This window comes from Copadichromis virginalis, linkage group LG4, assembly GCF_057382275.1.
Source record: "Copadichromis virginalis isolate Kocher_CV1m ecotype Utaka linkage group LG4, C_Virginalis_male_GT1.1, whole genome shotgun sequence".
In the NCBI taxonomy this organism is placed as follows: Eukaryota; Metazoa; Chordata; class Actinopteri; order Cichliformes; family Cichlidae; genus Copadichromis; species Copadichromis virginalis.
This window is the reverse complement of record NC_140621.1, coordinates 34,118,774-34,616,194: the sequence shown is the minus strand read 5'-3', so window position 1 is coordinate 34,616,194 and position 497,421 is coordinate 34,118,774. Positions and strand designations below refer to the sequence as shown.

Genomic DNA, 497,421 nt, shown 5'->3' with positions numbered 1-497,421 from the left:
CTAACAGAGACTTGGAGGAGAGAGACCTAATATTTAATAATCCACATTTCACTGTTTTACTCTTTGGTTCAGATGTGGATACTGTATTGTTCTTTCTTTGTAATTGTTTATGTTTAAGTTGTTTGTTGCTGGTTTTTAGTTTGTTTTTTGTCTTTTTGGAAGCTGACACAGTCTCTATGGAGATGGTTTTTGGGGGGGTAGCAGGAGGAGAGAAGCTGCAGAGAGGCGTGTAAGACTGCAACTCTGCTTCCTGGTCCCAACTCTGGATAGTCATATTTTGGGGGGTTTAATAAATTTGTCCATATTTCTAGAAATGAGAGCTGCTCCATCCAAAGTGGGATGGATGCCGTCTCTCCTAACAAGACCAGGTTTCCTCCAGAAGGTTTGCCAATTATCTATGAAGCCCACATCGTTTCTGGGACACCACTCAGACAGCCAGCAATTTAAGGAGAACATGCGGCTAAACATGTCACTCCTGGTCTGATTGGGGAGGGGACCAGAGAAAACTACAGAGTCCGACATTGTTTTGGCAAAGTTGCACACCGATTCAATATTGATTTTAGTGACCTCCGATTGGCGTAACCGGGTGTCATTACTGCCGACGTGAATTATGATTTTACTGAATTTACGTTTACCCTTAGCCAGCAGTTTTAAATTTCCTTCAATGTCGCCTGCTCTGGCCCCTGGAAGACAATTGACTATGGTTGCCGGTGTCTCTAGCTTCACATGTCTGAGAACAGAATCACCAATTACCAGAGTTTGACCCCCGGCGGGTGTGTCGCCGAGTGGGGAAAAACGGTTAGACACATGAACGGGTTGGTGGTGTACCTGGGGCTTCTGTTTAGGACTATGCTTCCTCCTCACCGTGACCCAGCCACCCTCTTTCCCCAGCTGCTTGGGGTCTGCCGGGGAACAGCTAGCGGGGCCTACGCTATCTTCGGCTGCACCAGCTACAGGGGCCTGGCTAGCTACAGGTGAATGAAGGGTGCGAAGCCGAGTCTACAATTCAGTAATCCTGGCCTCCAGAGCTGCAAATATCAGTCGGCTACGAGCTAAGCTAAGCTAGCGAAACAGTACAGAGACAGTGAGTGAATACTTTGGCTATAAATTAGGTAGTGAGTACACAGAAAGTGTGCTTCGGATGAAGCACGTGAAAATTATACTATGAAAGAAGAATGTATTTAAAAGTTGTTAATTAAATTGCTAAGCAAATAAGCTACTCAGAAACACCACTGTGTTTGAGCAGGAACAGGAAGTGATACTCTACCGCAGAGCCAGCGAACACCAAGTGACAGCGCCACGTCATGATTCTCAGCTGGAGACAGAATTGGATTTCATGGATCCATCCATCCGTCCATCCATCCATCCATCCATCCATCTATCCGTCCATCCATCCGTCCATCCGTCCGTCCATCCATCCATCCATCCATCCATCCATCCATTGGTAATTGGTCTTGTGTCTGCCTCTTTGCATAAATGTCATCATTAGGTTTACTGGTCTTAATAATCTTGCTTTGCCAAACATTGGATACCATCCTGTCAGGTTGTGATGATCGTGATTTTATTGGTCGTACTTGTGAACATGCAGCTGACAAATCTGTACCATCTGAGTGATGCTGTGATGTCAATATGGACGAAATCTCTGAGGAACATTTCCAGCACCTTATTGAATCTGAGCCACGGATAATTAAGGCGACTCAAAAGAGGGTCTGACTTGGGACTTCCAAGGTGTGCCTAATAAAGGGAATAATTAAAACACAATATCCAAACTTTCTGGTTTGTGAACACTTTCCAACAGCTGTCAGGAGATTCAGAGACTGTGCTGTTTCCCTGGCTGATCGTATACACTTCTGCCTTTTTTTGCTTGTCTTCTTCTAATAGCAGAGCAGCCACTCAGACCAGCACTCTCAGACTCATTACATCTTTTTTCTTCTTCTTCTTCACGCTAACGCAAACAAACTGAGGCAGGAAAGCTGAAATGAGGCAGGCAGCGTAATCCCTCCTCCATCTCCCTGTCATGGCTTCTAATCCAAGTCCCAGATGCCCCGGGCTCCTCAGCCAACTAGTGTGTGTGTGTGTGTGGTTGTGTGTGTGTGTGTGTGTGTGTGTGTGTGCGTGCGTGCGTGCGTGCGTGCGTGCATGCGTGCGTGCGTGCGTTAGGTCGCTGCACTCAGTTCACACAAACACAAAGACGGATTTTGTTTGGAAACAAAGCAGGAAACAGCTGGAATCAGGCAGCATCTTGTTAATTTGTTTGGAGACTCTGCAGACTTTTCTGATGTGAGTCACAAACAGCAGAAGGTGTTGCAGCACATCAGACTTCCTAATGGCTCACTTTCAATTTTAAACTGGTAAAGGAGCTGGCTCACCACCAGGCCAAATAAATCGTAGTGGTGGAAAACAAGCAGACAAACCAGAGTGTGAGAGATGCTGTACACGTCGGCTCGGTTCATCCTTAGTCAACCTTTTCCACCTGATTAAATGACTCCAACTGGGTAATATGGAAGGAGCCAGTCATGTTTTCCTGTCTGTGTTCAATATTTATAGTTTATTTCATGTAGCAATCTGTGTTTTTTACCTTACCTGGGTCCTGTTGGCCACATTACTGCTTTACTGCAACTTTGTGTTCCCCCTCAGTCTTTTTGTTTTGATCACCCTTCAGCTCTCCCATGTCATGACTGACTTCACCTACCTTATTATTCCTCATGTGCATTCAGTCTATATATAAGAAAACTAACGTAAATAAAAGAGGAAGTAAACTAAAAGGGATCGCCGAGGACATCAATGGGCTTACTGAGTGTATCACAGACTACATAACTTTCTGCACCGACTCCATTGTTCCAGCTCAGACTGTTCATTGTTACCCAAATAACAAGCCGTGGGTGACTAAGGACATCAAAGCCCTCCTCAACAACAAGAAGAGGGCTTTCAGAGGGGGCAACAAAGAGGAGGTGAGGAAGGTCCAGGTGTTACTAAAGGACAAGATCAGAGAGGCTAAGGACAATTACAGGAGGAAGCTGGAGTGGAAACTCCAGCAGAACAGCATGAGAGAGGTGTGGAGGGGCATGAAGACCATCACTGGATTCAGGCCAACCAACAGCAGGGGAGCTGAGGGAGGTGAGAATAGAGCCGACGAGTTGAATCTGTTTTTCAATAGATTCGACACCACAGTGTCTGCTCCCACCCCCACAACCTCACCTGCAGTCAGCCTGGAATCCAGAGCCACACCACTGTGCCAGCCTCTCTCTTCACATGTTGCCTCCTGTGAGATTCCTGACACCCCTCCCCCACCCATCACCTTCACTCAATACCAGGTTGAGATGCAAATGAGGAGACTTCACTCAGGCAAGTCTGCTGGACCAGACGGAGTGAGTCCCCTTGTCCTCAAGGCCTGTGCCCCCCAGCTGTGTGGAGTCTTTCATAAACTGTTTATGCTGAGTCTGAGTCTGCAGAGGGTCCCGGTGATGTGGAAGACATCATGCCTCGTCCCTGTACCAAAGACGCCTCGTCCCAGTGGCCCCCAGGATTACAGGCCCGTAGCACTGACCTCCCACATCATGAAGACCCTGGAAAGGCTCATCCTGGACCAGCTGCGACCCATAGTAAGACCACATCTGGATCCCCTTCAGTTCGCTTATCAGCCTCGTCTCGGAACAGAGGACGCCATCATCTACCTGCTCAATCGTGTCTACACCCATCTGGACCAGCCGGCGAGCACTGTGAGGGTCATGTTTTTTGACTTTTCCAGTGCTTTCAACACCATCAGGCCGACCCTCCTGGGTGATAAGTTAGCAGCGATGCAGGTGGATGCTTCTCTGGTGTCCTGGATTGTTGATTACCTGACAGGAAGACCACAATATGTACGTCTCCCACAGTGTGTGTCTGACAAGGTGATCAGCAACACAGGGGCACCACAGGGGACTGTCCTCTCCCCCTTCCTCTTCACCCTCTACACCACAGACTTCAGCCACTGCACAGAGGCCTCCATCTTCAGAAGTTTTCTGATGACTCTGCGGTGGTTGGATGCATCAGCAGGGATGATGAGACAGAGTACCGGGCTGTGGTCGACTCCTTTGTCACGTGGTGTGAGCAGAATCATCTGCAGCTCAACGTGGCAAAGACCAAGGAACTGATCGTGGACTTCAGGAAGACCAGGAAACACTTGACCCCTGTTTCAATCCAGGGGGTCAGTGTTGACATTGTGGAGGACTATAAATACCTTGGAGTACACATTGACAATAAACTGGACTGGGCTAAAAACACCACAGCACTTTACAGGAAGGGCCAGAGTCGTCTCTATTTTTTGAGGCGACTGAGGTCCTTCAACATCTGCCAGAAAATGCTGAGGATTTTCTATGAGTCTGTGGTGGCCAGTGCGATCCTCTATGCTGTTGCATGCTGGGGGAGCAGGCTGAGGGTCGCAGATGCCAACAGACTTAATAAACTGATCCGTAAGGCCAGCAATGTTGTGGGGATGGAGCTGGACTCCCTCAAGGTGGTGTCGGAGAGGCGGATGCTGTCCAAGATAAAGACAATGTTGGATAACACCTCCCACCCACTCCATGACATGTTGGTCAGTCACAGGAGCTCGTTCAGTGAGAGACTGAGATTACCGAAAAGCACCACTGAACGACACAGGAAATCATTCCTGCCTGTGGCCATCTCCCTGTACAACGCATCCACTTAACACACTGTTTGCTGCTACAACTACACATGTTTCTTTTCCAAATATTTATTTATAAGTGACTTATGTATGTATGTATGTATATATATGTATATATTGTACTATTCTTAGTTAGTGTATTGTCTGTCTTGTCTTAATGTTGGTTTAAAATGGAGCACTGTAACAAAAAATAATTTCCCCCAGGGATCAATAAAGTATTCTGATTCTGATTCTGATTCTGATTCTGATCAAAACAAACAGGTTAGGTCCTGATGTAGCATTCGGTCCTCACTTTCATCCCAGTTTCCTTTTCAGACACTTCGTTTTTGTCTTGATTGAGTTTACTTGTGCCTTATTATCCATATTCAGATGTTTTTGTTTATCTTACAGTTTTAAGTATCTTTGCTGGAAAACTGTTGCTGTTGTCCTCCAACTAAACAGTCGTATTGTTTGTGTTCCTCAAGCTGCTGACAAACAAAGCCAGTGCCAAAAATGACCAAAAGCTTTGTTCCACGTCCACTCGATGCTGGCTCCTAAAGTGAGCTTCACTTTAACTTGGGAGTCTTCATAGACTCTCAAGTTAAAATGTCAAACTTTACAGCAGAAATAAACATTTTACATCCTGATGCAAAACCAGTTTGGTCTCCATGGAACATTCTTCTTCAGTCCTTAAATCATTATGTCTTTACAACCAATAGATAGCTGATCCTAAGAAGGTGGAGCGTATAAACACTTTTTTAAAAAGAAATGCTCATTAAAAGATTAATTTTTATTGGAAATTGAAGCTGAAAAAACTAAAAGGTCAGATTATTGAAGCTACAGGTTTGAAAGAAGCAAAGTTGAGCATCCACAGGTTGATAACAGGTTTAATTTTGGTGGGAATCAGGTCACGGTGACACTAAAGGTCACACTATTACCGGCAATATTTTATTGATTTTCTTCTTAAAACCTCACAACAACATGCCAGGCCTTCAGGGACATGAGTGCTAGGTTGGCTAAGCGTTTGACCTTTACTGTCATTTTTAGCGCCCAAGGTCAAAGTTGACCTAGAAAAAAGAAACCACATCAACAAACTTATCATGGAGGGAGCTGTACAACACACTTTATCTTTTCAATACGTCGTCACAAAATTACACAACATTCATGAACACCATTCATCTACATCTTAAAATGTAAAGTTTTGCAGCTTATAGAAGCCAAAGATTTCAGCCAGTTGTGCTCCAATCACACAGGCAAAGATATAACACACCATTTCACTATGTAATGCTTTAAGGTTAGTATGGCCTTTGCCTTCTGGGGCTCTCTGAGTGCTCTGAGAAAAATTTACCCTGGATGAATCTGGGATTGTAAACATAGATTTCAGAGTTGAAACAACACTTCACACAGTTTTAATTTCCCCTCAAAGCGTTTTATGAATTGACAGGCCGGTCTCTAAATGCTAAACACACAGGACGCCTTTCACAGGACACTCAGGAGAAATGTCAGATGAGAGCGGTAAAGGCCAAGAGCACCGAGGACGCTCTTTTCAACGGCAGACACCTTAAAATGCTAGCCAAAAAAATACAAGAGAGAGGAGGGGGGATAGAAAAGGCGTATGTCATGTGTTTCCCACTGGGATCTTTGGCCCTTGACGGCTGTGCTGACATTTACAGTGGCCTCGGTGACAGCAGGTCGCAGGCTGTCTTTCAGCAGGGTGTCGTATCTGTCGCAGGAAATCTGGAGGACAACAATGCGCAGGATGCGGAGACCCTTCAGAAGCCAAATTGGCCACAGAGACAGGCTGGTTAGGTTGATTAGGAGCCAGAGACGGTGGCGGCTCCATTTTCTCGAGGAGGCAGTTTGATTACAGACACTTTGATAAACAAGTAGGAGACACCTGAAGCGGAAAATTTCCCTTGTCAATTTGATTCTCTCATCTAAAGCAGCCTCACACACACACGCAGGCTTGTCATCTCCTTCTAATAATGCCTTAACTGTGCTCCTGATAGAAGGCACTGTGCCGTGACCGCACCATAATAACCTCATCCACCTTTACCTGCCTGCCACAGACCATCTGTGGTGAGGCTGGAGATAAACTCCATGAAATCTCTCTTCAAACCCCTTTTTAATCCAGAAAATATGACCTGATAGAAATCTTCAAAGCTTATTTTTTATATGTTTTATTGTTTAGGAATAGAAAACATAAAAAGACACAATATATCTGACTGTATCAGAGAACCGGGGTCGTTGCAGTGAAACTCGTAACATTTTAACCCAAAAATCTGCTCTTTAAAGTTTGATAAACTCGACCCATCCTCTCCAACATTTATCAAATACGTTAGTCTTTAGTCTCAAAGCAAATGTCAAATTTTCCATTACAAAAATGTCACGCATCACATTAAACCAGCCCGTGCAGCCTCTGTTTTGTCCTGTTTGTATTCACTCCCCCTGCCATCTTTATGAGCCAACCACCAGCAGCAGATGTCTGTGCAGGTTCTCAGTTAATCAGGTCATCGTAGTCTTTGAAGGCGACTCGACTTCTTTAAGTTTTTCTGAATACCTGAATCCAGGAAGCTTCCTTCAGCTGATGGGAGACACCTATGGTATCATTTTCAAACCTCTACATCCTCTTGTTCGAGTCATTCACACTGCCTGCCTTTTATGGCTAAGGAGTCGCCTTCTTTTCAAGCTAATGAGACCACCAGCAGCAGATTGCTTCCCTGCTGGTGCATCACTAGCCATCTTCCTGCTGAAAAAAGGGAGTTTTTCTGTCCCACAGTTGCCAAATGCTTGCACACGGGGATCATCATTTGCTGGGATTCTCTCTGGAATGCCACAGTCAAAGGTTTAGTGTTTAATGTACCCGAAGAGCCTGTAAAGACAAACTGCTGTCATATTGTTATTTTAATATAAGTGTACATTCTGTCTGTGTTTAGTCCTGCCTCTCCATGCTCTCTTTCTCCTTACCCACCAACTGGTCAGAGAGACCACTGCCCCTCCCTGATCCTGTTCTGCTGGAGGTTCTTTCCTGTTAAAAGGGCGTTCTTCCTTCCCAGTGTCACCAGATCTTGTTCATAGGGGATTGTGTGATTGTTGGGGTGCTTTCTCTTAAAAACCATCCTACACATAAAGAACAGATGATATGTCCAAGGAGAGCACTGAAATGTGAGGAAGCTCCAGAGCAGGGAAGTCATACAGCCCATTTTAATCTCATGCTGGCTGAATGAGTGAAACTCTCCTCTCTGTCAGTGCACAGAAGCTTTAATCCCAGAGATATCTTAAGAAGAGCAGTCATAACTTAAATGAGAAAGTGTGTTGGTTTTATATTCAATACAGAAAAGCTGCTAAGAAATAATCAGCAATAAGAAATGACAAAATTCTGGTAGCTCGTTGTCCAGACTGTCCTGTAACCATAGAACCCAAAGTTTTTGTTACTTTGTAAAAGAATCCTTTTGTGAACTGCAGTCCTGTTGTAACAAAAAGAATCCAGGAATACTCACAGTAAGTGGTGTAAAAACAGCAACGTGTCATTCCAGTATTTATCTATCAATTACTTTGTAGTATGAATGGTGTGTGGGAGGTCTTTATCAGCAGGCAAATCTGTAAAATACAGGGAAAAGTCCAAAATTGGTTTTTGATATCCGAGTACAGGGATATGTGCTGCTGTTTGGGCCTTCAGGTGAACCAAAATGCGTCTCTACAAACCATGTGAGAACATTTAGTCTGTTTATTGGTCAGATGCAAAAATAAATATAGGAAGCTGTGTTGTGGGTACCAAGGAGACTTTACGTTCATTTTACGGCTAGTTGCTGCCTTGCACTGCGTATCGGCTACAGGAAGGCGCTTAGCTTAAACTCACATACTCCTGATAGTTGGTTTGGTTCTCGTTCACAACATTAACAAATGGCTCTGTGTTTGAAACCGGACCAAGACCAAACGGTGTTGGTACCATTTTTTGAGTCTGCACCTGAGTACGATTAGTGCTCCCATCTAAGTGCCTTGAGGCGACTGTTGATATGATTTCACATTATATAAATAAAACTGAAGTGAACTGCACCAAGGGCAAAAATGAATCAGAGTTCGACTTAAGATTTTTAAGGATTTAAGGTGTGAAAACATCCTAAATGGAACTGAGCTGAATGCCAACGTTGTGCAGTCAGTTTGAGATTAAATCAGGAGACAGAAGGCTCTTTGGCAGCCTAAAAACAGCCCCAAACCAGATCTGATGCTGACAAATCGAAATTAAGTTTAAGAAGCTTTGAAGTTCAAGCGAGCAAATGGAGTCAATTATGCCCATGGCTCTGTTTTTACATGTGTTGTCATTATAGTTTTAATCATGAATTTGTCAGTGTACTTCTGCAACTTTTCATGAAAGAGATAACAGCACAGAAACCGTTAAACAAATAGTTTTTATTGAAATGATAACGGAAGTCTGAACAAACAAGGGAAGCCTGGCATCTCTCGGCCACTGACAGACAGCAGAACGGAGGCAGTAAAATAATCTTTAGTTTCTCAGCGGCTGACAGAAGCAAGCCACAAACACTCTGTGTCTAATGAAAGTCTCATTTTTAAATGTCATTTAGCTGAACCTTTGAATCGAGAGCTTAAACAGTGGAAAATACACTGCACAGGCTAAATGTATTTGAATGGTGCTGCTGGGGCCACAGCATAATGTCAGGCTTAATAAATTAAAGCAGTGGCAGTGAGCCCATAGTGTCAGCTGTGAGCGCAGACTTTGTGTTGTGATTCACTCTGTGTTAAATTTGAACTCACAAGGTCAGACAGTAATTGACCTGCCAGGGATTCGCTGTCTTTGATTTAAGACAGTCCTGATATGCAGCACGTATCCCTGCGCCGGGATACAGAGGAGAAAGTAAATAACACTGCTGCTGCTGCGGGGATGAAACCCCCGACGATGGAAACATAAAACATCGACGACAACAACGAGGACCCAAATTCCCCAATAAAGGCAAACAAAGATCTGCAAAAATACCTCACATCATTTATCATTTTAAACACAGCACAGTAACATGGATGCAAACATCTTAAATATTAGATTTGTAGGATTGTAGAGAGTGTTCAGGCTAGTGTTAGCTTAGCAACATGACGGCTTTGACCTCAGAAGGTTACGCTGCATATATTCCAGTTTATCTTTCTTATTACTGATAAAATTGATTTAGTATTCCAATATTTGTCATTTATTTAATTTTGGTTGAATCATATTTAAGAAAGGTACCACCAATAGTTACATATACTTCTTGCTACGTATTTATCATTTCTATGTTTATTTTGAGTACAAATACACTTTTACACTGTTGTTGCCGTTTCCTTTAAAGTGGGCTCAATATTGACTAAAAGTGTGATCTCATTTCTTCTGCAGCTGTCTGCACGTCTCTCGTATGGATGCAGCCTGTGACGGCTGCAGTTGCAGCCACACAGTGGTAACATCCACCTAATATTAGTTTAGAGGCCGACACATAACACTACACTCACAATTTTCTTTCTTTAAATATAGGATTTAATTTACAGGATAATAAATAACTGGTTTTGGGTTAGAATTAATTTACATACTGCATTTTAAAACAAGTGTGCACATTTTGGTTGTCACTGTTAGGTATGATTTAATCTCTTTGTTTCCTGAGTTACCGCAGTTGCAGCTGCTCCGGTCCCTGGTTGATGGGCTAAGAGGTGGGGAAAGGGGCGGAGCAAGCCTAGATGGAGAACTGCAAATTGGCTCACACCATAACTCTGGATCTCATCCTTCATCTCCTCTGTATCTTCTTTTTGGAATTTATTATGTTAGCTTCACCCCCTCTTTGTGGGGGTGATGTAGGAGGAGCGACATGTAAAGTTTCCTCTCTTTGTCTCGTTTGGATAGGTCAGTTTGTTGAGTTACCAGTATTGCTTGCTGGTAACTTTTGAGTAGAGTTCTTTTACTTTGACGTCTTTCATGGGCCCAAGATTTTTTTTGTATAATTTAACCAAATTTGTTTTGGGGTTAAATAAAAAACCCTTCTTTTGGACTTTAACCTGTGCCTGAGTTTCCTTCACTGCTTGGTCCATCACACAGCCCATCAAGTACCAGCTCAGTAAAAACAAACTTAATGAACTTCAATCTTTAAAGAAAAGTATAAATGTGTAGCCACACTGGAGATTATCAATCGTGAAGCAGTCACCTGCAGCTGGACCGGACTGGGCTTATACCTCCGACATCATGTATTTCGATGAGTCCCCTAGAAAAGGTTAATATGGTTATATGGTATGTGCTGGTGTGTCATGTGCAATTTAGAAAATCGACATCAAATCTTATGACGTAACCGGAAACTCCTCCGTGGACCTCCTGAGAGACACAACTACACGTCGGGTCGGTGCAGCCCGCAGTGGAAGGTTGTGGTGTGGGATTAAGAGGGATTTCCGGTTACATCGTAAATCAGGACGTAGATTTCCCTCACAGGTCTTACATCAAGCTTTATTCTCTCTCCAGAGGCTCTTTTCCCTCTGAGTGGCAGATTTACTGCCATCATGTCCTCCTACCACTTCCTGCTGGATCACCTGTGTTGAAGTGCCAGCTCAGTCATCACACTGATGCAGACCCAGTGGCAGTGACCAGTCAGGCGTCTCATCCTTCATCTCAGCTCCTCTGCATCTTCTTTAAATGCAAAAATCTTTGCAAATCATTTCTGGAAAGAAGGAGGAGGACTCGCCAGCGTGCACACTCACTGTCACCCCTCTCACCACCAAAACTCGCCTCTGGGAAGCACTCACCTGCTTCTCTTCACCTCATCGTGAATTCTCCCCCAGCTGTGGGTCCGGTCACTCTCCGGCTTCTTTCCAGTCTTTATAAAAAATACCTGAAAGCATGTTTCCAGTGTCTGTGTGGGTCCACAGGCTCAGACGCCACAACTCCAGCAGCTACAGGATGATTTGTTAATAAGAAAATGCTGTAGTTGATATAGAGAGGCCGCCATGAGGATGATTGACTGTGACTCGTGTGCCATTGTGACTGATTCTGCAGCCCTCCACTCAGAGCCGTCTGACTCTGCCAGTGAAGTCTGAGTGTGGGAGAGTTTAAAGAGCGCGGCATCTCCAGGGACATGTGTCTGCCTGTGATCCTGTTAGCTTTGTTTGGAGCTTTTCTGCAGAGTCGGGTTTATCCCAGTCCAATCAGTCCAAACGGAAGCAGCTGAGCCCTTCCAGCGTCAAATTGGGTGGACTGGGAACAGTCGAAATCCCAGTCTGAGGTCCATAAAGCTCCTTTCAGTAAATCAAGGACACAAATTTGAATAAAGTCTCAGTGGGTGATGGCTGTTTCATTTTAAAAGATTCTTACAAACTGTGTTTTCTTTGAGCTGGAAGGAGGAGGCACTAATTTCCAGTAAAAAGTGATTTTTGTGCAAAAATGGATCCAATTGAAAATATTTCACGCTAACCTGAGTGATGGAAACATGCTAACACCGCGGTAAGGACTTACGCCCGTCACGGTCTTTGTTCTAAATACCGACTCTTGCATTTTCTTAATCTTTGGTGACCCCATGTGACGTTCCATTTGTCCATTTTCACCCTTCGTCCCGTTGGCTCAGTTTTGTCTCTTTGTCATCGTCTTAAGGTGTCATGTTGTTTTCGGGTTCTTTGCTTTATAGGATTTTCTGCTGGTCTGATTTCTTTGCTAATCTAGTAGATTTTATTTTATTTGTGGTCATAATTCCTGTTTTTATTTTATCAATTTTTCTTCAACTCTTGATTTTATTATTTTATTATAAAAAGCTATAGATAAGTTCCCTCAGTGTTTCTCTCTCATCTTTCTATAGTATCCCTCTTCTATTTTATTATTTGTCTTTCAGGCACTTCCTGTTTTACTTTGAAGGTTCAGTTTCCGTCTATAGCCTGTGCTAGCTAAATGATTACCTGATTGCTCTCACCTCTGGTAATTTCTTCCACCTGTGCCTCCTTTGCTTCCTGCAGTCCTTAGATAGTCTGGCCTTCCTCTTTATCACGTTGCGATGCTCCTGTGGACGTTCCCTTGTGTCCTGCCCTGAGTTACTCTTGGTTGTTTTCTCCTGATTTGGGACTTTATCAGCTAATAAAGATGGCTCCCCCCCCCAATTATCTTGGTAATATCCCGACACTGTAAAATTTAAACAATGATTCAAGGCCACTCGCGTCAGGTTTAGTTCAGTGCATGCTGATTTGTCTTTTTGTTCTATTTGAATTGTTCAAGTAACTCCTCTCAGTTAAAAAGAGGTTTCTTCTGGTACAAAGGTTTAATAAGGAAAAAAGCCGGGTTCATTAAATAATTATCACCTCAGTGCTGACCAAAGTATTTGTAGCTGAGCATCCTCACCACTGTGCAGGAACGGCTTCAGAAAATCAGAAACTAAATCGATTCATTTCAAACGAATGTGTCCAAAGATTTTGTTAAAGTTAGATTTTCCTCAGACATCAATGTGTTTGGTTTTATTTGAGACTTCAGAGATGAACTCTTCCCTCCCCACGAGACACAGAGGAGCCTCCACTGTCAATGATGCCAACCATACACACACACACACACACACACACACATTCATAAGCTGGTCACGGACACGTAGCAGACGGTGGAGGTTGGCAGTGTTGTTGAGTTTTGTGTTTGGCCCTGGCCTGAAGGCCATGTGGGACCCACAGACGGTGGGACTGCAGCCCATCCACAGGCCTGTCTTCATGTCTGGATCTGTAAGATTTTGTAAATGTGTTTCACCAACATCACACAATGAACCGAAACAACACACACACACACACACACACCTCAGCCTAAATGACTGTACTGGTTTACAGCAGCTCAGGATCCTCTGTTTCATGGTCCTGAACACTTTTTTCCATCAGACCGGTCTCACATGTGCCGATTGGTGTCTTTGTGCACAAAATGAACATTTGGATGTTGGAGGGTTAGCATTAGTTACATTTTTATATTAATTATCATTAAGAAATGCTCAAGTTTAGAAAAGTTTTGTGGTTTGGGTAAAAGACAAATTTTCCATCGTTCCCATGGAGACACATCCTTACTAAAGACTCTTGACTCCTATTGAAACATATTTTATCAATAAAAGTAACCATTTGTATGGCCAGCCTGTGTTCAATGAAAAAAAAAACGACCTCATAACACATTTTGCTTCCTATGTGTGCAACTTCCTGCTAAACTGATAAATATTTACCTTTTAACTGGGAGTTCATTAAATCTGATTGGCCGTGTTGGGCTGTTTACTCGTGCAGGTGTTCGTCTTTGGTCCACAGCCCTCATCATCATCACAACCAAAACTTTGTGGCTTCTCTCCACATTTCTGAGCTCCATCTGGACCCTCCAGCTCTCCAAAAAAACAACCCATTTATCCTGTTGACGAGCAGCACCCCTGGGTGCCCCGTGAGCCACAGCACGCTGACACAGAGCCCCACCAGAGCCGAGACATATGGTTTAAAAATGCACACGATGCATGAGTGACAGTCGTGGCAGCAGTCCAGCAGTTTGCAACTGTCTCCATCAGTGCTTCAGCAGACACTCACAGAGGGAAGTGTTAGCAGTAATAGCTCCTGTTCAGCTTCGACTCTTCTCCTCACACTGATTTCTACTCTTAGCTCTGTGTGATGTCACAGATAAATGTTATCGCTAAAACGGTCGGCCATGCTGATCCTGCTATTCAAATCTGTGTGAAGCAGCCAATCTGAGCATCTGTGAGAGGTGTTCAGCATCTTGGTGCAGATACCACAGTGCAGCTTTGGGTGGAGTCCACACCGCGACGGGTCAGGGCTGTTTTATCATCAACGTGGGACCAACACAACATCACACAGCTGGTCATACTTTTAAAAATGGACAGGCCAGCAAAGCCAAGGCTTAGCTAACTGACTTTCATTTGAACATTAGCTTATGGAAATAATAAAAAATATGTTGGTTTAACTGGGAATAAACACCAGCAGCAGCTTTGTTTGTCTTTTTCTTGGCCGGTACAGCCAAAGAGGATGCTCCAGCATTCATTATGTATCAGCTTCTTATTGTTCATATACTCTATGCAGTATATTTTCAGTTCCTGTTGCTATATTGCTGTCATGTTGCTAGCTCACATATTTATTTGACCTTTTCCTTTCTTGGTCGAGTGTAAAACAGCGACCCACAATGACCAGGGTGAAAAATGCCTCAGTGAACACAGCATGATGTTTATTTGGGAATGTATTAAAGTTTAAATCGGGTATGCTTCAGGCCAGGGCTTCCTGATGACTAATGCTAAATCACAAAGTTTAGAATAATGCACTGTCCCTCAGTGTCTTCATCTGATCCAATTTGCAAAATCTGGACATGCTCTCTGCCTCCGGGCCGATTTCCAGTTTTTAAATAAAACAACATCATAGTGTAACTAGAGTAACTAGAGTAACTAGAGTAACTTTTGATGTTTTTCAATTGTGTTCTGTTGTTTTTGTCCATTTTATGCATAAATTTCAAACCACAAAGAGATTTACTGAACAAACTGAGGAAATGATGGGTTCCATAAGGTGGTGATCACTAAATGCACATATACTGCTTATCGCTCAATACATAGTGCTCATAAAAAGTAACATAAATGCAGTTTTAGTACACATGCGCACGCACACCAGATCCATGAGGAATCCACAGTTGCAGCCGGGCAGCTTTGATCAGTGTCTTCACTGATGGACAAGCGTGATCCTCCTTACAAAACCACACAGGTGTTTTAATAAAGAAGCTCCACAGGATGAGACTTTGATGAAATCACACCAACACACCAACACATACACACGGAGACATAATGTCATTCATTTCACCTGTAAAAGGATACTTAAAGAGAGACAGGTGGCCAGTGACACACTCCACCACCTGTATCATCACTGAGACCAGATGCTTCCCTGCTGCAAGTGTGTGTGTGTGTGTGTGTGTGTGTGTGTGTGTGTGTGTGTGTGTGTGTGTGTGTGTGTGGGACAGCCTGAGCTCTACTCACCTAGAAATCATCTCCTTTTATTACCCTCCCCGTGAGGTCTGGAAGTATGTGTGTGCCCGTCATCTCCAGACAGTAGGAGGTGTTTCATTACAGAGGATCAGCTGAAACGCCGCGCCGAGCCACAGAAACCCGACAACTGTAACGAGAATGTCGCCGGTCTCCTTTCAGTGTCTGAATTTCTTACCGAACAGCTCAAGGACGTGCAGGTCAGCAGAAATTCAAACAAGAAGTAAAATTAATGGTGTGTTCAGGAAGTCCCTGTTGTGTCATAAAACATTTAAAACGGCGCTGCATTATCGGTGATGCAGATCACAGCAATCCTCCTGCTGGTAAAATAAAGCATGCAGCACAAATAAGTCCTTAAAAACAGAAGTTAGTTTTACGCCTTTTCTCTCATCTCAAAGTCACCCCCTAAAAAAGTTGTTAGACGAATGATTCTGTGAGGAGTGACGGTGGGGAATCACCAACACTTTGTGGCAGAGGTCAACAAGGTCCTGGGTGAGAGGTCAGATGAAGAGCCATGACTGTAAAACCAAAGGACCAGTTTATCCTGTGTAGGAGATCGATGCCGTGTTCTGGAGTGTAACAGGTAGGACACAAATGCAGGCGAGCTTCACTGAGCAGTTTATTTTGCTGTAGGTCCCAAAAAAAGTACCAAAATTTCAAAAAGGCGTTGCATAGCAACATAACACAACAATGAAAACATGGCTGTTTATACACGGACACACTGAGGGCTGATGAGGGGAGTGGAAACAGCTGGGTAACAAATAACAGGTGAAATAATCCAGGATAATGGGAGTAAAACTAAAATCAAACACAGCAGATAAGGACCACCAAATTAAAGTAGGAAATACAGGAAACACAGAGCCAAAGGTCAAGATACAAAATAAGAAAATGAAAATGAAACTAAACAAACCATAAATCAAAGAAAACATGTAATAAGAAACGAGAAGTGCAAAAAAGTTAAGACTCTGGATCCCAGATCAGCACTGAAAGCAGATCACATGCTGGGCACTTCTGATAAAACGGGCTACTGCAGCCACTTTTATGCCATCTGATTATAATTCTGTGGTTGTTGATTTTTATTTCTATTTATTTATTTTGTTATTTCTTTGGTACGACAAAGTGTCCGTCTGCTCTGTTGGAGCTGTGCCTCCAGTCAAAGGTCACTCATGTCAAACACCAAATCCAACATGCGGAGCCACCCACTGATTTCTTTAAATGAACCAACGTCTTCTGTTTTTTGAACCATTGTTTTTTCTACTTTATTTATAACTTGTTGGATGGATGTTGTGTAGTTGTGGTGAATTGTGCAGACGATCTAGCAGAAGAAAGCAAATAAACTTTTATTTGTCCAGTTGGGTTTTTGTTGAGGTAAACAGGGTGATGCCACACACACACACACACACACACACACACACACACACACACACACACACACACACACACACACACACACACACAAATCAAATCATCCATGCGGCAAGCCAGTGGGCTGTGCACACTGGCTTGCTGTGGCACAACATGGAGCTGAGCCATGGTGAACGTGGTGCAGCTGGGATGTGAAGAATACATTTTCTGGTTGCCTCTAAAAAGCAGAACAAGAGCATAAACTGTACACAGAACACTTCCAATGCAAAAGCCAGGTTCTTTGAATCTTTATAGGCAGACCCGCTTAATCTGCCCTTCTCTTTACTTTGCGGTGAAGAATTCAGCTTAAAGCTTCCACTATCACATGTATTCAGAGGACAACAATGAAAAAATGTTGATTTCATGCTATAGCTCTCAGGTTCTTGAAGTGAAGGCCAAGTAGAAACCTCCATGGGTAAAAAATGAAGCCAAGGTGAATGAACCTGCAGTTCCTCTAAAATCCACTTGAGGCTCCAGCTGTGTCTTGTTATTTGTCATCAATCATCTGATGTGATATTATATATCTGTGTAGGCGTGGCCTCTTTGACTGACAGGTGGATGGTGACCAGAGATGGGCAGTAACGCGTTACTGTAATCCGATTACTTTTTTCAAGTAACGAGTAAAGTAAGGGATTACTATTGCAAAAACGGTAATTGGATTACCGTTACTTTCCCGTAGGAACGCTGCGTTACTGCGTTACTAAATCCGTGATTTTTTGCGAGAATGTCTCACGACAGTGACGTAAGCGAGTGCGCCGTTCGTGACAACAGCTGTGTGCAGATCAACAATGGATCACATATCGAGTGCAGGAGAAAGTATGAGCGTGCAGCGTTTAAAGCGTGGAAGTACTGACCTTACTTTGAGTTTGATTCCATAAAAAGTGACAAAAACATTAGTGTCCGCTGTGCGTGGGAAGAAAACTTCTTTTTACAGCGAAAAAAACCCTAAACTTCCAACAAGCACCGAGTAGCTACGACGTAATGGGAAACTCACAGAGAAACTCGCGGATTCTTCCACTGACCGCGGCACACCTGCACCAGGGTAAACCTCCGCCTGCCCCACTCCTGCTTTACAGGTGAAAATAGAGCAACAGGACCGCTGAGTCTTTGACTTTATTTATTTTCTGCTGTGTTTTACTTGCATCTATTTGAAAGACTGAGTGTAAACACACAAAATATTTTATTTTATGTGCTGGAATGTGCAGAAAATAGGTTTAAATGTTAAACTCATTTCTTCCAGTCAGAGAATGTCGCATATAATTAAATGTTTTGCTTGATGCATAAAGTTAAAAGATTAAAACTAATAAAACAAGTTAAAAAAAGAGACTTTTCCATTTGATTACATTTTGTATGATGGATTATGTAGAAAAAGTAGAATTGGGCTGAAAGATCTATCACTTTATCACCTCTTCAGGTTGTAAATCGTGTTTTTAAAAAGTAAGTAAGTAACTAAGTAATTAATTACTTTTGAAAATAAGTAATCAGTAAAGTAACGGGATTACTTTTTTGGGGAAGTAATCAGTAATTAGTTACTGATTACTTTTTTCAAGTAACTTGACCAACACTGATGGTGACACAGGCGGCTAAAGCTGCTAGCTGTCTGCTCGGCTTCACCTCAGCTAGTTGGAGTCCCTGACTCTGTACAGGTCCATTTCAAAAGCAAAATCCTTTTTTCAAGGATTCACATATGGAGGCACGTAAGCAGGCCTTCAAGGATTCACTACAGAAGTCTAAATCACTCATGAGTCTGAGCTGTCACAACAATATATTATCTCTCGTTAGAGGTTGATACTATTTTAGCTACTTAATTAATGACAGCAGCTTGTAAAGTCGGATATTATGAGGGTTGCAGCATGAAAACACAGATACCGAAGATCGTTCCTCCTCGTCATGGTGCATAAAGAAGTCAACTGTAAAACGTGACTGCTGCAGCATCACATATTTCACATCCTTGTTACACACTGTAAGATAAACTTCTTAAAAATGAGAATATTTGTCATGGTTACACACACTTCTTTAATCTCCTCAGGTGTCACAGGAGCAGCGTGTGGACTGTCACCTTATGGAAATCAGACACCCAGCAGGTGGTTACGGTGTCTGTTTGAGTCACACCGTGGTGAGGGGTTCCCACGTGGACGTCAGAGATGCTGGGATTCGTGTCAGTCATGAAGGCTTTGATGGAGGTTGTCGACCTTTCCCTGCTGTGACCCCTCGCTGGGTCACGACACCCTCCTGTTCTGCTCCAGTGAAATCTCATCTCCTGCTGCTTCATTCCCCACAGATCACTTTTACTGTTCTGTGAATCTGAATCAGGTCAGGAAAGTACATTTATGTACATGAACATATGTTCAGCATTTCTGATTCCCTAAAATATGCCGATGATACACAAATTTATATTAGTACGTCTCATACAAGCTCCAGGATAATGCATTTATCAAATCAACACTTAGATGTGCCAGAAAAATAAAACAGGAGTAACTGTTCATCTTCAATCTGTGAAGTTAACCAAAAAATAAGCTGGAAATGTTGGTAGAGAGTTAGATTATAACAGTCAAATGCCGTTCGGGGCGATCGTGGTTCAAGAGTTGGAAGTTCGCCTTGTAATCGGAAGGTTGCTGGTTCGAGCCCCGGCTTGGACAGTCTCGGTCGTTGTGTCCTTGGGCAAAGACACTTCACCCGTTGCCTGGTGGTGGTCAGAGGGCCCGGTGGCGCCAGTGTCCGGCAGCCTCGCCTCTGTCAGTGCGCCCCAGGGTGGCTGTGGCTACAATGTAGCTGCCATCACCAGTGTGTGAATGACTGGATGTGTAAAGCGCTTTGGGGTCCTTAGGGACTAGAAAAGCGTTATATAAATACAGGCCATTTACCATTTTTGAGGGTTGATGGGCTTATTTTTTAGCTGGATTTGAAAAAACATGAACATTATCTATATTAAACTAGACTAAAGTGATCGTACAGTAATGGGAGACACCTCACCTAGGAGCCATCCACGAGGCATTTTGGTCAGATGCTGAACCAGCTCATTTGAATCCGTTTGATGTGGACGGTCAGCTGCTTTCCTCTGAGATCCCCCCAGATGACTGAGTCCCCCCATCTCTAAAGCTCTAAATTCACACAGGGTCATGTAGGTTTGGATTTTTCCCTCTTAATAATAAACACCTTCATTTAGAAATGGTATTTACTTGTCTTATTTTTTGTCTAATATTTAAATTTGTTTGATGATTTGAAATGTTTAAGTGTGACAAACATAGAAAATTACATAAAATAAGGAAGAGGGAAGCACTTTTTCACACCACTGTACACTGACACCTGAGGTTGAGGACTCTAAACAACAGGTGTCATAGCTAACTAGAAAAAATGACTTCATCAGTTTTGGAATGTGAAGTCTGTTGTAGAGAGTGCTGGTGTTCATGTGTGTTTGGGGGTGTTATGTGGAAAACAGGCTCCTGTACATGTTGTGGTTAACTGTTGACGTCTCATGAAGTAGTCATTAAACGTCCTGATTAAGGCTCTTAGTTTCTGAGCATCGTTATCCTGAGGTTATAACAAAGTCAAATCAGGAAGCAAAGAAACAGAAAGTTTTCTTTTTATTTGTTCAAAGTTTTCTACTCTTGTATGTCTGTATCTTTGTATGATATATCATTGAAATGACAGCAAAGCCCCGAGTCAGGTTATGAAAACAGAAAAGTGCATGATGAGCTGAAAAACTCTGAAGTGCAGAGAAAGGTGAGCGTAAATAATGCTGAGCCCGGAAACCCTGCAGAGGAAGATCATTTCCACAACCTGCATTAATGGTTTTATTCCTTTGGTCTCTGTCCACAGCTTGTGGCCTTAGTGCAGGGCAGGAACATAGACTGATCACCTTCATCTTTTTTTGCTGTAGGCATTTGTCAATCTTCCCTTGGTAGGGTCTCCAAAGGCATGTTAGTGAGGACCAATCAAAAGACCTATACCCAGGTTAATGTGGCCCCACCCGGGGACAGTCCTGGGAGTGGGCACCTGATGGCCAGATCATAAGGGTTTCTGTGGGGATACTAACAGGAGGCGGGGCTGTAGATGTTCAGTGAGAGGTTGACTGGATGGCAGTCGGACTGTCTGATCTCACATTACCATTTTAATATTTTCTGTTATAAACGGTCTGGTAGATATTTAATGTAGTTACAGACTTTAATGATATATAATGACATGATTGTTTTAATTTCCTTTGTAAAATAGTGTGCATGTGTTAGAAATTCAGTTTAATTCTCTCGTTTCTTCTTCTACCAGCTTTTAAGGGACAGGTGAATCTCCTGATCACCTTCCTGCTCCTGAGAGGATGAACCTGTGATGATGGTCTCACATTTACAGCCTTCGCCCGTCTTCTTCTGTTTCTTTTAAAGCGCTAAGAAGTGTTAAACTGTCAGCATTTATGCTCTTTTGTGTGTTTATTTAATTGTAGTGACTGGTGTAAAAGCAGCATCTCTGGGACACTTTCACTGCTGTCAGCTGTAATCTTTTGTTTTTCAGATACTCCAGTAATGTGTGTTGGAGGTTGTAAAGCTTACAGCTCAACAGCTTACGGTGCACAAATGTTTGGATGTAAGAAAAGGCACAAACACACAATCACTACCTCAGATCCTTTTGAATGACTTTCCTTCTTTACTCTCTGAATCCTGTCGGCCTCTCCTTGGTTCCTCTATGTGCAAATCTGTCTTTGTTCATCACTTGTTGACTTGCTGAAATCAGCTTGGTTCTCCTGTTAGCAGCCCTGCTCGTAATTCAGTCGTGATTTCCAGGAAAGTTTCTGATTCTGATCGTTTCCAGCTCCATAATTTTATTCTTGGACTCCATTAAAGTAGCTTTGCATGCTTTACAGCTCAACATAATCCATCTTTGTCTTGTACAGGGCATTGGTAGAACCCCTCAATTCATACTGTCTGCCTTTTAGCTCCTCCCACTTTAGCCAACTAAGCATAAGGTGGGAGGGGCTTCTGTGCCTAAAATAACCATTATAGGGAAATTCTATTCTAATCGTAAGCAACCCATAGTAGAAATAACTTAGTGAAACTGAGTCTTCAGAGCAGTCTGAAGAGTGAGCTTTACACTGACCTCAATATTTGAATCGATGGTCATGTTTATTACGACCATCCACCACAGAAACAGGAGAAACATGACAGGAAGTAAGGAAGCATTAGAATAATGTGTGAGCTTTAAATCACTAGATATGATTCCTTAACGTGCTAACTTACAATAAATGTTCCTCTGTTGTTACATCAGTTACTTTACACCAAAAGTCTTTTATCCATATAGAGCCCAAGGTTATCAAATTCAGCCCAACAGCCACGGAGGTGTTTCTGACCAGAGTTAAGGATGTTTTTCAGGTGGAAACTCAAAAGAAAAGAAAAGAAAAGGCCTTATGGGGTTAATTTAAAAGTCTCACTCTGGCAGTTTTCAAAGAAAAGCTTCTAAAGGGCTGCTGTTCACTCCCTGCTTAGCAGCAAACTGAAGACAGAGAAATGAGCAGGTGAACATGGGAGATCATTTAACAGCTAAAGAGCTGAATATTTCCCTCAGGAGTTTGGGCAGAATCCAAAAACAGAGAAAGGGTGAAAATGACACTAATTCTTTACGTGGAACCAAACAAGCCTGCAAATTAATGATGTTTCTGCAGGACGAGGAAATGAGCTGCGTTTATTGCATTGGACCCAAATCAACACAGAAGTTATTGCAGAGTTATTTACAGAGTTTGGATGGTGATATATATATTTTTCTAACTTTGTCTCTGTACACCACCACAGGAGACTTTAGATCAAAGACTCAAGATGTGACTGAAGTGCAGATTTTCAGCTTCAATTTAAGAGATTTAACAAAAGCATTAGACTGTCTGTTTAGGATGTACAGCCATTTTCATGCACGGTGGTTCTGTTCACAGACAGCAGACTGTCTAATGGTCGGGTGAGGCCTGTTCCCTCATTATTCTCTGACAGATTAAGCACATTAAAGATGAGGAGTTGAGGCTTATTTGCATCTTTCCTGGAGCTCTGAGTCCAAGGTCCAAATAGATTTCGATGTAAGCAGGACGTCATTAGACTGAAACACCAAAATATCGACACAAATTGTTATTGTATCTTTATTTTTATGTGCTTTTACAAATGTTTAACTTTTCTGTTATGCTTCTTGAGCCGTTTAGAGGCCTAAACTTTAAATTCATCACGCACTCCTCTCGATGTAGGACGCCGGTTATTGCAGCATCCTTTTTCATGTTCCACGACTTTTGATCAAAAGTCACGGCGTGATGGAAAGATTGTTTCCCCCCCCCCGTCTCATTTTCCTGCCAGCAGCAGCAGACCTCACACAGCTCAGAGTAAATACAGCTGAAGGCTAACAAGCAGCTAGCGAGTTCGACAGTTCGTGAAAGACAGCCTGTTGCTATTCCCTTCACTCCCGTTTCAGCTGGTTAGGCTAATGATCAGAGTGGAGCTTGATTTAATTTCCAGAGAGGGTGTGTATGTTTGTAATGAATGTGAGGAGTGTATATATATTTATGTGTGCACAAAGACAAAGTGGAGGTCGCTGATCCATCAGGACATCTCAGGCTTAATTGAATTAATTTTGCCTTTGTGGTGTTGCAGGATCAAATGGAAACAAGGTGAAGTGGCACGTGGAGGACGCCTGAAGTGTGAATGCGCTTCCACCCTGAAAGCAATCACTTGTCTCTGGTTCTAATTTCTGGGTCATGTGATGCAAGTCAAATGATGACAGCCTCCATTGATTTGTCTTTGTTCACCCACCCACTGAGGTTGATGAAGCCTCAGGAGCTCAGAGATGACATGCAAACAAGCTTCCAGGTGATCCTGCATGTTTAAAAGACACTGCAGGACGGAGGCAGGACTGTGTTCAGATCATTTCTGTGCTTCATTAGCTTCACACCGCAGTGTCGCTCTGCCTCCTCTGTGTCTGCCTGTTGTTGAAGAAGTCCATCTCTCTGTGGCCGGCTGTGTAATCGATAGGCAGCCCGATATTACCGTGGGCCGGCGGGCAGTGAGTTATTCCTCGGAGCTGAAGCTGGAGGCTGATGGAGGAGGGAGAGGATGAGTCTGAGCACTGAAGCGTTGGCTCGGAATCGAATCTGAGGCGAGATAGCCTCGTAGATATTATAAAAGCAAGAGCGAGGGATACATGTGTGGGAGAATTTATGAGTGCCTCTGCGTGGACTCGTGTGCAGAACTGCGCCGAAGTTTTAGGCACTTGTTTGGATTGTTATTCACCGTACGAAGCCAATAATAATCACGGCTTCTGTCTGAGAATGCAAATGTCAGGCGCAGTCAGATCGAAGCTTAGAGACTCTTTCACCTGCCAGCTGTCCAGTACAAGTCAGTTTGATGTTGGATCTCACCAGTGTGGGGAAAAGAGCAGCTAATTTTACTAATCAGCATTCTCAGAACATCATCTTACAAACTCCTGCACACAAATGTTTGAGCCTTTTTTCCTTCAGTAGCATCCAATGTGCCGCTGTGCCTCGCTGAAGTTAAATAGTTGGTATTAAATGGAAAACTTTCACAAATATAAATCCACTGCGATTGGCATGCATGCCATCTTGCAGAACATTTTAGTGGAGAACAAATTTTTTCCCCTTAATTTTATTCGACAACAACTGTCAGCTGAAGATTTCATAATAGTGAAGGGTCCGGGTTGCTTCCCGTACCTTCTTCTCATTTTCTGCTTCATCTTGGAAATTACTGCAGCTTCAAACCCGGCTGGTGGTGATACTCACCTCAGCTGTGGTGAGGTGTGGGTGTAATTTTACTGTATTCTTGCATCGTCCAAACACAACACGCCTCCACTCCTCCCAGCTGGTGTAGCTCTTGAATGTTGCTCTGTCAGCTCCTGCATTGACTTCACATGCACATCAGACGATCGGTGAAAAATAACAGGGGAGACGGGATTAAGTTCATCTGGGTGGGAATTCAAGACAATCAGACAGACAGAAACCACCAGAGAAAAGATGCATCAAAGTAAAGCAACAAACTCAGAAGACACAAACAGTAAAATGAAACAGAAATCTAAAGTTAATAATAAACATGAAGCTGAGGGTCTAAAACAGGGACTGACACCTGTCAGTCAAAGAGGCCATTTTTATCTAAATGTCAGTGGATTGCAGATTGCAGACAACTGACTGTAATCCTATTTTTCTTACCCCTCCCAATCCAAGTGCATAATCCAAGCTACAGTACGGCTTCTCTTCTCCTGCAAACCTGCTTCTATGCATTTTCAATAGTCTGTGGAATGCAGTCTGTTGGAAGATGTAATTACATATTATTATTCTATGTATATTAATGACTACAGTATCCTTTTTTTTATTAAATAAACTCAAAAAATGACAGGCTGCAACTTTAAGCAGGTGACTAATAACAAAATACTTAAAAGTTGTTATGAAAGGAGAAATTATCCATAGAGACCAAATCAGCATCAGGCTGTAAACATCTTTATTTCTGCTGGACACATGTGAGTCTATGGGGACTCACTGCTGGAGCCTCTGGTGGACATCAGGGGAACTGCAGCGTTTGGCACCAGGTTGTGAGCAGGCTGACGGGGAAGCTTTCTTACAGAGTGACTGTATGTGGGAAACTTTTAAAACCTGTGTCTATATCTCTCTCTCCCTCCGTTGTTCATTTTTTAAGGCTGAGATAAGCCGTCCCTCTGTCTTCCTCTCGGTGTGCAGACACTGCTCCGGTGGAGGCATTAGCTCCTAAATCACTGCAGCTTTTTGTCAGACACAAACGATCTTGTTTTCCTCATAAGGAAGCAGCTGGCAGCAGAGAGGCAGGACAGATACCCCGTAAACCAAAGGCACCAGATTAAGCTGAGGATTAGCTATTGATCCTTCATGCAAACACTCTTCTCTTCTCTTCTCTTCTCTTCTCTTCTCTTCTCTTCTCTTCTCTTCTCTTCTCTTCTCTTCTCTTCTCTTCTCTTCTCTTCTCTTCTCTTCTCTTCTCTTCTCAAACTCATATTATTCATTGATGCCAGCCTGGTTTTACATCGGCATGATGCAACGACACAAACAATTAAAAGTGAACACTGACTGTTGCCCATCAGGTAATGAAGCTGTCCAATCTGCAGGAGAAAGATAGGGGCAGAGGGGCCTGTAATTAAAATTGACCAATCGCCTGCCTGCCTGGTTGAAACACTCCTGACAGCTCAGGTGTCATTTAGAGTTTGTTTGTTAAAAGTTCACAGTCGACCGGTATAGAGCCATACACAATGGAAGGACACAGTTGTACATATAGCACAATCATTTACAGCAGGGTTGTGAAACATAAGGCCCTGGGCCAAAATCGGCCCGGTAAAGACTCCAATCGGGCCCACTGGACAACTTGCGAGACAAAATGTGAGAGGGGGCTTTTAATGCATTTTAATAAGTTTTACAGATGATAAAGACTTCACCAAAGTAATTCAGTAAGTTTTCATTTTTATTTACTAAAAAAATCAGTTTTTTACAATGAGCCCACAGTATTATTATTATTGTTATTATTAATGATAACAATAATAATCTTTCTATTTCTATTTCACCTTTTTCTGTAATGTTGCACATTTATTTATTACAATTTTAAACTTCTTGAACTTCTTGTAGAAAAACGTAGCTATAGTTTTAAAATTGCACTTTATTTACACAAGGATCCAATGTGTAAATAAACGGTGTAAGTAAATACATGTTTGCTGTACAGTTAGCTATAAACTAGTGTTTCATTGCTTCGTTAAAAACTGTAAAGATGTTTTTTGTTTTGTTTTTTCTGTCCAGTAATCAACAAACTAAATATGCTGAGTGCACAGCTGGAGAAGCTGCTATCAAATTAATTGAAAAATAACTCATCAGCTGCCGTTTCATGTTCTGTCAGTTGATGAATTAATGAATTAGCAGCCGGCTTCTTCAGCTCTGGTCTGTAGGTTGTTACTGGGGTGAGAGAGGAGCCCAGGGACGAATCGGTGCCCCAGGGCCTCTCTGGGCCTCTCTCGGGGTTTCTCTGGTTTCACTTTTTTGTCCATTACATGTTCTTGAGTTGTTTTTGTTTTTTTAAATGAGATATGGGGATAAAGTTTGTTTGTGTGCACATATATAAACACAAACTCCACAGATCAGGTTCTGCAATCACGAATTTCATGAAGAACCCACTTTTTTTATTCTTAATGCCCAATAAAACTGCTCCTCGACTCTCTTCTTTCTGAAAGTGTCAGGGGTAGACATTTGTTCAAACACAAGTAAGAGAAATGAGACAACTGCAGACCGACTCAGAGTGTAATTAGAAAACGTGTGCACGGGTGAATGCCTCTGAGAAGACACACACACCGAGCACAGGCTCGCTTGCTTTATTTATAAGGCAAAAATGGGTTACATAGTACTTCCTCTTTTAACTGTCAGGGAAGAGGTTAAACATTAAATCAACTTATCTGATCTTTCACACACTGGGATAAGAATACAGAAGTATATCATGCTTTATCTGACATCACAGACACTGAAGGAAAAGAATGCATCATTATATCATGCTGTCAAACATCTCAGACACTGAGGTAAGGAATGCATCAGTTTTCCTTTAACAATAGACTTGGTTAGGTGATTCTTCAACAATAGGCTTGGTTATGTGAAAATATATGAACACACAAAATATAAGGCATACTTGGTTAGAATATAAGGCTTACTTGATTATATTGTTTTATAGAGATTTGGTTATAATGTATAATGTAGAAAATCTCTAACAGAAAGCAATGGATGTAATAAAGTACAGTTTGAAGGAGTAAAAAACTCCCACATACAGTCTGAACGTCCTTCTTTACCTGCCAGCTGAAGGCCCGTCCTCATCGACGTCAAAACCCAGAGAAGTGAACATGAACTGTGAATAAAACATGGACTCACCGAGCAGCCGGACCAGCACAGACATGGTTACACTCCACCCTGTTCTCCAAAGGTGGGGATTTATGGTGCATCTCCTCCTTCTCACATCCCCTCTGACACTTTCATTACAAAGTAAAATATCACAGAAATTGGACATTTCCTTCTCCTGGAGATCAGGTAGTCGGGCGGAGGCAGAGCAAGCGAGACAGGCGTGCTTTTCAATAACAAGGTCCACCTCTCCGGCTGACTAATCCTGACACATGACAGACGGGCCCTCAGAAAAGAAGGATGGCGCCGACTCAGGGCGGGGTCTCCGGTGGTGGTGGTGGGGGGAGCTCTCATTCTGAATTGGAAGAGACCCTCAGGCGGTAATGGTCCCTGTGAATTTCAATCAAGGCTCAAAGGATTTAAGGAATGAGACTTTCTCGAGTGAGTTTTCTCACAGGAACTGGCAGTTTAGCTGACGCACAGCTTTCAGCACCAATGTCCAAATCTGCATTTATACAAATACAGCTTTCTGTGGTGGAGCAAGAAAAGAGACTGAAGGAAGGAACGTTTAAATAGTTAAACTGAGAATAAAGCTACATGATTAAAAGGAAAGCATTACTCACACAGTCATGCATCACACGTGACTTTGTACTTGGACGGAGGTTTTGTTGAACTTTGGGGGCAGTCTGAGGTCTTCCACATTTAGAGCATCAGAAGCTTCATTTCCTGCATTTTGTCTGTTTTTCATGCAGGAAGTTGTACCTTTTTCTGCAGTTTAAGGTGGAAATGTGTTCCTGTATGTAACAGAAAGAATTGCAACAATTCAGCAGTGACTGAATCTCTCAGGCGTTCTGTCAAATAATATTAAAACACATACAGGCACGAGATGACAGCACAGTTTATCCAACTCATTTCACAGAAAAGCTTCACTGCATTCGCTCAGAGCCCGAGAGGCCAGGTCAATATGTTGTGTTTAGGATGGATGTTATAACACGGAGAAACGCCAGTTTCATCAGTTACCTGGAATATTATGATGTGTTGGTTTCATCACTTTGTGGAAATCTCCACATCTGCACTCCAGAGGAACACAGAGGATGAGCTGCGTTTCACTGAGTCACCGCACGTTCACCAGCATACAAAACTAAACATACCCCCATTTAACCCTTTCACTCAGTGGTCACTGCGGTGCAGCTATTCAAAGGCTGTTTTCTTGTGTTTGTGTCAGTGTTGATGGGATCCTTGCACATAAACCACTACATTGGGCACTGATGTCACTCCATACCTGCCACCCACTGGTTGTTTAATGTTACTATATGACACGTTTCATTGTAATTATTGTTATTTAACCCTGACATGCATGAATTGTGACAACTTCAATCAGGATTTTCTTCTTAAGTACTTTATTCATTTTTCGTGCCTAAAAATCCTGATTGAGGTTGTCACAATTCATGCATGAAAAGCTTAATATTCTCTTAGAGAACATTTAAATTCACTTTGCAGCACAGAAAGGTCAAATCCAAGGTCGGAGTAGAGGTCAAAAGGTCAGATAATATTGTAGGATTTGAAACTTTTAACCGACCTGTATTTTAGTCGTTTCTGTTTTTAGTTAAGAACTCTTCTTCTTCTTCGACCTGACCTCTGAGCGTGTCGCAAAAACTGCTGTAAGCTTCAGCTGGAGGTTCAGTTTCAGCTTTGATTGCTGGTGTCAGTGTCACTGGGTCTTAAACCCAGGGGCTTTTCATTTCTCTGTGCCTGTTGTGAGGATAATTTGATAATTTAATATTTCTATTTTCTTTGATCTGTTCTGCTTTCTTGTGGTCTCAGCTGTTTTTCACCTGTTTCCTCTCCCGTCGTTACCTGATGTGTATTTATTGTCTGAGTACAGCGACTAGTTCGTTTCCTCTCACAGACAGTACAACAGACGGCGTTTTACAGCTCTGATCAGCCTTCTTACCATCGCTGTCATGGTTACAAAAAGCTGGACGTGCAGAAGACTGTTAGCAGTGACTGACAGCTTGTGATTGACATGTTGGTAGACGATGAGAGGCTTTCATACACGGATCATCCTCCACTTTGAAACATGGTTTCAAACTGACCTAAATTTTTACTCATTGTGACCCAAAGTGACGGAGCTTCTACGAAGGCAACAGTAAAGTCGTTGAGAACCAGCCTGGTGTCGAGAACCGAAATGCAGGACATGAATGAACAAGAAGCTCAAAGTTTTATTAAGAGGGCTGAAGACGAGCCAGGGAGTACGTTAGGAATCCACTCATGATTAACAAAGAGTGAAGTGCACACACAGGAGGGTAACGAGACTCAGCTGAACTTAATCTAGACAAAAGGAAGTAAAACCCTAAATGAAAGAAGGAAACACAAAAACATGAGTGGGCTCAACTAAAGAGCTCACACAGACAGAAACAGTAGCAATTTATAACAGTATTATTCCTGAATGACGATGTAATCATAGTGACTTACCAGTGGATACAGCAGGATACGAGGATAACGATCCAAGTTTTCCCAGTGAAGAAGAAATATTCATACTGGAAGTAATTTTAAGCAGTGAACAACCAGAATAAGAGTAATTACTCAACTTACACCACACAGCAATTTAGGGCCAATGGCCATATTATACAGTAGCCCTACATTTTAAAAAGGTGTTTTGGTGATAAGCTGTATTCTGATAATAAAAAAGTTAAATCAAAATGTGGTAAAGACTGTTGTTGGTTTCCTGGTCAACATATTGATCGAGTCTATATAAGAGTATGAGAGAAGCGGTAAAGTACCTCAGATGGGGTTTTTATAGTCCATGAACTGGACAGAGGATCAAAATTCGAGCCTTTAATAGCTGCTAAATAAATAAATAAAACCCAGAGAAACCCAGTCCACAAAAACAAAACAGGAATCCAAAAGTGAAGAGGACAAGCACGAAGGACAGCAGGCAGACACGTGCAACAGCAAACGGACGAGCTCACAATCCACAGTCTGATCTGTGTGACTGGCTGTAATGTTAGTGACTGAAAATATGCACTCATGTTTTTCAGTCCAGTAACAAATGATAAAACGTTAGCCTGCAGAGAAGAAACATAATCCCGTTTAAGGCTAGAGAAACACTGCAGTGCGCCAATAAGAAGAAAACCTCCAACCAGGAGGCATAAATAAGTGAAGAGTCTCAGGTTTCAAAGAGCTCAAGGATGTGTTTATTTGTAAGAAGTACTGTCTTTAGATTTAACTTCTGTTTTCAGGCTGCCAGCTGCTCCTGTTTGACTTCAGCAGCATTCAGACACTCAAAGAAAAGCGCTTTTGATGCTGAAGGTGAAGACGTCTTTTGTCTTATCCGCCCGCAGAGCTCTGCAGAGACTGAAAGTGAGAACAGAAGGACGATCTATCTGCCTCCTCGCTCCTGCCGTCTGTCCCTCGTCTGTCACTTTCCCTCGCTCGCTCTCCTCCAGACCTGCGACCATCAATTACGTCTGCCTCCACTATAATGGCCGACTTTCCGTGCGCACCAAGAGGCGTCTGCAGATTTACGGCTTTAGCCTTCATGCTCGGGTGTCACACTCTGTCTCCTTTTATCTCGCACGCTCATGTAAGTTTTGCCAATCGATGATACAAAACAAAAGCTGCGTGAAGAAAAGCTTCTTAAAATCTCCATTGATTGCGTGGAAGGCCGCCGCGCCGTGGGGACATTATGACCTCGCTCTGATGATGGATGAAAAGCTCACTGCCGTCTGTTCAAAGTTCTGCTGGTTTAAAATCTTTTGGACGGCTGTCGAGCTGAGAGATGCTCTGAGCTTATCAGTCACACATCTGGACAACTCTGGGCAAAGATGGGCTCGATGGAATCGAAGTTATTGGATAATGCAGCTTTGAGATTGTGTGTGTGAATGGGTGGATGACTGGATATGTAAAGCGCTTTGGGGTCCTTAGGGACTAGTAAAGCGCTATTTACCATTTACCATTTACTAGGTACACCGCTTCATCTTCTCATCAATCTAATCAGCCAATCGCATGGCAGCAATGCATAGTCAGGATGCGCTGATGAACTTCAAAGTGCATCAGAGTGGGGAAGTAAGGTCACTCAGCGTCTGGGTGTCTCAGCCATCTCCAGGGCTTGTGGAAGACCACACTTAGTGGCAAGAACAGGAAACTGAGGCTATAGTTCACACGGACTCAGCAAAAGTGGACAACAGAAGATGGACAAATGCTTCCTGGTCTGATGAGTCTCAGGTGGTGGGGTCAGAGTGTAGTGTAAAAATCACCACAGCATCCACCCTGCCTGTATCAGCAGCTCAGGCTGCTGCTGGAGGTGCTGGTATCAGATGAGCTTTGTTTAAGCACCACAGCCCACCTGAGTACTGTTGCTGACAACGTCCATCTGTCACAGTGCCTCTGTCCCTCTGTCCTCGCTGGCTGAATCACCACTTTCTATCTGTCCTGTGTGTGTGTGTGGGTGTGGTTTGGTTATGGCACAGAAACAGGACTCTGCCTGAGTTCCCACCTGCTGCCTCCACACACCTGAAGCAATCACGTTGCTCGTGATGTGTCTCACAATCTCAGAGTATCGTTTTCAGCAGCTTGTCGGGCCAACTAGCAAGGTGTACCTAATAAAGTGACCATGAGCATTCATACTGTAGTGTTACATGCAAGTTAATGACTGCAGTGTATCTGAAACAAAGAGCCCCATCACAGCAACATTACAACATAAACATAAAATCATATTTCCTGACTTTAATATATCATTAAACTTCTGTTAGTCTTACAAAATATAGATAGACAGTTATAAACGAGTTATCCTCGTCCTTTATGCTGCAGAAGCTTCACCCTCCTTCAGATTAAAAGAACACAGTAAGCTGTACAGTGTGAAAGAGCAGCCGAGCTCTACTTCAGGTCCTTTTACAGGAAAAATAAGAAGGTTTCAAACAGATGATGGTCAGGTCATCGTGCTCCAAACGGCTCCACTGAGCGTGACCCTTTTAAGCACCCCCCAAAAATACAGAGAAATCCTCAAAGAGACAGTGAACGGATTAATTCCCTTGTGTCCCTTGCAGTGTTTGATACTAAGACAGGGACTGATCTGTCAGTAAAAAAGAAGTTTAATTACACATTGAATCCTTCAGATATCTTAATATAAGGAAAAGAAGTGCAATTTCAACAGCAGATCTCATGCTGATTTATTTAATTAAAGAAATCTGTAAGCACGACTCTCTGGGTTTAAATCGTAAGAAAGCAATGTGTAAAAATACAGAAAAAGTTCTGGTAGCTCATTGGCCAGACTGCTTTACTTTATTGTAGAAAACAGAATTTCTATAGTAGATAAAAATGAAAAATAGAAACTTTTTTGTCTTTTAATTATTGTGATATAGGATGAAAGAACCCTCGTAGGTGAAACTATGCATTTCATAGGTCCTCCTTCACATTATTCAAAGCTGTCCAAGGGGCTTGGTTGGAGGATTTCTCTGGCCGATTCTGGCCCCCGAGCCTTTCACACCTGTGCATTAAGGTTAATGTTGTTTGTCTTTTGACTCACATCATATCAGGAGATTGCAGAAACAGCAGGCAGTTTAAGATAGATTTCTCTTCTCTATGTATTTTAAACTCAAAGCCATGAAATTTGACTCCAACTCAGCGTCTCCTCTATGCAGATATGAATTTATGGCCATCTTTAGATATGCGTTATAATATAAATAGAAAGACTTTCCAAACAAATGCAAAGGTGACAAAATATGTTGTTGCAGGTTCTAGAGCATAAATGAAAAACACCCAGAGGCCAAAACAAAAGAGAAAGAAGAAGATATCTGATAGTTCTGATTAAGTGCTTTAAGGCTCTCAATATCTCTCCTCCACAGGCTGCACTCACTGAGTTCTCAGCCCTGCTCCGGTCTTTCAGGGATGCTCGCCACTCCAGCACCATTTTTCAGATGATTCGGTCGGAGCGAGCTGAGCCGAGACGTCGTGGCAGGTGCTGACACCATTCGCGTCTCATTCCAGCTGAGAGACAGCTCGCCCGGGTCCCACGAAGGCAGGAGCAGGTGTGAAATTAAATTATGACTTGAGTGGTTTGAAATACAAGCGCAGGCCTGCTGAGCTCTCTGAAGTCGGGCTACGTGGACGGACTGATTGCCGGAGTTACACTGACACCACAGTGTTTGCGTCACTATACGAGCACGTTAACCTTTCTTTTGTCTACATGGACCCTGAAGCAGGAACAATTGAGGGACACCGTCTGTTTTCTAACCCACTCCTCCTGCTGAGCCGCCCACAGAGCCAGCAGAGACATTTAAAAAATGTCTTTAGTTTTTCGTATTTCTCCACATACCTGACACAATATGAACCATAATATTACAAGTATTTTCCTCACACGAAAGAGGTAAGCTTCTCCATCCTCCCTGTGATTTCTGTGGGATGTGAGCGATTGCTTTCCAGCAGCTCCCATAGCAATCCCAGGATGTGAGGAGTTTTGATGGTAAGGCAGGATTTAGTAGAATAATCAGTATTAAAATAATCTAAATGCCATGTTCTTTGTAGTCTGTATGTAGTTTTTGTCATGAACCCTGGGCTGCCTGAGGTTTGTATATTAGTACATATTTTAGTCTATTTTAACTTTTTGTGTTTCTTGTGTCCTGTAGTCAAATGTTAGACTCTTTCTTCTCTCTTTCTTCATCTCTGGTGCTTTGCATTTAGCTTTACTTCAGCTGTGTCTCCTCTGCCCAGTCATCCCTTAGTGTATTTATAGCAGCCTCAGTAGTCTTCCTCTTCGTTTCATGTTTTCCCGGCCATGGACAGCATCAACAGCTCCTTTTGTTGAATCCTTCCTGCCTAAATGATGCCTTTCTAGGTCCTCACACATCACTGTAAACACAGTCGGTATAATCCACGTACGGTTTTAAGTTATTGCAAGTGCTGTTTTATTTTGAAGTGTTACTTACTTTGTGTGTTCTCACGTTACTTCCTGTCTTTGTCTCCTTCATCCTAATCACACCAGCCATTAGGCTGGTGCTCTGTGTTGATGCGAGGAGCAGAAGACAACAGAAATGTAGCAGAGATCCTCTGTTGGAGCTCCTCACACATAAATCAGACAGACGTTGCCAATGGCGATTTTAAGCTCACATGATATTCATTCTGGTTTGAGTCTTCCTCCTGCTCGTATAGCTGACACGGACGTGTCTGGGCGTGCCCACATGGGGGCGCACAACTTCATCAGACGTTGTAACAAATTAACAACTGTAATAAACTCCCTGTGTGAGTCCTTCTCTCTCTCACACAGTCGAGTGAGTTGTTGCCTTTGGGCCGCACGTTGTTCTGCCATCACAGGTGCACGTTAACCTCCTCTGCTGCCCAATCCAATCAGTTACTGGCGATCCCACGGGGGGACAAGAGGACGATTAGACTACACAGCAGGTCACACAGGCCTATCCTGCTCAGACATTGGCTGATTTAACACATGACAAAAAGGTTACATAAGACACATTTAGTCAATAAAACTGACGTGGAACCAACTCAAAGCATCCACGTCATCTGTTGTTCAGGCAGTTTTAAATCGACCACAGCAGCTCACATTTAGCTTGTCCTTGCACAGCCCCTTAGTTATACTGATACGTGCATTAATATATTATGTTTTCTTTTCAGATTTAGAGGCTTTTTCCCCTCTGGCAAGAATAAAAACTTCTGCTAGAAACAGATTTGTAATTTTTAGAAAACTTTTGGCTTAGAATCTGTCCGAGATAATGTCTTAAGATAATGAAAATGCTGGCAGTGGACTTCAGGAAGTCATTTAGGTGGAACCCTGATGCGGACGGCTGCCAGAGACTGATAGACAGAGAGTCCCATTAGATTAGGAAGGAGAGAAGCATGGAGAGCAGGTTCAGCTGAGGGTATAATGAGCTGCAGGTCAGCCACAACTCTTTACCAAGGGGAAATCAGGAAAAACTGGGAATGAGCAGTCGACTGCAAACTCACACAGAGTGAATATAGCTGCATTCACACAACTGCTCTGCAGTTTAAGAAGTTAGCATCTGGTCACACTGATTTCCTAACCTCAAAATGTGAAACCAGTCTTCAACAGGTCAGACTAAGCCTCACATCATGTGTCTGCCAGGTTTCTGCTCCAAATGAAAAGAGCACAAACGTGACCGTGTACTCATCGAGCATAGCATTAGTTCGGGAAGGACATGGAGTCAAACTTGCAAAAGCAATGAGGTGACCTGAAGCTTTACACGGGTACAAGATTTATGCTATACGTTAGTTTACTGCAGCTGCTCAGGGTCCAGTCCATCAAGGCTGCAGATGTCCAGACCGTCCTCTCCACGGTCCCCTCCTTCAGACAGGCAGCAGAGAGACGAAATCTCTCAAGCATATCCTCGGTCTGAAGCTCTACTTTGACCCCCACCCAGATGACTGAGTTTCTCACCCTCTCTCAAAGGCTGAGCTTGAACATCCTCCCAGACGCTCATTTCCACCACTTAGTGAAGGTAGTTCTGTTCTGCTGATGCCGGGCCCCGCGTCGGCCTTTGACGCTGTTCACCATCACATTCTGCTTGGAAGGCAGAAAATACCAGGTCGGTGATAAAATACATATCAATCACCTGGATCACCTGTTGAGAAAAAAGAAAAAACAAGCAAAAAAAGAGAGCAATATAATAAACAACATAATCACAATAATCTATGTGTATATGACAGTAAATACTAAATATTGAATATTATGAAGCAGATATGGAGGAGATCCAGGCTCCAGACATCCAGAGGCCCCCAGAGCGCAAGAGTCCAAGGAAAACCAATCACATCCGGTTTTTAAATATCAAGATGATAAAGGTGGAAATGCTCATCGTGAGGCTTCATAATGAGACTTTAGGCATCACAGTGGTTACCTCCACCTTTTATTCTGTCTTTGTACACTTTGAAAGAATATCGTACTACTACTACTCTTTGGAGACACTCATAAAATTGACATGTGATTCTTCACTCTGTATTACACGGAGGAAAGCTCCGGCCTGCAGCTGATTAGTGGTAGGAAAGCGGCTCCAGTGTCATGCAGAATTCAGACTCTGCTGCTCTGTCACTTAATCCCACCACAACACCGAGAGGCAGCATGATTGGTAATGCACCTGTATTCACACACACACACACACACACACACACACACACACACACACACACACACACACACACACACACACACACACACACACACACCTGCGTCAGCAATCCGTCCTGAGGCCATTTGCATAAATGTCATTTACTGGTCAGAATAAACATCTCCTCACACTCTCCCATCCAGACACATAATTGGAAAAACAGAACCAGGTGAAATCTGCTGAGCGTGGAATTGATTCGCAGGTTATTTTCACTGCAAACTGCTGCTCTGTCTCCTTCCCTCCTTTCTTTTTTTTTTCCTTGGACAAGCGTGTCCCACAAGATGATTGACTGAGGTAAATACAGGTGTGAGGAGGAGCTGCAGCGGGGAGTAAACCCACCGCCAGCCCCGTATCGCTTTATGGCCAGTCTGTTCACATTAACTCGCTGCAATGCAGTCTCACAGCAGTCTGTGAAATATTCATGACTTTCAGTCTATAGATTCGTGTTCAGGTACATGAAAAACAACATGGCAGTCCACCTTAAGAGACTATAGTGGGGGAGAAAGTGTCCCAGTTTTAACCCAAGAAACCAGAGCTGTGTTCATACATTACGCTCAGATAATTTTGGGGTAATTAGGCAAAGATACTCTGCTCAGCCCACTCCAGATGTGTTCACACTGTCTTTTAAAAAATAAATAAATTTCATTTTCACTACCTTCAGTGGGTTTTATTGATTTTTATTTATTACAGTTACTCGGGGCTGAAACATGGGAACAACCAACTTAAACGATTATGGAAGGAGGATCGCCGTAAGTGGCAGCAGCCACATAAGTTTATTACGGTTCAGTAGTTGTGAAAAGTGAAACCTGTTCAGATTGACTATGTTTCTGGTCAGAACATCGTGCGACGCTTAAACACCTCACTGGGGATCGTCCCAGCTGTCCAAATTGGCCTCTAGAGATCGTGCACGAGCCAGACCATAGCAGCACAAAGCGTGAAACTCGATCTTTGGCCTCCAGTTTAAGCCTCGAATAAAGAATTCGGGCCTCTACCAAGTCAACATTCCCACATATCTACATGGATAGGACACCGGTCAGAGAAAAAGTCAAGAAAAAGATCAATTTGGAGCTCAAAAAGGCCAATGGCATCAGGTTTAGCAAACGCTTTGGTTCAGAACTCTAAACACGGTTCATTTCTGCTCCGACGCAAACTGAATATAAAACAAACGTCTAATGAGAAGTAAATCCGTACTCGAGTCCCAAAGATCGCAGCTCTAAATCTCGGCTCTCCGCTGACCTCAGCGCTGCACCTGCATTTAGATGATCTTACCAGCTTGTCAGTCACTTGTAAAGTTGACACAAAAATAAAGTTTTATTGATCCGAGTCTCTGACCTGAACCACCGACTGTGATTAACTACAACATCCACTTTACTTCACAGAGCCGAGTTTCATCCAAGGTCACTTTGAGCTGGCGACGGCACTCAGCCACGAGCCGAACGTCCGACCGGGTGTTTACCGCATCGCATCTCTGAGCGGCAGATAGAAATGAGCAGAGGTGCTGAGTGCATTTTTCCACCTCTGACATCTCCTACAGGGATCCAGATGTTGACCAGAATATTTCCCATGAGGTCTATTTACCTGCAGTCAGACCTCAGATGAGTTCTGTGGATAAGAATACATCACTTTTGTCTGTTAACTTGTGGCGTATATTTTAATCAGTCATTACTTTTCTCTTCACTTCCTCTTTTTTTTTGTTTGTTTGTTAAGTTCCTCTGGTGCCTTTGTGGGTTTTCACCTCCCCAAATGTTAGACAACGTGCTCATGCGTATAAAAAAGCTCTTGTACGAATGTGTGTGTGATTGTGTGAACGAGATTAAAGACATGCTCTATGTTGATGCCTTTACGTTCATGTTTTGGTGATGTTCTAAACGTCTTCTAGAGATTCCAAAATGGGAATTCGGGATGCAGTCTGTGATGTCTTGGTACCTTTATTACCATTTTATCACTGCTGCTCGCATCTCATTATCCACAAGGTGTCTTTGGACACTGGTGCTTTGACGTAAGAGCATCCTTGGCCCTGCTTAATAGACCCAAGAAGAAAAGTTGGAGATGTACGGAGGCACAAGGTGAAAGTTTCAAGCAGAGAGACTCTCTCATTGGTGCTGATGTCAGCCCTAACCCTAACCTGAACACTCACCCTCGGCAATAAGAATATGTCATGTTTTATTAAGTTGTCCTCCAGAGTCTTTTCAGCCAAGGCGTAAAGACGTATCATTTTAAATGTCTAATTTCTTTTCAGTCTTTTCTGTTTGGACTCCAGTTAATAAACTCAGAGCGAGGGCAGGGTTCGTGTTAGCACCTGTGATGACTTGGCCCTCACAGGGTTGAGTGCCCTTCATCCCCGAGACCACAGAAAGTCAATAACATTCAGCAACATTCAGAAAACATGTCTGATGACTCGGATTTGTCCGGTCCTGAATCAAACTTCTCCTCAGCTGTGAGGGAAGTGATTGATCCGACAAACCAATGAGAGCAAAGAGGAGCTGATTGACACGCGGGAGAATTACCTGCACAGCTGGAGCCTGTAATGCCCACAAGTGACGCACAACGAGTGGATTGCTTTACACGTGCTTTAGTTTTTTGTTTTCCATCTCGTTCTTCTTCTCTGCGCAGTTTCTGCCGGATCAGGGTTGAGATTAAAATCAGGACTCCTTGTGTGTAACTAAGACACTGAGCACTGACGTTTCAGAAATGACCAGTCCAATTGTTTAAGCAGAAACTTGCACTTGTTTGCCCTTCATGTTGCTAAATTACAAATGATTTGTTGTGTTAGGGTTAGCTACTTCAGAGTTTCCACTATACCTGCTTTCCAAAAATCAGTAGCCTTGCTGACTGCATCAGGCCTCGTTATCAGCAGTCAGGTAAACGGCAAAAGTTGATCCAAGAAAACTGGAACGAGGCATAAAAGATTCCTGAATTTAAGATTCTGGGTGCACACTTGAAGATAACTTTGGGTGGTGTGTGGATATCAGGGGTGTATCGTTGTTGTTGTTGTTGTTGTTGTTGTTGCCACCTGGGGTATATCGTGTTACACGCCGCCGCTGGAGGGAGTTGTGTTAACTCGGCCATCGTGATCAACTCGCTGGTGCCAGGATTCATTTCAGACGGCAAACAAAGCCTGGGCGAACCCACAGATGGTCCCATACATCCAATGGGAAATCTAGTCAGAGGCATCAATCCAGCAGCACTGCATTTATATGTGACTCTGTGTGTGTGTGTGTGTGTGTGTGTGTGTGTGTGTGTGTGTGTGTGTGTGTGTGTGTGTGTGTGTGTGTGTGTAAGAGAGTGCAGGTGTGTGTTTTCAGGCCAGGGAGGGGATTTGGTCCTTGCACAGATGAAATGATTCAAAGATTGATTCAAACCGAATCATGTGCTGACGTAAAAGCAGAAACTAAAATATATTTCATCCTCTCAGTGTGTGTTTAAAGCACTGAGGTCACAGTCACCATGTTTTCTACTCTTACTGTGATGTAAACATTTAACAGGACTTGCAGGGATGATGTTAGATTACCCGGTTTGTGTCCTGTGGGGCTTTCCTGCTTTCTACCAACTCTTCAGTCTCATTCTCGGCTCTTCGGCTCGCACTGCTCATGTGAAGCTCATCTTTGAGTAAAGTAACTGCTGCCCAAGGGTTCACAGTGTCCCAGACACTAAATATTTAAACACTTTAGAAAAGCATTCAAATATTTGGTGCCAGGCTGACTGATTGTTCGGTGTGGACATGAAGCTGAGGATCAGCAGAGTGATGCAAACCATTAATGACTAACCTCATGTTGTGACCTCAGACTCTCTGCTGGCTGAAGTTTGAACGTTTCTCAGGATCTTATTTCTGCCACGTGATGGCGTTTGTGCGTTTAAACCAGAAACATGAACTTAATTATAATAATAACTCTGCAGCTTGGCTAAGGCGGCTCTCTCTCTGGGGAGTGTTTGCTTTAACTTTCAGTATATTCATTTTGTTTTCTTTTGTCCTTTTGTACTTTAAAAAGTTGACAGTGCAGTAAAAACCAGATAACGGCAGCATGACTGACTTTGATTACATAAACATGACGCAGGAGCAGAGAACAGTTATTAACTGTACCTGAACAACTTGAGCTTATTATATGACTTTTTATAACTTTTTAAATGTCGAGTTTACAGACATAATGACACACAGACACCAAACACCATTATGAGTGTTTAGTTGTGTAATTAGCCCAACTTCACTAACCCTCCAAACATTGCTGATGTTTAGTGTTTGTCTTTTTGTCTTAGTTTTAGCAGGTGTATCATCAGATACAGATAAAGCTGAATTCCTGCTTCTAACCTCTAACTCAACCCCCAAATGCAAAATGACCCGAGACTGGAAGCATCTGAAAAATAAAACAGGGGATTATGGGAGACTAAAGACAAATAAAAACACAAACAAACACAAACAAAAGGCACAATGACACCATGAAAGCTCGTTTCTTGGTTTCCTCTGCTCTGATATCAGGACTTCTCCAGTTTGGACTTTTTCCAGTTTGTACTGGAGTTAAAAGTGAGCTGGTTGGTCTCGATGAACCAAGCGTTAATATTTTAAGTGTTCAGATCTGACTGCGGATAAATCCAACAGCATTATAACACATTTATCAGTGCACCCTGTTCTGCTCTGTTTATTGACTCTCCTGAGGTTCTCTGTCAGTCTGAATCGGCCTCAGCTTCCACACATCACATATATAACACACACACATACTCACACACTTGCCGGCTGTATTGATCCGGAGGTGGGAGCCATAAAATGAGCGGTGATGGATCGGAGCGGTGGGCGGCTCGGCCTTGTCGCTGGTGATTTTCGCAGCCGGAGACGTGAGCGCTCTGCTCGGCTGATCGATAAGGAGGGACGCTCGGTTTCTACATATTCATCGAGCAGGTCACACCTGCACAAACAAACAGCAGAGAGGCAATTTCCCTTCTTTCACGTACTGTATACAGCCTGAAATACTCATCGTCTCCTTGGCACCATAACCTCAGCGTTGCCATAACCTGACAGGTTGATTTTGAGTTCAAAGCTTGCACTGTCTTCTCTGTAGGGTGAGACTGATAAATCTTCTTAGACTTGCATAAAGTAAAAACCACGAAGCCCTGGTAGGCTGCAGGACACTTCAATCTTTATCAAGCCTTATAGAAAAGTCACGAATGCTGTGCAGATGAAAAACAATATCTAATGCCACAAGCCTTCACATAACTGCCCTCCCGTAAAAAACGACCCTGCAGGCTGTTTGTGCACGCGGCGTTTTACGAGCCCCAGTGATGTTTTTATCGTGACAGCGTGATTAACGACGCATGTTATATAGAAGACGTCAGGTGACGTAGAGACGAGGCTCAGCTCCACCCCCTTCTGTTTTTAAACATGACCAGCGCCGTTTTCTATAAAATGATGCATTTAAAGAAGCAGTCACCAGGTAAAACCACGATAAAATATAAAATCTGAAATGGGTGGAGCTTCAGTTTAGTTAACACATCTGTATCTACTGTTTTCACCAGTAGCAGGCAGCTAGTAACCACCAGGATGCCACCCTGGACTCTGCAAGTCTCACACTGTGTTGGCTTATGGACTCATTAAGGAAGTGACTGAAGTAGCTTCTGGGTTTGCTTGGAAGTGGCTTAAACCCGCCTCCTTTTTAATGGCCACATGGGGGGTGATATCTACAGAAGTGTATGGGAAAACAGGCTTCAGCCCAGAATCCTGCTGAGGTTATGGGCTGACACTTACTGGTCATACTGAAGACCCAGAGAACTGCCAGTTAATCCAGTTAGAACCAAAACTGGGGCTCAGATCTGTTTGGATGGCCTGTTACTATGGTAACTGCACAGCAACCATATTATTGGTCAGATAATTGGTCGGCACACAGCAAATGAGTTGAATGTGTTCTTCAACAGTCTGCACTGCAGTGAATGCTCCCCCCCCCACTGAGTTACTCACCACCTCACCAAGTCCTGACACCCCTCCCCCACCTGTCACTTTCACTCATGACCAGGTTCAGAGATAAATGAGAAGAATCCACTCAGACAAGTCTGCTGGACCGGACGGGGTGAGTCCCAGTGTCCTCAAGGTCTGTGCCTCCAGCTTTGTGGAGTCTGCAGAGGGTCCCATTGCTGAGGATGACATCATGGCTTGTTCTTGTAACAAAGACGTCACGTCCCAGTGGCCCCCAGGATTACAGACCTGTGGCACTGACCTACCACGTCATGAAGACCCCCTTTAGTTTGCTTACCAGCACGCCTTGAAGCTCGGACACCATCATCTACCTGCTCAATCGTGTCTACACCCATCTGGACCAGCTGGCAAGCACTGGGAGAGTCATGTTTTTTCACTTCAACATTGTGTATCTGAGAAGGTGATCAGCAACACAAGGGCACCACAAGTTACCGTCCTCCCCCCCTGGACTGGGTTAAACTTCTTTAGGGTGGTGTCAGAGAGGCAGATGTTGTCCAAGATAAGAACAATGCTGAACAATACACTGAAAATTATCCCTGCCTGTGGCTATCTCTGTACAACTCCTCCATCTGATGCACAGCACACACTGCAGTTGTAACACCCCTTTGCACATCCTCTACAGTAAAATAACAAATAACAACGCTTTACAGTTTAGAGTATAATGTCAATCCTTGCAGGCAGCTTGCAGCTACAGCCACCATCCACCCGTCAGTAAAAGATGCCACACCCCTAATAACGCAAGCTTTAAGCAGGTGAATTATAAGAAAAGCCCTCCCCCTGTACAACTGTTATAATGGGGGAAATTATCTATAGAGACCAAAACATTTCTGTCTATAGCAGGGGTCTGCAGCCTTTAAAGAAATATAACAAAAGGAAAGCTGAACTTAAAATGATCCAGTAAACAAAAACTGCTGTGAGCCGCCATCCTTATATTGCCTTTGGGCTTTTGGAGCCTTCACATGACTTTTAAAAAATAATTGAAGAAAAAAACATTCAGCCTAAATATGTATTTTACCTGGTTAACGTGTGTGTCGGGGCGTGGTCTGCAGCGGTGCTGCAGGGGAGGCGGACGCACCTGAGCGGCACCCGCAATCACGCCTCGCCGCCTTAACGTCTGTGCCATCTCGGGTACACCGGCGAGTGTGACGCTTATTTTGATCGATGAAAAAATAATAGAATATAATTTTATTTTTATATTTCAATATTACAATAATCTTCCAATTTAGAACTATTAAAAAAAGAACTAACATAAATAAAATACACTTCAGCTAAATACTTAATTTATTTTCCCAAACCACGCGGAGCCGCAGTATAAGGACTAAAGAGCCGCAGGTTGCCGACCCCTGGTCTATAGGGACTGACTTACTGCTGGAACCCCTAGTGGACATGCAAGGAACTGCAGGGTTTTTTGGCACTTCTGTGTTGGTTTAAGTTTTTTGCTGCTTGGATAAAAGTAAAATTTCCAGTCCTTGTTGCAGTTTCAAATCCCTCTGTGGTCTGGTGATGAAGTGAAGGGACAGCCCATTTTCATTCCCAAAGTGTTAAACTCTGCTGTACCATCGAAACTGTTGGTGTCTCAAAGTGTCCTTCTGTGTCCATGTGTCATGGCACCAACACTGAAAGCTTCTCATGCTCAGCTTGTCATGAGCATACTTAAAAGGGTATCACAGTACCCCAGGATCACATTTAGAAGCAACTGGTAAGCTTATTTTCTTGTTTAGTGCCTTTGAAGCCAAGCCAACATCTTTTTCTGAACATAACCAAGTAGTCTTTGGTGCCCAAACCTTACCAAGTTCATAAAGAACACACAGACTTACTCGACTGTCAGAACCAGAAAACCAAACACCTCCAAATTTATAATTAATCAATCCTTAAGAGGATTGTTCATTCTAATATTGCTTTAACCCAGTTCACTAACATCACAAAGCATCTTATACATGTCTCTCTGATGTCAGCAGCATCTTTCTCATTTCTGGCAGCCTGTGACTGATAAGGTGTGACGAGCAGTCCCAGCCAAAATACCCAAGTGTGCGCTATCTGCAGAGGGCATGGATGTGCATGTGGCCTCACGGCTTCACAGCTGTTACTGACTGGATTTAGGGATGTTTTTCTCAGATGGACAATTAAAGAAAAAGCACAAAAACCTGAGGTTTTTATTGCTGTTACCATGACGATGATGGTCCTGTAACCTTAGAAGGTAGTTATTTTAACCCTGGCTGTGATCGTTCTCTCAGTCTAATCAAGTTGTTTTTGTGTTTAAACCAAGTCTTCACCACTGCTCGGTCACATGGTGGCTGTTTATCTCCTGTAGCTGGTGTTTTTCCCCTCCAGCCTCTCTCTTCACGCCCTGCTGAATCAGAGCATCACTTTGAACTTTTTACTGCAAACATGGTCATTGTCCTCTCTTTCTCCTGTCTCAACTCAGAGAATCAAAGGGTTTTGTTTTACTTGAGCTGCTGCCAACAGTTTTTGTTTAACTGTGGAGATCAATCTGCATATAATGAGACACTGTGAGGAATTTCTAAAGCAACTAGTAGATGGATATGTAGATGTGGACACAAACTATCGTGCAAAAGGAGTAACTTTAAAGAACTTAGAAATAAAGAAAAACAGCAAAAACAAAATGAGAAACTAACAAATGGAAACAAAACCTTCTTAATTCAAGCAATTAACACACAATTAACACACAATGACTAAAGTAGGAGTGTCGTCACATGGACTTACCGGAGGTGCACACAATCATCAGCAGTAGGACTGAAACCAAGACAAATAATTTTACAAGTGAAACTGTCAAAAGAAATCATGAAGAATAATCAAAACTGAAGAAAGACTGAACTAAATGCTGGAATCACAAGAAGATCAATATCAATCAATATCAGTTTTCTTTATCACATTTAAAAGCAACAAAGTTGACCAAAGTGCTCACAATTAGTTAAGAACAAGAGGATCAATAGAAGTTAGATGAATCGAACTCTGTGATGTGTTTTTACTGTTTCTGGGTTTTTGATGTCTGACTGCGGCTCCTTGTGTTCTTGAACTGTTTGTCATCCTGTCTCTTTGGTGGATACATTTTTATTTGCAACAAACTCAAATGAAACTTTGCTGGTATTTGGTCATAAACTGGAACAATACAACCCGATGATGGTCCCAGTTATTAGAATTCATCCTGAGTGAAACGAGTCAGGCTCGTCACTCTGGAGAAAAAGTCTGATCACCAAAGTCGCTGAGATTCTTCTTCCAGGGAAGGTTGTGACTGACGCTGTAAGGACTCAGTTAAACAGAAAGTAAGGTTAGAAGTTGAGTCTGGTATCCAAATGTAGGCAAAAAGCAGAGCTTTAATGTGCTCTAGAGCACATTAAAGCTCTGCTTTTTGCCGGGTGTCTGCTCAGAACATGTTAGACTAACATGTTCTGAGCAGACATCCGCCCCACGAGGGAATCTTTAAGGTTTACCCAGAATACTCTTCTTGTTTTCTACAGTAAATGATCAGAAAACAGAGCAAATATCCAGGGTACCAATGCTTCCGCTTAGTGAAATTATAATATTTAATCTGATGCTGAAACTGATGTTCAGAGAAATGAGATTTTGCCTTTGCATTGTGACACGTGGAGAAAAACTGATTTGATGACATTCACAGTTTGTAACAGAGCCTAAAAGTGTTTTTCAGTCCTGGAAATTTCACGTGGGCATCTACTGTACTTAAAAAGCATCAAATTTTAACCTTGCAGATGTTTTTATGGGGGCTCTTACACTCATCATTTATATGCAGGTAAAACTTAACTTGGCTTCATTTGATATGCAAAAGTTTTTATAATAAAAAATCAGCTCATCTTTGGGTTTTTTCCATTTATGATGGATTTTGTTTTGGATTGACCCAGTAGCACTGTGTTTACATACACTCACTGCCTGACTGGGTCATTGTGTTAGTGGCTGTCACAGTTGGGTTCTCACTTCTATAACGTTACAGTAATACTAACTGTGAGTTGGTTGTCGAGGTGTTCCTGCGGCTGAGGTGGGAATCGGTGCCCTTTTGCCAAAACTTTTTTTAACCTCAAACCAAAGGCGCTTGTTAGAGCTTAAACCAAATGTTTACGCAGTTTTTACCTTCTAGTGTCAACCAGGAAGGTCAAGTCAAAGCAAAATGAATGAATAAATAAAATAATTTAAATAAATAAACAAAACAGATTAGATTAAACTAGGAGAGTAAATTAACAAAATAAGCCAAAGGAAAAAATTCACAAAAGTGCGAAACACAGTGGTCCCAAACTGGAGCCTCACCTCTCCAAGCTCCTAATGCACGTTGTCATTAAAAGTTTATCAGTTTATTGAGTCTGTTGGGATCTGTGACCCTTTGTCTCTGAAATGAGACTAAAATTAGATTTTTGACTTTCGCAGGACACCTTGAAGGTGGAGAGGAGATGCAGGTAGCATCAAACAAAATGATATCGTATTACCTGCTGTCATATTTGAGCTGGGTTTCTTTGTGATGGATTCAACACCCCCATAAAGAGTCACAGATTTAATACCAAAAGATCCAAAATGACTGATTTCTAAAAGGGAAAACAGGAGTAGGTGTGGCTGAGGTGTGAGCTGTCTGGGTGACCGGTCACTGTGATGACGCACACGCAGGGAGGGAGAGCAGGAGAGAGAGAGGTGCTCCGCTCTCAGCATCACGTCTCCTCAGTGAGCCTCCTGCTCTGTGACGGAGGAGCAGCTCCCCGTCTCCTCTCCGACGCCGGAAGCTCTGATGGAAGATTTAAATTCTGGGTCCGGAGCTCCTCACTGAGGACACGCGCGTAATTCTCTGTGCGTCCTCGCAGCGCCATGCCGCTCTTCCTCGTCTGACCTCCTCGCTCTCCTTCTTGGATGAACTTTCTCGCTGCCTGCGGGGACGCGGCCGCTCGCTCCGAGATCATGAAGACGACGCGGAAATGCCGCGCGCTGCTGTCGGTGGGTCTGAACCTGGTGGCCCTGTTCTTCTCCACCACCGCCTTCATCACCACGTACTGGTGCGAGGGCACCCAGCGCGTCCCCAAGCCCAACTGCAGCAAGCAGCGGCACCACAACTGCATCGACTACGGCGTGAACGAGACGGACCAGAACAAAGTGCACTACAGCTGGGAGACCGGGGACGACCGCTTCCTCTTCCGCCGCTTCCATACGGGCATCTGGTACTCCTGCGAGGAGAACATCCACGAGTCAGGTGGGTCCATCAGTCCGAGAGGCTGGGGAGATTCTGGGGTCGCGTAAAGTTGTTAAGAGAAAATAAAACTAGAGCAGTGTCGGCTTTAAGATGAGTGTGAAGTATGTGGAATACTTTTCCCTCTTCACTTCAGTTTTTATTTATTTTATTTTTTAGCTCACCTGCAGTAACAGGTCAGACAATGTCCCCCTGAAATGAAAGCTAACACGCCAGCCACGTCATTTTTACGCACAACCAAAGGAAAATGTTTGTGCGTAAAACCTGTTTTCACTTCGAGTTTGAGCCGCACTGATGTTTGTTTAGTCTTTGGACAGAATTTTAAAATGATAGGATGTGGTGCGTTCAGAGGACACTGCTCTCACTCATTGCACGCTGATCGATGTGGACAATTTAAGTCAATGCGCTCTCATTTTTCAAGCAGAAATTGAGCTTCTAAATCTCCGTTTCCCTCAATAACAGGACAACAAATGAAACATTTTTAGATTTACATTGAAAATAAATATTTTTATGCTTTTTCTTCGGTCTGTGCTTCTTGTCATAAAGATAAAAGTTGACAGAATTCAGGGAATTTGTTAGTGCCAGAAAGGAGCACAAAATCTTCACTCCAAACCACGTCTGAAGTCAAGCAATCCTAGATGGAAATTCATCAGTTAGGACCAGAGAGTGTGGCTGCACTGAGACTTTAACCTTTCATGTGATGGTGGATGATGCTGGTGTGGGTCTGCTCTGTGCAAACATGATGTATTCACACTGTTTTGGATAAATGTGGAGAGCTGGGTGATGAATATGACTGAAGCTGGAACTCTGAAAAGAACGGCCCCGTTTACCTCCATACTCTTCTCTGCTCTGGTTAGTTCCTCAGAAAAGCAGAAAGATCTCAGCTTAAACACATTCAGCATACCTGCTGCTGAATTGAAAAGCATCATAAGGAGTGCAGTGAAGGAGATGTGAATGTTTTCTTGTGAGGTCTCTGGTGGGTTTTGTTGTGGGTGTTTGTATTTTGTATAAATTGTTATAAATCTTGAATTTTCTGTTGTAATTGGTGCATTTTTAGCATGTTTGCATCATGGCTGCTGTCTTGGCTGGGTTTCTTTGTGAACCTCCTGGTTAAATAAAGGTAAAAATAAATAAATAAATAACACATGAGGCTCTCTGCTCACATTTTCTCTTCCTGCTGATGAGACGTTTAATGGAAAACTCAAAAATTAAAAGTTCAGGTCTTCAAATCACTTATTTTCCCTCAGTCCACAGTGAGGAGGCGCTCAGGTGATGTGCTGGACGCCCTCACATAGAAGCTCATACCAGTGGGACTTTTTGCTGTAACCGTGTTATCCAAACGGTGTGTTGAGGAGGTGCTGCCCTCTCCAATCTCCTGGATTTCCTCTCCTGTGTTTTTGGATTTATAGTTCCAGCAGTTTGTTTCCTGAACTTTGTTATCAGCTGCTGAAGCTGGCTTCCTGTTGAATGGTAAATGGCCTGTATTTGTATAGCGCTTTACTTGGTCCAGTTCTGGTTAGTTCTAAAGCTGCCAAACAAAGTGCTTCACAGGGGAAACAAACTTCATAACAAGCAGGTTTTAATAACTCAAAGTTAACTTCTGGTCTTTTGAATGAAAGATGGCAGAGGATGAAAAACAGAGATCACTGATCAGATTGTTTTTGTGAATGCTCTGATGGTGGACGGCTTTGAACTGTGGGGTGGTGTCACCTCCTTACCTTTCAATAAAGGATGGTCTAATGTATCCTCTGCCAAAAGAGGCAATAACTCTGAAGCATTGTTCTTAGTATTTATATAATCCGGTGAGACTTATTGTGGCTCCCTCACAGACATTTCCACATCTGTCAGGACTCTTATTAAGAAAACTGTTTCTACCTCAGCCAGTGTCCCTTTACTTTCTGACTTTCCTTCTCTGTTTCCATCTTTGTGATGAACTTCCTAAAACTGCTCCACGGTGCAGTTTTTGACCAAACAGGAGAAACCTCTGCTTGTCAGGGACTACTTTCAGCTGCGGATTGATCCCTATTACTTGGAGCTTTAGCTGTGAAGTCTACAGTGAGCTTTGCCTCTGTGGGTCCTGTAAGTGTTTCTGATATTTTGTCCCATGTGAGAAGCTGTAGACAAACAAACAAACAGGATCTGTTCTGTGCAGAGACGAGTGGGAGTGAAGAGGACAAAACAGTCTGTGTGTGGATCTGTGCGCTGTAACTCTGTGAGAGTAAATAAACATCCCAGGGACACAGAGGTAGGTGTGCGTGTGTGTGTGTGTGTGTGTGTGTGTCCGTGCGTGTGTGTGTGTGTGTGTGTGTCCGTGCGTGTGTGTGTGTGTGTGTGTGTGTGTGTGTGTGTGTGTGTGTGTGTCTAACTGATATTATGAGCTTTCCTTCTTCTCCACATTTAAAGTCCACACCATGCAGGAGCAGCAGCATCTGTGAAGTTAAAGTGTAAAAAAACAGCAGATTTTCTAAAATCCTGTAAAGAATCATTATTTGCATCAGTGGCACGCGCCATTGTTCAGAATGTGAATGCATTTTTAACCTTATTTCTCTGTGAGAATTTTCACATCAGCGGCAAATAGGAAATAAAATGCTCAGCCTGAGGCCTTAAGTCCTGACTGATGACCACCAGTAACCCACATGGGAGGGATCCTTTAATTCTGCAGAAGCAAAAACGAGAAACTCGTATTTAAGCTCTTGCTGTAGCGCCCACTTGTGTTTTTATTGTGGTCTTTTAGCTTTTATAGCGATAGGAAGGTGGAGGACAGGAAAGCTGAGACCAGGGGAGCATTTCTAAACATCACAGCACCTAAAAACTATTATTCATGTTTAATACATTAAACCATATTCATATATATTATGTAACTGAGACTTAAACGCTCATATCTCCTCAAGCATGACTTAAAATAAGTTATTTATGAGTTTATTTAGACACAAGCTTTTTTTTTAGTTAGTTTTAATTTTGAGCTCTTTCTTTGCATTATTTGATGTCAGAGGTCTCTCCTCTGTGACAGACTGGATATCTGGGGGCTGTGCTACAAACTTCAACATACCCAGGATAACTTTCTTATCTGGCTTCACTTATCCTAACATCTGCAGTCAGTTTGAGCTCCATCTAGTGGCTGTTTAGCGGCCTTGCACGGTGTGACCAGGAGTGTTGCAGATTCGGCCTCAGGAAGGTTGAATCTGTTGATCTGCTCTAAAGTTTCTGTTAATACATCGACTCAAACTGAGCTCTGACAGCTCAGATCTCAGTAAGTACAAAACTAAGAAAGTCTCCCGTCCAGCACATCAAGTATTGAACAAACACACATCCCGTCACGCCCCGAAGCTTAAGCTTGTTAAATTCCCCCCTCACATTCTGAAAGGATCGGTTTGTTCCAGCTCATTAAATCTACAGGATGTTTACACTGAGACCAACACTGGAACAGAAGCTGCTGATGGAGCAGCACAGGGTGTTTATATTTTTGCTCTCGGCCCTGCTCTCACCAACAGGAATGCATATTTTATTAGACTTAAACCCAAAGCTGCATTTTCATCAAAGATTTTATGCATTCATCTGTTTGTATTTTAGATCAATCCCAACATCCAGTCTAAATTATTTGTTGTCTTTGAAAACTTTGGGATTTGCACTAAGATTTCTCTTTGCTCTGCTTTGTTTTTCACTTTCTTTTTGCCTGATTAAATTTTGTTGCTATTGATACATGTGTATTTGCCAACTGCTCTGTTGCTGCTGGGTGAAACTGGTTGCAAAGAGTGTGGTGCACCAACCTCAGCAGGAGCTTGCAAGGAAACACTCCCCAGCGGACTCTCAATGAATAAGTTTCGAAAAACGAAGCTTTTATTTTGAAGGCGACAGTTTCCATTTCCAGCTTGCATCAGGTTTTTTTAGTCTCATTAACATTGTGCATGTAGTTGGTGTCACTGGAATCAGTTTGTAGTGTTTGGGTCTTGGGGTAAAGTCTGATTCCCACTTTGGTCTTGAAACTTACCTGAACTTGCTCACCTGTCTTCTCCGAGTCAATACTTCCCTGTTAAGGATTCTTTCAAGGAGTCTTACCTTCTTGCCTCACCTGCCTGCAGACCCTCCTTACAAACCTCAAACAGTTCCTGGAGAACAAACCAGCACCATTCTCTGAGATTACATTCACGATTCTTTTAAACTGTCTTCGAAGCAACTCTCTGTGAACCATCCAAACACCATCTGAACTGGGTCCTGCTTAAGTGTCCAGCTGCCTGGCCTGGCCTCCACGGCTTTCCAGGAAAGCTGGTGTCTTCCATGAAAACTGTGGGTAACCATGGCAACCTACAAGCAACCGAAACAATCGTGAGGACGTTTTTTTTGTCCAACACCGTGCACCGACCGGTCTGTAGGCTGGTGTGACTGAGGCGCTGGGCGCTAAAACTTCTTGGTTAGGTTGAGGAATGCCAGTTGAGGTGATTGGATTCAAACTGAGTTGAAGACCGCTGATAATTTGTATTTGCACTTTTTAAAAATGTTTACAGCGCCTGTCACTCTTACTAGTCCTGATGGCTGAACTGAACGTGTGCCGACTTTAATCAAACCATGTAAACAATCCACATTAATATGCAGATATTATACATGTGCTGCAGAGGCTGAATAATGATGAAAGCCACTCCAAACACCAGCTGTTTAATTATCAGCTGATAAAGATTCAACATCATACCCGCCTCCTCATTTAACCTGATGCGTAACAGACCAAAGAGAGTGTTACCTGAGATCAGGTACGCAAACACCTGTGACAGCGCGGAGCTTTGGGAAGAGCCGGAGAGTGAGTGAGTGAGTGAGTGAGTGTGTGTGTGTGTGTGTTCTTCTGTCCCAGTGATGATGAACTCTACAGAAAAGCCCAGCAGCAAAAATATGGTGGATTTCCTGCCAAGCCCAATGTTTTATTCAGCTGTTTCCTCAGTTCTGGAACAAATTCAGAATACTGGAGATGCTGGCTGTCTCGACTGTGATAAAACAAGTATACGTATAGTTTATTTGTCTGGATGACTTCTTTGGCGTGACGCAGCACTTGCTGATTTGCAGCTTGGCCTGGATGATAAAGTTGATGTTTGGACCAAAGGGTTGTGGATTTTTGCCTTTTTTCCTCACAGATTCGAGCTGCTGATTGGTGATGCATATAAAACTAATCTTGGCTCATTCTTTGGCTCTCCCTGTGTTGTTAATGATAAAGAGGACTTAAACCTGTTAATGTGTGGTAGTACTGGGGGGCTGTGGATCATAATTCCTAAACCTAACATGTTTTCCCACCATGAAGGCTGCTGCAGTGATTCCAGACAGTTTAATGAAAAGGCTGGGATGAAGCTTTGCTGTGTGGCTGAGATGTGCTGCAGAACCTTTAGACTAAGTGCAATAACATCAGTGTCACTGGGTCATTATAACAAGCCTGCTCCGGTCCCTGAGAGGGAAAAGATTGCTGTACTTTATCCAAGTGTTTCCTGTTGTCTGCACGTGTAGCGCATTAGCTGTTGCTAACATCAGGTTAATGCTAACCAAAGCAGGAGTAAAAATCATTTCTTCTGTGTGGGTTCAAGGTGCATTGTTTTGGTATGAGGTGTTTGCACTTCTACAATTTCAATTGCACTTTGTGTATGTTAACATGAGTCCAGTGGGAACCTCCAGGCGGATGAATGGGGTTAAATGTAGAACTGTCACACGAGACTGAGGTTAGAGTCTAGTATGAAGTCAAACATCAGTAATGGCTCATTGTTTTTAGTACATCACAGCCGTACGGGGGAAATGTTTTTATAATGCATCTATTTGGATTTTGTTAAGGCATAAATTTAGGAGCATGGCAGCTCTGGTTAGTGGGTGGCGACACAGGCGGCTGTAGCTGCTAGCTGTCTGCTCGGCTTCACCTCAGCTAACTGGAGTCCCTGAACTGGACCTCTGGACTGTGTTTGTGCTGTCGGAGCACCGTCCAAGAAAATTAAAAGAGGACAAAAACTGTCTTTAAAAACACAAATCATCTGTAAAGTAGGGGTGGGCGATATAAACGATATACGATAGAAACGATATAAATTTGGCCAACGACAGAGATTTTGACTATACCGCTCTATCGCGATAGCGCATGTTGATGATGTCATCAAGCTGCACCTGTTTTGGTCAAAAGCATCGCAGCGGCTACAACCATTATCATCTGCAAATTATGGCGGGCGACAGTCATAACAAAGAGATGAAGCACTTTTGAAATATGGGGAAAGCCAAAAACTGCGCTTCCTCCACTTCGGTAACATTGATTCATTAATGTGGAATTCTCTCGCAGCTGCTCTGTTCCCATGTTGTTGCAGTATATTAATAACTAACCTCGTATTGTGGATGAATGATCTCAGTTGTTCTCCTGACTGAAGTTTGGCCCGTGTATAGCATCCTGCTATGCGATTGCATTTGTCCCTGACCACCAGAATCCCTCATGTTAACTTTTATCGAGTGGAAAAAAAGTTGGCGTTCATCCTCCAGCTTCACTGTGCTAATGTTATGCTAACATAGCTGTGTCGCTAGCAATCACGTAGCACAACATTATATACCAGGTAGTCCAACTTCAGTAACCCTACAAACGCCACTGCTGTTTAGTTTTCTGTCTTCATTTATGTTGGAAGTGGCAGCAGAGCTGTACGTTTGAATTAGTTTCAAAAATCTCAGTCAGAACATGATATGAAATGTTTAGGTGGAAGCTAGCGAGCTAACTTCCTGCTAACTTCTAACTCCGTTAAATTTAATAAATTCTGTTTTCATGGATGCCTGGATGTTAAACTTAATTGTTACACCTGGTAAAGCGTTGCTGCTTTACCAGGTGGAATTTAGACCGTTTTTAACTCTTAGTGTTCGTTTGACTTTGGGACCTGAAGCAGACGGAGTTTTGGACCCAGATTACTCCGCGAAGCTCCTCACTACGGCAGCCGTAATGCTCTGACAATCCATCAAGCAGTGCAGCTTACCAAAGTTGTACTAAAACATTTTTTAACAGATTTCTGCAGCCAAAATCGGTTCGAGGTCAGTAAGCACAACCAGAATTCATACATAAGGCACACTCTCGATTTTTGAGAAAATTAAAGGATTTTAAGTCCTTATAGTGTGGAAAACACGCTATACAGAAGAAAAGAATATATCGCGATATATATCGTTACCGCACATGCTTCAAATTATATCGCAATATGAATTTTAGGCCATATCGCCCAGCCCTATCGATTATTTCCCGGTCTGCACACAGACTGTGTTCACTGTGCTGTTGATGGGATATAACTCACTATGAATTGCCTGTTAGTAACTGGTAATTTCTCCTTTCAGTGTGATTGGTCTGCGAGCTAAAGGCCTGTATCTTTATTACAGTGTGGTTCGCCCAACAGTGCTGGATAAAAAGGCATTCTGGCATCGCTGAGCGGAGAGTTATGATAATAAAATTTTACAGTGTGACTCCCTCTCTCAGCCATCGATTCCTTTTTCTTCTCTGACTTCGCTCTGCTTGTTTGTTTTTACAGAAATAATTATTAGCATCACCTTTGAGGATTACGAATGAGATCATCCTGGGGAGGTGATGGAGACACCGAGAGCATCACTAATTAACATTGATTAACCTCCAAAGATGTTAGGACTTAAAATTACATGTACGTTATACATAATTACTGTATGAATATGACACTGTCTGTCACAGATTTAAGCAGACTCTCGGTTACCTTTGTTTGCAGTAATATTCTCTATAATATTTTGACACCACTTTTATCAGTTTTGGGCTCTGTGTTGCTACTCGTGTTGTTCACTGAAAGCTCAAGAAGTCAACAGAGAAGCGCCAAAAGCTGCAGTACCTCTAGTGTCCAGCAGAGGTCAGTCCCCATAGACTCCCATGTTCAAATGTCCAACTTCACAGCAGAAATAAACACGTTTACAGCCTGATACAGAAACAGTTTTGGTCTCTACAGATAATTTCTCCATTTATAACAGCTGTACGAGGGTGAATTCCTCTGTATAAAGTTTGCATTATTATGGGCGTGGGCTTTTGGACTGACAGGTTAATGGTGACACAGGCAGCTGGAGCTGCTAGCTGTCTGATAGGCTTCACCTCAGCCAACTCAAGTGTTTGTTTTTGTTCTGTTGGAGCTTCCTGTTTGGGATTGAAGTTCTGCTTGCCTGTCTACAGCTTATGGATCCTGCTTTTAAGCTACTAGAGTCCACGATATAATATAATTCTACAAATGTATGTGAGTTATGCAACTTCCTGATGAAGCTGCACACAAAACACAAAAACAGCAGTATTTTATTTATTCATCGCAATGTCATGAATTTCTTAGAAGAAGTGTTTCAACATCTTTATCTGTTTTTTGCATTCAGCACACCTTGGACTTGAAAATAGGATCCACTTTTAAAATGATCACGCCGATCCTTATCTCTGATGATACTTTAACAGACATATGGGCCTTAAGTTCACCAGTACTGAATATGCTGTTGTGTGTTATTAGTATTACTTAGTAAAATAAAATTTTCTTTTAATATTTTCTTTTGTTCAAAAAAATATTTGTAATTGTTGTAAAGCGGACCCGCTGAGCTCAGTGTAGCTCTATTAGAAAGTGGGCCAATTCATCCTCTACCTGAAACAAGCCATTTCGGTGTGTTTGATGGCTGCACATACGCTGAGCCCATTATTGGAATACGTGGCCATCAGCCATTGGAGCTGGAGCTATATGTGACCTGTTGCACAGCTGGTCCGTATATTACAGCAGCTTATTATTAAAAATAGATTAATAATTGAATTAATGATTCAAGCTTTTCTGCTTGTGTGAAACTTATCCAAGCACTTCACAGTAATTATTTATCAGTCTGCTTTCCTATGAAAGGTCCGTACTTTGGAGCCACTGTGAAAAATGACACATGGAGGGAAATAAATGATTCAGTGGGATTTTTTCCTTTAAAAACAGCCATCGTCTCAGAGCTTTGGACTGCTTCAGAAGGGGCCAATCTCAGAGTTACTGAAGCCCGCTCGGGCTGATCGATGCGTACGACTTTACTGCTTCTCTTCATCAGTCTCACTGTGCTGCTCCTCACTGTCCCTGTTCTCTCCTCAAACACCCTGCTGGGAGACTCATGTTGGAGTCTCGCCGTCAATCCAGACTTCACTGAACTTTTAAACCTTCTTTGACTATGATTTGATATCGCATCTGAATCCAGACATGCTGTATTCCACCCAGGCAATAAGAGGTTAAGTGAAAGCATGCAGCCATGGCGTCATGAAAGCTTCAGCGAGGCTTATTCACTTCATTACATCACTTCAATCTGGCACGACTGGCAAACAGACTCCTAAGGAGCTCATCTCGCAGTGACAGCAGTAATGAGAACAGAGTCGGTCGCTCCAAAAAGAGGCTTTAATTTGCAAAAAAGTTAAATTTACATCGACGTGACCTTTCTGTGAAATCCTCACTGTCACTGTTTGAGCCTTTTAACAGCCTGTTTCATGTCTTTTCTCTTTTTATTATATTGTAGAAGGAAGAACCTGTTTCACCCCAAGACCAGAGTGCGTAATACTCAGAGAAACTGCAAACAAACCCAAGAGCTCCATCAAAGACTCTTCAGGCTAGGTTAATGGTTCAGGACAGCACAGTTAGAAAAAGACTGAACCCACATAGCAAAATTGGTATGGCCCGGATCTGGCCCACATAATGTGCTTACACATGGTCCACATACCGCAAAGAATGACGGCCCATGTGTGGCCCAGATCAGGTTTGCCAGATCTGGGCCACACGTGGGTCAGCACAAGGCCAGTTGAAGACACACTGGTGGTCCTGTGCTGGCCCATGTGTGGACTACCTCTGGCAAACCTGATCTGGGCCACCAAAGGGCCGTCATTCTTTGCAGTATGTGGACCATGTGTAAGTTGTGTGCTGGCCCAGAACAGTTTCAGCTCTGGCCCCAGATGTCAGCCTAATGTGTATCTTAATCAAGCCATGTAATAACAACATGTGCCAGAACATGCAAAACAGTGCAAAAGTAACATGATGAGACTCTGTTCAGACTGACTTTTATATAGCGCTTTTCTAGTCTCCCGGATTACTCAAAGTACTCTATACAACATACCACATTCACACACTTTCCCTACACGGAGTGCTTCCTAACTACATTCATACACATTCACACTCTTAACATGCAGACTGGAGGAGCCAGTGATCGAACCACTAACCTTCCGATCAGTAGGTGACCTGCTTTACCTCCTGAGCTACCGCCACCCACTGGCAAAGATGAGTAAACCGTCACTAGGTTTTGGATAAAGTGTACACAAACCTGTCAAACCTGCATTTGAAACGTTGGCTACCATAGCAGTATAGTATTGCAACATGGCATTTGGGTCTTTTAACAAAAATAGGAACATAAACAATGGCATCATTGCGGTTAGAAGTGCCAGCTTGATGCCGGATCTGGGGAAGACCTGTTTTCTATGGGCCTGGGCCACATACACTAAACCACAATCGGGCCAGATATGGCATGCCATCACATAAGCAGTGGCATCATTGCCAGACCTGGCCCATATCTGGTCGACATACACTCTGCCATGACAGTGGTCAATCAGAAGTGCCAGCTTGATGCCAGGCCTGGCCCATATCTGGATGACATATGTCTTTACATGCCAGAATTCAGCCAGCAGTGCCGGCTTGATTCCAGATCCGGGCTAGACCTGCTTGCTATGTGGGAACAAGTATGGCTGTGTGGAAGGGATGCAGGAGAAAACCTCTTCTCTCTATAAACAGCATGGCAGCATCTGAACTACCAACAAGACATCAGGACCAATGAAGTTCAAACCCAGCCTTCACCACAGCGGTGGACCGATCATGATTTGGGCACCTTGCAGTCACTGAGTGTACTGTGACCTCACCAAAGTGTTCTAGAGCCAAATGTGAGGCTGTGTCCCACAGCTAAAGCAAACTGGGTCATCAACAGGACGACGATCCCGAGCACAGCAGCACATTTCCAACTTAAAAAAAGGAGGAGCTGCAGTGATCCAGACCTCAGCCTGACTGAGATCTTTTCAGTCTTTTCTGTGCATAAATGAATGTTGCAAACCTCAATGATCTGATCGACGCTATAAAGAAGAGTGGGCCAAAACTCCTCCACAGTGATGTGACAGACTGATGAAGTCACACAGGAAACCATCACTGCTGAAGGAGGTTGCATTTGAAAATGATTAGGCACATTATCAAAGATGCACAGCAGAGGTTTGTGCAGACATATTTACTCATTATTGTAGTGACGATGAAGGTAAAAGTACCGTTCTTCCTTCCCGGACCCATAACGTGAATCAGACTATTAGTTGTGCTCTGGTGGGCGGAGCTGGAGATGCTGATTGTGTTGTTGCCGTGGATGGAGCCTTCAGTGAAGCTGTGTGACTGTGACGTAGAAGTATAACCTGTAGAACAAAAAAGTCTTTAAAATGTTGCTTTGAGGCAAATCCACCAAACCTTTGGAGCTGATGTGACTGATGATGTTTTCATATCTGTGAGCACAAAAGTTATTCAGTTACAAGCGAGATGGCTCAGGATGGCTGCTGAGGACTCTGGCATGGAGCAATGTGTGAAATACTGATGTTCTGTCAGATGCTGCAGGCGTCTCACCATTGCAGACAAAGTGTCCTGACTCTTGGGTTTATTTGTGTAACCTTGTGTTTTCCTTTTGCTCCTGATTTCGGTGCTCACAGTTAGTTAATTAGGTTTAGGTAGAAGTTGTAGTTTCAGTTCAAAGCACCGTCCTTCACAACATTAAGCTTGCACACTGCCACTCACCAGTCAACACAGACAGCCAGTCAGTCACACCCTATGGGTACTTTAGAGTCACCAGTTAACCTAAACCCACTAAATGTATGTCTTTGGACTGGGAGGACGTCGGAGTACCCGCAGAGCAAACACTGGAAAAAGTGAACACAGCCACATGGTTGATGTTCTTGCTGTGAGGCAACGGAGTTAACCACCATGCTGCAACTCCTCGGGCTTCCACTGGTCCGTTGCCTCGCTCTGTGGGCCCAGTAAACACTTTCCTGATGGGTTTATGGTCTCAGTCGCTGGTTTGAAGTCTTGTTGAATAAAACGTGGTGTTAATTTAGAAATTTATGATCCAATTAGAGATAGAGGAGGACGTGCTTTAACGCAAGTCATAATTGTGTGACTGTGCAGCGTTCCTCAGTTTCTCAATCACGTCCATCGATCACTCTGCACGTCCAGTTTTGAACTGCGGTGTTGGATCAGCACAAATGAGACTGGAGCCTTTATGTTCTTCAAGTTCATTCTCAATCTGACGTTTTATACGGTCTGTTTTAAATGTAGAAGTAATGGCACATTAGGTGTTGTTTCACAAAAGCATTCATACTCATTACAGCTGCAATTAACCCCCAAATGACATCGGATCATTGATTAAACAGTCTGCAGAGCTGCAGGAAGGGAGAATAATGAAAGAGTGGTGCAAAAGTGAGAGCCGGGACTGTGAACCAAAATTACAAGAGAAGACACCTGAAGCTTCTTTAAATGGATCTGTTTCATTACAGCCTGATAGACTGCGAGCGTGATTTTCTCTCTTTTTTTTTTTTGATAATTGACATTTTAGAGCAGCGCGGGCTTCTGTGTGCAGCAGGAAGGCGTAGGAATACTGATTGTGCTGTTAGTCCTGTCATCAGGTCACAGACGAGCCCGCTCACTCTTTAATTACATTTTAGATTCATGTCCTAATCAGACGCTGAGACGCTCACCTTTTGGCTGCATCACAGCTTCACTTCAGTTCACCAAGGTGTGAGCAAATTCACATTTAACCTTGAAAAGATGAAATATGACCATCCTCTTCAGATTCTGTCAAACAGGCGCTTAGAGGAAACAATCAAAGAGCTGATTTTAGCTACAGTCATACATTTATTCTTATTTCAGTTTAGTTCCCAACAGGAAGCCAGGGGAGAACAGAGGAAGGAAGGATACAAGCACCAGGTGGAGAACAGGTAACAGGAAGGAGTGGGTTAAGGGTCATTCGGCTCATTTCCAGCAGCGTTTTCACTCTGTTATAGGAGAAGTGGAAATGGCCCATCAGTCATGAGATGGGCTTGACAGGGTTAAGTGTTTCATGGTTAAGAGGTGACCCAGTTGCCAAAGAACACCTGAAATTTGGTCCATGTGAGCTGAAGCTATGGATAAATTTAGTCAGCCAGACCGACCCTGAATCATAGCTGTCAGCCAAGTCTGAATGCAGCCCACATTTAGGCCAAACACCGATTGCTCTCTAGGTTAGAATAACTGCCCATAGGTGATGCAACAGTAGATTAACAGGAATCATGTGAGCTGAAACTGTAGAATAAAAGTACCAATTAGACATAAAAGCTATTCTTCTGAATGCACTGTTGAGCTAACGGGACTTCCAGAATCTCAGAGAGTTTCTGCAGGACTGACGTTGAGTTTCTGTTCTTTTTCTTTCACCACAGGAAACCTAAATCGTCCTCAGCATCAGTGTGATCAGAGTGTGTCTTCATCTGCTGTTCAGCGAGTATGGCTCTGTGCGTGTGTGGGCGTCGGTGTTTGGGCTGGTTATAGATGGGCCCGCCTGCTGCCCGTGACACTGCACGGGCTGAATTATAGCTCGTGTTGTGGCTGCTGATCTGTGACCTGCAGGGTCCCGTGAGCTCTGATGAACTCACCGAGGCCCGAGTGTGCCAGGAAGAAATATAATGAAGCCAAGAGGACACTCGAAACTGAAACTAGAACAATCTGAGAAAGAGTCACACTTTTTCTTTTTTTACACATTCAGTATCGCTCCACATCACAAAGTTATGAAGGTTAGCAACCACGAGCAAGAGAAGTTTAATCACATGACAAACTTGTAATTGACAATTAGTCAGCCAATGACCGTTCCCACTTCTTTCTGACTCTCAATAATCCCAGAACATCCCATGGAGCCCAACCTGTCCAAAATCCTCACTCTGATCTAAATACAGTGGGGCAAAAAAGTATTTAGTCAGCCACCGATTGTGCAAGTTCCCCCACTTAAAATGATGACAGAGGTCAGTAATTTGCACCAGAGGTACACTTCAACTGTGAGAGACAGAATGTGAAAAAAAAATCCATGAATTCACATGGTAGGATTTGTAAAGAATTTATTCGTAAATTAGGGTGGAAAATAAGTATTTGGTCACCTCAAACAAGGAAAATCTCTGGCTCTCACAGACCTGTAACGTCTTCTGTAAGAAGCTTTTCTGTCCCCCACTCGTTACCTGTATGAATGGCACCTGTTTGAACTCATCATCTGTATAAAAGACACCTGTCCACAGCCTCAAACAGTCAGACTCCAAACTCCGCCATGGCCAAGACCAAAGAGCTTTCGAAGGACACCAGGAAAAGTATTGTAGACCTGCACCAGACTGGGAAGAGTGAATCTACAATAGGCAAGCAGCTTGGTGTGAAAAAATCAACTGTGGGAGCAATCATCAGAAAATGGAAGACATACAAGACCACTGATAATCTCCCTCGATCTGGGGCTCCACGCAAGATCTCATCCCGTGGGGTCAAAATGATCATGAGAACGGTGAGCAAAGATCCCAGAACCACACGGGGGGACCTGGTGAATGACCTGCAGAGAGCTGGGACCAAAGTAACAAAGGTCACCATCAGTAACACACTACAACGGCAGGGAATCAAATCCCGCAGTGCCAGACGTGTTCTGCTGCTGAAGCCAGTGCATGTCCAGGCCCGTCTGAAGTTTGCCAGAGAGCACATGGATGATACAGCAGAGGATTGGGAGAATGTCATGTGGTCAGATGAAACCAAAGTAGAACTTTTTGGTATAAACTCAACTCGTCGTGTTTGGAGGAAGAAGAATACTGAGTTGCATCCCAAGAACACCATACCTACTGTGAAGCATGGGGGTGGAAACATCATGCTATGGGGCTGTTTTTCTGCCAAGGGGACAGGACGACTGATCCGTGTTAAGGACAGAATGAATGGGGCCATGTATCGTGAGATTTTGAGCCAAAACCTCCTTCCATCAGTGAGAACTTTGAAGATGAAACGAGGCTGGGTCTTCCAACATGACAATGATCCAAAACACACCGCCCGGGCAACAAAGGAGTGGCTCCGTAAGAAGCATTTGAAAGTCCTGGAGTGGCCTAGCCAGTCTCCAGACCTCAACCCCATAGAAAATCTGTGGCGGGAGTTGAAAGTCCGTGTTGCTCGGCGACAGCCCCAAAACATCACTGCTCTCGAGAAGATCTGCATGGAGGAATGGGCCAAAATACCAGCTACTGTGTGTGCAAACCTGGTAAAGACCTATAGTAAACGTTTGACCTCTGTTATTGCCAACAAAGGTTATGTTACAAAGTATTGAGTTGTATTTTTGTTATTGACCAAATACTTATTTTCCACCCTGATTTACGAATAAATTCTTTACAAATCCTACCATGTGGATTCATGGATTTTTTTTTCACATTCTGTCTCTCACAGTTGAAGTGTACCTCTGGTGCAAATTACTGACCTCTGTCATCATTTTAGGTGGGGGAACTTGCACAATCGGTGGCTGACTAAATACTTTTTTGCCCCACTGTACAAGAGAAAGCGAAGCACTTCCTTAAAAACTGTACTCAAAAACACATAAACTAAAAATGCTGTTGGATATAAATTGCTAATGCTACCCAGTCATATGCAAAGTGTTAAGGCTAATATGTGACCCACCTGCCACTGAGACAAACCTTAATACAAGAGCAGTAAATCTAGGTCAGAGCAATGAGTAATATCACAAACTAACCACCTGCTGTTACCAGTTTTAAGTCATGATAAGAGGCAACGAGTCTTTTACAGCTGTGGAGGAATTTTGGCCCATTCAGCTTTGCAGAATTGTTATAGTTCAGCCACACATGAGCCGCCTTCAAAGGTCATGTCACAGCATCTCAATCGGATTCGGGTCAGGACTTTGAGTGGCTTAAGAAAAGCAAAATGAAGACTCTGGATCGGCCTAGTCAGAGGTGGACTTGCTGGTGTATTATGGTTTGGTGTAATGGGACACACACCTTCCAAAAACTTCAGCTTTTGTCTCGTCAGTCTACAGAATATTTTCCCAAAAGTTTTGGGGATCATCCAGATATTTTTCTTTATGTTCCTTTTGCTCAGCATTGGTTTTCTGCCATGCAGGCCATTTTTGCCAGGTCTCTTTCTTACGGTGGAGTCATGAACTCTGGCCTGCAGTTCTTTTGTCACCTCTTGGATGAGTCGTCGCTGCGCTCTTAGGGTAATTCTCTTCAGCTGGCCAATCCTGGGAAGGTTCACCACTGTTCCATGTTCTTGCCATTTGTGGAAATTGGCTCTCACTGCGGTTTGCTGGAGTCCCTCTGCTTTAGAAATGGCTTTATAACCTTTTCCAGTCTGAGAAATCTCAGTTACTTTGTTTCTCATTTGTACCTGAATTTCCTTGGATCCCGGCGTGATGTCTGGCTTTTGAGGATCTTTTGGTCTGCTCCACCTCGTCAGGCAGGTCCTATTTAAGTGATTTCTTGATTGTGAACAGGTATGACAGTGATCAGGCCTGGGTGTGGCTAGAAACTGAATTCAGCTTTCCAAAGATGTGATACATCACAGCTAATTTATGTAATGATGGGTCGGTGACAATCGGTTTTTCACACAGGGACACGTAGGTTTGGATTATTTTCCTTTTAATAACAAACACCATAATTTAGAAACTGCATTTTGTGTTTACATTTGTTATCTTTGTCTAATATTTGAATTTGTTTGATGATCTGAAACTGTGACAAACATACATTCGAAAAACCCCATGACATAACACAACAATGGAGGACATCTAGGCGATGTTTTGTCAGACTGCCGGAGAGATCGGGTGTCTTGGCGACACCTTGGTGTCCCCTTAGAAATGGTGGAGGAGGTGACTGTGGAGATGGGTGGATGTCTCTGCCCTCGTGACCATGACTCAGATTTTTGTCAGAGAATGGATCAACAGATCGTTCTAATCATTTAACTGAGTTCTCTGCTTTGGGATTTTCATCCTGACTCCAGCTCTGTGCTGTAAACATCTTTTGTTTAATGCGATGGAACAAAAGCAAATGAATGTGACTAATACAGCTTTTAAAACAACTTAATAATGCCTGGCAGTGCGCAGCAGTGTGCAGAGGATCATCTTGAGTCACTGTGTCTTTATTTGTGAGCCTGACGTGGTTTCAGTTCGTATCAGTCCGCCACACTAACGTTCATTTTATCCTTTTCTCTCCCCCCTATGCATTCATTTCCATCCTTGTCTCCTGCCCACTAATCGCCTCATCCTCTGCACCTGCTCCCCCCCCCCCCCCGTATTCCCAACTCGATTCACCTTGTTTCCTCCACCTCTTCTTCCCTCTTTACATCTACACCTCCCTCTCTCCTTCCTCTCCCTTTCTCTCTCCTCTCAGGTGAGAAGTGTCGGAGCTTCATTGATTTGGCCCCGGCATCGGAGAGAGGTGAGTGATGATGGTCATTAGGCAGCTTCGCCACTCCCTGCCGCTCCCCACCTGTTCACTGGGCCAAGGGAAAAAAACCAAACACACACACACACACACACACACACACACACACACACACACACACACACACACTCACTTTTGTTTTTGGACTCTTTCACTGTTTCAGAGGGTTTTCACCTGTGGTGCACTAAGAAAAATGTGAATTCTGGGCTCTCAGAGTTTTTTATTACCTCTCACCTCCTGGACGACTGTAGTGCTGTGCCCTTGTGTGTTATGAGTTCACATCTAAAATGACAATAACAAGCGTGTTTGTGTGGGACACGTCACCAACGCTGCATGGTCATTTTGACATATCAAACTTGAAATAAACTCACAGTGGAGGTTACAGGTTTGGTGTTTACCTTGTGATTTTAATCTGAAGGAGACTTTTCCAACTCTTTCTGGAGATAAAAGCTGAAGTTTCTTTCTTCTTCCTGCATATACTCTTTATTCCCTTTTTATATCACTGAAACTGTTAAACTTCTTTTAACTACTAAGTAGTAAGTAAGTAAAATTTATTTAGTAGTTAGTTAGTATTTATTTATTGTCATTGTCAAGAACAATGAAATTGCGTTTGGGGCTTCAATACAACCCCAAAAAAAAAAAAAAAAAAAAAAAAAAAAAAGAAGAAAATAATAAATACCCCTTAAAACCCAAGTGTACATATTTAACCCAGTGTGACTCCAATGCAATAAGACAATCCTTAACAATAACATGAGAACATGACAAGTAGTGTTCGTAGAAATTCAGACAAAGACCTGAGAAACATGACAAAGTACAACAATGCAACCCATTCAATATTATTGTACTGTGAGATATGATATCAGATATGATAGTTATCTATTTAAGAAAGGGGGGGCAGGAGGGGGAAGAGAATAAAGATATGATGCACCAATGCAGACCAGTTCATTGCTATTAAGAAGTTGGATATGGTTATTGTCCGTGAGAGGGGGGCAGAGAGTTCAGGAGCCTCACAGCCTGTGGATACAGGCTGTTGGCCAGTCTGGATGTTCTGGCCTGTATAGACCTGTACCTTCTCCCTGAGGGCAGCAGATGGAAAAGGTGGCGCGCAGGGTGATGTTGGTCCCGCAGGATACTGTGCACCCTCCTCAGACAGCGAGTGGGGAAGATATTACTGATCTCTGGCAGACTTGTTCCAATAATTCTGCCAGCTTCTTTCACCACCCGCTGGAGTGCTTGCTGGTCGGCCTTGGTGCAGCTGGGGAACCACACTAGAAATCCATACGTCAGAACGCTGCTGATGGCACAGTTGTAGAAGTTCAACATCAGAGATCTGGGAATGTGTGCGCTCCGCAGTCTCCTCAGGTAGTAGAGGCGCTGTTGGGCCTTCCGTGCAACTGAGGTGATATGGTTGCCCCAGGACAGGTCCTCGGTCACAGTTACCCCCAAGAATTTAAAACTGCTCACCCTCTCCACCGCCTCACTGCCAATGAAGAGAGGCAGATGGTTATTATGACCCTTCTTCCGGAAATCTACAATGATCTCCTTGGTCTTTTTGGTGTTTAAGACCAAGTTATTGTCGTGGCACCATGACTCTAGTTGTTGCACCTCTGTCCTATAGTTTGTCTCATCATTGTTGGATATAAGTCCGAGCACTGTAGTGTCATCGGCAAACTTAACAATGAGATTGGACGCGCAGGAGGAAATACAGTCATGGGTGAAGAGAGTGTATAGCAGAGGGCTCAGGACACACCCCTGAGGGGCACCGGTGTTGACCACAAGGGTGGAAGAGGTGTTCTTACCCACTCTGACACTCTGTCTACGGTTAGTGAGGAAGTCCACAGTCCAGTTGCACAGAGAGGAGTTAAGTCCCAGTTGGTGGAGTTTGGGACGGAGTTTGTATGGCCGGATGGTATTAAAAGCCGAGCTGTAGTCTACAAAGAGGAGCCGTGCATAGGTGTTCCTGTGTTCCAAGTGCTTCAGTAATGTGTGCAGCACTGTGGCGATCGCATCCTCGGTTGACCGGTTCTCCCTGTATGCAAACTGGTGCGAGTCCAGGGATGGTGGAAAAGCAGCTCTGATGTGTTTAATGACCAGTCTCTCCAGGCATTTGGCGGGAATGGGGGTGAGTGCCACAGGTCTGAAATCGTTCAGACATGTGACATTTGACTGTTTTGGGATGGGAACGATGGTTGCTGCTTTGAAACAGGATGGTACCAGTGAACAGGACAACGAGGTGTTATATATAGAGGTGAAGACGTCCGCCAGGTCCGCAGCACAGTCTTTTAGCACCCGGCCCAGCACTCCATCCGGCCCGGCCGCCTTCCTGGTGTTAATGCTCCGGAACACACGCCTCAGCTCATGAGTGCTCAGGACTGGAGCAGGATCGGTTGAGGGGAGAGGGGACAGGACAGGGTCGGTGTTCTCCCTATCAAAACGGGCATAAAAGAGATTTAGATCCTCAGCCAGAGTAGAACTGTCGGCTGAGGGTGATGGTGTTCTCCTTTTGTAGTCCGTGATAGCCCTGATGCCCTCCCAGACCTGCCTTGGGTTTGTGTTGTTCTCAAACCTGGCCTCGATACGCCTCCTGTGCTGCTGCTTGGCAGTCTTGATGCCTCTTCTCAGGTTGGCCCTGGCAGCACTGTATGCCTCCTGGTCCCCGGATTTGAAAGCGTTGTTCCTTGTTCGAATAAGTTGTTGAACTCCGTGTGTCATCCAGGGTGGATTATTAGGGAACACACGGAATCGTTTCCAAGTTGTTACATTGTCCACACAGAAACAGATGTAGTCCAAGACAGTGGAGGTGTAACTATCCAATGCGACACGATTGTCAGTGTCCTGCACCTTGAATACATCCCAGTCTGTGCAGTGGAAACAGTCCTGAAGCATCGGAATAGCATCCTGCGGCCATGTTCTCACGGTTTTGGTTGTAATCCCAGTGCTCTTGATCTTTTGTGTGTATATTGGGTGTAGCAGAAGGGAGAGATGGTCTGACAGACCCAGGTGGGGATAAGCCTGGGCTCTGTACGCATTCGCCATGTTGGTGTACACCTGGTCCAACGTTCTATCTCCTCTGGTAGCACACTTCACATTACGGTGGAAATTGTGAAGTACAGATTTCAGGTCCGCGTGGTTAAAATCCCCAGCCGCAATAAAGACACTGTCCGGGTGTGCTACCAGGCTGTTATTGATGCTGCTGCTCAATTGTGCTAACGCTAGCTTAGCATTAGCATCTGGTGGAATGTAAACAGCGCAGATGTAAACGGCAGAAAATTCCAGAGGGAGATAGAATGGACGGCACTTTAACACCAACAGTTCTACCTCTGTACTGCACAGTTTTTCCGTTACCGTGACGTTCGTGCACCAAAGGTTGTTAATATAGATGCACAGCCCCCCGCCAGTCTTCTTACCCGAGTCCGCAGACCTGTCGGCTCGATAGGCGGTGCGGCCTGCTAGATCGATAGCCGCATCGGGAATGGCGCTGTCCAGCCAGGTTTCAGTGAAAATCATGCACGAACAGTTATTAAAAGTCCGTCGAGTGGCGATCTGCAGTCGTATTTCATCCAGTTTGTAACGGATTGAACGGGCGTTGGAGAGGAATATGATCGGGAGTGGTGGTTTAAACGGACCAGTCTTTAGCCGTGCCCACAGGCCTCCCCGCCTGCCTCTCTTCTGCCTCCGCTCGCAACGTCTCCTCCTGCGGCTTGCTGTTGCGGGTAGCCCCGGGGGTTGCTTAACGATCTCCGGGGGGATGAGATACTCGGATGTTAGTTGAAGATCTCCACGGCTTAGTTGTAGTAGATCATCTCTGTTGTATTGAAGTAACCCCAGACTGTGTGAAATAATACACAGTACCACCAAAAGTACAAAAGTGTAGGAGCTCCGGGCCGCTGCGTCTGTGCGCGCCGCCATCTTGCCAATAGAATTATATAGCATATTTCACAGATAAAAATCACAAAGTGCTTCAGAATAAATTCAGAAATACAAATAAAATAATATAAAACAGTGAAAAAAAATGTTTGCATAAAAATGTCTTCAGCTGCTTTTTAAAGGAGTCGATGGAGTCTAGACCGCGTAACGACAACAGCAGGGAGTCCCACAGCCTGAAAAGCCCGATCCCCACGTGTTTTAAACCTAGTACCAGTAGCCTCTGACCTGACGACCTAAGTGCTCGGGATGAAGCATGAGGTTTCAGCAGGTCAGAGATATACTGGGGAGCTTCACCGTGCAGAGCTCTAAAAGTTACAACTAAAATTTTAAAATGACCCCTAAAATTTACAGGCAACCAATGAAGAGAAGCCAAAACTGGAGTAATGTGTGACCTCTTGTTTGTGCCAGTTAAAAGTCTTGCCGCTGCATTCTGTACAGACTGAAGGCGATCCAGAGCTGATTTGTTGAGACAAGTAAAAAGACCGTTACAATAATCCAAACGAGAAGAGATAAAAGCATGAATCATCTCAAGTTCTGCCTTTGACACACGTCTGAGTTTAGAAATGTTTCTTAGATGATAAAAACAGTTCCGGACAAGTTGTTTAGTGTTTCTCAAGAGACATTGAACTGTCAAATATACGTTTCTGAGACGCGACTGAAATGAAGGGTCTAAAAAAACTGAAGTGCTGCTTATTTTCTGAGAGCATGTGATCAGGTGCAATAATCAAGGTTTCTGTTTTATCTGCATTTAACTGGAGGAAACTGTCATTTAACCACTGTTTGATCTCAGACAGACAATTATTTAAAGACGACAATTTATAAAACTCAGAAGCTTTGAAAGAACAGTATAACTGAATGTCATCAGCATAGAGATGATAAGAAATATGTAACGTCTGATAATTTGGCCTAGAGGGAGGATATACAGCAAAAAGAGAATCGGACCTAAAACGGATCCTTGAGGTGCCCCAGAAGGCAGACAACACATTATTCATACAGACAGTAAAGGATCTCTCAGATAGATACGACATAAACCATTTAAAACAACACCAGTGATCCCAAACGAGTCCTTCAGCCTATTTATCAGGATGCTGTGATCAACAGTATCAAAAGCAGAGCTGAGATCCAACAGAACCAGAACGCTGTACTCTCCTGACTCTGCTGCCATCAGAGACACTTTAAGCAAAGCGGTTTCAGTGGAGTGTAATTTGCAGAACCCGGACTGGAAAATACCTGTAACTGCTTGGAAGAGATGGGTCCAAATTAGGTTTCTTTAACATTAGTTCAACAATAGCTTGTTTAAAATAGCTGGAAACTGAGCCAGTATAAAGAGAAGTATTAATTATTTCCAGAATGCAGGAGCCAATAGAGTTAAACACACTAACGAAGAAGTACATCAAGGTGGCTTGAAGTCAGTTTCATCTGACCAAGCAGACACTGATGTCCTGTAAGGTAACAGGAGTAAAAGAGGAGCAGGTATCAGAGGTAAGCACGTGTGATACTGAGAGGATGATGGAGAAATATTCGACCTGACGGCAGCGACCTTATTAACAAAATAGTTTAAAAAGTCATTACAATCAGATTTAGTATAGACTGGTACATGAGGAATATCAGGAGAGACAATGTTCTTAATCGTATCAAACAATACTCTGGGATTTTTCTTTTTTTAAGCTATTAGATTAGCAGAATATTCATTTCTGCCATTTTTTTATCCTGTCGTTAAGTGAGAAAATTGATTCCTTGAGATGTACCCTATGGACCTCAAGCTTGGAAGCCTTCCATAAATGTTCTAACGGCCATCTCCTGCTTCCAATTATCTCTGTCAGGTCAGCGGACAAAACTCAGTGTCTCAGTATTCCTGCTCACTTGACTGTCTTTGTGGTATCTTCCATCGTATCCATCTGGAATCATGGTGATCTGCAACTTTCACTGTTAAGCTGCAAAACCCAGGTTAACTTCTACTTTACTGCTTCCTTCACATCCATCAGGAAATAAAACTCACTGCAGGAAAGTGAAATTCCTTTGAAGCCGATCAAAATGTGGGACATCGGCTGAATACATCAGACAAGGAGGCTGAATAAAAATGTCCCACATAAACTGTGACATCTGCTCGGCCAGACTGTAGAGCTGCAACTGCCTTTCCAAAGCTCGTTCTACAGGAAGTATGCGGAGAGTTGGGACATGCTACCTTAAATAAGGTCACGTGGACTAACCTTTGACCCCTTTCTGTAATTACAACTGGTGCTGAAGTTTGTGGTACCATGCAGGTAAGATTGATGCAATCTTCCAAAAGTAACATAGCTGCATTTTTGTTTTGCTTTTTAAACTGCATTTACCACAAACCCCTCTGTCTAATTATAAAAACAACTCAAAGCACTTTAAAACTTGTGATTAGAAGATTCCAGTCATTACCGCCGTCATTGCAGAGGAAAGAGTGTGTATTTATTTATATGTTCAGTTTACCAAACGTAGCAGGAGATGACAGTTAAATATATAGACTGTATATAAAGGTTGGACTTTAGTCCTTGGATACTTTTAAACTTCATCTTTCACGTTTTCCCCGAACAATTTAATATTTTTCTGTTTTTAAAATACCGAAGTTCTGTATTTGGACCAGAGGGTGGCTAATGTTAGCTGTCGTGAGTAGCGTGTCAGATCCTTGGACGTATGGGTGCAGCAAATAGACACAGATACCTGCTACCTGGTGCTAATCAACATCCAGTCAAATTCATGAAATTTTACTCACTATAACTGGAGCTCAGACTCCTTGGACAGCCTGTTAGTCACCTCACAGCGGCCATATTATTGGACAGATGATGTCATTAAAAATGCTCCAAAAGGCTCCAACAGCACAAACACGGTCCAGAGGTCCAGTTCAGGGTCTCGCCAAGAGGCCGCACCCCTAAAAAAGGAAAGAAATTTAAGAAATGAACTAAAGTGACTAAAACAGTTTTTGCAGATTTACTGCTGGAGCCTCTAGTGGACATTAAAGGAACTGCAGTATTTGGTAGATCAAAATAAAAGTTATGTCTCTTTTCTCCAAATATTTAGACAAGAGCTTCTAAATAACTGTCAAACTGCAGCCATGATGCGATACCAAGAGGCTTCTAGAGGCACTTTAGTTAAACCAGCAATACCAGCACCATTACAGCACTGATTAGTTAGAAACTGGGACCAGTGTAAGACCAGTTCCCACCACCGAAAAATGCAATGAGAAGTTTGCTGTCACAGCTGGAATTGAAATATAATGGAGCACATCTGTAGATAGTGTATATATCTAAGGAAAGTCATAGTTGATCTATGAGTTGAAGAAAGAAATGGGAAAATGAGGAAAATAGTGGAATACATCTCTAAACTGGGTCTTCGGATTTTAAGATTCTGAGATTCATTCGAAGCATCCTGAGGCCGTCATCGTTATTATATTGACAAAGGAGGGGGAAGAGGCAAAGTGACACTTATTAATTGATATGAAACAGGCTGAGTCTTTTCCTGTGTGGTGTCACTGGTGATTTATGGAAGTTATTGGAGCCTGTCGCCTAACAAAGGTGAGGATGTGGCCGTATGTTCACATCAAAATTTTAGACAGATTTTAAGCAACGTTTCCAAAGTTTGCTTTTGCCGACTGTAACCTGACCAGAACATGAAAGGCTTACCTCATGAGAAGGTCCTCTTGTATAACGTTAAACTCTTTTAAAACCCAAATGAAGTGCAGAATATATTAAGAAGAGGATGCTGAATAATGAGGGAATATTGCAGCTCATCAAGATTCATCCTAACTGCAGATAAGAGCAGATTATTTCATGTTGTTTATATCCTGCAGCGAATGAAAGGAATATTTGAGCATCCAGAAGAAAGGGAATATTTTGGTGCATGTGGGGCGTTGCCTCTAATTCTCTGCTTCATGCAGAGCAGGTAGTTAATAATGAAAGTTCTGCGATGGTTTCATCTGTTAATGCCATCTGGAAGAGCAGGAGTGATGCATGGAGCAGAGGTGGATGATATGATGTATTGAGCGGGGTGACCTTGCTTCCCACACAAGGATACGATATGTTAATCTGCCTTCCTTTGGGCCCGACATGCCTGCTGCTGGGTTTTATAACACGCAGCTGCTCCTCAGTCAGATCCAAGTCTGCTCTTAATGAAAAGTGAAACAAAAAAAACAACTCTTAATTTGATTAGACGGAAAGAGTCAGCGAGAGCGAATCGAAGCCAGGATTCAAGTCCCGCCCACTCCAGCAGAACCAGACCCACTTGAGAGATGACATGACAAACGCCATTTATTTTTCTTTACATCTGTGTGTGTCATTAAGATCAAACATACAGATGATGCGCGAACATGTAGCTGGCTATCAGTGGTGACTGCATGGGTGCTGTAAACTAATATAAACTCTTTGGAACAGGGAATTATGAAAACTGGGACTGGGACTCAGACGTGCGTACCATAGGAAAAGATTACAGCAGGGGTGTCAAACATGAGGCTCGGGGTCCAGAATCAACCCAGCAAAGACTCCAGTTCAGCCTCACTGGACATCGAAAGGAATAAGCTTTGGACTCTAACTGTATTTTTATGCTACACAAAAGTTATTCGATTATAGATTAAAATGTTTTTTTTCTATCTGCTATAGAAATGTTTTATATTAAAATATCTGAAGGATCAAATGTGTAGCTAAACTTCTTTAAACTGACTTAACATCAAAGTGTGCTGCATCTGATCCACGATGTAAGATGAGTCTGACATCCTGGAGTTTAAAGAGGTTCAGCTGTTGGGCCACTTCTGTTTATTTTCATATGCAAACAGACTTTTAACTTTTCATGAGACCCTTCGTTGTCTGCTCTCATCTTATTTGCCAAGTTACATTTGTCAGAAAGGTGTGGGTAGTTATCGTCTTTGGTCCCAAGACTTATTTTGTGCGAACGTTTGCACTAAATTCCAAAAAAAAATGTAAATTTGCAGCCTTAGCTGCTGCATCTTTTTGCGTCTCTCAGCTTTCAGTTTTGTAACTAATAACTGAAAAGCTGGTGGGTTGAGATCAGGAAGCTAACTGGGCCATCAAATCTCATTTCGTTTCCTTGGGAAAGTCTTGAGTTGCTTTTGCTTTGGGTAATTATCTGCACTGTGAGGCTCTGCCTGATCAGCTTTGGCTGAATCTGAACAGGAAGTTGAGCTCTGCTGCTTCTATCAGCAGTCGGTGATCAATAGGCACCAGTGACCCGGTGCCATTGGCAGCCACACAGTCCAGTGCCATAACACTACCTCCGCCATATGATGTGCTCTGCTTCAGATGATGTTCTCCGTTCTCTTCTTGTTCCATCATTCTGCTATAATTTCATCATAATTTCTTCATCTTTCCAAAGATTTCTTTCATTTTTCCAGAACTCTGCCGACTCTTTAGATGTTTTCTGACTTGCCTGATCTTGAGTCTAATCCATGGTTTGCATGTTGTTGTAAAAGTTTTTTCTTTTCAGTATGAGCTGACTAATGCATTTTATTTTTATTTTTAAGAATTAACCAGTTTGTTGAGTGTGTCAAATCTAAAGGTTTTCCTGCATCTTTGAGAGACTTAGTTTTGTTCTTTCAGCTTACTAATGGCCTTGTTTTCTTCCACTGATATCTCTTTGGACGTTGGATTCAGAGTTCCGGTGAACACTTGAAGCCAGCTCCAGATCTTTAATCTGCTTAATTTGTCATGGAATAATGAGGGACTTGGTCTCGCTTGGCAGTGAAACTGCTTGGCTATTGTCCAATTACTTTTGGTCCTCTAAAAATGGGGACTTGTTTATAAAAACGGCTACAATGCCCGAACAGGTAGTGGAGCACTTTGGGTAAATGTCTTGAATGAAAGCTGAAAGAGGCAAAATAGGGAAAAAATGTCATTTTCCAAAACCTGGATACATTTAATAAATGAACCTGATTTTTCAACTGTCTTAAATATTAGCCAAATTAGAGGTAATATGATTAGATAACTGGTCAGAAACTCAGTCACTGGTCAGTCTCCACCAATGGCAGAAACAGATATTTTTACACCCTTGTACAAAAGGTCATTAAATGTTTACATTAAATGTTTGGTCATTACTGATAATTTTACCGTTCGTGGAAACTCGATGCTTGAAATAAAGGGCATGGCCTTAATGGCTGACAGCTGGATGGTGAAGCGGGTGGTTATAGTTGTAGCTGGTCCTGGTACTGTGCTCACAGGCCATCCAAAAGTCTCCAGTTTCTAGGAATTTCAGGAATTAATTTGGAAGTTACTGAGCAGGCCTGTCTGTCTGTGTCCTGCTCCCATACAGTCTATGGATAACTAAGCTAGTTAGTGTTGGCCGAACACTTAGCACTCCACCCTCTCATCCAAATTTGGACACTTTCAACTCCTAAAATGTGATAAAACTGAAACCCAGTTTGATCCCAGGAGAAGACACAAATCCCTTTGGAACACTCAAACCTACCTGCTGGGGTGACAGCAGGTAAAACCAAGTATCGAGTATCAGGTTAAACTGTTACAGCAGCATTAATTCACCAGAATTTGCATTTGATGACATGAAAATGTTTTTTAAAACTCTAAAACCCAAAAAATGAAATGTATTAACCCAAGAAACTGTTGACTTCACACACCACTGACAAGCTCAGGAAAACACACACACTCGCACGCACAGAGTAATTAAAGGTGTAATTATATCATTTACATGAGACTTGGTCTGATGAGCTGCTTCCTTCCTGTTATCAGGAAGTGTTGGTTTAGTCCTTCACAGCACATTTTATTTTCTGCCTTCAGTCTAATGAAGTCTGCTCAGTCTACTGGTGCATATTCAATAAGACAGAAACAGGGGAGAAAATTGTTTTTGGTCAATATTGTTGCACTCTGAATTCCCCCGCAGGCGGTTATACCTCTGGAATTTGTTTGTATCGACTGTGTGGAAATTACAGCGGCGGCTAATAAGAAATCAGAGAGCGTGGAGTCAAATTCGTGCGACCTGCGGGGTCACGCCGGTTACAGGGTTTCGAGTCAGAGCAGCGTCTCTTGTCATCTTTCATCTCTCGCTGGGAGTTTGATGTGATTAAATAAGCGGATTGATGCAGGACGAGCTCGGAAGCATCTGAATAAAATCTGCTCGTGTGGCTGATGAGAGAGAAAGTTCCCGAGCTGCTTCTTTGTGTCAGCGTTGGGCTGTCGCTGCACATGTGCTTCATTTTCCTCCTCTCAGCACTTACACTTCACATTGGGAGAAACTCACATGAGTAGAAGACACTTTGTGCGCTGAACTGATAACTGACACAGGGCACGCTGGCCTTGCTCGTACTGGGAGATATTCATCCTGTTCGCATTTCCGGGGTGTCAGATTCTGCTGAGCCGTCAAACCTGCTCGTATCTCCACAAGCACAAGGCGTCCTTCGGCATCTGTGCCCAACGAGTCTCGCAGCACCAGCTCGTGACATATAAAGCACCGGTGCATTTAGGTTCAATTTATTCTTTATATATTTTATTATCTTTTCAGGTAATAACATCTTTAGATGCTTAATAAAGCTGGCTAGATTCTGGTTTCCGCTTCAATAGCAGATGTCATATGAGTCAGTCAGGTGCTCTTTTAGTTTGACCATCAGGTATTTTTATTCATGCGTTCATGCATCCCTCCACCTTTTCCACCTGTCTGTCTACCCTAGCCATCCATCCATCCTTTACCAATTATCAGGTCCCCATTGCAGCAGAGACGTCCTGGGTCTGTCCCAGGACCTCCTCCCAGGAACACTTGACCTAGGAGGCATCCAGGAGGCACTTTAGTCAGTTGCCCACGCCACCTCCTTCCTTTTGATGTGGATTGATTTAGTCTGAGATCATTCCACATGACTGAGCTCCACCTTATCTGTGTCACTGCTCGTGTGAACTGTGATGTCAGTGCACCCGATAACTGTTGTTTACTTCTAAACAACAAAACAAACAAACTAAATTTGTTGTGCTGGAATGCGAACAGGTTTCTCCTGCTTATCTGACAGCAGTCTAAGCAGAGACACACAGACTCTTCCTCTTTATCTCCATGGTGCCAATATTCAAATGATCTGTATTGGCTAAAGTGGATGGAAGTGTCGTTCCCTGACTTTAAAGCAGTGCTACCACATGAAATACACAGTCTGGCTTCTCCTTTGCAGTTGTTTGAAGTTAAAGATGCTCGTTAAGATTCATTAAGGAGTCAGAAATGATTTTTAGACCGTTTGGAAGAAATATGTCCACGTGGAGACGATGACATGGATGAAAGGTTAGCATCCTGATGCAGAGGAAACAGTAGTTGGTTGCCACCTTGCCTAGAGAAAAGAGCAAAGACAAAATTAGTGATCAATATTCCCAGTTTGGGGGTTTTGAAGCGCCGCACCAAAACTCACTGACATTCAAATTGAAAATTCAGCCTGGAGGTTGTAATTTTACCTCCTCTTCATCCTCAGCAGAGCAGAGCGGAGAGGAGCAGATAATCCTGTTTAATTCTGTGTCGTGAGGAGCTTTTTGCCTTTTTAGAAATAATACGTGTGGAGAAAAGAAGCGTGGTAGTGAGAGCGGACCCCAAGGGCAGCTTCTGCTACAGGATGACATCTCTTCTGTGCTTTAAAAATGTCATACGGTACAGCGGGGTTGTAACAGCTGTTCATCATCCTTTATAATGTCTCTCTGAGCTCTGCAGGGTTTTTTTCCCTGTCTATGACCAGAGGGCTCAAACACCTTCCTGTCCTCCTCTGGGATGATGAGAAACAAATAACCTCACCTTGTTTTGAGCTCTAAGTGCATTGTCCTCACTACAGAGGAGAGATGTGTCATTATCCGAGAATTCATCAAAGTTTCATCACAGGTTTGTGGCTTATTGGACAGCAGATGAATGAATGGCTGAAGTTGGAACAAATGGGAGACAAAGTTTCTCTCCAGCGTTTTGAGCCCTCGTAGCTTCAGAAGTCCGGGACGCATCTATGTGAGGTCTGTCTGACTGAGCGGTCTGTTGGTGTCTGTAGGCGTGCTGTGGTTGTCCGTGGTGTCCGAGGTGCTCTACATCCTGCTGCTGGTGGTCGGCTTCAGCCTCATGTGTCTCGAGCTTTTCCACTCCAGCAACGTCATCGACGGACTCAAACTCAACGCCTTCGCCGCCGTTTTCACCGTGCTGTCCGGTAAGATGCAAGTTTCCTTTCCTATTCTTCTTCTTGCGTTTCTTCTTCTTCTTCTGCTTCTTCTTCTGCTTCTTCTTCTGCTTCTTCCTCCTCCGTTCTAATTCTTCTTCTGCTTCCTCTTCCTGCTTTTTCTCTTTTCCCTCATCTAACTCTTTAGTTTTTTGTCTCTTAGTCCCTCTCCTCATTTTTTCTCTTTTTTTATTCTTCACTTCTTCTTCTCTGTTGATTTTCCTGGCAAAAGATAATTCGTGTCCAGTGAAATTTGGCATCAGGAACATCCTTTAAACACCACTGGGCATCATTTACATATATTCTGAGTATTGCTGTGAGAATCAGCAGCAGAGCGGACAGAGCCTGAGGCAGATTTGTGAGGTCGTCCAGGGTCAGAGGTTATCCCATGGCAGCCTCGGATGTGGCGGTGCCAGGGATTTTTTCCCCAATTTACGTTAAACCTCTTACACAAGAAGCTGGCGATGCGTCCGTCACTCTGCTCCTCTCAGAGGACAGCGGCACATTTTACAGCATTTATGCAGCAAACCTCTGAAGCACGCTCCCTTAATCACTTCATATCACAAGTGACACTTCTGCTCTGAATTATGTAAAAACCTCATGCTCATTCTCCACCAGGGAAAGGTAATTGACATTTTGAAAACTATTACACAGCAGAGATAAAAATCCAGGCCTTCCCTCTGCTCACGTACTCCAAAAACCAGGCGTAGCCAGCGAGGGCCGGATCTGTCTGTGGAGCTGTCAATCACACATCATTAGCTCTGATCATTTACAAAAGACACTTGATGATTTGTTCAGTTTGACCTAAAATAAGCAACAGAGGTCACAGAGAAAAGAAGCCAGGGTCATTTTGCCTCAGACTTTTTACAGCCACAGAGGTCGCCCCCTGGTGGGCACTAAATGGAATGCAGGTTTAAAGCACTTTTACATCGGCTTCACTTTTCAGACCTGCAGCTACATCTAAGGAGACCAACGTGTATACTCCACACCTGAGCCCTGCATTCTCAGGAGCCCAAAACAAACTTCTGCAAAGAGCCCCCACCCCACTGTGAGCCACATAAACTATTTATCACTGCCACAAATTAAGTTTCCCTAAAAAGTTTTCCACTTCTTCGTGCTAAATGCAATACATAATCTCACCAGCAAGTTGTGGCTCTACCCAAAGGCCTACTCGCTGTCTGAGAGCACCCAGGTGGCGTCCTGACTGGATGCCACCTATAGCGGTTGGCCTGAACCCAGCCACCTGATGAGGGCTCCCGCCTGTTTTACCAGGCTCCGCCTTTCCCCTCCCACCCAGCCAACCTTCTTCTTCAACCTTCTTCGTATACAAGGGCCAGCCAATCAGAGGAAGCTGAAAATTTAAACTGTGACTCGTGCAAATCTGCTCCAGTGGAGTTCAGGAATACAAATATGGAGTATTAAAAGTGAAGACATCAACAAACAGCTTTGATTTACTAATAAATAAATAAAAAGTAATGGTGGGTGTCTTAAAGCTGATGAATATGGAGCATAACCCCCCCCCCCCCCCCCCCCCCCCCACACACACACACACACACACACACACACGTGATTGTGATGTATAACGCCTTTGTTAATGTCACATCGACTCGTTTGCGCCGCGGCGTTTTGACTTTGTTGTAATTCTGCTGACTGATTGTGTCGCTCTCTGTAATTGATTGGATGTTTCCGAGCGCGCCCATTGATTCAATTGATTCTGTATAATGACTAATTATGATCATTACATGTGTTCTGATTCATTACTGTTGGGCTGCAGTGATTTACTGTTGTTTTTGCTTTGTGGTAATTATGGTGGCAGACTGTCTCGTGCTGAGGGTTTCTGTTGTTATGTAAGAGCAAGAAAACACACTAATGTGTCTCCAAGCCGTCCTCACAGGGTTTGAACTGACCTGGGACTAAAGAGGACTCATTAAAACAGGAATATTTAATGTGTTAAAGACATTTTGTCTAATGGTGATGCTTAAATGTGTTTATGCGTCCAGAAAAGTTTTTAAAAACTCAATTAGCCCCCCCAGAAAAAGCCTTAGAATAAATCATGCTGTTACTTGATTTACTGATGGATAAATGTGAAGCGCCTGTCTGACCCTCATTTCGTCATTTATAAAGTTCCTGAACATTAAAGTCAAACACTGGACATTAGATTGTTATTTTCTGTCCTTAACAAGAGCACTTTTATGATCATTTAGTCCCCAGTATGGAAGGACGGAGACGGCACTTATGTCACAGGTTTATTATCAGCTTAGAATAAAGTCTGTAGTGTTCATTTGTCTGACTCTGTGGGCAGTGATGCAGCTGACACACAGTCGTTCTCCTGCTCCTGATCCTGTAAAGCTTTAGACACATAACACACTGATCAGTGATCAATCATTGGTCGTGTTGTAATCAATCACAGGGATGGAAAAATGTCTGTCACAGCTGAACCTCAGAGATGAGTATCTGAGTGAAGATGAGGCTGAAATGACTTTGAGACTCTAAAACTGAACTAAAATGTACCTACTGATTGTAATCAGATTACATTTAATGTTGAAATGTGTTTACAGACTGAGATTCAGTCATTAAAAATTAAGGTCTCCACATTTCACCGAAATCAGTCTCAGCGGCTTCACAGAACCAGATCCGCCTGAACGCATTCTTCCTGCTCAAAGGGAGTTTTTCCTCCCCACTGTCACCAAGAGCCTGCTCAGAGGGGGTTGTTACAGCACATGCAGATCAGTTTCATATTATATTTAAGCAACAGTATCAGGCTGCTACCATGGCTGCACAGGGGCACTGACTGTGCTGTACGGTGTGTAAATTTGGCTCCAATATTATGTTTTGATCGGTAAAAAGCCCTTTTTAATGGTTTCCATAATGAATTTGTTCGTGTGTGTGTGTGTGTGTGTGTGTGTGTGTGTGTGTGTGTGTGTGTGTGCGTGCGCGTGCGCTGCAGGTCTTCTGGGTATGGTGGCCCACATGATGTACACCCAGGTGTTCCAGATCACAGTCAGTCTGGGTCCTGAAGACTGGAGGCCTCACAGCTGGGACTATGGATGGTCCTTCTGGTCAGTCCACAGCCCCCCACACACATTAACCCCTAACTAGCGTCACCCCAACATTAAACCTGTGTCCATAATAACGTTTAATGACTGTCTGTCAAAGATGTTAAAGTTCTTCATGTTATGGCTGCCAAATATTTGATATGAAGAATGGAATGTGTCTGACAGGCCACAGAGTCCATATTTATGTAAGAATTCAACAAAATGACACATAGATGTTCACAGACAGACGCATCACGTCTCCAAATACCTCGTTGTAATGACTGTTGGTGGAGGTGTGCAGCAGCCTGTCAGCAGGTGGTCTGCAGGTACGCAGGGAGCTGCTGTTAATAATTGTCTTTGCTCTCTGCTGAAAGCTGAGCTGCAGCTGCTGAGTTCCAACAAAGTCCTTTTTTGAACAGAGAGAAGAAGCGACTGTGCCTTTATAAAGAGGTGCATAAGTGATACAGATGAGCAGAAATAAAGAAGCACAAACATGGATTTCATCCAAACACGAGTAAAGCAGGACAGAAGGAGGGAAACACCTGGAACGAGAACACCTGCTCCTGTTAATAGAAAGATTTTCAGTGTTAGTCATTTAAGCGAAAGCCTCCATTTACCACCACGAGGGAGCCATTCAGGATCGTTAAAGTGGAAAGGAGGATTAACCTCTGCTGGAACAGAAGGCCAAAACGCTCCTTCAGGATGAATGAAACGATGATGGACGCTTGATGTGCACTCAAACTTTCTGCTTAAAGCTCCACTGAAAGCAATAACCTTAATTTGATTTTAGCACGAGCAGTGTTATAGAAATAAGAGAAAACGCTTAATATGAAGACGGGAAAAAAACACAAACAAAGCAGCTCTTCATCTGCTGGCAGGAGGTCGCTGGCAGGTTTTCTAGCTCTGTGCTTTTAGAACAGTTTGTGCTGAAGACACAGAAAAGGCCGAGTGTTTTTTCACGGGGAAACAACCTCTGTGTCACGTTCAGACAAACTCATCAGGACTGAGCGTAACCCCTGTTACGCCTCTACTGTGAGGATCTTCTTTATGCTTTGCAGTAAGAGGAGTCTGTTTCATTTATGTTGTTAAAGACATTATAGTCCAAATTATTTTGGATATTTTTTAATAACCCCACCACATCTACCTCTGGTTCTTTGGTTTTCATTTGAATCATATTTAAAGACAAAGAAAAATCCCCTGAGAAAAGGCAGCGGAGCTTGTGGAGGTACGGTGTGTGGCTGACGGAGCAGACATGCTCAGGAGGGATTTGGTGAGAAACAAAACTCAGGGAGGCAGTAAAAACTGCAGTTCCTCTAGTGCCCAGCAGGGGCTTTAGGAGCAAGTCCCCATAGACTCCCATGTTAAAATGTCCAACTACAGCGAAACAAACATGTTTACAGTCTGATTTAAAACAAAAAAACAAACACAGACACACACACAAAACAAAAACAAAATTGTTGAGGCTTAAAGTTGGGGGCGTGGCCTTTTTGACTGACAGGTGCTAGCTGGATGTAAAGCGATGTCCTTTTAAAACGCTTAAAAATAAACGTCTGGTGCTTGGTGTGAAAATTCAATTTAGTTTCAGTTAGTTTCTACAGAGGTTTCAAATTCATTTTTATTAGTTCAGTGTTAGTTTTAGTCTTTTTAATGATTACTGTGTTTGGAGGACATATGCCAAATATTCATTTTATACTTAATAAACATATCAAAGATTTGTCAGACTGTAATATTAAATGTTAACGAACTAAAACGTTGACTATAATAAGCTTGTAGCTCCAACAGTAATCGGGTGTAAAACTGAAATGTAATCAGTAAACAAAAGAAATAAAGAAGCGGTGTCATCGACTGAGGGTAATTTATATGTTTTACGTTGCGGTGACTTGTTATATGCTTCACTGCGGTGCTATACGTGAAGATTTATTGCTGTAATTTCATATTGTTTATTTGGTTTTGCCTTTAAACAGTTTCTCTGCTTCCTCTGAGGAACAGTAATGGTTCAGTTATAAACATAATCCTACAAAAGAGAAGGAAAAGTGATTGAGTTTATAGTGTATTATCCAAATTACATCACACTATGGATTCCTGTTGTCCCAAGATAAAAAGTGATGGATTTTATGCGTCATTTTGTTTTATCTCGTGGTTTTCTTGCTCAGCGTGTTTAAAGACCTCTGCCTGTTTTTTTTGTGCTGTAGAGCATTTATTTCCCACACTGTTTGCTCAACATTAGGCTCTCCAGAGTCACCACACACTCTGAGGTAGCTGAGCATCGATCATCGTCCTGCTAACATTTGAAGGAATGAAGATGAAAAACTCAGAATTACATTTCGCGGTCGATTTGGGAACACATCGGTGTTCCCCAGCAGACCTGGAGGCTGGGGGACTGAGCTTTGATGAACAAACGATGCCCTTATTTGTTTGTGCTGAATCGAAAGATTATTTTATTTTAAATAGGAGCAAAAAAATCTATAAGTGTGCAAGTTCCCAGTCATTCGGTTCATGGTAGTTTGTGTTGGTAGAAGGTGAAGATGTTTCACCTCTCATCCAAGACGGTTCTTTAGACACAAAAGGTCAAGGGTTCCTATCGACTCCTAGTGGGCGTTGTTTCTGTCTATGTGGTCCAGATGATGGTTGGCCCACTCCTGACTATGCGAGTCGTCACATAACCCACGGTTTGAAAAGGGGTGTGGGTAGTTACCGTCACTGGAGGTTAAGGGTAAAACCACAGGCCCCAATCTATGTGACCTACATAAGTCCCGTTGCCTTCTTCTTTCAAGCTTTCAAAATTCTAATTACATTGTTCCAAAGATATATTTCATACTTATTGATTTCTTCTCTCTTATTCCACTCAGCATGGCGTGGGGATCCTTCACCTGCTGCATGGCCGCCTCCGTCACCACCCTCAACTCCTACACCAAGACTGTGATCGAGTTCAGACACAAGCGGAAGCTCTTCGAGCAGGGCCTGCGTGAGGAGCAGAACTACCTGGACCAGGAAGCTTTCCACTACTTCCGGGACCGTTCACTCCAGTCCATCTCCAGCACCGTGGAGGTCTACCCCGGCCACAGCGGCACCAGAGCCGGGCTTGTTGTCGGGGGGCCCGGTGCGGGCCCCGGTCCAGGTCCCGGACCGGGACGCGGGAAGATGAGAGCGGGGTCTGCCTCAATAGACTTGGGGGAGAACACGGACTCACTGGGGGAGGAGCAGTGCTGAGTCACACATTGGAATGAGGGGATTGACTGGGTTGTGGGCGTGGCTACACGATGAGGTGAACTGCACCTTCACATGTGGACCCGGCCGCTAGTTTGTCCACTGTAACTGAAAGCAGAGGCAGAACTTATTTTCTGTTTTAAGAGGACAACTAAAAGGCAGATTAAACATGGATTACAAAAAGAAAATACAAATGTTCTCGCTGTGTGTGAAGTGAAAGTCAGTGTAAAGTGTGAGAAATAGACTGTGGGTGAAAGTAGGCGTTCTCCTGCTTATTTTGAGGTGCTGTGTGTAGTATTTTAACATCAATACATCGTCACAGTTTTGAAAAATGGTGAAAGCCTTTGCTGAATAGCGACCCCCTTGTAGCAAGAAGCGGAAATTACTGTGGCCCTGAAGTCCAAAACACAGAAGTATTTCAGAAAATACAAGAATGTTTTCATTAAGGTTTCTTCTTTGTTACCAGCAAACACCCTTGAACATCCTTCTTGGACTTTCTGGCAAACACAATTATGTGTCCGCCAACTGTTTAATATTATCCATGTAAAATAAAATAAAATAAAAAATATATATTTATTTATTTATTTATTAAATAAAAGATTCTTGGGAGGAATTAAAGAATTACATTAAAATTATAATAATTAAAAAAACATCATGAATAATTTATTAATCATTTATATCAAATTAATTAAGAATCAAATGTAATTGTGTTTAAAACTAGATTTCTGATTACGCCGCATCCCTCCTGAAGGAGATGGTCAAACATGACTGTTCGTGGAACTTTTTTTTTTTAAAAATCCAAGAAAAATGAATATTATCAAACTGTTGCTATGAAATGTATGAACAGCTGCATACCCTGTTATTGGACTATACACAGTATAAACGTTATTTGTGGTTTGTTCAGCAGTAACGATAATTTATTCACAGTTAATTTTTGTGTGTGTATGTGTGTGTTTTGCACCTCAGGGCCACCGTAGAGGAACATCAATATCTAATTTAGCTAACATTAGCCACATATGCTACTTGTCATATCAGACCGAGTTGTACTGCTGACGTGCTCGAGCATGTTTGTCCCCCGAGTCCACTTCGATGGAGTGCGATCGCTTTGCAGTTGGGATGGTCGTGATTTTTAAATATTCAAATAGTCATTAAAATATTTTAAAAAACGCAAATATGTTACACAACTTTCTTGTCTTAAAATTGTTTTCAACAGACACAACTGATGCAGTTTTAGAATAATTACTACTCATTATTTGTTACATTTTTTTAAAAATGTAACAAATATGTTACTTAATTACTGATTTCTTATCACTTTCTTTGTTGTGGGTGCTGGGCTGTGAACACACTTTACACCACAGGCAGTATAAAGATGAACGTAGTTACTGTGACACCACCTGTTTGTTTTTGAAGACAGAGAGGAGGTATTCCTAATACCGAAGCCCCGCCCACCTGTTGTTCAAATCTTCTTTTTTTGGTTTAAAAGTTTGTTTCAGATCTATGATGGGCGGGGCTGAGTCATGCAAAGCTGCTGTAGTAGGGTCCAATGAGCAGAAACAGCCACGCTAAATATGCAAAACATAATATTTTGAGTTCACTCCTTCCTGCGTTAACAGATGATAAATCATTAAACTACATCATCCCAGCCACATTTATTTGGCCCAGTAGTGAACAAGCCTGCAGTAGACATGCTATTAGATTAACACACTGGCTTTGTAGCTCATGTGAACTCTCGATTTTCCAGGTCAAATCAGTCCCTGGAGAATCTCCCGGGCAAGCAAGACTGCCAACCGATCAAGCATGCTCCAAGACATGCTTCTTTGTGAGCCTCGGTATCTCTTATCTGATGTAGTCTGCAGAAAGATGAGGCGAAGTTTGGCGAGAGAGAAACACAGAAACTGTGGGAAATCAAGAAAAGCTGGCCTCAGGACAGGAAGCAACAGAGATTATGATTATTTTTGGCCTGAGTCAGATTAAAATGAAATACCACACGTTGCACTTTTACAGGTCGTGTTCAGGCCACATCCTGTTGCTGATGCTGAATGTGGGGCTGGTGTTTAAACTAAAATCTTGAGCGCTGAGGGTTCAGTCCAGTCTTCTCTTTCATTTCTTTGCCTCCATCAACCACCAGCTTCCAGGACTGACAAAAGAAGCCACTGAAGAAGACCTGCAGTTTCTTGAGTCAGTGTTTGCAGATACATATGTTAAAATCTCCAACTTTACTGCAGTAATGCACATGTAACCCAGGCTTTAGGCTGATAAATTAGTCCTCCACCATCTGATCCAAATGCGGCAACTTCTGGTCCCCAAAACAGTCCACGAGTTGCCGACATTCACCTTTTTTCGATACACATGATTTAAAAAAAAAAAGGTGCTTTATTTTACTTGTGTGAATGAATGCACTCTATTATTTTTTACTAATTACATTTATTTTTCCAAAGAAATTCTCAGTTGAATGTTAACATGTTAAATTTCACTAGGAAACACTTTATGGATAAAGATCTACTGGGTAAAAGAAGCAAGGAAACACGATGAAAACACCTCGGTACACATAAAACTGTAATATTGGAAAATTGTGCATAAAATATCAAAGGTAACAATGTTTCTTCTGCAGAATAATGTCCATAAATTAAAGGTAGAGTGTTGATAAAACAGCTGGATAAACATTTTAGATTCAGTCATTTGCACGGATGCTAATCCGAGACTGCATCCGCTCAACTTGCCTGTTTTATAGACATGGTGAGCGCTACCGTCCTTCATCATCATCACAGCTTTCCTAACTAATGAATGTATCAAAGGAGTTATTAACAACTTTTAAAACTCCATCTTCCCTACATCACAAAAGTTAGCCAAGGTGGTTAGCAAGAAGCTCGTTTACCTGCTAATGCTAGCTGTGTGTCCATACAGCACGATCTGATATCGTCGTGTTGGTGTTGTTCCCAGATCAACATAGTAAATGTTGTTCCAGGATCAACATTGCAAGTGACCAATCAGAATGTTGTGATGTCATACTTTTGCGACTTCGGGAAAAACCGCCGTAAAACAAAAAACTGTAGTTAAGCTGCGAGAAAGCTCCTCTGTCCGCCGATCAATGGACCCTCACCCTAACCCTAACCGTAACCCTTTAATAAACGGTAAGCAGAACTGATATTGTCCTTGCAACATTGGAATTTCATAAATGCACACATGGCTTGGCGCGCCAAATAATAACGTCACAACAATGTGATTGGTCACTTGCAATGTTGAACCTGGAACAACATTTTCATGATGATCTGGGAACAACACCAACACGACGATATCAGATCATCCATACATACAAAGTGCAGGTGGTTACTGATCTCAGAGCAGTAACAGCTGAGCCAGAGGCAGTTTGCTCTCCCATCAGTTTACAGTAAAAACCAGCAATGTGCAAACCACAAAAAGCTGCTGGAGACCAGTCCAATCACCACTGAGACAGATCAGTTGGTGGAACTACTCAGTGCAATCACCAAGCAGCCGTGATTTTTCAGAGTTCAAAGTAAGTTAGCGTCCTATTTTTAATAAGTGTAACTGACCCATAATACACATACCATACATAAAAAGTGCTGATAAAGGCTGTGGAGACCTTACCTGTTTCCTTCAACGTGTGTCTGACTGGGAGGTTAATAATCTCTCTCTCTCTGGGACTCCATTTATCCTGATTTAACCCGCTCAGCTAATCCTCCCTCTCTGCATGTCTGCCGGCCATCACGCTCCACAGAGTCCATTCATCACATCAGATGTTATGGATCAAAGCGAGTCTAATCAACACGTCTGTAAGATGTGGGCAGGAGAGAAATCCATAAATGCAGGTCGGCGTGGCGGAACAAATCAAAACAGTTCAGGTAATAATGCTAATTAGTTTTTAAAATTGGAACTCGGGATTTCATGCACTCGGATTAGTAAATTTGCCCTCATATTATTTAATTTTCTCCCTTGAATGAATCATTAGAGTGCACATGAACAGTCTGTGTAAAGAGATATTAAAAGACTTATAACAGCTGAAGGTCTAAAAAACAGATTTTAATGTCAGTCAGTGAATTAAACAATGGAGATAAAATTCATTGATTTAAAACAAATTCAATATAAATGATACATTGTACTTAATATTTAATTAAAAGATGATATAAATATTTAAGTAAATACATTCAATGCTAATGTTTTTTTTTAACAGACACCGGTGTACAGAGAACTCACGACCTTCCACAAACCGACCGTTTTCAGTCAGGCAGCTTTAGACGTTCTGTTTGGATTACGTTGGCCCCAAAATCTCAGCCAAAACAATCCTCGCTGTTTCCAATCCATGCGCTTACATAAAACACACACTGGGCATCTTCATGCAGCGCTACACTGTTAGTGACTGTTCTCGTCTGTTCAGGTGACTAACAGATTATTTGTTTTTTTCTCAGTTTTCTTATCTTGGTTGAGTCATTTCATCAGATTTTTACATTACACATATACCAATAAAATCCAGAGACTGTATAAAGAAGATGGACAGAGCCACCGTGATGTCATGATGTCTGTGGGGAAATTCCTGAAGGCCAGAAAGAGATTTATGGTCCTACGGAAGTCTGCGGTTAGAGGGCAGCTCTGGTTCTCTGTGACATGACTTTATGGGCTGAATCCCAGGTCTCAGAACAAACTGAATAAAACATGAACTAATATCAGAAAATCATCACGGAATATGGAGCTGCCAGACAGGAGGAAAAGAGTGAAGATTCATAGATGTAGTCAAGGAGGACATGGAGAAGATTGGTGTGGCAGAGGAGGATGCTGGGATACTTCTTCACTTCTCAGTAGTACATGGGGGGTGTGATAGGCTCGGGAGCCGCCACCAGTACCCTCCTAGGCTTTCCTCAATTTATGTTCAAGCCATTCACCTTTATCTACTAAAAAAACACTGTCAACCCTAAACCCTGTTGGTAATTGACGTCATCATGCGACGATCAGTTGACCCAGCTGACATCGGTGTGCCCTGGCACGAAGCGCGGAATCTCACTGACTTGGACTTCGCAGATGACGTCGCCCTGCCGGGCTCGACTCAGGAAGATCTCCAAAGGTTGACCACGGCCCTGCAGAGGGAGGCGGCGAAAGTTGGATTAAGAATCAGCGCCAAAAAAACCAAGGTACTCCGAGTTGGCTCTGCACATGCCCGCATTCCTGTCATGATCAACCAACAACGTGCTGAAGAGGTGGAGAATTTTACATATCTTGGCAGCATCATCTCGAATGACGGGGTCTCTGATCGGGACGCCAGAGTAGGGAAGGCAGTTGGTGTCCTGCGACGTCTCCAACCTATTTGGAACTCGACCTCCCTGAATGTCAGGGTCAAGATCAGACTACTGAACTCTATCGTCTTCCCTACTGCACTTTACGCTAGTGAAACCTGGCGCTCAACAAGTGCAATTATTCAACACCTGAACGTGCTTCAACAACGTGGCCTGCGGCGAATCCTGAGAATTTCCTACCGGGACCGAATAACAAATGAGGAGGTCCTACGAAGAGCAGGCACCCGCCCATTAGTTGCAGAAAGGCGCTTCCGCTTTGCGGGCCATATTTTACGCCTACCCCCTCATCGCCCAGCTAAGATTGCCATGACATGGCGTCCACGCACTGGCAAGCGAAAGCAAGGCCGACCAAAGACCACATGGCGTCGAACATTCATGGACGATCTGAGAACTGTCGACATTGCCTGGGACGAAGCTGAAGCAGTCGCTGCTGACCGACATCGATGGAGATCACTAGCTGCCCGATGCGCCGCCCGGCGTAGGAGGAACTAAGTCTAAGACTAACCCTAAAATGAAGACGTGGGCACAGCTAGTGAATCACAAGTTGTGGGGAAAAATGTGGCTGGTGAGTGGTTTCTGGCTGTCATGGGTGAAAACATTGGGTGGTTATAAAGAGTGTGCTGCACCAATCCGGTCTTCAAGTCTGACGTCATTAGCCGTGCCTGGGCCCAAACACTGCTGCAGGTCCCTGAGTCAAATAATCACTGCAGCATTACCGAGAGTTGAAAAACTGTCTGAATTCTTTCATCTGTAATCATGGGTATCCTTCACTCTCATTGGTAGCTGCTTCAGTCCTCACCTAAAGTTTACAAAAGTTTATTTCACCCATAGTCGCTTATCAGGCTTTATGATTGGATGATGTATTTTGAGATATAGGCCATTTCAAACAGCAGCATCATCTAAAAAAAATTAGATTTAATAAACTGCTGACAACTCGGCTGCCCAGCGACCATTACTGAGAGGAAAACATCCAGTGATATATAATCTCACCGACACACTGATAGAATCATGGAGCTACCCACACAGTCCAAATATTTAAACATTTACTCACTTTTTTATTAAAAATGTCTAAAACCTTGGAAGCATTTTATTTGCTGGAGTCTTACGGATGCTTAGTATCTGCCTCCTGGATAAAAGGAAAGTTATTAAACTTCTGTTCTGCTGTGTGTCTCCTCTTCTTCCTCAGTGGGAATCTGCTGCTGCTGAGCTGTTTTCTTAAAATGGTTGTTTGGTTCAGCTAATTAACTAAATTGGCTAATTAAGATTTTTAAACTCTGCACAGCTTTACTCTCAGAAAAACATCCAGTCTCATTCACCCAAACATTGCATGAATGCAGCAAACATAGCTGTTAATAAAAGGTGTGCCTGCTGGAACAGGCGGTCTGTGAAACCAGCAGGTACTTCTATAATCAATAGTGTGGCGTAATCAATACTGCTCAGTGCAATCACCTGTTTCTGACATCTTCACCACTCAGAGACATGCAGAAAATAATAAGGAGGAGACAAGCGCTTCATTTCCAAACCGTCACTTCAACAATGGAGCTGTGATTAAAATGAATGGCTGGTGCTGTTTTTGTGTTTGTGTGCAGCAATCAGTCTCTTTGGTGTGTTCAGCAGATTAATCTAGCGCTGAAAGAAGGTGATTTATTCACTAATGTCACAGCAAGAATTCCTTTCTGCTTTGTCCACTCAGATATAATGGCGCATGGGAAATTCATCTAAATATTAAAGTGTTTCTGCACCGCGGACGCAGTCTAAATATACTCCAGGAAAGGTGAACTCAAGCAGATAATAATTACAGCAGACAGTAAAGAACAAGGGAAGGAAGTAAAAAAAAATGGAAAGCAGCATGAGGACACAACCTTCAAAATTAAACCTGAAATAACTGAAAGAGGCCAAATATGTCCACACAAGCATTTTAGCAGCAACTGGGGCAACACAGAAAGCAAACAAAAGAAGGAAACACACAAGTCCCAAAGTGCTGCAAGATGCAACAATAAATAAATCTAAATTGAAGGGTCTTAATGTAACAGAGTGTAAAGGTTTCACTCGTAGATGCCAGTAGATTTCATGTAAACAGTTTTGTACAGACTATATTTTTAATAAAATTAGCATTTAGCAATGAATTAGATCAACTTAAAACGAGATACTCTCGCCATTCACCTGTAGTGAGTGTACGCAGATAGCAAAGTGACTCCGGACTATGTCGGCCCCAGAGGTTTGTCACTATCTGTGGAAGGCTGTCAGTCCACTGTTTACTGTGAAACGAGTCTGATATGTGTCGATGAGTCAGTGAAGCCTCTTACTTTTGTCCAATGACGGCAACACTGAGGTGAGTTGTTGAGCTCATGCTAAACTTTTATGTCGGTAAGTGCTACTGTTTTGCCTCTGTTAGCCGCTGTTAGCCAAAGTTAGTTGCTATGAGCCCTTTTAGCTGTTGTTAGCTGACACTGGTGGCTGTCAGCCAGTGTTAGTGAAACTATCTTTGAAGTGGATGTAACTTGTTGGACTCTGACACCTAGTGAATAAACTCTCACACAGAAACAGGACGGTTATGTGTCTAATCTGCTGCATCTTAGTAATTAATATCATATCTTGAGTCTGCAGGTCTGAATACTACAAAAGTGTTTTTTTCTATCAAATAACCTAAAAAATTAGACAGCTGTACCTTTAAGCTTTTTTTAAAGGTATCAAAGTCCACAGATCTTAAATCCAGTCAGAGTGAGTTCCTCAAAAGCCTCATTTGTCTTAGTCCTTAACCTGGACCGAGGTGCTGCTAACGAGCAGTGATCAGCTGACCACAGAGACCCCACTGTTTTGTATCACTGTAGAAATTTAGAAAAAAACCTGACCATGAAAGCAATCACCAAAATCTTAAACTGAACCCGAAACTTAAGGCGTTTAAGACAGCGTCAGTGTCACCTGGGACCTTACAACAGCACTGCAGACCGTTTGAAAGTGATCCAGGGAGGATTTATCAGTGAAAAATGAAAATAATCAAGGCATGACAAAAATAAGCATGTATGACAATTTCCATTTCAAATTGAGACTCAGCATATTTAAGACAGGTGATACTGAACAGGTGATAAAAACAGTTTTTTTCAAGATGGCTGACGTGCCTCATCAGAATTACCACCAGATGTCTCACAGCTGGGAGAACCGAAGGTGAAACGGTCCGAGATTCAGAGAAGAACTTTAGTGTTTTGTGCTTTTCAACACAGACAATTGGCTGCCACCCAGTTCTTTAAAACATCCTGAAAGATAATTTGACACATACAGCTGGATATACTGACCTAACAGATGTATGAGAGATCTTCAAAATCATTCCTGTATGCAGCACGTCACATCTGCAAAATGATGCAAGGTGTAGTCATTTCAGAGGTGTATACAACAACAACAAACTTTATTTATAGAGCACATTTAAAAACCAGCGGTATACCAAAGTGCTTAACATAAGAGAAGTAACACGAGTATTATAAGGCTTTAGCAAAGTATCAAATATACTCACAGGTCAATGCCACTAATACACAGGGGTAATATAAAATGCATATCAAAATAAAAACATAATAAAAGCAGAAGCCATTTAAAAAAAAATGTGTAAGAAAAAATAGAGTAAGTCTAAAAGTCAGGTGCGAGCATTAACAAGCAGGAAAGGCGAGATTAAACAAATAGGTTTTTAACCGTGATTTAAAAGATTGGATGGAATCAGACGCCCGGATCACAATCGGAAGGTTATTCCACAACTCTGGTGCAGCCAGGGCAAACGCCCGGTCACCTCTAGACTTCAGCCAGGAGTAACTGAGTAGATGATCTGAGTAGAGCTCTGGCAGGAACATACGATTTAAGGAGTTCCTCAAGGTAGCTCGGTGCTGTGTTGTTGGTAATTTTAAACGTGAGCAGCAGTATTTTAAATTGGATACGGTATTTTATGGATAGCCAATGCAGGTCAGCTAGAACAGGAGTGATACAGGCAAACTTCCCAGTTCTGGTCAGAATGCGTGCTGCAGCATTTTGGACAGTCTGTAGTCTATGAAGGAGGGCAGAATGAAGTCCAAAATAAAGTGAGTTGCAGTAATCCAGCCTTGAGGTCACAAAGGCGTGGATGAGCTTTTCCAGGTCCTTATGCAGAACATATGCCTAGCCTTAGAGATGAGACGGAGTTGGTAGAAACTAGATCTAACTACAGCAGACACTTGTTTATCGAGTTTGAACGAGCTGTCAAGCAACATGCCCAGATTGCTAACAGTATAAACCTATCCGCGATTATAAGATCAAACCAGATTACTTTGGTTTGATGTTATAACCTGCCATGTGTGCCTGGAAAACAATATTTACTGCCAAGAAAGGTCAATATTGGACTTACAGTGTTCTTCTGTATCTACTGGATGTTGTAATAAAATGTTTAAATGTCACCATCTGCTGGCTGTAAAAAGTGGCATTTCTGCCCCCTAATGGTCAAAAATTGCTACTTTTATCTTTAGGAATTAATTTTCTGTTGTTTTTATCTGCATAAAAATTAAAGTAAGTACACTTTGCCTATTGTTGTGAGGTTTTTGTAAGCCTGCACGCCTACCTTTTGTTACCTCTTGATTTGTAGAGTCCTGTTTTTAGTTTTGTTGTTGTTGCTGCTGCTGCTGCTGTGGTTTGATGAGCAGGTGTGGACAGAGGAGAATATTTTTCTAAATAATAAGTATAATTATTATAAGCTGATGTTCTGAATAGCCACAAAGCTTCTGTTGTGTGATCAGACCTGCATATGCTGACACTGAAGTGCTTCATTTGCTCTGTTAGAGAAGAGCATTGATGACGTTCATGTTTGTGTAATACAAGACCAGAGCACGCATAAAAAATACATAAATAAACCTCACGGTCAGTAAACTGTAGAGCCACACAAATCACAGCGACACAGCGCTGGCTTTCCAAAGCCACGTCCCTGAGTTTGAGCTGGAAATGAAGTGACACACAGCTGCCTCCTCTCCAATAAAGGTTACACAGCCGGTGGGATGTTTTACAGTTGATAAGTAGCAGGCTTGTAAACTAGTCCCACTTTTAAAGAACATAACACGCGGCTGTTCTCTGACTTTCAGATGTCTTTTGGGATTCACCTGATTCGTCTCAGAGCTGCACTAAACTGCTTCGCTGCTCAGGGATGTTTGATCGGCTGTAGTTTCAGATGGATGAGACAAACTGTAAAACACTGCTGATGTGGCTCAAACGTTACTAAAGCTCTTCAGCTAAATGTGTTTTACATCAGCCCGGTCAACATTTAATCCAGTTAAATAACTTTAACCAACCACTTAAACATAAAGTGGCCACAACTGACAGTGAACGCAACAGCGTCAGATCTCAGGGCAGCTAATCACAGTGATGCTCCAAAGAATTATCGCCTGGGTTTTTCACTGTTCGTGTCTTTGTTTTCAGCTGCAGTGGGCAGCGGTTTACACAGAAAGCTGCTGTAAACGACCTGCTCAACATAGCTAAATGTAAGGTAATGAACAGCTGGAGGAGTTAGCAGCTAAATAGTCGCAGATAGAAGATGGTGGAGACCAAAACTGAGCTAAAAAAAAGGCTGAATATTGGACTTTAGTTCATTACACACTTAAATGTGCCACCTTGCTCTCTGGATTTCAAGTATTAAAGCACCTACACGCTTTTATGTAACAGTGTATTACAACAGCACTGAATGAAAACTTTGAAAGCCAGTTTCCTCCTTTGTCTCTGTTTGATCTCATCTCAAAAGGAGGAAGCTGTCTGAAGAAGGTAGTTGTTCACAGTGTTTATTGCCACAGTGAGAACACTTCAGTCTCCTGACTCATGCCACAGGAAGGGATGAGCAATTGGACTGAACTGAACTCTGAAATCCAAGAAGACATGCAGTCTAATCCGTTTTCTGTGAAAGCTCGAGGTCCAAACACAGATCCACTGGGTGACCTCACAGACAAGGTCACTGTCAATAGGAAGGATATTGATCACTCCCTGGAAATCCCAGAGTGAGACTGAGTCCAGGCCAAGATGAATTCATGAGAATACAGGGCATCAATCACCGGGGTAGACCTCGCTGAAAATAAATTGTCTCATTATGAGTCCTCCTTGTTTCTAATGGAAACAAATAACCTACTTCCAGCTCATCTGCAGCTAATTTATTTGTATTACTTATGTCCACAACACAACACCCACTGATGTATATCCAACCTCGCTGCAGTGTTTAAAAGCTCTTATGCAATGCTGCGCTGTCATTAACAGAGAAGGTCACGCAGTCAGCTTGTTTGTACGCACTTAAAAATGCAGGTCCTCCTTGAGATGAAGCATTACTATCATCAAGCCCCATTAGGCCCAGGGGCAGCACAGAAATATGCATCTAATGTACGATATCCTCCAAGGACTGACACTGTGCTGTACCTCACTTAGTGCCAAACAAGAGGTTTATGTCACCATTTGGAGGCTGCATGAGCACAGCATGCATCACCGACAGTGGAGGAGGTCTGAGGAGAACTCAAAGTTCTTTTTCTTCTTCCCAAATATGCAAATATGTCACATTTTAAGATGCATAGATCAATAATTTCATATTTGCAGTGGCTCAAATGACTAAATGTCAAGTGAGAGGGCTCAGTGAAGACATAAGCCAAAGAACTTGATGAAGATTTTTAGCATCTTTCAGCTTTGTTTTGGTTTAACAGCTTGTAATTTTGCTGTTTCTGAATCCCTGCCTCTCCTGCCGTGTCGATCAGGTAGACTTTGCTTAAAGCCGCACACAGTGACCGACTAAAGGAGGACAGGGTGATGGCTCACGAGCTGGATGAGCTACTACATCACCAGGATGAATGTATGTAAACTTTACATGCAATGGTTTTTTCATCACAAGAATTTATCTGCCAATAAAAACAGACCACAATATAACAGTAAGAATATATAATACTTTCTTTTAGCAGTTTTAACAACTGTAATCTTCAGTAGGAACACCAGACTCATATAAAAGGTGAGATAGTCAGAAAGTTGTTGAACTACCTCAGTGATGGGTGACATCACAGAGGGTGGGTTCGCCCTGAGTTCCTAAAGGTTCTGGTTGTTGTAGGGCCGTCCTGGTTGACGCGCCTCTACAACACGGAGATCTGGGGCGGTGCCTCTGGATTGGCAGACTAGGGTAGTGTTCCCATCCCACTACAGGAGGGGGTTACATTCCTCAGGCTCCTCTCTACGCCAGGGTACTGGAGAGGAGAGAGAGTTGAGCATAAAAGCTAAGCTGTCAAATTATCGGTCGATCTACGTCCCTGCCCTCACCCATGGTCACGAGCTCTGGGTAGACACCGAAAAAACAAGAGCATGAGCAGTGGAAATAGAGCTGCTATTCCTCCACCTCAAAAGGAGCCAGTTGAGGTGTTTCGGGCATCTGAAAATGATGCGTTTTGGGCATGTCCCACAGGGAGGAGGCCCCGAGGCACACCCAGGACATGCTAAAGAGATTACAACTCTCAGCTGGCCTGGGAACGCTTCGGTGTTCCCTTGGATAAGCTGGAGAAGGTGGCTGAGAAAAGGGAGGTCTGGGAATTCTTGCTCAGGTGACCAGGTCAGGATAAGAGAAAATAAGAGAAAGTGGATGGATGGATAAAGGACTGAGATGGAGTAACAAATGTTTATTTCCATCATTTAATGGGGTTTATTATAGTAGTATTAAGTATTTATGGGAAATATGTTTAAAGAAAGGAAATGACATCAGGGAATAAAACATCATTGATTCAGATCATCAGAAAATATTTACAAAGAAGGTTTAACATTTGATTCGCCCACAGATCCTGTTTACAGCATTTAAGAATTTATGAAAGCTTCATGTATTTTTAAAGAAGTTTCTCCTGACAGAGAAGAAGTTGGATTTTCAGCAACATGTTTCCCACACCGGGCTTCAGCAGATCAGCTCCCAGAGTCTCCTGGCTCTGTGTGAAATGTCAGGTAAATATCAGGAACATCAGTTTCCACTGACCGTAATACTCCCTCAGAGAGCTGCGTCTCATAAGAGCGGTGATGAAGCGCATGCAGCAAACAGAGCGGGCAACAGCTGGCGGGCAGATATTACAGCGATCTGTTTTCCAGCCCTGAGAGAGGAGAGACTGCTGAGCCGAGATGTCACCCACCGGGCAGCCTCGGAGCTGCAGGGTGCCGTGATAAATTATTTGGGTGAAAGTAGTCTGAGCAAACAAATAACCATCGGAGGGATTGCAGTGCGGAAAATAAACAGCTTCATCTCAGGAGATTTCCCACAAATGAACTTTTACTGACATCTTATGGTGAATTGTCGTCACTGCAACCACCTCTAAAATCATCTTTAAATCGTCAGCTGCTGAAATCTTTTCAAGTTAAAGATCACATTTGAAACCATTGCCTAAATCAAGTTTCCAAGTATTAAACTTTAAAGAAGAATCTCTGAAAAAACAATTATTTGAGCTGTAGGAAAGAAAAACAAGAAAAGATAAGTGCAAGTCCCACACAGATGCACTTACTTTCACAGTTTATGATTCTCGTTCACAGATTTATTTAATTTTCATTCAATGTTTGGCACCAACACTGTTCAACTGCAACTATAGTGGCTATTGCTCACATTCAAACTGAAAAACCACCATTTAAAAGGACACTGATGCATGATGAGCAAATAATGTATGCAGGAAAAAGAACTCAAATAAAATCAGGGGAATTTATGGTTTATTTCATCCTTTGCACTGCTAAAAAAAAATGGATTCTTTAGTGCATGCTGGTCCTGTACCTCTCTACCTTCTCAAAAACAACTAAACAACCAAAAGAAAAATAAGACTAAATAACAAGCTAAATAAAAATAACCTAATCAAAACGCATAAACGTGTATAAATACTTAAACCTTTAACATATTCTAATCATTCAGCTACAAACTCCTACAGCAGCAGCTGCCTTGTTTTTTAAAGCTCTGAGGTGGTTTGAAAACAGACGTGCTGCAGACTCGTGGCGTACTGAAGGTTAAAAACCAAAGTAAAACATGTCAGTTTATGCACACATTACTTTTACGCGACTGTTTCATGCTTTGTCAGGAGACAGAGATCCACCGAGATAACCACTTCTAGCATGAGCTGATAACTCGACAGCTCTAAGCTTTTATTCAAATACCAAGATGACGATGACAAAGGCTTCAAAAAGGTAGTCTTATAGACCAGGGGTGGGGAACTGTCCTGCTGGTTTTAGATCTCACCCTGGGTCAACACACCTGAATCAAATGATTAGTTCATTAGCAGGCCTCTGGAGAACCTCAGGACATGTTGACGAGGTCATTTAGCCATTTCAACTAGCTGTGTTGGATCAAGGACACATCTAAAACCTGCAGAACACCGGCCCTCAAGCCCAAGAGTTCCTCCACCCATGTTATAGACTGTACATAAAAGATGGACACAGCCACTATGACATCAAGCACGGGTTTGGAGAAGTTCTATTTTGAACCTCCAGGTGAGTATCACAGTGTTTTCAGACCACGATGATGACAGGAGACAGATCTGAGTGCAATTACCGACGTAACTGCGCTCTCAGACAGGCCGCGGCTGAACGGGACAAACTGGCAGGTGTTCCAAATTAAGGCTGTCCAAATCTCAAGGAGGAAGATGTCGGACCGTTCACAGAGTCGCAGCCCAAAGTAGGTCTGATTGGATGGTCACGGCATTATCACTCATAATCCAAATGGGATTGGTTCTCTCAATTTACAGCACACTATAAGGCTACGTTCACTCTGCAGGTCTTAATGCTCAATTCCGATTTTTTGATCAAATCCGATTTTTTTGTCTGCTCGTTCACACTACAGATAAAATGCGAACGCGCTCTAGTGTGAACGCTCAAAGCGGCCGCATGCGCAAAAGAAGACGTCACACACAACGCGCTCTGTTTAGACCCAGAGCAAACAGTATTGTTTGACTGATGGCCCTTAATATAAAGACTTCGGACTTTACGTTTCCCAATTTTTGCTTTAAGTTATTTTGTTATCTACATAATAATGTAAATAACCTAATAATGATCCTTATTGCTGTTTTAGAGGAGCGCTGCTTCAAAGGATAGTTGTAGATTTCTGTCAGAATCTGCAGATTATACAGTACAAATAAAATGTTCACGTTGTCTTCCCAACAGTTTCACTGGATGGCCAGAAAGCGTTCACGATGTCTTCTCCAGTGCTGATAATTAGCGTCTGTCTTGTGTCAGTGACGTAAAAGACGGATTTAATGCGACTTGACCATCAAACAGCAGTCGCTTTCTGAAACATCGGATATGTACCGGATTCAGTGCCACATATGAAAGTGAACCAGATCGGATTTGAAAATATCGGATTTGTGCCGTTCACACTGTCATACCATGATCGGATATGGGTCGCATAGGGTCAAAAAAATCGGATTTGATGCGCTTTCACCTGCAGTGTGAACGTAGCCTAAGAGGAGAAGTGTTTTTGAAACCTCACATATCTAATATAAACTCTGTGTGAGCTATTATACAGAGCCTGTTGATGTTCATAATGGTCTCTTTGATAAATAATGAATCATACTTGTAAGCACCTTTCAAGCAGGTTGGTGAACTTCAAAGTACTTCACAGATGACTGACAATCCAATAATAGGACATAAGAAGAAGTAATAAAGCAATAAAGCCCTTACCGAACTTCTGTCAAAGGTTATGGTAAGATTGGGTCACATTAGGATCTCCACAGCATCCAATATTAAAGTTTCAACAATGCCATAAAAGAAATGATCATTAGGAGAGGTACTAGTGACGTTCTTATTATAGCCAGCGCTGAAGGGCATTATTGATACTCGGATACTTGGATTTTGAGTGGAGGATCACTTTAGAGTCACTTAAGAGTGACTTACTCTCACAATCTGGGTTTGAGAGGTTAAAGAGTGTTTGTAGGCGATGGGCTTCTGTGCGCTTTGAAAACTTTAACCAAATTAGCTCAAGTCAACAGTCAGCAGGACTCTTCTTATCCTATTATGGTCGGCCCTTCTCCACTGGACATTTGGAATTTGAATATCCACACAGGCTTCACATCACATTATGTAATGCTGTTTGAAGCAAACTGCTGTGTACGCTGTGTCTGACACCAGTATCAGTCTAACACTCCAAACACAATCAGATTATTCTTATTTACATAAAAAATCAGATTAAAACTACAAAACACGCCTCATCTGTTCTCTGTGTGAAGCTAATTAGCAGATATAGTTTCTTATGACCCAGCAGCTCATCAGCAGAATAAATGGGTTTTATTTTTGTCCGTGACATTTAGGAATATTTTTAGAAAGCAGAGGTTGTTACCTTTCCAATAAAGAGTGTGTTTTAAATTTTAAATAAAACCTGGTAAGACTTAGATCATACAAGCTTATAAAACTTGTAAAAGTGTGTGGTATGGCATGTCTCTTCAATGAAAGTGATGCTGTTGGGTGGAAATATCTATATTCTTCAAAATTCTTCAAACAGCAGTGGATGTTAATCGAACACTCACCCCCTAAACTTAGATGGGCTGCTGGTGACTACTCAAAAATATTGTGGCCTATAAAGCATCGTCTTTGCATATAAATGTAATGTGGTTCATTTTTTTAGTTAAACAAAAAAGAAACATTTTAATGGCCAGATATACTTTAAAATGTTATCAGCCCAGTGAATTAACGAGGTCCCAGAATGGATCCCTGAGGAACACCTGTAATAGAACAGAAGACATGACCTGAACCATTTAATTAGGATAGCAGCTTTTATTGCATAATGTAATGTTATTTAATATTATATAACTATATTTACAGAAGTGCATTCTTTAGAAAAAGAAACAGGAAACTGGTCTCCCTCATTTAATTTTTAACCACTTTAGTCCCATTTTTTGTGACTTCCGGTTGTTCTACAGGATCATCAGCAGATCAGTATTTAAAATATTATTTAGTCGCCACCAGAGCTGTTTGGCTCCCCTTTATAATACTTTTTTTTTACACTGCTTTACATATCTGTTTTTCCCACAGTGTGCCCATACTGAAGCAGTCATATGGATAAACTGGTTTTGATATATTAAGGCAGTGTGTGTGAGAGACGTTTTGTTGTCTGAACACTTTAAACTAATCCTGCAGTTTATCTCAAACACACCTGCTCCTCTCTACACTCCCAGTTCCCTCCTACTGAAGCTGCCTGACCAGCTCCCTGTCCTCCTCAGAGTTCTCCTCAGGCTTTTCTTTTCCTATGTTTTCTCTGCCGACTTTCCCTTTGGGCTTGAAGGCCACAGAGAGCAGCTCCTTCTGGATCCTCCGCTCCCTCTGCCTCCTCAGCAGAGCCAGGATCTCCTTCCTCTGGTCCCCCATGGCCGCGTACCGCTGCCTCTCCTCCTGCCTCTGCCGGGGATCGGGGACTCTTTGCGGCTCCGGAGCGGGACCGGCGGCGGTGCTGCCGCTGCGCTGCGGCCGAGACACCGGCAGCCTCTGGCGGATATCCGCCGACACCAGCCGCGACTCCAGCGGCGGCAGCAGGGACAGGGAGCTCCACAGCTGCCTGGCGTGGGACACATCCTCCGGGGAGGATCCTTCAAACACGATGAAGAGCAGATCAGTCTCCTCCTGCTCCGGAGGATCCGCCTGAACGGACATTTGAGCCTTCGGGCCAGAAACAGAGAAACAGAGAAACTTTTAATTTAAACAGATAACGGCGCTCTTGTTTACTGTTGTCACCATGGAAATAGACTACGGCAAGCCAGCAGGAGTCAAGATTTTCTTGACGCGCGTAAGCCTTCAAAATAAATTCAAAAGCAGGATTAATGTAATCATTTCAGTCGCTTTTGTCTGTCAGTGCCAATTTTTAGAAGAGGAAAAAACACAGTGACAGCCCATCACTTAATCTCATGGATTTAAGCTTTTATCGAGTAAAATTCACAAAACTGTTTCAGTTGCTGCAGACTAGAGTTGACTGTGCACATAAACCTTCCTGATCACATACAGTAGCCTAATTATTATTATGTTTTGGCGCTCTCTTTTGAGCCATTCTTAATGTTTCTGACCATCTGACAAACAAAAATGTCAATTAAGCTTAATTAAATGAAACCCCAGTTAATAAAACTGGTTAAAAATAGGGCTTGCCAAAGGATGGATATCCAGGAAAAATCCAGGAATTTGTCTTTTTCATAAAGTGGATTTCCTTAAACTATAATCATAATGAAAATAAATGATCTAAATAAATGAATAAGAACTGAAATAGTCTGGCAAGGATTGAATTTGGACTTTCATGAAGCAAAGAAAAAGCAAAGAAAAGTAAAATGATGGCATTATTGAGAAACAGATTCGGACACAATAATCATTTTATTTTAGTTGTTTTGTTTTAAGAACAAAGATGGAGACTTGTTTTTTATGTCTGCACGTCCGGGTCACACTACGATTGCTGTAACCCGTAGTTATTCTCTCCTCGTGACCTTTGACACTTGTCTGGACTACATGACATGTAACTGAGCCATCAGTGCTAAAACTAGCCCAGATGTGTCTGCTATTTAAATTTGAGACACTGTTTAAAACGTCAATAAAACTTAATGATTTGCATGATTTTAAACTGTGTGAATGACCTAAGTTTACACAGAGAAGGGTTTCAGGTGTGGAGCCAGTTTAAAATATTTTATGGACTTTTATTCAGTTTGATCTAATAAGGTGTTTTTAAATTTGTGATTCTCATAAAAGCTTAATCTCGGAGTTTCTGACAAAAAGAGTGGGATGAAAACATTGTTTTTTTTAAGAAGACGAAACCTGCAGTTCCTCTAATGTCCACTGGAGACTCCTGAGTTCCTGCAGACTCATGTGTTGAAACTTTACAGCAGAAATAAAAATGTTTACTGCCTGAAATAAAACAATTTTGGTCTCTATCTTAACCGATATACAAGGAAGAATGTTTGTATAACTCACCTGCTTAAATTGCATGAAGGTTTAAAGTTTGCATTATTGGGGGCGTGGCCTATCTGTGACATGAAGGAGTTCCAAACCAATGGGTGAAGCAGAGGCGGAGGCAGACATTTGACACACCCGGGCTTCTGAAAAAACAACCCAGGCGTCATAGAGACCATGTCCATCTTTTATGTACAGTCAGTGTAAAAGAAGCCTGTCACGTACAAGAAAATGCAGGTAGAGGAGCAGAGTTTGAGGATCATTTAATAACACTGGTTATTGGTCATGTGTGCAACATACTAATGTGAAGCCAAGTTTCTATACTTTCTATATTGTTAGTTTTAACAGCTTAATTTATGGATTCCCAGTGTGTTGTCGGCACAAAACAAGGAAGTGCTGAAAAATCCTGAAATGTAGGCACTTTCCAGCACCTCTGTGTAATAACCAACTCAATTTTGTTATCACTTTAGCAGATACATGTCATCAAGCTGAGCCAGAACAACCGTGGGCTCTTAATTTGAAGGCAGACTGACTGAACCTCGTTTGATTGGCTGAATGAAGACCTGCTGCTAACTTTGGATAGGAGGTAGGCAGGAGCCCAAGGGCTCCACCCCCAGGTATCGCGGCTGATTTAAATGCCAGGGGAGGAGGAAGGACATCATCTTCATCTTCATCCTCATCATCACCATCACTTCATTTACCTGACATGAGAGTCTCATTTCCCTGGAGCTCAGCCTGCATCCTGCACTGAGGACTGAAGCCCTGAACGGTGAGTACAGCGCTTTAATTTTAATTTTAATACTCCCACAGTTTTGATGCCAACCTACAGCTGCTGCCTTGCTCAGTGAGTTAGAGCCTGTGTGGATGCATCTAAACTTGCAGAAATGTGTAATGTTCAGTAGATGAATCTCCAACAGGTGGCTATTTTGTGTCAAGACAAAAGAAATGTTCTATTTTATGAGGTGTAATTAGGAACTAATGGCCTTCTGCATGACCCTGAATCCGTTATTCGTCATTAACAATAATTCCAGGCTGACCTGTTCTCAGTTTAAACTGTGAAAAGTGTCAGAAATGATGCAGGATGCTGATTTCACCTGCTCTGCATAGCCCGTGTGCCAGTAGCCACACATGGATGCTCCCCCCTGACATGTCACCATTTTGGTGTAAACGGTAAGCTTGGCTGGACACATGAGCTGCACCTTATAAGGTAGTATGCCTGCTAAGTCCCTAGCATCCCTCTTTGGGCTACCAAGCTACCAGGAGCAAATGGTTAGCCAAACATGGGCATTCCAGCATGGCAGCTCACTTGTTTGATACTCGGGGTTATCTGTGTGCTGCTTTTCATATTTTATTGCCTGCTGTTCAATGGGAGGTCAAAGCAGCCTTGTGACCTGCACGCAGAGGCACAGACGAGGATAAGTGAGTAAGTAGCTGTATGCAAACTTTAGGGAAATATGGCATTTATTTATCAGATGTAATCTGTGAGACAGTTCACTGAAAGTGGATGTAAATGAGCTGTGAGATGCAAAGGCAGCAGTTGGAGGCACAGATGGAGGAAGTGTGAGGCAGAAAAATGAGCTAATGAGTCAGTTTTATTGATGCTGGCGCGTCTTCATCACTTCTTAGCCTTTATGTGCCCCTGAAAGGTTTCAGAAGTCTGTGAGAAAGATGCTTTTATTTCTCCTCCTCTGCTTGATGCTGTGTGAGACTGTGCTACAAAATAGTTTGGTCTTTAAATCAAGTTGCGCTGAAGGCGTAGGCGTAGTTTTTTCCTTCAGAAAACTGAACAAGTTATGCATTTGTCCTGTTCAGTAAAGGCATGAAAAAAACAAAAACACATCAACAGTAGTCCGTATGGGAAAAAATGCCTCCAACAAGGTCTTTTTCTTTAAAAATTGGTCTTTTTTACTCCCAAAATATAAAATATGAATCTTGTGTTGGAAACATAATTATCTGCAACGCACACACTGCTGTGAGTCCTGGTGCTGGCAGGTGGAAAACTATGGAGAAACCAGGAGATGGATTTATAAAAAATTTTTTTAAGTTGTGAGCTGCTGTTTTTGAATTTGGGAGTTTGAAACTCATTTTTCTTTTATAGAGCACCAGTTCTTTATGCTATGACTCTGGGCTGTTAGTGGGATGCACTGGGCTCAACAAAACCACCAGATTAGCCTCTATATGCAAAATAATTCACTCTAATTACAGTTTTATAAGATTCCACACAAGCCTGTATATGACAGCTACTCATCATCTGATGTAATAAAACCAAGAGCATCCTGATATAAAAACAAAAATAATGAGCTCAGGGGGTGTGTAGGAAGTTTCAGGGAAACAAAATAAATGTTGTAATTTACATGTACTAAACTGTCCAACCTTCTGGGATGAAACTGGATGCCGATAAAAGCTTTCCTTTAGAGTGTCGTAACACTGACTTTGGGCTCGATTGAAGACAATCTCAGTTATGGGTGAGTGGATACACAGAACTCTACTGAAACTGTTTTCAGCATCAGCTTTTCCTTTTTTTCTGTAATGCATTAGATAGCTTGTTGGCATGCAGGTGAGCACAGGTACGATCCTGTAAGCAAAGTGCAGAATGGAATAAAATTTGCAAAAGGCCAATGATATGAAGCATGTGCTGTAAGGTAAGTACCATGTAATATTACAGAGAAAACTCCAGCAATTAGATCAACCCCTTATGAGCAGCACTTGGCAACTGCGGGAAAGAAGAACTTCTTTTTAACAGGAAGACACTTCCAGCAGAACCAGGCTCAGGGAGGGGTCTGAGAAGAGGAACAGAGAGACACAGAAACAATTATGGGAGCAAAGACATAAGCTAATAGATATAAAAATGTGAACACGTGGGGAGTGAAAAGAGGTCTTCAGTGCATCATGGGAAATCATCCTGCAGCCTGAACCTGTAGCAGCATAAAAATAGATAAATGGCAGGTTTATGAGTACAATAAGGCAAAATTAAAACTGCAGTGAATATAAAAAAGCAGAGAAAGAAAAAGTGTCTTTTTTAATTCACATTTTTGATTTGTCAGCAGGTCAGAGGTCAAATCAACTCACATATCAGAGGCTGAGCCGGTCCCAATCGACGATTCAAACGTCAGCGTCACTGCCTCCGAACCACCAGCGTTAGACTCCGATCCCGCCGCTGCTGACCCGCAGGTCGATCCGACCGCCAACATGGCCGACACCGACGACAAGTACCTCTTCCTGGAAAACGACTTCCGCAACAGCGGCGTGGCCCAGGCCGACTGGGCAGCTAAAAAGATGGTGTGGGTGCCATCAGAGAGGGAGGGCTTCGAGCCGGCGAGCATCAAGGAGGAGAAGGGTGACCAGGTATGCATGGAAACAAGAATGATTGACAGGAGCCATCAGGAAACACAAATATGATGTTGATTAAGTCAGAAACAGCGTGAAAAGAAGGAGCTGAAGCAGAGTGGGGTTGCAAAGCAGCTTGCAGACAAACATTTACACCAACTGTTTGTCTTTGTTACTTTGTTACTTTATGAAGAGAGTAACAGTGATTCTGGTCTTTTAACAGAGTTTTACCCTTAAACTCTTTAATTAAATTTAACCTGGCACTTCAGTACGGGACCGCTTTCTGCAAACTGAGTAAACACAAGAACAAATGGAAAAGCTTCCATATATTCCAGAATACTCTATGGGAATTGTTTTGTTATGGACGAACATGAGACGCAGCGGTTACAGACATTACTTCCTCGCGTGTAAAACTTCAGAAATTACTTTTCAAAGATTAAAAAATAAACTTGAGATAAATTAAATGTAGAATTTCAACATTTTTAATTTTCTTGTGAGATTTTCTTCTCTTCGTTGTCTTTTTTAGTTTTCTCTCACCTGTTCTCAAACCTTTTTCCTCTGAATGACACAGATGTGCAGGACACCAACACGGTTGTTTGGTTTGTCAGGCGATGTGATATTTGAATTTTTGTGCTGAATACCTGCCGCTGCTCTGCAGGTGCTGGTGGAGCTCTCCAACGGTCAGAAGGTGACGGTGAACAAAGACGACATCCAGAAGATGAACCCGCCCAAATTCAGCAAGGTGGAGGACATGGCTGCCCTCACCTTCCTCAACGAAGCCTCCGTCCTGCACAACCTGCGCGAGAGATACTTCTCCAGCCTGATCTATGTGAGGAAAACACTCAATGATCACCTGGCGCCTGATTTATCTGGTGCTCAAGTCAAACTTACACCCATGATTTTAAGTCTCTTTGTTAGAAACTGTGTTTAAATTACATTAAAAAGGAAGCTTGTTCTATAAAAACCACACAGGTCTGTGTTTATAGAACTAAAGTGAAAACTTTGCCCCCCTATGTTGAAGACAAATTGAAAGAATCAGGTGTTAACCTGAATGTGCTGTAAGGTTTTACGTAAAGAAAACTGCAGTAAAGACAAAGTCAGCGGGAGACAGGAGAGCTGAGGGCCCCTCATAAATTCAGAGGCTGAAGAGACTTAACGTTCAGGTGGAAAGTCCTCGTTTAAGGACTGATGTACTGGAAAGATCAGCAGCTTATGTTTGTATTATTTTAGTCAGTCTTTCAAAGACTAATAAGGTACTGCATGTAAAAATTTGAATCCGAGCTCATGCATCTCATACAGACCACTGTGCAGATCCCCGAGAGTTAGGAGGTCCAGTTCCTCCAGTCCTTATATGAGCAGAGGACTTCAGAGCAGCTAAAACCATCTCTGACGTTAACTCGAGCCACCGCTATTGTTCAACCTAAAGTTGGATTATTAAGAGAACGAGCTGCAGGGCCTGTGCAGTTTGAATTAATGCAGCAATGTGAAGTTTTCTCTATAATGTTGTGGTTAGAAAGGAAGCGTGTGATTAGGTTTAAATATATTCAGAAGCAAAATAATCTTGTTTTAATCATTAAAGCCATCAGATTAGACAAAACAGGGCATTGATTCACACAGATTACATTCATTCTTACCATGTATCAATATAATTAATCCCATCATTTGACTCTAAGGCTGCTTTATTATTTTGTCTCTATTTGCTGTAAAACAAACTGAATGAAACTTTATTGTTATAAAAGACGAAGCAGCAACAAGAAGCAGTCAGGAAACAGTTTATAACGAAAATTAATTTATAGTCTTGACTTTTAAACATGTCAACGAGGTGGAAGTTCTTATAGTCACAGGTTAATAAAGCACATGAACCTGCTCGTGCATGAAAAGAGCGAGGCGCCAGTTCAACAGTTCACACTGTTTTGATCTTGAATGCACCCAGTCGAGGTGTGGCCAGTCCCTTAAGAAGGTGGGAGGAGTCAAACAATCAGACAGGAGCTGGAAGAAGGAAGCAGAACACACCTGAAACTGAGCCACAGCTGAAACAACACTTTTACTTTGGAAGTGTGACCTGTCAAACACGATGACTCCCATTATTAGGAGCACACACCTGTTCATGAACTATTACAGGAGTACTAAAATCTGCATGTACAGCATAAGATAACCTTCCTTATTCCTGCTGTGCGTGAGTAATCAGATATCAAAGCACCAGTTTACTGGGCGATGTCTTAACATTTTAAAAACTCGAGTAGAAAACAGACGTCAGAATGAGCTGGCAGCTCCGGCGTGGTGATAAAGTGATGTTTCGTCCCTCCACAGACGTACTCGGGCCTCTTCTGCGTGGTGGTGAACCCCTACAAGATGCTGCCCATCTACTCTGAGAAGATCATCGAGATGTACAAGGGCAAGAAACGCCACGAGGTTCCACCGCACATCTACTCCATCACGGACAACGCCTACAGGAACATGATGCAGGGTAACTGTCTGCATGCACAGACAACAGATCACACGGTAAAACGCACACGACTGTTGTTCTTATCAAGAGTCCAAGAAAAGCAGCTACAAACTTTGTGTTTGATACAGAAAGTATTTAAATACTTTTTTTTTTTTTATCTCAAACCAACAAACATGTCCATCAGCATCACTGGAAATATCAAAGATGTTCCCAGATGACTGAAAATCAAAGAATTTAGTCAAGTTTATATGTACAGACGGATTAAAGTTAGACCATCGAGAAGTAAACGACAGGTGGGAAATGCACTCAGGTAAATAAATGACAATATTTCACATCGTAGAAAACTTTTTTTTAACCAAAATTACCTTTAAAATTTGTAAATAAGATGCTGAATTATGAATATTTCAATATTTTAGCACATAAGTGACCAGTTTTATAGTAAATATAAAGATACAGATCTCCTTAGAGGCTCCGTGACGATAACAAAAACATTTTTATCCATCCAACTGTTCTTCACCTGTCCCAACAACCGTTAACCTGAGCCACTTCAAACCTGGAAGGTGTTTCACTGCTGGTGACCTGAACAGGTGCACCAGTGAGTCCAAAGCACATATTTTGAGCCAAGTCCAGGTGTGCCACGGGACTTTAGGAGGCATGGAAACTGTAAGCAAAGAGAGAGATGAGGGTGAAAGTAAAGCTGAGGATCCATCTTCTTGCCTTCACCTGTGAGCAGGACCTCTGTGTCGTGACTAAAAGAATGAGATCACAGATATAAGATGTAAGCAGCACTTGCAAAGGAATCAGATGAGGTGGTTTGGGCGTGTGACCAGAAGAGTGTGAGGAAGTTGGGGACCTGCAGACAATGTGTGGATGGCACTCCCCCTGTTTACCTGTGCATCGCACTGATAAACGGTGTGTTATAGAGCTCTGTCCATGCTCTCTCATATGATATATTACTTGATAAGATTTCTTGAAATTTTTTACAAGGTCAACTTTGACCTTGGGAGCTAACAGTGAAAGTCAAGGTCAAACGCTCAGCCACCCTAGGTACTCATGTCCCCCAAGCTCCAGTATGTTGTACAGTTGGAAGATGTTTGGTGTGACTTCGACCAGATTTTCACCTAAATTAAATCCACTCCAGCTGTTATTGGTCTCTACCATCACATGGAATATGACAGTTACATCTAGACTGCTAACAACCAGACAAATGGAGCGGTGACATACTCCCTCCCTTTGGGGAGAAACAACGTGTCTCTGTTTTCCCACCTTCATTGAACCTACCGTTCCCGTACAGTTTACAGCATCTATGAAGGCACAAAACCTTCATGTGCAAAGAACTTTTCACTTTCTTTGTGTTTTCATTCCTGTGTAGAAACGTTACCCTCAGAATAATGACTGTCGTAAAATTTCCACACTTTCAACCCTCCAGTGTGGGTTGGATTGGACTCTGTGGTTCTGCATGTTTGGCACCCCCAGTCTGAAGCACTGGGAGTCAGCAGCACTGAGAAAGCCCACCTGGCTTCACCTGGCTTCACCTGGCTTCACCTGGACCGGGGAAGTCAGAGGAGCTGGATCATGCTAACATGCTTTCTTTGAAACACTTGTCAGATTCAGAAGCGTGCTGGTTTGAGCCTGTGGGCCTCTCTGTGTCCAGAGACGTGACTTTTGATTGGGTGTAAATGTGAGAGTGTGTGGTTGGTTTCACATCTGGGATGTACAACACCTTTTACCCTGTGGCACCTGGGATAGGCACCATCCCACCCCCATGACCCCGAGTTGGATAAGCGGATAAGTCCTGCTCATCCACTCTGCATCATCAGCCAACACACAAACTGACTTTTAAATCGCAGCACGCTGGTCAGACGTTTGACTCCCGGGCAGACCTCTCACAGGATTTTGCACGGCCACCCTTTTCTCTAATGACATACTCTCTCCACTAAATGCTGCATTTATCATGTGTTTTATGACTTTTGATGTAAGAGTGTTTATGTTTTCAAGACACATGAGGCTGGTGTGTATCAGATGAATACACAAACACTCATCCTGTCCCCTCAGATCGACCATCACTATCCCCAGATGCCCCCATCTCCCCCCACAAATATGAAAACACATTCAGTCCCATAAGTCCTGCTGCTTCTGACGCTGCTGTACAAAACATGAAGCAGCCACAAACAGTCACATCACAGCTCTTTCTCAGAGGTGAGCGATGGCGTTGAGCAACCTCGACTGAAGCCTCGGAGCGTGCCGTCTGGCCTCCGTTTGGTCAGCCGGTGACCTCAGAGCAGCTCCATACTTTCCACTGAGCTCCAGGATGGCCATACATGGAGCAGTGAGACGAGATTACAGTGACGGAGTCCTGCATCCACCTGCTATTTTTAGAGGATATGAGTGATGGAGGCTAATCTCCCAGTGAGCGAGATCTCTTTCGCTCTCGTCTCCAAGTGTTTGGAGTTTGACGAGTTCAGTGTCACATTATGTCTCTCTCTCTCTCTCTCTCTCTCTCTCTCTCTCTCTCTCTCTCTCTCTCTCTCTCTCTCTCTCTCTCTCCACAGACCGCGAGGATCAGTCTATTCTCTGCACGTGAGTCAAAACAGACAGCACTTGACCTTTTCACAGACACATACCACCAGTTTGTTACCCAAACCTTTAACTGGACCAGTTCACCTCATTTCCAGCTCCATCTATTTAGACCAGAGCAGCTTTGCATGACTCAGAGTTCAAAATAAGCTTAATTATTCTTACACTGGGCCTCAGTGATGCTGTCAGATCAGATATTCTGTCTGAAACAAGCTGTTTAAGCTTCTTATCTTTTCTCCTGATTGGCTGCCCCTCGCAAGCAAAGTTTAAACGGCAGGTGGGCGGGGCCTCTGTGCCAGAGATGGCCGTTTTAGGGATGTCATAAAGGTCCACTTTACACTAAGAAAAACAAATCAAACGACGATGCCCTGTTTAATATTCTCACTATTTTCTTGTTTACCGTTTTAATTTTGGGGGCCCATAAAACATTATCAGAATAGGAGTTTCAAAATGTCATTTATTTACACAAAGACAAAGAAAACAACAGGTATTTACATCTGAGAGGGTGGTTCTGGTCAAAAATGGGATCTTTTGCTGTAAAACAATGTAAAAACATAAAAATGGGGAGTCTAAGGAGCTTGGAAAGAAAAGCATCTGGATGTCTTTAGACATGCTCTGAGAGCACTCCCGTCGGGCTTAAAGTCTGTGACTCTCCACCAATCGCTCTTAGAACTGAAAAAGCTTCTTGGACGAAAGGTGAAACATCTTCAAGTAACCTAAAGACATCCAGATGCTTTTCTTTCCAAGCTCCTTAGACTACGATGACCTGGATATCTAAGAACCTTCACAGAACTTTTATTTTACGATCCCTGCTTTTAATCGACTTAGTTTCATTTACTCCAAAACATGTGTCCACTTTGGTGCCTGCTTTTAAAAGAGAAGCACTTTTTTATTTTACATGTAAATAATAACACGACCGATGGGAATATTCATCATAAATCTTTTATAATCTTTAATTGATTATCGCTAGTGTTCAAATATTGTGTTACTTAATCCAAGTTTATCATTTTAAAAGAGCTGCAGCTGAAAACTCTCTTTAAAGAAGCGTTACAGCTGACTAGCAGGCTAATGCTAAAACTAGCAGCTGGGTGTTAGGAGGTTAATCAGTCTCTGCTGCGTCACCCAGAGGTGAGTCTGGAGCCGGGAAGACAGAAAACACCAAGAAGGTGATTCAGTACCTCGCCGTCATCGCCTCCTCGCACAAGGGCAAGAACCCCGTCAACCCTGTGAGTACCAGCGCCTCAAGCTTTCTGACTCTTAAAGAAAATAAAGCCCAAAGCAGCCAAATAATCAGACAAAAGCTAAAAGTTTTATAAGGTTTCAGGATCCAGACTGAAAGTTCAGACATTATGAAATCAGAATGAGCTTTAAGTTTGAAAAAACTGCTATAAAAAAGTGCAAACTCTGCTGTGTACGACAGGATTCAGTCGCTGGCGCCGTGGCCAAGGTGAGGACAGATTACTGCTGTTTGCTGCTGGGGGCGGGGCTTTTAATTCTTTATCTTTGATGATTTAAAAGAAAAATCAAAGAAAAGTCTCCATGATTCTCACGATCCTCCATAACTAACCTGAACGTTACATCTGCTCTTCGCTCCGCTGCATTTAATCCAGTCATGAACCATCTTTGGTTTGTTTAGTCAGGATTTATCAGTGCTTGACCTCTGACCCCTGCTGCTCCGCTGCTGCGTTTCAGGCCAATTTTGGGGAAAATGCAAATATTTTATGATTTCTAACCGGCGTGTTTCTCTTGCAGCAGCAGCAGGCGGGATCTTTGGCCTACGTGAGTATAAAATCTCATAAAGACTCGTTTTTACTTCAGTATCAATGTAACAGGAAAGCTTTGTGAGCCTTACATCATGACCTGTTCTGTTTAAAAGCAGAGATGTTTTTAGCTGTTTAACCTCATTTTTGCTGCAGGGGGAGCTGGAAAAGCAGCTGCTGCAGGCGAACCCGATCCTGGAGGCCTTTGGAAACGCCAAAACCATCAAGAACGACAACTCTTCGCGATTTGTAAGAACTTCATTCAGTCTGTCAACGCAGAGATGGAAAAATACCTGTGATATAAAGTTAAAGCTGCTGTCGTCCTCTCTGCTCGCAGGGAAAGTTCATCAAACTCAACTTTGATGTGACCGGCTACATCGTCGGGGCGAATATCGACACCTGTATCCTACTTTGAGTTAAATTTTTCCTTTTTTAATGTAAGCATTAAATAAGTGGGTCATTCTTCTTAATCCTGGTCAGACCTGCTGGAGAAGTCTCGCTGTATTCGACAGGCACACACCGAGAGAGCCTTTCACATCTTCTACTACATGGTGGCTGGAGCCAAAGACAAGATGAGAGGTGAGCAGCTCAAACCACAGGAAAAAATCCTTCATTTAAAGGGACAAGCTGACATTTTTAAACCATCCTGGGGTCAGATGGGAGCTGTCATAACATAGTAATAACTATAATTTATTGGTAAATATGAATTTTAAGCTCATGCTGCAAAACAGATGCTGCAGATCAGAGCCTGACTGAGAAAGTCATAACAGATGTTTTTGTTAAATTGCGAGTCATGTCTCAGTCAAATGAGACTGTGTATAAATGATGGCCACCGTGACATTATCCATCAGCTTTTGGTGTTTTGAAGGGTGAAGTTCGGTGCTGCTTTTGAGGAGCTACAAGCAGCAAGAGTGCAGAGTAGATCTACAGACTGTATGATTCAGATACTTGATCATCTCTGAAAGACTGTGAAAACATCCTATTACGTTTCAAGTTTACTATCCAACGACTGAGACAGAGTTTGCATGCAGATGAACATAAATGAATCTGTGTAGGTGGACAGTGTGTTCAAGTTAGCTGTTAGTCAAAAAGAAAGATGCCTTCATTCATTTCCTTCAGTCAATAATATCATCAGCAATCAAATGTTGTAGCTGGACCATCTTTGTCCACTCTGCAGTTTTTACCCATCGTAGCACGACGACAGGCAGATGTGATGTCACCGTTGTAACCATGTTTGGACTCTGTGTCTGCACAGTTGGCCATCAAAGCAGCCACACCCCAAACTTTAGGCCTCAGTAAAATCCAGATGGATCAGTTATTTAAAAATATATACTCCTGGAGATGTTATAAAAGAGGAAACTATCCATAGAGGCCAAAACTGTTTTTATATTAGGATGTAAACGTGTTTATTTCTGCTGTAAAGATGAACATTTTAACATGGAACAGCAGTTTTTGCTTCATTTTCAGCCCTATTGATGTCAGCGTAGATATGAAATTATGTGAATGATGCTGGAAACCAGCTGCTTCCTCTGTAGCGACTGCACGGATTACACTCAGTCAGCGTAACGTCTTCTCTCTCTGTTTGTAGAGGAGCTGCTGCTGGAGGACTTCAGCAGCTATCGTTTCCTGATAGAGGGTCACGTGGAGATCCCCGGGCAGGAGGACAACGAGATGTTTGATGAAACGCTGGAGGCCATGGACATCATGGGTTTCACTGAGGAGGAGCGATTAGGTACAGAGACCACGTAATGACAAGATTCCCAACGATTTATGCAAGACTTCCTATTCAAGCCTACAAAATAAAAGGACTGAAATTATACTTTAGGATATTTTTAAATGAGGAAAAGTTGGGGTTTGGGGGTATTTTTATAAGAAAGTAGACAGAAATCACCTCCAAATTTAATTCTGAGGTGTTGGGGCAACCCAGGTTCATGCTTCTGATGCCCCTTTTTAGTTAAAGAAGTACCCTACTTATCAAAGAATAAGTGGAACATAAGAAGTTATATTTGATCTGAATCAGTTTGATGCTCCTGCTCTTCCTTTTCCTGTCTGCAGGCATGTTGAAGGTGGTGTCCAGTGTGCTCCAGCTGGGTAACATCAAGTTTGAGAAGGAGAGGAACAACGAGCAGGCGACGATGCCCGACAACACCGGTAACTTTAAAACAAAAAAGCACCATCACCAGTTCTGTAAATGAGCATCTTCACCTGTCTGACCTCCTCTCTGCCTCGACTCACAGCTGCGCAGAAGGTGTGTCACCTGCAGGGCATCAATGTGACCGACTTCACCCGCGCCATCCTCACGCCCAGGATCAAAGTGGGCAGGGAGGTGGTGCAGAAGGCTCAGACCAAGCAGCAGGTACCCGAGAAGCAAACCAAACCTCGTTAATTAAACACAGAAGACGGCAGCCTTCAATCTCATGTCCTTTCGATCTCCCTTCCTAGGCTGATTTCGCCATCGAGGCTCTGGCTAAAGCCATGTACGAGCGTCTGTTTCGCTGGATCCTCGCCAGAGTCAACAAGACTCTGGACAAGAGTAAGAGGCAGTCGTCATCCTTCCTCGGCATCCTGGACATCGCTGGCTTTGAGATTTTTGAGGTAACTGATTCCTAAAAACTAACTTTTAGTGTGTGTCATAGGAATGACATGAAACATTTCACTGTTTCATGTCATTCCTATGAGTCAGTCGAACTAATCATTCAAGAAGAACAGCCAGGTTTGCAGTTGCGTAAAAGTGGACCGGCTCTTTATCCTGTTGAGGATATTTGAGGGTATGCATCCCTCGAGGTCCATTGCTGAGAGCACCTCAGGCCCTGTTGATACGTTTTTCGGAGTAATGTAAGCTGGAAGTCACTGTTTCATTTAGCTGGTTTTCAGTCAACTGAGAAGTGGTGGAAATGAGAATTAAGACCTCTGTCTGTGGGTCTTAGCCAGATAAGGGTGGAGAGCCCACTCCTGGTGGAGGACTAAGGAGAAACAATGAGATTTTCGTTCTGTGGAACGCCGGTCCAGCTCTCTATCTTCTCGAGGAAATTCAGTCGTGTTTTATAGACTTGGAGAAGTCCCGTGTCCCCTTCTATGGGTGTTTTAGTGTGTGCACAACCATAATGAGGCCCCACCCTGTCACGTGTCCTCTTCATAATGAAAGACGAAGAGAAGAGGGTTGGTTGGCCTCTGGTTCTTCTGGCTTCAAGCTCCAAGCAGCCTCCTTTGTAGTGGCCAAAATGAGATATAGCATTTCTATCGCTGGTTCTTAACTGGAAAATGGTGGATTGACCACACTGGTTGGGAATGAGCTTCAGTGTCTTGGGGTCTTTTTTCCCCAGTTACCTGGATCGTTGTGCAGACTCACTGGTCTGTTCTACAAAATCGAGGGCTGAGGGTGACAAGTTTTTCTGATAGAACTTTCTGGAGTCAACAGAGCGTTTGCAAAAAAAAAAAAAAGAATCATTGTGTCATCATCATCGTTCTCAAAAATCATCCTCCGTATTGAAAGAAGACAGTTGAGATGGTTCAGGCATCTGACATTATGCCGGTTTAGTTGGGACTGCCCCCAGAAGCACCTGAGGGAGTCTCTCCTTAGACTGAAGCACTTGTGACCTGGATAAGTTGGGAAAATGGATGTATGAAAGTTTAATTGTGTTTTTTGTCAGTTTTTAATCATGAATTTCGATCCCACAGGACAACTCATTCGAGCAGCTCTGCATCAACTACACCAACGAACGTTTGCAGCAGCTCTTCAACCACACCATGTTCATCCTGGAGCAGGAGGAGTATAAGAGGGAGGGCATCGAGTGGAACTTCATCGACTTCGGCCTCGACCTGCAGCCCTGCATCGAGCTCATCGAGAGGCCGGTCAGACAGCTACACACACAAGCAACTTAACATGTATAACAATAAAGTCTACGCCGGTGTTGCACAACTGATAAATGCAAAAGAAGAAAATATGGCATCTAAGTTAACGAAGGATTAATTGAAAGATAACTCAAAGTTTGCCTTTATTTTATGAACAGGACAAAAGCAATTTGATGAATTAAGATAACATTCATGGTCTTTAACAAATGAAGAGTGAGCAAAGAGATCTTTCTGTAAGATTGTTAACAGATCAATTTCAAGAAGGTTTAAATTTAACAAGATTATCTAATTAAGATTATTCTGGACAGATAAAACAAAATGATAAGAGAAGATTTGGACCAAGAAAGTATGTGTTTTAAATGCCCTTAAAATATTTTTCCATCATGTTATTCCCAAACATCCAACAATAACCCATATGGAAAAGATATAAATCTTATAAAGTTTGTATCTGTCTTGTGTGAAACTTGTATGAAAAGCATATAAGTGTGAAAACAGATATAAGATCCCTTGAAAAATTATATAATGAAACTTGTATGTTTTGGATACTTACTAAAACAATATATGAAAGTAATGAGAAAGTGGCCACTTTCACGAGTAATCACATATAAGTTTTTACTATTTCTTTTCCATATGGGGATAATTTTAGGTTAATTTTTCGAGGTCTTTGAGGAAGGGACTGCGTTCTCTTTGCTCCTATCAGGACTGCTATAAAGGATGTTTGCCTGTATAGGAATGACTTTTAAACATCCCTGTACTCGACACTGATCAAAAAGTAACTGTTTGTAAAAATGTTCTCCTAAACTGAGCCGTGGATCCGACACTCTCTTCCAGAACAACCCTCCGGGTATCCTGGCCCTGCTGGACGAGGAGTGCTGGTTCCCCAAAGCCACTGATATTTCTTTCGTGGACAAGCTGCTGAACACCCACACTGGTCACGTTAAATTCTCCAAACCCAAACAGCACAAAGACAAACTGATGTTCTCTGTCCTGCACTACGCTGGAAAGGTGAGGACAGCTTCCCGAGATGGACAGTCATCTGTAAAACTTTGCATTTGTGAAAAATATTTAAACACTTAAGAAAAAATGACTCACAGTGAAACAGAGGGTCTGTTTGGTTCTGTTGCTCTTGATTGATGTGATTTTAATTTCTCTCATGCAATTTTTCTGAAAACAACAACCAATTCAATGGTCTAGATCAGCGGTCCCCAACCCCCGGGCCTCGGACCAGTACTGGTCCGTGAGTCGTTTGGTACCGGGCCGCGAGAGTTGAGGCTCAGGTGTGAAATGTCTGGTTTTCAGGGTTTTTATCGGTTTTCAGCGTTATTTTGTTATCGTTTTTATCGTTTACTCTGTTTTCCTGGGTCTTTTCACGTGTGTTATGAATAAATTTTCTTTTTTTCGGTACAGTACTAGTTTTATTTTGTTGTATTTATCCGCGACACCTTAAAGGCCGGTCCATGAAAATATTGTCGGGCATAAACCGGTCCGTGGCGCAAAAAAGGTTGGGGACCGCTGGTCTAGATCCAGGGAAGTACTGTGTATATTTGTGAGGTGTATGATAAATGCTGAGTGGAAACCAATGGACTCTATGATTTTGGGCACGGTGATTTAAATATTTTGAGATTTCTTTTAAAAATTGTGACTCCAGGTTGACTATAATGCCGCCAACTGGTTGACAAAGAACATGGACCCTCTGAATGACAACGTAACAGCTCTGCTCAACAACTCCTCCAGTGCCTTCATTCAGGATCTGTGGAAAGACGGTGAGTCGTCATCACAGTAGAGCAATAACATAAAGCAGGGCATTAAAAGTCGTCATAAATCTTTCCTGTTTTATTCTCCATGTCAGTGGATCGAGTTGTAGGTCTGGAGACCATGACCAAGATGTCTGAGAGCTCAGCGCCCAGTTCCACCAAATCCAAGAAGGGCATGTTTCGCACTGTGGGTCAGCTGTACAAAGAGTCTTTGGGCAAACTGATGACCACGTTACACAACACCCAGCCCAACTTCGTCCGCTGCATCATTCCAAACCACGAGAAGCGGGTAGGTTATTATAGCTGACTCTAGGGCTGCCACGATTAGTCGACTAGTCACGATTACGTCGACTATCAAAATCGTCGACGACGAATTTAATAATCGACGCGTCGTTTGAAGCTTTGTAAGATCCCAAAGACGCAGGAATAAGTAGTAGGATTTAAGAGTGTAATAACGGACTGAAACAGAAGATGGCAGCACTGCATGTACAAGGATACCAGCTGCCGTTAAACCCCGAAGAAGAAGAAGCTGTATCCCAGAATTCATAGCGCAGCCCAGCTCAGTTTCCAACAATGGCGGCAGCTAGTTAGTTTTAATGTTACTCTTATTATTCTTTCTGGGTCACAAAATAAACGTTTAACATATTTTCAGGCGAGAATGTAGCTGTGTAAACCTCAAATATCTGCTCAGTTTATCAAGACACCGCATATTTTCAAAAGCGCTCCGACGTTTTCGGAGACGTCTGTTACCCACTAGCTCGATAGCTAGCCGGGGGCTAGGTCACTAGAGCCGTGAGAACACCGGACTCCCGGCAGATCGTTTTCAAACCCACCACCGTCTTTCGCTACTCAGGTTAAACATGATATATGAGTCACTTAGATAACTTGAAATGTTATTGTTTGGCTTTTTTCAGTATTTTATTTGTTCCTGAGTAAATCGGTTTGTCTGAGATTAAAGTTATAGTTTTTACACAGCTGAATAAACGTCAAGCAGACAGCTGATTATCAGAAGTGAGAGATGCTCCAGAATTTACTCCGGTGTCCTGTTATATTTTAGATAGCAAGGAGTTTATTAAACTTCACCAAAACAATCTGCAAATTTCATTAAAATTTAATAAACTATCATCTTGTCTTTATATTTAGTTAGCACAGACCTTAAACACTTAAAGCTGTAAGCTAATGATAGTTATATAAGAGCAGATGCTGCTGGTGCAATAAGCTGTAGTTTTACGTCCAATGGATGATGATCTGATTAGTCAACTAATCGCAAAAATAATTGGTGACTAGTCAACTATCAAAATAATCGTTTGTGGCAGCCCTAGCTGACTCTAACCCCGAGATAAAAGACAGAGTCTGTTAATTCATTGAGGAGTTGTTGGCTTTTTGCTGTGGTGCAGGCTGGAAAGATGGATTCCAACCTGGTGCTGGAGCAGCTGAGGTGTAACGGAGTGTTGGAGGGGATTCGAATCTGCAGGCAGGGATTTCCAAACCGGATTGTGTTCCAGGAGTTCAGGCAGAGGTGAGGGAGATGTCTGAGATCATTTATACTGATAACAGTATCATAGTTCCTTTATAATAATACTAAGTTTGAATGCTAACGACTTTAAAGATTTTTGCTTCCACTGTATGCAGATGATGTTCAATTCTGTATCTCACTTGAGACTAAAACATTGTTTCTTCAGAATGTTTTTATTTCTGTAAAAGTTTGATGGGAGATGCTACCAACTGTGAGCCTTAAGTGTCATGTAAATGCTTTTGTTTAAAAATACTTGTCAGCTGTGGAATATTATTAGCTGCTGTGTAAAGTTGGCATGTCAAAAGAATTCCTGCATAAAAAAGTTACTCATGCAGCTGCAGTGAGAGCCCACAGCAGACACACATCTCACAAACCCACAGCTACCTGCATGTACCTATGGCTATTACTAAATATTCAAATAAGTCCATGGACACCTGCCCACAGTCTGAGGCCCTGTGATCAGGTTTCGTTGGTTGTTCCTCACTCTGGACTGAAGGCAGATGCTTCTTCCTCTTTTAGAAAAGTTCCTTCAGATCAAAAATTGGATGAGTTTAAAACACAAGAGTTTTTTCTATTTCTTTATCTTATTTTGTTTTTCTTCATTGCTAGCTTATTGCTATATTTTGCAGTTACGTGAAGGTGATCTGCATCTAAACTAAATTTTAATGGGCTTGCCCCTTACCCACGAGAAAGGAAATGAATAAGCTTGGTACGGGAATAAAGTGTCAAGCAGATTGTGTTTGAGATTAGAGTGAATTGGGACCTCATATCTTCCAATTTAGAATATTCTTTGACCGCTTTGCAATTATACTTCGATCGATAACCCATTTAAGGAACGAGTACTTCATGTAGTAGTAGGTTTGGTCTCACCGGTAATGTGCTGTTTGCAGGTACGAGATCCTGGCTGCCAATGCCATCCCTAAAGGCTTCATGGATGGAAAACAGGCCTGCAGTTTAATGGTGAGCTCGATGGAGTAAAACGTTTAATGCTTACAAATTTATGCTATTTGAATATTAATTTACTGTGAAAAGGAAGAAGCAGGGTTCATTCCTCTGCTCGTCTCCAGGTAAAGCACCTGGATCTGGACCCTAACTTGTATCGCATCGGTCAAAGCAAAATGTTCTTCAGGACAGGAGTTTTGGCTCAGCTGGAAGAGGAGCGAGACCTCAAACTGACTGTCGTCATCATCGCCTTCCAGGCGCAAGCAAGAGGCTTCCTGGGCCGCAAGTAGGTGGAGCATTAAGACCCAGAAGTCATTTCCTCTACTTTTCGGGGCCCATGATAGACGCAGTCATCAGGAAATAACAGAGAAGTCCTGTTGGAAGCTTCAAGTTTGATGTTTTGCCACAATCTTTGTTTGGTTTAAACAACAGAAGGCTCCGTGCCCTAAAGCATGACCAGTTTTATTATTTGACTCTAAATGGGACCAGAATTTTTTTAAGAAACCTTATGTCATATTAAAGAAGACTCTAAACTAGTGATTAAGATCATAAACTCATCAGGAAAATGTTTTTCAAAGTCATAAATCCAGTGAGCAGTAGGGTCATTATCCCATAGACTTTGAAAGGCAGTTCCCCCTGCTGGCCATTAGAAAGAATACGTGTGTAGGCTGCTTCCACGTTGTCTTCTGTTATGCATCATTTCTTTACAGTCTGTGATCTCTGCAGGTCTGATTCTTCTTCATGTGTTTTCAGGGCTTTCAGCAAACGTCAGCAGCAGCTCACCGCCATGAAGGTCATCCAGAGGAACTGCGCCTGCTACCTCAAGCTCAAGAACTGGCAGTGGTGGAGGCTTTTCACTAAGGTGATTCAAACAGTTCACACCACCATCCAACCAGAGGACATATTTGTTCTTAAATGTCTCTCAAATACATTTTTATTTAGGTCAGATGAACAAACTTTGCTTCATCTGTCTGTGGTTCAGGTCAAGCCGCTGCTGCAGGTGACCAGACAAGAGGAGGAGATGGGTCAGAAAGAGGAGGAGCTGAAGGCCGCCAAAGAGGTGGCGGCCAAAACTGAGGCTGAACTGAAGGACATTACCCAGAAGCACACCCAGGTGACACAAACTCGGGTTTTTATCTGGGTTTTATCTGAGCGTTAAGTCATTTTGAGTAAATGTTCTCGCTGTGGTGTTTATAGCTGATGGAGGAGCGGGCGCAGCTGGAGTTGAAGCTTCAGGCGGAGACGGAGCTGTGCGCTGAGGCAGAGGAGATAAGGGTGCGACTGGAGGCCAAGAAGCAGGAGCTGGAGGAGGTGCTGCACGAGATGGAGGCCCGGCTGGAGGAAGAGGAGGACCGCAGTAACGCCCTGCAGCAGGAGAAGAAGGAGATGGAGCAGCAGCTACAGGTTTGTCTCGTTATCATTACAAAAGCAAGACATGCAACGCTTTTTGTATCGCCAATGTAAGGCACAGACACGTATGGTTAGTTTATCTTGTTGTTAATTAAAATACTATCTTTCAAGTCCAGCAAATAAGAAGAGATTACAGGTATAAACTTACTCAATGATGGATAATAACTCTGGTCTTACACTGAAAGCTTGTCCTCCTACTGCATCCTTATATTTTCTGTCCGTTAACTTTGCGTCGTCTTTTCCTGCAGCTGATGGAGGCCCACATAGCACAGGAAGAAGACGCCAAGCAGACGCTGCAGCTGGAGAAAGCGGCTGTGGAGGGAAAGGTGAAGAAGCTGGAGGAGGACATTCTGCTGATGGAGGACCAGAACAACAAGCTGCAGAAGGTATGAAGAGGCAGCTTCACGCTCTGCTCTAAGAGAGCGCTTCATTCAGCGTGAACGCTGCACTGCACGCGCTCACATGCGTCTGTTTTTAGGAGCGAAAGCTGCTGGAGGAGAGGATGGCTGACATGAGCTCCAACCTGGCCGAGGAGGAGGAGAAGTCTAAGAATCTAACCAAACTCAAGGCCAAGCACGAGTCCATGATCTCTGACCTCGAAGGTCAGTCACCACTTTGTCTTTGTTTGTTTGGCTCATGAGCTGAATACAAATCTGTGGTGCATGTTCAGTTTACAGCACGGTGCAGACGTTGCAGCAATCACATGTTGGACCGAGGAAATGTTTAAAGCTTTAAACCTGGGGGAAGATTTCAGCTGTTACAGTAAATTTCAACTCACAGTGTGAAGTTGGAGTTAAAGGAGTTATTTCAGGAGTGATAACTGACCTTGCAGTCAGTACAGAGAGCAAATGTCTCTTTATTGCATTATATCATATTTCATCTCAAGATTAAAATAATATGACAACCCGAATATCAACTATTTCATTCTGCTGCTTTAGTATGGAGTAACTCGTGTCTGTAACATCTAAAGAAATTTGGTTTTTTTGTGTCCAGTGCGTCTGAAGAAGGAAGAGAAGAGTCGCCAAGATGTGGAAAAGGCGAAGAGGAAGGTGGAGGCGGAGCTTGCTGAACTGCACGAGCAGCACGCCGACCTGCAGGCGCAGTTAGCTGAGCTGCGGGCCCAGCTTGCTGCCAAGGAGGAGGAGCTGCAGGCCACACAGGAGCGGTGAGGACTAACATGAACAGACGATGCATTATGAATGCTGAAGATGTCCTGACAGGTCGAAGCTTGAAGCGAGGCCATCAAACATGGCTTGATATGATCCAGGAGGGAACCAGTGCATCCAGTTTTGAACTTTATGAATGTAGCTGTTTAGAGAACTTAATCGTACCAGGTCAGATGATCTAAAGGGGAAGGGTTTGTGTTTTATTAGCATAAACTTGAAAAGAGACATCATGAATTATGTGGCTAAGCACATATAAAGGAAATCAAATGGGTCTCAAAAATGATCCCTGTGGGACACCATACCCAAGAGATGCAGATACAGAGTTGTTTAAATTCTCTCCTAATTGAACAGTGTGAATGAAACCATAGAAAAACTGTAACATTTCTCCAACCTTCATGATTTCCTTTCCAACAAATTTGTGTCCACAGCCTGGAGGAGGAGAGCAGTCAGCGTGGGGCGGCGGTGAAACGCATTCGGGAGTTGGAGGCTTTGCTCTCAGAGCTGCAGGAGGACTTAGAGGCTGAAAGGGCGGCGAGAGGGAAGGCTGAGGCAGCACGACGGGACCTCGGGGAGGAGCTTAATGCTCTACGTACCGAGCTGGAGGACAGTCTGGACACGACTGCTGCCCAGCAGGAATTACGGTCCGTGTCGTCCATATACATCCTCGAAATGAACCACATAATTTGATAAGCAAGCTCATTTTTCCGTTATTCATATTCTGTAGGACAAAATTAATGAATCACAAATTGAATGTTTTTCATTTAATTTTACTTTTAGCATGAGACTAGCCCTAATCTGTGTCTGGGAAAATATATATACAGCAATTCTTCATCCCTGGAATTAGATAATCCAAAGAAAGATACCCAAAAGATGAGAAAAGAAATTGGTCCGGCGTTTAAAAAAATGCTTAAATCTTTTCCAGTTACATAAGAATGAGCTTCAGGTATCGGTTAAACATCCATAACAGTTAATGCGACACAAATCTGAAACGTTGCAGTAAATAAGAGTATCATCTGCATAGAAGAGCAGCTTTTAAGTTGTTTTAATCTGCACCATCTTACCGGATGTTTTGTGTTTATGGTTGGCAGGGCGAAACGTGAGCAGGAAGTGGCCATGTTGAAGAGAGCCATGGAGGAAGAGGGGCGGAGCCATGAGGCCCAAATCCAGGAACTGAGACAGAAACACAGTCAGGCTGTGGAGGAGCTGAATGAGCACCTGGAGCAGGCCAAGCGGGTCAGTTCACCAAAGTCAGACACTTTCATTCATACGAGGTGCAGATATACTTTTGTTTAATATTAGGTACATGGATATTGCTACTGGCACGTCCTTATAAGAACAGTGAGACAGAGGTGGATATTTTCACTCATTCAGCATCTGTTCCTTCTGTCCAGGTAAGAGCTGGTCTTGAGAAAGCCAAGCAAGGTCTGGAGAAGGAGTCAGCAGACCTGAGTGCTGACCTGCGTTCCCTCACCAGCGCCAAACAGGACGTTGAGCACAAAAAGAAGAAGTTGGAGGGTCAGCTGAATGATCTAAATTCTCGCTTCAATGAGAGCGAGCGGCAGAAGAACGAGCTGTCGGAGCGAGTCTCAAAGATGACGGTGAGCCATACAAACAATGACAGAAGTGAGTCAGATAGGAAGATATCAGTCGGCTATTTATAATTACAAGTTGGCTTTTTTCTACTCTTTTCCATCTTCATGTTTTAATTCTGAGATTTCTCCAAATTAGCTTTGAATGCCTGAGAGTACAAGTCCCCGAGTCTGTCCTCTGAAACAAGCTCGTCATCTTCCTTTAAAGGCCACTGTCCTCTGATTAGCTACCAGATTGCTTTACTTACACAAACACAGTCAATAAATGGGAAGCTCCGCCTCCTATGAGGAGTGACTGTGGGTGTTTCTTATGACCATATAAGGAAATCAGTGACAAACTGAAATAAAAGTGCCTGAAACATAATTCAAATATTGACCTAAATCATAATAGTTCCTCTTTAAATGTGATTAAGTAACTAATTGGAAATGTTTTAGATCCTAATTACAGATAAATGAGAAACTAGTACATCTAAAATGCACAAAACAGATATTGATTTATAAACTGGTTATTAAAGCAAAGATAAAGCATTGTAAACGAACATATTTAGAAGTCAAAGAATATTTTGAGGTAAAAATAAATTATAATCTGAGTTACCACCATGTCTCTGGGTTTAAAGGATAAAGGCTCATCAGGAGCACAGTATGTGAACAGAGTCTTAAATATCCAGGCTGTGTTTGTGTTAGCTGGTTCAACAAGACCTAAACTCCAATCAGAGATAAAGAGGTTGGCAGCAGTAGCTGTAAGCTTTCTCAGTTAACTTTAAACTTTCTGCTTCTTCTACTTAAAGAGAACAAATGGATCTTCATGAAAAGTCACACTCAGATTTAAAGAGACACGTATCTGCGCTTGACTTTAGCCTTTGTGTTTACAGTTCTCGTCTCTTCTTCTCTGTTAGTTGGAGCTGGACAGCGTGACGGGTCTGCTGAACGAGGCCGAGGGAAAGAACATCAAGCTGGGTAAAGACGTCTCCAGCCTGTCCTCTCAGCTGCACGACACACAGGTGAGGAGCACCCTGACTGCTAAATGCTGTGATGCATGAAGCCAGGTTTCTAAACAGCGTCCTCCTCCCCCCAACTCTTTCAGGAGCTGCTGTCAGAGGAGACGCGTCAGAAGCTGAATCTGTCTGGGCGTCTGCGTCAGATGGAGGACGACAGGAACAGCCTCATGGAGCAGCTGGAGGAGGAGACTGAGGTCAAACGGGCCGTGGAGAGGCAGGTGTCCAGCCTCAACATGCAGGTCAGCTCTGCTCCGGGTCTCCGAAGCAATCGTTTCAAAGGCCGACTGGGATTTTTCCTAATGCTTAAGCTCATCCTCTCTCACACTGAAGTTCTCATTCTTCTGACTTTTCTCAGCTGTCCGACTACAAGAAGAAGCTGGACGAGATGTCGGGGACGGTGGAGCTGCTGGAGGAAGGGAAGAAGCGTCTGCAGCGTGAGCTGGAGGCGACCAACACAGAGTACGAGGAGAAGGCCTCCGCTTACGACAAGCTGGAGAAGAGCCGGAGCCGGCTGCAGCAGGAGCTGGAGGACGTCCTCATGGACCTGGACAGCCAGCGGCAGCTCGTCTCCAACCTGGAGAAGAAGCAGAAGAAGTTCGATCAGGTCTGGCAGCTCCACAATGACTGCTTCAGTTACCTACCCACTGATCAGTTTTTCAGATTTTCCAGTTTTGTTTCCACACGTATTAAAGACGGGAGAGTTTGTCCCAGGAACCAGATGTTCCACAAAAGCTTCTCTCAGTGCTTTTTTTTGAGCCTGCAATGATCTGTGATCTCTAATGTCCTCCATGTCCATCAGATGCTGGCCGAGGAGCGCACTGTGTCCTGTAAGTATGCGGAGGAGCGGGATCGAGCGGAGGCAGAGGTGCGGGACAAGGAGACAAAGGTGCTGGCTCTTACCCGAGGGCTGGAAGAAAGCCACGAGGCTCTGGAGGAGGCGGAGAAGACGGTGAAGGCGCTCCGAGCCGAGATGGAAGATCTCATCAGCTCCAAGGACGACGTGGGAAAGAATGTAAAACACTGAACCTGGACACGAGCGACTCCTACTATCCGTGGTCAGTATTTCCGATGAAGGTGGATGTGTTTCTGGTTATATTTCAGGTGCATGACCTGGAGAAGGCGAAGCGCGGCCTGGAGGCCATCGTGGAGGAGATGAGGACGCAGATGGAGGAGCTGGAGGACGAGCTGCAGGTGGCCGAGGATGCCAAGCTGCGTCTGGAGGTCAACAGTCAGGCTCTGAAAGCTCAGCACGAGAGGGAGCTGCAGGCCCGCGACGAGCTGGGAGAGGAGAAGAGGAAGCAGCTCCTGAAACAGGTCGGGAAACCTCGCCACCGCTGGTTTTTACTTCATCTCATTTTGTAAACACTCGCACCTCGTCACAGTTTTAGAATTTATCATCATAATTTAGGTCCTTTAAGAGTTGAGAAGGAGAAGAAGTTTGAATTCTCTGAACTGGCTTCCTCCTTAAACTTGATGATGTTTCTCCACTTTGAGGTCTTCCTGCTTTTTGCTTTAGTGGTGCAGACTTCTCTCTCCCGAATACTGTGAGGTTTATCTGTTTCCTTATCTGGAGAAATAGACCTGGTGGGATGGAGACTGCAGGTAGTGGTTTAGAAAGATTCTGATTTGCTATCATTGATGTAACAGTAAGAACAAAACTGGCCAGTGCACTTACTGAGAACATTTCTAAGCACATGTTAGGAAAAAAGCGCAAGTTTTCAGACAGCTAATGTTTTCCTCTTGGCGTCCGTCAGGTCCGAGAGCTGGAGTCAGAGCTGGAGGAGGAGAAGAAGCAGCGAAGTCAGGCTTCAGCCGGGAAGAAGAAGCTGGAGGGGGAGCTGAAGGACGCGGAGGATCAGCTGGAGGCCAGCAGCAGGGGGCGTGACGAGGCGCTCAAACAGCTCCGCAAAATCCAGGTCAGCAAACTCTTTTATTGACTTCTTATTTCTCTGAACTCGTCGTTTCTGAAGCTGAGTTGTCCTAACAAAGTCCTAAACATAACCACGTTTGATGTATTTTCACATTTTGCCTGAGCAGGTTTGGGTAACTATAAGAGCTGAAGTATTTAGAAACCAGTTCAAAACCCCACATGAGCCTCCTTGCTCTCCTCACAGGGCCAGATGAAAGATCTCCAGAGGGAGCTGGAGGACTCCCGTGCAGCCCAGAAGGAGGTCCTTGCCTCAGCCAGAGAGTCTGAGCGCAGGTCCAAGGCCATGGAGGCCGACATCATGCATCTGAATGAGGTAAGGCCGTAGGAGCTGCCTGCTCTAAACGTTGAATTTTTAGTCTTTAGTTTGTATGAAATCACAGAGAGGTGGATCGACCCAATATGGCCACCTGAGGAGGGGCGGTCAGAAGAAATGTGGTTTAAAGGGCGTGCCTGGAGAGCTAAAGCTGATTTTATACAGCGAGTTCAATCAGTCAGACGCAGATACTCATTATCGTTATGCGATTAATCCACAGAATCAGTTTCTTCCAAGTGTTTTTTAGCACTTTTTGGAACGATAAAGGTTTCAGGCTTCACCAGCATTGCACAGGTTGTCCTCTGGAAATCGTTTCTTACACTGCTGTCTCCATCTGTCCAGGCGTTGGCAGCTGCCGAGAGAGCTCGTAAGCAGGCGGAGACGGAGAGAGACGAGCTGTCCGAGGAACTGGCCAGTAACTCATCTGGAAAGTAGGTGTCCTACATTATTGATGCATTTAAAATGAGGAGCATGAGTCTCATCAAGCTTCAACTTCACTTCCTGGAATTTTAGTCTTTACTTTGGGAGGGGAAAACCCAAGAGATCAATAAATTCACTGGAATTTGTCATCTAGGGATCATTAACATCCACTAAAGGTCGTCCCAGCTGGCTGTCACTGAGATTTTAAGGTTAAATGAAAACATTTCTGAATGTAAATGAATTAATCAGGAATCGGCAAGAACACTGATCATGTTTTCAGATTTAGTTAAATATCTGAGTCATTTATATCTCTAGTCTTCTGATGGCGAAATCTAACTCTGACTTGAATGTCCTCGCTCAGGTCACTGCTGTCCGATGAAAAACGTCGTCTGGAGACTAAGATCAGCCAGTTGGAGGAGGAGCTGGAGGAGGAGCAGGCCAACATGGAGGGCCTCAACGACCGGCTGAGGAAGAGCCAGCAGCTGGTAGGTTCATGATCGTCTCTAATCTCATTTCATTACAGCAGGCCTGACCAGTGAAGCTGATGCTCAAGTTCAGTTCCTCTAACAGCCACTGAAACTGATTTTCCTACAGGTGGATCAGCTCGGAGCAGAGCTGGCCACGGAGAGGTCTTCTGCTCAGAGCAGGGAGGGATCCAGGCAGCAGCTGGAGAGGCAGAACCGAGAGCTGAAGGCCAAGCTGCAGGAGCTGGAGGACCAGGGCCGCTCCAAACTCAAGTCCTCCATCACTGCTCTGGAGGCCAAACTCCGAGAGGCCGAGGAGCAGCTGGAGGTGGAGAGCAGGTGAGGGCGCACGGTGGGACGAGGAGTGTTGATCCCAACTCAACGTGTGCCGAGCACTGAGGAGATGACTTTGTGCCACTTTGTTGTGCAGAGAGCGGCAGGCCAACGCTAAGAATCTGCGCCAGAAAGAGAAGAAACTGAAAGATTTAACGATCCAGATGGAGGATGAGAGGAAGCAGGCGCAGCAGTACAAAGATCAGGTGACGCAAGATCAAAGGATGAATGACAGTTCAGAGTTTTGGTCATTTACAAACTGTAAATAAAACCATGTCTGCCCCCTGCAGGTGGAGAAGAGCAACGTGCGGGTGAAGCAGCTGAAGCATCAGCTGGAGGAAGCGGAGGAGGAGGCGCAGCGCGTGGTGGCAGCCCGCAGGAAGCTGCAGAGGGAGCTGGAAGAGGCGACAGAGTCCAACGACGCCCTGAACAGAGAGGTTGCTTCGCTCAGGAGCAAACTCAGGTAACGAAGGTCTCGAGCACAGAGACATTCAATAAATACGTCACACCCACCGCGAAGCAAAACTAGAACAATGTGAGCAAAGGTCACCTCAGCGCCTCTTCTGCTCTGGAGTTTGAAACAAGACAAATGACAATTGTTTCCTCTCGTATCTGCTGTTCCACAGTGGGCGGGCATAATAAGCATTGCTGCATTTTCTTATGGTGCGATGAGTACACACCAATCAGGCGTGACATCATAAACACCTGTTTGATATTGCGTTGGTCGCCTTTTCCTGCCAGAACAGCCCTGAGGCTGTGCTGTGGTAGCTGCACCATCAACACAGTCCTGTAAGCTCTGAGGCGGGGCCTTCATGGAGCAGACGTCTTTGTCCAGCACATCCCACAAACCCTCGATTGGATTGAGATCTGGGGAATTCGATGGCCAGGTCAACACCTCAAACCATTCCTGAACCATTTCTGCAGCTTTAGCCTGCTGAGAGAGACCACAGCCCTCAGGGAGTATCGCCTCCATGAAAGGCTGTACATGGTCTGCAACGATGCTTTAGTAGGTGTAACATCCACGCGGATGGTAGGGCTCCATGTTCTGGTCTGCAGCTCTGCAAAAAGGACAAAATGTTCACCTGCTCTCTGATATATCCCGCCCACTAACAGCTGGCGCCATGAAGAGAATCAGTGTTACTCCTCTCACCTGTGTGTGGTCATAACCTTGTGCCTGATCAGTGTATGAACAGCAATCCCTCAGTTACTGTTTTGTCCTCTCTTGAATCTGAATGTCGTCACAGAGAGAGGATCTCGCTAATATGGTCACACGGCACAGAAGCCCCGCCCACCTTCTGGTTAAACCTCGTCTTTAAGATAGACAGCCAATCAGAAGAAAGGTGGAGGAGAGTTCATAACAGACAAATTTGGACGCATTAGCTACTCTAGCAGAAAAACTACCTGTCGAGGTGTAGTCATTAAAATCTTCCTGCTTAGGTGGAGATGCCAAAAGTTACTTGACCAAATTAAATGCTGGAAACTAGTTGGTTATATTTGGTAAGTTAATAACTCTGCTTTAAAACACTGATGGAGTCACCACAGCAGGTACGCCAACTAGTTTTTTCACTGGATGCCCCAAACAGATGTGTGTCCTCCGGGTGTTAAGGTGGGGCTCTTTGGTTAATCCTGCGCTCTGACAGGCTGGAAGCATTGGCTCCCTCTCAGTAACCAATCAGAGCTCAGCTTTAACAGGACACTTCCCTCATAAATGAGCCTCAGTGACAGTCTCCACAAATCAAAGTGTTTTGTTGTTGAATGTATCGAACGCTCGTGTTTGTAGCGGCTGAGTGTCGAAGACGAGCTCACTTGTGATTTTAAATTTCCTTTTGCTCCTTTCATGTCTCGCTGCTCTTGTTTCACGCTCGTCTTCAGGCGCCTCTGATCTGCAAACTCAAAGCCTTCTGGGAATGTTCTCCTCTTCCTCAGCGGGCTTCCCCCCCCCCTCACTGCTCTGCCTCCAGTTTACTCCTGCTTCAGGATTTCAGGCCCTACCTCTTAATTATTTTGCTTTGCAGAAAGCCATTTCCTCTTCCTCTGCCGCCTTTCCTCTCTTTCTGACCCTCCTCTTCCTCCCGATGTGTCGGGTGTTCCCAGGCGTGGCGGCAGCGGTGCTGGTGGGGAGATGTTGTACAGCAGCTCCACTCCTCGCAGCAGTGGTGGCGGCAGCATGAGGAGTTTGGGGCTCGGAGGGAGCATCAACCGGAGGAGCAACATCAAAGAGAACTCGGTGGAGCTGCACGAGGAAGAGCCTCCCTCACCTTCCTCACCCGCCCGCACCCCACCTCTGGAGCCCCGTGCCGAGGTCTACACCTGCTCCCCCAATGAGTAGACGACCAGGAGCAGATAAAGAAGTGTTTTAGGAAACAACCAAGCGTAGAGTCACAGGAGGAGCTGGATATTTAATCAATACTATGGATTTATGTTTGAAGCAAATAGTTTTGTTTTTAAGTTATTCCAAACACACTGAGGGACAAACTGTGGACGGACCAAATTTATCCCCAACAAAACAAGAAAAAAAGTCATTTAATAGCCTGAAGCTACAATTTAATGTCCCAAATATTAGAAATATTAGCGCAAGTATTTCATACTTCATCCATACAATGCTACCAACCTGTTAGTCTGATCATTTATTTATTTTTAATTATTTCTGACACTAAAAGTCAGTAAAATGTTATTTTACGAGCAAAAACTCTCCAAATGTTCCACTTTCACTTCCTCAGTGTGAGAATTTGTTTTACCGTCACATCTGAGAGCATTTTAAAGCCTCTGTGCCTACGCTTTTACATTTTATACATAATCTGTTTCTATAGGAAATAATCTGTGAGATTTGAGACCAATTTAATTAATGATTCTTTGTGGATGAATTTCCCTTCTTTTGTTGTTCCATAAATATGCACATATCTCCAATTATTTTAAAAAACATTTTATCCCTGCAAATACATGTAAAACACCACAGTAAGGTTCCTAAATTCACCCAAGAACTCTTAAAGCTGATTTTAATGAGTTTCAGATTTTGGGTCTCATTAGTCCCGCCAAAGTCTGCCGCTCTAGTTTATAGAAATATAGAAATTAATTTCATTGAATTGGTAAAATTTAATTGGCATCTCCTGTCCAAATAACCTCCCACCACATGCTGGAGTTAAAAACAAACATGAACTTCAGTTCCAGAGCTCCACAAATATCTGCAGCTTTGCATCTGAGCCTGTTCATCCCTGTCCTGACAGCAGCTCCACAGGAGAAGAATTATTAATTATTAACTGGTGGAAAACATTTAACTGTTCCAGCAGTCTACGCTCATATAGGGTTTCTAATAATGAGATGATTATGTACAAGAGTCCCTGTGAGCCCAGAGCTCCGGCTGCTCTAAACGCTGTTTATCACAGTTTGCTCATCTCGGGCACACAAGCCACACACACCTGAAGATAGGTGGACAAATGGGACATGAATCATGCAAAGCTCCTCAGGTGGAGTCTAAGAATCATAACGTGGAGACAAACATGAGCAGGATGTGTCTACAGTGCAACACTGCAGCAGTTTTTAGACCAACAAAGAAGCTTTAAGATGAATAAATTAGCTCAATAGTTCTCCTTTAAAGTGCTGTTAGGAGCATTCCTAACCAGCAGATGGCAGCATCACCCTTTATTAAAGGTCTACTCAGCCAATCAGATGCAGTGAAACTGCACAAACCCAAAAACCAAACCTAGCAGTTTTGGAATATCTTCATTTACAGTAAACTGTGTTCTAAACTGTACAACAGGTGGATAAAAGCAGTTTTTAAAACCATCCGTGTACCTGTGGGGAGGATCCTGGCTTCACAATGTCAAACTGAATAAAACGAGGTTCAGACAACAGCTGAAGAGCTGCCAGCTCCAGCCCTGCCGTCACACTTTAACAATCTGTGCTGCTTTAACACAGGAGGAATTTAGGCTGCACACTTTAGATGAACGTTTGCCGTTTCAGCTTTTGTTACGTGGAGTGTTATTAAGCTAAATAACTCTTATATAAGAAGTCGGCCTTGCTCGCCTCGGTTTGTGTCATCAGTGTGATTTTCCTGTCAAAATATTACCTGTAGATCTTTTGTTTTGTCTAAACAACCTTCTGGCTTTGCCAGGATTCGGGAGATCATATGCAACTCTTCAGCGCACAAACTGAGGCGATCCTTTCTGGACTTTCTTTGAGGGTTTCAGGAATATTTAGAGAAAATCTGTATGTTTGGAAACTGAATGTATCCAACCGGGTCCACATTAATTCCTGACACACTTGGTTTTAAATCTCACAGATACTCACAGAAGGCTCAAAGTCCCCCACACTTGGCGAAGGGTGAAGCAGGAGTCTGTGCTCTGTAAACCACAGAAATGATATCAGACTGAAACCAAACTCTTACAAATGTTTTCTGTTTCCACTTCCTGTGATAAATAAAAATGAAAAAGGACAATCCTTCTGTGCGTTTCAAGTTTTATTGCTTTTTCAGAAGCAGCGCTGAAGGTAAAAAACAACAAAGGCCAGAACAGGTCTTCAGCACTTCATGTGAGCATGCAAGCACTTCATTTTACAGAGTCACATAAGGCAAAAGAAAAACACCAGAGCCTGTTGCTTTACTCCCACCCTGAGCGGCTACTTATAACAGGTCCTGACTCAAGGCTTGAGCAACCCAACCTACACATCCTCATCCTACATTTTAGTGACCCTACAGTGAGTAGACAACACTACAACATACTTTTTTTAACATAAAACACGAGTAGCCTTCACTGAAGTAATCGAATCTCCTCAGAAACAGAAGATGTTTCAGATTTCACTCCTGGAAAGACAGAAGTAGCCCTGCAGAGGGATCTAACAAACGTCTCCACAGACTAAAAAGTGCCTAAACTACCCGTCTGCCACACAGATCTCACAAATCTCCATCATTAGAATCATCTAACATCTACACGTTAGCTATAACATCAAACTTTTGGACGGAACAAATATTTTTATAAGCATAAAAGCTCATCTGAAATATCCTGAGGGTCGCCAGAGGTACTTTTTGTAACTACCGTTTGCAATCTTTAACCAGCAGGGGGCAGTGTTTCACCAGATGTTGCGGCTGCTTTCCCAGACCTGCTGCACTGTATCCTGGTACAATTTGGGCACAAATTTATAGCAGTTATTTACATTCTGTTGGTAGCTTTGGTTCGTTTTGGAAGGTTAAAAAGTTTTGTTTCTTGTTTGTTTAAATGCAGGAATTTACAATAAGTTATAAAGTTTCACCCTGTTAGAGGCATTAATGTTACCTGTAAATTTCACGTCAAGCTGGTGATTTAAGTGAAACATTTTAAGTATAAAACTGAACTTTGGTCTGAAGGGAAGTCTCCAGAATCATTAGTAATCATCATCCAGGAACGATGAATATCCACGGCTAATCTTTCCTAATGTTTCCACCACACAGAGAAATAAAACCGGTTTTATCGGGTTCATCTTCTTCACCTGAGCGTTATGGTGCGTTCACAGAAAAAAGAATCAAAGTTTATGCAAAGAAGGAGACTAAATTTTGAGCTGGTGACATGAATGGAGGTAAAAATATTTCAGGCGATCAGCTGAGATTCTCCTGACACCCGTCGCTGTTTGAATCTCGAGGCATTACTCAAGTTAACTTGGAGAACGTGGAGAAAAGGAAGACTTCCTGCGAAACTCTGAAAATATGCTACTGAAACGTTATTCCAGCTGTGGGCTGGACTCTTCCTCGTCTCGTTGGCTGTCACGATTGAATAATTGTGGATTTTCATATGACGATTCTTCGATTCTTTAGTGTGAACGCACCAAACGAGGTGGACAATGCTTTCGCTCTGATTTTGAAAGAAATCATTCAGCTGCTTCTTCAGAAAGTTTCATCCTGCAGTCGGACTGCGAGTTAAAAACAGCAAAGTGGTGAAGAGCTGGTTTACGCTGCACTACACTGAGAACAAAGACTACCAGTTACAATCCAGGAGGGCGGAGTCAGACCAGCTCATTATGTCCATCGGTTAGTCTTCGTGAAATAATTGTAGATGACAGAATTATGAACGCCACGTGTGGACGGACAGCCACAAACTTAAACTGTGAGAAAGCCTCCTTCCTCTACAATCAGGTTATTGATGACAAACTGAGCTGAACTCCATAATTAAGACAATAACACTAATAAACCCAAACAAAACCGTTTACTGTGTTCGGCCCACCTCAATCTAGGTTTTAGCCTGACTTTGACAAACTAAAATGAAATTCATGGAGAACTGCCCGAGAACCAGAAGGCAAAGAGTGAACCACAGAACGAGGCCAAAGGGCCACATGGAGCTGCAGAGGAGCCAACTTCTCACATTCAATTAATCATTATAAACACATTTAGACACCTTTGACAGATACATCCCAAAATGGTCACCTGGTGTCGCAGGATCCTTCAAAAATAGTCACAGACAGCGCGTCACCTTTCCGTGACCGTGCTGTCTGTGACTTCCTTATAAAAGGTCAAAGGTAACAACACTATTTCTTCTGAGCTTTGCTGCCTCAGCAGTAAAATCTTCGGTCATGTTAGAGCTGGGCGATATAGACAAAAACATTAATACACATTACATCCTGAGCGGTCACGTGACCGCTCACCAACAGTCTGCGTCCACCTTTCGTTCTGCTGTTGAACATAAACGCTGCTTGTTTGAGGTTCAGTCACTGCGGGTTTAAGTGGAAGCTCTGTTTCAAAGACTTTTCACAGTTGCTCTTTGTGGTAAAACAAGAAGCTGCAACGCTCCACCAGACTCCATTCACAAAAACAGGAAGTTTACCTGCCAGAGCAGAAGCTGCTCATCATTAGTTCGTGTTACTGCACGGCGGTGGTTACTGGCAGAGTTAGTCGTTCAATAGTTTCGGTTGGTTCTAATAAACGTGGTGGCGTGGAAGTTTGGGAAACACCTCTGGGGTATTTCCTGGCTCAAGATGGGCCTTTAGTAGTTGACTTGCCACGCCGCCCTTTTAGTTTAGCTTTAGTTACTATGATAAAGGTGGTTACAGAGGTTTTGCTAGGAAAAGCCATTAATCCCAGCAGCTTGGGGCAGGGTTGTAGCACAGCGGCAGAAACCCTGCAGTCAGTTTGGATCTGAAGTGACGGGTAAATCCGGCTTCCTGCGAGGTAAAAATGTGTTTTTGTTAACGAAGTCCGATTCCCTCTCCTCAAGTTTTCTGCTACCACAGACATTAAGTTAACATGTACCGTTACATTTCAAGTCATTATTCACGCTACACGTAGAAGTAAACCATGTGGATTTTTTGAAAATATATCGACGTATTTACCAAATCGACACATTGCCCAGCCCTAAGTAACGTAGTCAAAGTCTCTGCTCAGTCTGTAAGAATGTGTAAACATATCGTCTTTCTAGGCCACCACGTGTGCTTATCATCTCCTCTCTGTGTGAACTCAGAGACACTCCTGACAGTGGAAGCTTCTTGACTGTCAGGAGGTTTAAAGGCAGTTTTACCCCCCAGTGTGTGCATAAAGGTGCCCGTCCAGTGCTCAGCCATCAGACGTCTCTCAAGCTCACTTTGTGTTTAATCTGAACAAAACTTTTAGAGGGAGAGGGGAAAACAAGAAGATCCAAACAAAAGGAGCTGAGAGGGTCCAGTAGATCAGTTCAAAGCCAAGTGCGAGTGCTGAAAAGAGTCCTGTTAACGAACAAACAAAAACATCCCGACGTGTCTGGAGTAACGTGTCCTCAGAGCTTCGGTAGTCTGTGTCCTGAAGAGGCGACAAGGGCGATACCTGTGTCACGTTCGGGAGACCCGGGGTGGACGGAGACGACGGGCCCAGCAGCACTTTTACTTTCACAGCAGCAGCTTGGATCCAGCTCCTAAATCCAACCTCTTAACGAGCCTGGAAACAACAAGTAAACAGTCACAACCTCCGAACGTCTTTCAGTGCCATCTCTGATCAGACAACAGAGTGAGTATTTCCACTTCACAGGACGGACTTTAATAAAGATCAGTAAATCTGCAGAACAACCCGGGGCTGCAGCATCGTACGTTACAGCAAGAAAATCAGTCGTTCATCTCACTAATGCGCTCGATGCTGACCGGCGAGGAAAGCAACAGTGGAAAGTTTAGATGACCAAACACATGCATCCAAATTTTTAGGCCTCTCTCAGTAATATGAAGGTTCCCCTGATAAGCAGGAGACTTACAGTGAGTCTTACGCTGCCTTTCATGGCTGCACAGAAGCTCACCCCTTGTTGTAGAGGCCGTTGGTTGGATGGTTCTCTGAGGAGCTGCTCTGACCCGCTGCTGCCCCCTGTCCACCAGCGTGGGCTCTGCGATTCACCGCCTGCTCTTGGACATATTCCCGACACGATGCCAGCCTGGACTCCAGACTCTGAACGGAGAAGAAAAAACGAAAGGTTCAAATCTCTGATTTAATGAGTGTCACAAACCACCGGCCATAACGGACCACATGTTCCTGTCATGTGACACCAAGTACCTTTTGTATAATTTTTAAGGCTTTTCTTGCTTTGCTCCCATCTTACTATTGTTTATCTAAAAATATGCCAAGTTACTGTCTTCACTCTGTACCGGTGATTTAAAAACAGAAAGAAAGAAAAATCACTGGCTGTGTTATTCTTCCCAAAAGTCAAAGATAAGTCTGTGTAATGTTTAATGGACTCTGAGAAACTGCCTGCAGCATCACATGACGGTAAGTCAGATGATGAAAAACACGAGCTGAGCTTCTTACCCCGACTTTCCTCAGCAGCTCTCCGACAATGTTCAAAGCAGAGATCCTCGCCGACGTGGTGAGCGGGGTCCCAGACAGGCTTTCACCTGAGAAACAGACACGCAGCTCACAGTGATAACGAAAACAGACGAGCAGGATGACCGATTTACACTCGATAAAGCAGTTAGTTAAAGAAAACATTCACAAATAATCAGATTCATGAATATGATCATCATCTGTAGCCAATTCAAACTTATCAACAATCATCACACTCTTATTGTGAAAGTTCACTGTTGGCGAGTCCGCGCCGTCCTTTCCTGCCTCGTGTTTCTCTGGTGGAAGGGTCGCCCGTCGACAGAGTCGGACTCCACCGGTGATGTCAGGCTAACCAGAACCTGCAGCAGGATGAGACCCGACTCACGGACCCACACGGACCTAAACTGAAGCTGCAGAACTGAGACTACTGCTGCAAAACCCACTCCACAGGATCAGGGTAACCCATGCAGGACAGCTGACACATACAAATAAAGTAAAATAAAAGCTGAACACTGAGCTCGACCCGTTTCTCCTTCAGGATCCACAGAAAATAAACACCAAAGGGGATTTTCTATATTAAAAGTGCTGCTGCAGCCTTTCCACTGGCGGTTTTGTTCAGAAAAGACAAACAAAAAACATCATATTTTTTCTTTCTTCCTGGATACTGTTGCCAACTACAAAATGAGCCCCCAGTATTTTCGGTGTAGTTTCCACCACGGGGCAGCTCAGCAACCAATCAGGATCGGCGCTGATCCTTTCCCAGCAGCAGTAAACACGGGCAGTTTGGTTGGATTTCAGCTGAGCAGTTTGAGCGCTTATCGCGGGCAAATCCATAATTAGCAGCAAGAAAAGAACAGCATTGTTTTTTATGATGCCAGAAGCTTTTATAGTTGTTTTAGTGTCACTAAAGAGAGTTTATCTGTAGGGATCTGAAACTTTTTGGAGCTTTTTCTTGAATCAGGCATAAAGCATGTTCTTGGAATCGCTGTGGCTCAGATACGACTGATTATAGAAGAGCTCAGGTTGTGTTTCAAGCACATTTTGAGAAAGTCACACTTCATAAACAGAGCTGGATGGTAAAAAGGTTAACACCACCACAGAACATAGACTGACCTCTGCTGACGGGGGGCTGCGGGGTGCTGAAGGGCTCTGCGGAGGCGGGGGGTCTGGGCGGCGTGGCGGCGGAGGGAAGGGGCTGGTTAGAGGACGAAGACGCGGGTTTGTCTTCTGTTCTTTTGTCTAACGGGGTGAGAGGAGGGGTGGGCAGCCCAGCCGAGGACGACGACGCTGATGAAGAAGGCTCTTTGGCTGCACTGCTGAAGGACGGTTTCCTCTCCTGTACCTGCTGTTTTTGCTGCACGGCGAGCTCCTGCCTCAGGTCTGTGCAGACACACAAAGAAGTGATGAAGACGAGCAAAAGCAAACACGAACGAAACTGCCGAAGAAAAAGATCTCGCTGCACCTCTGGCTTCGTCCTTCAGTCTCTGGACGGACTCTAACAGGTTCTCCTTCTCGTCCAGCTCGCTCTCGAGGAAGGCGTTCCTCTCTATGACCTGATTCATCCTCTGCTCGAAGTCCTCCAGTGACATGATCGTCGCCCTGAAAGGCACCGAACCAGAAACGTCACAAAACAGACCGTTTACAGGGTCACTGCATTAAAATCAGCGAGTCTGTCCTGTAACAAGAGAGACCAGGAAAGAGGACAGCAAAGCAGACATGGAGATGAGCAGACACCAGAGCCGCTGCAGTTTTGCTGTTGAAACTATGAAAGGTGTTTTTCATGTTTCTCCTGAACTTCTGGAGTTATGAAGGATCAAAACTGAAAAACTGAATAAAATCTGAATCCACCTGTTACTCAGAAAAGATTCATTTATGAAGGTAAAATTGTACTAAAAGTGTCTTTAAGTCAAAAAAATGTCCGGATGTCTGACCGGCCTGGATGTGACAACCAAGGCTTTTTGCCTCCCTATCTGGAACCAGTACCACCGTACTGGCGTTCCCTACCACTGTCACTGGATTTGCGGAAGCGACGCAGGAGACGGGGTCACCGTGGAGGTCGTCTTGTCAAGCTGAAATCCTGGATTTCTCATTTTCCCTATGAGCTCCGCTCCATCCGTGACTTTTGGTTGCATTGCGTGCCGTGGACTCCTGGTTGGTTCCCGTTGCATCTCTCGAAAATGGTCCTGCAACTCTGTCCTCTACGACATTTGTGCTGGCGTGGAGTTGGCAAAAAAAACAAACAAAACAAAAAAACAACCTTCGACCGGTGGATCTGCTTGCTAATGCCTCGGAAGTTTTGGGCCCAGTTCCTCTCAGGCTGGGTCTAATAAATACCAGGTCGGTGGCAAACAAGACCTTCATACTGAAGGAATTCTTTGGCTGTATCCCAATTCAGGGTCTGCAGCCTTAAAGTACGCATTTCAAGGCCGATTACGTCACAGCGGCGCGCCGAAGGCTGTCCCAATTCAAAGGCTGCTCGAAATGCGGCCCTGAAATGCGTCCTTCATTTCCCTGAATTTTAAGGCTGTGGCGGTGTAGACTTCGTGGCCCAACATATCCCAGAATGCATAGCGCGGCGGTGGGTGTGGATAAAATTGCCGAAAAAAAAAACTGCGGATGAGGGGCTCCCGAAGAGTAAACTTTAAGTACTGAATATTACGTCACTTATGTGCAAATGTTTAATAACGAAGAACATTAAACATTGCTGTTGGCCACATGTCGGCAAAGTCATGTGACATTAGTGACGTTTGTACTAACTTGGTTTTAAAGCCTTTACTTTAAAATATACACCGATCAATAGCTGAGCTTAATCCTACAGAGAATGATCAAAGCTCATGTAGAAACAAACAAATGAACAAAAGATTGTCTCCTTCATTTCTGTCAAACACAGCTGTATGACACGTTTCCAGCTGTTAGTATCATGGTTGCTAGGCAACCTGGGCATCGCAACGGAGGCTAGGCCGTCCCATTTCACAAGCCTCGCACTTCCGGCATTAGCGGTCTTTGAGTACGCGGCCCTTGAGGATCGTTGAGGCTGCGTACTTTAAGGCTGCAGACCCTGAATTGGGAGACAGCCCTTGTATCTCGTGTTCTGGATTTGCTCTTCCTGACTGAAACCTGGATTTCTCCCGCTGAGTTAAGCACCTTCATTGAGCTAGTGCCGGCTGAACCTTTTTTAATGTTCTGAGAGCTTCTGGTCGTGGAGGAGGGCTTGCTGCTGTTTTTAAGGCTCATTTCATTTTTACCAGCTGGTTAGTGCATGTTTAAAAAAAAAAAAAAAAAAAGGATTTATTTTACTAATTCATTTATGAATGTTTGGAGTTTTTCCTTATTACATTTACCGATATCTATCTATATATATATATATCTATCTATATCTATATATATATATATCTATCTATATCTATATATATCTATATATATATCTATATATATATATCTATATATATATATATATATATATATCTATATTTTTTTTTTTTTTTATTCTCCCCCAATTATTTTCACTGTTTCTTCTTCTAATTTATTTAATAGGTTATAAAAACATACATTGTTCATATTTTATCAATGTTTTATTTCTGTATATTTAATATTTTGTTTTTGAAAAATATCTTAAGGCTCATTTTTATATTTTAACTGGACAATATCAAAGAACTGATTGGGCGCTGTGATTTAAGGTGGTACCACAATCATCTGATTTAAGAGCATGCATGTTCAAAATGTCATTTATTTAATAAATCAGTAAACCTGGAGCCCTGCAGCTTTTTGTTGTCGTTTCTCTACATTTGTCTTCTGCTGGTTTCGAGCCCGTTTTGGTGGACAGATGTACAATTTTCCAGTTTCTTTTACCTCCACTTAACTTAAATTTCTTCATTTATTTCTGGAAATTCAATAAAACCATGCTCATGCTCCTCCTGACCTCTTGGCCCTCTCCAGGTCGTCGTTGGCCTGCTCCAGCTCTCTGATGTATTTGTGAAGCTGGTCTCGGACGGCAGTGGTTTCAGCCAGGTCTCCCTCCAGGCTGGAGATCTGCCGACAGGCCTCAGAGTGCTGCGTCTCATACTTATCCTGGCAGGAGGGACGAAAATACAAGAAAAATACAGTCAGAGAGAGAATGAGAAGCAAAATAAAGACAGACCTCGGCGGCTGGAGTGGAGCAGATCTTCAGGAACTCTGCTTAAACCTCAACAAATATTCAAGAGGATTGATTTCAGCTTTAAAGGCAGAAATAAATGAATAAACTTTTAGTAAAAACAAACCGTTTCAAGAATCAAATTCACCAGAGAACCTTTCAAATGCCTCACAAATGAAGAAACCACGACTGAAGGCATAATATTCAACCTTTATAAACAAATGTCAGACTTGAAGAGCTTTTTTCGCTCGTTTTCAATCCAGCCTTTAGACCCGAGCTCTGTCAGAACCTTTTGTTTGTCAAGCTGCTTCACACCGACCTACGAATCATTCAAGCATAAAAGGCTCCAAAGCTAAAGCGACGAGTCAGTCAGACAATTTAGCAAAGAACCAAATTTCATTTGTATCTTCGGGCACTTGGTTGCACCCAGTCTGTCACAAAAACACTTCACATGTTCACATTTCTTTAGTCGAATCTTTTATGCCAGGTTGAAAGTTTGGGCTCAAATGTTTGATTCAGCAAAGTGTCGCCATGTTTCAGTTCTTCAAAGTCTGGTCCTTCGCTTACTTTACTGGAGTTATTTTGGCCTTGTCAGAAAATAAATAAATAAATAAATTCTCATCCAGCACAGCAAAAATCCTTCCAAGATGAAGCCTTTTCTGTGCCGCGAGACCATCTGAACTCTGTCTCTTATTTCGTACACCTGGAAGGTTTTTTTGTGGCAGGGTTCGCCTCCAGGACGTCAACATTTTCTCATATTTCTTGTGAACGACAGAGCAGCCAGTGTTCAGCATTTATTTCAAAACCTTAGTCATGAATCGTGCTGCATATTTAGATATTAATATAAAAAACAACATCTAAAAGTAAATTATTCTGCATTTCTCTCTCCAACGTTTTGGTGACACCACCGTCCCCATCGATGCTGCTCACACAGGCAGCAACGCCGGAGCCGTCTGCACAGACGCTCCACAGAAGTCTGGGTCCAGCGTCAGGCTGCTGCGTTCTGTATGACGAGGAGAAAACGGCACCCTCATCATTACAAGCAAGCGTCAGGGTTGATGTTGGCTCTGAGCAGTGAGCGCAACAGCAGATACAGCTGTTAACCGTCTTATCACTGCAGCGTGTGGGGACAGTTCACCATCAAACACAATGGCATGACGTCATTTTCACTGTGCCTGGCACCGGGGGCGCGGCGCCCACCATGAACAAACTCTGCGCCATTGTCCCCTTTTTGCTTTTTAACCGAGCTCCTCAAAATGCCGGCGCACACCCGGCTCTGTGCACAGCAGCGGGACAAACTAATGAGATTTGTACCAAGGATCTTCTGGAGGTACTGCCATCCCCTCCAGACACAGATGGAGCGCAGGAGGCGTCAGCTGCCTCTCTCTGGCCTGAATCGATCCTCTGTGAGAGCGAAGAGCGCGCTGCTTACGCTGAGCAGCGGCTCCTCTTCACTGCAGGCAAACCAGAGCCAGAAAACCCGACTCGCAATCAGCTGAGCGATATGAAAATCCTCATCAAAGCCGCTTCAACGGTCAGTCGGCTGAATGCAAATTCAAAGACGGCTGAACACTTTAGTTCAAGTTTAGATACGGACTTGCGTCACAGAAGCTCCTTTCAGAGTTTCTGCAGGATCTTAAAAGACAACATTTATGCTTTTTAAACATCAAACACTGTGAAAAATTAGCCATATATCCGAGCCTAATACAGGTTCGGTCACCAGTGCAATAACCCTTTCAACATTTACTTTGTGTGAATAAAGTAAACAGAAAACTGAGGAAAGAGTGAATTGAACAGAACTGTCTCATTTGTGGTTTTCACTACTTTTTCTTTATAAATTATGAAACTGACTCCTATAGCATGGCAGCTCAGAGTAAAGCTACTGCTATTCCACATCAAGATGAGCCAGGTGAGGTGGTGCAGGTATTTGATTAGGTGGAGATTCTCTTCATTTTGCTTCGTCAAAGATTCTCATATTTGAAATCTGCCCATTATTTTCTGTGTTTGAAGCGCTGCATTTCCTCAGCACATTAACATATTCACTTTGACTAAAAAATGATGTGCATGTCTGGAAAATAAGCAAATGATCCTGCAGCAACTACGTCACTATTTGTGGAGGAATTTTGAATCGAAAGGACTCTGAAAGCTAGTTGTTAATGTGAATCTCGGTGTACACGGCTCCAGATTTGCACTTTTTGCTGATTTTCCATCTCGTTCAGCTGCACGCTGGTAGCAGACTGAACGGTCTTGTTGCTACAGTTACGCACCAAAGTCACTTTGAAGATCGTAAATGTCTGCAGCTGGTCGCAGACCTGCTTCCTGTGCTGAAGTTCATTGCACACAGTTGCAATAATTTTGGTCATGCTGTGGTCTCCCACCACCGTTTCCCCCACTGTGACTGTAGCTTCAGAGAATCAAAGGGAGTATCTTGAAAATCAGGGCTCTGTTGGAGGTCTTCTCTGCTGCTGAATGCTGGAAAGTTTCATTTCTTCATTGGTGGAGTCTCAGTTTTCAGTCTTGAGTTAGCTTGGAGAGCTGAGATGCAGAATACTGAGAACTCCTTGCGTCTCCCGTACCTTATAGTTTTCCAGTTCCATGCGCAGCCGGTTGTTGGCAGTCAGAAGCTCGCGGTTTCGCGTCTCATACTGCTTCAGCTCCGTCTCCAGCTCCACCTCGTAGTCCCGACTCATCTGCTGGAACTCCTGCAATTCCTCCTGAGCTTCCTCTGCACTGAAAACACAGAACATGCCCCGCATGTTTGTTACCGTTGGATATTTTCACTGCAAATCAATCCCAACTCATAAATGAATACAGCTCGGGTTGTGAGTTTGGTTCTTCCAGTGAAAACAATCAGACCAAGACGATGTTTAAGACAAAGATCTGGATCAATTTAAACCAGATGCAGCTGGACCCAACTTGACCAACATAACCACAGTCAGCATTATGGGAAGCTGTTTAACTGGGGGAGGGGGTACAAGCATGTTGGGATGCTGTGTAAAATAAAAATAAAAAGAAGGCGGCCTTCATTTGCAGACCTCCCTAATTACAAATAAATGTTTAGTCTTTGACAAATCTATTTTCACTTTTCATTTGATTACAGCAACATGTGTCATGTATCAGTAAACTGCAAGAAGACCTGCATCAGCGATGGTCTGGCGGAGCATCAGTGCATGTTAGATTGGTAATATGAACATCTGTGAAGGCCCCACTAATGCTGAACGACATATGCCCCGAACCCTAACTCAGGCTGCAGAGAAACATACAACCTGTTATTATTTGCGTGTTGCTCAGACTCCAACACACAGCTCCAGATTAAACCATCCCGCCTGCAGTCTGAAAGCTCGTACTAGCAGGCAGCTTTAGGACCCAGGGACGCAGTATTACACATGCGGTTCACCACCATGGTAACTTACGCTCCAGACCTAACCTGCTCAGAAGCGAGAACACAAATCAACAGGTATTAAATCACTTTCTACTGGCCAATCAGCTCTCTGGAAATGTGCATCAACATTGCTTGAAGACAAACAAGGCCTCAGCACCCAGATAGTAAGAGCGTCTGAAGTTTATAAGAGCACCAGTAACAAACAAAGATCCACTGAAGCAACGTCACTGCTGCTTTTTGTTCCGTTATGTACGATTTAAAAACCATTTTATTGTTCTATGAGCCTAAACATGTAAACTTCAAACGGCGTTCTTACTTATTGATAACCCAAATTTGAATTTTTCTTTTGTGTTCTTTGCTTTCAGAGCGTTAAAAACTCCTAACGATGGAGCAGAAATGATACAAAATAAAAATACAGTGAGATTAACAGAAGACTTAACTTATACAGTCATGCTTTTAGTCAGCTTTCCTTCTGGGCTTCAAATAAACTTTATGAACATAGCAACAGTTTTCCAGCCCGACTGAATAAACCTCGTAAAGCCAACTCTCATTCACACGTGTCCACATGCCCTAAAAATCAGCTGCTGCCAGCAGACCTCTCAGTGTTTCTGCTTGGTCAGATGCTGCAAACCCTGCCTCGGCTACGCTGTTAGACCCCAGGTTGATTTATTTGTGGATGTTCGAGTGAAGCCAGATAAGGAAAAAATATCCGGGGTATGTTAAACGTGCTTTAGCGGCCCCTGACCGATCACCTGTCGAAAACATTTGGCACATTATGAAACAAAAACCTACGACAGCTGGGAGTGCTGAAATCCAATATCCACTGAGAACGGAGAAACATTTGGTTTTCTAAACACTCTGAGCGCTGATAAAAGAAGAACGTGATGCAACACAGTGATAAACATGTCTCACTCCCAACTGTTTTTAAACACGCCACCAGCGGTGAATTTAACGTGAGATTAAGATACACATCCACTTCATTCTATATACAGCTTAGGGTTTATAAATTAATAAAATTATAAGAAGATCACCAGGGGCCATACCTCTGTTGGTGCTTGGCAGCCTGTTCCTTCCAGTACTCCAGCTCTTCCTCCAGGGACCCAAACACTGGAGGCTCCCGGTCCCCCATCTCTAGGGCAGGCTCTTCTCTCACACACCAACACTAGTCTGTGGGCAATTTCAATAAAGAGCTGAACTACTGTTTGAAAGCGGCCAGTTTATCTTCATTGTTACACAGGCTTGTGAAAAAACAGGACCTGAAGCAGGAAATAAGTTGAGATGATTCTTGTGAGTTTTCGCAATAATCCGGCACGAAAAGAAGCAGAATTTATACAAAATAAATCTGAACTTTCAGAGTTCGCTCGTCGCAGCTATCCGTGGTGTAAGGGCGTGCTTGGAGAACATCGTTCAGTTTTAAGTGCAGTTTATCGAACACCTGAGTGTATGCCGAATTAAGGAGCATACCGCGTTGCGTCCAAGAACGTAATAATATTTCCAACTTCCACAAATAGTGTAAGCAATTGAACTAATGTAAACGATTTTAAATGAAAAACTTACATGGAGTCTGGTCACACTGTGAGCGAGACCAAAAAAGGGAACTTAATGAGCAGTAAGACTTGCATCAAAACCTAGAACTTAGTTTATCTTTTTTTTCATACTAGTAACACATTCCTTTAGAGTCGTATTGGTTTTTAACTCGTATACAACAAAGTTAGATGACTGCAAACAAGCCACCGCTAGCCACCTAGTTGGGCTAACGGAGTTTAACCATTTAAATCCCCGCTGAGACTAACATATGACTTCAGCTACTTACACTCAACAGTTGTCTCCGTTCGACGACAAATTAACCAGATTGAACACTTCTCTAAATCTTCTCCATGTCTTCTTTAACTTGTGGCGCTTTGACGATGAAATTTCAAGCAGAATCGTTCAAACAAACCAATTTAACGGACTCGCCTTAAGTTGGAGAACCGCAAAGTTGCTGCTCTTTGGGAAGACGTCGAACAATACACTTTGCCATTCATATTGTCCAGACCAATCCACCAATCAGAGGTTACAAGGGAGCCTCGTTGCCTCTCGCTATTGGTGAACTGTCTGTCAATCAAGGACTGGCAGGCGGGGTTTATAATTATTGTCCAATCACAGTAATGATATCAATGTAGAATGGGGGAATCTACCAAAAGGGATCTTAACAGTCCCAAGAGTCTAGACGTTTTTGATGGATTACCAGAGGATGCTGCCTTTAAGTGCTGTTGGAAATGTGTCGAAAAAACAAATATTAAAAAGTTCTAGAATATAGGCATGTAAAAGTTATTAACAAGACCATTATTATTTTTAATTGCAAAATAAAAACATATATAAATATATTTATGTTTATATTTATTTAACAATTTTTTTTGTTTCATAAATAGCTGCCAGCCATAAAGAAAAGTGATAAATTCAGATAGAGTTTGTTTGTTTTTTGAAAGGGTGGTAAATTATTTTTGCAAAAAAGTTCAGGAAAGCTTTTATTTTATTTACTTGTTGTTTATTTTGTGTGTGCGTTCTACTTTAAAGAGCCCCTGCTCACGACAGTCCTGTGTTTGTATTGCATATTGTTAAAAGATGGCATTTAAATTATTTTTGTATTCTCTTGGAGTGCACCTTAAGTTTTCTTATTGTTAAAGAAAAAAGTACATTCATAAGAAATAATATTGTTTGGAGAAGATAATAATGTACCATCCATCCGGCATTTGTCCAAGGCATCCTGGTCAGATGTTGAGCCAATACTGAAGGATGCAGCTGTCACTTTTAGAAGATGCTTATTTCTGCTACTGGTATCTTGGTTCTTATTCTTTCAGTCACTACCAATAATGACGAGGATACTGGTGAGGTCACAAATGTAGCTCAGCTCAGAATCTGTAAAACAAAGGGCTGGTGTGACAGGACAGGATGGTAGTAACAGGGTGAGACAGAAGCCAGACGGCTAAAGGAAGATTCGTTCATGCTTATACTTTTTTGCAAATGTATATGTGCATGTTTTTTTGTTTTGTTTTTTAGTAGAGCTATTCATTTATTTATGACCTCATTATTTTGGCAGTGCTGGTCCCCCCTAGTTGCCTTTGCAGCTTCGGTCTCCCTTCATCTGTCTGCAGGCATCCCTGGCTCTGTGGCCAATAAGACCACAGGACGAGTGTTGTCACCAAGTACTTGCTCAAAAGAAACCTCAGGGTTTCTCAGTGGAAAAAAACCACTTGTTGTTTTCACATAACCAGACAAGGAGCTGTGTGATAAAGCTGAAACTGTGTGGATGTGTGATTTAAAAAGAGATCAAGAAGCATGTTAAATATTCAACTTCTTTGTCTGCTTACTTCAAGTTACTTTTATTTCTGCCAACCCAAATGTGAGTTTCAGCTTTTTAAAACAATTTTATAAAAACCAAAATCACTTTCCAACACTGGGTGGCAACAGAAGCTTCATCATGTGATCACTTTTTTACTGAGATGACGTCATTAATGGTTATTTATATTAACCATTGTGTTTTTTTTTTTTGTATCAGTTACTAAACCTGTGCTTAAATTTAAGTCCTCTGCAGCCGCCCCCTCACAGTCTGTCGCTTATGTTTCCCAGGGTTAGAAAAGAAGGGCACTTGGCAGCGTCCTTCACTCTGATTGGGTAAAAATTTCACTTCCTGTTGATGGGGTCAGAGGTCGGAATGACTGGGTCAACTCTGTCCTTTTGCAAAGGGATTAAGGAGGCCTATCTGATCCTGGTTAATCCACCCGCACATCACTGGAGCATAAAGCTTTTATACACACACACACACACACACACACACACACACACACACACACACACACACACACACTGTACCCTTGCTTCATATCTGTGCTGCATGTTTTGAGTCCACACACTGACAGCAGATTATAAACATGAACATGTGACCGTCACTGACATTAGCGGCAGTCTGGTTAAAGTGATACATCTCTGTTTTAAGAAATACTTTTATTTGCTTTTAGAATGAAATCTATTAAAAGACTGATGTCAGTACTGTGTGTTGGTAAAATCTAACTTTAATTTTATTCACACTTGTTTTTGGAGTTTACTTACTTATATTAGTATTAGTTGTCTGTGCTGAGCAGTAGAGTTGACTAAACTCATTTAAAGGTAATAATTTGTATTAAGAATACTTCCTCTGTGGTGAGAACAAAGACTCACTGGGCTGTTGATGTTTCACCTCAGATCTTTGATTTAGTCTTCACTTCACTATGATGTGTTTAGACGACCACGTTTGAGACTTCTGCAGTGATCAGTAACTTTAATAAATCCAGCTTTCCTGTTGTCTCTGCAGCGTATGGGTCACAGAAAACAGAGAACCCTGTCTCTGAATCGTAAATATTGTGTACATGCTATAAAGTAAATATCCAGCCCATTTATAATGACGCTTTCTTACGTCAGCATGAATTTCTTCACTATAATTTAGCTAAAAAATATATTTATCTGCCCTGCGACAGACTGGCGACCTGTCCAGGGTGTACCCCGCCTCTCGCCCTATGACAGCTGGGAAAGGATAAGCGGAAGCGAATGGATGGATGGATGGATAATATTTAGCTCTTCCACTCTTGTTTACCGGTACATTAAGTGACTTATCCTGTTATGCACACTAAAAACAAAACAATGCATCAATCCTAATTTAAGGTTAGCTAATGTTTTAAGACTCTTTTTAAGAGTTTGTATTAAAGGTTTTAATTAAAGCCAGTCTGTCGATTTTTACAGGATAGCTCGATCTGGTTAGACAAACAAGTTGCCAGAAATTGGAAAACAAAACAAAAACATAAACTTAGAGTGATGTACTTAAGAGTCAAATCTTAGAGAATACTTAGACTAAGTTAAAGTGTTTATTTAATCATTTTAGTTTTCATTTTTGAGCACTGCTGGGAAAAGACTTTGAGCATCAGATTCCAGAAACTGGCCTGAAACACCTCCTCGTGGTGCTGCAGTATAAATAGACAGCGACTCTTTAAGATTCCTATATTTAACTGTTAACTGTGGGATGATTCTGAGACTAACACAGAAAAATTCATCAGAATGTATTAACTGTTTTTCATTTAACTTATATAAAAAGTAAAACCTCTTATTGGACGATAAATTCTAGAAGAATTGGTGCGTATCCTCGTGAGAACCTCGTGAGATTCTAGTCGCTGAGGAAAAAAGTATCTTCCAGATTAACTTTTTTGTGATTTCCTGCCCTTTTGGAGCTAAACAAGATCACCAAAACACATGAAATATCACTGGAAAGGCCACAATGTCCTCTTTTTAGCACATCAGTACTTAGTGGGGTTGCTCAAATAACTCAAAAGATAGAGACCTAAAAGAAATGTCCATTACAGAGGACATAAGTGAACAGGCTGGGTCTCAGGAGGGTGGAAACAACATTTACTCCACCCCTGTGACCGTGCCGCTAACTGTGGTCTTTATCTGCTCCGGGAACCTGTTTAATGCTCAACAGTCCAACAGCCTCACTGTTCATGGCTTAACTGGGACACAATTTTCCCATCGCATCTCATTCGAATCAGGACAATAACCCCGTCCACTGGAGACAACAGGAGAGAGCTGTTTGACCGGTTTATTGGTGTCAGGTTTACTCTGTGAACACGTGTCAAAAGGACGCACAAAGACGTGGCCTCGTTGTGAAAATATTAAAGTGATGGAACAACAGAACAGCTGAGGTCATCACAGCTGCTGTAAACTAGTCGCTGTAAGATCCTAGTGATAACTTTTATAAACCACTTTGCAAAATAAATGAACATTTGTTGAGGTTTAATGTTCTAAACATGGAAAACAGGATTTCTAGGTTTATCCACTGAAGGGCTGTTTTTCATTTGATACATGATCTCATCTGATAACACCAAAACCAAAAGTCTTACAGAATCAGTAAATCTAAACTCGTGTAACTCAGGTAAGTGATGTGAACACAGTAAGGTTTCTGGGCTGATGGCAAAATACAGAACAGTGACAAATTAAATAAAAACCAGTGAAACCTGCGAGGGAAGGCTCGCTGCCTCCTGCTTCATCCTGTGAAGGAACGCTTCCCTCTGCTGTTTCGGGGCCTAGCAGGGCGTTGGGATGAAGATGACATTCATCACTAGCTCTGGCCTTCACAGTCACATGATCTCAACCCAGCTGACCACAGGTGGGAGATTTTGGTTCAGCACTTTACTTTTCCTTTAATTTGTCACTCACCTGTATTGGATGGTTCAAGTAACAGAACAGGATTCAAATGTTGTAACTTCACATTTCAAACTACCAAACACAGCAGAAGTGGGATGCACTGATACGTATCCTGCTCTAATAACTTATAATGAGCCCTCTGGGTTCCCTCCAGGCCTTCAGTGAAGTAAAGTAACCTTCTAGTAATGGTCTAACTCTTCTTCTTGTGTATCTGTATTGATACAGATGTTTTCTGGTAACACCGCATCTCAGGAAACAGGACATCAGGTCAGTCGCTTCTTCTCCACATAAACGTGAGGTTTAGGTTACGTTTGCACGCTTGTAGGGGCAGGAAGGGAGGAGGTAAGGAGGAAACATCTGTAATTCTACTTGTGCATCAATCCATTTATGATCTCCCACCAATCCAAAGTTGTGTCCAACTAGCAGCAGGCTGCCCAGGCCAGGTGTTCTTAGACCAAATGAGCTATATAATCTCTCCAAGAAGGTCTAGGTCTAGGCCAGGGTCTCATCCCAGTTGGGTGTGTCCTGAAATCGGCCAAAAGGAGGTGCCCAGGACACATTCTAGCTGGATGCCCAAACCATCTCAACTGCCTCCTTTAAAAAGGTCCCCACCACATTTCTAAGCCACCTGATGCAAGTAACTGACAGTCATCTATCTTTACTGTCTAACTGCTCACCTGCCTGCTCGATCCTTCATGTATATTTATTTTTAATATTACTTATCTAGTGGCATTAGCGGGTATTCTTTTAAATTCTCAAGTTTGATTACTTTGACATTTACTGAGCACAATCACACAGAGTGAACCTTTCTGAGTTTTTATCCTGCAGATACGTCAGTGCATCCCAGCGCAACTACGTTTTTAATTGTACATACACACATAAATATACAGCAACACACATCTTTCGTAGCATTGATTGTAACTGATGGCAGTCACCAGTCAGCCAAACACATCTGCAGACTTGTTGTCAACAGAAAAAGGCACGACTGGTATAAAGCAGAAATATCAGCCCTTGAAACTGGTCTCAGGAGCTCCGCTGAGCTGCAGGCTCAGATCAGATCAGGAACCAGTAGCTGTGGCTCGATATGTCAGATAAAACGTCCCCGTTTATTTCAAGTGAAACCTGCGATGTTTGAAGTCGAGACGTCACCACAGCTGCAAACATCTGCTGTTCAGCTTTAGCCCTGCAGCTGCTTTAGTGCTGATTCATCGCTGTTTGCTTCACTTTGGTCCAGAGCAAAAATAGACTATATTGCCAAAAGTGTTCACTCACCCATCCAGATCATTGAATTCAGGCGTTGCATCACTTCCATGAGCACAGGCGTGTACAGCCAAGCACCTAGACATGCAGACTGCTTCTACAAGCATTAGTGAGAGGATGAGTCGCTCTCAGGAGCTCGGTGAATTTCACCGTGGTACCGTGATAGGATGCCACCTGTGCAACAAGACCAGGCATGAAATATCTTCGCTACTAAATATTCCACAGTCAGCTGTTAGTGGTTTTATAAAAAAGAAACGTGGAAGTGAGTGAGAAAGAGAGCAACTCAGCTACAAAGAGGTAGACCGACCTGAAATCACAGGTCAGCGGATGCAGAGGTGCATAGTGAGCAGAGGTTGATCGCTGGTTTCCATGGCAACCAAGCCTTGCATCACCAAGTGCAATGCAAAGGGTCAGATGCAGTGTGTAAAGCATCTAGAGCAGCAGAGATGTGTTCTCTGAAGTGATGAATCAAACTTCTCCATCTGGCAATCTGATGGACGAGTCTGGGTTTGGTGGTTGCCAGGACAACAGTACTTCTCTCACTGTATTGCGCCAAGTGTAAAGTTTGGTGGAGCGGGGATTATGGTGTGGGGTTGTTTTCAGGAGCTGAGCTTGGCCCTCAGTTCCAATGGAAGGAATTCTTCATGCTTCAGCATACCAAGACATTTTGGACATTTTCATGTTCCCAATGTTGTGGGAACAGTTTGGGGATGGCTCCTTCCTGTTCCAACATGACTGCACACCAGTGCACAAAGCAGGGTCCATAAAGACGTGAATGAGTCAGTTTGGTGTGGAAGAACTTGACTGGCCTGCAGAGTCCTGACCTCAACCTGATAAGAGACATTTGGGGTGAATTAGAGCCGAGTCTGTGAGGCAGGCCTTCTCATCCAACATCAGTGTCTGACCTCACAAAGGTGCTTGTGGATGAATGGTCAAAGGAAGGAAGAAGAGCAAATACTTTTGGCAGTATAGTGCATCTCAGCAGCTTCTTGGTGTGTTTCTAAGCTCCCTGAGGTTGAATGGTGACGACCAGCAGCCTCATTTGACCCAAAAAAAGTCTCAGCTACACATTAAATAACCTGATCTAATGAGTTTAAATGAGCCTTCATGCTTGCCTGAGCAGGAACCAGTTTAATGACCTTGACCTTGACTCACAGTGTACTCGAAGTAAATATAATAACAAGTTTTCACACCGAATGAACCTTTGCAACGAGAAATGAAGGACAAGCTTCATGTTGTCGCTTGTGCACAGCTAAATCGTATGATTTACCATTGCTTTATATAAAGATGCAAAATAAGGGAGAGGGTTTGAAGAAAAGTGAGCAGAGCTGCGGGACTTTTACCTATGGTTGCTCCAAAAAGATTAAAAATGCATGAAAAAGGACGGACGCTTACTGAACCCTGAGGCTGACCCTTGTGGATGTTACCAGACTGATCTAACCAAAACTGACTAAAGAGTTCTGGGTACCAGCTGGAGTACTGCATTAATGTGTAGCTTTAGAAGATTCTCCTGTAGCTGTGAGAGCCTTTAAATTGGTACGCAAACAACATCATATTTTCATAAATCCTAAAAACGTTCATCGCCATAAAAAGAATCAATAAAACACGCTGGACTCATAAACTTCCTTGACAGACTCCTGCCTGTCAATCAATGCCCTTAATTTAAAAACTCGCCTTCAAAATCTACATCAGTCAAACCTTGTGACAGACAGTGAGAGTATTCAGTGATTTTGCTTTCATTCGCTCCTCAGCTCTCATCGTGCTGGTTTAAGTGGAGGTAACGAACTCTCGGTCTTTCCTCCACGGCTCAACAACCTGAATGACTGAAGCGGCTTCCTCTTCCATTCCTTCCTCCTCGCTTTAGTTTTCCCGTTGGGTCTTTTGCTTCTTCCGGGCCAGCCGGGCCTCACGCATCTCCTCCAGAGTTTTACGTGGGTCCATGATGAACGCAAAAGCCACTCCGGCCGTGCCATCGCCGTTCTGCCGAGAGAAGCACAGGAAGGTGGCCCAGAGGAAGGCGCAGCAGCCCATGAAGGCAGTCCGCATGTACAACGGCATCAGGACGAAGTTGAGGAACTAGAAAAGTAGAAGCAGAGAAGAGGACCATCATGGAAAAGGGTCTTCTGAGAGGTTTTCCTGTCAGTGGGGTGCACACTGTGATTCTGAATCTACACACTTCATGTGAAAAAACAACAACATTTACCAGTAAATAATATCAGACAGCACAGCAGCAAAATCTCTGATTTTTAGTTCCACTCCTCTGAGATTTTTATTTTTTCTGACTTTAAACAAATAAAAATGAAAACAGGCTCACCTGCATGAATGGCCAGTACATGAGTCCAGTCTGAAAGAGAAAACAAGACACGATCAGAGTTTCCATCTCCATGCACACCTGAGAGGATCCCAGGGAGAGGCCAGGGATGAGTGTAGAACTGAGGCGAAGGTGCTGTGATTGGGATGCTTCCGTTCATTAAAACATCGCACACAGAGCTGCCAAACTGCACGCAGCAACATCTGTTGCTTTACTATTTAAAACATTGGTCACTGTGGATCCTTCCAAGGTTAGAAAAGAGGACATATCTCACTCGCAGTTTCAATCCACTCACTTAACGCAGCTTGAAATGGAGAGTCAGCAGCAACGCCTGCACAACTGCACTTCAATTAGTGTGTGCAAATTATTATACTCCTTAGAGTATAATTTACACAAAGGTGATAAAGCAGAAAAGATCTGAATAAGACAGAGATAGAAGGGAGACACGCCAATCTCAGAAAAACAGTGAAGCATGGCCACCAAACATGGTTAGAGCTCAGCACTGAAGCTAAAAGACTGGGGTTAGAAAACGTTACATGAAAGAGAAGTTAGGTTTAGGTGTGGGTTACAAGTTAACAGAGGGGGAAGTGCAGCAGCAGCATCCTCCTCTGTCACACTGATCCTCTGCATCTCCTCCTTCACTACATCCATGAACCTCCTCTGAGGTCTTCCTCTTCTCCTCCTGCCTGGCAGCTCCATCATACTTTGTCCAGTAGATCCTCCCTCCCACCTCTGCACATACTCAGACCACCTCAGCCTCTCGAACTCTGAGCTGTCCCTCTGATGGACTGATTTCTAATGGTGCTCACTTTTGTTGTTTAGTGTGTGTGTGTGTGTGTGTTTAGTCACTGTTTTTCAAGATATTGTATTATGCATAACTGTTGTCTGCGTGTGAGGATGGATGACTCACGACTGCAAGTACAAATAAAGCAACCCGAAGCTGTTTTACTGTAATCACAGCAACATGACACTATGAGTCACACTTGGCAGGACGTCAGCTCCTGAACGTCCTGAAACCCACTGACATTTTTATCCTCTGGCTGAATTACCCCGCGTGCTCTCCTCCGGGCGCCGAGCCCACTGCGCAAAAGCAGAAGTGCCGGTGGCGTAATCTACATTAATCCGGTTGTGAGCTGGCAGCGGCAGAAGCTACCGTGTGTGAAAGAAAGGCGACTTTCCTTCGTTTCGCGCCGCTGCTGAAGCGCTTCTCACCTTCCAGGTGTTGAAGAACTTCTCCCTCCAGTCCTCAAAGACGTCCTCCTTTCCCTCCAAGAAGCTCACCCCTGCGAAACAGAGAGCAGGTTTAAGGCACGGCTTGGGACGTGCGTCTTTACGCACAAATGTAAAAACTATGGAACAAGACCTCACCTTGAACACTTTAGTATTTGACTGAGAGACAACCTTGACCGGAAACCACTTCACCTTCACACTCATTTAAGATGTTAGAGTTTCATTCACAAACTGACACTCTTTAGATTTTATAGTAATGGTTTGTCCCGATTGTCCAATTATCACTCATTATCAGCGTCATTCTGCGTCTGCGCTCTGGCTCCGATGGCTGGTTGACATTTATAGTTGGAAAAATAATCAATAACTCTCATATTTGATGTTCCGACTAAAGATAATATTTGCTGGCTTCAAACAAAAGCGCACTGAAGGGGGGGTGTACTCACGCGCTTTGCTTTAACACGAAGCAAACTCTCAGTTCTGTAACCCTTAACGTGGATAAAATGAAAGCTGCCCATCTTACCGGTGTAGAAGACACTGGTGGCCAAAGGCGACGCGAAGCTTTGGTCCAGCAGCAGTTTGCGGAAAACCATCCCGGCGGACTTTCCAGGGAAGCGCCTCTCCAGGGCGCGTAGCCAGAAGTAGTTAAAGTTTCCCTGGAAGCTGATTGCCACGATGGCGACATTGCGAGTGTGTTTCCAGTCCATGTGCTCCTTCTGAGCGATGAGCTGGTGGACTAGGTCACCGCCGGCGAATAAGCATCCGTACAAGGTGACATTAGCCAGCCAGGGGAATCGCTTGGCGGCTTCTTTGAGTACAGCTCTCCTCATCGTCTTTGGCACCGACGGGGACGCAGGTGCCTACAGAATGACCTGCCCTGAGTGGTTTCACCTCAGCAGTCAGGATGCAGGCATACCGGTTGGATTCGTTTGGCTAGGGCCTAGTGCCAGCCTACTGGACGACAGGACGCAATCCATCAGTGCGCCGTAATCTGGGAGGGATTACACGTTTCCGCTGGCAGCAGGAATATCGCACATCATCAGATCTCAGATGAGAAATGCCCAAAAAACTCCCCGAAAAATGCAATGCATAAAACCTGCCATGGCTTCGCTTTGGTCACGGTAAATTTAAATCCAGATCATTCTTTCTACTTCCCGTGAATCAGGTGCGTCTCCAGCAACAAATCCTGCAGGTCAAGCGCTAATCTGCTCAGGCGTACATCCCGTCCAACTGCGTCACCAACACAGCAGCACAATTAATTTAATTTGACCAGATTCCATTAAATGTAACATTTTACACGCCAAATATTTAACAAAATTACTCGGGAAATTTACATGTAATTAAATTATGTAAAAGTTAAGAGTTTGGGCAGAATCTTTCTGAGTGTACAGCCAGGTAAAGACTTCAAATACTATGGAGAAAAATGTAGATCTCTCATTCTGAGGATCCTTAAATAGATTATCCTCTGTCTTTTCTTAAAGGCCTGTACAGCCAAAGGTTTTCCCTAATACTGCAACTAAATCGAATAAAACCAGGAGTTGTCTGGAAAGACATCACGAAAACTTGAATGATGGAAGGTTGTGATCCAAATGCCATATCCATTACAGAGCACTAGAGGGCGACATCTCTCCACACTGGGGCTGTTTTCCTTTTCTCGCTTGTGAAGTACAAAATTAGAAAATATATACGATAATATATATATGACATTTTAATGTAGGAAAAGGCTAAATTGTATACATAACTATTTATAAAATATACAGTTTATTTATTGATGTATTTAGTCAGTTTAGTTTTGGCCTAAGGGGCATTCCATACACAGTCGGTCGCTTAACTTCCATCAGTTCCACTTCGATTAGAAGGTTAGTCTGATTAGGGTGGGGAAAAGAGAGAATATCTTACTCCTATTGGTTGATTGTCTTGTCGTTCGAAGCGACTTCCTCTGTGATTGGCTGCTGCCCTTAAAGCCTCGGAAGTGTCGTTTTTGGACTTGAGTGAAAACTTGGGCATATCGGTGTGGCGGCGGCTTCGAGCTGATTCATAACTCTCGGGAAGAAATGGCCACCAGAAAGCACTAAAACAGGTACGGCTGGGGTTTTTACCGCCGCATGTTAAGAAGGGCTGTTGATTTAGTCGATGTGTCGGTTGTCTTGTTGTCGTGATTAATGTGTGTGTTGTGTTTGTTCTCTCAAGCGTGCTCCGATTTCATTGTCTTTTTTCCACAACAAGCAAGCTTCAACTTTTTCTCAGGTTTCCGACCTTATTCTGAGAAGCTGACGACAAACTAGTCTCAACACCAACTCGTGTATATCTACTCTTTGTCGTCCCTCTTCATCACCTCTTTATTACCAGTTTACGCCTCATACTTTACAACTTTCTCGGCAGTTGGTCGAACGCTCTCCTCATCCTCTTAAATTCAGCCTGACAAGCAGCACGAAGCATCCATTAAGTTTGGGTTTTCATGGAAAAAGTTGCTACCTGCTAAAAATATTCCATGCCGATTTTTTTTTAACACGTTGTAAATCTTTTGAAAGTAAATAATATTTTACTATGATTGATCGTTTTTGCTGCCACTCGCGTAAACTTGGAAAACTGGTGATTTTCTAACGGAGTTCGGCTCAACCCGACTTTAAAAGACATTCCAGGACCAAAAATGTGAGAAATTATGCGGCGTGACTTACCTTATTAAACATTTTATGTATTCTTGATTTTTTAAAGACGACAAGAGCAGCTCTATATTTTAAATTCTTCTGTCATTATCGTATTATCGCCGTCCTCTTTCACTTACACGAACAGCACGTACTGTCCTTTAGGTTAGACTTTCAGTCAAGAGTGTTATTACTTTTAAATAGTTTTCATGCCGAATTATTTTAAACAACTTATTTATAATAAAAAACAATGTACTGTTTTGTTATGACTTATTATTGTTTGCCGACACCAGCACAAACTTAAAAATGGGAGTTTTTCCAGCAGAGTTCGGCTCAACTCAACTGTTGGAGCTCCAGAGCATGAGAAACCACGCAGAGTGAGCTATGCAGTCACACATTTTATGCATTCTCGAGCACTTTTAAAAAGACTGGAGAAGCCCCTGCAGTTGGTGGTGGGCGGGAGTTTATCTAGAAAATAACTGCAAAATACGGAAGTAACAGAAGCGAGCCACGACATGTCTGATGCCTCCTGCGCTGTTAATAATAATAATAGCGTGGGTTTGCACTTGAGTGCCTGTCATAGCTTTCCTGTTGCATGTGCAGCTTGCTCAGAGGAGCTGCCTCAGGCCTCTTTAGGGACCTTCTAGCTGGGCTTTATCAACTTTACATTCAAATCCACACATTTTGGGGCATTTAAATGCAACACTGAGGTTGATTTTAATATATATTCAGAACACTTTTGATGTAGAGGATATGTTTGTGCCTTCTGACATGCAATGTGTCATCTTTATTGTTTTTATTGTTGGCATACCGTATTTTAACCTCTTAGCATCCAAACATTTTATTGACTCTTCACCCAAATGAGACTTCATTTGAAAGGTTGCATCTTCTAGTTTCTTCTTGGAAACTTGTGCTTGTTTAGCATGAAGCTAAAATCCGAACTAAGGTCATGAAAAATGACCTATTTACAGCCTCAACAGCTTAATTTCCCGTTCACGAAACAGTATGTAGTACACAGTACACACTATAACCATCGTGATGCAAATTCAGTGTTTTCTTTCTCCGTCTAGGGCAGCATTAGATAAGTGTTTACAGCCCTGCTCCCTGATGTGTATTGAAGCAAAGACTGTTGCACAAGTAGAGCATGAGTGGAGATGCACATTTTAGGATGTCTCAACAATGCACAAAAAGTTGTTGTGGGTAAGGCGGAAGTATTCCCTGTGGAGGAAATCTTGTATAATAATGAGAAAAAGTGAGAAACACCCTGCGTCTGTGGCTAAAATACTTGTGCTTAGACAGTAAAACAGCTTAATAGTCCAAAAATTCACAAGAGATTGACTCAACTGTCATGTGTGGCAAAGAGAAGCATGCCTTTGTTGATTGGATAATTGCATACCCAACTTGTAGTTAGAGCTTGTTTATAAAAGCTGAACTATAAGGCCTATTTTTGACACACTGTAGGCTTCATTTAATTACACACAGATCTTAAAAAGCATTGATTTTTGACTGCTAAAGTGTCACAGGAGCCCCGCTGCAGCACACATATATTTGTGAGACTGTAAACGGTGTGGGGGAGCTTGAAAGCAGGACAGCGGGTCATGGGTCCATGCAGGTTGACCTAAATATCCCAGAGACACAGACGGCTGAACTCTTTAGAGAATAAATAAAAAGTAGGAGGAGAAATTCCTGTTCATTTGTTTCTAGCCACACCCGTGTCATCTAAACAGAGAGGGAAACCAAGTCGACCTGGCTGAGCGCTCAGAGAGAGGGATTATAAGCCACAGGATTACAGAGACAGAGGGAGAGAGGGCCTGCACCCCTCTCTTTGAAGGATGTAAAACAATGTCTGGGCTGTTAAAGGAGCGTGAGAGTCGAGGAGCAGTGTTAGCAGTGGGCGCTGTTTAAGTCAAAGTGACTGCATGCCTGCATACTTATTTGCATTCATGTGTATAAATATATATATACTGGGGTTTTGTTTGGAGGCATGACACTGGATCTCTGGTCGGTTGTCTGTCTGTGCATCAACAGAAAACGTCCTGTTTAGTTTGATTCAGGTGATTGGTATGGCAGGACTGTGCGAAAATCTTGAGCCACCCCTAATTTCTTTGTTTTATTTCAAATGAGCCAGATTTTAGTGTAATAGTTTTTTGAAGTGCTCGTCAAAAGTTCTCCAGCTCTCTGAAGGTCTTTCAAAGTTCTTCACTGGCTGTGTTTTCACTCATTTTCAGTCCAGTCCTTGTACCTGACCATTTTCACAGGTTTACTGGTTTTAAACACTGACCTATTAACCATTCGGATATAAAAAGTACGCAGCTGAAGGGAGAACCAGTGTTGTGTCTACACAGCAAAGATCCATCTTCAAATTGTGTGAATGTGAGAGTGAATGAATAGTGGCATTGTAAAGCGCTTTGGGTGCCTTGAAAAGCGCTATATAAATCCAATCCATTATTATTATTATTAATTGTATCTTTGCATTTTGTTACTAGCAGCCTGTCACAAAAGCACAGCCTGTTCTCATTTCTTTAGATGAATGTATTAAAAATGCTAAAGGTAAAAGTTTGACAGGAATAACAGCAGCAAAGTGATTCCCAAAGAGAGCTATTAGCCAAAAACTTGGCATATTTTGGCATGTTGTGCAGTGTATCCTTAAAACTGAACAAGTGGAGGACAAAAAATATCTACAGCAGATGAACAGCATGTGAAAGTCATTAAGAAACGAGAAAAAGGAAAAGAGCAAAGAGAGATGCATCTGTACCGTCAGCTGATCCATCTACTGCTCACTGAAGCCTCATCAGAGATGGTCTCAGTGGAAGGGCGGCTGTTGAGACGCCATTCTTACGAAGGGAAACAGAAAGAAAAGGCTGACGTATAAAAATTACACAAGAACTGGACTGAAAATCAGCAAAACAGGTGTTACAGACGAATCTGGATTTGAAATGTCTCGTTCTAATCATGTCCAGTGTTTATGGACGAAGTCAGCAGAGAGCTACAGCAGTGAGTCTGCAGCCGTCTGGAAAACATGGCGGAGGCTCTGCCATTGTTGGGAGCTGCATTTCAGCACGTGCTGTTGGACATCCCGTTTTGTTCCACCATGCTGTACCATCTGGAAATCCTCTGAATGCAATGATCTCAAACACACTGCCAATGCAGTAAAAACGTACCTGGATAGAAAAACACACAAACAGCATCAGTCATGGATCAGACCGGACCTCAACGTGACTGAAGCAGCGTGGGATCGTCCTGACAGAGAGCAGAAACATCCAGAGAGCAGAAACATCCAGAGAGCTTTGAATGTCCTTCAAGAATCTGGAGAACAGATACTTAAATCACAGAAAGCTGCCTGAGAGTTCAGGCTGTGCTGAAAAATACCAAATGCATTTATTTGGTAAATGTTTTCTCTTACACACTGTGTTTCTATGCATGATTGCACGTTTCGATACATCGCTGCACCTTTTTCTTATTTTCCTCGGAGCACTAAGTGGTGGCTCAAGACTTTTGCACAGTAGCAAAACTCCACTGAAGTAATTTTAACTTTAGTTTTTGAGGGTTTTTTTTAAATCACACTGGAGTTTACAGTATAAATTATTCGACTTATCTCCAAGTTTCACTTTAATCACCAGGACTCATTAGCAGGGGTTAAAGGTTAAAAAAGCATTTGCTGTGCTGGATTTCTTGTATAGATTATGCCTTTCCTCCATAACCTGCAGCAGCGGACCACATGTGACACTTTGCATACTGTATGTGGCGGGAGCGTGATGCATTTTAGTAACTTCCTCTTTAGATGCTTTAAAGGAAGCGTGGCCGACCGCAGCAGGTAGCGGCATTACTTTCAGCTTTGAGAAGGACTTGGCTCAGACTTAACGCACCTGCTTCACATAGAGACAAAACTCGCGATCCAGCGCGTCACTGAATGTTGCCGAAGCATCGGAAGGTACATGAAGGTCCAAGCCAGATATTCTGTAGCATGAAGATCATTTAATCCAGCGTTTTTGTGATATATTTCATTGTTCTATGTCAACAAAAAGATATTTTTTCCAACACTGCCTTCACCAAAATAGATTCAGAACTGGAGTATTTATACTCCTCCGAGACCTCCTTCCAGGGTCCTAAATTCACTCAACAAGCACCAAATGTAGGTGAATATTAGCCCCAAAGCAGTGGTGTAAAAGCTGTGCTCAGAGGAGTTATTATCATGCAAAAAAGACTCTAAATATATAATTTCTTACTATATATAATGAGTCATTTTTAATGTTTTTTTTTATTTTGTTATCTCACATTCACCCCAAAAATAAAGAAGAATACAAAAAAACCTTTAAATGTGGTTTTAAATACAAGCACAGGAACTATCAGATCACATGAGTTTAAAGGATTAGGTATGAATGTTTGTCGGGTAAACATTGAGAAAAAATAAACACCACAATTTCTGGGAAACCTGTGAAATAAACAGATTAATCGATGAGATAAAGGATCGGTTTTAAACGTGTAACCTGTCAGCGGACACCTCTGACAGGAAGACGTTGAAGGCTGGTGGTAATTCACCTCACCTTCACTTTCATTCTGTCTACAGAGATTTCCGTGCTGCTTTTATCCCCTTTGTGAGGACACAAAGTTGCTGCTTCTCTCAGAGGTTTGTGGCTGAATTTGGTATTTGTTTTATGGTATTAATTTTCAAACTTACATTAAAATAATTATTAAAGTGGAGGCTGTTACAGTACTTTGACATTACACTGCTCATGTTCACTTATCTCAGAGTACTTTGAATAATTGAACTCAGGTGATACTTTCCATCATGCAGGTAAGATTAGATATGTTCCTGTGACTAATGTCTTGTCTGTTCGTGGGCTTTGAGTGTCCAGATCCATCCAATAAGAGTCCAGCTACGCTCCTGCAGCTGATTGGTGCTCCTAGGAAAAATCCAGGAAAAAAAACCACATTACATAAAAGTTAAAAAAGGATTTGCATGCTACTGGGAGAAAGAAGTATTTGATCCCCTACAACCCAGCAGGAATAACTGCTTCTCCTGTTCGCAACTCGGTGTGTGTTCAAAGCTTACCTGTCCACAGAAAATGTTCCAGCCTCTCCAGCAAGGTTGGGAAAGACCAACATGCAAAGGCTGTCAGGGGAAAATGGACGGCCCATCAGGAAGACGCTGATAAAAAGACTATCAGTCACCATCGGTCTGGAGCTCCGTGCAAGATCTTTGCTTGTGGGGTGAGGATGATCATGAGAAAGGTGGAAGATCAGCCCAAAATCACACGGGAGGAGCTCATTATCAAACTGAAGGCAGTCGGGACCACGGTCACCAAGAACACCGCTGATAGCACACTGCAGTGCACTGAAATCTTGCAGGTCCCCCTGCTCAAGAGTGCGCATATACAGGCACGTCTTAAGTTTGCCACTGAACGTCTAAAGCATCAACTCGACCCGCCATGTTTGGCGTAATAGATATGATGAGCATGACCAAAAGAACACCATCCTCAGTCGAGCACAGAGGTGGAGACGTTATGCTTTGGGGCTGTTTTTTAGGGCTACTGGATGACTTCATCGCATTGAGGGGCCAGTGCATGGGGCCGTTTCCATAATATCTTTGTACTGGTCTTCAAGCATGACAGTAACCCAAAACATAGACAAGTGGCCTAGCCAGACCTCAGTCCAGTCTGAAAATTTGCGGAGTGAGCTGAAGCTTTGAGAAGAAGAAACCCAAAAGATTACAGAGTTTCTGCAAAGAGGAGTGGGTGTAAATGTGTGCAAACGTCTTACACTAATCAGGGTTTCTTCACCAAGCACTAAGTCATGTTTGTCTTATTTTACTCAGTGACATGCAAATCAAGTGAGGTGGAAGTGATGAAACGATTATTTCCAACGCTGTATCCTGAACATAAAACGAAGCAGCACAGAGCTGAGAGCACAGCTAAATAAAGAAGTAGGGCTGCTCGATTATGGCAAAAATGATAATCACGATTATTTTCACTGAAATTGAGATCACGATTATCTGACGATATTTATTTAACCCTTTAAGACCTACTATAGAACCAAGTCCACCAGAGCTTATATTATTTTTTTTACATGCTGTAGTGCCATTTGTGGGAGCATTTCAAGTTGCTACACATCAATACAACTGTTATAGCCCATATTTTAATAATATGTATGCATTAAGTCCATAGTAATTACATAAATTGCAAAAAAGTGCAATAAACTACAAAAAAAATTGAAAATCGCTTTTGTTTTGTTTACATATATTTCTACTTGGAGAAATTTAAGAGGCTTATCCCTCAAAACTTTAAATACAATAAAGTTGCAAAAAATAGTTTCCCACCACAGGAAATTTATTTTGAGTGTCTTCATAGTTTTATTTTGGAGATACAGCAATTTTTATATACTGCAGGAAAAACAAAAAACAATCCTATGATGCAAATTTGCAAAGAAAACAGCAGGTGCATCATTTCACTGTGGGAAGTGTTACGAACAGCTGATAGGAACGGCAAAGCCTGTTGCTGGAATATTATGTTTTTGTTCCTGCAAGCGCTTTTTATGCAATTTTTGCAAAGCTATATGTGGAACGAAACCGTGACCGAGGACAAGCTGATGGCATCAGATGTAAGTACAACTCCTCCGGTTTCATATGCAAAACAAATTATTGCGCTAGCTTACACGGTTCAGGTTCTACAGGGATTTAAAAATAGTTACGCAAAACGGAGCGTGCTGCTCTGACCGGCTTTAAAGGGTTAACAATGACTTTAAAAAATAATATAAAATGGTGTGCAACACCACTGAAGTTTTTTTTTTAAACTCTCTTTTCAACCAACGGCAGTCACTCTCCAAATAACTTCTGCTTAGCTTTCCGAGCTTCCCTCGGGTCCTCTTAATCAGCGGTCTCCACCCTTTTTTGCGCCACGGACGGTTTATGCCCGACAATATTTTCACAGACCGGCCTTTAAGGTGTCGCGGATAAATGAGGGAGGGGCTAATAATCGGCTCAGTCATTTTTAATGATCGTTGAAAGCCCAGATCGTAATCGTGATTAAAATTCGATTAATTGAGCAGCCCTATAAAGAAGCTCAAATATGCAGACTTCTTGTAAAGCTTTGTGCCAAAGCCTTTACTCTACTACATTTTGAAGCCTTGGTTACTTGTGAGAGCTTGATCCACATTGTGTCAGTAAATCAGGAATATTTCCAGTGCATGTTGGCCAGACCTGCTGTGTGATCTCCTCTTTTGGTGGAAGAAGAGGCTCTGCTGGCCTCGTTACGAGGTAACTTCCAACTTCTGCTGGGATGCTTTGCAGCTGGGATGAGAATTGGCACCTCAAGGTCCGAGGCCAGATTAGGGTGGATTTAAAACTAGTTGCTGCCTCATGTGGAGAATTTCAAGTATCTCTGGGTTTTTGTCATGGTGAGAGGGAGGCTGGAGCAGGTTGATTAGTGATGTAGACCCTTTAACAGCCTGTTGTGCTAAAGAAAGAACTGAGAGTGAAGCTGTTGGTTTAACTGTCAATCTACATTCCTCATCTGTGGCCACGAGCTATGGGTCTGAAGGAATAAGATCATAGATGAAAGAGGCAGAAATGAGACATCTGGGTTCTGCTTTAGACAGAGAGTGAAGACATCAGAGTAGAGCTTAGAAAGAAAGTGACTGGATTTCTTTAATTCCCGTGAATTTCACCTCTGATCCGAGAAGCTTCTCCAGTTCTGAAACCAAATCCAGGTGGAGAGTCCCAGGAATTTAAACCTTAGTGGGGGTTTTCCTTTATCTTGTCATTTGATGAGAGGTGAAACATCCTCACAAAACTTAAAGGAGTCCAGTCAGTTTCTTTCCAAGCTCCTAAGACTACCATGACCCGGATGACTGAGACCCTACACTGACATATCAGAGTGGAGCTGCTCCTCCAAACTGAAAGGAGCCAGCTGAGATGCCTCCTGGGCCCCTCCTAGCTGAGGTGTTTCAGGAATGTCCAGCTGGGAGAAGGCTCTGGAGTGGACCCAGGACACTCTGGAGTGATCTCTGCTGGTTTGGGAACGCTTCGAGGAAAGCATCGATTCACACGATTCCTCTCGGATTCGAGTCCAATGAATAAACTAAATGACTCAAAGTGAAGTGAACGGTTTAGCCGTGAGGGAACTGGATTTTTAGGGAGGATAAAGTTAAAATAAATAAAATCCAGAATACCATAATAATGTTTTTATTTGGATGTTCTAGGTTTAATAGTCTGTGGATGCTAAAACTGTAGCTTCCTTTAAACGATCGACAAAAACGAGGTCCACAAAAATCATTTGAGGGCTAAAACTTGCTGCTTTAAAACACTAAAGAGCTCAGGGACCCTCCAGCCTTGATTACTCTGATAAACCTGAGTGTCTGCTGTTGTAAAAGTGGTCTTAGAGGTCATTTGGCTCCCGGTGCAGAGACGTGAAGACGGACAGAGCTGCAGTTTTAAAACTAGACGAACTCCATGCTATCAGTTTTCCAGTCGTTGCTTTTGACATTAAAATGAAGCCAAAATCAGTAACAAAGCATTATTTTACTGATGTTTGATAATCATATTAAGGTCACAGGAAGAGGCTCATTAAAGCGTGTTTATGATCATTGTGGGGTTTTATTTTCGTAGTTATGTGAGGCCGGTGGACCACACTGAGCATTGTACGTAAAGGTCGTGAAGAATGTGGTCCCACACCGCTGCAATGAAACCAGAAGTCCTGTGTTTTCGCCGTGTCGTAAAGCGGCTGGTACTGCGGCTGGCTGGCAGCAGAGGAAGTGGTTTACTTGTTTTCTCATTTCCTCTGTCACTGAAAATGCTCAACGCACTTGGTTGACTTGTAGTTTTTCTAGCAGAAGATCGAGTCTTACTCCGTTATTGGTTATTAGCCACAGCAGCGCCTCTGCAGAGGTGAATTATGAAGAACGCTGTGGGCCGTTTGTCCAATGAGACGTCTGCATCGATGAGTCACGACCAGCTACAGGACACGCTGGTGTCCGCTCAGTCACTCTGAGTCACTCGCTTTGTGCCGTAAACAGTTAATTCAATGCAAAGGTGCCTTAAGCCTGTGTCCTTTCTAATGGCCAGCAGGGGGCGACTCCTGTGGTCTGAATGTAGAGAAACCTGAAACACTTTACAGCCAGGTTATGGTCCCAGTCTTTAGTTTGCAGGCTTTGTGATACAACTCGATGTTCATGTTGTAAATTATGGTCACACTCGAGGTAAAACAGAGGATGAAGCAGGGCATTCGGGACACCGTGTGCCTCTCAGGGACAACACGTTTCTGTTTTGTCTGTGATTTAAAAACAACATGATTACTGAGGCCTGATTCTGTTTGCTGGAGTCATTTTTCAGCCTCTGTCATCTGTGCAAATACATCTTCTAAGTGCTTAGTTTCAGGTTACGCTGCGTTCTGGGTGTGTTTAGTAAGTATCCCTCCCTCGTGTGTGTGACAGCAGGCCGGGAGGATGTCTGTGGAGGTGGACGTGTTGCTGCAGGAGGCGAAGGAAAGCATCGAGGCGGCGCAGAACTACCGCAGCGAACTCCAGCAGCGCCTGCATGGCCTCAACCAGGCCCGTAAACAGGTACTGCATCCTGATTTGTGATCTGTTGTGAAGCTCAGGCCTCGTGTTTCCCTCCTCCTGTGATGCGCTTCACTCCCTCAGTGCTTTCTTTGTCGGTTTCACTGCACCCGCTCACTCTGAAAGACTCGTGCAGGCCCAGGCGGTGTGATTTGTCTTCGCTCCTGACTCAGAAGAATCCTGGGAGAGTAAATTCTCCCCCCTCCCTCCCTCTCTGCTATCTCTTCCTTCCCCCTGCTGTCTAGTTTTACCCCTCCAGCTGCTCGCAGTAAACAATGCTGCTGTTTCCTGTCGCTGTGGACGGACAGCGAGCCTTAGAGGAGAGATTAAAAAAGGAGAGCGGGAGAGAAACGAGGCAGATTTTGGTCCAAGAACATAAAATATGGGATTGTTGTTTTTTCATTCAGAATAAGCAGCAACTGCAGTTCCTCTAATCTCCACAGGGGGCTCCAACAGTGAGTTGGTCTGGTTAAAATGACGGACATAGACGTGTGCACATGGTGGTATAAAAATGGGTATCTATAGATTATTGAGGGGAAGGCATAGAGTTGGCGGGGGAGGTTATTTTACCATAAAGACCATCTTCCAATGAAAATGGAGCGACAGAAAAGCTGAGGGACGAGAGCGCCGACTAACCAGGACAGGATGGCAGCCATTAAATTCAAAATATACCTAAAAATGCCGCCACCAGGGGGCAGTAGTGGATGATTCTGGGTTCAAACATCTCTTCTTTTAGTGATTCTTAATTGGCTGTAGGTGTGGGTGTGAGAGTGTGTCGCGTCTCTCTGATTGGATGTGTTTAGCTGTACCCCGCCTCTCTGGCAGCGAGGACAGGCTCCAGCCCTGTGCAGCTGATAATCACCTACACTGTTCAGGGTTATATTTGAAGTTGACCCCACCCCCCTTTCAGCCTAAGCTTGTTAGGTTACTTACACATAAAGTGGCTAAAAACACTAATAAAGAAGTTAAAAAGGAGATTTCCTGGTAAGCAGATAAGGATAAGCAGAAGGGGATGGATGGAAGGAACTGTAAGTGCTTTTATTGCAAACTAAATGTTCAGAAGTCGCTGACGCTCTGATGACTTGATGGCATGGCTGAGCTGCTCCCGTAGGTGTAATATGTAGGTGACCTGGGGCATAATCATGTATTCCTTTGCTCCACGAGCGACTTCCAGTTGGTAAATCTGCCTTTTTTTTCCAGTTTTTATCTTTCTCTGACATGATCTCTATCAGAGGGTTGCTGCTGGTGCTGCTGTCTGTGATCCGGTTACTTTGAATTCCTGTCTGCCTTTCCATCAGTATTTTGTCTCCTGCAAGAGTCGCCACGCTAACTGAATCAGTGCGGTCCAGAGCACATAATGTATCACAAAGCAAACCTGAGCCCCTCCAGCTGATCCACACACACGTACAGTTTGCCTCATCCAGAGAAACAATCTGCAGACTTATTAGACTTGTTAGTAAAATTCGATGTGGGATGTGTTTCATTTGTTTTGTTAGTGCAGCTGAGACTCCCTCCACCTCCCTCAGCTGTTCCATCGCACGTTATCCTGGATCGAGATGTGCTTTCTTTTCTTTCCCATGACCCCCTGATTTCCCACAGAGGGAGACGGCTCCCCACCAGATTATAGTCCAGGAAACAACACACACACACACACACACACACACACACACACACACACACACACACACACAGAGCGAATAAGGGATACCAAAGTGTGTGTTTGAGATCTGAGACAATGCTATCACTGCAGCATCTCTCTTCTTGTAAGAGGAAAACTATTTCTGTCCTGCCTCGTGTTTGGATCATATCTTTAGTCTTATTTTACTTTTCAAATCCCAAAATATTGATAATTGCTCATCTGTGTCCAGCTGATAATCCTCAGGATATGATGCCTCTGCTGGAGAACTGCTCACACACACAAAAAGATCCGAGTGTACTCTGGCAGAGCGGCTTTCCGTCGTCATACAGTCCCTGCTTTATCAGTGCAGCAGTTGTCAATCAGCCTTCCGTTTCCTGCCGTCGCTCTCCGTGTACTCATTGTGAAATCTCACTCTGTGTGTTCTGCAAAGAGGAACTGAAACATGACCTCCGCCGCTGCAGATGACGAGTAAGTCAGCTTCCTGATGAGCTGCTGGTGTGTGCAGACGGTCCGCACCGCCTCTGTGTGAGGTGTAACCTGTCATAGCGCTAACTGCGGCGTAACTGTGGCTGGTCATTCAATGAAACTCTATCGGTTCCTCCCAAACGAAACCCCAGAATCAACCGACTGTGTTTTTAATGTATAATAACTTCAGTACGTGTGATGAAGCCCTGCAGAACTTTACCTTTATACTCTGAATGTTTCCTGATTTATAAGCGCTTAAAGTACAACCCCACAACAGCTGGGACGCTGTGTGCACCGTAAATAAATACAGAAGGTGATGATTTGTGCATCTCAGCACAGACTGTGGGTCTCTGTGGCTGCTGGAGACGGGCAAAGTAAACGTTTCTACAACCAACTCAATATAATCTCATCAAAAGGCTCTGAGATGAGGCAGGTACCCGTGATCTTCAGGCACTCAGGCAGCGCTGCATTAAAAACAGGCACGATTCTGGGATGGAAACGAGTGCACGGGCTCAAAAACACTTCCAGAAATCACCGTCTGTGCGACCTTTCACCGGATGAGCTCATCTGGAGCTTCACGAACCCACAACAGGACAAAGAAGAGCCAGGACTGCTGAGCAGCGACAATCCTCCATCAGGCATTTGTCTCCCAACAGTGCAGCAGCTGCTCAGCTCACAGATGTTTACAGATGTTGAAGGAGAGAAGATGCTCCTCAGTGGGAAACACGACCCCGACCCGACTTTTAGAAACGTGTTTTCACATCAGATTCCAGATGAACTCATTTTTTCCTTGATGGTCTTGAGACTGAGCGCTCAGACGACACTGGCAGGTCGAAATTTGGTACTTTTGAATTTGCATTATTATTGTTGTTATTTTTCAGCTTATGTTACAATTAGTGTGCTGACGATCTGCCACACTGCCTTTAAATGTTATATTTTCCCTTCACGCAGCCCCTTTATGTTTATTTCAGAGCTCACTCTTTGGCTAAAATCTGTTCAGGAGCTGAAACGAGCAAAGACAAAAGAAAACACAAAACAGCAACAATTAGCACCAATAAAGCTAACGAGGAGACGTCTGATGACAGAAACACTCGGTTATGTCGTTCTCTCTCGGAGTCGCGTCCTCACCTGTTTTTACCTTCTTCCTCTTTGATTGGTGGCTCAGATTCGAGGCAGCTCGGGTCAGGCCCGCGAGACCCTCCGGAAGCACTTTGCCGAGCTGCAGGCGGCGGCTACTCGACTGCTGGCGGAGCGGCTGGCTAACCTCCTGACCGAGGTCGACACCATCGAGGCCGACAGCATCAAGCCGTTGGACGACTGTCAGAGCCTGATCGAGCACGGCGTGGGCCAGGCCGACGAGCTGCTGAGAGAGGGTGGGTCGCACAAACGCTGCCACGAACACAGCTGCAAACTATTATTTTCAAGAAGGAGAGACGATGATTTACAGCCACCACAGTTTTCACAATTATTCAGAGCAAAAGCAAGCCCAGAAAGATGATCCATGCTTATTCTCTGCAGGAGAAGCAGCTCTGCGATGTGGTCTTGGAGAAAAGGAGGACAAACTGGGCAGCTTCACGAAGAAGGCCATGCACATCCAGCTGGACAGGTGATACGGGCGAAGGTGTTTCGCTGCAGGTGTTTAAAGGAAAAAGTTAATCAGCTGCTGTTTAGAACTGTGTGCGTGTTTTCCAGCCTGCCAGAGGTTCCAGCGTTGGTGGACGTGCCGTGTGTCTCAGCCCAGTTTGATGACTCCCTGCTGAGCCTGCTGAGGGACCGGGTGGCTCGCCACGGCGCCGTCTCCTCCCACCCGCCCGTCCAGATAGAGGAGCTGCAGGAGAGACCAGGCAGCATCCTGGTTCGCTGGTGTAAGGTCAGCAGGGGTAAACGGGACACACACGGTGCTTTTCCAGGTGAAGAGACTGAGCAGGAAGCTTGTTGGAGTTTGCAGAGCATAACAAAAGACCTTATCAAGCCCACGATCTGAGATAATGCTGAGCCTATTGTTTAAAGTCCCATCGCACCACACAGAGGTGGGTAGGAAGATCCAGTCAGCTTTCAAAATAAAAGTTCCCAGGCAGGCTGCTCACTCGCTCTGTAAAACGCTCGTAGTGGTGTGACTTTTAATGTTGTGGACGAAAACCAGACTACTCGACTCAAACAGTGAAAGTTAAGGTCGGTGTAATGAGGAGGTTAAACTGCCAGTGTAATTAAGGGCTCTTTGAACTTACTACTGACATTTCTTGATCATAAATGGACTTCAGAAGTTCAGAGAAGTCCTTTAAGTTTGAGTTTTCACAGCATTTAAACTTCACCTGAGTGTCAGCCTCTGCAGTGAAGTCTTCTCTGCACCAAAATCCTTCGAGCACGTCTGTTTGTATGGATAAAATCATGAAGTTAATTTAGTCTCTGGTGGAAACACACGTGTTCCTTTAAGTTTGTGCCGAGGAATCGCAGCTCAAATATGGACATTTGTTGTTACAATGTAAAACTTGGTGAAATGAGGAAGTACATTATTCTGCATCTTAATTAAAACTGGACATTATCGTTGGTGCTTCAGGTGGACGAGGACTTCGCGGCTGCAGATTATCGGCTGCAGTACCGGCGCTCCGGCAGTGGGGGAAGCCAGTATGAGGACGCCTACATCGGGCGGGAATCGGAGTTCCTGGTTCTCCACTTGGACCCTCACACGGATTATTTGTTCAGGGTCTGCGCCCGCGGGGAGGGTCGCACCGAGTGGAGCCCCTGGAGCATCCCGCAGACGGGCTACACCACGCTGGCACCGCACGGTAGGTGGAGACATCCGAGAGAGGGAAACCCTGTAGCAGCAAACGGTGAAGTTCACTCGTGTCTGAGTTACTAAAGCAAATCAAAGACCTGCATCTCTTCCCAAAAGCCTTCCAGGCTTTTAAGCCACTAAAATCAGATGCTCCAGTAAGAAACAGAGATTTCACCTCCTGTTGGCTACAGATAACTTTAAAGCAATAATATTATTACTCTATCGTCCTTCAAGGACCTCTGTCTCGTGTTTGTGACCTTTCTCTAAAATATTTGCCAGTTTTCATTCTGTTTTTAACTCTCAGACCCTTTAACGCCTCCCGGGTTGCAGCTGAAATAACAGAGCTGTGAATGCAGTCGCGTTGGTAATTGTTTGCAGGAACCGTGACATCATCACAGGCCTGTAAGCATTTATGTGCGCAGGACTCGCTGCAGCCTTCTCATGCAGTCACTAGCCAATCAGTGCACCTCTAACAGGAAGGCAGCATCTAATGGAAACATCAGCATGACCTCTGTGTTTCTGTACTATCAGCAGAGACCGTCTCTGTCTCCACTGCAGTATGGAGCCGTGTTAATATATAGAAACCTGAAAGTTTAAACTGAAGCAGATCAGGTCCGCTAACGAACGCTGTGTGTTTGTTTTATCTTCCAGAGTGGCGTTCAGGGACCGAGGGCTACATCCTGAGCAGCAGGAAGAACATCGCTTTGCGCAATGACTCCTCCCAATCGCGCTGCCCTGTCCTCTACTCCAAAGCGCCCACCTACTTCTGCGGCCAGACGCTCACGTTCAAGTACGCCCACAACAAAGCTTTAAAGATGGAGAGCTTTCCATTTCTCTCCTGGACGTCACGTAAAGATCATATGTAAATCCACAGTTAGATGCTAACGGCGTGTTTTTGTGTGTCTGTGCAGGATCTCTGCAGCGGGTCAGATGGATCGGAGGGACAGTCTGGGCGTGTGCATAGACAGCGAGAGTGAGGAGGAGTCACTACAGCGGGACCAGGCTGTCTGCATTTCCACCAATGGTATGCCGCCTCAGATAGACTTGAAAAACTCAGCTTGTACAGGGCGAGTCTGCGTGGCTCACAGCTGAGGATTCGAGCCTGAAAGTCGTTAGTCTCCTTGAAAATGTTTGTTTTTTGGCAGATAAGAAAGGCTCTCACCCCCAGCCGGTTTCTTCCTGTTAAAGGGGAGTTTTTCCTTCCCACAGTCGCCAAGTGCTTTCTCAAAGGGGGTCGTTTGATTGTTGGGATTTCTCTGTATTAATCCAAGCACCTTGAGGCGACTGCAGTTGTGAATCGGTGAAATACAAACAAAACTGAATTACACCAGAGACAATAGTGCACTTGTCAGGGACTATTTTCAGTGGCGGATTCATTTCTAATGGGTCCTTTTCAAAGACTGTAAATAAATGATGAGGCCAGTGCAAATTGTTCTTGTTTAGACACATTTAAACACAATGTTTAAAGTCGAGGCTTTAAAATGGGAGGAGTCACTATCAGATGGCGGATCCACAGGGTCTAACCACCACGCTACTGTTTTCCTACAGCGGCACTTTAAGCTTCATTGAAGTATAAAAACAGGCTGCAGACTGTTTAGATTCCATTATTCCAAAAACTGCTCTTGAAGTCTCTAATTTCTGTTGATCAGATCTGAAAAGTCATTTCCTTCAAGTTCTGATGCTCTGATACTTTGAAAGGTTGCTCTTGATGAGGCTTTCTGTGTGGACGCCATGTTTTAGATCAATGGTTTCCCTCCTGGTGGGAGATGGAGCCATTATAGGGATTAGATTTCCGGGCAGGATTGTGAGTATGGACCATAATTTAATTTATTCCCAGTTATGGGATGTATAATGTTTGAAGCCACTCACTGAAAGGTGGAGCCAAAATTAAATTAAAAAGAACCCCACCAGATGTCGAAGAAGAAGAACTGGTGATGCTGCAAAGATGAAGAAACAGTCTGGAGACGAGTTTCAGGCAAATCAACTCAGACTGTTTCTGTGGTGCTGACGTGTTGATGCAGAAGCAAAGAGCAGAGCATCGTCGGAGACGAGGAGACAAAGAGACTTAAAGCAAAATCACCGAAGCTGAAAACAGGAGAGTGGAAAAACCTCCTGAAGTGTAGAATTCCTCTGTGGGAAGCATTTAAACGAGATGCTTGAAAATTAAACTTCAAACTTCAATTTAACTAAAGTTCAGCTTCGATTCTTTTTTATGATAAATAACTAATGTTGAATTCTCTCAAACTTCTTCTCCTCAGGTGCCGTTTTCGTCAACGGGAAAGAGATGACCAACCAGCTGCCCGCTGTCACCGTTGGCTCCGCCGTCACCTTTGACATGGAGGTGGTGAGCCTGTTCCCCATCAGCAACAACAACACGAGCGAGGGCGGCAACTTCAAGCTGAGGGTGACGATCGGCTCGGGGAACCGCGAGGTGGTGTTCGATTGGCTGGTGGACCAGCCGGTGGACTGCCTCTTCTTCGGCTGCTCCTTCGTCCACTCCGGCTGGAAGGTGCTCGTGTTTTAAGACGCCAGCTCCTCCGGCGTCCCAGTCCAAACATTTCTGCTCCTCTTTTTTTCACCTCACACACACAAAAAAGCCGCTCGCACGTCTGTTGGGTTGAAGCTCAAACAGGAGCCTTTCTCTTCTGGAGTTTCCTCGCTGGAGCGAGTTTTCAACCGGCGGCGTCTGCCGACGTTTCCTTCTGCTTGTCACAAACTGCAGCTCCTGTCTTCGGCTCGGTTCTGCAGTGACGGTTTCTGCTGTTTGTAATCGAGGCCGTGGACAGAGTTTCAGTCTGAGGACTAACTGTCCCCTCTCCTGCAGTCCTCTCACTTTCTGAGTAACACTGATTGAGCTCAGCCGTCCTCCATCTGCACATTTACCCAGTGAGGTCTCATGTGTTCACACCAAATGGAGGGTGAACCACTTTGCAGCCGCTCAGAACCCCACAGCATTCACCCTGATATCACGTTACATGGTTTACCCTTCACTTTTAGAAACCTCGTCTTGCATTTCTGAGTGGCAGCCATGACCTCTGCAAAGCCTTTGTTTGATGTGGACGCACTATTAAGTCATCAGAGATAATGAGAAGTAGCTCGAGCCCCTAACCCTGAGGTTTGGACATGATTAAAAGGACTGTGTCGTTTTTGGCGTTTGACTTCTGAGAAAATCGCATAATTTCATAGCACAGGGTTACTATGGTTACTACAGGTTAGGGTTACTTGGACTTCACGGGTTATAGAGGAGGATAAAACCAAAACCAGTAAAAGTCCTGAGGAATCAGATTTTATCCATAAACCTCCACGTGGCGTTTGGGAACAGCAACCCACACACATGTCGGCATCATATAAAAATGGCTCGTTCAGAATGCTCTGACCAATCGGATCCTTCAGGGCTGCAGCACAGAAATATCTGAGGTGAAGCGCTCCATTTCAGGACCTTTACATGTTAGCCTGCGGTTAGAGTCCTGCATGAAATCAGACGTCTACAGTGGCTGAAAGTGATGATTATCAGGGCTAAAAAAGTGCCACGAGCTGCAGTTCCTCCAACGTCCACTAGTTGTCTCCAAAAGTCCCCATAGACTCCCATGTTAAAAATGTGCAACTTTAAAGCGGAAATAAACATGTTTACAGCCTGATACAGACGCTGTTTTGGTCTCAGTGCACAATTTTTCCTTCATAACATTTTTTTGAACTCATTTAGATTTTGTTGAGGCTTAAAAACTGACACACAGCAGGCTGTAAACACGTCTTTCTGCTGTACAGATGGGAGTCTATGGGGACTTTTGATTTGATCTTGACTCTAACCTCGGTCACCTATGTGACCTGGATCAACATGTAGAAATCCAAAATGTGACGCTGAGGCTTTAAAATGAAATCTGAATCATGCGTCCCAATTTCACAGCTGATGACTGATTTCTGGCTGACAGGTGGCGCTCTGAGCGTTTCATTCTGTTTTTGCTTTTTTATTTTTTTAGTTACATGGTTACTTTTAAGCTTGCTGACAGTATTTAAAGCAGGAGGAGGGCGTCAAACGGCAAATGATCCGTTATCATTTCTTTCAGTAGCGAACCGGCAGCCATTTTAACAAAACAGTCAACTAAACGGAGTAAAGTCTGTGGTAATGTACAGGAAGTTTCCCCATGGTTTTTCCTGCCCTGCCAATTTTTTTCATGCTCATGTTTGCACTCTGGTGGAGCAGAGGGCCTGATGTGGTTTAAAAATGTCTTCAGATGTCTTAACATTGCGAGTTTTCCTGCGTAGCTTTTTGTTTTTACATACGTGTTCTGCACACACACTGTCATAGGATTTATCTGCTGCAACTGCTCACTTGTCTTGCTTTTATTACACGTCTGGACACATTTCAGCCGCCTGGCGTAATCTGTTATCAGCTGATACAAAGACAGGCCGGGACAGCTTGTTGCTCACAGATGTTCTCCTGTTTTTCTGAAGAACTGAGCACAGTGTTTCGTGTTTTTAGAGAACTGTGGGACTCTGGATTTGGTCCAGTTGATGGTACAAAAGTCCGGAAACCAGCAACCTCAAAAAACCCTTTTATTTTATTTTTCGTCTGAAGGTGGAGGAAACAAACCTGTTTGTGTCAAAGTCACATCAGTGACACCTGCTGGTCAAACCTTTGTATTGCATGTGTGTTCACTGCTGGTCTCTTCACATTGTGTTCAATAAAGATCATCATGTGATTCTCAGTTTTAAAAATATGATGTATTGGCTTATTAATGACATCAATGCAAGTTTAATTTGCCTGTTTAAGGGGCAAATGTATTCTAATCTGTGCTGCCCCCAGTGGTCACGACAGGAACCACAACATCAGTTTGTTAAACCTCTATAAAGACGTCTGTGCATCTTCACCGTCTTGAGTGGATGACAGCTGTTCATGAAGATGTTTCACCTCATGTGGGGAGTCACTAAGGTCACATGTGGGACAGCATCTGGATTATAGTTGGCAGATATCAATGATCAAGATCATCAGTTTGCGTTTTAGTGTTGATCAGTGTTTGAAGTCTTCACTATGGCAACGAGATCAGCTTATTTCACTTCTATAGGTCGCTGTATTTTAGAAATGCTGCTGCCTGCATTTGTGTTGTAGTTCCTCACTGCAGACACGAGGGCAGTAAAAGTAGTTACCAACTGTTGTGTGAGCAGTTAACGTTCATACTTGGAAGATTTGAAAACCCAGCATGCAGATTGCTTTGATTTTTTTGTCTTTGCAAAAAGTTGTACAATATTATATTGGAACAATCATGCGGGGAATGCTCCAGCCATAATATAATTTATAGAAAATATAAATCAACATTTGTCTATAAATGAAAAGTACCAGATCAGACACAACAGCCTTTATCAAAAAAACCAAACAACAGCTTTAAAGTCAGAGCTCTCAATCCAGCAACATGAGAGGGAAGAGCCACGTGCAATCAACCTGTGCAATCTCTTTGTGATCAAAAGTCACCCAGAGGTTTGGGATGTTGCAGCTCTGAGCGATCAGCTGGTCGCAGCAAGTACTTGCAATCAGTCTCAGACAGCAAATGAAATCAGTGCAATCCTGAAACGACGACACTTAGTCACTGTTGTCCTATTTTGAACCTAGTGTGACCGAGCTGTGAGTGACGTGTACTTTGGTGAAAGAAATGGAGCATGATGCCAATATTATTACAAAATTGTCCTTTTTAATAGAAAACCATTGTGACTCGAACTAGTTTTACATTATTGTTAAAGAAAAGTCTCGTTTGGCCGACACGGCTCCTCCCGTATTGTGCAAAACGCTGCTGGGTCTCGTGAACAAAGACAAGGTTTCAGATCTGCAGATTTCAGCAGGCTGGATCAGTCACCAGCAGGCATAAAGCTTTTTAAAACAACACAAAAAAGATCGATAAGCTCTAAATACATCCAAATGATCATGTCTGACGTTATGCTCCCATGGCCTCACAGCTGCCCACATCTGGAGGCTCGTACTGCATTTAGGCTAAAATGGCACGGGTAAAACATCAGCACCTGGACTGCCTGACTCTGTTACTAGTGGGTGGGGTGATGAAATATTTTCATTTACAAATCTGTGGCAGCGCCCTCGAGTGTTTTGGGGACCCTCTTGCAGGAGAATGGAAGAACTCCAGGAGTTACTACTCCTGTTGTTTCGCGAAAAACCTACACAGAGGGTCCACAATAGATGCATCCAACATTCATATACAGTCTATACAGGAGCACGGTTTTAATTTTCAAAATAAAATTGCCCGTGGAGACTGAAATGCTCCCGGTGCGATTCGTCTGTCATGTCTAATCTTTACCCGGCGTGTTCTCGAGGTTAAATGTCAAAGTAATGACGGCAGCAGGGATCCAGGAGTCACATGACGCAGGACACATAAGAGCAAAGAAATCTGCAGGAAATGAATCCCAATTTGGTCCTTTAACTAAAAAACACCTACTAAAATGTCACTGATGGTGTTTGAGTTTCAAAAACATACATATCACAAAGCTATCGGTTTCTTTTTTTACAGTCATATTTACATTTATATATAACAGGTGTAGTGGGCGTGTTCAGTAACTACATGTGCCGCCATGGTGTCCCCTCATCATTTTAATGTTGCTCCAGGACCAGTCACACTGTTGTGATGTCACAATTTTGCAGATTCGTGGGGGTAAAGAAAGCTAAAAGATGGACGAAGTTACTGTGCCTTCACCTGCTGGATTCTGGACTTCACAGTTTGGCCTCCAACAATGTTGATTTTTGGAGCCAGAAGTGAAAAGACTGGATGAAAACTGGTGTACCAAGTTATCAGCTAATGCTAGCTAGTTTGGTTAGCAAGAATACAGTGCACCCTAGGAGCTAACATCTACAGCTGCCTGTCTCAACATGGACCTGTCCAATTCTAATAAACAAAAATCCAAAAGGAAAAGCATCCAGTTTTAGAGTTTCTTAGTACCAATTAACAGACATGCATGTCTGTGTGCTGTATCAACTTTATGGATATGAAATGTGCTAACCAAGCTGCGTAGCATTAGCCTAAATGTGAAAGCGAGATGACATCATCTACATGAAGTAGATGGTTTGACCCACGTGTCAGAGTGGCCACTTTAAGCTGTGCAGTTTTTCTGAAGGAAGAAACCATCCAGAAATGTATTTCTTTTTTTATATCTGGCTGAAAACATGTTTATTTAAACAAATTAAAGTTGGACATTTTAACATAGACTGATCCACTGCAGGAGCCTCTGGTGGTCGCTACAGGAACTGCACATTTTCATACTTATTTCAGTCTCCGAGTGTGTCGCTTGGTCTAAAAGTGATAAATCAGTACTAACTTTTCACATCATGGTGGACTCAAACCCCAAACGTCCTGTGTGAAAGGCCTGGATTTGATCCATCCACCATCACCTCCTCCAGCCAACTTTAGACTTCCAGGTGTTTTTTCCCCCCCCCCTAATCAAAACATGTTTTTTTTTGGTTGGAGCAACATTATTTATATTGCATTAACGCCACACCATAAAGCGACATCACAACCCTGTGGAACCATTCGTTTTATAAGTGGCTTTTCTTGTTTCTTTTCCCTTTTTTTTTTCTTTTTTTAAACAATTTCATTGATCAAATAAAAGAAAACAAACAAACAAACAAACACAAAACAGACCAGCCAAACTTGTATCAGTCCAAAACTTAAACTATTCAGTTTATAATAATTTCAAAATAAAGCAGCAATTTCTTATTTTAAAGAAACTGGAACCAGCACCTGCATAAACAGTTTAACCCTATAGTTATCAATTTTTTTTAGATTACAACAGTAGGAACGTGGCCTTTCCAAGCCTCTCTGAGCTCTGAGGAGCTTTTTTGTCCAGTTTTGCTGCACAGCGAGTGTTTTTTGTTGTCCTGGGCTCAGAGCACGGTAAAAACAGCACTGTAGGAAAAAGAGAGTCGCTTTAAAAAAACGAAACAGACAACTAAACATGCTTCTCGTTGTTGGAGAGCTGGCAGTGGAGATCTGTTGTAAGAAAGGAGATGCACTGAGGAGTAAAAACATTTAGCACCAGTAGTTTAAAGAAAAACATAACTGTAGGGGAGGTGTGCCCACGAGTACAGCAGAGTCACAGGTTCAATAAACCCTCAGATCCGACACAGACGAAGCTGGAACCTTTAACGATCCAGCGAAAACCCTTTACTTCCAGATAAAACTTGTTGTTAGGAGTCAGTTTTCATTGTCTCGGCTCGAGCTGAACTAAAGCAGCAAAAGAGAGAAAAACGCCTGCAAAGGAAAAGTCTTCACAGAGCATTGCAGCAAAAACGAACCATTTGTTTAATATTATCTTGTTTTCATGATCACTGGATGCCAAAAATTAACCCAACCTGAGGATTAACTTCCTGATTAACCCGATCAAAGAAAGCTCGGAGACTTTTGTCTCGTTGTGTTTGAGCTAACAAGCAGCTGAATCACACGGAAAACATCCTTGATCTTACGAGATCCCTCGAGCTCGCTGCACGGATAGTGAAAGGTAATGCTCCACAGTATGAGCAAAAATATATTTTCTTCATATTCTGACTCGCAGAATTATTATGAACATGATTTTCACATGAGCGGGGCTCAACAACAATACATATGGGGGAGAGAAAAAAGACTAACACAAGTGCAGAGAGTCTCTTAGCTTTGAGCATCGGTCTCATTAACAGTTAATACGAACTTTGTGGCGTCTCCAGGTAAAATCACCTGATAGCAACGGCTCTAACAGGCGTCTCGAGTTGTGATCAGCCACCTCCCGACCATCAGCGGTTCAACCCTGACCTTTCTTGATAATAACTGGTCAAACTTCCTTTTGCAGCAACACTCTTGACACCCAATCAGACGCCGTAACCGTGACACTACTGAGCATGTGCACACACTCCCTGCTAAAAGAAAACCTTTGGTGGAGCTGAGGGTGCCCGGAAGGTCACTGATTGATGCTTCACTCTGAGGAAGACTGACATGAGGTTTGAACGATGGAGTGAACACAAAATGACTCAGAGCACCAACGAAGAGTCTCGAGAGGCAAAGTAGCACCAAAGAGAGCACCAAATACGGATCACTCCGCTGCTGAAAACAGTCCCGAGCAGACGGCCCATCTCCTCCTGTTTGAATTCGCAGCTGCTGCATGAAATGTTGACGCCTCTTTTGAAGGCAACTCGTCATCTGCAGAAGGCGTACGACCGTCTTCTGCACCTCCAGCCCTAAGACCGAACCTGCTTTGTGCTCACTCCACAGCTGTGTCAGGCTGGAAATAAAACTGGAGCAGCTCAGAGTTAAACACTCAAACATTTACAGAAACAGGACAAACAACATGGAAAAAACATGAAAATAATTAAAAAATAATTCAAAGATCTCAGCGTTGATGAACTGTGAAACCATAAAGCGTCTCTTCGATTTGAATGTGTAACTTCCAGGATGTGAAGTTCATTTTGATCCTGGTGTAACCTGCCTTTGAGAATCCCTGCAGTAACCCGTGTGTGTCTAACACCTGTTTGCTGATTCAGGCCTCAGTCTTCCCGCTCTGTCCGGGAATCTTTGTGGCGCTCCAGCCGAGCAGTCACTTTAAAACCGAGCCGAAGCCGGACAATTTCTGCTTGGCGTGCGGCTTCTCGCCGCCGTCCTCCACCAGTTGATTTCCAGTCTCCAGGGAGCTGTTGGCGGTCTCGGTACTGCAGGTTTTAAACTCCGTCAGATCGGGATCAGGGTCAGGATCCGGCTCCGGCTGGGACTCCGCGGCCGTCTCCCAGTCCTCCTCCTCCTCTTCGTCGTCCTCCTCTTTGTCTCTGTGGGTGGCCTGGCTCTGGACGAGGCAGAGCCGGGCCATGGCCTGGTTGATGGTCAGCGTGCTGATCAGGTTGAAGTCATGCATGCTGATCAGATGGAGCAGGAAATTGCGGCACAGGTTGCGTTTGACGATGAAGGCGGCGTGGTGTTCAGCAAACAGCAGACACGCTTCGTTCATCTGGTTATCTGCGATGAAGCTGGGAGGAAGACGCCAGTGGATAAGGTGAGGTTTAAAAAACAAAAACCCTGAAATAAACCAAAAAACTTCTGCAGTTTGATAAAAGCTTTGCCGAGTACATACCCACGCTTCATGACGTGCAGATTCCACAGCTTCATGATCTCCTTCTCCCCCTCGTTCACGTCCATGAAGTCCTCGATTTGCTGCAATCAGAGCACACTAGTTAGCGTTTAGCATGGACTGTATATAAAAGATGGAGGTCGATTTTGAAGCCTCAAATTTATGATTTAGGCGAGTGTCGCATCCTCTGGTATTTTTTAAAAAAAAGACTTTAAATGAGACCACAAACTCTTCAGCAAAGCATTTACTGAAGTCAGAACTCGAGTTAAAAATAGGGTCGTTTTCCTCATAGAGTTCTATACAAATCAGATTTAAGAGGAGCCGCTCCCTGCAGATTTAAGACACCTCTGCACTGGCTTCATTCTTCAAACCACGGGGTTACATCCATCTTTTACATACAGTCTATAGTGTTTATGCAGGTTGGAGTCCAACATCACAGAGAAAACTTGAAAAAGAAAACCTCCCCAAAACAACCAAAGAAACGCAAGAACACAACAACCATTTGTAAACGGTGTGTGTGTGTTGAAATCTTTTTTATCGTTCATTATAAAACCTGCTTTAAGTCACAGGTTGTTAAGTCATGGGGAGCTTTAATGTTGACATCAATAGGCCAGCGGCAGAAACGTCCACGCTGACTTCTGTTACCCTCACACCAATCTGGAAAAGTTAGCATAGTTAACACAGTCACGAGAAGCAGAAGCCGTTCACAGGAGGAGAGAAGCCCGAGCGTCTGCTGAATCGTCTGAATCCTTCAGAGGTTTTTAACGATCAGAGAAAACAGTCGAGATCAAAGTGACATCTTCAACAAAAACTGGCTGTTTCGTCTGAACAACAACCCGAAATGTTTTACTCTCCAAATGTTCTCCTTTTAGAAGCAGGAGAAACCAAATGTTTCAATATCGCTGTTTGATTATTGGAAGCGTATTTGTTTCTCTGAATTTGGTGAAGATGGAAACAGGGTTATCCTGGATTTTTCCCTTTCATGACTATTAAATTTCCTATCCCAGACTGAGAGAGCCGGGACACACCAATCAAACTTTTTACAGTTCAAACTGTGTTGATATCGAATACCGATCCAATGAAGCTTTCTACTGTTTTTATACCCGGCTTCTTCCTCCTCAGGAACATTCCTGTGTTCGCTCGTCTGGCTCAAGCTCACCTTTACAGTCTTCTCTTTGAGCCAGTCGGGGTCCCTCTCGTCCTCGCTGTCCACTTCCATCTCCTGGGGCCTCAGCGGCAGGCAGCTGTCGCTGTGGAAGTACAGGCGATTGTGTCCACTGATGTACGTCCTCTGCGCCTCCCGATCGCCATCCTCAGACTCCAGAAACTCAGACAGGCTCGGCTTTGTCCTCTTGGGTCTGAGAGGACAGGAAGAGGATGATCAGGAGTTCCTGTCGCCCTCGGCAGCATGTAAATAAATATAAAGGTAGAGGGGAAGTTGGAGGGGTACCTGCAGACCAGAAAGTGGGTGACGGCGGTTCTCTTCACGGGGCCGTTCCTGCTGAAGGCGAAGCCCGGCTGGCTGTGGATGTCCTGAGGATTTCCTGCATACGACCCATCGTAAGACTCGTTGATAGAGACCTCAATCTTTGCTCCTTTGGGATGGGGCTGCCAAAGATCAGAGATGCATATTTAAAGGACACGCTCGACAATATGTTAAAAGATCTCAGTGCTGAATTTAAATAAGAAATACTGATGATACCCCCAAGTTTTACATTGTACGATGTTTTTAAAGTACTGGTATCTTTGATTTTATTTGTTCTTAGCTTTGATTCTAAGCCTTGTGTAGCACGCTCATCAGGTTGTAATAGAACTTAAAAATGAAACGCTCCTCGATGCTCGTGTTGACTCCAACAGCGTGTCGACTGTTTGAATCCAAAGGATTTATGCTCCTGGGGATATCTGTGCTTCTCTTCCTTTCCTAGAGCCAACATTAGCTCTGACTGACGCAGATGTGGCTACTGCACTAGATATCAAGTAATCTACCCAAGTTAGCAGGTAAGCTGATGTTGGGCAACATCTGCACGAAGACATTTTTACCTAAGAAACATGTCTGACAGAACAGGAATTTGGTTGGTAGGAAAGCTTTGGTCAAACTGGCAGTGCAAAACATGAGCGCAACAGCTGGTGTACATCTCTCACCACGTAGTTGAAGATGAAGCGAGAGTGGGACAGTTTGAGGTGTTTGACGAGACTGTACAGCTTCCTGCAGTTCAGTGTGCACCACGGACAGTGGAGGTCATCCCTGGCCTCGGTCTGCTGCCGTGTGTTGTTGTTGTATTGAAACTAGGAAAGAAAGAAACAGAGTGTGATCTCAGCTGCTGAGAAGCGACAGACTCGCTGATCTTTGACGAGGAATTCACATCCCGTTGCCACTTCTCCGGAGGTCTGAATCGACATGCAGCGGCCTTCATAAATCCCACCGTGTCTCACACTTTGATCTCGGCACTCCTTTGTTTCGCTGTCACACCTCATCGGTGGTTTTTGGGTCATTTTATCTCACCTAAACTCACCACAGGGATTCCCGACGCCCAAGAAAAGGGATTACCAATTCTAATGCTAATGCAACAACACAAAAATACCACATCTTTTACCCCATCTGTGCTCAGGTGTAGACTGACATTAACTGGTAGGATATACATGTGCCCCAGACAGAAAATATACTTCCCGTTGACGCGCATTAGAAAGTCGTGCTGGCCAAAATAAAAATTGCGTTTTGTGTCAACGAACATGGACAATTTGCCTTTTCGTGATAACTTCATGTTTTCCTCCGAGGCCAGGCTGAAAATTTGTTTTGTAAATTGAAGTGAGCTCCGTTCATACAGTTCACTCACGCTTGAATCTGTGAGTGTCCAACTTTTCTAACCATCTGTAACACACAGTCTCTCTTTCACTGGATTCTTCACGGGGGGAGAGCCGAAGCAGTGGAGAAACTACAGACAGCAGATGTCCATCAGGTGTCCATCATCCATCAGCACAGACAGCAGCTGTGCAAAGCCTTTGAATGAGGCTGTGGGTTGCCTCGAGTAACGCTCATGAAATCATTCCTACTGTTCTCTATAAAACTCTGTCACAGGTGAACACACCTGTCAGGTATAAGATTTCACACACACTTCTGTATTATTCCTTCTTGTACAGTGTACATATTATCTATTAATGGGATTTGCACTCTCAGTCTTACTTTTTACTCTTCCTAAAATCAGTTTTATTATTTATTTTCTTTGTTTTCTTATCACATGTGTACGTTTTTGCACTGTCACAGTATAAAGCCCTCACCACTTGCTCCTGCTGTAACAACAGGCATAAGGATCCTTTGTGGGATCAACAAAGTATCCATCCATCATAGAAAAATTACAGATGTGTGTAAAAAAAGATCCACAATGACATTTAAGGGTCACAGAAATGACTGAAGTCTGTGGGAGAAACGGCAGCGTTAGCAGGTACGGACTGACCTGGTAGAAGATTCGTAGTTTCTGTCGAGGCTCAGATAAGACTTGTTCTCTTCTGGTTTGAACATCTGTATTTACCGACTCTTTCACAGCTGCAGAAGAAAAACAGCAACACTTTCACTGCTGATGTTATAGGTCAGTTTACTGAGGGCCACACTGGGAAAAGGGCCAAACATATGCAGGTTACTAGCACGTCATAATTTAATCTAAATATTAGATCATCCTGGATATAATCAACATGAAACACGAGTTTGACGCGTGTGCTGAAACACAGCACACATTATCTGTGCTACACTCACTTGGTGCGTGCGTGGCTCTCAGGGTGCTGGGTCGGGTGTCCTGGTTGGTTTCGGAGTTGCGGGTGGCGAGCGGTTTGGCCACGGGTGCGGTGGAATGATCGGCGGAGTCGCTGGTCCAGCGCAGTGTGAACTGCAGAGTCGGACCCTGAGAGAAACTCTCAAACGGAGGCAAACGCTGCAAAAACAGCAAACACGGGGTTTCACTACACAGATCAGCTGTGTGAACTGAGGGTTACTTGGTTCACGCACACAAACACACACCTTTCCATCTAGGATGGTCTCCCAGGTCGCCCTCTTCTTACCGACGGGACACTCCTCCATCTCTTGCATGGACACCTCGTACTCGCCGTCCAATAACTGCAGACGCCTGCACGCAAGTACACGACAACGTCTTCTCACTTCTGCTGCACAAACGCTGCAATGACACCTTTTCTTTCCTGTGCCAAAAGGTGCTACTGTGTGTGCGCGTCAGTGTATGTGTGTGTCTTTCACCTGTTTTTATCAAAGACTGTCATCTGAGCTACAAATGTGGTTTCTCCCTCCTCCCTGAGAGCAGAGCTCCTCCTTTTCCTGTTCACAGCTTCTTCTGAAAAGTCTGAAAAAGACACACGGTGACATGAACCTCTGCTCCGCCAAACCGTCCCTCGTTTTCTGCACGGATGTGGAGCTACGAGGGTGACTGTGTTTAATTTTTAAGTTCAAACAGCTGAAGAAATATAGATATAGATAGAGCAGCCATAATAATCTTCTGCAAGTTAAACTGGGTCAACTAAAAACTTTGAGTGAATCAAGTCTGAAGGACCCGCTATAAACGAACTCGAAACATCACTGAACTACATCAAGACTCGCCGTACAACAGTCTCACCTCCCAACATCTGATAATTTCCACTGCAGACCAATAAGAAATCTGAAGTCGTTAAGCAAAGGGAGGACTCTTTGGCATCTAAGAAGTTGGTTTAAACTCGTAATTCTACTCGCTGCTATTCTGATTGGATCCAACCAAAGTTGTCTCAATGTGTGTTACCAAAACATATGACACATTTCCTGTCCCCTGATGATTTAAGCCCTACTGACACTAGTAACTGGTTAACAACTTCCTGTGACAGTTTCCCACCAGTACTGGCAAAACTGTCATGGACTCACGTGAGGGGTTCTTTAACTTCATTGGTGTTTGAAACCAAAGTCAAATCCTGCTTCCTTTCACTATCCCAGTTTACGGCCTAAATCAGGATTTTCTCCAATAGTTTAGTTCATGTTTTCTTTTTCATTGCAGGGGATGATCGGATGACAAACAAAGCAAGTTGGCTTTTTGCTACAATCCCATTTTCTTGTCCTTGGTTTGTCTTGCTCTGTCAAGCTTTTGCAAAGCTGCAGAGATGAGACCCACCCAATAACCCACTCTGCCCACCTCTGCTGTGGTGAATCTCGCCATTAGCAAGCCCGTTGATCTGTGTTCGTGGATGCCCGGGTCGTGACACTCTGAAGAGCAGCGAATAAGATTTGACCATGTGAGAGTTGCTGGGTTCAAACTCGCTGCTGGGAACCAGCAGGGAGGGGTAGGAGCTCAGCTTGGCCTGGACCCCGGCGCTCGTGTCTGGGTTCAGAGGGACTTGCTTCTTTCCCGTGGGGACCTGCTTCACCGGACAGCTCACGTCCTACACAGGAAGCAAGAAAAGGAAACTTCGTGTGTTTCATTTAGACGTGCAAGCTGTAGAAAACCAGCAGAGGAAATTCATGACACACACCTTCCTCTTCTTGTGGCAGACTTTGACCAGGAGCACCTCCAGAGACACCGAGTTCTGCTCGTTCTCGCTGTCCTGAGAGAGTTTTCCTGTAAACAAACAACACAAAAGATTTCCTGTTAGTCACAGTGGGATCAGTGGAAACGATAAAACAAAGTGCCGATATGGAAAAACGTACCAGCTTTATGGAAGAAGCCAGTAAAGGTGAGCTGAAGATTGGAGGCCAAGCTGTAGAAGAGGGGAAAACGTTCTGAGATATTTTTAAAACCAAACATTGTGAAGTTTGCAGCTATAAAAGGAGGCGTTCTGGTGCCAGAGAAAGCAGCATCAAATAAATAAAAATGTGAAACTTGAGAATCTCTTTTTGCTACAGCACTGTTTTCCTGCTAAAAATGGGCTTTTAGGTGTGGATGTACCTCAGCGGGATCGCTCCACATGTAGCTGGTGAACTTTTTATTGATATTTTGTCACCTGATAAACAAAAACGAGCTAAATGTTTTCTAGAAGCTTGGAATGGAAAGCAGAGAGTCCTGCAGGACTGAGCGCTTACCTGTGAGTCTCCTGTTCCCCTCTCATCTTCTCCACTTTGAACAGAAGATTGTCAACCTTGTAATTTTTCCTGCACATGGAGACAAACGGCAGCAGTTAGCAATCGTACAACCAGCCCACTGAAAGTCCAAACATGCAGAAACTCAGTGGCAAACGTCTTGTTTCTGGAGGAAGATCAGGTTCTTGTCCTCGGGACAAGGACGTAATCTGGATTACGGCACACTACACCCGGGGTTATACAGCTGCAGGCAGATTGAATGACTCGTTTTTCTTATAAGGGCTAACGACACCTCTCAATATTAGCTTCTGTCATTTAAAATCTTCCTCCTCACACTCAGAGTCCTGAACGATCACATCTCAAAGTAGGGGTGGGCGATATATCGAATTCACTGTGTTTTTCTGCGTACGATGGTTAAAATGGCTTTATCGTAACCATCAAGTATAAACAATATTAAGCTGTCTGTATGTAATTCACTGTGACTTTCTGTCCAGCACACTGCGCTGAGCAGGCGCTTATATACTACCAGATTCAGACGAGAGGGAATGAAACTCGCTGTCATTTGGATTCCACGAGGATGACGCCGAACAAAATCCGGTAATTTGCAAAACATGCTGCAAAAAGTAGAAGTACCACAAAATATCCCACCAGCTGAAAAGTCATCCAATGCAAAGGTAAGGCCGTTTTAACCGCTGCCTGTCAACGTCAATGTTAAATAAATGAGCTGTGATACCGGTGACTGTTCTAGGTCAGTCGTTTTTATAGTCACTGTCTAGACTTTTGTTTTTGTAATTTGAGGTGATCATATTTTTTAATTTTACAATTTGTACATGTTATAAGCACAAAAAAGCACCTTTTTAAATTCAGTCGTTTTATTTTCTCTCATCAAATCTTGCTTGATGTACTTTTGTTGCTTTGATCTTCTGTTTGTTAAAGGTCTGGTGTTGACCACAGAACGAGGTTCACTGTGACAGTGTCGTCATTAGAGAAAACCTCTGTGGGCAACTGATGGTTAAAGATAATGGTTAAAATAAGGCATTTCTATTCATGTAGTAAAATATATGTTTGAAAGTAACTTTTGTTTTTTGAGTTTAGTTAAACAGGGTTAGGGTTGGTTACACATAAATCGTGTATCGCGATATAGCCAAAAAGCATTGTGATTTTATGTTTTCCTCATATCGCCCAGCCCTGTCTCAAAGACCACACAGTACCAGCACTTACCTCTGTGCAGGCTTATACGCGTTTCCTGGAGTTTCTAAAAGTAGGACGCGAGGCAGAGTCTCGTTCTTGTCAAAATGGAGTTCTTTCTCACCACCTTCTCCAAGTCTTGCTCACAGGAGATCATCTGATTGTTGAGGTTTCTGCCGTTAATTTTCTGTTCATACGAACCAGCGTTTTGTGACATAAACAAAAAGGAGTTGTTCTAAAACGGTGCTGCAGCCCACACTGACGGGTCACGGACAGCCAGAGGAAAAAATAAGAGGTGAAACTTAGTTGAATAATTGCATTTCCTTTGGTAAATAACAACTGTCAAACGGAAATATGCTTCATTTAAAACTGAACTGTTTTGTTGATAATATCTTATAATATTTATATATTTAAAAAAAAAAAAAAAACTGTTGGAAGTGGGAAGCAAGCTTTTTATCAGACAGAGGATTCACTGAAGACTGCACCAGGCTCAGTGTAAGATAAAGGAGGATTATTTTGAACTGTGAATCATGCAAAGCTGTTTTAACAGTCCAAGAATGAAAACAAATTAGCAGAGTAGGTGCCCTTTAAAAAGGAGGAGGAAGAGGAGAAAGAAGAAGGAAGAAGAAGAAGGAGGAGGAGGAGGAGAAGAAGAAGAAGAAGGGTAAAGGCCGTCAGTGATCTTTAAAAGCTGAAATAAACTTTTCGTCTTTGAGCTTTTAGACTCGAGTGAAGTGAGGGAAAAGGCACTTTAAACGACGTGGCTGACAAAACTCTTAAATGGTGTGAACGCACAATAAGAGGTATTAGGTATTGAATTAATATCAGCAGAAGGATGACGACGTTTCTGACGTTTTGGTTTGTGTGTCTGCTTGAAAGTATTTTATTCAACTGCCAGTTTAAGTCAGCATCGCTGGCAAGTCCTGATGTGTTCTTAAATAAAATTAAATAGAGAAGCACGTCCCCCCAGCTCATAATGGCTGCACACCGTTTGAGTTTTGTAGTGCATGTACTCTGGAGAGCTAACATAAATAAAGTCCTGTCCAGCTTTAACCTGAGCTGTACTCTAATGAGCCAAAGTAACTGAGAACAGCTGTGAGGTAACCTTCACATCTGTAGGCTGTCTTCAGGCCCAAGCAGTCTCATTTTAATGACCGCTGCAGAGGGAACTACAAAAACCATTAACATCTATACGCCGCCAAGCATCCAGCACCACACTGCTGCTACAGGACTGTAACATTCAAGCTATTATTTTAATGGAAATGCTCCTGCTTACAGGAAATTTCAACTTCATTTACGAGCTCAGTCATTTATATGGCTTGCTATGGATTTTTAAATTTACTTTAGAACTTTTCAGTGACTGATGCACTAAATGTTTTCTGAAACTTTATAGGCTTTCAACTTGTTGGTAATTCTTCCATTATTTGGCATCTTAACTGTATACAGGACATAAACATTGAAACTTTGGGCTTTCCTTTCCTGATTGATGTTGATCCATTTGTTCCTTATCAGAGCTCCAAGTTTATCAGACTGTGGCCTCCTGCTTGTCCAATCACTTTTAAAGTCTGCCCATAGATTTTCGATTGGATTAAGATCTGTTGAAATGTTAATTTGATGTGTAGCTTCTTACCAAACTCCTCCTGGATCGCTGGAAGAAGCTGGTGATTGTTTGAGTTTTTAGCAATAATCAGTTACAAACCTGTGATCAACTTGGAGCTCTGGAGGAAGGAACGGATCACCAATAATAAGACTTGCCCCAGAAGCTGATCTTGAGCATGCTACCAACGATTTTAGAAGTCATGAAGAAGAAGGGTCTAAACTATAAATACTGACTTTTTGTAGAGATGTGATTAGTTCGGTAGTAAGTCTTCGAATCTTATTTTTCTCTATAATCATGGAAATATGTAACAATAATATAACTATAACCTAAACAGGAACGTGTATAATTTTGTACATCCTTATTACGATAATGATTTAAATCATCATTAATGACCAGAGAAAATGACAGAAGGGCTCCATTAATGCTCATCTTAAAAATTCCAGTAGATACTATACCCCATGTTTTAGTAGCTACAACAGCCTGGTTGGTATCTTTAGGGTTAAACACACAAAATGAGCCAAATTACCTGAGACCCTGTACATTTAAGGCAGGCTGTGTACCCCCTTCTTTTCCAAGAAGCCATACAAGAGAAACCGTGTCCTGCTCAAACATTTTATTGCAGTCTCTCTCTCTGCAGCAAACTCAGCTGGGCGCAGACCCAAAGATCACCTCTGTGTAGAAGGAGTTACATGAACTTCAGTTTCTGATAATCCAACCATTTAACAACCCTGCTGGTTTCCTGCTTCCTTATCTTCTGGTTATTAATGCTTTAAATAAAACAGTCAATAACTGTGGTGTGGCCCTGAGTCTCTTCATCTCAAATCACAAGTTGCGTTTCATGTGACTGAAGCATGCACCACTGCAGCGCAAAGTGAAACTGAGCTGAGCAGCAGCCACCTGGTTCAAAACCTCCAATTCAAATCAAGAAAACACACACACACACACACACTCTAACAGCCAACAAGTCCACAGCAACAAGAGAAAACTACTGTCATGCAAAGAGAGAAGAAAAATCCAAAAACCAGCAGAAAACAATCTGTTTAACCTCATAGTAGAGCTTAAAACACAAATAACAAGTGACAGCATCTTTTTAACAATTAAATTGGGTTAAAAACCTCAAACACATTAAACAAAAAACCCCAAAACATTCAACAATAACAGCTTAATCATAACTTAACTTGATATAACTTTTAAAGTTAGATTATAGTAAATGGACTGGTTCTCACATATGACTTTTCTACTCTACCTGAGCACTCAGTGCTTTATACAACATTACCTGTCACGTGTCTCAGTTAAATGCTGAATAACTTCATCTCTATGCTCCTTTCTTTAACACTAAATCCATGATTAATCTGCCCTCTAACAAAAAGCTAAATAAAGTACCACAAACTAAACCAGAGAGACGTTTGGAGGCAGCTCAGCTGCAGCTATCACTTGCACCATTTTAAACACTTATTGAGGTCTGCAAAATAAAATGCATGTCCTGCAACATAACAGAAGTTGTGACATGCCCTTTGTAATCCAATACAATCCTTCGGTGTGTCGTCTGAACCACAGACAGCCTCATGTGTATCAGCGTGATCTTTTTTTTCCTTCCCCTGTAGAGTCTGTATGCAAAGCAGCTCAACTGAAAAAACCTTCTATCTCAGCTTTAACTGATCGAGGCGGCCTCCACGTGTCAGTTAGCTCTCACTCATGATAACAACTGACCTTCTTTCTAAGAGTCAAACTTTTTCAATAAACTTTAAAACCCGAGAAAGTGACAAGTACAATTTTTGCTGAAAAAACACGAGATCTACACATGAATCACATTGAGGTGCATTAAAGGAAAAGAAAAATTATAGCTAAAATTGTAAAACAAAACAAAAAAAAAAAAAAAACAAAACAAAAAAGCTTGTTAACAGTCTGAGTTTTTACCTTTTGATGTTATTCCTTGAGTTTCTGTGGGACATGTAAGTGAGTGTCCTGTGCAAAAAGATGGGCTGAAATGCAGAAAAACAATGTTTTTTTTTAAATACACATCAGTAATTTATGAAACGTAGAGACTATCTGAACTGTTAAGTTTAACGAAGTTAAAAACTTACAGCTATCAAGTTTCTTGTGCGGAGAAACCTGTAGATTTGGGTTGGTTCTGCAAATAAACAGTCCAAATGTCAGAACATTAATTCATGTATTATTCACTAGAACTGCACCAACATACCCAGTGATATTTTTTTTTCGACTACCTCAGTTTATCTACCCTGCCACATCAGTTCAGAGTTGACTGAATATCCAAATATGGTGTAACTAGAAGCTAAAAACCTTTAAAACATTCTTACTTGCTATGACATAAAAGGGGAAATATGACCATTTTCAAAACACATGCTATGGATCCATTTTAAATATCAGTATCAGTGCATCGTCACGTAGTTTCGTTTCAAGTAAAGTACCACACATTTGCCACTTGAACCTTCAAGAATAGGAATTTTTCTCCATTTCACAGCTACTCTGACTGTTCAAAGTTTAAAAAAAAGAAAAAGACATCTGGAAGCACAGTTTTTGACATTTACTGAATTATGAAAACTTAGAACTATGAATTATAAATAAATTAACAACAATCCTGCAGAAAGAGAAAGTTAAAAAGCAACAGCAGAGACTATATTAATTACTAGGTTTGTCTGGGTCTCTCTGACACAAGTTTCAGGATGTAACATTGAGTGTGATGACCCTCCAGGACATGCAGTTAAGAGTAAATGGACACATTTACTCTTAGAATTACTGTGTACAGTACCGGTTTGTAGATAATAATAAAAGTACGGCATTAAGTCAGCTCTCTTCCTCCTGCTACCGCTGCATGCACATGGCCGCGGGAAAGCTTCCTATAAGCTTAAATTAACACTTTATACATGCAACCCGATGACAGCAGTAACTTACTCTCGAAGGCCTGCAGGAACAACTCGTGGTCGGCTTGAATAAGTTGCATGTTGGGCTTCTTGGCTGCAGCCATCGAGGCGGAGGACGGCTGGTGGTGGTACAACCCATTGGGTTTACCTCCAGAGCCCAAGCCCACCGGATGGCTCTGCTTGTGAGGAGCCATTACAACAGTGAAAAAAAATAAGAGAAAGATCAAAGAAACTCTCCCACCACCAAATGCGAGGTGGTGTAAAATGATAAAGAAATGCGGCTCCTCTTCCTTTGTGAAAACAAAAGAGCAGCAGTGGCAGAAAATCAGCCGCTCAGGAGAAACACCGCCTACTCCCCATTTTACACAACGATTTGTAAAGTTTCTCCTCTTTTATATCCGTCATTGGCGAAACTCCGACTTAACGCTCTCGACGAGGAACAGGTTAAGCAGTTGGTGAGGGCGGTTAACAGACTTGAAATGCGCGAAACAAGAGAACAGCCTCCGGCAGGCGGATTGCTAGCTAACTGGCTAACTTCCTTAGCCAGCTAGCAACCACCTTGCGCTAACCGGTTAGCATTGTCCAGCGCTCTGACTTTACCGACGACGACCACGCGCGTTTCTGTCACGCGACATCTCATAAATCACATAAACGATAGTCTTTCTGAGGCTTTGGTGCCACAACAACATCAAATTCACAGTAGCTCTCGCCGAGCGCCTGTTTCCAAGTTGGGATATAGACCCCGGAACACAGCAACAAAGCACTCATACATCCGGTTGGAATTTCCTAAATAAAGTTTTACTTTATTTATGACATTGGCAAATGCATATTTTACCCGTTTATACGCGGTAATTGTGCATAAATTGCAATCAGAAAAAAATTAAATAGAAAATCTTACAATACAAAGTAGATTTAAAAAAAAAACAAACCCTCACGCAATTGTTCAGCTTTTATTAGGAAGGCAAACTTCCTTTATGTGGCCTCAATTCAGCGACTTCACAGATATACGTTGCGTCTTCGTGTCCACCTTCTAAATACCTCTGTCCAATCATCGCGCTCGTCAGCGAGACTCTGAAGAAGGCACGTTTTGCCGCCCGTTGCGTTGGGTAGCGAGCCAGAAGGTCTGAATATGCATACATTATTCACGCAAGTCACTAACTGTGAAAATAAATAAATAAATAAATAATAACAATAATATTATTTATCTAATTTGGGGCATCTATAGCCAATAAATCATCACATTTGACTACAGACAAAATAGATTAAAATACTATTCATGTTTTTACATATAAATGGTATCATTGTTATTTTTAAGAGATTTACGTTTTTGTTTTAAAAATTCTAAATTACATAAATGTAGAAAATTAAAAAATATTCTTTGTATAATTATCGCTTCGCTTTGAATCAGCACCCTTCAATATCCACATGTAGAAATGTTGGAATTTTATCCTGAATGGAAAATAAATTGCTTTACTAAAGGTTAATTAAAATTTTTTTTTTTGATTGATTGATGAGAAATTACACTGGAAATCAGGGCTATGAGTACAGTTTGGAGAGACTTTTTATGGTAAACATTTCAGTTGCAAGCAGTGCTGTATTGCCTGCAGACGACTGAACCACTGACCCAAAAATGTAACGAGGCCTAAAATAGCTTGTGAACACTCAGTACTTAGAAGACATGACGTGGAATTCAGTGCAGCTCTTGTACTTTTTATTTTTACTTGCACAATATTATAAATTAAATGCTGCTGTATTTTTCCAAATGGGTTTTCTGTGTCATGATGTTCTATAAGGTAATTATAAGACTTTGGATCCTCTTAGAGATGTATTAGATTACTGCTTCTGTGCTTCCCATAAGAAAATTAAAATTATAAAAATATCATCAATTTAATTAACTTTATTTTGACTTCTATGACAAAAACTCAGATCAGCAGTTGTCTTAGGAGCTTTATAATCTATGTACAGATCCTACAAAATCCATCCTCCCATCTTCTACCCCTCATCCAGGTTGGAGGGACATCAGTCCAAGCAGAGATGATTCTCAGACCTCCCTCTGAGCCTTCTCCTCTTTGGGGAAGACACTAAGTTGTTGATCTTATTCTGTAGGTCACTAGCCACAGCTCGAGGCCATAGATAAAACCATGAAACAACAAATTTGCCCTTTCTTCACCACAACAGACCAGTCGCAGTGTGCAGCTATAACAGCTTCAACCCTTCTGGCAAGGCTTCCCACAGTGTTTAGGAGTGTTTCTGGGAATTTGTGACCATTTTTCCAGAAGCACATTTGTGAAGTCAGACACTGATGTTGGACGAGAAGACCTGGCTCACAGTCTCTGCTCCAATTCATCTCAAAGGTCCTCCATCGGGTTGAGGTCAGGAGTCTGTGCAGGCCAGTCACGTTCTTCCACACCAAACACTCATTCAAGTCTTTATGGATCTTGCTTTCTACACTGGTGTGCAGTAATGTTGGGACAGAAAGGGGCCATGTCCAAACTGTTCCCACAGAGGTGGGAGCATGAAATTGTCCAAAATGCCTTGGTATGTTGAAGCATTAAGAGTTCCTTTCATTGGAACTAAGGAGCCATGCTCAGCTTCTGAAAACAACCCCACACCATAATCCCCCCTCCACCAAACTTTACACTTTGTACAATGCAGTCAGACATGTACTGTTGTCCTGGCAACCACCAAACTCAGACTCGTCCATCAGATTGCTAGATGGAGAAGTGATTCATCACTCCCATCACTCTACTGCTCAAGAGTCTAGTGGCGGGGTGCTTTGCGCCACTGCATCTGACACTTTGCGTTGCGCTTGGTGATGTAAGGCTTGGATGCAGATGCTCGGAAATGGAAACATGAAGCACTCTACACACTGTTTATGGAGCTAATCTGAAGGACACATCAAGTTTGGAGGTCTGTAGCAACCGTCTGCAGAAAGTAGGTGACCTACTTACAATTTCACGATTGGACTTCCTGCCCAGGTGGCATCCTATCACGGTTCACGAGCTCCTGAGAGTGACCCATTATTTCACAAATGTTTGTAGAAACAGTCTGCGTGTGTAGGTGCTTCATTTTATACACCTGTGGTCATGGAAGTGACTGGAACACCTGAATTCAATTATCTGGATGGTTGAGTGAATACCTTTGGCAGTATAGTGAGCGTTTGTTGACCACGCCATTCACAAAAACGCAAAGATGCGATCTCCAACTTCATCTCCTTGACTTTGCCTACAAATGTTTGTCCATAAAAGTTCCAGTCACACTGGCCTAATTTGACTTATTGCTGGAAATGAGAACTGTGCTTGCACTGTGGTCGTACAAGGACGGAAGAACACGTGACAACAGGGCTAATACCCCATACTACCAAAGCAGTCTTCACAGGAAAAATCCTTTACAATAGTAGAAAAAGATTCCCAACCATGAGATGATCCTCTATGTCAAAACAATTGGCAATGGCGGGGAGGAAGAGCTCCCTTTCAACAGGAAAAGAACTCTTACAGAGCCAGGCTGAAGGAGCAGGGAGGTGAGAGGACAAAAGAAAAGAGGAACAGCAACAAAAAACTGTAAATCAGCAAACACAAATTATGAATAAAAGACAACAAAGTCTGGACTTAAATTCTGATCAATATTCAAACATATTCCCTTTTAATAGCAGTCGCGGCAGAGGTTCGGCTGGGTAGAGCACACAGTAGTGTTTACAGTACACTGACAATGAAGCCCAGTGTGAGCAGGAACAGCAGTGAGTGAGCCACCAAGAATCGGTTAAATCCTAACACACACATTAGTAAAAATGTAAACAAACAGATTAAACGCCCAATCTCCCTTTTCCACATTAAATGCAGACTTTAACCTCCATCCTACATGATCATTTCCCTTTGGTGTTTAAAAATAAATAAACCACGTACAGGACAAATTCATTTCCCAGCATTTGAAGCGTTTTTTGAGTTTATCCTCCAAGTCCAGGTGTGTCGGTGGAATCAGGGTAATTACAAACCACAGTTGCCACAGAGCATGTTTTAAAATCTCTGATTATAATCTTTTACAGCAAATACCATGACGGGACTGTGCATGTTGGAACCAGTCTCAGAGATGGGGTAGATTCTAGTATGACCATATTCCCATCAAGCTTAGCAGACCCAGACATCACATTTTTGGCATTTCTGTCCCACTGAATCAATTTAAAAATTAAACACTGCATAAAGTCAATGAAAGTCAAAACCCAGGCTGATGTTACTGTTCCTCCGTCCACATTTACTTTGGTTAGTGAAACAATGAAACAGAGACCGATGCCTCCAAACTAAAAGTTGTGCTTTTAGTCTGCAGCTAGTGACCAAAGCATCTCGACAGGGTTTCTTTGCAACTGATTTCAACTGACAACAGCCATCAACCTAAGGCAACCCAATGAATTCAGGAAATAGACATTTTTCCCCAGCGTCTGGAGGTTGCCAGGTGGTTGGTGGCTGGTTTGTGTGACTGAGACCAAAAAGAAAGTTGGGTTAAATAAAGTTGTATTGGATTAAAGGGGGAGGGGCTAAAACATCTCATTTTAGACAGAAGATGAACTTCAGGGTTGGATCAAAGCGTATGTTGAGCTGTGAATCATGCAAAGCTATTCAATTAGAGTAACTTTGCATAAGCAGAATAAGTCCACTTCACTGTCACAACCTTATTAGCGATGGGTAATCCCCTCACTGTTGACATTTTAGCGAAAGACTTGGTTTCCTTCTCTTCCTGTGTGCTTTCCGTAGCTGATTTTAACCATAGACTCCCTGTAACGGTCCGAGGGTTCAAATCATCTACAAAAAAGTATTCTGACACGAGAAACTGAACAAACCACTGACACCATCTCCTAAACTGAGTGGTGCACCTGAGGTCTCACACGTGTAATTCTGGCTCGGATCAGTGAGAACGGGCCCCTAATTAGTCCACAATATCACGTGTCTCATTCAGACATTGCCACCATTTATAAGTCATGAAGATGGAGCTAGAAGATGTAAAGATTAATGGGCAATTTGGATGCATCTCAGATTATTTGTCTTAACAAATAACATGATTCATTTGGAAGAACAAAAGAAGAACTGATCGAGTTAATTATGGTGTGATTTTTCAACAACAGTGTTAAAAATGTAGCAGTGATCACAGTCATTCTGGGCTTCTTCCCTTTTAAAACCGACAATAACTTCATTTTAACTCCTTCGTTACACTCTGAGGAGGTGTTTGAGCTCTTGACGCCATCTCAGGTGGTTTTTCCTAAACAATGAAGTCCTTCATGTTCAGGTAAACAGAGTGCAAATTCGCCTTGAGAAGCTGTTATGTTTCTTTTAGCAGAATAATTTAACATTTAAACAAAGCAGCAAACAGACAAACCAACCAAGCAGCCACTACCCAAAGTGCACCAGGTTTTAGAAAGCATGTCCCGGTGGAGCTTTGTTGGTCAGACTTAGGAGCCCATCAGTCCTCCTGACTTCATCTGGGACATCCTGACTGTCACCAAACATGCCATCCTTCAGGCAAACGACCTCTAGCGGGCGCTTGTCCTTCAGGTGAGGACGGTTTTAGTGTTTTCTCAACAGTATGTAGGTCATGAGCAGAATGAGGCCTGCTGACAGGCCTGCAATCACAAACTGGTGGATGGAGAGGACGTTCTCCAGTGTGTGGATCCTCTCCTCCATGGCACTGGTGTGGAAGTAGTCGTAGACGCCGGCTGTGATGCTCCACAGCGCCCACACAGCATCCACCACCAACGGCATGGCCAAGCAGGAGGATGGAGGCTCAGCTGTAGATCAGACTCTGTTACAGACTGGAACATGGGAACAACACGTAAATAATTCAGATACAAGATGAAATCCTTAAAAAAAACCAAAAACACCAAATCAGTTTGTTCTGATCAGCATATCACACGTGTTAGTGCAGGAAGCCCTGGTTTCATATCATTGACGGTATAAAAGATGCAGCACTGCTGAAACACGATGCACACTATGTTATCAATATGGACTCATGGAGAAATAAAATAATAATATTATAATAAGATTTAACATTATAAAACATTTCTGCATTCAATAAATAATAGATAATAATAATAATTATTATTATTATAATACAGGTTCATGTTTCAGACAGTTTTAACTTGATGATTTAAATGTAAGTGGGTCAATGCAAAGCACTGAAGCACACGACTTCTTCTATGCTGAATTTTGATGCATAACTCATTCTGCAGCTTTGAGAGCCTCTACGAAATGATTTCAAAACATGCAGCTCGACTGGGAATAACGGGCCACGATTCCCAGTAGTGACTGGTCCCATGTTTTTTATGTAATTCATAAAAAAAAAGGTCAAAGAACGGCATTCAAATAAAAATCGTCTCAAAGGTCTCTATTGTAAAAACGTTGATTAACGTTTAAACAAGTCACAAAACTTTGAACTTCTGATGACCGAACCTGCGTTCTGAAATCTTCTGATGGCACCGTTTTATGACAAAGCTTTCTCCTGTAGTTACACTGTGTCCAAATTTTCCTTTATTCTGATTTTGAAAAACTACATTTCAATCGTTTTATTGCAACACTTTTCCCTCTACATGCACAGATTATACGTCATAGCGTATATCGGAGGCCTTTTTGTGCTCTTTCACCTGATGCGATGGGATATATGGTGAAACCAGTTTCAGCTGAACATCAAAACAGGCTGTCCACGAACTCTTCTCTCATGGGGTCACACCACCATCCAGTAATATGGATTATATAAGGTTATAATGCATCAAATGCAGTAAGTATGCAAATGTTTCATATAAATATAGTTTATAACTTAATAATTTTCTTTAGCCAAGATAATTAAACATTTTGATTTTATGTAATGTATAGATTTATACTATTACTAAGTATCACACCCTTTTTTTATTATTTCTATATTATTTTTATATTTTATATATTTTTTTATATATTATTTTTTTTATTAGAAATAATCAAATTGTTACATGCTTAAATTTACACAAAAAGACTGAAATCTGCACTGTCATGAACACGTTTTTCACCAAAAATTGAAACCTAACCTTTCATTATTTATTGGGTTAAGCCTCTGGGCTCCAGGGTATAACTTTGGTTTGTTTGGTATCATTATTTTGAGCACAATCTCACGTGTCTGAATTTACAGTTATTTTTTCATTAACACAACTGATCTGAAATCACACAAAAACATAAAAATCGAGGAGAAAAAAGTTACAGTTTTTACTGTAACAGCCACAAACATGTTTTGTGAAAGATTTTCATAACTTGAAATGAAAATATAAATTGTAAATTTTAAAAACTTAGGCACAGAGGAGAGGACAACACCACCGGCCTAAACCCTGCAGGTCTGACAGCAGGAGGTGTATCACTCTTCAGATCTGACGTGCCTGATGTATGGCGTCATTTTTGTGCCACTATTCTGAACGCATGTAAAAAAAAATTTTTTAAAAATATAGCGCACGTAAAAACAATTTGCCAGTACAAGTGTTGCATTTTGAGGAGAACAAATTCTTTGCTGCGTGCAAAAAAATGTACTTCAGTGTTTGCTATTATCCATATACACACACAATAGCAGCCCCAGTTTAGCTACAGTAGCTAGCGAGCTGATTGGACACCAAAACAGCTAATCAGATTTTTTTTGCATTCAAGTCTGTGATTGGTTGGTTTTGTGGCACAAATAGAACGGTGTACAGAAAGAGTGTGTGTGTGTGTGTGTGTGTGTGTGTGTGTGTGTGTGTGTGTGTGTGTGTGTGTGTGTGTGTATGGATAATAGCAAACACTGAAATACATTTTTTGCACGCAGCAATGAATTTTGTTCGCTCAAATTGAGCTTTTCTTCACTCAAAATAAAATTCTCCTCAAAATCCAACACTTGTACTTGCAATTTTTTTTACGTGCACTCAAATTTTTACTACGTGCGCTCAGAATAGTGGCACAAAAAAACGTCGTAGTGATGTTGATTGTGCTCTGGCACAATCATAGGCATCGGTTGCTACTGACAACAAGAAATGAAGCTGGTCCGAGCTATGGGCACAACCATTTTTTAATAGTGGAGGGGGAATAACACTATGTAATACATTCAGTTTTAGAAATTATATTCAATGTTAACTGTGGCTATGTTCAAACTGTTAATACTATCTTATTTTAATAAGCAACATTTTCATATGCAAAACTAGAGGCAAGAGATTATTTTAGGGGTCACCCCGTGCCACCCCTGTAGATCCGCTCCTGCACACCAACCATGACAACCATTAACATGTTGATATTCTGACCTGTGAGCCACTATTGTTACATGATTATATCAGTACCACACCCGCCTTTGACTGATTTCGACAGGTGTGTTCAACAACACACCTGCAAAATAAAGGCTACTGTCTTTTGCACAGTTGTGTTGACCAGATCTGTCAACAGTCAAACCGACATTTAGCAATTCATGCCAAAGGTCTGAAAACCTCCTGCAGCCCCATAATTTGCCATAAGACACAGAGACAGACTATCCAGGTGAAAACAAAACCATGTCCTATATCATTACTGCTTATAATACCTCTGCAGTGAAGGCTTGTATTCATGACACAGCACCCAAAGAAGTTCCAGGCTGTTGATGAAAAAAAACTTACCTTAAAAGGTTTTTTTTTTTTTAAACTGAGTGAAATGACCAACAGGAATTTGGCTAGAGCCACAATAATTCCCTAAATGCTAAGAAAAGAGGCTCTGATGTTTTACACACGGTCTAGAAGCAGGTTTACATGATTATTTAAAACATTCGGTGATTCAGTGCTCCTGGAGCTCAGGTCAGATATTACATCACAGAGAGAGTAGGAGATGGTTGTCGCTTCCAGGTTTGAAAAGTGAAGCCAGTGGAAGTGCATTAAACCTGTTAAACCTTCTTTTTAAACGACACCAGGGGGCGACACCTTTGGTTGCCCAAAGAGTCCCAGTCCTATGCAAGTCTATGGGAAAACTCTGTAAACACTTTCTAGGCTCGGTCACAGGTCACCTCACACTGAATCAAAGAGTAAGACGATTTAGTGAATTTTGCTCATTTGAAGCATCGGTGCTCATTAGATAATGCCTTAAACACATTTGGGATCTGGTGATCTAACAAATATAAATCTCCCTCTGTCCATTTTATTTAGATAACTAACTATAATACAAAGTAAATTTCCTTGTTTTAATATTCTTTTCGAAACATTAATCATGTAATCCAATGGCTTTTCCAGGTTTTCCAGGTTGTTCCATGCCCCATTGAACACATAATTCGTTGATGTATTACACAAAACATAAATAATACTACAAAGACGTGATAATGGCCCTGTCAGTAAAATCTCACAAGGAGCGCACATGCAGCAGACTGAAAATAATGCACCTTGCACACAAACTTCTCCCCTGCTAGCTACCAAGCTATCGCTTTACCAGCAAGCTAAAGCTAGCTTTGATTCTTTTAAAGAGGCGCCATTACTCACAGCATTACTCGAGGATCAGACAGCCCTTCCTCCATGCCATACATGTACAGGAGTCTTTCACATCATCATGCTGACTCTACAGTTAGCGGTTAAAAAGGAAAGTGTGAAATCCCATCTGTCGTGAGCCACTTCATCTGCTTCCGGGTGCGTTTCCCTTGAAGACACCCTTTCATCGCGTATGTGAGGTCGTGAAGAAACGCCAAACTCCATTCAGAAACATAACGAATTTTCTTACTTCGCACAGACCCAAAAACGTAGCCTATAAACCATAACCTGAGGCAGTCTTTATCAGCAATGCCTTCGACTGGGACACTCGGCTTCATACATGATGTTGTCAGGATATTTTATCTCAGTTTTAAAGAATTTCCGTCCTTGGCTTTTATAATATGACGTGCATTTGCGTGTTGATGATGAGAAAGCCAAAACTGAACAGATTTTGGATGGAGTTCGGGATCGTGATTCTTCTCCGTCAGTGAAACGGTCAAATGAAATCTCAGCACTTACGTCACACGTTGACGCTGTACCTTGAAATTGACAGATACTGCAGGTTTTATATTACCAGGCGCGGTGGCCAAGTGGTAAGGCGTCGGTCTCGTAAACCGAAGATCGCGGGTTCGAACCCCGTCCGTGCCTGTTAAACTGGAATGTACCAACTGTGTTTTTTGGGGTGGGGAAACAAAATGCTATCCTTGAAGTTGTCGAACAGTATTACAAAAGAAAATCAGACCAAAAAAAAAAACCCCAACACGAAATTGAAATTATAAAGAAATAAACTATAAACATAGCCCGAAAGTGGACAAAACTTTTCATGTTTTATAAAACTTCAGAAGACCACAAGAGGGAGCAATACGAACAGTATATTACAGAGGGTTTGTTTAAGTTAAAACTGATAATGACTCAAACTGTATGAAAAAGCAATTCAATGCAAAGCAATAAGATATTTTTTAATGTCTAACTTGATTGCAACCCAACAGAGTCTTCCCATTCTTCTTTTTTGCCTATCCGACTTTAAAAAATTCCTGGAAATATGCATGTAAGCAATTATATATAATATATGAATTCATTATGAATACTGGCTTGGTAAGGATTGTATGTTCTTACTGGATGGGATGTCCAACATACAGCTCGGGGGCCAGAATCAGGCCTTACAAAGACTCTGTTTTATACTCTGTCATCCCTTCGTGAAGCACTTTGTGATCTTTTTATCTAGAAAGATGCTATATAAATAAAATTTTATTTTTTACTTTTTAGATTTTTACTTGTATTCTGGTTTCCAGCTTCTCCTGTTGATAAAGACTCCTCCCTGCCACTGAAATTCAGAAAGTAATTAAGCAATAAATAAACAATGACAACAATTTTCTGTGAATTAATATTTTATGATTACACATTACACAGTCTTGGAATGAAACAGCTGCACTTTTTTGTAATTTTACCCATTTATTATGTGGTTTCACTGGTCTGGACACTTAAGTTCAAAGTGGGCTCTGTGTGTCCCACAACGTAAAATGAAAATGAGCTCTCTGATTGATGTTAATTGGCCATCAGGGAAACATATCAATCAGTAAATAAATGAACAGAATCTTTAATTAAAACATAAGTAACAAGTGTCAATACACGTAAAAAATAAATAAATACAGAGTTATTTAAGGCCATGCTATTCAAAAAGAAAAAACAAACAAACCGTGAACGCTACTGTGGTCCAGCCCGTGTGAAAAACATCATAAACACTGTGAGTCCTCACACGTCAGCTTCAGGAGTGTACAGCTCACGAATGGCGACCTCTACGTCCCCGTTAATTCTCAGCTCTGTGCTTTCCCAGTCAAAAACATTTCCTCTTGGTTCTCTCTCCCCTGCAAACATGCCTTGGATCACGCTATCTGCCAGAACAACGTCCCACATGTTCACATCACAGATTTCACCAACAAAATTCTGATGTTTATCAAAATCACCCAGATAAAAATCCGGATCTTGTCCCAGGATAACCCTGCCTCCTGCCCTGACAGTGTGACCCTTCCTGTAGATTTTGGATAAGCTCCTCTTGCCATCCAGGAAGAGGGCAGCTAAACCTGAAGTGGAATCCCAGGTGATACACAGGTGGGTCTGCAGGGCTCCGAGCTCAGGGACTTTAAATAAAACAGGATCTCCAGCTAGATAAAAGGACAGTCTGCACACACAAACAATCATTATAAGTCTGCACACAGCCAGCTTAATGTAAAACCCTACAGTGGCCCTCAGAGGCCAAACGGACTGCAACTTAAGAAAACACCAGCAATAAGAAAAATGCTGCAAAAGCACACAAAACACAACAGAAATAGGAAAAAACAAATCTCCAAAAGCACAAGGGAAGTGTTTCTGGGGAGACAATAACCTGACGGACCAGTTGTAGAAACCAAAACATGCTGGGTAAGTGTGTTTTAATCTCATGATTCAAATAACTAATAGTTAGGCTAACACACTTACCTCTCATCGTTTCTTTCCTCACAAAACTGATAGATCCTCCACTTCTTCTAAGTGTCTCCCAGTACAATGCTTAGCATATTTTGGTTGCTGCAACTGGTCCCTCTGGTTATTGTCTCCCCAGAAACACTTCCCTTGTGCTTTTGGAGATTTGTTTTTTCCTATTTCTGTTGTGTTTTGTGTGCTTTTGCAGCATTTTTCTTATTGCTGGTGTTTTCTGAAGTTGCTGTCCATTTGGCCTCTCAGGGCCACTGTAAAAACCACCTGACCCCCGACTGTGCTCCACATTAACTTCAGCATGTTTAATAAACCACATAATGGGAGGTCATACTGTGGGCTGTTTTTCCTTCATAGATTTGTAAGTACAGGAGAAATCCATCTGTAATTTTCATTTTGACACATTCTGTTGAAACCAATCCATTCTCTTATGCTGAACATTATCAGGGTCGTGAAAGCCTGGAGTCTATCCCAGCATGCCTCCATTAACAGAATAAAGTTAGTGTACATGAAATACGTGAGTGGGAACTTTTCAGATTTGGTTGATATTATTTTTGGGGGAAGCTCACAGTATAGATGTTGACTTTAAGATGTCCTACCTTCCATCCAGTTCACGCCACACATTCAGCTCATCGTAGTTTCCAGTCCGGTATGCAAAGAGGATGATCGCTCGCTGGCCGCTGAGCTCCGTGGCCACTCGCATGCACAGAGTGAACGCAGTCAGGTTCATCGGCCTTTGAGGGATCATCTCAGCAAAACTGGTGCATGACTCAATGGGGAAAACCAAGGTCTTGATGGGAATACTCCCTGAGAGGCAGGAAAATAAATAAAAACATTACTAAAACTTTGAAATGGTTTAAAAAAGAAACTGTGATAAAACTGTGTTTTTCTGTATAAAAATAATTAGATGGTATAACTAAGTTGACAGGCAGGGGAAAAACAGAGGTGTCACGCAAATTTAAAGAATTCTTAAAATGAAGGTCACTGAAATCACTGTTTAAAAGCTGTGTCTTCTCCCACTGAAAGCCTGAATACCAGATAAATGCATTTTAAGTTTACAAAGAAAACCAGAAAATAAATAATAAAATAACTCAAAATGTGCACAAGAGGACGACATGGAGAGGTATACAGTTACCGGCCAATGCTGTCATGAGGAAAAGGATGACTGGAGGTCTCATTTTATTTTCACAAACCTGCAGAAAATCAGACGCCTTCGAGATATTTTCATGTGTTAATGCAATCTAACATTTGTACACAGCATTGATTATCAAAAAGTCATATGAAGTTACAAAATAAAAGGAAGCTGTATACATACTGAGCTGCTACAAAGATCCTGCTGCAGACAGACGACTGAGCGGTGACTGAACTCTCCCCATTTCAGATTCTTGCTACGCAAATAACATCTCTGCAGCTCTCTAAACTTCCTTACTGGTTTCAGGCTTTGGTGTTCACTGGTACTGGTAGAAGCAGCTGCTAAAATTACAGAGTTCTGTAGTTAAAGGTCATTTAGATTAAAGTTCTAACTGTTTTTTGCGAACCATGCCTTTACCTGTGGGTGTTTTATTTATTAGCCATTTATTTCAAAGGGAATATTTAAAAAATAAATTCTGATTTGAATTCTTTCTGTTCACAACGCACTGATGGTTATTTGAATTTTGCAAATGAGCACGAGCGTGTCTTCTGACCATTGTCCAAGAAAGATTTCTATCAAAGAGAAAAGCAGACAATAGTTTCTGCAGAAGAGAAACTGCTGCTCATTTGAATTGTTTCTGTTGTATTTTTTTGCAATTCAAATGTTTCTTATTTGAATTCTTCCTGTAAATGAGACACTGATGCTCATTTGAATTTTTCAGACTGATGCAGCATGATTAAAATGTGGTTCCCTGAATTATATTACTATATTCTAACAAACCCCTCAGTATACATGCAGGAGATATGGAACAAACAAATATGCATACAATGCTACAATCATCTATGTACCATAGCACATGGAGTGATTGTAGCAAAGGTGTGTCAAAATGTCACCTTTATAATCTGTAATTTTACTCTGTATTATGACTGCTGTCAGGGTCCCTGGATTGAGGGCTTCGAGTTTTTCTGACTTTTAGGTTTTCTCTAGTTTGGAATTTTTTTGATAGTGTTTGGATCGTGGTTTTGTACTGTTGGTGTTTAGTTTTGTATTTTCAAGTTTCTTTTGGTTATATTTCATGGCTTTAGTTCTGGGTCAATCTTTAGGTTCATTCTGCGTTTTGTGACTTCACAACGTCCTTTTGGTTTCAACTTCGGATTTATGTTAAAACTCCACACTTTTTTGTTTATGGTGTTTGCCCTCATGGTTTTGTGTTTCCTTGTTGCACATTTCCCCGAGTCTACTAGTTTTGGGATTGTTTGCTCCTGATCATCAGTGTTTGTATTCTTGTGTTTCTAAATAAAAGCTGGGATGTCGTGCTTGGAGAAGACTATCCTGAGTTTCTCAGATCAATTCATGTTTATCAGAGAAACCCAAAGTCAAAACTCCCAAACACAAACTAAACAACGTTGTATATGCTGTGCAGTGAAGCAAGGAATGCTCACACCTCTACACTGGAGAAACCAAAGAATCAGTTCATAAACACATGGCACAACATAGAAGAGCCACCTCATCTAAAGGTCAAAGGTCACTCTTTCAAGGATGCCAATGTTCACATTTTGGACAGAGAGGACAGATGGTTTGAAAGAGGAGTGAAAGAAGCATCTATGGCCACTGTGAGCGACCATCTTTGAACAGAGGCGGGGTTTACGACACCAACTGGCTGCCATCATAATCTAGTTTTGAGATTCTTCCCAGACGCCTTAACGCCCACTCACATCCTGGGGCATCTGACCTCAGGAAATCACATGATAGGGTGGGGCCAGGTTTCACAATGAGCTCACCTGAAACTCTGGCTGATTGTGACCCACACCCATTTTCACACCTTGGCTCATGTGATTAGGTAGATGATCATTAGGGGGTCCTCTCGGGGGGGGGGGCACTCCCACAGAGCTTAACTCTGGGACTCCCCACCATTTGACCCTAGAACTGAAGAAGCTTCTCGGATGAAGGTGAAACGTCTTCAAACAACTTAAAGAAGTCCAGACGCTTTTCTTTCCAAGCTCCTCAGACTACTGTTATTAATGTTGCAAACGTACTCTGTAAAAAAACGTTTAAAAAACAAGAAAACCTGTCATATTCCAGCTGTTGTAGTGGCAAAACATACAGTAATTTCCCATAATTATAGTACTGAAAACTGATGTACTTTCACAAGGTGGTAAGTTAAAGTTTGGTGTATTTCTGTGGATTTTTCATGTTAAATAGAAGGTATGTGTGAAAACAAAATTACATAATTATATATTCAAACACTGCTGCAATAAAATTAATCAGGTTTAAAATTGCTGAAAAGTACTATTATCATGTAATAACACAATATCCCACCCATAAAAAGTAAAATATCCAGAAATGTTATTGAATTATAATATTGTTACATATAAATACATCATGTGTATTTAATAAGTATAAACACTGAAATAGCTACACGTAATACTAACTTTACATTGTTTAATAATGCCATAATATTGCTAGAGCATTACTACAGTTCAACTTGATATACTTGTCTTAAAATGTTTCATCACATCATATAAATTTTACTTAAAACTGCAAGGAAATATTTGCGCTCTGTCACTAAAATAAAAATTACATCGAGGGGTTTTTGCTTTATAATGAAAAATGTCACGGTCCTGGGTCACGCAGTGTTTGTGCTTTTTGTTCAAGTTTTGTTCTGTCAATTATGGTTTTCTGTTTGTATTACATTTATAGTTCCTGGTTTTTAGGTTTCTGAGCCTCCTCTGTGTTCTTGGTAAAAATCTAACTCTGTTCTCCATGTGATGTATGCTTAGACTTAGTTTTCCGGTGTTCAGTGTTAGGCCTACGGTTCCTTTTTCATGTCTCCCAGTGGGAGAAACGTTTCGTCACTCATCCAAGTGATCAACAAACACTGAATAAAGACCATTGATCATTGGCCATCCAGTCTCAGCTGACTGCAGCTTCTAAAAAGCTGGGGAATGAATGACCAATGATCAATGGTCTTTAATCAGTGTTTGTTGATCAATGGTCATGACAATTTGCATGTTAATGAAAAAAATGACCTCACAACCCATTGTTGGCCAGTGCTGCTGGTTTCAGTTATTGTCAAATGTACTGTTTATATGATTACAAATACAGTACAATTACAGCATTTACTTAACTAAACAGTCTAAATACTTCTTTTCAGTTCTGTAGTACAAAACATTAGCTAAACTCTTCTGCAGTACCACCTTTATACTATTTGTGTGCCACTGAGTGCTTTGAGTTCTCCAGTACTATAGAAAAACACCATATCAGAACAGAGATACTTATGAGCCTGAAGACCGGGAAGTCAGCATTATCAGTGACACTGTGTTGTCTTGTTAATTTTTAAGCCCCTGGTGATAAAATATGCCGATGTCACAAGCTGCATATTATTTCAACTGTATGGAGTGTAAAGCTGAGGATTGAAATGCAGACACAGGAGGCAGCAGGGTTTAATAGGACAATCTTTAATAAGCTGATGGCACAAGTCTACAAAGGGAAACGTAAAAGTTTTTACGAAACCAAATCCACAAGTGCATGGAGAGAAAACATACAAGATATCGTCACAGACGTTAAAACAAAAGTGTGAGGGGAAGATGGCACACATACAAGGGTGATTAGGGTAAGTAGACACAGGCGACAGGAGGGGTAGCAAAAATGAAGACAAATAACAAATGCAGCGGTTAGACACAAACCCACATGTAGCAACGTTAGACTGAGACTGGGGAAGGAAACTAAAAGAACTCAATGCATGGAAATAACTGACAGAAAAGCTCTAAAAACTCTCATAATACAACAATGGGACTATGACAGTGTGATTAAAAGTAAGTACAAGTAAGTGATAAGAATAATCTAGAACAATATGAATCTGTGTTGAGTATTTAATATATAATTAAAAACAGGTGATGTGAGCACATATTTGTTTTCTAAAAACTTAAAGTAACGTTAGTGATATTGACACACAGTTTGATTAATAGCCATTATTTCATACAGCAGAATGGGGTTATTCCTGTGGGTGAGCATTATAGCTACAGCTCACGAATGGCGACCTCGACGTCCCCGTTAATTCTCAGCTCTGTGCTTTCCCAGTCAAAAACATTTCCTCTTGCTACTCTCTTCCCTGCAAACATGCCTTGGATCACGCTATCTGCCAGAACAACATCCCACATGTTCACATCACAGATCTCACCAACAAAACTCTGCTGCTCATCAAAATCACCCAGGAAAGAATCCGGATCTTGTCCCAGGATAACCCTGCCTCCTGGCCTGACAGTGTGACCCTTCCTGTAGATTTTAGATAAGCTCCTCTTTCCGTCCAGGAAGAGGGCAGCTAAACCTGAAGTGGAATCCCAGGTGACACACAGGTGGGTCTGCAGGGCTCCGAGCTCAGGGACTTTAAATAAAACACCACCTCCAGCCATGTAAAAGGACAGTCTGCACACACAACACCCATACGTCCTTTAGTCATAAAAGTCTTGCACACAGGCAGCTTCATGAAAAATCACAATTTTACTACATTTGAATCAAAACAATTTTACACCAGGACCAATAAGATCAAATTTGGTTGATATTGTTTTTGTAAAGCTCACAGTGTAGATGCTGTTGACTTTGAGATGTCCTACCTTCCATCCAGTTCACGCCACACATTCAGCTCATCGTAGCTTCCAGTCCGGTATGCAAAGAGGATGATCTCTCGCTGGCCGCTGAGCTCCGTGGCCACTCGCATGCACAGAGTGAACGCAGTCAGGTTCATCGGCCTTTGAGGGATCATCTCAACATAACTGGTGCTCGTCGCAGTGGAGAATACCAGGGTCTTAATGGGAACGCTCCCTGAGAAGCAGAGTTTTCTTTTGTGTTGATGAAATTGTAAACGAATTAATTGTAATTAAATTGTATGAACTAATTCATATTTTCATTCTCTTCGTAATGTTAAGCACTTTGGTCAGAACTTGCTGTTCTTAGAGCACTTTATAAATAAAGTTGGTTTGGCCTGTAACCTTTGAAAGGTTCAAAACACTCAGCTGCAACAAACTCCATGTCTTTAACTCTCCCACGAGAGCTGTTTATGTACATAAATGTGTTTGTTGTTGTTAGTTCTGTTTTAACTGACATCACACAAATTTAATGAGCTCTTAAAAATGAAAAATTTTGACATCTGAGCCACTGAGAGGATGAATGACAGATAAAAGGATTTAATCAAGACAAGAAAACATATAAAGAATAATTGAAAATGAGATAAACAATAAAAAGTAAATAATGACATAATTACAAACTTGCACAGAGATGGACAAAAGAACAGAGAAACCGTTACCAGCCAATGCCATGGAGACGGCGATGAGGAAAAGGCCAATCAGAGGTCTCATTTTGTCTCCACAAACCTGCAGAAAATGAGACTCATATGTTAACATGATTTTAATTTATACACAGAATATCAGTGGGAGTTTTTTTGAAAGTTATGTAAAGTTACAAAGTAAAATGAAGCTGTATACGTACTGTGATGCTCCAAAGGTCCTAATGCAGACAGTCAGCTGGGCAGTCTTATAACCTGAGTACCAGAAATCCTCCCCGTTTCAGAGTCCTGCGATGCAAATAACAGGCTGTCATTGATTGGCTGGTTTTCATTGGTTTTGGTAGAAGAAGAAGAAGATGCTAAAATTACACGAAGTCTTAACAAATACAAACACTTCTGTGGATTATTTATTGTGATTATTTTTTTAAGTTTTTTAGCATCACATTATGAGTCATTGATGATTTTTCTTTTCTTTCTTGTACATATTAAATTTGGATTTGATCAGTGTTTGTCTTCGATCATGAATGATTTTACATAACATCTTAGATTAATGTGGTTCTGAGGGCCTCTGGATGTCTGGAGTTTTGATCTCCTCCATACCTGCTTCATGCCCTGGGGGACGGGGCTGTGGCCCCCCCACACCCTCTAGCAGATCATTACATGAAGGAACCTTTTAAAAACAAGCGCGTCCATGCTCACAGGTGTACACACGGGTGATCACACCCACAAACTACACCCTTTTTGGCTCCTACCTCAAAGCACACTGTGTTCTGTTGATCTTATGTGCTGCACAATAATGTTTAATATTTAGTATTTACTGTCATATTCCCATTAGGGGTGCAACGATACACAAAATTCACGGTTCGGTTCAATACTTTGGTGTCACGGTTCGATATTTTTTCGATACAAAAAAAATGTTCATGCCTTTTTAATTTGTCATTTATTAAAATTATAAATATATATTTTAACTCAAAAGTACAGTTTTTAAATTTAACCCTAACCCTTGTGCGTGTTTTTTATTTTGACAGCGAATGCGCACCTGCGGACCACTTATGTGAACCCCTGGTTATTTAGCTCATCATATGGCAGCCACAGAAATTCTTTTGTCCATGAAACCATAAAGCTGCACTTTCTTTTTGCCTTATAGTCTGATTTGTCATAACTTTTCCGTTTTGTGGTAAGCTTTTCTTTGGCTGTCACTTCTTCACCCTGACCTGTCTTATTTGGCTCAGCAGAACCGAAGGGTGGCTGGCCTCTCCCTTAGAGATAGGGTGAGAAGTTCGGCCATCCGGGAGGGGCTCAGAGTAGAGCAGCTGCTGCTCCAACCGAAAGCACTGTATCAAACGGTTCAATATCGATACGAGTATCGTTGCACCCCTAATTCCCATATATCATTGTGATGTTGTTTATTCTGTTGCTCTTGTTGTCTTCTGCTTGTTTTCCTTTTTCTTTCTCAGCAGGTGATCCAGGTGATTGATATATGCATTTTTTTTCCTGCCCATTCTGTTGGTTTTTGTTTTTTGCCCTTCTCCCCCGTCCCTCTTCTCAGCTGTTTCTCTTTCTTTCTCCCCTTCTTTCCTCCAGTCAAGTCTGTCCCGTATTCAGCAAGTGAAAATAAAATAAACAATAAAAGGTGAATCAAATGGACCATTACGGCAAGGCTGGGATGGTCAATTTGGTAAAGTAAATCCGTTGGGCATCTTTCTTTGCCTTTAGACAACAATTCTGATGGCAAAAGAGCCAAACGGGACAGGCAAAAAAAAAAAAAAAAAAAAAAAGATTAATGTGGTAACTGTTATTTACATCATACCTTTACCTACGGGTGTTTCGTTTCTTAAGCATTTATTTCAAATGACAGAAAGGCATTTTGTGTAAATTAAGATGATTTCTAACCTTAAGACCTGAGAGACTTATTTTCATCAGCACACCTCAAAAATGTTTGAAAGCCATTTGTTGCAGTGAAACAATGTTTGTTTTCTATGTTTTCTGAAGAAAAGACACCGCTGCTGTTTGAATTGTTTCCGTTTTGGTGTTTGTTTGTTTTTTAATTCAAATGTTTCTCATTTAAATTGTTTCTGTAAATAGTTTCTCATTTGACTTTTTCAAATGAGCTGCGGCGTCTCTTTGACAGAAACAATGGTCTGGTTGAAAGGCGTCTGTGTTAGAGAAGTAACCAGGCCATTGTTTCTGTCAAAGAGACGCTGCTGCTGATTTGAATTTTTCCAGATGTATTTTTGGATCATTTCACTGAAATGATTGGCATTTAGTTCCATTGCATTAGATTATCATATATATATAAGGCCTTCAAATTTTTACAGTTATTTCATTTTATCTCATATCAACATTTTTGAGAACATTTTCTGATCAATAATCTACAATTATCCTAAAAAAATTACTGTCCAAAATTTGGGCACATATATTGATGATACTGTGAAAGTATACGTTAAATATACCAACTACTTTAAACCGAGTACTGGCTAATATGAAAAGAAAAATTGTGGCAAAAAGTTTCATATATTTCATAAAAAACTTCACATTGCAAAACACAACTAATGACGTTGCTTCAGGTCGAAGGTCATTATAATTCACATAGTATGCCATTACACCCATAGGTAAAGGCACGATTTGCAAATAACAGTTAACAAAACCAAAAGTTAGCACAAACTATACACTGACCTGGAAGAGTCTGATAAAAGTTTAAAATATACTAAGAGGAATTACAATGCAAGAATGTAGGTTTTTATGTAGCTCTGTTTCGTCTATCCAGTCGTTAAGTGATGACGTGACGAATCCTACTTCCGGGCCTAAAGTAGTCTGCGTTTAATATGGCTTTTGTGTTGTTAACATGTTTAATGTTTTGTATTTTCTTCTATTTAATCTCAAAAAGCTCCTAAAACAGTCAGTGATCACTGTTGACCTCCCTCGGCTTTTATTACCGCTAATCATTTATTTAAGCTCAGTTTTTAAAACCTTAGGATGTAACTACAGCCCAGCCCATGCAGCAGTATATGAATGACTAACCTCGTATTGTGGATGGATTATCTCAGTTGTTCTCCTGGCTGAAGTTTGGTCCTTTTACAGCATCCTGCCATGCGATTACATTTGTTCCTGACCACCGAGAACACTCACGTTAACTTTTATCGAGTGGAAAAAAAGTTAGCTTGTTTATATTATGCTAACATAGCTGTGTCGCTAGCGGTCACGTAGCACATCATTATATACCAGCTAGCCAAACTTCAGTAACCCTACAAACGTCCCTGCTGTTTAGTTTTCTGTCTTCATTTATGTTGGAAGTGATAACAGAGCTGTACGTTTGAATTTGTTTCCAAAACCCCGCAGTCAGGACATGCTATATTGTATTTAGATAGAAGCTAGCGAGCTAACTTCCTGCTAACTTCTAACTCTGTTAAACGTCATAAATTCCGTTTTCATGGATGCCTGGATGTTAAACTCAATTGTTACACCTGGTAGAGCAGAACGCTGATCATTTTATTAAAGATGAAAGACTTTAGACAGTTTTTCAACTCTCAGTAATCCCATAGTGATCGTTTGATATATGGACCTGCAGCGGAGTTTAGGGCCAGACCAGTGTTGCCAACTCCTCAGTAAGGAAAATCGCTATTGGTTGTCCTAAAAGTTGCTAGAAGTCGCTAAATGACGTCATCGCCTAATTTGCATAATTGGTCATGCTAATGTAATTGTAACCTATGTTGTTGGAGAGACAAATAACATCGTGGAAGAGACATAAAGTGAGTAAAAAACGTCCTAAATGCATTTAGAGTTTATTTAGAAATACAAATTAAATTTCTTTTAGCAATTATTGTTTTTTTAATGTCACAATTCCAACCCTGCTCCTTTACCCGGGCTTGGACCGGCAAAAGTGACCCGAAATTGGCACTCTGGGAGAGTTACTTTGTGTGTGTTTATAAGTAGTTTTAAACCTTGTGATCAACAAAACAGCATAAGAGTAAAAGAGTAAAAGAACAACTGACTGCGTTACAGCACCCGCTGCTTGTTGAGAGTAAAAGTGATACGGGCTTTCACGTCTTTTTTTAGAAAAAAAGTCGCTAAGGGGTCTGAAAACTCGCTAAATATTGCGACAAAGTCGCTAAGTTGGCAACACAGGCCCAGACACGGCTAGTGACGTCAAGACTTAACGACCGGATAGGTTTCGGGTTTTCTTACTTCATGTGATCTTTCTGTATCTTGTATGTTGTGCTCTTCATACAAAAATAAGAACCTAGAAGGATTCTCTCATTGATTTTTTTTAACCAGTTTTTGCTGTGCGTGGGTACCACCACCAGCAGCAGTTCAGTTCCCAGGCATTCCTGGAAGGAATATGTAATTGAAGAAGAGTTTTCCGGTGCAAGCTATTCCAGCAGTTGTCTGGTTTTAGTTAACGAGTAGTATTTGTGTTGTTGGGCTAACACGACATAGAGAGCCTTTTCACAAGCTATGTGTTAGCAAGTGTTAGGCTAGCACTAGCTTGTTAGCTGAAGTGCTTAGCAAAGCTCAACTAACGTCACAACGAGGTGACTCTTGTGACTAGCTTGGCTTTAAGCCCGGTGTAGTCTCAACCCGTTCCAGTAACCATGGCTACAGCTCCGGCCACAGGCAAACAGTCAGAACCGAAGAGCAAAGAGGCTGCATCTGCATCTGTTTTAAATAAGCACAGGAAAACTAGACATTCACAACACTGAGTGAATAAAGTGCTCTGTTGATCAGTTCATTGAATGTTGTTAAAATAAACCTGTCATACATACTTTTGCATCATCATTTATCCTTCAAACAGAAAATATCTCAGGTTTGCTTATCCGAATAAACAGAGCAGGTGATCAGAGACTCCATTGTTGTCTATAAATCAATTCATAAAGCTTGACTTCAAAATGAACCTGGGGAAATATCTTGAGCTTTGATGGGTTCTGTCTTGTTCGTAAACATCCTCAGTAGTTTCCTCTCACCTGAGTGTGACCGTTTGGGTTTTCTTCCAGCCCTTGGCAAACTGTTGACACTTCTGAATAACTTAAATAACATATACAGCTGATTGAAGTGAGGATTTTGGAATCTGCAGTCATCTGGAAATGCTCCGAGAGAAACCAGCTGTGGTCAATCGTAACCACTAATGCGTTAATACGTCCTGTTGAATTAAAAGACATTGTAGAATCTTCAGCACTTCTTATTAAAATATTTGAGAGAATATATGAATGAAATGACACAGTGTAATATAGCATGAGTTGTTGTTGATGATGACTTTTTTTTTTATTATGTTCAGTTACATTAAACTCTAGAACAGAAAGATGGCGTGCTTCCTTTGTCACATGACTGTCAGAAGGTCCGGCATTTCTGATATCAAAATGATTTATCAGGCATAGAGAAGGACGGAGCAGATATTTTTACTAGGTCGCAAAACACATTAATCTGAAGTGATGTCAGTATTACTGATGCACATTTTGATCAATAAAGTATCAGATTTCATACAACCCTATGGGTGGCATTATAACTACAGCTCACGAGTGGCGACCTCTACGTCTCCGTTAATTATCAGCTCTGTGTTTTCCCAGTCAAAAACATTTCCTCTTGGTTCTCTCTCCCCTGCAAACATGCCTTGTATCACGCTATCTGGCAGAACAATGTCCCACATATTCACATCAAAGATCTCACCAACAAAATTCTGATGTTTATCAAAATCACCCAGATAAAAATCCAGATCTTGTCCCAGGATAACCCTGCCTCCTGGGCTCTGTGGCCACCCGCATGCACAGAGTAATGCACCAAATGTAATGGTGTGTCCTGTTACATTTGGTGTAAAAGCATCACAACATTTCAGGAAAGGAACATTTTACCAGCAGCAAAATATGGTGGTGGTAGTGTGATGGTCTGAGGTTATTTTGCAAAACACAAATGTTCATCTTAAGAAAAACTAAATGAAGACTTTGGAGTGGCATAGTCCTGACCTGAATCCGATTGTGACGCTGTGACATGACCTTAAAAAAGGTAGTTCATGCTCAAAACCCCTTCTACGTGGCTGAATAACAACAATCCTACAAAGATTAGTGGGCCAAAATTCCTCCACAGCACTGTGAAAGACTCATTGCCAGTTATCGCAAACGCTTGATTGCAGTGTCGCTGCTAAGGGTGGCCCAACCAGTTATTAGGTTTAGGGGACAATCACTTTTTGGTGGTGATTATGTCTCCTCCCCCCGTCTTCATCATTAATGATCTAATCCAGTCTTTACTTGGGTGTGACTTAGCCAATTAACCAATATCAGTCTGTTACATGTTTATCTATGAAGATGTGATTGGTTATTTTGAATTTTTTTCTGTTTCCTGTCTTTTAGTTAAGCAAACTTCTACAATATTTTACTATGACCCTGATGAAGGCCACAAGCCAAAACGTGTTAGTCAGTCAATAAAGTTGTTCCTCTTCCCTTAAGTGTTGCTGGAGTTCCTGCATTGTGGAGAATCACTTTTTCACACAGGACCATGCAGGTTTGTATACCCCCCAAAATATATGAAATTACGAAGGGAGCAAACACTTTTTTACAGCACTGAAAAACAGTGCTTGACAATTTATTACATCATAAGAAAAAAAAAAAAGATTTTCACGATTCCGATTCCATGTTCGATTCTGTTTAACGATTCGATTCTTTATCGATTCTCTTATCGATTCTTTTTAAAAAAGGAGAACACTAAGGTCGATTAGCTTAGAACTTTTTTTTATATCTTCTCTTTGAACAAGATAGAAATTTAGGAGTAACATGGCCTTACAAACCCAGCAGTGAGATCTTGAGAGATCCAGCCTACGGCTCTTCAATGTGGTGTCACGGGGTCCCCAGGAAAAAAAAATTGTAAATGTAAAATAATAAAATAAATATTCTTCTGTAGCAATAACAAAGTATAACATAAATTATTCAGTAGCAATTACACAAGAATATCCAGTAATGTCCCTGCCTACAATTAAACACATTCACTTACCAAAAATCGGGTAAGCCTTTGACCACAAACTGAGTCACTGCTCGGTGACATTCGTCTATCCTGCCTGAAAGGAGACGCTACCGGTAGACTGCAGCGAGAACTGCCAGCATCTGAGCCAGACTCTGTCTCTCTCATCATGGTCACCTAAATGCACAGTAATGTCAGGTTTTGTAATAAGGCAGATTGCGCTAACATAATATGCACTGTTAGTTGATTATTTACCTGCCGCATTAACGGGAGAGGACGTGCAAACGTTACCGCTGCTGCTGGGTTGAGATTCACGAGTCCAGAGCGGAATTAAAAACACGACATTCATTTATAGTTATCACGTGTTTTGTGAGCAAATGCTTTTGGATATTCGTAGTGTTTCCTCCCTTAAATGAAATATCTACTTTGCAAGTATTGCAAGTTGCCCTTTTGTAATTCCGTTCTCGTAAAGTATAACCAAACTTTTGAGCGTTTGAGCCGCTTACACGCCGTGTTTCCTGCCAGGTAAATGACGCTCCGCAACGTGGTGACGTCATTTGGGGCGACTGAAATCGATAAGGGAATCGTTTGCAAAAATGGCAAATGATTCCAAGGAATTGAAACAGTGGGAACCGGTTTTCAACAAGAACCGGTTTTCGATACCCATCCCTAATCAGAGTTGAGTAATATATTAATTCACCACAGACAATTTCAGCAGATATTTTTATTTGGCCTCAAAAAGCAGTAATCTGAAGTCATGTCAGTGATACTGATGCACATTTTGATCAATGAAGTATCTTTATTTCATACAGCAGAATGGGGTTATTCCATTATAGATACAGCTCACGAGTGGCGACCTCTACGTCCCCGTTAATTCTCAGCTCTGTTCTTTCCCAGTCAAAAACATCTCCTCTTGGTTCTCTCTCCCCTGCAAACATGCCTTGGATCATGCTATCTGCCAGAACAGTGTCCCACATATTCACATCAAAGATCTCACCAACAAAACTCTGGTTGTTTTCAAAATCACCCAGGAAAGAATCCGGATCTTGTCCCAGGATAACCCTGCCTCCTGCCCTGACAGTGTGACCCTTCCTGTAGATTTTAGATAAGCTCCTCTTTCCGTCCAGGAAGAGGGCAGCTAAACCTGAAGCGGAATCCCAGGTGATACACAGGTGGGTCTGCAGGGCTCCGAGCTCAGGGACTTTAAATAAAACACCATCTCCAGCTAGATAAAAGGACAGTCTGCACACATAAACAACATGCATGTTTAGTCATTATGAGTCTGCACACAGACAGCTTAATAAAAAAAACACCTGTCCCCCGCAGAAGATGTCCTACCTTCCATCCAGTTCACGCCACACATTCAGCTCGTCATAGTTTCTGGTCCGGTATGCAAAGAGGATGACCTCTCGTCTACCGCTGAGCTCTGTGGCCACCCGCATGCACAGAGTGAACGCAGTCAGGTTCATCGGCGTTTGAGGGATCATCTCAACATAATTGGTGCTTGTCTCATTGGAGAAAACCAAGGTCTTGATGGTAACACTCCCTGAGAGGCAGCAAAATTAACAATAAAGAAAATAAAAAAAATTTTTCCAACTTTAATTTTTATTAGTTTTAGTTTTTACTGAAAACGATACAGTAAAGAAAATTACAAACAAACAGTCTGGAGTTTACCTTTCTTTTCCCACCTTCTATCACATGCAAATTTCTTTTTATGTTGCGTTTTTGGTGCCACTTAAGAATGCTTTCCACTTCCTCCATTGTCTATCATGCTTACACCCCATCAGTCTAATGTTGAATGTAATTTCTTCCATCTCTGAGATACCTTCTACAATCCTAATCCAGTCTTGTTGAGCCGGAGGGTCTGTGTGTCACCACTTCTTTGTGATTGCTTTTTTTTTGTTGTGGCTAGAATTATTTTTACTAGATATAAGTCCTCTTTTTGTACCAGTTCCTTTATGTTTCCAAGGTACATCACTTGGCCGATGTTTGGGAGTGCATAACCCAGAATATTATCCATGTTCATTTTGAGGTCTTCCCAATGAAGAAAAAACATTAAACTTCAAAATAAAATAAAAACCTAAACAACTTTGGCATAAAATTGAGTTTTTATGCATAAAATTATGTTGTATTGTTGTGATTTAGTAATTTATGCATTTTAAATGATGTCACACAAATTCAATTTCTTAAAAATGAAGGTTATTAAAATGCCATGTTTTCCTTTACTGAAAGCTTAAATTACAAATAAATGCATTTTATGAAAAAACAATGAAAAGTATAAAATCTAATACTTAAATAATAAAATAATGAAAAAAATGCACAAGTATACACAAACAAGCAACATGGAGAGGTTACAGTTACCGGCCAATGTCGTGGAGACGACGATGAGAAAAAGGATGACCGCTGGACTCATTTTATCTCCCAGATCTGCAGAAAATCAGACCTGTTTTGATACAATCTTAATTTATACACAGCAATGATTATTAAAATGTTATATGAACTTGCAGACAAAAATGAAGCTGTATACGTACTGTGCTGCTGAGAATGCCTCTCTACTGACAGTCAGCTGGGTGGTTTTATAACCAAGATCTTCAAACGCCCCCACCTCAGAATCCTGGTGAGGAAATAAGATAAACAGTGAGTAATTAGGGTTCAGAGGGCAGACAAAATAAACTGTTGACTTAGGGAAAAGAAACTTAACACAAATCCAGCCTTTTTGAGTCAGTATAAATAAAAACATTTATGCTAATGAGGATCTTTTGAGTTTTATTTGGAGATTTTAAGAGGTTGTTTAAGAAAGCTCCTTTGTTGTATAGAATAGAATAGAATAGAATAGAATAGAATAGAATAGAATAGAATAGAATAGCCTTTATTGTCATTGTACAGAGTACAATGAAATTGGAGTGCCGCTCCCTTGGTGCAAGTTTCAATAATAAATATAAATGTAAAATAAAAATAAAAAATATATAAAAAAAACAAAAAAAACCCACAATCGTAAGTACTCAAACAATAGTATGTACAATATATACAGGATAGCAGCATAATATAATGACAGTGACGGTATGGAATAGGTTCAATTGTTTTTGTGCTTATTTACTACGGTGATAGCTCTGGGAAAGAAGCTATCCCTGAATCTGTTTGTCCTGGTTTTATGTGACCTGTACCGCCGGCCTGACGGTAATAGTTCAAACAGTTGATTGCTGGGGTGAGAGTGGTCCTTTAGGTACATTCCAGAAAGTGGACGGCATAATGAAGAGGAGTATTACCTCCAAATTATTTAAATTCATCTCAAATCAACAGCTAAACAGTTGAAACTGACTGTTCCAAACACACATCGGTGGACACAGTGGACTGTACTTGTCAGTATAGTGTTCCTTGAAAAATCTTCAGTTAATCCAAAATTCTGTAAAAACTGACAGGGACTAGAAAGAAAGAGCCTGAGAAAAGAACCTGCTTAGTTCAAACGAAAGATCTTGTGTGTTGTACCGTTTCTTATATACAGTTCAGAGTAAGATAAAGGTGTTATACGTGTGTAACTCGGGGGAGCTTGCACTGAGGGCAACTGGGTAAGTTTAAGGTAATTAGAACTCAGGGCGTACCCTGCATTAGTGGAGTACTAAGTAGGGGGCGCTACACACGCCTATTATTTGATCCTACAGTGATCTTGTGTGCGAAAAAAGGGTTACGAAGCCCATTTTGAAAAGTGTGATTTGGCCATCAGAACGTCCTACCTATAGATATGAACGATGGAGACATGAACCACGTAAGGTGGTATATTCTTATAAGGTTCAATTCGATTTTATTTATACAGCCCCAAATCACAACAAGTCGCCTCAAGGCGCTTTATATTGTACAGTAGATCCTACAATAATAGATACAGATAAAACCCAACAATCATATGACCCCCTATGAGCAAGCACTTTGGAGACAGTGGGAAGGAAAAACTCCCTTTTAACAGGAAGAAACCTCCAGCAGAACCAGGCTCAAGGAGGGGCGGGGCAATCACAGTCATATGACAAGGTCAACTTTTCCTGATATCACATATAAAGTGAGCAGTAAAGTAATTATCTAATTTCTAGTCTTCAGTCCTGCTGGGCTCACCAACACTTGCCCCCTGCTGACCTTTAGAAAGAAAAACACATTAAGTCTGTGAAGGTTCTCAGTCATCCAGGTCATCGTAGTCTAAGGAGCTTAGAAAGAAAAGCGTCTGGACTTCTTTAAGTTGCTTGAAGACGTTTCACCTCTCATCCGAGAAGCTTCTTCAGTTCTAAGGTCAAATGGTGGAGAGTCCCAGATTTAAATCCAGTGGGAATTTCCCCCCAAAGAGGGACAAAGGCCCCCCTGATGATCCTCTACCTAATCACATGAGCCAAGGTGTGAAAACGGGTATGGGTCACAATCAGCCAGGGTTTCGGGTGAGCTCATTGTGAAAGGGTCCCACTCAGACCCATTGTCAGTAGCATAAACTCAGCCACTTACAACATTTCGAAACACTTTGCAACCATCCTAGCACCACTCGTGGGGAACACCCCACACCACATCAAGAACTCCACCGACTTCACCGACAAGGTCCAGAAACTTCCCCTGGAACCAGATGAAACCATGGTGTCCTTTGATGTAGTCTCTCTCTTCACTTGCATGGAAGAAGTCCGGACGCTTTTCTTTCCAAAAACGCATTAAGCACAAATGTATTGGCTTCTTTTCTTTGGAGACACTTCTGAGCAGAAATCCACTGAAGAACAGTTGAGGTGGGAAATATGAGCCAATGTTCACAGCTGACGCACACTGCAGTTTTAGCCTTGTTGTCATGGCAAACATGAAGGAGTCAGAGTTAATTAATATATAATGTTGTTAAAGTGTACTAATACATAATGGAAAAATATAATTGCACAAATCAAGTGTTTTAAATTTTATTTTGAGGTTGCTTTTCCAAATATTTGAATAGTTTGTTAGGATTACCTGGTCATTGTGTCCTTGGACAAGACATTTTACCCTACCGCCTACTGTGAGAGTGAATGAATAGTGGTATTGTAAAGCGCTTAGGGTGCCTTGAAAAGCGCTATCCGATTGTTAAGTGATGATGTGACGAATCCTACTTCCGGGCCTAAAGTAGTCTGCGTTTAATATGGCTTTTGTGTTGTTAACATGTTTAATGTTATGTATTTTCTTCTATTTGATCTCAAAAAGCTCCTAAAACAGTCAGTGATCACTGTTGACCTCCCTCGGCTTTTATTACTGCTAATCATTTATTTAAGCTCAGTTTTTAAAACCTTAGGATGTAACTACAGCCCAGCCCATGCAGCAGTATATGAACGACTAACCTCGTATTGTGGATGGATTATCTCAGTTGTTCTCCTGACTGAAGTTTGGTCCTTTTACAGCATCCTGCCATGCGATTACATTTGTTCCTGACCACCGAGAACACTCACGTTAACTTTTATCGAGTGGAAAAAAAGTTAGCTTGTTTATATTATGCTAACATGGCTGTGTCGCTAGCGGTCATGTAGCACATCATTATATACCAGCTAGCCCAACTTCAGTAACCCTACAAACGTCACTGCTGTTTAGTTTTCTGTCTTCATTTATGCTGGAAGTGATAACAGAGCTGTACGTTTGAATTTGTTTCCAAAACCCTGCAGTCAGGACATGCTATATTGTATTTAGATAGAAGCTAGCGAGCTAACTCCCTGCTAACTTCTAACTCCGTTAAATGTCATAAATTCCGTTTTCATGGATGCCTGGATGTTAAACTCAATTGTTACACCTGGTAGAGCAGAACGCTGATCATTTTATTAAAGATGAAAGACTTTAGACAGTTTTTCAACTCTCAGTAATGCCACAGTGATCGTTTGATATATGGACCTGCAGCGGAGTTTAGGCCCAGACACGGCTAGTGACGTCAGACTGAACAATCGGATATAAATCCAATCCATTATTATTATTCTTCTTCTTATTATTATTATTATTATTACGCTGATCATTTCAAGGTTAAAGCTCTCTAGTGTTTCATTTTCCAAATGGCATCAACTTGCAAGACTTGCTTCCTGATGCCCTGTACAAGAACTTTGATCGGTACCTTGAAGTGGGCTGCATGATTTACTGGCAAGACTGGGTCATATCAGAGTTCAAAAGGGCAAACAAACCAAAATAGGGATGAATGCCAATGTTTCCAGCAACATCCAGTAACAGACAGATTTGTAGAAAGCAAACATCTGTTGCATAAACATATATCAAGGTTAGATGTTAAAGAATTTGTCACATACAGCAGCAAAAGTTTGAGGTCAACACACACACAGAAACACACATGATAACACAAATATCAAACTATTAAAATATTAAAAATGTAAAATTCCATAGAAGGCAAACCAAAATTATAATAAGATTAATGCACACAAGACTGAGTAGTTAAAATCATTTTTTTCAGATGGTGAGAGAAGTTATGATGATCTGTTCAAATTTTTACATTCTTTGGAAGCATTTTCTAGCCTTTAATACTTCATAGGAGAAAGCTGATTGTCATGATCTGTCTGGTCAAACTCAAACGCTAAACTCAGTAGTGCAAGTTTAGAGATTTATTTATAATGCAGGTGATGGTTGTGCTATTTACAGTCTTTCAGCAGTTCTTAGTTCAAAAGCCTCTTATTTACCAAATCCAACAAAGGAGCATTTCCAAAACTGATGGGAACCACTGGGATGTCTTAAACAGAGGACAAGACACATTAGAAATCTATGTGATGACAACAAGGACCATGACGTGCAGATCAACAAGGAGATCGCTACCACAGTGAGGCAGAGCTCAAGTAAAGACCGAATGTCAGATCCCAGCATAGTCAGCTGTTTGTAAGATGTTTTGCTTCAGGTGTGTCAGGGAGAGGGCAGAGATCCCACCAGTGTTCTCACCCTGTAAGGTAAAGCAGGGTAAGTAGACACACACACAGCAATAAGCACACATACCAAGAGGCAGAGAGAAAGAAATGTTAAATGTTATTGTCACGGCCGAGGCCGACTCGAAAGGAATAGGACTCAAATGCAGGACGCAGAGCAGCACAGAGAACGTTTAAGTGACAATGTTTATTATTTCCACAACAAATGTAAGAGAATAAAACTGCCGGCTCGGAGGAAAAACACTGGCACTCACCCAGACCGTGACACTTATGTACTTATAGTATATATAAGTTTGAATATAGTTCAATTCCCTCAATCGATGTCTCATTCACTCTTGGCATACAGCTTGATGTCATCCATGTGGCTGATGATTGCTCCATTCTGTAGTTGGTATCTGTAGCCAGTCTTGTCAATGATGTCCCTGAGGAGGTTCATGCCTATGCAGAACAGCAGTGGGGACAGAGCTATTCCTCGGTAGATCTCGCACTTGATGGTGACATGTGCTATAGGCTTGAAGTTGGCCTCTAGTGTTGTTCACCATGTCCCCACTGAGTTCCTGATGAAGGCTCCAAGTGTCCTGTTGATCTTGTACAATTCTAGGTATTCCGGGATCCACTTGTGGGGCATCCAGTCTTAGGCCTTCATCTAATCAATTCAGGTGGTGCACAGGTTGGTCAGTCTGGTCTTGCAGCCCAGTGGTCAGTGAAGTTCATTTGAATTAACGCTACCTGGGCACACATATGGCTTGGTCGGTGAGCAGGCAATCTACTGCAGAAAGCAGATGTCTTCACCTCTTTCCATCTTCACTGTCTCTATCCAATAAAGGCAAAATCCCAAAAATATTATTGTGTTACATAAGTCATTGACTTATGTAACACAATAAGCTACTGTCATTTTTAACACAAATGTATTGTTTTATTATCTAAATTTGTCTGCCTGTTTTCCTCTTAATGAGACTGTGACTTACACAATTAACATTATGTCGTATCAAGTAAGATCCCAAATTAGATATTAAGCCCATGAATTCAAAAGGTCAACGTTTACTGAGATCATATATAAAGTGAGCAGTAAAGTAATTATCTAGTTTTTAGTCTTCAGTCCTGCTGGGCTCGCTAACACTCGCCCCCTGATGACCTTTACAAAGAAAAACACATTAAGCACAAATGTATTGGCTTCTTTTCTTTGGAGACACTTCTGAGCAGAAATCCACTGAAGAATTTTCCAAAGGATAGAAGAATATTTTCCAAATATTTTGAATAGTTTGTTAGGATTTCACCGGTCATTTCAAGGTTAAAGCTCTCTAGTGTTTCATTTTCCAAATGGCATCAACTTGCAAGACTTGCTTCCTGATGCCCTGTACAAGGACTTTGATCGGTACCTTGAAGTGGGCTGCATGATTTACTGGCAGGACTGGGTCATATCAGAGTTCAAAAGGGCAAACAAACCAAAATAGGGATGAATGCCAATGTTTCCAGCAACATCCAGTAACAGATAGATTTGTAGAAGGCAAACATCTGTTGCATAAACATATATCAAGGTTAGATGTTAAAGAATTTGTCACATACAGAAGCAAAAGTTGGAGGGCAACACACACACAGAAACACACATGATAACACCAATATCAAACTAATAAAATATTAAAAATGTAAAATTCCAGGAAGACAAAACTAAATTATAATAAGATTAATGCACACAAGCCAGTCTGTGAATCGCTACCTTATCGTGGTGGAGGGGTTTGTGTGTCCCAGGGATCCCAGGGGCTATGTTGTCTGGGGGTTTTTTGCCCCCTGGTAGGGTCTCCCGTGGCAAATTGGTCCTGGGTGAGGGACCAGACAAAGAGCAATTCAGAAGACCCTTATGAGGAAAACATTGAGGGAACAGTTTACCCTGCCCTGGATAGGGTTACTGGGGCCCCGCCCTGGAGCGTGCCCGAGGACAAGCGTCTGGTGGCTGGGCTTTAGTCCATGGGGCTTGGCCGGGCACAGCCCGAAAAGGGGACATGGGCCCATCCTCCCTCAGGCCCACCACCCGCAGGTGGCGCCGTAGGGGTGTAGGGGTCGGGTGCATTGCGTGCCGGTCGGCAGCCAGGAGAAGAGACCCTGACAGACTGATCCCCGGCTACCAGGACTGGCAATTGGATATGGAATGTCACCTCTCTGGTGGGGAAGGAGCCTGAGTGAGGTTGAGAGGTACCGGCTCGATATAGTCGGGCTCACCTCTACGCATAGCTTGGGCTCTGGAACCAGTCTTCTGGAGAGGGGCTGGACTCTGTCTCAGTCTGGAGTTGCCCCTGGTGAGAGGCGGCGGGCTGGTGGACACCAGAGGTGAAGGGAGCCACCAGGCTGAAGAAGGAATCCTATCAGGCTGTAAGTATTCCTCGAAGGAATACTTTGAGGACCTCCTTAATCCCACTGACACGTCTTCCGAGGAGGAAGCAGAGTCTGGGGATGAGGGGGGGGGGGGGTGACCCGCTAATTTCTGGGGGCAAGGTCACTGAGGCAGTTAAACAACTCCTTGGTGGCAGATGCGTGACTTTTCGTGGCTGTTTTAATATCGCTCTCTCTCTTAACCGATTAAATCTCGCTGTGGTAGCAGCTTTAAACTCGGTATGACCCAGGTTGGTAGAGGGTGCACAGTCTGGATCGCATTCCAGCATTTTGTAGGCTGGTTTTCCTACAAAACACAACAATTATTAGCCCGCAAAGCCACAGTGAACAAAGCAGCATAGCACAATGAATTCAATTCGTACCACTTGCCACTCGTACCTACAATCCTTTGCGGTTTTGCGCTGGAAATGACGTCACATTTTCAATCTAACCCTAACTACAAAAATACTCTGGTAAAATTCAGTGCCAAACAATTCTACCTTTGTGAATATGACCAGTAATTAGTTACTGATTACTTTTTTCAAGTAACTTGAACAACACTGCTTAGAAGCATACTTTAACAACTAAAATTCAGTGGCAAAATCATCCTACCTTGGTTAATAAGAGCTAGAAACATACTCTGACGGGTAATATTAAGTAGCAAACCATCCTGGCTTTATGAATATGAGCTACAAGCATACTCTGAAGGGCACAGTTTAGTGGCAAACCGTCATACCTACTTAAATATGTGCTGGAATTACTCTGTGACAGCAGAAATGTGACGTTTTGCCAAAGTAGGATGGTTTGTCAGAACACCAGCCCTGTATTTACTTGGTATTGGATCAGTCCAAAGATTTGCAGCATTCCAGCGTTGCAGCGTTATTTGGAGTTGCTGAGCTGACCAGCTTATTTTTTCTTTTTAATAATGCACCATTGTTGAGACTCATATTTACAATGACATCGAAATTTCAGTGAAGGCTATAAAATAGACATTTAACCCTTTAAATAAACTTAAGATTTTATGTCTCCTTCCTTTATCATGAAAAGAAAGAAGCTTTCAACTTGCAAAACAGTCATTTACTAAAAACGCTACATCCAGATGAACAGAATCAATTTTGGGGATAATCGTTAAATGCTGTTAGTAGAATGAACCTGAAAATCATGACCAACATTTTCTGCTCTAATTTTCTACCCTGTATTTTTGCCTGATCCAGTTTTCTGCCTTCTTGTGGGACCCTTTGGTTTGTTTTGGCTGGAACAAATCAAATATTCTGGAAAAACCCTTCCCTGATTTTAAACTGTGCCCTTTGGCGCCCTCTGATGGCCACGATTATAAGTGATGAATTTGACGGTCACCAGGACCCAGAGGAGAGCCGCATTAGCAGGCAGAACAGGTGTTGTGCCAAAAAGTGATTGTCTGCCAGAAACTGATTGCCGTCCGCGGGAGCGCGCGCAGCTGCTTAAAGCTGCAGCGCCCGGATTACTTGCGTTGCCAGCTACTTCCGTGCAACTGATATAACGTGGGGGGAAAAACCCAAACACATTTATGCCTTTGTTATTAGGCAAAGGTATGCATTTATGGAGCTTTAACGTTTCTTGTAACCGAATTATGACGCTATCAGAAGGTTGCTTTCAGTGTGTAGCGCAGTCACGAATGACTACACGCATCACGATGGAATAATTAATGCCTACAGGTTTAGTATGTCTACTCTCGTTGTTCATATTTGTTATAAGACTGTCGAATAGTAGTTAAAACAATAAAGACCTATTGTGCCAGTATCACCATGACTCTTTCTTGTTTGTGCAGAATAACGACTGAGAACATGGCATTTTAGCGCTACCAAAAAGTGATTGTGGCCTATAACTTGTCACTGAAACAATATTTCTGCTTCAAACTTGTTGGATATATTCCAGAAGGGTTACATGTGATATATTGTATCCCAAAACCTCTCCAAGAACTGCTGAATAACTTGTACAGGAACAATAACACTGATAATATGCCATTTTCAAGCTGCCAAAAAGTGATTGTGGCCTATATCTTGTCACTGAAACAATGTTTCTGCTTCAAACTTGGTGGATGTCATTCAGAAGGGTCCTATGTGACATATTATATATCAAACACTCTCCAAGAACTGCTGAAAAACTTTTAAAATAACATTAATACCGATAATATGTCATTTTCAACCTGCCAAAAAGTGATTGTGGCCTATATCTTGTCACTGAAACAATATTTCTGCTTCAAACTTGTTGGATATATTCCAGAAGGGTTACATGTGATATATTATATCTCAGCCCCGCAAGACCAAAAAAACCCCATTTGTTTGTGAAGCATGCTGGTCAGAGGGTCGCTGTCAATTTTTCAATGTTTTGGAAATGTTTCTTGTTTTGTATCGTTGTCTCCTATAATATTTATTGGTTGTTTATTTGTTTATTAATTCATTAATTTATGTTCGTGTTGCTGTGTGTGTTTCTGTGTTGTTCACAAGTTCAGCTTTGATTGCAATTTTTTTGTAGGATGATTCAATTATTTTGTGTTTCCTAACATGTTAGCATAGTTACTGTATGCAAAGAATTAATATATATGTTGTTCCATGGTTTACTGGTGTTGAGCTTCCGCTATACCCCCTGTTTCTGGTCTATTTGTTAGTTTATTTTAACTGGTGGTTTCTTCTTTAATTGGATGTAATTGTTATTTGTTTTTGGTTTTCATTTCAATTAATAAGTGCTGTATTGGAATGACATTTTTATTACCTGACATTTTTTTTTGTCTTTCCTATTACTTGGTGTTCCTAATGTGTTTAAGCAGATCTCCTCCCACCTGTTTCCATTTGGCCATTATCCTTTTTTTGTATTATTTTTGAATTACAATATTTTTGAAATTTGACGTTTTATGCACAGGTCAAAAATGACATATTATCGTATTAATGTTATTTGAAAAGTTATTCAGCAGTTCTTGGAGACTGTTTGGGATATAATATATCACATGTAACCCTTCTGGAGGATATCCAACAATTTTGAAGCAGAAATATTGTTTCAGTGACAAGATATAGGCGGCAATCACTTTTTGGCAGGTTGGAAATTGCATATTATCAGTTTTATCGTTCCCTTAATGGTTATTCAGCAGTTCTAAGGGACTGTTTGGGATATAATGTGTCACATAGGACCCTTCAGAATGACATGCAGCAAGTTTGAAGCAGAAATAGTATTTCAGTGACAAGATATAGGCCACAATCACTTTTTGGCAGGTTGAAAATGACATATTATCGGTATTAATGTTATTTTAAAAGTTTTTCAGCAGTTCTTGGAGAGTGTTTGATATATAATATGTCACATAGGACCCTTCTGAATGACATCCACCAAGTTTGAAGCAGAAATATTGTTTAAGTGACAAGTTATAGGCCACAATCACTTTTTGGTAGCGCTAAAATGCCATGTTCTCAGTCGTTATTCTGCACAAACAAGAAAGAGTCATGGTGATACTGGCACAATAGGTCTTTATTGTTTTAACTACTATTCGACAGTCTTATAACAAATATGAACAACGAGAGTAGACATACTAAACCTGTAGGCATTAATTATTCCATCGTGATGCGTGTAGTCATTCGTGACTGCGCTACACACTGAAAGCAACCTTCTGATAGCGTCATAATTCGGTTACAAGAAACGTTAAAGCTCCATAAATGCATACCTTTGCCTAATAACAAAGGCATAAATGTGTTTGGGTTTTTCCCCCCACGTTATATCAGTTGCACGGAAGTAGCTGGCAACGCAAGTAATCCGGGCGCTGCAGCTTTAAGCAGCTGCGCGCGCTCCCGCGGACGGCAATCAGTTTCTGGCAGACAATCACTTTTTGGCAGAACACCGGCATCATGGCGGATCAAAACAACACAGACGGTAAAGGGAAGTTCTACAGTGAAATTTTAAGGTGCGTTTTTACCTTTAACGGTACCTGTGAGCGGGCTTGTTCGCAGGGTAGCGGTACTTTGTCTCGTGTTCTCCCTCAGCGGCTGTTTGTCATTGAATCACTGTGGACGGAACTCTCAGACTTCTTCTGCACATGGTAGCACGGGTTAGTTTAAAGCTAACTGTTAGCTTAAACGTGAATACGTGCTGAAGAGAAAACGCCTATAGTTTCATTAAAACGCACCGATGAAGCTGCACAGTTGTTTCCAGAGAAACACTGTTACTGAAATATTATCTGGACACGTTTTCTGAAATAGTGACACTCTGTATTCGACTCTCTGACACCCTCTGTTGTGTGTTTTGGTGAAAAACAGCCGTGGGAGAAAGAAAGCATTTGGAAAGTTAGGAATTAAGTAACAGTAAAATATTTTTTGGAAGTCTGCTGTTTTTGTTTTTTTGCACACAGACAAAGCATCAGGGTGGAGTCCTTTTAAAACAGGTCTGGGCGAGGTCCCATGGCACTGAGTCACGACTTTATGACTCATGATGGCACTTTAATTACACGCAGATGGACTTCATAAGTGATACTAACGTTATACACCAACATGCAACGCCTGGAAAGTATGCCAGTAACTTGGGGACTGCTGCTTTCTTGTCATGATAATCTTTCACACCGATGCAGCTTTGCTAGAAAGATTTTACAGTTGCCTAAAGCTCAGATATGAACTGAATATGGGCTAGAAAAATCATTTTAATTATATGAAACACAAATAAACTAAAACAATGAGAAACCTGGCTTTAGTGATTCGTTACCTGCCACCATGTGAGACGAATATGATGTACAGAGACTAAGAAGTGCCTTAAAAACAGCTAAAAGGATTTTAAAGTCAGTGCACAAACTGCAGCCAGAGTGTTTTAAAACTGCAGTTTTGTATCAGTTGTTGTTGATGTGAGACATTTTTGCATAGACCAGACAACGGAGCATTACAAGAGTCGAGCCTCAGCTTCTTCTTCTGCCGGTTGCTCCTTTTAAGGACCATTGCAGCGGCTCATCTTCTGAGTTACTGAGAGAGAAAAGTTTGCCTATGTTTTTCATGTGATAAAATCCAGATTTAGTGACAGACCTCACATGACCCTCACACTAAGATCTGAGTCAGTGATTGCTCTGAACAACAAGCAAGAAGATAAAAGAGGGACTCCAGAGTGGGAGGTTTAGAGTCTGATTCTCCTTGTGTTGAATATTTTTCAGGAGTTTCTTCCTCTTCTGCTGATCAAGAATTTTTTTTTTTATTGCATTTTGTTAAAAGGAAAATATGAAACACTTGCTGTACACCGCCTTCCTCTTCCCCGGCAGAGCATTTATTTAAAGCTGTTTTTCAAACTGAGACAAGAAAAGACTGTCAGCTGACAGTTACTCACACGTTTACTGTGTTCTAGCAGAAAACCTCCAACATAATGGAGAAGGACACTTTTTTTCACAGAAAAAATTCTTGCTCTTGAAAGCCAGCCCTCCTCAAACACCTCCAGCACATTTTGTTTCAGGCTGTGTTATGAAATCTAAAAGCAGTGCAGTGGTTTTCCTTCTCAGTGTTTCAATGGCAGTAACTGTGATCGTGTGTGCATCAAACAGCTGAACGATGTTGTCTTTCTTTAACAACTTTCAGCCCGTCGGAGCTGTTCGCAGCCCGCTCCCGCAGTCACAAAATCCCCGTCAGAGGACAGAAGGACTTCTTCCCCGATGACTCCGACGAGCAGAAGCAGCGACTCGAGCAGAGCCTGAATGAACACTGGAGCCTCCTCTCAGAGGAGAGAGTGGAGAGGCTGTGAGTACCTCTCATTACCCGTGGGGTTACTCATCAGGCCCAGCTTTGGTGGTGCATATAAGATATATAAGGGTGTCTAATATTCACCTGAGTTTCAACATCCACAAGCTCCATTCTTAGCTCAGACAAAATAACATTTAGATTGATGACCATCGATGTTACTACCTTTCTGTGATTGAAAGGAGCTGAAAGCAGCCACTATTTACAGCTTTACTGCACAAAATAAAAGTAGATAAATGTGCACAGTGATGGATTAAACAGCTTTTCTTGTGTTTGTGGGAGCAGATTTTTAAAAGTCCAGAAAAATAAATGAAAAATAGAAACATGATTTCAGACAAGAAAACCTTCAAAGCACCACGAATCCTAAAGAAAAAAAACTGGGTAACAGCAAAATAATACATTTGACTTTTAATCTTTTGCAGTGCTGAGTGAACGTTAACGTCTTTCGGGTTTAAAATCTTAAAGGTTTTTCACAAATGAGCCCAAATCTTGGCTATAAATCCATCAGGTGGACAGAAACACGTGTGTGTGTTTGTGTGAGATGGCTTCCATCTGTTTTAATCCACAGGGGAAACCTCGTGAACGGCCAATGGATTCCCAGCAAGCAGATTGTGGAGCTTCGATCTCCGGCTGTGAGTTGCTTCACTGTCACAACACCACCTAGAAAAAGCTGCTGCGTTAGCTCGTCCTCAGTCGCTCCTTTGCTGGATCTTTTCTTATTTTTCCGCAGGGGAAGTTCTGGCAGACGATGGGCTTTTCTGCAAACGGGAAGCAGTGCCTGCTCCCCGAGGAGGCTCTGTACCTGATGGAGTGTGTGAGTCTGCAGATAAAACCTGTTGCTCGGTGCGGTTTTCCTCCTCGGAGCACATAATTAGTCCTGTGTCTGTGTTGTTATGGGAACAGGGAAACCTGCAGGTGTTTCATCAGGACCTGCCACTCTCCATCCAGGACGGGTACGAGAAGTTTCTGTCTGCAAACACCGTGAGCCTTCAGCAATATCAGGTGCAACCTTTACTCCAGCACACCTGTGAAAATGCCACCTGTGAAATGAGCTAACGACTCTGTTTCATCCCAAAGGTGTTTGGGCATTTGAAGAGGCTCGGCTATGTGGTGCTCAGGTTTGATCCCAGGTAACGTTTACCCCTCAGACATTTAAGATAATAAAGATAATTGAGCATCAGAGATGACAGTGTTAGTGTATCTATTAAAATCGGCCTTGAAAAGTTAAGTATGCGCGGGAACAGCCTCCGTAGGTGGATGTTTGTGTGCTCGCAGTTCTGAGTCATCGTCCTACGCGAGGCAGCTCAACCTGCCGCAGTCACGTGACCGAGCAGGGAGACAGCTGAAGAGGAAACGCAGCCTCAGCCCCGCCCCTTCCTCCACCCCCACTGCGACGTGCAGGTAAAGAGCTGCTTTGCAATCTGTGAAACTACATCTTAGTTACAAAAGCTATTATTTAGCTATTGCCTTGTACAATAAAAATGAGGAGTTGTTTATTATTATATTATTATTATATACTATATTAGTTTTTTCTGTAGCTACAAAAAGAAATCTGGATGCCTCCACGTGCAGCTGCACATGAAAGCTGAGTCTGTGCTGCTCTCTGCTGGTGTGAGCTGACATTTAAATACCTTTGGTTTCAAAATATCACAAATGAGAGATCTCCAAAATCTTCAAATAAATGTTGCTGCTAATGTTTGTCTTATAGTTCAGTGTGATGAACGTGGTGCATTTAGGTGACCTATTATAGTCGCTGTTAATTTTTTGTTTCTAAGCTTAACATTTCACCTCAGTCTGTTAAAACAAAAATGTAAGAAGTCTTATAAGAGTTTTCTTCTGCGTAGCCGTGCTGAAGCTCAGGAGGAATGCTCCACTGAGAAGATGGAGGAGGATAAATGCAGTGAAGGCGAGGAAGATAAAAAACTTCCAGAGCCTCCGGAGGCCCAGAGTTCAGCAGACGAGGGCGGAGGCAGGAGCTGGTGGATGATGGATGTTCTCGGGGACTCGGACAAAGATTCCGGTCACGGCTCCAAATCTGGCTCCTCGTGCTGGGACTTCAGCTCCATCTCTTTCCCTGACCTGGGCTCCACCTCCAGGGAGCACTTCCCCAGTGACCTGGCCCCTCCTGACCCTTCTCTGCTGCCCGGGGATTTGAAGGTGGGCTTCTGTGACATTGCCCCCTGGAGGCAGAAAATAAACCTGCGGCAGGTGAAGATGTCAGCCAATGAGCAGAAGAGGGAGAAATACAGGCGGCGGTGGGACGTCAACAAAAACAGAGAGGTTTGTAAAGACTAAAGGTATCGGAGGAGCTGAGGATCAAATTTAATTTATGCGGGCTTCCTTAAAGGTACGGCGGTGCAGAAACTGGGCGGAGTATCAGGAGCTGATGGCGAGGCGGAAGGGTAAGCGGGAAGGTCGACCAGCGCACCTGTGGAACAGGGAAGTTACTCCGTTACATGACCCGACACAGCCAATCGCCACAGGTGAGATCACATGACCGTGAAGGAGATTTTAATTTAAAATGTTTTTTACTGTTTTGTGTGATTTGAGGTTTTTTTTCCAGGAGAACTGCTGGAAAAAATCGGCGTGATCAAACCGACTCATTTGCTGGAGGGAGCGTCCAGGTATCCACGATTTGTTTTACTCACATGAGCAGAAGTGTTATTTTTAACTCTGCACATCCAGTGCACAGTCGGACATTTGTACCCCTCAGTAAAGGCAACGTGGGATCTTAGAATTAATGCCAGAGATGTAGGGCTGCTCGATATAATGATATATATTGGATGACGATATAAAAACGTCTATCGTTGCATTTTACGCTATCGTTTGTTTCGTGGTGTCGCAAAATAAACTGTTTACGGCAACATTTTTTCATGGTTTTGATGTCACTGTAGTGGCTGTATTAATTTCTTAAAGTTCTCTCTTTCTCTTATGTTTAATATAACCACACTACAGACGGACAAGCGCTTGTTTTTATGCGTTGTCGTTATTTCCACATAAACCTTTCACAATAAAGCTCAAGATCCTGTTGAGACTTTTCAAAATAAACTGAATCACGTGAAAGAGCAGATTATTTACGGATGAGAAGCAAAAAGAGCCGCCAGGTGCTAAAAAAGAAACCTTAGACTCAAACCTTAGACTCAAACCTTAGACTCAAACGTTAGAACAGGCTTTTCCCCGCAGCACGCCGTGTAATAAATACTCACAAAGAAAACGGCGCCGTTACAACTTATGTCTAAAAATGATGAAAAACATGACGCGCAGCTGGAAACACTTCACGCAAGTCGAGCTGCCCGAGATTCACAGAATTTACAGAAAATGTTACATTTTTGTGATTTATATCGTTATCGGACGATAGATGTCTTATATCGGGATATGAGATTTTGGTCATATCGCACAGCCCTACAGAGATGCATCAGATCCTACTGAAAATCTCAGATAAGACCTCAAGGTCAACTTTTCTGAAAAACGCCTAAATTTATGCCACTGCTGCAAGTCTGCTTTCTGGTTTTCTGTTTCTGGAGCTGGGACTTCATGTGGGCTTGATTATAAGCTGTGACGAGTGCAGCCTCTGTGTGTTTACTGTGATTAGAAAATGAAAGAAACAAAGTCATCGCTCACTCGTCTCGCTGGTGTCACATTTTGCCGTCTTTAATTTACAGACCATAAAGGCCGTGGGCGTTGTGCTGATGCAGTCAGCATCGTTCAGGATGACCTTGTGCTTTGTCCTCTCAGGTTAAAAGATGCGGACGATTGGAGGATTTGTTTCAATGTTTACCAGCCCAACACGGTGGCCGACTTCAAGAAGAGCAACCCGGGGAAACCGTACTCACGCATGTGTGTGTGCAGGTCAGCAATCACATCGCCGCCCGACGGCGTATTTATTCAGGATTAGTTTGTTTAAAGGAAAAACAATAGACGCTTCACTCAAATTAAATGAATGTCCCGGTGGCTGGACATGAACGGAGCCTTTCTCTCGTCCTGCTTTGTGTGATTCTAACCACTAATAGCTGCTTAATTATTCAGAGCTGTGATAAAGCAGCAGAATTTCTCAAGCTGGATCATCAATCGAGTTATTTTAGTGTCTAAAAGTCTTAACTGTGGTTTTAGGCATTTAGACAAAAAATTATAAATATTTATATACATTTTATTTATATATATATATATTATACAAAAAAACCACTAATTGTGCAGAAAGCCCTAATCTGTGACGACTTATAAATCAGATGTTTATTAAATCTCTTCCACACCACAGTGAAATTCTCACTCTTCACATCCTCAGGCTGTTTTTTCCTGCTTTGTTACTTTTGTGCTTTTTTTTTCTGGCGAGCGTCTTTGTTTGGAGATGTGTGATGGTTCAAACTTTTTCTGCAGTAACACTCAAAATTCGAAGCTTCTGCAGCAGCAAATCATTCTGCTGTTGGTCTTTCAGCCACGGTTCAATGCAAAATGTATATGTGTATATATATATATATATTAGTAAACTATAGCTGGGGCCACTCGGTCATTGATTGATTGCTATTCGCTTTGCAGTGATCTCATAAACTGATACCTTTGAATTGATTACCTCTGTGCTGTGTCCCAGTTTCGATGACCCCGTGCCCGACCTGCGAGCCATCAAGCTGCTGGCCTATCAGAGCGGAGATATCCCAGTGGTCATAGCTGTGGTGGACTATGGAGACATATCGTTCTACACCTTCAAAGACTTCCAGCTCCCGACTGATGTTTACCCCTAAGAACCGCCCACCCACCCGGGACTTTTTAATAAACCTCTGTTTGCTGGACTGGCTGCATTTTCTGTGATTTATGGTGGAAAGATGGTTTTAGTAAACAAACAAACAAGAACAAGTGTGTTCTGACAATGTTTGCATATAATTTGGCTCCAGTTTACATCTAAAGACAATTTTATTGATCATCTTGACTCAGAAGTCCTTTACGATGATGAAAACAAGGGATCAGGAAACTTTGTCCACATTATGGACACCAGCATCCCATCTGGTACCTGCCCACTGGGGCAGGGGTTCTTTTGAGAGCCCCTGGTGGGCACCAAAGGTGGAAGTTTGATCCCTGGCTGGTTAAACTGGCTTCAGGTACAAAGAATTTCACTTAGAGCTAAGTGTTCGGTTAGCCGTGGGTGCTAACAGAATGAATGAGTTTGCAGAAACCAGTGACGGAAATAAACTTCCTCCAGAGGCATGTTGGGACTCTCCTGTAGCGCAAAGGGCTCTGAGTAAAGCTGCTACTCCGGCGCATTAAAAGGACTCAGTTAATGACTAGGATCTCCTGGGCGCTTCCAGGTGAGGTTTTTAGGCATGTCCGACTGGGAACAGGCTCTGTAGCAGATCTGAGACTAGGGGTGGGTTTCAATAATCGATTAAAATCGATCTTAGCTTTAATAAAACGTCATTGATTCATTAAAAATCCTGAATCGATTTTTAAATATAAATGTATTCTGCCAGAAACTCAGGTTAAACCTCACAAAACTATTTCAACAACCACCAAACAGCTAAAACGGTAAATGAGAGCAGGTAAACGGGTTCCGCACAAAGACTAAACACAACGCGCGGACCTGACACGTTTGAATCAGTGGGCCGTCGGCTTTCTCACCCACGTACTCTGCATCGGAGCTGAAAGCCGACAGCTCACGGACCCTGATGCGCCGGCGCCTCCGCGCTTTGTGTTTACGTCCTTTTTGCGCTGATTCTGTTGCTGCAGGTTTCATCTCCAACCAAAACTGACTGAGCCAGCAGCAAAAGAAGATCCAAGCTTCACATTTCGCTTCAGATAAACATCGTCATGAATTCTCTTACTTTTGCTGTTTTGTTTCCACCACGATAAAATGACACTTCCTGCAGATCTCTCTCTCTGTACTCTAAGAACAGTTTCTCATCTAAAAATCTAAATTTCTGCATTATTGGCTTGCTTATATTTTATGCCTCCTAACAAGAAAGCCTCATGTCTGCTGTTTGATACCGAAGAAATGTAAACTTTTTTAAAATAATGCCAAATTGCAAAACAGCTGTGTCTCTAATAAAACCATTGTACCTTTGCTCTGCGTCACTTCAGCAGCATCAGGCAATGTTCAGATGTTGATTCTTGTTTTGTCCCGTTTTTGTTCTACTGCAGAATATTTTTAAGGTCATCTGCTGTAAAATCCCAGACCAGGCAAATCTCCTTCATGTTTTTCTGTTTTATCCTCAGTTACTTTGACACAAAAGAATCTGCTGTGATGCTCACACCTCAGATGAAGTCTCACGAGTGTCCTTCCTGATAAAGGATCAGAATTATAATATTTCTGTCTGAGTCAAAATTTCCCCGAATCGAACTGAAATTGTGGATCGAATTGGGACCATGTGAATCAGAATCGAATCGATTGTAGTGACGATACCCGGCCCTGCCCGAGACCCACGGAGGGATTACGGCTCTTGGGTGGGTCTGCTTCAGTGTCGCCCCTGCCTTGATTCAAGCCTTGTCCCTTGCACACACAGATTTCCTGTCAGAATCTTAGATAACAGTTTTAGATTGAGGAACATCATTTTGAAGTTCCACAATTTGTAGAAACGTTTTTTTGCAGATTGGTGAACCTCTGCCTCTCCAAGATGCTCTTTTTTTTAACCCAATCATGTTACTGACCTGCTGCCAGTTAACCAGCTGTTTCTTTTTAATACTGTTTACTTTTTATGCCACATCTCAGTTTTTCCACACGTTGCTGCCATGAAATTCAAAATGAGCTGATTCTTTTTTTCTTTTTTTTAAATGAAATCGTACATGTTTTCTTTGCTCTGTTGGGAATAAAATATGGGTCTTTGAGATATGCAAATAACACCATTGTTTTTGTTTCCATTTTACACTTTAATCCAATGTTAATTTTGGATTGACATTAATTTATTACTCTTCTAATTATCTAATTAACATTATCGTGTTTAAAAAAAAATCAAAGTTGTATACAAGATATGCAAGTCGATCCTCACCTAGATGTCTACACTTGCTGGACTTTTTCAGAAAGAGAAGGCTTCTGTTCAACATAAACCTTATATCTCTTTGAGCACTGATTTGTACCTGCAGTGTCAATTATTAAGCTCTAAGTAACATCATTTTGCACGCTCCTTAGCGAACTACTGGAGCTTGCTAGCTACACTATCTGGTCTATTGGGTCACACCTGTTAATATTTGAATTCAGGTGTATGAATTGAAGCAACTAGCCATGCAGTCTGCCTTTACAGACACAAGTCTGTGTAATAGGAAGCCACCACTGAATCACATCAGTTTGCACAGACCCTCACGCTAACAATCGGATAATGAAACTTACGTCACTGGGTCCATTTGGTAAAGTAAATCCGTTGGGCATCTTTCTTTGCCTTTAGACAATAATTCTGATGGCAAAAGATCCAAACAGGACAGGCAAAAAAAAAGCGAAAAAATGATTCTTGTATAACATTCACATTTCTTTGATGATCTGAAACATTAAATTTTACTGTACATTTTCAGAAGATGCTTTTTAAACATACTTCTGATCTGACTCATCTATGATCTCTAAAAGGTTTCACCTGTTAGGACGGCTACACAAATACTATTTTACTGGAAGAGATTTTTTTTTCCTAAAATCTTTAGACCTGAGAGTGAAACTGATCAGGGCAAATTACACTTTCTGTCTCAGGGTTCCTACTCATTAGCACTTACATAGACTGAAGCAGCGAAACTTTGGATGGGATAAAAACAAACACATAACTGTTTTATCCTGTTTCGAAAAAAATTGGAAACGGTTTTGCTTTCAGACCATAGTAGCTGGTGTCATCACAGTAAGTGCTGAACTGATGGAGCTAATCCCAAGTTTTGTAACTGCATCAGTTCCCATTTAAACAAAAATAAAACACAATTATTAAACTGCATTAAGATATTGTTGATGAATTGCTCTAATATAGCTGAACTGATCTACATCACTTAGAATATATATATATAGCTAACTGTAAAAAATTATATAAAAGATTTTTTATACATTTTTATTTATTAGTTTTTTCATACTTTTGACACAGAACTTCAGTTTTTTGAAAATGGGATTTGAAAAGTTATTCTGTGCACATGTATTTATTGCATGCTCACTGGTTAGTTGCTACACAACTTTAACAGCTCGTGAATACAATCATTAACTTAACCTATCACATGGCAGCCACTCAGTGCATTTAGCCATGTGGATATAGTCAGGAGGAGAATGTTCCAAACAAGAGAAAATGTCCAGTGAGCATCAGTTCTCTGGGAAAAGGTATCTTATTGATGTCACAAGTGAGGGGGGAATGGATGGACTGCTTCAAGCTGATAGCAAGGAAACAGCAACTCAAATAACCACTCAGCTGTTTAAAACTGAACAACAGAAGATTGGAAATATGCTGCCTGGCCCGATGAGTCTTAGTTTCCGCTGTGACTTTTCAAATGGGAGGGTCAGAATTGGCTCCTGAATTTCCCGACCGTTGAAAATCCTCTGGTGCGCATTTCAGCATTTTTAATTACAGTGATTTATAGCCACATGTGAAGCTTCTATTTGACTAGAGGCCAAATACTTTGTGGGATCATTCACTGTTACGTCAAGTGGAAGTGGGAAACCTTTCCATTTAGACTTGATGTGATAATGAGATCTTCTTATGTTGACTTTGTGCTTCATTTGTAGCTCAACAATAGTAATGTACAGGTGATTGGTATCATGTTCAATCACACAGAGGGACAAATAGGAGTTTGTTTATAATAGACAATGCAAAGGTCTCATGCACAATTTTGTATTGCTTTGTTTTGTGTAAGACTCTACAGTTTAAAAGGGTTTACCCAGACTGAGGTGAGAGCAAAAGGCCATGGCTGCTCTACAGACTCTGGCTTTTATCTCTGTAATTGGTGAGTTTTTACATTAGACTTTGATTTGTTAAAGAGACGTTCTCTCTGTAGTTGTGTAGGATCTGAAGTTTCAGGCCACTTGTTTTTCTTGTCTACATGTTTCATCTTCCCAGCAGGGTTTTCCTGCAGTCTGACTTCAGAGTGCTCATACTATAATCTACTGGACTACTTGAACCTGACCTCATCAAATGTTGCTCTGGAAACCATTCGACCAGTGAAAAACTGGACCAGAAGCACCTTTGTTCAGGTGGACTTGTTTTTGTTGGGCATTTTAGAATCGGTAAGCATCCTTATCGTCCTTCTTGCATGGACTGAACAAAAGCAGAAAAGCATTTCAAACATTATACCTTAGGATGTGTCTGATCTTCAACCACACTTGTGATGATTTGCAAATAATTTTGGTTCACCTTTTACACAGCACAACATTTTTTGGATGCATTATTGTTTTAGAGCATCAGAACCTTAGAGGATAAAGAAATACACTCCTGACTATGTGGATTAATAAATACTGATCCTTTTAAGATAACAACACAGTTCCTTGGAAATTCCCTCGATAACTTATCTCTTTGCTGTTTACTGTTTCCAGAATGAGAAGTCTCAAACTTTCACAAATGAAATCAGGGTCCACATGGTAAGAACCTGGTGTGGCACATTCAAAAACCAAGATGATCACTTTGGTCCATTTGTCAGCATTGTTCAGTCAGCAGTTACATAAACACCAGCTCTGTAGGCTCGTGATTTATTCATTATTTCTATTATTCATATTTTTTCTGGCACTTTTTAAAACTCAGCTTTTCATTCTTTCCAGAGTTGGACAAATGAATTCCTGACTTGGAACCCTTCAGAGTTTTGTGGGATAGAAAAGCTGTCCATTATGACATCAATGTTGTGGTTCCCTGATGTAATCATTCTTGAAGAGTAAGTATAGCTCATTGCAGAAATGTAGATTTTGTTTGCAGGGATTTTATATAAAAGGGTACAGGACTATGCAAAAGTCTTGAGCCATATTTTGCTAGGGAAATGGGTGCAGTGATTTAAACTGTCACAAACTTGCTGTGTGCAGGCAGGAGAGGATCCAAATGCAAACTTGCAGAGACAAAAAGTAAACTCAAAAAGAACACACTGAGGGATAACGAGGGGAATGAGGCACAGGAGGAGAGCACAGCTGGGAGTGATTAGGCATGACGAGACAAGGGAAGCAAAACTAGAAACATAAACATAGGACGCAGACTGTCAAAGTAAAACAGAGCAAACATGGAAGACAGAGAAACCAAGAGACTAAGAACTCTAAATAGCACAAAAGCAAAGACTATTAATAATAAACAACACAAAACACTGGGTCACAGACTCAGGACCATGACAGTAACGCGCAAACATACACGGAAATGTAGTATACAAGATTATACGGAGTTCACATCATTCTAACAAGCTTGGAAGACACTATTTGATATGACCGATTTTTATTGTAATTTCTTTAAATAGTCTTCAGGAGTAGTTCTCCAGGCTTCTTGAAGGACACTTACAGCTCTTCTTTGGATGTTTCTTTCTTTTGTCCTGTTCTCTTTTAAGAGAATCCCACACTGCTTCAATAATGTTGAGGTCCAAGCTCTGAGGAGGCCAGTCAATGGTTGGTAGAGTTTAATTGTGTCTTTCTATCCAGGTATGCTTTTACTGAATTGGGAGTGTGTTTGAGATCGTTGTCATGCTGAAAAACTAAGCTGTTGCCAGACGCTTTTCACACGGTACTGCACAGCGTTTAAAAATCTAACAGTGCTTTTCTGTTTCTATAATTCCATCAATTTTAAGATCTCCAACACCACTGGCTGAAATGCAGCCCCAAACATGACAGAGCCTCCATCGTGTTTTACAGATGGCAGTGTTGTACTCACTGACCTCCTCGATAAAGAAATTAACCAAAAATGTCCAATATAGATTTAGTGCATTAGACCTGTTGCTGCTGATTTTCAGTCTAGTTCTTGAGTAATTTGCCACACTTCAGCCTTTCCTCCCAATTTCCCTTCCTAAACAACCGTTCTTTAGGAAGCAAGCACTCAGGGAAACAAGCACTCACCACTGAGGCTGAAGTGAACTGGTTTAGCTGGATTAGATGATGGTCTAAATGCATCCATCTGCTGGATTATTTTCCTTTTGCCTGAGAACATGATTTTCAGTTACTGTTCAATTTTGTTCTCGATTTCTTCAGTTTCCTTAATTTTTATATTTTCACACCATGGCGAGATATGGCAAGTTTTCATCTCATTGTGAATCAGTTTGTTGGTGCAAAAACACTGGTTTTGTCAATAGGGCCCAGAAGCCAGTGAATGGAGACACACACAGAAGCAGCAATAAGATTTTAACAAGGTTATTTGTGCTTATTGAGTAGCACCTCCTAAATCTGGGTCTGTATGCACCGACAGAGATGTAGGTGGTGTTTGACGGATGGAACGGCGAGATCAGTCTTGGGTTCCTGGAACGGGTGGTTGGTAACCTAGGGAGGCTTCAAAAGGTAGTGACCAGTTGCAGACAAGGTAAGCTAATTAGGAGCGTACTGTATACAAGGAAGTTGCAAAGACCAGGTAGCAGGGTTTCTCGCTGTGACTCAGCAGAGGGCCGACTCCAGCTCCTGGTTGGGCCTTTTGATTTGCTCATTGGGTTTAGGGTGGTACCCGAGGCTGAGGCTGACCCTGGCTCCCAGTACAGAGCAGAAGGTTTTCCAAACCTGTGAAGTGAACCGAGGACCTTTAGGAGCTTGGCTGTGTTGGAGGCAGAACGAAGTTTATCTAAAGCAATGAAATGGGCTGACTCGGAGAACATATTAGGATTACGGTTTTCCCGGAGAAGATGGGTAGGCCAGTGACAAGGTCTAGTACTATGTGTGACCAGGATCTGTGAGGGGTGATTAGCGGTTGGAGTAAATCTGATGGTAATTTGGTGCTATTATTGCTTTGTGCACAAGTGGAACAGACAGCTACATAATCCTTGACATCGTTTTCTAGAGTTTACTTCCAGAAGTAAAGAGATAGTCCTACTTACTGTGGGGTGACAGAAGAACTTTGGTGTTGTCAGTGTCCCAGGTGATGGCGCCCACCTTGCAGGTGGCAGGTAACATATTTGCAGGCTCAGGTTCATCAGCGTTGGAGGTGAACTGTAGCAACAAGGCGTCAGGCTTGAAATTCCTGGAACCTGGATGAAATCAAATTGAGAAATTAAAGTACCCAAAAACAGAGACCAACAAGCTTGGTGGGTGTGAAGTCTTTTAGCAGTTCTTAGTTAAGTTACGTTTTTGTGATCAGTCCAAATGGTAAACAGTTGCCCATCTCCTTCTAGCAGGTGACGGCATTCTTCTAGAGCTAGCTTAATTGCTAACAGTTCCCAGTCACCTACATCATAATTCTGCTTGGCATGAGATGTGATGATCCAAGAAGGTGCTACAGGGCTGCAGTTTAACTTGGGGCCTTGAACGTTACAAGAGTATGGCCCCGACTCCAGAATTGGAGGCATCTGCTTCTACGGTGAATAGTTCTGTGGTGTTAGGGTGGAACAAAATATGTGCAGAAGTGAACAGTTGTTTCAGTCTAACAAAGGCTGCTTCGACTTCAGGGGACCAGACAAATGGAACTTGGTGGAGGCTAGGTGAGTGAGGGGTGTGGTTACCTGGCTGTAATTCTGAATAAAAAGTCATCAGAAATTGGCAAAGCCCAGGAAGCATTGAAGGTGTTTTTGTGACGTGGCAGTGGGCGATTCGCTCACAGCTTGAATCTGCGCTGGATCGGTCTTTATCTGTCCCCCTTCCAGAATCTACCCAAGAAAGGTGACAGAAGAAGAATGGAACTCACATTTTTCTGGCGTATAATCGATTCTCTGGAAGACGTCACACTTCTTCACTGCGTACAGCTCTAGATACTGTAACTCTTCTGAAAATCTGAAAATCTGAAGTACGTGACTCTCTGGTAACTCTCATATGTGCACCGTCAAAGTCAAAGTCAACTTTATTTGTCGATTCTGCCACATGTACAGGACATACAGAGAATAGAAATTGCGTTACTCTCAATCCCTAGATAAATAGCAAATGAACATTTAAATATATTTAAATATAAAAGTGATTAAAAATGCAAGTAAAATAATTAAAAAGTAAAAATTTAAATAAATACAATTTTACATATAACAAGAAAGCTATACAATATACAATATAATGGGTAAGTGACATTGAGTGTAAACCAGGCAGAGTAGTGCAAATAGTGCAAATGGAGATTTAGTAATGTACGGTAAGAGAAAGTGTAACAACAAAGTCTTATGAGGTAGTGGCAGTCCAATGCTCCACAAAGTGACTGGTAACTGGTGCAGGCCAGTGAGTGAGTCAGAGAGTGTGTGTGTGTGAGTGTGTGTGACAGAGTTCAGTGAGACCGTGGAGGAGAGAGGGGAGAGGGGGCAGAATCGGGAGGGAGTTAAGCTTCCTGACAGCCTGATGGATGAAGCTGTCCTTCAGCCTGCTGGTCCTGGCCTGGAGACTCCGCAGTCTCCTCCCCGACGGCAGCAGCTTGAAGAAGCTTTGCATTGGGTGCGTGGGATCAGCCGCTATGCAAAGGGCTTTTTTAGTGAGACGGGTGCTGTAAATGTCCTGGAGGGAGGGGAGAGAGACACCAATGATCCTCTCTGCAGCTCTCACTATGCGTTGGAGGGTTCTATGACAGGACGCATTGCAGGCTCCAAACCACACAGTGATGCAGCTCGACAGGATGCTCTCGATGGTGCCTCTGTAGAAAGTGTACATGATGGGGGCTGGTGCTCCTGCTCTTCTTAGTTTGCGGAGAAAGAAGAGACGCTGCTGTGATTTCTTGGCCAGTGCTGTGGTGTTGTACGTCCAGGAGAGATCCTCTGTGATGTGCACACCCAAGAACTTGGTGCTGCTCACTCTCTCCACAGACGCTCCGTCAATGGTCAGAGGAGCATGTTGGGTGTGCATTCTCCTGAAGTCCACAACAATCTCCTTCGTCTTTTCCACATTCAGAGAGAGATTGTTGTCAACACACCACGTGGCCAGGCGTCTCACCTCACTTCTGTAGTCGGTCTCATCCCTGTTGCTAATGAGACCCACCACCGTTGTGTCATCCGCAAACTTGATGAAGAGGTTGGAGCTATATGATGGAGTGCAGTCATGGGTCAGCAGAGTGAAGAGGAGGGGGCTCAGCACACATCCCTGCGGGGCCCCCGTGTTTAAAATGATGGTGCTGGATGTATTACTGCCAACCCGTACTGCTTGAGGTCTTCCGGTGAGGAAATCCAACAGCCAGTTGCACAGTGAGGTGTTGAGCCCCAGCTGGACCAGTTTTTGAGTGAGCTGTTGGGGGATTATAGTGTTGAATGCTGAACTGAAATCTATGAACAGCATTCGAACATATGAGTCTTTTTTGTCCAGGTGTGTGAGTGCTGAGTGGAGTGCAGTGGAGATGGCATCATCGGTTGAGCGGTTGGGCCGATACGCAAACTGGAAGGGATCCAGGGAGGGGGGCAGGACAGTCTTGATGTGTTGCATGACTAGTCGTTCGAAGCACTTCATCAGGATGGGAGTAAGTGCAACAGGACGGTAGTCATTAAAGCAGGAGGGAGATGACTTTTTTGGAACCGGAATGATTGTGGTGGCTTTAAAACATGTGGGGACGACAGCCTGGATGAGTGATATGTTGAAGATGTCAGTGAAGACATCAGTGAGTTCCACTGCACAGTCTCTCAGTACACGACCAGGAATGTTGTCAGGACCCGGAGCTTTACGTGCATTGATCCTGCTGAGGGATCTCCTCACGCTGTCCGGGGACAGAGTCATCACCTGGTCACCAGGAGGGGGTGGGGTCTTCTGTGCAGTGGTGCTGTTTTGGACTTCAAAGCGAGCAAAGAAAGTGTTCAGCTCGTTCAGCAGGGGGATAGTGCTATCACAGGTCTGTGGTGGGGGCTTGTAATCTGTGATGGTCTGAATGCCCCGCCACAGGCTCCGTGAGTCTCTGCTGTCTTTGAAGTGATGAGATATTTTCCTGGAGTACTGTCTCTTAGCCTCTCTGATGCCACGGGAAAGGTTGGCCCTAGCTGTCCTCAGGCTTGCCTCGTCTCCATCTCTGAAGGCAACATTCCGAGCTTTCAGCAGCCTGTAGACCTTGAAGCAAATAACTCGTAAACTGGAGAGGAAATGGCGTCCCCCTAATTTAGATCATCATTTAGCCTGTTTGCTTGTCTAAAAAAAAGCTAGAACATCTTACTATTCATCACTGATTGAAGAAAATAAGAAGAACCCTAGGTATCTCTTTAGCACTTTAACCAGGCTGACAAAAACCATTCCTTTAACATTAACTAGTAATGACAAGCAAAATTTGAACCATTAGAAAAAAGATTACTCATTACCAATTCACAGACGCAACGATGCGTATGGCTACTTTCAGTACCACTGATATTCATTTTCTCCAATTGATCTTCAGTAAATGCTTCCTCCAAACCATCAACGTGTCTTTTAGACCTCATTACTACAAGACAACTCAAAGAAGTCCTGCCATTAATTAATGCTTCGATCTTAAACATTATCAACCTATCTCTATTAGTTGGCTAAGTACCACAGGCCTGTTAAAAGGGAGTTTATCCTTCCCAAACAAAGAAGCTTGAGGCAACTGTTTTTGTGATTTGGCGCTACATGAATAAAATTGAATTTAACTGAATTGAATGTTCATGTAAAATAATACAAATTCATTGTACAGAATGAGAGTTTGTTGTTGTGAACTGCGATACAGCAAGTATTAGTCTGAAATGAAAGGAGATTGCTGCACTTCCTCTGAGCTGTCAGGCTGCAGGGATTTTTTTAAGGTTAAAGTAAAGAAACTGAAACAGCCAGCTGTAGGCAAGCTTTGATGATGAATAACCAACCCCTTAATTACTTTACTGGCAGATGACTGATGCGTTTCCTCTTCTCTCTGCAGTGTTTCTGATGATGGGAGCATGCGGATGAGTCCACTGGTCACTGTGTATTCCAACGGTTCAGTGAAGGCAGACTTTCAGCAGCGGCTGACCTTTGCGTGCCGTTTAAATCTCTTCGCGTTCCCCTTTGATTTGCAAACGTGTTACATCTCATTTTCATCTCTGAACTCTGATGGTAAAATACACCAGATTAACTGTAATAATTGGTTCACTTGCTCTTTTTTGTCAGAGCAAATGATTTGGAGTCATTTGTTATTGTCTTCATAGTGGACTCTATAACATTTGGAACGATCAGCGACGAGAGATTCCTTACTCAAGTCTCTGATACAGTCATGCTTACAAGGGGACAGTGGGAACTCAAACACATCGACATATACTCAACTAACCAAACCATTGAAAATAAAAGCTACGTTTCTTTCAGAGTAAGACAATATCTGGGATGACATTTCAGTAATAGCTCTTTCACAGATGCCCATATCTCTTTGTCTCTAATGACTCTGTTTTTACAGGTGTTGATGTTGAGGAAGCCCATGCTTTATGTGATAGATTTCATCATACCCCTCTTCTATTTCCTGATCATGGATTTGGCTTCATTCTTCATTAGTGAGTCCAAAGTGGAAAAGCTGAGCTTCAAAGTGACAATACTTCTGTCCATCTCTGTCTTACTGCTGCTTCTTGCGGACATATTGCCGTCCACTGAAAAAGACATGCCAATCATATGTGAGGATTCAAATAAGACATTTTACTTGCACTATGTTGTATATATATTTTTTCCACAAATTTATATTGTTGCTCTATCTGTGCTGCTAAACCAAAGATCTGCTAAACTATTTTTCATTGTTTGTGCAACAGTGACAATAAAGATCATCTTATTTCTTATCTTTCTTTGTGGCAGACTTTTGTAAAATAGCACTGACACATAATCTCTCTGCATCTCACTTCTAGCCATTTATTGCATGGTCATCTTTACAATGGTGGCTGTAAGTGTCCTGGAGACCATGCTGGTGATGTTTTTAATGGACTTTGAAGGTTTTAGTTGTTTTTATAAGAAGGCTGAAAACTGTGAAAATGCCAAGACTGATGATCAGCTGGAACCCATGGAAGGTAACCTCTTTTTTTGAGATATGGAAATGAAATTACAGACCATTAGTCCCCATGATTTGACTTTAAGTTTGGTCTCTATGAACCACTTTTTGTTCATCTGCTGTCTGGCGCTGGCCATGTACATAGAAATTTGTTGACAATCCGAAGCTTTTTCCCCTGACATGGAATAATCAACTGGGAATAATTGACAAGCATCATATTCATATTAATAGTATTATAGTAACTGATTATTATATTGGCTATTGTCTTTATTTCCTGCACAGATTCTGCTGAAACTTTAAAAAAGGGTGAGGGGAAACCGAAAAGAAGTGACCTACCCAGTGACTGTGACCTTCTGAAGTTAATCCTTGATGAAGTGAAGGCAGTTCAAGACAAAACTGGAAGACAGGACGAAGTCAATGGAAAGCAAGAATGCTACAGGAGACTGGCTGCAATCATAGATCGTGTGTTCTTTGTTTTATATTTGATTGCTTCCACACTTTTTGTGATGTTGGGATATTTAAAGTGGATTCCACAAATGATCTGATTTAAATTTGAGTAGATTTCGTGTTGTGTGTATAATCCATCAGTGCATGAAAATAGATGTTTTAGTTGTGAAACATCACCTACGCAATGTTAGTAAATGCATGCAGTGCAGGATGAAACATGTTAATAACTACTGCACGTCTTTTTCAAAACTTGAGGAAACCCACTCTGGAAGGTCATTGAAAAGAAAGTGAAAACAACATAAGAACAAAGACTAATTATAAAATACAAAACTAATTCAGGTTTCTTGTTGCCAAAGGGTATTGTCTGAGTCTCATCTATCTCCAGGGTTTACAGAGAATGGTCCAAACGGGCCTCTTAACCTCTGATGGCTACACTCAGCAGGAAAACACGTTTTGTCACAAACCTCAAACAGTCTCAATTTGGGTTTTTTGGAGATGGAAATGAATTTGGTGTACTCAAATATTTTCAACAGTCACTTTCAGTCCAATAGAGCACCTTTGGCATGTATAGGAATGGGAGACTCATATCATAGATGTGCAACTGTATGTCAATATGGACCAAAATCCTCTGAGGAATGGTTTCTCTGAAGACACATTCGTCAGCTACCTGTGAGCAGAATCAAAAAAATCTCAACATGTGTCAGGTTATGTCCAGTTGAAGACTCCTGACCAGGGTCAACAGCTTAGAGGATGGGCCTCCGCAACAGGAATGCAGGAGCAGTAATGACTCTTCTGTGTAATTCTTACCTTGCGGACGTTTGGTGAGATTCTATTTATTTGACCTATTATATATTGTTCAAGCTTTTTGTCTTGGGTTAATTAATGTTTTGGTTGCTGTAACACATGAATTTCCCAACTTGTGGGATGAATAAGGTCGTTGTATTTTTTTCTTGCTGTATAATAAAAGTATCCAGTAACTCAAAACTGTTCTATTTTCAACTTCAGTCACATAAGTCTAGAGACAAGTTGGCAACTATCTTGCGACCAGTGGTTGCTATTCCCAAACAAGTTGGTAAGGGTTTCTTGGATGTTTGTGATCGTTACTTGATACAATCAAGTTGCATGTAGTTTGCATGGTTACAACTTATCCAACCATTCATGTGATTGTTTTGGTGGCTAGCAGAATGAAGAGATTGCCTGTAGTTTCCAATGAAGACGCTGACATGCTGCAAATGATTGGTAACTATTTGCTGTGCTTCAGCAGAACTAAAAAAAAAAAAAAAAGGCTGATGCAAACTGGAAACAGAATATTTGCCTTCAAAGTAAAAGTTGTGCTCATTGGTGTTGCCATGTTTCAAGATGTAGAATTTTACTCTCTGTTTCCAACTTACGCTGCTTCATCACAGCTCAGAGAGTAGTTGATAGCAAGTTGTATTATAACAAAGTGGAGCAACTGGTAAGAACTGTAACTCAGCTGTCACAGTTGATGTAAAATCACAGAGAATTTACAAAAATGGTTAATAAATCAATAAGCATAATAGATCGTTAAAGTTAAAAGTACTGAAAATAAACAAAGCATTCATATAAAAATATTAATAGGCATTTATCAAAATGCACATGATACTGTATGTCTTATACACACTCTGGCAGGATGGTGCTCCATGCTAGCCAGCAACAGAGCGCTAAGCTTAACAGTGTCCTAACATTACAGGGAAACGTAAATCATCTAAACATTCTAGTATCCTATTGGTACATTTGCAAATGCAGTCAGCACATCTCAACATATATATTTCTACAGTTCAAAAGCAGAAATGCTCATTTAATACTAAGGTTGGGCATTTGGATGACTATATTGACTATTGACAATAGGCTTAGCCTTTTACCGATTGTTTTTACAAGAGTTATTTATTTATTTTTCTATGAATAAGTTTCCTAATCATTTTGTCTGAAACTAAGAGAACCAGCCAACGGAAAAAATAATTGCGCTCTTTTAACGGTGTCTTCTTCCAGCTGCAAGCAAATGCACCCTCATGGTGCGCCCAAATGCAGCGATTCATTTACTCGAACAGTAGGCTATGTTCAGAAAAAACAAAACCATTTTATTTTAATAAAAAAAGACCTATAATGGTGGGTATGGAAACAAAGAAAAACTGGCTTCTTTTTTCCACTATAACCATGTTTACAGGCCGTTACAGAGTTTATCTGTCTTACACACTCAACCAAACAACAAACACAAAATTAAACAAAAACTAAGTTAAAAATCAAAATGTCTCTTCCGTCAAATGTTAAAAAAAATCTCAGACTCAATGTTAAGTCTTTTGTGCGATTTGGTACATGTCAAATAAATAAATAAATGAATGAATAATCCAAAAAGTAGATAGATAGATAGATAGATAGATAGATAGATAGATAGATAGATAGATAGATAGATAGATAGATAGATAGATAGACCGAAACAAACAAGAAACGAAGTTAAAATATTCCCTCCAAACAAAACGTATAAATTCTAAATGTGCAGGGTTACATGGCTCCGCCCATCAAAAAGTCACCTGCACAAATATACCGCCTATCGTCATTTATTGGACTGACGATTGTCGGTTGGAAAATTTACTATAACTTTAATTACATATCGCCCAACCTTATTTTAAACCTAAAAGGAGACAAACGAAGAACGATGCTCAGACACAATGCTTCTCTTTCCGCCGCTTTATTGGGAGGGAGGCCAGAGCTCCCCCTTCTGGCAACTGCAGGCATAACATCAATCACGATTAATAAATTACAGTGGAACCCCGACTTACGAAATTATTCGTTCCAGAAGGTCTTTGGTAAGTCAAAATTTTCGTAAGTCGAAGCACCTTTTTCCATCGCCTTTTGAGCTGGCTGAAGACGAAGTTCTTGGCGGAGGAGGAGGTGGCGGAGGTTGAAGAAAGCATACATACATACGTGTACATGTATATAACATTATGGAATTTAATTTAATTTTTAAAAATTTTCTATTTTATCTATTTCGTTACACGGGCATTTTGCCGTATCATGGGCAGAAATATTGCTGTTAAGTGCCTTCGTAACTTGAATTTTTTGTTAAATGGGGTCTTCGTAATTCCACTGTACATGGATTAATCCTCAGGCTCACCAAGTAGATCATGGATTGAATTTTAAACAGGTTGTAGTCATACATAAAAATGGCTATAATTTATCAACGGTTATAAATGTTTTTTAAACTCTTGAACTGTGTTAAATGTATAATCTACTGTCGAACCATACACAGCCAAAATTAAGAATATTTTACCATTGTTCAAACATTTTATTTCTCACTTTCAGTATTTGATCTGTTGTCTTTGAAGTATTTTGCAAGTAACTGAGTTAATTAAAGAATAGCTGAATTTTACATTCTGAACAGTGCTTAAACTTTCTGAAGATTTCACACATAATTGCATAAAACCTCTGGTAATTACATTCTGTATTATACCTGAAAATATAAATTCATAATCAGTGACTTAGAGCGTCACTTTTCAAAGTAAAACTGAATTATCATTAAATATTTACGGGCACTGCGAAGAGTTTGCTCACTGAAAACCTGTCTACTCTCTCCTGGTTTAATACTTACATGTTGACTTTTTGACTCAGCTGCCAGCCAATGACATGAATGCAGAGGTGATTAGTATTATTTCCCTTTCAATAGCACACAGGAACAAATAGAAGGATTTTAGTATACTTGACAGTTCATTTTTTACATATATTAATTTCTCCTTCACACTATTGTATGACTCTATGTAAGCTCTATGTAAGCAGCTGTGCAGTTTAAAAGCGTTTACTGGGACTGAAGGCAGACAGCCATGACTGCTCTGAGGACTCTAACTTTTCTTTCTTTAATTGGTGAGTTTTTAAATTTGACATTGATTTGAACATTTTAATTATTTTTCTGAACTTTAGTTGGATGAGTTTCTGATGTCTTACATTTTGCCTGTAAGTTACGATTTTGTGTTTTTTTGCCAGCAGGGTTTTCCACCAGTCAGACTTCAGACTGTTCATACTATGATCTGCTGAACTACTTAAACATGACTGAATCAAATACTGTTCTGCAAATCATGAGACCAGTGAAAAGCTGGACCAACTCCACACTCGTTCAGCTCGACATGTTTCTGTTGGGTATTTTAGAAGTGGTAAGTGTCTCCACACTCCTTTTTTTGCACAGATTTCTGCACATTTACATCGAATTATATTCATGAATCTGTTACCTTTATTTAAAAGCTATGTTTACACAAAAATAAATCCAAGGGACTGCGCTTTATCAAATTTGAAAAATGAGTAAAACTTTATCCAACCAACTCAGATTTGTCTGAAAACATTTCGAGGGAAAGATGCACATTGTAAAAGGAATTATGGCCTGGTCCTTCAAAGGTTTTAGGGGAAATATCTTGTACTATGGCTCTGTAAATATAGACTTCCAGGTGTGGAGGTTCAACAGTCTTTATAGCTAGATCTTCAGCTCTCTTCTCATCTAATGTCCATCACAACACCTAAGTTGTCAATACTTGTTAATGTTATTTATATTTGGTGTCTTCTTTTTGTTATGACTATGACCTACCCAGGGTTCTTTGTCTGGGTTGTCTCTTGATTATATCTCATATGTGTTTATATTATTATTATTATTACCAGAAAGAATTTAAAATTGAGTACTGTAACCTCAAGCCTTGGGCATTTTGAATGTTGGTTTCATGTATATTTCCATTTAAGTTTCTGTTTTCTGTTGATTTCCATAAGTTGTTATGAGCCTCTTAGTCCTCATAGTAGATTGGTTCAGGTATTTGTTGTTGTGGCATTTGGTTAGTTCCCTCTGTGCTGCCTCATTCCCATATTTTTAGAGAAATATGTTAAAAGAATAAATGACGCCAGAATCTAACTATCTATCTATCTATCTATCTATCTATCTATCTATCTATCTATCTATCTATCTATCTATCTATCTATCTATCTATCTATCTATCGATATTAACCCGTTCGATACAGTGCTACAGTGCTTTCGGTTCGGTATGCATATGTATCGAACAATACAATATTTTTAATTTATTGGATCAACTCATCTTATGCTGTCTGTGTTGAGAGCTCAGTGGATCTGCGTTCGACTACCCCGCCTAGGCTGCACTGTTGAGCGCAGATCCACTGAGCAGCACAAGCTAGCGAGACGGAAGCTATGCTAGTTGCAACATGGCAACTGCCTCAACGCTCCCTGAAATTGAACCTCCCCCACCCTCATTCAGATCTGGCGTTTGGAACTATTTTGGTCTTCATGTGAAGCATGACCCTGATGGTAAGCCAAAGTATCGAACTGAACCCAACCGTGAATTTTGTGTATCGTTGCACCCCTAATATATATAATAATAATAATTCGTCTGAGTTCAGCATTTTAATCAAGCTGAAAAGTGTGAATACTGATGTTTGTGTTGCTGATTGTCTGCAGGAGGAGAAGTCTCAAACTATCGCAACTCACATCTGGCTCTACATGGTAAGAATGTGGACTGGCAGTGTCGTCATTTTGAGTTTACTGTTTGAAAAACCATTGTCTGTTATCAGTAAATATATCAACTTTAGTGACATTCTTGGCTCTTTTAACTCTCACACAGTTCGTGTTAAGTCAGAATTATCTTTAAATCCAAGCTTTTACTTTTCCTAGTCTTGGACAAATGAGTTCCTTACTTGGAATTCTTCAGACTTTTGTGGGATAGAAGAGATAACCCTTCCAAAATCACTTCTGTGGATCCCCGATGTGAGAATCAATGAGGAGTAAGTACTGTTCATTACACAAGTGCAAAATAACTTGGGCTTTTATACAGTTTTATTCTGGGGTAATTCCTACAAGGAAAGCAAGCTGCCCAGGAAAAAGTCTGACGTACATTAGCTTGAATACCTGATTAACAATACGGAAACTTCAATTTTGGTCCAAGTGTGAAATATACACACAACACTGTAGACATAACTTATCTAGACTACAGCTGGGTTCAGACATCTAGGAAACATTTGTCCGCAGAACATTTGCAAAGATATTTTGTTAATTGAAAATTGGGGGTTGAGACCCTGCACAGGTCTCACCCAGGCCATCACAACAAGTGGATATAAATTATAGATTTTTTATTGGAGTAATACCTTTAGTACATGAATGACATCAAACTGAACTCCAGGAGTGAGCAAAACATTTACTCACGGATCCACCTCACTAGGCTCTGCAGCGAGGACATCTGTATGTTTGGGTTGGAGAAGTTGCAACAGCAAACATACAGAACACCTACAACTACCTGAGTGTCCCATAGGCCAACAGGAAGCATGAGAAAGACAGAAGATGGTCAGCAAAACCAAATACCTCCAAAAGATAAAGAAAGATCCTCAAAAGCCAGTTCAGCAGATTTAAGCTGCCATTATGCATGCCCTACCAGCCATCAGATATCGAACTGGCCATAGAGAAGTAAACAGGACATGCCACAGATGTCAAAACTTTTCACAATGCACAGTCCAACAAAAAGAAAAAAGCGTGGCAGAAACTAATGAGTATCAAAGGCACAATCCAGCATCCATAAATTCAGGAACACTGTCCCCTGATGTGAGCTGCTGCCGGAGTGACAATGATAAGGACTGCAAGGAGGGAGTATCCCAGAATTCTTCTCAGATGTACAGTTAGGTCCATATATATTTGGACACTGACGAAAGTTTGTTTTTACCTGTTTACTGAAACATATTCCAATTATAACATAATGTATAGACTCAGCTTCATTTGAGGATATGCACATTCAAATTGAATGGAGGGTTTAGGAGTTTCAGTTCCTTAATATGTGCCACCAATTTTTTAAATTGACCAAAGGTAATTGGACGGTTGACTCAAAGGCTTTTTTATGGGCAGGTGTGGGTAGTTCCTACGTTATGTCCTTATCAAATAAGGAGACAAAAAGCCTGGGCTTGATTTGAGGTGTGGTGCTTGCATTTGTAAGATTTTGCTGTGAACAGACGACGTGCAGTCAAATGAACTCTCCGTGCAGGTGAAACAAGCCATACTTAAGCTGCGAAGACAGAAAAACCCATCCAAGAAATTGCTAAAATATTATTATTAATCTACAGTTTGGTACATTGTGAGAAAGAAAGAAAGCACTGGTGAAGACCTGGGCGTCCACAGAAGACCACAGTGGTGGATGATCACAGAATCATTTCTATGGTGAAGAGAAACCCACTCACAACAGCCAAGCAAGTGAACACCACTCATCAGGAGGAGGGCTTATTGATATCCAAATCTACCATAAAGAGAAGAGTGCATGAAAGTAAATACAGAGGGTTCAGTGCAAGGTGCAAGCCACTCATAAGCCTCAAGAATAGAAAGGCAGGATTGGACTTTGACAGAAAACATCTGAAAAAGTCAGCAGAGTTCTTTAAAACTAAACTTTCTTTAGAAATATGAAACCAAGATCAACCTCCACCAGAATGATGGCAGGAAAGAAGTATGGAGAAGGCGCAGAACAGCTCATGATCCAAAGCATGCTACATCATGTGTAAACCACGATGGAGGCAGTGTGATGGCTTGGGTGTACATGGCTGCCAGTGGGACAGGGACACTAGTGTTTATTGTTAATATGACACAGGACAGAAGCAGCAGAATGAATTCTGCTCAAATCCAGCTAGATGCAGTCAGATTGATTGGGCGGTGTTTCATACGACAGATGGACAATGACCCAAAACATACAGCCAAAGCAAGCCAGGAGTTTATTAAAGCAAAGAAGTGATATATTCTTGAATGGCCAAGTCAGTCACCTGATCTTAACCCAACTGAGCAGTTCAGATGTTGAAGACTAAAGACTAAAGAAAGGCCAACAACTTAAACAGCAACTGAAGGCTAGAGGTGGGAATCACCATACATCCCACGATACGATATTATCACAATACTTAACGCACAATACGATATTATTGCAATTTTTTAAAATATTTTGCGATATTCAGATTCTGTACATAAAGGTAAACTTTATCAATATTCATTTTATCTAATATCAAAGTCTCACACTCAGTCTTTCTCTCATTTCAGTTTTATTGTTGACAAACTGAACGGTTTGTATTACAGTCTAGTCCAACTTAACTGAATGCAACCATCTGGTACAATTATAGCTATTTATGAAAACTATGCAGCCCCTTCAGCAACTGAAGAATTTGAAAGTAAATTAAAACAAAACATAATTTTACATTAAATAAAAAAGTTTTAAACTTAATCAAAATAAAACATGTCTTAAATTAAAATAAGTAAACTGTCATGTTTATTGCTGCCAAAAAAAGTTAAACACATTTGACAGTGTCAGGATTCTTGCTCAGAAAAAGGATCAACATGCTCTGAAGTCAGAGCACAAAAACCTTTTTTGTAACAAAATATCGATTTCTGCTGTCCCTGTATCGATACATTATTACCAAACAAAATATCACGATGCTACACAGCATCGATTTTTTTCCCCCACCCCTAGTAAAGGCCTGGCAGAGCATTAAAAAGGGGGAAAGCCAGCATTTGGTGATGTCCATGAGTTCAAGACTTCAGGCTATAATTGCCAGCAAAGCTTTCAACCAACTATTGGAAATGAATATTTTATTTTCAGTTATTTAATTTGTCCAATTACTTTCCAGCAGAATCCATTAATTTACTTTGAAATGAAGGGATTGTGTTAAAAAAATCATGCTTTAGTTCTTCATATTTTTATGCAATTTTTTTTTGTTCAACCCTGAAGTGTACAGGGAGCTACCAAACCATTTATAGAGGTGTTCTCAGGAGATGAATACACAACTTTATTACACACTCAGTGCAAAACTTGAAATTATAACAGTGAGAGTGAAAAATAAAGTTAATTTCTGACTCTCCTCCTGCGTCTGCTGTTGTCCCCTCAGTGTTTCCGATACCGGGAGCATTCAGGAGAGTCTTCTGGTCACCGTGAATTCCAGTGGTTGGATGTACACGAGTGGACGCCAGCGGCTGACCTACACCTGCAGTCTGGATCTCACGATGTTTCCTTTTGATACGCAATCCTGCAACATCACATTTTCAACAATGAGCTCGAATGGTAAATATTGTAAATTGAGTCAGATTACCTCCAGAGCAATTGATGTAACAATTTATTCCTTTTTTTATTGTCTCCATAGAGAAAACGATAAAATTAGGAACATTCAACAGTGACAACGTGCTGAATAAAGTCTCAGCAGAGGCCATGGTTACAATGGGAGAGTGGGAACTCAAAAGCTTGATAACTTTTAATGGATCGAAAGCCAGAAACAGACTTAGATACATGGTAAGAAAATATTTTTGTGATGGGTTTTTTTTTGTGGACAGCTTTTTATCTCATGTCCAGGTCTGATGAATCTGCCTGTTTTACAGGTCACAATGGAGAGGAAGCCAATGCTGTATGTCATAAATCTTATCGTGCCGCTTTTCTTTTTCCTTATCCTGGATTTGGCATCATTCTTCATTAGTGAGGCCAGAGGTGAAAAGCTGAGCTTCAAAGTGACGATACTCCTGTCCATCTCCGTCTTACTGCTGATTCTTCAGGACATGTTGCCCTCCACAGAAAAGAGCCTGCCAATGATCGGTGAGCAGCCTTGTAGATCTAAGATCAAGATTTTAATGAGGTAGAGGGATTTTAGTAACAGTACACCGACAAGCAATTTCTCTGCACCTTCTAGCCACATACTGTGCTGGAGTTTTCGCCCTGGTGGGGATTAGTGTCCTGGAGGCCATGCTGGTGACCTTCTTAATCGATCTCGATTGTTATTGTGGTAAGAAGGCCCATGAGGCCCATGAGGATATTCAGCTGCAAACAGGCGATGTCACAGGTATGTGTTTGTAGATTTTCTTTGCAAAGAAACTAACACAGAGATCAATAAGGAGGAGTCAGTTTGTCTCTTTTCCTTCTGTTTGTTATCTCTGTTTTGTTTTTGTTTTTTGTGCGTCACTGGAGTATGGTGGTGTTTTTAAGCTTTTTCACTGAAAACAGCAAAAGTCAACCAGACCAGAAACGTTGTTGCAGCTTGCTCAATAAATGATCTCTTTCATTTCCCACTCAGAGTCTGCTGAAGCCGAAGAGACAGGCCAGGTAAAAGAAGACAGGTGTTACCTTCCTGAGTACTGTGACCTGCTGAAACTAATCCTGGATGAAGTGAGGGCAGTTCGAGGGGAAGCAGGAAGACAGTACAAAGAGAATAAAAAGCATGGGTGCTACAGGAGACTGGCTGAAATCACAGATTATGTGTTCTTTGTTTTATATTTTAGTACTTGTGCTTTGTTTCTGGTGTTCATGTACTTAGTGTGGATTGCAAAGGTTATTTGAGTTAGATTTGTTGCACCTGCCTACAAGCCTACACGGTGTGTGTATAATCTGCCAGTGCATGCTTATACGGTGTAGCAGTTACGTTGAAGCCAAGCACACCATTGTTTTTCTTGTGACATTACCAAGAAGTTTGATGTGTCACATGGCCCTCTTCCTATTGAAAAAACAAAAGTTGTATCCAAGATGGCCGACTTCTAAACAGCCACCATGGTCACCGCCCATCTTGAGGAGTTCGCCCCCTCACATATACTAATGTGCCACAAACAGGACTTTAATATCACCAACCATTCCCATGTTATTACGGTGTATCCATATAAATGGCCCACCCTGTACTATATGATTGTAGGTTTTAGTAAGGTTTTGTTTGTTTTTTAATCTAATGTAATAAGTGTAGTTTACACACATCGATCCAAGTGACCTCCCATTTAGGGGATTTTATCTCAGTCACTATAAAACTCCCATGTGTCATGGGTCTCATCACGTCAAAGTCACCCCACTCCATGTAATTGGTAATCAAAACATCGTTTCCAGTAAAGATGCGGCTAAAGCTAAAGCTACTTTGTCTCTAGTGCATGAAAGTCGTTAATAGAAATACAATAAAAGCACAACTCAGATGGAAACTAGCCCGGCTGGGACGGCAGTGCAGGAGGACAGCGCTTAATGATTCTTCTTAATGAGACCTCACAGAATCAAGAATAGATTATTTAGAGACAGACTGATTTAACTATTGATTGATTATTGATTTGCATTTATAACTGTTGTTGTTAACTTCTGCAAATTTTAAATAAAGCTTCTTCATTAAAAGTCAAGGTTTCCAAGCCGTATTACTTTTTAATTTTGTTAAGTTTGCTTGAAAGTGCCCGAAACCTTTTCTTAGTCATGCAGAATGTTTGTGTGACATGAAGCAGTAAGAGGATATTTACAGCCTAAACCTTTCCACTGACTGAACTGCAACATTTTGGAAGGAAGCCGTCATTAACCAAAGTGTTATTATCCTGGGTCTTTTGACCCAGCGTTTTGAGTTTTAGTTTATTTTTATGTTTATCGTTTAAGTTCATGTCGCTGTCACCCCAGAGCTGCTGAGCAATAGGGATGGGTATCGTTTAGGTTTTATCTGATACCGGTGCCAAACCGGTACTTTTGAAACGGTGCAGGTGCTCAAACGGTGCTCAAACCGGTGCTTAAAGAATGGAGAACACAAACTTTGTCCAAAAATCTCTTGTTTTTATTTTTAGCAATCTCTTTTTTTTCTGCAAAATGATAACCAAGTTAGCCTTTTCTGTTGATACAACATATCTCCTTTGATTGGAACCAGTGCTTAAACAATGAAAAATACAAACTTTGTCCTAAAACCTCTCATGTGTAGCTGTTTTTTTTGTAAAAAGATAACAATGTTAGCTTTTTCTGCAGCTATAGGGCATGTATGGTATCAGAAGAAGACAGCCGCATGTAACTACGACGGTGGTTGCTAGTTCACCTTACGTGCATTAATGTAATAACGTGGTTAGCCTACTCAACGTAAATTACACACGAACAACATTAAGCTACTCACGCAGAGAAGAACGGCTGCTGCTGCATCATCATCCTCATCATTTCTGCTACACTGGCAGGGCTAGGGGCCAGGACTCTCCTCTTCGGATTTTTGGAGGATGTTGCTAACTCCGGGTCCGATAACAGGCACCACACCTGCAGTAGATGTGCACGGTGTGAGGTCTCGCAGCAAGCTATCAAATACGGCGCATTTCTCGGCTTTTAAAAAAAATGCTATGCGTCGCCAGGTGTTTCATCAGATTCGAGGAGTTACCTCCTTTGACAGTATCACCTTAAATCAGGGGTGTCAAACTCAAATACACAGTGGGCCAAAATTCCAAACTTGAACAAAGTCGCGGGCTAACATTAATATTTATTGAAAAAAAAATCTTCCTCCAGATTTATGAATGAATCTTTTCTTATGGACTCAAATAAGTTTTGCTGGAAAACTGAATATGGAACAAGCAAAGCTTAATACTAAACAATATATATATTAGCTGTATAATACCAGTAGGCCAGCTCTAATAGTAATTTGGTATGGCTTCGCGGGCCAAATATAATTAGGCTGCGGGCCAAATTTGGCCCGCGGGCCAGAGTTTGACACCTATGCCTTAAAGCACTTGTTGCAGGCTGCTGAGTTTGCATCTTTTGCTGTGAAGTACAGCCAGACTTTTGACAGCTTCGCCTTGGGCGTTTTTAATCTGTAGCTCTGCTCTAAAAGAACGTACGTACCTGGACCCGCCTACTATCCTCGGAAACGTAAAATGATTGGCTAGAATCCAAAGTGTATCACAGCTCAGGAAAACAAAAAGGAACCGAAATGTGCGCTGCTTTTCGGTCTGGTTACTACCGTTTATGTCAGAACCGGTGCCATACCGGTACCCATCCCTACTGAGCAAGCCCTGTCGGTGAGTGATGCTGACTGTTTTTCGCTCACTCAGTCCGAGCATTGTGACTATGGACAACCTGCTGCTGAGCTAAGCCCCTTCTATGATCTGTTTAGTTTTCCAGCCAGCTCCCACAGACACTTGTGAACCTGCTGTTGTGACTGAGACACCCTATGTTTCTCCACCAATTTCTTAGTCTGTGACTTTTTCTTCGCCTCAGTTGGTAAATACTAATGACAACAGAACGCCACCTGCCATAGTTAAACTGGCTAAAAAACTTGAACTTGATGCCACTGAGCTAATGAATCAAGTTGAATTTTGTGTTCCACAGCCAGCCATGTTCAAACACATTCACCATGTTTTAGAGAAAGACCAAGTTAACACAGTTCAAGCTGCACCTCAAGAGACTGTTTTGGGTGTGGCTTCACCCCTGGACTGTCCCGCTCACCAGCTTATACAGAGACTGTTAGTGAAAATACTCTTGAGCTCCATTCTGCACCATCTGTCCCTGCGCCCAAGGCGGCTAGGGCTTCTTTTACACCTGCACCAGTTCCTCGGGTGAAGGAGGCAGAGGTCCAGCGGATCCCTGTTCCGGCTCCCAGGTTGAGGCCTGCCAGGGCACAGTCGGTCTCCGCACCCTTTCCTACTCCTCGCGTGGGAGTGGCTAGTGTCCAGCAAGAGCCTGCACCCATTTCTGTTTCTGCTGGCAGCTCAGTTAAGCCCATCCAGCAGCTTTTCCAATGTTCTGGAGGCTCAGCGCCACCTCCTGGTCCATCACCCATGGCTTCCCTGCCATCGCCTGGTCCTGCCGTCACCTGGTCCTGCCTCGTCCATGTCCGGCTCAGCCTGCTCAACCTCGTCCACGTCTGGTTTGGCGTTGGCGGCCACCTTCCAGGATGCTGACTGGACATCTTCACCAGAAAAGACAGCCTTTGGACCTGCTCAATCGCCACCGTCTTCTCCGCGGTCAGCGTCCTGAACTGCTTCGTCACCACCACTGGCTCCGCGGTCGGACTCCTGAACATTATGGTTCTGAGACTTAAAGAGGCAGACTAGTTTGAACATAAAATCTTACATGACTTTATTAAATATACTACAGTTAATGTACAGCTAAATAAAATGGCCCTGCAATTTCGGTGGTCAGTGGGAGGGATTATTGGGCTGCTGCCATCTCCTCCTGTGAAGAGGAGAATTTCAGGTGTGTTGTCATTATCTGCTTGATGTGAAGGCTGAACTGGGCTCAGATAAAAATATCAAAGCACAGTTTGTTCATCACTGGCTCTACTGCGATGCACAGCTGGTTTGAAATGTTGTAGCTGAAGTGATGTAAACTGAGCTCCAGTGTCTTTTTCCCCTTTTCAGATAGCTGTGAAAGAACTGTTTACACAGCGTGTGGGCTGAATGAAATCACACACACCTGTCCATGAAATGAAATCACATTTGAACAAAAGGAGGCTGTGTCTACACAAAGCTGCAATTCCTTGAAATTCACCTAATGTTTGTTTAAGCGCCTGAATTAAAGGTGGAAGTCTTGTGTATTTAAGTTTAAATCTTTTGTGGTAGCACAATCTTAGAAAGGAGGTATTTTTTAAAGAGGATTGTGAGAATTTTTCTAATATTTTTCACTTTCCACATTCATTGAGGATACCTCTTTAAAATGCAGGGGGCACATTACTGGGATGGATGGATGGATGGATGGATGCGACCTGTTCTTGGTGCACGCTGCCTCTCACCCTGTGGTAGCTGCTACACAGTCCCGCCCCTCTGTGAGCCTGAGCTGGATATGCTGTTGAGAAATTTGCTGGACAGCTGGAAGGATGTTTGTGCTTAGGAGTACTCAATCTCAAGGTCATTGTACTGACTGACAACCTTTCCACTCCCACCTGGTCTGATAATGAGATCTCGTGTTTACTTTTTGCTTCGGCTCCCAGCCAACAATACTGATGCACAAAGGCCATTTGATTTAATATACTGGTGTCATCCATGCTATTATATTCTGTTTAATACAAGCGGCTTCACAGCGTAAGACAGTTTACTCAGACTATGGTAGGCAAACTGCCATGGCTGCTCTAGAGACTCTAGCTTGTCTTTCTTTAACTGGTGAGCTGTAAATGGATTCTGATATTGGTAAAAATGGTAAATGGTCTGTATTTGGATAGGGCTTTACTTAGTTCCTAAGGACCCCAAAGCGCTTTACACTACATTCAGTCATTTTGTTTTGCCCAAGGACACAACGACCGAGACTGTTGCAGCCGGGGCTCGAACCGGCAATCTTCCGATTACAAAACGAACTGCCAACTCTTGAGCCACGATCGCCCCGTGTTATGAAACTCTTTCTGAGATATTGTTGGATTATATGAAGTTTGAGGTGTTTGCACTGTTCATATGGATTTCTTCTTCCTAGCAGGGTTTTCCAGTTGTTAATCTGTTAAAAACATTGATAACAGCAGTGAAAGAAACAAAACTTCTCCTTGTATTGACACATTGTAATCCACAGTTTTTTAAAACAAACAAAGACAGATCCTACTACCATCCATGTTTATTATAAATTTGTCCTTAGACACATTCTAAAGATGGACCCAACATACAGTGGTTGTGCTCCCGGTTGCAGATTTTATTGGTATTTTCTGCAGATAATGTCACTCAGTCTCCACTCAGAGCTGGTCTCAGTACGCGCACTGCACTGGTCTCCCGCCTCACTATAAGAGAAGAGAATCATTAGTCAGGTCGCCACCATCTGTGGCCTCACCTGCCTACTGCCCCCTTGAGCTCACTGCACCATCCCTCCCCTGCAGCAGGGACCACACCTCCACCACACACGTATAAACCCACGTGTGTAAACCCTTCTGGTGTCACTCAAACCTCGGTGAAAAATGCCTTAAACGTTACAAACTGCCAGACTCAGTGAAATAATTCTCCTTTAGCTTTTGTGCATTTGCATATTTCTGGTATTGTTATCATCATGATTCCACTTGGCAGGAGTTACATGTGTTTACGCTGAGAAATTATTGCATTTACTCCCATTTTATTCATACTAAAAATAACCAAATAACTGACTGATTAAATGGTAAAATGAGTTCTGGTGAAAAATCTTTGAACAGATGAAATCACATGAACTTGTATATATGACTCTTTTACTTCTGATTATTTATTTCTCCCATTTCCTATACAGAGTCTAATGAAGCTGATGAGAAAGTCCAGGTGAAATCACAGGACGAGGACCTTGGTCGTGCCTGTGAGCTGCTGACATGAACTGAAAGCAGCTCGAAAACAAGAAGAAAGACGAGACAAAGACAATGAATGTGTTAATCTTTATAATTATCAATTTTGATTATTCTTCATAAAAAATATGTATTTTTGTGCCTTTTTGTTTGCCATCCACTTAACCAAGTTTTTGTCACATGACAGCAGTCTAACCACATGTTCAGCCCTCCTTGTCCTGGCCACCTCCTCCACCTCTACTGCAGGGACCACCAAAGCAGCTGAGAGAAATAATCTCTCCAGTGTGTGCTGCGTCTGCCCCGGGATCTCCTCCCAGTTGCACATGCCTGAAAAACTTCACCTAAAAGGAGCACAGGAGGCATTCTTATCAGATGCCCGAGCCACCGAGGAGCGTTGGCACTACTCTCTGATACTTAAATTCCTCCCTGGGTCTGGGAAGAGTTGCTGCCCTGACACTACATCCTCTGACCTTGGCCTCAGACTTGGAGGCGCCAATTCTCATTCCTGTTGTTTAACATATGGTTGCAGACGGCCCCAAAGTAATCCCGGGGTCCCCCAATTCTCATACACTCTCAGATTCGCACTGTATCTGTTTTTATGGGCTATTTGTTGCTTTTATTATTTTATTAACCATGGCTAAAGCTTCAAATGAGGTCAGGTTGTTTGCACTTAATGCCTGATTGCCAAAAGCCACGGGGTCAGACTGCTCTAACTGCTCACGGCTCGTTATGAAGTCAGTGAGAAGGGATGTCTGATGTGGTAATCTCAGGCACAGAAGCCCCACCCACCTGCCGTCTGACGAGCATCCAATGTGAAAAAGGGAGGAGGTGCTGAGGCATGCTACTGCGTGTTTGCACCACCACAGTGAGTGTCACGTGAAATTCTCAGACTTAAACCTGGAACTGAATCTTAAACAGACCACAGACAAATATCAAAGTTAGTCATCAGTAACTTGTTAACTCTTCTCAGTTTCTTTTTTTGTTTGTTTCTGTCATCAATCTTTTTCTTATGCTTCCATCTTCAAGCTTATGGGTTTTTTGTACTTTCAACCAAATAAACACTCTTTGTTGGTTTGAATCCGCCCACATGTCACTCTCATTTCAATAAGGCTAAGCAGAGGTTATCAACTTGATAACTTAACCCAGGTTTTGATAACTTTCCCAGATGAATGTGCCTGATCCCATCGGTGGATCACTGACTTCCTGACGGACAGGAAGCAGCATGTGAGGCTGGGAAAGAATGTCTCGGACTCCCGGACCATCAGCACCGGCTCCTCTCAGGGCTGTGTTCTTTCTCCCCTGCTCTTCTCCCTGTACACCAACTGCTGCACCTCCACCCACCAGTCTGTCAAGCTAATCAAGTTTGCAGATGACACCACCGTCATTGGACTCATCTCGGACGGGGACGAGTCTGCCTACAGGAGGGAGGTTGAACGTCTGGTGTCCTGGTGCAGCCACAACAACCTGGTGCTGAATGCCCAGAAGACAGTGGAGATTATTGTGGACTTCAGGAAGCACACAGCCCCACTCCCCCATCATCCTGACTGACACCCCCATCACCTCTGTGGACTCATTCCGCTTCCTGGGTACCACCATCACCCAGGACCTGAAGTGGGAGCCCACCATCACCTCCGTCATTAAGAAAGCCCAGCAGAGGATGTACTTCCTGAGGCAGCTGAAGAAATTCAACCTGCCAACACGGACGATGATGCAATTCTACACTGCAATCATCGAGTCCATCCTCACCTCCTCCATCACCGTGTGGTACGCTGGAGCCACTATCAGGGACAAACAGAGACTGCAGCGTGTTGTGCGCTCTGCTGAGAAGGTGATTGGCTGCAGACTCCCATCTCTGCAGGACCTGTACACCTCCAGGACACTGGGGCGTGCAGCTCGGATCTCAGCTGACCCTTCTCACCCTGGACACAGTCTGTTTGACCTGCTCCCCTCAGGCAGGAGGCTCCGGTCCATTCGCACCAGAACCTCTCGCCATAAGAACAGTTTCTTCCCCTCTGCTGTTGGACTCATGAACAATAACCGTACGACTGTTCCCACCACTAACACATGACCCTACGCTGTGTTCACTGCATCATTCCATGTTTGCACTGATCACCACCTGCACTCATGCACATATCTATCTACTTAGCACTTTCAATTTTAATTTTTATGTTTATTTAAGTGTTATCTGACAGTATGTTTGCACTAAGTACCGCAGCAATTTCCTAATGTTGTAAACCTGCTCAACATTTGGCAATAAAACCCTTTCTGATTCTGATTCAGGGTTAATCAGTTTAGTGCTCACATGGTTGGAGCTGAGAGCAGCTGACCAATCAGAAACACAGATGAGCCCACTGGCGGCGCATTGACTTTATAAAGCAAATTAAAACTACAATATTAGAAAATATCAAGAGATTAAACACATATAACACACTGAAAGCAGTTAAAGCTGCAGCAGTGTGTGTGTGTGTGTGTGTGTGTGTGTGTGTGTGTGTGTGTGTGTGTGTGTGTTTCCAAAGCTCTGTGGGAGTGTGCAGTCACGATTGTACAATGAGTGTGAATTTTAAATGCTTTGGTCAGCAGTATGGAGAAGACTTGTATGGGCAGAAATCTGTGCCATCGGAAACTGAATTTGAATAAGTTCAATTTGAATTTGAATTGCTCAGATTGAATCTGAATTGTAACTTGAATAAATGCTTTTGAAAACTGAATTTGAATTAGTCTAATTTGAAATTGAATTTATGGTTTGAAAATGATCATCACTAAATTGAAATTGAATTTATATTTTGAAAATGAATTGATTTGCTTTGAAACTGCATTTTATCCTTTAAAAATTCAGCTCTCGAATAATTTCAGTTTCACTTCTCACCATTCAGTTTCAGTTCTACAATTCAATTTCAGTTCCAAAATTCAGTTTTTTGGAACTTACATCCGGTTCCGGTTCAAGCGCAGATTAATAGAACTACGTTTTACTAGCGGACCGAAAGTGTTACTGACGGGAATCTACAGCGTCTTGAGCTGAATTAAGACTTCAGAAGTCATTCGTCATGTCGAATGACCAGCGGATAAACTCTCAGGTTGGTAATAAATGTACTACATGTATAAGAACAAGCGTCATGTTAACAAAAGATAGCCGTAAGGTAACTGTTATGCTTATTGTAGCTGTTAGCTAAAAACGCTAATTTAGCGTAGTTTGCCCTGAATTCAGCTTTGACAACAAATATGATCGACTGTTTCTAGTAGAATTCCAAAGTTGTCATCTTGTACCCTCTCAGAGTGCCCCTCTGTATGCTTGCAGAGACCCCTACAGTAGGGAAACATGCAAAACAGTGTCCAAACCTTTGTGTTTTAGCTTTATTTATGTCTTACACAGCATCCCAACTCTTTAGCTAACTTAATAACTTTAGCTAAAGTGAATAGTTAGTCTAATTCATTAGTGCAGCATTACTGGATCATCTCTGTTTGAAGTGATATAATGTGATATACAACTATCACTGAAACAGCAAACTTTGTAAATAAGCAAACAACACTTCTCATTCTCTAAACGTTTGGCCACAGCTGTAGATTACACTATCAGTGCTTGTTCACTCTTGACAATAATTACATTTCTAAATTCTCTTTGTGCATTTACAGGTAAACAATATCTAATATTTTATTTAAATGACTGCTTTGTCTTTGAAAAGGGTGAAGAGCCTGAGGCCGGTGACAGTCCAGTTCTACTCTAAGTACATCCTTACAGTGGCTCACAGGACAAGGCCACATTCCTGTCCTGCCAGAAGAGAAGACAAACTTCAGAGTCTTCATGCAGTTCAACCACACCTGTCATATGGAATATGACAGGGGTCTCAAACTCCAGTCCTCAAGGGTGGACTGGAGTCATGCAACTTTTCCATGCCCTCGAGGACTGGAGTTTGAGACCCCTGCCGTATGGTGTTCATGCTGTTTTCTACCCCACAGTTACAGCATGTCTGACTGCCTGTTCAGCATATGCAAAAATATATGAGTTTAAGCATGTGATGACTAAGGCCTTCCATTATGGTGTTTGTCATCACATGTCACAGACATCTGGATGATCATTTGGAATAAACTAAAAACTTGTTACTTCATCTTTTATCTTTATTATTATTATTATTGTTGTTCTTATTTTACACTTTTCATGGTTAGGCATTAGGTTTATTTGTAGTAGTCCTTTCCAACGTCTTTCCCTCTTCCATGTTACTGTGTCAGCTTGTCAGCATCTATTTGGGTTTGGAAGTGGAACAGAAAGTCAGGAAATCCAAAGTGCCATTAAAACCAGGAGAGGTTCTTATATTTCAGAAGAAGGGATTAATTCAAAAGAAATGACCTCAATGCCATATTTTATTTAGGAACACTAGAGAGCACTTTGCAAAATAACACATTCTTATAATTTCACCCTCAGATGAGCCAAGCTACGACTGTCAGGGAATGTGATGTAGGTACAGAGCATATGAGAGTGGTTAAGTTAATGTCTCTTGTCTAGATGAAGGCACAATAGGGATCAATGGCAAGGCGTAGAGATTCAGTATCTTCAGTCTTCAGTGGACACTCCATTTCTGGCACAAAACACCTGTAAAAGATGGTCGATTTAGGAGGTGACCCGACAACTTCAGCCTGTCAAACATAGTAATGGAGCAGCATGTTTAAAAAATATATCTAATTAAGCATGCACTCAGTACCCTAAGAATTATTATGGTAGTTAAACACAGTGATAGTTGTATATCATATTATATCACTTCAAACAGAGGTGACCCAGTAATGCAGCACTAATGAATTAGACTAACTATTCACTTTAGCTAAAGTTATTAAGTCAGCTAAAGAGTTGGGATGCTGTGTAAGACATAAATAAAGCTAAAACACAAAGGTTTGGACACTGTTTTGCATGTTTCCCTACTGTAGGGGTCTCTGCAAGCATACAGAGGGGTACTCTGAGAGGGTCCAAGATGACAACTTTAGAATTCTACTAGAAACAGTTGATCATATTTGTTTGTCAAAGCTGAATTCAGGGCAAACTACGCTAAATTAGCGTTTTTAGCTAACAGCTACAATAAGCATAACAGTTACCTTACGGCTATCTTTTGTTAACATGACGCTTGTTCTTATACATGTAGTACATTTATTACCAACCTGAGAGTTTATCCGCTGGTCATTCGACATGACCAATGACTTCTGAAGTCTTAATTCAGCTCAAGACGCTGTAGATTCCCGTCAGTAACACTTTCGGTCCGCTAGTAAAACGTAGTTCTATTGATCTGCGCTTGAACCGGAACCGGATGTAAGTTCCAAAAAACTGAATTTTGGAACTGAAATTGAATTGTAGAACTGAAACTGAATGGTGAGAAGTGAAACTGAAATTATTCGAGAGCTGAATTTTTAAAGGATAAAATGCAGTTTCAAAGCAAATCAATTCATTTTCAAAATATAAATTCAATTTCAATTTAGTGATGATCATTTTCAAACCATAAATTCAATTTCAAATTAGACTAATTCAAATTCAGTTTTCAAAAGCATTTATTCAAGTTACAATTCAGATTCAATCGGAGCAATTCAAATTCAAATTGAACTTATTCAAATTCAGTTTCTGATGGCACAGATTTCTGCCCATAGACTTGAGCTACAATAAAATCTATCATATTGCTGGAAGGGAAGCTGGCTGTAGTTTAACAGACTTATCAGAATCACAGCTCGATTGTTAAGACACAGGAGGACCTGAAGGATTACAACCGTTTTTCATTGAACACCTCTGCAGCTGAGGGTGTGTTTAAATGCCTGAGAGGGAAGTGCCGGTTCAGCTCAGTTTGTGGACTGAAATAACGTAAAAACAACTGTGTCAGGCGACACGTTTATAAACTCATCTCCAGTAAATGTGATTATTATAGAAGCTGCATCCGTGGTAATTTTGCACCAAATCTCACTTGTCTGATGCCAGAATTGTAAACGCCAATAAAAGAAGGATTTCATTCACTGGGATTTCAGTGTGAGCCCAAGACCCAGGGACTCTGCTTTATTATGGCACAGACAGGTATGCCATATGTCATATGACATGTACACGTGTACATGCCGCTAGAAGGGTCGCTCATATTGATAACCCTGACAGTCCGAAAAGGCGGGTAATAAATTGTGGCTAATTCAAATAGACAAATTTATCAAATGTATTTGTAAAACGCGAGGCAGAATAAGCTAAAGGTTACCATAAAAAATAAATATAATTAATATGTGATATTAAACTCTAAAACATGGAGTCAAATTTCAACCGTGATTTTACAGTAGGGTCGTCAAGTTAACGATTATAAGATGGGGCAAAATGTTCAAAATAAAAGCTTTCTTTGGTCAGCCAACGGGCTGCCTTGCAACTAGGGTAAACAAGCCTTTACTTTGAAAATCAGTAACGGAAATGTGTGCTTGCGTCAGAGGTAGTTTTATTTGACTGGTTGACCGAACCAGCTGAGGTGCTGGTTCGGTTAGTTTACTGCTGAAGTTAGCGCCGTGTTAGAGACGTATTTCTTTGTGGAAATGTGTTTTTATTTCCCGCTTTACACCGACTTCCAGGCTGCCACATAAAGGCGAACCAGTCCGTGCTGGCTGAACTGGAAAAGTGAGCTTTTTTCGGCTAGTGAGTGAGGATTTGGTCCCGAGCATCCTGCTAGCTTAGCAGCTAAGTTAGCGACACAAACCAGAGAGGAGGGAGGTGAGCAGTGTTTACTTTCATTTCCAGTAATGACAGCTCTGTGGCAGCTCGATATCTGCAGAATAACTTGATGAATTTATCTATTTTTATTAGTAATTATTTTATGCTGTTATTCAAACGTGATAGATGTGCTAGTCTGACGTTATACTTCCCGAATGAGCGGTTGCCATGCAAATGTCAGCTCTCTGAAATTACATAAACTCAACTAAATGAAGGCAAAGTGGCCAGCGAAGATACACATACTTAACGTTTAGTAGGTCATATTTGTGGCCATGGCTCAAAGGAACTATGGCAGTACAGTTTTTGTCACTGACAGCTGGAAGAAGACATGTGACACTGAACACAAACCTTCAGATTTAACGCGTCATATTTCTGCCGAATTAAAGAGCAGCTCCTAAAAGTTAATTAATGTCCCAGGTCGGATTTTGTGCTTGTACTTCATGGAAATGTTAAGGTAAATGCTAAATTACACGATAAGTTACCGGGTTTTTGTTTCCATGCAAGTAAGAAAAGATTTAGCACTTCGAATGACACTCCCCCTGAAACTTAAGAAAAGATAATTGTTATCATCATGGCAGTAACGCAACAGGCTTCATAAGCTACCTGACTGCTTTTTCTTTCTGTCCAGGTGAGAGGTGAGAACCAGGGTCACCGACCATGGCAGGTGGGATTACAGACACAGGAGAGCCCTACTCTCCATTTGTAAGTTTCCAGCATGCAGGAGTTATCTCCCAGTCTCTCTTTGAATATTTAAAACACTCCCTTGCTGGTTTAAAACAGCCTCTCCTACTAAAGCACACTGTTACGAACACATGAAAGGGCGTTTAATGTTCAGCACATTATGACCTCTAAAGGCTGCCACACTGTGCTGCTTTTGGTTGTAATTTGTAGTTTAAAGGAAACAAAGGACGGTGTGTTAGTCACAGCTTTCCTGTCAATGAAAAGAGGAAAATCGAAGGAAATTGTTTGACTTCCAAACGTGGCTGTGCTCTCGTCACTTCTGTCCCAAAGCAGCTGATGCATTTAGTCACTAAAGGAGCTAAGAGATGGTGCTGGTTGTGAGGACACCTAAACACAAAATCAGTGCTGATAGTTTAATTTAATTAAAAGTGTTTTCAAAGAAAGAGTAACACAGCAGCTATGTGACGGCCAGGGAATGATTTACTTGACCTGGATAGAAAATTAGAGGACATTAGTGTGTGATGGTGTCACTGTAGGAACCAAAGACTGGAAAGCAATGATCTTTCAAATTTTAGAAGAATTAGCTTTAAATCAAATCAAATCAAATCACTTTTATTGTCACATCACATGTGCAGGCACACTGGCACAGCACATGCGAGTGAAATTCTTGTGTGCGAGCCCCACAAGCAACAGAGATGTGCAAACACAACAACACAAACGAGCAAAATACAAGAATGGCCAACCTGAAACTAATAAATATATGTACAATATATAATAGTGTATGCATTTCTGGATGTGTATACTAAATATTTTCCTACGTGTGTGTGTGTGTGTATACACACATTTTTACAAATTAAATAGTAAAAAAAAAAAAAAATAATAATAATAATAATAATTATAAAATATACAGAGTTGAATATGTGCAAAACAAGTGGCAAAAAAAATAGCAGATTGAAACTGCTGAGGTTAAAATCCCGATTAAAAAGCCGCAGCTGTCGTCTTTGTCAGAGCTCCTTTTAAGGTCAGGCACATGCTTAACCACCTGACTGGCCTCTTTGAAAATGCTGTAGTTGCAGTATTGTTGCTTTATCGCCAACCTTGGAACTTGTTTGAACAAAGCTCTTCGAATAGAATAGAATAGAATACTTTTATTTGTCAATTTCTTCAAATGTACTTGCCATACAAAGGAATTGAAATTACGTTTCACACTGTCCCATGCGTAGACATTGACAACAATAAGGTGCAGATGCACAACAAAAACAGCCCTAACAATAAAGTAATAAATAGTAATATAATAATATAAATAGTGCTAAAAGAAATACTAAAAATATATATATTTTTAGCAGAGAGGGTTAAAAGCCTTGTCACGGGGCCTGAGATTGAACCCCTGACATTCAGAAACCCGGAACCCTGTGAGCTGAACAACCACGTTAAATACTTCATAAAGTTAGGACACGTCTGTGTCAAGTTGCCTCAGAAATGTATCCATGTTACTTTTAGGATCGACTGTTGTGCTTCCTTATTATCAGGCTTTCCTAAAAGCTCTCTGAAAAGTCTTCAGTTGATTGAAAATACCACAGTGAGAGTACTAGCTTCACTCTCAGACTGCAGGCTTGTAGTTATATTTACTAGTTGTTGTTCATGTTCACTGTATGCAACGTTTTTCTCCCCCCTTTGGTTGATCCTGCTTCTACTGGCTGTCTCTTGATATTAAAATAGAGTTCTTCCTCTCCACAGTCACCAAGTGCTGCTCGCAGGGGATCATTTCATTTTTTTGGTTCTCTCTCTAATTTTCTTACAAACGAAGGGTCTTGAGATGACTTTTAGTGAAAATAGCTGATCAAGTCTGCTTGTAAAAATAAGTTTTGTGTGTGAAAGTGCAATGATAAATAAAGAGGAAGCTTAAAAGATCCTTCTACGTCCTCTTTTCTTCTTTTTGTCACGTCAGGCGTCTTTACTCAGTTCGACAGCTCAGTACATACCCTGACTTTGCTTACTTCAGCATGACTTTGCCACAAAGAGTCAGCTCTGCTGGTCAGATGATTTTCTGTTTTTGTTTTTTTTTTCTTTTTCCAGGAAGTAAAAGCCTTGAATGATTAAAGCACTCAGCTATCCGATAGTGTAAGTGCTGCCCAATTAAGCCCTACTGTCTCCCTTGGCACTGGCCCATTCTTCCACCCAAGTAGCTTGATCTGTATCAGCCCGGGTGCCAAGGAGCACCTGATACTGTGGTGCCTGAGGATTTGCACTTGAGGAAAAAGGCTTTTAGTAAATCATTAATAGTTTCTAATAATATTTTCTAATATTATTATACAATAGTAAAAAATATTGGATGTCTGTGGAGAGATGGGGTCAGCAGAGGTGAAATGAAAAGCTTGTGCGGTGATAAATGTTAATATTTATCAGGAGCACGCCTGTGCATGTCTTTACCTCCCGTGGTTTCCTCTCCAGGTGGGGCTGGTGTACATGTTCAACCTGATTGTGGGGACCGGAGCTCTGACGATGCCCAAAGCCTTCGCTCAAGCTGGGTGGGTGGTCAGCTTGGCCCTCATCACCTTTTTAGGATTTATGAGGTGAGTGTTGCTCTGATCCAAACTTAGTTAAATAATAATAGTCATTGACTTCCACCTCTGCCTTTTTTTTCCTGTCTGGGATTCACAGGTAAACGTGGGTTTCTTTCTTTGGTTGATATTTGCCACCCAGTAGGCCTTCTTTTACTTCCTCTTTCACTAATAACACGGCACATTTTAAAAACTCTATTGTGTCCAGGTTACTTTCTGTTAGGACTGCATGATTATGCCGGGTGTGATTTGTTCGTGGTTAACATCGCTGGCCCTGAATCTGAAGGATTGAGCTGCTTCCAGGAACGAGCTCTCGATTTGTTTCTTGTCTGGTGTTTGTATCGTCTTTTAATGTAGCGTTACAGGTTCAGACTGTTTACTGGAAACATAAAACTGCACGGTGCAGGGAGGAGCTGTGATTGGCACATGCAGGCACATCACCAGGTGGAGATTTAAAGACAGATTGATAGCACTCACCTTCAGTCAGTTATCTTGATTTAACTGAGACAAGCCAAAATTGTAATCAAGTGAAATTGTGCAGCCCTGTTTTCGTTTTTTAAATATATCTTCCATTTACAGATGTAGCCTAAACATCTCAGATGCGTGTTGGTATTTAAGTTTAAGAGAGAGAGGCTTGTAGCTGAAATATGAGAAGTGCTCATTCAAATGACTTCATGACACTGGACTTCCTTTGGTCCCTATCAGTGAACCCACAGCGAGAAGCAGCAATGTTTATTAAAGACATGCTCAGGCGCTGAAATTATTCAGGCTTTATTGGCACACTATGTGCAGGGTCAGTTATGTCGAGTTTTCAAATGAACATTTCTTTTGTAGTTCTGAGTGTTTCTTGCCAAATTTTACCCCTAAAATCAGATTATTATGTAGAAAAATATCTGATTTAAGAAATATATAAAGACTATTTAATTAACAAAAGTGTCGTGGCGTGGAGCACAGATTGCTTCAGTGGTTGTTGGTGGTAACTCAGGGATCTGAAGTTTATTTGAGAAAGGATGGAGCTTTCATAGTTCAGCACGCTGGACCTGGATGTGTAGCTTCTGGTGCCAACTAGCCTCCGGTTAGCTGGAATTAGGAAGTGAGGAATACACTGGAAGTAATTCTTTATAATGCAAGGTCGGATCAGGGTTTGGTTACCCAACTAATAATAATAAATAACAGAAATGCAATAATTCAGGATAACTTAACTGAATTGGGATTTATTAATAAATGAGTGACAGGAAGTCTTTGCTGAGCGATCCTACTCACACATGAGAGGAGCGAGTGGAGAAATAAAACGAAATAATCACGGTGATGACATCAGTTTCATACACAGAGACACCGAAGTATGTTTTAGAGGGAATCGCTTTATTTTTGTCTTGGTTTGTTTTGTTGTGAACATTTTTTACTCCCAGTATAGAATATTTCATGTTCTACATGTTGTATATATATTTCTCTGGTGACTGTTTGGTAGAACAAACTCACTCTGCACCCTGGTCATGGAGCAATCTGCAGAACACACTAAAGCTGTTCATTCATCTCCCTGGAAGAGCTCCGTTTCCAAGCGCGTTATTCCTGAGCTGGACTTTGTTTTGGGGTTTTTTGTAATTGTTTGCTTTGATTTTCTTGATCGCGCCTCTTCATTTTATAGCTTTCGCAACCTTTTGCTTTCTTGGCAGTGTGCTTTGAAAAAGAGATTTTAATTATAGGGAGCGCACCGGGCAAATAAGGATCAAATAAATAAATGCGTATAAAACTTTGCTTCTTCCACTTCATGTTAGTAGCTGGTGTATACCTGCAAGCAACGAAATGTTACTGATACTGGATCAGTTTTTCAGAGTTGGGATTACACTCAAACCAGCATAAATATGAGAATGTTACATCCAAACTCTGCAATCTGTCATTGCGAATATGGAAAGTTTATAGGGAAGGCCCAGTGTAGGCTTTTCCTAACAATATGAACCTTTTTTTATAAACCCATTTTCATTAAACTTATTCTAATCTGAAGCTTTCATAAATCCCTCATTTGTTATACACAGAAACTTGGTGCTTTCCTTTCTTCGCCAGCCTGCGGCGGCGTAATAAATGAAGGTTTCTGCTGGTGAAAGCACCATTTGATAATGGATCAGACTTTTTTTTTTCCTCTGTCATTAAAAATATGACCTGTTAACTCGATTATCATCTCCTCTACAGCTACATGACCACCACGTTCGTGATCGAGGCGATGGCAGCGGCCAACGCTCAGCTGCGCTGGAAGAGGAGAGAGCAGGAAGAGGTGAGATGATAAAGTGTTGGAAGGAGCAGGCTCTTACTCTATATGTAAATATCCTTTTTAATAAGATGTGGGCTGGACAGATCGCTCTCCCTTTGCTGTGAGGATGTGTGTCAGACAAACCAAATATTAAAGAAGTAAATGTTCCTCCCTGTCAGGGGGAGTTTAATAAGACACTTAGCCAAACAGAGCTGCGACCCTGCAGCAAGGTGAAAGTAATGTTTAGTGTTTAAAAGCAGTGCAGGGATGTTTCGAGCTCTTAGGTCTGCTTAAGGTCTCATTCTGACACGTTGACGCAGCAGAACTTGAACAGCGATAAAGTTGTAAAATGTTTACAGTAAACACTGAGAGTGAAAGACACCAGAGACAAAACAGCAGTCAGAGGAGGCATTCGCTTCCTTGCACATTTGGTCTGCATAATGTAAAGCCAGTAATGTCTCAGTCATATCGAGTAAAATCAGGAGGGAACTGCCTAGCGACTAGGAAAAATTGGTGGTTGCTCAGTGATTACGTTGAATTTTTTTGCAGTTTGTCCGCCTGAGTTTGAGTTGAGAAATACCTTAAACCTTCAGCGACCGCTTTCAATTTCAATGGACTCAGCTGACTACCAGCTGTTTTATTCTAGTTGTTCTCATATAATTGCAAGGTTGGCGAGCGTTTGTGCCATTTTTCAGTGTGATCACCGTACTACAGCGACTCTGAGTGCAGTCACGCTACGTCCACACTTGCACGGGTATTTTTGAAAACTGAGATTTTCCGTTTTTGTTTTTTTTTTAAATCCCGTCCACACGTGCAGTTTTGGAAAAATATCTCTGTCCGCATGTAAACACTAAAAACTAAATGTTGGCCAATCAGAAGTCTAGAAGCCTGGGAGGAAAAGGGTAAAGAGGGTTTGTGCCACCACTAAACCTGAAGTACTGCTGAAAGGTTTTAGTTTTTCTGGTCAGGCAGCTAATTTTGTGTTATTTTTCAAGTGCGTTCATCATTTCAGATGTTAATAACTAAAGACAGTATTTTGGCTGTTGTGCAGACTCACAACTTAGGAATGAGCAAAATGCAAACAGCATGCATCAATTTAATTAAAAAAAGTAAATTTATTCAAAACTGACGTTGGGATTTGGGTTGTGAGTGTTGAATGTAGAAGTTCACCCTGATGCCTGCGTCTTTTTAAATGGAAGGACAGTAGCTGTGTGTACGGCACACACGGTGTCAAAAACGGCACACGCCTTTGACGTTGCGCGAGTCTGCTAATCAAATTTAGAAGAAGAATAAGACGTTGCATGAATCTCAGTTTTTCTCGTCCGCACCTAAACGCCAAAACTGAATTTTTGAAAATCTCCATTTCATTGACCCAAAACGCTGTTTATGTGCGGATGAAAATCCCGAATGCATAGAAGAATCTGCGTTTTCAAAAATACCCGTGTGCATGTGGACGTAGCCTCGGAGACGATTATGGCAACAGATTTGCGTTTTTCACTGATTTTTCTTTTCCCCCTGTTACATTTATTGCATATTTTTACAGAAAGGCTGCATGTAATTACGATTCATACTGACAGCAGACCAGCTTTGTGTTATTGTTGTGTTCTGCTCCCATTTAAAAGAAACGAGACTGCAAGATCATTGCGGTTGCAGTGATTGTGGTCGTAGCAACGACTACAACCACTCTTTCCTTTAGTGTAACTGTAGCTTCAGGCTTTGTCACCTTGACAGAAATCTGTGCTGTTTTCTGTTTTTCTGGGTATTTGCATCCGTTTAGACTTTTGACATGATGCAGGAACCCTACTCTTCTCTTTAGATTGAGGATTTGGCTCCACTCGAGCAGACACAGGTGACATTTGTAACTGTGATGCCAAATGCAGAGAAAACAGCTTCACCACATCTTATAGCGCTGCTATGAAGATTAAAGTGTCCACTGTACTGTGCAGTCATTTGACTCGAGAATGAGAACGGCAGTCTGACTATAGAGGTTTGTAACCTTTAAACACGACTGACGTCTTCCTTATTTGAGTTTATCACCACACGGACATTTGGACCTTCTTTATAGATCCGGTGACTGTCTTCATTTCACTCCCAGTAAAAATCACTTGACTGTAGAATATTTAAAGCTTAAAGCCTGAAAGTTCTCTCTTTTAAAAGGGAAGCTGTATTTTTTTTATTTAGGGGGCTGTTGTTGTTTTATTGCCCAATCCTAGCAGAAGTGAAATGCGCCTCTTGCCACTCGTCTATAAGAAACCCAATTTGGATGAAGCCGTCGGTGTAGAACGATACTGATTACCAGAGGAAACAACAGAGTCTTAAATCATTTTTACTTTGCCTTAGAAAAAAAATCTTGGTGTACTCCAAATGGCTCGGCCTTTGCTTTTTTGTTTCTCCCTGGGTACAGAAGTCATCTTGCTTAATGCCTGTGGGTTTCCAGTCGAGGAGTTATGAGCCCGAGGACAATAGCTCGGCTCGAACTGAGCCTCAAACACTCAGCCGTGATTCATGGCTGCTGTGCTGCTCAGCATTTTCCCTCCATCTAATGGAAACGGGAGAGCTGCTCAACACTTTATTTCCCTCTGCATGAGTGAAGCCTCTTAACAACAATATACGCTTTTTAAAACAAAAACACAAAAAACCCCATCAGGTTCAAAATGAGTTTATTTAGCAAAAACCAGAGAGCAGTCAGTCACCATTACCTGCTCTTTAGTTTGCACCGGTGCATGTTTGTCATGATTTGACATCACATATGTAAGTGTCACCCACTGACTCAGCGCTACTGATTTGGACGCCACCATGTTGGTTTTTTGAAAGTTACCGTATCTGAATGAGAGGTGGCGCTCTAACAGTTCTTATGGATGTCCGACACAAACAGACACCTGCTAATTAGTGCCAAGCAACACGCTAATTAAATACTGATGAAGTTCATCCACCCGAGCACTCAGCAAGGGAGATCTTTGTCTTCAAAAACACTCCAGAAAGCTTATATAAACTGTACTTTAGCATCAGCTTCATTTTTCAGTCCCTCAGGGGTCGCACATCCTCCTCTGTCACACCAACCCTCTGCATCTTCTCCTTTACTGCATCCATGAATCTTCTCTGTGGTCTTCCTCTTCTCCTCCTGCCTGGCAGCTCCATCCTCAGCATCCTTCGTCCAGTATGTCCACCCTCCTCCTCTGCACATGTCCAAACCCTCTCAGCCTCTCTGACTCTGAGCTGTCCCTCTGATGGACTCATTTCTAATCCTGTCCATCCTGCTGAGTCCAATGAACGTGAACATCTTCAGCTCGGTGTCCCGTCTTCCTCCCAGTGCCACCATCTCCACACCATACATCACAGCCGGTCGCACTACTGTCTTGTAAACCTCTCCTTTCACTCTTGCTTCCATCCTTCAGCTGTCTTGTGCACTGTATTTAAACTCTAACACTGAACACAGGACATACGTTTGACCTTTGTCAGCCAGTTTGGAAGGAGAGAGAATGAGTGCCAGTTAACATATTGTTAAATGATTTCACTAAAAATAATTGGTGGATGGATATAAGCTGTGATATGTTTAACCTCTTTATATTATATGTTTTTGAGGGTTAATGATAACAGCAGGTGTAAAGTCCATACGTTCCCAGCTTTAAGTCAGCACAGATCCCTTATTGCAGCCTTTCTCAAACAGTGGGGTGCGATGCCAGAGGGGGAGCGTGTGACCCCGGGGAGCATGCTTTCTTTGCTGTACTAGAATAGAGTGTGATTGCACATCTGCTACAGTAGGTGGCAGGGTTTTTTGCACTGAGCACGTGCACACACACAGCACAGAGCAGGAGATAAAGTGCAGTAAACAAACTCTCCAAAAAATATTTAACAGTGACGAAAAGAAAGGCGGAGAGAGACAGCGATAACGGGACAAACGAACGTCTCCCGAAAGCTAAGACGAGGAAATATGACGAAGCGTACGCAGCACCTGTCGTCACTGTGACTTTGTGGGTTAAAGTGTTTTATGTATTTGAGGAGGACTGAGTTTGAAGTACAGTTTTTGAGGACACGGCTCTTTTGTGGTGCTACACACAAAAATGTTGTTGCTTGAATCTACCTGTGCTCCCGCCAACTGCCATTAAATACCAAAGCTTAAAATGATTCTGGCAGGCTGGCAGTGCACTGGAGGCTAAATTGTGAAACTCTCAAAAGGGTTTCTTTTAAATTTATTTTTTTGTCTGAACATTTAAGAATTCAAAGGGATTCATTTTCAAGGCAAAGAAAACTGTCAGACACCACCAGCTGTTATCAATCAGTTACTTTTCATTACCTGAGGTATTAAAGAGGAGCCCTCCCAGCAGGAGTGATCTGGTTTAGTATGGGAGGCGTACAGGCCTGCCTGGAGGGAGCCATGACTGCCCTCTGCTGGTGTTTTAGGAGGACTGTAACTGAATTAACATGTCATAGTGTTCAGAGTTTCAGGAAGGATAATAAATGTTTGGCCTGACTATTGAAAATCATCAGGTTAATATTGAAACAGATTCTTTTCTACACAATCTGCAGAAGCTGTTCAAGTTAGAGAAACGGATCCCGTTTAATCGTTTTAAATCAGCACAGTTAGCACTGTGACTGCACCTGTTTTTATCCATTACACGGATGCCTTTTATCCAGTCTGCTTTTGTTTTATGTACATTTTATGTTTGTGGTTGTCTTTAATTTATCTGAATTGCAGTTTGAGTGAATAGGTCGTTGTTTGCTATGAAGCAGTGGGATGTTTAAAAGCTTTGAGGTGGTTACTGAAAAACATGTGACCCTCCTTTTGTTTTAATTTTAAGATCTGGGAGCCATCAGGAGGAGGGTCAGGTGGTCCGAGTGATGCTATAATCTGTGAACACGGTTATTACACTGGGGTGCAGACTGTGGTAGAAGAGGTGGTTTCTGTCCTCCTTCCTGTATTTACTCTTGTTGCCTCTGACACATCTGACCAATAGCCACGTTAAATGTTCTCAGATGGTTTGTACCGAAGATTTTGGCTTACTTGGAGATTTTTATTTTTTTTGTATGAAAACAAATTAAACCACAGGAAAAACGACTTTACAAAAATCCCTGATTTGAACCTGAGCAAACAAAGTGTGTCGGTGTGAAAACAGCCTAAAACCTGTGAGGTGAGGCTAAAATCAAGGTTGGAGTCCAAGAAACTAATTTACCATCTTTTAAAAGGCGGGTTCACATCCTGCAGTCTGGTGTTTGTTGAACTCTTAGTTAAGTTGTGATTGGCGCTGTAAGGCGGGCCATGTAGCTGCTGTTTGTCACTCCTCGTCCGATCTTTGTCCCTATGTCACTCACCTCATCATTGACACCTAATTGACGCTAATCTGCAGAGACTCTGTGGGCACGCGATTGCCTCCGTCCTCCACGGGGTTTGCCAGCTGCTGCTTGTAGTTTCCAGATGTTACCTTCCTCTGCTGCAGCTGTTTGCTGATTGTTTGTGTTTAGAAATGAGGAAAACAGGAAGTCACGCTTTCCTCCTGTCGTCCTCAGCAGGTCGAGAACAGCGACTCCACGTCCGAGTATTCAGACGACGACGAGGTCACGTGCCGGGGTCGATCGGAGCCGGAGACGAGGCCCATCTTGTCTGTTCGTGAGTGTCGCTCTCTTTAGAAAAATAGGAAAGAAGATGTAGTCTTACATCAAGACCACGCACTTAGTTCAGGTTTCTCTCTCATTGTAAGGTTTCACCTCTACAAATACGCTCGCCGAGGGCTTTATTACACGTTACAGATGTATGTGCATGGCTTGCTTAGCACAGTTTACCTTTAAGCAATTTTCCAAAATTGCTCATTTTGCAGGAAGTGTTCACAAATGCACATAAAATTCAGAAATGAAGAACTGTGAGACATGTATAGACTTAATATATCACAAATTCATCGTGCTCCGGATCCAGGCTCTGAAGTCGAGGTGTGCCGGCTCAGGCTCCTCTTACTCATGTAGTTATCCAATCAGCAAGTCACATGACAGCAGTGCAGCTACAGACAAGTTAATATTCACATCAAACATTAGAGACACAGCAAGTGCTCCAATGACTGGCTAACGACATGAATTTTAGACTTTGTCATTTATCAAACAAAAATTGTCAGTTTTATGCGATTTTATATTAAATATTTTTCAGATTTTCACAATTTGGCAAATGAAACAAGGTGGAACAGCCTCTGAGTATAATTATCATCATTTCTGGCATTTCCTGAGAAAAAGTTACATTTGTTAAAATGCTTTAATGTGAATTCTTTAAATAAATGTAGTAAATTTGTAGCAAGTATAAAGACACTTTTTTTTGATAGATAGATAGATATCTCAGTCTGGGCTTATCTGACTCCTTGCACGAGGTGTCTTTACTCCCGTCGTCTGCTTCCTGTCTTCACAGAGAGATCAGGGCAGGCCGATCATTTTGACATCATGGAGCGGGTTGAGATGGGTCAGATGGCCTCCATGTTCTTCAACAAAGGTAATAATCTTCTCGCCTCCAGCTCCTTCTTCACCTCCTCTCTCTGCCCATTATTCAGCCATTATTCAATTAACTTTCGACGTCGCCGTCATTAGCCACGCGTAACATTTATATGGAGGAGTAGTGAGGGTTGTGTGGGATAATTCGGGAGAGATATTTTTTTTAATGTCCGGTGCTCACATTTACAAAAGGAAGACTGCTGGCAGTTTAATTGGATGTAATTATAAATGGAAAAACTGCCTCTGGTTTTAATTACCTGTTTGAGACCCTATCAAGGTTGTTAATCTCTCTGCCTTGCTTGTGGGTGGGTGAGTAGGTGAGTGAGGGTAACCTGCACTTGTGGCAAATTCCTGAATGATTTGGGGGCTAATGAGTTCTCTGTGAAGTTTTGCTGTTGAATTAAAGGCAGAATCACCTTCAACCGGAGACAGACAAAGCCTCGAGGCTCATATCGGAGCTCTCGTCTCCTCCTCTCCTCGTCTCCTTGCTCCTCTTGTCCGCTTGCATTAATCCAGCCAGCTCTTCTTCACTCGGCACGGGTGCCTCCACAGTCTGCAGCATCCCTGTTGTTGCAGGAGTAAAGGAACAGCAAAAGGTCGAAGCTCCGACAACATCGTTGCGCTGACACGCTCGGTCCTTCAGCGTTTCGGCAGCAGGTGGAGCACTTGGCACACGCTCAGTGTAACACATCCGCTCGGCTCATGTTCACACCCACACGTGTGAACGCACTCATGCATGCTGTCATGCAGCTCATGCTGTTAAAGCTGCAGTGCGCTCCGTACAGTCTGCTCGTCACTCACTCGCCTGTTCTGCTTGGTTAATGTGCTTAAAAGAAGAAAAAAAAAACGAGGCTGGCTGACGACCTTTCCCACCACGAAACGACTCCATGCAGGTGAAACACGGGCAGCTATCGACTGGTAATAAGGAAATGAGTTTTCTCTCCTCGTCTCTCTCCCTCATGTGGTGAGAAGCAGCCCAGTCACTCTAATCAGAAACGAATTAGCCCAACACGTGCTGGTCGAGGAAAGAGACGGAGCCCTTTTCTCTGTCCCGATTACGCCGACCCGCTCAGCTTCTACCTGCTCACCACCTTCCTGTCCACTTCATCCACTTCTCATCTGTTGCAGTCATGCAGTTTTAATAAGCAGGCACTGACTTTTTAATATTTGGGTCAATAAAAATTCAAACATTGTTTCTTGTAGACATCTTAAAGGGCTTTAACCCTGCATTCTGTTTAATGGCCAGTAGGGAGCGGCGACTCTGGGTCACAAAGACATGAGAAAGCGTCCAAGCACACATCCAAGGTGTGCACATTGGCTGATAGCTTGTCCATCACAAGACTAACAGACAACAAAGCAACAAACCTGAAAAAAGCATCGACTCCTCCAGTTTCTCCAATGAATTATCAGCTTTAAACATCCAGAGTACTGACGCTTGCTTCTGTTCCTCCACATCAAAGACATTAAATTGGTGCGTTTTATTGAACGGATGATATGTCCTGTTATACTCATGCTCAAATTTGCTTATAGAAAAATATAGTTGGATTGTGGCATTTGTGGAGTGGGCCTCGATGTTTAAACGTTAATTTGGTTGCACTTTGTTTTTAACAGTGTGCATATAGAAATATGTTTTTCATTAGAATCTCATGTTCACTCATGAAGTCACTCAAAGGTGCTGGAAAAATATACAAATATAAAAAATCCAAACTCCAACCCAGCGTGTGGTTCAGATAATTTTTCAGAATGAAGGTAAAACTTTACATTTAACACACTGAAAAACTGATGCTAATGGAGTCAGGTGGGGTTCACTGAAAAAGTGCAGCGCAGGCTTTATTTATCAGCCAATATTCCCTGTTTGCTAATCTGTTGATGTCTGCATTTATAACAGCTGATAGATGAAAGTTTAAACTAAACTGAGCTGTGAGTGTTGCATCGTTAGGCCACCAAAAGGCAACCTGCAACTTCCCCACGGACAAAAACCAAATAAAAATCTGCACACAACAAAAGTTGGAGAAATGTCTTTAACTTTAATGTGTCTGAAATATTACATTCTATAATAATATCGTATTCTTAAATCACCAAATCGGTATCATAAATATAAAACCTTCTGAATGTTTGGCTCTTTGCAGCTGCAGGGACACTGCTCTGTTGCGTCGAGTTGTAATAATAACTATTTATAAAGCACTTTCAAACAAAGTGCTATACAGCTATCTGAAACTAAAAAGATGAATAAATAAAAGGGATAAATAGCAGTACAAGTAAAACACAATACAAGTCAAAAACAGTAAGAATTTAAAAACTAAAAGGCAAAGAATTACGAAATGTGTCTTCACCTTAGTTTTAAAAACCTCCACAGAGCATGCCTGCCTAATATCTTGAGGGAGGTTGTTCCACAAGAACGGGACACGAAAAGAAAAAGCTCTCCAGCTGTCTTTTTTCTGGCTCTGGCCAGAGTCCTGAGATCGTAGAGCACGGCATGGAACATAAAGGTGTAAGAGGTCGGAGAGGTATGAAGGTGCCAGTCCATTTAAAGCAGGGGTGGGCAACTCCAGGCCTTGAGGGCCGGTGTCCCTGCAGGTTTTAGATGTGTCCTTGAACCAACACAGTTGATTTAAATGGCTAAATTAGCTCCTGCAGTTCTCCAGAGGCCTGGTAACGAACTAATCATGTGATTCAGGTGTGTTGACCCAGGGTGAGATCTAAAACCTGCAGGACACCGGCCCTCGGGGCCTGGAATTGCCCACCCCTGATTTTAAAGCGTTACAAGGGGTGGGTTTTGATAATCGATTTATCGATTAAAATCGATTCTGGCTTGGATAACGTGATATCGATTCATTAAAATCCTGAATCGATTTTTTAATATAAATTTATTTTGCCAGAAACGCCAGAATCTCAGGTTAAACCTCACAAAATTTCGAAAACCACCAAACAGGAACACAGATTCTTCACAAAGACGTAAACACAAAGCTCGACCCGCCGACGCATCAGAATCAGTGAGATGTCGCCTTTCTCACCCAACGGCACGGACACGGTCGGGGCTGAAAGCCGACAGCTCGCTGATTCTGATGCGTCGGCGGGTCGAGCTTTGTGTTCACGCCCTTTTTGCGCCGATTCTAAAGCTGTTAGTTTTAACTCTCTCCAAACATTATTGACCGAACTTCCACCACGATAAAATCACACTTCATGCACAGCTCTCTCTCTCTCTCCCCCTCCCTCCCTCCGCTGTTTTTTCCTTTTACTTATTTCCGAAAAGAAAACCAAATTTTTTAAAATTATGCAAAATTCAAAACGCTGTGTCTGTAATAAAACCGATCGATTCGGGACCTTGTGAATCGAATCGATTCTAGAAATCAGTGACGATACCCAGCCCTAGTTACAATAATCAATACGTGAAGACACAAATGCGCGTTCCCAGTTTCCTGAAAAAAGTAAACTAGACACAGCAGGCTGGACTGAGTGGTAGAAAAAACAAAAACTTAACCCCTGACTCCGATAGCAGACGTCTCTTTGCTCTAACCAGTCAGCATAACAGAAGGGAGAAAACTGTTGTGGGAAATGAAACATGAACTCAATGTAATGGAGTCTAAACCCAGCTTAAAAGTCAAAATCTCATTCAAACAAACACATACAGCACTTTGATCGTAGACATACGTACACACTGATCACACCCTGGTTGCAGGTCAAGGCTTTCTAATTCTAATTCATGCAAACACCTGAGGACTGATATAACTGTTAGGAAACACTCGTCACTGAGGTACACACATGGTGTGCTGAACAGTGTGTTTGTCTCTTGTCATTTTATATGATTATAAATTAAATTTGAGTTGATTTTTTGGGCCATAATAGATGAAAATAATCAGCAGATAATCTGATAATGAGGGAAAAATTGAGATATGTCTTTATTTTTTGGTTCTGTATGTCAGTCGGTGTTTATACAGAATTTAGAGGGTTGTTTTCTAAAATTAAAAATGTAAATGAAACATAATCCCAGCCAGTCTATCAGGGACTATTTATAGTCTGTATGGAAATGTGTGGGCTGAGCAGTTTTGTTTCTTTGTAGAGGCGACAACTTAATCCAAACCAAGTCCAAAAACCCCCAACCCTAAGTTGTGAGGGATTGTATCTTCCTTTAAATGCCTTTTTTTTTTTTTGCAATGCTCCTTTCAAAACACTGCAAATTGTCACGTTTATGAATAAGTGGATTGGGCGTGAGGAGACAGATATTGACATCTGACAGGCGTGAGGAGACAGATGTTGACATGTGACAGCCGGCAGTTGTCTTTTCTTGGAAAGCCGAGTAAAACAAAATGAGCTGAGGGCAGACTGCAGTCTTTACTGACAGGCGCATTCAGCACTCTTCATGCGTTATTAACAAGAATGGGTGCAAACAAACGCCTTCACGCTGTGCTAAAGTTACAGGACTTTAAAACAGTTTTATCACCGCCCTCAATTCTTCAAAGACCTGCAGGCGTGATTGCACACTGTCTTCCTGTCCCGCGCCGTAGCAGGCAATTAAAAAGCATCTCTCCTGCTGTTGAATAGGCACTCTTAGAGGGCATTCGACTTCCTCCTGGGCTGAAATTGACGTGACGGTGGCAGCAGCGGTAAAGCAGGCTTGGAATAAGGCCATGGATATCGTATCAGCCTGACCTGCAGCCACTGACAGGAATGTTGATGGAGGCAGGTTTATCTGCACCTCTGTGGAAAGGTGCTACTATAACCTTCACATTGACGATTTGAAAGTTGATTAGGAGACGACTTTGGCTAAAGTCACAAAGGCAGAGAGAGAGGGAGGCGAGCGGGAGTGCCATCCTCGCATCAGCGTCTCGTCCCGGCGTTTCATACTTTTGATATGATTTGCCGTTTGTCCACGGCTCTGCAAACAGAACGCTTGTTTCTTCAACGCAAGCCGTCCTTCCCCTGACATATGGAGGGCCGTGGACATGAATACTGATATATCTGTCTTAACACAGACCTCTGTCTTTAATGAGAGCCAAACATGGGCACATCCATTTTTAATACTTGAGTGACTTTTACTTAAATGTCATACTTGTGCATGCAGAGCTCTGGCAAAATGAAAACCAGCAGGGCCCGAGCCACTGGGAAGATGAAGGGACACGTTTGCTCCAGCATGGCTCCTGATCTTTTTCTATAAGTCACAAACACCTGTTTCCTGTAGCAGTTTTAGGATAATTTAATTTCAAAGTTTTGTTGTGATCACAAGTTCAGTCTCCTCCTTGAAGGCTTTACTTCTGTTGTATCCCCCCTTGTACTACTGAATGCTTTTGTCTTTGTAACTTGCAGTGCTTTCATCCATGTGATAAAGCAGTCCCCTTCCACGCAGATTCACAAGTAGGCAATACTTTTATTTTCTAACTAGCTAGTGCCAGCACTTCCTGTCTTGTTGTCTTCATTGTCATTCAGCTGTCTCCTCCCGTGATCTGATGCTGTCCAGCCCTCTCGCTGCTGTTGCAATCTGTGAAACGGACAAACTACCGTCCATCGGTGCAAGAGCGAAAGACTGACTCGTGGAATCAGATTGATGGAAAGCCAAGTGTTTAATGTAATTCCTGGACTTTACGACTTCTGTTACTGCAGAATATCCTAGTAGGCAATCATTTAGAAAACCACCTCGAGGTGAGAGTCAGCGTTTCTGGCGTTGTGTTGATGCAGGTGAAATGACCAAACAATGAAGCTTCTCGGGAATTTTGTCTCTTTGTGTTTGGACAAAAAAATTTAAGTAAAACTTTTTTTGCATCACGTTTTACTTTATTGCAAAACATAATAATCAATGTGCATGTTGTTAGTGAGAGCATTTCTTTTGTATTTTGTGCCATTTAAAATGCATTTAAGCATTTAGGATCCATTGATGTACACGGACTCATTATCGCAGTTACTGTTTTTGTTATTGTGTCGCTGGTTACACGAGAATGACACAGCAACTGACTAACTTCTGCTCCGACTTAGAAGGGAGATATTCTCCAGATGTTAATCTGAGAGATTAGTGATTGTTTAGCGCTGGGATGTCAAACTCATTTCACATCGATGGCCACATACAGCTGGACGAGTGAAACTCCTCTTTCTGTGAGTGTAAAGACGGGTAACTACACATTCATCCCTGAAGTATACTAATATAAGATACAAAAATGCAATTTCAGCAGCACGTCTCAGTTTTTCTACATGATAAATATGTCAAGCCGTCAATCGGTTTGATTAGCGACTGTTTGTAGTTTGTGTTCATCAGAATTTCCCTTTGATAGAACTGGAATCTGAGGAGAAGGCGACTACTGAGGTCCGAATAAAAGTTAATATTCTCTTTCTTCCTTTTATTTCAGAGGTTTTCCATAAGATGACAGCTCATTTTCAGGCATCACAAAACCAAACTGCTTCACCTCAAAGAGCAGGCCACAGGTGGCTTAGTACTAGAGTACGAATAAAATATTATCCCATTCCTTTTAGGACTTAAATGGTATTAAATCCCTCCAAAGTCTCCTTGTAGTCTTAACTAAATGTGGTCTTTGTGCTGTTCTCTCAGTTCCTCCCGGGCAGGTTTTCATGTCTGCTGTCAGTCAGAGGAAATGTGCTGATGGATGGCGGCGGTGTTTCACAGCTACACGGAGTCCTCAGCTCCTACACGAAGGCCCATTTTGTAGCCCGCGTGCCTGCGGCTCGGAGTAATTGGGAAAAATTAGTTGCGGTGCAGCGAAGGCCTGCACGCCCGTGGTCATGTGGAGCGCTCGCCTTTCTATCATTTACCGACTGCAGCAGCAGAATACCCTGCTACCTGTTTCTCAATGATAAGTCTCATCCATGATCAAATTATTAATGGCTGTCCAGTCTGAACCCGGACATTTTTAGGCCATCGTAATGCGAGGTGCTGACCACAGTGCTTCGTTAGTTTGCAGCAGACTCTGAACTTGGGACTGTGTGGAAATATCTGCCATTTAATTCCTGCACCTGTACTTTCTGTAGTATTAGAATATGAAGGCGCAGTGACCTTGGTGTGAAAGCCAGACTCAGTGCAGACAAAGCAAGCAGGTTAACGTCTAAGCTCACACCATATTCCAGCAGCATGCAGAACCACATTTAGCAGCAATGATTTGAAGTAACAGTTTTCTATATGACTTCATCAGTCTGTCACATCCTTCTTCTTTACAGCGCTGCTTCAGGTCATAGAGGTTTGCAGCTTTGTGGAGCTCAGGTTGAGGTCTGGATTTTGGAAGACTGCACCTTTTATTCTTTTTCAGCTTTTCTGCTGTAGATTTGCGCTTGAGATCATTGTCCTGTTTTATGATCCAGTTTGGACCAAGCTTTAACACTTGAAGAGTTTATGGGCGACTCAGTGGCTGCAAGGTGCTCTAACCATCACCTTTGTATGAGGTGTTGTTATTGATGTTCTGTGTTTGGTTTCCTCTGATTGTGGTGCTGTGCATTATCGTCAGTTGTCTCCAATTCGGTCTCATCTCTTTAAAGGACATTGTTCCAGAGGTCTTGCGGTTTGTCCGTACTGCCATGTTTTTTTTCAAACAAGCCGTACTTGTGCAGACTTTTCTAATTGTGCTTTCATGAACTTTGACCTTTAACGTGCTAACTGAGGCCTGTGAAGTCTGAGATGCAGTTCTTGGGTTTTTTGCACGGTCAGATCTTTGGCTGCCAAAACTACAGCTTTTATAGAGGTTCTCACATTTACTGGTGATTAATTAATGAAGTGCATTTGATAGCAGCACCTGGCTGCTGCTCCCCTTTTAATTGCAGTAAGGGTGTTCTTTGTGCAGGCCTTTGTAGTCCTGTTTATGTTTCATGGGTCTGCGTCTTTGTTCTTAACACAACGAGCCGTTCACCATGACATATGTAGTACATATGCTGTTAAAATGTAATGGGTGTGTTCCATTTTGACACTGTATTGACCACATGATTAATTGTTTCATTTTCTTATAATGATAATAACCAGCACACTCTAATAGAGTCTGGGCTAAATTAGACTCGGATTACTCTTTTAGGGCTCCAGACTCTAATGTTGCATTCTGACTGTTGTGAGTCAGCTGACAGCTTTAATTACAACGAGATGAATGGTTGTTTATTAGGCTGCCACTTCCTCGTGTTTTCAACTTCTGTCACTGCTTAATTTAACTGTTTGATGGGCACCCTCAGCCATAAAAGAAGCAGTGTAGCCCTTAAAGCCGTAAATCTGTCAACTTTTATTTCTTTTTAATCGACTGTATGCTCTAATTTCCTTGGCAATAATGAATTAGCTGAGGGGTACGGTTGGACGGTCGAAACCCCTTCTAAGAATTCAAGAGGATGATGGATGTGTGGGGCACCGTGTTGATGTGTCTGCTGGTGAAAGCTCTCGATCTTGGCTGCATGGCGAGAGGAGGACAGATGGTTAAAGAACTTGTAAAGAGTAAAGGCTGATGAGGAAAATTCCCCGATTAGTTTTTTTAATTAACGCTATTAATATATTTCATTGAACCAGTAAGACGTGCCTATGCCGTGCAGGCCGCTGTCCCAGAAAAGGGATGGAGGGATGTAATGAGCAGAGGTGTAGATGAGAGTACATTTTAATAGAGATGGCAAAGTTTCACACTCGTGGTCCGTCGCTCATATTTCATGATGAAATGTTGAGACGGACGCTAAAAATGAAAAATGCGTCTCCTTGTCACTTATTGATCTCGTGTTACTTTGTTTTTATTCACGTGGAGAAACCAGCCGTGCTTTGGTGATCTGTAAAGATTGTCTGCGTCACACAAACGTAATTGCCAAATTATAAGCTTTAATGGGGAGTGGTACGTACACACAGGAGTGACCCACACCAGACTGTGATGGCTCTGTCCCCGTGTCTGCCGCCTGCCTGTTAATCCCTGATGGTGGAGTTGCCATCTGCACTCAGTTTGGATCCAAGTTGTCCTTAAACACCTCACCGAGCCTGGAAACCAACCGTCCATCAACGCACTACCTTCTATGTGAAACTCTGAAAAAGACTCCTGTCCTCAAACATAAATATCCCATCATGTAGACTGTATATTTATGGCAGTTTTGAGTATCCTTAGTTGTAGGTAGTTTCCACAGTGCATGGATGTCATACTGGTCTGTTGTTGTGAAAGGAGAGCTGACCATGAAAGCAGAGTTGTTGATTTACAGGTCAGTCTCCATCCACTTTGGTTAGGGGAAGAATGAGATGCTGATACAAGAGGTGGAACTGAGCTTCCTTTGAAGGATGTCTCATCTTAGCGAGAGGGTGAGGAGCTCGGTCCTTTAGGAGCAGCTCAGAGTTTCGAGGAGTCAGTTGACCATGATGCCTGCTGGGTTCTTCCTAGGTGAGGTGTTCTTGCTGGGGGAGGCCCCGGTGCAGACCCAGGAGATGAGATCTTTTTAGACATGCCCTTGATCCAATGCAGCTGATTTAAATGGCTAAATGACCTCCTCAGCATGTGTTGAAGTTCTGCAGAGGCCTGGTAATGAACTAATTATTTGATTCAGGTGTGACTCTTGGTGAGATCTTAAACCTGCAGGACAACGGTCTTTGAGGCCTGGAGTTTCCCACCCTTGCCTTAGTGTCTCCTGGTAGAGCTGGAGAAGTTGGGTAGGGGGGAGGTCTTGACACTCTGTTTAAACCACTGCCCCCTGACTCAAACTTGGACCTGGACGGATGTCTTGTAGTGAGGCTCTGGACCCAGATTGAAGGATCAAATTTGAATTAATCCTCATTTCATTCTGAGCATTTGTCTGAGACTACAAGACGAGACCAAGATAAGGTCCTTTGATTGGGTTGACCAAACTATTTGTCAGAATTTGGTCATGCCTAACGTCCGTAGCTTTTCTCAGCACTGAGTACAATGCATCCCTGACTCATTAATATATTAATGTCTTTGTTTTTGTCTTTCAGTTGGCGTCAATATGTTCTACATCTGCATCATAGTCTATCTTTATGGAGACCTGGCCATCTACGCAGCAGCTGTGCCGATATCGCTGATGGAAGTTGCCTGGTAGGATTATTTTTGGATTTATTTCGAAATAACGAGATTATATTAGAAGTAGACCTACTCTGCTTGTCCTTAGCCATGATTAATATAGAGACTAATGTTTCCAACCATAGAGGTCAGTGTATGTACAGGTAATCTCTTCTCACTTTAGTGATTTCATTCCGGTCAGACTCATAAATACTCAGGAGCTTCTACTCGCTGGACTTCATAGAGCCAGTTCATAGGAGGTGCTTGTGAAGTTGTACAGAATTAATTAACATTAAGCAACAAGGCCCCTCTCTGCTGCAAGCCCCATTTTGCTTTGAGACATGAAGTGAGGCGCTCCAAAGCATTTTCCTGGGAGCAGCCTCCTGTTTTTGTGAACACGTGGAAATTTCTGTTGTGGTTTAACTTCACTTCTAATTTGTTCCTATTGTTTGGAAACGGGTGCTGCTGTAGAATCTTATCGGGACTATTGATAAGTATTAGTCTCAGTTCTTTTATGGGTATTGACTTTGTAACAAAAATGAAAGGGCATAAATACTCAGTTTAATATTGTATTATTGAAACTGTATTCATTTATTTACTCAAATTAATTTGGACAGTAGTGTAGTAGTGTAATAAATATTTAGCTATTTTGCTGAAATTACGCCTTCATTAAACATTATTTTGCAAAAACCGTTTGTTCCACTTTGAGTGCAGAAACCCCGCCCACCTGGCACTCAGAACATTTCTTTGAGGGGCAGCCAATCACAAAGTTGGCTAATAGGAGGTGCAGCCTTAAAGGGGGTGGGGCTAAAGTGGCAAAGCTGCTCAAGTAGAGTCCAAGCTTAAAAATACGAATCTGAAAATTGGGGATTACTTGTGATATTCTTCATGAAAAGTATTCATAACCTTTGTGCTTTTACTTTTGGCACAATGAAGCACGCCCGTCTTCTCATTGGCTCCTCTGTCCTTTCTCTTTAGTCCTGTTGTGACCTGCTGAACCCGAGATTAAGACAATAAAGCCTCGCTCTCACTTTTAGGCCTGCTCACCTCATACCGGTGCTGCTGGCGACTGAGTCGTGTTGATTTGCTTCCAGAAAGGTTTTTATTGCGAGTGTCTGGGTGAAAATGAGGTATTTCATATATAGTTATAGTGGACTGAGCCCTTCAGAGCCCAGATCACAGAAATAGTCATTCTGCCTTCAGTGTTTTTTTTTTATTATTTGTGGATTGTGACAGTTTCTGACAGTGATGTTTTTAATAGTTTCAGGCAGTTTCAAAGGAGTTTTAAGGAAGCTATAATGCACAGTCCTTTATTAACTGATTTATTTCAGTGAAATAAACCAACATGGCAGCAGCAGCAGTGTAAAACCGAGCTGTCTGAGAGCAGTCTATTCTCAGCTATTAATGGGGGAACAATCCAACCCTTGGTAAACATTCAGGCTTTTGGAGAGGGGCAAAAAAGGGCCACTGTAGAGGAAACAGGTGTGGTGGCTTTAAAACACAAGCCAAAATAGAAGCAGAAGGAAAAACATGCTACATGTGCTTAAAGGGGACCTGTGGTTCTCATTTTCAGCTCCATGTCTTTGTTCTTTGACTCTGCTAGGGTAGCTTTGCATGATTTCCTGTTCAAAATGTTCCTTGTTTCTCTTAAACTGGGCCTTGGTGCAGCGCCTCCGTTCATCTGTCTGAAAAAGTCGTTCTTTCTCCCATCTTTCTCGCTTTAAGTTCATGGCTTCTCCTCGTGACCATATAAGGGATGCCCCCCCTCGTATTTAACGTGTCCTTCCCTCTTCTAATTGGTGTTATGACAAAACTGACCTCTCCATCCTGTCCAGGGGTTTGGCATGCTGATGCTGTCTCATTGTATTAAATTCTCCTCACTCTGGTGCCAACCTTGCTAACCTTCCAGCTAGAACAAATGTGAGCTGTAACTGAGACTTCAGAGGCAGTTTGCCTCGCCTGAAGGCACAAACTGGAGACCTCCGAGTAACACTGACAGAACTAGATGATTTTCCTAACGCTTGCTATGTTACGCAACAATGACAGGCTTAGTGATCGCTCTTAAGCGATACGCTCTAAAGCTTTTCCTTCAGTGGAAATCTTCGTCTGTGTAAACACAGACATTTTAAATTAAACCTTTGATAAAAGTTTGTGCGTCAGAGTTAGAGCTGCGGTGACAGTTTGTTTGTTTCACACAGCCGACAGGTGACGGGGTTTAACATGAAGCTCTTTTTTTGTGATTGCCTGCAGTGGAAACCACTCCTGCAGCGCTGGAAGTGTCAAGTACAACGACACAGATCCGTGCTGGGGCTCTGTCACGAGGAAAGATGCGTACCGGGTGTTTCTGGTAAGTGTTTATTTATTCATTTTTTAACCTACGGTACTTTTATCAGTTTCCAGCTAACGGTCACTTTTCAAGCCTCAGGAAGTGGAACTTAGCCCAGTTCTGCAGCCACAGTCAGTTGACCTCAAAATGTTAGGACCAAGGCCAAACTGTGGAGAGCTGGCAGACTGTAGCTGCTCTGACAAATCCCTCCAACATCCAACTAACCAGTGCAAGCTACCAACTAGGGCTGCCACAAACGATTATTTTGATAGTCGACTAGTCACCGATTATTTATGCGATTAGTCGACTAATCAGATCATCATCATCATCCAAAATAAACAAAAAGTCCTTCAAAAATAAAATGCAGCAACCATCACTGGACGTAAAACTACAGCTTATTGCACCAGCAGCATCTGCTCTTATATAACTATCATTAGCTTACAGCTTTAAGCTTTTAAGGTGCTAACTAAAAATAAAGACAAGATGATAGTTTATTAAATTTTAATGAAATTTGCAGATTGTTTTGGTGAAGTTTAATAAACTCCTTGCTATCTAAAATATAACAGGACACCGGAGTAAATTCTCGAGCATCTCACACTTCTGATAATCAGCTGTCTGCTTGACGTTTATTCAGCTGTGTAAAAACTATAACTTTAATCTCAGACAAACCGATTTACTCAGGAACAAATAAAATACTAAAAAAAAAAGCCAAACAATAACATTTTAAGTTATCTAAGTGACTCATATATATTTAACCTGAGTAGCGAAAGACGGCGGTGGGTTTGAGAACAATTTGCCGGGAGTCCGGTGTTCTCACGGCGCTAGTGAGCCTAGCCCCCGGCTAGCTATCGAGCTAGTGGGTAACAGACGTCTCCGAAAACGTCGGAGCGCTTTTGAAAATATGTGGTGTCCTGATAAACTGAGCAGATATTTGAGGTTTACACAGCTACATTCTCGCCTGAAAATATGTTAAACGTTTATTTTGTGACCCAGAAAGAATAATAAGAGTAATATTAAAACTAACTAGCTGCCGCCATTGTTGGAAACTGCGCTGGGCCGCGCTATGAATTCTGGGACACAGCTTCTTCTTCTTCTTCGGGGTTTAACGGCAGCTGGTATCCTTGTACATGCTGTGCTGCCATCTTCTGTTTCAGTCCGTTATTACACTCTTAAATCCTGCTATTATTCCTGCGTCTTTTGCGATCTTACAAAGCTTCAAACGACACGTCGACTATTAAATCGTCGACGATTACGTCGACGATTTTAATAGTCGACGTAATCGTGACTAGTCGACAAATCGTGGCAGCCCTACTACCAACTAAAGATTCATTTATAGGGTTTTTTGTTCGGGACACACCAAAAAGGTGTGACAGTTTAAAGCCACGCCTGTATTCATAGCAGCTGAAAGTATCCTCTGGATCAGTGGACATGCAGTACTTTGTTCTTTTGGTTTGTCTTCTGGCTGAAATGTGCACAGAAGTGGACAGCTTTCACATTTCTCTGTGTCTCTCCTGTGCGGTTTTTGCAAATATTAAACATGTTTTTAAAAATCTAATTGAGAAAGTTGGCAACAACAGAATACATCTTGCTGTGTTGGTTCAACCTAACCAGGCTTTTCAATTTGGTTTCAAAGTGTTATTGTCATTTCCCTGGGTGGCTGTAGCTGAAATTGCTCTCCGATGCGTCCATCGGAGTATGAATGTGTGTGAATGTCAGTTAGAAAGCACCTAGGAAAAATGTGCTGGTGTGAATGGGTGAATGCACAAGTTGTGTAAAGCGCTTTGAGTGCTCAGAAGAGTAGAAAAGCGCTATATAAGAACCAGTCCATTTACCATTTACCAGTCCCTGTACAATTGTGCAATTCTTCCACTGATGTCCACAACAGATGGCAAACAGCAAAATCCACATATAAAACAGATAAATAGAATAAATTATAATTAAAAACGGTTATAAAATCACATATGTGCAAAAAATAGAACTATAGAAATAAAATGAAAGAATCTGACCTCCCGTGAGTTATGTGCATATTGTGGATATTTATGCAGTTTGGAGTACTTGATCAGCTGTATGTGCAGTAGACAGCTGTGAGTGTGCAAAGTGAGAAATGCAGACAGTAGCAGATGAAAGTAGGCCAAGATTAACTTCTGTTTAATGGCAGCAGGAAGAAAGAGTTCTTTAGTCTGCAGATCTTAGATTTCACACTTTCATACCTCCACACGAGGGTAGAAGTGTGAACAGTCCATGTTGGAGGTGGGTCTTTGATGAAGGAGGCAGCTGTCCTGTGGTCAGGCTTTCTGCTTCAGGCTGTAACATAAAAAGCAGATACTTGACTCTTCCTTTGCACAAAATGCATGCCGCTTGTTTCAGTCATAAAAAAAAGAGACCCAGAGCAAATCAAGAGAACAACGTTTGCAGAAAACCAGCACTCTTCTGAATTCATGGATTAATATGTATTATTTTACCACTCAGGACTTTCTCAGGGCTGGTTTGTGCCTTATTTATTTACACAGGACAGGCTAGTGAGTGCGTTCAGGTCTGTTTCATACCCTAATGAAGGAGATGTGGAAATCAATTTGTGGCCAGATCAAAGCGAAATTAATTTTATGGATTGAATATTCTTGGAAAATAGTCTAACTGATCCATTTTCTAATTGCTGCAGCTTTTTATCAGTAAACATAAAAATATATTTATGGATTTTCTGCATCACATGCAATGTGTTGCATATAGTTTGCATTTCCTACCCAACTTTGTTTATTCATTAACTCTTTATTACAATAATATGTGACAATTTTGTATTTCCTGTGGAGTTAAAACTGCAGCTCTGGACATTTGAGATACTAACAAGCCCCAAATTTCCTGCTAACCCCTTAGTTCATGGTCCCCTCAGGTTCTGTTCAGCTCGATGTGTCTCAGTCAAGTCGCATTTACAAACAGCATGACAGTAGTTAAATGTGGGAACCACATGCGAGGAAAAACAGGTGTCAGTGAGAGTTTGTGGACTTTGTTGTTTCCAGCATAAAAAGCAAAGACAGTACAAGAGGTTTGAATAGAAACGGTTTGTTCAGCAGTGCAAGTACAGCATGTTTTCCAGGGAACAGTATTCCACAGTGATGACTTCACTGGGCACCAGATAAAAATATTCTTTTGGCCCAAGCAGCCCATGTTCGTACACCCTGCATGGATATTTTTATCTCCCATAAGAACAAGGCGTAATGTGCCCAGCCTCCATTTCTGTCAGACTCTGATCTTAACAACATTTTCTGTTCTCTTCTTCACTCAAACTTCCCCCGACACCCTGCACACCCCCACCTCGGCTGCCCACAGGAAGTGTTTTGTGTCCTTGAAGTCTTAACTGTGATTTCCACTCGAGCTTTAACTTTGCACTGAGACAGTGATCGATGTGCTGATCTTCTCCTGAATAATTTTGGAGCCTCGCCTCTCTCCTCTCTCTCTCGCTCTTCGTCCAGTCCTTGCTTATATTTAACAGAATGAGCAGACAAAATAATTTCCCAATAAATGAACTTTTCTCTCCTTTGTCTCCTTTGGGGTGAAGCTTCTTGTTATATAAAACTAATTTAAATAATGCTGACTTGTGATCTCCGGACTTTTCGTTTACAGTTGCAGTTTTGCAGACTAATTTAACAGTTTCGTTAGAATCAATCATGATTATGTGAGACAAGAAAAAAAGATTTTTATGGCTAAGTAATAACAGAAATATGTATATAAATATATGAGACTCTCATTAACTAATAACAGCTACTCTGCGGTTTTGTCCGTTCCTTTGAAATGCTTGAAAAGAAAACCGTGCTGTCTGTGGACGCATTTCAAACTTGCAACAATGGAGTATTGTTTAGGAAAGGCGTGAAACATGCTGTCCAACCACCAAACCAAACTAAACCAAACTAACCGTGCAAGCAGTTGTTTCCAAGCCAGCTGAGAGATACAATCTCTCCAGCAGTGCTGTGTACGTCGAGGTCCCGCCGCAGTTGGAAAGTGCTCAGCTAGGTGGTGTTCAGGAGGTTTCATCCTCAGATACCAAAAGCCGTCCACTTGGCTCTTTTGTAGGAGTGGCAGCTTTATCCTGAGCTCCTCTTATCTCTAAGACTGAGCCCAGCCAACCTTCAGAGGGAGCCCGTTTCTGCCACATTTTATCCGCCAACCTATAATTTGGTCACTGCACACAGCTTGTGGCCGTTGTTGAGGGTAGAGACATAGATTAATTAATACTTAACACATTCACTTTCATGCTCAGGTGTCTCTTTACCGAAGTAGGACGTTACAGCGTCCACACCACTGTAGACAATGACTGCAGATGCTGCATCTGTCAGTCTCCCACTCTGCTCTCACCTCACCTGTGACAAGGACTCTTCCACCTGGGGCAGCACTTCATACCCAACCCTGAGCGGGCCCTCCGCTCTTTTCCAGACCCGTAGCTTCAAACTCAGAGGTGCTAATTCACAATCCAAGCCACTTCACACCTGGCTGCAAACCATCTCAGTGCGAGCTCGAGGTCACCGCCCGATGAAGACAAAATCGGTTACAGCGCTTTGAACTGACATCAGGGTTCTTACAGCGAAAGAGTAGATTTAACTTTTAACGTTTATTTCTATCAAAATTTAATTTGAAGTGGCAATGCCGCGTGCGTGTGTGCGTGCAGGCATGCATGGGATTATGTGAATAAGTCTTATATAGCAAAAAGTTGCACTTTGAAGAAATGAAGAGGAGCAGAGAACTGTATATAAATCTATGATATGACTAATGAAATAAGTAAAGTGAAGTTCTGGCTTGATAAAAACAAATTATCATTAAATTTGAATAAATCTAAACTTATGTTATTTGGAAATAGTAGTTTAAATACAAATGCAAAGATTCAAATAAATGGTGTTGATATTGAAAGAGTCAGTGAAAATAAATTTCTGGGGGTAATAATAGATGAAAAACTTAACTGGAGAGCTCACGTAAGATATATTCATTCCAAAGTATCACGAAGCATTGCAGTACTAAACAAGGCAAAACAGGTATTCGACAGAACATCACTTCATATTCTCTACTGTTCACTGGTTTCACCATACTTAAGCTATTGTGCAGAGGTCTGGGGCAATAACTATAAAACCACATTACATTCACTTTTTACTCTTCAAAAAAAAGCAATTCGAATCATCCACAATGCAGGTTATAGGGAACATACAAACTCACTATTTTTGCAGTCTGAAATATTGAAAATTGACGATATAGTGAAATTTCAAACAGCACAAATTCTATTCAAAGCAAAAAATAAAGAACTGCCAGGTAATATTCAGAGTATGTTTTTTTTGAAAGAAGGAAGTTTATAATTTAAGGGGTTTTTGTAACTTCAAAACAATGAAGGTACGTACTACAAGAAAAGGCTTTTGTGTTTCTGTTCATGGAGTGAAACTATGGAACAAACTGAATATGGAATTAAAGCAATGTCCAAACATAAAACTGTTCAAAAAGAGTTATAAAAATATGATCTTCTCGATCTATAAAGAAAAGGAAAATATTTAAATTAAGTGAATGTCTCTATTTAAAAACAAACAAACAAAAAATTCATGATGTGATATTATAGTATATAGTATATCAGAAATCTGTTCACTATTTTTATTACAAATTATATCAGTAAGGAAGCTGACTAAATATTCACTGATAATTTATGGGACAGGGGTGGGATTAAATAAGTGTATACTTCTTCCCACTCCCTTTCAACATGTAAATTAATCAGAATGTTTTTTTGTATGTAATTTGTATAGTATTTTTTTTTCTCTCATTTCTTTTCTAAATGTACTTGTATATTGTTCACATGTTGAAATAAATTACCAATCAATCAATCAATATGTAATGACACAAATGTAATTATTGTTCATTACACCGATCTAAATGAGTCAAACTTACACCCCTCGCGTTCGATTTTTCACTGTGTTAATAACTAGAAATAATATGATCTTTATCATAATCAGCTTACAGCTGACAAGTAATAATTTGTTACATTTTTATTTGTTTTTTATTAGGAATATAATTTTAACAGTATTTTTGTCCATCAGATCTTTCTTTCATATCTTCAATAAGTCATAATTCTGTTAGGGGGGATAAAACACTCCTGTGGTCGGCTCACAGTGGCTGGCCTGCGTCTTCACTGGGGTCTGTGTGGGGTCAGAGGCTCTAGCCTAAAGTTACTACCCAGACTGATGACTCTAAATAATTGACTCTTTCTTATCAGCTCTTCTTTTGCCTGCAGGGGACCATCAAAGCCAGCCCCACACAGAACCAGAAGTCTTTTTCAGTGTTGCATTGGGAGCTCAGTTGCCCTTCTTCTTCCATTGTGTTGAACTGGGAGTTTATTTCTGGGACCCACCACTTTCACTCAGTTGCAAAGTTTAGGACAGGTCGCCCAGGAAGCCATGCTCAAAATTGCTATCTGAAAGGCTGAGCTTTATGATAAATATACATGTCTCACCTTTATTCATCGGTAGAAATATCCTCTTCCAGCTGTATGTTTTTTAAAAAGCATTTCCAATCCGCCTGCACACATCCACCCTAATGGGTCACACTTTTTTTTAATCTACTTTTTTAGAGGACAGATATTCTCTTAAATTGAAACTGGCATCAAACGACACACCTTAAAATACCAAAGTTGTGCATTTAAATGAATCTTTCTGTAACCTTGATGTTTTAAAGATAATACTTAACTAAAGCCAGACCAGCTTCAAGGACGTTCTCGTCTCACACTCTTAAAGGAGCCCTGTTCTGCTCATTTCCACTGCCACATTTGTACCTTTGGAGCTTGAGTGGCTTTGTACGATTCACCGCTCAAAGCATTTCTTTTTAAAAAATTCTTAATACCACAGGCCCTGCAGCTGATCCGCTGAGTGAAACGAGCCGTTTTAGGTCCCGTTACTCTACCGCGAAGCTAACCGTCTCCTGATTGGCTGAAGTGATATTGATACTGGTCCCACTGACATCTTAGAAAACGGATGATAGAAAAGCTGGTAGGACTTTATTATACAACCTCTGACTAAGAGCATAACTGCCTCATAAATAAATGGAATTTCAATCATAGTTCAACAATATTTTCCAGTATTATATCTACGTACAGTGTAAGATGGAGAAACATTGTTTGTTTTTCTGCAAAGTTACCAGGAGTTTAAGCACTACTTAAATTACTTATATAATTTTCATAGTTTACTTTTGTTTTCACATTTACTTAAAAATTAATTATTTCTTCTTTCCTGTATAATACCTGTATTACTTAAAGTTACTTATAATATAATTACAGTATAATTATTTCTTTGTTGTAAGGTACCATTACGTGTTTCTGTCTGAAGCGTTACACATTATTTGAAATTACTTAAAATAACTGTAACAAAGAAATATTGGGGAAAAAACAACAGTTCTGATCTTTTATTCCACTGCACGATATATACAGGATTAGACAGAAACAGGATAAAATGGTCATCATGTACTTAAAGCAGCATAAACAGCTTTGAGGATAAAGAGTGCTTCAGGAGCTGCATTTACGAGATTCATATTATTTTGCTCTTTGCAGGTAATGCATGAAAACAAAACCAACTAACTCCAAGGTACTTTCTGTTAAATAACATTTATAATGTGTTTATTCTCCTTTCATGGTCACATTTAACCTGAGAATGTAATGAGTGCTTTGCACAGTTATAAGTGTGCTCGTTTTGATTTTGGATTTAAACTCAAGTTTAACAAATCTTCATTTTTTTCTTTTTTTTGGCTGCTTGCCACAGCCTATCATCGGCCTCCATCTCACCCTATCTCTGTCATCTTCTGTCACACCAACCACCTGCTTTTCTTCCTCCACCACATCCATGCCTGGCAGCTCCAGCTTCACCATCCTTTGCCCAATATATCAGCTCTCCCTCTGCACTGTCCATCCCTGCCTGAGCTGTCCCTCTGATATACGCATTTCTAATCATGTCCCTCCTGGAAATTTGACAAACATTGTCTGCTAAAAGGACAATGCTTTCTGACATGTGTGTTTGTTAACACCCTTCTAGACTACTAAACCGTGTCCACGTTTTAAGGCTTCCATTGTTAGCACATCAGCAGTGGGACGCTCGTTGTCGATGAACACAAAGTCGAAGGTTATTATAATGCCATGTCAGGAGAATAAAGACATTTGAATTATTTAAAAGGGAGTTACATTAAGTAATATTCAGATTACCTTAAACAGGAATCTGAATATTGGATGTGTAATTTTACCGTTTGATTAATAGACTTTACTCCATCTTATCTTTGAGACCAGTTTAGCAGCTGGGCTTCTAACGTCACTTCACTTTGTTCGGTTTGTTTGGCCGCGTCTCGTCTGCCCGGCGCTGCATTGTTAGATTTTTATGTGTGAATCTGTTGAGCAGTTTTGGCAGATTTTTTCCCCCAGACGGACAGTCTGCAGCACTCGGGGTGCTTTGTTCGCAGCGGACAACAGATTGTGGGTTATTTTTAGGTTTGACAGCAGCTGTCCCCGTGCAGATGATTAGACCTTTAGCAGCAGCGCTGTAGAGATGAGCAGGGATGAGAAAAACATTAAGGATGACACCTGTTTTGATCCGGGTTTTTGAGCTTTGGCAGCATTTGTGATCAAACGGGTCAGAATTTAACCTGTTTGATTCAGAGTTCCTTTCTTTCTTCCCCCCTGGAGTTTCAGGCCCTATGGTTTGTTTTTAGCGCCTCACCTTAGGCCTGCTCTCCAACCATCTGTCAGTCACCCAAACAGAGTGACAGGCTTGACACCGACGCCTCTTCTCCCCACAGGGAGATGATGGGTGATGTTTGTCGAGTGCACCGAGTTAAATTAGCCGCACGCTGCCTGTGATCTTGCATTGTCATATTTAGTTTCACTCAGCCACAAGCCACTTAAGTGTGATGTGAATATTTTATTGTGCATTAACCTCTCATTTTAATGAAGAATTCACAAAGAGACAGAATAATTACTTCACAATAATAAGGCCTAAAAGCAGCCGGGTTGATAATTCATCAGGTCACATCTTTAATCAGCATCGGCTTCGTGCATCAGCACTGTCAGCTGTGGGTGTGACGTGATCTTCAACTTCTGAAAGCTCTTACAAAGATCTGTTGACTGAGATCTGCTCTCCTGCTGATTGATTCTCATGTTCACCACCCAAATGGATAAATGGATGGCTGAATGCGTTATTTTCTTTTTCCCCTTCCTGGCAGTATTTGTTGGCTCCAGGGTGTGAAGGGGAGACGATAGAGGCCATTGCATAACAGAGTTGATCACAGTGTTGATCCTGGCCCTTTACACAGCTTTGATTGAAAAGATTAAGCGGCCGTGAAAGAGCCGGGTGTTTCTGGCTTTTTGCTTGAGCTCCAGCAGAGATTCCCGAGACCTCGATTAAACTTCTCTGTCCTTGATTGTCCCCAGATAAGTTTTCTTTTTGAATTTCACCACAGGGTCTGTGTCACACTGACTAGCCAAGCAGTGGTTGGTACACCCCACCCTGCTGGACGGCCAGTACATTTTAAATGGCTGATTTATTGTTCTCCCAGTATGTGGGAAGTGATGGAAAATCGATGCCGTATATGAGCTCAGAGGCAGTTTATGCTTGCGCTGCATTGTTCACGGCTTATCGTCATGCAGATATTTCAATTACACTGCGTGACTATTAAGCCACGCACAGTTTCATGTGTTGAAATAAAGTTAATTTTAACTCGCCTGTCCCCCACAGCTTCAGAAATGACCCAACCTGCCACTTTCCTCAATACAGACCTGATTGATTAATTAACTGACTAATAAAGATTTATTCTAAGAGGAGTTTCAGTGACCTTGAGTGCTGTTCCCCTTGAAGGCCGCGCACCTTGTTGTTACTGCAGTACTTTAGCCTGTTACGGCCTGAAACAAGCCATTTATGCGTAACTTTTACTAGAGAGCTTTGCATGATTCACACTTCAAAATAATCCCTCTCTTATACATGGCCTTGGTCTAGCCCCTCAGTTCATCTTCTCTCTGAAACAAGATGTTTCCTTCATCCTGCCTTGAAGCCGTGGCTGCTTTTTCTATCACGCAATTATTCACAAAAAAATAAAGTCAGCTGCCCCACACCCGTCTCTATTTTATTTAGAATTAATTGTGAATCCACTTCAAGTGAAATAAAGGACAGCACTGGTTTATCATATGACTCTTAATTATTGCTTTTAGAGAAATTATATTCTTCATATTCAAACTTGGTGAGTTTTACTTTGTCTGCATAGATACAGTTAATGACAGGCTCTCTATTAGTAATCTCAATCTAATCGAGCTGCACTGAACTGTGAATGAGTGTGAGCTTTCACGGAGAGGTGGAAATGCACTGTAGCAAGAAGTGTAGTGAAAAAAGCTAAATTGGTTTTATTCCAGTGATCTTGTTTTCATAATTGTTCAAAGCACAAATCTGAAATTAAATAATAATGCTGTTAATCAAAGGAAAAACTGGTTGGTTTTGGTAGTACAAACTACAGAAAATGGTGACAATGCCAACAAACTACTGGAAACAAATATAACCAACAACAGTATCTTATGTGTGGGAATAACTTGGAATAACGTCATTAAAAAAAAACCCAAAAAAAGTTTCATTCTTTTCCCTGTTGCTCTCTGATGCACTAAAGGACTCTATGCAGTGGGGGACACCTGACTATCCGGTCTGGAAGTATGACGTCATTAGCTGCTTCCGGGTCAAACGAACACTGCGCCATCACTGAGAGTTACAAACTGTCTAAATTCTTTCATCTGTAATAAAATGATCAGCATTCTGCTCTACCAGGTGTAACAGTGAAGTTTAACATCCAAGTAGGGCTGTGCGATATGACCAAAATCTCATATCCCGATATCAGACATCTATCGTCCCGATAACGATATAAATCACAAAAATGTAACATTTTCTGTAAATTCTGTGAATCTCAGGCAGCTCGACTTGCAGGAAGTGTTACCAGCTGCGCGTCATGTACCTGAGTCGAGTGTTTTAACCGATGCATGAAACGATACATCTGTAGACATAAGTTGTAACGGCGCCGTTTTCTTTGTATTTATTACACGGCGTGCTGCGGGGAAAAGCCTGTTCTAACGTTTGAGTCTAAGGTTTATTTTTTAGCACCCGGAGGCTCTTTTTTTTAAATTCTCATCCGTAAATACTCTGAATCACGCAAAAGAGTATGCAGTTTATTTTGAAAAGCCTCAACAGGATCTTGAGCTTTATTGTGAAAGGTTTATGTGGAACATAAACAAGCGGACACGCGATGGTGTTACCGTCGTTGTTGCTAACGACAACGCATAAAAACAGGTGGTTGTCCATCCATAGTGTGGTTATATTAAACATTAAGAGGAAGAGAGACCTTTAAGAAACTAATACAGCCACTACAGTGACATCAAAACCATGAACAAATATTGCCGTAAACAGTTTATTTTGCGACACCACGAAACAAACGATAGCGTAAAATGAAACGACAGACGTTTTTATATCGTCATCCGATATATATCATTATATCGAACAGCCCTAAACAGTGGTAATAAAAACAGAGGGAGGCTGACAGTCATCACTGACTGTTCTTTTTAGGGCTTGTTCAGATGAAATGAATACCAAAGATGGCTTGAGTGGCTCTCTACAAAGAATATAGCAGCACACCTAATGTTTGCAGCTAACCAAAAAACGTCTGAAACGATGTCTTTTGAACATTAGACAAAAGAGGAGATGTTTGTCCATTGTGCACAGCACTGTGTTTGGAGAAAACCAAATACACCATATCAGCGCAAACATCTCAAACCGACTGTCAACATGATTGTGGAGGGATGGTGGTTTGGGCACCTTGTGCCCATTGATGAACTCCAAAGTATTCTACAGTGAAATGTTAACGTTAAATCTCGGCCCAACCTGGGTCATCAATAGGACAATGATCCCAAGCACAGCAGCAAACCTCCCACTGAATTATTGAAAAAGAAAAGAATGAAGGTTCTGCAATGATCCAAAGTCTAGATCTGTGATAATGTGAGATCCTGATAAAGTCATGCAGAAAACCATTAGAGCAGCCTGGAGTCTCTGCAGACCTGAGGTTTTTCTACACAGTTCTGTATACCATTCTTTGTGGTTGTCCTTCAAAGTGGTGAGCAAAGGTTTGACTTTAATTAAAACGAAATTTGGACCTGTGTACTTTTTATACGTTTATTCGGTACGTCTGGCAAAACAGCAGGATGTGAAAAAGTAGTGGGATAACTGAGTGCGTGTAAACAGGCTCATGCAATCCTGACAATCTAAATCACTTCATTCAGACATTAGTTGTCGTCAGTTTATTATTGGGCTGCAGTTCTGTAGACAGATTGTTGTGCACGGTTTGGGGGATGTTTTTAGCTTTTATGCATTTGTTCTCTTCTAAAAACATTTGTGTGCCACAGTTTGTTGGTTTGTTTAAAGCTTGTGTAATCATCTGACTGTTGGTTTTCTTTGCTCTGTTGAACTGTTTTAGCGGCAGTTAATTATCCCGACACTGAAAACAAGTTTTACATGAAGTCGAATGCTGCATTAAAAGCAGCTCGTTTTAAACACCTCAGTTTGATCTAATGTGGGCCAGACCACTGAAATTACCTTTTTCTTTTAGCATAAAGAAGTTTTAAATGTATTTTTTAAAAAGTTCACTTTAACAAAGTGATGATGAACACCCTGAGATGTCTTAAGAAAAATAATGCGTCTCAGTTTTTCCACATTCATTCAGTTTAATGCCATTACAGAAAATGGTGCTGTAGTAAATCAAAGGAAGCCGTCGGCGTGCCTCCTCTGAGAAATAAATCCCTAAAATTACAGAAAAAGTATTACTCACACTTTCTCCTGTGATTAAAAAAAGAGAGAGGATATTTTCTATGAATTCACCAAAAATGTTTTAAATAATTTAACGGTGAACGTGCAATAAAAAATCAAAAACCTCTGTTATTCAGTGGAAGACTAACTGTGAATATTCATTTTATTTGTTCATCTATTGCTTATTTACTCTGTGTGAGATGGAGGCTTTGTAAGAAGTCTGCAAAGCTTAGAGTTTAGAAGCTCCCAGTTCCCAGTTTTAGCTCTTGTTTACATTTTTCAGTGGGCTGGTTCTGATCCCTGTGAACTCACCCTACATAAACCTCTAAATGACACATAGTGTGTACTTGAACTTGATGAAAAGCGGATGTTTTTTACAGTGTCTGAGCTCATTTTTCCTTATCCTTGAAGTTTGACAGCTCATGTCATTTCTATATTGGAGCCTAGTATTTAAGAGCAGTTTCCATCCTGCTGATCTGCTGCACATGACTGAAGCAGTCATGTTTGATTTGTACAGTGCAGATATATGCTGTATGTAATGGCAGTGGCTATCCCAGTCAGGGCCGGAGCAGCGGGGAAACGACAGTGCAGATGGTTTAATGGGGATTATCGCAGCGGGATGAAGTGTTGGAGCTACGATCCACGGGGGGGAGTCCACTCCATGCAACAGCAGGAAGCTGTATCAGAGCGGGGAGGGGGGAAAGCATGGTGCTGTTTAAATGGTGGAGACTGGAGAGGAGGGAGCAGTTATCAAGGAGACGTAGAGGTCACTGAGGAATAACTGATGGACCTTTTTAAAGTTTTAAAAATTAGGTTCAGATAGTTATTCAGGCCATTTTCGTGTAGGCTGATAAACAGAATGATTAATAATGGGGAGTTGTTTAGGAGAGATAATGTACTGTACACTCATGCATCATGCCTTTATTAAGCAGTAGCATGTTCAAGGGCATTGTGAGGGTGGGGCACCTGATGAGACTGTCCTCCCAGAATCAGCATCATTTGTTTCAGTAAATGCAAAAAAGTCACAAGTTTAGGTTTAAGCAAGGATGGAATGTGTCGTAAAATCACAACAATATCAAGTGGTTCAACAAAATGTTGCAGTTTGATTCTTGTTTCTTATTAGAGCAGTAAATGGTGAATATTTGCAGATGGATGGAAAATAAATGCATAAAAGGAAAAAATTAGTCATATATGATGTCCCCATGTGGTGCAATTGTTTCTTCTGAGCTTTTATAGGCACATGACCACTAACCGTGTGATGTTAATCATGTGACCACTAACCGTGTGATGTTAATCATGTGACCACTAACCATTTTGAAACTATTACAGTCTTGGTAACAATGCACAATCAAGTACCCTCAGCAGGTCACAGTAGATAGCTGCCACTTCTTGAACATGGTTCTGCTTGAGGTTTCTTCCTGTTAAAACTGTTTCTCCTTGCCGCTGTCACCAAGTGTTTGCTGATAGGTCGTCAGATTTTGTTTTTTTGGTCCTGTTTTATCGTAGGGTCTTTATCCTCTGATATATAGAGCATTAAAGCAAGTACTTTGGCACAATGGAAATAAAATTTCACTGAAGTGAAGTGAATTAAATAAAGTTGCACAGACCTAGAGACTCGTCCACAACCATCAGTTGTTAAGAGTCAAATGAGTATTCCCCAGCTGGTTGCCAGTGGTTGGTGGAGGTTGATGGGCGGCTCTGGTTGCTCGGGGAAAATGTTGGAACTTGTGATTGCTTTGGTTGCTACCATATAGCTAGTTGCAGTTTGAATAGTAAAAACTGACTTCTCTACAAACATTGCCCAACTTCCCTCTGAGCTGTAGAAAAAGAACCTGTTCGCGTGTTTGCTTCAGCGCCGAGGGACAACGTTTACTTTGAAGGTGAACCTTGTCCGTCTCTGGTTTGCATCATAACTTCAAGTTTTACTATCACAAAGCTAGAAAAACAACTACAGGCAACTGAGGGAATCTAGTTGCACCCAAAGCGATCAGTAGGCCTTTGGTCTAGCAAAGTTTTTACCCACCAACTTCCAGCAACCATTGCCAGCCAGTCAGGAATATACATAGGAGCCGTATTGTTGGGCAAAGTGTGCGTGACATCACATGAGAACCTCTGTATATACTTTGTTTTTTCTCTTACTGCTTCATCGAGCTGTATTCCATGTGAAGTGGAAGGAAATCAACATGCAGAATGCGAAGAGTGCAAAGCCGGTTATCTGGTACAAGGACGTTTCAGAGGGATCTGAAGGCAAATGAATGTGATTTACATCAAACATACAGGAGTACTTGGCTGCAATTAAAATGCAGACAGGTTAACAATAGCTGTCTACACTGAGACCCGGTATAACCTTGAGCTCATTACGTGTCCTGCTGCTTCTTTTGGGCGCTCGTGTACTGAAGACTGCAGTTCATTCCAGTGTCCTGAATTGATTGGGTAGTTGGGTCACGGTGCATCTCTCTAGCATCTGTTTAAATGCTGTCCACTGACCCATAATGCCCTTCACTAAATAAAACATTGAGCAATTGTCTTTTTCAATTAAGAAAAATCCACGTAAGGCTTTATTTTTTTCATTTATTCTGATTGTTTTCATCTGTCTATCATATTGGAGGCAACTTGTTTTATCCCTGCTTCTGAATCCTTCTCTTTGCTCTCATTTTTCCAATACTCGTGATGGCAGGAGTGAAATGGTCATCGTCCTAATAAACCAGCAGCAAATAATCATTTCTCATGTCCCCCCAGATATGTCTCAAGCCCATCATAAATCTTCACTGTGCCCTGCTGCTTGTTATTTTTACCTTGGTAGGTGTTTAACGGCGTCTTTCTTGAGAGGCCGTTTTGCATTTTGTAGGTTTTAATTAGGAAAATGTCTCCAAAACAGCAACTTCTTCAAAGCCGTAAAAGTCTGTAGCAAATGCACACACGTCACTCTTTACTGTAATTTTCTTTTCTTTCACACTGAATGACCTGATGTTTTTGAATACAAACAGGTTTGACGGTAGAAAGGAGTATTATGGGACAAAAGAGCAATTATTCCTCAGAGTTATTTCCAACACTGCCTGATGTGTGAAATGTTAATATTTCTGTAATGACAGATGAGTGTTCATAAAGGAAAGTGGTGCCAGCGAGATTATAAAATTATTTACACTTGCTGTTGCTTTTCTGAGCTTTTTCCCCATCGCATTAATGAGGAGTGATTAAAAGTTTGAAGCTTTTTCTAGAAGAATTAAAACCTTTGCCTAATTTAAACTTTGGATGAAGCCCATTCAGTGTCGTCTCCTTGTGTCTCTGCTCTGCTTCCTTCCTCTCGTGGATTGATGGTTGGAAATGACAATGCTGAGAGCAGACTATTAAAATATCAGAGACATATTCCAATAACCTCCATTTTCTCCTTGAGCTCTACTGCACAAAAAGCAAAGCGAGAAAACAAACGAATAAAAACTCAAATCCTGCACCAGAAAAATTCGATCTCACACACCAAGAATCGTATCGGCATCATAACCAAACGCTGACTTGCACAGACACAGTTATCTGTTCTTTCACCATTAACTCGCCCAATCTTGTAAATCGATACGACGTGAAAGTTTCCCATCTATGACGAGCTCGATCTCTCTCATCACTTCTAACCAGGATAACATCACTCTTTGAATTGCATATTTTCCACACTCAGCTGAAAAGTTATCTTGTCCGTTGTGTGTTTTCCTGTAACTGCTGACTTCCATATACTGAGAGTGGAGGATTTTTTTAAACTAGCAATATTACTTCTTTGGCTGCTGCCAAAAGTATTTGCTGTAAATGCATCTTTTTTTCTTTTTTTTTTCTGCTCCTCGCCACTTCTCATCATCCCACGGATGGGCAGAAACTGTGTCCTGGGTAACTGAAATATTTTGTCAAGTAAACCAACTCGTTGCCTCCAAAAATAATCCAGAAGAAAGCACTCCTAAAGTGCAAAGATGACTCCCCAACACAGTTTTTCCAGAAGAAACTCATCTTGCTGGCGTCCTTTGTGTTATATTTCAGCAGCAATTCTAGTCTTTTTACCTGCTTGACTCATACCTTAAATCTTAGCATTTAAATAACTGGGTTTAGAACAAGTGAACTGATCAAATTTTCACAAAAAACAAATATAAATAAGTTTGTCCTGCTCTGGGACATGCACCAACTCCATCACTTTGCTGTTCTTGGTTGGGGTTATCTGGTAATTGCATTTCATTTTTTCCTCATTAACCAAATGATTGCAAGTATTTGTAGTGACCACATTTTGATCTAGGGCTGCCACAAACGATTATTTTGATAGTTGACTAGTCACCGATTATTTTTGCGATTAGTCACTAATCAGATCATCATCCATTGGACGTAAAAGTACAGCTTATTGCACCAGCAGCATCTGCTCTTATATAACTATCATTAGCTTACAGCTTTAAGTGTTTAAGGTATGTGCTAACTAAAAATAAAGACAAGATGGTACTTTATTAAATTTTAATGAAATTTGCAGATTGTTTTGGTGAAGTTTAATAAACTCCTTGCTATCTAAAATATAACAGGACACCAGAGTAAATTCTGGAGCATCTCACACTTCTGATAATCAGCTGTCTGCTTGACGTTTATTCAGCTGTGTAAAAACTATAACTTTAATCTCAGCCAAACCGATTTACTCAGGAACAAATAAAATACTGAAAAAAGCCAAACAATAACATTTTAAGTTATCTAAGTGACTCATATATCATGTTTAACCTGAGTAGCGAAAGACGGCGGTGGGTTTGAAAACGATTTGCCGGGAGTCCGGTGTTCTCACGGTGCTAGTGAGCCTAGCCCCCGGCTAGCTATCGAGCTAGTGGGTAACAGACGTCTCTGAAAACGTCGGAGCGCTTTGGAAAATATGCGGTGTCTTGATAAACTGAGCAGATATTTGAGGTTTACACAGCTACATTCTCCCTGAAAATATGTTAAACGTTTATTTTGTGACGCAGAAAGAATAATAAGAGTAACATTCAAACTAACTAGCTGCCGCCATTGTTGGAAACTGAGCTGGGCCGCGCTATGAATTCTGGGACACAGCTTCTTCTTCTTCTTCGGGGTTTAACGGCAGCTGGCATCCTTGTACATGCAGTGCTGCCATCTTCTGTTTCAGTCCGTTTTTACACTCTTAAATCCTGCTACTTATTCCTGCGTCTTTTGTGATCTTACAAAGCTTCAAACGACGCGTCGACTATTAAATCAGTCGTCGACGTAATCGTGACTAGTATCGTGGCAGCCCTATTTTGATCACACAGCAGGAACCCTATCTCCAAAAAATCATGATGATGGTCCTGGCTTGACTCTGAACAGACTGATGACAAACAGGGTGCATTTTAATTGCCAGATTGACTCACAGCAGACTGACTTCATCGTGCTGCTGTTTTATTGACATCTTTATGGACTTAAGACAGGCTGCAAGTGGTTGCAGACCTGGTTAAAGCACCTGTTTCAAAGGCAGTAAGATTGAGTGCACTGCATATAGTCACATTGATTTGTACTGCAATCTCAAACCACTGTTTTCTGTGCCTGTAGCATAAGCAGAGATCACAGAGGTTGTAGACTGGAACAAGCACTACTGATGATAAAACTGTGTGAAGTCTTGAAGGCTAAAAACTTTCTACACTAATTATTCTTCATTCATGTTCGTTTTACTGCTGGAAAGTGTTTGTTTTCTGTTTCCCGTTGCTGTTGTTTGTTCTGATTTATTCTGCTTGTAGATTGATTCTGTTTTCAGATGGCTCCGTTTTATGGTTTTTATCTCTGTACTCAGTTGACACTTCTGAGCAATTTAAGCCATCTTTATGATGATTGGAGGCATTTAAGAAACATGTCTTTGGCTCTACAGTAATAATAAGGCCAAAGATGGCAGCATATTCCAATAGAAGTGCTTGCTGGATGGTTGTGCAACACCCGTAACTCTCTCCTTCTACATTTTTCTAATGTCATAACTGATGTTATGATTTTTTTCTAATTGAAACCAACAATCTAACATTTACTACTTGGTGATTGGCCAGATGTGTAATGTTGGGGAACTGCTATAATCACTTTCTGACGTACAGCCTCAGAGATGCTCCGTGTTAATGGGAGCGTTTGTTTTTGTCTTTGTTTGGTTTTCATTATAAGTTTGTAAGTGGAATGCAAGGAAAATGTGACCCCATTACCCGAAGGTAAACGCTGTCTGTCGAAAGACCTTTTGTTGTTATTGAAATCGTGGAAGTGGAACATCCTAATCACCTTCTAAATCACTCTGCAGATGACCGATGTGTGATTAACTTTTACACACGAGTTCTGCCACAAACGGTCCAGCCAGCTCGTTTACTGCGCTTGCATATTGCAACAGTCGTTGTTTGACAGTGATGAGATCTGTGTGATTTAGGAGCACTGCAGTGAAATAAAGGTGTCTCTGCTCTACAGTGTTCCATCAGGTTGGCTCTGCGGTCTGAACCTGAAGCCACATAGTTAATCTTCCCACTTTTTTGTTGGGCGATATCATCCAAACTTGAGACGGCGTTACCCTCTCTCCACGGTCAGAATCACGTCCCAAACCAGGCACTGTTTGTTTTTGCTCCTGAACTTTATCTTGAGCTGCATATTCATGTACTCTTTAAAATATAATGACCCGCTCTGCAGTGCTGTCGCAGGAAACGCCATCAGCCATTCTCCTTGTCTCTGTCCTCACTTCTCCGCCGCCTTGTCGTCCTGTCTTTAATTGTATATGCACGGCGGTCTCCAGGGCGTGTCTCTAACCAGCAGTCTGAGGCTGTAAATCCCCTCTACATCATGCATGAACTGACTCCTGGATTCTGACGGATATCTGGAAATCTGGAGTTGCTTGTGGGATTTTTAAGAACATCAAAATAATGTTTCCTCGTTTTTCATGTTCCTGTTTGAGTGATTTTGAAGACGTGACTCCAAATCTAACCTCGGCCAAGTCGCTCCTTCTTGAGGCAAGGCCTCGATTAGCATAAGCGGACAACATGTTCTGCAACACAAAGTAACACAGTCTAAGCAAAGCAGCATTAAAAAAGACCTTTACTGAGGAGCATAGATGTGTTAAGTAGTTCCTTTCTTCACTGTAATCTTATTGATACACACATTATTGATACACAATATTCGATGTTCTAGGTTCATTAATCATAGCAGACACATTCCTACTTCCCCTGACAGAGGTCTGTTCACTGACTTCCTGAAGCCTGCTTTTGTAAAACGCGTTCAGAGAAAGACACAATGATATATTTCGATATTCAACAATACTCTCTGTGTTGGTGCAGAATGTCTAGTTAAATATATGAAGCCAAATGGTGGCCCAAAGACTCAGAGGGGTGAAAGGAGCATCCGGGGCTGATGGAGACAGTCACATGAGACAAATGGAGAGGCTTCTGCTTTCAGTAAAAAAGCACTTTAAAAAAAAAAAATCCTCTCTAACAAAACACAAATATGAACACACAGAATGAGGAATTAGCACAACGTTGCTTTTTTAAAATAATATTTATGTTTAGATTGACAGAAAGTGTTACTTGTCTACTTTGGGAATGTTTTCCTGCAGAATTTGAACCCATTTCATTCCTGTGTGTGTGTGTGTGTGTGTGTGTGTGTGTGTGTGTGTGTGTGTGTTGAATTTACAAGGTTTATCTACTCTCTCAGGCTCAACACAGGCAGTTATTCTCATAATGATAATAATATTAATAATGATAATAAACTCTAGTTCTCTAATGTACATCCAGTTCCTCTCAGTGTAATTGTTAGAAGCGGTCCATACTTTCACACACATGTATGCAATTTGACTCCTCAAAGTTTAGTTTGGTTAACAAGTGTGCTCATGGTTTGAGCTCAGCAGGCGGCGATGGTTGATGGGCGTGGCTCATTTGGTCATGGCTGCAGTGCTATGACAACAAGCTAGTTGTGTGAAAATCATGATGTCAAATAGTTAAAGGATGCATAAAATCATGAACCCCGTTATGACCTGTTAGCACTTAATGGGCTACATGCTTACATCTTTTATATATAGTCTGTGATTTTTAAGGGAATCTGATTTTAAATGAATCCTTTCGTTGTCACTTCATTTGTGTTAAAAAGAAAGAAGATGGTGTATAATAATGGGTTAAGCAATACAAACGTATGTCTGTGTAAACACGCTGTATCAGGTCAGCTTCATTTATTTATTTGTGCATTTATTTTTTGATTGAGTGTCCGTTTTATCCATTTTCTCATGTTATCCACTGTTTTGTATGTAAAGCACGTTGAGTTTAATGTGATGAAACATGCGTATAAATGTCAGTTAGGTTTGCTTGATGGGGATGTTTTCAGGTGATTAATGGTGCTGAACGAACACTCTTATAAAGTGCTTTCTTTCATGCTCCATCTGTATTTTCTGTTTCTCCCTCGACCACTTCCACCATAATCATGTTCTAACACTCTTTGTCTTACTTGCCTCTCCTCCTCCTCGCTGCCCGTATATTCAGCAAATCCTTGTTTTTGCTATCACGAGGATTTGCATGTATGTTTTGGGCTTTTATGGACTATTTCAGGCCATTTCTACTCCCTGCTGTCGGGGTATCCTCACGTCTTATATCATACATGTCAGAATCGTAGCAATGATACATTTTTCTTTGTGGTCTGTATGTAAGATGCAGTCATAGTGGTGTTTCCAGCATCATTCAGTCACGGAGTGGTTTACTCTCTCGTGCATCATTGTTGTTTCCCGGCGATATTTAACCTTAATCTTTCTTTCTTTGCTTTCATTCATGTCATGAACATACAAAGCATGTCGAGCTATTTAAACATATGTTGAATAATTGAATCGTTTTTTTATTGCTGATTAATTTCAGTCAGCCATAACGGAAAGAAAACTGCTTCATTCGCACAGTGAATGTGAGCAATGTCTTAATTTCTGTCAGAGGGTTGGAAAAAAACTCTTAAATTTAAACGTTCAAGGTCTCAACTCAAGGTCTTAATTAAAGTTAAATGATGCTTGCAGTTGTTGAGGTCTTAAATAATTGCAGTTTTGCAGAGGAAGCAGCTCAGCTCTATTTCAAACACTGTTGAGTTGTCTGCATTGCAGCTATTTAACTGTGTTTGTTGTGAAATGCATCTTGTAATTAATTCAAGCTGGCATTTCAAGTGTTACACTTTAAAAATATGAACCAAAGAATAATATTTCATGCATTTCTTAAGGCAGGTATCTAGGAATGAGACAAACTTGTTCAGAGTAACTAGCACCTCCTTCCTTATAAAGGAAGGAGGTGCTAGTTGTTTTTGCTCTCAGTGGGACAAAAACAGAGACGTAAGATGTGTTAAGAGACCATAAGTACAGTTTGAACAATCCTCCAAATTCATGGAGTCTGCTGCTATTAGACGTACGTGATAATTTACAGATCATAGCAAAAAAGATGTTTTTAAAACTAAACACTGACATTATTTTACATCTTGATTCAGACAACTTATTTCTCTTACATTTCCATTTGTGTTTAGAAGACAAGTGCTGGCATCATCACATCATGAAAATCATTTTAGCGTTTTCACGTGTTACAAAGCCACCGTGTGGGCCAGACTGATGGCGATAGGAGACTGTAAATAATGGAGCAACAGTCAGCTGCCTCTCAAGAAATGTCCTCATCCTATGAATGAACTCAAACTGCAGCTGCAGATGTCCTTTCTTCACCTGCTCCAAGTGCGTGACCCTCCAGCTCACAGCAGAAACAGAACAAAGACTACGATTTCCAGCTGCAGATCACAACAATTGAGTCAAAATTAACTGCAGGATAACTGAAGAGTCTCTTGGGAGGCTGCTGAATGATTTCCGAGGACCACCAAAACAGCAGCAAGCTGGTTAGCTGTCAAACTTTCAAAATAAGAGCAAGGGGATCTTGTTTACAGATGGGAATAAATATAAATCTGTCCTATATTCCTTTAAAGATAAAGTTAGTCTTAGTGTGGAAAAAATACAGATATTTGTGTTAGTTAGTGCTAGAGTCTCCGTGCAGCAGGCATTAATTACAGTATAATATTCATTGTTCTTTTAACTCTGCAGTCAGATTGATGAAATAGATCACAGCGCAGTGTGTAATGCTGCCTCACCTTAACATATGTGCATACATCAAAAAGTATATGCATTGGTATGCATTACATGTTGATTGAGGTCATCATAAACCTCATAATAATGAGATGAGATGGGCCTGTCTGGCTTTGCCCAACACATGACAATGATTAATCAATCACTTAAGACGTTCACTTTGCTTTCATTAATCAGGGCAGCTGTGTGTGGGTAGAGGCAAAGAAACTGAGAGGGAATGGCTCAATCAATCAAAAGCAGGTGGGGATGTTTGAGAGGACGATAAACTTGAGTTTCATGCAGAAACAACACTAACATCTTTCCCCTGTCAGCAGCAGCGTGCGACTGCACAGAGCACAACTAGCTGCAACTGGAAACAGGAACACCTGATTTTTAAAGGTGGACACTGGAGCTTCTTGTGAACCTGCTGGGTGGGTGGGCGGCGTGGAAACCCACGTTTTCAGGTGTGATAACTCGATACCATACTCTGCTGCTGTTCTGTCTCTGTCCGTTTTATTCAAGCTCACTTTGACAGCATAGAAAACTCAGTTTTCAGAGCAGCAGCAGGATTACTTTTACATACGCTCATGTCGTCACTTTAAGGGTTGTCTGAATCTACAAATTATAGAAAGTAAGTAAAGGTTTGACCTTAGCACAGGTGTTCCTCACGTGGGTGTTTTTTAACTTTGTGTTTGCATCCCTGGTTTAAAAAGCAACAACTAAACAAAAATAATAAAAGTGTGGATGAGTGGTGACGTTCGGTACCAGCGCTTTCTGTTTGAAATCTGTTCAGAACAAAGATTAACATCAGACACAAATGGCCTGGGAGCTCGGGACTCTGGGGGCAGAGAATCATAATCCTTCTTCCTCTGATTGATTGTGTGTGTGTGTGTGTGTGTGGGGGGGATTATGAGTGCCCAGGCTGGACCATCAGGGCACTTAGGATTTTCACTGCTGGACTTTCTCCCTGAGGTGATCACTGCTAGTCATCGGGGTATTTTCCCCCTGACCCGCTTTGAGTATGACGAGGTGCCCGCCAATATTATTTATCACGCAATATCTGCAGTTACCCAATCCCCGACGGCGTGGCAGTCGTGAACAAAGCAGTCGTGTGGCTCTTCTGGGTATGAATTCAGCCACAGTGACATCAGAGCGCTTAAGGACATCTGTGCCACGAGTGTTTGGCTGATTAATTACTTAAATGGGGTGGACGGTCAGGGGTTAACTTATGGCCCAACTGTGATGGCTCAGGAGAGGCGCTCACATATGCGGTGATTAAAAGAGACCAGTGGAACGGCTCTAGAGCTCAGAGTTACGCAATCTACCGCCAATTAAATGCCTTTTCATAGTCCCTGCGCTCTGTCAGCCACACAAATCCAAAACAAAGTGATTGACAGCTATCGTCTGGTTTGCCAGTTGGTGGCGGGTTTTCGCCATTACCGAGATCAGTCACCATATCTAAGCCCCGTTAATCTCCTCCTTCCAAATTATAACTTTGTTTCGTGGCACAACACAAAGTGCATCAAAAGTGGGTTTTTTCCACTTTTAAAAGTTTCGTACTTTGTTGAACAGAAAGAACAGAGAAGGGGGACGATGTGCAACGCACACCTCCGGTCAGAGTCCATCACAGCTGCTGTGGTCACATGGTCAGTATCATAAAGTACAAGGCGGCTGGTATGCTCCTGTTTTAGTTATTTATTTATTTTTTAAGTGAGACTTTCTTCCTGGATCAGATTTGCAAGCGTTCTGTTATCTGACAGAGACTGCCATGCAAAAAGTTTTGAGAAAACAGGAGGCATCAGGCTGTAGCTCCCTCTGATCCCTGTGGTTTACCTTGGTACAAGGATGAGGAATGGCAACATGCGTGTTGTTGATGTATGTTTGCATCACAGTGCGAGTCTGATGGATGATGTAGTACCCATAACTCCACCTGTTGGTTAGTGAAGTCCTGCTAAAAAAGCTTTAAGCGGAGCTGCTGTTTCGCTGCTGGTGTTTTGAAAGCGGACAAGACGAGCTGTGAGGTGGTCTGACTGAGCATGCTCAGTGTCAGCGGATGCTATAAATCTGATTATATCATCAAAAGATGGCTAAAAAAATTTAGACTATTTACTGTGAAAATTAAATATTGATTGTGGGGAGAGAAAAACACCTCACTATAAAAGGACTATTAAAGGTTCATCACAATCATTTTTTAATTCTTATAAAAAAAACCGTGCCTCATTCACAGTGCAGGGACCACACAAATTCACTTTTCTTACAGCTTGATCTGATGAAGTCCAAACTGCAGAAAAAATAGTGACTCGCTGGTAAAAAAAAAAATATTTAAAGGAAAACTTCAACAACAGGCGTCTTTCTGGTAATCTGTTTAATCAGCTACCAAGCTTCCTTGGTAAATTGTGTTTTCTAGTAAAAAAGCATGTCAGATTTTATAATCCATGACTTTAAATTCTCTTAATAACTTTTTTGCGTACTCAGTATCATTTACATACCCACTTTCCACCTTGTTTACATAAGTGCTGCATCAGTGAACGTGTGTGATTCTCTGAATGTGAATAAGAAAAAGAGAATTTGGATCTTCACTTAATCCAACAATGAAAATCATTTTCATGTAACTAATCGCACGAGAAAGTTTTATTGTAAAATGTGCTCATTCCAACTGCTGCTATTGCTACTACTACTACTACTACTCCTTCATCATCTTCTCAGTCTTCATCTCCTTCTTATTCCACCTCATCAGTTCATCCTCTGTCTGAAACAAGCTGCCCCCCATACACAAAACATGTCCATATTAGGCATATCCCCTCTCTTTGACATCATACAGACACAAAAAAGATGTGATAAACTGAGTGAACATCTGGCTCATCCTTGTACATACACTGTCCTTTGGCCTTGCTTAAATGAGAATCCAGCACTGAAACAGGAGTTATAATACAGCAAAAACAGAAATAAAATAGCCCCCCCCCCCCCAAATTTTTACCATTACAGTTGCTTCGACCCCACATTTGTGCGTTCAGGTTGTTGAACAGTTTTTCCTGAGTGTTTAGTCATGCACCGTCACTCCGTATTCTCCACTGAGACATAATGGGACCGATCTCGGTGTTTGTGTCAGTCGTCGCTTTGGTCACCTTTGCAGTTTCTCATCTCAGACTTGCCGTTTACTGCATTTCACTGAAGTGTGTGATTGCAGCCAGCCTAGGTGGCTGAGAGTGTCGTGCTGAGGAGGAGAAATGGACGATTTTTAAGAACGTCTTCGTCGTCAAACCTGAATCGCTCACAGTTGACGGGTGTGCTGCTGCGGAGGAGCAAAGCCCATCGGCCTGCCAAAAAGGAGGGAACGCAGGGGTGTGGGAAGGGTGAGGTGAGCGTCCAGACTAAATTGATTCGTGCCACTTTTCTCCTGACAGCATTTGTTTTTGTTTATTGCGACATTTATTAAAGTGAGCGTGAAATGTAAGCAGTTTCTGTGGCGAGAAAGCAAAAACACCGTCAGAATCTGTAGACCGGCCCCACGAACAGGAGCCGGATGAAATTGCAAGAGCAAAAATTGCATAAAAAGCACTTGCAGCAACAACAACATAATATTCCAGAGTATTAAATGAATAAATGCATTGGAAGCAAGTGTCATTCAATCTGTCTGCGTTATGAAATCCTGGTAATATTAATCTGTTGCTGTTTGGCAGTTTTGTTTTTTCTGGTGGGCATTTCCAGCTAAAGCAGGCCATGTTCACTCCAACGACACCGAGGCTGTTCGGTCTGATCTGAAAGCAGTTACTGCTGTTTGGAGAGAACACAATCAGAGGAAAATGAGTGATGACTTCAGTGTGCAGCTTCGGTTTTATCTGCTATATAAGGTGTAGTGCTGGGCGATATATATCGTGTGGACGATAGAAAAGTGTCTATCGTGTCATTTGTCTTCTATCGTTTCTAACCTAATTTTATAAATTATGACATAAAATATATCATTAACCCTATAACACCGGTCAGAGCAGGCACGCTCCGTTTTGCATAACTATTTTTAAACCTCTGTAGAACTGCAACCACATAAGCTAGCGCAATAATTTGTTTTGCATATGAGGAGTTGTACTTACATCTTATGCCATCAGCTTGTCCCAGGTCCTGGTTTCCTTCCACATATAGCTTTGCAAAAATTGCATAAAAAGCACTTGCAGCAACAACAACATAATATTCCAGAAACACGCTTTGCCGATCCGATCAGCTGTTCATAACACTTCCTATTTGGAATATAGGTCACCGCGAACTATCGCATGTCTGCCATTACCTGCCCGAAACCGGAAGTGACGTCATTTTTGCGGAAATGTAGTTTTTTTTTTACCATCAGGGCCTTATAAGCCTGTACTGGTGTTTTTAAAAGTCATGTTTGACTTCATGCTTGTCTGTATCATTTCTGGGATGCTTAGAACTCAAATTACACTGTTGGAAATAGTTTGTTTTGATGCACATGCTGTTTTTTTGTTTTTGTTTTTGTTTTTTTTTGCAAATTTGCACTATAATATTTATTTTCATTATTCCTGCAGTATATAAAAATTAGTGTATCTCAAAAATAAAACTATGAAGACACTCAAAATAAATTTCACGTGTTTGGAAACTATTTTGTGCAACTTTTTTGTATTTACAGTTTTGAGGGATAAGCCTCTTACATTTCTCTAAGTAGAAATATATGTAAAAAAAAAAAGAGAACGATTTTCATTTTTTTTGTAGTTTATTGCACTTTTTTGCAATTTATGTAGTTACTATGGACTTAATGCATACATATTATTAAAATTTGGGCTATAACGGTTGTATTGATGTATAGCAACTTGAAATGGCTCCACAGCATGTAAAAATATAAAGATAAGCTCTGGCGGACTTGGTTCTATGGTAGGTCTTAAAAGGTTAAATAGCCTGTGGCAAATATATTAGTGTTGTCTTCTCACTATACATACTCTTAATTTTATGCAAGAGAAAATAAAGTATAAAAAAATGATATTTTTCGCAAAGAAACTCCGTCTTGTGGTTTTGCGACATGGTGCTGCTTTACATGCACCCGGATTTGCGACATGCTTTACGGTAACCCGGACATGCAACAGGCAGACACAGCTACACAAGCAGCCCAAGAAGAAGCACTTTTACCGAAAAGAGGGAGTATGTCTGTGATTTGGTTACATTTTGGGTTCAACAGCACCAACACGGAGCAGAAGACGCCCATTTGCAAGCTATGCTATAAAACTATTCGTGCACCCGATGGCAACACAACAAACCTCTTCTATGACCTACAGAAGGTCCAAGAAAAAGAATACTCAAGAATCTAGAAAATCCGAGCTAAACCAACTTGTGGAACGACGGGAGCAAGTTGGGAAAAGTTGATAAGGACAGCTTGATCTGAGGTACATTATGCCCGGTCGTAAGCACTTCAGTAAAGTCGAGTTGCCTCGCTTATATGACGCATGCCGGGCCAAAGTAGAGAAGGATCTTTGCAGTGTCGTGCATTATGCCTTGACGACTGACCTATGGATGAGCAGAGATAAGCAGCCCTACATGAGCGTAACCATCCATGTCACTAACAAAGACTCCACCCTCTGCGCTCGCTGTTTACAGACTGCGTACTTTCCAGATGACCACAGGTCAGGTGGTATATCGTGATATATATCGTTATCGTGATATAAAATAATTCATATCGCGATAAATATTTTTTCATATCGCCCAGCACTAATAAGGTGCTGAAGTGGAAAACGTGTTGGTGTAAGGCAAGGCAAGGCAAATTTATTTGTATAGCACAATTCAACAACAAGGTGATTCAAAGTGCTTTACAGAGACATTAGAAACAAAAACAAATAAAAAGCATGATTTAAAATTGATTAAAACAAACTAACTAACTAAACACACACATTTCACACCTGTTCGCGCGATCTGAACCCTTATCGTAAGGGGAGCTACCAGTCCTTCTGTGGACGAGCTACTTTCTATTTTAAATTCCCTGAATTTAAAATACTCTCTAGACCCAGTTGGGGAGCTACCCAGAGCTCTAATCCCACACCTGTTCGCGCGATCTGTAGTGCAGCAGCTCCTCGGTTCATTCTCAGCACCAGTTTTATGTGCACTTTGCTTTTTGACACGACCAAACAAGAAAATTGTCTCTGCTCTGAGCATGAAGTTTACCTGATCAGAGTTTCTGAGCCGCTGTACAAGGTGTCATCCAGATGTTTGGGGAATGAATGGATGAAATCTAAACCTTACCTGATTTAAATTTGGACAAACTCTTGTTTGACAGCTTCATCACAAATCCAGAACCTGCACAGAGAGCAAACATCAAGTTCTGTTTCAAAGTGACCCGGTCATTCGATGGTCGATGGTCGGTAAGGCCTGCGAACATGGAGAATGCTGTTTTTTGTTTCGTTATTCTTCGGGTCGAGCAGAGTGAGTCTGTTGGCGCGTGCATGACGAGATGACTTTGTAATGAAAACATTTAAAAGCTTTAAGATTGTTTATTTTCATTTCTCTTCCTGGAACATTTTGATCACTGTTTGTAATGACAGTAAACACCAAACAAACAACACAATATGTGTGGCATCAGAGAACCTGAGTGTACAAGCTTGTGAGGCTGTCACTAAGGACAAGTTTCTGTCAACATGAATTTGCATTATGTTCATACACCAGGTTGGCTTTGTAGTTTGTGCTTGAGCTGCTCTCACCTTTCTTTTTTGTTTCTTTTTTGTGTGTTTTTAGTTCCTCTTGTGTTACCTTAATTTCAGTCTTTCAGTAATGTGTCGCTTTTTAATTCTTTTGAGTAATGTGCTGTGTATCGGCCTTGTAAAGCACTCTGATGTTAAGTTTCTCCTGTGTAAATCACTGAATGAATCATTTTAACTTGTTTGTTTGAGTAGCAGAAGGTCAGGGCCTGTGAGCTGCTGTTTAGCTTTTCATTAGAAACATCAATGTTTCAGTTTTCTTAAAAAATGCCAGAAAAGCCAGAGCAGTTAGGAGAGCTCGGAGTATCTCTGTGTGACATGTGGGCGCTTTAAAACGGACTGAAAATCAAATGGCATCAATGTCATGAAGTCCATTCATAAAACAGGAAGGTCTGCTCAGACATATTTGCTAATGTTACAGGTAAACTGATAAAGTGCATGGTTGGATTGGTGTTATTTAAAGTGGAATTGTGAAGTGTGACCCTACCAGTTTTTCTCCTTTTGGGTGGGTCATGCCAGCTCTGTGGGTCTGACTCACTCACAAACACATGGCATCTGATTCCTCGCCCACTCACTTTTCTCCTGCTCCATTCCCATGCTCTCTCGCTCCCTGACATCCTGTCATCTTTCCAGTCTTCTGTTTCCTGATCTCAAATCTGCCAGAATCAAGAGCTTGTTATTGTGTCGACGTAGGTTCGTCATTTTCGTCCAGTTATGCACTCATTCTTTCTTTTTCTTCTCGCTTCCTCGCAGATGAACATAAATTCGGACCAATGTTTTGAAGGTTATGGTCAGTGTGGGATAAAAACCACCAAATATCAAAATACAGATGCAAGTCCAAACCTTAGCTGCCGCGTTATTGTGTCTGTTGCTGAGCTGATGGAAACCCCAGTAAAGATGTGTTGCAGTTCTTCATTTTTGGACGTTTTCTTGTAGTACTCTTGTAGCTGAGGCCCAGTTGAGTGGAGTCCGGTGTCCTCAGGCTGTTGGAGGTGCAGTCTTGATTCACGATCAGTCCAAAAACTGCTGAGAGTCGCACGCAGACAACAACAGACAAGCCTCAGGGATATTACCTGAATCTGTGCCACATTCGAGGGATGCACTGCAAAGTGAAATTAATGGGTTATGAAGACACGTTTTGCCTAAAGCCAGAGTCACAAAGGTGGCTCTGCTTGTACCTGGCTCGATCGCCACGGTAACTGATGCTGCACATCTGAACTGCCTTGAAGGAGGTCACGTTCAGATGTTGTCATCACTAAGACAGATATAGATTCTCACCTGAGGGAGTACATTACACATTTTTGGACGCTGACACACTTTCTGTTTTATCTCTTTACCAAAAATATTCAAGTTATAAATCTAAGATCAGATAGTACAGGACTAGACACTGACCAATGAGAACAGCTGTTTTTCTACAGGTACAAGGCTACTCTTACTTATTTTGTTATAAAATAAGCAGGTTAAAGGTCTGGTGATGATTTCAAGCGCAGCATTTATATTTGGAAGGTTTGGCATTTTTTTAGAGATCAATGTTTAAAGTTTTAGAGCCCTAATAGGGGGCAGTCTTCTTTAAAACGACCCCTATTCTTCACAACTCTCTGTGACCAGGTCCTCTGACTGAAGCAGGCGGTGATTGATTGGTCTGTTTTGTGTGGGAAAATAATCACATGACTTGGTGAAATGCACCTTAATGAACTATTGTGACACCCATCGTCTCTTCTCAGTACAATGTGAAATTTATTTAGCTTTGAAAATAATCGATGTTATACTAACAAATGTTGGCCATTGCCACCGTACATGTCTAGTATTTTCTTTGTTGATCCTATGAAGGCATCATCACCTGTTTCACTGATTTCTGGGTGTATTCTCTCAATACATCTTGTCTGGAAAGTTAGGTTGGGAAGCGCATCTGTAACCGGAAGGTCGCCTGTTCGATCCCCGGGCTCTCTGTCCTGGTCGTTGTGTCCTTGGGCAAGACACTTTACCCTACTTGCCTACTGGTGTTGGCCAGAGGGGCCGATGGCGCGATATGGCAGCCTCGCTTCTGTCAGTCTGCCCCAGGGCAGCTGTGGCTACAACCGTAGCTGCCTCCACCAGTGTGTGAATGCGAGAGTGAATGAATAGTGGCATTGTAAAGCGCTTTGGGTGCCTTGAAAAGCGCTATATAAATCCAATCCATTATTATTATTATGCATGATTTTATGTTAATGATGGAGCTTCATGACGTCCTGGCCAAACTGTCCGATTACACTTCCCACGGAGTTTGTTTGCAATCATGCAGCTTCTAAAATTCTTATTTGAATTTGGTTTGGAGGCACTTCAGTGCTACAGGATTCTTCAGGCTCAAAGACATCTGAGGAATAAATAATCGAAATAAATCAAACTTAGTCAGAGTTAGTTGACTAGATGGATGCAATCAGCCAAACACATAATATAGAGGATTTGTAGATGAATACTTTTTTATGCCTGGATGAAGTTTTATTGTATCTGAACCCAAGTGTTACAATCAAAGAACCTCTTTAACAGAAACGTTACGTTTACACTTTCAATTAAAAATCATAGAAGAATATTAAGCCCATGCAAAGTCACTTATAATTAATCATGCTGGTATATTTTGTACAGATTGCACACATGATTGGTGAACTTTGTGCCTATTAATATGCAAACTAGGCTAAGCACAGTTTCATCATTGGCACCACAAAATCCAAAGAAAAAGATTAAGATAGATACGAACCAGCCTTTGTCGTCCAGCGCGACAAACACACCGTAGATGAATTCAGTCTGAAATTAGACCTCACATTGTCATTCTGTAGTTTGCAAAGTGATCTTTAGACAGAAAATAAAGGAACAGGAGAGCGGCCGACCATGCTTCAGGGCTGAAATACAGCTTTCTGTCAGCCGGCTGCCATTAATTTCACTTTCTTCTTCAGACACATCTCTCTTCATAATGGTTCATTCATTACCTCCAATGGCTGTTGCAGATTTATGCTTTGGCTCAGCCCGAGCTTAGACTGCACTTTGCCAAGGGGACAGCTGGTAATACTTTAATATATAGAGACATAGGCATCATCATTATTCAGCAGGATTAAAAGCTGTTGGGGGGATTTTCTGTCAAACTCACAGATAGCCCAGCTGTCCTTTTTAACATCTTTTGAGCTCTTATTGTGTCTAAAATTGCTCCTTTGTTTCCTCATTCATTGATTTCAACTTTGGAAAAACTCTGTAAGGCTGGGGTGTCAAAATTAAGGCCCGGGGGCCAGAATCGGCCTGCCAAAGGCTCCAACCTGGGCCACTGAGCTGCTTTGGAAAATGTGAAGTAGGACATAAATGATCGGTATCGAGAGGCAAGTAAACAAACACCTCCGCAAGTGGCTCAGGTATGTGACTGGTCATCACTGCCGACCTGAGGGCGTTTTGGTTCAGGGTCGAAATGCCTGATGATATTTGGACACCACCTGACGACACCTGGTTGAAAGCTGCAGTCGCTTACAGCCACTTAAGGTGCAACTTTTAGGTGTATTTTATAAGTTTCCAACTGTATTTTCATCAGCTTCGCAGGTTTTCTCCTGAAGACCAAACCAGTGGTCATTCATACTATCCCAGTGTAAATAACAGATAAACAATAAAATAACACAAAGTTTCTGTTTTTCCACTATCTACTATAGAAATGTATGTTTACAGTAGCTTCACAGTGGAACAAAAAACCCCAAAACAAATTAAAACAAATTGAAAAACCTTTCATTTTATTCTTATAGGACACTCGGGACGATGAGCTACCAGAACTTTTGTTTGTCATTTTACACATTATTTCAATTTAAATTTCTTACAGTTTCCGGATGAAGAGTCGCGCTGACACACTTTCATTACTACAGCATCATTTCTTGATCGTGTAGAAAAACCAACATGTGCTGCTGAAATTGCTTCTTTTCCTTATATTAAAATATCTCAGGGATTAAATTTATGGTTAAAGTTCTTTACACTGCCTTTTTACTCAAACTCCTTTTATGATGTAAAATGAGTTTGATACACCGGCTGAAGGTCTCGTGGGGAACCTTTCAACCACCAAGTTCCACTTCTGAGTAAAAAAACCTCATAAAATATGTATGTGGGGTAATCAGGTTGTTAGTTTTTAACTGTTGCAAATCGGCAACGCCTGCCTTAAGAGGGTTAAATATACAAAGTGTGTTTTCATTTTATTGTGTTTTTGATGGAGGGGGTCAACACAGGAGGTCCATAACTGTTTGCCTTCTTTCATCAGCTTTTAGTGTTAGAAAAGGTTTTAGGGATGCTGAAGCTCCCAAAGAAGACTCACACTCCTTATACACACATGTGACTTTATGTTTGATTTAACCATCCTGCTCGCGTCTGTAGTTGGAAACAGTTACCATCAAGGGAGTGATGAGTCTTTAACCAACCAGTTAGCATGCATTAGCAGGATGCTAACATTGTTTTTACAAAATTGCACGTGCAGTCATGTTAAATTTGTGAAAACTAAAATAAACTGAGTTTTTTATGTTTAGCGGCAGATGTAAAGTGTTTCAGCTTCGTTCACTCCGTTGAGGACTGCAGGTGCTCCTGGACTGCAGCCAGTTTTAGTACATTTGGATCAATAGGATGTGGACAGGCCACGTTGTTGTATTCATTCTCAGTGTCTGAACAAATACATCACATAGTTCCTGAGACTTTTTATACGTGTGGAGAAAAAACTAATATAAACTTGTGTTGCTGTAAAAGAATAGCACTGAAGTCATTATTACCCATCGTTCGGGGACAGTAAAGGTCTGAAAATTTAAAAAGAAAAAACGAGAAACCCATTTGTAGCAGTTCCATCGATGTCTTCAAACATTATAAAAGCACCTTTGTGTTACCATCCACCCACCCTTTTATACAAACTCTGGTATTATTTGATTTTGTGCCATTGAAGTCCTCGTTCAGGGATACACTGGTGGCACTCGGTGTTTTCTTCATCAAAATTTTAAAAGTGCTAAATTCGCCTCATTCTTTTTATTTTTCAAGTACTTTGGAAGGTGTTAAGCAGCCTGTTTGTGCACCTCCATTGCTGGGCTGAAATCCTGCGCTCTTGCAGAGGTGTGTGTCAGTGTGTGTCTGTCCTCATGCGTTTGATGGGAGGGCGAGGTCCTCTCTTTGAAAGCCTGCAGGCTGCTCTTCAGATGAAAAAGCACACAAGCGACTGCCTCGGAGATCACATGCCACTCAAACTGTGCAGTCAGACCTGAGAGTGTCAGAGAGCGGGGATATGTAAGAGACGGATGAAGGGAATACGTTTGCAGGCGTGGGGGAGAGGGAGTGATGGGAGCTGATGGGAGCTGATGGGAATGGAGCTACAGTAGCTGAGCTGCGTCTGATTGCAGCTCTTGATAAAGAAAGTATCTGATAGGCTATCAGAGCTGTGGCCTGGGAGGATTTGAAATTTTTGTTGTACTATGGATTGGGCCACCTCTTCATCTTTTCACCCATCTTTGAGAGCGCTGATGGGATTTTGACAGCACTTGAGGAACGTTGCGTCTTCGATAGCGTTTCAGAATTGCATGTCAGTGTCGCAACTGCAAGACAAAAAAAGAGTTGCTGGCTAAAGTCTGCAGGATCAGTCCAACTCAGGAGTTGGGAAAAGCTGCGATGCTGAAGCCAGAAAGTGTTTTTCCAGTTTTGTGTTTTCGTTCCTGTCTGTTGTTATATGAGATATTTTTCTGGCTTAAAATGGGGAGATAGTTCTTTTTGGTCATTTGAAAATTAAAAGTGTATTTTTGCTTTTCATACACAAGAAACCCCTGACATGTCTCGTTATAATGGTGGCCACAGTTTCAAATAACGGGGTCAGTGTATGCGCAGGTAATTCCTGTGAGCAGAGAAGCCCAAACATGTTGATGAGTGACAGCCGATCAGAATATTGTTGATTAAAGGGGGAGGGGCTAAAACGACCTATATCAGACAGAAGGTGAACTGTGGCCCAGTGTAAGAACACAAGAGATACTTTACAGTAGCTTCACAGTCCGATCCAGTAATACAGACGAGCAGAACGTCACGTTGGAAGTTTTCTTTCATTTAACAGATTGACTGACAGGTTATTATTCATGTAACGCAGGAAACGTGACTTTGCTGTTAATCTCTTGGTTTAGTTTCAGGATCCTGCACTGTTTGTGTTACTCTGCACAATATATTGGACACTTTCATTAGAACAATTGTATTTTTTTATAAAAACACTTTCCTTATTGATGTATTTTTTCTAGTTTATTGAGCTTTTGTTACTTTTCTGAGTCATTTCATTTTTTCCTCTGACATATTTATTTTTATTGAGCAATTTTACTGTAATGGGCCGTTTTAGTTTGCATTGGTGGTTTTTCTGTGGCGATTTTCCCAATTTTGGAGGTTAATAAAAAGTGCTTCTGTCTACATTCTCTGTATTTTTCATCTCTTATGGTTCACAGTGAAGCACTCAAAGGCAGCTTTTACATGACTGTGATTGATTTCTGACCTAATTAAGAAATGTAAAGCACTTCTTCATTAATTAATGTGCCTTCTTCAGCTAGCTAAATGTGCTTTCCCATTTGCTGTTCCCACAGAGCGTGTTCACTGTTTTGTTGGGCCCGTTCACCTTCTTCAACGCCCAGAAGACAAAGTATCTCCAGATTCTCACCTCACTCATGCGATGGATTGGTAAGAAAACATTCCTGCAGTATTCCCTCGTAACGTGCTGTTTTTCTTTTCACTATTTTCTCCCCTCGCTTTCTGTGACCTCTCCATTTCTGCAGCCTCTTTTTCCACACACGCATATTTCCATTTTATCGGCGTCTCCCTCAGAGTTTCTTTCATCCCTCCCTCCTGCCTTCACCTGCCTGTGTGGCTGCTGCGTTTAAGGTCCGTCCATCATGGTTTGGTCCTGCTCTGTGTCTTTGACTCCCATCTCCTCTCATTCCTCAGCCTGACAGGCTTGACAGCCCGTCCCAAGCTTGATTGGACCGTCACTCACATGGCGACGGATGAAAATAAACCGCCCGTCCTGGGTCCACTGTTAAAATCACAACACCACTGAATCACGGCAGCCCCGCCGCCCCCGTACGGCCGCACGCTCGCTCACGTAAACGCACGCAGACACAACAGCGTTCGCGCTCTGTCCATCGTCTGACTAAATAACACGCGGGTTTTAGCTGCATCCTTCCCTCTTCCTCGTCTCAGCGTCCCCTGGCTCTGCAATTGATTGGTCGTGTCACTTTTGCAGGGCTCCAAACAACACGGGATAATGATTTAAAACGGCTCCAGTGGACAAGCGAAGATACTGGAACAGCAAATCGTTAAAAAAGAAAAACCAGCCTGTTTTTCTTGTAGGGCGGGGTAAACCATCAAAATTACGTTGAAGTTGTTGATAAAAGCCAAAGATAAACTTGTCGTACTTATTTTGTTCTTGGTCTGCTGTACTTTAGGTCGAGTTTTGGCAGAGAAGAGAAGCAGACGTGCTTATTAAACTAACTATTAAATAATTCTCTCTGAACGTGAGCATCAAAATCAGCTGCGTCTCCAGTGAGTCTCTCGTCCTGTGGATGAATTTCTGCGTCACCTTGCTGGGCTGAAGCAGCTGAAATAGATCAGGCTAGCTGATTACTGAACATTAGAGTGAATGAATTATTCACTAGTAAAGTGATCATGTCATTGACCGGCTCTTAGAGGGATAAAAATGTAGTAGTTAGTAGTTAAATATAGCTGCACGGGCCTCTCAGCTGCCCATATTACCAGTATGGGATAAATATACGACCTGCTAAAAGTTAAAAACCCTTCAAAGCTATAAACAGACGGATACACTGGGGGAAGAGGCCGGTTATCAGCTGAACATGTACAGTCCTGCAGCACATTTAACTAGTGAAGCATATCAAAATTCCCAGTCTTTCCTTTTGTCTGGAAATTATCTTCTATGATCAATTAACACTTCTCCTGTAGTGACATTCACACCAAGCAGCTCTGTCAGTGGCATACATTTAGTCAACTACACAAACAGCACACATTCAGTCAGTGTCTGTAAAGGTCAGTACTGTTCTCGGACATAAAAGCGCTCCACAACAATCCAGAAGCAAGTCGACCTCTTTACGAGAGACGACAGCTAAAGCGTTGGCGCTGTTTCAGAACATTTTTGTGTTTCGTGTCGACTTTCACGTCCTGTTTTACATCCAGCAGTTTCCACTTTGTTACACGTTAAAATGAGGACTTAATAACCTTCTGTAACACTCCGAGTCCAAGTGCTGACCTGTGCACAGATGTCTTGGCCCTCGTCGCGGCCTACTTTATCCATCACACCATCGATCCTTATTATCGGCCTGGATCCTTTTCTTTGCTCTGTCCAGTTGTGCATCTTTGTTTTTGGTGCAGAGCAGCAAGCAGCCTTCCCAGTGTGTAAAGACAGTCTGAGTTTTAGATTGCTTGTTGGAGTATTTCTGCATGAGCTGCGTCTTGAGGACGAGTCAATGTGCTGGAGCAAATAGGCTGCATGCAGAATATGAACAAATGAACGATAAGAAGCTTGTTTGCGAGCTGGGGCGCTCGTACTCGTAGCCCCATATTTTGTAATTCTACCATCTGGAAAATGTATGTTGTGTAGTTGTTTTTTATATTGTGTCCCTGGGTGTTGGTATCCGCTTTATTTGAAGGCGCTGACACTGACCACATGAGACAGGAGACCCTGCCTCCCCTCCTGACCATTACTCACCAGTCCCCGGATGCACCTGCAGTCACATGTGCTGCCCTGAGCGAGGACGGGGTGCGTTTGATGTCAGGGGTAGCAGCTGGCCGGTGCGTCGGTGCCCCGCCCGCCACCCTCGGCTCCGGCCTTGTCACAGTTGTTGCCACTCAACTGTAGTCACCTCGTTGTCCAGAGAGCCCCGATTTTTACACCAAACATGAGTGATGGTGTACCTGCCTGCTGCTCGGCTGTCGGTGACATGCTGGGATATTCAGCAGAGTCGCCATTAGCCTGGGTCAGCGCGACACCTTTTATACAACCCAGAATTCCTAGCTGCAGTCATTTAGTCACCTTGTTTGCAGCGGTGCCATATAAATCTAAATTAATGCTTTATAGTGACTAATAAAGGACGTCATCAGGGCCATCTGCATCTCTGCGATAACGTGTCTCACAGCAGAAGTACCTCACATGTTGGTGAAGGACAAGGAGACAGAGAAGGAACCACAGTGCACAGCTTGTATATGAATATTCAGTGTTATGTATACACGATGCGTTGTAGCTGCAGTTAGATGTAGTTGGAGTGTCTTCACCTTATTTTTGTTGTTTTTTTCCACATTAATCTTAATAAATATAAGGTAAAGGCAGACATTGCTGTAACCTGTTGCAGCCGGCCTCTTCCTGCCCGCTGTCAGCAGAGTGGATCATTACTGGTGCTCCAGAAGGACACTTTCCAAACACTTACAGGAGTACACAGCTTCTCTAATTGTTATTGAGTCATATGAGACAAAGGGAAAAAGTTAACAGCCTGTCCGCTCAGTAAATAAGTATTCATTACTGCCAGCCATCTCTCCTGAGACGTGTGGATAGATGTGTAGAGGGGCTGCTGTCTGAGTTTATCAGTAGGTCGGTGCCATGTGGATCTCAGGGCTCCTAAAAACAGCCATCAGACTTACTTAGCAGGAAAGCCTTTAAACATTTGTACTCGATGTTTGTGGCTGAAACAGTCCTCGATCAGGAAACTCCCATCTCCCATTATTGGGAAAAATGAAAACATAGATTTACACTCTAGCTTGACTGGCTGGCAGCAGGATATGGCTGCGATGGAGTGACTTTAGTTTGTCCAGTAAAATAGTACTTTTTGATTTCAGTGTAATTCATTTAAAACACTTTAAATCTTTAAGATTTTGTCCTGAGTTCATCTTTCATAAATAGCTTTTGCTGTAAGTCAAATGCTGTAAGTTTCAGCGAGCCGCAGGTCTCTCCATCCATCTAATGTTCTTAGTTTACAACAACATAATGTAAAGAGCCAAGAAACTCCCCGCAGGGATGCTCACAGCTGCCCACTGCCATTTTAAATGGCCATGGGATTGAGATATTGTTTTTGAAGGTCAGGGGGACTCTGGTGGCTTGTTGACTGGAAAGGTTCTGCTCATTCAGAGCGAGGGGTGAATTATGAGCCGGTCTTAATGAAGTGAGCAGCAGCCAGAATCACAGTTCAGAGGTCCTGAAAAATTACATTTCAAGACCAGCTGATGAGCATCAGTCCTGTTCTGGCTTTCAGTGACATTTGTGCTGTCAGGAGCAAAGAACCTTTTCTTTTTTTGCGTCTAAACATTTACATGATCACGACCACTTTCAGTGTTTTTACTGCCTGCTTGGCTTCGCTGCTTAGCACTGATGTTCCTTTGTGTGATGGCCACTTTGATTTTCTGCAGAGATGGTTTTGAGGTGGTTCAGGAATCACGATCCAATACAACTGTATCCACTAGCTAAGCTTTTAATTAGAGACACTGACCTCAGGTCTTTGTTTACCTCAGAGGCGGTGTCATTACACAGAAAGATTTGATTAAAGTGATTAAAATGTAATGCTGCAGTTTCAGCCATTTGTTTAAAAAATCGTTAATGCTTAATCCACTTAGCATTGTGGTCGTCATTTATTTGACATTTGACCTTAATTAGGCGTAATATTAGAATTATGTTTTGTAGGCTTTTTTAAAAACATTGATTAAAATGTAAACGGCTGACACTGTCCACTGCACGCACTCACTGCTGGGTAACAACTGGGAAACCAGTATATATACTGTATACTTACAGAAAGTTGGGTTGGACATGACAAAGCAGCTAATAGCAGGATGTACAATGTTAGCAAGCAGGTAGCTGTAACCTAGCTACACTGCAGGAATCTGGTGATGGTTAGTTTGTAACATTAGCTGGTAAAATAACATGAAAATGCTTCGTGGAGTTTATAGACCAGCATTGAGGGTCAATTAACAGACCTTGTCTATATTTTTCATATATTAACATGGATACTTGCATTAGCTAACATTTTCCAGAGGAGAGATCCTTCCATGAATATGATGACAGTTTGACTGTGCTCTTCCCCTGATGCTCAAATTCCTGTTTGGTAAGAGGGGCTTCATTAGTTACACTGTATTAAGTGCTTCATATCCAACGTAGCAGCTAAACGTCAGTATAAAATCCACCATGGATTTTTCCCAAACATTGAGTTTGTGTTGAGCTAGGAGATAAAACTTTGCTGAATTTTTCGCACTCTGCGATGTCTTTTTGCAACTCGACTGAACTGGTTTTATTCTGTTTATTAATAATCTGAGCACCTTTTTCATTTTGTGGTTGATTGCTGTCCTACAGGAGCTGTGCTTTTGTTTTTTCAAAACAGATTTTCCCTGATGTGTCACAGCTAATTGCTGTGCTATCACAGTTCGCATGTCATTACCAGTTTGGCCCCTTTCAGTTGCAAACTGATAGCAGACGGACTTCCTCTGATTGCCGTTTTATCACTTTATTGATGCACCAGAGTTGTTTCGAAGATGACACATGACTGCATGTTAAACTCGTGATGTTTAACATTTATTCGTAGTTCTTCCCCTGGAAACCATTTTACTGGGAAAGTCCTGACAGTCTATTTTATAAGTTACTTTAGACACGGACAATTTAAAAAAGCATCACAGTCATTTAAAATCAACATATTTAAGTCATAGTATAGAATAAGTATAAAAATCTAATAATTTCTTTTGAGAAAGTAGAATGAGCCAGAGAAATGTTATTTTTTTTAGTCCTAACCTTTTTTTAAATGAAGAATAAACCACTTCTTTACATTGTTTGTTTCCTTTTTATAAAGCACCTTGAGGCGACTGATGTTGCGAGTTGTTGCTATATAAATAAAATGAAATTTTGCATCTTTATCAAAGCATTTAAATCAGTGAAACAGAGGTTTGGCTGGCTCGTGTCTGTGAACCTCAGCTGCAGCATGGGGTGCTAAACGGTGCAGCCAACTGCTGCGCTGCTTTGTGCCATGTATACAGAAAGCCCTATCCAACATCACAGAGCACGTTAGGAGGCGAGGAAGCCACTTATCACCCAACAAATACGAGTAATTCAACAGCCCCAGCAGCTCGCTACCTCTGTTCCTGATAGGCTTGACGTGATGGAGGCTCGGCACAGTGAGAATTCCTGAAACCCTGGTGAGACCTGGGCAAAGAGCCGGAGCTACTAATTACTGCAGAGATTATCCAAGAGTGCTCAAGGAGTACCTCTCTTAATTAGGGATGGCAAGATTGCTGTGCGTTAAAACTGCCAGGGGGGGATGCTTAAATTGGCCAACGTGACAAGAAAACAAGCAGCATCACCAGAACCTCGTGTTACATTCGAGCGCGCAGCATTTCCTCTTCAGCACGGCTGCTTTTTTAAGCATCAAAGCACAGCGCAGAAGTCCTTGACCTTCCTGCAGTCATCAGTGAATTGCTCACACTTAAGTACTCGCGTTGTTCCATTCAAAGAGCAGGGCCTCCCAACTTTCAGCTTTCCTGTGCACCACTGCACATGAGATTGATCACCTCTCACCTTCTACCATTTTCTCCTCATTGATTGAGTCCAGGATTCCCATCTCTTCTCCGATAGCATCTGGGAGTCTTTCTCTCAAGGCAGTCGATGACTTCTTGGAGCATTGAGAGAGTCTGCCAGCCTTGGCTCTAACCGCGTCTGCTATGTTTGCTACTAGAGACAATACAGCCGTACGAGCTTGCTCTGGAGGGTCGTTAAGTTGAAGCATTCCTCACAAGGTCAATGGCGTTCCCATCCAGGTAATATAAATCACTGGCTCAAAGAGATTGACGGGCCTAGTCGTGGGGATTGGGATACGTGGCTGCTCAATTTACTCAGCTCCTGTTGTCGCACGTCAAGTGCGGTGGAGAGTATTGGTTGGGCTCAGTGTGTCTATGTGAAGGCGCATTGAATTAGCATATCTCGACGGGTAGGTGCAGGGGTAATGGCTCATCCTGTCTGTGATGGTATGTTGTGCAGGGGCTTTGAAAGATGGGTGTTGTTTTCACGCTTCCACATGTGCACTGCACAGACGTGGCACTGAAATCCAGTCCATGAAGGTGATTGTGAAAGTTTAATTTCAAACATTTATAACCTGTGATTTCAGTATAACTGCCCAAATAAGCTCCCACAGGCCAAAGATGGCTGATGACTGGTAGATATGCAAGTATACAGTCAGATCAGACATTAGTCACTCCTATGATGAAGTCCATGAGATGTCAGATTGCATCAACGTGCGAATAGTAGCATTAACAGCTCCAGTGCCTTTTGCACACTCAATCCATCACCTAAACCAAAAGGAGTCATTTCAGCAGGGCGCACAGCATTTCCTGTTGTGTATACTAGCAAGTGAGGACTACATCGATGTTTGTGACACCTAATTTACAGGTCAGTTAACTGGTTTGGCATTTTTAGGTTTTAGAATTGGCTAAGACTACAATAGAGCACTAAAATAATACTGTTTAGTTTAAACATCTACGCCTTTACTCGCTCACATACTTGGTAAAATTATCTTTGGGTCTAATTCTCCTGAAATCATTTGAGATTTATGTGTGAAATGTTTCCGGTGAGCAAATAAAAACCACAGAAGAAGACAGGAGCATTAATGGCTACAAGAAGACGTGATGAGTTTAGATTAACGCAGAGTCGTGTGTACGCACTACCCGGCTCTCTGTAATTTGTCACTGAATAATGCCTTTTAAGGAGTAATGAATGCCCCTTATGCTCGTCTCTTACGTCAGTCCAGAGAATTATGAGGTCTTACTGAATTTACTATGTAAATAAACTTCTACACTCAGTTAAGGTGATCAAAGCTAATATGCTTTCATTTCACGGCTGTACAGTACTCCAGCATTGAGATTCATGGCTTATAGGTGCAATGAGCGCGATAAAATTGTCACGGCCGGACGTGATTTGCCCACCTCGTGTAGCATTATGCAGGCGAGGGCCGGTGACAAATGAGCACATTATGAAAGGCTTCAATCTAGTGCTCAGCTCCTCTCTACCATCTGATTGACTTTCAGTTACTTTGAATTATAATGAGTTGGTTCCTGTGACTTTAGTGGGATAAATGAGTGCTTTGTCTCTGATCAGCATAAAAACGTTCTAATTGTGGGCCAAAGAAATGTTTTCCAGTCGATTCTTTTCAATTTAAAAGCATTTGGAGTTATATTTCATTTTTAAGCTTCAATAAGATTTGACTGGGAGCTTCCCAGTACAACCAGCCCCGTTGTCCTTGCAGGCTCTCCTGCAGCATCTTAATCTTGGCCAGACTTGGAAAAAGGTGCTTTAGGTAATGTAACCGTGCCCAACCACCCTGAGGCACTCTTAATTAAAAGCCCCGTGCTAGTTTCCTTCCTGTGCAGCCTGTGAGTGTTGGAGAAAGATGGAGAAAAGCCTTCTTTCTCTTCCCCTGCACCTTCGTCTCCCTGGTGTACCGCAGGCAGACGGGTTTAGTTGCCAGCTATTTCACACATAGCTTCGTGCAGACAGAAAGGCGGAAAAAGATGAGAGTTTGAAGGAGAAAGAAGACAGGCGGAGCAAAGGGGGCAGACAGATGGTTTTGGCAATGACTCTTTCACACATTGCAGATGTTTTGTAGGAAGAGGAGCAATTCAGAAAGATCTATCTATACAGCACAGATAAATTAAGGGACTTTTTTGCGTGTCATCGTCCTTGAAAGCTGGTGTGTTGCCCATTCGTTTGACATCTCTGTGTAAGAGGGTTGAGGTTGTAGCGGGGAGTCGCAGAGCTTTCCCCGGAGCCACAGATTACATTGGGCCTAAGCCAAAGATGCATTCAATATTGAACAGTCGTGAAACAGGTTTTACAGAGTTTGTGCTTACATGTGAAATTCAAGGCAAGCGTGAAACAAGGGTGCGAAATGTAGCTGTGTTGTGTTTTCCTGACACGGCTACATTTTCAGCAAGTGTTCAATCAGGCGGCCCATCAGTTATAATCCCATGAGTTTAGCCTCTGGAGACAATGGCCCAAGTTTTGGAGAAAGCTAAACGATGGACACAGCTTCTGGGTCTAATGGAGTTGCTTTCTTTTGACGTGGCCAGTAGGGGGCGACCTTTCTGGTTCTGCAAAGAAGTCTGTTTGAATCGAGGTCTATGACAAAATTAGCTCACTTCTCCTTTGACGTATGACCTCAGTAAAAACGCTTCTGATGAGCGCCATGTTTCTCTGTTAAATGATCTTCACTTTCTGAGTAAAACAGACGATAAAGGACGGCGCGCTTTAAAGTGTCGCTGCTTTGTGATAGATGAGTCGGTACCTTATGAGCTTGCAGTGTCGTGTCGTTGCCTTTTTTAAAATTGTGCACGATATAAAATATATACCAAGTTATACTGAAATCAGTGCTGATTTCGTTCGTTATCCATGCAGGTAAATTTAAGCAAGTGAATAAAAGTGAATATTCTTTTTCAGAGATCAGATTACTCTTTTGTAAAGCTCTACATCCACACTGAAACACTGAAACACTAAAACAAAGGCAAAATGAGCTTTTTTTCCTGGTTCTTCTTTGGTCAGCAGTTATTTTGCCTCTTGTACAGTGTAGATGAACAAAGCTTGCCTTGTGGCATATTGCATCCCTACAGTTTGGTCTGCAGATGTTAGATATTCCCATCAAAGACAGCGTGAGTCTCAGTCTTATAGAGTGATGTCAGAGTTTAAGGTATAGAATTATTTTACTGCAGATATGAGGCATATAATGGTCCGAGTGACACTTCCTAAATGTCACCGAGTGTTTAAAGGACAGCTGATAATGAAAGCTGAGGAGCTGGCTCCTGGCCTGGGCTATGACTAACTCCTGGTGTCACGGGTTGATTGAGAGTGTGTGTGTGTGTGTGTGTGTGTGTGTGTGTGTGTGTGTGTGTGTGTGTGTGTGTGTGTGTGTGTGTGTGTGTGTGTGTGTGTGTGTGTGTGTGTGTGTGTGTGTGTGTGTGTGTGTGTGTGTGTGTGTGTGTGTGAGGAGAGATGGCTTGCTGGGCCACATGACCGTTAGCCTGTAACAGGACTGCATGCGGCTCTCAGGAGTCTCCTTTAGACACAGCTGCCAACGATGCGCCTCCTGAAATCAATTGGAGCTGCAGTGGGAACCGCAGGACGGTTTTATACTGGGCCGTGAAACGACCACTGGTTTGTTTTTTACGCCTGATGTTTCTGGAACAAACAGCTGGAAGGCAGTTCAGCACTGCCATCTTTATCCACATGAGGTTAAACTCTGAGAGAACTGAGACCGGACTACAATGTGGTCACCATATCAGGTTTTCACCTCGTTGATCTTTTGAGAGAATTCACTCTATAACTATAGAAATCAGTCAAATGCACCTTCAACTTTATGTATGGCGTGTTTTGGAAGCCCAGTTTAATTCAAAATAAAAGCACAAAAAAGGTGGAGAGACAATTATTTCTGATATTTTCATGTTTATATTTTATTTTTATATAATAATAATAATCTGATAACCAGTTTGGAGTTGAGTGGATTATATGCACCAAATACTTCATTTAAAAAAGTTGAATTAAACTGACGCTGTAAAGCCTGGATTTAAACCAAAATAATACTTATTGGGTACACTTTGCTGTTTTACAAGAACATTAAAATCAAGTGAGACCATCAGAAAAACGCTGGCTTAAACCCTCCCTCTTTACTATTTATCATCTCTTTTATTTGTTATTTGTAAAGTTGATAAATAATGTACAGGAAGTTCAGCTCCCTCACACTAACGCAGTCCTGCACTCACAAACACAAGATTCAATCTAAATACCTTTGATAACACTTGGAAGATTACAAGATTTAACCCTGTGCACAGAGTTATATGGGTACTACTGAAAACCTCCCTATGATTAAGTTCTTTGCAGATGTCTACAGTCACCCGCAAGTTGCATTGAGGACTCCAACTTGTCTGCAAATATTTGTGTGTCAACCAACCCACCCACCAACCCCTATCCACCCCCACCCAAATCAGTCAAGGCAGGCGGCCATCCCTCCCTGAGCCTTGTTCTGCTAGAGCAGGGGTCTCCGACTCCAGGCCTGCAGGTTTTAGATCTCACACTGGGTCTGCACACCTGAATCAAATGATGAGTTCATTAGCAGACCTCTGGAGAACTTCACGACATGTTGAGGAGGAAATTTAGCCATTTGAATCAGCTGTTGGTTCAAGGACACATCTAACGCTGCAGGCCCTTGAGGCCTGGCGTTGGGGACCCCTGTGCTGGAGGTTTCTTCCTGTTAAATGGAAGTTTTTCCTTACTGCTGTCGCCAAAGCACTTGCTCATACGTGGGTCATATGATTGTTGAGATTTTCTGTTTTCTTTGTATTATTGTAGGGTTTTTACCTTACACTATAAAGCGCCTTAAGGCAACTGTTGTTGTCATTTGGCGGTGTGTATAAATAAAACTGAACTTAATTGAATTTGCCAACTAGGCCTTCTTAGTAAAAGCAGTAAAACTGTGAAAAGTGTTATGCAAACTGGAAATGGAGACTGTTCACTGTCAAAATAAAAGCTGGGCCTTTTCAAAAATGCCATATGGTGCGCTACTGTTCGGTGGTTAGTTGGCAAGTGTTTGCTCGTCAGGGTCTTTCGTGTAAACTGTGGGAACCTCAGATATCTGTTAGCAGCCAAAGCAAACACAGGGAGGTTTTTGGTGGAGGATCCTCTCGGCAACAGATTTCAGTCCGCAAACTCAACAAGCACTCACCAACTGGTTGAGGAATACACATCTTTCCCTACTGACTGGAGGTTGCCGAGGAATCACCCATTGGTCTTTGGGGGTCATTTGAGGCACACGGTGCTGACGCCCCACTGGCCTGCTGATTTAAATCCTCTGTTTGTGGGGTGCAGTCAGTTGGAAGAAAGCAGGCTTGTTTTGAACTTTAACTTCTTTCATAGCTACTCAAGAAAAATAAAGTGGAGCTGAAAATGAGCAGAATAGTTCTCCTTTCTACCAGGATGGTCAAATGTACAATAATATTATAGCTTTTCTGCCATCAGTGGGTTTTTAAAATCTATTTCCTGTTTTGTTTTTGTCCCTCCAGCTTTCACCATGATGATCATCTTGGCAGTAATTCGCATCGGTAAAGACCACGGCGCGGGACACCCACCTGTCGCCTCCTTGTCTGGGGTCCCCAACCTGTTCGGGGTGTGCGTCTACTCCTTCATGTGCCAACACTCACTGCCGTCCCTGGTGACGCCCATCTCTAACAAGAAGCGCGTCGGCTCACTGGTGCTTTTCGACTACATCCTCATCCTCGGCTTCTACGTGCTCCTCTCGTTCACCGCCATCTTCTGCTTCGATAGCTCGCTGCTCTACGACATGTACACCCTGAACTTCACAGACAACTGCGACGTCTTAGACATCCCGGTGCTGCGCTACTTCCTCGGCTTGTTCCCCGTCTTCACCATCAGCACCAACTTCCCCATCATCGCCGTCACGCTTCGAAACAACTGGAAGACCCTGTTCCACCGAGACGGAGGTACCTACCCGTGGGTGGTGGACCGAGTGGTATTTCCCCTCATTACACTCGTGCCCCCCATCGTGGTTGCCTTCTGTACACACAACTTGGAATCCTTGGTGGGAATCACAGGGTCCTATGCCGGTACAGGGATCCAGTACATTGTCCCAGCCTTCCTTGTCTTTTACGCCAGGCGCCACCTGGAGCCTGTGATGGGCAGAGATGCCATCAACAAGCACCGGTCACCCTTCCGCCACAGCTTCTGGGTGTGGTTCGTTTTGCTGTGGGCTGCCTTCAGCCTCATGTTTGTCACAGCCAACATCATCCTGACTGACACCAAGAACTGAGAACTCGTATCTGTGTTTCAGTTTGTGGTTCCCGTACAGGAAGCCTTATTGCTGCTGGTTGGGCAGTGTGCCCTTTTTTTGAACGTTTGTTGGGTCAATTAAATGTAATTAAGAGTAATTTATCAAATATTTTTTGAAAATTCAATTCAGTTTTGTTTATATAGCGCCAAATCACAATAAAAGTTGCCTCAAGGCGCTTTATATTGTACAGCAGATACAGAGAAAAGCCCAACAATAGTATGACCCCCTATGAGCAAGCACTTTGGCAACAGTGGGAAGGAAAAACTCCCTTTTAACAGGAAGAAACCTCCAGCAGAACCAGGCTCAGGGAGGGGCGGGGCCATCTGCTGCGACCGGTTGGGGTGAGAGAAGGAAGACAGGATGAAGACATGCTGTGGAAGAGAGACAGAGATTAATAACAGATATGATTCAATGCAGAGAGGTCTGTTAACACATAGTGAGTGAGAAAGGTGACTGGAAAGGAAAAACTCAATGCATCATGGGAATCCCCCGGCAGCCTACGTCTATTGCAGCATAACTAAGGGAGGATTCAGGGTCACCTGGTCCAGCCCTAACTATATGCTTTAGCAAAAAGGAAAGTTTGAAGCCTAATCTTGAAAGTAGAGATAGTGTCTGTCTCCTGAATCCAAACTGGAAGCTGGTTCCACAGAAGAGGGGCCTGAAAACTGAAGGCTCTGCCTCCCATTCTACTTTTAAATACTCTAGGAACAACAAGTAGGCCTGCAGAGCGAGAGCGAAGTGCTCTAATAGGGTGATATGGTACTACAAGGTCATTAAGATAAGATGGGGCCTGATTATTTAAGACCTTGTATGTGAGGAGCAGGATTTTTTTTTACAGTTCATTACAGTCGTCCAGCCTGGAAGTAATAAATGCATGAACTAGTTTTTCAGCGTCACTCTGAGACAGGATATTTCTAACTTTAGAGATGTTGCACAAATGGAAGAAAGCAGTCTTACATATTTGTTTAATATGTGCGTTGAAGGACATGTCCTGGTCAAAAGGGACCAAATGTCACATGTTTCATGTTCCACAAAAGTAAAGCTGGAGCAGTGCATGAGAGTTAAAGGGAATTTATTAATAGGGTTTTTTGTCAATAAACACCAGACAGTTTGAGTTTTTCACAAAGTTTTGCACTTTTTAAAAATGTATCCGACAGGCTTTTTGTGGCTTTTTAAGCCTCAAAAGAAGAGAAAGATGTTTAACCCTTATTTATCACCCGCCAGGATTGCTGTCCAAGTATCGGACAAAATTGTCAACGCAACCATCACTGGAGAGCGTTCTTCCAGCAAACGCTTCATTTAAAGCAAGCGTTAGAGTCGGGTGGTGTGACTCACATTACAACAACAACATTACGGGCAACCAAGTAGTTCTGAATGCTACAACGTGGAAAAATGAGTTTTTCCTTTGCAGTTAGCTCGATCATGTTGTTATCTGGAGGATTTGTAGACTACTGGGGATTTAGCTGTGACTCTATCGCAGAGCAGGTTGGTTTTATTCAGTCCACCTCTTCAGCAGTAATGGTGCTTCTGAAGTAGCAGCTGACACGTAGCATCACCCTGATACACAAGAATATGAATTATTCCACAGTGTGAAGGGCGTCTGCTCTGTCATCACACTGGCTCAACAACAATGTGCTGTTTTTGATCTGCAGCAACATATGCTCTCATTGGTAATCTGAGTACTCTAACATGCTACTTAACACGCCGTGCTGCTTAACAGCTCTGTGGGTTGCTCTTAAAGTTTGCCTCATTCATATTCCAAACTATAGAAAAGATCCGACGGACCTTGAGGGCAGAATGTTCCAGTAAAAATATATTAAAGCAAGCGGAAGAGCAGGCATGAAAAAGAGCCTGTCACATTCAGACTTGTGCTCTGTTGCAAAACTTGATAATGAGATTGGAACTGGGACCAACAGAAGAAGAAAAACGAAGGGATCGGGGACGATCACTCTTTCATGTCTGACGTGCATCCATTCCTCAGCGGCGGCTGCCTCCAATCTCCTCGCCTCCCCCTGGTGAACAATGAAGCTCCGTCCGTGACAGATCCACTGACAGATAGGCTTCCAGGAGGAGCTCCATCTCTGTTTATCACCTGACACTCGCGCCTGTAGTTCACACACAGGGCATGTCTTCCCGTCTTCTACTCCTCAGCACCCATTCATGACTCTGTCAGCCTCGAGCTGTATCCATCACACAGCTGCACCTGACAGGATAATGGAGATCTACAGTGCTTCAGCTCTGGCTGTGACGAAGGCATCCGCGGCCAAAAGCGATGGGAGCCAACTGCACAGCTTCATAAAGTGCACGCTGTACTGTACACCAATGGTAACTTCACTGACACTTGGCAGCTTCTTCCAACTTCATTATCGCCCTTACACTTCCATCTTTGACCCGTTGCACGATTCTGTCTGTGTGATTTTCACATTACAGTGGAAATCATCTGGAAATACTTCAGTGCAGACTAACAACAACCAGAAAAACCTTCATGCTCGACTTATAGTGTCGCACACAGGTTTGCAGGCAAATGTAGGTGGTGCTCAGAGACCCAAGCAGCAGTGACCTCCAGCAGCGTGGTGACCACAGAGTGAGAAACTAGCAGCAGTACAAAGCGGGCAGATCCCAAATTAAATTTACCTGAACTGTGAGCTGAGCTGTCACAGCATAGAGTAACTTTGACATATGACAGGTTCAGCCACAAAGCGAAGCACGGTGAACAAAACGCTGCTTTAAGGAAAACAGTTGAGATCACAACGCGGCAAAGATGAATGCAATCATGGGCAATGAACTTTCAGCCTTTGGAGACAAACAGCTCTGGAAATAAATGGACAAATGGAAATAAAAAGGCAGCAAGACAGTGTGCCATTGAACAGGGTCAAGTTGGCATTTTACATTCAGTCTGGCATCTAGAACAGAACAGAAGTCCCTCATCAGATAGCAACGTAGTTGCTGCAGGACGGCAACTTAACTGCACGTTAATATAAGCAACCTTTGTTTTTATGTAACAACGTAACCAGAATGCCACCAGCTGAGTGAAGTACCTGCTGCGTAGAGACACATCAGTGCAGACCGACTCAGACTGTTTATGAATCAGTCTGGGATTATTTGCAATCCTTCACCGATCTTCAGTCGCTTTTCTATTTTTGCTTTAGTGTGTTGGAGCTGTTAGGAGTTCTTTTGTTCTTTTTGTTGAATATGATTTTGTGACTGTTTGCAACCACCAAAGACAAAATTCAGCATTTAAGAAGCGCAAGAAAGTAGAGCTGGGAGGTGTGTTGCTTTATAACAGAGATACAGATTCCTGCTTGGCTGATGTAGTTTGGTTGCATCCGTCCATTTTCTACCACTTAACGGGGTTATGGGCTCACGGAGGCAGCCCTTTCCATCTGCTGCTTCAGCCCCTCTGTCGGATGTAGAGGACTTGCCAGTCTAATAATAAACTCTAGGTTTACTCTAGGTTAGCACTACTTCCCTTTATGTAAGGCTTTGACTTTGAGATGCTTAAATCGTGACTGGGTAACACCAAAGTCCTTCTCGAAGTCTTTGCCCAGTTGTTTGGATAAAATAAATAATTATTTAAATAAATGTAATTTCAGTGGATTCAGATCAGCATTAAAACCGCATATAAAGAGTCATAGGTCAAGTTTAATAAAAACCACCTAAAGGTTATCTCCGCCCGGATGCGTGCGGCTGTGAAATTCTCCCGTGGATTTTAATTTCAGATTATTAGTGTCTGAGGCTCCACACCTCAGAGTGTTTGGAACAAATGGAAAATGAGGACAAGTACAGATTTCTACTGCTTTCTGGTGATGGTAACATGTGAGGTAAATGGAGCTTTTATTTGGTTTGAAGCTGAAGTATGTAAAAGTCCCAGTCAGCCTGATTGAACATCAGATGGTCTGGAAGTATTTCCAGTGGGGAAATAGTTTTGGTTTACAAGGATTTTCTGCACCTTTACTGTGTAAAAACAGCTTTTTTTGTCTGTGGACTTCATAACATTCCTACATTGTCTCACATTGTTTTTGTTTACATCTCAGAATAAAGATCCAGGTTATGTTTATGGTTAAACTGAGCATCTGTCTGTCAAAGGAAGAACGGACAGGTCAGCTGACCCAGCAAAGACATCCACACTTTTAGTCCAAAGCACAGTTAAAACGTCCTACAGTATATGCAGCGTGTACAGGATGATTACACGAGACTGTGGGAAAGTATTTTCTTCCGGGTTTTAATTGTTGCTGTTGTTCTCAGCCTGTAGAAGAATTAACAGTTGTGGTCAATTTACATGCAAACGCAGTTTGAGGGTGTTGGGAGGGTTCAGCGGGTTGAGCAGTGGTTCCAAAGGCGCCGCAGCTTTTTCATCAACCGCTGTAATGCAGTTTAAATTGAAAGGTAATGTGCTGCGACTCGAGTGTTTTTAAGGCACTGCAGCGTCAGTCCAGCACTGCTGAAGGTTACAGGGGTGACGGCGTCTGTGGCGTCAGCAGGACGCGCCCGTCTTTAACAAGATCCGTCGCCAATAATCGAATTGACTGCAGATATCGGCGGTGGGTCCCACTGGTGTGACGCCCGCCAGCTTCGGTCTGGGTTGAGGGAGGAGCGGTGATGTTTAGAAGCCATTTACATGTTTGCAATGACCTGAAGTGAAGCGAATGATACGAACACGTGAACCCTGAAAAGATGTTTGATACTTCACCTGAAGCCAGACTCAACGTGTGTGTTTGTGCGAGCAGATCAGTTATGAAACGTGCCTTTTTTTAAAGAACAGCCCTAAACTTCCTTCTTATCATCTGAAGAGCAGCGTGCCCGACATCATCAGCATTAATCCTTTTCTTTAAAAATGACAATCTGTGTTTGCCAAAAAGAAACTTGCATGTTTTCCTTTTCTTTGTGTTTCATTTCTTTGTTTTTCTTCCATAAGTTTACATCTTGTGTTTGTTTACAGAGATCTGGCTGTAATGTTTCTGCTTTAATTGATATTCTGTTTCTTTTCTTTTTCTGTTTTTTTTAATTATTTGGTTTTTATGACTCACAAAAAAGTTAAATAAATGAAATAAATGATTTATATTCATCTGAAGTGCATCAGCCTTGAAGGAAAACTCTGCTTTCCTAACCCTCGGTGACTTCAGCCTTTTGTCAAACATTTAGGGCTCAAACTAATCTGGTCTCTATTGTACCGTCATATTCTATTAACCGCTGAGATACGCTGCATGACCACATGAACAAAGTGGCTCAAGATAACTTTCTCTTTTGTGCTACAGCATCAGCTCTGTTGTGTTTCTCAATTTGTGATAAAAACTTGGAAGCTGATTTCCATTTGCTGTCCCTGGTTGACGTACTGTATCGACTGTTACTTCAAAACTGATCGAGTTTGTTAATGGAAAAGAAAAATCATATTTTTCTCGGGGTTTTGATGACGAGGGACGGATCGGACTGAAATCTCTGGCTTTCTTACATTTAGAATGACGAAAATGTGCAAAGTTGATCCGAATACGATGCCTGAGCTCATAAACTCATGAAAGGTTTCCACAGACCTTCTATAGGAGCAGACGTTACATCTGCGTTCTGCTTCTACTGCGTCCACCTTTTATACAGCCCGCGGTTACGTCATGTGAGCGAATACCATCATTGCATCATGTCAGTTTGTGCAGCCTCTTGTCTCAGAGATATTCCACGATCAGCTGTGAGTGGATTATATCACAGTGGAAGTGTTTAGGAACCACAGCAACTCAGCCACAGAGTGAAAAACCTCAGAGGGTTACAGAGGGGGGCACTGAATGCATGAAAGGGACCAACTGCAAACAACCTCTGGCATTAACATCAGCACAAAAACTGTGTGCCGGGAGCTTCATGACGTAGGCGTCACAGGTGGAGTAGCTCCTGTCGGTGTTGAGGTGGCCCACCGACAGGACACCAGTCCAGAACCGGTTTCATGCATTTCTGCCAAAACTAAAAACTGGAACGGCACCATCGGTGAAAATTCAAACCAAATAAGAGGAGCCGCTGCAGGACATTTTAGAGTAAACCAAGCTAACACAGCACAAACAGCACCGTGATAGGCCAGATGTTTTCTATTGTTTACATTTCTTTATTACAGGTCTTTATTTATTTCATATTGAAGACTGAGCAAGGAGAAGACAGCCAGGGTGGAAGATTTTCCTGAGATGGTGTTCAGAGGTTTCATCCACCGGCGTGTTTGAGGAAACCAGGTAACAGATTGCCAACGTGGTGTCTTTTGACTCGACTCTAAAACAGTGGAAAATCTTAGAAGCGATTAAAGCATTTTAACCAGCAGAGTAGCAAAAACTACTAAACCATAACCGATTCTCCAAAATGATCAAATCCTCCTGTAAGAGTCAATCTAATTACAAGAGTTTGTCCCGTTCACAGAATCAGCCATACATACATTTTCTTCTGCTTTTCTAACTCAGGGTTGCTGGAATCTGTCTCAGTCGTTACAGGGTGAGAGGCGGGGCCATCAGTCTGTCTCATGGCCAACACATAAATTACAAACACGCTTTCATACCAAGGGCCACTTTAGAGTCACCAGTACACCCCGTGCATGTCTTTGGACCGTGGGAGGAAGCCAGGTAACCCTGAGAGATCCCGCAGGCACGTGAAGAACATGCAAACTCTACGCAGAGAGGCCTCGACTGGATTCAAACCTTCCTGCTGTGGACGACGGCGACCGCATCGCTGTGCCGCCCTGTCAGGCTCCTAAAAGTGCAAAAACATGACACATTCTCCCGACTCTAAGAGTCATTCTCTGGAATTGGATGCATGAATCAGTCTCATACCACGTTCATTCATACTTCCACACACTCACCGTTGGCAGTATTTGTATCTGCTCTGCAGGTAATTGGCATCTCCTTTTTTTCCAGCCCTCTTCACCTCGATCTTCCCTGAAGCATGCCGCCATTTTTAATTTTTTTTTTATTGATACTCGAGATGGCTGTTTTTATTATCGAAGCAAGCCTCCCCCTCTGAATTCCAATCCCAGCAGCGCTGCTCCGGTGTAATTTAATTTACCCTCTGTCCTTTTATGTATGTGGGATGTGCCTGCATGTTTGGGGGCAGAGCTTTAATTGGAAATGCAAACTTAATTAATTCACAGCGTTTTTAATTGCTGCATGGTTTATTCAGCACGGCGGTGTGAAGAGAGCGCACGTACTGGCTGCCTCACGCCTGCAAATATTTGATCACCTGGGGTGATTGGAGATATTTTTTAACTGCTGGCTTCATCAGAACTAATCAAAAACCTTGAACCTGCTCTCTTCTCCGCTGAAGCGTCAGATAATCTGCAGAATTAAACTCCCGTCTCTCATTAAAAACACGATTTTGATTCATTTTCTACATCCTTTAAAAACAGTTTTGTCTCATTTCACTTTGAATTAACGTTAAAGTATCATGTTAGTAAAAGTGCCACGCTTTTCAATTTTACACATACAAGATTTTTATTTATTTATTCATTTATTATAAATAAAAATCAGAACTCACGGCTTTGTGCACACCTGTGCACCACAAAAAACACCACAGAGGCTTCAGTTTGCATGAAGACTGGACTCTGGAGCAACGAAAAAAAGGCTCACCTGCTCCGTTGAGTCCAGATTTACTCGTTTTGTGCCATTGGAGGACGGGCAGCACCCAGCATGCATCGCTCCTACCATCACATTATGATCTGGGGTTGCTTCTGTCGGTCAGCTTCAGCAAACTGAGGTCATCTGACAACCTGAAGAGACCGAATGACCAGGTTTCTCTATCAGAGGATTTTTCCACGAGGACGCTGCCGATTGTGAAGATTCAAACTCAGATTATGAATCCAGACATTCACCTCATCTTTGAAATCTTTCAGATATGCTGGAGGAGACACAGCAAGCCGATCATCTCCCTCCGTGCACGTTTACGTCATCGCTTCTATGACGTTCTTCTTTCTTGCTCTGTCAGATATTATTTCTCTGCAGTTAAATTCCCTCTGTGTCTTTGCTGAGCTCTTTTGATAGTCGTGGAAATCTGACCAGATTTGTCCTTGTGAGGACGGACACACACACTCACACACACACACACACACACACACAGTGCCATCTGCAGTCGCATCTATTCTGGCCTACAGCTTTATTACTAGATTTATTTACTGAGGCTGGGTCAGGTGCCTCGGCGAGCCCTGCTTGGCCCCTCAGGTGAGCCCCGGCGGTGGAGGCGATTATGACTCTATCAGCAGCTCTTATTAAGTGTCGGCAGCAGCGGGCAGGGCGCTGTGGCCGCTGTGGAGGGAAATCAGTCGCCGCGTGCCGTTTCAAGCCACTCGTCGCTCATTAACAGGTCACATGTTTCTTCTGTCTGCAGCCGTGTGGTACAGCCAGCATGGCTGAAAGCTTTAGTTCACCTTGCCTCACTAATAGAAGTCATTTCAGACGATGGGAGCAAACACAGTCATTGCTGGGTAAGACATGAACGCACCAGAGCAGAGCCAGGGGTTTGATTTTGGACTGTTGGTACTAAAAGTAGAAATCTGCCCCCATCTACAAACTCCTTTTGTTTCATCATCGCTCACGTCTGAATTTAACTGCCTGAGGTTTTAGCCCGTTTGGAGCTCAATCCCAGCCAGGTGCAGTCTCATCTTGTAATGACAGATGGTTTTCTTTTAATTCCAGACAGATGCTCCCTTTTTTTAAATGTCCTTTTTTCGCTCCCCTCCCTCGTGCCTCGCTGCTGTGAGGTTCATTAGCACAAACGGGGCTTAGCAGAAGTCTTGGAGAGAGATGAGGGTCACAGCATTTTAGGGATGCTGGCCAAGCCCTGACTGAGCTGCTCTGACAGCCTGATCGTCATGCAGGACAGAGCGGGTTGTCTGTCTGCGCTGACGGGAGGCGCTCTTTAAACTTTAACAGCATCTGCATAACTGTGTGAGGAGCTGAGTCCTCAAACCGAGCGTCCAGACAGGAGGGAGGGAGTGTTTCTGCAGCCACGAGTGACCTCATGGGCAAGAGATTCACTTCGGTTTTAACATGAGATATTTGCTCATCCCAAATGTGGGAAATCCTTTTACAACAGCAGTCAGTATAATAATAATTATACTCTTCTTCATTCAGCTGCTCCCTTTAGGATTTGCCACAGCAGATCATCTGCCTCCATCTCTTCCTGTCCCAGCATCCTCCTCCTCTGCATCATCCTGCCTCTCAGCTCCATCTTCATCCTCCTCTGTCCAGTATATCCAGTCTCCCTCCTCAGCTCACACCATCTCAGCCTCTAATTTGACTCATTTCCGCTCACTCCCATTGAACATCTGAACATCTTCAGCTCCTCCTCCTGCCCGATGTCCGTGTCAGACCCAACCATACATCACAGGTCCTTTCCTTTCACTCTCGCTGCTCTCCTTTTATCTAATCCTAAGCCTTCCAATCGGTAAACATGCTACTCTACCTCTTAAATTACAGCCACGTTGAACTAAGTGCCATCGTGGTAATGGCAGTTTTTTGGGGCACTTATTTTAAAAATGTATCTAAATGATTTTCATTTCAGTGGCCACTGGGACACAGACATGGTGAGTATTTAAATGGGGTCAAATCTCCTGAAAAGATTAAAGCGTTGATGACTTTGGCTTGATGATGATAAAGTAACAGGAGGAAACAGCGCTCATACCTGCCTCTCCCCACCCACCTCCTCAGCTCTGCAAGGGGGACATGCCCGAAACACTTCACCTACTGTAGGAGGTGCGCAGGAGGCGTCTCTCCATGTGGAGGAGTACCACGCCATCAGGAGGTTCTGTCGGGCGTCAGCGCTTTGTGGATCAGGTGGAGGTCACAGGTGGTCTGACCCCACCTGCTGACACCGTGGTTACAGGGACATGAAACATTAAACGCAGCGTACAGAGCCCGAAAAGCAGAACTGCAGTGAAAGAAAATGAAAAATATTTGCTTGATTATTTTCTTTGCAGCACTACTGATTAGCTGATACTGGGAAAGTCAACAAAGTCAGAGAGAAGGTCAAACGTCAGATAGATAATATTATAAAACCTTTTCATCATTTCTAAAAACGAGATCAACACTTTCAGGCGTCATTCTCAAAAACTGAAGCATTTTTATCATTGCCTTTATTTCAGAGTTCTGGCTGCAGAGCAGTGAATGAGGATTTAGTGTTCCTCTTCTTTAAACTGTAGAAAGGACAGTAAAGTCCGTTTTTATTGGTTTAACTATATTCTCAAACGGCACAGCTTGAATGGTTTGTATTATAGAAACTGTTTGGGGGGGGGGCGTGGCCACACGATGCCACAAAGGGCGGCGCTGTAGTTGAATATTCTGTGGCAGCGTGTCAGTGCATGATTAATAATCCTCACACTCGGCGTGCAGATGAACTTTAACATGATTTTTACATTCAGCAGCCACACACGTGTGAGCATTCACCGCTTTGTGTTCAGGCTTAAACCTACATCGGATCACTTTTCCATTCAAAATCCAGCTGGAATTTCATTCAGTGGCTCTTATTTGTTTTTATATGGTTAAGGGTCCCATCAGTCCACCTTAAACAAGCTGCCACTGTGGTCTGATGCTTTTATTTTTTACCATCAGGGAAACCCAACTCCCTGCATGCTTGGATTTTTGGCAGTTAGATGTGGATGCGTGTGTTGAGTAAATACTTTAGTGTTAGTTTCGGTTTCAGCTAGGGCTGAACGATATATCGCATTTGCGATAATATCGCGACATGATCAAGTGCAATTTTCTAACCGCAAAGGCTGCGATTATACTCTGGACATGTCCAAATTCATGGGCTGCATCCTCCTGAGGCCGCATTTGTAGACCGATTACGTCACAGCGACGCGCCGAAAGCTGTCCAAATTACTACCATATCCCAGAATTCATAGCGCGGCCCAGCCAAACTCCAGTTTCCAGCAATGGCGGCCGCTACTAAGTTTTAAAATTACTCATACTAATCTTTCAGGGTCACAAAATAAACTTTTAACATATTTTCAGGCGAGAAAGTAGTTGTGTAAACATCAAATATCTGCTCGGTTTATCAAGATATCCCATATTTGCAAAAGTGCTTCGACGTTTTCAGAGGCGTCTGCTACCCACCAGCTCGACAGCTAGCCGGGAGCTCGAGGGTTACTGATGCGGCCGAGAGCGGCACAACTCCCGGCACATCATTTTCAGATCACCGCGGAGTTTCGCTGCTCGGGTTAAACGTAATATATAAGTCACTTAGACAACCTAAAAATGTTATTGTTGGGCTTTTTTCAGTGTTTTGTTTGTTCGTGAGTAAATTGGTTTGGCTGAGATTAAAGTTATTAGATTAGATAAAATAAAACTTTATTAATCCCCCGGGTGGGTTCCTCCTTGGTTTTCACACAGCTGACTAAACGTCAAACAGAAAACTTATTAAACAGAAGTATGAGACAGTCGAGAATTTACACCAGTGTCTGGTTATATTTTAGATAGCAAGAAGCAGACGGCTGAGTTTATTAAACTCCACCGAGACAGCGGTGACGCTAATCAGAAGGCTAGACCGTCCAATTTCACGCCTTTAAATTTTAAAGGCGTGTTTGTGTGTGTGTTTATACAATTGCTATTATGTTTGCACTTTATGTGTAATGTTACTGACTGCAGAGATCAGTAAGCTGTGTGTATTTTTTATTTATTAGTTTTATTTATTTAATATTATTTTTTAATTGAATGACTGTCTAGTAGTTCACAGATGTCGAAAAACTGAGTGTGGTAAAGCCACTGATTTTGTTTATGTATATTTCTGCAATCTGCACATTGTACTGACTTTCATTTTAATGTTTACACCAGGGTTCCTTGTCAGCACTTTATGCTCAGATGTTTGTAAGCTAAAAATAAACTATTGTGTATGTTCAAATATACTGTTGTGATTGAAGAAGTTAAATAAAAATGTCAGTCATCAATTCATGCATCACCTCATGTCATCATAACAGAGGTCTGTCTTCCAGGAAAGAACAGTTTAAAATTAATGTAATATAGTATTGGCCATACTATATGATGTATTGCTTGTCTTTGTTTAATAATACAGAAGACAAAGACCTTAAAAAATAATCGCATATCGCATCGCAATCGCAATATTGGGGCAAAAAATCGCAATTAGATTATTTTCCATAATCGTTCAGCCCTAGTTTCAGCCCCACATTGGTCTAATCCTCATCCACCGAGCGCTACAGCGCGGCACCTCCAGGAATTCAGTGCTAAATGAGAAAACGAGGTAAAAATGAATAAACAGCTTTGCAGCTAACATCTCTTCCTTTTCCAAGAATAAGAATTTCTCCTTGATGTAAAACGAGCTCGTCACCCGGGAGTCTCTGCAGGATGACAGGTCTGCAGGATGGCGTCTCAGGCAGCTGTTGGGTCAACGAGCATCTCACTGCTCTCTGCTGTCAGCTCGCCGCTTCACCGAGAAAGCTCTTTGCTGGAGCTGGACACTCTGACACCTGTCTGCTTAACAGACTCGGTCCATGACACGGCGCTCAGCGAAGCCTCGCTGTCATTTACAAACACTCACACACGACTCCACCCTGTTCTGTAGCCCTCCAGGTGATCTCCTGCCTGCAGATTTATAGTGTAACCAGATGGCAGCAGTGATACATCATAGCCGTGCTCCTGCTACATATTACATATTTAATCTGGGCAGGTTTGGCAGTTCAACCAGAAGCACATTAACTCCACTCTTTAAAGTTCGTATATTTTATGTGCTGCTGATGACACTTTGAAGTTGACTGTGCATGGCGGAGTACGTGGAGAAACAGCTGGTTCAGCTTGAGTGGATAAATATGGTCCGAGTGCTTATTATTTAAATTCTTGAATATTAACTGCAGAATGTTTTAGTTACCTGCTGTAACGTAAAACAAAAACAAGCATTTCTTCATAGGAGTCCGAGGGGACTGACTCACTTCTGGAGAAGTAAAAATGTTTACGGTCTGATAGTGAGAACAGATTCAGTCTCTGCAGCTGCTGTTAACCTTCAAAGATATGTTTGTCTTACCGTAACACTGGTGGGTACAGACAGAGCCACTAATCTGAGGCATTGACCTGGAATTATTGGAGCTTTTTGGAGAATCTTCATGTAATTATCTGTCAAATAACAGATATCTATGTTTTTGCTGTGCATCCATACAGCACAGAAATGCAACCACCCTCTTGTCCAGATATTGTTATTTGAAACTCCCGGCCTGCAGGAGAAAATCATCTTGTATTAGGCAGCTGCAGGATCACAGACCAGACACTATCAATCCTCGAAATTACACCTTTAAAAAGATACACCTTTAATAAGTCCATCATCCATCGCTGCTTTTCTAAACTGTTCCAGGGGATTATATCACAGAGGTATTCCCAAGCCAACAAAAAGATATAAGCCTCCCAGGGTGTCCTGGACCCCAAACACCTCACTGAGGTGGTGTCCAGGAAGCATCCTAGTCAGACACTGAACCGGCTCCGATGTGGACGAATAAATTCTGAATAACTGAGCTCCTTGTCCTATCTCTAAAGCTGCGTACACACGGTCACTATCCAGGCTCTGGCTGACTTGTTCATTTACTACCAGGTAATATATCAGTCATGGGTGTTCTTCACTCTTATTGGTAGGTTTACAAATGTTTGTCTCTGGCCCCACCCACTTCTCGTCACCAGCACCCGTAGTTGTTTGAAGTCGTGGGAAATCGTTCACTTTCTATAGTCTCTGGTTTCTATGCTGCACTCATAATTAGTGATCTATCCATACAGCCTGCAAACCAAGCTAGCTAAACACGACATCAGCCGAAATGCTAATGCTAAGAGTTCAAAATGAGGAGCCGTAAACCAATGGGTGATGTCATGATGACTACGTCCATCTTTAAATACAGTCTGTTTTTCTTACATTACACCATCACTTCAAGAAAGCGTCCGTGGCTTTAAAGATGTGAGATATTTCAGCTTGATGGTGATGAGTGAGGTGTTTCTCTTCACGTTCCCAGCTTCTTTCACTTCCTGCCTGTTTGCAGACGCTGATGGCAGCGCTGCCGGCCCGTGTGTACCCAGCCTCAGCGGTTAAAGGGCGCTGAGACAGAGCTGCCATATGCTGCTCATATACTCTTTCACTGTCCCACCGTCTGGGGGGGAAAAAGCAAACGGCCCGTGTTTTGGCAGGAACTCAGTTTTCTTAGGGATTTTAGGGTATTTTCTTCTAAAGTTTAACCTGGAAAAGCATTCTGCAGCCTCTTTCTTTGTGAACTCCGTCACTTTATTTGAAGGGTTCAAACAGAACCTGCCAGTTATTTGGAAGCCCAGAACTCACTGTGATGTGCTCAAACATTAGCTAACAACAGCTCGATGCTCTTTCTGTTACTGCTTTTGCAGCATTGCTGGAGCACTTTGGGCTGTATGTTCCACACTCGACTGTCACATAAGGCGGATATATTCCAGGTCTGCACGTATGTAGGGGAGACCGGGGATAGTTGTAACATTTTTGACATTTCTGTCTGTAAATTGGAGCTCTTTTAAGGTAGTGGATTCAAAATGTAATGCAAAGTATTTACATGTCTCTGCTATTAAATAGTGCAGCTATTTTCTCTGCAGCACAATTACCCATTGCATGGTATGGTCTCAAACACAAAGAGTGAAATGTTACAATTAACCCCATAGTCTGGGTTAGTTGTAACATATCCTGGGGTGAAATGTAACACAATGAAATAAGGGTACTAACAAAATATTAACATGTAATCTTTGTTTATTCAACACATGAATGCACTTACATCCATTTATGCAACTATGTGTGTGTGTGACAGAATGCAGAAATCTAACTTTTGAACATATTCCAACCCCCCAAAAAAGACAAATTATGGAATTTTCTGCAACTAAATATTTCATTAATTTTGGTTGGTCTTCCTTGAGTTTGGCCTCATTGGCTCAGTGGGCATTATAACCGACAACTCTTGCACCAATTTTGAACATAACAATGAAGCTGAAAAAATGTAGTTGTTCACCAGCATCACAATTCCATTACTTTTTATCCTGGCTTACCTTGGTGTGGTTTGCAAAGTGCTTCAGAAAGATGAGGAAATCTGTTTCTTGCACCCATCCTGACTTATTTCCACTACCAGTACTTCCTACTGGTCCATCTCTGACACAGTGGTCTGCATAATGTATGTGTGGGAACACAAACAGTGGAGGAATTGTGTTGCCAATGGCATTAACCGCATATACAAAAGCGACCAGTGAAGCTCTCTCTGCTGATGTCGTTCACAAACTTGTTTAATATAAGTTAAAGTAATAGTGTGGTAAGTTGTAACATCTGCATTATTGTTACAACTAACCCAGACTGTTGCTGTTACAACTGACCCAGACTCCTATAGCCATGAACTAGCTAACATTACAGCCAACAGCTAAAACATTAGCACTAAAGACCTACACAGAATATATCCCCATAGACATACAAATAACATAATTTAGGTTTGATGAGTTTAACTGCAAAGCAGATAATGCTATTAGAAATTGAAATAAAGTAGAAAAACTTACTTTTTGGCATACAAATTACTTTTTTTCATGTTAAATTGTCTGTGTTTGACAAAATGTGCTGATTTTTCACCAGTGATAGCAGAACTGAATTGGGCGTGCACAGGATGAGTCACATCATTTGAAACTTAGCCCTGATTGGAGAAATTGGAAGTGTTACAACTGACCCACGTTACAACTATCCCCGGTCTCCCCTACACACAGTATTTGACACATGCTAATACACAAGCCCTTCTCGCTCCACTTCCTCTGCACTCTGATTACTATAGGCTCAAGTGATGTGACTTGAGTGATGCACCACTCACACACTTGGCAATTCAAGGTGCTTCATAAAAGCATGGCGGTAAATTTAATGGAAAGATGCAGAAAACAATGAAGTTGATGAGCTGAAGGTTTTAGGAATTTAGGGTCAACTTAAAGCTGCTTTGTCGTGCTTGGTTGTAATACTGGGAACACTAAGGAAGCTTAGCACAGGTAACCTGAGAGGTCAAGATGCTTTGTACCCAATCAGCAATGGTAAAGCCACTGTGTATGTGCAGCTGCCATAGACTCCCATGTTTAAATGTCAAACTCCACAGTAGAAATCAACACGTTTATTCGTTCCTCTGAGATCTTTAGCATAATTCTCCTGTTTGAATTTGATTAAAGGACAATTATTTGCATTATTAGGGGCGTGGTCTGTTTGAATTCCAACATGGCCACTGTCTGCTACGCTTCACCTCAGCTAATTAGTCCCTGAACTGGAGCTCTGGACCATGTCGGTGCTGTTGGTTTTCAAGCACTTTTAAATTACATCTGACAAATAATCTGGTTTCTGTGAGGTTAGTTGGGCTAAAGTAACATCCAAGAAGTTTGGATGTTACTGAGCAGGTATCTGTGCACTGCACTTGTTCAGCATGCTGAAGCTTCAGAACTGAAGCCTGAGCAAACCAGTAGGTGATGTCACAGTGGACACATTCATCTCTTATATACAGTCTGTGCATGTGACGTAAGTAAAGATGTCTGATGGTGTTTTATATACACATACTAATCCCTAAAAATGTAAAATTAACTGATTATTTTAAGGACTCGCATTAGCTTCTACCCAGCTTTAGTGTGGACTCGCACATTCATTTATTTAATCAGCACACGCTGCAGGTTACTCTGTCTAAACACCTCAATCCAGAAAAGGACATCCAACTCTTCCTTCTCGTCTTCCAAATAAAGCAGCTGGCTTGAGGCTGTGTTCAGGGTCTTTTGTCAGATTTGCTGAGTAGTAAAACAAAGAGTAAAACTACCATCAGGGCGGATAAGGTGCCGCCTGGCTTCATCCAGTCTTGGCTGAGACTGAATATCCCATCTGTGCTAAATTGCCTCTAAAATGTTGCAGATATGCTAACGTCCTAAATTCTTTGCAACTTTTCCAAAAATATAAACTGGACAGTTTTTATGCCATTGTAGAGTTTAAGTGGAGCTTGGATTGCTGCTTCATCCAGAAAATGCTGAGGATTTTCTATGAGTCTGTTGTGGCCAGTGCGATCCTCTATGCTGTTGCATGCTGGGGGAGCAGGCTGAGGGTCGCAGATGCCAACAGACTTAATAAACTGATCCGTAAGGCCAGCAATGTTGTGGGGATGGAGCTGGACTCCCTCAAGGTGGTGTCGGAGAGGCGGATGCTGTCCAAGATAAAGACTATGTTGGATAACACCTCCCACCCACTCCATGACATGTTGGTCAGCCACAGGAGCTCGTTCAGTGAGAGACTGAGATTACCGAAAAGCACCACTGAACGACACAGGAAATCATTCCTGCCTGTGGCTCCCTGTACAACGCATCCACTTAACACACTGTTTGCTGCTACAGCTACACATGTTTCTTTTCCAAATATTTATTTATAAGTGACTTATGTATGTATGTATATATATGTATATATTGTACTATTCTTAGTTAGTGTATTGTCTGTCTTGTCTTAATGTTGGTTTAAAATGGAGCACTGTAACAAAAAATAATTTCCCCCAGGGATCAATAAAGTATTCTGATTCTGATTCTGATTCTGATTAAATAGTGTCTGAGGCATTTTCCTCCCACTGTGACAGAAAAACCAAGCTGGCAGCAAACAGCAGTAATTTTATGGAAATCTTTGGCTTCAAAAAGGTGCGATTAAGAGGCGCAACATTTTAGCTTCTTCGTGGTTTCATGGCATAACACTCACTGAACTATTCATATAGTTCAAACTAAACTAACTTCTCGAGGCCAGTGATAGACTGGGAGGGATTGTTGCACAGTAGTTTTTATTTTACATAACTGGCTCATGAAGACTTGAAGGCAATCATGTTGCAATCAAACATCCCTTAACCCCTGCAGAGGCCGCAGTTTGTGTCTTCTCTCTTTGCACATTTTGTGAATTTGCATGAGAAGAAAGAGCAGCATTAGTCTCTGTCAGTGGGATGACACAGAGATGGTGTGTTTTCCAGGCAAGCTGTGAGTCTGATGTGAGAGATAAGACTCTGCTTCATCCCTCCAAGCTGTCTGAAGCCTCGTCATCCATCACCGGGCGATGCTGCGATGTGCGCTACATGCCAGACTCACTGAATTACATCCCTGCATATGTCACATACATATGTACCTGCAAACTGCTGCTTCTGCTATCTATGAAGCATCTCAAAAACAAATGTTGAGGTTTTAACTCAGCTGAAATGTGTCTTCTGCCTTAAAAATCATGGTTTTAACTCTCTGAAGCCAGACGTGGCAACTACTACACGTTTTACATAGAGGTTACTGGTGCTCTTGTTTTTACCACTCCTCTTTTAAACCATCTTTCTCCTGATTGGCTGTCCTTCATAAACTGGAGGTTTAAAGAGCAAGGGGTGGGGCTTAATGTCCATATTAGGGATATCCACTCACAATGATTTACACATTCAAAAAGTATAAACACCTCTCTGAGCATTTGGAGCAGTCTGCTGACCACTGGCTCGCAGGGATTACGTCTACATGCACTGACGTCATTACTTGAAGCTCTGGCCATGTTTAATATGAGCATCTGGCACTGAAACATGTGTTCCCATTCACTCATTTGGTTTTGTTTCAGGCACCAAATCTACCAGTCCTGAAGAAACACCCTTCAGTCTTATGTGTGCTGGCGTGGCATAGGTTGTCCACCAGAGGTCACTCTGCTACTTTGAGCAGCCTTGATTCTGGGAATCCATCCTACCCGTTGTTTTTGCGCATGCGCACGTCACGAAATTAAGTGGCAAACCGTCCTGCCTTTGTGAATGTGACCTACAAGCATAGTTTAACGGGCAAAGTTAAGTGGCAAACTGTCATACCTACTTAAGTTTGTGCTGGAATTACTGTGTGACAGCAGAAATGTGCATAAACGACTTACGGTGGGACGTTTCGCTAAAGTAGGATGGTTTGTCCTGCAGGTTTTAGATGTGCCCTTGATCCAACACATTTGATTTAAAAGGCTAAATTACCTCCTCAACATGTCTTAATGCTCTCCAGTAATGAACTAATCATGTGATTCAGGTGTGTTGACCCAGGGTGAGATCTAAAACCTACAGGACACCGGCACTCGCGGCCTGGAGTTGCCCAACCCTGGAGTAGACAAATAACTGCATTTAATACATATTTATGTTGATGTTTCCTGTGTCTGAAAGAGGAAAAAAAGCAAGTTATTGCTCATATTAGAATATCAGACGTTTAAAAATCCTGCTGCGTATCAGTCGAGCTGTAAACTGTTTGACTTTGGGTTTAAATGCATGTGAAACAGTTTTCCAGGCTTCCTGTAAAGCCGAGGACAGCAGCAGATATGTTCCATGCTCGCCGCTAACGATTGCTTAACTTTGAAAAGGCGAGTGTAGGCCATAATAATCTGCTCGTCTGAGGGAGGACAGCCTAGTTATTCTAGGCGCCTGTCTGCTAATCAAAGTCTGTATATAAAGATGGATGACACTTCACCGCATCCTCCCACTGTACCAAAGTGAAGCCCTTAATAGTGGCGGAGGTGGTGGGGGCTCATAATTAGTGCAGCAGTGTTGTTCTTTTCCTTTTTCATAAAAAATTAAAATAAGAAAACAGAAGCCGCTTCTCCTCGCCTGTCTTGGAAACACTTTATGTGCTTCCCTGCATGGATCGACAATTTATGGTGACACTTAAAAGTGGCCAAGAAAAACATTTGGCCCCTGTGTGCTTATAAATCTCGAATTAATCAGGGCGAAAATGCATTTAATGCACAAGAGTTGTTATTACTGTTAACAGGAGGGATGTCATTTCTGTTAATCACCCATAAAATCACTCCATCAAAGCTGCCGCTGCGTACACGGGACGTTCTGCACATCCAGGTTTGTTTCTGTCATGAATCAGCTCGTTAAAATTCTCGTCCACGACTCGGCGCGTTCATGGGGGTGAAATCGGCGCCACACCGGTGGAAAACCCACGGGAAGGTTAACAGAGTTAATTATTAAATATTTAGCTGCCCTCCTGGGGGCAGCAGAGGTGACTGCTAATCATCATTCACAGTGTTTTCCTCGAAATTGTGTGTCGAACCACAAAAATCAGCTATTAGGAGCACAAAGCTGTGGGGAGGATTGTGTCTTTAATATCAATGTGAAAGGAGCTTTCAGATAATTGGATTGTGAAAAAAAAACAATGCTGCTAGAAATTTAAATTTAGGTTTTTTTTTACCAACCTCCCTGTTTCCTACTTCACATTCAGCTTTTTATTCAAATGCCTCTAATACATTACTGTCCTCTGGAGTCATGAAAAGGTCATTTTCCAGCTGCTGTGTCCATGTTACATGACATAAAAACAGGGCAAATCTTCAACAGTTCATGTGGTTTACTGTAAAATTCTACATAAACTCCAAGATAATAATTAATGTCCTAACACTGCATCGTTTAAAGCCAGTGCTCAGAACCACAGTCAGTGACTTCCACACCAGCCAGACTGTCTGAGAGCGACTGCAGTCGCTCTGAGGTTGGAGACAGGTCGCCTCCCACCGGGCGATTGAAAGTGGTGCCCAGATATTGACGGTGTTGCACGCTCAGCTCAGTTGCTGCAACAATTTGTTTCCAAATTTTAAAAAAATGATCCAGTGTTTTACTAGTTTTACTCTAGTTTAAATGGTATTTGTAAAATAAATTGTACACACTATATGAGAATATCTAAGGATGAGTGGCAGGGCATCAGCTGATCTATCAGCTGATGTGGACTGACAGGGTTTACCGGCACAGCGGCTGAGTCTGAGTCTTTTTGGCAGCTAGTGATTGGACCACCTCGGCTCGCTCTTGACTTCTGCCTGATTCATGACTCACCTGATTTTTCCAAAGGGCCACTCTCCCTCAGAGTGAGGCGTAGTCACGGAGGAGCACGCAGTATTTAAAATAAACGAATAAGATATAAGACAATGAAAGTTTGACCACAAACTCATCCGGAGAGTGTTTGCTGAAGTCACACATCACAGCATGAGAGGATCATTTTCCCACAGGATCACCCACTGGGAGTCACCTCCTGCTAACGTGCTTCCTCATTAGTTTCACCTTTGAGACCCAGAAGCCATGTCCATCTTTAATATACAGTGTATGTGTGGTTCAGACATATGGGACGTCTTTTGTCTCACTGGGATCAGACCTCAGGACACACCTGAGGGATCGTGTCTCTCGCCTGGTTCGGGAAGCATCGGTGCTTTCCTGGAAAATCTGGAGGTGGAGGGGATCCAGAGGTTTGTGACCTGGGCTGTGAACAGTGGTACAGATGGATGAATAAATATGTTTCTGTGAGGATCAAACAACGATACAACCGACTCTGCTCCGGTCCTGAGCACTCATGAGCTGAGGCGTGTGTTCCGGAGCATTAACACCAGGAAGGCGGCCGGGCCGGATGGAGTGCTGGGCCGGGTGCTAAAAGACTGTGCTGCGGACCTGGCGGACGTCTTCACCTCTATATATAACACCTCGTTGTCCTGTTCACTGGTACCATCCTGTTTCAAAGCAGCAACCATCGTTCCCATCCCAAAACAGTCAAAAGTCACATGTCTGAACGATTTCAGACCTGTGGCACTCACCCCCATTCCCGCCAAATGCCTGGAGAGACTGGTCATTAAACACATCAGAGCTGCTTTTCCACCATCCCTGGACTCGCACCAGTTTGCATACAGGGAGAACCGGTCAACCGAGGATGCGATCGCCACAGTGCTGCACACATTACTGAAGCACTTGGAACACAGGAACACCTATGCACGGCTCCTCTTTGTAGACTACAGCTCGGCTTTTAATACCATCCGGCCATACAAACTCCGTCCCAAACTCCACCAACTGGGACTTAACTCCTCTCTGTGCAACTGGATTGTGGACTTCCTCACTAACCGTAGACAGAGTGTCAGAGTGGGTAAGAACACCTCTTCCACCCTTGTGGTCAACACCGGTGCCCCTCAGGGGTGTGTCCTGAGCCCTCTGCTATACACTCTCTTCACCCATGACTGTATTTCCTCCTGCGCGTCCAATCTCATTGTTAAGTTTGCAGATGACACTACAGTGCTCGGACTTATATCCAGCAATGATGAGACAAACTATAGGACAGAGGTGCAACAACTAGAGTCATGGTGCCACGACAATAACTTGGTCTTAAACACCAAAAAGACCAAGGAGATCATTGTAGATTTCCGGAAGAGGGGCCATAACAACCATCTGCCTCTCTTCATTGGCAGTGAGGCGGTGGAGAGGGTGAGCAGTTTTAAATTCTTGGGGGTAACTGTGACCGAGGACCTGTCCTGGGGCAACCATATCACCTCAGTTGCACGGAAGGCCCAACAGCGCCTCTACTACCTGAGGAGACTGCGGAGCGCACACATTTCCAGATCTCTGATGTTGAACTTCTACAACTGTGCCATCAGCAGCGTTCTGACGTATGGATTTCTAGTGTGGTTCCCCAGCTGCACCAAGGCCGATCAGCAAGCACTCCAGCGGGTGGTGAAAGAAGCTGGCAGAATTATTGGAACAAGTCTGCCAGAGATCAGTAATATCTTCCCCACTCGCTGTCTGAGGAGGGTGCACAGTATCCTGCGGGACCAACATCACCCTGCGCGCCACCTTTTCCATCTGCTGCCCTCAGGGAGAAGGTACAGGTCTATACAGGCCAGAACATCCAGACTGGCCAACAGCCTGTATCCACAGGCTGTGAGGCTCCTGAACTCTCTGCCCCCCTCTCACGGACAATAACCATATCCAACTTCTTAATAGCAATGAACTGGTCTGCATTGGTGCATCATATCTTTATTCTCTTCCCCCTCCTGCCCCCCCCCCCCCCTCTTTCTTAAATAGATAACTATCATATCTGATATCATATCTCACAGTACAATAATATTGAATGGGTTGCATTGTTGTATTTTGTCATGTTTCTCAGGTCTTTGTCTGAATTTCTACGGACATTATTGCTAAGGATTGTCTTATTGCATTGGAGTCACACTGGGTTAAATATGTACACTTGGGTTTTAAGGGGTATTTATTATTTTCTTCTTTTTTTGGGGTTGTATGGAAGCCCCAAACGCAATTTCATTGTTCTTGACAATGACAATAAATAAATAAATACTAAATACTAAATACTTATGGATCATTCGCTTCAGCAGAAATGTCACGATAAATCTGCTCAACCTGCAGTGAGAATGATCGGTGAGCCTCTTCCGATCCTTTCAGTCTGAAGACTCATTCCCAAATCCTACTTAATGTTCCCGTATAGATGTATTTCAAATAAGTTTACCTCATACAAAGTCTTTAAAAAACATCAGAATCATGTAAGCGTATCATGTTCCTGCCTGAGCAGCTGTTTCTGGCAGTTTCCTCTGTAAATCTAAGGTCAGAGATACTTCTGCATTGTGAGCGACTGCCCTTCTTTCCAGGAGGGGCCGGCCCGCCGAGGATTAATTGACAAAGTTAGGATTGATGTGGGTGGACGGCGGGGTTGGGGAGGGGTCACGGAGTCACCTCCATAATCCTCATTAGGACTCGCCATCAGAATACAAAATGGTGAAAGTGACAGGAGCTTAAACCCTGCAGAGCAATGATGCTGAAACAGCCGCAGTGGGACAGCGGGCGGGTTTGACACGAGGCCACGGCGCTGACGGAAAAAACCCTCGAGTTTCACACTGACGTCGAACACACAGTCATGTACACGGCTGCTTGTGTCGCATTACATAACAGCTGGATTTATGACAGTGTGGATATGCCCTCTCATACCTCTCACTGCTTCTTCTAACAGAAGTGGGCCACGTTCCAATCCCGCTGCATTTATAGAGCACTTTAAAAAAGAGGAGCATGGCCCATTCTAGTAAAAAGAGAGCAATAACATACAAAACATATTAAACAAAACAATAAACAGTAAAATATGAAACACAGAAATAAAATAGACAATAAATAAAACTAAAAAGTGGCAGAAACAGACTAAAGCTGGGTCACAGCAGATGGCCCCGCCCCTCCCTGAGCCTGGTTCTACCAAATGTTTCTTCCTGTTAAAAGGGAGGTTTTTCCTTCCCACCTTCACCAAGTGCTTGCTCAAAAAAGGGTCGTCTGATATTCTCTGATATCAGTTTTATCTTCTCGGGCTTTTCCAGGCAGCACGTCTGCTGTTGACAGCCTGTCAGTCATCAACCGTAAACATAAAAGTTCTTTTCGAGGATCATGTGGTGGTGAGAGAGGATGTCGCAGCTACAGCCGAGCAGTTTTTAGCAGAGGCGATCTGAACTGTGGCGTGTTCTTGGCCACGCCTACTCTGTAACCCCCCTGCTTTTTCATAAACACGCCCTGATTCGTTGTCCCGAAAGCCGGGCCATCGGCTGTCTCAAATCTTCATTCATGCTTTGCTGTTCTTCACCTCATGTCGTCGTAGTTCCACTGGTGCAGTGACCCAGTTTACCCAGCAGCATCAAGCTCCCTCAGACAGTTTGTTTGTGTATTAAGACGTGGATTTATGCATGAGTGTGCCCGGATGCTCGACTGAGCCGAGAAGATTCCCGAGATCATGCAGCTTATGCCGGCGTCTCGCCGCTCTCAGAGAAGATTAAGATGTTCTGCGGCGTATCGGTCGTACAAGTTTAGACTTTCCAGCAGTCCCCCGGTGACCGATCTGCTCCACGCTGCAAATCCATGGCCTCGGGTCGCGTCTGCCTCGGCTGACAGGGCACGGACTGATTCGCAATCTTAATCACAAAACTCACAAGGACAGCAGAGCGTAGTGGAGACAAACTCTGTGTGTCTGCTGATTACCTTTTCATTTGGTCGTCATGAAGTTCAGTTAGGTTAAAAGCGTCTATTCACAGATCATCGCTGCGCCTCTGGCTGCAGGGTCAGATTGAACTTCTTCCTCAAAGTCTGGATTGATTCGCTCAGTAATACCTGACAGATTCTCTGAAAAGACAGGTTTGTAATAACTGCGGCTGCCTTTGATGCTACAAGGAATTTGCATGTTAGCGCTCCCAATTAAACTCTTTTTTCCTCCCTCACAGCTCCAATCTGTTGCTGCGTCTTTGAAATTGTACAGGAGCATCATTTGGGATTCAGGACACAGTCCAAATGAATTGATGACATACTGTACCCTGCCCAGCCGCCTTCATCTGGAGCCATCTGTCGCCGCTGCATCCTGAATTGTGGCCAGAAGTGCACGTGTGCGCACATTCTGATTTGGGTTTGTTGGGAATGAGCGTGTTTCTCTGGGTTAGCGCCGCAGTCACTAGAGAAATTCCACAGTTTAGCTCCATCACACTCCGTGATGTGACAGGAAACACTGGAGGAGCAGGGACTCACGTCCGTGTGCCTCTCTGCTGCTCTGTTTTACTTCTGAATATTTATTAATGCAAACTTTGATATCTGCTGTGTCCAGTGTGCATGCTTTGTGACATGATCTCATCCCAGAGGCGTCACAGGAATCACACAGAGGTGTCTGGACTTTCACTCACTGTCTATGGAAGCACCTGATGCTGAGAGTCACTAGAGTATAAACGGGTAAATGCATTGAATTTTTTAGCATTTGGTGACCCGGTGCAGTAATTAGCCCGTCGCCCAGAGTTTGACTGTGCAAGACACTCAACCTCCAGGTCATGGGTGTCAAACATAAGGCCCGTGGGGGCAGAACCGGCCCAGCAAAGACTCCAACCTGGAATACTGGATTTTAGAAAACATGCAGGAGGGCATAGATTTTGGACTTTTAACATTTTAGACCTTTGGCTGCTGATAAAGACTTCCCCCACAGCCATGCATACTACACTACAGTGAAAAAGTAACAGACAAACAATAAAATTACGCTACAGAAAAGTATTTATTTATTATCTATTATATTATTATCTTTTTATCTTGTCCTTATTTAGAGTTGCTTTGAAGATGGAAACTTACTGGGAGTTGCAGACCTGCTCATCAAAAAAACCCTTTCAAAGGGAGATTGTACGGAGCCCCGCAGGGGACATGGGAGAAAAAAAAATTAAGACGGACTTTTGCGAGATCTCGCAAAACAAACTCGGGATCTCGCAAAACTTTAATGATATGATCATTAACTGCACGTCTAAACTGTGTTTTATAATTTTCTTATCTTTGTACATATTTATTTTTATGTGCAATCATATAAATGATTTGCGTTTTGTACTAATTTTTAAGTTTTGCACGTCAGTGGGTCCCACAGTGATTCTGTTGTTTTGCTGCCTTCATTGCAATAACAGTAAACTGAATCTGACTTTTACTTTGCTCTTCATGAGACCATAATTGAACATTTCAAGACAAGGAGTGTGTTTAATCACGTCTTTAACTAAACGAGAAGTGGGCTCATTTTCTGATCGTCCTGCCGACAATTAGGAATTCTTTTACCTGTCAGGGGAGTCGCCCCCTGCTGGCCATTACAAAAAACGCACCTCACTGTGTGTACAAACATCCGGGACCATTATTCAACCATGAGATGTGGTGCGTTATGGGTAGCGTGACTCCAGCTACCTCTAACAGTTGAGGAACAGCCGCTCTGATTCTGCAGAGACTTTTCACTCCCTGAGGTTAACTTCAGGCTACATTTCCAACGATTTCTCTTTAATGTGGCCCCTGCAGACTATTTTAGGCTGAACTAATGACTGATATGCACACGCAGAAGATAAGTGGAGCCTCCTGAGAATGCCATCCCAAATGTTGTTAGGAAAGTAGATGGACTGTATCGTGCCCCAGCGCTGCCTTGATTTGGGTTAAAGGGGCACATTTCAGGCCTGATGTTATTAAGCCAACACCGATCCCCTGGTAATGAAATGAAGGCAAGTGCCAGCTCATGGGTGAAGATAAAATTGGTGTCTTGGGAAAGTTTGGAAAGTGTTCAGCGTGTCTTCTTCAGCACAGCTCCAGGCACATCAGTAGCTGGTGGTTAGCCAGAATAAGAGATTTTAGATAATATACAGACAAAAATGTGAAATACAGACGGGAGCGCCACAGTTTAGAAACTGATAAGTAAAAAGCAAAATTTGATGTTGAATTCTGGGTCGTACTCGCTGCCAGCGGAGAGAGGCTCAGCACTGGAGTGAAGTGCTGCACTTCGTCCTTGTTAGAAAGTCTGCAGAGGTTTGAAGCATCTGCAGGTGAGTCAGGCCGATGTTCAGGGATGAGTTACAATCTTCAAGTCCTGAAGTCACAAAAGTGTGGATGAAATTGTCAGCACTTTAGAAATATATAATATGCCTCATTTTCAGCCGAATGCACAATTTTATTAATGTGAACAGAGGAATTCAGAGGAGTGGTGTGACAGGTGCTGTAAATCGTTTGGTCTACTTTTTATTCTCGATTTAAACAGATTTAAAGTTTTCAGATAAAAGTTGAGACAGAAACTTAGAGATGACTTCGCCTCGTGTCCGAACAACGCTGAGATTTGGCTAAAAAGTGAAAAGTAGTGCCTTTACATTTGAACTGGGCTGCAAAGCACACACTTCCTCCTGAAGACAAAGACAGAGTGTGCCAGGACAACAGCAGCAGCTCCCACAGCGAACGACCTCAGGCCTTTAATTTGCCCCCTGTGGGTATCAGACACCACAGAAGAAGAAGGAGACAAAATGTTAATGATCTGCTGAAAAACGGCTGATTAATGACACAATCAAAATGCGAAACACAAGAGTATACATTTTTTGATAATCTAAACATTTAGGCACAGATCAAATAGTGTTTGAAAAGATGATCGATCAGCTCTCAGACTTGCTGATTAATCAATTAATAATGTCAGCACTACTTTTGTTATTTTCAAAGTCCATGTTGAACATGCTTTGCCTCAGTTTGGAGAGTTAACTTCCCATAAAAAGCCGAGTAGAGCTGCTCTGTAATTAATGTCCCTCCTCTTCTACACTTCAATGAGCTTTTCTTCCTTCTCCTTTTCTCACCTCGCCGCCTCGCCCTTGGTCGAGGTCGGTCCTGGCCGGGCTCGTGTGCGCAGGGTACAAATTGATAGCAGGCTTTGGATGTCATATCTAATTAGTCTCCAGGTGCTTTGTTTCTCATCTCACCCATCCCGCCCCGCCATCATCTCTCTAAGACTTCGGTCCGCTAATGCCAGCCTCAGCCTCCAATTTTGTTCTCACCCAAATGACTTGTCAGCGAGGATGTTTAATCAGGATACGCTGACGAGTGTGAGAATTAACCCAATGGTCAGCTCTGTGATTATGATATTTAGATTCAGAGAGGTATAAAACAAAAGCATCTTTAAAAAGAAGAAAGGGTAAAGGTCACGCCTATTTACACCATTTTTATTTTTTGCTGGTCTATTGAACAAATGAGGAAAAGTCAGCCGAAGATGCCGACCGAGAACTTTGGCTGCTAAACGATGACGCAAACAAGAAGATCCAGGCTTTCAAATATTTCCAAAGTTTCTTACGTTAACTTCACTGTCTGCAAAAATCTCTCAAAGCTGAGTTTGTTGAATAGTTTCTGAGCCTCTGCTCAGTACAGACACACACCCCTGTGGAGGCCTGTAGTTATCGATCTGATACCAAGTGAGCACAGCGCCATTACTGCTGATACCAGCACCGACCAATCATCATCACCACCACTGTGATTTCTACTTTCCACAATAATTAGTTAACACAACAGAACATCAGATTTTCATGTCTTCTGAAATAGTTTATTTCTGGAGACCTGGACTGTAAATGAATCTGTCTGCTGTTTGAATGTGCTGTAGGCTGTACGTGAAAGAGACCTGACAGCTAACACAAGCAGCTGAGGTATCAGAATCACCGATCTGCATAGTAAACTTAGAAGATAAAACATATAGCGATCCTATTGCGCTAGTATCAGTCAGCATTAGCAACAATACTACCGATATTTGGATTGCTCCGCCCACTCTGATGACAACTTTCCATTTTTGGCCACTTTTAATAAAACTGTGATGATTTCTTGTAAACCTAGTTTTTTACCCTAAGTTTATGTAATAATTAAAAGTGAGTATTAATCTATTTGCATCATTATTAAAACACAAGAATTCAAAGAACAGATACAGTTTGACATCTGCGAACAAATTAAATATTCAAGATAGAAATGAAATCTTTTTTCATATTTTTAGGAAACGTAAACCATCAGAGTTCCCGGGTTGTGGGGTTTTTGAGTTCTGTAATTTTTTTCGGGGTTTTTGTTTTTTAGTCTAGTTCTGTTATTTTTGTTTTTCTAGTTCATTAGTTCTCTTCGTTGTTTCTCTGTCGTTTTTGTGAGGTCAGTCTTGTCTCCGTGTTTAACTTTTCGTTTGTCTTAGTCTGTATCTCTGAGTTAGTTCCACTTTTATTTTGATAGTTTCTGGTTTCCTGTGCTTTAGTTTTACTTCCCTCGTCTCGTCCTCTGTGAGAGACCCATTCACACTACGATGAACATATCAGGAGTAACTCAAGGTTCGTTATTATGTCCGATGATACTTTGAAACAGGGATCGAACCACCAACCTTTCGATTAGTTAACGACCTGCTCTGCTTCCTCAGCCAACATCCCGCTGATCCAATGAACTTGTGCAGAAATCTAAAGATCTCACTTATCATTAACAAATGTCAGCTGTGCTTTATTCATCTGTTTATTACCAATCGTTGTACTACGATGCAGTGACTCAGCTTTCCACATCAGACGCTCCTCAGCTCCAAATAAAAGAGTACACTGGACCATAAATCGCGTTTACAGGCTGATTTGTAGCTTTATGCCACTGCATAGCCCACCTCTGAAATCACAATCAGACTGACAGCTTGCAAACTTGAAGTACGATGATGAAATGTGAGGTATTAACTCTCATTTCAGGAAAGGAATTTTGTTTCCTGTATCAGAGCCTTTAAAAGCAGTGCCGTTGCCTTATTTGTGTTGATCAATGAGTGAACCGGGAGGCTTGAACTCCCTCACCTGCTGGATAGTGGCCAAAACCAGGGGAAGAAAGTGAAATATGGCTTTTAATATCCCATCCAAACAGTTTGCCACACTGCAACGATCCACAAGTTCATGATAAACAGCGCTGCCCTACCCAGCCGGAGCCTGTTTGCATGAAAGCTCTCCAAGGTCCAAAGGATTTGTCTGGTTTTATTGCTGGTATTTACGGACACATCACACTATATTTGTCCCCCTGTCTCCTGCCTCTGAAAGTCTCCTCAGATTTACACTTGTCCTTCTCCTCTGGCTACCTTGTTTCTCTCACGGGCGAATCGTCTCCTCCCTCTGAGGGACGCAGGGAACAGCGTGGTTAAATCTCCGTTAATGCGTCTTGACATATATGAGACTCTTTTTCCTTTCATGGCCGTGAGAACGTTGGAGCTCAGCTGCAGGTTGGACGACTTCTGGATTCAACCTGAGCTTTTTTAACTCCCCTTGTTCATACTGACTCCTAATTGGTGTTGGACGCCGTCTTTGGTCACCAATTAAAAAGGGAGAGAATAGCACCAGAAGGTGGGCAGATTAGTCGGGAAGTGTGGGAACATTTTCCCAGCACTGTCAGAGCATAAACAAAAATCCCGACAGAGATCATTACCTGCATCTTCTGGATGCAGGATTTATGAAGCTAGGAGTCTGAAGCTAGCAGGAAGTTAGCTCGCTAATTTCCACCTGAACATGATGTAGCATGTTCTGACTGAGAGATTTATGAAAAATTCAAACATACAGCTCTGCTATCACTTCCAACATAAATGAAGACCAGTGTTGGGAAGTAACGGAATACATGTACCGCCGTTACGTATTTAAAATACAAATTATGAGTAACTGTATTCTGTTACAGTTACCGTTTAAAAAGGTGGTATTCAGAATACAGTTATTTTGTTGAAATAAATGGATTACACGGCGGTACTTTCCTGTTTCATATTGTGGGGTCAGGACTGTTTGGGTTTTGTTTGACAGCTATGTTCTGTTGTTCCAGCGGTACGGTTGCCATGGTTACAGGGTGACGCTCTCTCTCTGCGTGTTTCCTGGGTGAGAGACCGCCTTTTTGTTGTTGTTGTTGTGCTAAGCTAATAGCCAGAATGCTACAGGCATAGCCCTAAAGAATGTAGCCTCATGGGCAGTGTAGTCCGTGCTGCAGGGAGAATGGACTGCCATACCCGTTATGTGTCTGTGAGCGAGGGAGGGAGATAAAGGAGAGTGGAAAACTACAAGTTGTCATCGAGCAGAAACGGGAGCTGGAAGCATGTAAATATAATAATAACCACTGCAGCCAAGAAGAGTGCCTGACAAGCCCAGTTTCTAAGTAAGCTATTAAGACTCGACTGTACACCGTGTTCGTGTTTTCCTCCGAAACAATAAGTTCCATTGGAGCAGCCTTTCAAGCCTCTCTCTGTCTCTCACTAGCAAACTTGACCCAGACAACAAAGTAAAGCTAGTTTTCAGCTACTAGCCTGACACGAACCCGACGTATTAGTCAGAGGTCCCTTTACTAAGGGTTACTGAAGTTGGACTAGCTGGTATATAATGATGTGCTACGTGGTGGCTAGCTAACAGCTATGTTAGCATAATATAAACAGTGAAGCTGGAGGATGAACACTAACTTTTTTCCACTCGATAAAAGTTAACATGAAGGTTCCTGATGGTTAGAGACAAATGCAATCGCATGGCAGGATGCTGTAAACGGACCAAACTTCAGTCAGAACAACTGAGATAATCCATCCACAATACGAGGTTAGTCATTAATAGAACAAGATACAAAGACCGGACTGTCACTATACAGATGTATTCACTATAATGAATCAGGATTTGATCGCAGGCTGCAAAGTGAGGCCAGCAGCAAAAACTGTTAGACTCCTTGGACAATGTTCAGGATTTTCTTCGGGTCTGTTGTGGCCAGTGCGATCCTCTATGCCGTTGCATGCTGGGGGAGCAGGCTGAGGGTCGCTGATGCCAACAGACTCCATAAACTGATCTGTAAGGCCAGTAATGTTGTGGGGATGGAGCTGGACTCCCTTAAGGTGGTGTCGGAGAAGCGGATGTTGTCCAAAATAAAGACAATGTTGGATAATGCCTCCCACCCACTCCACGACACAGGAGCACGTTCAGTGAGAGACTGAGATTACCAAAAAGCACCACTGAACGTCACAGGACATCATTCCTGCCTCATCCACTTAGCACACTGTATACTGCAATAGCTACACCCTTTTTGCACACGCTCTCCTCTTATTCAGCTATTTATCAATAAGTGACTTATATGTATATAAGTAATGTACATATTGTGTCTATTTCTTACTTAGTGTATTGTCTGTCTTTGTTACTGTTTATACTGGAGCACTGTAACCAAAATAATTTCCCTTAGGGATCAATAAAGTATTCTGATTCTGATTCAAACATGTTAGCGCAACAATAGTAAATAATAAAGGACACCTGATGGATGAACTGAGTTTTTATATCATAGTGTCTGCTTTACCGAAGTTTTAAAGTTGCACAAAGAGACTCAAATGATTTCAAAATAAAATAAATTTTCAGTTTTATTTTGAAATCACTGGTTTTATCGTTGGTTTTTGTTGCATGCCAGTTGTTTGTAGCTGTCGTGGTAATTAAGCCTTTTACTTGTTTTTGGATTTTTGGCTCGTTCACATGTTTGCACTGTAGTTTTTAACCTGGGTTAACACTTTCAGAGTTTGGATCCTCGTCCTTTTTAATTTGTGACACGGAGTGAAGATAATAACTGATCGCGTGATATTTAAATTTTGCTCCACACGGAGAAATGTTGTTGTTTTTAGTAAAGCTACTAAATAATATGAATGATTCAAAGTGTTACCGTGAACCACAGATGTCTCTGTAACAGCCATTTACTCTCTCTTTTCTTTGTTGTAATGCACATTTAGACACTAGGGGGCAGTCAACTTTTCAAGTCTACACTTTAAATAATCCACACAGTGCAGGTGAAGTATCAGAGGCACCACAGACTGTATAAGAAAAAATAATTGGTGAAATCCTGTTTGATTTGAAGCCTTGATTTTACTGCTTTAGCTGTCACCATTTTTAAAAATAATAATTGTAATAAAAGGCAACGACAGCACAGAGGTGAAGCCTAGCAAACAGTTAGCAGCTGTGTTAGCACACACGTGACATTCAACGTGAATGGATAAAAACAAATTCTGCTCTAAGCAGTTATCATGAAGTAAATGAGCCATAGCGGTCGTTGTAGCAGCCTCTAAACACCGGACTCTTTGGGAAGTGATTCTCCTTTGGAGCCAAAAGCACAGGTTGTTACAAACATATAACAATAATAATAATAACAATAATAATAATAATAACGCCTGAAATTTTATTCCACATCTGCTCGCCCACCACAAGCTCTAAATCCACTGTATTGTTCTGCTAATAGCCGGAGGAGGACGGTCATTAGGGCTGCTTGGAATGGCTCATCGCTCCGCTAACTGACCAAAGTCATTTGGCAAAAGAACAAAAGACAAACAAATTATTTCCTTTCAGTTTAAACCGAGTGAAGGAAAACCTGTGAAACACACGGTGCCTCTCATCGAACCGTGACAGCTCCCGGTGGTTAAACTGCTGATCTGCAGGAATGTGACAGATGTGAGCCTCTAATTTACTGGGAGAGCGATCACTGTGGGACAAACATCCACTGGTGCTAAGTGGGATTCATTAAGGCTGTGATTGGTATCATCAGCTGCTTCAACCAGGTAGCTTCATGCTGTAATGATCAATGCTAATGTATGACTGGACCCCGGTCTGTGCAGTAATTATGGGATATTTGCCCAGCACGTTATGGATGAGCACATTAATGCTCGTCTTGTTTGTGTTCCTCATCCGTTCTCTCGCAGGCATGTGAGCATCACACATGCAGGAAACTCTGCCCAGAGGACCGGGCTGTCGAGAGGCATCTCCACTTGGCTCAAAGTAGTCGTGCAAATTGAACACGACGATGAATCGAGAGCTGTTTGGTTGTCATGAGGATAATGTGCAAATTGCTCCTTTGTTTAAACAATATTGGTGTGGCTAAAAGCGAAGATGGATACGAGGAAGCCAGCAGCTTCCTTCACCCTCACCTCCCAGTCTGAACACCGAGCAGCAGAAGTGTCCTTAACCAAATGTGGGCTTTCCAGGTTTGTGTTATAATAAAGCTACTTAACTTCAGTAAGGATGATCTCCATTCCTTTTCTTCACCTTCTCCAGTCCGATGAGCCCTGAGCTCCTGCTCTGTAAATGCTTCGTGCTCTGCCACACTGCCTTTCAGCCCCTCCATCATTGTTCCTTCACGGTGTGATTACAAGCAAAGTCTGCAACCTGCTTCTAGACTTCAGGAAGGTCCTGTCACCATCTCTTCCCTTCATCTGCAGGTTTGCTCCATTATTTTTCTTCTCAGTGGAGTCTAGCTGTTTGTATGTTTTGCTCTTTTCATAAAAAAATATTTATCTATGAGAAAAGACAAAAAAATCTGTAGATACCTAAAGTGACGATAAAGATTATTGTTTATAAATTACTACATAAACGTGTGTTAAAAACAGTATATATATGTAAGAATAGGACTGATACAGAAAAGTTTTCTGTGATGAAGTGGTATCCAGTGCTTTGAGAAGTTCTGACAAACTGAATCTATTGTTTCTGTCCTCGTGTTTGGAGACGGTTTGCATCCCCGGGCCCTCGGGAGCAGCTCGGTTTGTTAGCTGCTGGCTCTGGAAGCGCGTCTGCCTGGTGTTTTGAGGCTACACAGCAGCAGAAACACAGGGAAGAAACTACTGTGCACGAGTGTTCGTCATCCTGGACGGAGCGGGGAGCAGACAGACGGCAGCACAGCGCTGTCGAGCCTCCGCTGGGAGCTTTGGCGCTAATTGTGTAGGAGAAGAAGATTGTTTTGGCTGTAATGAAGGATCTGTTTGTTAACCCTGTGCCCTTGCAGTAGATTGTGAGTCTGTCCACTCACTGTGCTCATGCCAGCTGAACGCTGTTTAGCACTACGAGTGTTTACAGCTCTGATTATGGAGAGAGCAACCTTGAATAAATGTAAATGCAGCCTGTGTGATCCACATTAGTAGGCTTATGGATTTTCTAATGTTGTAGTAGAAGCAGTTATCACTGTTAGTGTTTTTTCATCATTGCCTCTTGGATTGGAAATGAGGCTGAAGAGCATCTGCGATGATCCCAGCGTCAGGGTTTCCGCTTGCACAAATCCTTCGTTCATGCATATGCAGTCGGACCTGCAGGTAAATAATAATTCTTCCTCCAGGTCCTCCATCATGGAATCATTTGCGGAAGCAGCATCCAAGCTTCAGTGCTGAGCTTTGACACAAACAAGCGTTTGAGAGTTTGAGATATGTTTTCATGTTTACATTTGAATTCAATTTTAGATAAGAAGACGAAGCAGCAAAGGCTGTAAGCGCCTTAAAGTGGGACTGAGAGGTCACGATCACACAGGTCCACAGACGGGTTTGCAAACATCTGGCAACTATTGGTTGTAAAACAAAACCAAGTGTATTCCTACACCGGCTGCGAGGATGCTTGGTGTCGCTTGGTGAAACTGGTCACAAGTACACAGAGCTGCACCAAAAACAGCTGGGAAATGTGCGGAAACAGAGACCTTTCCCCTTCAAAGTAAAAGCTGTGCCTTCTGAAATGTGTTGGTTGCAGCTGTAAGGTGTGCTTTTACTCTGAAGGCCTCGTTCATGTGTGTCTGCAGACAAATTAGTGTCTTCTGTGACACTGTGTGTGTCGTGGTTGTGGGTCTGTGACCCAGCTTTTTGAGTTTACGTTTGGGATTCATGATTCTTTGCTTTATTAAAATGATTTAGGTTTGAGTTTACTTATATGTTCCCTAGTCATGTCTTTGTTCCCTCCATGTCCCTTAGTTGTTCCCATGTTCGCCTCCCTGAGTTTCCTCCTTGTCTACCCAGTCTGTTTCCTTTCTGTTTCTGGCCCCTGTGTCAACCCTGTGTCTCTTAGTTCCTTGTGTTATGTTTGTGACCCAGTTTAGTTTACATTTATTTCATTTTTAGTTGCCTTGTTTTACACATTTTTGCCTTGTGCCGGTTGCTGACCGGTCTGTGATGAGTGCCTGATTCTGAACTCATACTTCCAAATCTATGTTGAGCTAAAACAGCCACAGATGTGTCCTAACTGAGACTGGGGATACTGTTTTCTTTTAGCTATAGCAGCACATGAAGCTTCCTGATGTAGATGTTGGCATGTCCTGCTTCCTGAAGGTCGGTCTTAATTTTAATGAATGAATTTTGCTTTTACTGGAAGTTGTAGATAATCTTATTTTATTTTTGCATGTGAATGCATGGCCAGTGTTGGGGAGTAACGGAATACATGTACCGCCGTTACGTATTTAAAATACAAAATATGAGTAACTGTATTCCGTTACAGTTACCGTTTAAAAAGGTGGTATTCAGAATACAGTTACTTTGTTGAAATAAATGGATTACACTGCAGTACTTTCCTGTTTCATTTTGTCGCGGGTCAGGACTGTTTGGGTTTTGTTTGACAGCTACGTGCTGTTGTTCCAGGCGGCAGCGTTACGGTTGCCATGGTTACAGGGCGACGCTCTCTCTCTCTCTCTCTGCGACTGTGTGTTTCCTGGGTGAGAGAGCGCATTTTCGTTGTTGTTGTGCTAAGCTAACAGGCAGAATGCTACAAGAATGTAGCATCATGGGCAGTGTAGTCCGTGCTGCAGGGAGAATGGACTGCCATACACGTTATGGGTCTGTGAGCGCGAGGAGGGAGAAAAAGGGGAGTGGAAAGGTACGAGTTGTCATCGAGGAAAAACGGGAGCTGGAAGCATGTAAATATAATAATAACCACTGCAGCCAAGAAGAGTGCCTGACGAGCCCAGTTGTAAGTAAGCTATTAAGACTCGACTGTACACCGTGTTCGTGTTTTCCTCCGAAAACAATAAGTTCCGTTGGAGCAGTCTTTCAACGCCTCTCTCTGTCTCTCGCAAGAAAGTTGACCCACACAACAAAGTAAAGCTAGTTTTCAGCTACGAGCCGACAGGGACCCCACCGTATTAGTCAGAGGTCCCTTTACTACAGTTCGGAGTCGCGGACCTTCAGTAATAGTAATAAATCACACAGCAATAGTACATTCACGTTGTTGTAAAAAGCATGATAATATATTAAGTAATCCAAAGTATTCAGAATACGTTACTGTCATTGAGTAACGTAACGGAATACGTTACAGAATACATTTTGGGGCATGTATTCTGTATTCTGTAATGGAATACATTTTAAAAGTAACCTTCCCAACACTGTGCATGGCTCATTACAGCCTTCCATTCATTTTATTATATATGTAAATTCCAGTTTGCATGCACAAGGAGTGACTCTATCAGCGTCTATTAGCGCCTCTCTGACTGTTCGTCTCCACGCACTACATGAAATAACCTTGCAGGTTGTGCAAGAGAGTCCTGGAGCTCTGAGGAAGCAGAATGAGTGTGTAAATCTGAGCAAACCGGCTAAACGAGCACACGGGAAAATGTGGCAGGAAGCTTCAGGGAAGTTCACCGTGACAAGAATAAAACTAATATGAGTCTTTGGGGCTGAGAGAAACAGACTCATTTCCAGCTGATAAAACGGCCATTCCTGCTCGCTGCTCTCAGCTGTCCTTTTTATTGCATCACATAAAGCAGCACAAAAAAGTTTTTCCGGGAGAGCAGAGGAGCGGGCGTCTCATTTTTATTGGCCATTAGTTTATTTTTTCCACTCATCCAAAATTACTCTTTACTTCTGCTTGCTTGCCTCCCGTCTCCCTCCTTCCTCTCCTCCTCTCCTCATCCTCCCATACTTCCATCTCCTTTGCTCAGCGTCTTTGACATTCCAGGAATTACACTGGATCAATATGATGTTATTTATCTGTCTGTGTTTTGTAAGGAGTGAAATGTAGCCGCCCTCCTACGCAGCCATCAAAACCCAGCGCTCTCGTCTCACTGGATGTCATAATTTATGACACGCTGGCATCATTTTTAGTCACAGCAGGCCGTCTGCGTGTGGAGAAGAATAACGTCACTTGATTTATGACTTGCTGCACAAACGATCCCTTTGTGCTACTTTCATGTAAGTGCATGAAATCTTTCACATTATTAGTTCTTAATTGCAATAAAATAACATTGTTCAACTTTCTGATGCACAGATTGAACAGATCTGCCCAAAATCTGTTACTATAAGAGACAGACGTAGCCACTCTGACATCACATTAGTTATTAGTGGATCTGCATTATTTTCATTTTTATTAAGCTTTAGCTGCTTCCACCACAGAGACAGTGGAGGGCCAGCTTGGTGTGCTGCATGAATACCTGCTAATTATTAGCAAACCCTAATGACTTGAACCACATCTGGACTCAACTGCAACCACCAGAATAAAAGTTTAACACATTTACTGCAGTTCTGACTGAATTAGCAGGCAAAAATGCAAAAATGCAGAGTTTTGTTTTCATTTTTCTCCGCAGGTTTCAGACATGAGGGAGGCATCTGCACACGAGAAGAACAGGATCCACGAGCAAATACACAAACACAAGGAAAACAACAAGAAGCACCACCAGTGCACGGCGGGGGAACTTTAAGTAGCAGGTAAGCGATTGTTTCCAGTAGGAGCAGGAACGCTGGAGGAAGCTCCGCCTCTGAAACACACGAGCCGGCCAGGTGAAAAGAAAAGAAGTCTGCACAGGAGGTCACATGATGCATGCAAATAAAACACTAGACTTCAAGCAGCAGCACGGTGACACTACTCAGATTACCGCTCACGTGCAGAAATCATCAGCTTACATCTCGAAACCTTAAAAAATTATGTGAGCTACACAAAAACAGGCTGCGAACATGTTGATTTCTGCCTTAACATGCGAGTCTGCCAGGATTGATCCACCTCTGAAGTCACCCCCATGTGGTCATTAGAGGAACTACAGTTTTGGTTTCAGCAAAAGTCTTGGTAGTGAGAGCAGGTGCACTCATTTTCTATCAGACACATGTTCACAGGTGAAAGATTGTACAGCAAACTTTCTTTAAATGCACTTGAGGTGACTTCAGCCATTATCTGCTCAGTATTGTTGTAATGCGGTACGTCGTAAACTACTTTCTGCTGTTAGTCACAAAATGTGCCACTAATCAGAGTATCACACTTACAGATAGGAGTTTGGAGACAAGCCCACGAGTCTTTGCAATAAGAGGAGCCGGTCAAGGTTGTTTGGGGCACCTTTGGAGGTTTTCTGCACGCGCTTAACTGGACAGAAACTTTGAGGCAGACCTACAATATGCTGGAGAGATTATACATCTCATTCGGCTCGGTAACTGTTCGGGATTCCCCGAAGAGGGACTACCTTACTTACCCTTCTGCCGCGAGCGCAGGCTCCAGATAAGCAACAGAAAATAGATGAATCAGAGCGGCACAGAATACAGCGGAGTGGTACACAAGCACAAAACACAGCTTTCACCAGCAGATAAGCAAAAGGCTTCCCAGAGTCAGCGATATAATGTGGTCCCTAAGGACAAAACACATACTGTACAAGGGAAAAGCACAAGCATATATGGGAAAAAGCTTCAAATGTTTAAAATGCAACAAGTAAAAATGCAAACAGAGAAAAGCACATGCAAAGAGAATGACGCTTCAAAGGTGGGAGTGATGGTTGGTGTGGGGAAAAGATTTTAACATAAACTTCACATGTCAAACCGAGCAGGCAGAGACCAAACACAGTTTCATATCAAAGGAACATGTTGGTTACTTCATGAGTGTGACCCTGACAGTGAGATCAGCTCTCTCAGCCGTCCCTGTTCCCAGAATAAAGCTGATCCTGCAGATCGTGCACGACTCCTCCACAACCTTCACTTTGGTTCTATTTATGACTGTTATTCATGCTTTTATTTTGAAGTATCCCACATTTTTGTATTCATTAGATGTAGATCCACTTTATTTCTAGGTTTTAATTCCACCTCGTTGAAATCTACACGAGCGTTTTCTGTTAATCGTGTTAACCCTATTTTTAAATGTTGTTTTTTTTGCAGACAAAGTCATCATTAATGATCCCAAATCTGCAGTGTACACGCACTCAGGTGCATCATGTCCTGCTCCAAATCAAGCGCTTGAGGTGAACCTCGTATATTCGGTCTTGCAGATGATCGTCTCTTGTCTCTGACCTTATGAAGTAATCATTACTGTCCTTTTAAATCTCCTTAACCTCAGACCTCACCGTTCTGACTGCATGCATGCAAACACAGTTATTCGATTGATTGTGTTACATTTCAGTCCCTGTCCCTGCGTAGCACTGTGACGACTCTGCACTGTGATGCACACACAACGCATAATAAAGACATATGAATATGTATTCATCATCGTGATTACACTCGTGGCATGTAGTCTTTGAAATAGATGTAACTTATTAAGTCTGTGCACTTAATCAGAGTTTTTCCCTCTGCACAAAATCACAACTAGACTGAAATTATTTTCTTATTTTAATCAACACAAGGTCAGTGTAGATTAGAATTACATATTAGTCGTTTGATTTGCTTGGGAGGATTTTCTAACCCCTGATTAGACTAAGGCTCTTTGGTTTAAATTTGGTTGGCTGAATATTGGGGAAGTTGGTTGCATGTAAGAGGCGTTTTCTCCTTTAGGAGCGCCTCTTTTGCTATTTTTACCCTCAAGTTAACCAGATGACCCCAGCGCTGCTCAGGAGGGTGACTGACGCCGTGGAGTCGATAAGATCGATGACCTGAAATGTTATAAAAAGAGTCAAAGGTCAGTTCTCCTTCCTGTTAAACACGACTGGGGTAATTAGATATTGGAAGCAGACCTCCTCCTCATTGGTCCATGAAGATGTAATTTGGTGACGGCTGGATGAACAAGAGGCCAATTTCCTGTGGAACTTTCCGTCTTCATTGACCAACAAGCTTCATCTTCTCCAGTGATTGCTTTTCAGCAGAAAAAGATCTGCTTCATGGGCAGTGAATTGATGAGGTAACAAGTCACGGCAGGAATCATTAGACGGGTGCCGGACACTGTAGGACAAACACGAGACACCGTACAGTGAAGCCAAAGGGAAGATTTGCTTCACCATATTTTCTAGTCTAGTCTTTAATTTTCTGCAGCAGCTGCTCTAAGACTGTATTCTTTTTTTTCAACCTCTTCATATTTTTCTCATGGAACATTTTTATCTTATCTAAGATGCAGAAAACCAGCGCTTCCTGTACGCCTCACAGATATCCATAAATCTGATTGGTCAGAGGCTGCTGGGCCGTCCCTCTAATGTGAACCCAGTTTGCTAAGTTAACGACGGGAAACGCTGGTTAAGTTGGAGAACTGATAACCAGCTATATGTCCTGATGTAGAGAGGATGTCTGCACTGTTTTGTGCGGTGGTCTTTCATCTGCTCTTCCATCTGTGTAGATGGATGTGTGGCGAGGTGACAGGACACTAACTGCACGTCTAATGGCCACTTTAAACTTCCAAAGTGAGTGAAGTTTACGGCAGAAATAAACATTTTTATAACCTGGTATAAAAACTTAAAAACCATACAGGGTGAATATTTTCACAACTTTTATATTTAACTTGCCAAATGTCTTCAAGTGGTCTCCAAAGTGTCCGTACTCGACCTCCAGACCGCGTTTATGGCCATTTGAAACACTTTTTAGTGTTTCTATATGACAGCTCAGTCATCCGCTCTGTAGTTAATTGTTAAAAACATATCTATGAGTCTGTGTAGGTGTTTGTGTTTCTGCACAACAGTCTGTGGATGTCGCTAACATTAGCTGATACCTGATCACATGACCCTCTGCTCCAAAACCCAAACAGGAAGCTTCAGCATTCTTCTACCACAGAGGCACCTTGTCTCCGTCCTCTTCAGATAATACCGATCCCACTTTGCAGTCTGACTTTTATGAGCGGGAAGTTGCATTCAGGGACTTCCATCCAGCTTTTAATCAAAGCAGCAGCTGTGGTTAGTTTGTGGAGGAGGGAGGGCAGGTCTGGGCTTCCCCTGGGTAATCAATTTGCAAAGGCAGATGCTCAGCGGGGCACAAACTTCTGTGGCTTACAACAGCTGTTCAAAGAAATACTTATCACGAAACAGTCTTTCTTTTTCTGGTATCATTTATCATTTATTCACAGTGAAAGTCACAAACACCAGCAAAGGTCAGGATGGCATATTAATGACAGATTAGCCCAGTGCATCGCTGCATAATTCAACACATATTTGTAGCTGTTGCTCTATTATAATTTGCAGCTATTAGCCTGCACCTTGCGCCTTCATCTGGTTCTCTTGCAGATGAGCTTAGGCGCCTGAAGTCCATTTCTCATGCCGCACCTCCAGTTATTGGACAGGTGGAGACAGATGGCGCGATGCTGGCGGCCAGTCAGAAAAAGTTTCCTGGATCTTGGACACTGATGAATGAAGCAAACAAAGCATCTGCAAGCGAACAGAAGAATCCGCGGCTTCATCAAAGAGTCAAAGAGGGAGCGCCGAGGAACAAGAAGTCAAGTCATTAGAGTAAATGACCAGATTTAATGTGCTGAAACATTCATCAGCACACAGAGGGCCATCTGTCCGTACCTGTGTGACACTCCAGCGCCTCACATCCCTCCAGCTCCCTGTTTACCAGGCTGAAGCGCCACTTTTACGCTGTTTCATTACACTCAGTTTAGAAACTGATGAAGTAAAAAAAAAAAAAGAAAGAAAAAAAGCAATTATGGAATGTGTTGGAATTTAAATAAGGCATTAAATCTCAGGATGACCTCATGAATTTTGTTGTACTTTATATTATTTAAGAAAAGGATTAATCTACCTGTTATTTGAATATCTTGATAAATAGCTGTTGTTTAATGTTAATGGCAAACCCTTTTACTTTATTCTGTTTCTATTCTTAGAATAGAAACAGGAGTGCAGGGGAAGGGGCTGAAAGACTTTCTATGAGCTCATAGAAGTGGGCTGTAGGGGCTTTGCAGGATGATCACTCTGCAAAGTCCTCGGCCGGCTGGGCAGCCAAGAAGAGGGCCATCCAGGCTGTGAGTGAAGCGGCAGAGAAAGCCACACGGTGGCTGATCCGTGGGTAGCTACTGGTGCACAAGTCGGGGCCTGATCACCCCCGGCTGGGTCGCCTTCGTGATTCATAGCTCTAAATGATCTTTATTTATCTCACTGTGTGTGAAACGAGCCATTTAAGGCCTCCCATTAAACATACTTGCATCAGATTGGCTGCCGCTCACAGAAGGCTTGAACGGGAGGTGGGTGGGGCTTCACAGCCAGAGCTGAGTACTTAGGATGACCATATTAGGGATATCCCCTCTCTGCAACGTACTGAAGAGCCAATAGTAGAAAAAACTGTATGAGAGTGATGCAGAGATTACCTGTACAGACAGTGACCTCATTATTTGAAACCTGAAAATAAATAAATAAAAATAATACATGTAACATGTAAATGTACTGAAGAATTTCTGATGGGCAGGCCATAAACAAGAAGACAAGGGTGTAGACCAGGGGTGGGCAATCTCAGTCCACGAGGGCCGGTGTCCTGCAGGTTTTAGATCTCACCTTGGGTCAACACACCTGAATCACATGATTAGTTCATTACAGGCCTCTGGAGAACTTCAAGACATGTTGAGGAGCTAATTTAGCCATTTAAATCAGCTGTGTTGGTTCAAGGACACATCTAAACCCTGCAGGGACACCGGCCCTCGTGGACTGAGATTGCCCACCCCTGGTGTAGACTATTAGTTACTAAATAAAAGGGATTAAATAAGCTCAGTCTCCTGTTTGATCATGTAAGTAATTTATAATTATTATTGCTTTGTTTTCCTTTCGCTTTGTTTGTTTGTCTCTTTTTTCTCTGTTGTTGTTTTTATTCTATTTTAACGCGTTCAAAGATTCAACACAATTACAAGATGCTGCACTAAAATAATGTGAAGTTTAAAACAGTTCTTGTGAGAATAAACTCTGATCAGCTGGCAAAGTGAGCAACGGTGGGCTCGCCTCTTCATTAACGCAACACAGCACAGAGGCTGTAACCGTGGCAACAACACCGTGTGACTGTGTGTTCATATGATGTGTTTTTGAACATGAGGACGGCCTACATGATCTTAATCCGGTTATTTGACTGTTGTGGCAGATTGGTGTTCGTTTGCATTTAAAAGGAAGCGTTCACACCGTCAAACCTTCGCTCTGCTTGCTCACCTTCCTGCTATTGTTTGTTGCCTCTGTTTGTTGGTGTCTGTGCCTTCTGGATTGTTGGTGATGTAACGGCGTTCGTTGTTGTCTGCGGCGCTAATTGTCTGCTTGATAATGTCCTGCATCAGTTGCACACGTTGTACTCGTTCATGCTTGCACTCCTGTTTTGGTTTGCTTTCTTGTGTACTAATAAAAACGCCCCAGCTTTATTGTTGTTTTAATGTTTCAACATCTGGCCAAGCGGGGGGGAATTAGAACATTTGCAGTTTACTGTTGATTAATGTTCATTGTCCCTGAAAAATAAATGAAGGAAAACTATCGGCACTGAGTAAGAACACAACTAATTTATACCAAGAACACTCAGATATGGATGTTTGAGTTTGCAAATCATCTCTTGAGTAGATCAAAGCTGCACGGTACATTTGCTCTTAACTCAGATCCTCTAATATACTGTTAGAAAGCTGAGTATATGCCTTTCCTCAGAGTACCCATGCAGAAACTGTTAAAATTAGTCATTCTATTGCTATTTTAATGTGACCCCTCCTTGTTAGCCTGCTTGGTAACTGCAGATAACTCCTGGGTTGCAGGGAGCGAGCAGGACTCAGGAGAATTATCTTTGCGTTCTCTAAAAAGTAAAAATCCTCAGAGTTTTGTGCTCTGCGGAGCTGTGACGCGATATAAAGAAAACCTCTGACCTCGTCTGCAGTGACTTTCAAATGTTTCTACTTCCTCTGCAAAAAATTAATAATGAATAAAATCCGAGTTAGTGGGGAAAGAGTCAAGAGGGCGAGCGAGGAGGGAAGGAATTTGTGTAGAAAGAAAGACCTGTGGGACCGAAGGTGCAGCAGAGGGCAAAGTGTCAGGACACACTCGGCTGCTTTTGTCAGAGGACGCGCACACACACAAACAAACAAATGCACACACCGACACCAGAGATCTATTTAAGTGTCAGCCCCACAAGATGGAGATTAAACACCCAGCTCCTCTGTTTGCTGATAAAAAGACCCTCGCTCTTTCAGTCTCTCCCTCCTCATTCTGCTGAGGGAAATTGCTGTTTGAGTGCTTATTGTTTTGCTCATTGAGCTGTCTTCTTCCCTTATCTGTCTGCTGACCACTCTGAGAGGTAAACAAAAACACTGGCTGCAGTGTCTTCCTCTATCGGATCATCGCTGGGACTCAGCACACTTTAAGTTGTCGACACAACACTAAGTGCTGCGGTACTTGTGCAGAAGTTCCATCCGACTGATGGGGAAGTATATTTAACAGAACACGTGCACGTCAGGATAATAACGATTTTTGTTTACCCTGATCTAGGGCAGAATTTGTGTTGTAAGGAGCTGTTGTGTTATGTGCATGTGTGTATAGTTCCTATGTGTATATGTGAAAGTGTAAAGATCACTGACCCCAGGAAGAACAGATGCTACATGGCTGCATTTAATGGGTACCTTAACCCTTTAAGACCTACCATAGAACCAAGTCCGCCAGAGCTTATATTGTATTTTTACATGCTGTAGTGCCAAGTTGCTATACATCAATACAACCATTACAGCCTAAATTATAATAATATGTATGCATTAAGTGCATAGTAATTACATAAATTGCAAAAAAGTGCAATAAACTACAAAAAAGTCGTTTTTGTTTTTTTAACATATATTTCTAGCTAGAGAAATTTAACTCATTCACTGCCATTGACGTCTATACCCGTCAATTGCAGTGAATGAGTCAATGGGTTTAACTCATTCACTGCCAATGGCTGGCAGTGAATGAGTTAAGAGGCTTATCCCTCAAAACTGTAAATACAAAAAAGTTGCACAAAATAGTTTCCCACCACAGGAAATTTATTTTGAGTGTCTTCATAGTTTTATTTTTGAAATACACCAATTTTTATATACTGCAGGAAAAATGAAAATAAATATTATAATGCAAATTTGCAAAAAAAACCCAACAGCATATGCATCAAAAGAAACTATTTCCAGCAGTGCAATATGAGTCCTAAGCATCCCAGAAACTATTCAGAAATGCACAGAGTCAAAGATAACTTTTAAAAACACCAGTATAGGCTCATGAGGCCCTGATGGTAAAAAAAAAAACTACATTTCCGCTAAAATGACGTCACTTCCGGTTTCGGGCAGGTAATGGCGGACATGCAAAAGTTCGCGCTGACGTCTATTCCAAAGTAGGAAGTGTTACAAACAGCTGATCGGATCGGCAAAGCGTGTTTCTGGAATATTATGTTTTTGTTGCTGCAAGTGCTTTTTATGCAGTTTTTGCAAAGCTGTACATGGAAGGAAACTGTGACCAAGGACAAGCTGATGGCATAAGATGTAAGTACAACTCCTCCGGTTTCATATGCAAAAAAAATTATTGCGCTAGTTTATGTGGTTGCAGACCTACCAGGATTTAAAAATAGTTGCAAAACAGAGCGTGCCCGCTCCAACCGGCTTTAAAGGTTGGCTTGTGAACCACTTGCAGTTAAAGATATCAGCCAGTAAGGCCACCAGCTGGTTGGTGAGTGAAATCAGTTTAACTGGATGCTGCACCAAAAACCTTCCTTTCATTATCATGACAGCAGCTGATTGGTTTGTATGGAAGATGTCAGCTTGCCTGTAAACACCATCACCAAATAACCAATGAGCAGAGGAACTCAAACCAGAAATGGAAACTGTTTGCTTACAAAATAAAAGCTCTGTTTTCCTGCTGAAACCAACACATTTTAAAAGGTGGATTTGACGGGCAGGTGGGTGCAGCTGGCTGTCAGCTGTTGGTGATATTTGGAGAAGTTTCTCACAATTATCTGTCAAAAAAATCTGGTTAGCTGTTCGGTGATCTGGACGAATGAAACAAGTCTGTCTTCTCGTTTTTGTCTGTAACTTCTAATATCATTCTCTGACGGGCTAACTAGCATTAGCTGATAATTTAGGGGGACATCCTCCACGTCTGGCTTAAAAAATTTAAATAAAAATCCCACTAACAGAACATTTCAGAGTTCTTACTGCCATCTTTTATATACAGCCTATGATGGTGTGGTGGCATGGGGAGGCAATTGCACTGTACTGCAAGAGGCAAACCAGCGATGTAATATAACATTTTAATATAAATAATGTAAAAGTTTTCCTCCAAATAGCTACTTTGTACCACTAAAACAAACTTTGCAAGCTCCTGCACGGACATATCTACAAACTCTGTTTACAAACACAAATTTATTTAAAATGTTTTAATTTGTTTCCAGTTTCGACGCCGATTAAATGCGACACTCTAATTAAACAACATCCAGAGAACAATTTACGCCTCGGGGGCTCCACAGCCAAACAACACAAAGTGAAAAAATCTCTATGTTTGGAAATAATGTGTTGTTTTCTCAGATTATTATTGTAAAGCATAACAGATCAGCAGGTAATCTGTGGAGTCGCAGTAAGAGCCTGGCTGTCACGGTCTGGCTGGCAGATCGTGGGGAGATGGGGAAATAGGACCCAAACGCTGGACTTAATGGAATGAACAGTGGGTTTATTTACAGTGAGGTAATGGTACACCACACATTGAATCTCCAAAAGTGCTCCCTCGACTCCCGTGACGTGTCTTCTCCCAAGTGCTGGTATCCCGTGCTCTCTGCCCCTGTGCCTTCACACACCCCGTGTGTCTTGCAGTTCTGTGTTCCGCTGTCCTCCTGGGGAAAAACACAGACACAGCCGTTATGGCACCAACTCCGGCAGGCATACACTTTAACAACACTAGAAACACTGACATGGAGTCTAACTCAACGATCCTGCGCCGGAGGAAGCTCCATCGCTCTGTTAAGTAGCTCCCCCGACGATCCTGATCAGAAGCAGGTGTGTGGTAAGCTAGGCGTGACCAGCAGCTGGCAGGGCCACACCCATCAGGCCTGCAGGTGGCTGTCCTTCATCCTCCAGCCTCACACACATACACACACCAGCATTGAACACAAGAACACAGTGCAGTAAACATACATCCAATACACTAATAACAATAAAGGTCCACACTGTTCACGAACCCCGAGTCCCCGGAACCGGGTCCGTGACACTGGCTGTGTGCAAACTTTCTACAAGTAAATGAGGAAACAATTTGCTCTGTGTGTCTCTTTAAATAAAAGGAGCTAGATTTATTTACTGTTTTATGCTTTACACTCATGGATGCCCTCTTACCAGTGAAGTGCAGGGTGGGATTGGGTTTTGAGGGTGTGGGCTCTCTTTTGCCTGTGACAGTTTGTTTTTCCCCAGAACATCGTGGCTCATATCATTCTCCGATGCTTGAGCTCGCTCCACTTTTATATCCAGCACAAAATGGGCTGCAAATTGAAAGGCTTTACAGGTAGTGTGTGGTGAAGGTCAGGGTACCTGAGCTCTCAGAGATGTGGGGGTTTGTACGGGATAATTTCTTTGCAATAGGGAGGACTGAACACATAAATGGTTTCTACTTTCTCGCTGATTTCCTCTGGGGAAATTTCCACTTCAGAGAAGAGTGGCCATAAACCTACAACTCCTTACCTCTCTCGTGCAAACTATTCATCTCTGGTTTGATGTGTGGGCGTCTTTTTATGTGTTTTTTCTTTTTGCTGTTGTTGCTTTTTTGTATTTTATTATGTTTCTTTTGTTGCACACAGTAATGTGAAGCATGTGATGTACAGCATAAATGTATGCTTTTCTTTTCTGTGTGAGGAAGAAGATTAATGTTTGCCCTTGGAGAAGAAGGTTGGCCGTTTGGGGTGAATTTTACAGCAAGCATGATAAAGGAGAAACCATTTAAATGTTTTATGCAAATGTAAGCAGGGGAAACTGTTTTCTTCTTAGAAACAAGATCACACAATAGTCCAGAGATAAACGACACAAAAAAGCCGTGCTTGTTCTTTTATACTGTTTTATTTTATGCAACAAATGCAATATTATAAATAAAACCACAACAATCAGATGACCCAGAGCATTCTCATTCCCGACACGTAACACACCAACGATTTGTCACGTCCCGAGGTGTCCCATGGAAATGCAAAAGGTAACCTTCCACGTCCCTATGATACGCCCGATTGTGGATGGAATCCAATAGAATGACGCTCCCGGCGGTAACACGCATTCCAGCCGTGTATTCGAACCCTAACCTTAATCCTAACCTTAACCACAACCTTAATTGTGTTAGATTTGTGCTTTCCAAAGCGATTCATAATGAGAACGTAAAATAAATGTACGTGTGTAGATTCAGTCCAAACGGTTCTCATGTTTCCTCCTGTTTCCGAACGCATAACATAGGAAAGTGTTGGGTGGCCAAAAGCGTAACATACTGACAATTTGTCACATAGCACATATGTTACACTTTGGGGGTAAGAACATGTTGGATGAGCCCATATGAGCAAGTGCTTTGGCGACAGTGGAAAGGAAAAACTCCCTTTTAACAGGAAGAAAACATTTTGGTCCCATTTAGAATGAAATAAATGATAAAGAAGGGTATGATTTAAGGCAGGGGTCCCCAATCCCAGTCCACGAGGGCCGGTGTCCCTGCAGGTTTTAGACGTGTCCTTGATCCATCACAGCTGATTTAAATGGATAAATGACCTTCTCAACATGTCTTGAAGTTCTCCAGAGGCCTGGAAATGAGCTAATCATGTGATGCAGGTGTGTTGACCCAGGGTGAGATCTAAAACCTGCAGGGACACCGGCCCTCGTGGACTGGGATTGGGGACCCCTGATTTAAGGTGTGGCTGTATTGGATACTCCCCCCTCACTTTTCATGTCGAGCTTTAAAAATCCAAGATGGCCACAAACGATTGGGTGACATGACTGTACCTATGTCTTTTAGCCTATGGTTGCAAATTTTGCTGATTTCCAGGGAAAATTAGGAAATGATGTTGCTTTTGTGGTGAAGGGAAATATTAAAGTAATGTAGTAATGTAGTAGTAAAGTAAAGTAATCAGAAATATCAATTATAAACCTGCCGTGTCGTTTTTAGTCTGAATCTACTTTTTGAAGCAGCTTTGCCTGAAACTGTCTGAAGGAACCTCGCTGGCTGTTTGAAGCAGACCAAATACTTCGTCCTGCATGAATCACAACGGATTTATGCGGTCATTTTTCCTGTGTCTTGGCTGCACCGCATTTGGCCTTGTAAAAAAGAAAAAAATCAATAACAAAAATGATCAGGAGTCAACCATCTGTAATGTGTGTGATGGTGAAATGCATCGGCGAGCATCAGGATGAGTCGATTCCTTGTTGCCAGACTGCGGCCTCATTAACTCGGAAGTAGAAAACAATTCATGGATCAAGCCCTGCTGATGGATGACTTTGTCTGGAGGCAGAGGAAGCTGAGAATATGCTTTATGACATAAGTACTTTAACTACATTTTCTGGCCTTGGAGATGGTTTTGAGATGTTGGGGGTACTTTATGATGTTGACACAAAGCGGCTGATGGATATCTGCTGAAATGACTGTTGTTGGTTCACGTTCCGCTTTGTTTATCAAGGGAAGATTTGCTGAGCTTGAATGAGCTTTTTCAGCAAACACAAACAGTCACACTGCCACAAAGTCACACAGATACATGCAGACACATCTGGGATCTGTCAGTTTGACTGTAGTGTGTGAGTGGTGATTCTGTAAGAGCGAGAGGGAAATACGGTCTTGACTTTATCAGGAGGGGATTTAAATGGACTTATAGATTGCTTGTGGATTTTACTACTACTGTTTCCTCCCACAGTCCAAAGACATGCACTTATTTGTTTTGGTTAACCATTGGTGATTCTATATTGCCCACAGAGTGTGATGGCTTGCCTGTCTCTCTGCATTGGCCCTGCTACAAACCGCCGACCTGTCCTCTTGTCCTGGGATAGGCCCCCTGGAGTCTGCATTTAAACAAACTGGACTGACTACAGATTGCAGGTTTAAGCACATGAGCACTTTGTTTGACCACATGAGTGTGTGGACTAAGTAGAAAATGATTCTTTTAGATTATTTACCCACTTAAATCTTAGACTTCGAACTTTTAGGACTAACACGATGAATGCATGAAGAGTGGTGGCTGGGCTCATCACAAGGGTTTTTTTTCTATTGATCAAAGCGGCAGCTGGCTAAACTGCAAACACATCTGGATCCATTAACAGTGCTTACCTCATGTGCATCTGCATTGATTTTAGTGGCAGCCAGGCTGGTCACACGGTTACTTAGACTGATTTGAAATGAGCTTGAGCATTCAGACCAACAATGATTAGCACTGATTATGGGGCTTTGGGGGCGATTTAGGTTGATCAGTGGGATATTTGATTGATTAGAACAGATCTTTGGGAGGTCGGGGGATTTGGAGCAGGACTTTTTAGAATGATAGAAAGGAAACCTAAGCTTTCCACAAGGGGCACTGGACTGACAAGGTAATTTAGGCTGCCTGTAAGGACACTTGGGCATTTGGGTAACTTTGGGAAACTTGGATTGATTAAAGGGACAAAGCCAAGCTGAGAGGAATGGACAGAAAGGAAACTAATGTGTGACAAGAAGGGGATTTAGGATGACTGGTGAAAGAGGGAGCCACAGTTGTCTGGGACCAGCATCACTGCAGAAAGTTTAAAGTTTGAAGAGCAGATCTGTCTTTGACAAAGAGGCAAAGCGGTTATCTTTCACCATCCTGTCTGATATGAGCACCAAACCAGGACTGTTTGTTTAGCCTCACCTTTCATGTCATCACTGCCCTTGTCAGTCTTTTGCAGATAGAAGAAACGTGTCATATCATTCATGCATGTTCAGCGATTGGTAGATTCACTTTCTGCAGAGCGATCCTTTAAAAACTGAGGCGGAGGCTGTGAGGAAGCGGACGAGCATGTTGATATTAGACTTTCTTCGAGGGACATTAAGCTTGTATTGATTTTACCTTGATTACTTACAGACTTCTCAGTGTGCATACAAACAGTCTCAACAATGTTCCTGAAAATGAAGAAAAGGCAAACGAGTGAAATGGAAACAGGATTTTCTTTTTTTTTTAACTTGACCTTGGCTCTGTCTTATTACCAAAAAGGAAATAGCTCTCTTTAATGATCCGCCCCGTCCTTCTTTCATGTCTCTCTCATAGACACGGGAAATCAAATGGAGGAGGTAGGGAGGACCCCATTAAAGCACTCCCATTGCCCTTGAACTAGTCATTACCAAAGACATCAGCACATGATGAGAGGAAGCATGTGACAGGTGATATTGATCAGCTGATATGTTCAAAAAAAGCCAATATCCTCTCTACTGATCACCAACCCCGCCCACGATTTAGAGCTTATGCAGGCGGGCGGTGTATTCGGCATTGTGTCCGGCACTCGACAGTCAGGCTTTTCTTGCTGCTGTTTGTTTGAAGATCCTTCGTTAACCTCACACAGTACTACGAAAATCCAACTGAGATTCCAAAGAATCCAGTGCCATCAAGTTATCAGTCATTTTAGCGACTATATTTAACTAATAATTTATTCTCTGCAGACCATATTAACACTCGGCTCACATACGGAAACCTCAGTACAAACAAAGTCCTTTTCACAGCCCACTGACTTTTCATCCAATTAGCGTTGGCAGTTTAGCGGAGGGTATAATTCCATGACTTCTGTGCTTAGTTTAATTCGTGATTGAGCAATCTATTATTCAACTTTAGCGACACAAATAAATTCAAAAACCAACAAGCGTCCAACCGAAGTCAGGAAAACAATTTTCATGTGAATGCGTCACATGTGCACAGTGAACTGAGGCTGAAAGGAAGAAATTTAATGAAGTCAAAGTCTCATTATTGGCTCAGAGAAAACACACAAGCAGAAAAGGAATGAAGGAAAATTCCAAAAGCTGCGATTCCTTGAGGCTCCAAAGTGAGCTGTTTTCATTTAAAGTCACTTTTAGCTAAAAAGAAAGCCTATATGGGCGAGGTATCAAAAGTGTACCCCACGAAAAACAGGTACTTATTCAATTCAATTCAATTTTATTTATACAGCGCCAAATCACAACAACAGTCGCCTCAAGGAGCTTTATATTGTGAGGTAGACCCTTCAATAATACATACAGAGAAAAACCCAACAATCATATGACCCCCTATGAGTGACCGTGGGAAGGAAAAACTCCCTTTTAACAGGAAGAAACCTCCAGCAGAACCAGGCTCAGGGAGGGGCGGAGCCATCTGCCATGGGCGAGAGAAGGCAGACAGGATAAAAGACACGCTGTGGAAAAACTTCATGGTGGAAGGAACTTTATGGTTACCACATCGATGTGTTGGATGCACTGGTTGTGGTTTAGACACAAACAAAGTTCAGACAGACCTAAAATTTGAAAACTGTGTGAAATACAAAACAATAAACAATAAGTACTGATAAACAAATAACAGCAAGTGATGACAAAGATGATGATCAGAATATAAATATAAAAGAGGACAGTCTGTAAAAACATGTTTTAGGAAGTGGCTCAAAGGGAGTTGTTCCAGCAGAACCTTTAGACTTTCGTCTATGAAATACTTTGAATGGTCTCCAAATTAATATGACGTGCTCCTTGGCACAAGACCCAAGCGTGCTTTAAAAGTGACTCTGAAAAATCAATTTTAAAACCTACAGGAAAGCAGCGGAGGGAAGCCAGAACCGAGGTGCTGTGATGCCATCTGCTAAAACCAGTAAGAAGATGAGCTGCTGGTTTCTGGACCAGTTGGCAGGACCTTCTAATTCAATCAAAACCCTGTAATCATTTCCAAATGATTTTTAAATGTCTCTTTTATGTTGTAGTATAACTACAATATTAACCACCACATAAATGTCTGTTCGGACACTCTTCTTTCTCATCTGTTGAACTCGGTCTCCTCATTTCTGTCCATCCTCAGCTCTCCAACACCTACCCTGGCCTCACTCTGGGAAAGTTTATGAAGTGTGAGGCGATTTATTCAAAGAGTGGAAGGCCTGAGAATCCATTTATGGAGTCACTTTATGGACGAGCACAAGACTCAGGAGGGCAGTAAGATGACGTGTGTGTACACAGTTATACACCTTCACGTGTCTGGAGGCTGTTCAGATGCAACAAAAAGAAAAATATAGTTTTCATACACCACTGACTCCATGCATCCATCCATACGTATCACAGGCAGCAGTCTGAGCAGAAAAGACAAGCCTAGGGTCATCCCGGCCACCTCTTCTAGCTTCGAGCCCTCAGACTACGTCCACACTAGCCCGGATAAATTTGAAAACGGTGTTTTCGACTGAAAACGCTCCGCGTCCACACTATCGTTTTCAGTCGTTTTCACAGAGTTGTGCGTTGACATTGAAACGGCCGAAAACGCTTACGTGCCAGTCCAGCGCATGCGTGAAACGCAAGACGATTCGACCTGCCTCATTTCTTTCTGCCGTTTATTTCCTTTCCGGCTCTTTGAAACGTCGCGGCAAATGTCGAGGAAAAGCACCGAGTTTTTTAAATGGACTAACAATGAGGTGGAGTTGTTGCTGCGAGTAACACAAAAGTACAAAGTTACAAAAGCGAGTGAGAATTAAAGAATTTGAAGAAAAGCTAGTCTGGTCACATGACTAAAATGTGTCATCATTTTCGAAAAGGCTCCGGGTTCGCTGTCCACACTGAAAATGGCGTTTTCAAATATATCCGCTTTGGAGAGCATTTTCAAAAAGCTGCGTTTTCCTTGAGCCAAAGCGGAGAGAAAAAGATGCGTTTCAAACGAAAACGTATAAGTGTGGACGTGGCCTGAGTCTGTGCTGAAGCCTCATCCCAGTTCGACGTGCCTGACATACGTCTTGGTCTGTCGCTCAAACCATCTCCACTGGCTCCTTTCGCTGTGGAGTCCCTCTCAAACCGACTACTGACTGTATAAACTTGATGCTGCAGAGCAAATAGATGCCATGATGTTAGTGAATATGACTAAAAAGGAGGAGGGAGGAAAACTAGCCAAGGACATTAAAATCAATCATGTTTGTAACCGGTCTCAATTCGCTGCATCTTCACTGTTAATTGATCAGACTGTGGCATAATTAATGGCATGCCACTTTAAAGGAGAATAAAAGCTCATCAGTGTCACAAGGTAGCAAAGCTGCCTCATTGGCAGATACATGTGGTATTTTTTAAACAGATCACAAAGAAATTGATTATTAAACAGCATCTTTAGCAGATTCTGTTTGAATCATCGAGCTGATGGCATCATCGCCACCTTCACAGTGCAAAGATGCACTTGTAAACAGCAGGTGACTGGTCTGAAAGCCTGAGCCAGATGGCAAAATGTGGCTGGAGAAAGTGAATGATCAATGGTAGACCACAGAGGAAAGGCACGCGGGGCTGAGTGCGATCACATTTTCAAGGGTACACGTGTCACGTACCAGGGCTTAAAGGTCAGCTAGTACCAGTTTGTCCTCGAGGTGCAAGCTATTATTCAAAGAGCAGAGACGACACATTAAAGATAAAAATGCATAACAAACAAGCACAAGCATTAAAAGCTTGGGTAAAAAGAATGTGAGATGTGATTCACAGTAATGCGGAACATCAGTAAACTGAATATTAAAGCTTTTCTAAAAATAAATCAGTTTCATTTTTCTTCCTACCTGTTTTCATGGCTGCGCGGCAGCAGCTGCACAGGATGATGGGGCGGCTTCTTCCGACCTGGAGGTGCAGTGGAGGGTCTCCACATCCAGTAAGCGGTGAGGAAATGAAATGCATGAATATTTTATACCTTAATACGTCGACCGTCCAAATAACGTGTCCTAATAACTTGTGTTGACATATGGCTTTGGGAGATTTTCAGGTTTTAACAGTAGCGGTCACACAGTAAGAAAACGAAGTGTAAGGTCAGCAAAGCTTTCAGTATGGTTGGCTGCTATAGACTGTATATAAAAGATGGTTGAATCCAGAGGAGAGCCATTTCACTTCCTTTTTTTCCCATTTGTAGAACCAAGTCCTCTAGATCTTATCTTTACATTTTTACCTGCTGTAGTGACATTTTTAGAGCATTTCTAGTTGCTATACATTAATACAACCATTATATCCCAAATTTTAATAATATGAATGCATTCAGTTCATAGTAACTACATAAAGTGCAACAAACTGCAAAGAAACTGAACATCATTTTTGTTTTGTTTTGGGGGGTTTTTTTTACACATTTTTCTAGTCACAGGGATTTCAGAGATATCTCTCAACAGAGATGGGCAGTAACGTGTTACAAGTAACGTGTTAGCAGTAACGCGTTACATCTATTTGAAAGACTGAGTGTAAACACACAAAATATTTTATTTTATGTGCTGGAATGTGCAGAAAATAGGTTTAAATGTTAAACTAATTTCTTCCAGTCAGAGAATGTTGCATATAATTAAATGTTTGCTTGATGCATAAAGTTAAAAGATTAAAACTAATAAAACAAGTTAAAAAAAAGAGACTTTTCCATTTGATTACATTTTGTATGATGGATTATGCAGAAAAAGTAGAATTGGGCTGAAAGATCTATCGCTTTATCACCTATTCAGGTTGTAAATCGTGTTTTTAAAAAGTAACTAAGTAATTAATTACTTTTGAAAATAAGTAATCAGTAAAGTAACGGGATTACTTTTTGGGGAAGTAATCAGTAATTAGTTACTGATTACTTTTTTCAAGTAACTTGACCAACACTGTCTCTCAAAACTGTAAATGTTGAACTAAATGCAAGAAAATTGCACAAAATAGTTTCCAACCAGAGGAAATTTATTTTTGAGTGTCTTCATGACACTCCCAACAAACATTAGTAGTATTGCCAAAAGAAAAATGTTTACCCCTTGAAATTTACATTCTGGTGCTACAGCTCCAGAGAGCAGCATTATTACCTCCGTCTCCCTCTGAAACCTGAATTTTGACAGTTTGGTCGCTGCCATCTTGTTTCTTTGGAGCCAAAATGGATCATATGTGGTTTGACTGCTGTACTGTGGAGGACAAGAGAAAAGTGCAGCGGGTGGTGAGGGCGGCAGACCCCCCTCAGAGACATATACTGGCAGAAGTATCATCATCACCCTCGCACCCTGGACACTCACTTTTCTCTCTGGTAAACGCTGCAGGTCGATCAGGTCAAAGACAAACAGCCTCAATAAAAGTTTCTACCCACAGGCTGTCAAACATGCCTCCACCCCCACCTCCACCCTTCACTGTGCTGTTAACATTTATGGACATTTTCACTGTATTTATAAACCGTATTTATCATAATAGCAACCAGCCTACCTGTAGCCCTACCTCCTATTCATTGTGCGCTACCACCGATCACTAGCTCCTCATATTGCACCTGCTCCTTTATACAGCACATATAACTGTAACTTGCACATATGTGTAGATACTTATGTTATTACATACACTCTCAGTGTAGGCACCTCTTTAACTTTAAGTCTATTTTTTTGGTTTCTCTTTTTTCCCTCTTATTCTGAAGGAATTTTAATGTAAAAGTCTACACGCTGCTAACAGAGAGAAACTGTGTTTCATTGTTCTTGTAACAGTTACAATAAAGATCTATTCTATCAAGAGGATGTTGTGCTACGCTATCAGGAAGTCTCATTAGCTTAGTCGGCAGTTAAACACAGCTCAGCTCAAGCTTGTTATATATTCACTACTATATTCATAAAATAAAATCAGCATCAGAATGCTTTATTGATCCCTGGGGGAAATTATTTTTTTGTTACATTACATACATAACATTTTGATTGAGCATACATGCAAACACACAAGGACTCTTTTGATCTGCTGTTCTGAGTATCGCACAATTCAGTGCCTCCAAAACCACTGAGTAGTAATAAGGAGAACGTTGGAGTAGATTTTTATGCCTGAGCATGAAATCACAGAGCAGAGCAGCAGGTGGAGGTAGGCGACAGTGACAGTCATCTCAGAGTCGCCGTGGTGTGGTGATGGTGGTGAAGGAGGCGGATGCAGGCTTCAGATGAGATCCTCGCACAGCCTGAAAGAGTGCAGGCCTGAAAGGCAAAGCGTCAGAATTACAATGAAATAAAAGACAAAGTCAGGGAGTGCTTGGCTCGCAGAAAGCAGGCAGATAGATCGTTGGACAAAAACAGTGATGAGGAAACTATTATTGAGGTGATTCTGACGGCACCAGAAAACCAGAGTGACAAAGAGAACTGAGCAGAGATAAAACAGGGGCGCAGCTTCCTTATGGAACACGGTCATACGCTTCATTTATAACTGGATGTTGATGAAGAAAAACTATTCCACACGAGATAAGAGCCCCATCGAACAGATTACATAATCTAATCTCAGCATGCATACCAGCACTGTCTGAGAGTGACAATGTTTCTGTGTCCATCATCTCATTCGCCTGCTGTCTTGGCACCACAGACCCTCACATGTGGCCCACCATCTTTTCCTGAGAGTACGCTTCAGAGGAAGGCCCCTGTGGGACGATGGCTTATCTGCAGGCCTTGGCTAACGAATGATGAAAAACAGGCACCATCACGGCCACCAATCTGCTCCAGTGCTCCTGGCCTGGGTACAGATGCCAAGGCATCTGCCACAAATAAAAGACCCAGGCAGACTGACGCCCGCAGGCCAAACAACCAGAGGCTGGTAATAGCGCGTCCCTGACGGGCTTACGGATCCATCCTCTGCAGACAGAAACAGAGTTAGTTGATTGTGGCATGACCACATTAGTAAATGACATGAGGACATGAGGACATCATTCAAAACTGTTTTGTTTTGACAAATGCTTGAATAATTCGTCATGTTTCACTCATGTTAAGGTAAAAGTGCACTCCATTGTTAATGTTCGTTTACAGATTGCAGGTGGAGCATCATACGACTACTTTCAGTCAGATAGAACAACAAAAACACATTCATAGTGACATTTCAGTCAATTGTAAATATACTTGTATGTATTTTGGGTTTCTGTTCTTCCACCTCCTGTTTCATTTTGCAATCCCAGCTTCTCATTCATTCCTTTGCTTCCCCTGTTTGTTCCCTCTGGTTTTCTGCAACACCACTAGCAATAAGACAACCCCTCACCCCAGCATTTACACTCCCCCGCTTCTCTTTGTGCTTTTGCTGGATTGCTTTGTTTTTTTCCCTTGCAGTTCCTACACTGTATGCCTCCTGATTTCTTTTGATTCCAGTTCAGCTGTTTTCTTACTCTCCACATGTCTCTATCGACTCTCCTCCCGTTTGACCTTTTTGATTGTTCTTTAAACTTTGCCCTTTGCCTGGAGCTTGTTAATGCTGTTCGCTGAGATGAGTGGAAACCTGTACATGACTCCAAACGTGCCAGTTAAGGTTAAGATTTTGGACTATGAAGTTTGCTGCCATGCATTTGATTTCTGTGAACCGTTACAGACAGAGCTAACTAGTCTCCCACGCCTCCTTTGGGCTCTGTTCTTTAAGACTTACGAAAATGAACCTGATGACAGGAGACTTTGGCCGTTTGAGGGCTTTTTCACCTGCAGGGTGGGGTTTGAATCCCATGTGAAACCAATAAAAGAGCTGTGTTGGTGCATATGCTCATGTTTTCTCTGAGGGGAGAGCTGCAGACGACGGCTCTATTTACAGATTCTGGCAGTTTTTATTTAGATTTCTGACGCCTGCAGGTTTAATAATAAGAATGCATATGAACATAGAGAGCACTTTGTGTACGATAAGAGACAAAAACAGTTGTATTTTTGCCCTGTGATGATCCTAATGTTGAATAAAAAGCTCTGAAATACTGATCAGTGAGCGAACGCCATTCCTTTGATCCATACCTTTCTGCACCGTTGCATATTTTGTGCGTCCATTAGCCTGATTTACTGCACACTCTGACCTCATGTCAGCAGCTCACCCTGGCTTCGTCCCCTGGGAAGCACACAGTTAATAATGTTTATGGAGTGTATCCTGATGAAGTGACTCCACTCCATTATCACAGCTCCTTCCTGATGGCTGTCAAAGTCTGTCAGTCACGTGTCACGTAATCCATCAGTAAGGTAATTAAGAAAAGTAATAAATATGGTAATGTGAAATTAACCACCAAGTCATCATAGGGGAAAAACCGAACCCGACCCCGAGCCTGTATCTTGGAGACGTGACCAAAACTGCCTTTAAAAACCAAAAAAGGAAATTTTCTCATGCTGGAATTATTATTTCCTTTGTTCTCTGTTTGTCAAAATCACAGATTGTCAGAGTTAATGTTAGGGTCAGGGTTTGGGTCATTTCGATGGTGAATTAGACCTCAGAGGGTTAATATGGTTTGCGTGATTTCAGCGTGCAGTATAAACATATTTATTGAGATCAGAACATATCTTAAGACTGTTGTGAAGCTGTGACTGTTTTCACTGTCACGATCTTGTGATGACAGAGTGTAGGAACAGTGTGGAGCATGCTCACCTTAAAACACCCATCATCTTATCCTTTTTATTGTAATAAAGACCTCAATTTAAAACACAATCATCATGTTCTATTAAATTAAATTTGAACTCATGAACTAATCAGTAAGGTGTTTACTGACAGCCGGGCAGCTGGGGGCCGTTATCTATGAGATCCTGTTACAGAGAAAGCAGGTTTCAGACACTCCCGCAGGGACTTCACTTTCCTGAGCTTTGCAGACTTTTTGCAGCGTTTGCTCTCATTCTAATCTTTATTAACATTTTTGGATTTTTACAAATTCATATTTCTTACCTAAGCTTTATTAGTATTAGTCTTTCATGACCCATGCACGAGGGAGTTTGTTTCCACAGTTAAGTCATCCTGTGTTTGACTGATACACCTGCAGTGCAGCACCGACTGTTTGCACCTTGGAGCTCAGTTCCATCATTTCTCTTTGAATACTTTCATATTAAAAGGTGACGATTACCAGGCATCTTTTAAAGGTGACACATCTGACTTCCCCGCATTGATACCTTGGGAGGTGTGATGTGGTTAGATAAAAGCTCAGATATCTTTTTTTTATGTACCGTTTCTGTTATTTTGTCCACCCCCCCATGCTCTGTGGCTTTGTGTTTCCATCCACAGAGCTGTCATGCCTGCAGTGGAAGGGGAGTTCAAGGATTCATCAAACAAACAGCAGGCCTGAGGTCTCTGCAGAAACTGGCTCAGCTGGTCAGCTCGGGTCCACACATCACGGCTAAGCTAATGAGAAGGGCCTGGATGGGCCGTGTGTGTGTGTGTGTGTGTGTGTGTGTGTGTGTGTGTGTGTGTGTGTGTGTGTGTGTGTGTGTGTGTGTGTGTGAGAAGCCTGGCCATCTTCCAGCTCTTACACATCCAGGTGGTTTGATTAAACACATCACTAACACATTGTCTGTGGGTTGATCAGAAGGGTCTGGGAGGAAAACCGTGAAGGGTAAAGTAGATGCAGTAGAAACAAGCAAAGCAGAACCGAAACAGTGTGACCGACATTCTCTACCTTGTTGTGGACTCTTTTCCTTTACGGATGCAAAACTAGAAACTAAAAAGTGACTTTTTCTTTGCCGTCTTCTCGGCTCTGGTGTCTCGTGAGCTTGTTAAAGTGCCGTTTGTGTCCCAGCAGAACTCATTTGGTCATTGCGCACCATCAGATCTGATCTGATCTCTCAATAAGTTTCAACCATTATGGCCTTCGTTACTTCCTCCTCTCTTTCATTGTGACAAATCCTTGTTTGTTCTTTGTGCTAATTCAAGCTGAGGGATAGCACCTCAGGTTGCTCCTCCTGCTGTCTGCTCCTCCGTCGTGCCTCCTGACCGCCGCTGTGCCTGACCGGATCGGTACTGGCAGCATTAGTCTCAGGATTATCAGCCAAGACCTTGTTTGGCCCTTTGTCTGTTGTGATTGAATCTGCATTTTTTTTCAGTTGCTGCTTTATTTGATTTTCACTGCTTTTTCATACTTTTACATTTAACCAACTAAACTATTTTGATTTTTGGTTAGAATTCAGAAACTATTGTGGTTTGGGTTGAAACCCGTCTCATTGAGAGCTTCAGCTCAGTCACACGCTCCACTGCCAAAAGACACCGTGCTTCACGAGATGAAGGGCGAACGTAACTGACCTACAAGGAAACGGAGCAACAGAAAGTCCACGCTAGAGACTCGTGTTAATCCTGTTCTCGAGTGATCGTTAGCTTCTGCTTTTCATTCTTTCTGTCATCATAAGAGACATGACGGGACGTAGAACTCAAAGAGCCTAAAACAGAATGCTAGATCGTCCCGGCTCTGCCACCAACAGCTTCCCAATGAGTGCGATGTTTCACTAACATGGGTGAAGCCGAGGTCCAGCACAGCTTCAACATATCCGCTTGTTTCTGGTTTAAAGTGTCCACGAGGTCGGCTGGCCTGGCACTTATTCAGTGCTGTGGTGGGATGAGCAGAGATTGTGATTGGCCTCTGGGCCACAAAGGAAACATATTTTTCTTTGTTTTAAACCTTATAATAGGTCATTTTTCTAAAAGCTCTAAAACTTTATTGTTGTTGTTTTTAATCCTCTAATTTTTCTGTCTGGCGACCATTAAAATTACAGCGAAGCCTATCTGCTAGGCTAGACTGTTTGGGTTAATGAGGTTTGGCCTTAACTGCGTTGAGGTGTTGCTGATATAGCAGCCAAGTGGACTTGCTTCTGGAAAGACTTTGATCAAGAGTGTAGACTATTCTCAGAGCGATCCTTTCCCTCTGTTGGATTGCAGGCAGACGGGACGCTTCAGTGACTCATTATATCTATAAAAGAGGACAGAGCTAGCTGGTTAGCATGCAAACCTAAGATACATTTATTATTTCAATACATAGATGTCTTTGCCTGTCATGCCGTCGGAGTCTGCATTACATGCATTTTGTTATTTATTCAATGGTTTAAATGAAAACAATTATAATTTTGCACCTTTATTTGGTTCATCCTTCATGCAAATAACCAAATGGAGTCACAGTGTGAAATTAATTGCTCTGTGATAGGACATCAGCACAGTGCCTGAGGCCTTTAGTCAACTTTTCTCTCACTGTGGATGCACATCAGCAGCTCAGATGTACCTGTGACTGTCTAATTTCAATATTTCCAATATGCAGAGGGAATCAAGAGTGAAATCGTATTCATAAACAATCCCCTGACACTAGATGTAATCTTGTCCAGTATTTATGTGATAAAAATTGGGAAATAAATGGTCTTGCATGGCTCATCCTTGTACACCCACCTTCTATGAGTTCATACATTTTAAATGGGAGTGAGAGGCAATGAATTTGTCACCAATTAAAGCACAGATCACAGAATTACTCAGTAATTACCGGCTCAGCTGAATGAATGCTGGCCAGTTCAAATACGTGCCTGTAGAGATTTACATTAAAGTTCCACCGAATGAGTTTATTCAGCCGAGACTTGATTCTCACACTTATTAAGTGCTTATGGCATTAATCTGACTTTGTCCAATCAGAAGTCATGTTTCTATATGATACCGAGCCACAGTGAAAAGCACTCATCAGTCAGTGATATCAGCGAACAGCTCCCATTAGTGAGCACGGCATGCTGAGACGCAGCTATGCAGAGCGTTTAACCCAGAAACCACTTTAAAATATAATCAAAGCTTTTCTTTGGATACGCAGGAAACATTATGGGGATATCTGCTGAAAATGAGGAATAGAAATCAGGGGATCCTGCAGCTTATTACTATACTGCACGTCCTAATCACACAACACGAGGCTGCCTGTCTGTCAGGTGAAGTTCTGACACAGTTCTCTTCTGCTCCAGAGCCACAGATCGATTGCTCTCAAAGATTGTCGTTTCTACGTGTAATTGATCTAACTGTTACCTCCTTAAAATCCCATTTCTTTTATTTCTGTACTGTGAACACTAGTTTTCATTACTGTGAATGATTTCTGTGGCTCTGCAGACTGATTACTCACTGAAAATTCAGAAAGCCTGGTGCACTCTGCAGGGAACTCTAGGAACCACGAATAAACAGAATTTTCTGCTCAAAGATTTTCAGAGGATAAACAGGCCCAGAGCACACAAATTAATTCTCTTTAATTCTTCTCTAATTATGCACAATTAAAGGCTGTGAATTAATCAGTGCGCTTAATCGGCTTGCTGTCTTTGAGCTGAAATGCACCTGATTTAGAAGCTGCTGGAAGATTATCAGAGAACGGCGACTTTATTGGATTCTGTGGAGAAGCAGTTGACATTTAGCGGTTTCACTCGATGAGAGGTCTGATCTCACCTTTGGGACAGGGATTCATCCTCTGGAAAATGTGCGAGAGGCTTCAGGGAGGGTGGCGGAGTGAGCGTCTGCCTGAATGGCGGGGTGTTTGAAAGGAAATCCAGGAGTGATGTTGGGAAGGAGGGCCGGCAGGTGAGTGGTTGCCTTCTCCAGGAATGAGTTTGTAAGCAGGCTTGGTGAATTTTATCAATAGTGGCCAGGAGATTGCACTGCAGGTGAGCCTAATCAGAGGCGAGAGAACTGGGGACACAAAGAGACAAGGGTAAGTACGAGGCAAGAGACACGAGAGGCGTAGTTACCACTGTGAGGTAGCTGATAGACTGTCAAAGACTGGAGGACTGAGCTGGCCTTAAAAGCCCCTCTGCTGGGCGAACACAGGAAACCACAGGACCCATACCGAAAAACACCAGACACTCAGATCATGACACCTTTGGTCCTGAAATCCATGTGTGATGTGTACCACCTTTGTAAACGAAGGACTCGAGCCCATTGCCGCTGTCGCAGAATGAATGGCAGGGTAGACCACAGGTGTGATGCCAGTCTTTTGCAGGGCTACTGCAAATTTAGACCTACTGTCAATTAGAGGTGGGAATCACCATACATCCCACGATACGATATTATCACAATATTTAACTCATGATACGATATTATTGCAAAATTTAAAAATATTTTGCGATATTCAGATTTTGTACATAAAGGTAAACTTTATCAATATTCATTTTATCTAATATCAAAGTCTCACACTCAGTCTTTCTCTCATTTCAGTTTTATTGTTGACAAACTGAACGGTTTTTATTACAGTCTAGTCCAACTTAACTGAATGCAACCATCTGGTACAATTATAGCTATTCTGAACTATGCAATTTATGAAAACTATGCAGCCCCTTCAGCAACTGAAGAATTTGAAAGTAAATTAAAACAAAATATAATTTTACATTAAATAAAAAAGTTTTAAACTTAATTAAAATAAAACATGTCTTAAATTAAAATAAGTAAACTGTCATGTTTATTGCTGCCATAAAAAAAGTTAAACACATTTGGACAGTGAAGGAATGTCAGGATTCTTGCTCAGAAAAAGGATCAACATGCTCTGAAGTCCTTTTTTGTAACAAAATATCGATTTCTGCTGTCCCTGTATCGATACATTATTAGCAAACAAAATATCAGATACTACACAGTATCGATTTTTTTCCCCCACCCCTACTGTCAATTTAGAATTACTCGTTAATCCAACATAAATGAATCTAACATACATTCTCTGGACTGTGGAGTATGGGCAGCAGAGGGCCATACTGATAAGGGTCACACATTGGACAGTTGAAGTGGAACACGGCACACACTGTGCTGAATTATGTCAAAGTCCATGAATAATGTATGTGGATGATTATTTTGTGGCCTGAACACCTGAGTCTTTGTTTCAGCACAGATATTTAGTTCAAACACAGGTTTTTGTTGTTTAGTGTTTGTTTTTTTTAGCATAACTCATTTCAAGTCTTTTTCATTTGACAAGCTTGCAGTGAAACTGTTTTTGTCATGTTAACTATATGATTGTATTTATTAATATAATGTATTCTTGTCACTTGTGTAAATGTTTCACACTTGACTGCTAATGTGAGTAATCAGTGATGATGATAGTGTTATCTTCCAGTGTGGTAACTCTGAAAACAGCGTTGCTGTTTTAAAATAGTTTTCACCATCTTCAGTGGCTCGCGGGTCAGGACTGCTACAGCACACGTGAGTGGATATTCTGGACAAAGCGAATTGCTGGTCATATTTTACGTGCATGTGTAGAATCATTTATCAACTGCACTGCAATCAGCCAGCCCTCACATCAATTCCGCAGGTCTCAGAGAGCGGTGCAGAATACATAAACGCCTCATCGCTGCACCATTATATCGCTGTTTGTCTTGGAGCCAAGATGAAAACACACGAGAGCCCGAGGCATGAGACGCAGAGATATGAATTTTGCATCAATATGGGCCACAGACTGCATTCATGGCTTTGACTCTTTCTTTCTACGTTTGAGTAAATCAGAGCGATTAGGGCCAGCGGACTCCTTTACAATGTGCTGACGTGGCACATATGTTAAATCAAGCACTGTGAGCTGTAATATTTCAAACAGTATCAGAAAGACACTAAGTGGGACATAGTGTAGTGTTAGGCTTTTATGTTTGGCTTTGTGATAAAGCTTGTGTTTGGATAGGATTAAGAACTGAGTGTGGCTTTCAGCCCCGCGCAGCAATTGGTGTAAACACTGAAATAAAGTTTGTCTGAAGGCTTTTAAAGTGTGTTTGCCAGCAAATCAAACTTCTTTTTTGGAGTATTTTCCTGCAGATTTGGAAAATTTTGTTTTAATGCCCCACACAGTGCGGCAGCTCTCCCCGCAGACAGACAGTGCCCTGGCCCATCCAACTTTATTTCAAATTCTTGTGAAAAGTTGGAAAGATTTGCAGTAACTGATGCACAGTATATCTCTGATATGTCCATTTGATGGATGATACATCCTGAAAAACATAGGACTCTTGGCTGTGAACACTCAGTGTAAACATCGCTTCAATTAAAGCTGAAATAAGCTGATACAGGATATATGTGATGCTGTCAGCTGGTGCGAAATAAGGTGATTTTTCAAACTAATGCTTTTTCAAAGCGAAGCATAAGCAGAAAAATGAAATTTAATACACAGCTGATGTCCAGTTCCTCCATCAAAAGGAAATAGAGACATTCCAGAAACATTTATTTGTGCATTTTGCTCTGTGTCACATGTAGTAAAACTCAGATTTGCATTACTCAGTGTTTGATTTTGACTAACACTTTTTAAACCAATAATTCACATATGTGTGTCTGACAAATCAGAAACTACATTTAGAACAATTTCTTTTTTCAATATAAGAGGTCCGACCCCCCCTTTCCCTTTGTGTTCACTTCACTCCATTGGTAATATTCCCATGGATGAATATATTTGTGTCTAACTGGCTTTCTATGAACAGATGACTGGACTCATTATTCATTAAAATAATTTTATGCTTTTATATTATACCAGCTGTATAATATACCTCAGTAACAATCTCATTTTATTGGGTGCTCTGCTTTTATAGATCTGTTTTCAACAAGTTGTGACATTAAAGGAGAAAGAAGAAAAAATATCAAGAATATGCTTAAACCTTATAGTCAAATAAAATTGTTACAAGACATAGGAGAAAGCAGTAAAACAATTTTTTGTGTTCTCTGTATCTCTTGTATGCTTGTTACTACAAAATGAATAAAAGCAAAACAAGAAGAAAATTATAAAATACTTTATTGTTCAGACTTATAGAGCAAAGGTTAATTTAGCTACTTGATTCCACTTATAAATTAATACTTTTTACTCAGGCAGGAGTCTAAATTGACTATGCTGTTCACAGACAACACTGTGTTCTGTAGCAAGAGTAGGGAGCAGGTGGAGGGGAGCCTGGATAGGTGGAGGTATGCACTGGAGAGAAGAGGAATGAAAGTCAGTCGAAGTGAGACAGAATACGTGTGTGAATGAGAGGAAGACAGGTGGAAAGGTGAACATGCAAGGAGGGCAAGTGGTGAAGGTGGATGAGTTTAAATACCTGTGGTCAACCATCCACAAACACGCCAGCGCACAAGGGAGGTGAAGAAGAGCATGCAGACGGGGTGGAGTGGGTGGAGATGAGAGTCAGGGTGATTTGTGACAGAAGCAAAGCAGCGAGAGTGAAAGGGAAGGTTTATTAGATGGTAGTGAGACCTGTGATGGTGCATGGTTTAAACTGAAAAAAGCCAGGAGGCTGAGCTGGAGGTGTTGAGTGAGAAATAAGTGGAGCAGAGAGGCAGCTCGGGATACACAGGTGTGGTTTGGACATGCGCAGAGGAGGGAGAGTGGACATGATGGGCGTGACAGAGTATAGGATAGGGTGAGATGGAGGTAGATGACCCCTAAATGGGTTTATTCACTGCCATATATTCAAGCCCGATTCTATTAACTATTAAATATTTTATTTATTTATTTTTTACTAATAATATATTAAATAATTTTGGATTTTTAACGTAGTTTTCACTGTTTTCTATCAGTAGGAGCAGCGCCCTCTGCTGGTGTCTCCAGACTTGGACCGCGGTTTCTCCTCCTGTTTGCTTCGGTACGTTCGTCTGTGTTAAACTCTTATAAATCCTTTAAATATGAGATTATTTCTGCTGTTAAACGTTGTGTTGTTTGTAATTTTCACGTGACAGTAGTCCTCCAGCGGTCAGTGTAACTCTGTCGGGCACAGGTGATCTCGGCTAGCGTAATTGATTAGCTCTAAGAGCCGAGCTTGCTAGCTAACAGTCAGGCTAAATGATTTCTTCCAATAAATAAATAAATAATAGGGTGGCCAACGTTTTGTGCTTGTTGACTTGTAAAAGCCTATATGACATTTGAATTTCGCCATTCATTAACCACACGGAGAAGGCATCGTTTAAATATGTTAAAAATGTTTTTATAAACAAACAGTATTATTAAAGTTCTTCATGATTGGGCCAAGTGTCCTCTTTTTTGGAAGTCAAAATATGCTCACCCTATAAATAATAAAGAAAGAAGTTCATCCAATAGAAATTTGCTGGGGTTGTATCTGTCACTGAAATAAGGAAAGACTGGTCCATAAATACATACAGTAATAATGTATTTGCACTACTTTAATTTCAGCTCAGTGTGAGAGTCTTTACTGCCTGTTCTTAGTTTAAAGAGCTTCTAATTTCTCCGCTTTCAAGTCACATATGAAGTCAAATAATATTAATGAAGTTCAGAACATGTTAACATAGACAAGATGCCAGCTTCCTGTTTTTGTTTTGTTTGTTTGTTTCATTTTACCTTTTTGCTTTTGTTCTAATACTGCCGTTTTACCTGTTTACAGTATTTTTATTGGATTACTGTTTCTTATACATGATGCCTGCTGCTAATGCATAGTAAGTTCTGAGCTTGAGGACGGAGAAGTGTTATGGACCAGATCTCATGTATTTATTTTCAACCCGGCATTTTTTTTATTTCTTTTCTCATCATTTTTATTTTCTTTATTTGCAATTCTTTTACTTCCTGTCTGTGCAGGGTGGAAGAGAAGACTGACAGCTGACACCCAGATGAACATCAGCCAGGTCAGGCCGGCTATCATGTTTACTGTAAATGTCCATTTGTGTCTTAGTTCCATACTTCTCAGAGTTGTTATTTAATGAAAACAAATGCCTCATAGACACAAACACACAGATCAAATCTTAACCTCCTAAGACCCGAACTCTTCCACGACTTGTATTTTTAATTTCTCTTTGATATTTGGGCTGATTGGGACCTGATGAATGTAAAAACAAAGAATTACTAAAAAAAATTTTGCCTAATTTTTGTTTCTGAGAAAAATGAGAACCACTTATGAGGATATTTGATTAAAATTTCGATAGAACAGTAGCAGCATAATGTCCTCGTAAGTGGATATCAGGCCCTTGTAGAGCAAAATTGAGTATTTTGGTCTAAATAACCCAAAATGTGATGTCCACATATGTGGACGCCAGGTCCTAGGAGGTTAAATAAAGACACATTCTGACTTCTTTAGCAGAATCACATGGAGAATGTGTAGCATTGAACATGGGACACAGTTTGCCTGTCTTCTGTGTTATTTTGCTTCTGGATAAGCCGGTGATGGTTCCATGCTGTAATTTGGCTTTAGGCATGTAAATATCAGAAATATTCATTGCTGCTTTGAGTATGGGAACCTTCGGCACGATAAATGTTTACTGCCTCTGCTAACAGGTGAGTTTCTGCCGGGACTCTGTTTAATTGCTGTTCTGAAGTGCGCCTGCTGACGCTGCTGGCTGTTTTCGTTGCTCTCTGCAGATCTGCTCCTGGCTGATTGTTCTGGTATCTGTTGGCTGAAGCTTTGAGCGTTCATACTGCTGTGTGCGGTGTTTGTTTTAACTCTTTGTAAACTTTATTCTGCTGGCTGAGCTGCAGTCATTTCCCTTTGTTTTTTGCTTGGCACATGCAGTTGGTGCTTTGTGAACAACATGGAGTGTGAACACAGGTTATTTGAGCCATCAGTCGGGTTATTTTTTGTTGTGTCAGTTCGCAGGAAAAGCTACCAGGCCAAATTTCATGACAGTTTGTGGAGATGTGCAGCTTATGATTAAATATTGGTGAATTAACCCATTAAATGTTAGCATAGACATAGATCTGTCCTAATCAACCAATGGATTATTTGGATTGACATCTCCGCAGACAAATTCCTACTCTCGTTTTTTAAAAATGTGGTAATATTTACCATCTCAGCTCAAACGCCTCATTTCCCTCTTACTTACAGTGCTTCTGATTTTTATACTGCCTTTGCTTTTCATTTTATTTCGAGTGCGGCCTTTCTCTGCGGCTGCAGGGGCAGCTCTCTGTGTTTAGAGATTGGCAGCCAGATACAACAGCAGCACCCTGACTGAGCTGTTTGCACACGACTGTTGTGTGAATGAGTGTTGATCTTATGGTTTGTTACCCAGACGGATGCTGTGAGCTGTGTGAAGGGATATTCTGTTGTTTGCAACTTTCTCATTTTACATCTTTTTACATGTTACTGTAGCTGAAACCAAAACGCCATGGTTTTTGAGCCTGCAGTTAATATTTAAACACATCTAAGATCAAGTCAGGACAGGTATGGAAGTGAAGTTAACTCTGCTTTGGGCAGTTGTCAGGGCTGTACCTCTTGTACAGCAATATTTTTTGTAGGGATTTTATCATTTGAACAATAATAACAACAATGTTGACTGATATGTGAATGTGAATCAGTTGTTTTATCTACTAAAACATTGACTGAACATTAGAAAATATGAGATTCGGCTTACAGAAAGATATTTCTTAAGCTCTGCAACTCTTTGAACCCTCTGTTGCTCCTTTGGGAATTCAGACTTTTCAGTGACAACATAAAAATACAGATTTTGTTGTTGTAAATGGATAAACATCCCTCTCTTTTCTTTTCCCAGGTGAAATAATTTGCTTGTCTTTCTGTATTAGTTACCATATGTACTGATCTTCAGGGTCATTTAGGAAAAACCGCTTGTTTGATTTGACCAAGTCTTGTTTAAATGTCTGTAGATTATAAGTGATCTGTGGAATAGCAGACCCTAGGCTACTTCACTGAAAAATGGTTCCACTATACTTAGAGCTGGGCGATAGAACGATAACGATATGTATCGCGATATAACTTTTACTCGATAGAGAAATTAAGCTATCGCGATAGACCTCGCCGCTCTTGTCCTCTTAAAAAAAAAAAAAAAAAAAAAAAAAGGTCAGCCAATCCAAATTAAGTAGCGCAGAGCCGAACCAATCACAGCCGCAGCGTCACGTCGCGTGACTTGTTACGTACAGCACAAGTGCCAAGCCGCACGTGTGTTTGTTTGGGAAGCAGCCAGCGGGTAATGGAGGAAATGAGTGTGCCGACTAGAAAAATCAACCGAGCGTGACCGAAGAGAAAACAGATGATGGTTCCAATGCCGGAGAGATTGTCGAACGGAAGAGCCAAAGAAGTTCCGTAGTGTGAAGGTATTTCGGCTATTTCAAGTCTGACAAAAAACAGAGTAGCGTGCACTGTAAATGTGCCGAAAGCAAGTCTGGAAATACAATAAACTGGTGCATGCGTCACACTGTGCGCCACGTTATTGTTTCGGTGAAATGGATTTCTACAATACTGTTACTGTTAATTCTACTCTCTGCAGTGTTTAAATGCTTACATATACACACAGTTACTGTCCGTCCACACATACGACTCTGTTCTGCTTCTATGCCCCAGCTTTGTTTACTTTTTCCCACCGAGGCTTCTAGACTTCTGATTGGCCAACATTTCTGCACGGTTAGGAATCTAGCGCCACCTGCTGCTTTGGCATGTTCATAGCAGCGTTTTCCTTCATTTCTGCCTTTATGTGTGGACGGGATTATTTTTTAAAACGAAAACGGAAAATCTCCGTTTTCAAAAATACCCGTGTATGTGTGGACGTAGCCTCAGTCTCTGACTGGAAGCGCTAATTCGTCATTCGGCTTTTGTCAGACTAAAGTAACTGTTAAAACTGTTTGAAAAGCTCAGCTATACAACAAGGAGAGATTGAGAATTTCCTTTTAGTTCTCAGTTTATTTGATATTGACAAAAGTTAGTCAGTTTTGTCTGTTCTTCTGTAAAACAAACTAAGATTTATTTTTAGAATTAATATTTTGTTTCTAAGTGGAATTGACAATTTAGTCTGTTTCGTTTGTTCTATTTTGAAACTTAAACGCTTTAGCGGCTGCCTTTTGTGTAGTTTGCAATATTTGCCTTTATTTATCTGAAAAAGTCTCATGTTCCTTAAGTACATCTACCCTGTTGAACTTATTATGGGAAATAAATATTTAAATAAAAACAAGCTGCTGATTATTTCACATTTTACTTGTGAGCAACGGCACATTTAAATCTTACAAATATAGTTATTTGGCTTATATCGTGATAGATATCGTTATCGCCTGAAATGAAAAAAACATATCGTGATATGAAAAAATCTCATATCGCCCAGCTCTAACTATACTGTATTTATTCTTTCTGTATGATTTGATGGACTGTGTGCATAATGCAACTCAAGTTTAAATGAGAGAACCACTTTCTTTATATGTCCTTTGAATATGAGAGGACACAGATGAAGAGGACAGAGGATGATCCCAAAAGACCCTTGATGGCCTTGTTCTTTATTAAAGGGTAGTGTGACAATGGAAATACATGATACTTTATATGGTTTTCCCTTTTTAAAATCTCAGTCAAATTACATTAATGACCAGTGGAGCAGAAAGTCTCAGAACAACGGTGCGCCCAAGGTCATGGACTAAGAAATTTACGGAAGACATGTCAGTGGTTTGATCACAAAATTATATCGATAATTTATCACTCAATCGAAATGGTGGGAAACTGAAGTGAATTTGTAGGAAATGAGAGCAGAAAATCACAAGTTGTAATCAGATCGAGAGGCTACAGTATATTGTCTCCCAGTATTCGTTCACATAGCAACACAGCATTTAAAAATCGTTTAAATAACAATCAACGGGTTAAATTCTTATGTATTAAATACTTTTCAACATTGCCTTTTTTAAAATTTGTATTTCAGTTTGGCTTATAAAGTCCCAGCAGTAACTTGTTTTTGAGTGTCTTCTCCTTTTACATATCACTGCCCAAGATATTATTGCACTGATAATTGAGAGTCAATGCTCTCAAATACACTGTTGGTGTAGAGTTTTATTTTTGCTTTAACCAGAGGCTGAGGGGAGAACCTCCAGGCATTCCTTGGGGCTCAGTCACAGAGCCTAATGGAGGACTGTTAAGGATGGTGGTTCAGACCTCAGACTCCAGGCTTGAAACCCTACCCCAGGGCTTTGGCACATAGGGACTGTTGACTCTTCGCGCAACCAACACCTGCCTCCGGTCTCTAGGCCCAGAGCCTGGGTCTTCCCTGTTTCCTGTGCCATCGTAGGCCCCAAACATATTGTTGTGGTAAACCATCTGCCTGTCACTCATACGAGGCAGCATTGCTGCATTGTCTGGGCAGTGGCTTGTACAGGGAAACAAGTGGCACATGTCCTTGGAACTGTTGTAGAACTGGGACGGTCCCTGAGCCAGTGGCCCCATGTACACGGGTAAGTCTGTGTACGAGTTCAGGTAGGTGGAATAGTGTCTGTGCACCACTGTGGAGGAAGAACGGCGCAGGGCGGCTGCGTTCTGCAGAATGGCTTCCCTGTAAGAGGGCAGCCGGGTGGACTCGGAGTACTTGAGCTTTTGCTTGTAGGGGTAGGAGCCCATGTGGGCTGGGTCCAAGTAGGCTGGCTCAGCAGCCAAAGGGTAGCAGGACAGGTTGTGCCCCAGACTGCCATATAGCTTGTGGGGTTTGGGGTTAGCCACTACCACCCGTGGAAACAGGTCAGGCATGTCTCCTCTGGTCGGGGGAGATGTGGATGTCGAAGGCTTTGTTTCATCTACCTGATGGATCCTGTCATTGCCCCATGTGGCTTTGAGGAATGAGGCGCGGCGGTTCAGCTTGTCCTTTCCGAGGAGTGGTATGTCGTCCATGTCGGGTTCCAGGTAGGACTTCATGCAGGAGTTGCAGCTGGTGCTGCCACTAGGGTAGTGTCCTGCGGTGCAAGGCATGGCAGCTGCATTGGAGGCGTGGTTACTTAGGAGGTGATTTGCTCTCAGCTCGGCGAGGCAGGTTTGAGGTCCATCGTAATCACCTCTTACTCTCGGGTCTGCAGCATCAAACACATAGCTATGGGACCTCCTCCTGCGGCTCACACAGTCAGGGGGGTAGCTGAACTTCCTCCTCAGGGGTGCTCTGTGTTCCATGTAGATATCTGGCATCTGGAAGTCCCTGTAAGTGGCAAAAGGAGAGATGGGGTGACGGGCTTGGTTCTCCACATACAGCCTGCTGCTGGGATGGGGGTTTGACGGTCCGGCAGGAGAAGGATCCCTTATGGCGATGTGAGGGCTGCTGAGACTGGAGATGGGCAGAGTCCTCTCTAAGATGTGCTGACTGCTGCGGGCGGGCAGCGTGTACCGGAGTGGGGTTGGTCGAGTTACCACCCGGGGCTTATCCAGGAGGGTTTGGGATGAAGAATCCCCATAATGAATGGGAAAGGTGGGTGTAATGGCCCTCTGAGGGTACGGAGAATGGTTGTCTGTGATGCTTGAGATGTAGGGCAGGCGTCCGTGAGTCATGTCTGTGGTGGTAACTCTGGGTGGCAGGGCAGCTCGCACATTGTCGGCCCCCCGCCTGCTCCAGTTCTCTATTGTTTTGGTGGCATTATCCAAAGAGTTCTCCACTCTTGCAGAGGACACCATGTCCTTGGCTGTTTTAAGCATCTTTAGCATATTGGCTTGTGTATAGTTAGAAGTGACGTCTGGACTCTGTATGCTCCCGTTGTGGTCAGCGGACTCTACCCCATTGAAGCAGCTGTAGATGCCCTGCGGAGAGGTGGAAAGTTAATATTAATATGTGTAAACTTCATTAGATACCAGAATGACCGGCAATTTCATCAACTGAGTGGGATAAAAAAAAAGAGAGATTTTATTGACATGCTGACCTAGTAAAGTGGAAAAAAATGACAGAAAGCTGTAACTGCAGAAGGAGAGTCGTTATTGTTTTGATGGTTTATGTGCGTGTTGCTGTGATTGAAATGTTGTTTGGACAGATTCATCTCAGGAATATAAATGAGCGATTTGCTGATCGTGCACTTACCATATTAGTTTTTCCACTTTTATCCCATCAGCTATATTTTACATCCACATTGCATATCTCTTTGGAATACTTAATCTCATTTTTGACTACACTAGACACACAGATGAAGTTTATTTTTTTTAAATGGGGCAATTTAGATTCAGTTTCACCAGCAGCACGACTGCCACTTTATTCCATATCCCTGAAGTCCCTTCGTTGCTTTAAGCTCACTGTATTTTACAGTCTTTCTTTTGCTACCCTTGAACTATTGTGGTTGTGTTACTCACCTACTGGATTTCCGATGTCTTTTAATGCTCTACTTTGAAGGAGACCTCACAAAGGATACAGCATTTTTTTACAATTGTGAATTTTTGTGCCGTTAGTTTGCGTAAACATGAGCACTGAATCTGTTTGGGTGAATTTTCCTTGTTTTCCTTGTTTTCCTTGTTGATTTTACTGACAGCACATGAATGCACTTAAAGCTACGTGGCTGATGAAAGTAACATAAACCACTTGGGTACTTACTCTGCTGATAGCTAGGAGGAAGTCCAAGCGCTCTGATTTGTGGACTGAATGTCGTAGTTTCCAGTAGAGGAGATGTTCCCAAGCAAAGACCAGCAGGCTCAGGCCCATGGCAACAAGCAGCATGTAGAAGACCCCCGCCATATTGTCAATGTCCAGCTTACTGCTCATGACTTCTTTCTTTTCATTACGGCAGATGCCAGTGAGCCAGACGGTCTGCAGCTTTTGTGTGTCACCTGTGAGCGAGGAGCACAGAATACAGGCTTAAGCTCTATTTGCATAACACTAGCAGTATTTTGAGGGAGTAATAGAACACCCTCCAATCTCCTTTGAACATCATTCACATGGGATAATGAAATTCTTTCAGATAATCAGTACCCCAGATAAAACGGAGTAAAGTTGTTTTTTTTTTGCAAATTGAAAAATCCTGGGCAGACAGCGGTTGTTTGTCTAAAACAAGGGGTCTCAAACTGCAGCCCCACAGACCAGGTGGGAGCATGGGTAACATTTACCTGGCTGCAAGAAGGAAATGCACCTCTGTAAATTTAATTCATGCAAAGTTCATATTGAACTAAGCAGAAAACAAGACCAAGGTAGCACTCCTTTTCAATTTCAGGATCACCTTTATTATAGTCATTTAGGTTTGTGCAGATGCAGACAACATATCCGTCTTGCTATGTTATGCGATTTCTCCACATGTTACTGACAACTGCGACTTGGACTTGTCTTGGTGCACGCATGCATGCACACACAAGTCCTTGCACGTATTTCTGCTTCCTTTGGAATAAATGTGCATGTGTGGAATGGCTGCACTGGTGCATCTCAAAATGAGAGAAAACGCAAGGATGGTTTCATTTTTAAATTAGAGCTTAACAGCCTCTACTACATACTACGTATGTATGCAGAGGTCATGGCGGACACTAGAGGAGAACCAGGTGAGATTTTTCCCAAACACTGGAGGACTCAGAACGACCTTAAATAATTAAGTAATTAATTAATTACAAAAAAGATCCAGGCAACTGATCAAATGATAACTTTCAACTTATTCTCACTAATTACAGTGTCTAAATCATGCTTTTTTTTTGTGCTGTATAAATGACTCTCTCCAACTGCTGCAGCTGCAGCGTCTCTCGTAATGTTGGATAAGGGAAGTGCTCTCTGGTGTGTGTATTTCTCTGCTTGTTTTGTTCGATCAGTACAGTATGCATTACAGAGGGTGGAAAGTGCTACCTTAACAAGTGAACTTTAACCCCCAGCCCCTGTTTGTCCTGCACCGATGCCATTGGTTATTTGTGATTTCTCAGGGGGACGATACGATGATCCACTGATGGAGACCATCGCCCAGCCTTATGGCTATTATTGCAAAGAAAGCTTTCACATCGCTGGCTCTAGCAAACATGTTAGCAGCGATATCAGTAAAAATAAAGCTACAAATCAAAAGAAACATAAACCACCATCCGGATCATCTGAAAACATTTTTTGGCAACACCAACAGTGTTGGCTCAGTCATTTGTTTGCTTCCTAAACTGCCTCCACAAAAACTGTGAGATCTTTATGTTTACGACAGCTGTTGTCTTCCTCTTCTTCCCTCTAGAATAAAAATCTTCCTGCCTAAATCGTGTGCCTTTGCTGCTGATCTGAGCAGTGATAAGTCTGACAGTGTGCTTTATTATCCAAATGTTTACCTACTGCATATTCTGCCAAAGGTTATGGGGATTTTGCCCGAGGCTTTGCAATAATTTGCCTAAGGACCTAATGAATCACATTTGATCTTATCTCATGAAAGTTTCTTTATTGCTTTTATGATCTTTCATTCTCTCATTCAGATACATTTTACTGTAATAATATTGTGTGGCCCTTTTATTACAACAGTATAGGTTTTGCTTTCAATCATTAGAATTTTTTCTTATTCAGCTTTATGGGGATACTGCAAATACAAATATTAAAGCAATCTATTAAATGAAGAATTTACCATCAGCCAGGAACTGGAGCAGGGCCAGGTCGATGGGTCGTTTCCAGCGTGAATCCTTCTGGAGTGCAATGCCATAACCAGTGGTAGCAAACACTTTGCCACTGCCAATTGTCACCAGCTTACAGCCTTCATCTTTGCCAGCCATGTAATTCAACACAGCAGCGTCATAGATAAAAGCATCCAGTTTCCTAGCAGGGTAAAGAAAAGGATTTTTACTCAAATGGACATCGTGTAATTGTCTGGCTCTTCTTTCAGTCACACGTCTGCTGTGAGGAGACTTTTTACGATTCCTGGCAGACACTTACCCTGTTTTGAGGCTGTTAAGGGCATCCTCCACTCCCTTCTGGTTGTATTTGACCATGTGGGCATGCATCTCGGGATAGTTACTCCTTATGTTGCGCTCTGTGCTGCCATTTGGGACGGTACCAAAGCGGAATGGAGGATACTGCTCCTGCGGCTTTTGAAACTGGAAGTAGAATAACAATTTTTAATGACAAAAATAATGCCGTTGATCGAATAAGTGTCTCAGGAGAGACGATGGCATATAGACATAGATTATTCAATCACTCTGATGTTTTATGAGGAAGCACTTCTCCTCATGTGAAAGAGAAATAAGAACAAGAAGGCTCAAGGAAAAACTGAAATGTGATGATTACAATTTCCATTAAAAAAAACTTGATCTTTGGATCCAATATTGTCTGTTTTCAGACAAAATAATTCACAGCATGCCGAAGGTTTTTTTGTTTGTTTGTTTTGTTTTGTTTTTTTCATTGAAGGAAGTCTTTCTAAATTGAATACAACTAAACAATACAACTAAGCCCCACAATGCTGGTTGGTGGCTCCCGTATTGTGGTGTTTAGCTTCTAGATGTGGCTCTTGTAGGCTGTTCTGTTGGAGCTGATTGTGTCTGATTACAAGCTGAACATGCGGTTACTTTGTATAAAATTTCTGCATGTCAGAAAGACAGAGTGCTCGTGAACAGACTGACATTAAACACAAGTCGTCAGAGCAACCGAAGTGGCAGAGTACAGGTTACAGTGTTGGCATTATGAGGAACACCAGTGCAGTCTCCGCCCGTAACGTATCCCGTCTTCATATTTAGAAATGAAATATCAATATTGTGATAAAATGCACAGAGATTGATATGTAAACAAATTATATTTGTTTGTACAGTTATGCATTTCGTCACCTCGTTGCTCAAAAAACAAAGTTATTAATTTAACCAGTCCCGTTATCTGTTTTTTAATTTTCTCTAGGATTCATAATAATATAATCATTGTGATTTGTTTTTTCAAATTCTACTATGACTGTCTAATTATATTACAGTGAAAATCTGATAATGTGACAGATAATATGAGAAAACAGAGAAATGACATTTGCTGCAGTCTGCATGGCAGAAGCTAACACTTCTGGAGGAAATCGCATCAGCTGCAGCACAGGCTGCTGACATCAGCCCAGGATCAGCGTTATTAATGGTCAGTCGGGGCCCTGTAGTACGAAGCAAGTACAACATACCCAGGATATCATTTCACCTCACTTACTCCAACACTGGCAATCAGGGTAAGCAGTCACACAAAGGTGGTTATCAACTCAATAAATCAACCCAGGGCTTTCAATCATGTTCTCATGAAATAGATGTCATTGGCATCATCTGACCACAAATAAGACTTCCCAAAGGAACATGAAACTATATTATCTTAAAAATAAGAGGCTACACTGACTATACAGACTGAAACCAACACAGCTGCTACAGAAAAACCGCCTGTATGAGTGACTGAAAGTCAGTGTGCAGTAGTGTAGTATCGCCTATCTGAAGCCAAGATGAAAAGGGCTGAACTATTAATGCTAGTATTAACGCTCTGTCATTAAGGCACCAATTAATTATTTTATTTTATTAAATTTTAGATGTGCGGAAGATTTTTAGTTTTCATTTTTTTCATCTGCAGAATGATCATCTGACAAGGTGATTAGCAACACAGGGGCACCACAGGGGACTGTCCTCTCCCCCTTCCTCTTCACCCTCTACACCACAGACTTCAGCCACTGCACAGAGACCTGCCATCTTCAGAAGTTTTCTGATGACTCTGCGGTGGTTGGATGCATCAGCAGGGATGATGAGACAGAGTACCGGGCTGTGGTCGACTCCTTTGTCACGTGGTGTGAGCAGAATCATCTGCAGCTCAACGTGGCAAAGACCAAGGAACTGATCGTGGACTTCAGGAAGACCAGGAAACACTTGACCCCTGTTTCAATCCAGGGGGTCAGTGTTGACATTGTGGAGGACTATAAATACCTTGGAGTACACATTGACAATAAACTGGACTGGGCTAAAAACACCACAGCACTTTACAGGAAGGGCCAGAGTCGTCTCTATTTTTTGAGGCGACTGAGGTCCTTCAACATCTGCCAGAAAATGCTGAGGATTTTCTATGAGTCTGTGGTGGCCAGTGCGATCCTCTATGCTGTTGCATGCTGGGGGAGCAGGCTGAGGGTCGCAGATGCCAACAGACTTAATAAACTGATCCGTAAGGCCAGCAATGTTGTGGGGATGGAGCTGGACTCCCTCAAGGTGGTGTCGGAGAGGCGGATGCTGTCCAAGATAAAGACAATGTTGGATAACACCTCCCACCCACTCCATGACATGTTGGTCAGTCACAGGAGCTCGTTCAGTGAGAGACTGAGATTACCGAAAAGCACCACTGAACGACACAGGAAATCATTCCTGCCTGTGGCCATCTCCCTGTACAACGCATCCACTTAACACACTGTTTGCTGCTACAACTACACATGTTTCTTTTCCAAATATTTATTTATAAGTGACTTATGTATGTATGTATGTATATATATGTATATATTGTACTATTCTTAGTTAGCGTATTGTCTGTCTTGTCTTAATGTTGGTTTAAAATTGAGCACAGTAACAAAAAATAATTTCCCCCAGGGATCAATAAAGTATTCTGATTCTGATTCTGATTCTGATCAACAAAATCCACCCAAGGATGTCAAACATACGACCCAGGGGCCAGAATCTGCCCAGCAACAGAAAAGCATTTTGGCCCACTAGAGGTTTTTTCACTAATAAAGACTTCCCACATGGTCATTCTTGGTACACTGAAGTAATTAAGTAATAGAAAAACATTTAAATGACTGAAAATTTCCCATCTGCTATAAAAACGTTTGGATCTACAGTAAAAAACAAAACAAAAAACAGTGCTAGGCTGTGAGCTAACCGATGTTTTTCTGTAATTTTACACATTTATTTCTTACAGTTTAAGCCCAAAGAGTCACGCTGATAGATTTCTTTCATTTACTGAAGCAACATTTATTTACCTTGGAGAAAAACTGAGACGTTCTGTTGAAATTGCAAGTGTAGTTGAACTCCTTTACACTGACAGACGGGAGCTTCAGGGGAGTGGGCCGTATGTAGTTCACGGTGTAAAATGTGTTGGACATGCCTGGCTTAGACAGCGTGGAAATTTGATAAGGTCCGCAGGTACAAATGGACGTCCTGCTTTAGGGTTTTATATTAAGGAGCATAAACAATAAAATTGTTGTGAAATTATTTGCAGCCAACAGAAGAAATGTAAAGGACTAAAGCTGCAAATAAGAATCTTTAGACCCTCCTGGTGTCCACACAGAGGTCCCAGGGATCTTCCAGGGTGACGCTATTGTCTCAAGAACTGATTGGTCAGTAGGTGCTGATCTGATACCTGTTGATCTTTACAATTCAAGCCATCAGACATGAACTTCTGAACATCTGGCACATTATCCAAAAGTCAAAAGTGAACAAATAAACGACACAGTATTCCTGATGTTTATCAGGAGTATCTGACCAACCTCCCTGAATCCACCTGGATGAAGATTTTGCAGAAAGCCATCAGAATAATGAATATTTTTCACCATCAACTCTGAAGAAAAAGCATGGCATGAACTGTGGTTATGGAGAATTATTACACCCCTACTTTAAAGGTTAGTGCCAAAAGAAGTTCGGGGTAGCGACGTGTTACCAACTTCCGACTTGCAAAAAGTTGTTGTGTAAGTGAAGTGCCTTTTCTGGACAAACGAGGTAATCAATCTCCCTTAACACTGCAGTGCCTTGAAAGTAGCTGAGCTTGTCTCTATCACTCTCCTCTGATACAAGGTCACGTTCTGTGGTGTCTTCTTGTACCTCATTTACATTTACTTAACCTAAGGGGTTCGGCACAGCTGGACCAACAGCAGTTGAGCGCTCACTTCCCACCATGCTGCCATGCAGAATTCCCTTTAATAATCTATGGGCTCACTGTCAGACTGATTCTGTTTCCTTCGCTGCATGGCAGAGTTAATGTATGATGAAACTGGAATTGTAAACGACTTTGCTAGACTCGTAATGAGCGGCGGACTGCTTGGTCTTTTCCTCAAATGCCTCTTTAATCCCTTCAGTTGCCTGCAGGCAAAAAGTCTGCAAATCATTTTTTGTGCTGATGGTTTAACATGGATTTCCTCGTCAATATTCCTATAAAACACATCCCCGGGCCAGACAAATATGCATAAGATAATACCAGAAAAATATAATCGCCGTCTACCCAGAAAATCCACTTGTGTATTATGTTTCACAGGCTTTCCGTTGACATCACCTTCCAAAGAGTCTGGCTGTGTAATTCAATTTCCCCACTTACTGTGTGAACCCTTTAGTGTTTTGCAGGGAAAGTGGAAAGTCACAGCTATGACATTGGCATTTCTGGATGTTTACACTTCATAGCTCTGCCACATGTTGTTTGCACTCCTAAAATAGAGCACTTTCCTAAGCTGTACATTAAACACAGCAACACGCTCAGGACGGTCAATGACAGAGGTCTGTACCTTTTTGTCACTCAGTCCGGACACTGTGTCGATGTACTGCTCCTGGATCATGAAGGCTGCCAGGTTGGCTGTGTAGGAAGCCAGGAAGATGACGGCAAAGAAAGCCCAGACCAGGACCATGATCTTGCTAGTGGTGCCCTTTGGATTCTCAACAGGGACAGAGTTATTGAAGACAATTCCCCACAGCAGCCACACAGACTTCCCGATGGTAAAGGTGGGACCTCCGGGATCTAGAAAGGATGAAGTAAAGAGGGGACATTTAGTACCGGCCAAGACGATGACCCAAGTATCTGTGAAATCTAACACGTTTAAAATATTTATTTGTTAATTAATATCTTGACGTGTTTTTTGGTAACATATTAGTGATAGAGAAAACTTTAGGGATGAACAAACATAGTTATACTTATTGTTCAGACCAGGGGTGCCCAATCCCGGTCCTCGAGAGCTACCGTCCTGCAGCTTTTAGATGCATCCCTACTCCAACACAGCTGAATCAAATGGTTTGATTACCTCTTCAGCATGCCATCATGTTTGGCAAAGGCCTGATAACAAGCCATTCATTTGATTCAGCTGTGTTGGAGTAGGGATGCATCTAAAAGCTGCAGGACGGTAGCTCTCGAGGACCGGGATTGGGCACCCCTGGTTCAGACTTTCACTTCTGATGATAATTGAGTTTTTCCCCTAATGGCTCAATCACAGTAAACTAGAAATAGGAAGGCAACATCCTTGAAAATTGGTAGTTGCCTAGTAGTTTGGTGATTGCACAGGTTGGCTGGTGGGAGGCAACCAGTCTTCAAACAGTTACTGTACAATTTAGATCGACTGCAGTCACTCTGAGATGGACTGGTGAAGATGTGTGTGTGGATTATGTCAGTCAGTTTGCGCCATCTGTGATGTGACTCTTTGCAATTTGAGAACACACCGGCTGCAACTGGTATTTGATTAGATAAGTATATACAAAAGAACGTTGTCCAAGTTTGCCTATGTCAGCTTTCATTTAACTCTTTATTACCCAAATATTACTGACTGGTCTTGAGTTATTGGTGTAGTATTTCAGTCTAAATCAAACTGACTTATGCAGCAATAATATGTAACTGAATGTGCTGATGGTCACAAAGACACCAGTTGGGTAAATCTCAAGTTACATGTCAAAAAGAACATGATTGGTGTTTTATTATTTATTGTTATTGTTTTATTGTTTATATTGTTACCTTTGTGACGTCATATATGTCGTACTTTATAGAATATATAAAAATAAAGACTGCTGTAATAAAGATTAAATGGGTTTAACCCATATGTCCTTCATCCATTATAGAATACTTCATAGACCCACATGGCTCTGAAATTAAACTGCAGCGTCTCAATCTACCAGGCATCGATCCAACGTGGCCACTGTAAACAGGATTGGATATGAAACCTTTAACAAGTCAGGTCTGCCATGTTTTAAATCAGTTTTTAAAATTACATTAAAATGGTATTTTGCTGCTGCATACTGGAAAAAAGTTTGTTTGCTAGTTTAAAATGGAAAATGTATATCTTGATCAATATTTTCTGCATGGATTAAATTCCACTTTAAACTTTCCGAGAATGTTTGCGAATTCAGAAAAAATAAAAATGTAAAATGGTTTTGTGGGTGCAAAGATTTTAAGAAGATTTTCATGGATACAAATAACCAAAGTCCAAAATGACCCTCACTGAGCCCTAAATGCAGGTTAATTTTCCATTAGAGAAAAGCTCATTACGGTACCCAACACAGTATTTGGTAAATGTTGCTACCAATATATCATTGAATTTAAACAAAAGATGATTTTTTTTCTATCCTCTGGCAAACATTCACCTTAAAGAAGGAATGAGTCCTTGACAACTAAGAGGCTGAGGCTTTTAGCCGGATTAAATCATTATTCATCTCATGAGTTTACAAAACCTTTTAATTATATTTAATGGCAAAACACACCAATTACTGCAATATCTTTTCATTGCTTTAGATGACGGTTTGCAGTAGCCACCACAGAAGGACCGGCCAAAACAGATTGAGTAGCTCATTCCTGAACGAGGGGCTACCACTGTGGCAGGGACGTGGTTCGGTTATGAAAAGTATGCAAATTATGCAGCAAACCAATCCACCTCAGACACATCAAACCTCCTCTGCTACGTACACAATAATCACGTAAAAGAGTGTGGAGAGAGTTCATTGATGAGAAGTAAAAAGAACCGTCAGGTGCTCAAAATAAACCTTAGACTCAAACGTTAGAACAGGCTTTTCCCTGCAAGGCACCATCTAACGAAGACCCACGAAGATCATAGCGGCCATTACAACGTATCTCTATCAATATAATGTTTTGTGCATCGGTCAAAACACTCGACTTGAGGTACACAACACGCAGCGTAAAACAAGCTGCCTCGCAACGAGTGTCGGGTCAAAGTCTTGGAGGAAATTGGAGGAAAATTGCACTGTTTTAATAGATCTTTAGCCCCAATTAGCAGGTATCTGTGTCCTTGTAATACTTGCATGAAGTTTCTGTTTGGTTAATTGTTCGAGGGCTGAGGCGCTGATGGACTGGACCGGGTTAGGAGACTCACCTTTGGCACTGACCAGGCTGCGGTTATACCCAACTGGACTGCAGTATTCAAAGACAAAGACTGTGATGGCCACAACTGTGAGACACATGACGAACATCATCACCCACACGGCTGGACTGTAGGGTTCTGCGGGGACAGAGAGCACAGCCAATCGAGTGCACATGTTTGCAGATATATGCAAATATGAGTGTTTTATAGATGTTCAGGTACTTTACGTCTGTAGACCACGAGGTCACACTACAATAAACTGATAATTCGTAATGTGTCAATATTTGCAAAACACATAGATGGTATACTTTATTGATATCATATGAAGTTCTGTTACTTTACGCTTTTCTTCAGTGAAGCTGTGACTAATAACATTACTACAGTGTGTCGGTTGGTGGTGCTGCCATCTGCCACAGGTCCACTGACCGTGGATCCAAACCTCGCACGGCCCCACTTCAAAGAGACTTGAAATATCCCCAGCCGAGTGAAATCATTTTACCCAGTACAAAGGTAATTATTGCAAACATCAATAAAATGGGTAGAAAAGTTTCAAAAGGTTTCCTGTGAAACTGCAGCAGCTCCTGACTGAGAAACCAAAACCTTGTAATGTTTTATTTTTGCATTTTTATATAACGATAAAGTGACTTTAAATGAAAGCGGTTGTGATGCCTCACATATTGCATGTCAGCCTAAAAAGGTCGAGATATGAGTTTCTTTATTTTCGCATGTTTTCCGGCCTTTTGCACAGTGATGCTTTGATGTTAGTTAAAATGCTTCTAGGAAACATTCCTCACCTAAAAAAGCAGAAGGAGAGACCGTCCCATTACTCCGAGCCACCATCACGCTGATCCCTGTCTCCACAAACGGCACCGAGAAGTCAATAATCTCTGAGCGCTCTTCATTTATGGTCAGTGAACCGATGGCCATGTCGGCCCGTTTGTAGAACACCTGTGGCAGAAGAAGAGTCTCGATTTTATGTTTTTTATTGGATTTTTTTTGGGTGGTTGGGGTTGGATGTAGGTACAAACAGATAGCAGATGTTTGTATGATGTGATCATAAATCAAAGTCTTTGTAGCTACATAATACAGGACATCCTCTGCTGATGTTTGAGATAAATCTCATTTATCAGTGAAGTCGACACACTGGGCCTCTGCCCCTGAGGGTGATATACTTCCTGCTTCTTCCAGAGCTCAGCTAGCAGCCAGATGGACGCAGCTCAAAAGCAACTGCCAGTGTTATCCTGCCTTTTTTTTTCCTCCAGTGCATTGTAACACATGATTTGCCATCTAATCCGTCTCTAATCCATCGTAATGTATTGGAGCATATAGTATAATACCTATTACATAAAGTCACACTTACCAAATGTTAGAAGCTGGAAATGGAACAAGTGACTGAAGACTGCAGGCTCTGGATGGTCTGGCTGAAAAACGCTGATGCTATTTTTTTCTGATGTTTGAACCACAGCAGTGCAGTTCAAATTCCACTGTGACTTTGCAACCCTCCTTTTTTTGTTTCTATATAACACCACTGTTTATCATGCTGATGGAGAGCCGGTAGATTTACAGTCCAGACACTCATGCAAGCCATTAGCTCTCCTGCGGAGGTCGATGCCTCATTGAGCACAATAGCCTTCCTGTTTTTGATAAAAAAGGGTGTGTGTGTGTGTGTGTGGGGGGTCCTACTAATGTTGTATCCTGCAACAACTCAGGAGAAGGGCCGGTCAGAGGAATCTGAAAGTACATCATTCACAAGGACACTTGCGCCTCCTTTTTGTGTTGACCCAGTCGACCTTGTCATACACATTTTCAATCAGAGACCAGACTTTTGTCTTCTTGAGGGTTTTTATTCTTATTTATTGTTGCCTGACACTCAGCATCAAAACGAACAATCCGACTTCTAGTTTCACTGTGCTTTCAGTTTCAGACGTGTTTTCTGGGTGACTTTTATCAAGCTCTCTTTATGCCTGCGTTGGTTCACTCCGGGTACTCTGACATCCACAGTCTGAGGACATGCATGTTGGTTAATTGCTAGACGTAGATGCGAATGCAAATTTGAGTGGTTGTCTGTCTCTGTGCATGTCCTTGCGATAGACTGGTGGCCTGTCCAGGGTGTACCCTGCCTCTCACCTTGGCTTACTGTGACCCTGAATTGGTTGTGCGGAACAACCTGGTTGGATAATTTCAGTGTTTTTTATGGATATTGTTGTCACCCTGCCCGGCAGGTGGGCAGCATGGCCTTTAGGAAGGCTTTTCTACACACCGTGGTTGTAATGAGTAGTTATTTGAGTTCCTGTTACCTTCCTATCAAGCAGTCAGGCCTCATCTCGTATAACTCCAGTCCTGTGGGATAGTTTACTCTCTGTAAACCCTAAAGATGGTTTTGTTTAAAAATCCCAGTAGATCAAGTTTCAGTTTCTGAAACATTCAGACCTGGATTTTTATGATGTAGATTTTGTTTCTTGTTTTTTTATAAAAGAGGGGGAAAAAAAGATTTTGTATCTTGAAACAAAACTAAACTAGCTGCTTTTGCTCATACCTCTCCGATCATCCCGTTCCAGATTCCTCGAACCAGCTTGCCGTGCTTGCCGTTGGTGACCAGGTAGAGGTCGTAGGAGAACTTTATGGTGCGGGACAGTTTCTTCAGGATGTCTATGCAGAAACCTTTACAGCACAGCTTTGTGTATGGCTCAGTGTGGCCTACGATACTGAAAGGGAACGAGAAAGGAAAAAGAGATCGGAACGCTGGGATACTGAATTTTTTTTTTAACATGTTTTCTTTGAGAAACTGCAGAAACAAACTATCTAAAACTGGAAGTTTTCTTCTTCTTCCTGTTTTGTAGACCCAACACATAGTCAGGTCATTTTTTACAAATGATTTGAGAAATGAGGAATGATTGACTGGAGTGGGATGAAGAGGTAATGAACAGCCATCGCTTCATCGTCAAAGCTGCGGTGGATGTTGGAGGGAAATTGTGAGCCACTCTACAGGCGTGCACATGATGTCTTGGTCCCAACAGATGGATGAACAGCTGGGTGGAACAAAACAATACATACAGACATAGTTAATGACACACAAACAATAGCAGACAGGAAACTCATTGGAGGATTATCTGGGCTGAATGATGGCGTTTTTGTGGGATGGGATGCTAAGGATATGGCGATACGTTGGTAAGGTTTATGGTGAGGAGGGCCGTTGCCTGTGGTTCCATCAGTCAGTCTTTCAAGTTCACCAGTAAAACAAACTGGTTGGAATGAACTGTGTATTAGTTTCTGTTTAAATGCCTTGTGAAAATCCCTGCCACTCTTAGGCTCAGTCACTTCGATAATGAAGATAAACTTTAATGCGTTTGTCACACAGTGCTGCTCTAACAGCGTAACGACTGCCTCTTTCTGTGTTAGAACAGCATATAAAACGTAGCATTAAGGCTGGCAGGCGGCCACGTTTCTCGCCAATCGTTTCATCTTTTATTATTCAACTACCGCTGCAAAGCTTTTAATGCTGCATTAAAAATGCTATATTGTTCCTTGCAGCCATATCTTCTTCAGACTCATGCATACAACAGTTTGTCCTCTGACCCGGGCTGATTGTCTCTGCTACAGTTTTAATGAAATATACCGGTGTAGTAGCGAGCACAAACCCAGCTGTCTGGGCCACAAAACAGACACAGCATGCCTTCTTAAATATTCTGCTGATCTTCAGACAGAGCAGGCAGCAGAAGCCCAGTGGACAGTTTCAGGCTTTGCATACTAAGTAAAATGGGCTGACGTAAGGTTTGAAATCAATTCTCCTTCTGCTTATCAGCAGGATTATGAGGAACGTGGCGATGAAAATGCCCTTCAGTTTCACACTAAGAAGATGACAGCAGCGATGTGAGCCAGGGAGAAGGACGGGAACACAAAGTCCCGTCTTGTAAAACACTTTGCTGTGATTTGGAGATTTGGAGTCTGCATTCCTCTCTCCCTCCCTGTGCTGCGAACTTGGATCAGAATGTAAATATGAAGGCTTATTTCTGAGCGATTTTATTTACATAAAGCTATTAATTTAATGACTTTTGATTTTCTCCGTAGCGGTCACTGTCTATCACTCACAGGTAGGTTTTGTCCTGTCCAAGTCCAGCCTCAGAGAAAGTTACTCAGACACAGAAACATTGTGCAGTCTGATCCTGACAGTTAAAACATAATGTGTGGCGCTTATTTAAATTTGTACATTTTTAGTGATTTGTATTCAGAAGTTTAAGCTGCGTTTGAAGATTAATTATCAAGAATCTCGACTTTAAAGCAGATTATGTTCCTGTTTAAGACACAAATCAAATCAAACGTTCTGAATCTACACTGAAAATGGTGAAATGACACGTAAAGGATCAGGATACAGTGCAGTGGTGGTGTCGGTGACCAGTGTTGGTCAAGTTACTTGAAAAAAATAATTAGTTACTGATTACTTCTCCAAAAAAGTATACCTGTTTACTGATTACTTATTTCCAAAAGTAATTAGTTACTTAGTTACTTTTCAAAAACATGATGCACAACCTGAAAACGTAATAAAGCAATAAACCTTTCAGCCCAATGCTATTTTATGCATAATCCATCACATAAAACTGAATCAAATGGAAAGCCTCTTTTTAAATGATTGGTTTTAATCTTTTATCTTTATGCACATTGCATCAAGCAAAAATTAAATTAAATGCAACAGTCTGTGACTGGAAGAAATGTGTTTAACATTTAAACCTATATCCTACATATTCCAGTATATAAAATAAAATAATGTTTTGTGTTTACACTCTTTCAAATAGATGCAAGTAAAACACAGCAAAAAATAAATAAAATCAAAGATTCAGCAGCTCTGAGTCCTGTCGCTCTTAAATCTGTTGTCACCTGTTCAGCAGGAGTGGGGCGGGTGGAGGTTTGCCCACAGCGGTCATGTCAGTGGGAGGATCCGGGGGTGTCCCTGTGAATGTCACATTCCCGTGGCAGCGCGCTCGGTGCTCAGATTTGAAGTTTAATTTTTTGCTGTAGAAAGAAGTTTCTTCCAACGCAGAGTGAACAGCGCACGCTAATGTTTTCGTCACTTTTAAATATATTTTAAATAAATATAAATACGTCCACGCTTTAAACGCTGCCTGGTCGTACTCTCCCCTGCACTCCATGTTATCCATGTTGATCTGCACACGTCTGCCGCTGCCACAGACGTGTGCAGCGCTTACGTCATTGTCATGAGACACTCTCACAAACAAAACCACGACGGTTTATAGCGCCGTAACGCAGCGTGCTTACGGGGAAGTAACAATAATCTAATCGCTGTTTTTGCAATAGTAATTCCTTACATTACTTATTTCTTGAAGTAAGTCATCAGTTTACACCCATCTCTGTTAGTGACAAAACTGCAAACTGGTTATTACCCATCCACATGACCTGTTATCTTCAGTTTCACTGGAGGCTTGGAGGCCTGATCATGCCAGCACTGTTTGCATCCATCCATCCATTTTCTCCCACTTATTCAGAAGAAAATAACACGTAACTTGTGTTGCTAATTTTATTATTTACCTAGACTAACGGCTGCTAAATAAGCTACATAAAATGACCCCAACTGGTGAAGTCGTTTTCCACTCAACAGTTTTGTAATCCAGTCGTCTAAATTCCCAATCCGGATCTCTCCTGACGACCTGTTTCGTCCACATTTTTCTGTGTTGTGGGTGTAAATCTGCCTGCCTTTGTTGTGCCCTTATTGATGTAAAAACTCAAAAACCAAGTGCTTGCTAAACTAGTGGTGCGAGGATATTAGAAGAAAAAGATGAAGTCAAACTAACACGAATGAATGTTGAAGGGTTTGCTGATGCCGCTGTGCTCGCTAACAGGATTTTCCTGGATCCTTTATTATTGTGCGTGTTTGATAGTGCTTCTGAAAAAGAGGCATTTGTGAAAAAGTTGCCAACAATTGAGTCACAGTTGTGTGGGTAGGATCTGTTTCTAATTGTTCTGAGTGAAACTGGCCGTATGGGAGATAATTTCCGACAAACTTGATCCATTTTGTGTTATTTGGTGTTGGAGAATGTGGCGTTCTACCATCAAATGATTATTTCCTTCAGTGAGCAATCCCGTATGGTGCATGAGGTGGGCAGTGTGAGATAATGTGGCTGCAAAGTAGTGAGCCATGGGTGCAATGCAGAGAGCACTAATGACACATCACCCCTAACCTCCCCCAGACCTTCAGTCTAATGGACTCTGCACCCACACATCAGGACGGGGAGTCAATGAGACGAAAAGGCGAGGCTGCGAGGAGGAGCAGAGCCACGACAAACAGAAACAAACAAACACTTTAGAGGGAAACGAGGCTGCCACAGTACACCCCGAGTAAACACAGCGCTCCCAACATCCCTCGTCTCACCAGCTGCCAGGGTTCAGGGCTGGGCCTTAAATCAGCTGCCAGTCGCATTAAAATGGGTCTTTGGGAATCATTGCGTGTGTGTGTGTGTCTGTGTGAGAGAGAGAGACAGAGGTAGTTTATTCCTTGTGGACATTCTTGGAATATTGTTTTGATGGTGCTCTATGGATGGTGACAGTATGTGCCATTTTTTCCCCGTGTGCACGTTCATTTCCATCCGTATCCCCTTCTTGGGAAAATTAAACTCATCACTCTCATTGAGAACCTCTTCAAGTCTTCACCTCTTAAAGGAGCTGTAAATTTGCACCAGGTGATTTTTTCCTAAATATTGGGCTAAATTAGATTAGTTTGCAGAGCTTTTGGTGATGCTGAATCTGCTTTTTGAGGAAACAGGACAAAATATCTGAGGATTTGTGAAGTGAGATAATGGAGAGGAAAGAACAGACAGAAACATGTCCATGCTCGGTTTTTCCCCACACACAGACTTTTACATACAGTATATGTGGAGGTTTAATCGGTTTACTAATGGACTGTCCCCTCACTTATATTTTTAAAAGTTTAACCAGTTAGCCCGGCACTTCCTGTCTCATTGGCATCCTGGTGAGCACATCCTGTGACAGTGTCACTGTCTTTGACTCCACCTGGCAGCAGAATTAACAGAATCCGCATCTATGGAAAACACCGGTGCACAATTATTGTATAGTTGTTGTTTAAATTTCCAGATTAATAATGGAAGATTTTAAGTGCAGATTATTGTTGTTGTCTGCATTTTTAATGTAATTTTTTACATTAAAATGTAAATGTCTTTTTTTCTGTAGGGGGATCAGTGGGGATTGGTGGAAACTAATAGTAAAGATAGAGAGAGGAGAAACACGGCAGCAGTTTTCCAGCTGAAATTGATTTTGGGGGATGATGAAACACAGCGGTTTTAGGTGTAGGTGATCTTTAAACAGCCTGATACACCCATTCATGAACCAGGCTGCCTGTCATTTGTACACATGGATTTGCTGACCATTCCGCTGGAACTGTAACACTTCCAACATGGAAGTCGGACAGCTGCAGCTGAGTCAGGAAGCCTCACTAAGTGCACATCGATCCTCTTCTAACATCTTTATTTTCCCGTGTCCCGCCCAAAAAATCTGTTTTTGAAGCACTGATTGGTTAATAGCCACCTTATGAACCTTTAATAAAGAGAATAAATGGTAAATGGCCTGTATTTACTAGTCCCTAAGGACCCCAAAGCGCTTTACACATCCAGTCATCCACCCATTCACACACAGGTGATGGCAGCTACATTGTAGCCACAGCCACCCTGGAGCGCACTGACAGAGGCGAGGCTGCCGAACACTGGTGCCACCGGGCCCTCTGACCACCACCAGTAGGCAACGGGTGAAGTGTCTTGCCCAAGGCCACAACGACGGAGACTGTCCGAGCCGGGGCTCGAACCAGCAACCTTCCGATTACAAGGCGAACGCCCAACTCTTGAGCCACGATCGCCATAATAATGATGATAGTAATCTGAAGACAACAATAAGACATAATTGATATATCCCAGAAGTTGGGAAATTGCATCACAGCAGTCGACACATAAATAAATAACAGAGTATAGTTTGATACAGTTTATCACCTGCTTAAGGTGCAGAAGCAGCAAAGCAAACTTTGAAAAAACGCTTGTACTTTTAAGGAGCTTGGAAAGAAAGCGACTGGACCTTTTACCTCTCATCTGACAAGTTTCTTCTTCACTCTTATTTTTAATTCCTTTACGTCTGTACCTCAAGTTATTTTGCCTTTACTGAAATGTCTTTTAGGCTTATTGGACAGTACTTTGAAATAGCCTTTCACTTTATGAATACACCTGCATTACCCTCCCCAAAAATTCGATTATGGTTGGGGTTCCCTGTGGAGTGAGCGAGCTCTAATCTGTTTTATATCACTGAATAGATAAAGGTGCTTTATGGACTCGTGGGCCACAAAAGGAAACAAACAGAAAATCACGTATTGAGATGCAGCGATGAAACAAGCCTTCCGCTTTTTAGAGTTCATTAAGTTGTAGAAAAACAAACGTGATTGTCATTTAATATCCTAAATTTGGAGTTTTTGGAGCTTTTTTAATGAAGGTGGAGGATTAAGGAAGCAGGTCAGGTTTCCTGGTGGTCTTTGGGGGTTTTTACCTTTCAGTAAGACATCTCAACAACCTCATGGGGCAGCTCTGTTCATGACAAGGACTCCTACTGTGACTGAGCAGTGAGCTGGTAAACACACTGTATATATGAGGGAGTGCTGAGACTACACTATCCTCTGAGACCATCAATGTGTAAATTTACTTAGTGCAACTTTCTAGTACTGCGTATAGATCGTTTGGCTCTCAGGCTCCGGGAGCGCATCTGCTGCTGCACTCAGTCTCAGCTTTAATGAAATCATCTTATCATCTAACTCCCATCGAATGCAGCTAATGTGTGATGACATTATCTTCTCAGGTCAATACTACCCTTCACCAGGGCATTAACTCTGAATTAGTCTTTGCCAGAGTGCTTTGAGGTAGAACCAGCTCCCTGCTGTTCAAAGACAGCGAGGAAGCGAGATTTTTCTGATCCGACAGGAGAACGTGCGCGACTCAAAAGGAAGAGCTCGTGGTAACTGCTGCGAGCTGCTTTTGCCAAGTCCTGACAAACGCCGGTGTCTGTTTGTCAGGCCTCTCTGAGGACGCGTGAGTGAATCACACAGATGGTCTGCTTGGCAAGCTGCGTGCATGGCCCAGGGGTTGAGGGATTGAAACGGAGAATCTGCATGACCAGTGGCTTCTCATTTAGAAAGCACTGACATGGGTCTGAGTTGTAATCATGTTTAGTGCTGAAGGGGAATTTGGAACTGTTGTCGAGATTCAGATAAAGAAAGATGGTGCTTTCAAGAGGCTGAGGGGGAAATTGGCCGACCACTATCGGGAATGCATATTAAAATGTGTGTAACCTGCAAGTTCTAAAAGTGTTTTCTCATACAGAGAAGTGTATGAAAATAAGTTAACTCCAGTTGGTCAGTATTTTACACAGATGTAGATTTTCTGTTTGAGGGGTTAGAGATTATACACACGTAAATACATGTGTGTCAGAGAGGACCGAACAATGCAATCAGCTGAGGATATCTGTGGAGAAGCAGCTCTCCTCCACAATCCTCCACAATCTCAGACTGCAGGTGCTGACTGTAGTCCTCGCTCTGCTCTGCAGCCTCGATGTTTAATTGCATTATGGATTTATTCTTCTAGGCTAGGCGGTAAAATCTCAGATCAGTCTAACTCTAGACTTATTTATTCCAAATAAATCCTTTCCACGTATAAATATATTCCTGCATAGTTTTGTAGCTGAAGTGGACATCTGATAGTTTAGGTCAGGGATGATGAACTCCAGGCCTCAAGGGCCAGTGTCCTGCAGGTTTTAGATCTCACCTAAATCAAATGATTAGTTCATTACCAGGCCTCTGGAGAACTTCAAGACACGTTGAAGAGGTCATTTAGCCATTTAAATCAGCTGTGATGGATCAAAGACACATCACACGTCACAATGATGGCTACATTGTTGCCATTCCCTTTCCAAATACTCCATGAATATAAGCGCATGCTGCTTTGCTCTGTCTTTTGTTAGTGTTGCAAAGGGATTACTTTTGAATTGGCAGAACAGGCAATCTGAAGACATCACTCAGGTGGCCACTCTCACCAGTCTCTGACAATTCAGACTAAATGAATGATAAATAAAACCTATAGATGAAGTCCTCAGTGTGTCTGTACTCAAGGATCCATCACAGTCCATCTAGTCACCCTTCATTGGTGCCGGATGCTTCGTTGGACCCCTCTTTGCCTCCGTCTTCTTTTTCCTTGGATTTTTGTTCGGCTCTGTGAAAACGTTTCATTGTTTGACAAGAGGAATTACGCTCTTTCTGTACTGGCAGGATGATTTGGTCAGCATGAGCGATTAAGCACTCCAGCGCTTCATAACACTGAAGGGACGTGATCTTCATCTTCCATCCCCTTCATGTCGTTAACGCCATTGTCAGTAATGGATAATAGCCTGTGCTTCTCCCCCCCCACTAATGAACACCAATATCAGTCTCTAGGTGTTCGGGATTGATGACATGGCCTAATCGTCCCATCTAATTGATACCCCTCCATGCAGCGCGTACATTTCCCTGATTGGGTCACAGAGTGATCTCCGGGATATTGCACTCTGGCCAAGCAGCCTAATGAGCATCTCACCATTGAGTGATAAGAAGTCATGCATGCGCTAATGGCAGAGGAAGAGTCTCTTAATCTCACACCTAATGGCACTCTCAAGTTAGTCACAGAATCAATTAAAATGGGCACGTTAACATGTGAGTGTGCATGTGGGACTGTGCGGTAAAGTGGGTTCACATAAGACGTGTGTGTGGCTGAGATGATCAACACATGTTGAAATGACCTGACCAGCTCTTGCCGTATATTCAGGGAGACCAAATGGCACCTGAAGATAAAGACACAACAGCAGCTGCCTAGCAAATTGATAACAAACCAACAGCATGTTTAAAAAGCATGTTAGCGCTTTGAGTTGAAACCCTCATGTAAGAACCGGTCCATTTATCTCTTTCTAGTAATAAACATGTGGAGTCACCGATGACTTCTACACAAGATCAAAGTTAACGAGCTCAAATCTGTACAAGGGAATGAAAATATAAACCTTGTCTTGGACTTTATTTTAGACGTTTTCACCTTCATCCTGCCAACATATTTAACATACATGGAGTAGAATAATTTACTGTAAGAATCAAAGTTGCCCAAAATTGTAGGTGGAATTGCCCATAAAGAAACAGAAAACATTTAATATACAGCACTGTGCAAAGTTTTTAGGCTGGTGTGAAAAAATGCTGTAGACAAAGAAAGTTTTCAGAAGTGTAAATGATCGTTTATTGGCCCCAAATGTTTTCTGCAGCAGGACAACGACCCCGACCGTACAGCCAAAGTCATTAAGAACTATCTACAGCATAAAGAAGAACAAGTAGTACTGAAAGTGATGGTACGGCCCCCACAGAGCCCTGATCTCAACATCATCGAGTGTGTCAGGATTACATGACATCCACAGAAGATCTGTGGTTAGTTCTCCAAGATGTCTGGAACAAGCTACCAGCCGAGTTCCTTCAAAAACTGTGTGCAAGTGTACCTAGAAGAAGGCAAAGGGTGGTCACAGCAAACATTTCTCTTTTGTTCATTCGCTGCATTTTGTTGATTGATGAAAATAAATGATTAACACTTTGTTTACAGCATTTTTTCCTCACCTGCATAAATCTTTTGCACAGTGCTGTCTGTGGCATCGTTAGAAGGACGCAGATTGTATAAAAAAATGAAATCGGGAAGATAAATAAAAAAATCTGTAAAGTATGATATTGTTCTCTGCACAGACCCCAGTCGACGGGGTGACGACTAAAGTACAAATTGACTTCAGCTAATTAAAATGTATTTCACATGTAACTTTGCCATAAGGCCAAGGTTAAACTTGGCTGTTAGCTTAATGCGCTCTGCAAGCTGTTGTCCGAACTCGTACTCTGTTGGTCAGCGATATTCTTATTACAAACTCCATTCCCCATCTGCTACATTAGCCTCCTGTCCCAGTGGTTACACCCTGTAGTGTTTGGAGTAATTGGCTTGCAAAACAACTGAATGTGAAATGTGTAATTAATCAACTTATGATATGTGATGCTATTCATCTGATTTTCAGCTTTTAACTCCACCCTGTGAGCGTTAATTAGGATAGCACTGAAAATGCAACATCTGTCTCGTCAGCAGGAAAAATGAAAGATTTAATAGGAATCTTTGGAGCCACTTCACTTACGTCTCGGTCTTATTGGACTGTCGTCGGCAGGGCACGGTGTTGCTAACACAGGTACCAGTCACGGGGTCCACTGCCTCCACAATGACAAAGGGCCGCTCCTCCAGTGTGGCCACTGTGAGGTGCCTGTAATCTGACACGGGCTCTAAGTAGCTGCCAAACCGCGGCCAGACGGGGTATCTCATCTGCAGGATCCCCATTTCATAGGTGCCCACCTGAAGGTACAGAGAGAGGAGGGGAGTGGATTAATGCGAAGCAGTGAAAAATCCCTGCACCAAACTCCAGATGGCTTCTGTGGTTCTGATTTGTTACAGCAGCGAGGCACAGAAATAAACATGGATTTGGGGGAACAGCCACATAAATAAACTCCAGAGGATCCTGGAAATCTGTTTAGCCGAGCCACAAAACTACATAAAAATAATTGTATAATATTGAGAAAATAAGCCCCTCATGCATGAGGACAGAAGTGCGTAACCCCGTCTATCTCAGTCTCCACTCTTAATACACTTGTCCTCAATCCTCTAACTGTATGTGCTGTTTTGACATGTTGCGATTTGAGTGTCTGGTCCCGGCGCAGAGAGCAGAGTTTTAGTTCCTGGACAGTTTAGAGGAAATTGATTTTTTTGTCACTGGGGATATAGAGAGCACAATTATACATCTAATGCAATGAAAGCAATTCCACCCCCGCTTTATTACCAGGGAGCTAATTTTAATTGGATGTTGTGGGGAAATGAGCATTCACGAGCAAGCTGAATACATAATAAAGATCAGAAATTAAACATTTCAGCCTCACTTATTTAAAGAAGCCGTAACCTGTTCAGCTCCACTGATTGGCCCTTCTGACTCACCCTCCTTTAATCAGCCTCACAAATAAGGAGTGAATGTTGCGTTGGACCGGTTGGTCCCAGTGTACCACAAACACTGACACGTCAGATTGATTTTTAAATGCTGTTTTTCGTGCCACAGTGTAGTAAATGAATGGCAAACAGACTTTCACAGTTTCACAGGTACAAGCAGCTGCAGTTAGTTTACTCCCAGAGAAGCATGACCTTTCTGAGAGTTGGACCAGAAACCCAAATGTAAACAGGTGCTACTTTAAAACATTTTAAACATCCATCCATCCATTTTTCCCTCTCTCCCTCCCAGCTGTCATTGGACCAGAGTACACACCGTGGCCAGTGTAGAGGATCAGCAGCGGTGAAATATTTCCGTTTCACTCTGGCAATATGAAAACATGAAGAATTAGTCAAGTCCAGAAACACCAGCTTTCAATCCAGAGCACGTTCTACGTCTGCTAAATTGTAGTGTGGCTCCCTGTCTCGTTTGCAACAGTTTTGGCTAAAACCTTTGAAGAATATTCTATCCTAGCGTCAAACAGAAAACAACAACGACATTAATCTGCCCTCTCGCTCATTTGAACAGGGATTGCTGCAGATTCACAGAGAAGATGGCAGCGCAGACAAATCTGGTAACAAACTCGGCACCAGTGCGGAGTCATCTGGCAAACTCCAGCATTGCAAACACATGCAGGTCCTGGTAGATTTGGCAACAAATGATGTTCAGAAGCAGAGACAAAGTCATACACAAAACTGAACATGGTCATTAAGATTTGTTCTGAAAGTGCTACATGCAACTTTTCCCAGTGTTTGAGCAGATTGACTTGGAAAGTGAGACCTTTCCCAACATTCTTGCTTCGGTGAAAATCCAAAGTGAGCAACAATAAATTACCGGGAGGTAGAAATGGAGTCCATTACTCACTAATTAAACGAATGACTGCCTCCCAGCACAACACAGACTCCAGCACAAATGCTACAAGGAGGTCAAAATGAAAACTGATGTGGCTTCAGGTTAATGGCTAATGACGTTGTTAGCAGGCAAGTGAGCTAAGGTTAGTGAAACTCAGCAACGCCCAGTGCTAGGCGTGCAAATCCATCTCCTGTTGCAAAACACTGACTTGTGTGGATGTGGTCGGCTAACCAGACAGACCAGAGTCATCATCCAGCCCTCACAGACCCTGGTCTGGATGATCACATCTCAAATACAAAGGACCAAGTGAAAGAAAATGACCAACAAGACAAGTTTTGATCTGTTTAAACAAAGCAGCGGCTTTGAGGGATGTTTCTTTGTCGCGATGAATGATTTTCCTGCCCCCTTATGACTCAGTTACTCTAGACCAGGGGTGTCCAACTCCAGGCCTCAAGGGCCGGTGTCCTGCAGGTTTTAGATCTCACCCTGGGTCAACACACCTGAATCACATGATTAGTTCATTACCTGGCTCTGGAGAACTTCAAGAGATGTTGAGGAGATAATTTAGCCATTTAAGTCAGCTGTGATGGATCAAGGAAACGTCTAAAACCTGCAGGACACCGGCCCTCGGGGCCAGGAGTTGGACACCCCCTGCCCTAGACCAATGGCACAAAACAGGACAAATCACATTTGGCCTCTGATAGCGATCTGACTCGAACCTGCAGTCACATTCAGAGACGTTGGCACATGTTTGCAAATTGTTGCTCAATTTGCAGATACTTCACAGTCAGTCTGATCCAGTCTGCACCATGAACACAATCCATCTGCGTTGCGTCTCCTTGCGACATGAAACTCGACTCAACTTTTTGTGGTTCTTACATAAAAGCATTTCTCAGTTAAATCGCAGTCCTTCAGGAGTTATGTCACTATTTGTGGAGGAGTTATTGAATTTCTGGACTCTTTGCCACTTTATGTAACTGCCAACTTAATATCATTTAATAATCCAACTAACCGCAGATTGACTCCGTGTTATTGCTTCGAAGACGGCAGCTGACTGTGAACAGTCGCAGACCCGATCACCGTCTTTAAAGCACCCGTTTCAAAGGCAGCGAGACTGTAAAATTACGTGGTTGCAATTATTTTGTATTTCTGCCAGTTTAAAACAGTAAACCTAATACTTGAGTGTAGGTCAAAGTAGCAATGTATCTCAGTTGTCTCCATCTACATCAATCACCTAGACACATTTTTAAAATAGTCGGCACCTTTTTGTTTCGTGTAGATGAAACGATTCCACTTGAGTTTTACTTCTGGCAGTGAGGTATTTGGGACAAATGTGAGCTTATTGATATTTAAACAAAATTCTTTCTAGTTCACTTGACTGTGCTTCTGTAAATGTCATCAACGTCCTGGAGAGCTAAAAAAAAAGCGCCAGTCTGAACACAATGTTTTTCCTCCCACATAATCTCTGCTGTTTATGCAGGAAGGGGGGCAATCCTATCTCATCATGCCAGTCAGTAAAGCCTGTCACAGTGAAATGGAAAAAAACTGAACGTCGACAGAAAAGTGCAAATATCTCAGGTCTCCCTGGACCTCACGGTTATTCTTCTTTCCTGCCAGTCATATCGATCAGTCCACTGTTATAGTATCATCCCACTCTTGGGCATTTAGTCACTCAGAATTTCAATTTACAAGAGAATGTACTGCGATGAGTGAAACAAAAAAAGAAACTCTTTTGCCTGTGGCTGCTTAGACTGTGAAATCGTCATTGTTCATTCATCTGAGACATCGGTAAAAAGACGTTTGTGTTTCACGCAGCACCTAAGCAAGAATAAGGAATGGGAAACTTAATTTATAGCAAACACTGTCATGAGAGTTTTAATTCTATTATTAATTGTCTGGAAAGAGAACTGGTTGTTTATATCACAGAAAATCTGTCGGGAAAGTGCAACTAGATCCATCTTTCCAGTTAAATCCTTTTCAGTGGTGAGGTTCTACTTTCAGGGTTTGTAAGTGTTGCATGCAGCTAAAAAATTGCAGATAACGGCAATGACAGGAACACTTCTCGTCATTCTCAGGGCCCTTTTCTTTCCGTCTCCACTTTCTTTTGTCATGCTCTCTCTCTCACTCACTCTCTTGCTCTTTCCAAATGACTTTGAGTTGTACATCTGTGGAAACAGCTGAACAATGACTCTTGGCAAGTTCCATATTAGGCCTGGCCGATAAGAGCGTTGTAGTGATGTAGGGTTTTTTTAATAAGTTAAAAAAATATGAGGCGTGTAATGCCAGGCAGCAGCCTAAAAACTGTGAGGCTGCTTGTACAGAGATGATGTATGAATGTAACAGGCCGGCTGCCTCTGCATGTGTACAATACAAAGGCTGGTAAAAAGGAAATCAAAAGGTGGAATTGATTTTCAGCTTTCAGAGAATAGAGGCAACAGAAAGTGGAGCACACGAAATGGATTGCCTCACACTTCTTAGACAAAAGTTTGTGAAATGAGTGCAGTGTTGTTCTTCCAGGGAACGGGAGAAATGTATTTTTCCTCCCCAGAAAGGTTTATGTAAAGGTCAGCACGCTAGGAATGAGCAGTGCTGGAGTCGGGGGGTGATTGGGAGGACACATGTAAGTCTGTCGCCCACATTTCATATTTTATGTGAAAGTGTTTCTGAGTCAATACGACTAACGTCTTATGCTAAACTCAGCTGAGCTGCTTGTCACATGACCTATCCAGTTCCTGTTAACATCAGTGAATTCAATTTAGATTCAGTCTTCTATTGTTAGCATTGTGTTTACATATTAGAGGAGACAGAGTTACACTTCCAGGAAGTTTTCTGTTGGTCGTTACTTTAAAAAAAAAAAGAGAAAAGAGCATGGAACGATTTGGAAAAAGTAGTCGGACACCGCAATGTGACTAAAATTATTGCAGCTGTGTGCTGTGAACTTGTGATCTCATTTTCTCGTTGCTATGCAGAAGGGGCACCAGGTCTAGCTGCTAACTTCAAAGTGACTTTGGTCCATCAAGACGGGAATAAATAGGCAATAAAATGGAGTCGGTTTGCTATGAGTCTGCTGTCAGTTTGTGATTGAATTGGGTCACGTCGACAGTTACTTGCAATCTGTTTGTGAGATGGAGATCAACTGTGATAAAATCTAAAAACATCACAACTCCGTTGCCTTCTACACAGACAGAAATGGACATTAAACATAAATTTATTAGCTGCTTGCATTCAGAGTATCGCCACAAACTCGCCAAAACAGAAATTCCTCCACAAATCGTGATCCTGTTGCTGCAGGACGGCAATTTAACTGCAACCTTATATAAGTGTCAGCAACCTTGGTTTTATACAGGAGTATAATCAGAATACAACCAGTTGGCAACCAGTTGAGTCGTCTTTGGCAAAGAGGCATGTCACAGATGAGTTGTGTTCATCAGCATAGACTGAGCCCGACTGATTGCATTGTGTTGGCAATTTGAATGAGTGTATAAATTTGACAGCATTATTTGCAAACCTTCACCTTAAAAATTGGAGTCAGGAGTTGGATCGCAATTGTTTGGAGACAAGTTGCCTAGTTGGCGGAAACCTGTGCAACTGCCTACAGTCAGAAGTTGTTTCCTAGAGATTGAGGGTGTTGCATGCTTGTGCGTTCAACCTGTGCATGACCGATTGCACAGAAACTGCAGCTTCTTGAAATTGTTTTTCGATTGCAAACAAATTCAGTGAAAACACGGAGCAACCCTCCCCCCCTAGTTTCAAGGCGGTCGCTGTCCTATTTTCTAGTGTGACTGAGCCATAATGAATAATGCACCAGGACAAGATACCAAGGAAAGACTTGTCTGTTCAGAAAGAAATGGCATATAAAGAAAATAAGATGGATAGAGACACAAAAATAACAATCTTTTAGTGATCGTTTATTTAAAAAAAAAAACTGTTTCCAAAGATAAATGGTGATTAAAGATAATATACCAGATAATCTCCAGATCTAGTTTTTAAATGTGCAAATTGCTGCTTTTTCTTAAATATTCATATATATTTTGAATGTGCACAATCCACAGTTAGTTGCGCTGGAGGTACATCAGCTGATCTCAATAGCAGACCAGATCAGCGTCCAGTCGGCTGATCTCACAGGCTGTCCTGTTTAGGCTGCTCTAACTTTCCTACAGTTGGTTTGTGCTTGCAAGCCACTTTGTAACCCACTTACAACCCGGCAGCTCCTTCCATGTGTTGCCTCACTTAATCAGTGTCGTGTGCGCTGTTCTGTGCTGGGTTTGTTTGATGGAAATATGAAGCTATCCCACCAATTATTAAATTTTTCTTTCGACTATACTGATCCAGACTAAAACAGTTTTAGGTCTCTACACTCTAGAAGCTTTACTTCTACTAGAGTCATCACAGAATTTTATTCAACCGTAATGATTTTAAATTATTTTCTGATTGTTTTTTTTACAGTTGATTAATTGGAATTGATTGACTGTTAACATTTGATTGTCTCATGTACACAAAAGTCATTTAGACAACAGTCAAAAGTCAATAGTGTTTGGTGTAGTGTTGAATGATGCACAAAACTGCTTCAGTCTCCTTCCATATCCACAAATTGTTTGTTTACGTTGCCATTACAGCTTCCCATTTTCTCACAGTCCCAATAACATATTGGAAGTTACAGGAAGTAACATCTTAAAACATTAAAATCACATAATCAGCTTTGAACTGCTGGTGTCTCTTCATTTTGTGCATAATGTGAAATTAAGCACTTTCTGTTGAACCTGATGAGGAAGTGAACTCCCTCCAGTCTAGTGTTACATCAGATTCACCCTCTGGTTCAATGAATGTTTCGATCTCAATGAGGCAGCTTGCTGAGGCAAAGTTTCCCGAGTGTGTGGGTTTTACTTTAATATCCTTCGAAGAAGTGTAGGGTGGGATCAGTGGGGGAGGGGTGTGAATGTGCTGCGTGTGATTAGGAGGCGATCCTTCATTATTTCATTGGTATCAGTGGAGCTTTGATTCCGCTAACTAGTCTATACAAAGAGACCGGCGATGTATGAAATCACTCTGCTGTTAGCATGCAGAGAAAGACATCAGTGTCCTGTAAACACTCCTCATTGTGTGAGCTCAACTGTTAGTTTATCCACTCAGAAATAATCAGACACACATTTAAAAAGCCATTTGGTGTGAAGTCGAGCAGCTGCCGTCATCTTACCTTGTCCCACTGTCGCTCTCTGTCCAGAGTGATGATTATCATGGCTGGATTCACCAGGTAACCATGAGTGTTGAAGGAGAAGTCATTGTGTTCCCATGTTACATTCAACATGTGCCTGAAACAGAAATCCCAGAACAAGATGATCAGTGAGTTGAACTTGTAATATGTTTGTGCAGTTGTAACATTTTTTTACAGCATTTAAACATGTATGTGTGTAACAATATAACAAGACATACAAATAAAATTGCTACAGAAGCCGTGTTTTTAAATCACATCTTAAAACATATTTACCTTGGCTTTCAGCACAGCAGGACTTGTTGATGACTTTTAATGTTGCTTATTAATTACATTATTTTTATTTTTAAGATATTCTATATGCAATTTTCTCTTTGTTTTATATTTGTAGCACTTTGGCCAACGTTGTTGGATGTAAAGTGCGTTATAAATAAAGATGCTAAAAAAATGAATTCACATGTGGTGCCAACTAACTGCCACCTTATAACCACAACTGTGCAGCAGTCGAACAGTTCCCAGTGGATCCACAGTTTTTGAGATGTCTTCCAACGCTACAGCGACCCAGACTAAGTGTCGCTCTTGGTGAAGAACTTACTCTGCAAGACCAAAGTGAATGTTATTAACTGGCTGAAGACCAAGGTACATGCTAATGGATAAAACTCAAATGAGAATTTGCAGGATCCTGAGAGATTTGTTAAAGAGGAATGGGCTGACATTGTTCAGGAGGTACATGTGACAGTTGCTGAAAACTATAATACTTGGCAAAAAAGTCAACTGGGTGGTGTTAATTTTCACCCTGATACTTTTTTTTTTTTTTACCCCGTCAGGTGTAGAAGGGTGGTTAAACGTAAACATGCTACAAGAATGAAAGAGTTTGAATTCTTTGATTTAACAAATCATCTGACCTGAGAGGCAGGGATAAAGTAATGTTTGACATCTGTTGCTTGCCAAGATAATTGCCAATAATTTTACTGTTGATTGACTCAGTGATTAATAAACCAGTTATTTTAGTCCTAACTCTCAGGTGTAGGAGGAGCTTACATGTACTTTTTGGGATTATTAAACCCTTTGAATGGGTAATCTGAGAACGCCAGCGACAATGGTTCCCTGCTCCTTCGGCTTCCACATCCTCTGTCACATTAGACCTGTGGTGCTGCTTTCTCACACTCCAGCAGAGGTGACGAAGGCCCGCTGAGAGGAGAACAGGTCTATGCGAAAAGCCTCTTTAATCTGGTATCGTGCAATAATCTCATTAACAGGTGAGCCGACTCATTATCAAAAGCCTGTTTCCAACTCCAGCGATGTGTGGAGGAATCTGGGAGGAGAGGCCGTCGTTCGTGTTTGATCTGGCTGGAAACACGAGGTGACAGAAGTGCTTTGTTCTCTCTCGCCGACCTTCACGTTACTGCCGCTATTCAAATCATGCCTGCTGGGTTTAGCGAGTTTAAACGGACGGGTTTGTACATTATCAAAGCCTGTTCTCAATTTTCCGCTCTTTTATGGACGGTTTGGGTTTACAAAAGGAAAATTTGTCCCCCCCAAGGCTCTGAAGACTCTGTAAGATAAACGACTTCTGACATGAGAGGGAGAGAGTGATGTTTCATAATGCAAGGCGAGTGTCTGGTGACGCTTGTGTCCCGTTCGGTGCCCCATGGTGACCATCTAAACCTGCACATATAAACATTTACACGCAAAACGCCCTCAGTCTCTCCCTGAATGACCTTGGCTTACATGAGCCAAAAGCTGTTGCTGGGGCAGTTTTTTTCCTAGCGCTACCCTTTTGCTGATTAAAACATTTTCCCAATAAAATAGGATTTCCTGTGTGCTCAACGGCACAGATGGTGTCAGATTACTCTTTTGGTGATGCGAAACCACGCCCCTTACCCGTCGTTACCAACACCCTGCCCGCCAACTAAATTACCCTGCGGCCTCCAGGAGATACAGCAGAGCGCTCAGTGCTGGAGAGACGAGGAGATAGATGGCAGCGGGGCAGAGGACACAGTTTGGGAGAGTGACAGTCGCCATAAAATGTGCTCCACAGCATCAAACAGATGGGCAGTCATGAATAAATAAGTGGTTGTTGACCTCAATCTTGCCATGTCCCACAGATGTAAGACGGAGCCATTACCGTTCTTATCTTTGATATATCAAAAATGAAAGAATACTCACTGTGTGATCTCTGACCACCGGGGAGCAATTTAACCTAATTTATTATAATAACTCCAAATATTGACTTCTCTGTGAAATATCGTCACTGCTTCGAATCAGTGGCAGAGCTCAACTCCACCCAAAATAAATACAGAAATAAGTAAAAAATATAGACATAGGAAGAGTGAGCAAGCAGGTTTTTTTCTATCTGCAACATAAAAATGATAAAATGGTATAAAAGACGATAAATGTCGGTGTGTTAAAGTGTTAATTTGTTTGTCCTGAAGACGTCTCGCAGTTGTTTGAGCTCCTCTTGTGCAGCTGCTGTAACAGCTGGTACATTTTTGAGTGCGTTTCCAAAACTCTGGGGTTCAATTTAAATTTAAAGCGCTGTCCTTAGAGTCTAGTGTCCAATTAAACACGACAAGCTAGACATTATAAAGTACAGAGTTCATATCTCATGCTCACAATCAGCTCCATTAACGTCAAACTGCGGCACTCGCAGCATTTACGAGGACTGGCCCGGTAACCAGTTTTTCCCAGTGGAGAAACTCGTGTTCAGCGTTTATCTGCCAGCAAGTTTAAACAATAACCACTCTGAGTTTTATGAAACTTGGTAGAGAGGGGAAGCACGGGCAAGCTCGACTCTGGCACCTCTGTGTGCACCTTTAGTTTCTAAATGTGAGATACAGTCATAAAAGAGACGTTTCATAGGTCTCTCTGCAGTCCACCCCTGCGTTCAGTAGCTTGTAGAACCACCACGTGAACAATGCGAGGCTCTGCGTCTCTCTAGAATCTGCTATTTAGTGGTTTTTAATGTACTTTTGAATTCTATTCTATTCTATTGAGCAGCAATAACTGGACGTTGTAACATTGTAACGTTGTGACGTTGTAACGTCCACTTTAATCTGCAACATAGTTTCAGTTCATTGAGGCCTTTGCAGCCATTCATTTATTCACAGCTGTCTCAGCACTTCAGTCAGATGCAGGTGGGGACTCTGACTGGGACTTTCTTCAATCTTTCCTTTTTCAGCCATTCTGTTGGAGACAGATGGTCTCACGATTGATTCTAGAATATTTTAGTATCCAGAGGACTTTATGGCTTGATGACTGCACAGGCGCCCACGTCCTGTAGCTCCAAAATGAGCCCAAAACATCAGGTCTCCACCACCATGCTGACAGTTGGTACTATATGATGTGTTTGTGCTGTTTGGTTTTCTCCAGACTTGGTCTATGTTTTATGACCAAACATTGGCACTTTGGACTTTGCTCTAAAGGTGCGGTGTTTTGTTCAGATGCAGACCTGAGCAAGTAAGCTGCCATGTTTTTTTCTCTCTTTTTCTAGTCGTGCTGTCATGATGTCACATTTAACATGCTAACTGAAATCTAGCTCTTGTTTTTTTTGTTTCTCTGAGCGTTGCACAGTCTGACTTTGGGGTGAAATTACTTCGAGGTCCTAGGAGGATTGTGTAGTTGTGGTAACACACACCTGCAAACTGCTAGCCAGTAAAATCTAATACTTCCTGCTCTTTTTCCCAGGCTTTCCTGTGATGCTCCTCATTAGGAGGCTTATTAAACTGAGTTTAGTTGTTAAAAGTTTTTAGTCACATTATTGTGAGAATTTCCACAGCTGTGACAGAGTATACCTGCATGTCAGCACCAAATCACATTTAACCTTGTTATCACGCAAGTGATGAATGAATTGAACTTTTTCACAGTTTGAATAAACCTGTATATTTTATAACAGATGAGATATAATGGCTAATTTATTAGTGTTTCAAAAGTCTTAAAAATATATTAAAATGTGTAAATTTAAGCTAAATAAATTGATTTTACTTCCTGTTTCCTTTCTGTGGGGAGTTTATGTTCACTTCGAGTGCAAGTTTAGTCTTAAATGTCGTTGAAGTGATTTTAAGCAGTCTGAGGAGTAATCTTTTTATACCTGTACCTGTAGATGGAGCTTAATAAAATAAAATAAATTCTTCTCCTGAAGGTAAGTATATGAATTTGAATTTATCTACAGATAAATTAGAGGTGTGAACTTTTGTTATGGCAACTTTACCTGACAGTGTCCATGTGACCTCTTTTAATTAATTAATTTTTTTCTTATAAGCTTAAACTGTGTCACACAGTTTGAGGCCGGTGGCACTGCTTCATTAGCAGTTTACTTATCATATTATAAAGAATTTAATTCTTTTACATTAAGGATATGTAACAGCAGACCAGACAGAAACAGTTGGTAGTAAAGTAAAGGCGCTGCCCACAACATCGTAGCTTACCTGAACAGGGTGTCATTGGTAGCTACCGCCTTGACAGGGTTGTGACAGTCGCTGTGGCCCTCGGGAACGAAGCCTCTTTGTTTTCGAAAACTCTGGACACCTTTCACGACGATAGCCACCCCGTCGCGCACCCTTTTCCTCAGGCTCATCCTCCACCGGTCCGTAATGATGCTGATGAGCCCCACCGGGAAGCTGTCGGGTGGAGGGATGTCTGGGTTTCCCACAGCCAGGCTCGGGATAATCCAGATGTAGTCTGGTCCCACTAATCCGACCTCTCCTGCCATGGCAAACAGGTACTGGGCCTCTTCGTGGGAGCAGTAGACCAGCAGCACCTGGGCGTCTATCTGCTGCAGCAGCCTCCGCGCTCGTATGTCGTTCGTGATGTCAGTGGACATGTCGAAGGTCAGAACATCCTGCAGATCCCATATGAAGTAGCTGGTGTCAGTAAAGGACTTGATGTAATCCACGTAGGCTTCGTAACCCGGGTAGAGGCTGGTTATGACCACAAAGCTGTCCCAGTTGTATTCCTCCATCACCTTGAACATACCGTTGATCTGCTGCTCGATGGAGGAGCCCAGCTGGAGGAAGTTGGAGCCCTCACCCTGGAGGGAGAGGACAATATGGTGTGACGTTGGGAAACACCTTCATGCTTTGTTGGCACACACTACACAATTTGTTGCTGATTAAAAAGCAAATGATTATCTCAATTCAGTTTGGAAAATGTGCTGCAACATCTTGAGGACCCCCCTCATACCACTAAGCCTGCACACACACATAATTCATCCTCGGACACCTGGAAGAGAGTCGCCCAACCAGTCTGCAGTGCAGCTTTGACAAGAGCTAAGTGCTTCTGTTTTATTTTGCTCCACCAGGAGCTGCAGACTCATTCATCACTTAAACCCACGTGTCTTATTTTTGCCGTACAAACAGTGGATGCCATCCATACTTGCAAACGCAGAGGGATGGCCAGAACCTGCGCCGTTTCACCTGTCTCCTCTGAAAATGCACTGACCTTGAGGGGAGGAATAAGGATGGGTTTTCTGTTAAGTGTATTATCAGGAAAAAGCGGTGGAGTGGTGAGAAAATAGTTTGTATGATCTCGTGGTATGAGACACAGCCCCACCTCTTTATTTTAATGCAACTTTTCTGGTGAAGCGAAGCTTTGTTAGCTGCGGCAGCTGTGATTGGGTTTTGACTGAGATTCAACCGAAAAGCCGTTTTTCTTTTTCTTTACTGTGATTTAGTTGATTTAGTGATGAGCTACCATTTAAACCCGCTGTCTGAAACATTTAACGGCAATGAATCAGCACAGAATTAAAGACAAAGTGGCTGTAAATTATCCTTGGTAAGATGTAGGGCTGCTCAATTAATCGAATTTTAATCACGATTACGATCTGGGCTTTCAACGATCATTAAAAATGACTGAGCCGATTATTAGCCCCTCCCTCATTTATCCGCGACACCTTAAAGGCCGGTCCGTGAAAATATTGTCGGGCATAAACCGGTCCGTGGCGCAAAAAAGGGTGGAGACCGCTGATTAAGAGGACCCGAGGGAAGCTCGGAAAGCTAAGCAGAAGTTATTTGGAGAGTGACTGCCGTTGGTTGAAAAGAGAGTTTAAAAAAAAAACTTCAGTGGTGTTGCACACTATTTTATATTATTTTTTTAAAGTCATTGTTAACCCTTTAAAGCCGGTCAGAGCAGCACGCTCCGTTTTGCGTAACTATTTTTAAATCCCTGTAGAACCTGAACCGTGTAAGCTAGCGCAATAATTTGTTTTGCATATGAAACCGGAGGAGTTGTACTTACATCTTATGCCATCAGCTTGTCCTCGGTCACGGTTTCGTTCCACATATAGCTTTGCAAAAATTGCATAAAAAGCGCTTGCAGGAACAAAAACATAATATTCCAGAAACAGGCTTTGCCGTTCCTATCAGCTGTTCGTAACACTTCCCACAGTGAAATGATGCACATGTTGTTTTCTTTGCAAATTTGCATCATAGGATTGTTTTTTGTTTTTCCTGCAGTATATAAAAATTGCTGTATCTCCAAAATAAAACTATGAAGACACTCAAAATAAATTTCCTGTGGTGGGAAACTATTTTTTGCAACTTTATTGTATTTAAAGTTTTGAGGGATAAACCTCTTAAACTTCTCCAAGTAGAAATATATGTAAACAAAACAAAAGCGATTTTCAATTTTTTTTGTTGTTTATTGCACTTTTTTGCAATTTATGTAATTACTATGGACTTAATGCATACATATTATTAAAATATGGGCTATAACAGTTGTATTGATGTATAGCAACTTGAAATGCTCCTACAAATGGCACTACAGCATGTAAAAAAAATAATATAAGCTCTGGTGGACTTGGTTCTATAGTAGGTCTTAAAGGGTTAAATAAATATCGTCAAATAATCGTGATCTCAATTTCAGTGAAAATAATCGTGATTATCATTTTTGCCATAATCGAGCAGCCCTAGTAAGATGTGTTAAAGTCTTTCTGGCACAAAGGAATACTTTCTTAAAGTGGCAGTAGAGACACTTTCTACTGAAACAAAAGTAACATTTGTGTTTAATGATTGGTTTATTGCATTGAATGAAGCATCCTCTATAGGTCAGGTGGACACTGTTACTTAAAATAGACAACTTATTAAAACATAGACATAATTAATCACTAAGTGATATTTTAAGACTGACTTATTTCACAAGACTTGTCTTATGAGACAGTAGCAAACTATGAGGCTGTTGTAAATGATGATAGCATCACTTCTCAGAAATGATAGCAGGGTATCACAGTTAACGTGAGAGCGATTGAGATGAAGGATTATTGATCGATTCGTCAGCAGATCCCAATCATTCTGTATCATTTGTACTGTACCGCACTGCTCAGCAAAACAAACGCCGCCATCAGACCGTGAATCATTTGGAGCGGCGTGACATTAGCGTGACTGAGTGCACAAAGTTTTGTTGTGAATACATTTTGTTTTCTTCTGGAGGTTTAATGATGATGGATAATTTTTATCAACACGATTAATCTTAGTTGTTTGTCTTTAATGCATCGTTCCAAAATTGTGAAAAGCGTAACTTTGGACTCGGTTGTGTTCTTGCTCTAATAAAAGCCTTTTTTGCCACCCTCAGGCTGATAGGTAGGTGGCCCCCACTTGACCCTCTATCACTCTGGGGAAAAACCACTTCATCCTGAGCAGCGCGCCCTCAGAGCTCAAAAAAAGGAGGCGTCGTGTATCCTCAGACGGGCCTCTGAGCTTATTCATTCTGTTTCCTCGTCGTCCTTGAGAGAAGTGTAGCGGTTTTGTGATGTATGAGGGTCTTACGGTTTCAGACGTCATGGTTAAATCCACTGACTTTGTGCCTGTGACTCTACTCTGCCCGCAGCTATGAAAATATTTTCCTTTTCTGTTGACTTGCTTCGCTTGCCACTGCCCTTGTTTCCTCACACTCGTCCCTGAACAGGGAAGAAGCGTGATAAAAGTCGTTCATGCATGGGTGGACAAACATGCAGCTGCAATGAATGATAATATGGTTTTGTTTAAATGTGTTACAGATTAATATTTGCATAAGTTACATTGGGTCTCTGGACCTTTTGGGAAACTCGGTGTGTAACATCCTGCTGTGGACTAAGATGGATTAGACTGTTCTGGATGCTGGTTGTCTATACACATCTATACTGGGTGCAGGGTCTTTATGCAGGTTGGTCACGGGGGAGCTGAAGAATCTCTCCTTGAATCATATAAATCTACAAATTTACTTCCCCTCACTGCACAGCAAATCTGTCAGCGTAATTGCCTCACCCCTACAAGTGTGACCCTGACAGGTGCCGAGGAGCCATCGAGTGTCTGTGCAGGTATGCGTCTGTGTGTACGGGCTTGTGTTTCTGTATGCTTTGTAGATGGTTGCTAGCCCACGGGTGTGTCAGATTAAAGCTGCCTGCAAACTACAGTCTCAACGCCTCAATTAGCAGAGAGCAGACTGGTAGTGCAGCCAGAGTGAGCCTGGGGCGTTACCACAGGCTCAGCTGCAGTTTAAAGCCTGAAGTCACGACCGCCTTGTCAGTGTGCACAGCATGCAGAGTACTGTCCAGTGCATGTGGTATGGAAGGGAACCAGTCGTCACCAGTCATTTCCATATAATGTTAAATGAATTCTCCACCTTTTTAGGCATAAAATGCAGATTTAAATCTTGAAATGGGTCAAATTAAATTTGGCGTAAAGGCAGAAAGGTTTGCACGAGCCCAAAAGGACAGAAATATTGTGTCTGCTTTGTTTTGTTCTTTGAAATAGATCACAAGCAGTCTCTAAATTGCTTTTTCTGACTTGCAGTTGTCTCTAATGAGTAGCTTGAATACTATACATACAAACTGCTGTCCGTGACTCTGTTTGCGCAGTAAGCTGTACTTCCACAGTGTCATAGTAATGGTCCACAGTCCCAAAGAAGATTACAGCCATTGAGTGAAAAGCTTAGCATCTGAAGGCTGAGATTACATTCAGAAGTTTAAAATATGCTAAACTGATATCTGTTTACAAACATAGTTTTAGAAATCGTGCATAAGTGCAGACAGACAAAAACCCTCTAAGAGTTTTCAGAACAAGTCCTGATGATGCTCTTAAATGTCCACGTGGAGACGTTCTTTGCAGCCTGACATTTTCTTTGTAAAGGTTTGAAAACCTTACAGAGTTTAGATGATCTATTGTGATTATCTCCAACACTAAAAGTTGTGCCTGTGTGTCTCCTTGATAATTTCAGTGCATCTTTGTGTATCGATGGATACACTGATGTTTTGTACACGCTTGTTTTTATTGACGATGTTGTTAATGTTGGGCGATAAACTGCAGTCTGTGGTGTGGTTTTCAGGTTGTGTTGCTTTGCAGTTCAGACCCACATCTTTGTGTATGATTTGTGTTAGTTAACTTTCCCCATATCAAGATTATCTCTAACAACGGACCAGACCGTTTAATTTTGTTGTAGATCTGTTGTCTCACAGTTTGTTCTTTCTTCATTCTGGAGACTTCAGGCTGTGCGGTGCAGGAACAGCTGTTATTGGCACACAGAGCCGTGTGGTCATTTAGCAAGCGTTTGATTGGGGTTTGCTTTGATTTCTATTTGGCAGAGCAGTTTTATTGTTGCTTAATTATATTTAGTTAACTGTGGGAAGCCAGAAATTTAAGATTGAGACTCAAATTTTATCAATTGTGCAGCCCTAGTTTCTATGTTTGGCGAAATGAGGCGCTCCTGTTGCAAATCAGGTCCAAAAATCTTGGTTATTTTAACTTTTTGCTTGTTGTTTGCACAGGTTTTGTTTTCAGGACAATTATGTTTCAACCTTTTCTCCACTTGAGAATTATTGAGATTGCAATGACGATGATTAATCAAAGTCCGGACACCATTGTGTTTTATGTGTTTCATGTTGCTACACAGCACAGAAAGGGCAAACTCAAATCCATCACAAGAGCAAAACCTCCGAGGATGATGGGTTGGATGACGTCCAACATTGTAACAGACCTTTAGCTGTCTTTTTAAATGGCTGTTTAATTTATTTTATTTATTAAAATATGTATTGAAGGATATATATTAAATTTAATAGTTAAAAATACACAATAACTGACCTTTACGGGCTCAGAAATATCCTAGCTCATAGCTGAAGGTTATTTGAATGACTCAGGTGGGTGATATCTATTGATAGGCTTGGACTGTATCCAACAATCTAAAGAAAATAAGATATTTGAGTCAGGGATCAAGGACACACTGACGGGTGATTTGTGATAGAAAGATAGCAGCAAGAGAATGTTTGCAAGATGATGGAGAGAGACGTGCTGTGATGGACGGTTCATCGATGTAGTGAAGAAGGAGGTACAGAGGGTTGGTGTGACAGAGGAGCATGCTGGGATAGGACCACGATGAAAGGATGTACTGAGGTAAATGTGTTGTGGCAGTGAGTGAAATTTGGCACTAAAGATACGGAACACAAAGCGGTGTATGGCTCCCCTGATCACATGACTCAACTGCAGCCATCTCCCCTTCCTCTCCCTCTGTCCCTCTATGAAGAGTGACTTCTGGCCACGGCGCTTTGCTGCGACATATGTCTGCCTCCGCCGCGCAGCAGGAAGCGCCCTGGCACCGTCTTCCTGTGCTGCTGACGTCACGTAGATCCTGCACGTTGACCAGGGACAGACACACGGCTCCCTGTGGCATTTATCACAAAACAGGACTGTATAGGTGGCGTGCAGCGACACTGAAATAACGCACATCCGAGCACAGAAGCTAATTCAAGTCACCGAAACCATTAATTCTGTGTTACCAAGAATGAAGACGCCTCAAAGCCCGTCCTTTGTGAAACGTCCCACTACTTCCACGTTTCAGCACCAACACGGGTCTATAAATATCGACAGAGGCAGACTTACAGTTTACACGCTCAGTTCTCGTGGTGCACAGAGCTCGCTGTGAGCGGTTGTTAATGAGACTCATCGGTAAATGTTGCCTAATCTTGGTTTGACAAAATGTTAACCGGGGATGAAGTTGTTTGTTGCTTCGGTCTGTTTAACTTTTATTAAATCCCTCCATCAGTAAGCGAGTCAGTCGCATAAACAAACCAGACACAGGACTTCATTAAATATCAGTTATTCTTGACGTGGAGAGGATCGGTCGGTGCGAATGGTAAATGAGGGTTAGAGTTAGAGAGAAGTCGAGCTGTCACACAGTTTTACCGTTTCATGATTTAGTGATGCAGCATATAGGGCTGCTCGATTATGGCAAAAATGATAATCACGATTATTTTCACTGAAATTGAGATTTCCATTATTTGACGATATTTATTTAACAATAACAATGTGTTGAATAATGACTTTAAAGATTGTCAAAAAATAATATAAAATAGTGCAAATACTGATAACAGTGCAAATGTTTGCAATATAAGAAATCAATGAAAAATGTAAACATCTATGTTTAGTGAACTTTGCAGTGTTGCTCTGTGGTGCAGCTACACTGTAGCAAAGTTTACACACTGTGTCTACTTGATCCACGTTTGACTGAACCCATAATGTTTCCACACCACTGAAGTTTTTTTTTACCTCTCTTTTCAACCAACAGCAGTCACTCTCCTCTCCAAATAACTTCTGCTCAGCTTTCCGAGCTTCCCTCGGGTCCTCTAAATCAGCGGTCCCCAACCCCCGGGCCTCGGACCGGTACCGGTCCGTGAGTCGTTTGGTACCGGGCCGCGAGAGTTGAGGCTCAGGTGTGAAATGTATGGTTTTCAGCGTTATTTTGTTATCGTTTTTATCGTTTAATATGTTTTCCTGGGTCTTTTCACGTGTGTTATGAATAAATCTTCTTTTTTTCGGTACCGGTACTAGTTTTATTTTGTTGTATTTATCCGCGACACCTTAAAGGCCGGTCCATGAAAATAATGTCGGGCATAAACCGGTCCGTGGCGCAAAAAAGGTTGGGGACCGTTGCTCTTAATTGTTGTGACACGTGTTCGAAATGCAGAGAGGTGCGCTCGATTTGCCACACGGAGCAGCGCGAGAGTAAAGCACGAGGGAGGGGCTAATAATCGTCTCAGTCATTTTTAATGATCGTCGAAAGCCCAGATCGTAATCGTGATTAAAATTCGATTAATTGAGCAGCCCTAGCAGCATACGTCCTCATGTTCACATGTTCAGAGCGTTTATATATTTTAGATAAAAAGACTTCCAAAGTGATTAATGTGACAGATTGATGTTATAAATTATAATTAGGTAGGTTTGCAGTGTCATCAATTTAATCTTAGTTGTCATGAGCTGGTTGAGATGAGCCATAGTTGCACGTGAACATAAAATTGGAAAATCATCAATAAACTAATAAATATCAGGGATTTGAGCTGATAAATACTTTAAAAAAAAAAAATACATACGGGCCTCTCTGGACCCGACCTAATGAATCTCACTGGAGCCGATAGCTGAACGTGACGCTGCATATACACATGTACTGACTCTGCTAACACTTGTCCTTTTTACCGCTGGCTGCTTTCTGTGACCGTTCAGGAGTCTGTCTGCTTCAGTCTAGACAGGTTATCCTCTTATTTCTGTGAGTTTTGACATGCAGGACTTGAGAAGTGGGCACAAGTGAGTTCCAAAAGTAGACACGGCAGAGTCTGAAAAAAAAGAAGTGCTCTAGTTTTGAGAAAAGCCTCAGGCTCTTGTTCTTGCAAAGACAATCAGGGTTTTTTGGTCCTTTCTGTCATACATTTTGTACACTTTGTGCAGACGGTCTTGCTCGGAGGATGTGATCTGTCACACTACAGAATGGATGCTTCAAAGAGTACTTTGGATTTTAGGTCAGGATATTGAACTAAATGGATAATGAGAGAAAAGTTGAATTTATGCTCCCCTGTTCAGCGAAATTACATCAGACACGTTGAGAATGTGTAGCCACACTGTTGCCAAGTGCTTGTTCAAAGGGGGACGTTTGAATGTTTGGGTTTTCTCTCTATTATTATTAAAAATAAAACTGAATTAAATCCATCCATACATCCATCATCTGTTCATCCATCAAAAACATCAAGTCTCCTCACATAGGAGGTGTCCGGGGGGCATCTTGGTCAGATGCCCGAATGCTTTCAGATGCTCTTTTGATGGTGATGTAGTGGCTCCACCCTCAGCCTCTCTCAAATTACCCAGCTCCTCAGCCTCTCTCTTCGAGTAGATGACGAAATTAAGAACCTGACTTCTAACACTTGTATCTGCCATCTTGTTTTTTAGTCACTATTAGGGATGGGTACCGGTATCCAGTGCCATGATGGCACCAGTTCTGACATAAACGGTAGTAACCAGACCGAAAAGCAGCGCACATTTCGGTGCTTTATTTCGGTGCTTTTTTTTCCTGAGCTGTGATACACTTTAGATTCTAGCCAATCATTTTACGTTTCCGAGGATAGTAGGCGGGTCCAGGTACGTACGTTCTTTTAGAGCAGAGCTACAGATTAAAAATGCCCAAGGCGAAGCGGTCAAAGTCTGGCTGTACTTCACAGCAAAAGATGCAAACTCAGCAGCAACAAGTGCTTTAAGCTGATACTGTGATACTGTCAAAGGAGGTAACACCAAGAATCCGATGAAACACCTGGCGACGCATAGCGTTTTTTTTAAAAGCCCAGAAATGCGCCGTATTTGATAGCTTGCTGCGAGACCTCACACCGAGCACATCTACTGCGGGTGTGGTGCCTGTTATCGGACCCGGAGTTAGCAACATCCCCCAAAAACCCGTAGAGCAGAGTCCTGGCCCCTAGCCCTGCCAGTGTAGCAGAAATGATGAGGATGATGATGCAGCAGCAGCCGTTCTTCTCTGGGTGAGTAGCTTAATGTTGTTCGTGTGTAATTTACATTGAGTAGGCTAACCACGTTATTACATTAATGCATGTAAGGTGAACTAGCAAACATCATCATAGCTACATGCGGCTGTCTTCTTGTTTGATGGCAGATACTCCCTTCACCCTGGCCAAAAAGGCTAAAATGACCAAAGAAAAAGAGGGAAACAGCTGAACATGAGAGGTTTTTGGACAAAGTTTGTGTTTTTTCCATTGTTTAAGCACTGCTTCCAGCCAAGAGTGATAACATATATGCCCCATAGCTGCAGAAAAGGCTAACATTGTTATCTTTTTACAAAAAACAGCTGAACATGAGAGGTTTTTGGACCGATTTTGTGTTCTCCATTCTTTAAGCACCGGTTTGAGCACCGTTTAAGCACCGGCACCGTTTCAAAAGTACCGGTTTGGCACCGGTCTCGGATAAAACCTAAACGATACCCATCCCTAGTCATCCCTAGTCACTATCCACAAATGTAGAACGACCAGCTTCACATTCAGCTTCACGTTCAGCTTTACGTTCAGCTCTCTTCATCACAGCAGACTATACAGAATCCACGTTACTGAAGATGGTGGATCAATCCTTCCTGCCCTCACTTACAGATTAAACCCCCCAAAATACTTCTCTTACCGTTTTATGACAACGTCACTAAAATAAAAACTGCACCAAGAACTATTATTCATTTCCAACTAGAGTCATTTGGCTAGACTATGTTGTTTTTCTGGATATGATGACTCTGTGTCTGTGGCAGTTTAAGGATCTTTTCTAACAATGATAAGCGACTTTTGTTGTCACTGGTTGAACGAATAAAAGGTTGTGATCCACATTCAGCGTTGTAGCTGCAGCAGACGGCAGCAGGCATGAAGCATGCAGCTCAACCAGCACAGAGAGTAACGCCACAAACACAGAAAGAATCCGTATCAGTTCAAGTCTACCCCTCGAGTTTGGAAACTCCGCCGCCTCCACTGCCAAACACAGTAACTCTTCCGAAACACAACAGGTGTTTGTCTACAGCTGACTCAAGCGGTTGTGAGTTTGTGTAATTGTGGCACTTTGATGTTGGAATAGTTTATTTCAAGTCTCTAGTGTATCAAATTAAATAAAAGCAAGTAGACCTGCTAATCTTGTCCTCTGTTTTCTTTCTTTGGAGTCTGATGGTTCTTGTACCTCTTGAAAGTTGATGCGTTTGTTCCTTGTTTGACCAGCTTTACCAGGTGCGCGTTCTTCGGGCTTCCCAAACCTGTCGGTGATTTGTGTCAGCCGTGATTATTGATATTGATTTTATCCAGTGTTTAGACACTGAGGAGGCTCCTGGGAACTGATTGATCTAAAGCTTCCCTTGGTCATCTGATCCTGACGTGACTGCTAGCTGAATGAGTTCCAATACTATAATTACACGAAAAAGCAATATTCTTAATTGAGTCTTCGGCCCAGCATTAGTTTTTTAATGGCTGTTTGTGATAGGAATAGAAAATGAGGCGTATAATGGCACGTCAGCTCTGATGTTGCCAATCGACAAACAGAAATGTCCTGAGGATAGCAATCGGTTTATCACCTAATTTCATGCTGTCGCTTTCATAGGGCTCAAACTCTGTGCTTTCAGTGATATGTATGAAAAATGAATGAGCTCCATTGCCTTGTTGACTACCCTTGACAGCACCCCATAAATCAATTGGTGAATGGCATTCCTGATTAAGGGGAAACTCAAAGAAGGTTAGATCAAAATAATCTCTGTGCAGCTCGTTCATTACTGTTTGCACATTTTTACCTTTTCAGCGATCAAATATTAAAATGCTACTGAATAAAGCATAAATTATGGCACTTTTGCTGTCTAAAAACAGTGCTTTTTGGTGTTTTATTTGGTCTATAACAGTCTGACAGACAATTACAGATCATCTTCTTCTTCCTTCAGGTAATTTATAATCTTTATGACATATTTTATATCAGTCGCTCTAAAAGTTTTTGTTGTTTTTTTGAACTTCCAGCTTTGCTTTTATCTGTAAAACCTTTATTTATAATGTTGTCTGACTCTTTTCCCCTAGATTATAAAGTTCTCCACATTTTTGCATGTTATTATTTTATTAATCATTTACTTCGACTTCTTTTGGAGGATTTTAATGTTCAGAGCCGTTAACTTTTATCCCTTGAGAATATTTAGACGATTTAGGGTGCACTGCCTTGCCTGAGGATATTTTGAGAAATGGTCAGCAGGGACAGATTTAATGTTTCCTGTCAACTGAGCTACAGCTACCCCACATCTCTAACCTCTGAGGCATGCATTAGTTTTAATTTAAAGAGACGTGGCAGTGCGGACTGAGAGGTTCACTTTAGAGCGGGATAAAATGCCACATTCACATGATTCTTTTTATGACTACATTTATCTGTTGTCTGTTACGTTTTCCTTGTCCTTGCCACCAGAGAGATTATCAACACATGAGCCAGTCATTTATAAATTGATGCACAATTGAGTATCAATCTGTTTGCCACTTATCACAGCCCAGGTCACAGGTTCAGGCTGAAAAACCCAGACCTCCCTCTCCCCAGGCACCTCCTCCAGCTCATCTGTGGGAACACCGAGGCATTCCCAGCCCAGCTGAGAGATATAACCTCTCCAGCGTGTTGTGGGTCTTCCCTGGAACCTCTACCCAGTAGGTCCAGTCCCCCCTTTTCACCTGTTTGCTTTATGGGCGTATCTATTCATTATTCTGTCATTATATGGTTATAAAGATTCTTCTTTGGTGAATCTATAACGTGAACTTGCTCAGTTCTCTGCTGGGATGAGCTGAGATAGCGGTCAGCTGTAATGTGTGTATGCAGAGTAGAATTACAACTTTTGACTGAAATTAATTTTAACCTTATTTTGGGAAAAAATGTATCAATTTTATAAAATCAAATTAACTGATTACATGGATGTAGTTTTTCTTTTGTCTCAGTGACGACTGCAAAAGTTACGGATTTTATTTGATAGAGATTCAACACGCTGCCCAGATATCTGCCTGGAAGCAGTGCAAAGATGGATACGAGTGGACAGACGTGTGTATATAGAGTAAAGAAGGATTTTGTGATTACTCGTTTCTACAATAAGCACATTTTTCATTTGTGGGTTTGGTTTAATTTTCTACAAGTTATTAGCTTCTTAAAATGTTCACACAAACAAACTGGCCGACCTGAAATTTGAATGCGTTGAAGCAGCAACATTTTTTGTTTCATAACCGTTATTGGGGTCAGTTTGAAGGTCGCGTGTTCTTCTACTTGGAAGCAGGTGAAGTTTGAGAAAGTCTAAGCATGCTCCATGTTTTTTATGCTTTTGAAATGTTTAGTAATAACCAAAATCTTTGGTATTTGTGGTATGGATTAAGTACAAGTGGACCCAAGGCTGCGGGAAACTATTTGCATGCAAATAGCAAATCATGCAGGGCAGGCATGTGTGCATGTCACTCAGAGACCCGGTGCCTCAGTGGGTAGATTACGGTTGGTTTCCAGCTGGGACCATCCATATTAATAATGCATGCACTCACTGCTCTGAAAGGCAAGTATAATGGCTTCACTAAATGTCATAAATTAATGGTCCCAACTAATTGCTGATGTAAAGCAATCATTCATTTTCACACTAGCCTTTGTCAAAGAGCTTATTTCTTATTACATGTGTTTATTCTGTAATTTACTGTGATTGATTCGCTGTTTCTGTCCTCAGGTTTGAATGGTTAAAGTGTAAATGAGCAGCAGGAGGCATTAACTGCTGCATGACATCTCTTTTATTACCCTCGACGCCATGCGGAGGGCGAGATCACGCCGCATGTTTTCTGAAATGGATGTTGTTGACAGGGGAGCTGTCTACAGGCCCGTGTGAATGATGCAAATTACTGGAGTCTTGTTAGTGTCTCCTTGCTTATGGAAAGCCTCAAGAGTCAAATGGAAAAGGCCAATCTGGGGCTTTGAATGAAGAACCATATTCTTATCCAAAGCACTGAAAGAGTTCACTGATGCTGTAGGTGAAAAGATGAATTCAGTGCCGTGAGATTACTGCCTCAGGCTCGTGCTGTTAGATGCTGTGATGGTTAAAACCTCTTGTGCATCTTTCGTATTAGCATTTTTCCACTGATCTGATCGTTGCAAAGGATCACCATCATTTGTAAATAAAGAGACCAATTCTTTTTAACTGTAAAAGTAGCTTTAGCTTATTATTGTAGCTCATGGCTAAAAACACATCTCAAAATCCCCTGTGCTGAGACCTGGTAGGGGGTCAGTTTAGGCGTGGGAGGCCTGCAGTTTGCTGATGAAGAAAAAGGCCTAAAAGCTGCTTACTCTTCAGACTAATGAAATGGGAAGATTTGAGTTTACTGAGAAATTGCTAATACTTAAAATAGCTTTAGGGCAGCAATGATACTTTTCACATTATTAAACACATTTTAACACTTTTAAAAGACTTTGATTGTACCTTAACTTAGATTTTACACTCACATCAGTGTGTTTGGTTTTAGATTTCATCTGAAGGAGTAAACAGGTCTTGAAAAGTCTAAAGGTGAATGTGAGGCAGGCTGATAGGGGTGCAGAGCATTTGTATGCTTGCATTAATCCTAGTAATAACAAACAAAACATCTTTTTAGCTTTTAAAAATAATAAATGCCTCTGATCTAATTTCGACTCCCCGAAAGCTGCTGACCAAACTCGTTGGTGTGGTAATATTTAATTAGAACTTAAATAGTGGTTTAAAATAAATCTTTAATGACATTTTAAATCCTTTTCTCATAGACTTTGATTGTATTTTATGTGGTACGGGCACAAATATATAACATTTGTTTAATATATTATAAAAAAGTGTATTAAAAGTCCATCTGACTGTGGGTTGAGAGAACATCTGGGAAGCAGCTAAATGGCGTTGAGGACGGCCACAACAGCGACACGGTCAACCTGATGCTGTGCAAACATGAGCCGGCAGGTCTGGGACTAGCTAGCAAAAACAAAAGTTGCAGTGTGGCTGTGTTTGCCTCAATGGCCCAGCCAAGTTGTTACGTGTGAGGAAAAACATAAATAGCTGTGCAGCATGCATCATTCAAGAAACCAAGCATAATGTGCACCACCACCAAGTCGAGTCATCAAGTGAAAGAATCATTTTTCAGGGCTTCAGACTGCGGCTGTCGACGTGTGATGCTATCCCAGCTCCGCCAAAGTGTTTCTTGTAGAAATGTCACCAGAGAAAAGATTATAGTCTCTGTTGCTGGTATTTGTGCTTGTTTAGATCGATCGTTGCAGCTAAACCAGCTTCAACTCAGATGTGGTTTAAATGCTCGTTTGAGCCACAAACTTGTCTCCTGTACTTGACCTCACCTCAGTGTAGCAGCATGTGGCACTAACATCATGTAACACAACCTCGACATACAACATCTGCACAAAAATGTTCAAAAGAGTTGGAACTCTAGTTTTTCTTATTAATAAAATTAGAAGTTGCACTAAATGTTGACTAGGGCTGCCACGATTAGTCGACTAGTCACGATTATGTCGACTATTAAAATCGTCGATGACTAATTTAATAGTCGACGCATCGTTTGAAGCTTTGTAAGATCACAAAGGACGCAGGAATGAGTAGCAGGATTTAAGAGTGTAATAACGGACTGAAACAGAAGATGGCAGCACTGCATGTACAAGGATGCCAGCTGCCGTTAAACCCCGAAGAAGAAGAAGCTGTGTCCCAGAATTCATAGCGCAGCCCAGCGCAGTTGTCGACAATGGCGGCAGCTAGTTAGTTTTAACTTTACTCTTATTATTCTTTCTGGGTCACAAAATAAACGTTTAACATATTTTCAGGCGAGAATGTAGCTGTGTAAACTTCAAATATCTGCTCAGTTTATCAAGACACCACATATTTTCAAAAGCGCTCCGACGTTTTCGGAGACGTCTGTTACCCACTAGCTCGTTAGCTAGCCGGGGGCAAGGCTAACTAGAGCCGTGAGAACACCGGACTCCCGGCAAATCGTTTTCAAACCCACCGCCGTCTTTCGCTAGTCAGGTTAAACATATATATATAAGTCACTTAGCCAAACTAACATTTTTAAGTTATCTTTCTTTAGTATTTTATTTGTTCCTGAGTAAATCGGTTTGGCTGAGATTAAAGTTATAGTTTTTGCACAGCTAAAACTGTCAAGCAGACAGCTGATTATCAGAAGTGTGAGACGATGGAGAATATACTCCGGTGTCCTGTTATATTTTAGAAAGCAAGGAGTTTATTAAACTTCACCGAAACAATCTGCAAATTTCATTAAAAATTAATAAACTACCATCTTGTCTTTATTTTTAGTTAGCACAAACACTTCAAGGTGTAAGCTAATGATAGTTATATAAGAGCAGATGCTGCTGGTGCAATAAGCTGTACGCTGTACGTCCAATGGATGATGATCTGATTAGTCGAATAATCGCAAAAATAATCGGTGACTAGTCGACTATCAAAATAATCGTTTGTGGCAGCCCTAATGTTGACATAACAATAAATCATATCACTTCCTCTTGCAATAGATTATCAGCATGCTGGTGCCAGATGTTGTTAGTCTTATATAAACTGTTTCCTTCACCCATTTGACTTGGAGCCAGTACCTCATGATACACTTGGGTACCAAAATTCAGCGTCTTGCATTGAGGAAGGATGGCTCACATCTGGAAAGTTAATCAGGGAGCTAATATTAACTACAAGATAAAAACACACTGACACCACAGTACAGTGAAGAAATGCACCAACCCTTTTCTCCTTCACTTGCACAGATTCGTGCAATGTAATGAGCATCTGAGACGGCGTGGTGGTGATACCAGCGTTATCATGGGCATCTTACTGGGAAATGGGCAGATGTATTGCATTGTTTTGCCAGTCAGAGCAGATGTCAGTCATTTGTACTGATTATTTATGCAGCATGAGTGCTCCAACAATAAATCAGCTGGCAAATCTGTGGGGCAAATGAAAGTCTGGATTTTTTTGGTGTTGTTATTCACTCGTTTTCAAATAGCACAACTTCATCATTTGACATGATGGGTTTTGTTATGCAAAAATTATGTGTGAAGCATATCCGTTAGACTGTGGCTCAGATAGTGGAGTGGAATTATGATACATGGTTGATGCTTTGAAACTTGAACAAGACACTGAACCCAAAGTTGCTTCCAGCTGGAGCAACAGTAGAATGCTTTGAAGGCCGTAGATCAGGCAGTAAAGGTCCTATATGTGTATTAAAAACTGAGGATTTGAATAAAAGGTATATTCTTTGTATCTGACTTTGAAATAGTAACATTTTCTTCTCATGAATTGTGTGAAACAATAATGCAAATGTGCAATTTGGTCATTACTAATATCCATCGATTTTCTTTTTCTCTTCTTCTTTTTTGCTCGCTTTAAAGTGACGTATTATACGTCCTTCAGTGTTCATTAAGCTGATGTAATTAGCACTCGGATTCCTGTTTTTTTCCTAATGGCTTCTTTGTCATTATTTAACTGCTCTCAAGAAAATGAATCATCACCTTAAGCAGAATTGTGATTGAAATGATTTCTCTTTTTGCTACGAGGACTATAATTACCACGAGTCACGCTGCAGACTCAAGTGATTAAGTAAATGTCTAAATACTGAATGAAGCTGTTATCTAACTTCAATAAGAGTAAGGAGTTCTTAATACCTGACAGACCAAAAGGAAAAACAGAAACTTTGTCCAGGAATGAGATTGACCCCAACAATTGATTTCATAGAGCACCTATCTCCTTTGTTTAATGAAATATTATTATAGTTGGTACCAGAGATGGTGTAATCTGATTACTTTTTTCAAGTAACGAGTAAAGAAAGGATTACTGTTGCAAAAATGGTAATTAGATTACCTTTACTTTCCCGTAGGAACGCTGCGTTACTGCGTTACTAAAACCGTGATTTTTTGCGAGAATGTCTCACGACAGTGACGGAAGTGAGTGCGAGGTTCGTGGCAACAGCTGTGTGCAGATCAACAATGGATCATATATCGAGTGCAGAGAGAGTATGAGCGTGCAGCGTTTAAAGCGTGGAAGTACTGACCTTACTTTGAGTTTGATTCCATAAAAAGTGACAAAATCATTAGTGTCCGCTGTGCGTGGGAAGAAAACTTCTTTTTACAGCGAAAAAAACCCTAAACTTCCAACAAGCACCGAGTAGCTACGACGTAATGGGAAACTCACAGAGAAACTCGCGGATTCTTCCACTGACCGCGGCACACCTGCACCAGGGTAAACCTCCGCCTACCCCACTCCTGCTTTACAGGTGAAAATAGAGCAACAGGGCCGCTGAGTCTTTGCCTTTATTTATTTTCTGCTGTGTTTTACTTGCATCTATTTGAAAGACTGAGTGAAAACACAAAAAAAATTATTTTATGTGCTGGAATGTGCAGAAAATAGGTTTAAATGTTAAACTAATTTCTTCCAGTCAGAGAATGTTGCATATAATTAAATTTTTGCTTGATGCATAAAGTTAAAAGATTAAAACTAATAAAACAAGTTTTTAAAAAAAAGAGACTTTTCCATTTGATTACATTTTGTATGATGGATTATGCAGAAAAAGTAGAATTAGGCTGAAAGATCTATCACTTTATCACCTGTTCAGGTTGTAAATCGTGTTTTTAAAAAGTAACTAAGTAATTATTTACTTTTGAAAATAAGTAATCAGTAAAGTAACGGGATTACTTTTTTGGGGAAGTAATCAGTAATTAGTTACTGATTACTTTTTTCAAGTAACTTGACCAACACTGGTTGGTACTGTGGTGTTGGTGTATTCTGGATAAAAAGAAAAACTGAAAGATCAGCGGCGGTGGAATAAAAACAAAGGCTTTTGTGTGTGTGAGGTGTAGTAATTGATGACGAGCTGACCTTGTGTGGCAGGACGACAGCAGAGCCTCCACTGATGCCCACGATTGGCACGGCCGTCTGAGTGGAAATGAAGTCCAAGATCTGCGCCACGGCCTCTGAGCCCACGTTGTCCTCGAACACCACGCCATGGACACGGTTGGTTGAGAGAGTGTCGCAGATGCGGGTTAGCAGCGCCCGAGGGTTAGTGTTGTTGACCAGTACAGTGATAGGGTTCACCTCCAAGGGAAGATCCATGAAGTTTTCCCGACTCAAACGCCCCTTGATCTCCGTCTGGTAGGCCGTGCCGCTGAACACCACCGCCACATTCACAGAGGGCGTGGGGATCCCGAACGGCCGGCCGGAACAGCCAGGGATGGCGCAGAATAGCAGCAGCAGCAGCGGCGGCCACCACGGGGAGTCGCTCCAGCAGCCTAGACGAACGCCCATCTCAGTCACCTACTGCCTGGTGGGGGGGATAGAAGAGATCGACATGTTAGACAGGAAGATCTTTTTGTGTTTGTTTTTACGTTTTGATAAATATAAATGACCTTCTGGCTTCATCTCGGCTCAGCGTGCCGGCCCGGTCGCTGTAATCAGACGTGTAAGAGCCCATTAACGGAGCCCAGAGCAGTATTTTTAGTGTTTGTCAGCGTGCAGCACGAGGCTGTGGCCAGGCTGTTGCGTCTTAGGATGGCAGCTGCCACCCTGCTGCTGTTGGATTCTGCGGTACAACCCAGCAGATGGTGTCCAGCGTTTAATGCAACAAATGGAGAACAAGAGGATTTATAATTTTTCTCTCATGACATTACTTTTGATGCTATTACTTAATTTCTTTTTTAGCAGCCCAAGGCATTCAGGCTTAATCTGCTGCAGATCTGCATGCATAGTTTTGACGATCATGTGGCATCCACAGTGTCAGAATAATGTTCATTAGCATACGTTTCAACATATCAAAAGGAAAAAAACTTTATTCACAAATGCCTTTAATCCTCTGGTGATAAAATCCTTGCTCCTTGTGCAACACTGCCTCTCTAATGGACTGCAATGCAAGCACTAACTCTCAGCCGTACTATCTTAATTACTTCCAATTGTTGTGCTTTCTGCCCTCTGGAAGGTAATGCAGGAGAAATGCCATAGTTGGGACTCTGCGATGTCAAACCCTGTAATGTTAGTTTAACATTCACATTGTAAGCAGACAGCGGTTTGTGTTGAGCTGTCAGACAGAGTTAGGCTCGTTGTCAAATCTTTCACAGCAGTGTTTGTGGCCCTCGGGGAGTGCTGCACACTGGGCCCCTGTCACAGAGATCTGATCCACCATGTGATGGAATCCCAGTGGGGTGAATATATTGTAATCCCTTGGTAATCCCAACCAGGCGTCATGGCTTATCAAGAGATTTGGCTAGTGCACGGAGCACGGTGCAGCTCTGTGCTGCGTTTTTCTCTCCGTTCTACATCCTGTGTCGGACCGAGCTGTGAGCTCCTCTGGAAAACACTGCAGAACAAGCATGCAGTGCATGACGGCCGGGCCGGTTCATCTCTAGAATACTTATGAAGGAATTGGGTTTTTTTGTCATGTTGCATGCACAGACTCCGAGAAAACACATCACGCATGCATGCATGGGAAGCTGTTCGTGACGTGTCCTGCATGTGCAACTCGACTCTACATCCTGTTCAGTGACATCAGCCGTGTTTCAGCTGACAGCAGTAGAGACGTTTAGGCTTAATGTCGTGAGATTAACATTCATGGAAGAAATACGTGAAGACCTCCTGTATATTTAATGAAACCGTAAAACAGCTGAGGCGCATGAATGAAGGCTGAACGCTCAGGTGGTAAAAATGTCATTAAAGCAAAAATGGAGTCATCAGTAACTTTGTGACATGATTTTAATATATTTATTTATATTTTATATTGTATAACCACCACCGCAACAGCTATGGTTCAATTAATTAAGACAAAGCAACGCTTTTTTGAATCCGGTGATAAGGCAGGGAAACTTCTGGCCTATCAAGCCCGTGCCGAAGCAACCTCCAAACGAATTCCAAAGGTCAAGTCTGCCGCTGGTGACATAATATCGGACCCAGAGGGAATTGATGAAGTATTTGTTCGTTTCTATTCCAATCTGTACACGTCAAGCTCTCCACCTCTATCAGAAGAAACTCTCCAAAATATACATTTTCCAAGAATAGATCTGACGAAGGGGTTAGGGGGACCGATTACTAGGGCTGCTCGATTATGGCAAAAATGATAATCACGATTATTTTCACTGAAATTGAGATCACAATTATTTGACGATATTTATTTAACCCTTTAAGACCTACTATAGAACCAAGTCCACCAGAGCTTATATTATTTTTTTACATGTTGTAGTGCCATTTGTGGGAGCATTTCAAGTTGCTATACATCAATACAACTGTTATAGCCCATATTTTAATAATATGTATGCATTAAGTCCATAGTAATTACATAAATTGCAAAAAAGTGCAATAAACTACAAAAAAAATTGAAAATCGCTTTTGTTTTGTTTACATATATTTCTATTTGGAGAAATTTAAGAGGTTTATCCCTCAAAACTTTAAATACAATAAAGTTGCAAAAAATAGTTTCCCACCACAGGAAATTTATTTTGAGTGTCTTCATAGTTTTATTTTGGAGATACAGCAATTTTTATATACTGCAGGAAAAACAAAAAACAATCCTATGATGCAAATTTGCAAAGAAAACAGCATGTGCATCATTTCACTGTGGGAAGTGTTACGAACAGCTGATAGTAACGGCAAAGCCTGTTTCTGGAATATTACATCAGGTTTCCATGCCTGAACATGTGGAGGTGGCCTCGTACTTTGTGGATAGCTCTGTAGTAAATAAATTTGGGTGGTAGATGATGATTGGCCCACTAAAGACATCTGCAGTGTTATGATTCAGAAAAAAGAAGAGCTGAAATCCTGCAGCTGTAATGGGAAACATGTTGCTTTCTAAACTACAGTGATGGGCTCCTCAGTTTCTAATGCGTTGCTTGCAAGTTGCATAAATATGTGAGATAACTTGTCCCAACTTTAAATTTGCGTTAAAAAAAGGGAAACCTTTTCCTTTTCAGTGTTTTACATGTTGTCTTTGTACTGTGAGATTAAATAAATAAAGTAGACCACAGTATGTTTAACCTATATAGAGTATAACAACATGGAGCGCTGCATGCTGTACATATGGTACAGACGGCACATTAACGGTTATTCCATACCCACATGAAGAACCCGAACTTTTCCCTGTTAATTGCAAACTTTCTTCAGCAAGAATGCAAGAAGTCAGATATTTAAGGTTACACGTAGAGATGATGGTTTGGGAGGTTAGTCCCCATTACAGGAGTAATGTAAGCACACACACTCCTCTGTCCTATTTATTTCTTACTGCCTCTCTTGGAAAGCTGTCGCCAAAGTCCGTTCTTGTCAAAGGGATTATGGAAAAGCAACGTGACTTAAATAAGTTGCTTCAGAGCAGCACATACCAGCCACTTTCCTGTTTCCTCTTCTTTTGACGGCTGAACTGTGTAAACAGGCCACCGCTGAGAATTATCTAACATCTGATGAGAGATTAGATTTTAAAAAGCGGACGAGAGACCGAACTTTCAAAGTTAAACGGTGCCGATCGGCAGTATCGTCCCACCAATCGACAGTGTTCGTATTCTCTGTCCTCAGTTAGTTAGAGTTTGACTAACAAACATTTAAGATGTGCTTATCCCCCTCTAGTGGGTGACATACGGAGGAAGCAGTGTCTTTACTGAACGAGCTGAGAAATGCAGACTGATTAAAAATAGCTGCTGGGGCTCTATCGTACAACGACGTTATTTATTTTTAGTCTGTTGTGCTTCCACACTGCTGACACTTGGACATTTTGTTAAGTTGAACAGGTAAATAATGCAAACATCATACACATGTTATCTGCTCCCAGAAATTGAATATTGCTGATAAGGCAAATTGGATTTTCTGCACACGGCGACACATACACAGACTCAGTGATGAGAATGTGAGTACATCTGGTTCATGCATATTGAAGTCTTGTACAGTGCGGTTTATTTCCCCTTCTAATGCAGTGTATGTTTCCTTCACCTTTTTCAGCACTGTCTCAACCAAAAGCAGCAGTTTATTTTCACATTTTTAAAAAATATCATTTTGTCATATTGGAGGGAACCTGTTTTGTTCATTTCCAGGTCCAGATTTTTATTGTTGGACTCTAAGTAATCCTTAATTTTCTTATGAGGGGGGTGGAAGCTTCAACAAGCACCTCTGGCATCTCCCTTCCTCTCCTTTTGACCCAGCTTTCTTCTGATTGGCTGCTCCTTGCAAACAAAGAGCTTGAACAGCTGGTGGGTGGGGCATCTCACAGCCAAAGAATGACCACATGAGGAGATCCCCCATCTGTGGCAACATGCAAAGACACAAGTAAAAAAGAAGCTGTCTGAAACCGAGTGTTTAGAGCAGCCTGAAGCCTGACCCTTTGGGATTATTTATGCATACACTGACCTCATTATTTGGAAATTTGGCCTTGTTTAATATGAGCATCCACCACTGTATCAGTACACATGACAGAAAATGAGGATTAGCGCAATCAGTGTCCTTTAATTACTTTTGCAACAGCCGTCCTGCCCCACAGTGTGCATTGAAATCTCATCTTTGCATCCTGCAAACTGCATCCATTCTTCCAAAGTTGTCCACTCTCTGTTTTCTCTGATATAGACCATATGAGTGATGAAACCACATGAAAGAAAACAACCTGCCATTTATCGATGAGATGCTGCAAAGGTCCTCCAAGTGATTCCTGATCCAGCTCATTAACGTGAAGCTGCAGCAGTAAATACATCTGGGTGAGAAGTGTGGTGCAGTGTTTAATGACTCCCTTTATATTCTGGGCACGACACCCCTGCTGCAGCTGTTTAACAATGTGCACCTGTCCCGTCTCCTGCTACTTAATCAATACACTCATCCATGGATCCGCAGCCTGCTGCGTCTGTGTTTCACCTGCTGATAACAGTCCAGCAGCTTCCTCTTGATCCAGCGCTGTCAGAACTCCATGATCAAGCAGATCTATGACTTTTATGGGACTCGTATGAACGTTAGGGCTTCCCTATCGTTGCACCGGGTAGGCAAACACTACTTAAATTAGCTCTATTGTTCCTCTTGTGACCAGTTCTTCCCAAAATAGTGAAATACACCATCTTTAGCAAAGAAAGAAAGACGTCCACTAGGTTTGTAGGAACATAATTAGCTTTTTAGTAAAATAAATAAAATAAATCTCTGAGCTCAGTTTGACACGGCAGAGGCAGAACTTCTTACTGAATCACTTTATCACAGTATCACTTTATAGATGAAATCAAATCAGTGGTATATCCTGGGTGTGATCAGTGAACGCCAATCCACCAAATCCAAATCAAAAATAATGAGCTAATTAATGGGACTTTTTAGTGAAACTAAGAGATGTAGGTACTCCAAATCAAGACTTTTTATAGGTAACCAGATAGCATCTATTCATATATATATATAATTATAATTTTAGAGGTAAATAAATAACTTTTACTTTGAAGGGTTTTTTTTCTCATTTTTTAACCTTTGGAAAGTTTGACTACCCCGTTAGTTGGCGAGCGTTTGCAGACAAATTGGAATCTTTCATGGAAACTACGACAACTCACAGGGAGGTTTTTAGTGCAGCACCATCACCCAGCAACTGCTCGCTAACCGGTCAGGAAATTCACATCTTTATTTCATCTTCGGCTTTAACTGTTTAAATTTAAGTATTACTGTACAGGAATAGAGCGTTCCCAGTTTATTGGATGTACCTTAGCTTGCTAATCTTGTTGGGGACTGTAGGAACATTTTTCTCTCCAGAACTACGAAAACAAAATCTTCAAAAAACTTCAGAAATGTTGGAAGTGTGTCGCAGCTTTTGAGCTTTCTGTTTTTCTCAGTTTGGTCTACGTCACTGCTCGCTGTGGGTATCCTGCAGACAGGATCAGTGCTTTCCAGGCTTGAAAGAGGTTTCTTTAATAGAATTTAATAAATGCAACCACCCAGCAAACACAAGCCACAGTTTGACCTTCTCTGTTACAAAGAGTCAGGATTCATTTACCACCAGATGATTACACCTGTATGAATATGTTGAACTAATCTCTGATTAAAAAATACAGCCACGCTAATCTCTTTAAATCTGCACCCATTTAACTAATCTGTAGAATCATCATCCTCATAAGTGCGGGGTGAGGTGAGAGGCAAAAAAAGGAAAAACATCGGCATCTAAAAATATCCACGGTATGACATAGTTGGCGCGTGTCCGCATTTTTTGGTTGGAGCCCAAATGAAAAGTGTTTTTGTAAACATTTCCTATACAGGCTGTACTGCAGTCAGACGTTCTACAGCGCGAGCTTTGCTAAATGTGATCAATCCTCGATATCTTCTGACTGATCTCAAATAAACTAAATATCTGGAGCCAGATCTCTGGATGTATCTGTGACCCAGGACAGCCTACCACTAAGACCGCTGTGCAGGTCCTGACCGAACCTTTGAATCAGACTATTAAGGTTTCCTATCCCTTTCTGATCTGTGTACTTTTACACAGAATACAGAAAAGCTAAGACAGACAGAGTCTGTGCCAAATCCTGTCCTCAGTTTGTAGTTTCTCTCCGACTGTTGGCTGCTCTAAGCTGCTCCAGTTAAACAGCTTATATCAGACAATAACTGCTCTTTGTTTCCGTGGGACCGAGTCTGGCACGGCTCCACATCGTCTGGCGCTTGAGTTAATTAACAAAGCAACACCAGTTCCTCAGCTGCAGTTTACCAGATAACAAATATTAGACTATGCTGTATTCAGCTGTTCTACACTTTTTTACTCATGTATTCAAATAATGATGAGATTCAGATAAATGTAATTGATGATCTTCTGCATCTGACCTGCCGAGGTACAATAACTCTGGTACAATGCGTTGAATGTTTATTGTACGTGGTCCTTTTTCAAAATTGACCTCGAAGTAGAGCTTGGCAGTGGTTCGCTTGTTCACAGTGTCCACAATTATATTTATAGTCCGTTCTAATAATGGGTGAGATTTTATAATAAATAAACTTTATAAAGTTTATTTATTATAAAATCGAGTAGGTCACCAATTGTTTAACAGCATGTTTGAGTTTTGCAGGCCACTCGAAGCAGCTTAAACTGCAAACCACATATTTGCTGCCAGTAGACTGAACCATGTTTGTGACTGATCATATAGCAGCACTGTTGTGCCTTATATGTGAATGCACTCAGTGGTCACTTTATTGTCCCCAGTGGGAAATGAAGTTGCAGTATGTCCACACATCAAACAACACCAAAAGAAAGAGAACATGGTTTAGTGTTATCAAGCACGATGATAGCAGCAGGTATAAACTGCACTTTATACCGACAACCTGAAGGAAGCAGCTGAAAGTCGTTTAAGAGAGGATGACAGAGGTCGCCTTCCTCAGCACCTGCCTGTTATAAAAGTCCGCAAGCTGGACCTGAGACCTCCCTGAAGTCTTACCAGCCACTTTAACAAGGTTACCAAGTCTGATCTTATTGGACTCTGTGGTGGGGCGTGGTCGGCGGTGCACGAGCAGGAGTGGGAATCCTCCCAGACTGTCGGCCGGTCTGACCAGCAAGCCTGAGGTCGGCGTGCTGGTCAGACTGGCCTCACCTCCACCACAGGCCTGAGCCGGAGCTCACGACTCCGTCTGTGGTGCTGTGTCCATGGGCGACCACCTGAACTTGCACCTCCCTGTTGCTGAGCGACCGATCTGTAGGCTTGTTGTGACCTAAAGGTCTAGGACTAATAATAATAATATATGTTTATTCAGCGAGACCTTTCTGTGAACCTTTATCTTCAAATAAACATGATGTAAAATTGCACACGTTATGACTAGAGATGGCACGATACCACTTTTTTATGTCCGATACCGATACCGATATCATAAATTTGGATATCTGCCGATACCGATATGAATCCGATATAGTGTTTTTTAATCAACAAAACTGTTTTTTAAATATCTTGCTGCATTTTGCAAGTCTGCAAGTTCATACTCAAGTTTAAAACAACAACTACACTAAAGCTATTCTGTTATACCTGTATACAAAAAAAATATTTCATAGTTCAGCAATACTGATCAATCTAATAAACTTAAACCTACACCATCCTCCCTATTCTGGTATTTTAAAGAGTACTTAGCGTAAATATTAAGCAACCTAACTAATAGGGTTCCAACTCCCAGCAACAACAAAAATAAATAAATAAAAAATAGGGAACCACCCCTCACGCTCCACCTCATGATGCTTAATCGACGTAATCAACCTTAATTTGATGCAGTGTGAAAAAAAATGCACAGAAATCAATTATTTTTCAAGAAATATTAAATAGATTCAACATCTTTCTTCAACAAAATTGCAGACTGCACAGATGGTACCTTCCCAAAGGAAAAAGTACTATAGCTTACTAGGGTATATATATTAGACTTAATAGTTACTATATACAGTAATTGACTTCTATTCATTTTACATCAAATTAAAACTTTGGGTGTCAGATAATTATTTATTAAAAGCTAGACATTTTAAATGAGAATAAGAAAGAAAAGTATGTCTTTGTGCCCCCTTTTCCCTGTTAATGCCCTATCGGCCCCCCTGGCTAAACTTTGCTAGATCCGCCCCTGCACAGTTACCAGCCGTCAGCTACGTAGAAAAAGATCCTCGAGTAGAAAGTAATATTAAATAAATTCTAACAACAGCTGATCAAGCTTAAACGTGCTGCTGTTGTTCAGCCGCTGGTTTCCTCTTTCTGGTGCAAAGTGGACCAAAAACAAACGAGAGACAGACTCGCACAGAAAAGCCGATCAGCTGATTTAAGCAGTTTCATGATTGAAGTAGCAGCCGGAGAGCGAGAGGCAGTCGCTTGTTAAGCTTAACGTGGGAATGCTTTACAAACATTCAGAGATGGACTTACACACTTGCTTTACTTCTCTCGGGGATAACTTTGTGGGAGATGAAATGCCAGGTTGCTAGCGAAGCTCCACATGCTATCCAGACCACCGACAGGTCCTGCATGCCACAGCTGCTCTATCACGTGATGCATACGTTCTGAGGTGAGTTACGGCATGTTGCAAGTTTTGTGAGGTGCTTTCGTGATATTTAATGGATCGGATTACATTTTTTATTTTTCTCCGATATCCGATCCAGTAATTTAGGTCAGTATCGGACCGATACGTAATATCGGATCGGTCCATCTCTAGTTATGACACTAAAGCCGAAGCTGAATTTAAATAGCATAAACAACAAGTACATTTATGCAACTAACCTTGGAAATATCAAATTAATTATTGTGCAAAAACGGGCTGTAACTGCTCGCTGCCCTCAAGCTGCACAATTTGTGTTCATCCTAGCGTGCAGGAAACATCTTTTTGGCCCTTGTTTGGTTTTTCAGTCTCCTCGAGTGTGTTTGTTAAATCTCTTGTCTTTTTTCATCCTTTCTAATCGTGCTTATTTAATTTGGTTCTCTTTAGGCTCGTTTGTTTAGAAGATCAATCGTGAAGCTCTCATTAAGTTCGACACCTGTGCCTCTGATGTTGTTTAAGATTAAACGATGGGAAACGACAGATTAATGCTAAAATCAGTGGATTGTTTGATATTAATCAGAACTTTGACTTGTGCCACAAAGATTAAGATTCACGGCCTCTCAGTTTCACTGAAGCTTCACTGAAGCATGTGCGTAACTGGCCACCTTTATGGAACAGTGAAAAGAAATGTGTAGATAAAGCAATGGAGGCGACTGAGAATAAATTAAAGACAAAACCGGTTAACAAAGGAACTGTGGATGTTTGAATTACCATATCTCCTGAGGCAGGTGCTCGTCACTGCAGGGACTCTGACTGCAAATGCCACATCAGCAGTGACGAAGTGTTAGACATCTGACAAAATGGCCTGAAAACAGCCATCTTCACCTGCTGTGACTGCTTTATGCAAACATAATTTGATAAAGTGGAGTTTTTCTGTTGGATCATGCTGGACTTGTTTATGTCGAGTGTAATAACGCAGATAGCTGCTGTGCTGCCGATTGACCCCCAACAAGCCAATCTGCAGTTAGCCAGTGATGATGCTGTGACGTTTGTGGATCACGGTCATAAGGCTGTGAATATTTCTGTATTTATTATTTTAGTAAATACATAGATGAGGATCTTATCTGTATTTTGTTTTGATCAGTATATTGATAACAAGAATCAGAACAGAATTTGTTCAGTGTTCTCGTGGAGGACTCAGAACCTGCAGTGATGTGCAACTCCAAAAACGAAAGGGCTTAAAATCAACATTTTAACTCTTTTTTTTTCTTTAAAGTTTGTTTTTTATTATTGCTGTTGTTGGTGGGAGGAGCTTTGTGGTGCATGCTGGGCAGAAACTGCACCACCTGCTTACTCGATGCTCGTAATCATATGATTCAAAAATTTATTTAATGCACCAATTAACCCACAAATGACCCTGTTTAGCAGAGCATGCAATCATTTGTGAAACATATACAGTGTTTAACATTCATCATAGCGTATTTACAAAATAGGATATCAGCTGTTAGAGGCTGCATCTCTGCATTCATGAGCAAATAGGTGATGAAAATACAACACAGACGCACCAAAATTAAGAGAGCATCTCAGTTATCATTCATCTATTTGCTTCTGGGGTTTAAAATCCATGTTACAGGTGTTTTCCCCTCCAAGTAACTGCCCAGAGGTGTTGCCAAATTGCTTGCGTAAGGACTTGTAGCACTGCAATAAATAAAACAAAACAAAAAAACTATGTGGCTCTTATGTTATATAAACTTATAAAGTTAACAAAATGCATAATCCATATCATGTTTTTGTGCTCATTTGTACAAAATATGGCTCCGTTTCCATGAAGGCCAGGATTTTCATTTTCTGCAGCGACAGACTCGTCAGCAGAGGGGCAGGGTCCCCCCTAAATCTGCCTGTTGATTTACGGCTCTGGTCTTTATGGGATGGGGTCGTGTATCGTGGCCGTGTGATAAACGGCAGCCGGCCGCGTGAAAAAGACCAAGTCGACGTCCACCAGGGTTTCCTGCTGAAATGCACCCAAAGTGAAACCCCAGTGGAGGCTTTGAAGTCCAAACCAATAACAATGAATCTGTTGCACGTGACCTCCGGAGACAGAGACGCATCAAACAGACTCACTCGGTGATATTAGTTTCTGTCGCGGACCCTTTGACTTCGCCTCTGCCGCCGGCACTGCAGACATATTTAAGACGCGCACGCCTCTACTGGAACTCTGCACTACGAGTGATTGATCTGCCACAGGGTGAAAACCTGTCTAGGTAAAGTCCTCATAAATCTGGTGAGATTTTTACTGTCGTCTCTGAACAAAGGTTCTGGGGTGGGAGAGGGGAGTAGTCAGGCGGCTGCTGGTATCTCTTTGCATTAAAGGATTTAAATATTCAGGAGGGAGATGGAGCAGAACTGAACAGTTGGATTTTCTGACTCTGTAGCATCAGAGGGGCCACGATCAGCAGGTTTTAAATGCCACAGCAGATGGAAAGCTATGTAGCCGGCTTTTATTACAGTTCCATCTTTGAAACCTCACGTAGCGATAAAGCAGCGCTTCCTCTGCAGCAAGTGTCGTATAACCTTGATCAGGTCATCGCCCAGCTTGAGCCTTTTGCATTAAACCTATAAAAAGAAAAGACTCCGTAGTTTGGTCGTGCAATAAATGGATCAACATAGTCGAGAAAAGATCATCATTTACTCCAAAGTGGGGGAAAAATCCCCAAGGACAGAGGCCACGTGTTTGCTCGTCACTGGACAGATGTTTGATATATATCTCTCCTCTTTGCTTTGGCACATTTATCGTCAGGGGACACTTCATCACCCGGCGTTGTCTTCGTCAGCACAGCGCGTAGTGAAATCGAACAGATTGTGACGCGTTTTGAGGGTAATAATCTCTGCGAGGCTGAAGATTACAATGGCAATGCAAATGTAATCCATTTTGCCTTTAACACATGGGCGGATGTTTGGCGAAGGCTTACAGGGCGCGACATCACACGCTGATATCCATACTCCTACTCTGACCCTGCGGGCTGACCTGGCTGTAAACCCGCGGCGGCAGGTAACACGGAGGGTGGCGGAAGCGTCCTCTGTCAGGCTTTGGCGGACCCCGCACTCGGCCTCATGTGCAGCCGTATGTAAAGCAGGGATCAGTGTAAGACCCTGGTTAAGCTGAAACTGGGGTTGCCCATGCAGAACCAGACCACCCCCCCTCCACCCCTGCCACCGGTCCAGCTGTCACCAACCTACTCTCCCAGTTGATATAGTGGCTGCACACAAATACAGCTGACCTCTGACACACACACACACACACACACACGCTCTAATCCACATATGAGCATATCACTTTGTTTTTAATCTGTGTGTGTGTGTGGCCTGTGCAGTCTTTCTCTCCTTTCCTATTTTGTGTGTAAAGCAGGAATGTGCAAGATAAACGCAACATCAGTCAGTTCTTCCAAATCACACACCCACAGAGGCATAAAGCTGGCAAGACCGTATTGATTTTTGTGTGCGGAGGCTTTGAAATACCAATTTTAAACCAATTTACTTTGTACTAAAGATAGAATTGAAATATTATATTTGAAAAACTCTTCAGCAACATCGCCGTATAGAAACATTGTGCTGGTTTCGGGGATAATCTTCAGGATCTGTCAAAGGCTTTCACACAGATGCTGATTCTTGGACAGCAAACTGGTTTAGGTTTTTCTCCCTGGATTCAGAGCTCAGTCATTAAATGCATACGTGGGTTTTACTTCAAGAAAACAGATTTTCAGTCATTTGGGTGAGCTAATACAACTTAAACATGGTTCGAGGACTTCATGTCATTGTTGTATTTACATGTAAACCATAAATGAGGATGCAGACGAGGCTTGTTCGCCATTTGGTAAGAGTCAGCCTTTGCACCATGTCTGTGCTGCTGGTGCAGGAATAGCATTACTTATCCGATTGTTCAGTCTGACGTCACTAGCCGTGTCTGGACCTAAACTCCGCTGCAGGTCCATATATCAAACGATCACTGTGGCATTACTGAGAGTTGAAAAACTGTCTAAAGTCTTTCATCTTTAATAAAATGATCAGCGTTCTGCTCTACCAGGTGTAAGAATTGAGTTTAACATCCAGGCATCCATGAAAACGGAATTTATGACATTTAACGGAGTTAGAAGTTAGCAGGGAGTTAGCTCGCTAGCTTCTATCTAAATACAATATAGCATGTCCTGACTGCGGGGTTTTGGAAACAAATTAAAACGTACAGCTCTGTTATCACTTCCAGCATAAATGAAGACAGGAAACTAAACAGCAGTGACGTTTGTAGGGTTACTGAAGTTTGGCTAGCTGGTATATAATGATGTGCTACGTGACCGCTAGCGACACAGCTATGTTAGCATAATATAAACAAGCTAACTTTTTTTCCACTCGATAAAAGTTAACGTGAGTGTTCTCGGTGGTCAGGAACAAATGTAATCGCATGGCAGGATGCTGTAAAAGGACCAAACTTCAGTCAGGAGAACAACTGAGATAATCCATCCACAATACGAGGTTAGTTACATCCTAAGGTTTTAAAAACTGAGCTTAAATAAATGATTAGCGGTAATAAAAGCAGAGGGAGGTCAACAGTGATCACTGACTGTTTTAGGAGCTTTTTGAGATCAAATAGAAGAAAATACAAAACAAAAGCCATATTAAACGCAGACTACTTTAGGCCCGGAAGTAGGATTCGTCACGTCATCACTTAATGACCGGATAGCATGCTTGTAAGAATCCAGCTGCATCACAGGGTCACGTTAAATTAGGAAAGTGTCATCTGTCTTCACCGTGTTTGTTTTGGTTCGAGATGACTTGAAGGTCACTAGAGCAAAAACACTGCATAGATAGTAGAAATATTAGAATAATAATAGAACATTTGCATTTTTTTGGGCAGTTGTAACAGCTCACAGACATAAACCGAACCCTGCCCAGCAGAGGATGTACTCGACCTGCTGGTTCGGATCAGCTACCAGGACATAACAAAAACGCTTGTTTGGCCCTCGATGTCTCCACGTGTTGCATGCTGTGAAAGTTCAACACATCCAGCAGACGCACATCTGCATCATCACCCAGTCTGAGCTGCGTTCAGCACATCAGTATTGACTTTCTGCTCGGGTTCGGACTCCAAAGAAAAACATCTGTCATGTTTACCAAGTATCCACAAAAAAACAGAATGAGCTGGAGCTTTGCAAAAACACTCTGCAGGACACTAAGTGTTATTAATTGGTTATTGAAAGGATACGTGGGAGAAATTTAATGTCAAAGGAAGCCGACAAAGAGATGGTTTTCTTTTGCTGTCTGGATGACTGCACGAGCTTTCGATTTGTCAGAATCTGTGAAAAGGTAGTGAGAGGTACAGCCTCAGTGCCTCTAATCGCAGCTCAAACATGTAAAACCACTCCATGGAAAGCAATCGGAGCATGTCATAAACAACTCTGGCTTTTATGGTTTTCTCCGGAGATGGCGTATTGATTTTTGCAACAATAAACAGCCTCCAGAAAAGTAAAAAACAATTCTTTATCTCTCAGGAAGTCACGAGTTGTGCCTTTTTTGCTCTGTCGAGCAGTTTGACTTTGTTAGGTGACGCTGAGAGTGACAAGAAGGACAGAGGAGGAGGAGACACGTGGCAAAGCCCCAACCACGTCGTCATCACAAGCTGCCGAACCACCAGGACGCTGCGTGTCACTTTTTGTTAGACGGCAGTGGAAACGCTTCAGCCCGATTTCTTTAAACGCAGCTTTCTGTTTGGATGTCGTCTCACCGGCCTCCCTCACTTTCCAGGCCCTCCTTCTAAGGTTATCGCTGTCATCATCCCTCATCGAGACGCCCTCCCACCGCGTCACCCGCTCAGGGATAATTGTGAAAAATTAAGCGGGACACACGCAGCTGTGAATAGAAAGCAATTAGCTTAATCAATTTCCCGTACTACACAGCGCACATGCACCCACACGCGTCACACATGCACAAACACTCAGGTTGGTGTCAGGATCCACAAGAGGCAGAAGAATGACAAGGAAAGGAGAGGCAAAGAAAGCCCCCCTCCACCGCCCTCCCAACCCCACGGCGTGTCAGTTTTCCTTCTCAACAGGGACAGGACGTTAGACGAGGTGCAAGCGGCGCTGCGCCATGAATATAAATGGGCCCCGAGTCTCTGTTGTGCCCGTGAGTGCAGCCATAAACTCGAGAGGAGAGCAGCATAGCCTGCAAGCCTCATTCTGCCCGGAGTTTGAGGTTTCACCACGCAGGCTGTGCAGTATGAGAGCGCCCTGAGAACTTCTTCTCGCCCGGCGTCGCAGCACAGATCTGCGTTTGAACGTTTAACGGTGACCCGTACGGGTTTTAGAGATTGTCGAGAGAAGGGTTTAGGGATGATGCCCGAGTTAAATCTACCCTCGTCTCTGATGACCTTGGATAGATTGATCTGATATCCTGTAACCTCCTTCCCTCCTCTGCAGTAAATGTTTTACTGTCTGGGATGCTTGTAACCGGCCGTCAATCAGAGCAGTTTCCATTTCAACCCGTTCCCCGTGCGGGCGAGCCGACTGGCGTTTCTGTTTTATGTCTTCTTCTTTTTCTTTTTTTTTGGGGTCTGCTCTCTCAATCATCATTCTCCTCTTCCCGTCTTCCTCCCCTCCCTCGCCTCTCGCTTTGCAGAGACGTAAAGATGGGTGAGGTTTTGTGTCTTTAACATTTGATTAAGCAGATCGGCTCCGAGCGTGAGATGGGAGATCCGGACAGCTGACAAATCAGCCCGTGTCTGTGTGATACCAACCCGGAGGTTGTTTGTCAGTCTGCCCGCAGGCTGCAGGCTGCAAGCATGCGAGGCTTGCGTGACGATATAATTTAGCTCTGCAGTTGAAGAGCTCAGTAACTCGAGGCTACAGGAATGGTTGTTAAACTGGTGTTTGTGTAGCTGCTGTTGCTTTTCTCGCTGTCAGTCTCTGCGCTCACTGAGATCCAGCGCTGCGAAGGATGACGGCGTTCGTTGCTTTTGTTTCAATTATAAAAAGAGCAACAATGCTGCATCCATTTTAATTACCATACTCAGGCTGGTCCAGGCACAGCATCAGCACAGGGGAAGAGATTTCTTCACTCACTGGTTGATGTTTTATCAGCTGATAATCAACTGCTTCACATACTTAAGTGCAGCTGGCCAGGCCTCTCCTTACTCGGCTGCTAAAGCCTCATTCACACAGGCCTCATGGGGTCAACAGCTGCTTTCTGCAGGGGTCATCACCATGATAACCCCTGGAAAACATGTGGATTCCACAACTGGTTTCTGACTCCAGCATCTTTCTTTGGTTGCTGCTATGTTGCTGTGGGGGTCAGTAGCTTGCTTGGAAGACGCCAATTTGTCTGCAAACACTTCACAACAGTAGAAATGAACTTTGCATTTCAGTCTTAGACTCTTTAGAAAAGCTTTGCATGATTCACAATGAAAAATGATATTACCAGCTGTCACCCTCTTGTCTGACTGTGTGCCTTACATGACCACAGATTCATATAAGAACCTTCCCTGTAATGTTTGAAGTCGTTACAGCTGCTCGGTGCTGCTGTAAGGTTTGTTCAGTGTCTGCTAACATGAAGGCTGATCCTCCCTGACAACCTGTAACTGATAGTGTTTAATAAGTCAGACATATTTGCTGCTGAGCGTGTTTTTGGTGCAGCCGGGAGAGGGACGATCATAGTAAAAACCCTCGTAACCATTTATTGAGTTAGGCGAGGTCCTCACGTGTGTTGAAGGGCAGGTGATGTAGTGAGATTGCATCATGTTGTGCGATGGGCTGAGGATCCTCCGGCTGGTTTCTGGTGCGCATGTACGTACAGGCTGTCTGTACTGAACTCACATACACGCACCCAATTACTGAAACTGGGATATGGTTGGTATAACATAATGAACAGCCATTTTTCACCTGCCTAACTGCTGCTGCACTGTCACACACTCTCACCACCCCCCGCTCCCACTCTGCTCTCACTGCAGGAAAAACAGACTTTTACCTCCACCTGTGGACCTGCGATTTTACAACAAATAACCACGATTAACCGAAGAAGTTTCATCCTCACTTCAACATCGCATGAATCTTAGGTTTGATTCAAAATAAATGAATTCTTGGAGCGTTTACTTCTATAGGCGGTGTAAATGAAAACTCTTTAATTGCATAAAAGCCCACGAGGACACATAAGACCCAAATTTAGAGCCTGATAAATAAGAGGACATCTGCAAACTATGAAAAGGGACATAAAGCAGACTCATTTTCTTCCTAATGGATCTCAAACCAAAGTAACTGCGTGCCAAAGTGGAAATCATGCCCACTTCTTATCTAATCCCTATTAAACTGGTTAATTTTAGAAGCCAGAATTCTTAAATGAGTATATTTTCTGGTCTGGACGTGTGTGGCTGTGTGTGCATTTAAACGACAGGCATCATTTCCAGGTTTGAAAAGTGAAGCCAGTGGGGAAGTGGCTTAAATGTGCATTCCTTGTGGCAGCCAGCAGAGGGCGTCTCCTCAGGCTTGGATTGTGTAGAAGTCTATGGAAAAAACAGGCTTTTGTTCCCGTGATCTATAAGCTCATTAAAACCTTTGCCGATGAGTTTGTGTGACCTCGTCCTCTGTTTTCTTATCTAATTCAGCGTAGTGTTCCTTTTGTAATTCCCGATCACATCACGCATGCAGTGAAAGTGTCTCGGTCACACAAACACATTTTCTGACACAGACAAACATGCTGTAGTCTGAGTCTGGCCGCTGTACAGGAAACACTGTTCCACAGGTTTCTGTAGGCGTTTAATAACCTGTGTGAGCCTTAAAAACAGGTTAAAGTCAGTCTGTGTCCATCCTTCGTGGCTGTGGTGTCCGGACAGCAGCAGCCTCGGCTCTCAAAGAAGTCGTGTCCAGCTCGGCAGAACGTCCCCGCGGATTCCCCCCTCACCGTCGCCTCTCATTTAAACTGCCTCCCTTCCTCTGACCTCTTCATCGTTAAAGCCCCTTTTTCATATTCACTTTCTGTCCACGCATGAAAATAAAACGACTTGAGTCGTGTTTAAGGCCTGTGACAGAAGAATCTGTTACTCTGAGATAAAGAGACGTCCGTCAGTTATTCACTCAGGGATGGATAATGTGGCCGTTTGTTCCGGATGGATTCCTGCCTGTGTGTTGAGTTCCTGCTGCAGACATGCGTCTTGACACTATTAAATTGTGGAGCGGATGGTGTTAGTGATCCTGGGGCACATGTCAGATAAAATATAGTTTGTTCCATGTTTGGAACAAACTATATTTCTGAATAAATCTCTAATTTCGAGCCACAAGATTTGATTCGAAGGCGCCGCGTCCTCCTGGAGCCAAAACGCTAGAACGAATCCTTCGGTAATTGGAGCAAGCACACATTTTCTCACATCCTGTGAAGTCACTCTTCAGTGGCAGTTCAATTTCCCCTGCAGCAGTGGTATCTCAAGTCCGGCGGGCATGTATCAAAAGGCCCTCTCAGCTGCTCTAACTGTTTACAATGACGCATCGATCCACTCTGCTTAATCCCCCCCCTCCCAGCAGCTCGGTGAGTTAAAGCAACAGTTACTGCCACCTACAAGAGGCGGAAAAAGCCCCGCGCAGCGTGTCGTCTGATCCCTCTGACAAGGATGCTGTCGAGTACCCCCTCTGATCTGATCCCCTCTGCGTTCTGATAATTCTGCTATTGACCCAAAGCAGAAAGCAGCAGGAGGAAACTCTGCTCAACAAAACTACAAACAAAACTACTCCAAAGAAGCAGAAAGCATTTCCATACTTAACCAGGAGTAACTGCAAGCTGATCGGAGCACGCCGGTGCTTAAATAATGCGATCGACGAAGGTGATCTTACCTGTGTTGGCAATCCACATCCAGCCCTGGCTCGTCACCACTCATGCCGTGTGTGCAGCTTCAGCCGTCCTGTTCCCCGTTTTCTTTTTTTCCCCTCCTTCTCCTCCTCTCCTTTCTCTCCCCTTTGGCCCTCGTCTTCTCCTCCTCCTCCCTCCTTCGTATCTCCCTCCCCCTTTCGCTCTTCCTCTCCCTGCACTTGTTTGAGTCTATTTCAGTAGCAGCAACAGAGGAGCCCGCTGCGACGGTGGCATGGTTTCCAGCACTTTGGCAGAAGGTCACATTATCACTCGCTGGTAAAAGGGAGGGGGGGGAAGAAGAGGAGCAGGAGGAGGATAGATGGAGTGACGGAGGGAGATCAAGGTGAACAGGTGCCAGAGGAGGAAAAGGAGAAGCAAAGCAAGTTGATATAATCTCAGCCGTCCACGGATGCGCTTTTGGTTTAGTTTTCCAACTTGTTGACAGGGACACCTCTGAAGACTGTTTTCAGGTAATGTGTCCCAGGAGGAGAAACTGAGGAGGAATTTAGGAGAAACCCTCGAGTGTGCATACCTGTGTGAAGCAGTAGCCTTTTTAAAGTCTTCACCAGCCGCGCAACTCTGGGGGAAAGATAATTCCTCTCTTGGCTGGAAAGTGAGTCTCTGGGAAAAAGAAAAAACTAACAAAGCTGCCAGAAACTTGCGCCAAAAGAAATCCTCAACCTTCAGCTCGTCACCCGCGTCCTTGATCGTCACTGCCCGGTTCGTGAAGACGCAGATCTACTCCGTCTCTGACACCTGTCCGCATCGTGTGTCCCCATCTATCGCAGGTCCTGCAGGGTGACCCTTCTCTTCATTTCCCAGACTCCCTCCTTCGTCCTCCTCTGGTGCGAGCGGTACTTTTACTGCCACTCCATCAAAATAAGGCTCTGAGAAATGATCCAGCTGCCCGGGACGAGGCCGTCGGCGGCCGGCGACAGATGGCCGGAACAGAGGTGCAGATGCAAACTGCTGGAGTTTGGAAATTCTTGGATCTTCCTCGTGACCTTTCTCCAAGCGCACCTTGCTTGCTCTAGCCTTCAGTTGGCTGCACTTGTTGTCCTGTATGCCTTGTTGTTTTTTGGGCTGTTCCTACCTGTGCCCCTCCTTCGCCCATCAGCAGAGCTTTCACTCTGGCTTCTCTGGCCGGCTGTAATCCTGACTCCTACACTCCATGTCACAGGAAGGGCTTGTGAGCTCTAATCATTATGTAGTAAGGATTTATCCTCTCGCTCTCCCTCCCGTCTCTCTCTTCCCTTCCCTCCACCCCTCCCGTTTATTTCCCTCCCTCTGCTCTTTGAGTACTGGCTGCCCTACAACTCTACAACATCCCCCCTTTTTCAACCACCACAGATTAATGCATCATCTCTCCTCACGCCTCCCTGGGACCCATTCGTTTGTCAACTCATTCATTTTTATTTTTTGCCTTCCCACC

General features: G+C 42.3%; 14 protein-coding genes, 3 long non-coding RNA genes, 1 other non-coding gene and 1 pseudogene across 25 annotated transcripts; 9 read left to right on the top strand and 10 right to left on the bottom strand.

The window, feature by feature from the left end:
- The first annotated feature begins 47,606 nt into the window (after positions 1-47,606).
- On the top strand, positions 47,607-85,742 carry gsg1l (gsg1-like). 2 transcript variants are annotated; one of them, XM_085455062.1, is made up of 5 exons: positions 47,608-48,173; positions 65,587-65,634; positions 78,551-78,703; positions 81,660-81,771; positions 84,597-85,742. In XM_085455062.1, exons 1-5 carry the CDS (start codon positions 47,837-47,839, stop codon positions 84,955-84,957), a joined length of 1,011 nt encoding a protein of 336 aa, XP_085311188.1. In that variant the 5' UTR covers positions 47,608-47,836; the 3' UTR covers positions 84,958-85,742. The 2 variants fall into 2 exon arrangements, with proteins under 2 accessions (XP_085311189.1, XP_085311188.1); XM_085455063.1 differs by lacking the exon at positions 65,587-65,634 and having other exon boundaries at positions 47,607-48,173.
- A 15,884-nt stretch (positions 85,743-101,626) lies between these two features.
- Positions 101,627-102,951, bottom strand: hoatz (HOATZ cilia and flagella associated protein). Its single transcript, XM_085455482.1, has 2 exons — positions 102,370-102,951; positions 101,627-101,938 (listed from the first exon to the last, which is right to left on the bottom strand). Exon 1 carries the CDS (start codon positions 102,861-102,863, stop codon positions 102,399-102,401), a length of 465 nt encoding a protein of 154 aa, XP_085311608.1. The 5' UTR covers positions 102,864-102,951; the 3' UTR covers positions 101,627-101,938; positions 102,370-102,398.
- Positions 102,952-107,327: 4,376 nt separating this feature from the next.
- Positions 107,328-135,372, top strand: LOC146711990 (uncharacterized). Its single transcript, XM_085455059.1, has 42 exons — positions 107,328-107,483; positions 108,124-108,294; positions 109,776-109,932; positions 112,464-112,491; positions 113,615-113,714; positions 114,244-114,267; positions 114,405-114,497; positions 114,586-114,649; positions 114,729-114,827; positions 115,837-115,980; positions 116,304-116,399; positions 116,486-116,604; positions 116,691-116,843; positions 117,927-118,100; positions 118,932-119,105; positions 119,749-119,863; positions 119,950-120,143; positions 121,252-121,373; positions 122,261-122,330; positions 122,438-122,598; positions 123,066-123,174; positions 123,295-123,426; positions 123,510-123,716; positions 123,971-124,108; positions 124,201-124,324; positions 124,716-124,887; positions 125,317-125,529; positions 125,977-126,121; positions 126,280-126,486; positions 127,374-127,478; positions 127,562-127,714; positions 127,831-128,079; positions 128,275-128,487; positions 128,577-128,789; positions 129,230-129,391; positions 129,590-129,718; positions 130,061-130,149; positions 130,500-130,623; positions 130,733-130,941; positions 131,033-131,141; positions 131,226-131,398; positions 133,030-135,372. Exons 1-42 carry the CDS (start codon positions 107,328-107,330, stop codon positions 133,262-133,264), a joined length of 6,024 nt encoding a protein of 2,007 aa, XP_085311185.1. The 3' UTR covers positions 133,265-135,372.
- Position 135,373: 1 nt separating this feature from the next.
- On the bottom strand, positions 135,374-149,254 carry LOC146711989 (nuclear distribution protein nudE homolog 1-B-like). Its single transcript, XM_085455060.1, has 9 exons — positions 148,997-149,254; positions 148,227-148,350; positions 146,378-146,531; positions 143,589-143,737; positions 141,132-141,268; positions 140,783-141,049; positions 139,655-139,740; positions 139,152-139,297; positions 135,374-138,802 (listed from the first exon to the last, which is right to left on the bottom strand). Exons 2-9 carry the CDS (start codon positions 148,310-148,312, stop codon positions 138,754-138,756), a joined length of 1,074 nt encoding a protein of 357 aa, XP_085311186.1. The 5' UTR covers positions 148,313-148,350; positions 148,997-149,254; the 3' UTR covers positions 135,374-138,753.
- A 3,520-nt stretch (positions 149,255-152,774) lies between these two features.
- On the bottom strand, positions 152,775-159,107 carry LOC146711988 (mpv17-like protein). Of its 2 annotated transcripts, XR_014920230.1 has the most exons (5): positions 158,715-159,107; positions 158,177-158,247; positions 156,968-156,997; positions 154,961-156,729; positions 152,775-154,827 (listed from the first exon to the last, which is right to left on the bottom strand). XR_014920230.1 is itself a non-coding variant. In XM_085455058.1 (4 exons), exons 1-4 carry the CDS (start codon positions 159,019-159,021, stop codon positions 156,514-156,516), a joined length of 624 nt encoding a protein of 207 aa, XP_085311184.1. In that variant the 5' UTR covers positions 159,022-159,107; the 3' UTR covers positions 152,775-156,513. The 2 variants fall into 2 exon arrangements, 1 of the variants encoding a protein (XP_085311184.1); XM_085455058.1 differs by having other exon boundaries at positions 152,775-156,729.
- Positions 159,108-160,145: 1,038 nt separating this feature from the next.
- crlf3 (cytokine receptor-like factor 3) lies at positions 160,146-179,974 on the top strand. 2 transcript variants are annotated; one of them, XM_085455057.1, is made up of 9 exons: positions 160,146-160,271; positions 170,266-170,391; positions 173,658-173,865; positions 174,011-174,098; positions 174,185-174,362; positions 175,050-175,278; positions 175,920-176,058; positions 176,180-176,292; positions 177,527-179,974. In XM_085455057.1, exons 2-9 carry the CDS (start codon positions 170,275-170,277, stop codon positions 177,790-177,792), a joined length of 1,338 nt encoding a protein of 445 aa, XP_085311183.1. In that variant the 5' UTR covers positions 160,146-160,271; positions 170,266-170,274; the 3' UTR covers positions 177,793-179,974. The 2 variants fall into 2 exon arrangements, with proteins under 2 accessions (XP_085311183.1, XP_085311182.1); XM_085455056.1 differs by having other exon boundaries at positions 170,263-170,391.
- A 1,777-nt stretch (positions 179,975-181,751) lies between these two features.
- LOC146711986 (polycomb protein suz12-B-like) lies at positions 181,752-197,822 on the bottom strand. 3 transcript variants are annotated; one of them, XM_085455053.1, is made up of 16 exons: positions 197,087-197,822; positions 196,258-196,304; positions 196,091-196,155; positions 191,389-191,457; positions 191,017-191,066; positions 190,842-190,927; positions 190,505-190,751; positions 189,589-189,691; positions 189,358-189,463; positions 189,097-189,271; positions 188,801-188,889; positions 187,491-187,634; positions 186,799-186,956; positions 186,508-186,706; positions 185,352-185,431; positions 181,752-185,247 (listed from the first exon to the last, which is right to left on the bottom strand). In XM_085455053.1, exons 1-16 carry the CDS (start codon positions 197,247-197,249, stop codon positions 184,824-184,826), a joined length of 2,205 nt encoding a protein of 734 aa, XP_085311179.1. In that variant the 5' UTR covers positions 197,250-197,822; the 3' UTR covers positions 181,752-184,823. The 3 variants fall into 3 exon arrangements, with proteins under 3 accessions (XP_085311179.1, XP_085311181.1, XP_085311180.1); XM_085455055.1 differs by lacking the exons at positions 196,258-196,304; positions 197,087-197,822 and adding an exon at positions 192,607-192,831; XM_085455054.1 differs by lacking the exons at positions 196,091-196,155; positions 196,258-196,304; positions 197,087-197,822 and adding an exon at positions 192,607-193,183.
- Positions 197,823-200,656: 2,834 nt separating this feature from the next.
- On the bottom strand, positions 200,657-206,988 carry LOC146711985 (uncharacterized). The gene is made up of 2 exons (XR_014920229.1): positions 206,516-206,988; positions 200,657-202,852 (listed from the first exon to the last, which is right to left on the bottom strand). It is a non-coding gene; the product is annotated as an uncharacterized LOC146711985 (long non-coding RNA).
- Positions 206,989-207,076: 88 nt separating this feature from the next.
- Positions 207,077-207,148, top strand: trnat-cgu (transfer RNA threonine (anticodon CGU)). Its single transcript has one exon. It is a non-coding gene; the product is annotated as a tRNA-Thr (tRNA).
- An 829-nt stretch (positions 207,149-207,977) lies between these two features.
- On the bottom strand, positions 207,978-210,120 carry LOC146711983 (C-reactive protein pseudogene; annotated as a pseudogene).
- Positions 210,121-213,549: 3,429 nt separating this feature from the next.
- On the bottom strand, positions 213,550-218,953 carry LOC146711982 (C-reactive protein-like). The gene is made up of 5 exons (XM_085455052.1): positions 218,404-218,953; positions 215,586-215,670; positions 215,404-215,470; positions 214,715-214,922; positions 213,550-214,526 (listed from the first exon to the last, which is right to left on the bottom strand). Exons 3-5 carry the CDS (start codon positions 215,453-215,455, stop codon positions 214,121-214,123), a joined length of 666 nt encoding a protein of 221 aa, XP_085311178.1. The 5' UTR covers positions 215,456-215,470; positions 215,586-215,670; positions 218,404-218,953; the 3' UTR covers positions 213,550-214,120.
- Positions 218,954-223,041: 4,088 nt separating this feature from the next.
- LOC146711981 (C-reactive protein-like) lies at positions 223,042-225,018 on the bottom strand. Of its 2 annotated transcripts, none has more exons than XM_085455050.1 (4): positions 224,856-225,018; positions 224,686-224,767; positions 223,663-223,870; positions 223,042-223,566 (listed from the first exon to the last, which is right to left on the bottom strand). In XM_085455050.1, the coding sequence occupies exons 2-4, from the start codon at positions 224,735-224,737 to the stop codon at positions 223,155-223,157; spliced, it is 672 nt and encodes a 223-aa protein (XP_085311176.1). In that variant the 5' UTR covers positions 224,738-224,767; positions 224,856-225,018; the 3' UTR covers positions 223,042-223,154. The 2 variants fall into 2 exon arrangements, with proteins under 2 accessions (XP_085311176.1, XP_085311177.1); XM_085455051.1 differs by having other exon boundaries at positions 224,686-224,751.
- A 10,394-nt stretch (positions 225,019-235,412) lies between these two features.
- Positions 235,413-243,293, top strand: tsen54 (TSEN54 tRNA splicing endonuclease subunit). Its single transcript, XM_085455048.1, has 12 exons — positions 235,413-235,500; positions 237,143-237,301; positions 237,870-237,933; positions 238,032-238,115; positions 238,205-238,303; positions 238,379-238,431; positions 238,577-238,702; positions 239,146-239,581; positions 239,649-239,784; positions 239,865-239,925; positions 241,037-241,150; positions 241,887-243,293. The coding sequence occupies exons 1-12, from the start codon at positions 235,445-235,447 to the stop codon at positions 242,035-242,037; spliced, it is 1,539 nt and encodes a 512-aa protein (XP_085311174.1). The 5' UTR covers positions 235,413-235,444; the 3' UTR covers positions 242,038-243,293.
- A 2,848-nt stretch (positions 243,294-246,141) lies between these two features.
- LOC146711979 (5-hydroxytryptamine receptor 3A-like) lies at positions 246,142-255,642 on the top strand. Its single transcript, XM_085455481.1, has 9 exons — positions 246,142-246,181; positions 246,298-246,461; positions 246,768-246,812; positions 246,990-247,099; positions 253,138-253,310; positions 253,403-253,550; positions 253,629-253,855; positions 254,081-254,239; positions 254,503-255,642. The coding sequence occupies exons 1-9, from the start codon at positions 246,142-246,144 to the stop codon at positions 254,763-254,765; spliced, it is 1,329 nt and encodes a 442-aa protein (XP_085311607.1). The 3' UTR covers positions 254,766-255,642.
- Positions 255,643-259,859: 4,217 nt separating this feature from the next.
- On the top strand, positions 259,860-265,803 carry LOC146711978 (5-hydroxytryptamine receptor 3A-like). Its single transcript, XM_085455479.1, has 8 exons — positions 259,860-259,978; positions 260,129-260,173; positions 260,342-260,451; positions 263,569-263,741; positions 263,821-263,966; positions 264,053-264,263; positions 264,358-264,507; positions 264,739-265,803. Exons 1-8 carry the CDS (start codon positions 259,967-259,969, stop codon positions 264,999-265,001), a joined length of 1,110 nt encoding a protein of 369 aa, XP_085311605.1. The 5' UTR covers positions 259,860-259,966; the 3' UTR covers positions 265,002-265,803.
- Positions 265,804-274,982: 9,179 nt separating this feature from the next.
- Positions 274,983-275,940, bottom strand: LOC146711977 (uncharacterized). Its single transcript, XR_014920303.1, has 2 exons — positions 275,782-275,940; positions 274,983-275,224 (listed from the first exon to the last, which is right to left on the bottom strand). It is a non-coding gene; the product is annotated as an uncharacterized LOC146711977 (long non-coding RNA).
- Positions 275,941-277,096: 1,156 nt separating this feature from the next.
- On the top strand, positions 277,097-350,189 carry slc38a12 (solute carrier family 38 member 12). Of its 2 annotated transcripts, none has more exons than XM_085455033.1 (10): positions 277,097-277,342; positions 277,971-278,044; positions 280,475-280,596; positions 282,772-282,853; positions 288,338-288,434; positions 289,215-289,295; positions 299,181-299,280; positions 301,495-301,591; positions 337,725-337,818; positions 349,213-350,189. In XM_085455033.1, the coding sequence occupies exons 2-10, from the start codon at positions 278,000-278,002 to the stop codon at positions 349,974-349,976; spliced, it is 1,482 nt and encodes a 493-aa protein (XP_085311159.1). In that variant the 5' UTR covers positions 277,097-277,342; positions 277,971-277,999; the 3' UTR covers positions 349,977-350,189. The 2 variants fall into 2 exon arrangements, with proteins under 2 accessions (XP_085311159.1, XP_085311158.1); XM_085455032.1 differs by having other exon boundaries at positions 288,335-288,434.
- Positions 350,190-417,913: 67,724 nt separating this feature from the next.
- Positions 417,914-432,725, top strand: LOC146711975 (uncharacterized). Its single transcript, XR_014920228.1, has 4 exons — positions 417,914-418,015; positions 418,162-418,226; positions 419,171-419,217; positions 432,665-432,725. It is a non-coding gene; the product is annotated as an uncharacterized LOC146711975 (long non-coding RNA).
- Positions 422,769-497,189, bottom strand: grin2ca (glutamate receptor, ionotropic, N-methyl D-aspartate 2Ca). Its single transcript, XM_085455031.1, has 13 exons — positions 495,974-497,189; positions 477,036-477,477; positions 458,825-459,426; positions 454,383-454,497; positions 447,446-447,657; positions 437,754-437,922; positions 436,012-436,165; positions 435,230-435,355; positions 432,650-432,879; positions 428,113-428,273; positions 427,808-427,995; positions 425,839-426,071; positions 422,769-425,060 (listed from the first exon to the last, which is right to left on the bottom strand). The coding sequence occupies exons 2-13, from the start codon at positions 477,459-477,461 to the stop codon at positions 423,438-423,440; spliced, it is 4,239 nt and encodes a 1,412-aa protein (XP_085311157.1). The 5' UTR covers positions 477,462-477,477; positions 495,974-497,189; the 3' UTR covers positions 422,769-423,437.
- Positions 497,190-497,421: the final 232 nt, after the last annotated feature.

Excerpts from the sequence above, each read along its gene's own strand:
- gsg1l (XM_085455062.1), top strand. The coding sequence starts at position 47,837 with ATGAACTTTCTCGCTGCCTGCGGGGACGCGGCCGCTCGCTCCGAGATC. Across the intron at positions 48,174-65,586 it reads GGAGAACATCCACGAGTCAG|GTGAGAAGTGTCGGAGCTTC; the intron begins GTGGGTCCATCA and ends CTCTCCTCTCAG. Across the intron at positions 78,704-81,659 it reads CGTTTTCACCGTGCTGTCCG|GTCTTCTGGGTATGGTGGCC; the intron begins GTAAGATGCAAG and ends CGTGCGCTGCAG.
- hoatz (XM_085455482.1), bottom strand. The coding sequence starts at position 102,863 with ATGTCCGTTCAGGCGGATCCTCCGGAGCAGGAGGAGACTGATCTGCTC.
- LOC146711990 (XM_085455059.1), top strand. The coding sequence starts at position 107,328 with ATGGCCGACACCGACGACAAGTACCTCTTCCTGGAAAACGACTTCCGC. Across the intron at positions 109,933-112,463 it reads CTACAGGAACATGATGCAGG|ACCGCGAGGATCAGTCTATT; the intron begins GTAACTGTCTGC and ends CTCTCTCCACAG. Across the intron at positions 123,427-123,509 it reads TTACCCAGAAGCACACCCAG|CTGATGGAGGAGCGGGCGCA; the intron begins GTGACACAAACT and ends TGGTGTTTATAG.
- LOC146711989 (XM_085455060.1), bottom strand. The coding sequence starts at position 148,312 with ATGGGGGACCGGGAGCCTCCAGTGTTTGGGTCCCTGGAGGAAGAGCTG. Across the intron at positions 139,298-139,654 it reads AGCTGCTGAGGAAAGTCGGG|AGTCTGGAGTCCAGGCTGGC; the intron begins GTAAGAAGCTCA and ends TTCTCCGTTCAG. Across the intron at positions 138,803-139,151 it reads AACGGCCTCTACAACAAGGG|GCTCGTTAAGAGGTTGGATT; the intron begins GTGAGCTTCTGT and ends TGTTGTTTCCAG.
- LOC146711988 (XM_085455058.1), bottom strand. The coding sequence starts at position 159,021 with ATGAGGAGAGCTGTACTCAAAGAAGCCGCCAAGCGATTCCCCTGGCTG. Across the intron at positions 156,998-158,176 it reads AGTTCTTCAACACCTGGAAG|ACTGGACTCATGTACTGGCC; the intron begins GTGAGAAGCGCT and ends TTTCTCTTTCAG. Across the intron at positions 156,730-156,967 it reads TGTACTGGCCATTCATGCAG|TTCCTCAACTTCGTCCTGAT; the intron begins GTGAGCCTGTTT and ends CTACTTTTCTAG.
- crlf3 (XM_085455057.1), top strand. The coding sequence starts at position 170,275 with ATGTCTGTGGAGGTGGACGTGTTGCTGCAGGAGGCGAAGGAAAGCATC. Across the intron at positions 176,059-176,179 it reads GGCCAGACGCTCACGTTCAA|GATCTCTGCAGCGGGTCAGA; the intron begins GTACGCCCACAA and ends GTGTCTGTGCAG. Across the intron at positions 176,293-177,526 it reads TGTCTGCATTTCCACCAATG|GTGCCGTTTTCGTCAACGGG; the intron begins GTATGCCGCCTC and ends TCTTCTCCTCAG.
- LOC146711986 (XM_085455053.1), bottom strand. The coding sequence starts at position 197,249 with ATGGCTCCTCACAAGCAGAGCCATCCGGTGGGCTTGGGCTCTGGAGGT. Across the intron at positions 190,752-190,841 it reads TCTGCCACAAGAAGAGGAAG|GACGTGAGCTGTCCGGTGAA; the intron begins GTGTGTGTCATG and ends CTTCCTGTGTAG. Across the intron at positions 189,692-190,504 it reads CGAGATTCACCACAGCAGAG|ACTTTTCAGAAGAAGCTGTG; the intron begins GTGGGCAGAGTG and ends TGTCTTTTTCAG.
- LOC146711982 (XM_085455052.1), bottom strand. The coding sequence starts at position 215,455 with ATGAGACCTCTGATTGGCCTTTTCCTCATCGCCGTCTCCATGGCATTG. Across the intron at positions 214,923-215,403 it reads CGTCTCCATGGCATTGGCTG|GGAGCGTTCCCATTAAGACC; the intron begins GTAACGGTTTCT and ends TCTGCTTCTCAG. Across the intron at positions 214,527-214,714 it reads TGGCGTGAACTGGATGGAAG|ACTGTCCTTTTACATGGCTG; the intron begins GTAGGACATCTC and ends TTGTGTGTGCAG.
- LOC146711981 (XM_085455050.1), bottom strand. The coding sequence starts at position 224,737 with ATGAGTCCAGCGGTCATCCTTTTTCTCATCGTCGTCTCCACGACATTG. Across the intron at positions 223,871-224,685 it reads CGTCTCCACGACATTGGCCG|GGAGTGTTACCATCAAGACC; the intron begins GTAACTGTAACC and ends GCTGCCTCTCAG. Across the intron at positions 223,567-223,662 it reads TGGCGTGAACTGGATGGAAG|ACTGTCCTTTTATCTAGCTG; the intron begins GTAGGACATCTT and ends TTATGTGTGCAG.
- tsen54 (XM_085455048.1), top strand. The coding sequence starts at position 235,445 with ATGGCGGATCAAAACAACACAGACGGTAAAGGGAAGTTCTACAGTGAA. Across the intron at positions 238,116-238,204 it reads CTCTGTACCTGATGGAGTGT|GGAAACCTGCAGGTGTTTCA; the intron begins GTGAGTCTGCAG and ends TTATGGGAACAG. Across the intron at positions 238,703-239,145 it reads ACCCCCACTGCGACGTGCAG|CCGTGCTGAAGCTCAGGAGG; the intron begins GTAAAGAGCTGC and ends TCTTCTGCGTAG.
- LOC146711979 (XM_085455481.1), top strand. The coding sequence starts at position 246,142 with ATGGCTGCTCTACAGACTCTGGCTTTTATCTCTGTAATTG. Across the intron at positions 246,813-246,989 it reads ATGAAATCAGGGTCCACATG|AGTTGGACAAATGAATTCCT; the intron begins GTAAGAACCTGG and ends CATTCTTTCCAG. Across the intron at positions 253,856-254,080 it reads AAAAGACATGCCAATCATAT|CCATTTATTGCATGGTCATC; the intron begins GTGAGGATTCAA and ends TCTCACTTCTAG.
- LOC146711978 (XM_085455479.1), top strand. Across the intron at positions 260,174-260,341 it reads CTCACATCTGGCTCTACATG|TCTTGGACAAATGAGTTCCT; the intron begins GTAAGAATGTGG and ends TACTTTTCCTAG. Across the intron at positions 263,967-264,052 it reads GAAACAGACTTAGATACATG|GTCACAATGGAGAGGAAGCC; the intron begins GTAAGAAAATAT and ends CCTGTTTTACAG.
- slc38a12 (XM_085455032.1), top strand. The coding sequence starts at position 278,000 with ATGGCAGGTGGGATTACAGACACAGGAGAGCCCTACTCTCCATTT. Across the intron at positions 278,045-280,474 it reads GAGAGCCCTACTCTCCATTT|GTGGGGCTGGTGTACATGTT; the intron begins GTAAGTTTCCAG and ends TTTCCTCTCCAG. Across the intron at positions 280,597-282,771 it reads ACCTTTTTAGGATTTATGAG|CTACATGACCACCACGTTCG; the intron begins GTGAGTGTTGCT and ends TCTCCTCTACAG.
- grin2ca (XM_085455031.1), bottom strand. The coding sequence starts at position 477,461 with ATGGGCGTTCGTCTAGGCTGCTGGAGCGACTCCCCGTGGTGGCCGCCG. Across the intron at positions 435,356-436,011 it reads CTCTCCTTCTGCTTTTTTAG|AACCCTACAGTCCAGCCGTG; the intron begins GTGAGGAATGTT and ends CTGTCCCCGCAG. Across the intron at positions 426,072-427,807 it reads GCTCCAGTTCCTGGCTGATG|GTGACACACAAAAGCTGCAG; the intron begins GTAAATTCTTCA and ends CCTCGCTCACAG.